At 33.9% G+C, this 575,547-nt stretch overlaps 13 protein-coding genes and 2 non-coding genes across 25 annotated transcripts in view; 8 read left to right on the top strand and 7 right to left on the bottom strand.

Moving 5' to 3' along the window:
• The window catches only part of LOC115440334 (serine-rich adhesin for platelets), a 78,400-nt gene extending 45,824 nt beyond the window's left edge, over window positions 1-32,576 (bottom strand). Inside the window, exon 1 of the mRNA XM_030164583.2 lies at window positions 32,367-32,576. The gene's annotated coding sequence lies outside the window, so the exon portion shown is untranslated. The remainder of the gene's footprint in view (window positions 1-32,366) is intronic.
• A 17,491-nt stretch (window positions 32,577-50,067) lies between these two features.
• On the top strand, window positions 50,068-72,231 carry LOC115440350 (MORN repeat-containing protein 5). Of its 3 annotated transcripts, none has more exons than XM_037440447.1 (8): window positions 50,068-50,246; window positions 54,153-54,198; window positions 54,634-54,708; window positions 54,917-55,041; window positions 56,880-57,066; window positions 68,186-68,353; window positions 69,531-69,735; window positions 72,124-72,231. In XM_037440447.1, exons 2-8 carry the CDS (start codon window positions 54,167-54,169, stop codon window positions 72,187-72,189), a joined length of 858 nt encoding a protein of 285 aa, XP_037296344.1. In that variant the 5' UTR covers window positions 50,068-50,246; window positions 54,153-54,166; the 3' UTR covers window positions 72,190-72,231. The 3 variants fall into 3 exon arrangements, with proteins under 3 accessions (XP_037296344.1, XP_037296342.1, XP_037296343.1); XM_037440445.1 differs by lacking the exon at window positions 72,124-72,231 and adding an exon at window positions 71,285-71,734; XM_037440446.1 differs by lacking the exon at window positions 72,124-72,231 and adding an exon at window positions 70,915-71,141.
• Window positions 72,232-74,974: 2,743 nt separating this feature from the next.
• On the top strand, window positions 74,975-78,336 carry LOC115453945 (dnaJ homolog subfamily C member 21). Its single transcript, XM_030182671.2, is given in 8 exon segments — window positions 74,975-75,467; window positions 75,679-75,823; window positions 75,992-76,139; window positions 76,252-76,466; window positions 76,811-77,035; window positions 77,180-77,542; window positions 77,654-77,977; window positions 77,979-78,336. Coding segments are annotated over 8 exon segments (1,827 nt in total). The 5' UTR covers window positions 74,975-75,276; the 3' UTR covers window positions 78,195-78,336.
• Window positions 78,337-79,350: 1,014 nt separating this feature from the next.
• LOC115453946 lies at window positions 79,351-80,390 on the bottom strand. The gene is made up of 2 exons (XR_005112608.1): window positions 80,185-80,390; window positions 79,351-80,045 (listed from the first exon to the last, which is right to left on the bottom strand). It is a non-coding gene; the product is annotated as an uncharacterized LOC115453946 (transcript).
• A 7,953-nt stretch (window positions 80,391-88,343) lies between these two features.
• LOC115440845 lies at window positions 88,344-121,008 on the top strand. Of its 3 annotated transcripts, none has more exons than XM_030165337.2 (5): window positions 88,344-88,542; window positions 112,625-112,728; window positions 114,293-114,409; window positions 117,360-117,595; window positions 118,532-121,008. In XM_030165337.2, exons 2-5 carry the CDS (start codon window positions 112,627-112,629, stop codon window positions 118,923-118,925), a joined length of 849 nt encoding a protein of 282 aa, XP_030021197.2. In that variant the 5' UTR covers window positions 88,344-88,542; window positions 112,625-112,626; the 3' UTR covers window positions 118,926-121,008. The 3 variants fall into 3 exon arrangements, with proteins under 3 accessions (XP_030021197.2, XP_030021196.2, XP_037296333.1); XM_030165336.2 differs by lacking the exon at window positions 88,344-88,542 and adding an exon at window positions 95,580-95,699; XM_037440436.1 differs by lacking the exon at window positions 88,344-88,542 and adding an exon at window positions 97,665-97,685.
• Window positions 121,009-124,928: 3,920 nt separating this feature from the next.
• On the top strand, window positions 124,929-134,607 carry LOC115440825 (protein SON). Of its 4 annotated transcripts, none has more exons than XM_030165302.2 (14): window positions 124,929-125,858; window positions 126,088-126,147; window positions 126,381-126,596; window positions 126,886-127,049; window positions 127,360-127,535; window positions 127,746-127,892; window positions 127,966-128,030; window positions 128,456-128,550; window positions 128,841-128,914; window positions 129,230-129,310; window positions 130,204-130,311; window positions 133,050-133,217; window positions 133,891-134,064; window positions 134,419-134,607. In XM_030165302.2, exons 1-14 carry the CDS (start codon window positions 125,032-125,034, stop codon window positions 134,527-134,529), a joined length of 2,466 nt encoding a protein of 821 aa, XP_030021162.2. In that variant the 5' UTR covers window positions 124,929-125,031; the 3' UTR covers window positions 134,530-134,607. The 4 variants fall into 4 exon arrangements, 3 of the variants coding, with proteins under 3 accessions (XP_030021162.2, XP_030021161.2, XP_030021163.2); XM_030165301.2 differs by having other exon boundaries at window positions 133,050-133,241; XR_003938401.2 differs by lacking the exons at window positions 133,891-134,064; window positions 134,419-134,607 and adding an exon at window positions 131,252-132,769 and having other exon boundaries at window positions 133,050-133,241.
• Window positions 134,608-135,051: 444 nt separating this feature from the next.
• Window positions 135,052-136,893, bottom strand: LOC115440827 (iron-sulfur cluster assembly scaffold protein IscU). The gene is made up of 3 exons (XM_030165305.2): window positions 136,653-136,893; window positions 135,996-136,299; window positions 135,052-135,509 (listed from the first exon to the last, which is right to left on the bottom strand). Exons 1-3 carry the CDS (start codon window positions 136,743-136,745, stop codon window positions 135,436-135,438), a joined length of 471 nt encoding a protein of 156 aa, XP_030021165.1. The 5' UTR covers window positions 136,746-136,893; the 3' UTR covers window positions 135,052-135,435.
• A 1,423-nt stretch (window positions 136,894-138,316) lies between these two features.
• LOC115440826 (probable phospholipid hydroperoxide glutathione peroxidase) lies at window positions 138,317-143,884 on the top strand. Its single transcript, XM_030165304.2, has 4 exons — window positions 138,317-138,466; window positions 138,693-138,895; window positions 139,705-139,868; window positions 143,172-143,884. The coding sequence occupies exons 1-4, from the start codon at window positions 138,378-138,380 to the stop codon at window positions 143,313-143,315; spliced, it is 600 nt and encodes a 199-aa protein (XP_030021164.1). The 5' UTR covers window positions 138,317-138,377; the 3' UTR covers window positions 143,316-143,884.
• Window positions 143,885-144,763: 879 nt separating this feature from the next.
• Window positions 144,764-148,381, top strand: LOC115440828 (probable phospholipid hydroperoxide glutathione peroxidase). The gene is made up of 3 exons (XM_030165307.2): window positions 144,764-145,226; window positions 145,888-146,027; window positions 147,286-148,381. Exons 1-3 carry the CDS (start codon window positions 145,010-145,012, stop codon window positions 147,427-147,429), a joined length of 501 nt encoding a protein of 166 aa, XP_030021167.2. The 5' UTR covers window positions 144,764-145,009; the 3' UTR covers window positions 147,430-148,381.
• Window positions 148,382-149,026: 645 nt separating this feature from the next.
• Window positions 149,027-154,365, top strand: LOC115440829 (delta(14)-sterol reductase TM7SF2). Its single transcript, XM_030165309.2, has 4 exons — window positions 149,027-149,358; window positions 149,440-150,736; window positions 151,619-152,039; window positions 152,266-154,365. Exons 2-4 carry the CDS (start codon window positions 149,441-149,443, stop codon window positions 152,550-152,552), a joined length of 2,004 nt encoding a protein of 667 aa, XP_030021169.2. The 5' UTR covers window positions 149,027-149,358; window position 149,440; the 3' UTR covers window positions 152,553-154,365.
• An 852-nt stretch (window positions 154,366-155,217) lies between these two features.
• On the bottom strand, window positions 155,218-379,362 carry LOC115440830 (Kv channel-interacting protein 4). 4 transcript variants are annotated; one of them, XM_030165315.2, is made up of 7 exons: window positions 379,108-379,362; window positions 356,384-356,429; window positions 287,919-287,958; window positions 169,240-169,434; window positions 159,361-159,434; window positions 158,762-158,974; window positions 155,218-158,470 (listed from the first exon to the last, which is right to left on the bottom strand). In XM_030165315.2, exons 3-7 carry the CDS (start codon window positions 287,938-287,940, stop codon window positions 158,360-158,362), a joined length of 615 nt encoding a protein of 204 aa, XP_030021175.1. In that variant the 5' UTR covers window positions 287,941-287,958; window positions 356,384-356,429; window positions 379,108-379,362; the 3' UTR covers window positions 155,218-158,359. The 4 variants fall into 4 exon arrangements, with proteins under 4 accessions (XP_030021175.1, XP_030021174.1, XP_037296213.1 ...); XM_030165314.2 differs by having other exon boundaries at window positions 379,132-379,362; XM_037440316.1 differs by lacking the exons at window positions 356,384-356,429; window positions 379,108-379,362 and adding an exon at window positions 328,402-328,493.
• LOC115440832 (small ubiquitin-related modifier 3) lies at window positions 160,828-163,473 on the bottom strand. The gene is made up of 3 exons (XM_030165316.2): window positions 163,258-163,473; window positions 162,982-163,098; window positions 160,828-161,316 (listed from the first exon to the last, which is right to left on the bottom strand). Exons 1-3 carry the CDS (start codon window positions 163,438-163,440, stop codon window positions 161,176-161,178), a joined length of 441 nt encoding a protein of 146 aa, XP_030021176.1. The 5' UTR covers window positions 163,441-163,473; the 3' UTR covers window positions 160,828-161,175.
• Trnav-aac lies at window positions 351,355-351,427 on the bottom strand. The gene has a single exon. It is a non-coding gene; the product is annotated as a tRNA-Val (tRNA).
• Window positions 379,363-389,909: 10,547 nt separating the features above from the next.
• On the bottom strand, window positions 389,910-400,174 carry LOC115440842 (gustatory and odorant receptor 22). The gene is made up of 9 exons (XM_030165333.2): window positions 400,072-400,174; window positions 399,455-399,604; window positions 396,801-396,899; window positions 396,287-396,459; window positions 395,414-395,613; window positions 393,600-393,745; window positions 392,405-392,601; window positions 391,385-391,546; window positions 389,910-390,764 (listed from the first exon to the last, which is right to left on the bottom strand). The coding sequence occupies exons 1-9, from the start codon at window positions 400,172-400,174 to the stop codon at window positions 390,603-390,605; spliced, it is 1,392 nt and encodes a 463-aa protein (XP_030021193.1). The 3' UTR covers window positions 389,910-390,602.
• Window positions 400,175-507,730: 107,556 nt separating this feature from the next.
• On the top strand, window positions 507,731-525,224 carry LOC115440840. Its single transcript, XM_030165330.2, has 6 exons — window positions 507,731-508,040; window positions 517,315-517,490; window positions 517,821-517,919; window positions 522,830-522,988; window positions 523,728-523,901; window positions 524,154-525,224. Exons 1-6 carry the CDS (start codon window positions 507,770-507,772, stop codon window positions 524,319-524,321), a joined length of 1,047 nt encoding a protein of 348 aa, XP_030021190.1. The 5' UTR covers window positions 507,731-507,769; the 3' UTR covers window positions 524,322-525,224.
• Window positions 525,225-575,547: the final 50,323 nt, after the last annotated feature.

Genomic DNA, 575,547 nt, shown 5'->3' with positions numbered 1-575,547 from the left:
CTAATTTTAAAATTAACTCTAAAGAATTATTAGCTGGCGTTCGCTCAGACCACACATGTCAAATGGTCAAACTGAATTGTGAAAGCAATAGAAGTAAGAACATAGTACAATTTAGACCCCTAACCCAATATAATCTACAGAAATTTAGTGCTAGGCTTAATTTGGTGTTGCCTATGCTGACTTGCGGTTCAGACAACCCAAATAATATGTTTAAAACATTATTAAATGGTATTACAAACATATTTAATAAAACATGTAGTGTAAAATCAGTGCCACTAAAAAATAAAATATCATTCAGTGCTTGGGCAACAAACGGTATTAGACGTAGTAGAGATGTTCTCTATGAATTATATGACAGAAGGTCCTTTACACCCAATGTCGAATTTAATAATTATGTGAGAACATACTCTCAAATTTTTAAACGTGTATGTAGGTATGCTAAAGCTGCCTATATCAGTAGTCATATTAAAAACTCAGATAATAGAATTAAAACTACTTGGAAAATTATTAATACTGAAACTGGCAAAAATAAAACTAATGACAAGATTTTATTGAACATTAATGACGAGCTAGTTTCAGATAAATATAGAATAGCTAATTACTTTGAACATTTTTTACTAACATACCTTTTGAAACGACAAAATGTCTGCCATCCTCACCAGGGGCAGCTGAGTCGTTCTTAAAACAAAATGTTGATCTGTCGATTCCAAATTTCGAATTTGAGTTTGTCACGCACTCTGATATAATAAAAGTATTTAAGAGCTTAAACATAAAAGCACTGAAGACCTATGGGGTTTATCTGTTAAAGCGTTGCAGTCAGTAATAGACAACATTGCCCCAATTCTTGCGGAAATCTTTAACTGCTGCGTCAGAGACGGCATATTTCCTGATCTTATGAAGGTTGTAAAAGTAGTACCAATTTTTAAAGCAGGTTGTTCTAACACCCCTCTAATTTCAGACCTATTTCTATTTTACCAGCCTTAAGTAAGGTATTTGAAAAACTAATGCTTAACCAAATGCTGGTGTTTTTAATAAAAATGGGATCTTACATAATAGACAATTCGGCTTTACAAAAGGCAGATCCACGCAAGATGCTGGACGTGCTTTAGTCAAAGCTGTGTTAGATGCTTGGGAGGGATCCCAGGATGCACTGGGGGTCTTTTGTGATCTTTCCAAGGCATTCGATTGCGTCGATCACAAAACCCTCATTTTAAAGCTTCATTATTATGGTATTAGAGGAATTGGACTTAAACTAATATCTTCATATTTATCAGGTCGAAATCAAAAGTATTTATCGACAACGTCTCCTCTGCCGGGTCCGCAGTTAGAATCGGGGTTCCCAGGGTTCCATATTGGGTCCATTCCTATTCTTAGTTTACATAAATGACCTGCCTTACATGGTTGATAATATGGCAGATGTAGTATTGTTCGCTGACGACACTTCGATTATTTTTAAGTTAAATAGAAGGGATGAGAATCTCGGTGAGCCACATAAAGTACTTAGTTTGATTTCTGACTGGTTCTCTTCTAATAATTTACTTTTAAATGCCGCAAAAACGAAATGTGTCAGATTTTCGTTACTGAATAAAAAAGGAACTAAATATTGATCTAGATGGGGATAAATTAGAATTAGTTCCCTCAACGGTCTTCCTCGGGGTTTCAATCGATAGTAAATTGCAATGGGGCCCCATATTCAAAAATTTCTAGTAAACTGAGCTCTGCCGTGTTTGCTATTAGGAAGATTAGACAATTAACTGACGTGGCTACGGCAAGGCTAGTGTATTTTGCATACTTCCACAGCATTATGTCCTATTGTATTCTTCTGTGGGGCTCTGCTGCAGATCTGCAGACCATTTTTATCTTGCAGAAACGAGCGATTAGAGCTATTTACAACCTTCGCTCTCATGATTCCCTTAGGCAAATGTTTAAGGAGGTGAATATACTGACTTTGCCGGCCGAATATATTTTCAGAATATAATGTACGTACGTAAAACCTTAGTACTTTTATTAAAAACAGTGACTTGCATAGTCTAAATACCAGAAATAAAAATAAATTGGTTGTCCCTAATCATAGGCTCTGTAAAACCAATAAATCTTTCTTAGTTAATAGCATTAAGTTCTATAATAAACTTCCCTTCGAAGTTACCAATTTGACCGAAGAAAAATTCAAGTGTTATGTTAAGCGTGAATTAATGTGTAAAGGATACTATACTGTATCTGATTACCTTAATGATAAGACGGTTTGGAAAGTTTGTCCTGCACACAATGACCCACCATGTTAGCACAAATTAGTAATTAATTAACTGCCTAAAATGTCTTTGTTACATGTCTCACATGCTTTTTTATAATAATGACATTTCTATAGTTCTAATTTGACATAATCATATCATATCTTAATGAAATGTAATTTTTGAAAGACGACCACCCGATCATGTTGTGTTTGCCTGTTCAATATCACTATTTTTTTTCTTTTCTCATGATCGAAAACTATGATTGTAAATGTAGGCGAATGCACGCTGTACGCCGTTATTTAAGTATGAATCTATGTTCTCTTTTATTTGCTATCGCTAATTTTATTTTATGCCGCTCCAGGTTTAGTCGATTGGATTTCATCTTATCCCATGTTAACGGTGATGTGCGTGCATTAGCTTATATAACTATTGTGACTATGTACAAGAAAGACTTGGAAAAAATACAAAAGAAGTACTGAACAATTGATGACAAAAAGAAAGCCCGGAGTTTCTTTCTGCCTTTCTTCTTCGGGTAGTCATCACTTAGGTAGCTAGTGAAAGGCTGGTAGGTTAGCTAGGCTAGGGCTCATGTCCTCACCGGTGAGGATCGCGACGCGTTACCCTTCTATTTCCCCCTACTTGCCAGCCCGAGCTGGTTACTTCGGTTTGTACCTAGTCTTTTGTATAAACTTTATCCCTAATTTAAAATCTCCATAGTTATATAAGTGATTTTAATAGTTGTTTAGAAATAATAATTATTATTCTTTGTTTTGACGTATCATAAGTGCAACTTTGTTCGCCTACGTGATAAATAAAGTATTTTATTTTATTTTTATTTTATTTACGCTACGCTACTCAGGAGACCAACAAATTGGATCACGAAGACCTAAGGTTGTCGACCGCTCCGCAACCATCGCATTGTGGTCAGCGTTAAATATAAAATGTATACCTACTTTATTCTTAATGATTTCTTATGTTTACGCGAATGTTAGACATTGAAATTAAACTAATTTTCGGATTCTATCGCGGTGCTAGTATTTTATTTTCTCCCGACGTTTCGAAGACTTTGCAGCCTTCATGGTCACGGGGGGGACTGAGGTGTTGTTCATCCGTAAAGTCAAAGTTACAATATCTACCTACATTTTACAATTATACAACTTTTTTAAATTTTTTAAATTTTAGCTGTTGGTGGTCCGATCTACGCAGAATGAGCTCACAGTGTCTTGAAGTCTGGCAGCCGGTCTTTTGGGTTCCGATTTAATTAAATGTACCCTCAGAGTGTTCAGCGACTGCAGACTTCGTCGAGCGTCGGTGTTTCACGTCAGCTATATGTTCTTTTACGCGGGTCCCTATATTTCTTTTTGTTTGCCCGATATAAGAGAGGCCACAGTTGCAATCTATTTTGTATATCTATCGGAATCGGATATCGGAAACAGACCCATACTGATAAATATCTGAACGGTGAATCTCATCACCACCCAAAACAGTTAGCTACCGTGGGCAAATCTTTGTTTCAGAGAGCACAAGGAATCTGTGACGAGAAACACCTGGCCGCTGAGCTGCAACATGTCAAGCAAGTACTGCGAGACAACAAGCTCCAAATTCCACGCCGCCGTCACAGAAACCGAGTGAAACCAGCCACAGTTGAACGTGTTCCGGTTGTATTACCATATGTAAGAGGAGTCACCGACAAGATTGGCTACATCCTGAAGCGTGCTTCCATAAAAACTTATTTTAAGCCGCCTAAGAAGATTAGTCAATTTTACCACCTGTCAAGTGTCACATACCTCTACAAGAACCGGGAGTATACAAAATAGATTGCAACTGTGGCCTCTCTTATATCGGGCAAACAAAAAGAAATATAGGGACCCGCGTAAAAGAACATATAGCTGACGTGAAACACCGACGCTCGACGAAGTCTGCAGTCGCTGAACACTCTGAGGGAGGCGCCAATCATTATCTGCGACTAGACAAGCCACAAATCCTCGCCAAAGAACACCGATTCCTGCCTAGGATGATTCGCGAGGCTATTGAAATTAAAAATCATCCTAATTTCAATAGGGAAGATGGTTGGAAGCTTGCACAAGCCTGGGATCCAGTTCTACATTTAATTAAATCGGAACCCAAAAGACCGGCTGCCAGACTTCAAGACACTGTGAGCTCATTCTGCGTAGATCGGACCACCAACAGCTAAAATTTAAAAAATTTAAAAAGTTGTATAATTGTAAAATGTAGGTAGATATTGTAACTTTGACTTTACGGATGAACAACACCTCAGTCCCCCCCGTGACCATGAAGGCTGCAAAGTCTTCGAAACGTCGGGAGAAAATAAAATACTAGCACCGCGATAGAATCCGAAAATTAGTTTAATTTCAATACTTTATTCTTATAAAGAATGCTATGTATAGGTATATACATAATATAGAGCCTTGAAACACATTTGCATATTACGCCTTGTTAACGACGATGTCAAGAGGTAATCATCATCTGTGAGATTTCATGAACATACGTTTAGGACGACGTATTGTCATGTGAATAAAGCATAAATTCGAATACGTAAATTAGGTTCCTTTTGTAGCTTTGATACTCTAAATCTATTCCATTAGCTGCATAAACTAGTCGCTCAACTGCTGTGTTAGTGAATTGCCCGCTGTAATTATGTTTTGTCTTGTTCATTGTGTCCTATTAATGTGTACCAGTACTTACTAACATTTGATATAAGTATTGTAATTTACTAACATGGCTATATATTATCCTAAAATGAACTATTATTATAAAATAACCAGGACCTCAAACTAACAAAGTATTATTCGTTATATCAGTATACAGCATATCGCCATCTTGGATAACCATAAAAAAGGCAGCCCTGCAAAAACCGCACAGCAATTTGGTCAGTGAAGTCACGTAATCCCGTCATTGATTTACGCCCATAAACACTATGGCACTAGTGGTATTACCCTACTGCCAGTAATGACGGCTGTATTTTATGTAACAAGAAATTGAAGTGTGCGGTTGAGGAAAATAACCTTATTTTTCCTAAGAATATTTTCGCCCATTTCTACGTCGATCATACCCACAATTATTTGAAGATATAAGTTTAATGTGTATGCGGATACTGGCTCTAGAATATTTGGACGTGAGCCAATACTTATAATAACCGCACGAATATCTTTATGAATTACCACATGAGGGACTCCTAAAATCATATTACATGTAACAACGTTAAACTTTGTAGGACTTGTTATGATAGTCGCTTTTTGCAAGGAAAACTATTATTTTGTGTTCGTCTTATTTTTCTATTTTATTTTTCTTTATTTAGCTGTAACGTTACCAATTATACTAATATATATACTCTATCAACGTTACTATTGTCTTTCTAAATAGTCTGTGGTTATAATGTGAATGATTAACGCCCTCGCAATTAGAACTACCAATGAGCATCATCATTGCAATGAATTGTCATTGCACTGACGTACGTCCGAATGGCGCCTGCATAAATAGGCGTGCAACGCGACCCGCAGCCTTTTTGAGCCATTATCTTTGGCCGTGGCACTACATATTTACACACGTCGTTATTCCCGCTAGGGTGAGTGTGCCAATTTACTAACCGCTAATCATGTATTCTGGGCATCAGGGCTTGTGAGCTGTCACGAGTCGCTGGCGCGGAATGTAAGCCTAGCTTGCATCCGACCTGGTGGATTCTGATTCCAGGTTCTTCTTTACGGCGTGCCTTCTTCTTTACGGCGTGCTTTCTTCTTTACGGCGTGCCTTCTTCTTCCACGGTGCTACCACGTGTGCTTGTACGGTGCACTATTACGGACAGCAGATGGACGGGAGAGCTGCCTCCCGAAAACGTCCAGCTGCGCACCACCATCGTCGGGTGTGCTGACCCCGACCGACTGCCGGCGAGCTGTCGCCGGAGCCGACCACGTGCACACCACCAACGTCGCGGGAGCTGACCCCGACCACGTGCACACCCTGCTCACCTACGTGGCCTTCCAACTGCCCGGCGAGCTGCCGCCGGAGCCAGCCACGTGCAACATCTACGTGCCGTTCGCCTGGATCGGAGTTCCCCAGGCCAGTGACTCTTGTTGCATAACACCAGCAACCAGTACCGAGTGTAACGCGGAGGTGTAAAAATAAAGCTCGTACCACGTAATTACCCTGAGTTTTCAATTGTCTCCCTTCTATCTGCGGGCTGGCCTTCAACCGCCGCATAGCAAACCAACAGTATAAATTACATTAATTTTTTTACAATATGGCTTACAAATTATTCTCTATAGGAATTTCGAAGGTGTGTGAAGTCTACCAATCCGCACTAGGCCAGCGTGGTGGACTAAGGCCTAATCCCTCTCAGTAGTAGAGGAGGCCCGTGCTATGGCAAGTATATAATATAGGGCTAATATTATTATTATTACAAATAATAAGGTACAATGTAATCATACAGATCAAAGGCATGCATGACACTTATAAACAATATTATTACAACATTTAAAAGAAGGTCGGATACAGAATAAAAAGAAATATTAGTATAGTGTAAGAAGTGTTTTGTGTAGACGGTCAAAACTTTGCTCTTAACTTGAAAAATATCAACGCAATAATTCAGTCATTCTCAATAACAACACAACCAAGCATTAAAATAAATTTAAAAATTACCGAAATAAAAAATATTGATCATTTAGTGCCTCGCGGGACACATTTGAGCATTTCACTGCACTCTACTGCAATATGAAATCGACGAGCGTTCAGGAAACTGCAACGATGCCCCGGGACCTGACCGCTTCGTACACTTAGCATTAAGTTACATTGTAAATAATGGATGGAATATTGTGGTATAGAATAAAACCGTTTACATACTTTGAAGAAATTGACATTAATGACACCACTTTAAATAATATAGCGTCAATAAAATTATAAAAGTTCCTAGGTAAATTAAATTATCTCCATGCAAATTGTGTTATATCTATACTTATATGTAAAGCTGGAGAGTTTGTTTATTGGAACGCGCTAATCTTAGGAACTACTAAACCGATTTTGATTTTTTCACTAATAAAAAACTGCATCACTTCTGAATGCTACAGGTTACTTTTTTTTAAGAAAATATTTATCTCGAATTTTTTTTCACACAGGCGTAGCCCTAGAGAAAAGTTAGTTAAGAGATATATTTAAAATAGGCTCTTCGATAAATTAGATTCCAACCAAACATCTTAGCATGAATTAAAAAAAATCTCAGATGCGCAATATACAATAAAATTTCAATAATATGACAATTCATTTTTAAAATCATTGACAGTTACGATGTTCACACCTAACTTGTTAATGTGCATATTAAATATGTCGTAGCGTCCAAGTTTCAAATCCCCGGTGAGAGAAGACGAAATTTAGTTAGAAACACATTAAATCTCTTAATAGTTTGGAAAATATTATCAAGATATTTAACGATAACAACAAGGGACATAAAATTTTAAACTAGCGAAAAACATGGATCTATTGTATGGTTAATACATCGCGCAGGTAATTATAATTATTAGTATCGCCGCGTGTAATAACTCAAAAAAGTAAACTACTGCTGGATAGAATGGAGGAAACGCCACCATTTACTATACATATACATTATGTATCTATTTATTTCGTATTATATGTGTAATGTCTATACATTTTGAATTATTTTATTATGTATACATTATTATTATAGTTATATATATATACTCATTTAATAATTATTTATTTCACAATTTACAGATCTACGCAGAAAATGCCTCCGACAATAAGTCCGTAAATATATTATGTATTTCTCTGTATATAAAGTGTTTTAATAAATAAACTAAAAAATAAGTAGCAACTGTAATCGTCTCGCATTAAACTTTGTAAACGGCCGCTTAAAACTTTATCTACAAAATTAAGTTTCCATTAATGCAGTTCCTTACTGCCGTAAATCTAAAATATCTTAACTTCGTGATATAAGTATGAAAAATTACTATCTCACTGCACCCGCTGCGGTAAACGCATTTTAAATTTGTGTCGAGCTGCAAGACAAATTGACTTTCGAAGGAAATTCTAGCTGGGACATAATGGTTATAAGCAGGGTCATAAGTTAAGACTATAATAAAACAAGGCTTATTCTATCAGCATTTCTCGCATATTAATATTATCGTCTGCTCAAGGAATTCAGAATTAACTCCTACAGAATACTTAACAATAAAGAGATATCGATACAGCAAATTGTTTACAAACACGACTCCTATAAATTTTATCGACACACGTTAAAATATGTAAGGAGCTTACGATAGCAAGATTCCTTGGTCCCGGCGCCGGCTGCAACCCATTTACGTCCTCCATACTACCAGCAGATTACATAGTCGTATCTCGAGCAAATGCTTTTAAGGGAATTTGTTACCCTATCCTAACATATTTCGGGTGAATAATTTCTGCAGCTACATTCTATCATATGGTTGTTCGATGTTCCACTAAAGAATTTAACGTAAACGATACACGGACGACGGTAAATTCCGAAGTTGAATAAGGAAATAATACGTGAAGAGGGAATTTACTAAATGGGAAATGTGTTGAATTTATAACGTTAGTGAATGTCATTGAAATATGCCAATAATGAAGAGGTCCGCAATGAACCCCTATAATATTGATTAATATTATAATATTGATTAATATTATAGTGGTTAATTGCGGACGAGTAAACCTTATTGACTTAGATCTTTCTTGCAACATGTTTGATACAAAAAAATCTAAAACTTGCAATAAAACTCTAAATATACTTAAGTTACGAGACAATTGTACAATTCCAAGACAACATCTTTAAAATTATCGATATATGAAATCTGTGAAACGTGCTCTAACATTCTATGTCGATGATAGCGAAGAATTCATTGCACGAAACTTGAAATCACAACCAGAGAAATGAATGTAGGTCAACGAAATTATCAGTAATCTGATTGACCTAAGTGCAGCACGATTTTGGTGATACCTACTCGTAATGTTATCAAATCTTATTCCACTGAAACGTGCTTAGACAAAAACAGTTTAAGGCAAATCTAAAAGAGAGGACGTGACGACAGTAATATATTTCCGCACACATGAACAGATTGCGATCATAGCAAGGAAAGATGGTTCAGGATAAACTAATTTTGTATTGTTGTTGCACAAAGTCACCTGCTTTGATCTTCGTATGCACCTGCATTTTGAAATAAGTAACATTATATTATTATTTGTTTTGGTGTTATTTTTTTTATTTTAAATTTTCCAAATGTAAAAAATAATATTTAGTAAAAAATATTTATATTTCAGTGAAATACAATCCTTTTAGAACAAAACAAATAACAAACAATTTTACGTATACCAAATATTTTTCATCAGTTTATTTAAAACTGAAAAAGGGTACTCGTTTAACAGCCTAAATCTTTCACAACAAAAAGCTTCTGAAATTCTGAACACAATACAAGCAATAAAACACATCAGGGAGTAAACAATGGTCATAATGAATAATGAAATATTGCAAAAGATTCTTCAATTTGGCGGATGATGCAATGGTTCACCAGAGTGCCATTCGCACATGGTTACCACATAATTATATATCATTGTGATAGTTATTGTCTATGAATTAATTTAGATAGTAATGACCTCTGCATATCCATTTTGAAGAGCATTATGAGTATTATGAAACTAGACCATTGATGTCATCACGTATAAGTACTTACTAACGTATTATTATGTGTTGTGTTTACTTGTTTGACCTAAGTGGCGTATCTAATTGAATATAACGTAAGCAAATATTATACTCCTTTTCAGGTTACCTAATATACGTGTATAGCAAAATAAGTATTATACAACTATTAATAGCATTAATGTACATATTTAATTAAATATAAGTACTGTCTATTGTAATATTGTTCAATAGAATTGTTCATTACAAATATACGCAACAGACGCCTAAACATTTTAGACTTTATTTCTTAAGGCGTGGAAGTGGTCTATATTTCTGTGTGTTTATCATATATAATGTGTAAAAAAAATATCTTTGGCGACAACATCGCAATATCAATTTGATCACCTATTCTTTAGGAAAAAAACTGTTGACGCACTTTGCTCGGATAAAAAAGAAACAAATTCGAACACAAAGCGTGGGCATACGACGCGTGTGGCCCATTGTCTACCAATATTAAGTGGATTATACGGCACGTGTTCGCGTTTCCGACGTGACACCGTCAACATCCCGTAATGCAACACCCTGCAGTGTCACCTGACTTCGACACAGTTTACCAACTTGTCACAAAATTAATTTGCTATACTGTTGCGGGATTTATGACTAGTATATTGTGAACCGTTAGATACATTTGACTTTTTATTTTATCAGGTAAATCATTATACATGACAAATAACTATAGCTAAGAACCATACATTTGCCTCTTTATTTTGCAAGGTAAAGCATATTTATAAATATCGTCATTTCTATGCATGATCAATGACAATAGATACTTAAATGTATTTTTATTTTATTAGTTTAATAATAATATAATATACCAATCATAATAAACCCATTTTTTTATGATACGTCGATCTTCCCCGATTATTACTTTCCATTTTAAATCTAAACAGAAATTATACTAAACCCAAATATTTGTTGATGGAAGTACGTCTAACACCCCTCTCCTGCTTTTAGTTTCCATTTCAAATATAAACAAAAATGTATTCAAAACAAACAAACAACGTTTAAAAATGAAAAAGTCCGTTTTCAATAACCCGTCAATGTGTCAAAACCATCGGGGAATAGATTGCACGGAGCTTGTTGGCAAAAAACAAAAAAATAGCGGGAAAAATTAATGAACGCTATTAAAGTCATATATCAGCGTTAGTTGACTTAATTAAGACGTCAGACATACGTAATATGAATAGAGTAATGAAAAGACTCGCGGTTGCAATAAATCTAAAGCCCGTATTATTTCGTAGGCCAACTTAGAGCAAGACATATTGCAATTCGCAACGAGATTCAGCAAAATGAATGTTGGATGTCATTTAGTGGGAGAGGTTTTATTCTCATGTGCGGATTGAATATACTATATACTAGTTTTTCACTGCGTTTCCACTCGCGTGATAAATTTTCCCGGGTTTAAAAGTAGCCTATAGCACTTAGGAGTAATATAGAGTCCTATTACAGCAAAAAAAAATCAAAATGAGTATATTAATTTCTGAGATTAGCGCCTTCAAACAAACAGACTCTTCAGCTTTATAATATGAATATAAATTAAATATAAGGTGGTAAGTTTCTCGTATTCGAGAAAATTATGAAATAAGAGCCATTACAAATTACAATGTCTATTTCTGCTACCAAGCAACATTGTGAAAGCACTGGGTTCTGGTTTCAAGGTTATTGTAGCTAGTAGACTATGGTTAGACTGTGGACTTGGTGGAAAGAGCAATCATCAAGGGCCTGGCAAGAAGCAAAAAGAAAAATATAACCTCCCTTCGGCATTCAGGTAAAATGATCTATTAAAGATAACCGTTCCGAGCCCCGCATTTATTACACACCCAATGCAGCTGGAATTGACTGTTAATTATGGGATTTAACATCTCTTTTAAAGTGACACAATCGCAGTCCTAACACGAGAATCAAATCTATATCGCCGTTTCATAGGCGTAAACAAATTAGCACTAACCTTAAAACTTGCCTACCTATATCTGACACCTAAGATCTCACATAAACACTTCCACATCTTACAAGCCATATAGACAGAGGTATATTAATCATTGCCACAGTAAATAAGTATTAATTGCATGTAAGAGATATCCGGTAGATGCGTTTTCCAATCCCCAGTTCACACCCCGGCTCGACCTCAATTTCGGTACAGTTAACCTCAAAAGAAAATAGCGTGTGTAAAACAAAACGTATGTATCACAAACTAATCTTCCTATCAACGTTTACATTCTTTTGATGCTAACTATACTTAACTTGCCCATTATAATTTCACAAGAATAAGTAAAAATTATTGAAGCCCGGCTTAAGTTTGTTCCGCTTTGAAACTTAATTACATCTAACAGATATAATTCGTTCTCCTTTTGAATTAAAAGCCGGTACAGAAGTTGACTTCGTTTAACACGGTTTGTTCTTAGTAATTATGTTTTTTGACTCAGTCTTTTGATTATCCTAAAATTACTTAACGGTTTATTAAGATTTGTAAGAAAACTCGCTTACATTTATTGTAAGCATGGTAGGTCTATTTGATGGGCCGTCTGGATAGGTACCGCAACGTCTATTTTTACCACCAAGCAGCAGTGTGTTTGCATTGTTGTATTCGAGTTGGAAGGACATTGTAGCCAGCGTATTCACTGGGTATTATAAACATCTTATGTCCCAGGGTAATTAGCGCAGTGATATGCCACACAGTATTTTGTAATTCAAAGTCCTGTATGGTGTTGCTACTGTTACTTGCCGCAGTAGTATCGCTTACCATCAGGCGACATGCTCGTCTCATCATTAAAATGCATTAATATAATTCTCTTCATTTACTCTTGTCTATTGTGTCTTTTTTTAAAACTTCATTTATGTTTCATCCGACATCTGGATTGATTTATCTGCAGCACTGAATGACATACAAGAAACTTATTTTCATGCATGAATCATAACACAACGTGCTGAGATTACGAATTCAAGGCTAAATGACAAAGCATGTCGTTTGACCGCCTTCGGTTTTCCAGCGTCGTGTTTGGATGCAAATTTGCTATGCTTGAACCCCGTCAATACTGCTTAAAGTGCATTTAAATGACGCACTTGTCAGTCAGTCCAACTGCATCAAGCTGAGAATATCTGCATCAGTATTCACATAAAATAAAAACACTAAATTTGTGACAAGGTGTTTCTTTTTTCAATATCGACAAACCAATCCTCGTACCATAAAACTGAGTTAGACATGTATTTTTAAATTGAGAACATTATTATTAAATCTCAATAAACCTAAACTTAAAATAAATGTTTTATAATTATGAGTAATCTATCTAGAATCAGTTACATTGGCGTCAGTTCTCATTAACTATGTCCCTAATTCCACAATAGAAACTATAAAATAAAATTCACGTCGATATTTTGCTTTGTAAATAGCATAATTAAGTAGGTCAGTGGATGTCACGTTAGCACTGGAGGCTGTAGGCGATAACCATCGGCAAACGAGCTGCTATGGCAAGTAATGAGGAAACCCAGCTGGATTCTTGCCAATCCTCTCGAGATATGATATCTCCATCAGTATTGATTAGCGTTAATAGCATAATTGATTTGAATTGAACGGAACACTTGAACACTTCTCACGTTCTATTTGTGTCGCGATGTGTACCAGGTGAGCTTAATATAGTGGAATTAATGTATAATTATAGGGGTTTATCAGCATTGGAAACGGTGCTGCTCAAGTGAGAGACTTACTCCTTGCCATGCTTATGCTATAATAAAATGAACGGTGGACAAAGTGCAATTAATTATGTAGCGTAGTACTCTGGTGGGTTAGCTAGGGTTTGCATCCCAAACGGTGAGGCTCGCGACGTGTCCCCAACGTTAGATTATTATTCTCTTCTCCCCTTTGCCTGCCAGCCTGAGCTAGGGTATAATATTGTGCTTTGCTTTATAATTAAAAAATCTAAATGATCGTTGTTATATAATTAACTCTTGATCGCGATATTTATGTTTTATTATCATGTACCTGCCCTAAGTGTAACTATGTTCGCTTACGTGACTAATAAATTGTTCATTTATTTTATTCTATGAATTATAAATAATTTATTCAAATATTTTATCAAACTGACGGGGTTCGGGAAGAAGCTGGTTTTTAAAAATCGAACGACCGAAGTAATACCTTTAACCACTATGCAACTTTTTAAAGGATATTATAATTTTACCAAAAAATATTATTTTATATATTATAACCTTTTTACACTAAAATTACTATTTTTATGATTCAATTGTGGTCACAGGGGAACCACTTTCGAACCTCATGTTTCTAAGACTTCATAGTCTACGTAACGTGGGGTCAAAATTTAAAAATATAAAACCGCGATAAAATGAGAAAAATAATTTAATTTCAATATCTTACATTCGTGTAAACATAAGCAATATTTTTAAACTACTAGACACCGAGCCAACCGCCATAACAATAACGATAGCTGGACGCAGCAGGAGATCTCCTGTTATTGTAAATTGGTTCCGAGCTGCTTTTCGAATGCACAATGAAATTCTCTGTAACTGCAGAAAATCTTTACAAATGTTACTCAAACGAATACTATTAGGTTGCGCTTCCTTTATAATTATCTTTGTTTTTGAAGGAACTTTAACACTACATGAAACTATCATTCTAAAATACATAATATTACATTACAAATCAGTTTAAATATCTTTTGACTTTTGACACAATTAGAAACGGTAAACGTTTATTTTATTTGCATCAAATTTTATTTTTCATTTCTTTGCAAAATATGTTGAAAATAGACATACTTATTTAACCTTCTTCTTTTTAGTCATTTGCGGTTATATATTATCTCCGATAAATATCTATTACAGATCGTGTTTTCGTGATACGGTACGTAATGTTTAATAGGTTTGCGTACGCCATGCAACACGCCACCGAGGCAGATATAAATTAAAAAAACCTCAACGCCATATTAGTTCAACGGCATATCATGTAGGCTCTAAACGGATTCGATTATATTTATATGGAATAAAATTAAAATCTGTGTAATTTTGATTAGAATATTTAACTTGAAACGTCCATTAAGTGCCCTTTAAGTTTATGATAGATTTTCAACACATCTGAATGGAATGGAAATAAAGAAGTGCGTAAACACTGAGCAAATAATCAACGTCAAATTCTGCTTTGATACATTGTTTTATTAATATATTGACTTTTTGCAGTTAGGTTACGACACCAGTCCGAAGTCTAAGATTCGAATTCCATATCGAACAAAATGATATTGGGTTTTTTTACTCAATATTTGCTCGCAGTCTGGAATTTGTGCTCGATATGACGATAGGCTCGCTACCATCACATTATGGAACGTAACACACGGGCGAATAGTCACATGGTTGCGCGTCTCCCTACCCCTTTGGAGGTAAAGGCGTGATGTGTGTATGTAGCTTATGTCTCTAAATTACATAATAGCGTGGACTTGCAAGAAGGTAACCGCAAGCTCAAGACGCCGTCAGTCCTCGCGTCACTAATGAGTAATGCTTATAAATCTCGGCCGACGGTAATAGTTTCTTACGAGCGCGCCTTAAAAGCTCGCGACTTCTTTCTGTGGCTTTTCGTGTGCTTTTGTGAAGTTAGAAATACGTCTTCATATAACGTGTATTTTAAATATATTTTTGTTTGAATATTTTGTCTCTTACGATAGAGATATTTAAAAAAACATTTTAGTCATTGATTTATATTATTGTTCCAAAAATGTATGTTTTTAAATAAATAAATCAATAATAACCTCTTAAATACATTAGGTTATAAAAAAAATTCAATTGCGTTATTCCTACCATAGAGTTTATTAAATGTATATGAAATACATAAATAATTACATCAATTTTAATGGAGACAACATTTTTATTATCGTGACTCGTGAAGAAGCTTTGTAATGTTACTGAAAAAAATTAACTGATTTTCTAAACGAATATCTTTAACAATACAAAGCGATTGTGTATCCGATCGAAAGCTTTTACGTATTCAAATCCAAAGCTAAAGCTCCTGAAATAAAGCGACATCTGCTTTTATTGCACCGTAACTTTTAACGATGCTGTCTTATAGCTCAAGAAGCTGATAAAGTGAAATTTGACTACATTTTAGTTACTACAAGGTATTGCTCGCGGCTTTGCCCGCGTGAAAGGCCTTTGCTTCTACAAAAATCCTTAAAACACAGTTCATAGCGCTATGACACTTGTGCCATATAATTATGTAAGAATCTGATAAAAAAAATATTGATTTCTCACGGGAACAAATTACTGAGATAAAAGTAGTCTAGGTGTTAAAACAGGATATGGTCTATCCGTGTGCTAAATTTCATCCAAATCCGTTCAGCTGTTTTTGCGTTTACTTATAACGAACATGCAAACATTTTTACAAACTTTCGCATTTATAATGTTACTGAGATTGTAAATCTGTATGTTCTAGCTTTACACCATAAGTACTTTATTACATTAAAAGTATAAATTGTTAATTAAACTAATTAACATTAATGTGGTTAACATACATAAAGATACGATAAAAAAAACAAAGAACAGGGGTTATTGGTTAAATTGTACAATTGTACAAAATATATTAGCAATACAGATAAAAAAACTCAATTAAAACTTGCAATAACTTTACCTATCTGCTACTCGTTGCAAACTTAACACGGCTCCCTTTAATCTCGTTTCCTTTGCATAGAAACGAATAAAAATAAATTGAGTCCGTGACATGAAACTTAAAGTACAGAGTCTCAGAACTAGGCATGCCGTAACTTAATTGCGAAACGTACACCTTTTATTCACCATTCATTATAAAATAACTTGAAACTTCGGTAATTAATTTCCACAGGTAATTTATTTGAACCCCCAGCTCACTTACAATGTTGGTAAAACCACTATTATGTGAGAAATTAGTTTACTCGAGTACATAAAGTCTGCAAAGTGGCAAAAGGACCACAAGCCGAGCTGTAAAAACAAGGGACATAAAATTTAATGCATTTCACACACAAATAAGGAACTACAGACTGTTTCCATGAGCAGAAAGAATAAGAGGACTTTGTTTATATTTTGTCTATTTTAACTTAAAAAAGTTGATGTACATTTAAAGAATAGTAGTAGTATTTATACAAGTTATAATAGTTAACAAGTTTTTTGCCTGTAGCTACACAGGCGTGAAATAGTTTTTCTAGGATAGAAAGTAATTTTATTTATATTTCTTTTAGGTAATACTCAGGAGTAATGTATCTTCCTAATAGTAAAAAAAAAGGTTAAAAAATCATCTAAATCAGCTTAATAGTTCCTGAGATTATCGTGTTGAAACAAATAAATTCTACAGCTTTATATAGTTTTGGCAGTTGTGTGAATATACATAGCTAAACATAACTTACTGTAACGTGTATACAAGATTAATATATCCAATTTTTCCATCTAACTTTCCTGATTAATACCGCTGCAAAATATCAGAACATTGCCAGGAATTTTTCCGTTTCATTTGAATAAATAGCACGTTTCATCACATATAAATGTGCGTAAAGATTTTTTTTCCAAAGCGCCATACTTCCGGCTGAAAATGACGTTATATTTTAAGCGCCGTGTTATTTCCTGCCAAACACACGACGTAACAAATCAGATTTTTTTCCTCGAATATAATATTTCATATTGAGACTAGGATGAAAAGAAAAAGCAAAAAATGTGGTTCTTTTGAGAATATGAGGAAAAAAATAGGTAAGGCAATTTTATATGCTATTTCGTATGTAATGCTCTCGGCATGAAAAATGTATTAAAAAAATCAACTTCCTTTCATAGTGTTTATTAAATGTAAAAGAGAAATATATTCCCATTTACGCAATGATAATAATTATCGTATAAATTTATAAAAACAAAGTAATGAAATCAAAACTGAGCAAGTAATTTGATATTATTTAATATATGAAGGTTGGTATCAGACAAATCATTTAGTTGTTCATATTTTATAAATAGTATAGCGTATTTATTATGTTTTAGCGCACATTGTTTCATTAAAAAAATATTACTGCGTTTTATTAAAAAAAACATTATTACTACTTAACTATACCGTTGCAGAACGTAAATAAACTTCAGGCACTAAAACAGAAACAGAATTCCAATAAGAAAAACGATTGCTAAACGAAGGAAACCAATAATCAAATCACAGCCACGACGGAGCGAAAATTGAACATTCCGCCCGTAAATAGAGCAATCCAATGAAAAACAAAAAACTTGCATAACGCTGTTTCGGATTATAAAGTAGTGCACAAAAATAAAACTAGTCTAGCAAAATTTATAAAATTATTAACTTACTAACAAAATTTTATACATTTCAATACAGAAGCCAAACGTTTAAATTCGACCATAATCATATCACCACAGTTTTTAGGCAAACATAGAATTCAATAATAACCTAAAATAATTCACAACATGACACAAAAAACGTGCCAAATCTCTTAAATTTAATCCTTCATTCACTACGCGAACTCCGATCAACTGTACTCCAGGCAGTCCCCTGGCGATATAAATCCAGTGCAACTCAAGATGACCTACATATGCAATGAAGGGCTATAAGCCATCGTCCCAGTTAGTAAAAGCCTTTCACTTAGCGATAACGCGGACAGGAATCTAGTCATAAAATGATTCATAGATTAAGTGGAGACTGGCGCTTCTCTAGACTTCCGAACTCAATAATACAACACATCAACGTGTTCTGTTACAAATTATTATAGTTTACGTATTATGCATAATGGGAAGAATATAATATACTCTTTTTTGATGTAAAAGTGTCTGATTTATTTGATATTGGATAGTAATTATGGAAAACCTTCAATGATAGTTGTTACGACTGGTTGTGTTCTGGGGTTAACCGGTCAACAAGTAAATCCAGTAACAGAGGCGAGTATACTCACCATGAAAAGCAAAACACGCAACACCTTTCCCTGGTTGGCGTTATTGTAGCATTAAAATATACTAACAATCAGTTCTAGTGAAGTAACTTTGCCATGCCATAAATAATTATTTTTGAAATCTAATTGAATTTTATTATGAATTAAATGTCGTTTCATTAATATAAAATTGTATTACATTCACTCCAAATACAATAATATACGAAACAGGAATTTAATTAAAAACAATTACAATATAATACAAAATATTATGTCAGCACCAACAGTTAATCATCAATGTCTTGAAAGAATAGTGAGAACAAATGGTATTGGAAACAATAACTGTATAGTGTATAATGATTTTAATTAATGCCGTCATATTGAGAGATAAATTGGACGTGTGAACCGCGGCAATCAATCAAGCAAACAGTTAATTATTCCCATAATTTCACGCTAACTATCATCCGACCAAGACGAGAGGAAACGGGACAAAATTGCATCATCCTAAATTTTAGAGAGTTAGCGACAGTAATTTTCAAGAATATAATTTAAGTGCATTTTGACTTAAGTTTTTTTAATCAAACTAATTTTAAAAATGTCATTAATTTATGCATACAAAGGGACATAGGGACAGAGATTGCGACTTTGTTTTAAACTACATAGTGATAACGATCTCATCACACTCTCATCGTACTAATGTACGCGAAAACTAAACAAACATTTGCCGGATTAGATCCACACTAAAAAGAGAAAATTGAAAGGCAATTTTACCAAAGGATTCCGTGCGGACAAAACACAGGAGCGTACGTGTTGATGGGCGTGCGGCGGCATGGCGGCGGGACGAGTTTCACGTATCTGCAATTCCGCTTCATTCACTCCAACCCCAACCTAATGTTATAATGGACATGTTGCTCTCTGCAACTAGGCAATTTCAGACAACGTGCCGGGAAAAATGTCAGGTGAAATGCCAGATTGGTGGGTGAATATCATGTATTAAACTGATTTACCGAGTAAATACGAAACAATGTTTTTATCTCCGCGGCCCTTGCATGAGTATTTGTGAAGCAAGCTTTAAGACAGATTGATGTATTTCCAAATATCCCTAAAGTGATTTTGCAAAGGTTATTATCCGATCATCAATCACGCATCATATAAAATGCCAAGGAAAAATTTGGAAACGGCTATCAATATATTACAAAACATGTCAAATTTCAGTACTTTAACGTAAAAACTTTATGCCCTTTATAAATAATTATAGACATGCGTAAAAAATCTAACAAAACATTGTTAATTTCCTAAGACGTGTATTTTCAAATATTAAATCGTGATTTAGTAATAGCAAATATCTGTATATTTTATTCTCGATACAATGACATTTAGAAATAGCATGTCTTTAACGCAGAAACAGCGATCTAATAGTGTTATTTTGTAAGTGCTTCCTGACATTATTTAGCATGCTATGCATATTTTTATACGAACATTCTTCATTTTATATTTCATAACGATGATTGTATATGATATTTTCAAAAATTGAGTTTAATAAATTACATCATTTTAGCATTTTGTTTAATTATTCACCTAAATAAATTAATAAAGGATATCATGTTCGTCTACATGTTAAGATATTTTTTATCCTACTATGCATTTTTTTTGAAATCTTAAGATAAAACTTTATTCATTATCAAACACCCAAACATCTTCCCATACTTTAGATTCTTTTAAAATAAAATGTTTCTTTCATCACGTAGGCGAACATAGTTGCACTTATGATAAGTCAAAAATCGTATTATATTTCAACATAACAAAACATGACGTCATAAAAGCTACAAAACAACATTAAACGACAATATCGCACTCTACAAAAGGGATAATAAATATGGAATATCGCCGACATAGCCAACTTTACCACATGAATAATCTTTCCCCGCCCTCCTCTTAAGACCAAACATTGGAAAGTCCTCAATAAGGTCGCCTGATTTGGATCACAATGTGCAAATCCGCACAATGTTTACAAATGCAATAGCGTCATTCTAATTGTTAATGACTATTGCGTTTGTTAGAAGCTATTGCTATCGATGAACTATTGGCAATTTCAAAGTTTGATCCTTAGTTCCATGTTTCTAACAACAGATTTTTGTTCTTGTATAAAATGACGAGACGAGCATGCCACTATTCTGATAGTAAGTAATACCCCCCCCCCCCCCCACAAACAGTATCAACGCCAGACAGAACATAGTATCACAAAAAACTGCGTGGCACCCCGCTACGCTCATTCGCCAAAGAAATGAGATCTTAAGCCTCATAATGTTTTTACAGTGAACAATGCCGTTCGAACCGAAAACCAACAGTGCATACACACTACTGCATGGCGGCATAAATAGACATAGCGGTGGTACCTACCCAGTGAACCCCACGCATACGAGAGAGCGACCACCAGTAGTACTGATAGGCATTATTCTAAGTTTTAATAATGTTATGGTACAAGTACTTATTAATTCACTACAGTAATAACTATTACTTTATGACACCCTTTGCTTTCCGCAATTATTAACAAACATAACAAACAAGAGAGTAGTAGAGGAGGCCCGTGCTCAGCAGTGGGCAAGTATATAATGTTAATTTCCTAAGACGTGTATTTTCAAATATTAAATCGTAATTAAGGGCAAATACAGGACTGATATTATTATTTATTATTATTATAACAAACAAATGGATGACCCGCATCTAACCCCTAGGCTTTCAAGAACCTTTATTAGTGTATACTCATTTTGTAAATAGTTTTTCTATTCACAAATTACCATCGACCACAATCTATGGACAATTTGTTACAATAGGAAAGTGTAGACAGTCTCAAAGCAATTCACGTAGCATTATCGACTTCCCAAATCTCATGATTAACCTCAATGTCGCAGCGATTGTGCTAAAAACTTGTACAAACAAAAGAAATTTTAAGTGGAAGTAAATGTCAAAGAAAATTGCATTCGTGACTTACCGCTTGCACAAACCTTAGAATCGAGATTGTACACGCTGACACTAAACTCATAGATACAAAACAGTAAGTATTTTTAAAACGCGATTTACTTACCTAGATTTCTTTGGAATATTCTTATTGATAATTTAGTTTAAAGACAATTTACCTAATGGCACAATATTTCTCTAACAAAACGTCTAATACTTCTTTTATTTTACATTTCATTTTCATTTAATACTTACATTTAAATTTCCTCGACATCAGTAATTGTATCGTATTATTTTCTAACAAAATCCCCCTCCGAGTCTATCTATCTCAACCCAATAAACTCAAAAATTAACAGACTTGAATAAAAATGTATATGGATAGGTCACTTTTATCCCGGACAAACTCTGACGCTGACAAAGCTGCAAGCAAAAGTAATTAATAAACAAACGTAAGATAAAGTAACAATACATCTACTTAATGCCAGTTATAGTTAACTAAAAAGTGGAATATAAAAAGGAGAAAAAACGGTGTGTGCGGTGAGGTATTGAGAAAGTTCCAGACGCGGCTCGCCCCGGGCAGATACGCCATAAACACTGTCGGCGAACTGTTTTTGCGCTCTCCAGAAAGTCATTACTGGCTACGTGTTCTCATTATGCGATGGTATAGCTTTTAAAATAGGCGTTAGTGATACTTTGATGCATTTTTATTTATTTGCTAGTAAAGTTTAGGAAACATCGTTTTTGGATGATTTAGTTCCTCTTTATGGACTTTTGTTGTTGACTGTTGGTTTTAGAGTACTTCCGACGCACATTGATGTCAAACTAGTGACATCCTAGTCTGTAATAACGGCACTAATCCAGAACTAAAGCCTTACCTTGCCGTAAACATGTGCCAGCGCATCGGAATTTGGATCAATCTTTTTAGTAAGTAGACCAACAAATGTCCATTCGAAGGTCCCTTGATCACCGCCTCGTAATTCTCACGGACGACATGTCAATAGACACAATGTCGGACAAAATGGCGGTATAGAAACCGTATTTTATTAAACTTATGTGCTATTCAAGGCTATTTATGTTCCACGTTGTCTTAATATATTATTCCAATTCAAATTATTTACAAAAAATCTTACATAAAAAAGGTTAAAATAATTATCAACATCGCTATTACCAGAGGTGATGAAACTAAGGTTTGTATCTTGGGAAACCAATTACAAAACATTAGTAAAGACTTTATATTGCTAATTAAGTTTTGTATTATCCTAATTGTTTAATTCTTGCATCCAATATTTATATTGCTACGTTCCTATTGATACTCATTCGACATAAATCTACACTGTATTAGTATCATCCTTCAAATTATTCGATTTCATTCATCATATATTTCCAGCATTATGGTCTCTGTGCATACTCTCACCATTAACCTAATTGATATAGGGCTCCATATTTTGAACTCAATACTTACCTGATTTAGACCTCTGACACGCATTAAATTTCAACCAGTTTTAATACTTTTAACTTTATCAAGTATTTTTACACTTCTGATGTAATTTCCAGTAAAATGGATAGTTATAAGTTTTTATAAAAAGTATGTCACAGAATTAATATAGTGCTTAAACTGAGAAAATACTTAACCCCCACGATTTAGTGGTTTTTGCTTCCAGTTACGTTAATATAATTAAGTCGGTATAATGGATGGCGCTAAAGGGAATTTTATCGAACAAATTTTTGCATTTTATATTTATGTGATGACCCCGAGCTGGCATTAACTTTGTTACGTAGACTATATTGCATTCGCGAGTTAAATTATGTAATGTCGGCACTATTTTGTAATATTGCTTTTAAAATAGAACTCGGTCGAGCAATAAGGTCATCTGTGGTACAACCCCTAAGGATATCTCTCCTTTATAATTCTGAATGTTTATAAAACAAATATTTAGTTCACTCCTACGTTATTGATATACAACTAACATGACTGTAGAAAATAATTATTTGTTTGAACTGAATTTACCTTTTAATTTAATTATAACTAAAGTTATTTACTTTAACATTCATAGATACATAGTATTACGTCTTTATCCCATAAGGGTAGGCAGAGACTATGGATTGACTTTAATGTCTGCACATGCATACTTTAACTGTCCTTATTATAACTAATCTGTAACGCAACGCTAATTATTAAAAGAAATATTTTGTATGTCAGACCACACATTGAAACTTAAGCACCATTCCACTTTTAAAATTATCTAACCGAACATAAAATACATTAATCGATTATCTAGAACGAAAACAATGTGGCTGACACAAATTATTATATAATAGAGAAACGAGATAATAATTTCATTCGATCCGAACCCCGGGGCTTCGGTGTAGCACAACTTGGGAAGAATCTGCTTAGCATAATAATAAACTTAGACACAGTAATACCAAAGTATTACAGTGAGCGAAAGTGCTTGTTCAGTATTGTAGTTAAGCTTCTTCGGTGTTTTAATCCTTTATTGTGGTATTATGTTTTTACTTAATGACAGCTGTTTATGGTTTGGAGTAAAAATAATAGCTATTATTGAAGGCATAGTCCATCGCGAATTATAGTACTTCATAACTTTGTCGATCTATTGTAACTACAAACTTGGTAGACAAATGCTTCTCAATCGAAGGGACATCGGTAAAAAAAACCTACGGGTTGCTATAGGTCAGTGCTCGCCGCGAAGGTCCGAAGGTACAGACAACGGGACCGGTGATTGACAAAAACTCGGAGGTAATCACCGACAAACAACAAAAAAACAACGCTTTTTAACAACGGTGTGAAAGAACTCACAACTATTTTAACGTCTTAGCAACTAAAAACTACATTCGTGATTCAATTACGATTATTGAGTCGGCTTTTATGAGGAACCTTTTTTCTATCAAATGCACACTCGGATGTCTGTACGTAATTTACTTTACGGCCCAGGGCTGGTTGAAATTGAATTCTGGAATGAGATCAAATCAAAACGTTTAGATTTTCAAATATTTTCTCAATAAATTCGTTCGTTTTGAACGATCATTCTATCGCTGTGAGGTGCTCGGGAAAATCTTGCTCTTTTAAACAGAGATTTAAGTACCCGTATGTCTGTTGAGAAGATAGTGCTTTATTTTTTCACGTCCGCTTTAATCTCAACCTCCTCATGTTTATTTATGTAGACTTAGGTTTAAAGTGGTTTGAATATTAAAATGCTTTCGTCTTACAATCTTGTTTACACGTGGTTCGTCGGACTTAAAAATATATTTTTTTAAGTAACTTGATACAAATATTGAGACATGTTTTGTACCCGAATTTAGTTATATAAGATACAAATTACCATTAACCAAATAATATAGGAAAGAACACGTAATAGTAGGTCATCAGATGCCAAATTTACTTAATGTAATTGAAATAAATGTCTTGCATCTAACATGACTTGCGTAATAGCTGTCAAAAGAATCGTTCGCATTTTATGAGACGGTAATAAAAATAGATCAAAAAGAACTTAGCACCCAACACTTGTTAACATTTGAAAAATAAGTGCCAAGAATACATTTGCGATATTGCTTTATATGGCATTCTCAGTTTATTTAAATAAGGCTAAATTTATAGTTATGGGTACGGTATTAAAGCTATGTTCTCTTCGAGGGATCCCGAAATCGTGGGTATGTTCAGATCGAGAAGCATCGGTCTTACTATACTTTGAAACCGCCAGAAATTATACGTTTATTCTAATGCCATATATTATTATTTTTAATAGTGTTTTACCTTTAACAGACATGACAACCTCATCGTAACTTTTTAAATATAAATACATAATTCAAATGAAAAAATATTATCTTCATTGAGATACGTATTAATGAATAAGACAAATCCACATGCGACTGTTCATTTACGATAAAAATGACTTATATTGAGAATCAAATACAGTCAGCCATACTTCTCCCCTTTATTCCTATGTAGCGTACTAAAAACTAACCATCCAAATTTAAATTCTCAAAAATAGCTATTTTCACACCAAAACTGCATAAACAAGTGCGGACAATTTCATACACTTCGCGCTGCTTTTGTCTGGATTGCCATCAATTATGCTGACAACCCTATTAAACAACGAATGTTGCTATCCGACGACATAAAAAAGGATGAATTATATTTTTCTATGTATCCTTGCGTCAGAAGCAGCCAGACCACTTTTATCGCTGTTTTACTGTTTGCAATTTAACTTGAAGCGTTAAACTCGAACGCGCGTTGAACAAACAGCAATAATAATAATCACATTTTCGCATCAATGTGCGATTGTATACGTATGTTCGCTCGCGAATTTTATACAAAAAATTACATGCGGTTTGAAATTTTTAAATTTGCATCGCCTTTGATTGTACCTACGTACCCTTAGGAATAAAAAATAAGTAAAGGTTCGCAAGGTTAACATAACAAAATACTATAGTTCATATGATATCCAAGCGCGATTCTGTTCCAAAATAAAGTTATTTAGACTCCATTATATTGTATTGATAACAAACAAAATATTATGGGTTTGGAATTTGATATTAGTAAACAATGAAACTCTTCTCATGTATTAATAAAGCAATTGTTTATGTTGAATTATTAATATATTTACTCAATAAATGTCTTCAGAAAATATTTCCTCTTATTGATATCAAAAGGATACTTTATGTGTTGAGAATGTTCCACGTGTCGAGAAATATATTGTCAGCATGATATCGGGAACCTGTCAAATTTAACGGATTCCACGGGCCTGCTGACCTAATTTTTCTATGACCTGCAATGCAGCTGTTAAATTTCCAGTTTTAAAGTCTTCACGACCACTTAATCTTCTGATAAAGTTGATGTTCTTTAATAATATTTAACGCTCTAGGGTAGTTTGATATCTGATTTTAACAAAGTTATTAGTCTTCAATGTTACTTGTTACGTTATCGTTTGTTTATAATAATAATAATATTAATTCTGTTTTATATACTGTCCCACTGTTGGGCACGGGCCTCCTCTACTACTGAGAAGGAGTAGGCCTTAGTCCACCACGCTGGCCTAGTGCGGATTGGTAGACTTCGCACACCCTCGAAAATACCTAATATAGAATTTCTCAGGTATGCAGGTTTCCTCACGATGTTTTCCTTCACGGTTAAAGCAAGCGACAATTCACAAAGAATACAATCGTTTGTTTATGGTTTATAGAAACATCTTCTAATCTCTACTTACAAAGTTTTCTACATACTTAAATAGTTTCTAAGTAGCTTAACCACTGTTTCCACTCACATAACGTACGTAGAGTACCGAAGCGACATCAGATGACGCGTAAAACCGAACTGCATTGCCGGTTTGTGTCAGGTATCTCTACTTAAGCGATGGGGAAATGCAAAAGTTGCTTACAACCGCTATTATGAAAATATAAAAATTAAGTACAAAAAAATATCGAATTGCAAAAAAAAAGTCGATGGTTGCGTCATATCTAAGATTCACCTGACTTCCTATTCTTATGTTACTATGTCAGCTCAAATTCGAGAGTACGACACGGCAACAATAGGATGAGGCAAGCACTAACATTTCGTGACTATAAGCTCCACAATCGACATGTTTAGTTATAGACATAGATACGTGCAAAACGGCGCGTGACCGTGACAGCGTGTAGCGTGACGCAGGAACACGGCAACATCTACGAATCAACAAATGTCACGAGCCAACATCGACCCCCAACGGATAGACATTACTCAAGTTGTAACGGTAATTAATGACTTGTTTTTTGTATGCAAATGTTAACATGACGCCGCGTCTCGGAACCTAGATATCGAACATTTACAAATGATATGCTAAAATATTAATCGTGTATAGTCAGGGACCTCTATTCCGTCTACGAGACCGGATCGTTTTTCAATTCCGGACGTTCTAATCGAAGGATAAAAATATTGTGAGAGTCAAAAAATGTCCTATTTACCCATACGGCTATCAAAGCCGTTTTTCGACTAGCCCGTAATTGCAAAAATACAGATGTAAAATACAGGCCCCCTGAAAAATCAATATAATTTACACAAACATGAAACCCAGAAACTTTATTAAAAATTCAGTCTGCGTGTAAATAATCATATTTAAAAAAAATCACCATCCATAAATAATACAGTCACGCCTACAACAAAGACAAATCCCTGAATGAATGTATTGCGAATTGCCCAACTCAAAAACGTTAACAATAAAAACACAAAATTCATATGCACGCTACCAATTCACAGTCGAATTTTTATTCCGAAAACACTAATCGAAATTGAAAGACCTATTCAAACTTTTATTTGAAAATTTAAAAAAATATTTTATTATTGGCTGGTTTTGGGTTTTACAAGTCCCTTTAAAGTAAGTGACCTAGAAAACTTGTGAGTTTTTACACTGCACAGCGTACATTGACGTATCTTTCACTTTCCGAGTCTCCTATAAGGGAATGCGACACGCGAACTATCTGGAGCAATTACGGTGTGCGAGTGTTGATGTTATAACGAAGTCTTTGATGTTGGTACGGAACACAAAGATTGTGACTTTGACATACGTACCACTAAATGCAAGTACAAATGTGACCCAAAAACCTTCACCATTTGAAGCACAAACTTCGGCACGAATTCCTAGCAGTTGTTAGTCAGAACTCACCAAGCTAACATCAGTAAAGTTTACTACTAATTAATGCACTTCACAAAAATTCTAAGGTAATATCAAATAAATTCAATTTCAAAATGCTGATGGTAGGATATATTTTATATTCGCCCAGATAGCGACCACCGCACACAAGGTGTTAAAATCCGCGTAAGTGTGTCGCGCTCCGGGATCAGCCTGTGAATGTTCGGTTCCAACAGGCCGGCATAATTGTATCGACTGCCGAGGGGTAGTCATCTCTCGTCAGTCGACATTATTTTCGACCCCACTCCACCTGATGCAGTAGTCACTTGAAGTGCACGAATAAAAAAATAATATCAAAATTGAAACAGTAGTAACTTTTATACATTGATGTTCAGTTTACAGCACCAAGAACATTAATTCGAAATCCACAATGAATATTAACAAACATCATAAAGTCTACATAAACCGACAATGGCGGGGACACGATTTTTGAATCGTGACCACTGATTGATGAGATTTTATTAAATCGAATCGGTGCTATAAAAACAGGATTTTTAGAACCCAGTTTAAAAATATCTATGAAACGGCGTATTCCCCGCATTTTATACATATACAGAGAAAAAAATAGTACAAAATCCAGTCTTTTAGAAATCAACGTTACTAATTCAAATAACTGGTAAATTAATATTGCATTCTCAAATCGCTTTCCGTATCATTTTCTGTCTTGTAATGTACAGGTTGTAAAAGATTAATAAAGTTTTCATACAATTCCCGTTATTCAAAACCTTAAGAATAAGTTTTATCAAAAGGATCATAATTCTGGAAGGCTAACTTTTATAGATAATGGATATTTTGACTTAAAATTCTAAGAAACTAATTAATATATAGTAATGTACAACATACTTTGCTTGTGGCGTGGTTCCGCCGAATAAAAAATTATCTAGAAAACTAAATAGACAGATAAAACAATTAAAATGCGTTATTAAGTTTTATTAATAAGCGGCAAATCACAATTATTTAACGTTTTTATTTTATTTATTTGTATAGGAATAAGAAAAGGTCGTAAATTGGTTTCCGATACGTGAATAAACTCTTCTGGCTCTTCGAAGTGACTTTTATTAATTGTTATCAGTCGCTTTAAAGATAAAGAAAAATATCGTGAAGAAAATAGGGTTGCGCAATTCTCTATAAAATTCGGGATATTTGACGAGTACATTGAGTATAATTATTTTGAGTATTAGTAATTACAAATTGCGTACACACTTGCGTCATATCGGCAGTAATTATTTACAATACTTGTGTGTATCCAAAGGGATGGAATAAAATTATTTAAGTCGTAGAATTCGGATTGACTACACCTTTGAGGACAATTTTTGCCGTACCATAATAGTAAAAAAAAATGATTTACTAAGGAAACTAATTATGTATACCAAAATTTGACGTCTTTAAATGATTTGAAAGAGTTTTATGCATCTGTTTATAGTAATAACTTTAACCCTGTATTTTATATTGACCCAATGCTGGGCACAGGCTTTCTTTACAATAGAGAGGGATTAGACCTTAGTCCACCACTCCTCCTATGATGTGATAGAGGCGATCCTATATCGGGAACAAATTCCAGACTCCGATCTGATACTGAGTAGAAAAACCCAATAACACTCTGCCTGACCCGGCAATCCAACCCGAGACCTCAGTACTTCAGGCGTAATAATGGAACTACGCCACCAAGGCAGTCCTATCATACAACTTTTTTCTCTATTTTTGCAAAGAATCTACAAATTTTAAATTCTCGAAATCGAACACAGCAAGCACCTAACATATACTACTACGAGACCATTAAGGCCACCCTTACACACCACTACATTACTAATTAAACGTATATAAATATAACAAGTTTTTACAAAAGCTCCATCCGCTTGTGCACTCTAGCCTTCTATCCGTTTCCGGACCAATAATACTGAACTCTTCGAACAAAGCGCAAACGGCGACAAACAAAAGAAAACTTAAAATTTCTCCTATTTTTCGAACGTACGTGTACACGTAACTTTAAAGAAGTTTCTTGTATCAAAAGTTACGCTAGAATGAAACTTACACAATTTCTTCTGTAAATTTTCTTTATAAATATGTCGATATTTGATACGTCTTTGTGTAATGTAGCAAAACTGAAGTCAAATTTTAGTTTTTGGACATAGATAAGAGTATTATTTTTCCCTTCTTAGTTAACACTCTCATCCTACCACATGGGACACCACATACATAACGAACCCTTAGTTTGATAACACCCCTCCCTACTAAAGTAAAGGAAAAGGCCAACCAACAACCAACATGATTTGTCCCCAAACCAACGTCGGTTGGTTTGGGGACTTTCAACTTTTGTGTTATTATCAAGAATCTACTATTTTTCTTCATTAAAATAAACTTCAAGGTATTACTTTATTTCAGATAAAGAAAAACTAATTTAGATTAAAGTAAAAGTGTAAAAGCGTTTTGAAACTTTGAATTAGTTCAGCTACTTTTCCGCTTACAGTATTTAAAAATAATAATGTTTAAATTAAAAAATCAGTCATATAAAATATAAAAACAGTACTTATATCAGTTAATTGGGTCATAACCATTTTCTTTAAATCAATTAATAACCAATCCTTTATAGAAAATGCAATTAAACACCACTAAAAATAATAAAAAGAACTCACCATATTACCAAAGTCAAAAAACCCTAAGTATCACAATCATTAGGCTTATTTATTCAAGTAAATATTCATAGAAATACATAGTTTTAACGATACAAAAGACTAGAAACTTCGAGAACAATAGGTTCATAAGCAAGATCTTTACTAATGTACATACAGAATAGAAGAAAATCCCTTGACTCCAGGTATTAAACAGGCAACTATTTAACGCCACTATTATTGCGACACGATTTACATCACTGAATATTTAATGTAATATCCCTTAGTATGTCTTCGGCTCTGGTGTAGTGCCGGTGCGATTGCTGTTGGAACGTTCTAGATTCGAATTCGGGGTCTGACATTGTAAGTTTAAATGTTTTCAGATTATTAGGAATAGCTTGATCTCGTAACTCTTCCTAATGATTCAGATTTTTCCCGAACCTATGCAAAAACATTACACGGCGACCCCAAATAACAATTAACATACAATTATAAGAAAATTATGGATGTCTTTTTTACAATGTAACTATATAATGAGATTAGTAGAGTATTGTTACATTTTGACTTTTTTTATTATTCATCCAGAGTAAGGGCTTATCTTTCGACCATACTGCCTATTGAATTCAATCTCAATCCATAGATATTGTAATCCTTTCTTTCGATAGCTGTCATAATTTCGACCTGCAAATTCATTGCTAGTACATATTTTAAAATCAAATAATTTTTCAATTTTAATATAGAAATGTTCAAGAATTTTTCGTGTCAAATATATTTAAATTTGTTTTAGCTTATAAACAAGTCTATTATCCTAATACAAAGATTTAATTATTTGAGCTTTCATTGAAGTTGAGGAATATATTGTAGATAATAAAATTATCTACATACATGACTGCACAATAAATATAACTAATAAGATATAAACTACCCTACAGTTTATCATATTAACATTTGCACATAAACGGAACAATAAAAAATCTACCACATTTTAATAAGTATAAAAACACATCAATGAACGCAAAATAAGAAAAATACAAATAAACCGGTGTCCCACGTAAACTGTATAAACAAAATCTCATTTACGACTAACATAACCGTTAAGTCATATTTATGTTAAAAAATAAAAGTATGCAAGAATATTACGAGGGCATTGACATTGTGCTCGTAATTGAATCAATTATGTAAATATTTGTATTCACCTTAGCGGCAAACGTGTTTCGTGTAAACTTTTTACTACGCGCTTCCGATACACTTAACATTGCCATTTCTTGTGTTTATAAATTGTTTGCGGTACTTACCGATAACGCGGAGATATATAAACTTTACGGCTGCAAACTCTTTTTCATCTTCAAACTGAGACCACGGATAGTTTTACTTTTTCGATTTTTGAATTTGGAATATATTTTATTTATGATCGTGTCGTGTGTACGAGCGGGGACAAGCGTGAGTCGCGCGCGGGCTCCGGCGAGTAAAGGCAACAACACACTGCGAGAGCGGGCAGACTGCGCCAGTGCCCCCTCCGGCTATCACTCTACTTTCGGTTATTCTCTCGCCTCCCCCGAGACTGAGACCGATTTATCACGGTGTATCTTAACTCCTAGACAATCCAGACTCGGCCTGCGGTTAGTCTCGCAATATTTCTTATACAAATCTTTGTTTAGTGTATACGATTTCGTTTCACAGAAACGTCACTGACCGCATTACGTACGGTAATGAGATGAAAATTAGTCACCCGCCAAAAAAGGCAATTTCGGCGATGATGGGATTGTCGTGATGTTTAAATCAGATTTTTAACTGTTAAGATTTAAGGTCATTGAACTTTTACGTCCATTAGCCTACTTTTGATCAGTGTGGCATATGTAAAGGCTTCTAATATATTATGTAAACATCCAATTCACGAACATAGACTAAGTTCAACGATAAAGAAAACAAGCAATTTACTTATTCCCTTTACCTAATGACATTCTTACCTTTTGTACTTCTTTCGCTTATTAAAATACTTTAATCGACACTTTAATATTAAATATCACTTTTACAACCTTGACCATATAATGAATTATGATATCTAACAAACAAAACATTACGTACAAATCTGAAATAATATTTTTTTTACATAATCTCAATAATCTACTATCCTACTTTGCACAAATAAACCATTAATTAGTATACATAACCAAACTTAACCAACTAACCCACATCGGAGAGCCGTATTGTGTCAAAATAGAAGTCACGACCCCTAACATTTACAAAATAGAAATTTTATACCGTCAAAAACGTATAAAATGTATTTAATCACGGCTAAATGGTATTAAATAGAATAGCTCATCTCTAAAATAATGGCCGGTTTATAGACTCTGTGGCGCTAATTTCTTCGTTCTATTGTTATGGGGCGGTTGTTGAAAGTAAATTTCTCCTAATGGGTCAGCCTGAATACATCATAAGTGACCACGTAGTCGTGGTAAATCCGGTCGTGCGGTAATTGGATGTAAAATTATGTGCTAAATTGAGTTTTAACGTAACTGAAGTAGGCATAATATGATTTTCTTTCGTGTTTTATTAAGCTAATGTATATAAAATGAGTCAATGTCGTTACCAATCTATGGTAGGTAATGTTGAAATTAATTGTAGGTAAATAGTACCATATATTTGTCAATCAATATAGATAACTTGTTTTAGGGCTGATTTAATCGTCAGATAAGTTGTCTATCGAATAAATTATTTTTATTTATTTTTTTTATTTTTATTTATTAGGGATCACCAACAGAATTTACAATATTACATACAAAGAACTAAAACAAAAAAAAAACATCTGGACTAATTGCAATTCTAATTACAGGCAACCACAACATGCGCAAGGTTAGAAAAAATAATTTAAACATATAAAAATAAAAAAGAGAAATAGTTAATAATATAAATCTATATTCTATATACCTAATAACTAATTATAACCTGACTGTATATAAAAGTGAGACAAATTGACCACTTTATACAGACAATTGTCATTTTTAATTAGTTTGTGTTGTACGTCATCCTACGAATAAATCTCATGAAAAATCTGCTCAAATTATAAAAGAAGTATTATCTAAGTTTTATAATTATATCTACTGTTTACACAGAAGCGGCGATAGCCTAGTTGGTTGTGGAACGGACTGCCGAGACGAATGTCCGCAGGTTCAAATCCCAAGGGCACACACCTCTGATTTTTCTAATAAATTATGTGTGTATTGTTTGTGAATTATCGCTTGCTTTAACGGTGAAGGAAAACATCGTGAGGAAACCTGCATACCTGAGAAGTTCTCTATAGGAATTTCGAGGGTGTGTGAAGTCTACCAATCCGCACTAGGCCAGCGTGGTGGACTAAGGCCTAATCCCTCTCAGTAGTAGAGGAGGCCCATGCTCAGCAGTGGGCAAGTATATAATACAAGGCTGATATTATTATTATTATTATTATTATTATTACACAGCATGAATGTGTTGACTCTACCACGAGGTAGAGTTCTTAGCTAATATCACAAATCATCTGGTTTTTCATTTCTCACCATCAAACATCATTTGATCCATCGACATTCACCTTCCCTTTGCTATTAAAAAACTTAAACTTATCCAGAACTAAGGCAGCCTAACCTTATTGAAGAAAACAAATTAAAATACCATGTTCAAACTTCTGTGCATATATGCAACAGATTAATATCTCAGGCTATCATTTGGTGCATTTTGAAATGTATCATAGCGTCAGTCCTCTACAATAGTAAAATAGTAACTATAAATTGCAATACTAAAAGTCATAGTTTTGGCTTTCCTTTTGGTTATTTTCACTCTTACTCACTACTAGACGTATTATATTTATGAATCACCTGTGTTGTTTTGGCGAAACTCTAACAAAATAGAAATTAAAATTTGAAACACATTCTGTGGACATTGTTAGTCTACGCATGTTTTCGCGTAAATGTGAATAATGTAATTTGTATTCAGTGTGAGTAGTAATAAAATCGATAATGTCATTTTCTATTTCAAGGGTATTCCTTATATTCAATATTCAACTCTAAAACCTCTTGCAAAATATTTATACATCTTACTATTATACTCGTACAATGTAAATCACCGTTATTAACATTAAAATTAGATCTTCACAAAATTACACACGTAACAGTATTTATTTATTTTAAAGTAGAAAGTAGATCAAGGTTATAATAAAATTATTGTAATTATATGCACTATGTTTTTGCTAAGGTTTATTTTGGCCTTGGATCTCCAAAGCTTACGAAAAAGATTTTAACGCCAACTTATACCAAACAATAGAATATGCAGTGGAATAAACAATACTTTGTAAGTCAAGATATTGGATGGTGTTTCTACTGTTTAGGGGCGGTCGTATCGCTAACCATCAGGCGGACGGTAAAAAAAAACTTATTTATGTAATTAAAAACTTTGTTAACATCATAAAGAACTCTAAGATATGTTATTTATTTATCCCCGAATCTTAAACATTTTTCCGTTTTCGTGCGTCTTTCGTTAATCAGTCGAGAAGCCTTATTGACTTAAAAGCATATTCTTTATGTTACGTCAACGATTGTTATGAAAACTGGTTTAGTAGTGTCTGAAATAAAAATTATCCTCAATACACATAAAAAAATCACATCACGTCTGTATCCCCAAAAAGAAGCAGGCAGAGATGCAAACTAGGGCACTTTTAACAATGTATATGGCGTCCCACGATGTAATAGGGCGCGAGTCTCTTGCCTTATCGGGCTAAAGTCTGGACTCCAGGCAGATACAGCGCCGATAAATCCAATGTGACTTTACCTAACCCGGGATTCGAATCCAGGACCTCAGACCGGTGGTTGTACTGCGCACTCGATACAACTACGCTGAGGCAGTCTAGGGTGTAATTATAGCCAAAAATCATACAAGAGCAAAAATGTACTGGACTAGATAATACGATAGCATTTAAAGATAACGGATAATGATTATTTTAAATATTGAGTTCACATGTTTACATACAATAAGGCTTTGAGCTAAGTTTTAAGTTAAGAATTGTGAAGTATAAAAGAGCTTGAATTGATAAAACAGTTTCAGCCAAATATGAATTATTTTTACATTTCCCAAGAAGCGGTGACCTCCTTAATCGCAGACAGTTATTTTCCCAGGCGTATTTTAAAAAGTAAGTGCACGTAAACCACAAAATTGTGTGTCCTTCATCTAAAATTTAAAACAGATCCACGGCAGCTAATTGCGGCCACACATTTCGGTTCAAATGGAAGAGTTACATTTGTACTGAGAATCGCATACGGATTTAAATTGCAAAGCTATAATGAACCTAAAGTAAACTTGACTTCATTATCAAATTTCCTGGTGCCGTACCTGCGGGAATGTTGGAACTCAACGTATATTTATACCTAGCCTTAGACCAATAAACTCACATGTGAATTACATTTAAATTCGGTAGTGGTTATGAATAATATTCAAACAGGCCAGCATAATTGTATCGACTGCCAATAGGTAATCATGTCGCGTCAATTAACAGTCTATCTAGGTCCTAAGCCACTTACTATAAGGTGCAGTGGAGTTACTTACTTGCAGGTGTAGCTTCAGCCCACGACTTTATTCGCATGAAATCGTTTTCTGAACATAAACGTCCCAAAATTTTTAAGGTTTTCTAGTAGCTACTTCTCTGTATTACTCTCTGGCTCACAAATATATAGATATTATATATTATTATATATATTTTGTATAGACAAAATATGCGTGACAAACAAACAATACCTACTATTTATTTTAAAAATGTCTGACTATCCCTATAAATACAATTACCTCCAGAAATACTTAACTCTCGGTCTCACAAAAAATATTATATAGAAACAATCACTAAGCCAAACAAGTGGCTTGAATTCTGATACTAAACAGGCCACTAGTTTCAAATTTCCATTTAGCAAGCTAGGTAGATTATCGTCGTTGTGGTCGGACACTCACGGTACATTTTTCATTAAAAAGGAAATCTATTTACATTACTTTTTGTGCTTTACTATAAACTAATTTGGCATAGGCCTGAGAGGGTCAAAGGTTTTTTTATACCAAACTATCTTAACTTGCTAACCTTCACGTGCTTTTAAAATTCTCAGGTTTCCTCACAATATTTTCTGTCACTCATTATTCATGTAGAGATAAAATGATACTACACGAATGGCGACAATACATAAATGTAAACGCTCATCACAAAGGACTTAAGATCGGTCTCAAGTTCTCGATTCCACAAAAGCTTGAAAAACCTGAGGGTATGGTTATGCAAGTCACGTCTCAGCAGAAATATATGGAAATTAGAGGTAGCCCGCCCCGAGCCTCGGGTAATTCACTGATTTATTAGTTCAGGTACCGATCGAACCGACTGTTTGATTAAATTGTTATTTGAGAAGAGTTGTGAGTGGTTCTATGAATAAGTCATTGTTTTCTCGTAGCTTCGCGTGTAATTTTAGACTCTATATCCCTTAACAATACAGGCTAATGTTTAACTTCAATGACACAGAAGTTAAATTAGCTAATACATGTCATACTTATCATTACAACTAGATTATCACTTATATTTAATTATACAAATATAAAAAAAATGTTGTAATTGATTAGATACTTAAAAAAACACACACAATCATGTCTTTTATCGTCGAATGGGTAAGCAAAGGTGCAACTGGTGCTCCTACTTTCCTCCATATGTATTCAGTACAATGATGTGATAGGGAGCGAATTCTATACTCACATACTGAGTAGATAAAACCAATATCACTTTGCCCGACCCGGGTATCGAGCCTGACACCTCAGCACTGCAGTCGTATCGTAATATCACTATGCCACCGTGGCAGTCTTAGTACTTAAAACACGAATATACGTCACTTATTTTCGCATACATGTTTGAGATTATACATCGTTGGTCTACATTTAAATACAACAAATAATGGATTCCATGACTTAATACTGCTTTTTTATTTATTTATATGATATTTAATGATAAAACAATATTGGTTAATTTTGAAAACAAAAGAAATTATACCCAAAAGATCGAATTTACACTCCATTCCTTGAAACCATTAAACTTCAAGAACTAAAATCAAAGTCCACCTAATTACACACTCCGCTGCGCTCAATAAAAATGACAGATAACTAAATTCTGCCGCGTCCTTATAAATATAACTAGAACAAAACTGAGGTGTTCCCGAGGGAAATATGACACAATCTTGCCGCAATGCCACGAGGTTCAACAAATGGAATCTTCAACCTTCATCTTTGTCTAATTACATTATCTAAATAGAACATCCATATTCTTAGACGTGATGGTAGGCGAAATTAAAGTTGACATCATTTTTGGTCCTTAGTAACGAGAAATTTTAGGCAATTAAGATTATTTATATTTATTGTTGCACGTTGGATTTTCATATCTGTTTTAATCAAAGACATAAACATTAAGATAGTTTTAATACATAACTTCTATATCTAAATATACTGTTATAAAATTGATGTTAATATGGATGATGTGTAAAACCTTATAACAATACATGTAACTTTAAATTTAGAACTTTAAATCTTATCTATAAAGCTCAAATCAAATATCAAATCAGCTACCATAGTAGTGTCTTCAAGAATTACCACAATTGTATTCACCAATAAACACTACCTTATCAACACCATACTTAATATCAAATAGATAAATATTATTCACTACACAAATTAAAGACGTCCACTAAATCACATCTTTGCACAACAGTTAAACTTTCCGCTGAACCGGTATAATGCTATCACGACTTTTGCCGCATTGTCTGTGCTTTCCACAAGCACCTTTTGTTAGTTGCATTTCCCACTTTACAATTTCTGTTATTGTGTTTATAAGGCACACTACAGTTACCTCACCTAATGACACTGAATAGCATGTTTTACGCTAATTAACACTAAAAGTTGTCTAAAAAGTTATTAGGGCCAGTGGACATGATATGAGGCGATGTTTCCATAATGTTTTTTGCTTTTTGCTTCACCTGTGTCGTTCTGTGCTGTATTCTCATTTTTATATGTGTTGGGAATATAAAAACATATTATCGTCAAGTATGTATAAATACTGTTATACGAATTTAAATGAATTTTATTTTTTTCCTTTTTATAGCATGCTTTTGAGTTGTTGACTATGATTTTTGCCTACTTATGTGTTATATCGCTTAGGAACATTATATAATATTAATTAGTAAATTTAATACAGTGATCACTAAGATAACATAACGTATATTCATAAGCACCTACACATATTTCTCCGAAAATTTAAAGTCCAAAGTCAAGTGCCATCCAGTGCGAGGTGAATACGACTCGATTTAAACCTCAATGGGATTAAACTACTCTTCAAGTCACGCGCTCTGTAATTCCCATAAATCATAAACACAGCGTGAAATAGCTGCTTTACTTAATGTCGGCGTACATCCAAGCAGAACAGAATCATTGGAATACGTGATTCACTGAGTCCAGAATTAAGTTTTAGTACAGTTATGATTGAGGTAAAATTATGTGTTTTATGAATAATCTTATCTAATTCTTGAGTTGGATGATAATAATAAAAATAATATCAGCCCTGTATTATATACTTGCCCACTGCTAAGCACGGGCCTCCTCTACTACTGAGAGGGATTACGCCTTAGTCCACCACGCTGGCCTAGTGCGGATTGGTAGACTTCACAGACCTTCGAAATTCCTATAGAGAACTTCTCGGATGTGCAGGTTTCCTCACGATGTTTTCCTTCACCGTTAAAGCGAACGATAAATTCACAAAGAATACACACATGATTTTAGAAAAGTCAGAGGTGTGTGCCCTTGGGATTTGAACCTGCGGACATTGGTCTTGGCAGTCCGTTCCACACCCAACTAGGCTATCGCCGCAACTATTATCGGATGATAATGTTATAGAAATAATTTAAAACGCAATTTGTTTTATACTAATGCTGCCAGTATGTTATATATTTTAAAAAAATTAAGTTACAATTAAAAATATATTACAAGCATTTTTATTCCTATCATTTTAAATCTAAGATCTTACTAGTAAAATAAGCCTGATTTATCCAGCTTGATGGAAACATATTAAAGTAGACAATAAATATTACTTATGGAGGTACAACAGCTTGTTGAACCATTTCGATAACCTTATTTGTGTTCTAGATATTGCTGCGAAAATTTTTCTCCAAGAGCTACATTCAACCGTTGTTATTTTTACTAAACATTGATTGTAGTTTATCTGTCTTGTCAGGTTGCTATGGGAAAATGTATTAAAATGAAAATTTTAGCGAAAAACCTTCTCTCATTTTAATCGGACTCGTTCTACCAATACTCCTACATTCTTAATAGCGAATTGAGGACGGAATCCTATCATGCTGGTCTATTGATCAATACTATGGACATCTAAATTCATAATACATCCACACACGAATTTTATATCAAATCCTATCGATGCAAAGGAAAAAGCATTTCCATTCATTTTTCAAACCCGTTGACAAGCGACATTTACAAACATTAGTCATTTTACGACAGTCTATTTCTCGCAATGATTTGCATACCGGTATCTATGTACTGTGTCACATAGACTGCAGTAATGCTGGGCCGCACTGAGATTAGTTAAACGCCATTATCGCGAGATATAAAGGGAAAAATCATCGATATATATGTACTACGTACTACATTTGGTGTTCCGAACATTTACTGTATTCAAATGAATTGGACTGCAGTCCATTCTATCTGACTCTAGTACGGTCAAATTTGACAGTTTGTGGTTGTCTACGGAGTGGCGCTTATGATATAAAAACTTGAGTCTAAGTGTAAACTTGGATTTGAATAATAAATAATAGCCAAATAAGTAAAATTATTTGTTGTTCAAGTGAATAAATAGGTTATAACAGTGACGTTTCGGTTGCCATTTTAGTTCAGATTTTGAACAAATAGTTTATACGAACGTTCGTGTCTATAGAATATACGTCAATGGGGTAAAATACGGTGTTGAGTAAAAATCTAAATGCTCAATTTCGGTGTCAAATTATCATGATAACCTACAATTTGCTTTGGTTATTGCGATAACTAATGCCATTAAACGTCAGTATCAGCATAAACCGCAGTGTCGATTACGGGACCCGTTAAAGTTCAATACTATTGGCCGCTTAGTTTTTACCAAAGTGTAGAGGAACATCAAAAGTAGCGGTTGGACAGAGCCGTAGTTAGCGCTTTTCCATGTGACCTAATCTTGGACTCAAAGCGACAGCGTGCGAAGCGTTGTTTTAATTACATAACCTACATCCACTCGGAACATACAGAGCTGTTGAGCTTTGAATTATTTCACAAATGAATCCTTGGATTTGATTAGCTTTTTAAATCTGTGGGAAAGGAATACTTTAAAATACCTAAATTAATATTAACCTGAAGGAATTTAGGGCCTCAATGTGATAACAAACATCTTTCCACATCGAAAGCGCATGTTAACAAAAGTCGATAATTTAAACTATACTAGCTATAAATACGAACTATAACACTACTGAAACATATCGCAAAATAATTCGTATTTATAATTGTAATCATTTGCACCAGATATGCTAATCTTTATCTTTTGCCAGATTGGGAGCACGCTCCCCCGAATTATAACCTGACTACGCCCCTAACACGTACTGCAGTACCGTAACGACACGTACAAAGATGCGTCACGGCTGATTCGGTTTAAGGGACTAAGTAGAAAAAATGAGCTTTAAAAAAATAATCTGTTAGATCTCTCATTTCGAGACGGGAGGCCACATTTAATTGGGTTCTCGACCTGAGCTTTTTTACGTACAGAAAAACATAGTAATTAGCTGTAATTTTATTATAATCAAAAGCGAAAAATGATTAAATTAATTAAACTAGTAAATTGTTATACAGAATGGAAAATTAAAGCATTACCCTCTTTCCGAAGCAGTTATATCAAATTAAGAAAGAGTGACCTGACCGACCTGACGTGACGTAGCGAATCGAATATGATTACGTCTTTAATTAGTTGTTGTGCCAACACTACATTAGTCAATATAAGCGTTTTAAAGCTAACCAAATATCAACATTGTACATAAACAACATGAAGTCGATATTGCTTTGGCAACGACAACTTTAGAAAAACACGCCAAGTTTAATGCTGGCAAGAATCTTAAAAATCAATGACGCGAGAAGCGATTACATAATATAATTGATTAACTGAAATTCACGAGTTATGAAAAAATCGTCACGCACCACACATCAGCGTATTATAACAGTTACTTTCCATTTTACGGTGTCATCACATGGCCGATTGCGCGATACGAACAATGCATTCGTAAAATTAATTTATCTTCAATTTAAATAATTTATCCATTACTTTTAGCTAACGACATTGGTGACACGATCTGACGGGGTCGAAAGAACTTATTCCTAATATCTAACAGTATTAATATTTACATATTTTAATGTATTAACTCAACGTCTCCCTTTACCAAGAAAACTTGATACAAAACAATTTGCCGACGAAAATAAATAGTACCTACCCATATTATTTTATTTATACATCATGTATATCTCAAACAACAGTCTCTAAAAGTCATCTCAAAACAACAGTGTTTTAAAAACAGTTATTTAAACATTTAACCAAACATCACATTAACATACACAATGACATTAACATGATCATTATTTACTCATACATACTGTGCCCAATTGAAACAATGAATTATTAATGTTGCCTGGAGTCTCAATCAGCGGATCCATTCGGTAAAATCTATTGTTGACGTGAACCAAGCCAATCTTGGTAAATTGCCTCTAAATTTATCCTTTCGGCCCTCGAATACGGCATTACCTACAAACGTAAGAACTAATTTGAGTGAAACGAGAGCGCTGTTTTCATAGCGCATTACTGAGATGTTATGCGGAATGGAATGCTTTTTATAATCTCTTGGTGTTTAAGAGAAGGTATTGTAATGTTTTAAATTTTAACTAGGTTCTTCAACAACCGTCAGAATTATATTGGCTAGTCTTACTAAATAAATAGGTTCACAGGATGACCACAGAACGCAAATATTCGGAACAAGCCACTTTTTAATTTTCATAGTGTAGTCAGTAATCCCTAATTATTTGAGTAGAATATAGTTCTCTTCTAAACATAATGTACATAGAATACTATTCAACGTTAGTACAATTACAAATTTAATTAGAGAGTAATTGATACCGCCTTTAAACTATAATTCAAAGCTGGCCACTGACAAGCCTACGGGCTACAATATAGCCCACCTAGATATTGAATTCGCTCACTAATGGGACTGTAATATCATTTCAGAGTTGAAGATGCTGACATTATTCTCTAATTATTATCATAAATCTTTAATAATCCGTGTTATTTACTCGTTAGGTAGTGTTAGGTCAAGACATCATTATTGCCGTATATGCCGGATTTTTCTCAAGAAATGTCTGCGGCGATCTCCAATTTAATCAGTCTCATTGTCACTTAAACTATCATTTAAGTCCCACAAACTTAGACAGGAATTAAAAATATTTTAAGAGAGTGCTCAATTTAGTTTCGAGAATCGCATATAGTTATCTATAATTATCGTTAATATAATGAATAATCAGCCCGTTGCAGTTCACTGTTGAACATGGTCTCTCACCATGTATGCCACAGAGCCGGTCTGCTGGTTTATGCATGCAATCGATACCTGTCCTCTTGCCTTCTTATACAAGTCATTCCGCCGTCTAATAAATTATATGATGAAAAAATTAAGCAATATTAATTTAGATAAAAGTTTTATAATCAAAATGGAACTATAACACATAAAGTCGACAAACAACTATATGAAATGACAGAAAAGACAACATTGTAGTTGCTTTTGTTTTACAAATACTTTTATAACCAAACCGAAGCTCGGAAAACATGATGAATTATTGTAAGTGGATAACAATAATTCATCATATTTTCTGTGGTCATGTTTTTCTGTTCTATAATATATTTCTATCAATTTTCCCCGGAGGAGTTGACGTCAGGCAGGCGGCCGCTTATAAAAAGTAAGCTATATTGTTCCTACAACATGCGTGAATTAATAAGTTGCTTCGACTCTATATTGGTATGTAATAAGGACAGGTGGGTACTGTATCATTCGATCAACTAACAAAAACTTGCTCCCTCCAGCAAAACAGCACATTAACCGTATATTTAGAAGGTAAATTTATGTCGAAAAAATAAATCATAACATTTCTACACTACTTTATGTTTACTTTGGAGGTACATTTTTTTTATATTGTAGATGTTGTTTCAAGAATCTCATTATGAAAATGTCACTAAAATTGACGATTATGTTCATCTCCTCATTTAGAAAATTATTCGTAAATCTTACATATTCTCAGCCGCAACTCATGCGCTGTAAAAGTATGAAACGAATGTTCAAGGCCAAATGGCCTTGAGCCCAACCCGAGCAAATGCTCGGGGTGGGCCTTAAGTAGGTATTAAGTAATTCATCGGCCAGGGCCCTCAATTTTATTCCCCAAAATGCTTCACAACGGTAAAACCGCGAACAATACCGAGTCGAAATTGTAGATATAAATATATCACCAGATCAATAGCATTGTGATTAAAGTTGTAACAATAGCCCGCAACGCAACCTCTAGTCCGAAAGGGTTGCACTTGAAATCAAAGGATAGAAATACGCTTGGAGCTCCTTCAAAATGTATATAAGTACTATAACCATAACAATGATACAGTACTTGCGAGTTGTGACGCCTTGATGACCCTTCCACATACTTTTTCTGTCTCGACATACTTTTATGAATAATGACTCCTGTCTTTTCTTGTTACCCAAATTGTTTTAGTTTACTGGTCACTTATGTGTTTTCTTTCAGTAATTTGTCCAGCTGTTATAAAGATAGCATAAAAGGCCCTTTAGATTTAGGCAATAGTCGCCAATGTCGTGTTATATATTTATTTTGCCTCTGCCTTTATATTGCGTCAAGCGATCATCGCAGCTGACAAACATATTTGGCTGAAAAATAGTGAATAGGAAAGGTGGTGTTTCGGATTTTTATCTACATATATATTTAAATAAACTCGCAACACAATACAAAAGCAGTTCTTGATTTCGATTGTTGTTAATCATATGAATATAATCACAGCTTATGGCCTAGAGTCTAAACAAAGTTGTGAAATTCGACAGCCACTAATCAGTATAATTAAAAAACGATTCAACTGCACAACAAAGAACCGCACTGGTCGGCGGCTAGTGTAAATGCACCTTAACTTCAATAAACACTGTTTGTAACAAAACAAATATTTCGCAAAGGTATTTAACAATGGCGCATTACAATTCAGAAGTAACATAGCACGTTGCTCTGTAGAACGCATTTATTGTGTTAACTACGAAACCTCATCAGGGTCAAGATTACATCTTTTATGTAACCAAATGAAATAACTTGTGGGAGGTTTAATTCAATGGGTTGGTAAATTATTTTACGACATGTGAAACCAGCTATTCGAAAAATTAAAGAATCGCTTCCTCATATATTGCTCTCTTGCAAATCGTTTTGGTAGCTGATTCTTGCATCAATACGTATGATCTTGTTTGCTTGCCCCAAAACGTAGGCAGAGATGTAAACAGTGACTAGTTTTATAGTTTAGCTTATCATGTGATTCAGAATCCTGCGCAATGTAAATGTTACAAATTCATCTGATGATCACAAATTTTGAACATAAGTACGCTGTCCAAAAAACTACATCATTATCTTAGTTCCCAATCTGTCTACCCTCAAAGGGATAATGCTCTTATGTACACACACATTGCGTAGGTCGTTAAGTTACACTACATTAAGTTAATCCATCATTGAATGCACTTTACATTCCGATAGTCCGGGCAACGGCTTTATACCAGCACTATATTACATACAGCTGGGTACACGCCAAAATACTTCATCTATCATTAAAAGATGGCTCAATGGTTAATGCAAGTTTGCAAGCGTGTGGCAAGCTGTATGAATGACCACAATACTCTCTTGGGCTTAGACATACGGTTTAAATTCTTTCGTATTTTTCTGTGTGTAATTGTTTATAATTATACCTATTATTATTGGACAGGGCCCATAGCTAACAGAACTAATGGCTGATGGGGCAAGAAGGTTCTGGAGTGGAGGCCACGAACAAGCACAGCGTCAGAGGTCTACCCACGAGAGGGACAGATGACCTAGTAAAAGTCATAGGTTACTGCGTGCGGGCAGCTTCCAATAGAACGATCTGGAAATCTTTGGGGGAGGCTCATGTTCAGCAGTGGTCATCCTGCGGCCGATGATGATGATGTTACATTATATTTATGATTATAATGAGCAGTAAGTAGCTTTATACATTCGTATATAAAAACATGCAAATAAATGTATTTTTTTTCGTGTGTTTAAAATGGTGCCAGAATAAACCTTTCCTTCTTTCTCTTTCTATAGTCAGATGTCTAGTTATTTGCATTGTAGCGTGTGAATTAGAAAAATTAGCACAATGGTTTATAATCTTCGTATAGGTACTAAGTATTCTTACCGAGTTTAGAAATATATAGCTACCTTCCCCAGTCTTTAAATACTTGTTGAGTGACACACCTTACTAAAATAATTTACATTGATTTTCCAACCCTAACGTTTAATATTAAAACACAAGTCTATAAACCTATCTAAACCAGCCAGACAGAATATAAAAAGAAAAATATTATAAACCATAACAAGTAAAAGTCGATTACGAAACATCGACTAATTAAATCGCATTGACAGCACGCGATCTCTCATGTTGCGATCATCCCATTCATCTCACGTAGAATATCTTATTTTATCTAAACTTATGCAACCTTGTTTGTAAAATAAAATGATAACATCGTTAACTTAATTGTTTATAACATTAACCGGGTTTTTGATGATGAAAATTTATGTGAGAATTTAAAAGGTATGAGTAGACGGTTATTTTAACTTATATTTATTAACAGAATGAAGCCATCACGAAATATTTTTCTCTACAAACCGTTATATTTATTGTACAGACGTTATTTAAAAGTTAGTGTGGTCACACATACAGAATTAACTTTAAACACAATTCACTCGTTAAATAAATTATTATGTATCTACTTTGGAAACATACCCCTTAAGGTCCCACGGGAGCCCTTTGTCACATTTTATTATCCAGTAATTCATACTAGTAACCCAGACCTAAAAGTAAAACTAGCACTAGACATTATTAATATCCTTCCTCATAGAATAAAAAAGACATAAATCATGCATATAGTGCGAGACGTAAATAAGGAAAGCGTTAGAATCAAAACGATAATAAAGAAGCTTCGATAAAATCTACTATTCTGAGAAGATAATCGTCTACGATTAAGTCTTTACCTAAATAGATAACGTAAGGTTAATAAAGATATCTTGCTTGATCTTCGCACATAACTTTTAATCCCACTCTGCCCGGCTGAGATTCATTTGTTATAAAAATAGTTACAGTACCAAGATTAAGAAAGCTACCAAAGAAATACAGTGGAAGTTAAATAGCTGAAAAATATAAGTTGTTAAGACGAAGTTAATTTTAGTTCAAAGTTATATAATATAACTAATGGTATTTATAGGTTTAAATGAGTGGGTCTGTATAGTTCCTCATGTTAACGAAACATATTGTGATAAAATTTTACATAAACAATATAAAGATCAGAAAACACAACTCATAGCTACGCTAAGCTACATAGACTTAAAATTAATGAAATTCAAATAAATTTGTGAAGAGCTGCTTACAATAACTGAGTTGAAGACGTCGCAAAGGTTAAGCTAACAATTTAACCCTTTCAAATACTTCAGCTAAGCAAATCAGGAAACGTATTAGAACAAACGAAAATATATTGCACAAAACTTAAAATTCCATTAGCGAAACGAGACATACGCACGCAGCGCATAAACACAAATGCAAAAGATGTGTTCGACAGTGAATTCATAACGCTGCACAAAGAGACTGGATGCAGCTCGCAAAAGGACCGAGTTAGCTTATAAAAGTAAAAACAAGCAGAGAAATCCACTGCACGCCGAATAAAGACGCCTATTGTCCCGCTGAATTCATTTCCACTAGTAATACACAAAAGAAACAGTTCGATGACTCTTTTCTGTTTAAAAATGCACGAATTCAGCACTCGGACTGCTAGTGTGCCGATAACATTGTACGGTTTGTGTTGGCATATTAAATGAACCACGGGCGCGTTGCAACTTGGGAACCGCTACCCAATAAGTAAATTTGAGTTTGCTAAAAGTTCATTTTGTAGGAGCTTGTAGAATGTAAAAAGAATTATGTTAAATTTGTGTTCTTTTATAATGGTTAGAGTAGTTTACCTCTAAATAATTACAATTCTATTTAAAGTAATAATAATTAGTTTCCGCACGGACTGTCTTACAGATCTTACGTGATAACTATAATCACAATTCAAGAAATGATTTTATGTTTCTGAATTATGCAATCATTGCGCTGATCTGACGTGGTTAAATGCAATATCAACGCATTTGTGCTGAAAATGTGGAGTCCTTTGTAGGTACTTCGTTGCAAAGCACGTCGACTTGTCTGTTCCGTTTAATTCTAAATCGTAACAATAATTACGCCTTGAGATCTTGTAGCTATTCTAACTACCCGTAGTCTGTTTTTTCTTTTGAATATCATTTCAAATGTATAAAATTTGTATAATTTTTATACAAAAGCGAATTAAAATTACTTTATATCTAATTTAATGAAATTCATTTATTTAATTGCATAATAATAAATTTTCAATTCACATATGAGTGCACAACTCTCTTTGTAATCATGAAATAGTTTGATGATAATATAAAATTTTACTAATATACTATTAAGAGCATACATAAGAGTAGGTATTTGACCTGATAGCACGTGACCGCTATTTCCTACAAACAATAAAGTAAAAATTTTAAGATATTGCAGATATGATTTGGATTAGTTTTTACGACCCCCTGTCTAACGTCAAATAACACAAATACCCATGACCACGCACCGTCTGATAAATTGGAGGAACGTTTCCTTCCTCTTGAGAGGAATGAGGATTGACGAATTTTTTTGTTTACATACGCGGCAAAGCGACACCTGGTAAGTCGAGCGGAGTTCAATAGAATGTCGACTAACGAGATATGATTACCCCTGAGCAGGCGACACAATTATACCGGCCTGTTTGAACCAATACAAGGGCTCATCTCGGAACGCGACACACTTACGTGGACCACTATCGCTGATTTTAACACCTTGTGTACGGTGGTCGCTATCGGGATAAAAAATATCCTACTTCCAGCAAAATATATATTCGATATTATAAACCTCTAGCGATCTCGGCGATGATACAAAATACAAAGCCAAGTAGACACTATACATCGGTATTCTGAGAGACAGCGATACTGCTTCAATCTAGTCGAGTTACTGATACGCAATAAAAACAACCCCGTAACTAGATAAACAGAAACTAGCCTTTAATTCTTAATTAAATTAATGGCTAAGACTTCGAGAAGAGGTGAACGAATCTAGATTATGTATATACAAAGTTACACTAAACAGAATCAACACACAGACCGCAAACGCTTAGTTGTCGACCCGAACTTTCTCTGGAACGAATGGTACAATCGACGTAGCTAATTATTAATGTGGTTTGGACCAGAGACAATACTGTCTGATGCCAAGCATGTGTAAAATAGTAGGTCGGACCTGGCACGTGTATAAAAACTTTAAACTCTTTATTGGTTAAAAAGGAGTGAAAATGGATTTTTCTTTTTTAAACTACAATGAAAACTTCAACAATTATATCGTTACTGCTGTCAAATGCTCTGAAGAATTCTCACGAAATGAGGGTATTACGATCCTCCCCAGCAACAAAACAGCTAATGACGTAAATTTAACCAAAATCAACCTATTTTGTGTTCGCCTCTTACCACAAGTTAACGACACCAAATTTGACAACAAAAGGAAATTTAAATATAGAAAAAACAAACGTAGGCCTGGAGACGACAACTCATTTTATGTCACATCATTTGTCAGTATTATTTAGGAACAATTCTGTTTATTTTTTTACACTTTTAAGTATAAATATGTGCGCGATATTTGCCTCGGTTTCACATTAAACAATATTCCAGACCTGCTTGTGAAATATGTGAGTAGTATCTTCTTATATTACAAACTAAGTTTTGCTCGCGGCTCCACCCGCATGCATAAGTTTTTCGGGATAAAAGTCATGTTTTATATTTTTCTGAGATAAAGGTAGCCTAAAGCACTCAGGAGTAATGTAGCTTCTTATTAATGAAAAAAATAATTAAAATCGGCTTAGTTTAGTGTAGTTAGTTCCTGACATTAGCATGTTCAAACCAACAAACAAACTCGCCAGCTTTATATGTATATTAGTATAGATATCATGATATTGTCTAACTCCACCTTGATAGTAGAAGTTATTATAATATTATGAATACATAAACATACAGCTACAGACAATACAAATAATTACATTACAAATAATTCAGGGCCTTTTATTACAGAACATAGAATGTAAATGATGTTCATTGTCTGTATCACACCTCCAACATAGTGGGTATGCACTGTTGTATTCTGTTTTGTAGGACATTGTAACCAGAGTAATTACTGGGCATTATGAGACTTAACATCTTATGTCTCAGGACGACAAGTGCAGTGGAATGCCGCGCGATTTGTAATTGAAAGATCTGTATGGTGTTGCCGCTGATTACGGACGGTCATGTCGCTTACCGTCAGGCGAGTGGTAGGTGCGTCTCGTCATGGAACTGCAATAAAAAAAAACAACAAAAATAATGCATAAAGGTAGAGATTCCGTCTAGTTAGAATATTCAACGAAATATCAACGAAACACATTTCTAAACATCGATACACAAAGAGAATATACAGTAGTCCACCAGAATGTGGGGGCTATATTACATTTTTTACATTGGTTAAAATATAAATTTATTATAATCTTCATTTATTAGACCAGACCTGCATGTTGAATCAGACCTGCATGTTATACAAATTTACAATATAAAATAATTTTCCCTGCGCATCCCTTATACATAACGGTTAGAGATTAACTCCATCCAGAATATTATATATCATAAAACATCGTAGCACTTAGCCCAGTACATTCAGCGCAGTGTTGCTCTGAATGAAATCCAAAATATCCATATGGAAATTTCTAACACTGCACTCCGAACTACGTATACTGAACATAGGAATATAACCATATATTCTGGTATACGTATCAATTCATGTGGGCGAAACGTTCTGATTTTCCCATCCAATTTTGGCTATACTCTCAGTTTTATTTTTCCTTTGTAATCACTTTGCAAGCATTCGTACCGTATATCATCCGAATATGGAATATTGAACAGTTAGTTTTGCTCGTGGTTTCGAGTTCAAACACTAAGATATTGAAAAAATATATTTTAAGCTACAACAGTTAAAATTAAAGCTAATTTGAAATCTGTTTGAATAACAGAAGGCAAAAACAGAGTGAAACAAAACAGATCCTGAACAGGGATAGTAAATACGAGATTCGAAACATCGGCATCCAAATCCTCAACAGTCGTAAAAGTCTTTAAATTCTTTAATCCCGATGTTTTTGTACAAAATACCTGATTTAATTCGAAATAACAAACAAACCGTTTTCCTTGTGACTTTCCCCGGCGGGCTCCGCTATTGAGGTCGATGGGTGAGAGACAATTTCCATCACCAGCTGAGAGTTACTGGCTTTGGAATCGTGAGCCATTGCCCACAGCAGATTTTATTAACGTCACTCAATACATTGTATAGCGCTTTGGCCTCCAATAGACAACTCTAATAAATCATATTATTATTTTGATGAAACGTTGATAGTATTTAGCAAGAAAATGTTTAATCATCATTGTTTTTATGATTGGGTCTTTTTATTCAACATACCTAGATATTATGTTATAACTTCAAATGCCAATAAACGTTCTTATTTAGTGTTTAAACTAATCACTGCAGAGTAACTATCGTTCTTAAATAGTCAAATAATTTGGATAACAAGACTGATCAGTTAAATAAGGAATTCAAATTATTATGCTTGAATGTAAAAACGGGAGAGGCGACGGAAATAGCAAAATGTCAATGTCATCTTTCGCCGGCATATATCCCAAGTTTCACTCTTTCACTATAAATAATGCATGCGACGCAATGTATGACCATGGCCGTACAATCGCACGCGTTGAATACTAAATTATTAAACACAATAGCATGCATTTCTCCTATAGATTTCCCGAGATGTTTTGTTTCGGCGCTCCTAACCTTGATACATGTGCTGTTTCCATGGTCTGTCCGGTTATTTACATTTTCTTTCACGCACTCACATCGTCTGAAGGGACCGGACTTAAATTGAGAGCACTTGGTTAATTTTCAACAAAGCGAGTAGGGTAATGTTTGCTGTGTCAATAGGGTTAATTTTATATTTTATTACACGGGCGAGGTCGTTTTGTAAATGGTATTATGTTTTTAAGTAAATGACATATTAACATCATAGGGTTTGTTTCATAAAGTAGATAGAAACGATGTCAGTATGTTAAGTACCCTCTCTAAAAATCCTGGATTGCCAAGAATATTATGATTAACCCCCGTTTTCAATCGTTACTATCTATCTCAAAAATAGACCAATCAGAACAAAGTATGTTTTGTCATGCTTAGAAATGAGTTATTTTGATTGGTTCATTTTTGGGATTGGATTGAAGATTGAGATTACGATCGTTCATTGGAAACGGCTGCAGAGGATACACGCCTACCTCAACACACGTCGTAAAATAAATAGCAATGAAATAATAATCAGTCAAGTCATGTGATGCGGAATCTTTTTCTGAATCTTGTGTGACGAAGGCCCTGCACCGAGTCGATTCAGAGTTTTTTGCACTAAAAATGACAATGCCTTTAAAATATGAAATCAATGTGAAAACAAAATATCCATTTGGTTTAATTCCACACTATACAAATTGAGAATAGTGTTATTCAGTTCATACTATGGTTGTAATAAGACTATACAATAATTTTATATTTTCCCAAAAATATTGCTACGTGTTTGATTTATCGGCAACAAAATTAATTAAAAACCGTATAATAATACGAATCCTGCATTATATACTTGCCCACTACTAGACCACTACTTACTTCCACCACTGCTTAAGAGTCACCGAGTAAATTATTCATACAAAAATATTTTTATTTATAGCCTCACGAGGAAAATAAAGAACCTACTTAGGGGGTGCCACTTTTGCTTTATCGTTTTAAAATTAACGTCATCAGCACAAAACATTAGTTACACATTTTACAATATGACAAGGTATTATAATTTTCTGGTCTGGCTATAATAACCTTAATTCAAATACTAGGACTATACGTAGGTAAGCTTATTCATGGTGACCCTTCTGCGGGAAAACACTAGATTTGGCCAATAACATTGTTTAAAAGGAACGATACCTACTTACAAATTTCAATACGTATAATTTATGTTGGAACGAATGCAAATAACAATTGATAGAGCAGCGCAGAAAATTACGATTTCACACTTTTGTCTGCATTGGTAAATCTCAATTTCTTAAAACTAGGTCTCCAAACGTAAGACCTGACGTACATGCTTGATTTTTAATCACACAACAATCAGGATTGTACGACAGGTCGTAGTCTAACACCATCTACACGATTAGAAGTCATTGGATGGCATCGAAGCAATATTGCAAGCGCTAGTAGTGTACTGACCGGTCGGCGATCACATTAATATGCTTCGTCGTGTGATCCATCTCAATTCTCATCTGTGGATCGACGACGAGCCGGGAGCGCTATACGTTAGACTAAGCTGTTGTTTCGACTAAAGCAACAGTATCGAAATGGGCTTGTTTACACGACAGTTGTAAGTATCTCTCGTGTGCCCGAGGCCTAAACATTATGTATTTGGACGGCAACAATGTTTGTGGACGTATTTATGTCAGATTGCGGCACCAGCTTAGGGCACTATTCGTGAGTGTTTTATAACTTGATTATCTTTTGTTCGCAGTTGTTGAATCCACGATGTCAGTCGAGAAGTCGCAACACAACTCTGTGTAAGTTTATCCGCTCGTTGTTTTATTACATTTTTCATGATATCTTACGCGAGGTGAAGCATTTCTCTTCACAAAATAGAAAATGTAATATTTCTCACTTCATGTTTGATTTGGTTTTCACACCTCTGAAAATTATTTATGTCTTCATTTTCTTGACATTTTTTTTGTACATCCTTAGAAAGTCTATGTGGACTTTTATGTTTTGGAAACGCCATTTTTTTATATCATATAAAAATATTTTGATGCTTTCTTTATCTAATAGCAGCACAAAATAGGGGCTATGGTCCAGTAGCCTATGAGTCACATAAAAACGTTGTAAATTTGTAATACAAATACTTCTAAATAAATTTCGCCCTAATGGAATAAGTTAATACAAACGAGCAATTATCTGTCAAGGGTGATATTAAGTGGTGATACTTACGTAATAATGTGCAGGCTCTCAGAGAAGCGGACGTCGCAGTGGGAGGAGTTAATGAAGAAGTTTTCGAAGGCCCATAAGGAAGAGTGCAAGTTAGTATATATATATATTTTTATAACATTTTCTACTTTGTTGTACTTTTATCTTGTATTTCTGTGTTTTGATCAGATGTAGGTCTGACTGTATGGATCCAATTACCATTTTAAATAAAAATGATTAAATTTGTAGTTGTTTGTTCACTAATTCATGAATTAATCATATTTAAAGTCCCTTTAACTAATATTTGATACCTCAATCTAGGTCAGTTTCTTTGGACATACCTCGGGTGCACCGTTCGGTGAAGCAGTTCCCAACCGGCTCCCAGTATGAAGGTACTTGGGATGTTCTGGGCATGAGTGGTTTCGGTACTTACACATTTCCACATGGTAAGTAAGACATAATTCATAAATAATATAAAAGAACAATCTTTATTCCCTTTTTTTAGCTGGTGATAGAAGATATTTTGTATTCGGCCGGAGAGCGACCACCGTAAACAATGTGTTAACCCACGTAAGTGTATCGTGTTTCTGTGCTATTCTGGGATCAGACTGTATATAACAATCCGGCATAATTGTATCGTCTGGGGTGGAGTAATCACCTCTCGTTGGTCGACCTTCTATCTAAACTCCACTCGGCTTGCTCTTGGATTTTGAACTTGCGGACATTCGTCTCGGCAGTCCCTACCACTCCCAACTAAATTATATTATATTATTTTATGCATTATGTAGTTTAAAGCTAGCCTGCAAATGTATATTATAGGTACCTATACCGGCAATAGGCTAATTACATCAACTATGACGATTAAAAGCAACTCGACGAATCGAGAATTACATCTCTGAATCTAAGTTTGGAAATAGGAGCTTGCACATTATTGTAGAATTATATTGAATTTGATAACCTTATATAATGTCACAATGATAAGTACTTTAAGTACCTAGTAAAGACTAAGCCCCTTATTCATAGACTTTTTTTGCTAGTGTTGACGTTTTTTACTGTGAAGGCTGCCATACCCTCAGCACTGAAAAAACAGATTTGTTATCACAGCTTTACTCCGTCCGGGGTACAATATGATTCCTATGTTATTTTACTCGAAAAAATAAATATTATTATTGTAGTGGTTCTTCTACCCTTTCAATGTGCTCTTACGTCACTTCATGATTCCACATTACATTTCCCCTATTTATAATACAACTCTTACATAAGTACCTTCAAAGATATGTTACTGCTATAAAATTTTATTCTCAAGTAAATGTGTTTGATCTACTTGGCAAATCTACAAGTCGCTCGCCAACTCTTGCAAAAATTTCGCATTTCTATAGCGCGACGGGAATACGTGCTGCAAACACCGCCATATCTCAACTCAATTGCACTGTATGTTCAAATTTTATGATTGTCGCGAATCGCTTTTGAAGTGGGTTTCGAAATGTTACAGCTTTGAAGCGAGGTTAATAAACCAATAGGCTTTTCGCGAAATTCGTTTTGAAACGATGTTTGTACTCGAATTAAAATATGATGAAGTATGTATTATAAGGGTAGTAGACGTAAAAATTAAAAGAAATAAGGTTAACCTACCTCGCATAGTTAAGAATATTACACATAAAACATAGCTTAGTTTATATACAGCCGTTTTCAATAAACGATCTCAATCTTAAATCCGAATCCGAGAATAAACCAGTCAACATAAGTAAGCATGTCAAGAAGATTGGTTCATTTTTGAGACAGATAGAAAAAAGCGATTGGGATTGTTTATTCAAAATCGCGGATAGTTGCGATCTAGCTCAGCTTTGAGAGTTAAGTTGTACTAACTTAGCTTCGGAAAACTAGAAATTGTATTATACAATGGAATTTATTATTTATATAAATGTAAAGTATTTATATTTTATTTTCCGTCTATTCTTTGAATTAGATTCGTAACAACATTAATTATACACACACACACACAACACCACGCATTTATTCCCCGAACGGGTATGCAGAGGCGCAACTAGGGCACCCACTTTTCGCCAAGTGTTACGTCCCATGATGTGATAGGGGGTGGGCCAATCACCAAATCAGGCCCAAATTCAAGGCTCCGGGCTAATACTGAGCAGAAAAACCCAAATATCACTTTGCCCGACCCGGGATTCAAACCCAGAACCTGAGAGCGCTGCCGTACCACGCATGCAGTACAACTACGTCAACGAGGCAGTGAATCAGTCAACATTAATTACACTTCTTATATTAGGAGTCGTATATGAGGGTGAATTCGAAGACGGCATGTTCCACGGTTCAGGAGAGCTCCAGTACCCGAGCGGCGTGATACTGCGCGGCAAATGGAAGAAAGGACAGATGACCGAACGAAAAGTCGTATTCGCTGATGGCTTGCAATACAGCGAAACTGATTGGAAATATTGTCGTATGCCTGATAGAAGGTAGGTGTAGAATAGTTTAGTTTTGTGTTAAATAACTATTAGATTTAAATCGTCAAAATTTATATTGTCTATAGGTTAATACGAAAAATAATATTTTGTTTACCTTTTTAATTACATAGCGCGTACGGAAGAATGAGAGATTTTGCATAATTAAAGTTCATAAGTAGGAGTGCAAAAAAATTAAAGTTTATGTATGTGTTACAAATATATTACATTTATCTGGCGAATTTCATCTAGTACTTTTAACATTGTAATAATAACGACTAAATAGAGCAAAACGTGTGCTAGTGTTTTCCATAATTTTCATAAATCCTTAGACCTTATTTCCGGAAATTTCGTTTAAAATATTTCTTTTAAAAACGTATAGAATTATACTCCTTATGTTCCTTAAAAGTTAGTTTTCGTTTTCGTTCGATTACCTTCACCTTCTTTTTATATTACTACTAATATAATCACTACTAGTACACTAGAGTTACTCCTCAAATGATTTATGGGAAGCAATCCAGTACCAAGCAACTGCCCATCTCGATTCAAGTACAGTGCTTACTGCGTAAACTCATTCATTACCATAGACATTTCATAAATATGTATATTTGAAATGAGAGATGCGTATTGTAGCTGATGTCGCCTCGACGGCAGTTCTTATGGAAATATATGTTTCTTGGTAAATCTCGAGTAAACCCTCATTGTAATACAGATTGAGTTGGGCCGGTATAACGCGGTTAAACCGCCCAAAAGTTTCCCAAATATGACCGAATATTCGCCAAATTGAAAGCAGGATATTTCATTGTGATCAAAGATTCCCTTTGTGGTGAATATTGCGAACAGATTTCGTGGAAACGTCATCAAAACTTGGTTTGAATGCGAAGCCAATACGTCGATAAGTCAACTATTGTCAATATCGAAGGCAAAGGACTGGCGCGTGTATGCGTTGTCACATATGACATTCCCGAATGGATTAATTAAGGCAAATATATGAGGTCTTTGTACGGAGTTACCCAAATCAAAACCCATTAGAAAAATCCATTTTATATAATAATCACTTTCTACATCAATGAACATTATCCATTACAGGATTAATTAATCACTGTTTAATTTTTATGTAAGTCCTACACGTATTAAATTCACTCGAACTCGTCATCGAATTAGAATAACGTAGATATGTTGTTACGTACCGCTGTCCTAACCAATGACTAAATATAAAGAGGACAGGCCTCAAAAATTAGCTATATGAATAAGTTATATTTATGTCAGGGAAATCGACGCAGAATTGTCAATATATATGTCTATCTCTTTTACTCAAAGCTTATTTGGAACGCAACAAAAAGACAAAAATAATTGCTTTCTTCGCATATGGGACTATTTCGTTTACTTCAACACACTGGGACCGCCTTGCGGCAGAAACGCCATTTGTTGCAGGCGAGTCAGCAAGTACATGTAGTGTCAGACGATGTAAACAAATCTTCATAAATATTGAATTTAAAGTAATATAATCATATTCTCAATTGTTCAGTATGTTTATTAGTGTATTTGTTAAGTTTCGAAAATGACTCAGTGTTGTGTGAAAGGATGCAAATCGAATTCACGCAAGAAAGACCCCGAAATATCTTTTCATAGGTTAGTAACTGTTTACCGAAAATTAGCAAATATCTTTGTATATTTACTTTTTGGATTTGTTTTTACCAATTAAAATGATATGTGGATCTGGTTTGTTAAGCTTTGGACCCTTTTAGGCGTGATTTATACACATTAAAATCATTATGTTTGTTTACACACGAGCTTAGGGATGGGTGGGTGGATTTGTTTAGAAATTATTGATATCGATATTTTAACAGACGCCCGTTTATCAGTTACGGTTTTTGTCTTTGAAAGAATGTTAGAGCACACATCAATATTGTATTATCCAGAACGACAAACTAAGTGAAATTAGAATATTTTATTAAGATAACCAAAAAATTTAAAAACCAATGCAAAATGAATTGAGAATATTGAGCGACGTGATTGGAATCCTACACCAAATACATATTTCTTTACATTTTGAGAAGATATGCATAAACCACACGTTTAATTAACGCGAGTAAAGATAACTGTTTTCCAACAATATTCCCGATAAGTAAAATAGTAATGATTATTATACTTCACCTAATAGTAATATTACTTTAATATATTGCTATGAATAAAATTAGAATTGTTACATAAAAGAATAGATAAACATAAAAGAAACAACATAAAGATGAAATGTAAGATATATTTTTACAATTGGCGGTCTTATGTTTCGAGCAACCTTTGCATGCACGGAAATAGATACATAATCATATTGTTGTTATTGCAAATAATTATTATAATTGATTATCTTAACCACCATCTTTACGCTCATTGATTTTAGTTTGCTGAAACATGGTTATGTTTCTCGATCAAAGAGCATAATAATAAAATAAAATAAAACCAACCAAATAATTGCTGACTACGCTATCTTATTCCATTTATCATGTATTAAGTAAATATGTTAATCTGTAACTTAAATTTTTAGCAAGGAATAGTGCAACATACAAATATAGATCAAACACAACTGGATGTTTGTCACAACAGGTACTGCTTTCTTTAACAATTGTTACTTATAAATCAGTTTCAGTTTGTTTGTTTATATTATGGTTTGTTATATTTATATTATGGTAGAACCTAACCCTTTTCGTATTTGATCTTTTTGGGCTTGTTTGTCTCTCTTTTAATTCTTCGATGTCGATACAAAATTTTCGGTACTAGCATATCACTATTGTAAGGGGCGGAGTCGGCGCCATTTTATGCATTAAATGTGCCGCATGTCACGTGACCATATTACCCATCCTCTATAATCTTTAATCATTGGCTAATATAATGTTTAATACTGTAAAAAGAGCGTTTAACAATGTATTTATTTACCTATATTTTGTAATTTGCAATTTATTTATTTATTTATTTATTTATTTATTTATTTGTACAGCCAACAAAACATACACTTTACATAGTTTTTTTTTTAAGAATTCGGTAAGTAATTTCTGCAGTGCTGTTTCAATTACAGGCTGTCACAGCATGAACATTTTAAATACATAACAATTAACAATTGGCTGCACCATAAGTGCAGTATATTCTAAATATAAGACTGAATATAAAACTGAATTTAGGTTTCAACAAGCGAGTTCAATATTTTCTTTTTGAAGATAGGAAGGAGTCGTTAAATATGTCAATACAATCAGATTTTTCTACAATTCGGTTATATAATCGGGATAAGCGAGGGACAGGCGAGTGGCTACCAAGGTTAGTTCGGCTGAATCTACAATTAAATAAGGGACGTGGATATCTAGGGATTTTAGTAGGTACATTAAGAGAGAATTTATTGAGAAGAGGTGGACAATCTATATCACCGTTGACTATTTTATACAAAAGCATCAAACTAAGTTGATCACGTCTGTTTTTCAAAGTTTGCATTTCAAAGTATTTAATTTTATCAGTGTAAGTTTTGACATGTTTGGGTGGCCTAAATCTATAAGCTAAATGTCTTAATAACTTTTTTGTATTCTCTCAATCCGATCACAATGAACTTTATAAACTGGACTCCACACACCACTACAATATTCCAATCTGCTTCTTACATAACTGTTATACAACATTAGGGTAGTAGATTTATTCTTAAATTCTTTACCATTTCTTATAACAAATCCTAGTGATTTATAGGCAAGGTCAATAATATTATCAATATGATTAGTAAATTTAAGCTTAGTATCTACAACCACACCTAGATCACGAACTTGGGGTACTTCATTTAAGATTTCACCAGCAATGCTATAAGTGGTGTTCACTTTGTTACGTTTTAATGTAAACTTGATATGACAACATTTCGCAGGATTAAGAAACATTTTATTAGTTATACACCAGTCATACAATTTATTAAGATCAGATTGTAATAGTATAGAGTCTTCAAAGTCATTAATGACACGAGAAATTTTGAGATCATCAGCAAATAGGTAACAATTAGAGTAGGAGAACACTTCCGGAATATCATTTATAAATACATTAAATAAAAGTGGCCCCAAATTCGATCCTTGAGGAACTCCAGAATGAGCTATAAAAGGGTTAGAGTCAAAACCATCAATAACTACCTTAGAAGGTCTTTGGTACAAATATGATCTACACCAATCAAGAATACTACCACAAATTCCCATTTTAGACAATTTTTCTATTAATATCCTATGATTCACCTTATCAAACGCCTTCGAAAAATCCGTGTATATTGCATCTACTTGAGCTCCTTTGTCTACCGATAGGGTTACATCATCTACATAGTACATAAGATTTGTGGTAGTTGACTTTTTCAACATAAAGCCATGCTGAGAGCTGGATAACAGATTGCGAACGTGATTATAAATATGACTTTGGACTAGAGATTCAAAAACTTTTGGCACATGTGGACAAAATAGATATGGGGCGATAATTAGTAATTAAGTTTTTGGTACCACTTTTATGTATGGGGACAATACGTGCCTCTTTCCACACGTCAGGAAACATACCTGAGGTTAGTGAATGTCTAAAAATTATAAATAAAGGTATTGAGAGCTGATCTGCACAGTTTGCCATAAAAACCGGTGGCAAATTATCAGGGCCAGCACTTTTCGTTACATCAAGATTTTTCAATTTACTCTTTATGTTACTCAATTCAATAGTTATATCATGTAATTCCTGAATTAACTCTGTAGAAAGTTTGTGAACCCTAATATCGCATGTTTCATCTTTATCAAAAACCGAGGAAAAATGTGTAGCAAACATATTAACAATCTGGGAAGTATTGTTGCCTATAGTGTCGTGTAAGCTCATATTAGATGGATAGTTGGAACTAGACTTTCGTTTGTTTTAATGTGTGACCAAAAGTATTTTGGACATTTAGTTATTAAATTCTCGATTGATGTTATATAGTTTGAATAGCATATACGAATTAATCTATCACAGTCATTACGTAAATACTCAAATTCAATTTTATCTAGCGGATTCCCATATTTTTAAAATTAGCACGATATTTATATTTACGCTTAAGCATTTTAATTAGGTTAGTTGTGTACCAAACTGGATAGTTATTAGATTTACGTATAGGAGAAAGTGGAACTAGAGATGTTATAACTCTTCTAATAGTTTTATAAAATATATCTACTTGTTCATTCACATCAAGGCAATTTCCTAGCTCAAAATTCCAATCAATTACATCTAGAGTATTTCTAATCAGCTCATAATCGGCTTTCCTGAAATTAGGCACTTGTTTAGATATATTGTTATTTACTTTATCATCAAGATTTAATTCAAGAGTTATTTCGAGAGCAGGATGTAATTTGTCAATAACTTTAATGGGGTATAGACATTCAGTAACACCAGTCTTCATAAACTTATTGCACAATACAAGATCAAGTATTTTATTCTTGTTATTTCTAATGTGATTAAACTGAACTAAATTACTTAAGGACATAAAGTCAACCAAACTACTTTTAATAATACAATTATTATAATTATTAGGTACCATATAGCAATCACTACTACTTTGCAACCAGTCAATTCCACTCAGATTAAAATCACCCACTATCATAATATTATCATTGTCAAGACAAGCATTACTACCTTTGTCTACGTAGTTATCAAGCACTGCTAAAGTGACAGGAGGGGGCAAATATACAGCACATAAATTAAGCGATTTACCATTTCTGTTACAATAAATTTTTACCCAGACATCTTCACAGTCACTCTCCCACTCACTGATACGTTTAGATATATATTTCTTTTTTACTGCAATAAGAACCCCTCCTCCCCTTTCTCTGTGATGAAATATAGAATCCTCCCTATCCCGCCTGTACACTTCATAGTTATTGTCAAATAATTCAGAGTCATAGATAGTATTATTTAGCCAAGTTTCAGTTAAGATTATGATATCATATTTATATTGCAATATTTGTTGTTGAACCTCCGTAGTACTCAGTCTTAAACCTCTAACATTTTGATAGTAACATGAAAGAATATAATTGTTTTTCATTAAGTGTAACAGGGCATCTACTACATATATGTGTGACCTGAAATTATCTAGGTCATATAAGAACAATAAGCCATTTACATAGTTTTTTCTAAGGCAGTAAATTTAAAAAACAATAAAGGTTAAATGGCAGTAAAGTTAAGTCAATTTATTTACATACTAAAATAAAACCAATGCCGATACCACATAAATATCTAATAAGAAATTTACTTTTACAACTTGATTAAAGTTTTCTAATTCGTATTTATTACTGGCTGTAATGGCGAGGTCATTAGACGTATCACTCGCGATATCCGCCCGGATAGCGACCATCGTACACAAGGTGTGAAACCCGCCATAATATCCCACGTAAGTGTGTCGCGTTCCGGTATTAGCCTGTGTACATCCGTTCGCAAACAGGCCGGCATAATTGTATCGACTGGCGAGAGGTTATTAATCTCTTGTCAGTCCACACTTTATATCCTACTTCACTTATGATCAGGTGTAGTGAAATCATTTGCCATGCCTATATATAAAGTAATTAAAATCAACAACAAACCTTCTGCAATAAACTTGTCAAATATATTCATTCAATGTACCGTCATAACTAGAATACTCTAAATTAACTTTGTGCAGTTTGTGTTTACAATAAGCTTAGAGAATTGGTTCGTGTTTCTATGTAGTTGTCAGTGAAAACGATAATAAAAGTGGCAAAGCCACGGCTCGACCGGGGTAGTATCACTATTTCACAAATGAAACACCCTAAATGACAGCTTGTTGTGGCATAACGTATAATGAGTAGAGATATTCGGAAGCCCAAATACCCTCGTCCCTTTTTAAGTCCTTTGCTTTCCTTTATGGCCGGCGAAATATCCATGATTTTTTGGTAGGTACTTTATGAACGGTAGAGATTATTTAACATAATAAGGTGATCTCCCTCCTCGTTTCCCGAACTATAAGAATAAGACAAACTTTGCAGCAACTACATTAAGAACATAAAAAAAACAAATTCTGGCCGAACAGTCAGTTTGTCTCTTTCTACCGATCGGTAAATTTTATGAAAGTATAGTCTAGTCCATTCTCTCCCATTAAAAATAAAAAAAAAAAAACAAAAATACTGGCTGCATAGTCACTCTATCTCTTTCTACAGACCGCTAAATTTTATGCCAATATTGCCGAGTCCATCCTCTGCCATTACAAAAAAAAATACTGGCCGCATAGTCACTCTGTCTCTATTTACAGATCGGTATATTTATGAAAGTATTATCGAGTCCATTTTCTATGACATTTACATTCCTGATATAAGCGAACATAATAACAGAATGAGGAAGTCGAAACACTAACATCAAAGTTGTTAAAATAATACGAGAGAGACACTAAGATAATGCGCTTTCAAACACTAACGTGGATGTCTGACGCCACAAAGAATGTATTTCATAACCTATTACATAAAGAGCTTCTCCTTGTCGTGTTTAACGTGTAGTTATTTGAAAATATTCTTCTGTTTTATTTGAGGTTACAAAGTAAAAGAATTGAAGTGTTCGTATACACAGAGTGGATTTTTGAGACGGGGCAGCAAGGGCTATCTATGCCTGCTTAGTTACAAAAAACTTTGTTCGGAGACTGACCATAGTGTTTGAAGGCGTTAAGATCTGTATTTAAAGGTTTTGAAAAATATGTAGGTACAGTCCGATCATAAAAATCCACACTGTCACAGGAGAATTTGGCGTATAGCATACGTAAAGGACATATACTATTTAAAAATAAAGTTATTTGAACAACACACATACATTTTTTAGGGTTTTCTTTAGCAAACGTCTAGGACGGAGGACCATTATCCACCACAATTATTACTCTCAATTACCTATTCCAAAACTATTTAGACACCGAAACAGCCGTACGTAATAAACAATAGAGTACATTCTATCCTCTCATACATTTGAGATAAGTAATGGTACATAATACTCCCAAAATTACGCACCATTCCCGCACATAAAAATGGACGTTTATTTGGAACGCGCCGCAAAATATCGGGGCCTTCATATTTTTTGTTCGCACTAATCTCTCATTAGTCTCCGGATTATACTTAAGGTAGCTTGTCGAATTAACGACCTTACAGATGTAATCTGGTAAGGTTTTAATATAATGATCACACTACATATAAGGCCTTTTTTAAATTATAGGGAAGACCGCGACCCATTTTTTCCTACCTCGATATCGTGATTAGAGTCTAGATATCAAACCCAACGGTAAATTTTTGATGTAACGAAGCACTCAAACCCCCATCAATTTTAAGATCATAGAATCTTTAGTTCGTTTCATGAGTAAATATAAAGAAAAACCTTTGATTAAGTTACAATATATCACTACATATTATATAATTTAATAATATGTTTCGACACAACCCCAAAAGAATACCAAAAAAGGATGGCTATTGTAAGACTGGACTATATTTTTTTCCTCTTACTATAAGGCAATAAAGAACGTTGCATCCTTCATTGTCATCAGAAATAAGCCGAGCCCCCTCCCTAAATATGCACTAGATAGATATAAACCTGAACGCCCTTCGCATAAACTACATATCTATGGTTCACCATCTACGAAGATTGCTATATAATAAGGTACTGCATCCGATATCTGACAATCGTTGTTAAAAATTTAACCGTTCCAATACATCTCTACCAAACGATTCTAAATATAAGTTAAATTACAAAAACAAGGGGATCATACGTTTTGGTACAAAATATTATAATGTTATGACGCGTTTATTAGGTAATCCAATGAAAATCACCCACGCAATGCCTTAATGACATTTGCATATTGTATAAGCTCCAAACAAAAGTGTGACAAAGGGAATATTTTCAACCCTTCTTCAGCAATAAAAAATGTTAATATAATGAGGGTAGTGCATACTGATTATATCTCTTTATTTGAGTTACAATTACCAAGAATTTTGCGTCAAAAGTCTGTTATATAGGTTGTTCGTCGTGTTGTAAGGTATTGACTATATGCACGACAGCAGCGCCTCCTACCTTTTGCAACTGTCAACAAATATTCCACACAACACAACAAATTTTGTCCTAATTTCTAATAAATAAAGTAATTATATGATAAAGAGGAAAACGTCAAAATGTATTTATATTTAAAAATATATAGAAAGTGAATAATATTATAAAAACTACTTTTGAAAGTATAAAACACAAAAAAGTTTCCAACTGCGTGCTATATTAAAAAAAAAAGTAAGTTTTAGCACATGTATAATAAAGTTGAAAGGCAACGAAATAATGGCAAATCTTATAAATATTAAAAGTCCAAATCATTCATCAAACAATATAATTTTCCTAACAAATAAAAACAAGGTAAACGTAAGTAGGTACTCTCATAACTAAAAGAATGAAGCAAACATCATTTAATATTTTCTTCAGGTAAAGTAATTTTAATAAAAATAAAATGTATTTATTATAGATCAATGATCCGCGCGTTATCACTGGTTCAAAAGTATTTGTAATCAAAATATCATGAGAACTTAACTCGGATTACTTGTGCGTTATATTTTAATTTTTCTTTCCAATAAAATGTTAACTACAGGTTTTGTCGCGAAGTTTTAGAGACCATGGCGACCGCCGATTATCAACAATATAATAATAAAGAAATAATTCAAATAATACTGAAAACAAAATGTTTTTTTATAATGTTGTAATTTAAAGTTATATTTCTTATTACTTATATAATGCTGTAAGAAAAAAGACAAAGAATATACACAGACTATTATTGTATCGTTATTCTTGAAGTTCACAACACAACAATAATGATGAGCCATTTCAGAATATAAAACAAATTGTAGCAGTTTTAGAAGTAATTTTGACAGACTATCCTCTATCATTATAAAATTTATAATCTCAATTTATAATAATTTTCTATACAACTAAATTAAAGTAATTTTTGCCATGGCAGGCGCTACGATCGCTTTACTATATTCACACCATGCACGTGGTACATAGCCAATAGGTCTTAGGAAGATGCAATAATTTTGCATATTTTTATATCTATTTATCAATGCACTGATCGCTCCGGTTCTTTTTTATTTAAGGCCTATCTAAGGTTGCCCAGAATACCAGCGGTCGCTTTGGTGACATCCCGTATCCTCCAAAATCTTCGGATTTATCCCGTTGTAACTTGTTCTTTTTGGATTCGCCGGATTTTGGACTATATACTAAGTCCTCTAAAACAAGAAAATATTGCATGAGAAATCTCCTCAGCGCTTAGATAACGAGACTTCGTCCAAAATACATACTAAATATACATATTGTAGAAGTCTTAAGGAATTTCATTCAATGTCCCTTATTCAATAAAATATTCTTAATTACATACAGGTGTGTCAATGTAATTAAATGTTAACAAATTGTCTTGTTAACAAAGAAGCTCACTGTTTATAAGCACACAAGATAATAGAGAGAAAGCAATAAGTACCTACCATTGTTTTGTTGATTAAAATTTACTTTCTTCCGAAATCGATGATATCTAAACACTAAAATCATGATGAAAGGAATTTGATCTCTACGTGATAGTTATTATGGTTGATAGAAAGTCTGATAAATAAAAATATTTTTAATGGGTTAAATTAAGATATAAAGCTATGTAGGATTTTTTTGTTACTATAACCTACTTGTTCATTGTCGATTTATGGTATAGGTAAACGACTTTTTACACACTCTCCCACAACCATGGGTGTAACACAGAAAAGGGGAGGGGAGCAAGGGTCAGTGATGCTCACCCTAGAAAAAGCCCTGCGCTTACAGAGGCCTCGTGTGTAGCAAGCCTTTCGTTGAATCCAACAAGCTTTCGTTTTCCTCCTGTTTCTCCTCGCCAAGTCTCTAGGAACCATAATGTATACTCCGAACATTAATCTCTTTTTAATTCGTAATCAAATTAAACAAATAGAAAGAATATGGATGACGGCCTCTGTGGAATATTTGTATTGCGTGCGTGACACGACTACTACTCTAAAATCTTGAGCTCGAATCTCGGGTCAGACAAATTATGTTTGAAGTCTAGAATTTGTCTCGACACTAATATTTCATATTATCTATCATACAGGTTCACCATAGAATACGAGAAGGGTCTTCAACCAGCTGGGCGTTCGTACCTGACTGCCCAACAGCCGACTGTGGAGATACCGCCTGGCTACTACGATACAGGCGACGGCTTCTACGATCCAAAGACCAAAACCGTTTATAAATATGAAGACATCACTGCAATTATAAGGTTAGGAGAATTAATATAATATAAAAATATATTATAAAACTAGGTGTTGCTCGCGGCTGCGCGTGCGCTAAACGCCTTTACCGCTACAAAAGTCCCTAAATTACTGTAGCAATTCATTGCGCCACCCATATGACGCCCCAAATTCGTTAAGCTTTTTCTGTGTTTACTTCTACGAAACATCCAAACACCTAAACATTCAAACATTTTGACATAATTTTGCATTTATAATATTGGTAAGATAGTAAGAAGTAAGATTGCATACGAAAAGCGGTAGCACTTTTGAATAGACATTTTATTATGGTAAATATATTTTTGTAAAAATGGCGGGAAGTTAAGGATATTTACTGGTAAAGATAGTTGTCATTCATACTCGCTAATTTGCCCATCCAATAGAAAACGCAGTATAGGTTGACAAAATTAACATTTCAATCGTATTCAGAAAGGCCCGTGGTAGGAAGTTTAAAATATGGATTAGGTAACAGAAAATTTGAACAAACATCGGCGGATGTACGCTAAGTACTGGTTCAATTAGTGCGCCGACTGTACCTGCGAAGGTAATAGCTGTGCTAATTGACTTGTTGAACCTCTCCCATCGCCATGTTTACCGGTTGGCATTCACGAAAATGAATTTACAATGGTCGAAAAACAACTTTATACCGCGGCGTTAATGACGCACAAATATGAATTACAATCTGGGGATAAATTTGTGAAAAAAACAACGCGATCCCCGAAATACACAGCGTTAACAAGGGAGCAATTTCGCCGCAACATTGAAATACAAAAAGTAATCTAGCAGCGTGTTGTTGGTGACATTTGCAATGTCGCGGGGCACATTACGCGTCCCTGCTGGGAGAAATGCGGCAATAGAAGTGATTATAACACGACATTGCTCCTTGCGACAACACGCAAATGACACTTAGGTGTCGCCCTCGCTTTATTCAAGAACGCCATAAAAACGAATCATGGACCATCCCCTACCATTAAATACAGAATTACAAACCCCTTGACTAGATTAAATTAAAAACTTATTTATATTTTTATTACTATTAAACTTGATGTACATTTAGAAAATTTCCCAAATGTGTGACGTAAACATTCTGAAGTTTTTGAATATATTGCTAATACTAGTCACATTAGCTTCCTAATACTAGTCACATTATGTTTATATTTTGCCCAGGTCACCATCACTGCAAGAGCAGACGTGGATACTGGAGAACTGTCGCACGAGCCCCGACGTGCCACAGGGACCGCGGCCCGACCTCTACGAGGAGTGGCTCGAACCGCAGGAGCATCCCGAGCCCGCGCCGGCGCCCGCAGCCCCCTCACGGGCACCCCTCAAGTCTGCTTACAGGCCTTCCACCATTGACGAAGATTTGGAGACTGTACGTTATTTCTACTAATTTGCTAATTATAATTATAGCATTTAGGATCTGTTTCACAACTTTTGAGTAAATGCTATTTGTCACATGAATGTATAAGCGGACCCAATACAAAAGACACTGCAAGCTATGATACCTCATAAATGGTAGTAAAATGAGCACTATTATGAATTTACATTAGCTGTTCTATTAAACAAATATCAAATACAATTTACTCGAAGCTTGTGAATCAGGCTCTTAATATTTTAAAGTATGACTCGTGCGACCAAAGTATATATTTTTTTTATTTAAGACATACTTTGTGTATTTTTTTATGAGCTACATGATCGTACTAGAGATCAGTGACTACTTAGATACTTAAAAAAGTGTAATAAAATTACACCAAGGGACTCTACATTAAGATCCGAAGAGGACACAAAGTTTTATTAAATGACAACAAAACGACGCAGTGCTGTTAAGAAAGTTCGAGAATATAGATGTACTAATACCACTAGATAAATAAAGAAGAGTAATAAATTTACTTCATCATTCTACACATAACCAAATGCCTACTCCATAAACACGAAAACGTTTGATGACAACGCAATTTTATTCGAACCTATTCCGGCTTCGGAACGCCACTCAGACCAAAGAGATTTCTAGATTTCACTAACGATCCTCGCTCGCCCTCAAAATGCCACTCACCCAAAAAATAGCACGATTTATTTTATCACGTTTACTTAAATCTTTACGGTTAAATCGCGTTTACTTGAAAACTGCTAGATCACGAAAAATCCTTTTAAATAAACGGGGTTAGTCTTGTCTATGACAATGTGAAATCGGCAATTGAGGATTTAACACATTGTATTAAGTTTTATAGATTTTAGGTCCTTAACAAGCAGGATCTTCAATCAGTATTTACCCCAAGCAGTGCATACTTTTGCCTCTTTGCACGTATTGTTTTACTGTAAGTAGACATATTATATTATATTGATGGAGACAGGTACATAAAAAATCAACTATTGAAATATCCCTGCGTTAACTACTACGGAATTAAATTAGAAATGGAAGAAAACTCGTTTCACTGCAATACACAATTTGTTTGCGAAATAAATATGTACGTATCAGCTAAAAGATTTGTTTCAATAAGCATTATACAATTCTATTGAAATTGAATATATATATTTCAACTGTTCTCTTTAGGAAATTACATTCAGGAATCTTCAAGGCGACAGTTCCTCGTCCAGCTGTGGTTCCTGGTCGGCCGTCAGCTAGTCATACCCTTTTGCGAATATTGAAGAGATTTTATGTTCACAATATTTTGATGTGTTTAAGTGACAAGTTTAATTACATTATTACCAACAGTTTTAATTAGGGTATTGTTTATTGTAGTTTATTTATTTAAATAAATATTGATTTTCAAACTGCAACTCGTTATTTCAATTTTATAATAATCTTTACCAAATGAAATATACTATATATATTATGTAAGACAAAATTATATATAATTAATCTCTAACTAGCCCGCAATTTCATAGTATTTGTGTATTTAAGCAGCAACTACTATTCACAGACCGACGATAGTTCAACACTCGAGTTAGATGTGTTTTCGACAATATGGGCAAATAAAGAGTTACTTCGCTACGATCCTACTGGATACAGAAATAGTACCACAGTCAGCCGCGAAGCTTCTGAGTGACTATCCATATTCAAGAATTAAAAAAAAAAACAAATACGTAAACCTGTTTACAAATATGTCTTTTTCTTTAAAGTTTTATAATATTTTTTAAATGTATTTTTTACTTTTTTACGTTTATTTTAATAAAATAATTTTATTTGTCTTAATTATCATAAAATATGACATAAATCAATCGAAATCTAAAACACTATAATCTAAATCAGTGATTCCCAAAGTGGTCTATATCGACCCCTAGGGGTCTATGACAATCTGCAAGGGGTCTACGTCGGCGAAAAAAAATTTGGGGGTCCATGAAATGAAAATGGGGGTCCACGACAGTGGACGATCCACGATAGTGTATTTTATTTATTTTATTTTATTTTTTATTTTACATAACAGATACAAAAATTTATTTTGAGTAGTTTTAATTTAAATTCAATTAATAAATGTATAAATTAACATGTGTTTTTACTTTAAGTTTTTAAAACTAAACTTCACTACAGTTAGAAATTTACAGGAAATCAATATCGGGTAAGTAGGGGGTCTACCCAACATGGAAAATCATGGCAAGGGTCTACGACACAAAAAAGTTTGGGAAACTCTGATCTAAATGAATATATTATATTATTTCAAAATGTTTTTCAATCTACAAAATCTTCTACATTGTGGAGCTAATATGAAGTATTGAATTATACTTATCTACATTTAAATTAATTTTAATATTTTGTACGCAGGGCAAATTGTTTTACGTCACTTCGGACGATGACAAGAAACTTTGGAATAAACTTTTTTTTATTTAATTTAATTTTTAATGTATTTTGTGTATGTAATGTATTTTAATTTTGTTTTTATTTTTAATTATAATTATTGATCAACGCTTCTTAATACCTGAGTTCTTATTATAAAATCTAACACGACGCAACGGTAACATCGACATCATATTAATAGGTAACTATGATATTAAATAATAAATGTACCTACATATAAAATTCGTCACACCTAATGTTAAAAAGTTAAAGTTAACATTTTTATAAAAAGTGACGAGGTGAGCCTTGTAGATCAAAGTGTTTGGTATTACATTGGATTTTAAACTGCAGTAAAGTCCTAAGTCCTTATACATGTCCTAGCTAAAAGAGCTGAACGCCTCAGTTTTTGCAGTGGCTATGAAAATTAAATGATATTAAGCCAACTAGATTGGTCTATTTTGCTTACTTTTAAAGTTTGATGGGCTACGTAATTTTGCTATGATGCTTAAATTAATTATAACATAGATATTTATTCTCAAAGCAACTGATAAGATCTATTAGTTCGCTAAGTCTTAGATGTTCTTAGAGACATAAAAAAAAAATTCTGATTGGTCGATTTTCGGAATGGATTGAAAAAACCGTGGGGATCGATTATATATTGAAAATTTCGCTTAGTGGATGAGTGCCGACGCGACGTGATACAACCGCGTTACACGAGGAAGACAAACTGTCAATATATAATAAACAGTGCAGTGGAGCGCTTATTCTGAAATTAAGTTTACGCGGACGAAGTTGCGGACAAAACCTAGTATGAGTGACGAAAATTAAATTGAAATAATTTAACGGCGTGTTGAAGGTAAAAAGGTAACTCAGAGATCGTGACCACCATCGTGGCGGTTATCACAGGCCCGCATTAATTTTGCGAGAGATAATTACACAAAAACAGCTCACGGCTACACCGGAGACCCTTGTTCTTTTCAGAGGAATTATTTTAAATATAAATTTGCATTCCGAAGCGACATCCGTTATAATTGAAGACCGGCTGTTTAATTTCGTAACCTTTGACTGCGGATGTAGTTAGTATTGATAATTTATATTTCAAAATAAGTTATATAAAATAAGTAGGTTCAATTAAATCTGACTCTTTCTTACTATAATATCTTACCTATCTCACTTTTTATCATTATAAAATATACTTACTAAGGTGGTAGCTCAAGGTCCATTTTCATACATTTTGTTTCGGCTTTAATCTGGGTAACTAAACAAGTATTGGCAAGTAAAGAATTTAAATTCACGTCTAGTTAGTGATTAGTTCTCGCAGTTGAAGAAAAATGTAAAAATAATTAATAATCATGGATATTTCTGCCTTTAAAATTTCGTCATATTAAATTTTAAAGGCCGAAATATCCATGATTATTAATTATTTTTACGTTTTTTCTTCAACTGCGAGAACTAATCACTAACTAGACGTGAATTTAAATTCTTTACTTGCCAATACTTGTTTAGTTACCCAGATTAAAGCCGAAACAAAATGTATGAAAATGGACCTTGAGCTACCACCTTAATATAAAAGTTTTTAATTTCCTGATACAACATTGCATAAAATTGATGCTGACTTTATAATACTTACTTAATACTAAATGAAAATATCAGGAATCCGTCTCTGGTGAAGGTCTTTTTATCATTATCTTTCCATAAATGCGAAAGTTTGTTAAAATACTTCGTTGTAAGTTTGTTAGAAGAACCTAAACACAGAGACAACTTAACGGATTTGAATGAAATTTAGCACACAGGTAGAGCATGTCCTGAATTAACACATACATAGGCTACTCTCCCGTGGGAAATAAAAGCTGTTTTATTCTGATTTCTAAATGGATGGCGCTGGAGCTGTGTCAAAGTATTATGGGTCATTTGCAGGGGGAAAAGCTTTTCACAAGGACGACGCCGCGAGTAACAATCTATAAAAAATAAATATGTGTAATATATATGTACATACATACAGTAGTTCATAGCGTACATACCCTATGAACTACAAAACGGTTGGAGCGATCGTAATGAAATTTTTTGGTAATCTTTAGACTAACCCAGCGGCTACACCCCGTGAGACGATCCAACCACCAGAAGTCATTTGGTTATAGATAACTAGTGCTACCCGTGCGAAGCCGGCGCGGGTCCTTGGTGCTAAATACAATAACAAAGCAAAGAGCTAGTAATTCAATAATTTAAATAATATAATTATAACATATTACAGCTACTAAACAATAATTAAAAATGTCAGCGGCGTACACTAGAGACTTGTGTATACAACGATTAAAATAATAGGGTATTTAAGATCATAATATAATAAAGAAAAACATCGTTTGTAGGTACTCAAAAATATATTTTACATATTATTCTATCGAAACATAGCAGTCGTACCTACTTCCTTTGCGTACGCAGATAATTTGAACTTTCTGTAATATGTATTATGCTTTTGATTTGAACCTTCTTCTTTTATATTATTGCTGCCACCGTTTATTTATCGGTGGTTTTGCCAATATCGACTAATAATAGCAGACACAAAACATCGATTTGAACCTTGAATGAAATGGAACGCCGCCGAACCGTCAAATTGTCATTTTTTAGTGTTGACTTAAAAAAGTATTTAGATCGCAAACGCGGAGGACAGATTTCAGACATTGGACAAGCTTCATAATTTGTTGTATATGAATAAAATTATAAAATTCTTCCAAAAAAAAAATGTTTTCATCCGTGCTCTTAATAATGTTATGTATCATTTTTTTTTTCTTATAAATTGATCACAGAAGTTTTATTCTTTAATAAATTGGCAACATTTCTGTTATTCCGGAAAAAAATAAACGTGCATAAAAGCATGGACGTCGTAATGTCTTTTTTCCTGAAATCTTCAAAATAGATCGATAATATTTTTCTCGAGTACCTTACTAATGCTTTACATAGTTCCTGTTTTATTCGCTATTTAAGTATTAAAGATATTTGTGTTGTAATTTCACTTATGATTCTACACTATTGTAGTAAGTAAGTGTAGAATTGAGAATATTCAGGTTAATTTTATCAGGCTGTGAAATATTGTGAAAGTGCACATAGAATTCTAGACTTAAACGTACATAGAATGATCATAAAATGAAGTGTCATTACGAAGTATTGTGTGTGGAGAAAGAAGCAAGTGCCACCGATATAAAGAAAGCTTACCGCCGGCTCGCTTTGCAATGGCATCCGGATAAAAACTTGGAGAATTTACAAGAGGCCAAAGAACAGTTCCAACTCGTGCAAAATGCATACGAGGTTCTATCAGACCCTCAAGAAAGAGCTTGGTAAGTTCTTTACATTTTATAATAAAAGTTAACATGCACCTTACGAGACACGCAGAAAAACCAAAATAATATCCTTATTCCTGTACTAAATAGTTTATGTAGGTATTGTATTTTTTTTTGTACTACTTAAATATTTGTATTTATAAATTAAATCCTGAATATACTTAATTGATAAAATACTCAACTTGGTATATTGTAAAATGATTTCCAGGTATGACAATCACAGGGAGCAGCTACTGCGAGGGGCCCGCAGCAGCTACAATGATGACAGTCTGGATGTGTATCCATACTTCACACCATCTTGCTACAAAGGATTTGGTGATGATCCTCAGGGATTTTACGGAGTGTATGCTGAGGTGTGACAGTTTTACTATAAACTTGATATTTATGTTTTAAACTTAAGTATTCTATATTTTAAACTTGTGAGTTATTAACATTAGTTTTGTATGTTTTAATTCAAAATAAATTTTATATAGAACTATTGTGCTCTATCAAAATGTGTCATATAAAATTTTTGATTTCAGGTATTTTCCAAATTAGCAGCAGAAGAAACAGATTTTCTCGATGACCCAGAAGAAGTGGCCAATATTCCTAAGTTTGGCAAGTCTACTTCACCATATGAGGAAGTTAATGGGTTCTATTCCTATTGGATGTCCTTCTCCACAAATAAAAGTGAGTTCAGAGTTCAACTAATTTTCTTTATTTTAAATCATGCTAATTTGTAGACAAATCATTATACATCCCTTTATTCATTTTAAGCTAAATATAAATAAAATACTTTCAGGCTATGTATGGCTAGATCAGTATGAAATACAGCAAGGAGACAATCGCAGAGTGATTAAACTAATGGAGAAGGAAAACAACAAAATCAGGCAGAAGGCTCGCAAGGAAAGGAATGAGGAGATTAGAAGGCTAGTCAGTTTTGTGCGGAGGAAGGACAAAAGAGTTATTGAACACACAAAGCAACTGCAGGAGAAGGCAGAAGAAAATAAAAGGAAGGTAAGATGGCACAACAATAAATATTTATATTATATGATGTGATTATTCCAATGTCTTGACTTACTTCCTTCTAATATTACAAATGCAAAATTTTGTAAATTATAGTTGAAAACTTAACCCAGAAACCACACAAATTAACATAGTTCTTAAAATACAACATATTTTCTTAATTTTTTTTTTAATTTGTCTTGGTTAAGCCATGAACAAAAATTTGTGTATTATGAAATTGAAAAAAATATTATTTGTACTGTTTATTTCTTTCCCTAGATGTAGTAATAAAGGCATTTTAAATAATTTCATATTACCTTATCAAACCTGATAATATTGATGTATTTCATTTCCAGGCAGAACAACTTAGAAGGGAAAGAATATTGCAAAGGCAAAAAGAAATTGAAGAAGCCAAGAAACGCGAGGGTGAGAGTTCGTTCCTGCAGAGTGAGGAGTACCAAATGAAACTCAGTGCAATTGAATCACTGTTGGCTGAAGAGTTTGGCTTGTCCTCTGATGATGACACTATAAGTGAGGGTGGCATGGAGAGCAGTAATGAAGAAAGTTCTAAAACTGAAGAGGTAAATTGTTATATAGGAAATATATTTAATTGTTCTAGTGTTTAAATGTAGTCATTAACTTAACCTTAAGATTATGCTTATCAATGATTATAACGAAATTAATTTTAAGATTTCAAATTAAATTTCTACATTGTTTAATTCCAGGCAAGTGAAGCTTCAAAAGCAACAGCAAAGTCACCATCTAGATCAAAAACAATAAAAAATCTGTATTGTTCAGCTTGCAATAAATTATTCAAAAATATCAATTCATTTGAAAATCATGAAAACAGCAAGAAGCATAAAGAAAATGTTGCTAACATGGCTCTTGATGATGACATTGATATAACAGACAATGATGAGGAGGATAATGAGGAACAAGATGAATCTGCTGTGAAAAAAGAGGCTGGAGCAACAGGGAAAGTGAATGGTTTGACTGAAGAAGAGGGAGATCCACAAGGCAACTCCACTTCTGATATTGAGGACAATGATATTAGAGAGACATTAAGTGATGACTCAGATAAAGTTCAGGTAACTTAAGAAAAAAATATAAGATTACAACAATTTCTTTGTCATTTTTCTTGCTTAATTTTATTTTATTTTTTTTATTTTAATGGTTTAATTGTATTTGTTCTTTAACAGGCATTGCCAAAAAGTCATAAGAAGAAAAAGAATAAAAAGAAGTCATTCATACCAATGCCAGAGAGTGAGGGCAATGACAGTCATGATGAAATGAGTTTCAATGAAATTGAAGGTCCATCACGCAGCAGAAAAGCTAAGAAATTCAATATGTTGAAGAGCCAAATACAAGCTAAAAAGGAAGCCAATCTCAAAAAAGGATCTCAGTCCCAAACTTCGACAGAAAATTTGTATGAAGTTTCAAGTACAACACCAACGGACGACGCCTTGGGGGAAGCAGCTTTGCCACGCGACAGGCCAGCCTTGTCTAAAATGCAGAGGAATGTAAAAGTCAAAGAAGCCTGTAGAAAGAAAACCAATGCGAAATAAAACCAGTGAGACAGAAGACTCCAGCACAGCTCCAAACCTCAAATGCGCAGTCTGCCAAACGGATTTCCCTTCTAAGAACAAATTATTTGAACATTTAAAAAAGACAGGGCACTCGGTGGCTCTACCTCAAACAACCTTTGCTCAATCAAAGAAAGGCAAAAGGGCTAATAGGTAAACGTACATTGAATTTAGATAGGAATTAAAGTATTAATATTGACAATCAAATGGATTCCCTTCTAAACTCTACAAGTTGTAAAGTGATTTTATCTATTTATTGAAATTATGATCTATGTCATTAAAGTATGCCTATGCGAAAAGTGATTTTATTATCTGTTAAAAGGATCTTTGCCACCCTGCAACTATCTCCCCAGCCTTAAAACCAAGTTATTATTCCTACCCTCAATTTAGTGTTAATTTTGTACGGTTCTTGAAAGCCTTTTATAGATCACTGCTATTTTCAGATGGCACTAAATATTTTACAAGGAGATTTGATGTTATTTGGATTGTAACAAGCCAAGATACAATCATGTCAATATTAAGTTTTTGACATACTTAAAGCCCTTCTCTTAGCTAACTGCATTGCGAACCATTTGCAGTGCAAAAGTACAGAAATATCCATAGATTTACTAATATCTTTCAAAAATGAAATTTCATCTTTGGGCCATTTTATATTACCAAAATGTTGATTATTAAATTATATCTAAAAGTGGTGCTTTTAAATTAAAATTATGTGTATTTTAGGAGATGGACAGACTCAACAATTTTAGAGGCAAATTCATTATGAAATTAAAGAAACAAATTTACATTAAATACAAGTTCAACAACCACAATAAGGAAAAAATATAATGCAATTTTTTTAAATTATTTTATAAATATTAAATAGATCTGAAAATACGATGAGCAGGCCATTTTGTCACAAAAACTGCTTTAACAGATTTTTTTTTTTTTGGAAGCTAATGTGTTCTATAATCTATTCTATTCAGCACTCTTAATATATATTATGGAAACAAATAAATAAAATGCATCTCATATCAATCAATTTATTATAAACGTAACACCAAGTAATGTCAACATTCATTAAAATACATTTAATAAACACACATAAAATTTGCACATTTAATAAAAACATAATACAATATTAAAACAACTTACTATTTCTTGTACAGGAAATATTACTACTTTTTGAAAATAATTGTTTCCGAATGAACTTCCAATTCATTCCTAAGGCCCATCGGTCACTCCCATTTTGACAAATGTATATTTTAATTATTTTATTTTAACAAGCAACATCATTTTTAATACTGGAATTAATTAATTAAAATAAATTTAAATAAATCATTAATATTTTATTTACATGTGTATTGGGAAAACAATGACTAAATAAAATACATTATATCTACATAGGAAACTAAACTGAATACCAATGTGTATTTCTAATAACCACAATATGGTTTAAAATGGAGGTACTACTGCATCAATAAGTGTAAACATGTTATAAATGTAAAGTTAATTAAAATTTATAATAAAAGTACCTATATGAAGCCAAAATTATTTAACCATTTTATAAAAAATTCTACACTTATAACTTTAAATAAGTAAACATCTTTTAAAAGTCAGGCCAAAATCAAATAAGCAAATCTATAGGAAAGTAACTGGTGATCCTATCATTCAAATTCAGGAATGTCAGTGAAACTGTACCCAGGGTACTCTTTGTATGCATAATATGCTATCCTAATATGATAGGCTCCTGGCAGGAACATTATGCCTCCCAACACTATCATTGGCCACAGTCTGTCCGAGTACTTGTAGTCTATATGACCTGTTACTATCAGACTGCCAGCTATAAGCAATACTGTTCCAACTACAAACAAGAAGGCAGCCAAACTGATAGCTTTCCAGGGTATTTTTGGAGGAGGCACTTCAAACTGAGCGTCGGAGAATCCGCTGTCATCATTCGATATTAGACGATAGCCGTCGTGCTGTCGACCGAATCGGAATCTTGACATTCTGAAGGTTTTTAACTGCTCTATTAAAAAACAAAAATATTTAGCTACATTTACAAAAGATTTACAAAATTATACTTATAGAGCATAACTATTAGGGAATTTGCATCGCAGCTAATAAGCTGTACTGTGAAATATTACCTACATTATAAATACTTTTACCTTTCTTAGAACTGAACGTTTTGCATGGGTCTTGGGGCGTGCCGTTCGTAGCCACGGTTACTATACTTAATAACCCAATATCAATAACAGATCGTTTACTATAATTTACGGAAGAAATAGATAAATTGTCAATAAATAATTATTAATTAGGCAATGAAAATAACGAACATAAACACAAACACGAGACAAGTGTCAAATTTGAGTGATAAATGTCAAAATGAAACTTTAGGGATTTACAGAACATTATAACAAAGATAAAATAGTCGATTATTATGAACAAAGCTTTCCATATAACGTTTACCTCAAGCAGACTGGCACACTTTCAGAATAATTGAGTCGCTTGTACGCAACCTCCACGAATGGAGTAAATAGAAGAGGATTCAATTATATCTTATACAATGTTTTTACTACATGATAATGCCCTAGATTCCGTTTCTACAAATTAAATGTAGTTAATCAATCTGACCGTAGCCAAGATGTCTTACTGCAATTGCTAAAACGAATGTCATACTAGATTGTTATACTTATCATAGCATTAAAGTATGTCATTCCCATACATTTTGTATTCTATTTGCGAAAAGGCATCTTGAATATGACCTCTGGGAATCAAACCTAGGAATCGAAGCATCCACACTAAAACTAGACCATATTAACAATAATTATCCGTCCAGTTGTATAAAATAAGGATATGCGGAGAAAAAGTAACTGTACCTTCATAACACCTGCTTATAATCGAATAATTCAGTTCAACTATTAGATTTGCCTTTTTATTACCGGGGGTACCCCGCGAACGGTGTACAAGCGATTCCCCGGCTTAGCAACGGCAGTCCCTGTGAGGATTTGGTAGGCCCTTCCGCTATCACTGAGGGTGCCAGCGGACGGTACGCTGGCGACCCACGGCTATCAGATCTCAGGTCCTGGGAGGAAGAAGTGAGGGGATAGGGCGAAGGAAGAGAAGAGGCAGAAGAAGGAGCCATATCAGGATATTTGGAAGGGAGAGGGAGGGGAAATGTTCACGAACCCTTATAGGCCTCAATGTGTATTTAGCAACCATGAGATATACACACTGAACTGTATGCCTAGGGTCGCGGTAAATGTGCCCCCATGGACGTGAATTTGGTGTGGAGAAACCAAGCACACAAGAATTGCCTCGGGGGGGGGGGGGTAACTATTATATATTGTACCTACTATTATGTAATCGCATAATAATAAAAATGTAATCAGTCACGCAAAATACGTGTCGTCGAAAGTAGGAACTGAGCCTTGAGAAACACCACGGTCATGTTAGCTCATGGTCATAGCAGGTCACTGGCAGCAGTAAACGACGATAACTCCTGTTTTTTCTAGTAGGTAGATACTGTATTATTAATCGACTATATTTACGAATTAAGCCTTTGCCCGTTTATTTATTATAAATTACCTACTCCATCAGTATTCATAAATATGTGAATAGGTAGGCATGTATCTAAAACAAGTCTACAAATTTATTTTAGATTTCTATTTCAAAATCACGCCTAATTACCTACGTATTCTTTTTTGGTGATGAACTATATACTGAAAAAAACCGACTGTATAGTATACCCTATCTGAGACGCTACTATGAGTAGATTCTACTGGATATATTTATGTTTGCGGTATTTTTCGACGCATTTTGACCGCAGGGAGCTAAGTTACATAAGATAACATAATATTAGGTATCCCTTGCGCAGCGCATTAAGCGAGGGTGAAATATGTAGGAGCGTCACTAACTTAGGGGATGGGGTCCTTTTAATTCTGTTTGCTATAATTCTATAGGGTGAGAATATTCACGGAAAAGTCGCATTTAAATCGCACCTTTACTACATAATATTATTAGATAAAACAGATTCTTATATAATAACATGTGTGCCTATAAGAAAATGTAGGATACCGACATATTTAAAAACAAAAACCGGACAAATGCGAGTCGAACACGCGCATTGAGGATTGCGTACGAACAACGTAAGGTATTTAAGTACTTACATGTTTACTAATTCGGAATTTTCTTTTAGCTGCGCTGTAAGGCTTTGTTTATTGCCAGATTTCATTATTTAGGTTTTGATTCTTTGTGAAATCGCAAAATATGCGAGATATATCTTTTGATTGACTTGAGTCACAAGTTTGATATTTTTTCAACTAAAATAGAACGTAGAGTCGAGTATTTTGTGAAAATTTCAAGCTGATACGTGTTCCTGAGAATAAAGGATCTTCACAACAAAGTGTTCTCTACAATGATTCCTTTTGGTATACGGAACCCAAACACGGCTAAGGATGCCTGCCATTACATATTTTTAGTAGTAATAAAAATAAGCAGTAAACTAAAGAGTGTAGCTGAAAAATTATAATGAAGGTAGTTTGAAAAAATATATCATTTTGATCTATGTTAGGCTAGGTAACTCAGGCCTGGTATTATAAATTAACCTAGGGTATCAATATGTATGCAAGTTTCAATATTTCGTTCTCACATACGACAACGCGTGAATATTTAGGTAACGCAATTAAAAAGTAAATTAATTTTATTTTCGAATTAATCAACGCCCGTACGGTTCAAAAGTCAAAGGTTGAAATGGAACCTAGCAGTCCAATTTAATTGGGAAATTAGTTCGAAGCTCTATTAAATTTTCGCTTCAGCAGATACTAATTGACCTCTTAGAAGATGTAATCAAAACGTTAAATAGCTCTTATCAATTTCTCTTCATCGCTCTACTTATTTATTAAAGGAGTATACTACATCTGAAAATATGTACCTATTTCTAAAGCATGAAAAAATAATTTATGATTATACTGTTTTTACGATTATATAAAATCCTTAAACATTTACTTCTAGCAAAGAAGTAAAGAAGTCATGTAAAGTTAAATGCTGTAGCAAAAGAACGCGTTCTCCCATTGGATGGAAAGATTTTGCCCAAGTTTAGGCCATTATAGGCATAATATAATACAAAAATACTTTGAAGTAAGATTTAATTTTGTTGACGTGGCTTTATCAGAAAAATATCCCCTTCAACAAAACTAAATGACGTTATAACTGTCGAGGCTATTACTATTTTAATAATAATAACCCAATGTCACTTTGCTTAACCTGGGTTTCGAACCCTAGACCTCAGAGCGAAAGTTGTCTTGCAGTACAACTACGCCACCTAAGCAGTCTAAAAAAAACACATGTTAATTTTATTAAAATAATTAAGAGCCCTTTAAAACCTTGTTATTGTTTGAGCGTTGTGCTGCGCCCTGGAAAGGGAATAGGGATTGAAGTCAGAGGGAAGAAAACAAAAGCTTAATTACACATGATATCGACACTGCCAGATATGCCTGTGACCCATCTTTATATATTTCGTCTCATGTACATGAGGACTTAGTAACTTAGACAACCGTACTATCATGTGCATCGCTGCAAACAAGGGTTCTCACGCGTTGCCAGGACACTGCGGATTTGTGCAATGTCCTTGACCTCTCGCTCGTTCCGCAACGCGCTCAAAACTTAGTCAACCCATGCGTCCAAAGGAACTAGAGATCATTTAGCATCCGTTTTGTTGTACTGCTCAATGGAGCTGCAAATAATAAGCGGCACCCGTAAAACAAAAGAATATTGCCATTGTATTAACCAACCAAATGAAATTGCACCCATCTTATAAGAGTATGTTCGTGTATTTGAATAAACAGATGTAGCGAGTATTGTATTGGGTTCTATTACGAAATTACGAGCTTCGTGCTTGTTTGTGATTGAATGAAATATTGGAAGCTCTTTTTTTCCGAAATAACGCAAAATGATTTGTATATATACCTATCATAAAGTATACAACACTAAACTATATTTTAAATATTTTACATATTTGCACCATATTATCATAGTGAAACCTTATCGAAAATACTTTATATAACATTTTCACGAATGAAGTATATGATGTATATGTATAAATAACAAATACTAAATGAAACTTTCGTCTCAAGAGGATAAGTCGAAATAAAAGCGGATTGTACTTCCGACCAAACTTGGCAGTAGATATTGCTTCTATCCATCAGCCTCTCCTATTCTATGGACTTGATAAAGATCGCAGGAAAGTGCTGGACGCAGCCCACTTTTGACAAGACCGTCAATCGGTCCGTTTGAAAATCTTTAGGGGAGAGGCGAGGGCTATATTCCGCAGAATCCTTTATATGGCTGATGATGATGATCTACCAGCCTATATCCATCCAAGACATAGGCCTATTCTATATTGTGCTACCATTGATGATTAACCCTTCCCATCCAGTGACTTCTTAAAATCTGTTTCAGACTATCAGTCCAGGGGGCACGTAGCCCTCATAGCCTCGTACTCATGGCTGGCATGGCATTATCCTAAATAAAAATTTGGTAGAGTTAGATATAGCCAGCCCACTGCCACTTGTACTTGCCTATTCGTAACGCTTACACTAATTAAATATTAGACAGTGTTAAATTAAATTATATCTTTACTACGTTTGTCACCATCTGAATCACACTGCATTGATTATTTCTACCGCTAAGCAGCAGTCTGCAATCACTTATTTTCCGATTCGAAAGATATTCAGTATGATTATTGAGCATTATAAGATGCAACTTATTTAATACCATCATGACGAGGCTTAGTTCATGGCTTCTGTTTGGTATTACTGTTGTTTATAGGCAATAGAGATTCGTGACATTTACGAATCCGCTGTTCGACATGCTTTTCTTCTATACATATTAAATAAATATTTAACGCCAAACAACAAACTAAACAAAACTTTAGTAAGCATGATTGAAATGATCTCGGCCCTGCATCAGCCCTACTCCAAGAGCTCTTCACCCTGGTAGAGCGCTCGCTTCTTGGCGTTTTTTTTTTATTCATTGACACAATTCCACGCCAAATGCTTACTATGCCTCTTCAATCATATACATGATGCAAAACTGTGCCAAAAATATTTTTGGATGCTTAAGGCAAACTCGTTCTACATTTTATTAAAGTTACGATTCCATAAACTCTCTTAGTTGATTACGAAACTAGAAATTAAATTATCGAAGACATAGAAATAAGCTAATTAATTAAATATGGAGTTAGGAATAACGCCGGTAATAGCAAGCCGTCTGGCCAACTATCCAATCATGTTAAAACGCGCCAAATACCCGTATGAACTAATCACATATTCCGGTCGGTGCCTAACATTGCAGACAATTTACGACTACAATATAAGAACAAAAAGATCAAATACCAACTATTTGTATACAATATTAAATTGATTAACATGAGTTTTTTATCCCTTTGTGATGGTTGCTTGAGTATTTTATAAAACGAATGCGTAATCACTGCTTTAACTACTCCCAATTTACATTGAATCAAGTCGTTCATAGCTTGCATAGATATTTTATTATGAATACAAAAACTACACCAACATCATTGCTTACCAATGGATATGACATTGCTTAAAAATGTCTTCATGTAGTCATTTTATCAGATAAATCCCCTTCTAGCACCAATTTATTTCGACAACATCAATATTCATATGCCTGTCGAAATTCGCAATCATGTATTTAGCAATCAGCATTGGCGTGATTTACCGCTATCATACGAAATATTAGGCAAATAATGGCATCGTTAACGTGATGACAGACAATAAATTCACAGTAGTACAGTGCCAAAAATAAACAACCAAACATTACTTCAGACACTTAGAACTTTTACAATCATGTCGCACCTCGCAACTGTTTAATTACGTCTGTTACATCAACCTGATAATGTTCAAAATACAGACTTACCCCCTTATTCATAGATGTTTTTTTTATCTAAGGACGGAGCATTGCTATGATAATAAGTCTGTTTCTCAGTGCTGACGGCATGGCAGCCTTCGCAGTAAGTAGACATAGGGCCGTTGTGATTGGCTAGATACAACTTGAGTCTAGTTGGCTGTCAGATAAACAAAGCTGAGAAACAGACTTTTTATTACAGCAATGCTCCGTCCTTCGATAAAAAACGTTTATGAATAACGGGTAAGGTTTTGTAAAGTTTATAAAGTCGTCGCTGTTTATTTTAATTTATCATGACCCATGATTATTATTAAATTATGATTGTCCTATCTAATATGATAAATTTATAGTTCATGTCAAATAAATTACAGTTTACTCTAAGAAAATGAACGCGTTTATGTACAGTATTACAAATGAAAAGAATCTCGGGTAAATTGAGTCCTCTATACAACATCTATAGTTTCATAAAAGAGGTCTACTACGTTAGCGTAGTAACTCTAACATAGTATATGACGTAGTCTTCCTTAGCTCGCGGGTTAACCCAGTAGAGGTAGGTATACTCCCTATAACTTCATGTAACTTATATCAAACTCTATGCAGTTTTCTTTACAAAAATATATACACTAACTTTTGCCTGGAATTCCGCCTCCGTGAAAAAGTTTTTCCTGTATAAAAGTAACCTATAGCACTCAGGAGTAATGTAGCTTATTATTAATTAAAATTTCAAAATCGCTTTAACAGCCTCTGAGATGAGCGTGTTCAAACAAAGAAACTCTCCAGCTTTATATATTAGAATAGACTAAATTATTTACATAAAAAGTTACTAGACGTGCCTTTGAATTGAACCATTGATGCTTTTCTTGGCAGTCTCTACCACTTCCACTAGACTATCGCTACTTACCATAATACAATCATAAAAAAATTTGATTCAAAGTTCATTCTTTAAAAAAAAAATTAAACCTTAATGTCCATTAGAAGGTCGTCGAACATTACGTATTTTGACATCGAAATTTAAAATAACTGCGATATATAAATTAAAGGTAAATATATACGTATTGCGTACCTATTAATTACCTATATATAAGTTAAAAATTGCTTCATATACTTGTGTAGTTTAAAGATTAAACCCAGTTATCAAGCACTACATAAACCGTAAAATACCTTTACCGTTTAATTCTACAGAATATCATTAACACACTTCTTACAGACATGTTACATGCGTTTCTGAAATGGTAATAAAGGTTCAGATCAGCATCGCTTACCCGCTTTGTTGCATAAAAATCTGGCGTATTACATCTACATATTACATGACATTGCTTAGCAACAAAGATTGCTGGATTAACGCCAAAGCATCGACCAACACACAGAAGCCCTCGACGCAGTGGTAAAAGTGGCGCCAATCGATACCAACCCCACGATAACATCCGAACAGCTGATCTCGACGCACCATATAAGTATTTGCATAGTTTCATAACTTACGGAGTTACTTAAAATGGATTAATGAATATAACGGACGAGTGTACGACGGTCCGAGAAGTTTTAATCTGTGTCATGAATGATTTTATAACAAAATATTGAATGGTTATTTAATATTATTGTTATTATAGTGTTATTAAACAGAGTTACCATGGGCACTAATAACTTTCATAATATCTAAACCTAACGACCGTATTGAGCCCGCCATTGCCTTTGATTCAAGCTGTACTCACGACATTAAATGCTTGTAGATATTCAAAAATTAGTCTGAAAATAGGTCAGTAATCAGGAGTAAATAAAACGGTCAAGATTCCATTTTAGCTCTAAACTTTACAAGGGCCACGAAAGTCTTCACTCTTATTTTAAATAAAAATTTATATCCCGCAAATAGAGAGCCATTGCGCAACTTTCATTAATGATTGTAATGATAAATCGCTCCTCACAAATAAAATGTACACTTAATATATCAGAAAAACGACTTTATTTAAAAAAAAGATCTCTGAAAAAAATTAAACAGACCGAGGCCAACGCTTAATAATATTTCAGCCTACTTTATTTTATGTAAATGTTTTCCTGGCTCTTGCAATTACATTCTCGTACCAATATCCGTAAAAATAGCCATTTAAACGTTATACTAAAATAAATGATGGGTAACGTTTATTGTTTACCATAACAGAGTATATTGGTCCAGTGAGTAAGTTGTCAGTAGCGGCGTTAATGTTATCGTCTCTGTGAGCGTCAAGCGTCGGGGCTGGTGTGGCGCTGGCGTGCAGAGCACAGTTTACAGCGCACGCAATAGGCTTCGGGGTGATGGGTGTGAGGACGGCGAGTGGAGTGTGGAGTCACGGTGGAGATGATGCGGCGCGCGCGCGAGGGCGCATGCGCGGTGGTGCAGGCGCGCGCACCCTCAGCGGCTGTCACCGGCGACACAGGCCGCGCCACTCCGCCGGCAATCCGACCTCGAGGCACACGCGCGCCCATCGCTCGCTTTGCGAAGCAACGCCGGCCCTTTGCGGCCAGGAGCCCTCCACGGCGCTTCCAACACCCATCTGCTACGTACACCACCACCGGGGGCTAAGCGCCACGGACGCCGGCGTTCGCACACAGGGCTCGCCGCATAAAAGGTACACCTTTCATTATGCGTTTCAAACGTGAACGAGACATGTCCGCCCCGGATCGCTATTCATTTGTCACACAATGCCACATTTAATTGTTGCACGCAAAAACTCCAGTTCCACGTCGCAAGCGTTGGGGTTGCTGCATTATGACAAAAGAGTAGGTAAGCTATATAAATCATCCTTTCTTTTGTCGCTTGCCGACGGTGTACAGTTAATCCTCTAATTGACAAGTAAGGCATTGTGTTTGACCTCTCCTCATTACGGCTTCTGTATTGCATGGCATCTGGATGTGAGTTGACACAAAACACACGCTTTTATAATGAAAATACCGGACAATTAGCGTTTTTGCTGCTCTACGTGTCGCACCTATACTTCTTGATCGTTTTGTGTTAAAGTACTAAATTATGTTAAGTAGGTCAAAAAACAGATTTGGGTAAACGACTCCATGTTGTCTGCGACTGAACACTATAACTATGTTAACTAAGTCTAATTTCGTCTGCAAAAATAAACTTTGATAGAAAGTCAATGACTCTTACTATGTGTATGTCTACGTATATTGCGAAATAGTAACTCCAACGGTGCAGATTCTTTCCCTCTACCAAATGCTATAAATAGTTAGCAAATAAATCCGCCAAATCAAATTAGGTTTACAGTTAGTTCTCTTGCCCAATACAAATGTATTACCTTTGAAATGTTATTTATTTAGTCTACGCAGTGAAGTAATAAACATAAGACGAAAGTTCAGAATATATTCTTTAGTATAGAACAAATTTAGATTATATAAATAGATATTGAGGCACATAAAACGAATCAATATACCCGCATGATATGATTTACGGGATACTATCAACTTGTTTAGAAAAAAAATGTATTCCGTAATTGATATCCCAAAGAAAAAATGCTGCCACGTCTGTTTTGCACCATATGGAAACGGTATTCACCGCGCGCCCTCACATTGCTTCGTACACGCCATCCTATAATCTGATTTGATTGCGATAATCTTTTATTTATTAAAAACAATTCAACATGTCTACGACGATTAATATTAATGAACAATACAATCAGATCAGTCAAAGATTACGCGTCAAATCTACATCAAAGTGAGTTAGGTAGTTTATTGTCTTGGCCTAAATACAATAAACATGTCTAAATTTAAATATAAGTATACCAACTTACATCTGTATCTAAGATTTGGTACCGAACAAAATTACAGTCCAAAGGAAATCAAGTAAAAGGACAGGAGGAATCCCATTTTGGTCTGATGCCAACAGGAACCTAAAAATCCGTGCTGTTAGAGATTAAGGATTGTTGTCAGCACTGCAATCACATTGCCAATTAAACTGTGAATCACTCACTCACCGGGTACAAACAAGTATGTCCATAGGGGAGATTTATATCACGTAGGGGACCCCTGCTGACGGCCGATGCTATTCTTAATACCGATTTTATCCCTAGAATTGATCTACTACGGCAGAATATACCAAGCTTCCTTTCCATTTGAACGCTTTTCGAGCAACTAAATCCTTACATTCGTAAAATATTTGAAGGTTTTCGTGTAGTCGCCTCGTCAATCTCTTCTTATCGCGTTCACTGCGGGTGGCTGCGACGAAAATATCTTCTCGAATCCGGCCTTTCTTATCTTTTACGTCCTTTACTGGCATAAAATACTACCTGATCCCTATACTTCTTCAAATGCAAAAATAAATGTAAATGTTCCCTAGAATATTCGCCAAGTCTAGATAATTTTCTAAAACTTTCAATCACTTAACCAAAAGTACTTTCGAATAGTTAACGAACTCGTTTCTTTGGAGCATTTGATTGAATCTTGCATTTAAGACTCGAAAATAAGTAACTCAAATGTGAGTTTACCGCTTTATGTCAATGTACTCATCCAAACTCTAAAAGGTAACCCCCTTATTTTAGAGGAGCTCCGCGCCCTGCATTCGGAAGTTGAATATTGAACAAATAATATTATTTCTTCAAATATAAACATAGACAAAATATGTAAACTGATTTGTTTTTATTCTACTTCAACTGAAATTGGATTGGAATTCATTCCCCGTTGGAATTCCCCCTTACCAAATTCCGATACAATAGCTAATTCTCTTTGACCATCAGTTTCTATGCTAAAATTAGGTCTTGGAACTATTATTTTATATTGATTATCATATGCCATAGGTACTTGCTATTACGTTACTACCAGAGTTTTCGTTGAAATAATTAAAAAACCCATAAAATAACAAACAAAAATCTTAGTTTGCTTTTAGAATCTCTACTTGATGATGATTTCAAATTAATTTTACGTGCCATTGATGTTATGAATAATTACTAGCAGTAGAAAGTTTATTAATGAGTAAATTTAATTGTTTTGTCTAAATGCCATAATCTGGTGAGAATAATTGTGCTCCGTGGAATTTCTATATTTTATTAATTTTACACATCAGCGTAACCTTAATATTATACCAATGTTTAAATGGCCATTATTATGACCAATGATATCTGAATACAAATTAGATTTAATGCCATTTACATGTACCATAATATAGAATTATCTTAATGCTTTCGTATCAAACAAATTTTCCTGTCATATTTTTAACACGACTATTTTCATAGCCTAATTTTGAAATTCAAGTAAATTATTATTAGCCTTGCCAAAACGTAAAACGTTTATTATGGTTTTGTATGTAAAAGTTTAATATAATTTAGAACAATTTGTCAGAAATTATGAGAATAATAATATTTTGATTTTGTTAATAAAATATTCTACGATAAACATTAATGACGGATAATTTAAAGTCCTGTATACAAGATTTAGCTATGTGACTATCGTATGTATATAACCGCTACACAGGCCTAAAAACAAATAATAACATAGATGTACACATTTATGTTTCAATATGTCGAATCGCTATAATCGTCTAGCTAGCGTCCTTGGTAAGATCAATTTTCGCTAAGCCGCTATAAAAACTGGACTATTCAGATCCAGACGACCTTCATTCAGGCTATCGATCTCAACTGCAAGAGCTCAACAAAGACAATCTGGCTTCCATTGTACACCACAATAACCGCTTAAGTACAACTCAACAGCAGTATCTGATGCATATTTTTAATACAAACTTTACGTAGACGAAATAACAAGCAACAATGCAAGTCGGAAACTTGAAAATAGGTTCAAATTTAATACTCAACTCAGGAACTAAGGAATAAAGCCGCACAATGCGCCAACGATGCGGACCGCTTTTGTACGCAGGGTCTGTGATATCGTCGCGTAATTGAATGCCTTTAATACCTCTGAATACCGGGGATTCTGCATATTTTCTTTTTCATTGTACTATACATTTATTTGGCTATTGTAAGAAACAGTTCGGCGTTTTGCCAATCACGTATTCATTATATTAACTTGTCTCTCAGCGGCTAACTAAGCGGTCATCAACCAATTGTCACGTGTAGGGTCAACATGAGTTTACTGGTCTCGTTTTATGTACAGTCAATGACAAAATTAGCTAAACAAATTCAAAATTTTGAAACGACTCTACACATTAATTTCAATCGAAATATATTTTTTTTTTATCTAAAATAAAATAATCCCTGTGAATTGCTTTAGTAAAGAAAAAATTCACAGGGATTATTTTATTTATTGATAAGGACACGTAAGTTCAAAGGCGAATTGAAATTTTGAATTTGTTCGGCTACTTTTGTACGTCAGCAATAAAAACGGCTGTAAATTAAAAAATCGAAGTATACATGGTAAATTAATCTAAATATTTCTTCTTTATTTTTATATAAACCCTCTGTAATTTATTTCAGTGAGGAAAAAATTATAAGAACACAAGTATATAGACGAATGGCAAACGATCGAGAGACCAATGCGTCAGTCACGTGTTAGTCTCAGCCAATCACAATAAAACGACAGGGAGTTGTGTTTTTTGGTCTCATTCTAACCACACAGATCATTTTAATTTCTTGACAGTTGACGTCGATAAATATTTTTTTTTTTATGTTAGTGTGTTCGTAATACGTATGAAAGAGCTGCGGACGCGGCCAACACCGGTAATTCTAATTAGCGCTTTAATTAAAACTGCACTATTTAAACTTTTTTCTATTACCTACGTATTTATATTTGAAATTTGTAACGAGATTGTCGAATACACGTAATTTTGCCTGTTTCGTATTGGCTGGAAATGTTTTCACTGTCTAAACATTTCTGAGAGGTACTAAATTTGTTTTTATTTATAATCAAAAATATTTTTGTAATCGCTTTCTAGTTATTATATCAAAATAAATTAATACCTACGGTTTACAATATTTTTTTTAATCCGGAAAAAATCGCTATAACAGTACAAATAATATAGTTATAATAATTATTCATAAAAATAAAAATAAAAAATCTTTATTTATATAACAGTAAAATTAAATAATAATTGTTTTCATGCAAATATTTTGATGAAATCAATTGTTGAGACCATTCCTAACCCAGTCGCCTCCGACCTTTTCGAAAGTAGAAAACATTTTACAAAAAGCTCTTTACCTTTTGGAATAATTTATAAAAAGGATCGTTATCCCGAAGGATTATGTTTTATTTCGGTAAACTGCCCTGATAATCTGTTTCGTCTGATCCATGAATTATGTTAACAATGCCTTCACAAAAATAACTCGCATTTTATTCCTAGAAGTAGGAAATTAATTTAGCTCGTTCTATACACGTTTTCTATACAATTTACCCTTTCATTATTAAATAGTGTTCTAAATACATACCACTTTAGTTAATAAACGTATACGTTAGTTATAATTATTCAGTGTTTTGTGTTACCAAGGTAAATGACATTTAATGTCAAAGTAAAGTAGACAAAACGATGCATAACTATGAAAAATGTATATAACGTTTATTAGCGAAGTCATTAGTGTTTTGTAACTTTTTCTTGCTTGAATAAGGTAATTAAACCAAGAAAAATAAACAATAAACTATTTGACAACTTTCTGAAAAGTATTTTATAACTTAGGAATGTATATTTTATACCTCTTACTTAATATTTCCTAAAAATACTGTATTTTATTACATAAAACATTTGTTTTCCTTACTTCGAAATGTCCTAAAATGGTTGGTTATTTTATAAGTGCCTAATCACATAATTATATACCATACAGTATTCTGGGTTCTGTAAGCATAATAAGAATGAAGCCAGTCCTGTTAATGAACTAAATGTGTTTGTCAACCAGACAAAATAAAATGTCGGTCGAATCTCTGCAGCTTATCCTAGACCACGTGTAAGTAAAAGACTATAAATGGACGTAATACCAAAATGTCTATAAGGAAACTGTAATCCTAGCAATATCAGGTATTTTAAATACTTAATAATGATTAGTCAAAAACGATCTATTTAGACAGCTCAAAATCATACCGAATTCCAATTGTCCTTGTGCGATTTGGGAAGACATGCATGAGTCCCAAATTGACTATTTTAATGTTAAATTGGCTTGTAATTCTCGACAAATGTTTCTTATCAGTTACAAGACCTAATGCTAAAGACTTCAACAAGTGGACCGCATCCTTCCCACTAAGCTTTTGCAAGTGGTCTGACAAACATCTCACTAACACATAATTTTTCCCAAGATAGCTTGAGCTGTGTGCTTATCTTATAAGATTTAGGTAATCATGAATACTTTTTATATTATATAAAACTTTAATTTTATAATGCGTTTTTAGAAATGTATGTTACGGATCGAGTCGCTTTAAACAACAAGTCTTTGTTAACCGTTTAAAAATGTTGAATGCGATCTGTTTACGGTTTCCAACATTATCAATAATTAGATGCTTGTAGCTCCAGCCGCGCAGAAAGTTTCTTCTTGAAGGAATGGCACTTTGAGCCACAAAAAACATCTAATTATTTATTTTGAAAATCTTACACTACAATATACTTAAATTTAACGGAGCTAATTATATTACATGGGAAACAGTAAAACCTTACAAGTTTCTAAAAGACAACTCATTTATTGTTTCAAAATATACTTATTTCCTTAGATATTGAGAGGAAAATAGCCTAATGATAAGTATTTAAATTTAAAACCTGCTGTAAATTTAGCACAAAGCTACATAAGAAAGTAAGTAATAGAGAATAACACGTACACTAATCTGATGCCATTAAACTGCTTTGCATTTAAATGTTTCAATATATATATATAACAGGGCTATATATATAACATAAATAACAGGGCGTTTTTATTTAAATTTACATTTATGTTAAAAAGCCTTCATTACATATCGAATTCAATAGATAAATAGCACTTTAGAAACTACTAGACTGTGAATGTATCAGAAAAAGGAAGGCCTTATGTAATATTGTTCTAAAAAATAATTTATTATACGCAATAAAAAAACGGCTTGTTACATATTCCGTGCTATTCCAGTCATCTTTCGTACTAGTGAAATGCAGATTAATGGTACATAATTATTAAATGCACGTACTCTTTACCAACAAAAGGACATCATTTTATAATTAAACCAAAGAAAAAGATAAAAAAAATAGATCGAGACAACAATCTACCAAAAAATAAACATCAAAACACGACAGGTGTTAATCCACCATTTTGAAACGTAACGGCATTTTCGCCATAATGCCGGAGTACCTACACTACTCGGCCTATTGATAAATCTCTCGCTACTTAACATTATCGCTTCGGAGAAGCCCTCCACGTGTGATGTTTTTGCATCTGCTGCATCGATAGGTTCGTTGCGAAGGCACGGTACAATATAAATAAACTTCGCACATGTCTCTTATCGCAATGATTATTCTAGAAATTTATCTGGAATTTGTACTATTAAATATTTTTGCCGCGACATGAATTATATTGTAGTTATAAATTTTCTTTACTATAATTTTAAACAACTATTTTGGATATTGAAATAAGCAAACCTTAATAAAAATAACTCGACGCTTGCTCCATTCAGGGATATGAACAGACCTTTTAGTCAGCAAAAAGTTGCGATCTGTGTGTCCTTTACTCATAAACATTTATAGTATAGTATTCGTCCTTCTTGTAGTTTAGTATTTCAAGTGCAACGCATTGTGAAGTCGTGCCGCGCGCTCCCGAAGCGGTGCCGAGTTCGTCCCTTTATTTTTAAATCAATTATCTGTGATACAAAATGCTTATTAAATTAAGACGGGGTAAGTTAAAGTGCAGAATATTACAGATTATTAAAATTAACACAAAGGAGTATATGCGTTAATACGAATACTTAAAACGTACAATAATAAAATTTGTATTGAAAAATTTTTATAAGATGTGTATCAATATTTTAAAAATAAAATATGCTAATGATGAAAATTATTTAAGATACATTTATAATTTTTATGGCATTTTTCAAATTCATAAATCTATATTTTTTTTATAAATACCTTATACTTAGAGTTTAAAACTAGATGCTATTAATAGAACTTTTTTCTAAAATACTAGATACGAGAAATAGGCACAATATTTAATTAAATTGCGAGTAAGTATATAAAAAAAATACCGTTTGCCATTACTGTGTTATTTGTGAATATTCATAGTTGACCTACTAATCATACCCATGTATTTCAAAGTATTATCAAATATTTAAAAAATATATCTGGATTTCTTATATTCACGCGAATTTTTTGATGTTAAAATGAAACTGGTTTTTAGGTATTTATCCGGCTTTTTATGTTAACTTTGTAAGCGTTTCGAAACGTTGCAACATTCACGGATAATAAAGCACAAAACTTCAAAAAATAATTTTATTACGAAAAAATATTATACTTATTTTATAAATAATAACATGCTCCGATGGGTTCACGCGACAATCACGCAAAGATTCTAATTTAAAATAGACATTACTGGCAAAAGGTAAAAATAGTTCAGACAGGTGGTAATTAGCGCTATCTAGATAAGAAAAATGTGGCGAAATGTTTTTATCATCAGTTTCCCTGATGTCAAAGCTGATACAAGCCACCCCTGCCGCTACACTCTTTGTTTGCAAGTTTTTTCAACCGCAGATGGACCATATGTCGTATGCTCCGATCGTCTTACGTTTGTTTAGATATGGTTTGAACTCAAAACTTTTTCACAACTTTATCTATATTATAGAATTCTTTTGCCTTTTAAAGCCAAAATATATCTTTGAATATTGTTCTCGTTATAAATACTTCGTTTTGGAGATCTTATTAAAACTATTTAAATAATGTAGTTAGTTTTAATTGCGGTCGTCTCTATGTATAATTATAAAACTTTAAAAACTTCTTCGCTTTTAATAGTGAGCATTACCTAAATTCCTTTAGCCTTTATACTTCCTCGAACATGAACAGAACTTTCCTTAATGACGTGCTAATGCCTCTCAGCCAGATTAAAAAAGTAGTAATAACGATGTCATGTTGTTTATTTTTAATTTACCTCAAACTTTTCTGTCCCATACTTTATACGGCTTCATATTGTTTCAAATTTGGAATACGAAGGAAGCCTGTTCATGTAATTTGAATTGCAAAACTTCATAGACTTTGTTGAAGTTTCAAATGAATTCATAAAGCTTAGGCACTCGTTCACTTCTTACAAACTCATAATTAATTTTCTTAACTGAATTTCTATAAAAACATTTTTCGATTCACGTGGTCGATTTGTGATTGATATCTACACCAATTAAAAGTTCAGTTTCTGTAGTATTATAAACATTAAGAACTTTATTTTGAATATATAAACTAACAAGCTTCAACACAATAAGAATTACTATAATCAAAATAAAGCAGCTCAAATAGTTCACTTTAAGTGCATTCTTGGTATATTTTATACGGTTTATATTATTACTTAATCGATATATAAAATATTCCTAGTATAATAAAAACCTAATACTCCTGCCCTATATCCGGGTAACCTAAAGCATACGCTTACGTTGCGTACCACCGACCCAAATAAGTAACAAAATATATTATTTCTAATCTCCAAACGTCATAGATAATCATAATGCAAGAGATATGGCCGAAAATGGGAATAATTGTATAGAAAAAGTTCGATCGTTGACGCTGGAAGTGGGCGGGCGTCGGTACTGCAGTGGACCGCAGAATCAAGGGCGGCGCGCCGACCGACAGCGTGACGTCGACGACTAGCGACTAGCAACACTGCTGCACGTGACCTTAAATCTCGTATGTTACATTTTTTATTATGTTTTGTAAGTACATCAACGATCTATTGTATTGGGTTCATCGGAGTATTTAACTAATGCTTCTGAAAAATGGGCACCGCCACGATTAGTTTTAGGAAGGTGCACTATACGTATATATTATTATAATTTAGGTAATTTTTTAAATTCAAATGACGCGGGTTTTTGAAAATGCTTTATTATAAAACCTCAGTGGTTGCTAGTTCCCATTTTTGCAGATTTATTTAGGGCCTTATTTTTTGTGATATATTTCTGGGCAGGGTGCACGTGCACCTACTTGCAATCCCCCTTCCGGCGCCCGTGTTCTGTAAATTTAATGTATGTTTTATACCTTAAAATCTCTTTTAATAAATCTAATGATCTCAATTAATCATTCGTAATATGATGTTATAAATAAAGTATAAATATAACTAAAACAGTACTCCAGAAAAATGTAAGGTTATTAACATGCGACGCTGCGCGCCATGCTCTTTCCCACAATCCACGGCATGAATACAATCAACGTTTGCACTTCTAGCTCTTGTCATTGTGTCTTCCCTTTTAAAAGAACTCACGCACTTTGTTCACAATGAAAGCGCTGAATTAAATATCATAGCCGACGGTTTTTTTTTCTAATAATACAATGCTAGTTGCCATACTTCACAATAAAACGTAACAAAACTCAACTTTTTTTGATGTCTGAAAAAAGAATATGAACATTTAATACGTGACGAAAAAACAGAAATACTTATTTCTGATCATTATTTTATAACATATCTCAATCACATCCGATATTAAATCAATCATTTACAAACGAATATAAAAATTAAAATGACAACATTAATTTACACAAAAAATTTTAACATTTTTTTACGAAAATACATATCTTTAGGAATAGTATTTTTGGCTTTCCTTTTATTTTGTAACATTTTCTAGGAAGCTACATCTGACGGTCATAAGTTGTTTTTAGCCGGTTAGTCGCACAGCCCACAGACACAACAAGCCGTCGACGTGACTATCACGCTATCACGCGATGCTCTAACTACTGTGGCGTGTCACTTAGGGCGCCATTACACTCGCTTCTCAGGGATATAACTTATAAAATACAACTTATATTGCAATGTACTTTCAAATTATATTACATATTCTGAATTGTTTAAATTAAATTATTGTTATTATTAGTGCTTTTGAATTGAGATACATTGTTATTATTAAAAAATATATATATATTGTTTTATAATAATTTTATACAAGTATTTCCATAAACACAAATATTTGATTTTGATTTATTTGAAATTAATATTATTTAAATGCTATAAGTGTTATAAGATTGATTTATTTGATCTTTATAACATCAGAGAGTATTTTTTAAGTATATACATAATTAAAAATAATAATAACCATATTAAAAAAATAACTTTAAAAATAAATATAAAATTATAAAAATCGGTATCTTAGGATATATGATATAAAACTCCCCTAAGACTTCTTCAGCAGTCTAAAAATAAAAACTGCTTAGACATTCCGTGTAGTAAAAATTTATAGCACACCCAACGTTCACACAAAGTCGGCAAAAACTATAAATCTACACATACATTACAATAGATTGGCATTTACAATAATTTTTTGATTAAACTGCTCTGAAAATGTATAGCGTCGAGCAATTTATAGATCTTTGAAATGTGATCCATGTTGAAACATAAATTAACTAGGAATAAATGAAGTAGAGAAATAACCGATGTTAAATGACAGTTCGCTGCGATTGCGTTTCAAATAATATGGACATTACTTTCGCAACACGGCACTAAATTCTCCTAAATTCTAAATTCAAAAAAACTCACTAATAAACTGTCTCCAATATCGTTCAAACAGAAACAACCGTATCCATTACTGGTTGACAAGAAATAAACAATATTGCGGTGTCCCAGACGGCCTGCCTAATCACTAAATTAAATTATTGTATTTTTACGGCAAGCGGCGATAGTCTAGTTGAGTGTAGAACGGACTATCGAGACGAATGTCCGCAGGTTGGTTCAAATCCCAAGGGCACACACCTCTGATTTTTCTAAATAATTATGTGTGTATTCCTTGTGAATTATCGCTTGCTTTAACGGTGAAGGAAAACATCGTGAGGAAACCTTGCATACCTGAGAATTTCTCTATACGAATTTCTAGTGTGTGTAAAGTCTACCAAACTGCACTAGGCCAGCGTAGTGGACAAAGGCCTAATCCCCCTCCGTAGAAGAGGAGGCCGTGCCCAATAGTAGGACAGTATATAATACAGTGCTGATATTGTACCGTAATAATATAATATTATAATAATATAATATTATTGTATATTATATTATTTTTACGGTAACGTAAATGAAATCAAATATTCTGCAAGTGATTAAAAAATAACAACTCAAAAGTGTCATTTACCTTGTTCCTTATAAAAAAAAATATCAACATTCGTAAAAAAAATGTTCTACATTATATCAGCCTATAGGTAATACCACTCTCAAATTCTATGTGGAGATTATTATATTCATCACTCTGAAGTAGTACGCCACGATCGTATTAAGTTCTCCAATTCGCATGATGTCAGTTAAATTGCTAATCTGGAAACAATCTCGTCTCTTAACTTTAATGCCGTATGCAAATCCTTAACAACGCGAAGTTGCGTTATTATGAATGTTATAATGTATTTCAATATATTTGGGCTACGGTACAATACAATAGTCTTATAGGATTCTTTTTGTACAGTTTTAAACATTTTGTACTTTCTGACCCAGAAGTAATGCATCTTCTTGGCATAAGCATGTGCGTATTTGGTCAATAATGGCCATTCGAAATTTAAATTCACGTTATTCCAACACGGCGTATTACATGTTAACTAATATATGATTAATTTACCTTTTAATATCAATTGTAATATGAATATAAAGATAACGATATCTATAGAATATTATAGTAGTTTAATAGACATACTGTTATTACCTCCACTTTTCACGTAACAAATAAATAGTCACCGACATGTCAATATCATGAGTAAAAACGATTCGATTAAATTAAACTTGAATCTATGTGAATTGTTATATAATTAAATACCTGCATTAGATTTTACAGATTTACCTAATAAAATATTAAATGTGAAGCTCATGGTTTAGGTAGAAAATGTGGACGCAAAACGCCAACATGTACCGTATTTAAAAAAGGAACAGTTTCGTTATGCCATCTTCTATGTCTATATACTAGTGCAACCACAAAGTTATATGTATAGGTACTTTTAATTCTTGCTCTGAGGTTATGTACCTTAAAATTATATATTGTTTTTTTATCTTGTAGCAACTCTTTAATGAAAGCTAATTAACGGTATCCTACTATTCCTATTTTTTATACATACCACCAAATTATACGAACAAGTTTCACATTGCATGTAATGCTGGGTATATCTGCATGCGGCAAGGACAAACGGATATAACTTCACTGGCGCCCTTGAACTCTACATGCATCAAGCCACGCGCTTTGTTTTACAAAGAGGTTATAATGTGCGGAAGACTGTACCGTGAGAATGTTCTTTATTCAAATAAAAAAAGGTTGCTCTCTCCAAGGACCTTTTTTAATACTCGTTAATTTTGTCAGATTATTTAACATCACGCTACGTAGAAAGCAACAATGACGAATATTAACATAAAATCAAAACACGCGAAAAGATTTTATCCGCTTAAGTTAAGAATTGGTTTTAACCCAATATTAACTGGTTTAGGTCAGAGTATTTACCCAAAAAAATTATGACTTCATTTTTCAATCATACTTTCACTGGATGATCAATAATTTAAATATATTCTGACAGATTCACCATTTAAATTAGAAATCTAATTTTAAAAAAGTATTCGCTCAATAGATCTCACAATTAAAAACCAGCCTTAAAATTTAATGTCATGCCATAAAAAGTGTCACAAAAAAAGTAAAGTAAATAAACTCAAGCAAGAGCCACATGTGCCAAAATTAGTACAATATGCGAATACACTATGTTCTTAAACGAAATAAAAATTGACACATAAATAAAACTTTAACAACATCGCACCTTTCTTAAAAAATTGAATATAAACACCTCAACTTGTCAAACAATAGACACGTCTGAAGACTTAAAAATAGAAATGCCGCAGTTTTCCTCTTGTGTAGTTCGTTAGAACAAAACACCAGGGCCTAAGCCCAAGAAAACACTGAAATTAATGTCTTAACGAAGAACAAACTAGACGACTGAATGACATTTCCTTGAGCGTTCTCTTGCAGATAAGAAATAGTATAACAATGACTTTTAACCATATTTCAACTGAATTGAACTGTCATCCATTCAAACTGATTTTCGTTTGGTGTCAATATTGATGCTTGTGCTTGTGTACGGAGTGGCGCTCATAATACACGCGGGACTAAGCGCAAAAATGATTGTGAATAAAAAATAATAGTCAAACAAGTAAAATTATTCATTGTTCCAGTGAATAAATAAGTTATAATAGTGATGTTTTAGTTGCCATTTTAGTTCAGATGTTGAACAAATAGTTTATATGGACGTCTGTGTCTTTAGAATATACGTCAATGCTTTTAACTTATTCCACATAATTATCAAGTGTCAGCATGAAATGGATAAAGGTTAGTATTCCACTCCTATGTCTGGCATTCCGTCAATTAAATGTCTTCCAATGCCATGCTACGAAACTCGAACAAAGAATTTCATTAGCAAATAGTGTTACTGCCTGTACTTTTAATATACATTGTATGAGTATGTTAATATTTTTTATTACCCATTCTACTAATTTTGACACGTAAAATATTTATCGTTTATACAATATATAATGTGTTGATTTATTTTGGAACTGACCATCTCATACGAAAATTGATATTGTTACTACAAGATAAATGAAATAAACTGACGTAACAGAAACTAAAAATTCCGAATCTGAGCACACAGCTTAGTCTGAGCTCGTCTCTCATATTACTTTTCAAATAAAAGAAATGAAAACAATATGCTAGATTGCAAAACTTTGTAAATAGCGTATCGAGAGTGAGTGAGGGAGAAATGTTTGCAATCCACGTACGACATTCATCATAAAATCTGGCTACGACCCCGACATCCTTGAGATCGATCGGTGCAGATGTGCCCGTGCGAACTACCTATGTTATAAAGCAGCTTGTCGCATCGAATCATATTTTATTTTTATCATTAACTAGCTGACCCGACAGACGTTGTCCCGTCTTAACTATGAATTTGCGGCGCGCATACTTCAATCGCTGACAGTTATTTCAAACAATTGACAGTTATATAAAATTAATATTTTTGTTAAGTTTTCTTAAATTTCCTAATTTTCCGCACAATTTTTTTTCATAAGTACCTTCTCCTGACAATAACAAACACAACAACAAAAAAATAGTGAAATCGGTCCAGCGGTTCACGCGTGATGGCGTCACCAAGGGAAATAGGGATTCATTTTATATATACAAATAAAATCTGTTTATTAAATCAAACGTGGAGTAAAAAACAATCGTATGCACAATAAAAAAAAAATACACGTAGTTGATTAGTTAATAGGAATTGAGGTTACCCGAGTGGTTTTTTTATTAAATTTGAATTTCATATCGTTTTCATTGAATTGAATTATATTTAGATATTGCTCTTAGGCGAATCTATTTTTCGTGACCTGAATTTAAAAATAATGGCTTGTGTTTTATGATAATTTTTGTACGACAAAGCTGTAATATAAATACGCCATATCCGTCTAGAGGAAGATAAGTATGTGTAAATAAATATTTCGGAAACAGACAATATGAGACTTTAAAATAATACTGTATTGCGAGTAAACTTTTAATTTATTTTATGTATGATTTTTTGGCTGGGTCCCAATTCCGTCTTATTCCAAGCCTCATTGTTTTTCATGAAGCTCGGTACTGCAATCAATAATAATTAACTTAAGATGGGGACCCGTTAAGAACTGGTTTTTCTAGTTATGACCGTCCCTGTACTTTAGGTTCAATTTTAGAATATTTACTAATTCATACATTTTTTTTGCTATAAGGATAATGAAAAAATATTTTGAACCCCTTCAAATCTCTTTGCTTGATTAATAATTTCGGGGCAGTTACGTCTTTTGCACACCGACGCGGAGAACTCAAAAAAATGCGTGCACTGTTGATTTTAGTTGACAGGAGTTGTGGCGGATGTGATGGCGAAGTAGTCCCCAAATATCGTAAACTTTTAACTTTTTGAACAGGCTTTGCTATTAGTAATAATTAGAATATATTATCTGTAACAATAAAATGTCAATAAACTAAAGATTAATGATTTAATTAGGTTTATTCTTTAAGATAGATGCTCGATTATGATTGATGAACAGGATTAAAAAAAAATTATAACCGTTTTTAATGTACACTATTATATAAGGTCCTCGTGAAATATAAAATACAATCTAAACCAAATACTTACTTCTTTAAAAAAATATACAACTTACAACAAATAAGTGTTAGCATTTTGGCTGTTATAAAATGAGTGTAATCAATAAAACTAATCAGTTACGAAAATATGCTTTCGAAACGAAAGTACACAAACAAATTAAACGCTCCTTATGCCCGTGATTACACTCCAATTATCCGTCTTCATCTTTCTATTTTCCTTCTTCATTTAAGCGATAATAGAATCTAATAAATAAAGAATCTAATTATATTTGATTAGTATGCGCGTATTATTTTTCGACAACACACGAGCCCAGGAGTTCATAAATATGAAGAGTATCATACTTAATGCTCAAATGAACTTCGTGCCTCCAAAATTTTTCTTCGCGAATTATAATGTTATGCAGTTATACTTTGTGCTGAATATCTACAGCCTGGTTTGTGCAAATAGGTGTCTAAAACGTCTATCTAATTGTATTACACGCAGTTGATCCTTACGTATCGGACTAGCGGTTTGTTAGTCTAACTCCAATCATTCGGTTGTATAAGAAAAGCGTTTCCATCGATTGATGTTTTCTTTATTTGCGGCACCCTCATTTTGGCGTCAACAAAAATACATAAAAACAACGGCTTACCGAAATTACTTCTACACTTTACAAGTACCTTAATTTCGAGTTTGTAGGGTTATGGCGATTTCCGAAGTAGGATTTGGAAGGGCACTTACATTCGCCATTTACTCGCTCACTTAGAAACTACTGTATTAATTATTATACGATTAGACCAAATGCGAAAATGTAAGCAACATTGTATTAAACATTAGCCGTTTTACGAGTGACGGAATGTAACGTGTATACGATTTTACGAGTATTAGACTCTTTAGATGTGTGAGGGCAAATAAATAAAAATGTTAGTTCATATCGTAACATATAGATTAGTTCAAACATATATAAGGCATTCCAATTTATATTTTTCGGACTCCAAGCCGACATTTATTACCTACGTGCTACGTAGATACAATAAACACCACGATTACAAAATTACAATAATATTTAAAATAAAAAATACTCAGAGAAGTTAGTAGAGTTGAGTTTCATTTTAACTGTTTCATTGGATACTATGATGTCTGTATTGATCCTACATCACAGACACGGTTGTTATATAAAACACTTCGGACCAATAACTTCTTGCCGTTATAGTAAACATTATAACATATCATTATATGCCCTCATCCACGAAGTGTTCGCAAAGGCACAACTAGTGCACCTACATTTCGACGAGTCTACAGATTCCCTTTGTTTTCTTTTTCCCGGGGATATATTTCCTGCGTAAATTATTTAATAATAGCTTTTGCTGAAGTTGTCGCCCACGAGAAAGACTTTTTCCGGGATAAAAAGTAGCCTATATCCTTCCCAAAGTCTGAAACTATCTCCAAACCAAACCGAAACCTGTTTTATAGTTTTTCAGTTTAGCGCGTTCAGAGTGACGCTGCGGGTACTTTAATTTCTAATATGTAAGGAAGATCTCGGTACAGAGGTGAATGTATGGATACGATTGAATTACAGGTCATAAAACAATTACGTAGAATTGCATTTCAGAGTTTATAGCGTGTGGGTGTAGTTTTGCGCCTTAGGTTTATTATAACTTTTATTTGAAATTCAATTAAAATAATTAAAAACCTAGTGGTTGGACCTCAATAAAGTTGTGACAAAAACTATACATAAATACAATATACTAGGCAAATATACTATTTGTAAAATAAAACCTTAATGTCTTATGTATAGTATCGCCATTGTAATTATGTATAAGCCAGAACGCACAATGTTACAACAATAATTATAATACTCCATAACATTATTGTAATAACAAATATTTCAAATTGTATAGAAGAGAAAATAGTAAATATCTACCTTACCTACGATTCACTTCGTAGTGCACAGCAGAGCGGTGCACAACATGATAGAATGGCCCTTCTCAATCCAGAGACTGGTATTTATGCTATGAACAAATGATTTAACATCTGAGATTTATCACTACCGCCATTTCAAATCACCATAATTATTTGTATAACAAATAACCACTTTTTGTAATAACCCATTTTGGGTCGTTCAGAAATGTTTTGTAAAATTATTACTCACTTCTCTACTTTCTCTCTTTCTCTCATTTAAACACATTTATAGTTTATTTCCTAAATAGATACCATCTATCATGCGCATAGTTATAGTTAGAAACTTACTCATAGAATAGTTCCACAGTGGGAACTAGGTAATCTTTATAGTCATAAATATAAATTTGCATCAGTCTTTGGGAGTTCTTCTGGAGGTAACACATATATCCCCTTATTAAATAAATTACACATATGATCGGTAATGCGTTAACGAATAAAGGTATCTTTGTTGGTATATTTTCTCCCTCTGTCGCATTTCCGTATCAGTATCTGCAAGGATCATATTATGGTCCCACCCATGGAATGCGTACCTATTCCATGACTATGGCCCCAAGCAGCTATTTTTACTTTCATTACTAACACTATTTTTTCATTACAAATGCGTGGATGGTTTGTGCGATTGCTGCCACGTGTACAACCCACCTAACTCATGGCCAAGGTAATATCCTCTGCGCTAATGTGAAGAGATCATTGTACAATCTAATGAGGTATATAGTTTCAGGTGGTCCATTTATACCGTGCTTTATTGTTTTTTTTTTGTCGTTGTTTGGTTTTTATGATTATATACATTGTCTATGACTTGCGAACAGTATTTCTAATTGCAATTAACATGCAGTCAACAATAGTTTTGTTACTTTCTGGTTTTCCGGGCAAACAGTAATGACATCGTAATTTTTCATCATCGAATTCAATAACTAATCAGAATTCTCTTACCATATTCTTGAGTTGTTCTTGTTTCTTAATTAAATTAGTAAACTTGCTTTCCCTATATAGATTTAATTTATATTTGCATCACTTTCTGATCGTGGTTTTTGGTTCCTCCTTAAATTTTCAGGTTTAAGTCCCCATGCATCCTTGACAAGTCTTCTATTGATCTTACAATGACTTTATGTTTTTTAGATTCCAGTGTTCCAATATTGAATCACCACGATGTTAGTAAATAAGTTTTTTCTATCTCTATCAATTATTCTTGTATGTAATATATTTTGTATTAAAGTAATATTTTCTAGGCCTTTACCTCTTTTTATTTTACATGGCGACATTGACGGATTGCAAATCAATATCAGTTTATTTATCAAAATGTAGTTAATATTTCTCGAGAAAATGTTCTTGGTGGAATTCGCTATATTTTTCTCATTACTAAGTAACGGAACTCTTGAAGTCCCACCTAATTTTAAAATTTTCATAAATTCGGTTCACGAAGAACTATAAAGAATAACCTTTGATTAAATTGCAACGTATCATTGCATATAAAAAAACTTAATAATAAAAGAACTAACCAAAAAATCGTAGTATTTTTTTGCACTTGACATAAAATATATTCATGGCCTTTATTTAACCAGGATTACTTCGGCCGCACCTCACTAATAATAATAATAATAATAAATTTATTTGTATTAAAACATACAAATGTTACAAAATTCAGTTGGTGTACAAATGTTACAGACTAGTTACTGTTTTTTTTTTCTTTTAACTTGTTTATGGATTCACAGTATCACCACGGAATATATTGAATCACTGATGTATTCAAAGCTCGGGTACGAGAATGGTCACTGGCCAAGTTAATATCGAATCTGTTTAATTGCAATACTCTGTAAGAAATATATTTATCTCACTCATCGCAAAAATAAATAGTTGTGGCTATCCTTTTCTCACATAATGCACTAGTGCACGCAAAATTATTTGCACTCATCTTTCCTAGTTGTTGATATTAATAATTTAACTGGAATAATGGAAAGATTATTCAAACTCATTACAAGTGAATACCATATTTCGAGGAAGGAATTGAAATATTTTTTCCATTGGTGACATGAAATAAACAAACACTTAAATTGTTATTAGCACGAAATACAAATGAATACTCATATATCGCTGGTAAAGTACTCAAGAGAGTGTAAATCTTCTCAAGTTATTATTGATCAAATAGATGAGAACTGGGAACTTCGAGAATGAATTAAAATATTTTTTCCGTTAGTAACACGATATAAACAAACGCTTATATTGTTATTTGCACGAAATACAAATAAAAATATAAATCATTATAAATAAAAAGCAATTCATTTTAATTTCACGCTTAAACAAAGTTCCAACCGTTCGAACAATTTCTTTCGTAGTCTCGTAGCATTGTCTACGGAACGAAACATTACTGTCATCGCATTAGTTTGTAGACTACGTAGAGCGTAACACTTTTTGCTCTTTTTTAAACAATGCACACAATGCCTTATATTACTCTTTCGATTCTTTTTTTTATTTTAACCTTTAATAGATTTCAGACTAATGTTTATTTTAGTAACAGAAAAACATTGTCAGTATTTTATTCTTGTGCGGTCGTCGTCTGTTGAAACATTCGAAGTGTTTTTATTTAATCACATTTCTTAGTTAGTTTGTGCTCGCAACGTATCCAGTTAATAACCACAGTTTTGTTTTTTATTGTCGCGTCGTCTAATGCGCATTTGATTGATAATTAAAGATCTACTGTTGCTTTGTTTAAAAATATCTCAATCCCCACACATTTAGGAATTCAAAAAATATAGATATATAAATGTAATAACTTTTTATGAATATTGCATATAGGATAATTAAATGACCCTACAACTTTATTATTAAACATTTAAAGGTATGCATTTTTATGTAAACGCAATAATCTCTGGAGTACTGCCTCGGTGGCGTAGTTGTATTGCATGTCCGGTACAATAGCGCTCTGAGGTCCTGGGTTCGAATCCCGGGTCGGGCAAAGTGATATTTGGGTTTTTCTGCTCAGTATCAGCCCGGAGTCTGGAATTTGTGCCCGATATGGCGATAGGCTCGCCCCCTATCACATCATGGGACGGAACATACTTGGCGAAAAGTGGGTGCCCTAGTTGCGCCTCTGCATACCCCTTCGGGGATAAAATGCGTGATGTTATGTATGTATGTATTGCTCGGATTCTTACAATTCATTCATTAATATTGATACATTTTTCCTGCAACATATTTTGTTATAAGGTCCTTTTTAGCACAGGAACGAAATTACACGCAAGCAAAGCCACGAGCATACTATTTAATATACCGGAACTAAAACGTGCCCGCCTTGAAATAATTTAAAACGGATTAAATCTACAGTACTTTAAGCGTTTGTCGTCTGCTCCATTTTATCATAAAGCCCATCTGGTGCCAAAATGAAAGAATAAATGCAATAGCGCATTCAAGCGCATTGGGACCATAGACGGTATACCCTTTGAGATGATTTTTAATCAAATTATTGTACTTTTATTGAAATAGTAACATATAGATAGACTGCCTCTGTGGCGTATTTGTTAAGGTACGACTACTACCCTTAGGTGTAAGGTTGGAAACCTGGATCGAGCAAATTGATGTTGGGTTTTTCTATGTAGTATCAGCACGGAGCCTGGAATTGAAGTCCGATATGGTGATAGGCTCCCCCGCTATCACAACATGCGACGGAATACACATGGCGAGAAGTGGGCGCCTGTGCTTACGACCACTAGGATAAAAAGCGTGTTTGTTTCGAAATTACCTGTATGATTAGAATAGTGACTTTTCTCTCAAATATTAAATTAGCTTTATTTAATTTGTTATTCAAATGACATTATTAATATTATATGGTATTTAATATTTATTGACCCAGTCTTTGCAAACGGAGTTGGCATCACGCTGCATCCACTTAACACGCTACGTACTTACTACTATGTCGACCTACATTTATGTAGATTTACGATATAAGCGTAGCATAACTTATATGTTTAAACAGTGTTTACTTCATTTGCATCCCTTGTATCGCGTGTTGCATATACTTTGACCAAACACAGGGTGATTATGCTCCGAATATATTATAATAAACAATCACGGCAGGTATTTTTTTTTTGTATTTAAAAAAGTGAGACGGTCTAGAAACTAATGAAATTGTAGTTTTTTTTTTTTTCAATTAGACAATTTAATATTATACTAAAATATATTCTTAATACTACGAATATTTATTTTCCTCTCCAAAAATACAAACGAAACAATAATATCTTACTAATATTACACATGCGAAAGTTTGGGATAATATTTGGATGTTTGCATGTTTGTTTGAAGTAAACGTAGAAACAACTGAACGGATTTTGTTGAAATTTAGCACACCGTTAAGCCATGTCCTGGATTACTACATAGGTTTTTTTTTATTCTGGTAATTTACTTCCATGAGATATAATGTAATTTTTAAATCTGTTGGTTTTTTATATATATTGTTATAGGGACTTTTACAGCGAGAAAGGCATTTCAAGCGGTTTCATGTGAGCAACGTCTAGTCATTAATATTGTTGAACTTTATATTACTATTAACTATCTAATAATTTGTATTTATTATATTTTTTTAAGTACTTACTCAAACTAACAAAATTCATTGAACTCCAAAACAATAATAATGTTTTCTTTATTTGCGCCCACAATTATAATTAGCAAGTCCTAGTTTATGGTCCTCGAGAAATATTGGCAATATAGTTTTTAAAAAGTTGTAGGCAAAGCATTCTATTTTCAAAAATTTGCTTTTTCAATTTTCAAACCGGCCTCATCCATACACACGATCCGTAGGCTTCGCGCTAAAATAAAAAATGGAACACAAATTCAATCAACTCGATATTTGTCCGTCCATTAGGTTTTAGTTCAGCTGCCAAACAATTTTGATTCGTTATACATTCATTTTTGCGTAGGCAAAGCGCTTTAAATCTATTACAGATCAAAACGCGTTTATTTTCATCGAAAATGATTTATTATAATCTGGCTACCACCTTAGTACCGCGATTAATACTCATATCACGAAGAGTTTAAAATGATTTAGGTAGCATCATGAATATTTATACGTTTGTCGGTTTCTGTTTAGCCGCCCCCTACATGTAGCCGCTTTTGGTCCGCACCTACCCGGCCTTAAGGAAAATTCGCCACTATTAAACCGTAGTTTTATGCACCATCTAGACTGTTGAAAAATAATTCTCCGAATAACTTGTCAGATAAATATGGCTATGAAATAAGAGTAACAAATACACCCGAATACGTTATTTACACACTCGTATATGTGCCGATTCATCTGCAGTCAGCAAGTATTTAATTCAGGAAATCTAATTTAAAAGCCATAACAATGGGCTACATAATGCGCGGCCTTTGACAGCACATTTATTGAATTAGTATATTAATCAGATGAACCTCGCAACTCAGTTGCGTTGGATGCGTCTGTTACCTAGCGTATGTGATAAAGCAAGGTTAGCATGATTGTATATTTAGATATGAATGTCGTTGGTTGAAACCATAGGTAATACCATCTGGTACAACTACACTTATTAGACTTTGAGTAGAAGAGTTTAAAAATTTACAAAAAACACAGTTAGGTATTGTCATATATTTCTTTTCCAATGTTTACGTTTATATTTACCTAGCGATAGTTTGTTATTTGGATAATTAGCCAAGGATTTAGACAATATTTTTTTATTCCTTTAATATGATATGAAATTCAAACAATGGACAGAAGAATGCGCAAAATATTGTGTACGAAGACGAATCTTGGAATCAGTCCGTTATAACTTCAGACAAAAAGCAATTAAGCTGTTTATTTAAGTTATTCATTAGCATTTTGGTATAAAATATTACTATTAAACGCGAAACACTTAAAATTTTAAGTTAAAATATATTGCTACTAAGCCCAAATTCGATAGAGCGAATCAAAAACAGATTCAGGTTTTATTTAAAATGTATTTTCTCTCGGTGAATAAATCGCAACAGTAAAATGTTTATGTGAATGTTGGACTAGAAATAAAATGAACGAATTCTGATGAGTATTACAATTTAAATGGGATGTATAAAACGAGACCAAGGACAATAAAAACCCTTAAAAAGATAAAAAAGTTTCGTTGTTCAACATAAAATAAGCCTATTGTAATTAACAATAAAGTGTGCTTTGCATTGCTATTGTTCATTTAATTTATATAGACATAAAGAATCATTAATTTCAATTAAAATTAACATTTAATTCTACATGCTTTTGTTTCATTAAGCCACGTTGTAGAAATATTTTTTTAACTATTTGGAAAATTATGTTTTATTATTCTACGGCGTAGATATTATAAAAGAATATTAATATTAATATTTATGTAATTCATAAACATACTTAAAGAACTGCAATATAAAATTTTTTTAAAAAAAAATGAATTAAAGTCTTTATTGTTCGTAAAAATACAGTAAATTTGATGACCTTCTGTTAGTCTAACATCTCTTTCAATAGTAAAAAATGTTTTTAAAACGTACACTCGACTCGGTTTTATTGAAAGCACCTCAATTTCCAATCGGGCGGAATTAGAAAGTAACATTGTTTGTTCCAGAGATGGAAATCGTGCCAGAGGGGAAAAACTTTCGATTGGTTACCCAAGACGAGCTCCCAGCTGTTGCCGATTTTTTAGTGCAGTATATGCCTGAATCTCTAAAGGTATGTATTTTATATCTAATTATTTATATGACCTTTCCAGATCAAAAAATAAATGTTTTTGTTTTATTTTAATATATGTATATACATATATAAAAATGAATCCCTATTTCTCTTGGTCAAGCCATTAGGCGTGAACGGCTGGACCGATTTCGCTATTTTTTTTTGTTGTGTTTGTTATTATCAGTAGAAGGATCTTATGAAAGAAAAAATTAAGGAAGTTGAGCCGAACGTTAGAAAATTTAAGACAAGTTAATTTCAGCGATTGACAAAATGCGCGCTGCAAATTCATAGTTAAGACGGGACAACGGCTGTCGGGTCAACTAGTAACAAATAATTATTGATAAAGTTGTCAGAGTTTACAACGACCATATTAGGATAGTAACTTAATTATCACCTTTTTGGTATGTTATTGTAATGACATGATTGATAAAATGAAACAAAAAATAAAATACCTTGTTGTTAAAAGAAATTTATTACAAAACATAGCATGCTTAAGAATGGCCGCTTCATAAAGTTTAAGATGAGGAAATATATGAAAGTTACCAATAAATTAAAATACATGAAATCAAATATAAGAGTATCCCGATTATGAACATTATTGTTTTTTTTAATCGATCATGGCTAAGTACTACCCTGCACCTGATGTTAAGCACGATGCCATAAATAGAGTATCAAATGGCAACAATTGACTACCCCATATATTTGAATAGGTACCTGGTATACAGTAAACAAGCAACAATAAAGTAATATGTTGGTGCTCTCTCGGATGGAGAGCAAACGTGTATCATACTTAATCATAATCATGTTGACATGTTTGCACGTTCTAACATTTACGGCAAATTACTTACAATCCTCGTTAATTTCAAGAAATAGCACAAGTTAATTTGCCTTATTAAAAAAAGCATTAATTTTATATCCAATTTTGGTCCTAATATTATCCCATTTACATTTGCCGAAAAATTGGACGTGTTCCAGTAAAAATTTCGCATCGAATCTGCGCTTGTTAATCTAAAGCAAATATTTTACGTAATACTACAAACGGCTTGTTAAAGCTTTTCATTTTAACGAAGCTAATCCTACACACAACAGAAAATAATTTAGAGAACCAATTTACGTAGTCTTTATTGATTGACTCTTCTTTTATCCTAATCGTGAAGTAACTTGGCTGATGGTAACATTGTCTATAAATATAAATTATTATTTACTTATTGTGAGATTGGGATTTGAATGCAGTAAAGTGATAAAAGAATTAGGAAAGTTCTTTAGATTTTATGGTTTTAGGTTTTATTTTTTACCTGTATTAATCTAATATACAAATGAATACTAATTTCAACATTATTTACTAAGGTTTATTACAGATTTATTGATATCATTCCTTTTTTTGACCCTGTCGATTTGTTTGAAGATAATCTTTTTGTCATTTAACATCATGTAATTTAAGTGAGGATGTATCCATATACATCAAGGTAGATCTTGTTTATAAAAGGTCACCAATTTATACAGTAATGGGAAAAAAATTAAGACTATTAATTAACATTTCTAACATTGTGTTATATTTTTCTAGTTTCATCAGACGATTCAAACATTTCTAAACAACAAGGTGTGGGACTTCCATTTTTATGTAGCAAAGAATTGGCCAGAGGACCCGATTTGTTTGCATTTCCCCGGATGTACAAGTACGGTAAGATAATTCAACTTCAAATAATTAGTCTCTTACAGGACGTCGCATCATTTCACTAAGACCCAAACAAATGATTATCGTTCCCTAAGGACGCAAGATTCTGGAAAGACAATTCTTTCGTGCGTAAAAAACAGATGAGAAAGGCTGATTTTGTTTATAAACCTTGAAACACTAGTAACAAGATAAGGTTGTGACGTTATACCAAAATCAAGGAGAAAGTAGATGTCCGCGAATTGTTTATGATATTATTTATAGCTGGGAGGTACAATTGTTTTATATTAACTAAATTCTCTTCCTACCTCTGTAGGTATAATAGGGTCCCGCCCTGTGGAATGGGGGCGTTTGGAGAATTCCACCACGGTATCCCCTGCCTGTCGTAAGAGGCGACTAATAGGGGCCACGAAGGGGGTCGTCGGCGGGCAGCAGGGGGTTGTCCGCCCTAGTGCATTTCTGTGCATCTTTGCACATTTGTCGGTTAACCCCCGGGTTGGACGGCAGTGTGTGTAGTTGGCCTCACGCTGCCGTAGACGCCGAGGGCGTCCTTCGGTGCGCGGGGGCTTCTGAGCCCCCCCCATAGGAGACGGGCCGCAAGGCGGCACCGCGCAGGGGCGGCTGCGGTCGCAGACTAGACACGAGACTAGACTTCAACGTCAGAGGAAGCCCGCAGCCGTCCCTAATGCGCCGAAGAAGGCCACCGCGGAGTTTTAGCTGGTAGGCCGTGCATAGGTTTAAGTTGTATATAGGGTTAGGGACTCGGCCCGGCCCGGCCGGCCCGAAGGTCGTCATCAAATCCGGGCGGCTCAACGCCGGGCCGTAAGGCACGGTCACCCCAGCATAACCGCTCAGTCGCCCCCCACGAAGGCTGGGCGGTAGTAATAAGGGACTTTCTCCGCGAAACCAAAAAAAAAAAAAAGGTATAATAGGGTGATTGTGTAATACTTTAACGCTTATTGTGCCCTACGGCCGATAAATATGGCAATCCTGACTCTTTTATTCAGTTTTTACTTCAATATATTTCTTAATTGTATAATCTTCAAGAACTTAATTTTTATAGTCAAATTTACGTACAAAATAAAGTTTAATATTCGATATCAAATACAAGTATGTACAAGGAAAGGAGGGGAAACGTTAATACAGAATCGATAAAAACTCGCCGATGTAAAATTACCTAGATGAGTATCTTATTTCGTTAATAACATTATCGCGGAACCTATCTTCCCTCGCAGCTTTACAAAAATAGAATATTCTGTGTACCTAATTTGTGAATGTTATAAAAGGAAATTAAAAAGAAAATATACTATGCAAAATATAGCTAACAATTCATGTAGTCTTGAGATACTGAAAGTTAGAAATGATAATATTTATATTGACTTTAAAGATGCTTTGACCACATTGGTAACCATAGACATAATGTCATCCACACAGCGTTGCTAAAATAAAGTTGCTAATTATGCACGTTATATTGAAAGCACGAACAAAACCACAACCTAACGTCTTTCCGCAAAAAAAAATCCGGAATTTTTCTTACTTTCGCCACAACATTTAGCCGCGGCGATGTAACTTAGCGGCCTCGAGTGAACTCAAATTTACGAGTGTTGCTTTGCTTAAGAAATGTCTTTTAAGTCTCGCTTTTTTAAATGAATTCCAGGCAACGGCTTTTACGTTTATGAATAAAAACAGTAATTAAAATTATTGTGCTCTCGTGCGAATTTATTTTGAAATGATAAATTGCTAGCTTGCTTACGTTTGGGACTGTGAAGTAATAAATATTCCAAGTATTTTTTAATGATGTTCCTGTGTCTTTTTGTTAAATGTACAAATATTTTATTTATGGTTTGATGGATTTTAATTCCATGAAATAACCTCAACTTTAGCATCTATTCCAGGTATATATTATTCAGTTACAATACCATTATCAGAGTATCACTTCAAAATTTTAAATTTTCGCACTAAAAAGTGTGAATTTATGAATTTTTTATATCTGACATTAGGTTGATATTGCTATTGTTTACAGCTCGTATTGTAATTTTGTTGTATAAAAATATGCGGGTCCATATACGTCAGAGTATTAAATATTAATATAGGCTATCGAAAACAATACAGAATGGCAACAATTTGCATTGCATTCTTAACAATTTAATATAACTTCGCCAAGGTATTGTAGACTAATAGAAACTTCGCACAATCCATTGCAAAGATATACAAGAATAGATATATAAATATCTATTTATAGGGATATAGAATAGTGGTATCAATAGGAATGACCCTTGAATTACTTAAAACGTTTTGTTTAATAATAACCTCGAAAAAATACTTTACGGAAAAATAAAACAAAGAATTCAAGTAGACGAAAGTTCATTTAAATTAAATAAGTATTCAATTAGAAAATCTATAAGAGAGATGATTTGATACTAATAGAGCAAATAAAATTAACAAACAAACAAACAGCTGCATGTTCAAACCTTGCACTTAAACATAGGTAGATATATTTTGAGTTTTATTTAACCCTGGAGACTGGTGGTAGGTCTCTCATATGTGAGCGTTCGCCTAGGTTGGTACCACCGCAATGTCTATTTCTGCCGCCAAGCAGCAGTGTGTAGTCGCTGTTGTTTTCCGGTTTGAAGGACATTGTAGCCAGTGTAAGTGCTGGACGTAATGAGACTTAACATCTCACGTCTCAAAATGGCGAGCGCAGTGGAATACCAAACAATACTTGGTAATTCAAGACGTTAGATGGTTTTTATACTGTTTATGGGCGGTCGTATCGCTTACCATCAGGCGAACAGTCAGCTCGTCTCGTCATTCAAAGCAATAAAAAAACGAAAATACGTCCGAACTAGTTTTTGATTAATTATATGTCAAAAAACTTGCTTATATCTATATTATTAGAACTATAACCTTAAATGCTGGATGTTGCGAGCTAAAATTAACCCAAGCTACATGTTCACAGCCAAATAGCCACAACATATATGAGAGCGTCACGGTATTCTGTCCGTCGGAGCGCTCGGAACTAGTCGACTTGGTGACGTCGGAGGATCAGCTCCTGGACCTCACACAACCATTGTACCTGAACTTCACGCACGAAGCTATCGTGAACCGCTTTGAGAAACGCTATGAGGCGCACGACAAGATCACCGGAGATGTTTACGTCTGTGATAATCCACCGGCGGATGCTAGCACTGATGGGTATGATTAGACCATAGAGTTTTTTTTTTCTTTTATGATCCTGTCAGGAATATACACTTGTTCTTGGACAGCAAATAGTTGTTATAATATTCTGTACATAACAATGAGTTCCATAAAGAATGTAACACATTTTAAAGGCGATCACAACATCCACTATTTGTGAAACATTAGCAATTCATTTTCATAACGGCGAAAATAACATAAAGAAAACGAAAACTAAAAATGATAACATGTATACGCATCGACTTACAGGTAATCATTTCTGTGTAATGAATTGATTTTAAATTGATCGTGCTTATTTCCAGAGACAAACAAAGAAATATTTAATTAATTCCTCTTAAAGTTAACTTTCAAAAGCTTCTTGATATCTGTGTGGTAATTTAATTATAATCACTTAATTATTTGTACTTTTCACTTATCTATTCTTTTACAGAAATAAATGTTTTAAAAGGTTAAATCGGAAAGCGTAACCTATAAAGGGAGAGTTTGCAAATATTTGTAGCTTAACTAAATTTGATTAATTAATTAATTCAACGTTGATGTAAATAATTACTTGTTGATTTTATTGTAAGGTAAAAAAAATGTTATTTCAAAATGTAAGTACTTACAATAATGTTATGTTATGGTGGAAAGTGATCACAATTCTTCGGATCCACCAAGTATTGTCAATCTTTGTAAAATAACAATTGGACGAAAGCATTGTTTGGCCCCACTTAAATTTAATTGACAAAATAAAAAGAAAAACCATACTATATCTCGTATTCATTTTTGATAAAGCAGTCGCCGCCATCACGGTGAAGTTATTGATGACGTGGATAAGATGATTTACAAAACGGCTCTACCATTTTTAGATTTAACTGTATAGCGTTTTAAGTTAAAAAAATCTATTTTTATTAATTTCATAATGAAATAATTAATATTGCATTTACTCACTAGATTGCCACCGGACGTGGAGTTAGTGCGCTTGCAGCCGGAGCACATGAAGGCCGTACATGATCTCTACCCCGCGAGCGACATCGAATGCCGAGAAGTGTTTGAGAAGCTGGTCGCCGAGTTGCCAGCGTACGGGATCTTCGTGGAGGGCCAGCTGGCCGCCTGGATGGTGCAGTCGTACTACGGTGCCATGTTCTCGATGCAGACCCGGCCCGAGTTCCGCCGGAAAGGCTATGGGATCTACCTCGCGCGGCGCCTCACCAAGGAGGTCGCCGCTCGCGGCTACAAGCCCTTCGTTGTCATTCGTCCGGAGAACGACGCGTCCCGCTCCCTCTACACCAAGCTCGGCTTCGAGAAGCGTTTCCGAACGGTGCGCGCCGTCCTGCGCCCCCGCTAGCGCGTTAAAGTTGATCACTAGCAGATTTTATTTTTTTAAGACTTTTGAAAAAAAAAATCAATTTAGCTTGCGATCTTTGATCGCTTAGAGAATTTTAGTAGTAGCTTTAAGATTGAATCGGTTAGTGCTCTCGGTCGTGACTCAATCTCTAATGAGCACCGATTGTAAGCCCGTACGCGGATAAGGCCTCAGCATTTTTCTGGCATTAGCGTTTTTAAATTTAGTAGTGTATTCTTCTTAAAGAAGACAACGAATAGCTTTCTTATTTAAATTTTCTTGAAACAAGCTTTGAATTTAATACTCACAATCGACGCCTTCACAGCGCTTCACGTCAGAATCGAGAGCCATAACCGTTTGCTGCGTTCTCTGGCGCTAGCCTAGTTACTGATCTCAACGATTCTAGCATGTCGATCTACGGGGCCCCGTCACATGTTTCCCCCTAATCTATGTATAGTTTATCGGGGCCCCCACATTTGTTATCGTGGTTAGCCTCTAAACATTAGGCGACGCTTCATGACCACTCGTTGACCGAGCGGTATCCTATTCTGTCTCATGATTTATACAATTTTGGGACCCGACATGACTCGTGTGATAACGTATAGATAAAACATTGACACGTTTTTATAATGTGGAACGGTGAATCGTATTTATGTACATGAGAAAGAGAGGTTACCGTCATTGCACCCCGATGCACAACTCCAAATATTACATGATCCCGCACCCACCGACACATGACCATTATATCTATTAATATTATTTATTATTATGATTTCACTATGGAAAAGCAATATGAATGTGCAGGCGGAACAAATGAAATGAAACGGGAAGAATAATTCGATTATAGTTCATTATATAATGTTTTATTCCATAGTTTGCGTATCATAATGAACTTTATCAATATTGTGTATACGTAAAGTATTTGTATAGATATACCAAAGTAATTGTTTAGTTCCATTGTATAGTTTTTCACGAAATAATTTTTGTAAGTACATTGTTATGTAACGTGGGATAAAAATCATTTAAAAATTTGATACGAAACGTAGATAGGTAGGTAGATTTTAATACGGGAATGTATTTTACAATTATGTCAACGTACCTATGTATGTAATAATGAAACACTTTACTACTCTCATTATACCCGCTGCGGATTAGAATAATTTATTAATCAATTTATTGATTATGAATTTAATAAAACAAATTATTTATCAGTTATTAATTTAATAATCAATATAGTGGTTACGAAAGATATTATTGTGTGATATGATACATATTTATTGCTTTTTGATTCATGTACAATGGTTTGCCATCTTTGTAGATTTTTATCTGTCTTCCTAAAGACCGAGGCGTGAACATCATTGGATAAGAATAGGGAAGTGAACTTTGGAACAAGATATTCCATCTTTGTGGCTGTTGTACGTATTCTTCATTGGTAATACTTATAGCACACAAGAAAATAGTTTTGAAACCAATAAACGTATGCGTTTTGTTATCTGTAATAAATAGAGAGACGATATGTTTGTCAAATGATTATTGCTCAATCTCAAGAGCTTCCTAAAGAGCGTTCTTCTTTTAAGTGGCCAAATTTTTTATTGTCTGTAATTCGATATCGTTTGTGCTTGTTTGTTGATTGTGATTTGAACGAACACTGAGCTATAGTTGATTTGACTTATTGTTTGATCGTTTTTAATAAAACTCTTCGTCTAAGCAGGTGTATTTTCGTCTGGAAATTACTGTCTTCAAATTAGTTCTGAAAATCTCTGCTTATTTGAAACTGCACTCATGCAATCATGCTAAAGCTTTCCTACTTACTCAGTAGGTACATGTCAAATAAGTAGATCGAGATTTCTTGACGTAATTAATTATAAGAACATTTTCTCTGAACACTTTCCCTTTATCTATGTAATAAAGTTTTAAAGGACACATTTTCCGTCCTCCAAAACTGCAATCGACAAAATGGCGGTTATAAGTATATCGTACCTGCAGTACACAAACGAATACATAGTGTCCATCATGTACGTATTGTTTATCGGTTCGTCACTTACCTACCTTGCAAAGGTATTAAAAACAATAAAAATGTAACTTATGTCTCTTCTTTTATTTAACACCTATAGCAATCCCATCTACGACAAATTCTTCTTGCGTAAAGATAGCATTAAACTTTGTAAGACATGACTCCTTTCAGATATATCCCGAGAGAAGTTGTGAATTAATAAATATGTCAACTTATTGATGAGAACTTACTAAAATGTTTCTGCTTACGAATGGTTTACTCTACAATATTCAAACATATAACGCTACTGTTGAAATCGGAAATTTATAATTCACAATATTATATACAAGGGTTGTAGCTACCGTCGTATCAGCTGTATTAGTGATACGGGACCTCCGAGCTTTGGGGCCCCTCTTGGCCCATATCTACATTAAACTAAGCGGGCGCCCAAAAGTTCGCACTGCCCTTAACAGCACTTAACAACTTTACGTATAGGGCCTCTCTATGGTAAGCTACGCTACTGTAGGCAACCTTAACCAAAATTTCATTGAAAGGATGAAATTTTCCGAAAGGAACCCGACGTAACTTATAAGTAGTACTATAATATGCATAAATGCGATCTGCAAATCGTTCTAATGACGAATAAATTTTACATAAATTACAAAAGGGAAGCGGGCAGGAATTGAGTTATATGGACTGAAAAGTATGTATAAATAACTAAATGTTATATCACACTATACTCGCTTAAAAGACTGTAACAAAATATAAATTTAAAAAGAATACACAAAGTACTATGGAGCCATTGTATAGAACAGACTACAGGGCTAATGAATGATGATCACATACGTTAAGACGGTGCCCCCAGCAAAATGAATGAATGAATAGATGAATGAATGAATGAAACACTTTATTGCATACACGAAATATAGAAAAATTAATACAATTATTTCAACACATATAAAAAGTGCACCAATAGGTGGTCTTATCGCTAAAAAGCGATCTCTACCAGACAACTTGAATCATATTTTTAAAGACTATCTATTCGAAATGTAACGCTCATTTAAATCCGTTATTTGCTGTAGTCCCAGAACTTAATGGTTTATAATTAATATGTATTATAACCAGTCCCCATGCATTATTGAGCAACTGCTCCACACGAGCCTACTCTACTTCTATCATGATTTTAATCTGGGATTGATATTTTTCCTTTCGAAAAAGCAAAGTTTAATATTAATATAGAGAATTGCTACCATTAAAATGAATTACAGTTGCGTCGTCACAACCGTTGTCTTATCTTATTCAGAGGTAAGTAGTTAGTAATTACCGAGATATTAATCATGTAGACAAGTAATTGATGTAATGTAAAACTTTTAGACTTGCCGCAACATTACGCTTTGGAACAATTTATAAACTTTATCTTCGTCCTACAATAATATTATAACTATTACAAGTTTATGTAAGTATGCGCTGTGTGAAGCAATTATGGTCATTTTCAAGTATACTGACAATCTCGAAAAAGGACGTGTTATTTATTATTATGTTATAATTTTATCTTTTTTTACGGGGGAATAAATGGAAAATCATAGGTCCGTCATACTATGAAATTAGCCATAGAAAATTGAATTTAGAATCTTTATGAACTCTTTGATCCAGGCCAATTATGTATATATATAAAAATGAATCCCTATTTCCCTTGGTCACGCCATCACACGTGAATGGCTGGACCGATTTCACTATTATTTTTTTTTTGTTGTGTTTGTTATTGTCAAAAGAAGGATCTTATGAAAAAAAAAATTAAGGAAGTTGAGCGGAACGTTAGAAAATTTAAGAGAAGTTAATTTCAGCGATTGACAGAATGCGCGCTGCAAATTCATAGTTAAGGCGGGACAACATCTTTCGGGTCAGTTAGTAATACAATAAAATACTCCATGCATCGATATAATAATACTTTATGTACTACGTACTAGATTTGGCGTTCCGAACATTCACTGTGTTCAACTGATTTGAACTGATATCCATTCAAACTGACTTTAGTATGGTCAATATTGACAGCTTTTGGTTGTATAAGGAATGGTGCCCATAATATAAGAACTCAAGTCTAAGTATAAACTTGGATTTTAATAAAAAATATTAGTCAAATAAGCGTCGATAGCCTAGTTGGGTATGGAATGGACTGCCAAGACGAATGTCCGCAGGTTCAAATCCCAAGGGCACACACCTCTGACTTTTCTAAAAAATCATGTGTGTAAGTATTCTTTGTGAATTTATCGTTCGCTTTAACGGTGAAGGAAAACATCGTGAGGAAACCTGCACATCTGAGAAGTTCTCTATAGGAATTTCGAAGGTGTGTGAAGTCTACCAATCCGCACTAGGCCAGCGTGGTGGACTAAGGCCTAATCCCTCTCAGTAGTAGAGGAGGCCCGTGCTCAGCAGTGGGCAAGTATATAATACAGGGCTGATATTATTATTATTAAGTAAAATTATTTGTTTTCAAGTGAACAAATAGATTATCACAGCCAGGTGTTGGTTGCCATTTTAGTTCAGATTTTGAACAACTAGTTTATATATATTATTATAGCTATAACTATTCAATATGGACGTTCGTTTCTATAGAATATACGTCAATGTCTCCATGTATATCATAATTTTCTGTGATAAAATAATAACGTACATACTTACTAAAAGTAATTCTCTATATTATTTCCGATATTAAAAATAAATCCAGGCGTTTTAAATTTTACGCAGGTTTTCTTCTTAAAATTGTGGTTGTCCCCTACAGAGTATTTTTCCATTTTAAAGGTAGGTACTTATATCACGCGATTAGGCGGCCGCTACACGATCAATTATATTTCGCAATAAGGTGCGTTCGGGTAAAATCGTATAACGAAAAAATACCACGAATCTATGGTTATTTTTAGTAGCTATGTAGGCGGCTACGCTGTCTCTTTTTGCCCCACCTTATATACCACAGTTGATGCTACGACCAAGAACGGGTGCGCTATGTGCGTTGAAACAAAAAAGGTGGATTTCGCTCTTCTTCACATTTTTGAGACCTCTGTTTGATTTTGTAGACTTTATAATACTAGCATTAGAAGCTTTATTAGAACGGAGTCCGAACTTACCCCGCGAAGGTACGATCTTGTCTTAGGGTTTTAAATTTCTATACTGATATTATCATCTATTTTTAAGGTTACACAAAGAGAATTGGAAGATGATTAAATTATCACATTAAGTAGCATTAATAATAACCAGTTTCATGTATAAAAAGTTGGTATCGCTTAAATATTTTACGAGAAATTTTTTTTTTCGAGATTCCTCGCAACACACCGTAAAACCGTCCGAAATTAGCCGAATGCACTCTATTACGAATTGTGTATTATTATTGACCATTTATGGTTAAAATTAAAATTTGCGCAATGATTTAACGTAAGTTTGTGTGAGTAAATTTTTTATTGCACCATATTTTGCCATTGCATCGTGTATGGTCAGTGTTGAGCAATATACGGTGCTTACGGGATCAATACTACTCTCCGACTAAACACAAAAACATTGCGCAGTACATATTATTGTGCAATATAGTTTAACTGATCGTTTGGAATCAAGGCGGCTTTCAATCTTATTGTACAATAAAATGTATTGTACCTACAATGTTATTATAGGTCTAGGGGCCACCTTCTAGCCTAACGCAAAATGTTTTACCGGTTTTGTCTATGGCAATTAGCTATTGGCAACAGTGTTTCAATGTATACGTTAGGTGCGTCGTAATCTGCATCAAAGTGAGTAAGAAGACATTTTAGTGTATAACCAGGTATAACCAATGTATTAATTGCCCGAAAATCCCTAATAAATGAACTCAAGTTACAAATTGGAAACTTTTTTTAGCTCCCGCTTTATTATCTCATTACGGGTTTCGGATGATTCGAGGTAAAAACAAGGTATATTTCGGTTTTTTTATCTATGCAAAACGGTAATTATCGATTTACACGCGGAGACATTGTTGGCAACAATAACTCTAATGTCATTCTAATGACAAACCTAATAAATATGGCGACAAGTGTGTTTATTTCTCATGAGGCCATATTTTGAAATTGATTATTACAAAAAACTGTGTTCAATATGACATCACTTATAGAGAAGATAGAAAAGTTAATCAAAAGGGAAAAAACAACACCAGAGCAAAAGAAAGATGATTCCACGAAGACATCAAGTGAGATTCTATCCGAGTTGTTCAGTGCATTCAATGCGGCGCCGCCTAAAATCGACGAGGTTTCTATAAAAAAGAAAAAGAGCAAGAAGAAACACAAGAAAAAGGATAAGAAAAGGAATCGAAGTAGCAGCACCAGTAGTGAATCCGACAATAGCGAGTATTCACACAAACGTAAAAAGAGGAAAAAGAGCAAGTTAAAAAAACGTAAACACAGCCGCTCACCTTCGTCTAAACGGTCCCTTACACCTGTTCTAACCAAACCTAACTTGGATCTAATTAAGTTAAAGTATAAAACAGAACACATTCAGTCCGAGGATGTTAAAAACATCGTAAAATTGGAGCCGAAAGAGGAAGATGTACCCATAAAATTAGAGGACTCGATATACGGTATTAAGGAAGAAAATATTGACGCTAGTTTGATACCTATGCCCGATTCACCTAAAGAACTAACAGGCACTGATACAAAGGCTACAGCAGAATTGAAAAAAGACTTGCCCACAGACAATGACAAGTCTAAAGGCAAAATTCAAATTAAGAATTTGAAATTTAGTGCTATATTTGAGGAAACAGTTAAAAAGGCTGAAGAAGAGGCTAGAAAAAGAGCAGAGAAATATGAGGAAGGGGAATACACAGATTCCTCTACGGGTTCTATCAAAATGGTATCAAATTCACAGTTCCCTAAAACATCAGACCCTGGAGGTATACTTAAACAACAGGCCGCTGAAGAAAGCAAAATGTAAGTTATAATTGTGTCATATTATTTAGAAAGGAATAGGGATTCATTTATTTCATATTAAATATTTCTTGTGTGAATTTACTACTCTTTACCTATGTGGCCTGGCTCCAGTATGTTCTGGACAAACCCCATGAGAAACTAAAACCTCTTGCAATTTTATATGCAATGCTTGTTTTCAAACTGTTGTTTATTATTGCAACTTCTATTCTTAACAATATCGCTTTTGCAGGTTGGAAGAAATTAAGAACAGCCCAAGAAAAGGCTCTCACAAGTCATCACGCAAAGAGAGGTAGTTATTAATTTTTACTTTTAATGATTGGCTCAATTTACTCTGTCTCTACAATAAAGTTATAATATAATCTGTTATATATGTTACATATTATATTATATGTTATGGTACACATATCATTTGTTTTTTTTTATTTGGTCTAAGATTGGTATACTTAAAACACATCAATATGGCAACATTGGAAATTATATTGTTGTTTACAAAATATTACTTTCTTATAAATTCCTACCCAGATCTAGAAGCAAATCCCGCCGATCGAGATCTCCATCGACGTCGAAGAAACGTCGGCACAGGTCGAAATCTCCGCAGAAGTCAAAATCACGCCATCGGTCAAAATCTCGTCACAGGTCAAGATCTCGACATAGATCAAGGTCACGGAGAAGGTCTAACTCAACATCGAGGCACAGATCGCGACATTATTCTCCAAGACATAGAAGTAGGAGGTCTAGGTAATATGGTATTTCATTATTACTTTGTCTTTCGCTCTCAGATATGTTCTAGAAGTGAGATATGAATATTAAACATCTATGCATACTAATATTACTCATGTTGTGATTGCTGTAATTTGATGTGTTAGTAGGTTCTTCTTATTATTTTATTATTACTGATTCATATGTTATTGTAAAAAAATCTATTTCAAAGAAAACACTTTATTCAATTTTCTATGTTGTCTCTAATACTATTGTAAAAACTGTCTTGTTGTGTCTAATACTATTGTACAAAACATACCATAAACAGATCTCCAAGTGGAGTAAAACTAGCAGACAGTGAGAAGAAACGTCTTTTAGAGGTGGCTCGCAGGAATGCGATCAACATGCTCAAGAACGGCGCGGTGCCGGCCGGCGCTGCTGCGTTACCGCCGCACACTAGGAACCAAGTCATGGCAGCTATTCAGTCTGGAGGTAAGAAGTCTAATTCAATTTCTTTAATTCTCAATCACAATATTATTGTGATACAATAAGCCACAATAAATGAAGGTATAAATTTCTCCTTTGACAATCATACTAATTGTGGTTTAATACCTCCTTTTTATGACACATACTGTTTAATTTGTAATAATTACATAATCTATGCAGTTATTCTGTTTAAACTTTTTTAAAGAGAGATTCATTAAATTTATCTCGCATTTTTTAGGGCCCATACCTTTGTTGCTTATGTTAACAGTGAAAAAAATCATGTCAATAACTTTCCAATGTACGCTGTTTTATCCAGGCAAATCAGTAGACGAATTGACAGATTTCTGCAAGCACTTGTCAAAGAAAGAAGCGCTTGGTGAACTGTCATCCGTCTCCTCCAATGATGATGATATGAGCGAGAACGAGGACACACTTGCATTCCACCATCCATTCTTAGTCAAGGAAAAGGCACCTATAGTCATGAATATCAGGGTAATTCCTATTTAATTTCTTATGTGCAAATCTTTTCTTCCTTCCTACTCTTTGAATTTTTTTTTTAAATACATACTAGATCATTTATAAATGCATTTAATGTATTCTATTTATTATAGAATGCATTTTAAATTTTAACTTTTTTATTAAATTGTACATTGTCAACTTAATCTCAACTACAAGGATTTATGTTTTATTTTTCCACTGTAGGGTGGCGCCCCATTGCCAGTTAAATCTACCGCAGTGGCTGTGGTGAACAAGGAAGAGTTACGGATACAATTCCCTGTCTCCTCTGGGTCACAGCACAGGGAGAAAGCATCCGAGTGGGTGCCCGTGTCACCGCCCAAGAAAGATATGGTAAACATACCAAACATATATAGTACAATAAATTATAGAGTGCTTTGTATTTAATATTTCATTTTTCTTACAGCAAATTGCAAAGCTGAATTCTAAAACTCCAACTTCAACAAAGCCTGCAATTACTGAGACTGTAAAGTAAGTTCATAATAAATTATAATACACTTAGATTATTTAAAAAGAAAACTCTATTTTCAGAATTAGAAATGATGAAACAAATTTAATTTATTAATATATGACATTAATTAATTAAATATTGAATTATAATTCTCGTTACTTTATCTAAAACAAATTGTCTAAGAAATCGTTGTCGGAATTTGTGTCATAGAACTTAGCGATTGTATTAAATACTATGTATGTCACATAAGACACTTATGGAATATGTTTGTATGTCACATACTTTAATTGGGTCTTTATACATCAATTTTTATTCTCCATTTTGTTACGTAATATTATATGAGTATTTTATTAATAAAAAATATTATATTGCTGCCTTATTTATAGTATAATTACTTAATTGTTTGCCCTCCTATTTGCATTGAGTGGTTGATGTTTTTGTCCAGGCCTCCGTCGGGCCCGCTGGCCCTGCCGGCGCCGCCGCCCGCCGCCGCGCCCGCCGCCGCGCCCGCCTACATAAAGAACTTTACTTCAGGAACGCGTAAGCATTGTCTCATTAAAAGATAAAAGAAAGAATAATTTCAATATTTGAGAATAAAGTTTTTTATGGTGCAGAGAAACAAACCTATTATATTAAGTAGGACAAATAGTTCATTTTAACGCAGTTTTCACTTGTATGAAAGGTCTTATAGTAGTTTTCCATGACTGAAATATAATTTGAGTTTAGCAAATATAATGATTTCCTTTCCTCATGCAGTCAGGGTCTGGCCAAACAGGCCCGGACCAAAAAATGATAACTACTGCTGTTATTATATGTATATTTGATTACAGAGTTGACATCCGTGCCAGCGCTGCCGGCCCCCGGTCCACAGGCGTATCCCCCGGGCGTAGATCCACCTGCCATTGTAAGAATGTTGATACTATTTTTTATGATAAGCGTCGAAAGTAAAGAAGTACATAATTATAAAAAAAAATCTTGACTGACATATTTTCACATTGTTTACATAGTTTATTTTTACGATAATTACGTTGTAAGTTTTACCCGCCGTAAGTTATTTTGCGTAAAGTACTTTAGAAAAATTTACTGATGAAAATAAGTTTTAAAATTGGTTACAGTAATAAATATAGGGATTTATTTTTGGCTATATATAACTTACATAAGTAATTTATGTAAGCAAAACTTACAAATATAATACCCACGTACATATATATTGTTTTAGGACATGGCATCGATCGTGTCGCAGAAATTGTCCATGATTCGCAGAGCACAAGAGGAAAATGAATTAACCGCAACACATGGGGTAAGTGGCGACTAAAACATGCTGAATCCATCCAAATATATGATACTGAACCAATTATCCATCAAAACCCGGGTTCTTCGAGTGGACTGTGAAAAAGCAATTATGCTGATCAGCATAAATGTATACAGTAATATTTGCATTCTACACGAGCCTCACCTACTACTGAGAAGGTTTAAGCCTCGAGTCCATCATGCGGACCCAATGCGTATTAGCAGACTTCAAATAACTTTCGAAAGTAATCCTTTTTTTCGCGGGCAATAGCGCGTTATCGCTACCATTACTTAGGGGGTGAGTGGAACGGTTGTGTTGGTTTCACCGGTCTTACGGCCCAACGTCGACACTCGGGAGTATAGCATCATCCAAGCCGACATTGAACCGAGTCCCTAACCCCAGTATACCCCACAAAGGCATACCAACCAAGAACCCGCGGTGGCCTTCTTCGGCGCATACGGGACAGTCCCGGGGTATCTAGTTGCACTAAGATAGCCTGCTCAGAACCGTCACTGCGCGATATTGCATTGCGGCATCTCTCTATCCGCATTGTCGTCCACCTCAGAGTCGCTGTGGTCGGGCCAGCGGCCCCCACTGCTCGCCCCGCGACTCTAAGCCCCAATTAGTCACCTTTTATGACAGGCAAGAGATGCCGTGGCGGAATTCTCTAAATGTCTTCATGCTACAGGGTAGATCTTCGGAAACTATGCCGCCCGTCAACAGATGTTTATATCTCTTGCTGGTTGACATTTTTCGTGCATTTCACTTCACTTAACAATAACTTTCCTATACTATACATAAAAAAGGGTGATACAATATTGAATACTAACAGTTTACAAACAAAATGCTCTTCCAACGAACATAATGACAATGAAAATTTATCATCAAATTTTTTATTTCAGTTTGGCTGGTCAAAGGATTCTACGCTAGGTCAGTTCACAGGCACCACTGGTGCACAGATACTGACGCCTAAGGAGCTCGCCAGCGGCACACAGGCATGGGCCAAAAAGGTATGCTTTATACAGTATACGAAAGCGATATTAGCAAAACTAGCCATTGCGTATGTATGTATTTATAGCATACAATTTATTAATTGATTAATTAATCTTGTTACAGTTTGACCAAATACAATTAAACTATACAGACCTATACATACGCATTGGTTTGTTTTGCTAATTTATACCTGTACTGGAATTGAAAGTGCCCACTGCACTGGCAGGCTTCCAATCAATATTATGTCCTTTGATTATTACATTAATAATTATAAATTAAAGCATTTAAATATAGTAATAATCAAATTACATAAAAAATTACCAAAAAAAAAGGAAATCCATTAAAGTGTAAAACGAAACTTGACGTTCATGTTGATGTAATTTGTACTTTAGAACTTTATACAAACATTTAATTATGTATTTTTTCTTTAATAAGTAAATTGTTCAATTAAGTAAGTAATGCATATCTTCTTCTCTGTAATGAATAATGGGTAATAGCAGAACTGAATGTATAAATATACATATTATGTATACATACAACAAAGTTTAAATGTTGATTCAACAGTGGTGTTAATATACCACAATAATCAGCAATCACTTCTGAATAAAATATGAGGTAGAAAATTGAATAAAATGTGGTAAGTAGCATTAAAGATACAAATAAAATCATTACCATAAATAAAATTAACGAAATTATTAACATAAATAAATGTGTGCGTCTGAGTGTTAAACATTTTTTTTATGTAGTACTTTTGTATATGTTAAAATATACAGGTTGTTGCAAAATTTAGGTATTAGTTACACACTCAAGAATGATCCGAATTTCACTGGTAAAATTGAAAAAATAATATAGTGTTACGCATAGTTTTAAATAGTGCGACAAAGTACAAATGCTCACATAAATGTCGTGGGGTTTCGTTCAATACTTTAATATGTTGGCAATAACGTTTTCTTTCAGCTGAGAGCGTCGTGGGTCGGGACCACGCTGTTTGCGCCGCTGCGGTCAGAACTTATAATACACATGTATTATGTTTTCTGACCTTGTTTTGTCATTATAGTGATAGTTGTAACAACATTTAATTCCCTTGACTATTCACTAAATTAGTGCCTTGTTATATATGGTATGCACTCTTTAAATTTTTTCATAACACTCTGTAAAAAAGTTGTAAATTAAATATATAATACTTATTTATTCTAACAGGTACGTATTTATATAAATAACTGACGTCATTATATTTTAGTATCCTATTCATAGTTTTTATTTGGATTCCAATATTAATACATGTAATTAATTTACCATTATTCTAACACTGAATTCGTTTTCTATAGCATGATCAACTATTATGGTAGATATAAGTATAATGTACAAGTATATGAAGTCATATTTACCTATACAATATTAATATATACATATCTATGTTATTAATTAATTTAAACAAATAACGTCATACCACAAATTCGATGAAAATTAAAAATAAAATAAAGCGTAATGTGAAAACTTATTCAAAAATTGTTTTTGATGAGCAATTTACAATTACGTTCATATGCTGTAACCACACATTTCATATAATGCATAACGGACTCATAAATAAATATTGATTTAACGAAAAAATATCGTATTATCCTGAAAAAAGTAATCTCAAAAATGTTACTAAGCAACATAAAATGTTTCAGTTTTGAAATTTGTTTTTCTAAATGTTACACTTGCTGTTGTCGAAATTCATATATTTGCTCACCATACACACACATATTCCGAAAACCACATGTAAACTATTTGTAAAATATGTATTATGTTTCCCTAAGTATTTAATAATGCCTATTTCGTATGCCAGTATGAATCTCAAATGTTGCTACAACCATCATAGAATTCCATTCAATTCGTGCCGTGTAAAGGGAGAACTGTTGAGTTCGCTCATTACACTCTGTTTGTCACAAAGTTTACAATGTAATGATAATTGTCGTGCCATACACACAGTGGCATGTCAATCATCATTACTTTATATTGCTAACAAATATTCAGTTTTCCCCTTTCTTTACGACTGACAATTTGTTGATTTATTAAGTTTAAAATATTTATGCCTTCATTGGCCCACCAATTTATATGCAATGAAAAAAAAACAATTTGCAACAAAATTTAGTTGCCTTATGCACTCTCTATACGTGAATTAATTTGAAATAAAAATGTAAATAAGAAATTCATTTCAATATTTGTCCAAGTTCATACTGCAACTTTTAACAATAAAAAATAAGTCAGTCCCGCAAACAAAGCCAGCCTAGTGATTCTTTGAGCTGTTTAAAACGCAGTTATATTTTCTTTTATTGAGTGTTTTGCTCGGCTCATAGAAAATCATGGCTGCTACGGGGAATTCATGAATATTTGTTGCAGCCTCTAAGTGATAAGGAGAAGCGCTACGTTAGACGCGCCACAGTACACGGATGACGATAGGTGCAAACGTTATGTACCGAAACTAATGAGGTAAGTATCCAACAGGGGAGGATCGGTCACTGTCGGGAAGATTATATCTTAACCAAGTTCTATCGCGACTTTGGAACACGCCAGCTAAATTAAAACACTACAAGGATTTGGCATTCTGCGACGCATTGATTTGCCTGAAAATAATAATACAGAAATTAATAATATTATTAATTTAAAACATTTTTATCATACTGCTAAATATTTTTTGAATATGATGATTTACTGAAGAGTACGGGTATATATTATGTCTAAATATATTTAATCATATTTTTATATGTAGGATCAACTCCAACGCGCGGCACCTGTTGAGGGCGGCATGGGTATGCACCTACTGCAGAAAATGGGTTGGACCCCAGGCCAGGGTCTGGGTAAGGAAGGCACGGGCACGCTGCAGCCGTTACTGCTCGAAGTGAAGCTGGACACCAGAGGTCTACAGGCCAAAGAAGAGGTCAGTAGCCGCTACCGCACAGGAGTAAGTATTTATTTTATATTTTACTACACTAACTGCGATTTAGGCATTACCTTTGCCTGCCTTTACTGGTATATAGTAAGTCATACTGCATAATTTATGTAACTTACATCAAGTAATATTTTTATCATATGTAGCTCTTTGCATACTTAGACCAATATATGCAGACTGTTGCAAAAATGAGGTATCTTATAATACATTAAGAATAAAAAAATAATGCTGGGTTGTGTAAAGTACAGGTATAGTCTTGCCTTCAAGTGGAATAAATATTGATAATTAATACCTTCTATCTGCAAGACTTCTATAAAAAATAACTGATTAAGTAAGACATAATTATGCTTTTATTCATTTTTATTTATTTATTTCGGTAACAATATATAAAAAAAAAACATCAAATGATTTGCAAAACATTTCTTCTGTCTAATAATCTAGAAGCTTCAAAATATATTGGCATTCTATCTTCCACCTATTTCATACTTTTCCATGTCTATTTGCTTGTAGGCATAGCTTTAATATTTTCTTTTCCTATTTCTTTACGCGTTATAGTTCTAATATAATTAATGAAAGTAGTAACTCTATAATTAATGAAATATTTGTGCTATATTTATTACTTTATGAATGTTCTATAATAGATCTAATCCTTTGTGTCCAGATAAAACAGCCTCGTCCGACTAGGATTCGCGGCGGGCCGGCGCCGCTAGTGGCAGGCGGCAAGCACCCTGTCTCGCTGCTCGGTGAATATTGCTCAAAACAAAAACTAGGACCACCTGAATACAGCATCTGTCTCGAATGCGGACCTGACCATAAGAAGAACTTTTTGTTCAAGGTATTGTTTGTATTGGAAAAATCTTTTTAATACTCATGTATACCATTTATAAAGTTATCTGATTTAAGAAAATACTAATTGAGGTTTCCTAGTTTGCCATTGTGTTGTTGTTTTATTAGGTAGTCACCACTACGATTGATTTGCTGCAGCTAAAATTTCCTATAAATTGTGTTTGAATAATCTTTCTTGGACCTCTAGACCTTCCCATGTGGTACCTATTCAAATAGTTGGATTAAAGGAATGATATTCCATTTTTTATGTTTTTTTGTCTATACTTAAATATTTTTTTGCTTAATTTTAATGTGTATACAGTAATGGCTGATTTTAATAATGCAACATTTTGTATTGGCCCAGGTGAAAGTAGCTGGCGTTGAATACCAGCCAGCTGTTGCCAGCGCAAATAAGAAGCAAGCGAAAGCGGACGCGGCTCAACTGGCCTTGCAGAAATTAGGCATATTGCCTTAAATATGTGTAACTCGTATACGGATGTATTTTAATAATAGTGTTATTTTATGGAGTTTATTAAATATTATATTACTGAAATTGCATTTTTATTTCATATTTACACCATATAAATGCAAATTATATGACTTATTCAATGGTTTATGAACAATTAATGGATATTCCAGGCCAAAGCAACTGTCTCATGCTCAATTTATGATTTGCCAGCTTTTGCTCATGGCTTTGCTCTCATGACAGATGTTTCTAGGATAAAATTCCCACTATATTTTCCCAGAATAAAAGTCGCCTAAGCCTTTCCCAGGGTCTGAAACTATCCCCATACTAAATTTCAATGAAATCTGTTTGGGAGATTGAATTTATCATGTTCAGGCATATGTAAAGGTTCTGATATGTAAAGATAATAATTGCAGCCATCACTGTCAATAGAGAATCGGCCAGTATTTCTACTTTCCATATTATATATTATAATTCCATTGATTTCTACATTGGATGATTAATATTCCTAAGATTTATTGAAACAAAAAATTCTTCAGTTTATTGAGTAATTTATTAATAACAATAACACTACATTCTAAAGTGCGTATAGATGATTTTAAAACAAGCAGCTAACATATTTTAATTTGAGGAATATTGTAGCAAGGATAAGCTAATTAGATATTATAATCTAATCCAGTTTCCATTCTGTTTCTCTGGCCTATCCACAAATCATTATCCAGTCTTTTTATATTTAAATAAACAGCCTCAGAAGATTGTTATTGCTAAAAATTAACTATTATCATAAAAGATGAGAAATAAGATTAAATAAGAAGTACTAAATAAAAATCCTTCATAATCTTTCCAATGTTTCGTGAATAGGTCTTATTCTACAAAATCACAGATCTGTTCCAATATTGAAGTTCTAAGTTGTGCTTAGTTTTTCTTCGCTCCCTGTTGCTTAATCCTGTAGTCAGATAGTGCTGCTTTGATAGCATCTTCAGCAAGCACTGTAAATAAAATAATAATAGTTTAAATCATTTAATACCATTAAAATATAGGGATTTACTGCTTAGAATCAGATGACGTTTGTAATTTGTGCCCTATATGGAGAGAAGCTCACCCCCTATCACATAACCCCTGCCTAACCCTTTGAGAATACAGGAATGATATAAACAATTTATTTAAAATAGATTTCAACACAAATAGAATAGTAAAACTATTTAATAGGTTAGTATTGGTACAGACATAATGAATACCTCTGTAGAAGGAAATAATCTTTATGTATTTAGTGATTATTAACTTTATAACCAAATTCAACAATGCGTTATTTACATAACAACTGTGATTGAAGAGACTCATAACAAGAAATACAATTGTGGATTATTTGTTTGACTAAGTTTATAAAACCTATAATATATCTATAACTCACAGTAATTACTGTTCCGTTTACTCACTAAAATCATCTAGATATACACAAAAATTTCACAACTTACTAGAGCAATGCAGCTTGACTGGTGGCAGAGATAATTCCTTAGCAATGTCGGTATTCTTCAACTTAAGTGCTTCATCAACAGTCTTGCCCTTTACCCATTCGGTAGCAAGAGAGCTTGAAGCGATTGCTGATCCGCAACCAAAAGTCTTGAACTTGGCATCAATGATTTTGCCATTCTCATCAACTTTGATTTGCAATTTCATCACATCCCCACAAGCCGGGGCTCCAACAAGACCAGTGCCAACATTTTTGTCCTTCTTGTCAAGAGAACCCACATTGCGTGGATTCTCATAATGCTCAATAACCTATAAAGGAATGTAGTTGAATTAATAGCCTTGTAAAATTCCATGCTATATTTTCAGGATAAACATTTACGTGTTATAAGGGCGGCATTTTTTATAAATAAGGCGTAGCTATGGAAATTATCATTTTATTCTAATCAACTAATAAATTGTTTTATCAGATTTTATCATGTAACCATAACCTAGGCTTAAATGACGTAGGTAGGGCGGAATTTTTGGAAATAATAAAGCAAAATACAAGACAGAATGCATTATCATGTATCAATGGTTATCAACGGTCAAGGTCATCGACGAAATTACGTCGCAGTGTGGTGAAATCAATAATTCCTTGACATTGCACTACGTTATACACTTACATTTGCATGATATGATGCAGTCTGAACAATGTTGGGACTGCTGAAACTCTTTAAGCAAATGCAACGGCGTATGTTGTTCACCAGGAAAGCCATGATCAAAGGGTAAGTATTTCCAGTAAAACACTTTTTTTGTATTTATGAGGACCACCACTTCTTCGCAACAAAAATATAAAACCACAAATCGATGTAGAACAGAGATGTAGAGTAAAATAGGCCCGTTCTGAAACACGTTTTCTAATTAGAATGAAACGTCATAATATTATTCCACAATAATTATTGCTCTCAATCCTTTTTAATAATCATTGATTTGCACCGTATTCAAAATAGGTAAATATAATTTTTTGTGTAGATAGTATACATAATTTTTAAGTTTATTTAGTTAATAATTTTAGTATTTTGATTTCACCGTTAACTACTTCTGGCATAGTGTTTTTGAACGTATCGCTTTTTGACATGTATTTTGTACCGTAATCAAAGAAATTATGGATCTGGCTCATGTTATTATTGAAAAACAAAATACGTAGGTAAGTCTATAGCCTGTCCTCTAAGGGGAAAGATATTTTTTTTATTGAAAAACAATAAATTATAAAACTGAATATTTTTTTCAATACGTTTTTTATGATATAAGGGGAAAACGAGCATACAGTTCATCTAATGGTAAGTCATCACTGCCAACCATGGGCATTGGCGGCGCCGCGCCGGCCCGTTAAGTGAGAATACGCTCTTTTTTAAGGTCACTGGTCGTATTTGGCAATTGGTTCCATACTTTTGTAGTACGTGGTAAAAAATCGTTTGAAAACAATATTGATTTTAGTAAAAATATACTTTATAAAATATAAGCGTGAAATATGAATGAAATGAAATGAATGAATGAATGAATGAATGAAATAAACGATTTCAAATACAAAGTTATGACTGCTGATTTATATAAAAGCAGATCTCCGCTTTTTGTATGGAAGCTGGTTCTCTATTTCTAACAAATTCTAACCAACCTCAAACTTATTGGATAATAAAGTTGCAAAAATAGCTTAGTGCTTGTAATCATTAAAATGTTAATTTTATACCCCTCTATTAATAAGAATAATAATAAAGAAAAGTCGTAGCGGAGTAACTCATAAAAATAACTTCATTGATTCGTCAAAAGAGGTGGAAAAGTTAATTGCCAAAAATGACATATGCGGTTATTCTCAGAGATATTTTTTTGTGAAATTTACTGTTTTTGAGAGTGTGCTCCAATGTAGCAACATTAATATTATGAAAGCGTTCATTTTAAGTGTATTATCAATAAGCTCGTTTTTAAGAGGTTTATCGTGATAGAATATATAAATAATCTTGTTTAAAATTATTGTGAATTAAAAAACGATTTTTGAACTTGTTCTTTTATAAAAAATATATTTTAACATATCCATTTGTTTATATAATCATGGGTTCCATAGTATCAAATTCGAAACAAGTACGTTCAAATTCCAAGTTGTGTAATTTATTTTCTTCGTTTTGTAAAGCAATTAAATAATTATTATTACATTAATTTAATGTAATACGTTTCTTACAAATTATATTACATCTCATATTATCTCTAAATTGATATTTGTCGACATAAAATCCACAATTTTTACAAAATGAGATATTTATTTAAATAATAAACAATGTGTTTAGTATTGAATGTTCTAGGACAAAATATTCCGAATGCACTTTATTTATAAATGTGACCTTTAATGATAAAGGATGACAATAGTTTTTCGAAGTATTACTAGGCTACTGGTGCCCATTGTTGGTAACGTTATTTGTCTATCACGGGCTCAATTAAGTACCATGTAAGTGTTATTGATTTAAATGTTCTTGTTTCACAATTTTTATTACACAATGTTATGTAACTATTGTCAATTTTTTTTGAGTAACAAGTACAGCACTAATCTGTCAAATAGAAAACCGGCACTTGACTTTGACTTGACGGAATGGCCGGCACTTATCAAAACAAAATTATTTGTGAAACGTAGTGTCCGTATATTTTTGCTAAGTCATAAATTTGGATTTTTTTAGCAAAATGGCAGATAATCCAAATTACAAAACTGCTACATCAATCCATGAATTTACCGCAAGGAATATCAAGGGTGAAGATGTGAAACTGGATGTGTACAAGGGTCATGTATGCATTATTGTAAATGTTGCCTCACAGTGCGGTCTTACGGCGAACAACTACAAGCAACTGAACGAGCTTTATGAACAGTATGCAGAGAGCAAGGGTAAGTTTTTAAGACTACATAATTAGATTATTTCTCATAATAAAATATGTACGCAACGAAATAGTTTTTACGAAATATTGTTACCAATTTTTCGTCTCATCGGTCTTTTTTTGTCTTAATGCATTTGATCTATCAAAGTATAATATAATGAGTATATAGAAACAAAAACAAAAAAAATACATTATATAAGAGAATAAAATTATATTATGTAAAAACTATTTCGTTACGTAAAATTATCTTGAGAAATACTTATTTACGTGATGGGATGAATAGGAATATAGAGATAAAACTTAAATTGTGGTTACAGGTACAGTCAGCCACAAAAATAGTTGAAATATTTAAAAATTTCAAAGTTTATTTGTTAAGTTAATGTGTAGTAGCATTTTGAAGTGTTTAATGTGTTCAGCTACCTTTTTGCTTGACTGTACATTAGCCAAAATCCATCCATTTCTTATATATTTGACTGTTGGAATCATTTATAAAAGTTAAATTAGCAGGCAAATAATAGCTGTCGGTTATGTGTTTCATTGTAAGTATTTTTACCGTTATTCTCTGGTACACTTTATTTATTTTGTTATGTCCTTTAGTAGCTCTTGGATAATATCTATATTATGGTTAAATGCTATAGTTCCTGAGCTAATTTATTTTATTTATATTATATAGTGTCTTAAATATTTGATAGTAAGCAATTTACTTTTTGGCTATTGTAGTTAATCAAAATTAATCTTTAACATAATGTTTTTATCATGACATGAAAAAAATATTGTAGTACCATGGGCCAGGCCAATAATCTTTGTTGTTATTTTTAGGACTCCGTATTTTAGCATTCCCATGCAATCAGTTTGCAGGCCAAGAGCCTGGCAACCCTGAAGAAATTGTATGTTTCGCATCTGAGCGTAAAGTGAAGTTTGATTTGTTTGAAAAGATTGATGTTAACGGTGACAATGCCCATCCTCTGTGGAAATTCTTGAAGGTATGTAGATTATATAGGATTATTTCACATAAGCTCATGTCTTTCTAAATGGTTTAAAAACCAGAAGATACAAACATTTTCAGATCTAATGATTGTCATCACCATTTTATAATACATTACAAAATGAAGTGTGTGTTGTCAAATTTTAAGAATAAGGATTAATAAAGGCAATTTGAAATGCTAGTTATCAACTTACTTTTAAGTTTTAAAACCTAAAAGTTAATAGATTTTGCACTCCCATATTTGGCCAAATGCCTGATTTGTTAGAATAATAATTTATAACATGATAATAAACCACAAATTTATTACCTATTATGAAGTTGATGATGTTGATAAATCTATGTCTGAATAAACAGAGAAATCATCTAGGTCCTTATTTTTTCTTATTGTGGAAGGCTATAGGATATATAACATCACACTATGACCTATAAGAGTGGAGCATCAATGAGAAATGTTATAAAAGGCTAAAATGTATTCCTTTTGGAAAGCTTCCGGTATTTGGGCTGCGTGGTTAAAGTTACGCAACAATCATGTATGACGGAATTGTTTCTCCTAAAAAGTTCTTAAAAATAAATCATAAAACAAAGTCCCCGCAGCATCTGCCTGTCTACGTGAACGCGATTAACTAAAAAACTATCCAACGGATTTGAATAAAATGTTATATCGAAATAGTTTGAGACCCTGGGAAGGATATAGCCTATAGGCTACTTTCTATCCCGGGAAAATATATAGCGGGGTTTTAATGAGGGAAAACTGTTTCGAACGGGCGAAGCCGCGACCAAACGTTAATAATGTATAAGATTTAAGAGATCAGGGAGTAAACATTCTGTAATCAAGTAAAAATCAGAATTTTGATAATTATTCTTATTGAGTTATTACCAACATAGTTTATCGAAAATAAAATGTTCACATTCGAACATAAAATTCATATAAAATTAGTGTTGATTGTTTCTACAAGTAGGTTGTGTGCTGTGTCACGCAAGTATCGATCGTCGTTCGAACAGCCTCTGGTAATCATAAAATATTCACGCTAATATCGATAATACCTGTATCGATTTGGTAGCCTTGAAAGTTCCCTTGTCGATGTCGATTAAACTAATATTAGATTTGTTTGTCTATAAAAGAAACCTTAAAAATCACAAGTCATCCTAATTATGATGTAGAATGATAATAAAAAGTATCGTTAAATACCTAGGTACATGAAGTAGTCGCATTTGATTCGGATTTCTTTTCAGGAGAATTACACAAATGAAAAAGTTTTTTTAGTTTTTAACTCTAAAGTATCTATATTCTATAGGCTGAAAATAGTCCGACATTATATTATGAGGGTTAAAATCAATCTAGTATTAGTATTTTTTGAATTGAACATCATTGTACACTTTTTAATACCTTTGTCCCAAATACATTAAACTATATAGTTAAGTATAGACCGGGCAATCAGGGTCAAATTTTTGCTATAAAAGTTAATACCAATTGCCAACAAGTCGCCGTCTTATTTGAATTGATATAAATATAAAAAATAATATAACAACAGAAAATATGCTAACACCTGCCTTTATTGTGTACTTATGTTTATCTTCTTTGTTAGCAATATACCTTCCTGCATGATTTAAAACTGACGTATTTAACACATATACTATAAACACGTGCATATTTTAATTTTGTGATTATTTATCGATCTGATGAATTTGAGACTAACTGCAGTAGAGGGAATAATAGTCATTATAAAATAATAAGTTTTGTAAAGTTTGTTTTAAGTCGAGTAAGTATAAACACTTAAGTAAATAGAATAAATAAAAATAGCGTTTGTCTCCACACGCAAACTATTTGATGCTTGGCGACCTCCCGCGACTTGTGGACATGTCTCGATTATTGCGGGAGATTCGCTACGGATTAAGCCGGTGCCCTTAGGAAAACGGCGCTCTAACTATATTTTTAAAAGCTATCTGTCAGAAATTTATAATACTCTAGCTTTTGATTTCTTATGTTTACGCGAATGTTAGACATTGAAATAAAAACTAAAAACTATTTAAACGGATTTTATCGCGGTTTTTTATATTATTATTTTCTCCCGACGTTTCGATCCTGTTCTACATTTAATTAAATCGGATCCCAAAAGACCGGCTGCCAGACCTCAAGACACTGTGAGCTCATTCTGCGTAGATCGGACCGTCAACAGATAAAATTTTAAAAAGTTGTATATTTGAAAAATGTAGGTAGATATTGTAACTTTGACTTTACGGATGAACAACACCTCAGTCCCCCCGTGACCATGAAGGCTGCAAAGTCTTCGAAACGTCGGGAGAAAATAATAATATAAAAAACCGCGATAAAATCCGTTTAAATAGTTTTTAGTTTTTATTTCAAACTCTAGCTTTTGCTCGCGGCTTCGACCACGTGTAAGAGTTTTCCGGGATAAAAGTCCCGCTATATACAATTTTCCTAGGATAGAATGTAGCCAGGGTCAACTATCTCCATATGAAACTTCATAAAAATCCGTTTAGTAGATTTTGAGAAAATAGATAACATACATACAGACAGAACCCCTTTGTTTTATGATATGTATAGATAGATATACAAATAATTAAACATCACATTTCTAGAATTGATGATTGATCAAGTAGAATGGATTTATATCAAGTGTTCGTTCTTCATTACACCCATTCTACTTCTATACAAAAAATACTTTAATACCTACATACTTTCTTTCTTGATTCTCAATTTTTTTTTTATGTATGCTGCGCCATATATGTATGCTATGCTATCTCTCCCAATTATGAACCCATTTTGAAATTCTTTTTGTGTTTTGTATAGGTTCACCGTGGTCCCATATCAATTTAATTAGCTGTTGAATTACGTAGATGTAGTAGGGCAGTCCTCAAAATCAAATAGGATGAGAATAATATTTTTTATTACGATTTGTTTTTAAACCACCTTCGAAATCCATCTTTTTTGTTTCAATGTTCATAGCGCACCCGTTCTTGGTCGTAGCATCAACTGTGGTATATAGCGTAGGTCAAAAAGAGACAGCGTAGTCGCCTACATGGCTTAAACTAAAAAATAACCACAGATTCGTGGTATTTTTTCATTATAAAATCTTACCCCGTATCCGATCTTACCCGAACGCACCTTATTTGTTTTGACCCTTAACCTTTGAGGTTCCCACTAAAGAAATGTATTGGTAGTTGCTGATACACACTCTACAATATGTACGAGATTAACGCCCCTATTATTTACACAAACAAGATAAGTATAATTTTATTTTTAACGATGCGACTAATTTGTTTTATGTATTTCTTATAGTACAAACAAGGCGGCACCCTCGGAAGTTTCATCAAATGGAATTTCTCCAAGTTCATCGTAGACAAAGACGGCGTGCCCGTCGAGCGCCACGGTCCTAACGTGGATCCGTTGGATCTGGTCAGTTCTCTTGAGAAATACTGGTAGAAATATGCGATAATATGGCGGACTGCACGGGGTAGTTCAGGGTTATGTTGAAAAATATATAGTTTTGTTGTCTTTGGGCAGTTGAAAAGTTTGAAATACACTTATAAAATAGGAAGATTTATGGATTCTTGGAAGAATGTAATTCTATGCAAATCACGTTCCTTTTAAGTTTAAATAGTTTTATTGCATCACATTTGTATTGCATTTAATTTTGTACGTTTTTGAATTATTACGCTTGCGAAAATCAACCTGCATAAAATAAAAAAAAAAAAAAATTTGGCTGTTGTGCACGCGGAACAAATATAGAGTTTTTACTGGGCCCTTATTCTGTATGATAGTGTAAACGCGTAACGCGGCCGTGTCATGTTATGTGCGTGGAATGCTATTCTGTAAGCCAAATTTCTATAGTCCTAAACATGATGCGTTGTGTTACGTGCTTGTTACGCACTGTCAAAATAACGTGCGGGATAGAGAATAAGGCCCCTGTATGTGTTCACAAGACACGTTATGGTTATTGTTTAGATGTAAGATTCATGGTTGTAAAGGAATAAATATTAAAGCAAAATTTGTCTTTATGTTTTATTTATGATACACCTATTTTGTTTACTGAAACAGCACTCAACAGTAGCTTTAAATAACATGAATCTGTGGGGAAACTAAATAGTTTGAATAGTAAATAGTACCTACTTCCAATAGGGTAAGAGGTATGCAAGTACCTACTTCATAAATGGATGCATATTATGGTTACTTAAAGCTTTATTGTTAAAAAATACAATTATATAATTGTATATTTTTTCTTTATGAAGTATTTTTTTACCGTTAAGGTTATAGCTTAAGGTCCATTTTTCATACATTTTGTTTCACCTTTAATCTGGGTAACTAAACAAGTATTGACAAGTAAAGAATTTAAATTCACGTCTAGTTAGTGATTAGTTCTCGCAGTTGAAAGAAAAACGTAAAAATAATTAATATGCATGGATATTTCGGCCTTTAAAATTTAATACGACGAAATTTTTAACACTAACTAGACGTGAATTTAAATTCTTTACTTGTTTAGTTACCCAGATTAAAGGTGAAACAAAATGTATGAAAAATGGACCTTAAGCTATAACCTTAACGCTTGAGTTCCAACTAAAGAAATTTATTGATAGTTTCTGATACACACTCTACAATGAGATTAACGCCCTTATTAATTTACACAAACAAGATAAGTAATAGTATTATTTTAAATGATGCGACTAACTTTATTCCATATCTATTCACCCATTCGTGTTAGGGCCGTTTTTAATAAACGATCCGATCGATAGAATAGACCAAACAAAATAAGGTTTTTTTTATAGTTTTACGTAAAAAAGTATTTCGGTGTCTGTCTACATAGATAATCTAGATGGATCAGATAATTCGAGTATCCTAAGTTATTTTATAGGTAGCCGATAAAACAAAAATATTTGAATGTAGTACCTTAATTAGATAGGTTTCATAGTTTTTATACTATGAGGCTGTGGTTTTGTAGTACGAAACTTTATTGAACCTTATCTTTCCGTATAAATTATAATTCTCTTTGACCTTGTCAATCTGAAGCTGTCATAAGTTTACATATCTTTATTTACACCTTTAATTTTGTAATAATTTTGTATTGGTTTATTTTATATTATTATCTATTAATTTTCTAGCAATTTTATTTTTATATAATCATGAATAAGTCGGTTACAAACGTAATCAATCCGGACTACAATAAAGCTAGGTCAATACATGAATTCACAGTTAAAAACGCTAAGGGCGAAAACGTTAAATTAGAAGCGTACAAAGGACATGTGTGTATAATTGTAAATGTATCGTCGAAATGCGGTTTTACTGCACATCATTATGCGCAATTTAATGAGCTTGTTGCAAAATACGGCGAAAACAAGGGTTAGTAAAAAGCCTTAGATAAAAATATTTTGTCGATTGTTGGGGTGGATTCGTACAGTTTTCCTACAGGATACGATTCTGAGGTACGATCTTTGATTAGGGTTACAGAGTAGACAAGTTATTTGCCTTGGTAAATATAATTCAACTTTGTACCTACTTAACTAATAGCTAGGTATACTGATTTTATTTATAGCATAAATTATCTGACTTATTACTGTAATTAATTTAAAGCGCAATGTTTTATATTGAAAATGTATAGAATTATATATTTTTCTTTTAATAGATTACCTTTAGTCACCTACGTTAATTGTGTCAATTCGAATCTATATCTATGTATTTCGAGTTTATTTCCACCATGTTTTAAGTACATAATTACTCGGTTCATAATATATTATGTGGCTGCCTCGGTGGCGAAGTTATACCTAATATGTCCGCAGTACAACACTGCTCTGAGGCTCTAGTATTGAATCCTCGGTCAGGCAAAGTGATGCGGGGTTTTTCTTTTTCGTATTAGGCTATATATCATATTTGTGGCCAACATGGCGACAGGCTCGCCCTCTAACATATCATGGAAAGGAATACACAGCTAAAAAGTGGGTGAACTGGTTGCACCGCTGCCTTCTAGGATAAAGACTTGATGCGTGTTTCATAATTTTTGTAGGTTTGAGAATTTTAGCGTTCCCCTGTTGGCAATTTTCTGGTGAAGAAAAAGAAACATTGGACTACGCATTATATTTTGATATGTACGATAAAGTTGATGTCAATGGAGAAGGGGCTAGTCCTCTGTGGAAGTTTTTGAAGGCAAATAGTTTCAATTTCTACCTTTAAATTAAGTAACTAGTCACCCAATTGCAAAACATTGATAATGGATCTACTGATCATTCTTAGGTACCTACCTACAACCATTAAATAATAAGCATGAGAGAAATAAAATGATTGTTGCGGCTAACAGATGTTCTCTGACAAGTGGCTTTCTTTTCTTTTTCTTTTGTTACGGCTTTGCTCTGTCGATTTTCAATGCCTATGTTCTTTACTCGGTTTTCATGATTTACTTTTCCATAATCATAATAAAATAAATTATGTACACCATTCAACTATTTAGAGTATCTTCGCATATTGAACGTTGTATTTATACATATGTATCCAAATAAAGATACCTCAGCTCATTGGTCTAGACTCTAGTCGTTTGGATTCAATTTCCAGATCGGCAATAAAACACGTGACTTCACTGATTTGTTTTTTGCATCTTTCTTACATTTGTTAGCGTGACTAGGGTCGACTTATACAAACACATCGGACTTTTGGGTGAGCACTTAAGGCGCTCGCCACCCTTTGAAATTAAGTGACCATGCTGAGGGCAACCCATGGTTATTAATATTAATAATGGGTTGTCCTCAGCAAATAAAAATACTTATGTTCAATAGTAAAACTCTCATTATTAGTAAAGTATTTGAGTATAATACTTACTACAAATTTGTGCTGACAACGCCCATACATCACAATATAAATAAAAACATAATATTATCAAATAGAGTAACGGATTTGTAAAGTATGTGAATAATCTAACATACTTCATGTAAGTAGATTGTAGATTATCTATAGATAAGCAAGTACGTGAATCAATTGAATTGTTTTTAACAAAATATCTTCTATTTTTTAAATATTTGATTAGTCATTGTAATGAGTTAGATTATGTAGGTGGTAGGAGTAGGTAAACATGTTTGCGTGAGCGTGCAGATATTATGCAGTAAGTATGACTATGTTTTGTATGTTTTACGTCAGAGAATCCTAGTAAGTATGTCCAGTATGCCTTTCCCGTCATGTAAGGTTACGTTTATTTTTATACAAATACGTTTTATGTCGTTAGGTTAGAAAATAACCTTATTCATAATCATTGAGGTCTCATCATCTACCAGTGACCGTAGAGCCGAGGTTTGTAACCCGTTAGTGGGTTGCCCTTAGCATACTCGTTTAATTTTCAAGTAAAATAATAATTTCAATCAGAAGACCCACCAAAGATAATATAATCTGAATATTAAGTTCTATTTATTTATTTCAGCTAAAACAAGGGACCCCAAAAGGAAATTTCATAAAATGGAATTTTACAAAATTTATCATAAATAAAGACGGAGTGCCTGTAGAGAGGCACGAGTGTAAAGTGGAACCATTAAATTTGGTCAGAAATCTTGAGCGCTACTGGTGACTTATGACCATTTGTAATCTTACTAATATTATAAATCATTATTTCGCTCCCTGTATTCAAATCAGTGGAATAAAGTCGGTCAATATAAATTACCCTTCTATTAAATATTTTCCAGTAGCTAACCAACTACTCATATAGGTATAACCCGTTACATTAAAGAAACTAATCTAAAATGGCGGCGCTTATCATCTTCTCTCGCTTGTACAGTGTACACTAGTGTTGTCCAAACTCATTCACGCGCGTACCGCAGACAGAAAAATAATGAATAGTAATATTCATTAATAATCATGGTTATAATTGAATGCTTATTAAATATTATTAATTTGAAAAAAATCTTAGACCTGAAACTTTACATACTATTTACTAACTGTATGCTATATAGCTGTCAACGTAAGTACAAGCCGCCATTTTAGAATCGTTTCTTTAATGCATCGGCTTATACCAATACAAAGTCTACCAACCCGCAAGTTTAGGTCAGCGGACTAAGTTTAGACCCTCTCAATAGAGAAGATCTGTAACCAGCGGCTCGGTGACCCCAATATAACTCTCCGCGATGGCTGAGCGGTATTCATCAAGCACTTCTCTGCGAAACCTAAAAAAAACTCCAGCGGAATCAGCAAAATTTTGAAAGGGGCCTATCAAAAAAAAAGTTTGTGGAATCTCTGACGGCCGTTTGTTCTTCGCTGGTTTGTTCAAATGTACTGATGACCCTTCTAAGCTATTTACTACCTCAATTAAAAATGTAGAAAAAATTTAAATTTAGGAGACTTAGATTCATTTCTTTACATTAAAATGTTGGGGTGATTTAATTTTTCGAGTTATACTCAAAAGTAAGACATGTTTTTGATAATTATTTATCTCATTAAAAGTATTTTAAAAGTGTACGGAAGTTGCTTAACCTATGTCGCACAATTTTGATTACAAGAAAATACATAATTGTTAAATAAATTAATTAATCTTATTATTTGACCAAATATTTAACTAGTGAATACTGTTACAACCCAACTCAACTCAAGTTATAGTTACGCTATTATTGCTATTTCAATATAAATGTTGAAGATGCATAACTGAGATTAATATCCTCAGGAAATACCTTTTACTCTAGAGAGTGTATTGTGTATCCGCTTAAGCGTTTTATTTTTGCTCCGACTACTAGTAAAGTTATGTTTTTAAAATAATATATCGAGTACTATATTTATTTTTAACTATAACTCTATTTAATTATATTTCCTATATTCGCTAAACTTATAGAATATATAATACACAAACCTTACGTACTTAATGAAAAGGTTGCAAACGGTACGATGGTTGTACAAACCATGTTACTACAGCATATAAACGCCGTGTCGCGTCGTGTCGTGTACATGAATAAAGCAAAGTTTAGGGCGTCACGTCGCGACGTACATCGGTCAATGCATATTCTTATATTATAATTATTATATTATTTTAATAATATTATGACGTGATCAAACTTGTACACGGACAATTCATGTACTTTTGTCATGAGGCGTAGGTAAGTCAATGGGAATGTAACAAATTATAAGCGTTACATAGATTCGATTAATCGGGGAATAATCGTTAGTTTTCGGTTTTAACACACAGAAATAGGAAGTTTACTACATCAGTCTTGCCAATATTATAAAAGTGTTACTATCTTTTTTTATTTTAAAGAGATAGAAAAAGACAAAAAGTCTAAAGATAGTGACATTTATTTTTAGCCAATCACAGGAGACTTTTTAAATTCATTCTAGCGTCGTTGGCGCTTGGCTTCGTTCGTTTTTGCGTTTAACGTGTTGGGTACTTTTTGATTTGCTTGCGTGAATTTGTTTGTAAACGGTATTTTGTATTATTGTGTTCTCTGGAAAAATATAATATATTAAAACCTAACTGTGTTACTGTGAATAGATGCATATTCTATTAACGTGACAGGTAATAATCATCTTTGCGTGTGGTTTTTCGTGATAATTTTAGAAACCAAAGTGACCAGTTGTACATATTATTTTGTTACAGTATGTCTACAAGAAGCGGTCGAGTTAGAACCAGTGTTGCTAATATAAGTCCGGTGCGCACTCGGAAAGGTGTGTCGCCAGTGCGGTCTCCCGCCAGAACGCGGAAAAGTTCACCAAGGAAAAGTTCTCCCGCGCGGTCGACGCAAAAGTCACCCTCAAGGAAATCGCCCAGTAGAAAACCGGAATCTAAGTTTCCAGCTCGTAAGTCGCCTTCTCGAACCACTAAAGAAACCAAACAAACTGCTGAGATACAGCCGCAAGTCGTTCAAAAATCCCCTTCAAAGCGGCCTGCTATTAAATCTGACTTAGCGGTGAGGCTCGTAGATTATTCATCTAAATTCGAGTCTTTCCAAAGCACACTTACCAAACGATCTGAATTTGCAACCAAGGATGTAACATTAGCACAGAACGAGTTCGTGTTAGGAAAGGTCAACGGCTTAGATGCTGTTGATTTTAGTTATGGCTTGCGGAATAGATCGGTCGAGGCTGAGTTGACGCCGCGACGATCGAGTCGGCTACGAGAGATCAAAGACAAGTTCGACGATGCTGAATTACGCAGAAGCGTTAGTAAGTCACTTACTCACAGCAACTCGGTCAGTAAATCACTTGACCAATTTTCTGATGAAGAAAGTGTATATGAGGAAATTCCAAAGGAAAAGTCCAAATCGGTGACTAGGAAACTTGCTACACCATTGAGGAGTAGCATAAGCAGCCTGACCAATATTTCAAGTAGATGGGAGTTTGGAGGCCGTGCTGGGGCTGCAGCTTTGATCCTGTTAATGCCGTTAACAGTTTGCAGTATAATAATATCATGCAAACATTCATGCTCCCTTAATATAGATCTGAATAAATATAAGGATTTGCAATTCTGGCTTAGTTTGAGATCACTAGGATTGATTTCCAGTCTGCTTGTTATTCAAACTGTATTTGCTGTTATTCCCATATTCGGTACAAAAGCAGACTTGATGGATGGACGAGATCATAAATACTGTTTCAATGCATTTTTTGCAAGTCTATTTACTGTTGGTTTGGTTTATATATTGCAATATCTACAAGTATTAAATAAAGAAGTCATTGTCAATGAATATTTGCAATTGGCTGCAACATCTTATATATTTGGATTTATTTTGAGTATTATGGTCTACATTAAGAGTAGGAGACTCAAAGATAATGAGTTAAACACATATGGAAACACAGGATACAGATTATACGATTTCTTCATGGGACGGGAGATCCATTGCTACCTAAAAAAATTGAATGTGAAGGTTTTGATTTCAAGAACATGCAACATTACAACTGTAAGTATGCGATTTGTTTCAAATATATTTAATTTTTCTTTGACTTAACTTAATTTGTTTAAAAAAAATGATAGTCTACCAAAATAGTTGTTTCTTAAAACTATTCAGATAAGTATAATACCAGCACCATAAAATGTACTGGCATACTGCTGAGTTCGCATTTCCTCAACACTACAATAAGATTTATATTTGTTATGTAGATAATTATAATTGTCATTTTTCCTGTGCATTTACATTGGTCACCAAATATACCGAATATTTTTATAGTATATTATGCAAGGTCAATTTGATATGGTGTTAATAAATGAAACCACATAATCATATTTATCTCTCCTAACGCTGTGTTAAAATTCATTTGTGAATAATGTATTTTTCCACAAATAATCCCTTTTTCATTTTTTAAAAGGTGTGTTCTTGTGTTACATATACAGTATTTATTTACATATCCAGTAACTAAGTATAAGGTGTTATTTTAGATGATAAGTTTTTTTAGGTTTCTTTTAGTATCACAATGTCAAAATGACCTGTATAAAATACAGGAAATACAGCTAAACCAACTAGTGGTTAATTGTGTTCATTATAAGTACTTAACACAAATAGTATTAATGCAAATAATTGGGAACAACATTACAATACAAATTGAACATTAAAGGAATTGTAACAAGTATCATTTCACTATAGTGCAACATTGCTTTATGATTTATCAACACCTATGCTATATAGGTATAGTTAATACATTCATGCTTAAAATTGAGGAAAACATGTTCTAATAGTTTATTAGTGACTTGGAATATTAATAACAGATATGAACTATGCAGGAATATGCTGTTATCTTAATTTGATATTGTTATACAACATTAATGAAAACTTGTTTTGTTTCAGCTGATATTGTTACTATTTATACTCTCTCAAGGCATCCATCTTCAAATAAATGATAAAGTGCAACTCACAATAGAGAACTACAAAGAGATACTGAACAAAGTACAGTTACAACCCACAATTATAGTATTCACAATAATGCAAATAATTTATATTCTTAACTTTATTGTAAAGGAGTACAAGATAACCAGCACATTTTATTGGCAGTCTGAGGGTGTTGGGTACCTCCAGATTGTGTCGAGTGCACTTTATCCTTACTACTTCACAACAATATCTAAACATGTGGCAGATAGTAAACTTGTCCTGTCGACTAATGCTTTGGTCTTTGCTTCTGTGCTCTTTACATTGGGATTATTTGTCATGCTTGCTAGTAATAATATTAAACACAAGTTCCGGGCGAATCCATTGCTTCCCAGCTTGGCAAGTAAGTTGAGAGTATATTATTTATATACAAATTTTATTTATTTTAGTTACGCCTATAGATATTTCATGATTAATCTATTTATAATTAGTAATTGAGCTTTTAGCCCTATCCTCTCTTCATTTGTAGATATATTTACCATAATAAATAATATATAAAATTCGTGTAATTATTTATCAGTAGCCGGTGTTTAATTTTTGTATCAATTAATTTTTTTTTTCGTTCACAGACTTAGACTCGATGCCAACGTTCCATGGGAATAAACTGCTCATCTCTGGTCTTTGGGGCGTATTGCGGCATCCGAACTACACTGGCGATATTATTATCCATATTTGTTTAGCTTTGCCTGGCCTTTTATCTAAAAAGTATATAGCGGCAGTGCCAGCTATACTGACAATACTTGGGCTGGGTTACCGTGTATGGCGGGACCACTACCGGTGCAGAAGTCGCTATGGCGCCGCCTGGCACAGATATTGCAAAAAAGTTCCGTCAGTAATCATACCAAAAATACTATGATACTGAGAATGTGCAAGGTTATATCAGCTCTCTAATTGTCAATTCGGAACTTTTGTATTTAAATTTGGTGAAGGAATGATATTTTTAAAACGCGTCGAAAAAATTCATTTACCTCTGTTTTTGAGCAATTTTATTTAATAAAAATCGTCATACATTTTACGTAATAGTTTCATAACAATAAAAATGTTTTGAAAAAAATTAATGAAAAATTAAATTTTCACATGATTGTCAAAATTGATTAAGAACTTGACGCGTAGATTTTAAAGTTTGTAGACTTAAAAGAAATGCAATTAAAAAGTGATTATCAAAACTCATCACAAAGCAATCAATATCTTGACTATTATTACATGTACATGTTACAATGTGTAATGTCTATTTTATATTATGAAAGAATATTTACTATTTTATTACAGAGTGTACATAAGATTTATATAAGTACTATAAATTTATATTTGAGATTATTTAGGTATTTTAGATATAAATGATTGGCAAATATTGTTATGAAATTTTTACAAGTGTTTTAGTAACATAATTTTACACCAAAAAAAATGCATGTGTCGTGTGTTCGTCTCTCTGTATCGTCTAAATACGAATTGGTACAATTTTTTAATCTTTTGATAAAGCCTGTTCTTTTTATTTACAATAACTACTAGAGGTTATACTGCTTTTATAAACAGTCACCTGATTTAACCAACAGTCACATACATGGTTTTATCATTTTATGTAGTAATAATTGTAGTTATTTTTCTGTTTCTCCCCAATGTGACCAACGCGAAGTTTATTTTCGACTATTGTATGTATTCGAACTATTATTAATTTACTTTATTTTTAAAAATGTACAAAAGTTTTATTAGGTTTTTCTTAGGCTAATATAATTTTATATCTACACTCGAATGTATTACGATTTACGTTAGAATTATTTTTTGACTTTAATAATTAGATTCAATTATAAGATAGTAGACTTAAGTATTTTTAGAAATGTAGTTTTAATTATTATGTAGTCTATACAATTTTAAAAACTGAGCGTGTCAAAGCAATATTCGGTAGAAATATTATGTAGCTTGTAGTACTATTCTTGTAGTACAGCAGCATGTGCTCAAAGGAATATCCTTCATTTTAGTATTACAAAAATATGTATTATCATAGTTAATATAATATAAATATTATAGCGCTCGATGTTATGTATTTACTACTTAATACTTCTACATAATTTAAATCTTCAAATTACACGTGTTCAAGACAAAGTAAAATATATAATGAAATCTAATTATACTGTGTTGTAATATGGCGGTAATATTTAAAAAATGATTTGTATGTTTATCGATTGTCTAGAAAAAAGCATTGTAGGGCAAATGATTAGTAATTAACGAGTTAAATTATCAAAGTAAGACTTGGCAATGCCCGCCGAATTTGAAATTAGAGACTATATTTTGATAATGTATTAGGTACTCTTTAACATATATATTGGGCAAGCCATTGGATAACATTTAACGAGCAATAAATTGCTCAACATATTACATCTATAGTCTATTGCACGTAGAATCTCTTACAAAATATATTGATTAAGAAAAATATTATTGTTATAAACTACAGTTTACAAGCCATAGTGCCAAGTAGAGGTCGTTGACGATCCTATTCCTATTTTGACGCATATTTACTTCAATATTTTTAAAAATTAATAATAATTAAATTAATAGTATACAGGTGACTGATAAATTAGCTGTTATATTTTATAAAAGATTATGTATTTCTTACATTAAGGCGTTTCAATTTATCTTAAATGATTGAATAAATATTTTGTAAATATTTAATACATATTTGTTTTCTTTTAAACTACTTACCTTTCCAGAACTTATTTCAGATGTTCGAAAATACTAGTTATCGCTTAACTCGTCATCATCATCAGCCCAGTATTATATACTGTCCCATTACTGGGCACGGATCATTTACTACCGAGAGGGATAAGGTCTTAGTCCATCACGCTGGCCTAATGCGGATTGGTAGACTTCACACACCCTTAAAATTCCTATAGACAACTTCTCAGGTATGCAGGTTTCTTGACGACGTGTTCCTTCACCGTTAAAGCAAGCGATAATTCACAAATTCTTCACATATAATTTATTTTTTAGAAAACTCAGATCTGTGCCCTTGCGTTTTGAACCTGCGGACATTCGTCTCGACAGTCCGTTCCACACCCAACTAGGCTATCGCCGCTTTATCAGTTAATTCGTGTGCCCTTATACGAGGGCTGTGACTTATTTAAACAAAAAGTTGTATTGGGATCCAGAAATTACATCTGGTTCGGATTTATGCGAAGTTATGCGGAAGATTTGGTGTAATAACTTAAAACATTAATTAGATTCCATTTATTTATTTTTCTATAAAATACACATACAATTTGTAAATAAACAATTCAATATTCAAATACATATCTACTTACAGATTTTCTTTCTAAACATATTTACGTCCACGCTATGTAACACAGGTAAGTGCAATTGTTATACAAGGGAATTTAAACATTTAACGTATGCTACCCACCCAATGCACAGATACTTATGCAGTACTCGCGTTCTATACTTATTAATCATATTATTAAAATTCTACGCTTAGATTCATTTGTAATATCGATACCTTTTATTAGTATGTAACGTTTCGATACCAATTATTTTCTGCAAGTTAGACGGCGAGTACTGACGAAAAATTCGAAAACCAAATATTAAAAATGCCGACTGACTGATATGTAATTTATTTCCAACGAACATCTGTGTAATTAATATATTAGAAATGATAATTAGTGGATTTATTTGTTTGATTAAAAGAAATAAAGCACTGTGAGTTTGACATGTAAGTCCTTTAGGACGATACAGCCTCTACACTAAAATAACTAACACCAAGTACCTGTAGATTTTATCTAGTTTACACGGATCTTAAAACGACAAAATCGATATATTAATTTATTCACCTAATAGGCCTATCATGAACATGAAATAATATAAAGATGAAATCTTTATGTAATTAAGTACTTAATTTATCTTGTAAGCAATACACAATATACTTAACAGATAGCCGTTGTAAGTTTGCATATTTGTATTTAAGGTTGCGTTTTTTCAAGCTTTGGCACGAATAAATTACTGGTTTATTAGACAAGTATAATACAACTATTAACATAAATTACATTCCAGTACACATGTATAATATGATGGATTCTTACATAATTTAAAATACCACATAAAATAATTTAATTTAATACCTACTCAAATAATTTGATACAATAAAATGATTAATTTAACCTAATTGAAATTACTACAGGGCTAAATAAAATATAATCAACTCTTTTATGCTCATAGTTTAAACTTCTAAACATCATAAGACTCATTTCTTAATCTATGCTCACTGTTTTTCGAAATGAAGTAAAAGAGTAAGTTAAAATGTATCGGACGTAAGTAGGTAGAGTTAATACGTACTTGTACATACATAACTACTTCTAAACGATTGCATAATTTATGTACGAGACGTCATTATTTATTTGTAAGAATATCAAGATTTATGGAAGTTACATTTTTCAAAATTAATGGTTCTATTTTGGGAAGACACACAAACATTCTTATCTATTTTAAGCTCGATGAATAAATAAATTTTATTACAACATTCACGGGAAAATAGTTATTCAGTTACTCCATCAATTTTAACTGCATCTTGGGTTTCTAGCGAATATGCCAGTTATTTTAATTTTTAAACAAATTTAAAGTTTCATCACTTTTATAATCACATTGAATTAACCATTTATTTACCGTCACATGCATGATTTTTCATTTATCTAGTTTATCTTTTTTAATTAAATAGTGGTTAAATACGCCATCTAATTATTTGGTTCCATTTAACATTCACTATGAAAATATACACATTTAAATCTATTTTATTAACTATTTACAATTATATATATACATAAATGAGTGATAGTTTCGAAAATACTCTTGCAGGGATAAGGATTTTTGACGAGATTTAAGTAATTTGGATTTAAAAATATTATTCCATTGGATTAAAAGAACGTCTACATATTATAAGTAAAATATAGAATAGATTAATATTGTACAGGAATTTTCAAATTATTGTCACGGCGACAGGGAAATGAGAAGCGAACAATGAATGAGTTAGTATAGGTAGGTAAAATATGTTCAATTCGAACAATTTTATGATATGGCAGTGTTTTCATGTCCAATTTATTATATTATTAGAGTATGTGGGTACAAATTCAAAATTATCTTAGGCCAACTTATGGGGATAAATCTCATTATGGGATTTCTAAGGACATGGTACCTATTTGCTGCGGATAATCAGTCGATGCCATTATCAAAATTATAAGGTCTAAGTATATTGTGGTAGATGCAGGTAAACCACTTTCAATAAATTATTATATACTACATTCTATTAAAAATGGCCGGAACGATTTTAATAAAAACGATAAGAAGCCATAGCTTGAGGGATGATAAAGCAATGTGGATGATAGTTTTAGATAATAAATTTAACGTTGATTTCATGACAGATAGATATTTGTCCTTTTAATTTGTAAAAAGTTCCAAGCAATTTGATAGTAATTAAAAATATTTATAAGTACCTATATTTTTCAACGACAAATTTAAGATTTATAGACAGTAGCCATATAACTACAATTTACAGAATTCCGAAGACTTTTAGTCACTAGCTTAAGACCTTGTTTCTGACGTAAGTATTCTAAAAGAACTTTATAACTAGAAGTTAAGACATCTTACTAATAAGGGCGTACAGTTAGAATATGAATGATCAAAGACGAATACGGTAAACCGTTTCTATCTATGAAGGTGATTTATTAAAGACACTTGTGTAAAATTAATGGTACTGTGAGCATTTCGGCATAAAATGCATTTCACAACAGTACATCATCATTTTAATATTAAAGGAATGTTAGGTCTACCATCAATATTATAAATAGAAATACATTATTTTAACTAGAGAAAAAGTTGCAAGGAAAGGAAAGTTTGTCTAATTTTTTTTATTTGGGGCTATATCCATTACAATGCTGTCTTTTTTCATTTATTACAGCTCGGTGTACGCGCAATTTAAATTCAAATGATATGAATTTTGTCATGTAATTATTTCAATAAACATTTTATTTCGGTACATACTTGACCATCTTCGCAATTGAATTTATGCGTTTCTGCGTTTGTAGCTGTCATGGATTTACCTAATTTGATATTTAATGCCTCGTTTGTATCTTCAAACACCAAAAAAAATTTTGAAATTAACTGCATGTAATTTTATTTAAAATTTTAATGTGGGTATTTTACTTTATGTATTAAAGGTATAGTGGGTATTATGCCTGTCTGATATATTTGGTAGGTAGTAGGTATCTATAAGTACCGGATTGTGCTCAGGATGTCAACATCATTGTAACAGGCGTTGTTATAACTATGAAGAATGAACTAGCGACCGTGGATGTAATAGGTGTCTAGCAACTACAAACGCTTATCACATCATTTGAGACATGATTTACTTGACATGGGAGGCATAATTTTCTAGGCAGAAACGAGACCTAGATGTAACAAGTACAATTTACAGAAGCAACAAATTATAAAACGCCAAAGTAGGTTAAGTTTATAACGATACAATCAACATAACTGGTTTTATTAAGCTGGAAAAAGGTCCTAACCTGTTTGAATGTTAAAATATCGTATTAATAATGTTCGTTTGGAGTACGTATCCTACTGTATATATGGTTTTGTGAGAGATCATGAAGCGCGGCATGGGAGCCGTGCGCGGACCGCGGGCCGTCAGAAGTTGCTGTCGAAGACACCCATCGATCTCGAGATTTCTTCGTCTCGCAGGCAACAGTCGAGGAATTCGTCCAGAGTCAACACGCCGTCGCGATTCAAATCCATCTTCTGAAATTGTGAACATTTTACCTTTAGGTACTTATCTATTTTCACACTAATATTGGGAAAGGCTGACAATTTAAATTAATAGTATTTTCAGTTATCAACGTGAATCTTTGAGAACATAAATGAAAGATTTGTTTGATGTAGGCAATTATTACTTAGTATAAATGATTAGTGATAGCAAGCATGGTGTTTGTTCTTATATAATAAAATAACTGCCCTTTAAACACTACAGATTTAACGTAAAAAAATATTTTTTATGCGGGATTTACTGTCTTACTATTTTCCTTTACCCACCTGAAACAGTCTTTCAACCTTCTCTCGTACGGCATCATCATCTATGACAGGCTCAACGATCTTCCCCATGAGGTCATATATTGCAGTGACGATCTCAGTCATCTCTTCTTTAGTAACGCAACCATCTCCATTGATATCATACAGAGAGAATGTCCATCGCAGTTTTTCTTCTAATGTGCCTCTTGATAGAATTGATAAGCCAGTCACAAATTCCTGAGAAAATATTAATAGCAGTTACACACAATCACGCCTTTTATCCCCGAAGGTGTAGGCAGAGGCGCAGCTGGTGCACTTACTTTCCGTCGTGTGTTCCTATAGTCATGGGAATACATACGGCGAGGAAGAGGATGCATCCCTATGCATTCTCTGTGGAGAGCCTATCACAATATTGGGCACAAATTCCAGATTCCGGGCTGCAACTGAGTAAAAAACTCAAAATCCCTGCCCGGCTCGGGATCGAACCCGAGACCTCAGGACTGCATTCGTACGGTGATATGAATACGCCACGGTGGCAGTAAAAACCAGTTATTACAGTAAATTACGTGTTTTGTGAATATTTTTAGTTCTTACGAGGAAAAATAATAGTAGGTATCTCTTACCTCAAAACTTAATAAGCCACTTCTGTCTTGGTCCAGTGTGTTGAAAACGTAATGTGCGTATTGAGCGGTGTTTGCTGAAACGAAAGAGAGGATTTATTAAAATTTTGTTAACTAGCTTCCTGTGTGCACACCCTTACAGTACTTATATTTAAAAGTAAATCGAGTATATGTTCATAATAGGCGATGTCGCCCGATAGTAATGAGGCTTACGTGATTTTTTAAAAATGAAGTCGTTAGGGACTAAAGCCGAGTCTGAACACGACACGCTGCCACCCGATCTTGTTGCATGCTCGCTCTCCACATCTCGTCCATGTACTGGAACTGTGATTTACCTAATGCTAGGGAAGTAAAACTTGAAAGGGAATGTTTTGCATCGAAGTATCTCGAAGGTTCGCCGAAATTGTATTTTCTAATTATCTAACCGATGCACTCCAGCGTTACAAAATAACGGTCAAAAATCTGCATTTTGATTTCACTTTAAAATCTAGATTTATAAAACGTAAGTAGTTTCATAACAAATGGAATTTAAATAATAGTTAAATTAAAATTAAGTCACCCGGCACTTGGTAGTGACGTCACGGCTCTTTGGGTCATGCTTTTTTTGTAGCTGCCCCGGTAGATGGAATAGGGCCCCTGGGCCCTGACCTTATGTAATTAGCAATACTACATCCTCTTCAGTAATAATGTTCTGTATAATTTACAGTAGGTGCATTTTTTATTAATAAGTTAAAATTTTATTGATTTCGAATACGAAGGTTTATTGTTTAATAATGTAAAAAAATTGAAATAATATGCTAAACTTATAAAAGCTGTAAGATTTTTCTAGATGTATTTTATACTGGTCAACTAAAAATATTGAATAACATTTTTTTAGGATTATATTGAAATTATTGTGCAAGCATAAAACCAGAGGTTTTGGTTTACAAATGAGTGATTCGTGTGCCTACCATGTGCATATCGAAATAGGTAATACAAGATATGGTCATTTATTTCTGTAATATAAAAATAGGTACTTAAGTATTTAGTCATACTTGAATCAGTATTACGTCATCGACTCGATGACTCATTTAACACAATTTATGTGGCGCAAACTTCTTACCCTATCTACAGCAAGGCAGTCTAAGAACTTGTTTTTTTAATCTTTTATGTGTAGTTTGGTAAATGTGTGGTTAGGTGCTACCCCTAGCAAAACGAACCGCTTGCTAACAGAATTCTTAGAAGCTATATATTTCCTCGAAATTTATAGAACAGATATTTTTTGTTTCTAAAATATGTTATCTTAATTTTGGTAATTTTCAAATTATGTATCATGTGTCATTAATTTTACAATAAAAATGCAACTAAAACTGGTGGTTGCACACATGGCTTCCTAAAGCATACATCATTAATCATTAATAACTTGCAACCACTATTAAACTTTTACATCAATTTAGCCTGCCAATATCAATGACGAATAAAAGACAAAACAAGTATTACATTTACTTTATTAAAGACATAGTTGGTACATTAAATTTATTTAGACGCTAGTCCAATAAATATTTGGGACGCTCCAATTAAAAACACTGGCTTCATGGCTTCTGAATGTAGTCAGCAAAAATTATCACAATGGAATTACCAGTTGAAGTTACCTAGTCATTTGGTTCGCCTTCCAAAATACCTAACAAAACTTTTGAGGCGCACTACACATAGCTGGGCTGAGCTGTGCAACTCAAAAGTTTTACAAGAATGTGCAGCATTAAAATTAACTTAATGTTAGACAGAGCATGAACATCATCACCCATGCATGGGACATGGACAGTTCCTTATTACTTAAATTTACACTAAAGACACCCCTCCCGTCTGTTGCTGATAAACTTCTATTGTATCTCCTTCTTCCATTTCCAATGATGTTGGTGTATCATTTTCATTGATAGGTTGACCATCAAATCTGAATCGAACAACTTGCATTGATAGACCCTGAAACAATGAATTTGTTTATTTAACAATATATTTGTTATTATTGCAGTTGAATTATGAGATAAGTATACCACTCGCCTGTCAATAAAGAGTAGCAATATCACACAGAACTTTGAATTTTAAAGTGCACCATAAGCACTCAACTGCGCTTGTTGTTCCCAAATTACTAAATTAAAATAAATAAGATGTTAAGTTGCCCAGTCACTATGTTGGGTTTGTAACCTTCAAATAGGAACACAATAGTGTGCATACTTTGGCTTGAAGGTAGAAATAGACTCAGAGGTGGGCCCTTGAATACGAGCCGCCTTCCACCAGTAAATGTTGTTATATATTATCACATTTCATAATATTGATTAGCAATATGAATTCAATATAAATGATCCTTTAAATTTTTTATAGTGTATAAATACTACCATGTAATTTTTGCTATGGAAGCTTTTAGCAGAAATGCAAGTTACTTGACACTATACATTTATCCCTGCCCTAAATTTGATTAAGATTGTTATATTTTGGAAGATTTTAAAAATTAATAACATTTATAAATTGGCTGCAACCAAATAAACTCTCAGCATTTAGCTACTCATTTAGATAGATCAGCATAGAGTTGCTCAAATATTTGCTTAAACTACTGAGTACCTTTTGTTCAAAATAAGGTATATTCTTTATATTACAATGTATTGTGCAATTATTAATTCACAATATCTAGATAAATGAAATTAGTAGAGCAGAAAACATTGCCAAAACAAATAGTTAAGGAATATTCATCAACAGAAGTAAAACATAATAGTATGAAATGTTAAGCTGCAGATGTAAAGGTAATTTTATAGATATAATGCTCTTCTCATTTTGACTTCCCACACTTACTATGATGTTATGCCCATATAGTTATTCATATATCTATGAGCATCAGGTGTACAGAATATTATAATGTTAAATCATTATGCAAATATGAGACAAGTAGTTTTTATCTATGTAAGATTTAGAAAACCATAAAAAAAGTAAGTTTGTTCTTAATTCAAATAAAGGTTTTATTGGGTCATACATAACAAATAGAAATGCTGGGGTATATTATAAGGCATTTGTGGGTCAAATTATTAGGTGTGTTTAGTCAATTTTGTGTTGATTGTAAAATGTAATGAGTTAATATAATAAGCAAAATGGCGTGTAAACAATGTTCAGATATTTAGAAATTGATGTAACACGATAATTTTATAAGCTGACAAAAATATAGAATGGTTTCTCAGTGTTGAAAAGTGAAGGGCGGAGTAAGCATTTCAGATTCCCTCCAAGGTTTGTTATTTTTAAATTTAAAGACCTATGATTCAAAATGGTAAATAGGAGGCACTGGTTCACATCATACGACTTTATTCGGCGAGAGTAACAAAAATACCATGGTGGGTAAAATGTTGCTCAGAGTAACCATTGTTGACCATTTACAATTTGCAACAAAATAAGTGTATAACATGTATCGCAAATGCCTTTATCATTATTATTCACATATAAAATTTTACAGCTTTGACGGCATTCAACTAATAATGTAGGCAGTTCTTGCCGGTGTAAGATAGCACTCAGTAAGCGCCAAAATCTTTTTTGATTGACAGTTAAGTTACTAGGTTTTCAGAGACAAATAATGTGGGATATTATTCAATTATAGGCGTTACTTACAGCTCTGTCACAATAGGCATTCATCAGTTTCCTGAGAGGTGTGTGTTTCTTTATTTTGAATTGGACAATGGCATTATCTTGACCTAAGACTTTCAAGTTGATGTGTTCGCTCTCCCCCTGAAAATTTAACAAAACAAACTGATAAATATAGTGTTACCTGGTAAAATTCTACAAATATTTTCGATTCGAAGAAATGTAACCACATTTTGTAAAGTACGCCATGTCGGTGAAACATTTAGGTTGATGGGCTCACTGACAATATAAAATTTTACGTACCTTTTTCTCGTCAGACATTTTGAGATTTATATGTTTTTTGAAATTATCAACACAAAACTTCCAGTGTTTTCTACACTTCAAAATATATTTTTGATAAAGACGCACTAGTGACAGCTTGTCCGATGGCGTGGTAATGGCGTCGGACGGCGGCTTGGAGGAAACGGCCCAGTGCTGCCAACACATGCGCGGTAATAACGGTGCAAATGGCGCGCAGCTGCGCACTGAAGCTCCGAAATTATATTTATTTGGAAATATAAATATGCCTTTATATTATATTTATAGTTACAAAATATATATAACCCAGCGGCATAGAGAAAAACTGATAAAAATGTTTTGGTGCTTTTATGGCTTTCAACAACATTTGTTTGAACGCATAAAACTTTATTTATAAGCTGTGGTATGGCAACATAATTATCTTATTTATTTTGTCATGAAATAAATAATAATCACTACGAAACAATATAAAAAGAAAATCAATTGGCTTCAATACCAACTTTCAGAAATTGCAATTTCCGCTGTTAGTGATGTGAATACATCCGTTTGGTAATAGGGTTGTCAGTGTTGCTGAGTTGCGAACGTTCCGTTATACGTAAAAAGTAATATTGTTTTTTGCATTTGCTAATATAAAATATTAAAAATAAACTTTTGGGATCAAACAAACGTTTATTATCTATTTTGTTATTTCCAGAATGAAATATTTTGAAGAAAAATTTTTAATGAGACCCACTTTTTAATTTAAGTTCCACGTCTTCAGTAAAACTAACGCTAGATTCGAAAAAAAAAACATTATTTGTACCAAACGACCATATGAGATGTGTATTATTTTATTTACCTTTGATTTTATTTGTTCCAAAAGCCAATTACTTAAATTATAATATTTTGAATCGTTACATCTGGCACATAGGCCATAGCGTACATTGGAAATGCCGAATGGAGCTTCTAAGCGTTAGAAATATTGTTGCGTTCTTTAGAATAGCGCAATGGTGCCCATCGCTTAGGTATTCATCAAATGCGCCCATTTTGAACAACAATAAATATTTACATTATTTTATTTTTGTTGTGAAACGAGGGGCCGATGCAAGGGTTTTATTTCTGTAGTGAGAGCCAAGTTATCTGCGAGCGTTTGTTTCGGGTTAAAGAATTTTAAGATCGATATTGAGTTAAAGTTACTTTATCCTACGCGATGCAAGATTATCATATTATCATTCTGTGCAGTCAGCATTATTATGCATCCTGTGTCGGCCTTGGCCGATGCGAGGCCCCGATCGGTAGTAAAATTATAAAAGTTAGATTGTTTTAAATGTCCTTCAAACCGGAACAATACAGTGACTACACATTGTTGCTTGGCGGCAGAAATAGACATTGCGGTGGTACCATGTCGGACTCTCACATATATGAGAGACCTACCACCAGTAAAATTCATTCGATTTCCCGATTTCAACTTTTTAATACGTAAGATCTTTTGTTGGTTTAAAGATGGGGACCTAAAAAAAGGATAACCCACCTCGCGAGGCCCCGTGTAAGCGCGAGACTCCGGGTGGTTGTCCCCTTCGTCCCCCCAAAGCCGCCATTGAAGGGACTTGCTTACCTATCGTATTTTTGAATGTCTTATTCTAAATGCCAGGTGTTCACAGGGTGTCTACACTATATTGGGCATTGGGGTGCAATAATAAACCTGCGGCATTTTGACGGTAAAAAAAAAAATAAAAATGTTATGTTAATATTTTACAATCCCTTGTACCGCAAGTAAAAAGGTCCATAGGTAGGTACTAATTTTATATTATTTATAAAAAAATATGTATTTATAAATAAAGGAGTAGCCTATTCATATGAGATGGCAATTTTAGAGCAGTGATGAAATGTAATAGGCCTTATATTTTACCTTTTTTTACTTTTGCAGAATTTTACTTTTAACCTTTTTAGGTATTCCTAGGTATTTGGTATTGCATATTTGGATAATCCGTTCATCATCAGAATAATATGACGAGCTGGTTGCATGCTTCATAGTTCATAGTGAGCAACGCCTGATCGTAATCAGTAGCAATGAAACACGGAACTATCTATCTAATTACACACCATGATGTGATAGGCGGTCCTATCGCCATATTGGGCACAAATTTCAGACACCGGGTTGATTCTGACTACTGAGGAGAAAAACTCAACATCACTTTGTTGACTCGGGATTCGAACCCACGACCTCAGCACGGCAATTGTAAAAAAAAAAACAAATTACGCCATCGATGCAGTCAAGTTGTATCACATTAAAAAGCTCAATAATTACACAAGCTCCAAAAATATACTTTAATACCATGCATAATAAGTTATAAAACGACCAGGGTACGACTGTCTCACAGAAATTATTATGTACAATTTATTCGTAATTGGATATAATTAAATGGAGAGGCGATGTTTATTTAATATTTGCGGTCTGCGGATTTAAAAGGGAGAGGGTATATACCACAGTAAACCAACATTATTTTTCTCTTTACAAACACAAAGCATAAAAAACACAAGTGATTTTTATGGACAACGATGGCTGTACCACAATCCACAGGAGCGTGGGTATGTCCTGTGAATTTGTGGCTGGCAGCCAGTGAGCAAGTGTGCGCGGCCGATAACAGCGTCCGTTGGGACTAATTTCGCCAATGAAAAAAAGTTTTTGGTTAAATTAAATATTGCGTGACTTGAATTTATGAATATGGCGGTTTTACGTGACGTAACTCATGCTTTTATTCGCAAACTGGTGTATCTGATGTAACTGTTCTAGCGTTGCAAGTATTTATAATTACCCTGATCCGAGATCCTTAGCTTTACACAATCCACTGTCATTGTAAGATGTAAGAATTTTGTAGTATAAGTACGCAATGAACGTACAAAGTGCGTAGGTAGATTTCATGGTGCACAATTTTCTCTTCACTTCGTAGTCTCTAGGGATACGAACCAATTTGCAGTTGTTACAGTTACAGTTTATATAAGGTTTGTTTTAATGACTGGAGTAGGATTGTTTCTCTTACAGAATTGGTTTCGACAAACGATTACATTGTTAAATTCGTGGGATCCTTAGAAGATTAGCTGTTTTTGGTTTGTTTATTTAGGTCTACGGAATTACTTGTTTATATTTTATCTGTGTATTTAAGGGATTGTCTTTATGATTTAATTTGAAATATTTCTCTGTGAATTTTGATCTATGTAGTCAATTATTCCAAGATTAATATAACGTTATTAAAATTTTAACACATGTTTCAATACATTGCATAGGTTTTCCTGTTCGTTTGCTTGGATTAAACAATATTATTTGCATAACAGATTTCTATGGGATTTCAAAGCCAGTCGCCAGAATTTTTTGTGTGTAAAGTTACATTTTACGACGGAAAAGAATTTTAATGCCATCTATATAAACATCTCTAACTGCTAATGAATTGACGTGTTGTTTTTTTTTAAAAGAGATCTTTTTGCTTATGCTTCCTGCAATCCGACTGACCGCAAGTATTTACTAAAGTATTATTATGTATTATTTGCTTATTTATATCTATATTCGCTGGTTCATACATATCGTGAAAATAATTGCAGTTCATTTTGAAAGTCAAAGAAGTAGAACATAAATGTGGTGCAATTATTCAGAACGTTTTCGATCGTACACGAGGGCCATTATCGGCAGCTGCATCGTGCATTTTTGCCATCGAGTGTATAATTATACACATACCGTGAAATATGAACTCGGAAATGTATGGCGATTTACTTAAACGACTACTCATTGCGGTTGGAAATCCTGATATGAACGATAGACATTTCTCTTTTTTTTATATGTATTTGGAAAAATTACTCCACTCTGCTCCTGATGGTAAGTGGAGTGGTGTCCCGACAGAGTTTAGATTGAGTGCTTCGTTCAGAATCTAGCGCCCGTAGCCAAGATGCTTTCCTACAATCGTTAACGCTACTGGAAAACAGTAAAAACGTATGGGAATGATATATTTCATCGATAAGTTTATTGCTAGCATATGTCATTATGATACATAATATTAGCGAAAACGTTTGTAGAAAAACATCTTGGTTACGGTGCCTGATAGCTTTTTTTTTTAAATCGCAGAAAATGAGCCTGCTTCTAACAAATGGTAATAAAATGTTAAAGATCCTTACGGGGGCGGAATGGGGACCACAGAAGGGGATGTAATTGAATCATCGGCAAACGCATCGGCCCCGACACAAGACAGCAAAGCTAGTACACGCTCATTTTCTGTAAGGTATTGGTACCGCTTTGAGTAGGTTGACCCAGTCAGACTCGTTTTTTTTTTACCGTAGAAAGCATGAAAATAGTCTTATTGAGGTCGAAATATTTGCAGAATATATGGTATTTTGGCGGAAATGTTGAGTTGCACTTAACCGATGCACTATTTTATATAAAATCAAAACAATATGCGACAAAATAGAATATCCGGACGCAGTCGTGGATATGTGTGACATCCCCTGATACATCCGACACCACTCAACTTGATGGGATTATATGATTATGTGATGCGTTTTTCATGTCCCCATTTTATTATTTTAGTACGGTCGGCATATTTTATTAACATTGTTCGCGTGGGTAACGGTTGACCTTAACTTTGTAAAGCCTTTAGTATATTTTCGATATCATTATGATTTATTATGCAGCAGCTTTTGCTCGCGGCTTCGCTCGTATGAAGGAGTTTTTTTGGGATAAAAATCCCGTATGCGGTATGGTATTTTCCCGGGATAAAAAGTATGTCCATTTCAGGGTCTTAAACTATCCCGATACCGAATTTCATCGAAGTTCGTTCAGCAGTTTTTGAGTTTATCATGTTCAGACAGACGATTTGGAGGACTTTGTAAGGAGGGATTAATTGAATAAGAATCTTTATGCTATTTACTTTTTTACTCAAAACTCAGTACTAAATGAATGTCGAAGTAACGCGGGGGACTTCGATGACTTTTAGGACCATTGGGAGTACAAGAAGGATTATAAATATTTTGGGGCCCTTGATCATGATTTTACATAGGTTTATTATTTTGTGTTAGTACAGTAATTTTCTAATGGTATAGTAGGTAATTTTGGTTATTTGTTCTTTTAAGATTTAGTTAATTTTATAATTCCATACACATGGTGTTACCTTTTTGGAAAAGACTTAAGACTATAACATACCTGAGTTCTTGCTTTATTCTGCGTTGTCTTCTTTGCCCGTTCATGATGTTTTCTTAGGAGAAGGATCAAGGTAATAAAACGCCTTTTATTCTTTTTTATTGTTTTAATAGAAATTCTGAACCCACCTAAAGACGTAAAGTGTAATATATTTTTCAGCCTAATGCTAGTTAAGAGCGAAGGATACTTATCCCAAGATAAAATAACCGAGTATTCTTCGGTTTTCGGGAGTAGCGATAATCTTGTTTTATTTATATATTTTTTATTTAGACGCAACAAAGTGACATGAATACTAGGTGCCCATAAAACCCCTTGTGTGGACTTAAATTACTAGATTTTTGCGGCAAGTATTCAAACTATCTATATCATGCGACAAATATCCACACGATCTATAACTGTCGTCGACTGAAGAATATAAATGTTCGAAATTGTGTTTGACATTGAACTGCGACAATCGGAATAGTTTCAATTTTTTTTTCGAATGGTGTGACTGGTTTTTATGCGCATATGTTATCAGCATCTCCGTGTCTTTATCTATTAAGTGTGTTTTACTTACTCACCATTGTCATAAGTCATTTTGACTATTACAGTCACAGTTTTATGTTCTTTAAAGTGGGGTGAATACAATTCAAGGGGTGAAAAGAGACTTAACTCAGATTGATAACATTGCCCGAACTGGTATTTACTCAGAACCTAATAAATTTCTATATATTCCTATATCCTGACTAAATTTAAGCTAAATATTACCAAACCGTTTAGCTGATTAATAATATCGATCCAAGTTTCGTTTCCTCCCTTGAACCTTCACGCCGTTTTTCACATCTTACCTCCTTGCGGGAAGAACTGTGAGTATATGAGTTTGAAGGTGTCTTCCCTCACCACGCCCGTGGGACATTCTGCCTTAAACCCGCGGTAAAGCCGCTTCAGTTCAGGCTCGGTGAAGCGCGTGGCGCGCCGCAGCGCTGCTATTGAGTCCGGCCGGTACCTCGGCAGCTGCTCACCCAACTCCTCGAGTTCCGAATCTGGAAGGGAAGACAGTAAGTTGGTAAGCACTTTAGGAACATATAAAGAGCAAAGGATGCAATAAGTGAGGGTTTATCTATGTCTTGCGGTCTATTCCTGATAAAATGTAATTAATAGTTCAAGATTATATAAAAACTATAATATTTAGTTTAAGATGTATTTCGATTTTTGCTGTCTAAAAATACCTTACAGGAAAACAAAAAAATACTCCAAAGTAGAAATCTTAATCCAATACCCGAAAGGTTAACCATATTAAGGAAATATCGGTATAGAAACGAAATTAACCGAGCAAGAGATGTCTGCTAACGACATCATTAGTCCAACCAACCTCTTGTAAATCTGAGATGAAAGCGTTGTATCCTTTGAGTTTGGTGCTTTATCGGCCTCTGGCTTTATGCTCGCACAATGAATACCGAACAATGGCTCGTCCTGGCGTATCGGACACCATTTATCAGAAATCAAATGCGTCATCGCAAGGTGACCTCACTTCATTGCGGATAATAATTATTTTAAAGAGTCAATTTCTCGTCAACGCTGCAGTCTGGAAACTGTGTGCGATATGGCGGTAGGCTCGTCTCCATCACGTGAGAGGACGGAGCACACATGGCGAAATATTGGCGGCTTGGTTGCATATCTGCGTACCTCTACGGGGCTAAAGGCGTGGTGTGTGTTTTTTTGGCAATATCTTTCATTTTGTATCGTCGTAATGTCTTTCAAAAATAAAAACTCTTTAAATAAGTGTACCAAAAAGTCAAGTAGTGGGTTTTCGAACTTTGAGTTGGTGGTCGGATATATTTTGTTAGGTGCTCGCTATGCGGGTGGTAGCAACCGCCGTAAACAAGGTGTTAAAACCCGCCACAGTGGTTTACATAAGTGTGTCGCGTTCTGGGATCAGCCTGTGAATATGTGTGTATCCAGATACATCATTGGCACCAGTGCCAATAGGCCGGCATAATTGATTTGTGAGAGTGCCTAATTATTTCTCGTTACTCGACATTCTTTCTGGACCCCTCTCCAGCTACCAGCCCCGGATCTTGATTTTTTTCGAGGCGGGGCAACATCTAGTAAATGCCGCCCCCATCCACCTTTATTTTTACCTTTGTCATCATCATCATTTCGGGCCCCGCGGAAAATCATTTATGTGTTTATGGCAAAGTTGAATTAATGATAAGTTGGGTATTCGTCTGCCAAGTTTGAATTTACCGCCCTCTGACTTCGCCGCCCGGGGCATGGGCCTCGGCTTGCCCCCCTCTAGATCCGGCGCTGCCAGCTACTAATATATGCAGTGGTTTCGCTCTGCCATGACTTTATAAAAGAGAACTCTTATCACAAGTTTTGTCCTGTATCTGTGAGCTTCATCTTAATTCATACAGCATATTACACTAACAAATACCCAGTAATGCATCATACACACGTCTCCCCACCAGTATCTCACCCAGTCATACATCTTTGACTTTTAAATTCATAATACCTAACATTAGAATCACCTAACCAGTAATTGTTGGTAGAAATCTTTAGCTACTTAAAATTTAATCAGATTACCGAGTTGTTAGCTTTCAGCATATCAGGAAGTACATCCATAATATAAAAATAATGCAGATTGCGCGAATTAATAACACGGGCTGGTAAAATGGAGGAGATGCAACTAATATGCAAGTGTTTCATCAGTGTCGGGTTCTGGTGCAAAGCGTCTTCGTAGTTTTGTTGTTGATATTATAGATTTTATGAAATTGCTAAGTAAACATAGCAGTACTATACGACTAATGTATTTCTTTGTTACATATTTTAAAATATAATATACGGTATTAATAATAATAATAATATCAGCCCTGTATTATATACTTACTTGCCCACTGCTGAGCACGGGCCTCCTCTACTACTGAGAGGGATTAGGCCTTAGTCCACCACGCTGGCCTAGTGCGGATTGGTAGACTTCACACACCTTCGAAATTCCTATAGAGAACTTCTCAGATGTGCAGGTTTCCTCCCGATGTTTTCCTTCACCGTTAAAGCGAACGATAAATTCACAAAGAATACTTACACACATGATTTTTTAGAAAAGTCAGAGGTGTGTGCCCTTGGGATTTGAACCTGCGGACATTCGTCTTGGCAGTCCGTTCCATACCCAACTAGGCTATAGCCGCTATCGCGTATAATTATTTACAGGTAATATACGGTATTACCTATAAATAATTATACATTTAAATAAATGTTTTTGGGATTTTATCGCGGTTTTTATATTATATTTTTCTTCCGAAGTTTCGAACGCTTTGCTACCTTAATGAACACGCGAAAGACTGAGGTGTTGGTCGTGAGAAAAGTCAAAGTTACATTATCTACCAACATTTTACAATTATACAAAACAATTATTGAATATCTAACACACGCCTAAACATAAGAAATTATTTCACTAAACATTTATCTATTAGGTATAAATATATATAATTATTTAGTTTAAATACTTATTATAACGATTAACTCCAAAATAGAGAAGAAACTATTCTTGAGACATTTACAATACATCAAAAATCGTAAAACTATTATAATATACAAGACAAAGGTATAATTTTATACATAAAATACAATTTAAACATACGCCGCTCAATTTCACCTTGTTCAGAAGCTGTAATTCCTTCATATACTTTTTCATAAGAGCTTTGGCCGACTTTCAAATACGTACTTGAGTAAAAGAGCTTTTCAACTTACTACGCACACGGTGAGAGGTAATTAGATTTTTCATATTGAGAGACTTTTCATCAAGTTACATTTGGATTTCAATAACGTTCAACTGTTTAAGAAAGTTATTTAGACCCGTTTGGAACTTTATATTGAAAAATGTTAAGTTATTTTGTAATCTAAATGACTATTATTAATAAATACTTTGAAAATTATATACAAACGGTTCACATAAAATTAAACTAGGCTTTTGGTATGGAATTTCCTTTACTTATTTATTTAAACTTCTTATTGTACGTCAAATCGTACAGAAAAGTTAATATTCAACGGAGATAATAAAATAACAGGAAGTATAAATGGCGATCTTATCACTATCGGCGAATTACCTTTTTCTGGAACTTGGCTTTTGGCATGTTACCGCATACGATGATATAGATTAGGTAGATATATTTTAACCAGATTTGCTTCAGCACGATTACCTTGAATCAATCAGTATCATACAAATAGCTCACAGAAAAGTGTGAAGATTTGTTGACGTGTTTGATACTTTCGAAAAGATTGCAAGAGGCTCAAAAGTAATACTCATTACTGCTAAGTTATGAAACGTATTTTTATAACACTATTATTGTTAATAGGCAATGGTAACTCCATATTATTTATTATCATATTTTCTAGCTATGAAGAGTTAAAACAAGGAGTGGATATGACTCTTCTCTACCTGTTCAGTCAAGCTTGAAATTAAAGAAAGGTTTCCTCGAATTAATTAGTGACGTAGTTTCAGCTTAACAAAAATATTCGGTCTTTGAAATCCGAGGAATACACTGGATTACGTTTAGAACAGTAAATAGTTTATTACTACAACATTAAATTACATTTGAACTACTTTTGAAAACCGACAGTCGTTTATTTCAGCCTTTTTAAAAAGTTCCTTCGTCTTGTTACCTTTATAAGGGTAAAGTGGCCCATAAAATCACAATAAAAGTTTTAAGTTTCATTCTGTTAGTGAACGTTTTATTTTTCAATCAGAAAAGATTAATTAATTTGAAACGTACCGTAACTTCTTACATTGTTCAGCTGATTACTTTAATCATGGCGCCATCTGTGTTCAAAATTTACGTAATCTAGACTCTACATAGCTATACTGCGTCATGTAATATATATTTCGCGCAAGTCGGGTCCTAATTGCTTTTCAAAAGCTAAAGACATATTAAAAAGTTATACTTTATATTATGTAGAATTTACAATGTATTTTTGATCTTAATAAAGGTTGGACTTTATAAATTACTAGCTAACCCGACAGACGTTGTTCCGTCTTAACTATGAATTAGCAGCGCGCATTCTGTCAATTGCTGACAGTTATTTCAAACAATTGACAGTTACCTATATAAAATGAATATTTTCGTCAAGTTTTGTTAATTTTTCTAATTTAGCGCGCAATTTTTTGAATTTTTCTTTCATAAACCTTCTCCTGACAATTTATTTTATTTATTTATTTCCAACAAAAACATAGTATGTAACAGATACCACTTACAATTTATATGCTCAGTTATAAAATGCACATATAACAAAAATATAACTATAACAAACACAACAAAAAAAAATAGTAAAATCGGTCTAGCCGTTCACGCGTGATGGCGTGACCAAGGGAAATAGGGATTTTTTTTTTATATATATAGATTAAGATTAGATGTTGGTTGCGACTTCGTCCGTATGCAAAGCCTTTCCTGTTACATAAGTCCTTAACACTATTCGATTCCAGCGCCATCTATATAAAATGCAGGTTAAAACTTCTATTTTTTTAAAAAGTAGCCTATGTGTTAATACAGGACATGATGTATGTGCCAAATATCATCGAGTTCATCAGTTTTTTCTAACAAATATCCAAGGATTTTGACTTAGCGCACTCGTATTTGACGTATTTATTAAAAATATTCTTGTCATTATTAATAATAAGATTTATAGCTAAGAACATAGAGTTTAACTCTTGGTCTCTCGTGGCTCGCCGGCGAGCCAAGACAGCTACATGACATTTGCGTGTGTCACGGGATTATAACCTTATATACTACATAATAAGGTTATTTTTCCGTCACACGCGTAGCTGTCAATGTTTGGCGGCAAACATTCAGCTACCTGTACATATTTGAAAATAAAATTTTGACAAGTCATGACGGGTTAATTATGTATTGAAGTATGTACAGTCATCCTTAAAAGTAGCCAAACAAACTTAAAACTTCAGTTCGCCTCCACACGTTATGTATAATTGATTATTATTTTTGTGTCAAAAAAAATCGCAAGAACACAATAGTGTGTAGTCGATTTAAGATTTTAACCTTTTCAGCTACTTATGTCAATCGTAATCGTCCCTTCAAAATTTCTAAATTCGTTCTTAAAAACATACGCCCATCGCCGTTCGTTACTAGGTAATGGTTATGCCTTGAGATTAATTATCATTTGTCAAACCGAACACATCTTAAATTCCCTTTTCCCTGCAATTAGGACTGATAAGGGGTAATTTATCGGGCTTCCCAAACGACTCGGAGAAGGGTGCGACCGCGGAGCCAACAATGGTTTTTTAATGTTTGTCGAAATGTGTACTAGAGGTTGGAAAAATGTTCAATTGTGTTTGAGGGTGTTGGGGACAACTGTGTTGAAAAAACACCAAAACGTTCTCTATTTAAAATTAAAATTTATTTTTGTTCGTCCAACAGTGATTTATGTAATTGAATTATTTAAAATTTCGATTGCTTAACTTTTTTGTCATCAAAATATGACTTCTTATTATTGACCTTTAAATGTGTAGCAGGTTGTCGCTACTACCGAAATACAATAGGTATTTGCGCAGCCACCCATTTTACGCCACAATCGATACAGTAATTACGTAGTTCAAATCAAATCATCGCGGGATATATTGCGCAACAAACCGAAATAAGAAAGGTAACCAATCTTTTTCCGTGCAATACAATTGAGTGAGCACCATCCGCCCTGTATACTATGGAACCTAACGTACCCGGCGAAAGGGTGTTCATCAGCCTACCCCTGAACAGGGAAAAAGGCGTGATGCTATGTATGTATGAGTGAACATCAACCTTCACCAATTTAGTCTGTACCGTAAAGGTAGGGCTAGTTTTTACTGACCAGAACCCTAAAACGAACAGCCGACCTTTTTATGCTTTTCCAGGTCAATAGATATCGACCATTTGGAAAAATTACATCTAACCATCGCTACGTTGTGCTAAATTTGTGGTTTTGATTCGTTTGAGCTTAGAATACATTTATAATGTTTACGTAATACAAATAGATGTTTATTTCAAATTTCAGGAACGTAACAATTTTAAAGAAAGAAGAGAAAAGAAATTAAATTATTTTTAAGTTTTTTTACTTAGAATGTACAGTGAGTTAATGTCGTTTTCAACAAAAGTTGACAATAAATATGTTGTTTTTATTTAGATTATTAGTCCTAATGAAAAAAAGATTATAATAAAACTCAATGTAGACTAACAAACTTTAAGGGGCAACTTAACATTTCCAATTACATCAGCTTATACTAACACGCAAATGGAATATCAAAAGAATCGATTTCAACTTTAGCCCCGTTTATATTACGCTAAAGTAAACACGCGCAATGGACAACATCGTTTTACATCCGCTGTGATTAGAATATTAAGTTAATGTAAACACAATACCCGGAATCTAAAATTAGACTATTTTCCGGGGTCCACCGGGCGCCCGCTCGCGAGTTGCGACAAATCCCGCCCTAACAAAATTTAATTTCACTCTCATTTCTATTAAAGGTGTGAAATCCGGCCGAGGATTAAGGGGGAAGTGAAATATACTCCAAAGTACGTAGGGCTTTTAATTTTGCGTTATAAAATATGATCATCGTTTAATTGGATTTATAGTTTATAGCAATTAATTTCTTAGTATTTGGTTTATTTGTAGCAGTATGAAGAAGAATACAACGTCCTTTGATTGTCGACATGTGAATGATACTTTACTAGACTATATCACCTAGTGAATTCATTTAGCTGTGAAATTTATGAAACATCTTCACTAAGTACTTCCTAAATTAAAAATATGATACGACTAACAATAAAATCTCGGGCAATATATCATTAGTATTACCTAAACGATCTTGCGAAGCTGGCAGGTTATCTGAGCGTGTGTGGTAGCGTGAGATAGGAGCCAGTGAAGTTCCCCTGGATTACTGAGGCGCACGTGCGAGGCGTGCGAAACATCTGCCGCGATATAACTGATATCGACTTAATTTGGTAAGCATAGGTTATGAACCGATTGCCTGATACGTCAGTCCTTCTAAGTAGTCTGTGTATGTGCCTAAAAACAGGGATGCATCTTTGTTTGGTGGTACATATTGGTGAAATCGATGTTGTATACTAATATTATGAAGAAGAAAAGTTTGTGTTTCTTTGGTTGTAGGTTTGTAGGAGCTAACCTCTGGCATTATTGAACTGATTTTCAAAATTCTTTCACTAATATGAAGCTGCATTACTCCTAAGTGCCACTTGCTACATTTATCCCGGAAAAATATAAATCGGGACTTTTATCCAGTAATAACAATAAACTCTGTTTTTCGGCACCATAGTATGATAATAAACAGGAGCCTTATCAAAATACATTGTTAATCAATGTTTAAAGTAACGCTATTTTCTTAGTTCTACATTTGACTAAAAAAGAGTGTGATGAAACATGGATTATTTAGACACCGATAACATTTTGATTGGGTTAAATAGCATTACTATGAAATAAGAACTGTTTTGCCGTAACAAAATAAAATATAATATTAAATAATGATTCTAGCCAAATTTCGGCCACGGCGGCCAATCTCGACGGAGACCAGCCAAGTACGCAGGAGATATAGTGCACAAGTGTGTGCGCAATACACGGGTGCATTCTCAGTTCACTTCACTCTCATCGTTCGGTGAGACGGCAAATCGATATGACCGGAGAGAGATCTAGTGCAGGACCAACGGTTTTACGTGCTTTCTGAGTCAAGGAGGTATCACACCGTCAACCTCCTGATTTCGAACTGTAACTAAGTAATTTTTAAGATGGAAAATCCCGTCACAATTATTTTGGTACGACCCGGGATTCGAACCCAGGACCTTAAACGCGGTAGTCGCGCTCATATTATGTACAATTACAACTACGCCACTGAGGCAGTCTAAATAAATAGTAAATTTAATACTACTAACGTAGGGCAAGTAATGTATCAGTACAATTTATATATAACCAATATTCGCTTTACAAAATTGAGTTATATCCGCACAAGTTAAATGTAAACTCAATTTATGTTTCGTTCTGAATCTATACAATTTGGTATTGATGTTAACAATTCGAACAGCACTATAGAAACAAACTTTTGAAGTTGTTGAAAGCAATTTCACAACAGTGTTTCTATTTATTTCTTTGTCAGTTTATCGAATGTAAATTACTAATCTTTTACAGTACAAAATCTAGCTCAGCAGATATTATGTTATGCTGCTGCAAAATGAGGATTTGCAGATTGTGGATTCGATTTCAATCAGTAGTTAATAGAATATTCAGGATCTGTGCGCTTAGAATGTGACCAAAAAATACGACACAACTCCGTGATGTTTTATTAGAATTGGTTGAGAGACTAGACTAGAGTCTCGATCAATCGTAAACATCAAAATGACATCGAGTTAGGTGTCGCATTTTCTTGGAACATTCTAAGGCCAGACGAGCGACCTACTCGTCCCGTCAATTGCACAAAAAAAACAAAATATTAATTTAATAATTCAATTCCCGCAAGTAATAACTATTATGAACTGGTTTCAACTAGTTCGACAATATATTGGCTCGATATTTAACGACCGCAGTACCACAACAGCGTGTCGGCATGAACGCAATTTCGCCTCACTGAACTCAACAATACTCGTTCCCGTACCGAATTTATCTAACTATATAATCAATTTAAACAATGATACGTTAATGAGGTTGGTTGCGACTGCTAATAATTATTAAAGTTAGGTCACTACACCCATATTTTGATATGCTTTAGGCATTTAACAATGTAACTTTTTAGCAATTGATTGATAAAATAACCATTTCTTTCTCTCAAATAATTTCTATTGATGGAAAGTGAGTACGTTAGGTAGACCTCTCCTTACTACTGAAAAGGGGGAAAAGGATTATTATGTATTTATGAAAGGAAGCGTTAGAAAGGTATTTAAAAAAATATTTATAAGGTATTAAAGTATTGAGAAAATATTTTAAATAACTAAGAACGTCTTACAAGTTATTAATTGTTCAAAGGACTTTTACGTAATCACAATGTACAGAAACGTACTATTTCTACATTGTTTAATAGTGTAAGTTATTACATAATATCATCCGCAGACGTGCCACTCCAAGGTACTCGGTGGATGCGAGCTAAGTGAGTTACTTGCGAGTTGAAAGGCTTAGCACTAGAGTAATGCGAGCATTAGACTCTCCTCCCCTGTCACAAACACAGATTTCACATTTCAGGGCCCTTATTCTGTATGACAGTGTAAACGCGTAACGCGCCCGTGTCATGGTATCTTCGAGAAATGTGCGTGGAATGGTATTCTGTAAGCCAAATTTCTATAGTCCTAAACATGATGCGTTGTGTTACGTGCTTGTTACGCACTGTTAAAATAACGTGCGGGATAGAGAATAAGGCCCCAGATTTGTTATGATAAAGACTGTTCTACACGTTGTGTTTAATTGACGAAATAATATTATGGATGGTAGTACTTTTACTGTTAACTAGGGTTTGAATTAAAACCAATGAAGAGAACTCATTAAGCTCTTATACAGGGTAATTTTGATATTGCGTTAGTAAATGATGGTACAGTGACTGGTGGTAGGTCTTTCGTATGTGAGAGTCCGCCTGGGTAGGTACCACTGCAATGTCTATTTTTGCCGCCAAGCAATAGTGTGTACTCACTGTTGTGTTCCGGTTTGAAGGACATTGTTGTCAGTGTAACTACTGGACATAATAAGACTTAACATCTCATGTCTCAGGATAGCGAGCGTAGTGGAATGCCAACAATACTTTATGATTCAAGGTGTTGGATGGTGTTTCTACTTGAAAATTTTACATACAGGCAAAACTATAGATTGCCACTTAGCACGATTCTGGCATACTTCTCTCGCTTCCTCCACCTAAATCGATCTTTTCATGCAATCCCGCCGGTTCAGGGTGTTTTTGACCTGGCCTGACCTTTACTAAGAATGTCAGGTATCTGACATTCGAAGGTTCCGTGCGGTCGACCCCTACCGGCTCTTCCACCCACATTTGCCTTATATATCCTATCCTCTTTGTCAGAAAATTTTAGTTTTTCGATTTTTTTACATTTTGTAGTTTAGTGCTCATATTATGGCGTAAGCGAAGGTGTATTTTTAAATAAAAGTGTGATGTTGAAGCTGCGACGAATATTAGTAGTAATAGTGGCAATAAGGTGTGTAAAATTAAAATTACTTGTTGATGATTTTTATTTTGTTTTACACTTACACTTTTTCATTTTACATCTACGTTCCGAGTAACTTATAGTAGAATGTTATTATCAAGAAAAAAATGAGGATTCATTTGGTGCGTTACCAAATTGATTGATTAATGATCCTGTAAATAGTAATATATTTTACCAATAAACGTCATTAAACACGCTTTGATACGCATTGTTACGATATGATATCTGTTTTCTACTTTGAGTCAAAGAATAATTCAATTAAATTAATTAAAGTCTAAAAGTCAATATACACTTACAATAAAAATATGGTTTCGATTTTAATTTTAAAATGATTTTATGTAATTATTAATGGGTTATAAAGTTGTTATAATACTAATTAAAGTTAATAGCGTTTGTTGGAGACATATGTGTTAATATAAGAGTCCTAAAGTCTGCTGTTGCGTAAATTTAATTGGCGTAGTAATTACTATCAGATTGTATAATCTAATTAGTGCACTAATTATGTTAACGTGTCGAATGTAGTTAGTATTTAATAATGATGAATTTGTTTATATGTCCCTTTACATATCTCTCATTATTACAAATAAATAAAATTAAAATACAGTAGAAATTGGTTATAACGACTTTGGTTATAGCGCCGCATCGTTTATAATGACTAGACGGCAATGTCCCTGCAAATAAATGTATTAAAAAAAGAGTATCGTTATAACGACTATCTGATATAACGTCCATGTTTGGTGGTCTCTTTAATGTCGCTATAACCGATTTTCACTCTACATATTCAAATAACTTGAAGCAGGTATTGGCACCTATTTTACCCTTTAAATGTTGTAGATATATAGCAAAATTTTAGCACTTTACCATACCAATAACCTAATAGAAAGTATAAATGGCAGACCAAATTTTTATTGTTGGTCGACGAGCCAGTTAGTTGACAGGACATCAAAATTTCAATGACCGGCATTGTTATCAGACGTTATCGAGCTAAATTCAGGATAAAAAACTAAGCAGACAAGTTTAATTAGATACTGTTCCAATTTGAAGAACCAATGGTTATTAAATTATAAATTAAAAGGTTCGGGCTCGTTTTCTTATAGACAGATATTATAGGTATGGTAATGATGCATGCTGGTGTACTTTCTACCGTACATAGTATGGTAGGAAACAAGTCGTCTGTTTTCTATTTGTGTGTTTAAACCGTTTGTTTTATCCCTAGCGGAACGAATTTGTAAGAATATTATCTTTGACTACGTCGGTCAGGGAAATGGTGTATGAAATATTATAGTTCTAGTCCTTCCAGTAAGCTATAGTTTACCTGTCAATTACAGTTATGTATAAACTTTTTATGTATGTCGAAATAAGTGGTTGAAATAATTTATTTCTGTTACACGGAGTATAATTTGAGCAAAAATAACACTTAGACATTTATCATTTATGTACCCCGTTTTAATGATTTATTAATATATTTCCCGTCTGTAATGTCTGTCAGAGAATCACGTAATAAAGAGAGTGACGTAAAGTGCGTGTGGGCGTCACAATGCGTCACGCGTCACTACACGGGCTAGCCTATTCATACCCTCTCTAATGATTAGTATATGTATATGGGATTTCAATTTATAATAAATTAATATTATGCTTGTAGCAATTGAAAAATGGGTGTCATTTTTGTATTTATACACTAGCATCAAAGTGCGATAAAGTTATCGATGATTAGGAAAGTAGTAGATTTATTTTAAACCCTTAAGAAAGAGTTATAAACACAAAATATTATGATACATAATAATCTGAATTTTATAAAAGATAAGTTGTTGAGTTAGAACAGAATTATTTTCACACATTTTTATTTATATTATTGTACCCACCAGTTTATTGGCGTACGACTAAATACAAAGAAAAAAGCTAGCATGTGTTTGCCGACCCATGAACCAATGTCGATTGAATGCTTACATAAACAAAAGTTTCTTGTAATTTGTTAGAAGTAGCGAAGTTTAACAATGAAGTCAGAACAACCTTAAACGATTGTTACAATAGGACACGCGCTACTTCCCAAGTTTCAGTTATTTTGGGACAAAGTGTACCTTGAATTATTCTATAGGAATTGGTGTATAGGTAAATCTTATATTATTATACAGAGGATTATGATTACTCGTGTCGCAGGCTTAAAAAAGCGTATGAATTTTGTTATTCATACGCCCTCGTCACTAAAGACCAGCCGTACTCAACCTCGTATTTTTATATCACAAAGACGTCTTAGTGCCTCGGGCCTCCGCGTAAATGTTAACCTATTTAAGTGTCTAGAAACTAATTAAAACAAGATTTATTTTAAAAAAGTTTTTACAATTTTAACTGAATAACTTTATTCTTATTGTGTTAGCAATTATTATGTATTCTTGAGATTTTTTTCAGGTGGGCCATTTATAAAGGTTCAGCGGGCTGCAGGCTGATTATGACTATAGACGTATGTATAGAAAATAGAAATATATAGGCCACTCAGCTGCTTTTGGCATTTCGTACAGAGAGATAAATGTTCTGAGGTTGGGTCAGTCGGTAGTCCATTCTCTATGTTAAGAAAATTGATAAGTGATCTCATTTTATAAGTGATAGACAGCCGTAGAAACTAGTTTTGCTTCAATACTCAACGCAGTTGGTATAACCCGAGCGAAATAACGGCTTTACTGTTTTCTTCGGCTTCCCATTCGCAACCCTGCATTCCTTTTTTAAGGGTCGGTAACACAACGATCATGGAATATATGGCGGTGATAGTTTCGCAAGGTAGCCTTTTCTGGTCAATATACAAGAAAATTTATTATACATAGGTTTACATGAGATGAGGTCGTGCAAAGTCATGAAATATGTCGATCAGTTCTCCTTTGTTTCTTAAAAGAAGGACTACACGATTTTGCATTTAAGTAATAGAGTAAACATTTGTTCGCAGCATCGCCTGTGTGAGTCATTTTCCGGAATAAAAATGTTTTTTACGCGAGAACGAATCTGGTTGTCCACCAGACTCAGTCTTTTAAATCAAGCTAGCGGCTAAATTGTAGTATATATTGAAATTGATTTTTCCTTTTTTTCTGTTTCAATTACTATGTACAATCAGCTGCTCTAGCTGTGATCAGTTTTTATATGTGTACTTTTAATTTTTCATGAGAGGCTCTCGATTAAGTAAACCTTCTTTTTTTAATTGAGCTTATTTTCTAGTCTCTCGTATCCAAAAATATTATGCAAGGAATAGAAATATATGAACAATTATATTCCAATCGTCACATATTTTATAGAATTCGTAAATTAATATTTTAATCTAAGTTCAGTTTGTACTACTAAATACTTTAAAGAGCAAACGACTCAAATTCATTAGCAAAACATTGCAGTAGATCCAAGCTGTAGATGGTCTATTATTTGTTTTTAAAAGGTTTCTTGAAATGTCACTTGAATGCCAGCATGGCATACAAAATGAAACAGAACATGATGGCGTACGGGTTTAGTCATTAATGTTTCTTCATGTATCATGAGCTCGTAGTTTACTTTATAACACTATGTTTCGCTATTTGCAATGTCATCGGCTATTAATCTAAAGATATGGTGATTAGAATATTATAAAAGTCACTTAATTAATCAATACTAAGTATTTGGATACCCAAGTATATTTTTTTATTTATATATTTTATGTGGAACAATAAATAATTGTACGATATGTCTTAGAAATCTAATAAAGTTATTTTAATTCTAACCTCATTTCGTAAGAAATCAGCGCAACGAGAAAAAACATTGCATTGTAATGTAAAACTACAACGGTTCTCTCCATAGACTATTTCGGTATTTACGATTCTTCAGTTTCAGTACAGTAATTATGTGATCATACTTTTAGCATAAAAAAAGAAATATTTACGGATCTCGAGCTCTGCTAATGCATTCGGCTTATTTTTTGTTTGGCTTGACAGTACGAAACTGCGGCCGATGCCCAACCCAAATCCCGAGGCGCGTGTACCGCATTGCGTCTCATTATTGAGGACGTTCCTAACATTTGAATAGTAAAGAATTTAGACGTTGGCAGTACAGGTGGGTAGCAGCGCCAAATAAGTAGTTAGTAGAATTCCAATTGAATATATAAAATATTGCCTCATACATTAAATTCTATCAATTTGGTGTTAGTAAATTATTATTAATTAATTATAATTACTTCATAGGGGCCACGCAGACAGTGTACAAACATTATAAAATATTACTGAGATACTATAAAATTAGCAGTGAGTTTAGTAACCACAACTCAATTAATTGCAACGAATTGTTAAATTTAAATGCGAAATCATATTGAATTTGATTATAAAAGGATTATGGGAATATACCCAAAGCCAAATTGAACAGTACAAAATTAGGGAACATTTGTGAACGATTCAAGTACTACCTAGCTTTCCACCTGGTTGCTTTTAGGCAGTACAATTAGAATATGGTGGGAATGTACACAAGTTAGTAATAATATAGGCCTCGCTAGCAATTCTGTGATGGATCAATTAGTCGCGTTACTAAACTAGATCGCCTTCGGAGAGGACTGGAGTGATCCATTAAATCATGTAATTGCATTTAATTAAATGAATGATTAATCTATTTACGTAGTAATTGAATAATTAATTACATTTAGGTGTCAAGTAATGCAGTGAGCGGTATTTCGTATTATTAGAATTCCCAATAATTTGGCATTTTGGAAACCAAGTGGGAAAAATGTGTAGTGATTACTGAATATTGTTAGATTGAAACTTATCATTCAGTAATTATAGAATTCATTAGTTATTCCATTTTTTTTATGTGTTCTTAGTAGTTAATTAAAATCTTCTAAATGTTGACATAGGAAATGGTAGTACGAATTTTCTAATACAAACCGTTGACATATGAATGGTCATCTGTGACAGCTCTGGCACTTTTCCACCTCAAACCACTCATCCGTTCAGCGCAAATTATGTGAAGATTCATAACAATTAATAAAGCAGTTGAACAGATACGTTTCGTCTGTCAGTGCAGACTGCTACCGTAATTAACTACGCGCCGACCAGCGCCATAATTTATCTGGACCGTTATATCTTTGTGAATAATGTTCCGAATCCGCAACCAGAGAGCGTCCGCTGCATTGTACTTAACCATTTCTCACTATCATTTCCTTACTTCACGTTTGATAAGTTTGGTGAGATTTATACGGGATTTTTAAACATTTTTATGTTATACGTGTCGGGACCTATGGGACGGTTTCCGAGTGCCCTTTCGGTCCGGTTTTGAATGATTTATCATGTTTCAGGAAGATGTTCAATAAATCCTTTTTCGGTGATTTGTTTTATTCATGGTTCGATGCGAACTTGTAAACGAACTTTATGATGAAGTGTGACATTTGGTGTGCTTGTTTGAAGAGTAACTGAATAAGCTAGTTGCTTAAGGATTGTATCACGTGTTTAGTGGCCTTTGTAGTAGTCTAGCGATATACAGTTGACGTAAACAGCAAATGTATGGGGGATGTATTTTTGTTCATCTACTGCACGTTAACACACCATTTTTTCCCAATAAGTTTAAATAATACTCGAAGAATTTAATAATTTGTCAATGAAAACAATCGTTAATTATCTATTAGTTATTAGCCATCGATAAATGTTAAACGCTAAAACAAGGTAAATTAAGACCGCATTCAAGCATGGGCGGTTGTAGGGTGTGTCCGAACCGTCCGGCGGACACTTGACGAGACTAACAAAGTTTGTAGTGGCTTAGTGATGCAGTTCTGCCGCACAACTTCCTCCAACCGGATTGATCGTGAGAGACTTCACCGAAATTCAATTTCACACAAATCTCGGATAATCGGATCCGAAAAACCAGACACGAATTAAAGGATATAAGAAGTGAACATTTTAATGTATAATAATTATCCTCATGAGCCAATATAGTTATAATACATATTAATTTCAGATAAAAAAAATATATTTTGAATATTGTTTTGTGTTTTAAAATATTAATATTTGAAATTATTTAAAGCAATGGAAATGTAGTTAACGTAAGTAAAAATTATTATTGGAATAAGCGTATTCATTTCATTAAGCCTGTTTCTTCTACAACTTTTGTTTAGATATTGATAATTATTTTTTTTTCTTTATCAAATAAACAAGAAGTGTAAAAAATGTTTGTGGATATTATCCCTAGCCGGTGATGTCAGAGGAAACCAGTACTATACTTCCACCTCTTATTTTTTAAATTATATCTGGTTCATAATTAAACAAACTTTCGAAGAGTATTTTATGTATATTCTGCACGTATAAAAAATGACAAAAGATTAAAAAATAATATGCCAGTATTTGAATGTCTACTTTTTGGGGGCTATCCCGTTTAGGGATTGTCAGTTCGCTCCTGTCGGACGTATCGAAGTGAGTGAATGCAATCTACGGCACTCTGTATAGATTTGTCGCCGATTCAAGCCTCTGAAATAGAAACGTTTCGCGAGTGAAAAATTCCGGTTTGAATTTTTTCGATTGTCCATAAATACACCGGTGCTTACCTATAGGCTCTGATCTTTTGAAATTTTATTTTTGGAGACTTGTATTTTTACAAGGCCTGCGTATTTCAGTTTGAAAATGGAATTCATATCCAATTAAAATATTTAAAGAAGATGTCCAATAACAGTTTTTATCAGAGAGAAATTCTGACCAAGACAATTTATACATATGATAAAACTCTTAAAAATGAACCTGTTGAAATAAATTATAAATTTTAGTGACCCCAATTTTTATACTGGTTTTTTTTTTATTTTATTTAAATATTATACTTTTCGATATATAAATATTTCTAAATCGGAACGCACCTCCAAAAAGCGTAGTTATCAAACATCTAGTTTATTTATCTCTGAGAATAACTGCGAATGATTTTTTTAGCGCTTTATGTCCACGTAGAGTCCGCGTATGTCAAGAAAATAATAAAATTATAGTAGTTACCTATTTCACTTTTTTTGATTAATCAATAAAGTTATTTCTATGAGTAACTCTGCCACGATATGTCTTTCTTATTTATTTTATAAATGGCCTCTCCATTTAAAGATTCCAAGCTCATTCCTCATTTTTACCACTTTATTATCTAACAACTTTGAATTTGGTTGGAAAAGCGGACATGTCCTTTAGATTGCTTAAACAAATTTATCGCCAACGTCGAAGTCATACGTTTTTATTATTGGAACCCAAATATATTTTTGAAATGTAACATCACCGACGCCAATAAAGTTAAGTAACATTTTAAAGGTTTAAACAATATTATGCAAAATCTGTTTTTACTACGCAAATACATTAACGTAAGTGCTGTTTGTTATTGAGTGCTTGAAGACACGCCAAAACATTGCCCTTTTAGTGTTACTAAATGTTCATGCCTAAAGTTATGGAACATCGTATGAGCAACAAATCTTGCCGACGCTTTGAAACTGTTGCCAACTTAACCGCAGAAATCGTCGCTTACTTTCAGTAAACGAAATTCTTTAACTGTATGCAAAATTCTATATTCAGCCAGTTCCGAAAACCGTTCACGTCGTGATGTTGGCAGCAGGCCGGGGTGGGCATACGCGCCCGCATGGCAAAATTGCCGTTTGGGCCAGCAAAAAGCAATTTTCCGAGTTGCTATTCTGTGCTGTCGCTTCAATAGCAACTATTTCTTGCAACAATGCGGTTCCAAAGTTGCAAGGGCAGTAAATTGTTTGAGTTTTGGCGAAGAGCGCCGTTTCCAATACTTCACACATCGGAAAAATGCTGCATATTTTTACTTAACATCTCGCGAATTTTAAATGCAATTTAAAGTTAAAATGGCAATGACATTGTCATTTCATGGTGATAATGTTTTTCATTGTAAAAGTTTTTAAATAACGTAAACTTTTATATTATAGTCACAACAAAATGTTGTTTATTAAACCGAAAATATTGTTATTTAGCTTGAGAATTAATAAACATTACAAAAAAATCGTACAAAATACATTGCATAAACCCAAAACACAGAATTTCAAACCCTCACATTAACCATAACGAGCGCAAAAAGAACAAAAGCTGATTCCGCGTTCTCATTCTTGACATCCCAGAGAGGGAATTAGACTTGCCATTAGGAATTAACCGAAGTGGTGACAAGGTAGTAATTACAGGGCTCAAGCTAAGGGCGGGGGTCAGGGGGCCTGTGGGGATATTTGTGGCGCGGTGTAAATTGAGTGCTAGGGGAGCTCTGTCCCCGCTCTACCATGAAATGAGACTGGAAATTTTCGACAGGATTCTGCATCTCGCTGGTTAACTATTATGGATATTTTAATGACTTAGTAAACAGAGATAGTTATGTTTTAAAGTATAATTGATAATATTTATAAAATGTCAATCTTGGCGGGAAATAAATCGTCTAGTTATTTTAGTTTGTAAGAAACTGATAGTTTTATTGATAGTTGTATAACGTGTTACTTGGGAAGGATAAAAAATCGTATATATTTTGGAGTAGGTAAGTCTATTTTGATAAAAACAAAATAGTTGGGAAAGTGTGCACATAAATAATAAACACACCTGATGTACCAAAATTATACTATCTAATTTTTGCTTTAAGTAAAATTATGAATTCTTGGATAAAAACTGCATTAGCGCCGTAGATTATATGTACATTTTATACGTAACACAAGAAATACAACGCGCTGTTAATGTCTCCATATTTGGCTTTAAAATATAATGCAGTAATTACGAACACATTTTGGTATTCTCAGCAAAACATAAATAATTCCTTGTGTCTGGTGAGTTTTCGTTGAAATGCAAAATAAAGACTGTGTTATGCTCTAATTATTTATGCACTGTATGCAACCAGGAGAGAATGTGCTGGGGAATAATTTCCGGCGTCCACACTCGTTTCACTGTAAGTGCTTCTCAAAATTGTTAATTTTCCGTAACTAGCAATGCCTAACATGGAAATAATGTAGACATGAAATACGTTTAGAACTAAATATAGCGAATTTGAAAAATATAGCTTAAAAATCTATATCGTAAGCGAGTTTGAATAATTTCTCTATTTTATAATCACACGTCAACTTTAAACGTAGCGAAGTGATCACTTATTCTGCTTTTAGGGACAAAGATAAATTACGGTCTTTAGAGTTTGGAGCTTAATTTTATGTACAAGACATGAAGGGATTCGTGATTTTAGCCATTTATTATGGTTAGTGTTACTGCCTCGGTGGCGTAGTTATATTGCGGTACGACTACGGTCAGGAATATTGGGTTCGAATCCCGGGTCGGGTAAAGCGATATTGGGTTTTTCTATTCAGTATCAGCTAGAGTCTAAATTTTGTACCGATATTGTGATAGGCTTGGCCCCTATTTCAACATGGGATAGGTTGATTATATCAATGTACATTCTTATATTGGGAACTCAGGATAAATAGGTCCGTAGCATAAATAAAATACGTGTAATACCAAGCCGGTATTTTTAACATTCATTGCTTAATATATATTGCTTGCAATCCTCCATCAAAAACCGCATACAACTTGAAACAAAACATTATTATACATAACAAATTATACCGGAATATAAATTTGAATGTTGTAATTTCTAATAGCTACTTTAGTTGGGAACCGTTGCTACAGGATATTGGTTTGGCGTGCAGTGCAACTCATCGCGGCGCGGCGCGGCGTCGCGAGCTATTCTGTTACATTCTTGCCATTTTATATTCTCACCTGAATATTTGAATAACGTATGCGGTCGCATTCTTTTTACTGATTTCCCGCGTTTTCTGGTATTCATTTGAGTAGTATGAGGTGTTTGGTCTGTAATACGGTTTTACAGATTAGTCTAGGTAGAAAGAGGAACGGTTTTCTAAATGCAGTGTTGAGGATTTTAGCTATAGAGATAGAATTGAATATAATAGCGAAGATATATGTTAAATATTTAGTGTCTATACTGTAACAATATATAGTAAACTTGAAGGTTGTGTGATAAATTTTACTTCAAATTTTTACTTTTTTTATTAGATAATAGAGGAATTTCGAAGGTAAGTTTGTCAATCCGCACTAGACTAGGGTGGTGGACTAAAGCCTAAAGTCCTGTTGGCGGAGGCTCGTGCCCAGCAGTGGGATAGTAAGTATATAATACAAGACTGATTTTATTATTATATTATATTGGACACCATAAGTAAAATGTCTCGGTAAACAATCAACATTCTTCATTAAAAATACATCAAACTATAATAACTATATTTCATTATAAGCACCATAAACACTAACTCCTTTAAGGAAGTTATGCGTCTATTTTATATTTCAACCGTGATTATAACAAGGGAAACATCAGATTTTGAACACCAGCCAACTAATATGGAAAATAACACCATGTATATCAATTAGTGTGCCATCTTCTAACTCCATGGTTTACTATCGCATTATTGCTAAAACTTTTTGGGTCATGCCCCACAGCTATAAATCTTCCTGGTCAACTCCTAAGAAACTGACGAGTGAAAGACAGAGATTTGAATTATTAGAAAAAATGAATTATCTTATCTCCGTTATCCTTGTTTTATTCAACTCTGGGATTCTATAAATTATATTCGCATTTTTTCGGGGATATCGTTGCGTTATTTCCTGATATAAATGATTTAGGACTGATTTTTCAGCTGTCATATATAAACTATTTATTTTATATAATTTAACACTAGCTTATTATCATTTGAATAAATAAAAAAGGTCAATTGTGTCATGTTTATGGCCAGTCATGTTACAATTTTTTAGGTTGATAATTATTATTTCAATTTTTTAAATTCACAAATAAAATAGGATTTTTCTGTAACGAATATTCATGCTCTAATAAATGGAATAGGTATATAGAATTCGTATTTGTATACTATTCTTTTAAAATACTAAGAATCGACCAAAAGATTTTGTGAATAAATTTAAAGAAAGCACCAACGTAGCATTTTACAAAACCTATTTGGGTTTGGGCGTTTGAAGCGGCGAAGGATTTATTCCGATCTTTGTCCATATTTGATGAGTTTTTGCCGACACGTCGTTTTCAGTTTGCGTGACCCTAAGTCACTGGGGTTCTCAGCCGACATCACGTCTGGAATACAAATGTATATAGATTTTCGGGTATCTGACATTGTTTAACACTTTCCAGCTTATAAATGTTTTAAAGATTTAAGGCAAATCACGTTCTGAAAGGTTTTCTGCGGCAAGACGTTAGTGCTGATTGCAGACGCTATTGATTATTTAAAGGTACATTTGGCAAATATAAGATACTGAATACGACGTTGAAGTTGATTGGAAACATAATCAAAATATGAACTACTATGTAATGCATTAAATCGAAATTGTAGTTATATTTTTGCACATTATGGCGACTGGCTGGCTGTGGAAACTGAGAAAGAGAACTGAGATATCGTCTGGTATCATTTGTAGTAAATAGGTACATCTACTTTAATCTGAAATTGGTTTTGCTGTGGGGTTGTTGAGTCCTGAGGGGCATTCCGTTGATCCAGCTCGTAATACTTTTTGGATTGAAGCCAAGCCTCAATAGAGTGGATAAGCATGTAGGTAACTATTTAAAAAGAATTTTATTCAAAGTGAGTTTTAAGGGCAGTTATGATTTTGAATCTTAAAACGAAAATGTCTATAAAATTTACGAAGTTAATAACACCAATAATTGTAAATGTATTATGGTTAAGTATTTATTAAAATTCTTTATACTGTAAGAAGTAAAAAGGAATTCTTAATGTACAAATTTGTATCCCAAAATATATGAAATGTAGCAAATAAAGCTGTAAACATTATGGAAAAATCTGTTCTGACAACGAAAAAAGTTGGCGCCAAAAGGAACAAAATACCAATATATTTTCTTTTGCCGCTGTTCCTAAAACAACATTTCCCCTCATTGTTTATTTTTCCTCCAGGTAGCTCTGGTTATTAGTTATTATTTAAGATACACTTTGATGCCCCTACCACGAGATACGATGAGATACTAGGTAGTTCTTTCTTTACATTAGCACCGTGAATGGAATCATGAGAGAGATCGCTATTTTGGTGGGAAGCGTCGCGCCTGATCACAAACAGCAGAAAAAACACTTAAGGCTTTTATTTTCATAGTATTGTTTTTCTAAACATGAAGCTTAACTTCCGTAGAATTTCTTTTATTTAATTTTTTCATGGCAAATTATGCATTTAATAGTGCAAAGAATTTTACATTTGTGTTATATTTACTAAAAATATCCACACATTTATTTTTCAAATTGAAAACACAAATATTTTCCTTATCTATTTCAACGAAATTTTATTAAAATTGAAATTAATTCTAATATGTAATCGAGTTGACATAGAATCGATAGCAGTAGGGGCCGCCGATGTGAAGTGGGGCGTATCGCATGATTTGTGTGAGGGTTTCCTTCCTGGGTTTGCACCTCTGCGCATTCGCTCATCCGCACTTCTCGCAGGAAAAATGTTTTCACAAGCGGAACATAATTGGAACAATCATCACAAAAGGCGTTCGCTATTTGCTCAATCAATAAGTCAGCCAAACGTTGGTGCAAAGAATTATTTTGTATTTCTACTTTTGTCAGAGTTTTGCTAGTAAACGCATAATAGGAATTAGATTATTTTGTAGCAGAAGAAGGCGAAAGATTAAATGAATCATTTCATGGTAAAAAACTACCACTCTTTAAATATTACTTTTAGCGTAAATATTGCTTAATTCAGAGCTGTTGTTGACCGGAGTTTTTAGTTTCGGCATGGTTTTCTCATGCAGTCTCTCATCGTTCGGGTTAGCGGTATATCAATTTTTGTTAGGTATGCTGTAAACGTTATTAGACATGCAAGGAGTGCGAGTTTCGGCGTAGTAAAGCTTTAAAGCTTACAATGCCAGAGAAATCATTGGTGTGGATTCTGAGGAAGGAAAATGGATTCTATATTGGGCTTACGTAATTAAAATGTAAATTAAACTGCTGTAATTATTTTTTGTTATAGCGAACTGAAAATAGAAGTGATTATGTCATTACAATTTTACTTTTATTTTATTTTCATCCGTTTTTGAAATAACATTTATTTATCTTGCCTCCAATAATTATTTAAAAAATTATTACTCTAAATCTGTCGAAACCACAATTTTAAAAAGAAAGAAATATGGTTTTAATATATTTTCCATCGAACATACAGCGAGGAATGCTGACTGAGTCCTTGAGTCACAAGATAAAGACAAAGAAACTAGAAACGGTTGCGTCAGCTTGTCGTCGAATCATATCGTTTGCTGAACGCATCAGTATAGCTGGTGTTAGGTTAGTACCTATTATTGAAAATACAGTATTGATTTTTGTCTTTATGACGTGATTTATAAGAGAGCAGTGGCGAAGCGTTCATAAAACACGATTCCTACCGGCTTCCCTTCTAGTTTTATTATGTTTGTCTTAGCCTTTATTTACTGTTAAATTGGACACGATACGTTAGTTAAAACAATTTTTTTTTTGAGTTACCTTTTGAATATTTTCACCCTTCGCCATTGTAAGAGAAAGTACATCTAGGAAGTCTTCCTGACTTTTCTATTTCTATCTAGAACAGGTACGTGTAAACTCCGATTTAAAGAAGGGTATACATAATAATATGTATAATTATATGTCCGAAACCATTGAATCGTCATGTGATTAAACATTTAACATTATGTTCAATCTTGATCTCAGATAATTTAATGGTAGAGCTAACCATTAATTATAATATTTAAATAAAACAACGTAAAATTAACAAACTTACGATTGAACTTAGAATTGATTTTTAAAACTCAAAACCTGGCAACTATTCCGTATTGCACACTAAGTGTTTAATATATCAAAAAACTTTTTTTACAAAGACATTGCTCGCACTAAGTACAATTGCTTCTTCATATCTCTTATTAGCTTCATTATTTCTTAAGCGATGTGGAAGTGAATTGGCAAGGAGTCAAGATTGTGGAGTTCTGAATAACTATCTACTTACACATTACACACTAACTAGAGAACATTTTTATTTTATTCTCTGTGGAACATCTTTATAAAAGTTCTTCCAGCATTTCAAAATTGTCTCAGAGATTAACTTTGCTTTTTGTTCATTTTATGAGATATCGCGTTCCTTTAAAGAATGAAACTTGCATTTTGCAAATATATTTATTATTTTCGAGCATAAAATTATAATATAATCAATCAGTTTTGAAATATGGAGAGAGAATATTTAGTATTTGGAAAGAATATTTTAAAACATCGTCTCATTAAGACTCGATTACCAATAAAAATTGTTTTATCGAACGCAGACAACGCAAACTTCTTTATCCAAAGAATTAAATCAGATACTCGAAGTTTATGAAGGGCGGGTGGCAACAAGCGTCAGTTTGGCGCCGCAACGTGTCAGCCAAGTTGGCTCACGCGATCGCGTGCCGATGGAAGACAGCCCTTGACATTGTGCCTCATTCTCATGAGGATTGAAGCCAAATGACATGCTAAATTATGATAACTAAAGATACAATGGGAATTCAATTCAAGCAAGATAAGCTAGTTCGACTGAAGTCAGAAGTGCAGCCATTATGGCTTCCTTTTTTCCGCTTTAGTTCCGTTCCGTGTTCCTGGAGGAATTAATATTTTTTCGACCCCTTGTGACCTGAATGCATTCTCGATACCTTTTTAATTAGCTTAGCTATAAAGATATTTAATCTTATTACTTATAAATACGAAAAATAAATATAAAACAATTCTAGGTAGGGATTTTTAATCATCTGTAGTTATAGTATATTGACCAGAAATAGAAAGAAAATATTATTTTTTTTACAAGATATGGAAAGTGCCAAAATTACAGTTTTAAGGGTTCACAGGAAATCACATCAAATATTATGTGTTATGTCCAATGTGTTAATTATGTTAATCCAATTAGATATCCAATTAAAAATATACACAACCCAATACGCAAACCACAGCAGCGCACAAATTAGTGGCAACATTGCACGCTCAAATAAAACAGTGTTCGTTTTCCAAACCGAAATTATGTTAGGCGGCCATTTTGTCATTTTCAAACGTGATTCCCGCCATAAACTAACAACCTCAATGGACTATTTACTTACACAAAATATTTTGTTATGACGTTCGTGCTTGCTACACGTTTCATAAAACCCATAAAAACCTTTGGACCAACTGCGACTGTTGTGAAAGGTTTAGAGTCCTATATTGCGTTTATCCTGAGTCATAACACCCACTATATGAGGAAAGTCCAGATTGTTCCAAACAGTCCCATTTTTCCTACTTATGTATATATGTTATGGGCCCTTTGTTTCTATATCTTGTTTATGAGAGCAAATACGTATAATATTTTATTACATGGCATAAGTTGTGTTGGTATTTTTCGTATTATGTTTGTCGTTTTCGTGTAGTTATCAGTCATTCGTGACAATTTCTTTTATGCTCGAATAATCATAACATCTATTATCAATTGACGGTAGGTGAAATTTATACACTACCGTTTTTCTTTCTTCAGTTGGCCATGTCCATCGTATGAAACTGTATAATGTGAAACAATACATCGCAAGCTACGCGTCTTACCACTTACAAAATTAGGTCAATTTCGTTCTAATACTTTCAGACTCGTTTTATTTTGTTCTTTATTGTAACAGAGGGTAGTCAAACGTAATGATTAAGGCCTTCTCCGAGCAAGCACCCCCGAACATTCGTTCCATACATTTACAGCGCACAAATTACGGACGGGAATACGCAAATATTTGTGAATAATTCCTTTAAAAAATATTTTTTGGGCTTTTTGAAAATACTAAACTACCAAATTATTTCTTCTTAAATAGTCCATCTAATAGTTGTAAATGATGTATACTTTAGGAAGAATACTTTAGGAAGAATACTTTAGGAAGAATACTTTAGGAAGAATACTTTAGGAAGAGATGCACGGAAATAAATTTTTTAGTAGAAAATTAACCATAATATAAAAAAAATAGCAGCCAAAGTAAAGATAACATATTGTAGAGATATGAGATTTATTTGTTTTTCCTTTTTGTATAATACATTTCTAAAACATAGTTTCTAAAATACGGTTATTGCGCCGTATTACTGGAGGCAACGTGTGAAACGGTAATCCTTACCATATTATAGTTTACGATAACCATGTTTACAATACCAGAAGTCGGTTTCCTTCAGTTCAACGGGTAAAGTAACTCAGTTGCCGAACTATACACTTTTGTGTATAAAGTTTTCGAAGTATTTCAGTTTTATTGAGCATACATTTATCTACTCTCCAACGTGTTACAACGTTGCAAGGATGTTTTCGGTCCTCCATTGTTATTTTGTAATATTACCAAGAATCATAAAAGATCGAGTTCAAAATTATTTATGAGAGTTTCACAAACAGGGATGGAATCAAACGAATATATTTCAAACCGAAAGTTAGTTTATTTTTCAACGCAGCAGTGAAATAGTGGTACTAACTTTGATTTGCATATAGTTTGAATCAGTAAAATATAGAACCACTTTTTAGAGGAAAAATAAAGTAATTAAATTTAAATGCACGATAATCAATTTTTACTCTTCCCAATAAGTCTGATTACCGATTTGTTCGCGGCGTTATTGGTTTTAACATGTTATCTTGACTCTTATAAGTCAAGACAAGTATTTTTTATATGCTTTGAATGGTGAGACGAGCTTTCCATTCGCCTGAGGTAAGCGATAAGACCACTCATAAACGGGAGAATCACCACCCAACACCTTGAATTACAAAGTACTGTTTGGTATTACTGCGCTCGCCATCCTGAGACATGAGATGTTAAGTCTTATTATGTCCAGTAATTACACAGGCTATAATGTATGTACATAGCGATTCCATCCTATAATATGGTTTTTCGACGTATAATGAACGACTAGTGATGAAAATCGCTTAATTTTATGTAATCGCCCTTATTTCATGCGGCACTCCGTGCCTGTAAGGGGACGCATGAGCTTCACACCACCAACGATAATGACCATTCCGTAAAATATAAACATTATGCACCCAAATGCGGAAAGTGTCAAGAATGACATGTTATAAGATTTTTTGGTACATCTCGACCAACGTACCCTCTTGTGACGCTGCTTTCCTTTTTATTTATATACATTCACTCGTTTTAACATTTGCAGTGATTCCTTCGGGTCTGTTTATAGCCCGAGCATCAGTCTTCGTCTAGATTCGGCACTCGGTCGCATCGTAAAAGGGATTTACGGCAAGTTTGAAACTTACCGTTTCACGACCTCTATAAATTATTATTGATTCTAGTTTTTTTTTACTAACATCAACTTATTTAATAGCTCCTGCCAAATTGCCAAGGTAATGTTAAAGAATATGTTTGTTATAAGTTGTTTGATCGATTGCAGCAAAATTCATTTGACACTTACCACCATTTTCAAGAAACTCTCCCAATCACTTTTCTCGATTTATCGCGAAAATGGACCAATCACAACAAAGATTTTTTTGATATATTTATAAATGAGCTATTTCGATTAGTTCATTATCAGATCGGATTGAGGTTTGAGATTGGAATCGTTTAATGAAGACGGCTGTTAGTCTAGTTGGTACTAAGACTGTTAATTCAATAGGACAATAAAGTTCTTACCATAGATCATGAAGTTTTTGTGCAAATATGATACGTGCTCGCATCATAATGTGCTCGATAAAAATCGTCATAATTAAGTATTACATGGATTTATAACCTATATTAACGAGAGGTAGAAATAATTTTAGCAACAACTGCATTAATTAAATTTGGAGTTACAAGAGACATGTTTTGAAAATTTGTTTTATTGTTTTTAAAAACTATTGTCAATTTTGAATACATATTGTGTTACGATAATTGATATTAATAACTTTATAGCATTTTCTACGCTTATCTTTATTTATTAAAACGTCTCTGAATTTGCTATTTCATTGTGCAGCCCGCTTCGTCCGTTTCTTAATTTTTATTATTGCAATTATTGCTCTCTAACTTCCTAACTGTTATTTAAAAATATAGTAAATATTTTTAAAACCGAATTATAATCTATACTTATTTTAAATAGAACTTAATTCTAAACCCTGATTTAGATACTTGCAAAATACAGACACGAATATGAGTGTGTAAACAACTCGTTCGTATTCTTATTTCTTCGTCATAATTATTCGCCAAGTTGTTTGGCCAATCATTCGCCAAAAGTCTAAATAAGACATTTCAAGTTAATGAAAGTTGTCTCATTTGGAATAAAGAGTTTTAATTATGCCTCACATATTTAGAGTAGGTGATTATACGAAAAACTTTAATTACATTAATGAAACTTTATTATTCCAAAATTAATATTCTGCGTTGACATCGCTCGTATACACTTACGTAATGTTTACTGTACTTAATTAAAGCTTATTTTGGGTATGTGATTATAGTAACTTCAACATTAAAGAATACATTAGCTAGTCTGAAGTGTTGGAATATTTTATATAATTATACCATTTGGCTTGGAATGTTTCTTTATAAAGAAAACGAGTGTAAGAAATGAACTGAAAATATCTCGAAAATATTGAATTGGGCAAAATTTCCATAACATTATTATTTTATTATAAAATAAAATAGTTTATAAATCTTGAGGTAGAAACTCTAACCTTCATCGTAACTATCGCCAAAACTGTAACTTTTACAGTTACTAACATTCGAATTTCAAAAATTCGCTACACGTACTGCGGTAAAAACCCAGGCACCTGTTTCATTTCAGCCTTGGCGGCAAGACATCAGCACCTGGTCGCATGTCATTCACTGTCGTGGCCCGTTTGTCCGCTCGGGAAATTAAAGCCACAGATTAAAGTGGCCTAATGCGAAAATAAATGAAAGCGAAAAGGCCGCATCCAATGAAAAGTTATTGTTATACGCGAATTGGATTTTTGAATAGAATTTTTACGTGCGCTGCAGATGTGCGGATTTTTATTATTCGAAGATTTCGTGTGTTGGAGATAATGTTTGAGCGTAGTATTTTTTGTGATTGTTTTCCATGTTTTGAGCCATTTTATAGGCCTTGTCCAATTCAATTTAGTCTCCAGAAAATAAAGTTTCTTTTAGTTGTTTACATAACCTTTAAAACAAATCAATTCATTTGACCCTATATTTGAAAATACAAATCACCCTTCAATTAACAATAGAAGCAAATAATAACAATTTATTTAGCAAACACCAGAACGCTTCAACGCAATCAGAATCTAATCCAACAGTCACGGGAATCCCTAATTCAATTACAGTTGTAATTTAAGTAAGCTTTTAATCTCCAAACTGGAAAGCGGCCGATCCGTCCAGCGACTATTGACATTTATTTTACAGCTCGACCGGGGCCTGCAGTCGACAAACTATAAACAGGTTTACGATTTGGCCTCGTTTGGACGTTACCTAACCGATATCTATAGGTTTAATCAGTGGTCTTTGCTTTACTTGCTTTAACATATCGTCATTAGCAGAGATGAGTTTTCTGGGTTTTGGGATTTCCCAATTTTTAGTTTACGTCGCTCGCATTAGTTTGTTGAAATTTTATCTTCTTTTATTTTGGCATCTGTTACTAGATAAATAAATGGAAATGTGCAATATCTAATATTTTATTTGTCTTCATCGAAAACAAGGTTACTTCTCCAATACTTTTTGACACGGAACCTCGGGAAATAATAAAATTACACTTCGCACGTCCCGCGGGTTTGCCTAACTGATGAAAATATTCATGGCCACGCGCCCCGAATTTCCATTTACGATGAAACTGCGTGTACCGACGATTTATGGTGTTTACATACTTTTTTGACGAGTGTGTGCACCATTTTTGATGTTAAAGATGTAGCAACTTGGTTGAAGGTTTCAAATATTTTGCGGAATTTCCGTGGCACTTGGTTGTCGAATCACGTAAACAAGAGGTTGTTGACTACATTTTTAATATTAAAAAATGATGTAATGCACGACACCTTGTAGGAGCGACATTAGGAATGAAAGAACCTGTTTATCATAATACAATGTCTATATCTGCCGCCAAACAGCAGTGTATAGTCGCTGCTGTGTTCTGGTTTGAAGGACATGGTAGCCAGTGTAACTACTGGATATAGTGAGACTTAACATTTCATGTCTCAGAATGGCGAGCGCAGTGGAATACCAAATAATACTTTGTAATTCAAGGTGCTGGATGGTGTTTTTGCTGTTTATGAGCGGCCGTATCGCTGACCATCAAGCGAACGGCAGGCTCGTCTCGTCATACAAAGAAGTCATAAAAAAAAATACAGCTTTGTACCTACTAACCCACTGTTGGGCATATATCTCCTCTATTATTGAAAGGGTTTAACCTTTAGTCTACCAGAGTAGTTGAAGATGGTTACGTCCTTCGTTATTCATACTGCTATAAGAATTGATCGCATTAAGTTACATCATATCTTTACCTAATTCTCTATTCCGAAGAAGAAACTATAAAATCTCATGATATTGCGAATATAACACGTTGCAACCATAAAATACATTCCTGTATAATATTCAATGATCAACAATCGGCAGTTAATATGCGTGAAGCGTCTATTATGCAAATTATTCTACTTAATAGCGAGCAATGAGATGTAAATCAGGGTTATTACGGAGTGATAATAACTTAACGGCACGTAGCAACAAGTTCGGAGAGGCCTATGTACCTAACCTTATTGAATATAAATAACTTTATAATTATTGCGATGTTCTTTCTACATTGGCTTTTGGTTCGTTAGATAATCAATGTCTAGTTAATAGGATTTAAGCTTCGCGCTGACACTGTCTAGTTGTTACCGAAACACTACGCTACTGTGTAATTATCAGTAGCTTTAGTTGCCGATATTAAAGTAACTGTCAGTTTTGTAGTATGTCTATCTCAGTGACAAGTTGATAGCGTAGTTGTACATTGCTATGCCCAATCATTTTGAATGAGACCTAGAGCCTACATCCCGAAATTATTAATAGTCATGAGGCAGTGCCGTAGTGAGTAGATCTCGGGGCACATAAAGGCGTGGAATTAGATTGTAATGCTGATGAGGGACTGCGAACTTTAAAATTCTATAAAAAATGGTCGAATAACCTAAACAATATTTGACAACGCAAAATAAATTTACGTTCAATATGCCATTAAGCAAATCTACAATCTCTTAGGGACATAGAACCTTCGTGTAACGTACTATTAAGTAAATCTACCTCCTAGAAAACATTGTACAAAATGTGGATGCATTTGTTGCATCTGTGCTTACCCTTTGGGAATACATGGGTGACAATGTTGAGTTTAGTTTGGAATTTACTGTTATTCGTATATTTATATCGCACGTGTTTATTGGAGAGAACACGCTTTGTCTTATTTTATGGAAAGTGCTGAAGCGAATGCAAATGAATATTGAAGTTTAGAATAAAGGTAGACGCGCACGTAAGAGAACTCATGCATTTCGAATACATTTTAAAAAAACTTTCATATTTTATATCTGAAACAATTCCGCATAGAAAAGAAAGGCTGCGATTTCGATCCCTACAGAGAGACGTATATTTTTGAGAGCCGCTAATTATTCTCAATTGCTAGGATGAACGTGCCTAGAACAATTTCATATACATCAACATTATATGTAGTCTCTTTTAATATTAGTGTGATTAGATAAAAGAATTCAAAATATGAAGAGGGCGTAATGGAGAGATTCTCCACAAAAACTATCTAGTTCCTTAACTGAGTAGTTGAGGATTAGACCCTTAAATACTTGAGAGCTAGAAATAAAACATTAATTAAATTAATTATTGATTCAACCTTCGATACGGCTTGTCTGTTCCACATAATAAATACTAATGCTTATTGAATAGTTAACACTCTTGTACACATATTTCTACATTTCCATTATTTTAAAATAGAACTGTAGTAGGGGCGCGGCTATCTGCAGCGGTGCAAAATGATGACAACCGATTCAAGTTGAATGAACAAATAGGCGAAACAGTTGCGAGAAAACGCGCAGCTTTCAATTCTATATGTATGTCGTTCTGAAACAGTTTTTCACAATTGGATTTAAAACTAAAACCATTTTTTATTCGAGACGAACCGCTCGCCTGGGGCCTTATTCTCTATCCCGCACGTTATTTAAACAGTGTGTAACAAGCATGTAACACAACGCATCATGTTTAGGACTATAGAAATTTGGCTAACAGAATACCATTCCACGCACATTTCTCGAAGATAACATGACACGGCCGCGTTACGCGTTTACACTATCATACAGAATAAGGGCCCTGATAGTGCTAACCTAAACAGTATACCGCACGATTTTACAAAGCAATGTGTAGCACTTTTTAAGTAATAAAGGATTGTGCTAAATGGAACAGTATAATATATTTTTTACGGGGCTTTTATAAGTTATGTCAGTTCTCTTTATTTTAAAGGTTTGTATTTACATTTTTACATATATTTTGATAAAAAAAGTGCATGTAAAAATATAACAAAAAAAAAATAATGACCTTCCGACAGCGAAGCGAGTTATTCAAAGTGAGGAATCTCCTCACAATAAGTTATTATTATTAATGTAACAGCACTGGATATCTTAAAGTAGATAATAAGACGTCTCCTAATGCTATGTAATTGCACTGACTGAAATACCCTTCAATATTTTGCTCACTGTATTAAGTACTCTATTCGACTACACATAAAATATTAAATGAAGCAATCAAATTACGTAAAAACAATAGCAATGAGATATTGTTTTTAATCCCGTTTATACTTTATGATGCTAAAGTCGCGGTGTCAAAACAATGCAGACATAAAAAGATAAAAAAAATGTTAAGCATTGCAATTTTAATAAAAGTAGAATATTTAACATTCTGTATAAATTAGTTAACGTTGGACTGAAATTAAATTAACAAATTGCATAAATTAAAGTGGTTGTTTAATTTTTGTTGTATTTTCATTTTATACTGTGTATAAACTGGTTTATTTATGTATGGAAGAACTTCGTAATATTGTAAATTTATAGGCATTGTAAAGTGACGCTACTGCATCTGATGGTAAGTGGAATGGGTTCCATTAATGTGTTCACTGACGAAAGATGATTACCCGTCGACAAACAACACCATTACGTTGATCTATTTGAAACCGGATATATACAGGCTGATCCTAGAACGCGACACACTTACGTGGACCATTATGGCGCGTTTTACACATTTTATCCTGTGGTCGAAAACCGGCCCGATACAAATGTCCTACCACCAGCAAATGTATATGCTGCTTACAATTGTGTAGGTACTTACACTCTAAAAAGCTTATAAATTATAGTAATACTACTCCATGGGTTTCTTTACTTCTGAGTTAGATTAGGCCTTAATTCACTATAATAGCATAGTACGGGTTGATATACCATCAAAGTTCTTAGTTTTCAGGTATGTAGATTTCATTATACCTCACAATATCTTATCAGTCAGTTTTTTATAAGTTAAAGCAAAAAATACAATTTCTCTTTTCAAGTTTTTCGCTACTGAGCTATAAAGATTTGTTTGTAAATATTTTGGAAATATCGGAGGTTACCCGGTAGTGTGTTTCTCTGAAATACATTTCTTACCGAGGAAAGTTCTTGTTAATGTCCAAACTTATTTATAGAGGAAACATGGATGACTTTAGTTTAAAAATTAATAGTCTTTTCTTAGTTAACTGAGTTCGTGGTGTTTTACAATTTGTTTCTTATGAAAGTCACGAATGATGAAAAATATTATGCTCTTTTGTATTATTATAAAATTGATGTGCTTTTAAATTTAATTTCCTCTGACAAAATTATACGAAAGGTTGTCTTCAAACATAAAGAAATAAGATTGTATACTTAGATTTCATTTAGTAAACGATATTTATGATAAATCAATATTATAGGCTATAAAACATTTCGTTGTATCAACATTTCCCATCATGAATAAAGGTGCCTCGCAGTTTCTCACACTATTCGTGACGAAATGCCACATAAAAATTTCAGTAAAACGAACCGTAACATTAGTCGGAAAAATGAAAAGTAAAAAGGAATTTCAACATAACGTGCATTTAAATTCAAAGTGTTAGTAAATGTACTTTTGAATTCCTGAAAAATTTAATAATGCAAGGATTTCACAACTGCTGATTTAAACTATGAGGATCTCGAGTGTTATTTAAGTTTAATACTTTATTAGTATTGCACAGTGCGTAGTGAACTAAATTTGGTCGAAAAAATATTAAACGTAGGCGATGTTCAGTGCTTCTCATAAAATCATATCAATTTGTATCAGACAATATTCACAGTCTTATTTGTGATACAAAAAAAAAGAGTTTTTATTTAAAATTACAATTTTAAAAATACTTTTCTCATTTTTTACTCTATGTAAGCTAGCTTACTCTTATAAGAACAAAACGGTTTTAAAAATGGAACACGTTATGACGCTAAATGTATTTTATTTAAACAAAAAGCATTCGATTGAAAGGCGATTCCAATTACAGCCGATACTTCAGAGAGGTCCGTTTAGAGGTCACGTATAACCAAAATGTGTGGTGCGTGCGTAGAAAGTCGGCCTTTTTGTTAATACTATTAACTTGATGCGACACAAGAGGCGAATTGCAGACACTAAGCGGACTTGTAAATATTTTCACTTGCAAATAACGCTTGATGATGTAGATGTAGTTCGATTAATTTTAACACAAGGGAATAAACCGGTATATTATATAAGTATAATTTTGAAAAGCGTTAAAGACGAGAAAAGACTTTCATACAACTTCTCAGAATACTCTTCGCGTCTGATGTATTTAGAATTGTGAATCACTTAAATCGCCAATTAGTAGGTTAAATGAGAACTTAAAATAAATAATTAAATTTGAATCATTTAAGTCGACAATTAGTAGATTAAATGAGAACTTAAAAAAAATAACAGCTTTTTTTTTAATTGATATTGAAAAATGTATACTATTTTTTAATAATTAGTCAAACTCTGTTTTTAAAATATCTCTAAAAAATAATAATAATTTAATTATTAACGCCCTGTGTTTCAGCATATATTTTTTAGAATACATATTATTTTCCAATACATAAAATCCTTACGGCTTCTACCTAAGTGATGTTATGTGAGCGAACAAAAAATCTTCAGGTACAAGTATCCGCTGAAATTAAGTTTTCCTTTGTTTTATGGGCGACGTTTTATTACAGCAATGGTTATATAACGGTTTAAACTCTACAAATTGGGTTACAGCGCTTATGTATAGCTACAAAAATAGCTGAACAAATTCAAAATTTCAAATTGTTTCAGTTTAAAGATGAGAAATTTTGAATTTGTTTTTGTGGTTGGCTGTACAATAATATTAACTGAAGTGGAATTTGTTAAATTACTTTGCAATAAAGAACGTGTGTTATGTGTTTAAACTAATAATTGAAAAGCTAGAGCAGGAAATTATATAAAATTATGCGGATTATCTCTTATGCTCTGATTATCATCAATTTTTTTTAAAACTATTATTTCCGGTAATAATATTTTTTGATTTTAATATTTGGTTTATTTAAGAGTTTTCGTGGTCGAGATAAGACTGTACAATTTTTTTTAGGTACTTATTTTTTTAAAAGTTTAGGTGTAAATTAATTGAAAATGGAACAATTATAATTTATAAATAGAACTGTATTTATAAAATAGTTTTTATTTGAAACTTAAACATAGGCTCCGCATAGAGGCTGTCAACTTGCTGGTGAGCAACACTATGCCACTTCGAAACTGTTGCTCCAACAATTCCAGGAATTGTCAGTATCTGTGCGCCGCAGTTATGGACGCGACAATAAAATGGCTAAACCATCTTTTATCCCACACCGATGTCATTCTGTTTTTATATTTCCAGCGGATAAAACAATGAATACCGTTAAAGTCTGCCTGGAATATTATTTTTATGTGTTTTTTACGGCCGGTTTCAATGATAACAGCGCAGTTAATTTTATGTTATAGAATATCGGCTGATCAACGGCTGAAAAATGCGCTTGTTATTCGTTTTAAACAAGGAAATAATGATTGATGATTCTCAGATATACATAAGTTTTTTACGATATTTTAATTTAAGCGTAATTTATAAACAATACGTAGATTACTTATAAAAGTCAGAGGTGTGGATCTTGGGTTTCGGACCTGCAGTCCGCGTCGCGTGTATTCGTTTCATTCCCAACTACGCTATCATAAGCTGCATATTGTATACATAATATATTTTTAAACGACTTTCAAAGCCAAACCCAATACATCAGTAAAACATTGGAGGTTTTCACGAGTAAAGCTCCCAACATCTGACCGCTTTACTCCTTTATGCACCACAAAAAAGTATCATTCTAACCTAACACCCTATTTATACCGCAGTCATCGGCGGCCACGAAAGTGAATCTCCCCCGATCTATCACCACTAATCTTCACATCCTCATTTAATAACTATCATAAGCAAACAGGCCGGAGGGGGCTTATAAAAATCCTGCCGTTAATATAAGGGAAAGTGATTGAGTGCGGAGGGCAGGGAGGAACGACAGAGGGTGGGGAACGATGGATCAAGGAACCCACCCTCGTCAATGGCGAAGGAAACAAACTTTACCTCATGTCACCGGTTTTACTGTAAGCCTTTTAATTAAACCACCCGTGATGGATATTGGAGGCGTCGATGAATTGAGGAAGCAATCTTTCACAGAATTTTCGGGTAATTCTGAGGGGTTTGCAGATCTACCTATACATCTTTATATACTAAAATGGCTGTAATTGCCACTATATATACTTATTTAGTATGTAGTTAAGTGATACGTTCTAGATGTAACACATATTATTTATTATGCATGGAAATTTAGAACAAAAGTCAGATTAAATTGTGGCGGAAATTCTAGACGCTTTTTGCATTCTATACGGTTATCAATATTGTATGTAAACTTTCATAATTATATGTATTGAATATTATATTATTACAATTTATACTATGTACCAAATCACTTGTCAATGGTACATGATATGGTTGGTATTAAAATCACGTCATATCGTCATTTGCGTAAAGGTAAATTGATTAGACCGATCGAACGTGTGGGCGAAAGGTTGGCTTAACGGATTAATGGAGTTAACGAGAATGTTCTCACCGAGCTTCGTTTGTTGGTAATACTATTAAATTATTTCTGCAAATACTTATGCGTGTATTGTTTGAGAAGATAATATTATTGTTCTTTTTTAGACAAAATAAAATACTTCTGGGAATTATAAGTGTGATTTAATAAATTAATAATTTAATTTATATTATAAGCTTTGGACGTTTCAATGATATTTAATTTAGGTTTACTATGATCCATGTCATGGTTGCCCGTAATTAATTGCAATTTTTGGCGTATTGTTTTTTTCTTCGTTATAATTGAAAAAATGAAAAATCTTTATTTAAATATAAGAAAAGTACAAAAAAATATTACCACAGGTTCTCAAATTAGGCTGAGCCTGTGTCTTGAGAAACCAATTAATTAAATTACATTATTTTTAATTTTTCAATTGTATGTAATATTGCTAATTTCGTTGGCAATCTCCAGTAAATAAAATTACGGTACCGTTTCCAATGTAATCGAATATAAAAAATATATTCTCCTTCAGTGCCCAATTGACATTTCAACCTTCCAAATGGTGGGGAACCATTGCGGAATTCATTCGATTTGGCTTTATTAAGTTATATTGTTCTCAGGTGTCCCTCGCCAGTGTTTTAGTTTAATACACTTGAGAAGCCAAGACTGAGTTTCCTTGTCGAGTTGACGCCAAAGTGTATTTTTATTCATCATTTTGTTTTTATCTACAGGGTCGGGTATGGACACATGTTTTTGGGTCTTCGCTTGTAATTTTACAGCTGGTGAGACAGGCAATCTTAGTAATATTATATATGTGAAAGTTGGTGGACATGTTAGGATTTTTGTTAGAAATAAACACAGAAACAGCTAAACGGATTTTGATAAAAATTGACATACGAGTAGACAATGTCCTTTTATCCCGGTAATACCCTCCCATGGGAAATAATGGAATGTTTTAAATTGTGGATGGTGCTGTCGTAAAGTGTTGTAGGGACTTTTGTAGCAGGAAATGATTTTCAGGCAGGCAAAGTTGCGAGCAATACCTAGTATATTATAATCTACCGCCTCAATTCCTAAGGATGTATATAACAATCATGTTAGGTATGTATTTTAAATATTGTCTCACTGCTAGACATGGGGTTCCTTTACTATAGAAAGTTTAAGTCGTAGTCCACCACACTGGAGTAGTGTAGGCAATTTAGAAATACAAGCCCACATAATTTATTTTAAAACTCATTTTATTACTAAGAATAGTAATAGAGGAGTACCGCCACATTGGAACAAATATTAACCACGTTTAACATCAAGCATTTTACAAATAATCCAATGATATCAAGCTATATTAGAATTTATCAAAAGCATCTATGTTCACAGCTTCTCAAACGTAAACTAGTAATGGCAAACTCACGTCTCATTAGTCTGTTATAACTATGAATCTTAATAACGAGCTAGATCAGTGATGTCTCGCCTCATTGCCAGCCTCTGATTGATATTATCTGCTTTATGTTGGTCAATATGGCGTATATTCTCTGTGCAATTTGTATTGAATAGTGTCGATTAATTATGAGGTTCTGAAGATTTTATTATTTATTTATACATATATTATAACTCCATAACAGTTAATGCTAATGCGATGTTATACAGATTTAATTTTAACAATTGATTTCAATACATCTATGAGCCATTTCCGTGAATTCTGACAGGTTACACATAACACGGTTGGTACCTTCTGAGGGTACAGTAATGCTTATTTCGCTTCAGTGGGCTTTCTTCATAGTTTTATTAGGATATTGGTGCGTTTTAAACAGTTGATTAGAAGACTACAATGCGCCCGTTTTACCTGGGTAGGTATGATGAGAACCACGTAGTGTTTTTATGAAAACGCAAGGGCCCAGTCAGCTAATTTCAGAAGGGGTATAATCTAAAATTTTGACCCGGGGATGATAAAGCAAAAGTTTCAGGTATGCATTCCCAATAATTTAACACAAGTACCTCTAAAAGTATGTGTCTACTTGTGTTCAATCTTGAGGTAGGGCATCCTCCCGCTTCCCTTCTCTACCCACTCTTGCCTACGCCTTTGTAAAAATGTCTGGTTTTATGGTGCTGTTATCAGTTATCCAATATCCTTTATCCTCTAAGAAACCAGTTTCAGGTAATTTTTTTTTTTAAATCTTAGTTATAGGCCCTTACGTAAGATAGTTTTTAACAATATATAAATTAACAAGCTGTGGTCTCCTATAATTGCAGAGGCACGTCACATTGCCAATTGTAAAAATGATACCACATTGTTTTTATTATATGTCGTGTATCCTTCGTTGGACATCCTTAAATAAATAAATAAACGATTTATTCACGAAATTTACGGCACGATAGTTTTAATTAAAATTAACTCCCTTAAACATAGAATTAATTTCCGCACAAATTTCTCATCTCATCCCCGCAAACTATGTATCCATGTTATGAACAAACACTAATAACAAAATGTATTTGAGCGCTTAACTCGCTCTATTCCGAGCAAAGCCTTGCATATTTAAGTGAAATGGTATTAAAATGATACATTACATGAATTTTGTATGACGGCATAATATATTATATATTTAGGTCATTCGTTTAGAAACAATATAATACTCTTAAGATAAATAATTGTATACTAGGAAGTGTGGTCTCACACAACATCACGCATTTATCCCCGAAGGGGTATGCAGAGGCGCAACCAGGGCACCCACTTTTCGCCGAGTGTGTTCCGTCTCATGATGTGATAGGGGACGAGTCTATCGTCAAATCGGGCACATATTCCAGACTCCGGGCTAAGATCAGTATCAGAGCAGAAAAACCCAAATATCACTTTGCCCGACCCGGGATTCGAACCCAGGATCTCAGAGCGCTGTACCACGCATGGAGTATAACTACGCCACCGAGGCCGTCGTGGCCGACGAGGATATATTATTTTCATTACATGTTTTCCAACTTTAGACATTATCAAACCAAAAGACAAAATTTAATTAATCCTTTGTTTAGATTAACTGTCGCACCAGATTTCGCTTGAATAAGTGTCGTAAACTTTATAATGATACACTAATTCACACTGACATTTGAAATTTAATGTTTATTAAGTCGACAACGCGTCTTGTGGTTAACGCGAAGGCGGCTATGAGTTTTATTAAAATTGTTTTCAGCTTAGTAATTTTGCTGGTAATAAACAGGATCGTTTGTATGTGGTTTTAATGTTCGTATGAACTATTGTGTTATATATACACACACGCATACATACACGCGTACACACACGCTTCTTTATAAATACTGACTTCATTTTGACTGTCTGAATCAGACTATTAGTGTGGTTAAAAGTACTAAAACATAGAAAAGTAGTCTGAAGGAAATATATTACGAAGTTTCTTTGTCGAAGATAACTTTGTGCTTGTAAAGCAATAATTTCTCCAAATTTGGACCTGTACCTTTCTCGATTTTATTAATGAACGATTTGTCGACGTTTATACTTTTTATACACCGTTTTGGTACTTTTTCGCTTAAATATAGAAGTCTCAAAGATTTTTTTGTAATAATACCTCAATGGCGTCCGTAATCAGATATTGAAATTAGTATTTTAAGACAGATACAAATTGAACAGTCCTAGCAGCCAATATTTGAATTGCCAGTGTTGTTATATTAGCATATTGAGGCTCAATAAACATCGCAATTAATAGAATAAGGATTAGTTTAGAAAGTTTCTAACTTGTTTTGTTTGTAGGGGGTAATCTCTGGAACTGCTGGGCCGATTTAGAAAATTTTTTCTCTAATAGGAAACTAAATTACTACTGAATGCTATAGGCTACTTTTTATCCCGGGAACCATAAAGTGGGTCTTTTATCGCAGAAAAATCTTCTCAACTTTCTGACGCGGGCGGAGTTACGGGCTAGTTAGTTAAGAAATATTTTTAAATAAAATTTATCGCTGTTGTATAAAATATAAATCATAATTCCATTAAAATTCTAGAATTTTCCAAGTAATCTATCTGAAGCGTTCATAGCGTCTCATTAAAACTCCCAATGGTATTTTTTTACAGTATAAATGTTGCAAAGCAAGCCCGATGGAACGGCTTAACTTAATTCCGAAGGTTTTAATTAACATGAATCTACCCAGGTTGGCTGCTCGCTAAAACTCCTGTTACATGCGATTACTGCCCGTAGGTAAAACTAGCAGTAAAATGGTTTTAAACCCGCCGAAAATAAGGATTAAATTAAATATACCGCGATAGCGACGCCGTTTGGGCTGAGGCTTACATCTAGAAAGGCTCCAACAGATCTTTTGTATTTTATAAGTTAGTTTTTTTTTCTTTATTAACAAAGATTTACAATATTTTCAATTTTTTTGTTCGTATATCTGTTTTACAATTGGGGTATTTTGGTGGGCAAGGTTCGGCTGTTTGATATGTAACTCGCCCCAGTCAGAATATTTTGGAAAATGCATATTTTAATAATATTTAAATAACTATTATTTGCCATGTTCTCCGCCTGCGTTTGCGCCAGAGAAGGTTTTTCTGCGATAAATATTTACCTGGAATAAAAAGTGACCTATAACACTCAGGACTAATGTGTTCTATTAGTGAAAAAATAATTAAAATCAGTTCAGTAGTTCCTTAGATTATCGCATCCAAACAAACAAACAAACTCTTCAGCGTTATACATATTAGTTAGTTTAGATAGATATATGGTGGCATACGTATTACGCTTTTTTTATTAAAGATTCATTTATCAGTATATTCATCAGGTTTTATTTACTATTAAGATAGAATTTTTGCGAGTACGCAACCAGATAATACATAACTTCAACAAAGTTATAAACGTGTATTGAAAAAAATATTCCCTTGATAGAGACTTCATTTGAAATCATTGTAATAACCTTTAAGTCCCCTTCGGGTATCAAGCACAGATATTTCTAGTACATTAAACGAGCTATCAGTAGTTATGGGTGTAGCAATATGTGCAGATAAACAATTCTCAGTGATATGAACACAAGGCAATACGTATACGGGAAAGATCGATACTGAACTGTATATCTATAATAAATAGATGTGTATCACCGTCTAGGTGAATTGGTGATAGTACTTTGATCATAATCTAGAAGGTTCAGAATTCAGCAGGTCTGGCTACAATATTGTAGGTTTTAAATTTTTAACATAATTATTAATTCCAAATACGAAAAAATCTGCCCTCAGCGGCTTATTTACCACATATATGATTTGAATAATAACTCCATAAATCTTGCGAAGATACAAGAATTAAAAAAAATGGCGACTTTAAATTAATTCATACAAACCCGGCTCTATGTCGTACAATGTATAAAATACTTGAGTAATGCTATTGTACGCGCCCTTTTACATACAGACTGATATAAAATTGGCTTTGCCGGGACCCGTAACTACGTCCACGCAGAAAATTCTAGATTGGGTCGCTAGAGATTCAGTTTTATCGGATTTTCACTGAACTATATGTAAAAAATGTAAGTCTCTGTGTTATAAATACACAAAACAGTGAAAAATATAATCCACAGTTTAAAGATGAATTCTCTTTTGTTACGAATTCTGCCATTAATTTTGTCACGCTAGAAGAATGTTCGTAAACAGTTAACAGCTCACAAATATTAAAGAGAAATATATTTACGTCACAAAATGATATTTTATTATGTATTATATAAGTTACCGATAGAAATACCTTCACCCATTATATTCCAAATAGTGCTTACAACATAAACTTGTGACGGGCGATTGATGAAGGTACAACAATATCACCCAATTTGCCAGGACAAAAATAACACGGCGGAACGACGTGACGGCTACCTGGTGTGGGTATATCGGGTTGCCGCAGTGATTGCCTAACGTGACAATTAGGTTGAAGGCCAATTTGAGCAACTATTGATGTATGAGTGTCTAGTAATGAGAATCGAGTAATATGTAGATATAAATTTATATCATAGCTAAATTACCTAGTCTATAAATATTATGGGTTATAAGAATTATCCTAATATATTTAAACAAAGTTTTCTGGCCGCGTCTGTTTATCGGAACGCGATAAAGTCAATAACTACTGAACGAATTTCGATGAAATTTGGTATGGAGATAGTTTGAGATCTTGAGAAGGAGATAGCTTCCTTTTCATTCTGAGAAAATATTAGCAAGGATTTAATCACGGAAAAACTCTTTCACGTGGGCGCAGCCGCGAGCAAAAGCTAGTTGAGTATATTTTTATGTGGCCTGCTGAGTATTTATAGTTTACTAGGTGTTAAAATATTTTCCCACTACAAAATCCACCATGCCACCAACATATTAAAAATACCAAATTAAAAAAATATATAATTTCTTACAAGAGCATGTTACAGGGATAAAAAGTAATTTAGAATATAGTATACATACGTATGTGTCAAATTTCACCCAATTCCGTTCAGCTATTTTTAAATTTGAATCTAACAAAAATTCATATGTGTTCACAGACTAATGCATTTATAATATTAATAAAAAAGAAGTAAGATATTATTTACCCAGATGATTTGATCGCCAATGTTAAAAATATTTATTGTCATTTTCACAGACTAAAATCATAGGTTTCCTTAATGTAGGCATCAATAATTTTTAGATTTCCAAAAACAGAAAATGTGTAGGATATTTTTCAAATATAGAACGTGAAATTCGAATTCTTTTGATTATGTATATGACAAAAGCATTTTTCGTTCTAAAAATGTCACGTTTTATTAGAATAGCTACGTCAACGCCTTTCGTACTTTTCCTCGTATATTAGTATAAAAATACCGGTGCGTTCCTCGTGTATTGTTAACAAAGGAGAACTAATGAATGCCTGTCAGCTGTCACATTTTCTTAGAAGATTCACGGAAAGGCCACGGCAGGTAGTGTATGGGTATGGTATAACCTTTTATTTTCTACCCGTATTAGACAAAAAATATTGCCCTATTAAATTAAATTTTATATAATATACACTTGGTAAAATTAAACATATATATATCATATACTGTCCAAATATTAAACGCACTGGATTTTCAGATATAAAAATACTTACAATTAATTAGTGAACTGAAATTTAAAACTAATTTTGAATTTTATTCACTAACAAGAAGCTATATTACTCCTGAGTGCTTTCAGTATTACTTATAAACTTGTTTTCCGTTCAGGATGCTTAAGAATTACTTAAATAACTAACAAAAAAATCACCGGTTTCCTAGTTTAAACCTTATTAAGAGGCAAGATGGCGGGTTTTGACTTACAGCTGATCGAATAAATTTGTGTTTTAACCATGCATAGCATTACGAAATTTTTGTAATTAAGACTGTATAGGCTAGTTTTATGTTGCAACAGTATAAATCAGGTAAACATCGAAACATCCAATAGTTTGAAAGTACTCCTATTTTTATGAAGAATCTATGATTAATGGTTTAATTTGCCGAGCAATTTGTTTTCAAACGTCATGTTCTATCACAGCATAATGTATGGTTGTCAATATCATAGCGTTCTACAAACCATCCAATATCGCCGAGGAAAACAGTCATAAATGGCACCGTGCATTAAAAAAGGTAGTAAAAAGCAACCTCTCTCTCGCATGAGCGCTGTTGATGCAATCCACTGCACCCACGGTTCGATATCCACTACTATATGCTGACATTTTTATTTGATCACTAGCTTTTTTCATTTGAAAGGTTTTCGTCAGCGAGTAATGGCTGAGCTAGGTATCATTTAAGTTTAAAATTCCTTATCATGGAAATCAAAATGAAAAATCATTGCTTAAGTTAGATGCAATATTTGCACAGCATTCAAAGGTATATAAAACAACCATTTTTATTCAAAAATAGTCATCCAATAAACCATATTCTGTATTCTATTATCTATAATTATAGACAAAGTAATTCGGGAAATCCACGAGTCTCCTACTAAATAACTTTCACATTCTACAAACGCAGAAATAATTCCGACTCACGGTCGAGAATTCGTAGTAGCATTCAGATATTCATGCCATAGTCGTGAAATAAATTACTACCGGCTCTCTACCAAAATGCAACGGGAACACATTTCGTTGATGTGCGTAATTTTACATATTCCGTACAAAGGTAATGTTATTCCGCTTTGTATCGTGACAATAGTCGTTATCAGTAATACGACTAATAGAGCACGTTTCCAATGAGTTTCGGTTGACTTCGGACTATCGAAACGAAATTGGTAAATTCAAATAATAGCTCAATAATAACTAGAGTTTATCGTTCCATTTCCATTCGTACTTACTTGGCATAGATAGCATAGGTTATGCGGTATTATCGAAGTCTTCTCCCTTGCCTCCTTGCTGTGTACACATACGGGATATGACAGGGTGGTATTTGGGTTCAAATCCCAGGTAGAGCAGTATTTTGAGTGTTTTTTCTAACATGGATTATCTATTGGTTGCAGAAGGGGTTCAACATGCTTGTGATGTCTGTTGCTCTTACTCCACATAGGAGTAGGATAAGGACAATATATGTTATATAGGCTTTACATAGAATATCATTATGATTTAAGCAGGCCGGCATAATTGTGGCGATTGGCGAGATTACCTCTCGCATGACTCGCAAACCGAGGATTTGTAGATATGGATCTAAATAAAAGTTCAACCTTCACAAACTTAACTTTACCGTTCGATCGCTAGACACGGTTATTGCATCATCCGCGAATAATAACATTGTAATAGTAAATTATATTTTTTGTGTCACTAAGGTACATATTTAGGGTTTTAAGTATTTTTCTTTTACGTATTGTAACATATTGCTTTTTCCCAAATTTCATGAGTGTAGGTCAACGGGAAGTGTTCTATAGATTTTGATTCCCTTGTAAAATAAAAAATATGCGAAAATCTGCGACATAAACATATGTATTAATTGGATTGACTTTTAAGTTAGATTTTTTCATAGCTGAAACAGACCGGAGACCCGAGCATTTGATATAAATTTCAACTTGATATCTCTATGCGTTTTCGAAAAATGTGAGCCTTGGAAGACACGCAGACGGACACCAAAGTGATCCTATGAAGGTTCCTCTTGACGTATGAATCCCAAAAAAATATCTTAATTTTCATAGTGTGTCAATAAATAAAGATTTAAAATAATCCATATAATCTATATAATCGGCATTGTGTAGGATGTAATAAACTCAGGAACACAAGCGAAAAGTGCCATGCTCAGCAAATCGTGGATGCCATTTACCTAATTGGCGAGAACGTTTTGCTTAAACTTAGTTCACCAAGTTGTGCGCTAACTAAAACTTAGTTGCAGATAACCGTTGTTGACGCCAGCCGCTAATTATTATGTGAATGTTTTAAACTATTTACTTTCAACTCAATTTGACCAAGTTCCGTGATCGGCATGTCGTAACTTCAAAACTAAAATTGTGTATTTGATATATCATAATAAGAAAAATAAGAGGCTCACACACTCACGCTTTTTATACCCGTAGGGGTAGGCAGAGGCGCTACTAGTGTACTCACTTTTCACCGTGTTTTCCGCTCATATGATAAGGGGCGAGCCTATCACCATATCGGGTACAAATTTCATCCCACTATCACTTTACTCGATTCGGGGATCGAAACAGAAACCTTAATATGGTAGTGTACTGTAATACAACCACACCATCGCGGCGGTAGTTAACAAAAATATAATAATGTGATATCAGCCCTGTATTTATATTCTGTCCTACTGCATTGGACGGGTTTCCTCTACTACTGAGACGGTATAGGTCTTAGTCCACCACGCTGGGTTGGTGCGGCTTTGTAGACTTCAAATAATTTCAAAATTATTATCGTGGACTTCTCAGGTATGAAGTTTTCGTCACGTTATTTTCTTTCACCGTTGAAGCAGCGTTAATTCGGAAAGAATATTCACATAACTTTAGAAAAGTAAGATGTGCATGCCCATGGGTTTGAACCTGCGGACATTCACGTCGGCAGTCGATCCTAATCCACTAGGCTATCGCCGGTTTTCACTATAAATACTTCAAACATTATTCGAGGCATCCACGTAGAACCCCAGACATAGAACTAATTGCGAATTCGCCGAAAGGACCCGAGTTATCCGATATTATCTTATTCAGATAAGATATTCATATTATATCGGATGGGAAATGTCTTACGAATCAGAAATGTAAGGATCCTTAGCATTAAATATTAAGGCTGGACAAGGTAGAGAAATACATATTTATATTGAGCGTATTTTGCTTCCTATAAAATAATTTTGTCATTGTTGATAGGAGGGTAGTGGGGATGTTCAGGGTCATTTTGACATTGCGTTAATAAATAGAATTACATACTCGCCTTTATGTCTGCTAAATATTATACCGTAAATCAGCCATGAGTAATGAGTATTTTCATCTAATCGCTTTTACTTTTCAGAATTTGTATCATTTTGTAGTTTAGCGCGAACATGGCGTGTGCGTATTTCTGTCTGACAGTATGATGGTGCCGATGCAAATCGTTTAAAGAATATTAGTAGTGGTATTAGGGCACGAAAATTATTATTTTTTTATAGAAATTTATTTTGTTCGCTATTTACATATTTTTATTTTTCATCTTTCTGAGTGTTATATAAAGAAGATAGTTATGTGGTTTCATTTAATAAAGCAACGTCAAAACGATCCCGTTTAATAAAAAATTCTCGCCATGGTCATGGAGTAACAATTTGTATGCATGCAGTAAAATGGGTATAATTTGGTAACCGATGTTGGTTAATCAACGCCATACTTCGACTACACTATGTCGAAAATCAAATGCAGAGTAGTTATTTTGGTCTGATAGGATAACAAATGTTTGTAACTATCTGTAAGCCATCGCATATAAGATAAAGCACGATTAAACACTAGCATTTGATGTATCGCATACATTGCCTAGAATCCAATTCCAAACCTTGTGATTCAAGCACGTTTATTCAGAAAGCACTTCGTCCTTCACTTTTCGTAATAATCCCTTCGAAATTATGTCAGATAACATAAGATATAACCGTCTCGCGTACCAGATAAATGTAATATCGATTTTACAGTTATTGCGATATAAGATGACTGCTCTTAGTTGAGCTTACGGCAAATGTACACAGGCTTGTTATATAATATGAAGGTTGAAGATATAACCCTTCGAGTAAGCAAACAATAAATATATACAATGTTTGAGTGGGTATAATGTACCTAGACAATCGTAGTGTATAAATATTTGTGATCTGGCGATATAACATTTATTTAAGCGTTAGTTTCAGTTCGTTGATTAGTGTTATTTGTGTATTGTATTAAAATAAATTGATTGGCGACGAATTTATTACAAAATTGATTTATTGAACTTATGACAACTAACCGCATGATCGGTTTAACAGTATTTCAACGTGATCTTAGAAAACTGTAAAATAACTTTGAAGATTACTCGTAGCGAAATATTGCTTGAAATAATGGGTGTGTTGGTGTGTGTGTAATACCAGGTAATATTTTTCGTTTTAGTCTAGACGAATTGCGGTATGAAAGATAACATTGCTGAGGAAATGTACTAACCACTCTCCCACAACTTACGAGTCGAGTATATCATTTAAAATGCAGTAAATAATTCTTTGTTATTATATTAATAAGTGAACATTGATACATATTTTTTTGTTAATTTTAATACTTTAAAATCATTCATGCGATTTCTGTGCAAGTATTTAATATGTAATTGTTTATAAGTGTATGTTCATAAATGCGTTAATTAAGTTTAGTATAATCGCGGACGGCTGCACTGATACTACAAATACAGTAATTATAAAATATTAGGTAGTAGGTACTAGCAGTATTTGGAAGTAGTAATACTAATAATATCAGTCCTGTATAATATACGTCCCACTGTTGGGCATAGGACTCCGCCACTACTGAGAGAGATTAGGCCGTAGTCCACCACGCCAGCCTAGTGCTGATTAGCAGATTTCACATACCCTCAAAATTCTTATAGAGAACTTCTTAGATATGCAGTTTTCGTCACGATATTTTCCGTTATCTTTAAATCAAGCGATAATTCTACAAAGAATATAGCCATAACATTAGAAAAGTCACGGGCACATGTAGGTTTTGATCCTACGAATATTTATTTCGGCAGTTAGTTCCCGTTCCAACTAGGCTATCGCTGCTACAGTAGTAGAAAAAATATAAAAAATGTAATAACACTCGTACTAGCAATCAACGAGTAATTTTATTCATTTATTACACTCGTTACATCTTCGCCATAATTCATAGAGGCAAAATTTCCACACTCATTCATTCATTCACCGCTCTGTGCCGCTTCCTGTCCGCAATTGGCGCAATCGCCTTTCGTTGCGATTTATCAACTAAAATGAATAGACAGATTTTTCACTTACAAATTGAAACGTGTTGGCGTGGAAACGTGAAAAATGATAAATTATAACATTTTGCTGAGATTTATATGTTTACGGAGAATATCGTGTTTGTCTGACAATTTGTTGCGGTGTCAATATCAAGATTAATAGTTGCTGGGTTATGCAGTTTTTAAGTTTTATGTGGCGTGATGGGGGAATTTCGCCGTCACTTAGATAACACGTTGAAAGCAGAGACTAAAGACTACGTAAAGTAAAAGTATATGTTATTTTTCTGTTATATTATTCTTTTATGGTTTCGGTTATTTCTGTATTTGGTATATACATAGATTTTTATTTATTTTCAATTAGAACCAATATTCATTTTACGCACTACGGTACCAGTGAGTATAAGAGTACGTAAAATGAAAACCCAAGGATTTGATATGATTCAAAATATTCAACATTTTTCTTTTCATCTGAGGACCAAAGTGTGTATGTAGATGGCTGCTGGAAATTCAATGACAAACACCACATTATGAGATCGTATCGAGATTGAGATCTGCTTGAATAAATCATTAAAATGTGTCTAGAATAGGGAGGTGACAAGACTATTGCATTTAGGCCAAATAAATCAAATAACGAAGGCGAAATATTTGGATGTTATTTATGTGAGAGATCGTCGGTCATTAGATATTCCAATCCAATTAATTTTGTTTGGCGGGTCATTAGATAAATGATAGAATGAATCTGAATATTCTAGAATTACGTGATGGTCGTCCAGGTTACACTTTTGACAAGCCTTAACATATTGACTTGAACAATTTTGACGCGAAGATTGGCAAAATACATGATTGAAAACATTGAGTTTGTTGTAAATATATAATGTAAGATATGTAAGTTTCTTGGTATATAAAAATTGAGTTAGTAACAAGTTTATTTAAGCCTCGGAGTGGTGAGGTCTAATAATGTTTTGGTTTCTTGAAATAAGCTGATAAGTAATGATAATTCGAGACTTTGATTTCTAAATTTCTTCTAAACATTAATCCAAACAAATATTTGAAAATATAAGTATTGCATAAGTAAATTTTTAAAATTGCAACTAATTTCCTTTACGTTCTAAAATTTTAAATGAAACTAAAGAGAAAATCCTTTAATTTTTCTTTGTAATTCACAAGCTTACTGTTAATCTTCCTCATTATCCAGAATTATTCACATTGTGCTTAAGTTCAGACACATAATCCTAAAATATTTCTTTAGCTTAAAAAAGTAGACATTTTTATTTTATGTAAATCATTTAAAAACACTTATTTATTTACCGGTTTACGTAATAAACAAAATGTTGCAAAAAGTGTATGGTTTTCTTTTGCTATACAAATCTCGTTCTTTTTTATCTTTTAATTGAGCATTTAGCTTGCTTAGTATAGCATAATGATGGCCAAAAAATAGTTGTCATAATCAGTCTAGTGATCATAATCAGAGTAGCTAGACAACAGAGGGTATAGGTGCAAACATTTAAGCCCCTCCGGCCGAGCGGAAGCAAAAACAACGGTCGGTCGGTTAAACTCTTTTACAAGGTAAGATGTTTTATTCGTTTTTCAATGTGAACTAAAATAATCACTGGGTCCTTGGTTCCCTCTGACCTCGGAGATATTGGTGTACTACACCTACTAGCTGAAGCTATGCCCCTGGCCATGATTCCATCTTGAGTAGCAAGAAGTCTTTCAAATTGATACTTAGGTTATGTCTCTAAACGGGACAAAACGCTGCTCTTTGGCGGTAGAAATAATCGAAGCGTAGTATCATGTAGGTTTGTTTTAATGCTTTTCTAAAATACCAGCAAACTAAATGTGAAGCAATTTCGTCAGCGCCGGGTAAAAATATAATAAAATGTTTAATGTTGCGTATTCTTAGACCTTTGATGTATCGTTTGTTACGATAGCGATATTATTTGATAAAAAGAACGATATTTTATATTTAACCTTTGTAAATATCTTAGTATAGTAATAAAAACGTTTTGTATTAAGTTTTATTTTTCTTGAAGTGGTAATATTTGATATTTTTTTCAATTATAATATTAGAATCTTACGACCCGAAGGGCTAGACAGACCTGTGTCTTTTTGAATCACAAAAACTACTTAAATTTCTGCCGCCCTAGCAACTAAATTTAGGTTAAAATTAATAACAGTTCATATAGAATATTTGGAGTTGCATAGAATATAATTTTTAAAAGTTTTTTTTATCTTCATTTTAATATAATGAAAGGTTAGGTGTTTCGGAAAATTTTAGGTATAAATAATTTTATTATCATAATTATTATATTGTAGTCCATTTCACAAAATCACAAGATTCCAGAACACAAAATAACTGTTTCAACAATACGCTCTTAAGGTTCAATATACGTTGACAAAGATTATCCAGAGTGCACTGCGCATTCCTTTAGTGACGTCACACATGTCCTCATACTGACTTGTCGGCTCTGCACTTGACTCCTGAATAAAACATATGCGAGTGTGCTCACGTTAGGGAACGTTGTTTGTTGCACTCTTGTGGAATTGTTTTTGTTATGGAATGCTTTTTGCACGTAATGTATAAAGTAAGTATGGTATTTGGATATTGCATACTATTTGACATAGGTTTTACGTTATGTTGGAATTCGTTATTTTTGATAATAAAAATCAAATGTGTTGAATTTGATAATTCTATAACTATGATTATGTATTTCTCTGGAGAAAGCCGAACGTTGGATGAATTTTGTAGCTCGTACATTGACGGTATGTAATACATATATATCGATTACATATGTTTAAGAGATTAAAAAAAGTGGCCTTGACACTAAATAAATATCATTTCAGAGAAGATAAAATTATTAATATTCTACATTTCGTGGAGTAAGCTTTCGTTCCATTGTTGAATGTGCACTGACTCGGATGCGAAATGCATATTTTAAAAAGTTTGACATACTCTTTAAAGCTAGAACCAAGACCAACTAAATTTATTTTACTCTGTCCATTTATATTTTGCATAATATTACGCATTTCCCTGAAGTATTTTTTTCCGTCATCTATCATCTCATCGGGTTAAGTAGCTTCAACTATGTTTTGCTGTAATGGGGAATGACAATAATGTCCTAATACGTGACTTTGACCATGTTAATTAATCATAAAGGTATAGTAATTGCCATTTTTTTATTAAATTGAATCATGCACACATTATATCAATAAAGAAGCGCTTGAGAGCCGATACAAAGAGCAAGACCGACAATAGGAAGCGTGACTGGAGTAAAAGAGATAGATGTAAATATTGAGTGTTGCTAGAATTATATATCGTATGGGCTAATTTGATAGTATATTTTCTTACAAATCTCTGGAGTCTGGATATTATTATAAATAACAATTAATGTTTTATTTTTTAATTATTTTTTATACCAATCCTTTCTTACTGGTCTTACTCTTATCTAGCTTGTTATGATTAGGTTGTGAATCATATTTCACTTAGCCGCGGTGTTTTAATACGGATATGTGAGTCGTCAAATACTGGTTACTGAAGTTTCGGGCAGAAGTGGTTAAATTTTAATATATTTGTAGATTTTTTATTAAAGAATAATTCATAATTTATAAAAAATGTTTTAATATATTACTAATTATCGTGCTGACCTTACTTAATTTATTCTCAACAACTTCTCAACACCGAACATAAAATTTGAAAACTGCTTAAATATAAAAATCCAAAATCGCTGTACATTTTTTCCAGCAACAAGAAAATCTTAATAAATCGCAGCGTTTTCAGGAAATTTCAAGTGGCTGGCAAGCGCGGCTGCCGGAAGCGGATCTTGGCGGGCGAGCGAACGCGGAATGCCCCGGAAGTCACACAATGCGGATAGGCTTTTGTGAGGCGATAACTACTGGCTGATTTAGGCTTAACTTAGTTTTCGGTTCATTGGTGTTTCGGGGAATATTTTTAACGTTTTTAGGCGTTACAGGAAAGATATTATGTGTAAATGCTTTTTTAATATAATAATATATTTACTAGAGCGTCTGCGATGATTTCCCCAATTTATTAAATTGTTTACTACCTGTTTATGTTTTATATTAGTGTTCAATTTTACATTACTAGGCGAAGTATAAATTATGGTAATTGCTATGCTGACATGTGCTTATTGTTTTTATAATCGACTAAACATATAACATAAATTTCGATCATCGATTTCGTGCGATATCTATACAGGTGACTGTCTGGGTGGCACAGTAAGTATTAAGGTACGAATGGAGTGCTGAGGTCTCGGGTTCGATCCCAGGGTGGGGTAGTGATATTGGGTTATTTTACTCAGTATCAGTCCGGAGTCTAGAATTTACTTTCGATTTGGCGATAGGTTCTCCCCTATCATATCATGGGACGGAATACGCATGGTGAAAAGGGGGTGCACCAGTTGCGCCTCTGCCTAATTCTTCGAGGATAAAAGGCATAAGTGTGTGTGTATAGGTAACACCATAAGAATATGATAATAGTTTTATCAATAGACAGTAGTCTAAAGAAACAAAATCATTACTTCGGTACTGTAGCCGACATTAATACTACAAGTACATAATATACATCCACACAACTGCAACGCTAGTTTTCGTTAAGAATAAATAACGCAAAAACACCCTAAAATATTATATAATGATAATTACAGACAAGCAAACTTACCAAAAATACTCATGAAGTGTAACTAAATATACGCAAACAAACAAACATAATCACGAAGTAAAACGAGGTAATAACGAGTACACAAGGCAGTATTTTTAAATCTAAGCGAGAGAATTGCGATTGAAAATATTGTAGCATATAATAAAAACAGATGGGAACTGGCGACTGGACCACGTCAGTTTTCATAACGAACCAATGCCACCGTAAATTTTGATAAACTAAGTACTCTGTTTATGAGCCATTGTACTTGCAGCGTTTTATCGTCCATAATTTTTTGAGATACGAGCAAATTTAATGTAATATTTTTTTGGGTTTGGCATGAGTATTAGCTCCAAGGTGTTGAGGCTATCTTATTTTTTCACATATCATATCATATATCGACGGTCCCTACGTGAAGTATCGAATCTGCAAAATGCAATTTTACAGATTCAATACTTTGCGTAGGGACCGTCAATATTTAAACGGTCCTTATTAAAATTAACAGCATTTATTTAAGACAATAATGATCGAAGTGCTTATCGTCATAATAATATAACACTAAACAAACGATGTATATTCGACGGTCTCTACGTAAAGTATTGAATCTGTAAAATTGCATTTTGCAGATTCGATACTTTACGTAGGGACCGTCGATATATAAACGTCATTATTTTTCGAAAATGTTTAACTAGGTTAAAAGAACCTAGAAAAAAGAGTTGATTTTAAATATGTATGACACTAAGTGTTGCAAATAATGTCGCTTAAGTCAATTTGCATTTCAACCGTCGATATTATTACAAAAAACCTCTGTTTAATGTCTTTGGTTCGTTCGTTGTCACTATTTGCATAAACCCAAAAGCGATGCATATTGCGTCTCGAATTATCATAACCAAGAACATTGTTATAACAACCAGAATAGTAACTAATAACAGAAATGTAATGTAATATTGTCGTTTGTCTAGTTCCGTAAATCCTGCTCGGCGTTACAAGACTAATAAGAAACTATGTGAGAGTTGAAATTGAAGCGAAATGGGATATAAATCCACGGAGCTGCACATAGCTTCGGTTGCAATAACTCGGCGCTTATTATGTTGTCCTAGTTAGATAGGAATAGACTGGGGTATATTCTTATATGTCTTTGGAATTATTTCTCCATGACCACGGTTACGTTTAAGTTATTTCTAAAAAGTACAAGATTTTTCATTTTGTTTGCTTCAATTTTGTTTTCATCTAGGGTGTTAATTTATCTTTTTGCATTAATTATACCGTAAAAATAATTAAGAATTATTAACCTATTTACCCATAATAAATTTATTATCTTCAGTCGAATCTTTTTAAAATATATCAGCGCTAAGTATAAGACGTGAATTAAGCGAAAGAGCTACTTATTCTCATCTCTGTCAGACTTACAATATATCAAACTCACGATGCAGATCATTAGCTGACAATTACTATGAGAAGTTCATTTTGAAGTGGAATGGCGAAAAGTTGGATGTAGTCTCGCTAGTTCGGCGGATAATGAAAAGTGCCACCGCCTTATTCGGAGCGTTGTATTGCTCATTTAGAAAATTAAAGATATCTTGAGGCATATACTTAAATTGGAAGGAAGCGCAAATAGATTACTCGAGCTGTTTTGTAATTTCAGTATGGGCGTTTACGTAATGCATTGTAAAACGATTTTGCAATTTACGCAATATATAATATATTCATAAACACAATCACAGCGCTTTTTATTCCCGAAGCGGACTTTCCGCCGTGTGTATTCCATCACATGATATAATAGTAGACGTCTTTTGTTATATTGGGCACAAATTCCAGACTCTAAGCTGATAGTGAGTAGAAAAAACCCAATATCACTGCCCGACACGGGGATCGAACCTCAGCACTGCATCGTACCGCAATATAACTACGTCAGCGAAGCAGACAGACATTCAATAATATAATTAATAAGCAGCTCTAACTATAAAATATAAAACATAATAAAACGTTCACTTAACAATTCACCAGGTAAACTTTATATTAAAAAATAATTACTGCCAGAATACAAGCCATTCGGAGTTCTAACTGCGAACAAGATTTATAAACCGGGCAAAGTTCACGAACTTGGCAATAATTCATAGCGAGTGCAAGCATCGGGATTTGCCACGGTGAAATTAAACTCACTCAGTGGCTTATTGCTACTCGGCACGGCGAAACAAATGGCCGTAGGTAACACTAGCTTATTTGTCAGATTGTGTGTTTTATGAAGTTGCTAGTTAAGGAAGTGGTTGAATCACTATGTACATTTTGTTTACAGCATCAAAATTCCGGATAGACCGGAATAGTATAATAAGAATAATAATAGTGTTTTTTTCACTGACCAAATATACTTACTACAGTTTTAACTTATTTTTCTATTTTAATCTAATTTGACAAGAAACAATCAATTCAAAATGTGCCTATATATTTTTCAGCAACCAGTTGCTCAGGTTGTTCTTCTATATAGGCCTCTCCTAGATTCTTCCACTCATCTCTGTCACTGGGTAATCTTCTTCATACTTTTGATAGGCCATTTACCCATCTTTCAGTTTGCCTTTAATCTAGTAGACCGGAATAGTACTAGTGATTCAAAAAACATGAAGTGGCAGTTTGTTGGAGCGTTTCATGTAATGAGTGATATTTTCTTGGGTAGCGATTGTCACTGTAAATATTTTACTTATCAATAATGTTGTATTATATTTGAAATTTTGATTTTAATTAATTAATTTTTATTGTTCTGTTTTTATATTATATCTTCTACCGTTAATTTATCGGTGATTTCGGCAATGTTCCATTTTGTCGTCGAAATGTGTCGTTTTTTAATTTTTGTTCTTAAAGACCGACTTGGGACAGACATACTGCAGAAGATTATCCCTTTTCAATAAAGGTGAAACCTAAATAAAAAAATTTTGGTGCTTTATTTTTGGCGGTTTATTTTTGGAAATTTCTTCTATCAAAATTTCTATAATATTTAAATAGGCGTGATATCTGCATTTTATATTATAATAAAATTTCGTTTTAGACTTTAAATGGATAATACGTATAATTTTTAATAAAATTGCAAACAACATTTTAAAAAGCAAACATTTGAAATCTAAACAAGTGCACTTTACCTTTGTGTGTTGTTAGAAAGATGCAGAGAAAGGAATAAATGTCCCAGACTACACCTGGTCTGTGGATTGTGGAAGCACTACTTCATATTGAATACAGCTTGTCTCGTTTAGTCAAGTGCATAACCATAACACGTGTTTTTATTTCGTTTGAGTTCATTTTGCTGTTTGCCGAGGAATATTCGCAATTTTACATTTAAAAGACATAAAGGTGTGCATTGGGTACATATATGGTTTATTAAAGTTATTTTGCAATATTGCATGCTTTGTATACATTGTATATATATTTACAATTATATGAACATTTTGAATTAGTTTAGTGATAACTTATTAATTATAACCTTCACTTTCTAGCTATTGTTGAACGATGTGAAGAGGATTATACATAGGACACTTAATAAGTAAATTTTACTCTATTACTCATATGAAATTATAAAAAACACAAATTTAATCATTATCACATGTAAACTGCATAGTACTTAAACTGCTTAATTAATATGCTTTTTAAATCCTACATGCATTAACAATACTGACAATCAACGAATCCCATTCCAGATTAGCTTAACGAGCGCCAGTGACACAGCAGTCTGCAGTATTTCACATTTCACTATTTTATTCCCAACTTTTTCAATATTTTATCGCAATGAATGTTCGCTTTATTGCCATCGGATTTACTGTAGTATTCTTTCTTCAGTATTAAATATTATTGCTTATGTTTTAAATTGTACAGTTTTACCAGGGCAGGAATTGCAAGACTACACGGGAGATACAATAGAATTAATTTACAGATTTCATATTATTCTATTGCAAATTGCAACTGTTTTGTGGTAAGTCACGTCTGAATAGGTCTTGCGTCTTGCATAGGTCTTGTATCTGCCGTCAATAGTTCTCATGTAATTGTATTAATTGCTGTGGACAATCAATTTGTTGTGAGGTACTTCGGCTGACTTCACCTTTAGGCATCGAAGCCTTTGTGTTCATTATATAAATTCAATTGCCTGCCTCACTCCTAGTGATTTAGTGAGAACGTGATTAGGACCATTAGACTCTGAGCTCGATATCTAGGTTGGGCGACAAAAATGTGTGGAATTTATATTCGGGACGTGCCAAAGATTTTAATTTATGCTTGCTACGATTGGCTTGCCTCCTGTCACATCATGTGAAGGATAATATGCTCTACGAAGAATTGCACATTGTGTTTATCTTTGCATACCTCTTCCGTGTACATGTGTGAATGATTGAAAATGATTGTAGTATATTTAAATGCAGTGTCCCAGTGAATTGTTCAATGCATGTTTTATTACGGTCGCGGCACGTTCCCCGGTATGAATTTTAATGTTTTTCGATTTAAGAGTTCTGTAACAAGAGAGCCGATCAACGGGTGATTTTCATTCATGAGAACTAGTATCATCAATGTTTAAATTTTGATCTTTATGAGTGTAGTGTTTATAAATGAGTCTATCACCTAACGATTTTTTTATTATCTATGAAAAATATTGTCTTGAATCGTGAAGAAACTTGATGGTTTTGTTGTTTTTTTGTCCTTTGGCCTACAAATACATAACATACATACATAACATCACGCATTTTATCCCCGAAGGGGTATGCAGAGGCGCAACTAGGGCACCCACTTTTCGCCAAGTATTTTCCGTCCCATGATGTGATAGGGGGCGAGCCTATCGCCATATCGGGCACAAATTCCAGACTCTGGGCTGATACTGAGCAGAAAAACCCAAATATCACTTTGCCCGACCCGGGATTCGAACCCAGGACCTCAGAGCGCTATTGTACCGGACATGCAATACAACTACGCCACCGAGGCAGGCCTACAAATATCTTATAAAAAATTGTCAATGCCGTTTATATTGATGTTATAACTTACAGTTAGCTATAAGTTTATTCTTTCATGTAAATCGAGACTTGAAAACGCTAATATTTTGCAGCAAAATTTGCAACCAAGTACGACATGCAAACGGGATTTGTTTAATAATCTGTCGTCGCGAACATTTCACTGTAAGACTTATAAGCCTCGTCGCTTCAACGTTCCTGAAAAGATAAAGGCACTCAATGAAAGTTTTTTTCCGCAGTAAAAATGCGAAACGCTCGGTACAATTCGCATTTCAACAAATAACAAAGCCCAGTAGGAATGAAGAATTGCTTCTGAGACACAAGCCTGTCATTTACTTTCAAATAAGTTATTTGAGTCTAAATTATTCCTATTCCGCCAACAGTATGTCGCGAGCTTTGGAAGTTTCGCGAACAATCATGAGATGACTTAATAAAATGTATTTGGTTTTGGATGTCCAACTTTTTTATGATCACAGTTACGAATGAAAATATATTTTCATGTTTTATTTGGTTGACATAATGGAAATGTATATTGCTTTGAAATGTTTGAACACATCTGCTTTTTATGTTATTTAGCGAAATCAAAAACATTCAACAGCACTCAATTTGTTACAACTAAATGACGTCACTGTGAAAGAGTTTAACAAAAGACAAAGGAATCTTAGTTCACGACAGTCAGACTGTACAAATTGTTCCATTACAGCCATTAGAAGCTATATTACATCCAGAAACAGGTTCCACGCCCTTAGTCGAAGTAACTTAACTCCGATCATCCGTTTAAGTAATAAAACCGGAGCGAATCGTGATCAAAGCGAGGTATGGTCCATTCCAACACAATGTAATTCAATAAAACTTGCCAAGTTTAATTTGTCTACGACGAAATTTGAATCCATTACTTGTAACTGCTCTTTACAATTTCCCTGAGTTTAGGAAACGACGTTCGATGTTACGCCATGCTTATGAGCTAACTTTTTGAATTTTACGCTAAATAAAAACAAGACGGCCGTGTTTTTTTGGAGTTTTTAAGTGCTCATAAAATAATATTTAATACTTACACATATCTTTATGTAAAAGCTATATAAACGCGTAAAAGAATGTACTAAAAGATCGTAAAATTTACGATATTGGTATTTTATAGCTTGCGCCATACACACAATTAGATTTTTGCCTATTAGGCGAATGTTGACAAGAATGAGCAATTTTATACATATTATTTTGACATTGCATTACTAAATGAAACCACATCTATAAAATAATTAAAAATATCAGAAAACTAAAACCAGGATTTTTTGGTGAACAATAGTTATTCATGGATGATTTTTGTTATAATGTTAGCAAGAGATAAAGATTAGTATGTGGTTTAATTTAGTAACGGAATTTCAAAATTACTCTGTATAGCACTTGGTCTACCTATAGAATATAATAGCTTTCCATGACATTAATTGTGACCCTGTGGTGGTGGTCTACGATATTTTGAGGGTAAACGTTTATTAATATTACTTAGACGTTGAAATAGCTTTAGTTACTAAAGTAAATTCTCCACAAAATTGCATCATCTAATATGATAGACAGTACAGAAGTGCCTAGAAGCCGCACCATCCTTTTCACTAAATGGCACAATTCTCAGAAATGAATTGTGGATTTTTGAATCCCGATTCGGGTTTTACTGCGAATTTCCATCTGTGCAAGTGACATCAATGTGAGTAAACTACATTTTTTTTCAAAATACTAGTTTTTCTCTGGAGACAAATGCACCTGATTTTTAGATTTTACCCGTTGAAATCTTACGGAAGAAGATTTAAAACCGTTTATACAATATTTACATAGTTCAAGTATTTTTTAAAACTATATAAATTTTTAAATAAATATTAACGCAATTAAATTTTACTTACCACAACTAGTTTGTGTAAATCATATGAATTTTATAAACATATTAATCACTACCACTACCTAACCACTACCAATTGTACTAATGGATAATTTTGGCTAATCATTAACAAACTGTGTACATTGCAAAGATATATTTCCATGTGCAGTAAGTCGTCTGTGCAGAAATTGTTATTGATGTTGGAAAGTCTGGTGTCATGACAGAAATTAAATACTTAAATGTATTAAAAAATCTAATTAATATGAATAAATTTAACATACATATATGAATTATAATCGATAGTATAGAAAAATAAATTAATATTAGTTAATAATAATAATAATATCAGCCCTGTATTATATACTTGCCCACTGCTGAGCACGGGCCTCCTCTACTACTGAGAGGGAATATATAATATTAGTTACTTTAATAAAATAAATTATTTACGTAGAATACAATTTAAAATTATCCGAAAAAATATGAAATTACTGCGCAAATCGAAGAAAATAAAATTAATTAGAGTAATAAAACATTAAAGTCTTAAAAGTGAAGTGGCAGGGTACGGTGAAAGAAAAATTTGCGATGTGCGAATTAGAAGAAGTAATGTTACGGAATAAACATTCTTATTTTCTCTAAATTTATATAACATTCCAACAGAATGCCATTAGTACGAGTGCGCGTGGATTATTTCCACACAGATTAATTACTGTTTACATCTTTACAATATTGTGGGTTGTTAACAGATCGAACTACGTCATGCTCTAGATTTGTTTAGTTTTATTTGAGAAAAAAAATCGATAAACTAAATTACACTTAGTTGCTTGTCGATACAATCGTTGTAACCTGTGGATTGAAGTAAAGAACCAGGCTTGTATCGATTTGCAAGTAAATGTTTATGTTGATAGTTTTGAAAACTTGGTAATATGTTCCTAGTGAAATAAACTTATCGATTGGCAATAAAAATTATCCCCGATATTACAGGAATTTGAATAAAAGGGTTGGGAGAGTTTTCTAATGTAATTATGTTTCAGGTTGAGCTTAGTTGGTAAATATTTTTTTCGAATCAAACCGTAATTGCTGTTAGAACAGGCTTACAATAATTGAAATTTACAATTTTACCATTGAATTTTGTGGTTTATCATTTATCGATGGAATGAAACACAAAGGATCGTGCTGTTAGTATAAATGAGGAAGTAAATATTTATTGCCAACCTTTTAAGCTTACAAATTGATAAGTAAGATTGTAGGAATCTTCATCAAAGTAGGTTCAACAAAATGTTTGTTATGTATTTGAAGAAATAAAAACTACTAAGAGTAAGTGTGAAAGTTGACCGCTAAATGGAATCAGAATTCACCGTGACCAATGCAACTAGGTGATAAATATGGCAATTGAAAATCTAAGAACATGCTTATTCCAAACTGGAGCTTACTTTCGGACTGCGCTGTGAGACCTGGGGAATATAGTAATTAGTTAGTAATGTGGGGATTATATTACGTGGAGAAAATGCAGTTGGGTTAAAATGTTGGCTCACTGAGCTTACTTTACATACGAATAAGTCAAACGTACTATGCTACGATACGGAGCGTCATATAAACTCCATAAAATATGAATATAAATAGTGCCTTTAAGTGTCGAAGCTTACCTTTCACGACGTAAAAAATTTGCCGCATAAAATGTTTTATGATTATAGATGGCATAACTATTTTATTATTTGAATATATTGCTCCTAATATTCATTTTAGCACAAATACAGTCTGCGTTTCAAATTTAATGTTTAATATTTTTTTAATGCATTTTTTGAGTGTCTAATATATAAGTTTGTTAATGGCGTTTGGCATTTTTAGGGTTCGTTAGTGTCATTATTAATATGGATGATAAAGTTCCATTAGGCGAATGTTTTTTGATTGCCATGTCGACCTGTCTTGATAACTAATTTACTGATAAAGTCTTGCGGACAAGGTAAATTGAAAAAAAATATTACTTGTGGAGGTATCAAAATGGAGTACACAATAGAAGCGATAATAATATAGTACAAATGTATAAACTTTATCAAAAGTTTCATGAAAAATGACCAAATATGTCAAATTATTGTAATAAATTAGAGATACATGTCTGACCAGGGTAATTTTGCTAAGGAATGTATACACTGCAAAAAGGTACAAGAATAAATTAATTATAAGTTTATTGCGCGTACATTTAGAACGAGTATCGAAATTATAGTTACCCATAAAGAAAAATGAAAAAGAATTTCGAAACACAACTTACAAAGACTTAGCGTTTAATATTAAGATCTCATTCCTTAACAAATATAAAAATATACTTAATTTCATAAACATCCACGAGATAATTAAAAGCCTAAAGTAATCCTTATTAATAAACATCATATACGTTTATGATAAAGTATTTTGGGCTGTTATGTTGAGCATTAACACAAGAGAAAAGCAAGGCAAAACATTGAAAATGACTAATGTATATATAGTAAGTAAGCACGTAATTATGTACGACTTCTCAACCACACATACAGTCTGCGTTTCAGGCCAACAGTGAAATATTACGATATAACAATGAAATAAGAAATGATGACTCGTGCAATCAATCATGGCGACGTAACGTCGGTGTTGGGTTGCGAATCAATAGATCAGAAGAGATGATCGATTCGGAAATCATCGGTGACGTGGATGTTAGAACAGAAGATATTGAAAAAGTATTAATTTGCTATTTCGTAATGAAATCGGTCCAAAATACCAGCCCTATCAGACAATGTGATTTTGGTAGAAATGTCTGACGACTGGCAGGCATTAGAATAAAATTTGTTAGGTATTTTTCACGCGTCAAAGAATCCGCGATCTCGCGTTCTTTAGGCGACGTTATATTTCAGTTATAGTGACTGTAAAATATAAATGCCATTACCATATCATATAAAAGAACGCCAAGGCACCCACGAACAAAACCTAGCAGAAATAAGGCTCAATTTATTTAGCGAAATAAATTTAGTGTAAGCAATTTATCGACGTGCGGTCATCTCTAAAATCACATACACACCACTCGGTTCATTAATCTCTGGTAGGTGCGTATAACCGCATTATACTTTTGAAGTGCGTATCGATGGCCCTTTACAATTTTTCCAGGGTAATTAAAAACATCTGCTGCCGCTCTGAACAATGGCAGTTAATTTGTATTTGGTTTATCCCATTTAAATTCGTTTGGATTTTGATATCACGTTTATATCATACACATTACACGGTCGTGTATATAGATGAAAATAATGTAGACATATTTTAGGTGTCGCGCAAATGCTGATAGTAGGTTTATAGCAACTTGGATGACTGTCAGTTTCACCATAATGCAGGGTTTTGATACCAAATAACAGCGTTTGCGCGGAGACTTAGTTTAATCCAGATAAAGTTAGTTAGGGTAATGTTTAATATACTTAATCCATTTATGTAAATGGATTAAGTAAATAATGGATTAAGCTGTCATGTTAGCCGGCTAACTTTCCGATGATAAATGGGTTAAATCACACTAGGATAATTCAAAACAAGGTCAATATCTTAAAAAACTTCAACACGCAAGCCAATGAAAGTGCAGAGAGGCGCAGTGCACCCTTTTAGCCCGATTTTCAGGCTCTTTATTTTGTAGAGCGCGAAGAGACTACGCCGGCAGTCATTCCGACAGGTGTGCGGTGTATGGAATAATTCTAAAGGTTAAAGGTGCTCGCAAAACTTCACGGAATTCAAACTTTGTTTATAAAATTACTATACTTACTATAATTTTAATTAGAGCTTAGTATACCTATTCGTATAATAAAAGAGTAGTTTGTTAATATCAATAGCGAAAAAATACCTGATCAGCTAACCATGTACGTAGTGTGTTCAAAAGTATCGCGAATTTTGTGTATTTTCAAAATTTATTTATTTATTCGTGAATATCTATTTTGTCCCCTTCAAAGTAATCCTCCTGGGAAAATTATACACTTGTGCCAACGTTTTTTCCAATCTTCGAAGCACTTCAAAAAATCATTTTTTTGTATCTTGTTCAGCTCCTCCTTCGATGCCGTCTTTATCTCGTCAATCGTGGCATAGCGTCGTCCTTTCATGGGCCTCTTCAGTTTCGGGAACAAGAAAAGTCACAGGTTGGCTGCGGTATCATTAGTGTGTTGTTTTTGGCCAAGAAGTGGCGTACAAGCAGCGATGTCTGAGCAGGGGCGTTATCGAAATTGAGCAATTTTGGTACGAATTTTGCGGCGACCCATCTCATGCCCAAATTAGCGATTAAAATCGAATGGCACGAGCCAATCGATATGCCTAGGTCCTCGGCAATTTCTCTAATGGTGATTTGACGATTGGCCAATACCATTTTCTTCACTTCATCAATTTTTTCGTCTGTTGTTGAAGTGCTCGGGCGTCCGGCACGCTCTTCGTCGTTCACATCTTCTCGGCCTTCTGAAAACCACGGATAAACGTTGCTTTTGTCCAAAAGCTTCTCCGTATGCCACAGTCAACATTCGGAATGCATCCACGCACTTAATTTCGTTTTTCACACAAAATTTGATACAGGTTCTTTGTTCCATTTTAAATAGGTTAAAATCGAAGACGAACCAAAACACGTGCAAGCAAAGCAACAATTAATTGAACATTCAAAATGGCTGAACTTGTCAGCATAAGTGAGAGACATATCTACTTAGAACAATGACAAGCATTCAAAATTCGCGATACTTTTTGAACACACCTCGTATTATTATGTGAAATAAATCGCCTATAGAAAATTTAGGAATTGCATACAGGGTCTGAATATTGCAATATTATCGAATGGCGAATGATACTTCATACCCTGACATTTTTTATATGGGCATAACAAAATGACGCCACTGTACCCAATGGTAAAAAGAATAGTGTCCAGATAGAGATTGTTGACTTCTCGCCAGTTGCCACAATTATGCCGGCCTGCTTCGAGCTCTCTATAATAGAAATGTTTTGCTCTTGACTTACCCTAAGGGCGATCTCGCGTCGGGCAAGGATATCAAAATTATCTATAGATCATAATAAACAAAGTCCAAAAATCATTCATAATAACTTATAGTTTGGCAACGCGTGCATTAAAAAAAAATTTCATCTGCAAATCCCAAGGATTATGTTTTTTGAATCGAATAATCCAGACAAAGGTTTATCCGACCTGAATATCGAATCCGGGTCATCACGGTTGACAGTGGTGCGCCACCGTTGTACTGAATTATTCGTACAAAATATATAAATTTGGACGAAGCTTTGCGTGTTTTGGAAATAAATACTATTTAATACAATATAAGATTCATAAAACGAGTAAACCACTGATAAACGTCATAAGTCTTTAAAACTTATGATTGTGTCATTTTTTTAAGAAGTTGGGTTTGTTAAAAATTATTTTGAAATATTATATATTTTTTTTGCTAAGAATTTTAATAAAATTTTAATGAAATTTTATTTACAAGCTAGAGTAATTATGTTCTAGCAATACATAGAAGTAAGCATATTTTGTAATCAATAATTGGTGTATTTTTAGTTGTAACCTGTTTTGTGTTAAATAAATAAATAAATAAATAAATAAATACAATTATTATATGGGCCACATTTCCAAAATTATTAAGAAACGAAAAACTTTCTTAATATGGTCCGTTTACGGTTGTAATTAAGTATAACATCAGCTTGTAAATGTAAGCCTATATTGGTTAGGTAAAAACGACTTCATTTACATATTTCTTTACTGAAAACAACTCAGGTCTAAACCTCACGGTTGCAAGCTCAAAAAACAAATAATCCACACAATCCTCGTAAAATATTTATTAAGCTCTTATGAAAAATGATATCTCCATGTTTACTTTTATATTGCAATGCTCAAGTCTATAAATAGGGAGCAACTGCGCTGTTACTCAAAACGGATTAAAGCGAAACGTTATAAAGTTCTTTCGTTTGTGAGATCCTTTGTGGCCCCAGTGACTTATCACATTTTCGTTTCACTCTAAGCTCATCTTTCTTCTTTTACAACCGAAGTGGGATTCTGTTTAATGCGATATTAATGTGGAATGCAATAAAGCAGCTTTCTTTTTATGTTATAAGGCATAACGCAGATGTTGATGAGTTGTTTCCGATATACTGCACCGTTATAATATTATGTTGATAATATTATATATCTGACTGCGGATTTAGCAACTTTAGTAATATTCAGTTTCATGGTAGTACGTTTTGGTAGAAGTTGAGAGTGTGCGCGATGCCTAAACTTTTGACAGATTTTGATCTGCCAATTATAATAGGCCATTATAATAAACAACTATACCTTGAAATGGAAATAATCATTCACTATGTAAAACTTTTATCGAGCCCTGTGAGCGGCCATTGAAATTACGTCTTTACCGCTTTGTATTTTGGACGGTTCATTGCTCAGTATAGTACATTGTATATGAAAGAATATCCTGCTTTATTGATGCAGCTGTATGTAATAGTAATGCTCCTTACTACCAATAATAAGTTATCGATTTAGCAAAAAAAAAAAAATTGTAGAAATTATTATTTTAAATTGTTGTGTACAGCCTAAAAAACGAATTGAAACGAATAAAAATTGTGACAATAATTGATAGTAATCATCTATTTTAACATGCTCCCAACCTAGACAGCTGTCACACCCCTCATCCTATATTTAAAGATTTAATGCAACTTATAACTCAAAATCAAATTAAAAAACTCAAAAAGAACTTAAACAAAAATTAGGTTACTTAAAAATTGTTGAGTAGACACTAAGTTCAAGAGACGTTGAAAAGTTATATCGGAGGGTAAAATCAAAAGAAGTTAGGAGCGAGCCGATCTTAAACTAAAAGATTGATGAGTGTGCACGGGCAAAGAGTTATGCTGCTGATTCTGCGATATCATATCGTAGGCTCGGGGACTATTATATCATAGTTACTGTTATTATGTTACTTTAGTGCTATTATTATACCTCTAATGTAGTAAGATTAGTTTAGATATACGTAACTTATAACTATTTATACATAAGTTTTTTAAATCTAAAATATCACTTACAGTACACCAGTAGCGTGGGATGAAAATCAAAAGGTAAGTCGAGTCATAATGAAATTGCCTTAGTTAACATATCGCGGCCAATTTAACAGGAAACAAAAACTAAGAGAAACGTAAATAAACCTAAAAGGGAAGCCGGTAGGAATCGGTTATTGACGCTTCGCCACTGTAGTACACCAGTGTTCAAAAGAATTTCAACAGTGACAAATTTTTGTATTGGAATATTTTGTAAAACGCTTTTTTTGCACAAAGGGTACAGATGGGAAAGTGGGTCTCCTGATGGGAAGTGATTACATTCATGCGTACCCATACTACAGGAACCGCGCGTGCGTTGTCCACCTTTGCGACAAGGAAAAGTCGACTGACAGGAATGGGGATAATAGCTTCCTAGAGACTTATTTAGTTCTAGCTTTTGCTCTACAGCTCAGTCTGCGTAGAGGAATTTTTACTAGATTTTCAAATTAAATCTGAACATTACGATATGCTTTCTCCGACATTAGTATATGGATGTCGTAGTTTTGAAGATGTGACGCGCTAACAAACAAGAATTGACAGGCAGAAAATAATAAAAAAATTACTCCTCTTTAGTTTTTTTGCAGGTATATCGAGGTCTGCCATTTCATTTTAATATTTATACATTACTTTATATAGGCCATCCTGTTGGTCGACCTTACTCATTAACCTGCTGTTTTCTTTATACATAAACCTCATTATGGATATACTTCGCCAAATACGCGTTTAGTAAACATAGAAAGATTCCTCAGTATTTCATCATTGAAATAAAGTTTCAAATACAACGTTTAAAGCAATGATGAAATCGTCCCAAATAGACCCATGCAAAACCTACGAAAACGTGCATTTAATAATCTCAATTTGGGAACAATAAAGTGTGTATTCGTGTATTGGAGTTAATACAATGGGTTGCTAAGACAAAGTTTCGGGTTAGATGGGCTGATATCGGACTGCGGAAGTGGTATTAAACCTTGTTTTTATGACAAATGAGAACTAAGGGTCGATGGAATAGATAATTGTTTGATACGATTTGTTCATTTGTAAACTTGGATACTTAACTGTGTTAATTCAAATAAGAGACAAAATGTATTGCATTATTTTGAGGTAAATAATTTACCAATATCAAAACGTAAGGTATTTATTATTTTAGTTTATTTAAGTATATTTGTACTCAGAATAAACATCAATGAGTTTGCTTTAACTAATTAACATATTTTATTTATTCGATTATACAATTTTTATAAAGAAGCGTAGACAATATCACGGAAGCTATCTTATATCTTGACAAACATTGTAAGCGAGACTGCAAATGACAAATAATATTTTCAAAGAAAATTAGATCTAAAACATTATGTACGTAAGATATAAGTTTGCAACTAAAGACAACGTTAGCTGCAACATTGTAAATTCCGTCGTAGTTTAGTATCGGGCTTTATTGCACCGAAGTCATGCTAGTACGTTGAAATTAGAAAATAGCCGCTAATGTTAGAGTTTTATAAGGGACAACAAAGCTCGGCCAACGTACGGCTTGTTTGCGCCAGATAATAGAATTTTATTAGTGCTTGCTTACACTACACGCTGTTGGCGTACTCGGTTCAGACATTATTTCGTATTTTATTTTATAAAATCCTGAATAATGACACCGGGTATTATGAAAATATTTCATATCAGACTGCATAGCGAACACGCAAAATGATAAAAAATCCGATTGCTCATAGTAAACCATTACGACTCGCCTTTTGGGTCGGCTGGTGTGTCGCTACAATGTGTAGTTAGAGGCGGTTGATGCGCTGGAGTGTACAATGTATCATAATTCGGTGGTCGTCAAGGGACACAACGTCAATCGACTTCGACATTGTAACACCCTTTTTTCTTATTGTGTTCACCTTATAATAATAATAATATCAGCCCTGTATTATATACTGGCCCACTGTTGGGCACGGGCCTCCTTAACTACAGAGGGGATTAGGCTTTAGTCCACCAAGCTGGCATAGTGCAGATAGGTAGACTGCACACATCCTCGAAATTCCTATAGAGAACTTCCTAGGTACGCAGGTTTCCTCACGATGTTTTCCTTCACCGTTAAAACAAGCGATAATTCACAAAGAATACACACATATTTTTTTTAGAAAGGTCAGAGTTGTGTGCCCTTGGGATTTGAACCTGCAGACATTCGTCTCGGCAGTCCGTTCCACATCCAACTAGGCTATCGTTGCAAGTCGCGCGGGTTCACCTTTCATCACAATAATATCTACATAGAGGTGTACTCTTAATAGCTGCAAAAAATAAAATTTATTACAGCTCCACAAAATCTCTGTTCTGCACAGGAATAGAAAGGTGTATTCGTACAAAAAGCAGCTTATCTCGCAATTTCACTAAACTGTTGTATAAACGCATCATCACATAATATTTCACATTGGAAGATAACACCCGTATGAAAGTGAATGGTTCACATAAACTATCTGTCTACATTGTAGGGTTGCTATCATTTACGGGGGACAAAAATATATTTGTATGTAATAGAAGCAACAAAAAGAGTAATTGGTTAACTATTGACAAAGTCAGAAAGGAAAAACCTATTGGAGGCCTTTTCCCGAGGAGTGGTCTATATCCAAACGAACTAACCTGTACTATCTAGAAAATGAATCAATCGCCTACTAACAATATTTGAATTGCAAATTAAGGATAAGGAAAAATAAAGCTTTTTTATTCTATTTATATTACAGCCAAATAATTTATGTTCGTGAAGTTCTGTTATTGATCTGACAATGACAAAGAAGGAATAAGATTGAGTGGTCCAGGCTTGTATTGTCCCATGAGGTATAAAATTTTTTGATGAATCTGATACGAAAACATAATCGGGATGTCTTGGATTGGAATTTGTTAATCGTCACATAAAGATTTCGTATAAAATTAAGGTATCTTAATAACCTTGAAAAATTATGAGAGCACTTGTATTCTGTTTTATAGTGCATTTGTTCTAAGACACAGGTGTGGATTCTTATACGCTGGTTTGCATATGTCTGAATGCCTTGGTGGCGTAGTTGTATTGCATACACGTTACGGCAGCGCTTTGAGGTCCTGGGTTCGAATCCCGGGTCGGGCAAAGTGATATTTGGGTTTTTCTGCTTAGTATCAGCCCGGAATCTGGGATTCGTGCCCGATTGGCAATAGGCTCGCCTCCTATCACATCATGGGATGGAACACACTTAGCGAGTGCCCTGGTTGCGACTCTGCATACCCCTTCGGGGATAAATGCGTGATGTGAGTGTGGTTTTCATATCCAGAAAAAGTTTAAGGCAATAACCGTTCGCATAATTGATCTGCTACCGACGTGAATTATTACTGATACCCACCTTTTCATGTCTGAGAACTTAGACTACTTAATCTTGCCACTCTAGTCTTAGATTTATTACAATATTCTTTTCCCGGTATCCGATTTTCTGCTCACGTATATTTAGGTTATAAGTCGGTAAGTTTCGTTTGTGTAAAGAATATAAAAGAATACAATAATTAATTTGCTTTTTAATTATTTACACTATGAATTACTACAAGATTTCCAACTACCATTTACTTAGTGAAGTGACCTGCTTAGTTCTAGGTCGTAACCTAATATATCAAGCGTCAGTCCTGTTTTAGATGTATATTTATTTTTCCTTGTAATTTATTAACAAGTAGATAGAGTTTCTGAGCTCGTAGCCGCTCATTAACCTTTATAAGGTCGGAATGTCGAGAACAAAAGTAGCGGTCACTTTGTGTTCGCTTAATAGATTTTACAGCGAATGTGATGGTAATTAATTAACCATACAAATACGGCTTGCCATCAACACCATCTTTGTATAAAAGCATTTTGTCATTATTTATGTCTCACGATGGCGAGCGCCGTGAAATATCAAACAATATTTGTAATTCTAGGTGTTGAATGGTGTTTCTACTGTTTATGGGCGGTTGTATCGCTTACAGGCGAACGGCAAGCTCTTCTCGTTATTAAAGCAATAAAAAAACTTATTTTAACGTCAAAATGACATCTTGGAATGAAATTGTCTCGTTGTCAGTTTACTGTGTATATTTAAGAAACCTTTTAGTTAACGAACGTAAAGTTGAACTAAAAGTATTAAATAAGAAAATAGCACAGAAATACAGAAAGAGCAGTGACCCTAATCCTGGATCCCAATAAAAATAACCCTTCTCAGTGCACTCAAGACGATTGTAAAAAAAGTAAAAACAGAAGGAATTAAGGAACAAATGTTCAGCTGTAGTATTATCTGGTCTTTGCTCAATTAGAGGCTGGCAACAACTGGGCTCCGTTGTCTGTACGTTCTAGTTGTACATGGCAATTTAACGTTTTTTGTGAAATGACTACAAACTAGCGATAGAACGTTTTTTAAATCGTGAATATAATTAAACATAAAGTATGTAATTTTTTATTAAGATTATTCCAATAAATATAAAACGTTTTTAGTTAGTGTTCATCAGGTTGTCTGGAAGAGATCGCTTTTTAGCGATAAGACCGCCTATTGGTGCACTTTTTTATATGATGAAATAATTGTATTAATTTTTTCTGTATTTGATATATAAAATAAAGTGTTTCATTCGTTCATTCATTCATTCAGTAAGCAATTTAAGAAAATGTTTATTTGTGCATCTATTTGACGTATGGGGGAAAACAACAAAACACTGATAACAATTAAAGTTATAAGATAAAATATTGGCAATGAGGTATATAACCTTTTAGTTACACAATACTTTATAATTCATCCACATCTATAAATATTACATTCATCTACTCTACACTTTTGAATTAAAATTGAAATAAAACTGATATCATTAATTTCAAACACTTTCTTGTTAACTTAGTCGTTAATTAGTATATCGTTCTTTATTTGGACACGTTAGTTTTAATTACACAAGGGGTAATTAAAATAACATATGCTTTGTTCTCATTGTTTTCTTTTACAACTTGGTAGCCCATATTCGTTTTCAATTATTTTGTCTTTTGATAAAATTTTCATAAATACCTGAATCGATATTTTGTATTGCCTAATAAATTACGTTTTAAAAAGTGTAAATATAGGCCACGAAGATTTTATTATTTAACTTCGAAGGATTCTCTTGAAAAGACACCGCGCAAATTGTGCTGTGAGCATTCCTTAATTCAGTCGTTATTAAATCACGAAGGTAGAATAATAGAATTCTTGAAGTCATTTAAATTTCGCATATCAGGAAAGTGCTGGCCGATAAAACATCTCCCAATTTTTAAGCTGATTTACACATAAAACCTCCATCGCAGTACATAAATCTTAACGCGTTGGACCAACGACAGCATATTTTTAGTGAAACGAAACGCTTTGTCGACAAATATAGGAGGATAGAGAGGGGACCAATGCGCGCTGAAAATTTCCATTCAAGGGATAATGAAGGGTGCTCTGCTCCAAAACTGATGACGTGTAAAAAGCTGATAGAGCCATCGTGGGCTCATTTAAATGTCGCCAATGAAACGAGAATCTCTTAAGTCCCGCATAATGTTGTAACCGCAGTTTGTTCGTGTTTAGAAAAACGCTCTGCCGGCCGAAACAACGCTTCCAATTTATTTCGGTTGTGTGTGCGGTGTTATTGTTTTTTCACTATGCTTGCTCGCACTGACTCCTTGTGTATTTAATCTGGATTGGTTGATGGATTGTCTTGTGATTGTGTCAACAAGTGATTAATTTGTACGAAGCGAATATTTTTAGAACACAATTTTAAAACACTAGTATCATTCAGTTTTATGGCGTTCAGTTCTATATCTCACAAAAATATGGGCGCAAGAGACCCGGTTATAATCTATAAAGCATACAATTGAAACACAGGCGCGAGGGACCCAATGATCAAATAATTATTAATATTAAGTATCTAAAAATACGTATAAGTAATAAGTACGAGAATACCTTTCCTTCCTTCTCCATAGTCGATTAGAAACAGAATATTGTTGGTACTTTATTATATAGTGGTGTTGCTTTTACCGGCATCAAGTCGACGGAGTCTGCGTGTCGACTTAGTTGATTGGAATTAATTGGTTGCTTACGCGAATAAAATGTGCGCGGAACTTTAACAAAGCAACCTTTCATTATTGAAAAGGAAATTTTCCATTTAGAATAGTTTATGCGGAAATTAATTAATGGATTTGAATTCCGGTTATGTATCTGTGAATTACACAGTTATAAGAATAAACCTGTTTTTTCTGTTAAAAATCAAAACAAACAAATTCATTGATTAATTAAATATGTTTTTTTTTTCTTTTTTTTTGTAGAAATAATAATGTCGATGTTCTATGATCGATATGTTCGAGTATAACCTATTAAGAAAATAATATCTTTTCAACGTTATAAAGTCAAAATTCTGAAGCAACTTTATAAAGTAGACGAAGTATTTAAATCGATGTGGTTGAAAACTAATAGATACTTAAGTCTTCGTAAAATAATACTGGCCAGTAAAAACTTCAATACTTAACGGTATTTATCGAAGTGAATTTTAAAAAACGAACATTCGAATACGGTGTGAAAGCGATAAAGAAGTGGAGTCGTGCCAGGGAACCGCGAGATTGTCGCCCCACCTGCCTCCAGTTACGATATTAGAAATTCCCTTCCAACTCTGACATTTTGTTATTTAAAATGAATGCTTATAACGGTATTCCTCAAGGTATTTTTGAATTATAATTTACTGAAGCGTTTATGGAATCTCTCATACACGATAGTATTCTACATGAGAAAGAAATAGTTTTACTTTTGTTTTCATCATTAAAAATACAGTGGTTAGTTCTGACTTCTGACCTACAATGGCTGCTTATCGGGATAATTCGTTAAACATCGTTATATAATTCATCTATATTTATGTAGAGCCCGACCAGGATAATGAAACACCTGCTTGGATGTGCCACTTTTGTTTTTTTTTAAGTCCAGTACTAGAAATTAGCTTCAACTTTACCATTAAATGGCGATTATTTTGTCCTGATTACGCTATAAATCGTAAATACTTTCGTAAAATGACACTGGCCAGTTATCATTTTCTATACCAAGGAATTTAAAAAATGAATTGGGCAAACGAATTCCAAATTCAAATGGAAATTCAAATAATAACCAAACCAAATCTTCACCATATTATTTCTCCATACATACTAAGCTAAGGTATCCGATATCGCTTCCATTCCATTTGTAAACTTTGACTTCTCGCCAATTGTACGGGGACAACAAATGTCACGGGAACATTCCCAAAACACTCGCAATACCGGTGTCACAGTTTCCACTTGTTTAGAGAAACAATAAAGTGTTTGTGCGACGGCGTCTGAATGGCAATTTTGTTTGGTACTTGCATTGTTAATTGGATAAACTTGAAATTAAAGTTGCGAGTTGTGGAAACAATCGCGAATGCCAGAGAAGTTATTCGTATAGCGAGAATGTGGTCCTCTGGCCAAAATTAGTAACGTTCATAAACTAAACTATACTAGAGGTATAAATTTATGTAACGTGAAGAAGGTGTTATGGTGAATATTTTTAAACGCCAATCGAGTGAATTAATAAAATTATTTTTGCCACTGAAAGAATTTAAATTGCTTTAAATCAAAATAATTTTTTAGTATTTCCGATTTAAATATTTATATCTAGTTAAAAGTGTATATTAGTAAAAATAAACCCTCCCAGATTAAACACTGTTCTAAGAAAATTAAAATAGTTATTCGATGATGTTACCTATTTTTGAAAAATACGAATCATTATCAAAGAGTAAAAATTTAATCTGATAAAATGGGATAGGACAGACGAAGATCTACGAGATTTTTATGACATCGTCAAACTAAATAATGTGAAGTAAAACGATAGTGCTATTAAACATTACGGTAAGCTTGTCAAAGCCGATCGCGAAACATGCCTCGAACGCGACATTCAAAGCCGATGCTTTCTGTCGGCTTTGCTGTAACAGAACCTGTAGTTGCGATGCATCTAAGTATATTGCGACATTCTGTTTTATTGTTATGGTTAGTGAATTGAAGTAAGAAGGTTTCGCAATAAAAGCTATAAATTATATCTGATATGTCCATAGAGAAATTAAAATATATTTTTATACAATTAAATGATAAAGCAAGTAAGGCGCGCTTAAAAACATGACATCACACGAAATTTTATCACCCTAAAACATAAGATTTTAAGGCTCATAATTCCCAGTAATCAAACTGGGTACATGTCCTTTAAATCGGAACATTGATCCCACAACGCTGTTCCGCGACAGTAATAAACAACACCGTGGACGTACTTAATCAGACGAACTCTTGCATACGAGAGATCCACCACGTGATGGTATACTTTCTGCCGTACAATACACACAAGCCTAAAATAACGTACATAATTTATATTCCTTTTAATTTTTATTATTAAGTTTTGTGCCATTCATTTATCACGCACATCCTCCACAGTACGCCTGCGAATGTCGTGAGCTGTACCTATTCTCTCGTTAAATTATTCACCAATCTCATACAGTCGATCGGCGTCTCCGAGTGGAGACTCGAAGATCGCTCGATGACATAGTTTCGGTTGAGTGTGGTTATTGAATTTCGCATGAGACGCCCCTATAATGCAGTTTAAGAGAATTCGCCGAGCGACACGTTGCGCGCGGATGGTGAGTGATATATTTGATATAACGATGAACTTTATTACTTTAGACTGTCATGGTGGCGTAGTATTGCGTGAACGGCACGATCACTGCTCTGAAGGTTAGAATCCTGGGTCAGCCAAAATGATATTTGGGTTTTTCTGCTCGCTGTTACTCCGGAATTTCAGCCCGATATGGTGATAAGCTTGCCCGTTATCTCATTATGGGATGGAACACTTTTGACGAAAAATGGTTATTCTGGTTGCACCTCTGCCTACCCCTTTGGGAATAAAGACGTGATTTTTGTGTGTATGTGTTGAACTTTACGTCTTTATAGGGTTGGCGAAAAATAATTATTAAGTAATCATATCTGAAAGTCAAGTAGTACTTATTCCGTATATATAAATTGTGTATGGTGGTAGTTGAATCTACGAAGAGATTTTTTATAAAATACCTATGCCTGAAGCCAACTTTGTGCATCACATGCATAGAAATTCCAGCTAGGGCATGGATACTGCAACTTCTAGGCTCACACTAATGTGCCATGGAGGCCATTTCTAATCACTATCCATTGATATAAATACGTCCAAATAATTTTATTCGATCGTTACAAACACCATTAATTATGTTACATACTTTTGTAACACCGAGAGACCAAGTATAAATAATTTTAGATTCTAAATTGCGAGGTTCTCCGCCCGAAAAACATGTTACGACTAGATTCCCCAAGAGATAATGTCAGCCGACCGCGAAATCATAAATTGAAACTTTCTAGTATAAAACGAGCACCGACCTCAGCCCCTAGATGACAATGATTGTGAACCATTACAAAGCTTCGGTATTTCAATAGTCGAACTGTTGACACTGCACGTAATCCTAATGAATGAATTTGATGGACATTCCGTGACGCAGCTTCTGCAGCTGGGCCGGCACCGCATTTGTATGCATGGCGGGTCAGAAATGGTCTACTGTCAATATCATCACGTCCGCAGCGCCGTGGAGCAAACATCTTGTGTATGCACTTCAGAATATAGCAAGATATAGCTAGGACACCGCTCAAACGCAATAACTATGCTTCAACTCGGAATTGTGCTTCAACGCCGAGTTTAATATGAAAATTCTTTTCTATTATTGACAGACGTTTTGAACTACGTAATGGTGAACTTTAGTTATCTTGTATATAAGACCTGAAGTTGAATAAAAGATGGCGGATATAAATAATGTAACGTTCAATATGTATCGGTTGTAATGATTTGTTATGTTTACGCGAATGTTAGACATTGAAATAATACATTTTTCGGATTTTTTTATAATGAAACTTAGGTAGATATTGTAACTTTGACTTTTCAGACGACCAACGCCTCAGTCACCCCTGTGACCATGAAACGTCAGAAAAAACATATATTAAAACCGCGACAAAATCCGAACAATAGTTTCATTCCCATGTATCGGCTGTGTAATTGTCTTAAAATAGAGTTTGGTCAATTTGAGATCACTAATTAATTGTTGAAAACTACACGACTATTGTGTCGGACTATATAACCATCATAATTTGATAATATTATACACAACTAATGTAATACAATATAACTCACATGTGTGTTTAACGTATGTGAGTGAGTATATTATTCTATTCTCACTTAATATAAGACCAGAAGTAATAGCGATCAGATAATCTGGATCGTACATGCCCGATGCCCCGAAGCGAAGACGTTCGGCTTGTACTAATTTCAATTTAGAAATAGCTTAGTATCGAGAACAAGATTAGATTGTGTTACGAGAATATTTGAATTCAAGCGTCGGCTGAACGTGCCATGTGGAAGCTATTGTAATGGAATAAAGGTCAAATTAGTATGATATTGGTCTTATTGGAAATTTGAATGCTTAATAAGAAACGTAGTTAGACTACATAATATGCAAATCACTGTTAGCAATATTGTTTAAAAAGTAATAATATTACGAAATAATAAAAACGAATGTAAATTTCGAAACGAGCTAGCCAGTCCAAAACAATTTAATACGCGTACATTAATAAACACATTTGAATCATTTGTTACATAACTAATAGATTGAGAATTAGTCATTTCAACTAAATACTTATTTAATAAGCCAAAGCTTTTCTATGAGGAGGAATATTTTATGACAGACCTTTTGCATAAATAAATCCCGGTTTCTCTTTTGTTTAAAATTTAATAAAAATAAAATCTTTAATAAGAAATAACATTAAGAAATTTGGTATTAATACGTTTAGATAATTAAGCAATATTAAAATAATCCAGCCTCTGATACAATATCTTACCTAGGTATTATACTTTATATTAAAAGTGGATGACTGTGAAGAGGTTCGTTTGGATGCGCCTTAGCGCATGACTTTTATGCCATTGCATTGAATAGATTCGGGTGACACACAGAAAGCTATTCCGAATTAAGTGTTTCTGCTTTTATCTTGGTAAAGTGTAGAGGGGACCTTTTAAAAATAAAAACTGAGGAATATACATCCCGAATAAAATATACGGGCGAAGACGTTAATAAAACTTAAACTCATATTACGTAAAACAAAGCTAGATAGATCGTGCATATATCGTAAATATCAACAGAAATAACTGTAGGCACGAATAAGTCCGATGAATTCCCGTGAGTTATCCATTCCAAACAATAATGCCGTAAATAATCCCTAATTCGGAGTGATTTAGACAAAGCGGATGAAAATTAATGGAGGCGCTTTCCCCTGTCCGTGAGATGGCTCAGAGGCGCGTTGATTTGTTATTTCTATACACGCTAAAGGTTAATCCTTCAGCGCGTAAGGCCAGACAATTATTTCCGAGCAAACTCGGAGAAGCGCCGACGCTTTTTATGAGTCGACACAATTATAAAGATCTTACGATAATAGACGAGAAAAAACTCTATACTTTGAGTAAATTTTGTTGCTTGAAATAAAAAGGGGATCTATATTAATCTTGTTTGATTACTGTTGTCGAGCTTGCTTATGAAGCTATTCCCTTATAATAATATAATAATATCAGCCCTGTATTATATACTTGCCCACTGCTGAGCACGGGCCTCCTCTACTGCTGAGAGGGATTAGGCCTTAGTCCACCACGCTGGCCTAGTGCGGATCGGTAGACTTCACACACACCTTCGAAATTCCTATAGAGAACTTCTCAGATGTGCAGGTTTCCTCACGATGTTTTCCTTCACCGTTAAAGCGAACGATAAATTCACAAAGAATACACACATGAATTTTTAGAAAAGTCAGAGATGTGTGCCCTTGGGATTTGAACCTGCGGACATTCGTCTTGGCAGTCCGTTCCACACCCAACTGGGCTATCGCCGCTTTTTAGAGGTTATTCCCTTAATGTCATGTTATTGCAAACTGCAGATTTTTAGATGAATTACTGCGTTGGAGACTTTGGTTATTAGGGGAAGATAAAGGAAACCATGTTTAACATAAGGTTCATTATATAATCCACTCTCTACGATCACCCGAAGTGATTCTTTTCAGTTTCAAAGATTTTCTATTCAATAATATCAAGTCCCACGTCACGACCTATTATCCACCATTTACTAAAAGTTGTACCTAGCGCTGCAACGTTCAAAGCACTTTTGAAGTCACCGTATAACAATGTTATGTCGCATCAATGGCTCGTTAAAGGTTTCTAAAGCGGTCAAGCCGAAAATAGCTTAAAATTCCTGACGTCAAGTTTCACTCATCCGTAATTGAAATGGACGGTCGACCGGTGCCGCAAAGCGAAAAATAAGGGCTAGGTGTCCGAAAATTGGCCTCCAGTGTCCTCTAACATAGCACGTTATGCACAGGCGTGGTTTTAATTGCTCTAACAAGGCGTTTGTTTGGTGAAACGGCTTTTAAAACGCTCGTCAGATTAAATCCGCAAGAAGTCTAGTTGAAGCATTTCGCGAATTTTAATTTTGCAACGTTGCGAAATTTACGACGGTTTCATAATAAATACTGTTAAGAAAAAAACCAGTTACGATGCCAGCGCAGTGGGTGTATGCTCTGATTTTAGTACGTCCGCTAGCATAACGTTTTTTATGAATGAGTTTCGCGCGGCCGACTTTCATAAACGCTTTATGTTATTATTTTAAAAAATAATGACGGTTTTGATGCTATTGTTATAAGATAAAGGTTAGTTCATATAAAAATAGAACGTAGGCGGGTGTGGTGGAGGTCAATTTGGTAAATGGTTTGTGGTATGGAATCAGCTCTGATGCGGTGCCTACCCGCCCATAAAGACAGGCAATTACAAGGGCGACCTCAACTGATTTAAGCCGCCATTCCTTATTCAACTCTCTTTTATTTGCGTTTTATTATACTAATCTGCAATTTAACTAGCACAATAAAACATAATGTTTGTTAAATATATTTAGCTTTCATACATTTCTTTGGTATCACCGTGTTTTGTTATTATTGATTTTAATTTATTTTTCGATAATATCAATCCTAAGTCAAACATATATTATAAATGTCTAACAGCTGAGCGTTTAGACAGTACTATGATTAATAATTGTATAAGAGTAATTCACTTACCAAACATACATTACTTTTTGTCATGACAATTAAAACTTGATTACGTGTACAAATTGAAATTCATAGTGTTTGTTTTAGAATGTAAATTGAATGTAAATGGTTTATGAATATTATATTCATAGTGGAGTTAAGTGATAGATTGTTTTTTTTTTAACTAGGTTTTTTCTCGCAGCTCAAGGCTAAATAGGCAGGTATCTTTTTCGGGAGAAAAAGATACCTGCCTATTTATACAGCTCTAATTCTGCAAGTTTTCAGAATCGGAAAAGTAGTTTACCATTTAGACGCTTTGAAACTGGAAAGAGTCTTAAAAGATATCACGTCGGACACGTAAAGTGCTGGATTGATTTTGGAGATTTCGACTACCATCAACATCCTAATTTAAACTGCATAACATCAAAAGATGTTTCGAGTTTTACCAATATATTTACAGTGTAGTATTTCTCTTAGACAATTTGATATTCTTTTTGCTCTTTCCACAGCGAAGCAGTAACAATAATTTACAAGAACATAAGTCTATTGCCTTATATTTATTCATTTGTATGTTTCGGCAATACCCAGTACGATATATCAGCCTCTTGATAAGTTTGCTCTTAAGAGTGAAAAGATCGCGGTCAGGAAACGCTTCCCCGAACGGGCATAAAGGAGGCTCTACGTATCGTATTGCCGGGAAATGGGGAAAAGTCCGGCGTATTTACGATCGAAACGATTACGTTGAGTTTGAAGGAATGCCGAACCTTGAGTGGGACCTTAAAGTTTTGTGTTTTCGTGTTGTGTTGCAAATTATTTTCGGGTCAGAAGTTTTCCGTTTCAGCGAGCTTGTGCGTTAGAAAACATTCTTAGGGCAATGTAGCATGGTTAGTTATGTTAACAATATCCAAGCCGGTATTGGTAACAGAATCAGTTGCTTTTATCAACTTACATCATGTATTGCTGACGTTATTTTGGTCAGAACTTATTCTGATGCAATGAAAATTATATTTTATTCCCATGAGTTTTGCATTTCAATTATAATGTAATGTCTTACGTACGGACTGTTTACTTGGAAATTTGACAAAGCACATGAATATTTATGTAATTTTAGCTGTAAGTGTGTTTATAATTGAATTGCTTGCAGTACCGCGGTGGGCGCCAGTATTTGTCGAGTAAACTCAGCCGGTTGCTAAATCACAACCCGCCGTATTTGTAGTTCTTGGTTGTTTGAACTCCTTTGCACGACACGAAAGCAAAATATTTATTTTCATAAAAGCATAATTTAGTGAAATAATTGATTTTGAAACTTTGAGGGTGCGTTTATGATTGTCTTATTTGTTTTATGGATTGTTTAAGTTTGTTCTTTTGATGATGTCGCATATTACTTTATGGTGTCAGGAATAGACTTTTCCAAATGCTTAATGAGTACAAGTTGAGGTACGTATACGCTTAATATTGAATTAAAAAACGTACAACAAAACCTCACGTTTTCCTCAATAATAATTCGTTCTAAAATAACAATTCCGAGCAATTTACCAAATTTGACTAATTATAAACAGTATGCCGTGAACTTCCGTAGACAGTGCCATGATAATAAGACCACGCCCCACCCCCTGATTACAGATATTCAACGATATCGAAATCTTTTAGTAAAATTTCGACGTTTATTAATGAGTGAAGGCAACGCTTGTCTTTTTCGGCTGATTCGCTAGAAACGCTTTCAAATGAATCGTTATTACGGAATGGATTTGCATAAATAAACCAAGTTTGTTAAAAGCTTTCGGTAAACACCTTTTTATAATTAATACGTGTGTTTGTATTTGTTTCCTTTCATCGGTACGTTTGTTTATAACTGCATTTTCTATGTTATTTCATCGAGTGTAAGATTTGCACTTATTTTTAATATTGATTATTTTATGTGTAGAGCCCCAAAAATAAATTGAATTAAGAGCTTTGATTTTCGCAAGAGTGAATGATTTTGTAAATAAAATGTTTCGGTTAATAATAGACTTTAGGTTTTAAATAGGTAAATATAATATGTATATCACACGGAGGTCTATAGACAGTTCAGCAGCCTCTATGGAACTTTAGGAAATACCACCTTTATCTTATTTATTAATCTCTACAAACATTATTATTTACTTAGAACTTGTATTCAAATTATCACTATTCTAATATATTAGTTATACTACGCCCTTAATGTATAACCGATGAGGTATCTGTTAGAATCGGTCAATACGACACGAGACAGACGGTCAAAGAGTCAAAGCACTTAGCCCTAAATATATTGAGGCGTTCACATCTCGTTGAACGTTGGACATTATGCTCCATTAAATTTATAATAAGGTCGAATGTTCAGCGCATGTTTCTAAATATATATTTTTGTAATTAATTTCCAAGTTGATAATAATGAAGTTGGAGGTATATTATATTTCACGGTTGAGCTGAATTTGTATTTAGTTTCTAAGTTAAAATAATGAAGTCACTTTTATATTCAAATTAACTGTTGAACATAGACGTCTTTTACGATTGATAGGAGTTGTGTTTTCCGTTCACCATGTTGATTTCTTAATATACTTGTAATGATTTTGATGCTATTTAACAACGCTGATTTTTTAAAATATTTTGGTTATGAATTTGACTAGTGTCGTCCGATTTATTTATTTGGATGATATTTAATAATATTATGTTTTTACATTATATTTGCACATGTAACAAATTAATTAATTTTAGAATATATAAAAATAATTTTAACAAAAAATTAAACCGCCTTCAAAAACCACTCAAAACCAAAAAATTATTTCACATAACAAGTATATATTGGATACCAATTTTGGAGTCGGTGCCTAATTAAAATTGCTCCGTTTCCGGTGATAGGTAGTCGATTTTATATTGTTTTTGTGTACACATTTAGGATTATTCGTTGGAGAGTTGTCGATTGATAAACAAGTGTAAATAGTAAGTTTGTGATATAGCCACTGTGTAGTTTTTAATTTCTTTATACACTTTACATAATTTCGAAATTCTGATGCGATACCTTCAAATATATATTTTTCCATGACATATTCTTTCGTTTTTAATTTAACTAACAATTAATACATCAAAAGTCTACTTAACACCAAAAAAACACTGCCGTATCTTTCTGGGCTATTGTTATTTAAAAAAATAATTTATTTATGTTACCAGTAAACTATACTTAAAAGAATTTTCAGTTAATTATTTGCTAAATGCAGCCTTATTATATAAACATTTCAGTTGCTTCTTAAATATGTCTTGTACAAATGATTGGTATTTTCCGCAAACACAACACTCGCTGAGATGCTCGAGAGTGACGCGGCCTTTGAAGTCGACGCGACAAATACAATGGCTTTAGTAAGCCCCTGAATGACACCTTCATTATAGGCAGTGACGTTTTGCAAATACTCGGAGAAATGTAACGCGTCTTGCACAGCGCCGGAATCAGAGTTTATGGCGCTAGGGTGGCATTTGAACGTTGCCTTCTCTTAGAATTTCGGCGGAGCATTTGTCCTGTTTTTGAAATTGAGCTGTAATAATACCCGCTTTAGGTCGTAATTTATTAATTTGGACTATGTTTCATTACTGATGGGTTGAATTATATCGTAGCGTTAACGGATCGTGACGCTAAAATAGTACTTAATTGTCTATTGGGTTTGTGACTGTCCTTCATAAAATTTTCCTTTTCAATATATGTTAATATACCTTATAGAAACTTAATAAACTTCTATTAAATAAGTAATTTTGTTTTAGGTATGATACAGATCCCAAAACCAAAATACGGCACTGAGTTGTTTAACAAAGAGTAAACCCATCACTCTAATGGCAAAGTTTGTTGAAAGGCACGGAAACATAAAATAATATAGATACGTGTAAATATTACTTCAGTTGTCTGAATTTGAATAAAATTTTAGCAAGGAAAAATTAATGCGAGCAAAAACGTTGTTGGGGCGGGTCCTGAAAATTCGTTATGCATTATTCAGATTTTATTATCTTTGCTTTGACGGATGTGAGCGAAGTAACACGCCTCAGTGATTGTGGCGTACATAGACTTTAATGGAACGTTTTAATGTAAATACTGTCCAAATTATAATTTTAAATTAAGAAAACTAGACAATCTTATTACCATACTTAAAATTGTTACTAATAAGTACAAAAGTGCGTTTGTATTTTAACCTCCTTTTACGCAGTAATATTTTTTTGCGTAATGTTAGTTTATGAGTCGGCGGGAGACATAAGCAACGATATCCCTAAGGAATGCACGGTTCCGCCGTTCCCGTGGGTCTTTTATGCGGAAAATTTTCCCAAGATGGCCGCACGCATAGGTTCGTAGTTAATATTATATACATAGATATACATACATACATATAGAATACGTAACTATCCCCTCCTATTTATAAAAAATAATCTTCTTTAATACATAATATTGAATTTTAACCTACAAACTATAACAGACCAGAGTAATCCAGCGCTCGGTAACAAAACCCAGTGATCGAATTGTTTACAATAGTACTGAACACAGGTTTATATCAACCTACTTATCAATTAATTCCATCACAGAAATTAAATGTAAACATGGCTTCGTTGCATTTGTATTAATAACAGAAAACTGAATAAAGTTTGTATGATGGACGAATAAATTGCGTACGTTAAATTACCATAAAACCTGTTTATATAAATACGTAAAGCAAAATTAAATAAATAAGCTCAATATAAAAACCTCTTTCCATACAATTTTTAAACACATTAATAATTTATCTGGCGAAAAAAAAGAAAAAGGAAGAATTGTACTTGTATACGATAAATGGCCCACAAAAATATCTACGAAACAGTTAACCAGATATTCATCCAGCCAATCGAGCGTCACACGATCTGAAACTAAACTCGCGTGTAAAACTCGCATTGTTGCGAAAGAATAAATTACGTTGAGTGCTTGTACTCCACTGGGAAAAGAACAGAAAAGCACTTACTTGTGATTTGTTTTAAAGCAGTCACTGCCGATTTGAGCGTGTTCAATGTCCGCCGTCGAAGATTGTTCTTCCGCGAGAACGTTTCCATGTCTATATTCACCGACATTGTGTTGGCGAGTTTGTTTTCCATCACACTCACTAGAACATAATCACCGCGGGAATACCTTTTGTTTCGGAAGCTCAGAATATACTGCGCGTAAATGCATATCAGTAGGAGTCAGTTCACGAAATTGTAAAGACTTTATATCGGACAACGAAATGCGTGGAGTTGTAACACTAAATGTTCCAATAATAAACGTGGGTACATTGTCCACGGTTTCATGCCAACTGTACGTATTGTTTACGTTGTTTTGAAAGTTTTGAGTGCAGATGGAAATCTCGTTCGATGATAAATGATTGAGAAATATTTAAAGTATAGCTCTCGGTTCCGCGCAATGCCACTCGTTTTCTCCGTAAACCATATCATTTTTCGCGCCTACACTTATCTCGTTATTTATTTGGAACACATTTATGCCGGTAATATTTTATTCGCTTTTATAAAGTTCAATTTTCGTTTGAAGTATAATAAATGTGAAGATATCTTTACGTGCTCATCCGCCGTTTCGACATTTCAAATATCGAACTACATGAAACATCTATACTTATAATAAATCTGTAGAGAGGTCAATTCTGTACATGAAATATATTTCCAAAATAACTATCAGAGGGTGATTAGGGATCGATACTGATGCCAAAAATGCAATTTGTAAAATTTTTGTCTGTCTGTCTGTCTGTCCGTCTGTCCGTCTGTCTGTCTGTCTGTCTGTCTGTCTGTATAACCGTTATAGAAACAAAAACTACTCGACGGATTTTAACGAAACTTGGTACAATTATTTGTCATACTCCTGTGCTGGTTATAGTATACTTTTCATCACGCTACAATTAATAGGAGCAGAGCAGTGAAGGGAAATGTTGGGAAAACGGGAGAAGTTACTCCATTTTTAAGCTTCCGTCGCGTGTGCTACCTTAATGGTTAAAGCTACACAGAAATCATGTATGACGGAAATGTTCTCCTTAAAATTATGTGAAAAATATCCCACGACCGCATATGTCTATCTTTTATGGTTGACTCACAATAACACGTGTAACTCCCGATAGCTTAGCAGTTCGAAGCTTTCTTATTATATTTGTCTACTCTTACGTTTATAACACTCTCAGTCATCCCTAATTAAAAAAGTTAACATTATTAAATATTCCATAAATAGAATCATAGAAATCGGTATAGAAACACCAAAGTTATACATGATATGCTAATAATAAGCCATCACGCGTGAATACTGAATTCCATCATCAGACCTTGACCGGACAATCGGACCACCTGCATACCACCATACATTAAAAAAACATCCCGACAAATTGAGCACCTCCTCCATTTTTGAAGTCCGAAATCCACGCGGGCGAAGCTGCGAGCGGAAGCTAGTTATCAATAAAAGTTTTTCCCTGACAAAGTACCTACATTACAATACTGCTGCTATAAGGAAAAAGGATTTTTGTACACATTTTTTATACTAAGAAAAATACATACTAGATTCGTCTTTTTTTACTAATTACGAATATATAACTCAATTTGTGTAGTTGTTTTGCGTGCCCGGTACGACACAGCACCGAAGTCCCGGGCTTCAATCTAGGGTTGGATAAAGTTATATGGGGTTTTCTGCCCAATATTGGGTACCTGATATGGCGATAGGCTCGCCCCTATCACATCACGAGATGGAATATACAGGCGAAGAGTGGACGCCCTGGTTGCACCTTTATCTAACCCTTCGAATAAAGGTGTGAAGCGTATGTATGTGTAATTTCGAAATAAAAAATATGTTAGGTACGTCTTTTTTCCTTATGACGTCAGAATAATTTTGAATATTTCGATACACTTTGTTAAGTAACTAGAGCTCAAATTTGAATACTCCATTAGAACACAATGAACTCTTTGATGTATTAATTATAAGGGTCATACATCAGTACATCATTGTCTGATTCTAGACACATCTCACCGACGCCAGAGATGGAGAATGTTTATAAAATCAGAGGTGCGGTAAACAACACTTCTATTCTTATACCCACGGGAGATCAGGTTCATTAACAAAAGATGCTCGGAGGTTCGTTCAGACACGACGAGGAAATTATTAAATACCTTTTTATTTTATCGTTGACTATTTATAAATATTTTCCCGGGATAAAAAGTAGCCTACAGGCAAGAGTAATGTAACTTCCTATTAGTGAAAAAAATCAAAATTGGTTTAGTACTTCCTGAGATAAGCGTGTTGAAACAAACAAATTCTTCAGCATTATAATAATATTATTGTAGATTATAAGGACTCGACCCTACATTTAGAGTCGTATAGTTTTTTTTTTATTAATATCTTCCATTAATTTTCCTCGTCAGTGTCTGCAAGTAGTGTTATTATAACACAGCAGTTATGTCATGTAATAATCTACAGGTGGAACTGCAACCTCTCGACGTGGAGAAGTGAACGTTGTTTTAACTACAATGCAATTGTTTTTGTAGTTACTCCACATAATGTAAGCAAACCTATCCTATGTTATCATATAATTCTACGTTGCTAGTAATTACTCAAACCTAATCTATAATGTCGTTAGCGTGGAAGTTGATTCTATCGGTGCATATCAACTTTCCATTTATAAGTGATATGATATTTCAATGTAGCGAACTAAGTCTGTGGTTTTGTTTTTTCCTGTTTCAATTTGCACAAAATTTTAATTAGACATTTTAATATAAGCATTACTAGTTGGCATATATGCTAAAAAAATACACAAATCGGTGTATTTGGCATACGTATTATTACAACTTCAAAAGACAAATTGTGTGTCTTGTCGGCATCGTTACTTCCCATGCAACAGAACTGAGACCTCGAATCGTCTTTGAAACAACAATTCAAATGCAGTTTGATTAGACGTGTCAAAATTTACTTAGTCTATGTACTGCGAACGTTTATATACGTTTTATCGAGGTTGCCCCATAAAATGACACGTGAATACACGTTTGTTTTCATAAAGTTACGATTTCTTTAATGAAATTTACTTTTCTTACGTAAAAGTTGTTACTTTAATTTATTTCTGTATATTTATGTACGCGATATGTTTAGTATATTACTTTTTAAAGAATTATGCATTTTGCTTTTATTTATGTCACAAAATGCAATTACAGTGTATGAATAAATGTAGGAGTATTTTTTTTAGTTTAATCATCGCACAATGGTTATAGTGTAGCAGTATTATCATAAAACATACGGATTTGTTGCCAAAATAGTTAAAACCTTAACATATTTAATTAAAAAACAGAATATTTTAGAATTTGGTACACATAGTGTTGTCATAATGAAAATGACACACACGAGCTATCTAATATTTCCCTGTGTAACCAATTTAAAAAAAAAATGTACTCTGTTCCATTATTTTAGAGTTCAAAATCATGTCTATAGTCATATTATGATTGATAGCATTGTTCCGCGTTACGTACGTGCCGAAGAGTATGTTAATGGGCTTTAAATCTATTTGTGTTCAATTTTGATGTTCGTTCGCGTACATGTAAAATTAATTAAATTTACTTACTATTAAAACATCTGATGCCGGGTTTCACGTGTCTGGCATTGATTTTCAAACGGCTGATGTAAAAAATACATGCGGAAGGTAAACGCAAGCGATTCATCTTGAAACTTTAAAAAAAAAAATGTTTGGTGTTGCCTTTTGAAATATAAACGATTGATATGTTTTTGTATGAAGGAAGATCTTAAGAAAAATACCTTGGTGGTTACAATTATTAATAATTAGAACAATTTCTTATTTCGTAAATTTTTAAGCACTTGAAATCTTTAATAAAACTTTTATTGAGAATTAAAAAAAGTTTGTGTGCCTGTGGAACACTTTTATTTCTATATATATGCTGTTTGAATACTGTGTGGGCATTAGATCACCTCTAGTAAGTACTGAAAGGTAGAAGGCCCTAGTCCAGCACGTTGACCTTACACCAAAATAAAATTTGTTACAAATTATACCACTAATGCATCCAGTTTCGTCTCCATCGCTGTTGCAATAGAGCCATAAATAACGTTCAAGCAAACACGATGCAAGACGTCTAAACACACGCACTGATTTATTATATTAGCGAGATTTACACGAACCGTACTGCTATCTTCAATTATAAAGAATTTTATAGTGCATTATATTAAGATACTCGTAATTATGTTGTTCAAACATCGTTCGTTTTATGTAATTTATAGCGAGTGTATTACTGGAATATTTTCACCAGGAAATGCGGAGTTACGTTTTATAATTAATGTAATTTTGGAATAGAAACAAGTTCATGAGAAATTATTCCACACTATTTCATTTATTATTGGAATAAGATGGTATGTAAATGGTTTTTGGGTCATATAATATACTATTTAAAATGGTAGTATCACTGTCTTTAAAAAAGGTTCACGATTCTAACATATGCACAATCATTCACATTAATTATATTATAAGTTTTACCATACATATAGTTGAAATCTCCAGACTATCGAACATAAAAGGAAAAGTGATAAACCTGCGAATTATTCAATTCAATTTATTGCACCCCCAATTCTTAAAATACAGATTTTACAAATTAAGAAAAGTACATAATAGTAGACCCTGCAGAGCACGGCAACATAGAAGAGAGGGTGAAACTTTTACTTCAATAATAATTCTGTAATTCCAAAACTCGTCGCTCACTTTGTAACTTTCTGTCACACAATATTCCCGAATCAGTGTCCGATATCAGCATAGTAGTCCATTGAAATGTTACATTTTTTAGGCCTGACCTTGTGTTTTTTAGAGGACGCAATTTTATTTTTTTGAAGTGTAAGGGGGGTCAGTCTAAAGCTAAAACCAAGTTTGTGGGGTCGCCACCCTTGTCCCACGGCCGCCATCTTGAAAATAGGGGTTGAAATGGTTTTACGATGTATCTCTTAAACTATTTATCTGACAAAAAAAATGTATAAATACTTTTTGTTGCAAATTAAATTCTCTACAACTTTGGTTTAGTAACTTTTGTCGTAGAACTATAAATAAAAAGTTATAAGCGAAAATGTTAAGAAATTCAATGTTAAGCAATGTCCATTGCAACGTCATCAGAACGTGTGTTTATAAGGTTCATAATACTCTTTTTTGTACTCATTAATACCCAAATACCCAAGGGACAATTAGGGAACAAAAGAACATCTGCCTACTATTATTATTATTATTTCTAACCTCTCTTATTGTAAGAATAGCTGATAATATTTTAAAAGACTTTTAAAAGTCAAAATGCTAATGAAAAACTTACTTAGGACAACTTCAACACAATATTATAACTTTTTTATTTATAGTTCTACGACAAAAGTTACTAGACAAAAGTTGTAGAGAATTTAATTTGCAACAAAAAATGTTTATAATTTTTTTTTGTCAGATAAATAGTTTAAGAGATACATCGTAAAAACATTTCAAACCAAGATGGCGGCCGTGGGACAAGGGTGGCGACCCCACAAACTTGGTTTTAGCTTAACACTGACCCCCCCTACACTTCTAAAAAATAAAATTGCGTCCTCTAAAAAACGCAAGGTAAGGCCTAAAAAATGTAACATTTCAATGGACTACTATAGCGTTGATGAAATTACAATCCACACTTGCCAATCAAATGACAGCTGTCACAGACTTGTGTTCGGCCACTTTCAGTCAATTACGCAAGTACTTTAAACTGCATTCGTACACGTCACAATATTACTGACTCGTTTTGCTACTAACCGACTTTTACGTAGATTCTTATAATATATTTAAGTAGGGGTTTCACCTAAATGGAAGCATATTGATTGCTACTAAAAAAAACATTATTATTGCAAGAAAGCAAATTTGTGGCCTTTTTGAAATTGTTGATCAATTGTAATTACTCAATTTTATAATTAATTACTTAACAAAAGATACTTAGCAAATGCTCAGCTGTTACAACACGAAGAAAGGAAAACGATGGGGTCGGTATTTCGATTTCCGCTTATATTAGATGACGGAAATTGGAAGGGTTCCATTTGCCTGCGACAAACTTATAATGGTCGCTCACGAATTCCAAATTGTATAAATAAATAGATTTTATTTTGTTTAGACGAAAAGCATATTTATTAAACTTTAGATTTAGCTATCACTTTGTGAAAATATTTTGATTAAGGCGCCAATACCGTTTTTAAAATCCACATAAGGTGATTTTATTTTCAATATACTCACAAATAAATTTATTTGCATTTCTATCACTTATTGCATGTAATGTGCTTATATACTCGAGTTATTTGGTAGTTTTAAATTGCTGGGAATAATTAAGTCTTGAAATATTTTTTAGCTTCGGGTCAGTGAATTTAGAGAAAGCCCCCAACAAAAAAAAAATTCAATTTTACATCTCTACTATTACTATACTATACTATTAGTGTAGATTGTGGATTATGTTCAGAGTAACTGCATGTGACATTCTTGGCCGTATATTTAACAGCGAAGTATTAATTTAGATACAATGTTTGTGAGTTGGCATTAATTGGAAATGTGGCATACATCCATCATGTCTGATTCTGAAGGTTGGTTAGTGAGAAAATAATGTCATTAAATCAAATGATGTTTTATAATATATGGATTCTTACTATGGATATGTGGGGATATTACGCATTTATAACATATCGTTATTTCATATGAAATCCTTAAGAATTTATGCTATACTATTTTTATATATTATAAGAGATTATAAAATATCAAACTATTAATTATAATAAAGTGCAGGTATTCAATTTTATCACATTAATTGAAATTTTATATTATAATTACGTGATTTGCGATAGAGATTTAATCTTTCCTATATTTTATTTACATGCTTTTGCCTTTGCTACATGAAGAAAATATTAAACACTGGGAAGACAAATTCTTACAAGCTATTAACAAAATCACAAGAGTACAAAACCAATACGACAACCTAGAGACTGTGTTTAATGGACTCTTGTGTCAGTTACCAAATGAAAAAAAAAATAATTGAGAGTGAATATATTAATATTAAAATAAAAGATCTTTTTAAGCAAAGGAAGGAATTATATAAGAAACAACAAACGAAAGAAATAAGGTCTGAAATAACCAGAGTGAGCAAAGAAATAAATAGAAATATAACACAACAAAAGAGAATTAAAAGACAAAATATTTTTGAAAAATTTATAAATAAAACAGGAGCCCTACGTAAAGCTTATAAAGAATTAAGCGATAAAAGTACATGGACCGAAAAAGTGAAAAACAAAAAGGGGATTGAAAAATCTAGACGTATAGATATTATAGAGGAGGCAACACAGTTTTATAAAGACCTCTATACTTGTAAAATTAATTTAATTGATACGCCCAAACACACAATAAACATCAAACTATACAATACTCCAAACTTGGACACAGAAACACCATATATCCTCACATCAGAAATAGAGTATGCAATAAAATCCCAGAAGAATGATAAGACCCCGGAAGTGATAATATTACAAATGAAATCTTAAAATTTCTGTCTCCTTCTTTACTGAAGCCTCTCCAAACACTATTTAATAATATATTAAGAGAAGAAACAACACCAAAACAGTGGTCGAAATCCACAATCATACTACTGCACAAAAAGGGGGACAGAAGTGAACTAGGAAATTATAGACCAATTAGTTTGATGTCGAACTTGTATATGATATTATCGAAAATTATGCTCAATAGAATAAAAATCCGCTTAGATGAAAATCAACCATGCGAACAAGCGGGTTTCCGCAAAACATATTCTACTGTGGATCACATTCAAGTCGTCACACAAATAATAGAGAAAGCGAATGAATATGGAGAAAACTTGTATATGTGTTTTATTGATTACACAAAAGCTTTTGATTCTCTCTACTACGAAGCTATATGGACGTCTCTAGCACAAGGCGTAGATCAAACGTATATCAAGTTAATACGCAGCATATATTCTAAATGTCAGGCTAAAGTGCGACTAGAGCGCACCGGAACGGAATTCCCCATACAAAAAGGGGTGCGACAAGGAGACCCATTGTCCCCAAGCTCTTCTCTGCAGTACTAGAATCTGTTTTAGAAGCTTAGACTGGAAAGAAAGGGGAGTGAAAATTGACGGGGAATTTTTAAGCCATCTTCGTTTCGCAGACGATGTAGTCATATTCGCCAAGAGTGCACCAGAACTGGAAAATATGGTTACAGAACTCGCAGCAGAGAGTCTGAAAGTTGGACTATCAATGAACATGTCAAAAACAAAAGTTCTCACCAATAGTGAACACCAGAACATAACAAATAGGTCTAAACCGATTAGAATATGTAGAAGAATACATTTATTTGGGACAACTTGTTTCGTTTGTGAACAGCTCAAAAAAAGAGATACATAGAAGAATAGCTTTAGCTTGGAAAAGTATTGGGGTCTGAAAGAAATTATGAAAAACAATTCCATTAATATGCATATAAAAAAGAAAGTTTATGATATGACAATTTTACCATGCCTGACATATGGCTGCCAAACATGGTCACTGAGGAAAATAGATGAGGAAAAACTTGCAATCAGCCAAAGGAAAATGGAAAGGAGTATGCTTCAACTACAACTGTCCGATAAAGTAAGCAACACTATCATAAGAAATAAAACAAAAATAGCAGATGTAAGGAAAAGAATCAGAACACTAAAAGGGGAGGCCTACGCCGCAGAGGCGACTACTACTAATTAATTAAATTAAGTCACAAAACTTTCTAGGTATAAGATTAAATTTTAAATGTAAAGTTGAGTAGTGGAAATAAAGGCTTTTTTTTTTTTTTTTTTATATTTTATTTATAATCCAATGCGTAAATTCCTGAGATCCCTTAACGTGGAACACTCAAACCACTACATGTACTGACAGCCTAAATGTGCCCATTTGCGGTTAAGTGGCCAACGTAAATACCGGCACGGAAACACAGAGCTCTGTTCCGGATGTGTTGTGATTACCGTGACCAGCTCTACATTGTCGAGTATGCACCAATACAACTGCCTGCCTTGGTGGTGTGATTAGAACTGCAATGCTGAGATCTGGGGTTCGATCCATGGGTCAGGTAAAGTGATATTGGGTTTTTCTACACAATATTTAGCCCGGAGTCTGAAATTTGAGGGCGATATGGTGCTAGGCTCGCCCACTATCCTATTAGGGCACGGAATACACACGGAGGAAAGTGGGTGCACTTGTTTCGCCTCCGCCTACTTTATTTGGAGATAAAAAGTATGAGCGTAGGTGTAAATCAATACTACTAAAAGTATTAGCGACAAGCTGCGGCTTATTATTTATAGTGGATGTCTTCTGGTTCTCTCACTGCAACTAAAATTCACAGGTTTACCTGTTGGGCTAATTGAAAAATTACTTTAAAATGTCATTAAATCGTTCCATCCGTTTTGGACTCCAAAGGAGTAATATACATAACATAATATACTTCTTTTTATATGTACTGGGTTATTATAACATTGCATTACTAAATGAAACCACATTCTTATCTTCTTGATAATAACACTTTACAATAAGTTACTCCAACCGTTAATGTAATATAAAGTAATTTCATTTTAAAAGCCCTTATACCACTATTACTACTCTAAGAGAATTTGCCTCACCGGCATCATCACACTTACAGACAGAAATACACTCACACAAATGCCGTTTTAGCATTAAACTACAAAATAAAATACATAAATATTCAACGCGGATTTTGACAGCAGGACAAAAAAATTGCCCTCAGAATATGGAATGTATCTTACACCTTGAATTGAGAAATTCGCCTTTTTAAACTCGGTTAACAAGGAAATTTTCTAACAAAGCTAATTCTGAAAATAATTGACACATATTAAATAAAACGTACATATTATTATGAACACGCCTTTTGTGTTCGAATAATTTAATTATAACTTCGCCGTCCGACGAATGTTTTAATCAGGTAATTAAGCTGAAAACAGTACATTTTATTGATATGAACCGCAAGTTCAATTCCACATAATTTTGTACCGCTAATAGGTTTAAATTATTTGTGAAATTCATTTGCTCAGTTAGAAAGTTATGACCAGTATCCGTTAATTGGATAAATACGGAATAGGTTTAGTTTTAATTATATATTCGGTTTAGCCCACGCTAATAGTCTGTCCTACTACAAAAGTCCCTATAACACGTACGACGCCGACGCCATCTATTTCAAAAATCAAATTAACACATTTATCATTTGCCATGGGAGCAATTAGACGAAATAAAAAGTAGCCTATGTGTTAATCAAGGATATGATCTACATTAGCATTTACTTCTAACAAACATACAAACATTCGATTTTTACAAAATTTCGAATTCATGTTACTAGAAATATAAGAAGGAAGGTAAGATGTATAGCATATTATTATTAAAAGAAATTGTATTTTTTGGTGCTTGTAAAGACACGACGCCATTTATATTTCTCAAGAATACTTTATATCCGGTAACCGAAATAATAAAATACTATTATAATTATTATAATATTAAACCATTCGTGTGTAAAAACTACTTGTCTAAATTATGGTAATGTCACACCATTCTCACTATTATTCATAAGGAGATGCAGAATACGTTTGTATAAATAAAGAAATGTAATTTACCTAGGCACTGTTAAAGTGATTTAAAGGAGACATGAATGTCCGCTAATTCTAAAATATTGCGCAAAAAATTACCGCCTTTGTATAAACAACGTTACATTGCTAAAGGGTTGAAAGTCGTTTACAAAGTTTTAAAAATGCCATGACAATTATAAGAATACCTTTTATTAACGCCTTATTTTTAAATTAATATTTTTAACTTTGAGTACTACTGAGATTACATTAAAAGGTCCCATATTTATTATTTAACTACTTTCTTCTCGCAGCTTCGGTCGCATAAAAGTTTATCTGGGATAAAGACCCGTTATATTTTTTGCCGGGATAAGAAGAAGCCTATGTCCTTCCCTGGATCTCAAACTATATCCATACCAAAATTCATTGAAATCCAATCGGTAGTTTTTGAGTTTATCGCGTCCAGACAGAGACAGACAGACGCGGCGGGGCACTTTGTTTTATAATATGTAAGGATTACAATTAAAATAAGTAGTACCATGCTACAGGGTTTGTCCGCATTATGAATGTGCTGAATCGCTGGGAATGGAATCGCTTTCCCACAAATAACGAATGTGAAGTGACAGTTCGCGTTTCGTGTAGCGACAGATCTGCAAAGTATCATAAATTTATCATTTCTTTTAATAACAGTATCAGTTCATTACCCTTTTTATATTGTGGATGTTGAATAAAAATGTGATCGCCTTTTCTGCTAATAGCAGTGTTAAACAAATAAATATTGGGTTATTAACCTGCTAGTTAGTTTACGCTAAAAATCTAAAGTTTAAAATATGTTTAAAAAACACATTCACCTTCAACATTATCTTCCCTTGAAAATCAATAACCCGTGAGATAGCACTGTGCATGGAAATATATCTAAACCTGCTCCAAGCAAAACATATTTTGGCGACGTTGAAAGGAAGTACGCGTGCTATGCAAATCAGTCAGATTACACAATACAATAATCAAAACATTACAACGGAAGTGTGATCTTTGATTCGTAGGTTTTACGCTAGCCCGAATCCGATATTTCCAATTTATAGGTCATTAAAACGGACTCAAATCCCGACTGATTCGTATCGAAGGTTTAAATGTATGCGCATTATCCGATCTACATTTATAACGTAAGTGTAATTTATGCGTGAGTTCAAGGATTTGTCTGAAATTGTGTTATTTTGAACCGGTACGAGTGTTTTGTTAATAAATCTAGGTTTATATTACTTGATTTGTATCTACGTTTGCATACTGGATGGTATAAACTTTGATAAATGTACTTAATGATTTTGGTTTGCGAATGTGTGTTTATATTGTGGATATCGGTCGCGATTTATGAGAATTGAGGTCACAGGTTCGATTTTCGGAAAGGGATGATTGTCCGGTCGTTGAATAGTTCGGGTTAAGAAGCTTTGGTACCAATGTTATTTATGATTCCTGTGGCTAATATCGACAATATAGCCAATGCTAATACGATGGTTAGACATTTAGCACTACAGCTGAATTTTACTAAGAAAGTAATAAAAAATCAACCACAATTTGCTAATTTTACTTTCAAAGAATTTTTTATAAATTTATAATAACTTGTTGTAATTCATAAATAACATTGATATTTTTTTTGTTAAAAATAAAAAATATTTTTTAACCATTTACATTGTTATTCATATTTTACATGGCATAAACGTTAAAGTTAACATCTTCATGAACACAATAGTGAGTCCAATTCAACTAAAGTTACGTAGATGCGGCTAGGTAGAGATAGGCGCAGTGGGCCAGTTTGCTTGTAAAGGCTCGTTACTTCAGAGGGTAGTCAACAATTCTGCCTCCAGGCAATTTCGTCCACAGTAAACGTACGGCCAGTACTTTTGCATGATCCACGTTTGGTAAATTGATGCCAAAATGGAATTGCTTTCGTATAAAATGTGACGGAAATTGTATTTTGGGACTTTTTACCAACTCATGACATTATAAGGTCGTGGCTTGCTTTATATGGCTTTCTATTCAACGCTTGATTATGGCAAATATCGTCGAAATGCAGAACAAAAAAAATTGAGATCAAACAGTTCCCATCGAGTTTCTTATTCACTCATACCTACTAATTTCTTTTTATAATTCTTAATTAATGCCAATGAATTACAGACTAATACAAATAATTAGGCTAATTTCATTGGAACTGAGTGCATCATGAATGCAATAGATTCGCATCTATATAGATTAGCATACTCGCATATGCTAGCAATGTATAATTCCATTCATGGAATGGCTGAAATTATCTCTTGTGTCTAGAACCAATGTCTGTTTTGTACATTCTGAAGTATTTAGCCAACGTGTTAAAGATACGGACTGTTCCCATTTGAATCTGGAATTTAGATTCGGAATTTAAAACACTATCGATCATAAAAACTCATTCAATCGTTGCATTGTTCCAGCGTGATGGTTATACTTTTTTCATCTAACTACCAATCATGTGAATTTAGATACGTTTGAATAAGCAAAGCGGTTCAAAATTTATTATATTTTATATATTGTATTTCATTATCTAAAAATGAACAAATTAAATATATTACGATACTAGAATTTAATGTATATTATAGAAATTACTATTAACTCACACACTCCAAGCGATCTTCAAGTCACTTGTAAAATAACAAAGATATATTATTCGTATACACTAAATTCCGTCATGTCCCTTTCATATCATTTACTTGAAGTAAAGGATAAAGTGCTGGTAGCAGAACCGTTGAGATGAAGTGAACGGGTGTTATTTACGTCGGCTAGGACCCTTGGGCATTGAAATAGCCCAATTAGACTGACGTGAGATATGGCAATAAGGATATAATTCGATCCGTAGAGAAAATTGCGATAGTGTTATGAAAAATTGAGTAGGTTCACTTAGTGGATGTATTTTAGCAGTCAAAATTATTTATGAGTGTATTATTGGTACTGACATTTTATATTATACTATGTGTGCCGTGCGGCTTCGCCCGCGTTCATAAACCTTTTCCGTTACAAAACTTCCTACAACACTATATGACGACAGCGCCATATATTTGAAGATCAAATTGAAAAATTAAATTATCTCCCACGGGAATAGATAACTTGAATAAAAGTAACCTAAGTGTTAATCCACGACATGGTCTACCCGTGTCCAATTCATCTAAATCCATTCACTTGTTTCTGAATTTACTTCTAACAAACATAGAAACAATTACACAAACATTTGCATTTATAATGTTAGGCGAAGTAAGATAAGATTCTTTAAGAATACATTAGATATATCCTAATACCTGTCCGTGTCTAGATATTCTATGCAAGGACAGGATGAAAACCACTTGATATAATATGTCGAATGAATTAAATCAAGAACAGTAGAAAGGTTTACAATTGGAATCATCACATATGCACGTGACAGTAATGTGCCAATATCTCACTAAAAATTAACATTAAGTGATAGTCCACTGTTACGTTACCTATAATGACTGGGATTAATGGTAGTCCAAATAAAAGCCGAGAAAAATCCTATTGTACAAATCCTACGAAACTGATATTATGATACATTTTTACTCTTTATATAATCTCATATAATTACTATAGGACATAAAGAGAACATAGGAGGGCGGAATATCATGAGTAATTGTAGTTCAACGTTACCCACTAAACGGTTCCATTAGCAATGTAATTACGTCATACGTTTATTAGAGAAGGAATCCAGTCGACTCAGAAGGAGGGAAAGAGGCTCAATGGGCATAATTAAGTCGACTTAACGCGGTCTGCTTAAGTCAATAGCGAATAAGTTTTTATAGCAATAGTTAATAAAGGATGGTTTGAGACCTTATTGGTCTTGCTAGTGTTCTGGACTTGTTGATATGTACATGACGCGTGGAGATTCCTATTCCTTATTTCAAACCATTTAGAAAATAATCATGTTTTTAAAATATAGTCCGATCATAAAGCGTCGATTTATTTTAAGGGTTAAAATTTAAAACTTCTGTTATAATATGGATATAGTTTAAATGATGTATAACGTCATATCATGGATTTTAGTATGAATAAAATTAGTTGATTCCAGCTCCAGCATGTTACAGAATTTAGAATTGAAGACATTGTAATAAGCCATAATTATACTAAAGATGTGTACTATTGTGAACAAAAAGTAAATTAAGAACATGTTAATTTAGAAAGTATTGACTTAATTATAAAATAAAATAAATATTACACGGACCGAATTTTCAAATTAATATATATTGTTTCATCACTTTTATTGAAATTGACGTATTTAAATAAAATGATAAAAAACTACACCAAGTGTATATAATATCAATAAGTAAATAAAAAAAGTCAACAAAGTGACCTCAATCGCATGAAAAATGTTCTCGCATTTTCCCAAAAACATAAATCGTAAAGCTACATAAAAACAACAAATCTGTACTTACGTAAAGCAGTCCTGACCGTGGAACTAGTACACTGCCAAAGGAAATGGAAAAAGCTTACGAAACGTTCGCACAACGACGCTCTCTTCGGCGCCTCTGCGTCCAAAAATCTAACCCTTTTCTTACACTTGGCTTTCCTTTTACCGGGCCTTTTATTTTTAACTAAACTCGATTTGTACGTTCTCACTTCACACGTATTAGGCTCTTGCGCCGCATTATACGCGACGTTCGCGCTTTTCGCTACATTGTTTTTCATTTGTTTATTAATATTAAGCGGTCTTACGTTCACGTTGAGGTTTTCTTTTAAATCATTTAAAGCCGTACTTGAAGTAAGTGATTTCTCAGCTGAGACACATATTAGATGCGTTATGTTGTCAGCATCTTTACTTTAAATTATTATGATGATATAACTATGCACTATTAACTTGTTTACATGAGATGTATTGAAACATTTCCGTCGGTCCGTTTTATTTACTCGACGCTCAATATGATACTGAGATCGCATTTACAGTTATGACGCGTTTGATTTGCGGCTCGAGACGTCGCGACGAGTCCACGCGACATTTGGCTTTGTTTCAACTTTTCAATATGAAACAGTTTAAATACGCAATAAATACGTTGAAATTGTTATTATTCAATCGTAAAACGTATGTTCTAAACGTTATATCGCTTTATGGCTGCGGTAAGGCACGAGACGGCTTACGCGGGGGAGCATTTGCGATTATAGCGATGTTAGGCGCTGAGTATTTGAATTGTGGTGCGGTGAGTGATGGTAGTAAGGTCAAGTATCTAAGGATTTGCGAGAGATTAAGTGTAGTAAATGTGTTAAAATCATTATTTTAGCAGTAAAATAGGTGTTTATGTCCTTTTACTGTTTTTTCCGCTTTAAATATTTCAGTTGCGTAAGCTGAGAAAAACTAAAGAAAAAACAACGCAATCTGTTGATCGTTTGATTGTTGCTAGAATAAGTGACGAGCCTTATTTCTAAGGCCAGTTCTGTATTAATTCGTATCCCGTGAAAGATTGCGGTATGGTGATACCATTGCGATATGGGTTTTTTCTATTCGATATGGTGATATCGAATAGAAAAAACCCCAAAACAATATTAATGTTAATTTCGTTTTTAACTTTTGATCTAATACTCGAGAAACCTAACCTCACAAAATTGCACTTTGCAGTTTATCGGGACAAAATAAAACCTTCCCTAAGGATGAATAATTAAGGTGCTAAGCTGCCGGTAATAATAGCTTGTATAAGTCAGATAATCGTTTGTTGGTAGCACGCCAGGTTTTGTCAAAAGATAATATATTCTTGATCCATTTATAAACCCTGTCGTGCGTAATTATAACATTCGATTTATGATGTTTGGATTATAATTTATAGGCGATCTGTCCGTTGTTTGATGGAATACACAATTAGTCCTGTGTTTATTACCACTATTGTTATGCTGGCTTTTTAAATAATGCGACTAGAGACCTTGTATGATAAAGTTACAGTGTAGCCTTTTTTGTCAAGATGATTGGGTGGACTCAATCGTTCCACTGTTTCATATATTACGGTTTCAAAGTTGCTTTGTTGTTGCATAAGTAAGTGGGATAAAGATGTGCATTACCCTTTATTTGCCTCAAAATACCCTTAAAACAATGATGATATTTTCACAATTGGTGTTTTTAGGGCCGACGATGCTCACTTACTCCCAAGAGACTCGTTTCCTCTTTCCTGCCAATGCTATATAAAGAATAATAAAAAAATAAATTCGGCGCTTAAATTAATATCAACGAAAGTTAAAATAAATATTTTATAATTAAATATTAATGAAGTACATGACATCTTAATTGCATTGAGGAAAACTTCATTAACATTTTGATAAGATGTGTTTCCCGCCCATAAATATTTAACTAGATTTATCCAGGAAAATACTGATAATAAATTATTTTGAATTAAACTTGAAAACACAAAGTATATAAATAACTGATTATACAAATTAGGTCAGAGCTAATGTAAATCTATCAGCCATCATAAGCTTTAATTACAAAACGCATCAAGCCATCTATTATGCAATAATGACGTCACAGTAAACTTGTGTGTGTGTGTCCATTGCAATGTTACATAATTAGGCCACAGTTGACAGTGTAGTCAGCGGGACAATGTAAATGGATGCCTGGGATAGCCTTTAATTAGTTTTATTTAATAGTTTATTTACTTTAGTCTCTTGAAATTCTAAACGTGTCAAACAAAGTTGGTTTATATTGACTTTGTAAGAAATGTACTTTGATTTTATTACTAGCTTTTGCTCGCGGCTTTGCCCGCGTGAAGGAGTTTTCGGGATAAAAGTCCCGCTATATATTTTTCCCGGGATAAAAAGTATAACCTTCGCAGGGTCTTAAACTATCTCATATCAAATTTCATAAAAATCCGTTAAGGCGATTTTGAGATAATCAACAACTTACAGACAGACAGAAAAAGGGATTGTTTTATAATATTTATAGATTGTTAGTAAATCTTTTAATGATGGTACAAGAACATGTTTAGAATTATATCATTCTAGGCGTATCTGAATATTTATATGACTCTATCTTAGATCTCTTATTTCCCTTGAGTCTGAAACAACAACTACAACGCTCGTGGCTACCTTCAAGTTAGCGATGAAGGTTAACTAAATCTAATGGCCCCTTTGCTTTCATTCTATTATTTTACTCCACCTTAGTTTGTTTTACAACGATGCGGCCAGTTCTCAATGTTCAGCAAAGATCTTCAACTGAACTTATCACGCTAACTTGAATTGGCATCTCGCCAGAACAATGTTCTATAATTAATACTAAATATGGCGGACGAGTGGAATCGAGCTTGCTTTTGGCAATTACATTGTTTTATGTGTTTAAGTTGTGTAGCATGTAAATAGTTTTCCACTTGCAATTATCTTTTACGAAGTTTTGGTTTTGGAATGTGATGAATCGAGTTTGATGTTTAGACAATGTAAGTAATAAATATTTTAAGTTTACGATTATAAAATGTTATTATATGCTACATTTTCCAGTTACGTCGACCAAAACGCTTGTATAAACGCCTTGTTCTCATTCTTGATGCTAAATTAATAATCTTACGGGTCTTCTTATTAAAGGACCCGTTAACTAGTAAAAGCTTTGTGAATATTTAACTAGTATTTAATTTCCTTGAATCTTTTGATCTCATGGGATCTATTACATACCGAAACATTATTTATTAAATGTTTTGCATTTATGAAGCTTGAATATATTGGTGAAAATAAGACAGAAAAAATAAGATCGTTCCAAAAGTCTGATAACTTTTAATTATTATTTTTTTTAAACATGCTCAAGTCCTAAATAGTCTTACTGATCTATCATTCGCCAATAAGAGTTCAGAACAATCAGGAGTTGAAATCAGTTCATAATATACAGCTTACCTCAATGCGAAAATAAATGTAATAAATAAATATATTTTAATTACACAGGCAGGCAGAGACGTAACTAGTGCATCCATTTTTCGCCGTATGTTTGCTGAATGCATTCCCGTGATGTGACGGAGGCGAGCCTATCGCTATATCGGCCACAAATTCTAGACTTCGGGTAATACTGAGCAGAAAAATCAAAAACATTTGCTCGATTCGGAATTTGAACCAAATATTTCAGAGCGGAAGTCTTTGTTGCGCATGCAATACAACTAAATCATTGCAAAAATTAATTACGTATTTAGTATACAGAATTTTTTCTATTTTTCAACTTGATAATAATGAAATTAGTTTATAATTTTTTTTTAACGATTCAATACATATTCCGAAATGGAATGTTTCCCTTTATTTATTACACGTTATTGTTCGTGATATCACATACTATGAGGTCCGCGGAATATTTATCAAATAAGCAGACAATAGTAGCAGTGGGCCGTTTATTACCAACTCAAAGGGAACTGTTTGTTTGCGAACGTTTTGCATTACACACAAATATTGTTGGAACGGGAAGCTTTGCAAATCATCGTTTATGGAACTGATATTGGAAACGAACGTAAAATTTTGTTACCCTTTGTTGCAAAATCAACATTAGTACGATTTATTAAAATGCTAATTTCAAATACTTACGGAAAACGTTCATGATAAAAGAATTTCAAATCGAAAACGTCTTCAATTGAAAGGGATCGGTTGGGAATTCGTGAATGAACAATTTAGAAATCATCGAATTCTTTAGAGGCCGCTTGAAGAGGAGTGAAAATTAACTGGATCCTAACGGTCGCCCGAGGTTTTCAAGATCCACTAACCTAAGGGCGGAATGTTCGGCCATTTTCCACCATTAACTCCAAATTATTGCTTTGAGAGGGTCCTTTTATTTTTGAGCGGTGTGAGCTAAGAGCTGCCAAATACGTTGTTTAAAATGCTTATATTTCGTCATGTATTCGAAGAATGGATGGATTTGTAAACATACATGAATCAGTACAGGTATTTATTAAACATTTTTTAATAAATATTTTAATACACGACAGTATTACCAAAAAATACAATCTTCAAGGGAAAACAACTGTCGCCTTTAAGAAAATTTCATGCGGAAAATGAGTAAATTTTTTCATTATACAAAATTACTTGTCTCTCGTGACTAAACACGGAGGAAAACAAAGAAAAAAAAATACAGAATAAATAAGCACCAACCTCTCGATATAATAAAGTTAGTTAAATGAACTCAAGTTTCACGTGAGCTTATAAAATTCTGCCGAGATGTTTCTCGCTCATTTACAACGAAGTTTTGAATTTATGCCTGAATAGCTGTTTGGAACGAAACAATGTGTCGGCTGTAATAAAATTAAGCGGCCGTACAAAGTTGGGAACAGTGATATATTGCGTTACAACTGAACGTCGGAGTTTTATATGTGACTTTCAAAACGTTTAAAAGATGTTAGTTGCTTGACTTGGCTCACTTTTTGCCAATTAGTTTGACTTCGAACTGAGGTTATTGGTATAAGTAAGGGCGTAGAGTCTAACTCTAATAGTTTCAAGTTAGGTAGAATCTAAAAGGATTGTTTTGTGGTTCATGGCGCATCATCCATATACACGGATGCAATAAAATCAGAACATTTCAACTACCGAAGCAAGGTAGTCCTAATATGTTAGCCTCGGTTGCGAATTTTGTTGCGGTACGACTGCAATACTGAGGTCTCCGGTTCGATCCTCGGGTCGGGCAAAAATGATATTGAGTTTTTCTATACAGTATTAGCCCGGAGTCTAGTATTTGTGCCCGATACGGTGAAAGGCCCGCCCTCATCATACCACGGGACGGAATACCACCGCCTTCTTCGAACAATAAAAGACGTGAGTGTATATAAAGAAACAAAAATATTTATAAGTACTGATTTTGATACTCAGCTTATACTAGAATTGGAGAGAACAATGAAGCATTAATAAAATCTTATTTATAAATTCAAAGGCACCTGCACATAAAATAAAAAGAAATATTAGAATAAAATGTGAAGCAAACATACTTTTTTGGATTAAGCCGTAAGTGATGCGTATTTGGAAACCAAAGACCTCAAACATTATTTAATACTACGCGCAAAGGTCAAAATGTGAAGCAATGCAAATTTTATGGATAAAATAAAGGGCGTATTACCATAGTAAAGAGCATTTCACCAAATTCAATACAGGAGAAAGGTTAAATTAAATGTATTGAACCGAGTCTGGAGTTCATTTGGTAGGCTTTTAGTGGTGATTTCTGCGTATCTCTCTTGGACTTCTTGAGATACTGTTTTAAATGTTGTTTTGTTATTATCTTCATCTCATCAGACTACAACTGTCCACTGCTGAACACAGGCCTCCCCTATTATCTTGAACGTGCAAAAATATATGTTTTTTTTTAATTTGATATCGTTGTTACTTTGTGTATTTTTTTGGAAATCTATCAGTCCATATTGATAATAAAGCGAAGTTAATACTTGTCATAATATATTAAGTACGGAGATATATTTTATTAATTTTGTATTTCAAGATTGCTTAGGAAATTGTAATAAATTTTGAACAAGCAAACCTTTTAATTTTAGTCATATTAATATCAATTCCATAAACTTCTCCAGTTTAATAATATTAACTGCTAAATCTTACCCATTGAATATTAGTATATTAATATAAATGAATCACAAGGTATTACGAGGAGCGTTATTGTTAATGAACAGGTCGGTAATATTGAAAATTATAGCACGTATATGAAAGGGGCTTACCGACTTTGTCTACAGGCAACACGGACGGTTTTTATGTTTACGGCTAAAGTAATATGATTATGACGATGGCCGTCGGAAAATAATTTTTGTACGTCGCCTTTATGAAGGTAAACGATTTATTTGACATTTATTTTCTAAATTATAATTTCTTTATCTCTTTGTGTTGCTCTATTTGATTCCGGTTTTTATGTTGAGTTAGTTTTTATTACACTCATGATAATGTTTGAATGTGGACTTTTGCCAAAATATTTGTCTGAATTATTAGGTAATTTATTTTTCATTTTTGTTAATATGTTGGCATATTTTTTTATGATTAAATATTATGATGTCTCCTGTATAGACCACTCTTTGATCATATTCTTGGTTACACGTACAATTATTATATTTTAGCCCTACTTTAGTTTGATAAACTAGTCAAGGCATCAAGCCAGTAATATACTTTATTGACCCAGTGGCGGCCTTAATCGACAGTGGGGACATACGGAAAGCAAAAAAAAAACGACGCGTGGTCTCGGCGGTGTAGAATAAAGTTCCTCAGTTTTAATAGGTTCATCGGTAGTATTGTCAAAAAGGTCCCAAGGTATCGCGCGAGGCCCCTGTAAGTGCGAGGTCCCGGGCGGTTGCCCGGTTCACGTCTTCCTAATACCGCCACTGGTTACAACATACTTTCATTCTCTTTACAAACGGTCCAAACCGCAAATAGAATTAAGTTGCGTCCCGAATACTCAACACTGTCCATATTTGCAAATATTACTTCCAAACGCTCTAACATTTGCTTCGACACAGCAGTCGTTTCAGTTACAACAGAAATTTAATTCGATGAATTCCAAGCTTAAATGCTTTGCTATGGTTCCGGGAACAATCGTAACTTGGACGGGTCTTCCATGACGCTGTGTATAATAAAATCTTTCGCGACGTAATCAACTGAGGTCATTAGTACAATCATTAAATGTAAGGTTAAGACAGTTGGGAGTCTTAACGTCTTTTATAAGGGCCCAAATGGTATTCGCAAATGTCGCCAGGCTGTCGTTTTATTGTCATTATGCTGACGTTAAACTTTAGGTTTAAAGGTTTAGCACTTTTGAATTGTAGAACCGTAAAACTGTGCATGTTAAGATATTTCTTTGGCGCTACTAAAATGTGCTGTATGATAACCTGGTGAGAGTTTTATGAGAATTGTGGGGAAAATAATAAAAATAAGTGATATCTATTCGTAAGATGATTTAACAAAATTACCTAGTGCGAACTTGACGCCGGTCCACGCGGTGCGTACATAGTGGAAGAGTCGGCGGTAGAGTGGGCGGTGGCGGCGGCGGCGTGCGGGCGCCTCCGCGTCGGGCACGGGCGAGGGCGCGGGCTCTGCCGCCCCGCCCGCACCCGCTCGACCCTCCACCGACGACGCCGTGGCGTTCTGCACCCAGCTTTACTCGAAACGCGCCCGCGCCGCTAATGAATCCGCACCATTATGCCACACGTTACGTACGTACACATGCACCACATCACATACACAAACGTCCATTGACTGTCGACGGATTATTCACTTTTCATCGCTAGTGTTTATTCAGAGGTGCTGACGGAGCGCCATCGAGAGTGACACGAGGCTATCGTAAATGACAAACTAACGCTTTGAGCGCGTCCGTGTCGGCCTTTCCGAATTAATATTTAATAATTCAAAGGGCATTCGTAATGGATCGTGACGTAGTGAAACGTGTTTAGGGGACACAGCGGTGTTTGTTCCACAATCTTAGCGAATTTCCACTAATTGAAAATTCCACTCGGTTTCACACAAAGCAGCGGTGCATAGCGTGCTGTTGTTTTATGTGTAGTTTTCCTCTTGTTAAGTTTTTCAATAAGCGTTAGGAACGGAGAAAGCCGGAAATCTGCGAACAAAGAAACAACAATTGTTAGTCCTGTTAGTGGCGAGTGACAAGGCGAATTAGTTTTTGTTAGGAAAACGTTAACTAGTTTTGTCGTTCAATATTGAGCAGCAAACTGCGTTATTGCCTTTTCTCGTTTAATTTAAAGTGTTGCGCGCTTGTGAACGCTTTTTCATATTTATAATGAAAAATATTTGTATTAATTTTTAATTTACTGTACCTATAGATAGTACAGTAAAGTTTATAGCCAACCTTTATTATGACAGATTTTTCTGAAACATTGATGTGATCTGAAAAAGATGTTTTTGTATAATGTTTTGGTGTTTTATTTTTACGGGTAGTTTCGTGGCCCGGTCTTAAAGCGAGAAGTCCAACGTTTATGACGTGCATAATTCAAAATTATAATATATCTCTACGCTGTTTGTTTGGAAGAAAAATATGAATCATAAAAACGTATAGTAATTATTATTCATGCAATTTGTTCTTTATTTTTGAATATATTCTTACGTAACTTAAATTAATCGCTAAGGGGTGATGATTTCTGGCACGTTGCTGTCTTAGAAGAAATAATTAATAACTAGAATAATAATGGAAATATCAATTTGTAAAGACGACATGCGGGCGTCGTTCACTTATTGTAACGGAATTGTGCTATTTTTATTACCTTTTCACTAGTGCAAGCGATAAGTTCACTTTTATCTTAATCGAATTAACTACCATTCAGGTCGTGGCAGAGCACAAAATATGAAGAAATAAATTATGATTTTTATTTATTGTACTTCACTAACCCCATATCCATGTGTTGCTTGCGGCTTCGCTTTTGCGGGAAGCTTTTCCCGGTACAAAAGTCCCTAAATCTCTGTAGGCCATATAATTAAAAATTAGATTAAAAGATTCAATTACTTCTTATGAGAGCAATTTACCGGGTTAAAAGTAGCCTAATCTTTAATCTTCTCTAAAGCCCTAATTCAGGACATCGTATATCCGTGCGGCTAATTTAATGCAAAATCGTTCAGCTGTTTCTGCCTTTATTTCTCACAAATATTTTCATAAATTTTCGCATTTATAGCATAAGGTATAGCATTTATAATAGTAGGATAGGATAAGATTAGATAGTTAAATATCACCCAAATAAAAAAATCCGAAAGTATCGTATCACATTCAAAAATAGTTCCTTACAACAAACTGTTCAAAAACTTTCAAATTCTGTTCTAGTTGTTGAATAAAGATGGCCGCTATTTATATTTGATTTGCATTAGAATTGAGGCGTCGCGTCACCGGGCGGTGTTCATGCAAATGCGACGCGAAAACTCCGCCACGTACGCCCTGAACGTAATTGTTGTTTAATTGCTTTTTCACCGCGGTAGATGTCCCGTGATGGAGGCAGATTTTATTAGTAAAATCGTAACCATTACAAGCCCGGAATATTGGAACTATTTTTAGATGTTTCATATTGGCGCTTGGATATTGGTTTTTTTGAGTGTCAGGAGTTTTCAATTTGGCCGGTTAATGGTAGGTTTGACTCTACTAGTTGAGATTGTATATAGCTGGTTTAATGTTAAAAAGTTTTAGATATAAAACTTTACATCAATTGCAGGGGAATCAATATAAGCTATATTATAAAAAATATATACTATCCATTGCCTTATAAAAGCGTAATATGACATCTGTACAGAATTAATTAATTGACGTAACATTGTACATTTGTTTGTATTTTGACCTCAATTAGAATTTTAATTTAAGTAATAAGCTGTCGACCTAATTTCTTCATTTAGGAATTAACCGATGTCTGTTACGTTAGAAGTGAATAATTTAATTATATTTGAGTGTGATAATATTTGGCAGAAGTAACGACTTTTTTTTTAATATTTATCGTTCATGTAGGTTTTTATCGTTCGTGATATGTAATAGTTCATTAAATAGCAGTGAACAAATATTTTTAGATAAGAATTAATTTATTATTCTCATTAAGCGGGCAATTTCGCAAGACATCTTACGTAATAGGAAGAGCGTTGAAAATGCAAAGTGGCTACACCGTGCTACGTCTACTACGTGTAGCCTACGGCGTAGAGGGCTGTGTAGCGTCGTAGTAGACTTGTGACTGGCTTGATTATAATTATTATCACAGTTATAATATTACAATTAAATTAAAATTATATCAAGATACTAGTTAAGGATACTTGTCGGTTATGCCCAATCTTTGTATATTAGTTAATCGTGATTTCAAATGGATAGCATAACAATTTTTGTAGTTGTCAAAATATGGCAATAGTTGACTTTGAGAGTTTTTTTTTTTTTATGAAACTTTTTAACGTATGAGAAATGTGACATGGACTATGATTTCATCCTCTCAGCATCCTTGTTTCAGACGCCGTCTTGGATCAAGGCGGAATATGCCTATCCCAAGAACTAACAAAGGCGTACACCAAATATTTCTTCGACTAAGATAAAATGGCTTCTAGACTCCTGGCTCTCTATAAAGCAAAATCTATAAAGTTAAAGCGAGTTTTAGAAAATATGATATTGCCTACGAGTGTAATATAAATCACGGCGTCAAGAACTCAGTCCACTACCGACCAGTCTCAGTTTTATATCTATGGGGACAATAGGCCCGTCCGAGAGCCATACAAACACTTTTATCCTTACCAAAGTGCAAACAAATATCAACCTTATTCCAACTTAATAAGAGCTTTCCGGGAAGTGTAGCAAAAGTTGTAGGTTTATAAATTAGACCATGCGTCACTGTCAAGCTGGAACGGGTACAGACGCGAGAGGATGCCTCTTAATAACCTGTGAAATGAACGTTTGATGACCACTCGGAATACAGAAGTTTCCCTGCTTCTGCAATAATTGCTAAGTTTTATATAAATTAGTGGAATTAAACTTGCTTGATTTATGCATAGAGGAAGCGTAATTGGCCTGTCTGGGAAATTGTATCTTAGTTATTATGTCCGTTGTGATTTAAAGTTTGTAATGGAAGTGTTCTGTTATATAAAGTTTATGGTTAATAAAGTTTTCTATTTCTCCCGTAAAATGAGGAAATGTAATTCGTGGTGACGATGTTGATGATGATCCAAATTCGAATACATAGTTTGCAGATAAGTAAAGTGTTTGAGGAATAATCGGAGGACCTGGGCGAACAACGAAACGCAACTTCACAATCAGACTTATATTCGTAGACTGGCGTGATCATACGGTCCGCTCAAACTTGTAACAAATTACCCTCAATTTACCATTATTCAAATCAATACACACACCACCAGAATGCCGTACTACATCTTATCCCTATTTATTTTACTCTAATTTATTAATAACTTATGCTTTCATATTCGAAAGTAGGTGGAAGTCTGAACCACAACTAATTCTTTTGGAATCAAATAATTCACACAAATAAGTGATCTGTAACTAAACGTCACTAATCACCTCCTCATACTTGAGATAGCAAGTCCGGTGCTATTAAACGAATAATATATGTAATAATTTTTTTTTGTGTCGCCAATGGTTACTTTAAGAACAAAAGAAAGCAAACACTGAAATCCAACTACCCAGTTACAAACAACCTCCACTAACATAAAATATTACATCGGACATAATTTACACTAAAGGTTTACACAGTTAAGATCACAAGCTATTTGTGACATTATTTCTCATCTAAGAAACTAATCTAATAAATGGAAGGTCACATCAAAGATAAGAAATTGAAACATTGAGCTATCATAGAAAAACGTACCAATGATGGACGAATATAACTTTACGTACAAAAACACGACTCGCTGTCATGTACATTCACATCGATTGATAGCCTACTTCATATTTTAGAGATCCGTATGTGTAAAACCATATATTATTATTTTATCGTTTTAATTCAGTTAATAATCAGGTGTGTTTTAAAAAAAAACATTGTTATCATCGGAATATGCACAATCTCGTTGCCATGCCACTAATTTGATATAAATATATGCATTTAAATAGGTCTCAAATAGTGTTTTTTTTATATATATATTTTGCAAAATCCACTTATATTTAGACACTCGCATCTAGCCTTTTTTTTACAAATTAATATTGAATCCAATATTCTCCAAGTAATGATTAACTAGTTACTCTTAAAGACTCGCTGCTATTGTTCGGATACAATAGTATGACTAGGGCCTTTCATGTGTCAGTGAACTGAAACTCTTGAGCAGGGTTGTCACAAGCAACAGACAACTCAAGTCGAGTGTGATCAAGTGGCGTCACTAGACTCTGTCGCGCACAGCCCTTAACACTGGCTAACAATGCGTGTAACTTCGTAGAATGGAGGACGACGTGATAGGGAACACCCGAGAAAATCTTTGTTGATTTGAGAATCTATTTTATTGTGATTGGAGCTTTATGAAAGTATATTTTAGGCTTAAATGACTTAATTTTGTTATTAACTTTTTAATATTTATCAATTATATTATGATCAATGAAATAAAATAAATTAAATCATGCTTGATCAATTTCGTAAGAAGAAATTTTTATAGTTCATAAACGTAGGAAGCTTACTTGATAATAATAAAGGCCCGGTTTGACAATATTTTTTTGCGATTTTGTGCGATGTTTATCATCATATAAATAATTTATTATTTCTAAAAAAATCAACCTAACAAAAAATATCATCGTCAGAGACTATTACATTATAAGAATAACTCTCGACATTGAGAAAACTTAGCTGTTTTATATGTTAATCGCTGCAATTCAACTTAAGAGTTCCTGAATAGTAAAATCACTTTTCAGCCAGTTACGGAAGTAGTTGGCACCGACAGGTTTCTGAATAGTTCCCTTGTGTAAATCGGATCAATTTACATTCACCGGAAGTATTACACCCTTCGCCATCACAAATTAGTAAAGAGACTTATATCTATATTTATATATAAAGCTACAGAGTTTGATTGTTTGTTTGAATGCGCTAGTCACAAGAATGACTTAACCCGTTTTGTTGGTTTTTTACTAATAGGAAACTACATTATTCCTGATTGCTATAGGCTACTTCATATGCCAAAAAAAAACATTTTTGCGTGAGCGGCAGGAAAAAGCTAGTAAACTATAAGTCTTGCCCGGGACTATGCCAGAGATATCAGAAAAAAATAACCCATTTCATACGAAGAGCAAAATCAATCTCTTTATAGTTCTCTGTCGAGATAGCTTTAACAATACCGTGGTTAACATAATAATTAAATCGCACTATACAAAGATATTAAAAACTTTAAAAAAAAATCAGACATTTTCACTAACTGGTATTATATATAACACCTAAATAATATTTTAAATTTTAAATGCTAATTGGCAAAACTGTACAACAAAGAACTGTGTAACAGGATAAAGTGTAAAATAGCCCAGAATTTACAGAAAAGGTTATTCATATAACACCTAGGAATTTCAAGGCACGAACGATAATTGGACAAAGGTAAAAAACCCTTTGATAAAAATCTAGCGACAAAAAATACCACTTTATTACTTCTCTTTTAGAAAAGCAATTCAAACTTGAACCTATAGTTTGCCTTGGAATTACTTTATTAGTTAATTAAGTATTCGTTTATAAAATGGATTGTTATACCTCTGGCCTATTATTTAGCTTAAAAACCTACTTTTTAAATCGGATTTGTTAGGGGCTTCTTAATTTTATGTACTAAAATAATTTTTTTATGTGATGTCATTTCACAGGAAAATTTACGGAAAATAATATTCATCGAATATTTTCTTGACCAATTAGACTAATTAATACACAGAAAAGAAAATAATTTTATTTATAATATAGAAAATAGATCAGAAAATAACATTAACAAGATGTATATCCTATCATCACTAAAATTCTTAATCGACGACAAGTATATATAAAATCACCTTAACTTAAAATTTCTTTACATAAGATATAATGTCTGTGAGAAAAATGATGACACATAGGTATATAAGTAAAAGATATCAACGTAAGGGTACGCGCAAGGAACATTCATTCCAAAAGATAAGAACCAGAAAAAATAGAACGCAATAAATATTCTCAGCAGATAGTGAATTGAAGAAAATTATGGAAAGTAGCCCTTCCATGTAAAAATAAAGGTTTTGCTAAGAATTCAGTTTTCAATCTAGAATTACAATTGTTTTTAGGTAGATTTTGTATCGTTTACTTTTCGAATGACCTTATACCTTAGTCCATCCAGTGACCATGAAGGCTGCGGTCTTCAACAACGTTGAGAATAAATTAAAATATAAAAAAATACGATAAAATACAAAACGAAGTTTAATTTCGTTATTTCACATTCGTATAAACATAAGAAGTCATTACTCAGTGTTTCAACTAAAGTTATATGATTTCATTACATTTACATCTTCTGCCTTATTGTTAAATATTGTGGGTATTATAACACTTGTTGTGATTACACAAGATTTTGTTTCGCTTTCTTTGACGCTAAATTTAATTCAAGAAAATTATATAGAGCAATTAGTATAAACTCACACTTTTATTAGTTAGACAGTTAATACGTCGCAAGCATTAAGGTGTATGGAGGGTTAATATATGTATTACAAGGTTCATTCTGATTTTTAGTTTATATAAGCGACTTTATCTAAGTAATAATTAAATATATTTATATACCTTTATGTATAAGTGCAACTATGTTCGCCTACGTGATGAATAAAGATTATTTTTTTTTTATTTAATTTTTGTAATACATAGAATTTTGTTATTACACATCTGAATGTTTCATTATTTTGTGACAACACGTGGTTTACCAGCATTTACTAGAATATAATAGAGGAAGAGATAGCCCGATACTTCCATTACGCCCCCGTATTTACTCACAATATTTCAAATATGATTAACTGCTTTATTTTTCAACATATTTTGTTACTGATTCCACAGAATATTTTTTTTTTTTTATTTGTTTGGAACAAAAAACAACTGTACAAATGACTCATAAATCTAATTATCTTATTAAATAAGAACAAATTCTTTTCGTATTATTTTCTGTTATATATAAAATGATGTATAAACTTAAACATGGCAAACTACTTTATTAGTGTGAAATAAAGCTATTATGTTTTTTTGTGGAAGATCCAGTGTAAAGGCTTGGTACTTAATATTAAGTAAGTGGAGTCACAGATATGAATCTATTGTTGTATATTATGCTTCATGAGTACTAAGTAATCGAATCTGGATGAATTGCCGGTCATTATTAATAATAATGGACGAGGGAAAGGTTGTGTAGTGACAGCGTTAATTAGTTTTGTAATAATTCTTGGGCAATACAATAAATCGAAAGTAACGCATAATGCTCCACGTCAAGTTGTTAAAGATGACTGTAGCCTCATTACACAAATTGGCTACATCTCACTACTCAGTCACTTTTTGATTCTAAATATATATGTGTACATTAAATTTCTTCAGTGTTATTGTCGGGCTACTTGAAAATAATTAATAGTTGCGTGGGTGTCGTCGTTGTATTGTGTGCGCGGTATGAGTAACGTACTAAGGCCTCGGGTTTAAATTCCGGGAGGAGTAATGCGATTATAGGTTTTTCTGCTCACTCAGCTCGGAGTCTTGAATTGTACCCGGTAAATTAGAATAGGCTCGCCCCATTATTTGTGACTGAACACAGCTGGCTAAATGTGAATATGTTATATCTGTGCCTACTCTGACCAGGGAGAAAGCTGTGATGCTACATGCATATGTATTGAGTCAATTTATTGTGCAGGTCAGTGACATCTACCTAAACACCATAAACTAGATTCTTAACTTTTAACGCGAAACGTTATGAATATAAAGAACTGATTACAAATTTCATTTAATATTAGTAATTTGTATGAGTTGTAATTTAAATGCTGCATTGTACAGTACAGTACTAGTGGAAAGATTAATATCAGCTAATTTAACTTTGCTATTATAAAAACTGTAAATTACTACAGTCTAGACTGTAACGTCAGAAACCCGTTTAGTTTCAGCATAGAAAATATCAGCGCAACAATGCACAACTTTTTGTATATCATTGCATATTTTCATATTACTTTGTTTTTCGAACTCCTTGCGCCTCTCCTTAATTTGAGAAGTATTTTTTTATACCGCCCGACAAATGACTATACGCACAAATGACTATATGCACATGATGGTAACTGCAGTGGGGAGCAATAGAATGTCGACTGACGAGAGCAACGATTACCCGGCAGTCAGCACAATTATGCCGGCCTGTTAAAACCGGATATACACAGGCTGATCTCGGAACGCGACACATTTACGTGGACCACTATAGCTGGTTTTAACACCTTGTGTACGGTGGTCACTATTCAGGCGAAAACAAAATAGATCCTACGCTGGAATGGATGTTGTTCGTAGACAGTAATCATTGCTTATATTTGAGAGATCTGTTTTTGCAGTGAAACTTTGTTTACGTCTTGAATATGGCGGGTATGTCGGAGTTGCCGGCCAATTTGCTTTATAAACTCTTTCGCTCTAAAAAACAAACTTTATAGTTCACTTCCATTATCGGACACTTTAACAAGTGAACGAAGCCTGAAGTTAATTATCAAGTTAACGTTCACTCACAAAGGGAAAAAAATTCTGAAGATACTTCAACAACTTTTACATATAATAGTACGTAGAATTTCATTCAATTTCATTGGAAGTGAAATAAAGAATAACAAACTGGTCCTGGTGTGCTACACTCGGATAGACATTTAAGTAATTTAACGTTTGGGGATCATACTGTTATAAATACAGACACACTCACGCCTTCCATCCCCGAAGGGGTAGGCAAACTCGCAACAGGTTCAACCACTTTCCGCCGTTTGTATTCCTTCCCATGATGTGATAGACGACCTATGATATGATAGACGGCGAGCCTATCGCCATATCGCCCACAAATTCCATAGCCCGAGCTGATACGAGAAGAAAAACCCAATATCACTTCACCCGATCCGGCGATCGAACCAGAGACCACAGCACTACAGCCGTAATAATAAAACCCTTCGAGGAAGTCTGGTATTCATTTTCCTAGTTTTAGTTATTTTTATAAATAATTTTAAAAATCCCTGTATTTTTGTATTAGTCACTTACATTCAAGACAGCTGTAGCTCATTTGGATGATTTATGTGACCTGAAACAATAAGAGGCCATTGAATAAATTATTTGCTTATTACTATGATAGCTATGTGCCCACACACACAAGCACATCAAGTATCTATCAAGAGGTTTTCAGAAGAGCAACCAGGGCATCCACTTTTCTTACTAGTTATCTTACAGAAAGTAAAATTGAACTTGGTGAATATTCAAAATCTATATATATAAGAGCAAAATTTTTTAAAATCTTGGAATCACATTTTCTCTGAAACTGTTGCGCCATAAACATCATAGTTAACGACTACACTTTAGGTATTATGATACCACTTTGCACATCACTCATTATCCAAAATGTATAATAAACGCATGCCACGGAGCATCGGTGTCAACACAGCGTACAGCGTTCCAATTTAGCGAGTAACAATTTTGTATAAAAGTATCTGAAAACTCAGGTTTTGTATTGGCTGGTAAGAAGTAATTTGGTTTCACTAATTATGATTGTTAAGTGACCTGTAAAATACGTTTAATTCTAAAAAAAAACATGAGTACGTTGCATTTTATTTTGCAAATAAAGGATGACAGAGATGTCTCGCTCCTCATGTTAAGAAGTGCAGAACGAAATCGTGGCTCCATTGGTATTGCGTAAGAGAGTGGTGATTTTTTTGCAATGGATCTGCCATCAGGGCCCTTTGTTAATGCTATACTATTTACTCAAGCTAAATAACAGCAACAAACCGGCAATAGAATGAGGATGGGAAATAAGGAGGGAACGGTGGGGGAAAGGAAAAAGGATCCCAGAATGGGAGGAGGGGAAATGGGTGGAAAATGATTCCGGTCCTATTTAGGCCCAATGTATTAATACAAACAAGAGGCATATACACTAAACTGTGTGCCTCGGCCCGCAACGAATGTCCCTCCATGTATGGGCGTGAATTTGGTATGAGGTCTAAGCGCAAACAGATTTATAGAGTCGCTATACCACAGTCATTGTAGCATGGTAATGAAAGTATATTTTACAGATTCCGTGTAACACAAGTTGTTAGGAACTAAAATATCACTATTGTGATTGATACAAACAGTTATTATGAAGGGAAAGTTATATCCCAAATTGACACAGACTTTCCTACCAATCTAGGTTATCTGGCGTAACTATTCGTAGAATGCATGAATATTTATGAGAATTTGGTTAACCAAGTTATTTGATTGTTGACTTCGACATCACTGCATATACTACGTGTATTAAATATAAAAATTAAAATATTGTTTGATGTAACCATTTCGTTCATTATCTAAAGTATCGGCTTGTGCGTAGGTTTGTATAAAAACCTTGCATAGTATATTTATATAGTGGCTCCGTGCTGCGGTTAACCGGTGTAAATTATACGTCTAGTAGAATGGGATGGCATACTTCTGAATAATATTGAGGCAGTCAGTTAGTGTAGTAATTAATTAATTTAAAATTGAATAAAGAAACCACGAACAAAATCCAGTAATAAATCAACAAAATATAAGCCATTTACGTTCGACGGATGGGATAACTATTAAAAACACGAAAAGGAGACGCAATACTATATCGAGACGTCATCAGGAATTGCGATGTGTTCGAAAGAAAGAATGCGCTATCTCCACTATGCGCCTATTCTTGCACATCACAATATTTCAAATATCGATGACTACCGCATTGTTTACTCAATTTTATTGCTGATTTTACGAAAGAGCTTCTTTTTCGTATCATTGGCGTTCGTATAATTGCTAAAATCGATCATAGTTAATTCTGTCAAAATTCAGATATTGTATAATGTACATAAAAGCATTAAACGCCCCGTTGGTTATAGCATTTCTTTCATCACAATAAGTTTCGGGGATCGTCAGCTCTTTTGCAACACAACACAATGAAACCGCGAAGTATGAAAGAAAATGAAAACCACGGATTTTGTTTGGCGGATTATCTTAAATGGCGAAACTATTGTTCCAGTAGGTTAACATCGCTCTGAAATATTTCATCTAATAAAGTGCAAATCGGCTCGAATATTGCTATGTCTCCTCCTGTTTGAGGATTACATAATGAATGAAATGAATGAAAAAATATATGTATAGAGTTTATTTTATATCACATTTTTATCCCTCAAGGGGTAGGCAGAGGTGCTACCAGGGCATCCATTTTTCTACGTGTATATTATTACTTTCTTCGCATGATTTGATAGAAGGTAAGCAATATGATTGATACAGTGTGTTGGGCCGACCCCAATTTAGCATAAGGTGGAAGAAGAGATTTGTCCATTGGCAAGCCTGTATTCATCGTCTGGATGACACAGACTTTTCCCACATTGTACTATTTTTGATGGCCTACTACCACACTTATCTAGCCATATATTATTTCAACAAGAACGCACCAGAAGTTGAACCTTGATATTATATTACAAACAACCATTCAGACTATTCAGTCTTACAATGAAATACAAATAAAGCTGTAATTAAACTTTGAAGGATACTAATTTGTACGATGTTCCTCTGAACTATTAATATTAAAGTTCAAAAAACAATATTGTTTTAGTTCTGTGAAACTTGCTCCGCGAGGAATTTTCACTTTAGCCGTCTAAGTAAGTGGTGTTTCTAGAAACATAATTTCCAAGCAACGGAGTCAATTATGAGCTAGAGATATGAATTTTTAGATAGAAATAATAAAAGGGAATTGAATTTACATACAATTTTGCGCAAACATAGATATGAAATCAAATATAGACAAGTTTTTATCACTGAAGTTCACAGAGACACTTTTACTTCGATAAATATTATTCTCACGAGCAAACAAATGCCAATACATTGTTTCCGCAACATTCTGACATGCAAACATATTAGACGCAAACTCCTTTAAATCAAATCACTTACAAACTGCAGTGTCGAGAGATGTATGTAAATGACGTCATTTATTTACTGTGACGTCACAGTATTCCAAATTGAGTCACGAACAGTCGCGACTTGCGTCTAAAGTCGTGCGATACGATTACCGCAGTTATGCTATACGGATTACGGAAGTTAGGCAATGAATTTGACTGTAGCTTTCACTTCAGAATATTACAGACTAGCTTTTGCTCACGGCTTCGCCCGCGTGATGGTGTTTTCCGGAATACAGTTTTTTCTGACTTACTTGGTAAGTATCGTTATATTATGACCAAATTAAACTAAATCATTATAAATAGCCTATGTGTTACCCTGATGTATAAGCAATATCCCTGTAAAGTTTCATCCAAATCCGTTCAGTAATTTTTTCGTGAAAGAGGAACAAACATACATCCATCCTCGCAAACTTTCGCATTAATAGTAGGTATTAGTAGGATATTGGTAGTTGCTCATCTTAATATTAGTTAAAAATAGCAGCGTGGTGTTATGAAATTTCTAACTAAACTTAAAATTCGAATATATTTTGATCCTGTGAATTGACTTTGTTGAAAAAACACTATGCTTAAAAATGATTTATATTTTTCAGTAATTTGATTGTTAATCATCATATCGATGACTTGACCGACAGACAATTGTTTTTACTTTTTTTACTTATTACTCCTGTATCAATATTTATTTTGTACATACATGGAAGATTTACAATTTTATTACACATATTATACATAGCTTGGTTTATATAATGTATGACACATGCATGGTCAATAAAGACGAGCGGTGGAGATTGAAATTCCACGTCAAATGCACGCATACGTGAAAGTTATATCAGATATAGCGAAGGTACTCGGTTTGTTACTGTTGAATGGAGGGTGTTGGCGCTCCGAAAATGCAGTAGTGTTTGCTCTTTCCCCTATTAGGTCAACACGACCTCGTGTGAAGTTATTTTTACCAGCTTTAATGTGTGTACTTTGAGGTAATGTGGTAGTTAAAGGATTGATTACTAAGTGGTTATTTGAACGATTTTTACCGGATTTTAGAATGCTGTTGTAAATTCAGTTGTGTGAAGATGAGTGCAGTTTGTTTAGTTGGAATATTTAAATTTTATGTTATTCAGCTCGTTCTCGTGTATAATAAATTTATCACAATATATGGAATGGATGTATGTAAACTTTGTTAATGTTCTCTCCACTACCTTCTCTCGTTGTGTACACTGTACACCTACCTCTTTAGTCTCTGCACCACCTAAAGATTGATTGGTAGAAAATGCCTTCGGCATTCAGTCCGCCTTTATATTCTTTGTATATAAAGTGTAATAAATAAACAGTCATAATGTTTTTTGTGTTAAGGTATTTTGTGTTGCAAATTCGCAGATGAATATTGGTAATATGTTCCTTACTAAAAAGTTTTATTTTAATATTATTAGCAATAAATACAGGCTACTTTTAGTTTACAATATAAGAAATGCTATTGAACAGTTTGTCAAAATGTGTTCTCTCCTCCCTACGACTTTGGGTTCTTCAATCCGAGCGCGAAGAAGCAATTAAAAAGGCCGGCATAACTGTGTCAACCGTTCGGGGATGTTCATCTCTTTTTAGTTGACATGTTATTGGGCTTCTTTTTCTTTACCGTCAGGTTCCGTGAGGTCACTTCCTGTGTCGTTGATTTAAACAATAATAAAAATACTATCAGTGGCGCAGGGTCGATATAACCTGATTCTTGTCAGCTTCCCTTTATGTAAAACCTTATTATTATTAGAACGATTTGCAAACCGCATTTACTGGTTCCCTTTCGAAAAAAAATTCACCTTTCGCTATTGATACATATAATAATAAATAATAATATCAGCCCTGTATTATATACTTGCCCACTGCTGAGCACGGGCCTCCTCTACTACTGAGAGGGATTAGGCCTTAGTCCACCACGCTGGCCTAGTGCGGATTGGTAGACTTCACACACCCTCGAAATTCCTATAGAGAACTTCTCAGGTATGCAGGTTTCCTCACGATGTTTTCCTTCACCGTTAAAGCAAGCGATAATTCACAAAGAATACACACATAATTTATTAGAAAAATCAGAGGTGTATGCCCTTGGGATTTGAACCTGCGGACATTCGTCTCGGCAGTCCGTTCCACAACCAACGAGGCTATCGCCGCTTCAATATTAATACATATATCGTTATATAATCCAAATATTTGAAATCTTTTCCAATTGAACTCTCTTTTATAAGTTCCTAATCATTGCATTTTGCCCTCGTAATCTATTAGACGGAGATAAAGAAGAAAGAAGATCCTGATGCGCAGAATATGGTGCTAGGCTAGTTAGCTTACAGCTATCTCTAAAATTCCAAACACTTTTTTCATATACTAAACGCATAAGATATAAATATAATCTATACTTATAATAAATCTGTAGAGAGGTCAATTCTGTACATGAAATATATTTCCAAAATAACTACCAGGGGGTGATTAGGGATCGATACTGATGCCAAAAATGCAATTAGTAAAATTTTTGTCTGTCTGTCTGTCTGTCTTTCTGTCTGTCTGTCTGTCTGTCTGTCTGTCTGTCTGTCTGTCTGTCTGTATAACCGTTATAGAAACAAAAACTACTCGACGGATTTTAACGAAACTTGGTACAATTATTTGTCATACTCCTGTGCAGGTTATAGTATATTTTTCATCACGCTACAATTAATAGGAGCAGAGCAGTGAAGGGAAATGTTGGGAAAATGGGAGAAGTTACACCATTTTTTAAGCTTCCGTCGCGTGTGCAACCTTAATGGTTAAAGCTACGCAGAAATCATGTATGACGGAAATGTTCTCCTTAAAATTATGTAAAAAATATCCTACGACAGCATATGTCTATCTTTTATGGTTGACTCACAATAACACGTGTAACTCCCGATAGCTTAGCAGTTCGAAGCTTTCTCATTATATTTGACTACTCTTACGTTTATAACACTCTCAGTCATCCCTAATTAAAAAAGTTAACATTATTAAATATTCCTTAAAAAGATTCATAGAAATCGGTATAGAAACACCAAAGTTATACATGAAATACGCTAATAATAAGCCATCACGCGTGAATACTGAATCATGCTATAAGCTTCCTTCGATTTCACCAGGATCCCATCATCAGACCCTGACAGGACAATCGGACCACCTGCATACCACCATACTTAAAGAAACATCCCGACAAATTGAGCACCTCCTCCATTTTTGAAGTCCGAAATCCACGCGGGCGAAGCTGCGAGCGGAAGCTAGTATTTAAATATAATTTCGCACACACATTTATTCACGTCTTTAATCTCCGAAAGGGTAGGTAGGCAGAGGCGCAACATGTGCACCCAATTTCCATCATGTGTATTTCGTCCCATGATGTGATAGGGGCATATCGAGAAAAAACTCCGGGCTGATACTAAGTAGAAAAGCCCAATATTACTATGTCCGACCCGGGACCGAACCCCAGACCTCACCACTGCAGACGCACGGTAATGTAACTACGCCACCGAGGTAGTGAAAAACAAGACCCCTAATAATTTTCAATAGAAAATGTAGGCACAATATCCATTATACACAACCCAAACTTAACGCCTATTACGGCATATTGATAACATATACCGAACGTATGTTTCTTATTTCAGTGCGTATGGAACACATTCGTAGATAAATAAACATTGTGTACTCTCATAAATAATACTTTCCCCGGCTGACAATCCTTTGCTCGGGCCATACGTTAAGATATATTCAGCACATGTGCAGCAATTCACAAGAAAATACTTTTTCTATCAAAATGAAATATAGTTTGTATGAATAGCCTCGTTAATCATGTTTTATTTTCATTGTGAAACTTCGCCGAAACTAGTTTTACGCGGAATTGTGATATACACACGGTTTTGAAACTCTTAGCGTCTTTCTAAATAATGGCCGGGAACAAATAAAGAATTTACTGGTGCTTTCCACAAAAGCCGGCGTGGATTGATTACTCGCCGAGTTGCAAAGAAACTAACAAACTAACTTTCGGATTTTGTTTTAGGTACACAGTGTTGTACGTTTCCAGAGAATGTATGAAAATATTTTTCCCAGCATATGAAGACTTGATACTGGATATTTTAAAAATAATATATACAATTTCAATTTCAATTTATCACCTGTACAATAAATAGGAACAAAAATATAAATATACTCAGACGAAAATAACGAACACTCTCTTAAAAAGATTTAATTCTACTCATACAGTACTGAGGACTATAATAAATGGCCCTCATCTTTCCCGCTAGGCTCAAACGGAACATTCAAAGGTATCCTTAAGTACTTGTCTGTACATACGAAACACCGACTAAATAACAAAGGAGCACTAATTTCAGCCAGCGAAGCCAATTAGACCTTAATAAATGGGTTCACTTGCACACAGGGTGAATTAGCTTTAGCGATCTAACGTGCTAATTGTGATGCACGTATGGTCTTGATATCTAGTTGGAATATGCGAGAAATTGGTGCTAAGTACTGTACAAAGTGCACAGGTTACCGCGGACTACACCTAGTGTGATATTAAATTGTATGCATTTTATTTTATATATAACTAGTTGACCCGACAGACGTTGTCCCGTCTTAACTTTGTTCCCGTCTTAACATTGTCGAAAATGGCCCCAGAACCAACAAAGGTGTGACTAACACCATAATTATTTATGTATTTTTTTATATTATTTGCAAATATGTGTATAAAACGGACAAGCTGCTACATCCAAAATGAATATAATATAAAAGTATGGTAACGACTTAAAGTCAAAGTCGCCGACATGTTTACAACTAATTGTGTATAGAGATGTACCGGTTCGACAAAACGAATAATCTAATTACCGATAATTAATTATTGAATCATTTTAATATATTCGATTTGTTAGGAGATATGTTCTTTAATTATTATAATAATATTTAATCGAGCAGTGGATGCGTCTCAAATAAATAAGTAGTTAGTTTTAGGACTAAATTGATTATAGATCAAGTCGTCTATGAAAAAAGTTTTTTTTTTAGTTTTTAATTCATATTGAGTTACTTTGTTTATTTAGATTCTATATTAGCGACCCGCCCTAGCTTCGTACAGATAGCAGAGCATAATATATTATGCGAACATTTATTTTTCTATCGTACAAAATATTTATGAATTATACATATAAAAAGTATTAAATTACTATCGGATCCGCCCGTGAAAGATTTTCCGGGATAAGGATCCCGCTAAATATTATTCCGAATAAAAATAACCCTATGTTGAATAAAATAAATTTTTGTATAAATGATCGATATAATCGATCCAGAATCTAGTCGAGTAGTATCCCTAATTTCTTACTTCATTGTTCAATTCAATTTAATGTCACTCATACTTCACTCATCAGAGACAAATAAACTAGACTCTCACTTTCCATATAATATATTATAATTATCTGATTCTCACTATATCATTGACGATTCGGCTATTATAAAGACTCTGTGCGATTGATTACGATATCGACATACACTAGCTGTGATTTCTGGACTTTGTGAACTGATATAACAATTTACATGGCATTGATAACGGATACGAAATGGAAATTGCTTTTTGCATTAATTTGGCTCTGCTGGCGGGTCCATGGTGTTGGAGAACGAGCAGATTCGCCATTGTATACAACAATGGACAGCGCCTCGTTTGGTAAGCACATTTTTCTTTAATCGTACAAGTTTAACTGCCGCCAAACTTCTAGTTCGCTCCTCAGTTCCTGTTCTTGGTAACTGCGTGAAGACAGCGACCAGAGTCTGTATACTACCTACTACACACTTTAGCATGCGGCTGTGGCAACTTAAGAGCAAACTAGCAAGGATATTGTTGATTAAAAAATGTGTGTCATATGCTTGAAGGTTTCTTACACTTAATTCAGCTGGAAGATTTGAATACATAAATCTACTTTCCGTGTGACACAATATTAATATATTGCCATTCTAATTTGAGCATAATGTGTTTGTTTGTTTTTTTTTTCAGGTTGTAGCCTTTGATCTTATATGTACAGCATTTTGGACCACGGCCCAAGAGCCTAAACATACTTCAGCTGTAACAATGTTAGTAGAAGCTGCGTGCTCTGTATTAGAATGTTGGAACTCCGGACTCGCTCACATCAAATAATTTCATTAAGGACAAATACTCCACATCATGCTTATAGCAGAAATATCATTTTAGAAAGACTTGCACCATTAGAAGTACATATAATGAAAGTTTATATTCATTTAACTAATATGGTGATTAGCAAAACTGAATTGATAAATAATACCATAACAACAACCCTCCTGCACAATACTCAGATAATATTTTATAAAACAATGTAGGTGATGAGGAAGTAAATAATATGAACTGAAAATATTTTTTGTTTGTTTAATTTAATCCTACATGCCCTAAGAGTCTACTAAAAGTGTAAAATATGCCATGCTTCTGATGAAGCGTGAATGCTCAACAGTGCACCTCTGTCTGTCTCTTCGGGGAATACGTACGTATATATAGAAAATACATAAATTCTGAAGGGTACTCTTAGAGGATGTTAATACTATAACTACATAATTAGGTACCTTTTTACTTATAAAAAATTATATGAATCAAGTCTTAAAATAGCCTGATTTAAGTAAAAAATAATCAGATACCTACATAGTGTTGAATCTTTAGGGCTTATGTATATTAGATAGGTACTTGTATCAATAAAAAGCATATTTAAAGCGTAAATGATAGGACTATAAATCTACTTTGAACATTGAAAAGTTTTCAATGTTTACTATCAATTATAACCTCAAAATCTCATCGTTTTTTTGGATTAATGCGATATCCCAGCTTGTCCGTTTTATAAATAATATGTCATGAGAATTTATTAATGATTCTAAATATTATAAACATTTTTCCATTGCTGTTGGTTCCAGGGCGAATTATGTATGGGCACAGAACAATGTCCTTTGCAGCGCACATTCTGTCAATCGCTGACAGTTATTTCAAACAATTGACAGTTATATATAATTAATATTTTCGTTAAGTTTTCTTAAATTTTCTAATTTGCCGCGCAATTTTTTGAATTTTTTCTTTCATAAGAACCTTCTCCTGACAATAACAAACATAGTAAAAAAAATGTGAAATCGGTCCAGCCGTTCAAGCGTGATGGCGTGACCAAGGGAAATTGGGATTCATTTTTATATATATAGATATTTGTATTTTTGTTTCCACTGACGTTAGCTGCCTTTATCTAAAATATGTGCCCGATATTTAGACAATATTGTCACATTTTACTTTACGAGACGAACCTAATCTAGATGTTTCATGAGTTCATTCTTTGCAGTTCTCTTAACCCTTACTCTATAAATGAGCAAAAATACAAGTTATTAGACTCGTGTTTCTAATTATAATCACCACTGATGCAAAAATAAAGCAAAGTTATTTAATAATATGGTTTTCACGCAAGTTTTAACACCAAATCTTTGTTACGAAATATTACGCGCCTAGCGAAATCTCGAGGTAATTATCAAAATACAGAGTGAATATTCAAATGAAACAGTGGCAAGTGAGTCGCGAAGTCGAGAAGGCAGCTGTCTTACAACTTCGCGACTGTAAAACGTGGCGTAAAGTTGACAGCCTTGTTAGCTTGACGCCGGTGAATTTTCAAACTCATTCCGCGAGCTGGGATTTAATTAAATGCAGAAATAAAAATATAGATTTCGACTGGAGAAAATTTCTTACATTATTGTTACATTATATTATAATAAATTAATTTCAAGGAAAATAATACATTTTAGTATTATTTCTTAAATTGGTGACTTTTAGAGAGGTAAATACGTTCGCCGGAAAAATATTAATAAGATAAATAAATTGTTCTTTATAAAAGTTTATATTAGTTTAAAAAGAGATTTGAAAATAAATAAGTGTTTATTATGTAATGTAGCGGTAGTAGACAGTTATGTTTTTTGACGGACATTTCGGGTACATGTATGGGTGCGTTTTTAGTTTATCTTTCTTGGGAGGATATCTTGATATATAAATTGATGTAAGACATACGTCTTACATCAATTTATATAGAATAGTAAGGAGATGCATTTCGTATGTGGGGTCGAATTAGTCTTTTTGCAATTACAGGCGTTCTAATCGAAGGGCATTTTTGTTGTACAGATAGGTTTTACTGGTGGTAGGTTAGGTCTATGTCCGTCGCCAAGCTGCAGTGTGTAGTCACTGTTGTGTTCCTGTTTGAACGACATTTTAGCCAGTGTAACTACTGGACTTAATATCTCAGGATGGCGAGCGCAGTGGAATACTAAACATTACTTTGTAATTCAAGGATGGTGTTTCTACTGTTTATGGGCGGTTGTATCGCTTACAATCAGGCGAACGGCAAACTCGTCACGTCATTCAAAGCAATAAAAAAAAGGTAAAAGAATGAAAACCCCCTACTTACCTATACGGCTATCAAAGCTATCCTTCGATTAGAACTTCCGTAATTGCAAAAAGACGGATTCACCCTCGTATACGGAATAGAGTCCCCTGATTATATAATCACATGTATTATGAAAATCTGAATATGCTAAGTAGACACGTGATCCGTATACATTTGAGATATAATTATGCACGTTCTAAGCTAGAGAAACTTCAATCTAGGTGGTCTAATCTATAGTATCAAAGGATTCAAACTGCGCACCTAACTAAACATACAACTTAGTTAAGCAACAATATTAAATTTATATAGTATATACGTTGTACGCTTACCAATGTCTGTGACATACAAGAAAACTATAATACTAGTTAAGTTTACGTTTCCACTGCTTGATAATCCTTTTTAGATATAATCTTATCTCTTTATAAACTGGCCAGTTTCTTTATAGAACAAAGGAACAATTATCCACATGTAGTCTATTATCCAAATATTTTTTGATAAAATCGATATGACGTGTTTAAAAATAAAACTCGAAAACATTTTAATACTTTGAGTAAACCAACCTCATCGTGCGGCAAACATTGCGATTTTTTTTAATTTTGTGAGAATAATGCCTACTATCTAATATGCAACATCTTGCAACACATAATTAGTGGATAAAACAATTCAGCAACCGAAGGAGTAATATCAGCCCTGTATTATATACTGTCCCACTGCTGGGCACGGGCCTCCTACTACTATTGAGAGGGATAAGGCCTTAGTCCACCACGCTGGGCTAGTGCGGATTTGTAGTCTTCACATAAACTCAAAATTCTTATAGAGAACTTCTAAGGTATGCAGGTTTCCTTACGAGGTTTTCTTTCACCGTTAAAACAAGCGATAATTCACAATGATAACACACATGATTTTGGAAGTCAGAGGTGTGTGCCCTTGGGTTTTGAATCTGCGGAAATTCGTCTCGGGAGTCCATCCCACAACCAACTAGACTACAGCCGATTCTAATAATAATACCATCAATAACTTTTGTTTAGAAACCGAAGGAGTTATTAAACATAATCACCCACTTTGCTTGCAAATTAAGCAAACTTGAGTGTTGATGGCCCCATCGTGGTAGGACAAAGGACGCACGTGCAATATAAGTTTTAGTTTACCGATCGATAGTCAATTTAACATAGTAAATGAATCAGCGATCAACAAACATTGTATATTATACACTGTCTTGGTGGCGTAGTGGTAATGCGTATGCGGTACGAGTACGTGTACTGCGTTGTGGTCCTGGGTTCGAATTCCGGGTCGGATCAAAAATAATTATGACTAGGTTTTTCCATCTTAATAATTACTCAGTCGCACCTCCAAGTCAGGAAGTTGGTAATGTGATAGCCACTGTAAAGATATGACGCCGTTGGTCTTGCGCTTGATCTCTCTCCTGATTATGAGAGTGAAGGAACTGAGAGTGCACCTGTGTGCACTCACACGCTAATTGTACACTATAATATCTTCTGCGTATATGACTGATCTCCGTGAACATGATCCGGCTAGGAAGAGATTCATATTATAAATAATTTGAATTAAAAATCGGTCAAGTTTGAGTTTGAATGACACTCGTGACGGTTTCGTAATTGAACACTATTTTATTATTATTTTCTAAGTAATATATAATGATAACAATATAATATATAAAAATCCATACCAATTATCGTTCAAATAATATTTATTATCTGTAACCGCGCGTCGGACCGACCGTCAGGCTTGTTAATAAAATTCCGTAAACATCCTTTATCTATGAAATATTAAAAAATAAAATCGATCGACCAGTCTTTATTCACTGGTAAGAAAATCTCAACCAGTTTGAGGATTAAACACATGACCAAACTATACCAGACTTACTCGATATTATTCACTCGAAACATATTTAGAGAATGACAAACCAATAACTGCAGTTGCAGCAAATCTTAATCCTTAGCTTTGTTTCTAAATTGCACAAATTTGAACCGTATCACTTCGAAATACAGAAGACAACGGACACGGATCAATACAAGATATAAAATTGTCAAATTCTTAAACCGATGAAGCAAACAGAAATGGGTACTCAGCGATCCTCGAAGGCCTTTTAATGTAATTTTTCAAATTCACTCTGTATTCTGTGAAGTAATAGAAGTAAAGTCCACACATAAAGAGAGTTTATTTGTACAGAGTAAGAGTACAATTCACACAAGAGTAGAATAAACACACACTACAAGAAAGAAGGAGAGAAAATAAAGAGAAAGTCTATAGCGAAACGAAACGAACAAAATACTATGAACGGTTAGATAATAACAAGCGTAAGCGACAGCGAGAGCGTGAGCGATCCGCGCCGCATGCGTCGGCTGACTGACTGCGGTCGGCCGGGGGCTACGTGACAGGCGGAGCGTACGCGTCCCGCTCCGACCGGTTCATGTGACGTAGGGCATTGTTAGCTGACCGCTATATATATCGAATGTTGTACCATTTGTACATTGAAATGTTATTTTACAATTTTTATTTTAATGATAATAGTTTAGTATATTTTATGTTTATTAATTTAAGTTTAGTTTTACAATAGTATTTAGGTTTAAACAGATTGATTATTAGTTTTAAGTTTATTTTATTAATTTATAATTTTGTTTATAAAACTGATGTTTTGTGCGGATAATGCCGCCACACACTCGGTTCCAAGTTTTCTTCGGACGCAACGTGGAAACATTGAACGTTTAATATTATTAGTGCATTTGTAGAATTCAATAGTTTAGTGTTGACATTGGAAAGTAAAGTGTTTACTTTGCGAATATGAGTTGTGGGAGTTAAATGTATTCAAACCTGTATTTGATAACTGTGTTATCAAGACATTTTAGGGAAAGGGAAAATATAGGAAAAAAAATTACATATAGAAAAAAACTGCATTTTTTTATAAACTTAATTTAACTTCTAGTATCTATTAACGAAACGAAAACCATATTTTTTAAGTATTGTTTATGAACCTCTAGAATGTCTAGGACATCTTCACGACAACATAGAATAATTAATTTTAATGTACATAATTGCATAGAATCCCTTAGTTATTCAAATAATAAATGTGGTAACATTTTCTCACGTATCGAAATAGACCCTAAAAGATCTCCAATTAATTAACGCACAATAAAATACCACATTTCCTCCCATTAATTCATTCCTCCTCGAGGCGTGAGGCGTTCGTACGATTAAATTCATTATTCTTTAGCTTTATTAATTACGACATGCCTGCCGTACACGACAAAGGCTTTTCGAAATACAATAATTTTAAGGAATCTTGCATCGGGCATATTGGAGCGCTTTTTGTTTATTGTACGTAGAGAAATCCTTGAGTATTTTGGTAATGTCAGCCTTATGACCCTCTTAACATTTTAATAATACGTTAAGGTGAATAAAATCCGCTCAGAAAGGCTAAATGCACGTCGGGTTGTATAATAAAGTTCCTCCTTTATTACCAATGCGTACATCTTGGTGAGTGCATTAGAGAATTAAGGTGACGTAAGCAGTATCTCACATGCGTAAAATGTATGGTGGATATTATATTCTATGGTAAAATCATGGATTTTTATCCACTTTTCCTCATAAGCGTATAATTTATTTGATGATCTTGAGTGTGCGGCGTTTGAAATACGAGCACTCAACTCTTTCTGATTGTTTGTTGTAGGTGTTGGTAAGTATTAAACATTTACGGCTCAAGCAGCTTGTGTAAACCAACTTTATTGTATAAAAAAGAAAGCGGATCAATTTGAAGGTTGTATTGAAAAAAAAAATATGACACTAAAAATATATTACTGAAAATAAATACAAGTATCAAATATACTGATTCGTAAACGGGCAATACTCAAGAATTATTCATGTTCTCGTATGCACATAGAAAATTATAGCAGTCGAAATGTACTCAATCTTCAAATCTATTATTTTATACATAGAGTACAGATTTGTTTTAACTTCAAACAAACTTTATAATATCATCTTCGTCTACTGAACAGAGCAAGTTATCATTTTAAATGTCTTAAGAGAGTTTGTTGATTTTATAGCGAGGTAACTTCACCGACTAACGTTTCCATTAAAGGAAAGATTTTCTCAAAACAGGTAAGTTTTCCTCCAGGATGTGTTAAGAAATTGCTTTAATAATAAATTTCCTCCATAATTTTTCGTATCTCAAAATAAAGTGAAACGTTTTTAATTTTTTTATTAAAATATAATAATGAGTATTCCGTTGGCCTGATGGTAAATGAAACACCTGTCCATTAACAGTAGCAACACAACCCGAATTCTCAGTTACAAAGTATTGCGTGGGATTGCACTGCACTATGAGACATTACATATTAATCTTACAAATAAACGTTGCATAAGTGTGCAAAAGTTTAAAATGTTTTGTCTTGCTATGTTGAATGATATATCGTTAAAGGAAGCAGGATAAACGCTGGTATAACTGTGACGACAAATATAATGTTTATTAACAAGGTCTTAAGTTTCATAATGCCCTGTGAATGCACTGACTACAATTTCAATCCGGAATACTGTGCTTATATCATGTTGCTTGACGACAGAAATAGACATTGCGGTAGTACCTATCGATCCTAAAGTGGCTCTCGCATACGAAAGACCTACCAGCAAATATTATTGGAATTCGGTATAAGTAACTGTCGCAGTCATTTTGCCACACCCGCATTTACCAAAATTCCCACAATAAAGTAATTTAATTAATAAAATTTAATGACTACCGAAAAAGCAATATCAGCACCCGAAAGCCGTAATTAACCAGCACTTCATGAAGAACTGAAATTGAACACCAATAATTAACTTGCGATGTATTTAATTTCGTTGGATTGGTGAATATCGGGGAACTGTGTCAAAGCGGTACGGATTGTAAACTTTGCGGTATTAAATGAATTATTTCCGGAAATACAGAGCGGAGGAATATTTAAATTGAAAGTAATAGCATTAAGGTTCCAACTACGATTCTTATTGTGTTCTTGTGCAGGGTTGCTACCATTATCGAGATTTTTTGATAATAATTTCATTTTATTAATAAAGTTTGTTGTAATTATTGAGCCGTACGACTTGTTTAGAATTATAAATTAACCTAATAATTTATATGTATTTTTATATATTTTTTTTATTAATCAACAAAGATATTGGACTAAAATTGTTATTTAAACCTCTTTAATTAGTAACCTTACCCCGCTTACTCTTAGCAAAGTCGAAGTAATCCTTATTATCGGTAAACTATATCTCATTTATTTGATCTTTATTACTGTCCAATAAAGAAGTAAATCTCAACAAATTGTGTCTATATTGCAATTCATTAATATTTGTACGTACTTTATGTGCAATTTAGATACAGCAAACCCGAGAAAATATCAGATTATGACGTCAAACCTCATATTACTTTATTTATATTGAATCAACGAATCATATATTTTTATTACGTTTATTGTTTAAAATTATTTAAAGGAGTAAAATTTTATTATTATTAATTATTAAGTAGTACCTAAGTGTCAACCCCGATAAGTATTAATTCTATTCCCATTGAAATCCAGACGTTTCGAATACGCAACCCATTCACAAAGTGAATGCAACTATGTCATCCACATTCTATTGTATACTTTAGGACGAGTTGCTTAAGGGTCAATATGCCACGGGGAGTCCTACAATATATATTTTAAGAGTATTTGACGAGCTTTTAGAGATAACTGCCTTGAAACGTTTCCTTTGTACTATTATTCATTGTTTCGTTGCAGGAACTGAAAACGAGACCACACTTTGTGTGTTTTTTTTTTGGTTCAAAATATTATAGCGTTATTCTTTTGTTCTAGGTGTTTTGAGAGGCTAAATTATTCTCCTCTTTAAACGTGTTTCCAACCACTAACGCGGGACTTTACAATTATAATGATGGCCGGGTAAATGCAGCTTGGTTTATGTTCTTTATTGTGATAAACAGTTTTGCTTCAAGTTATATTTAGGTTATGCCAGAAAATGTGTAGCTATTTCATACGACTGGTATGGAAATATTGTTTTCAAGAAGTCAAGTATATGGTTTCATTTATTAACTCAATGTCAAAATGACCCCATGTACTGCCCACTGCTGGGCCCGAGCCTCCTTTGCTACTGAGGAGTTAAGGCCTTAGTTCACCGAGCCAAAGTATTTGGCAGACTTCACATCCTTTCAAAAAAAATTGAGGAATTCACAATTTGTAGGTTTCCTCACGATGTCTTCCTTCACTACTACAAACAATTATACTATATTTATTATTTATATTACCATGACTAATGCAAGCAATCTCCAGATGACAATTATTAAACACTGTGAAACCTTCTCTCGGCTCTGAGAAGGTATAAGCGTTCCGCAGTCTGTTTGTCGGCTTTATACTAAGCTTGTGCTTATCATTTGAATGTAACATGGCTCGTAAATTGTCTTAGATATGTATTAGGTAATCTAATGTTATTGGTTACTGGCTATGCAGAGCTGAAAAGTGATTTAAAATAATAGAGCATTTGTACAAAATACGTACAACTTAAATGGCATGATTGATTATCACTTTGTTACAATAATTAATTCCATCCATATACAATGTATAATTATGTCAGTAAGTACACATTCTTAAAAAATATTTTTAATAATTAACTTTTTAGCATCGAACTCGAACTAAGAGTCACTATACGATATGTACATATCCGGTTCCAACAGGCCGGCATAATTGTGTCGACTGTCGGGGGTAATCATCTTTCATCTACCGGCATTCTATCGGACCCCACTCCACTTATTATCAGGTACAGCGGGGTTTCTCTGCCGTGCACGTTTCAAAAAAAATAAATTCAAAATTTTGTAACGTGCAAACTCCGGGCAACAAGGCCATTCGTAGAGCATATTTTCCACTAACATAAAAATAGCTTGCAATTATATTGGACATGTGACGTATGAGTGCCATATGGTGTCGTTGTCACGCAAGCTTTGACAATCAGCGGTGCGGAATGCCGCCCGAGTCCTTTGTCGAGACTCGTGATACTCATAAAATTTAACTATTTTTACCCAATTTGAGTGATGAAACTGTGCCTTTGTTGCATTCGTTAACGTCTATTTGACTGTAACTTTGTATGTGGAATTTAATGTTTTTTGTAGATAGGTTTGATGGTTGTTATATTGTTTTGATTGTCTTCTATTTAGTCGAAAATGTGACTTGTGTTTGGTCTTCTTACGTTATTTGATAAGTACTATTCTCAGACGCTGTAAAGGCACCATTCAAATTAATTTTATATTTACATAAATCAATATTATTATTTCAGTGTAAATTAACAATTTTATTTCTGAGAAATAAAATAGCATATTTAAGAAATATCACACAGAAAATAAGTTTTTTTCGTTGTTTATTTAAGCGTTAATTACAACGCATTATGAGATAGTCTGTGTGAGAATTTGTATAAATGAATGTAAATTAAAATTCATGAGTTGTTTCAAACGTATTACACGGTTGGTTGCTCCCACAACGAGCGCGCTGATTAACAGCCTCTCGTCATTTTTTGAATTACAGCACTTTATTAAGTACGAAATAAAACCTGCTTTCGTGGTGTGAATTTGAGAAATAATTGAGTTAGAAAATATTTGTAAAATTGTATATACTTATACAAGTACCAGAAGCCACTTACGGTTTGCGATTGTATCATAAAAGTTATTTAGCAGTAAGTTTAAAAACATTTAGACCTTTACCAGATAAATATTTGCACACAAAGTATACCTATAACAGAGCGCGGTCCTCTTAATTTATAATATAAAAGCAGCTGTCGCATCCAAATTGAAAAATACAGATAATTCATAGCCAATAGATTTTTTTTTTATTTTTAATACTATCTATAATGTTACCTTCTACATCACAAAAGAAACTGGATTACTCAAATAAAATTGCATGAAAAGGAATAAATTTATCGAACTATTCACGTGGGCACGCCCCTAATCATTGCATTCGAATAAGGGTTCCAATAAATGGACCGCAAATAACTTCTCAATATGTCGGATTCAATAAAAAGCGGCGTGCGACACTCATTATCGCGATCATGTATTTTTGTTCCACCTTTTCGAACAGAAATAACGATCGGGTTTTCTCTTCGGTTCGCGTGTCTCCTAATTAGATATTGATTGTACTTATACGAGTTTCAAACAAATAGTAGGGGTTATTAAATGTGATATTATTTTGAAAATGGAACATTAGTTCACGTAATAATGTTATGTAAATATTTTTACGTGGTCTCTGTAGAATAATGTTTAAATATGTAAAATTTATTAAAGTAAGCAATAGACAGGTATCTGTTATTGGATAATGTCGAGTAATGTTTTTGGTCTTTTATTTATTACTAGCTTTCACCCGCAGTTTCGCTCACGTGGATTTCGGACTTCAAAAATGGAGGGGGTGCTCAATTTGTCGGGATGTTTTTTTAATGTATGGTGGTATGCAGGTGGTCCGATTGTCCGGTCAGGGTCTGATGATGGGATCCTGGTGAAATCGAAGGAACTCCTCTAATATTATAGGCAAACCTATGACGATTTCGGTATTTTATATAGCATAGCTGTTGTCCGCGACTTCGTCCGTGTTTCCGTCGTTTTACGTAAAAAAAAGTAGCCTATGTCCTTCCTCACGGTTCAGTGGTTTTGATGTAACAGACAGATTAACTTTCGTATTTTAGTAGGGAAATATAATATATCAATCTACAATACTTTTGAAAATATCGGAATACGGAACCGCACAATATTATTGTTAATAGCTGTGCCCGCGACTCCGTCAGCGTCTGAGAGTGTTATAAGCTTCGAACTGCTAAGCTATCGGGAGTTACATACACGTGTTATTGTGAGTCAACCATAAAAGATAGACACATGCTGTCCTGGGATATATTTTATATAATTTTAAGGAGAACATTTCCGTCATACATGATTTCTGCGTAGCTTTAACCATTAAGGTTGCACACGCGACGGAAGCTTAAAAAATGGAGTAACTTCGCCCGTTTTCCCAACATTTCCCTTCACTGCTCTGCTCCTATTAATCGTAGCGTAATGAAAAGTATACTATAACCAGCACAGGAGTATGAAAAATAATTGTACCAAGTTTCGTTAAAATCCGTCGAGTAGTTTTTGTTTCTATAACGGTTATACAGACAGACAGACAGACAGATAGACAGACAGACAGACAGACAAAAATTTTACTAATTGCATTTTTGGCATCAGTATCGATCCCTAATCACCCCTTGATAGTTATTATTATTATTTTTATTTTGGAAATATATTTCATGTACAGAACTGACCTCTCTACAGATTTATTATAAGTATAGATAAACTAGCTTTTGCCCGCGGCTTTGCCTGCATGATAATATTTCCGGGATAAAAAGTACCTTAAAACACCCAGGAATAATGTAACTTCGTATTAGTATTTCTTTTTCAAACGCTTTAGAAGTTCCTGAGATTAGCGCGTTCAATCAAACTATTTAACTTTATATATTAGTATAGATTTCTTTATATATTTGTACTGATAACTTACTTTCAAAGTCCCGTACAATGTTTAACTAACATTTTAATCAAGCTATTTTTATATAGCTTAGTTTTTCTGATCATCAATAAGTTTAACAAAGAAGACTTTAAAATTGCAATCGAATGTAGGTTAGGAGCTGTCGGGTGCGAGTCTTCGCGTAAAGTTTATTTATTATCTGTGCAGATTTTTCAATTTCCTGGATTGCGAGCTATCCTATTTGTTACTGTGACGCACAGTTCAGTAAAGTTATACAAGCAACGATTGATCGTTTGAGCAATACAAAGATAAATAAATGTAAATAAAATTTACTAGCATAATTTTTATCAATTACATTTTTCAGCCTCGGTGGCGTAGTTTTACTGCATGCGCGGTACGACAGCGCTATGAGGTCCTGGGTTCGAATCCCGGGTCGGGCAAAGTGATATTTGGGTTTTTCTGCTCAATATCAGCCCGGAGTCTGGAATTTGTGCCCGATATGGCGATAGGCTCGCCCCCTATCACATCATGGGACGGAACACACTTGGCGAAAAGTGGGTGCCCGGTTGCGCCTTTGCATAATCCTTCGGGGATAAATGCGTGATGTTGTGTGTCTGGGTGTAATCATATTTTATCTTGTATCATATAAATAGGGGTAAAATTAATTATTAACTAAGTCATAGTAGGTATGCGTTTACCTTTGACCTGTGCCATATAAACAAACAAACAAACACCGCGAAGAAATTTTCTAAGGTTTGCGCCCTTGTCACGGGCCATACGATTGCTTAATACTATATCCCAGAACTTGGATATATTTATATGTAACCTAATGATTTCTTATATTTACGCGAATGTTAGACATTGAAATTAAACTAATTTTCCGGATTCTATCGCGGTTTTTTGTTTTTTATTTTTCTCCCGACGTTTCGAAGACTTTGCAGCCTTCATGGTCACGGGGGGGACTGAGGTGTTGTTCATCCGTAAAGTCAAAGTTACAATATCTACCTACATTTTACAATTATACAACTTTTTAAAATTTTAGCTGTTGGTGGTCCGATCTACGCAGAATGAGCTCACAGTGTCTTGAAGTCTGGCAGCCGGTCTTTTGGGTTCCGATTTAATTAAATGTAGAACTGGATCCCAGGCTTGTGCAAGCTCCCAACCATCTTCCCTATTGAAATTAGGATGTTTTTTAATTTCAATAGCCTCGCGAATCATCCTGGGCAGGAATCGGTGTTCTTTGACGAGGATTTGTGGCTTGTCTAGTCGCAGATAATGATTGGCGCCTCCTTCAGAGTGTTCAGCGACTGCAGACTTCGTCGAGCGTCGGTGTTTCACGTCAGCTATATGTTCTTTTACGCGGGTCCCTATATTTCAAATCTTTGTTTCAGAGAGCACAAGGAATCTGTGACGAGAAACACCTGGCCGCTGAGCTGCAACATGTCAAGCAAGTACTGCGAGACAACAAGCTCCAAATTCCACGCCGCCGTCACAGAAACCGAGTGAAACCAGCCACAGTTGAACGTGTTCCGGTTGTATTACCATATGTAAGAGGAGTCACCGACAAGATTGGCTACATCCTGAAGCGTGCTTCCATAAAAACTTATTTTAAGCCGCCTAAGAAGATTAGTAAATTTTTACCACCTGTCAAGTGTCATATACCTCTACAAGAACCGGGAGTATACAAAATAGATTGCAACTGTGGCCTCTCTTATATCGGGCAAACAAAAAGAAATATAGGGACCCGCGTAAAAGAACATATAGCTGACGTGAAACACCGACGCTCGACGAAGTCTGCAGTCGCTGATCACTCTGAAGGAGGCGCCAATCATTATCTGCAACTAGACAAGCCACAAATCCTCGCCAAAGAACACCGATTCCTGCCCAGGATGATTCGCGAGGCTATTGAAATTAAAAAACATCCTAATTTCAATAGGGAAGATGGTTGGAAGCTTGCACAAGCCTGGGATCCAGTTCTACATTTAATTAAATCGGAACCCAAAAGACCGGCTGCCAGACTTCAAGACACTGTGAGCTCATTCTGCGTAGATCGGACCACCAACAGCTAACAATTTTAAAAAGTTGTATAATTGTAAAATGTAGGTAGATATTGTAACTTTGACTTTACGGATGAACAACACCTCAGTCCCCCCCGTGACCATGAAGGCTGCAAAGTCTTCGAAACGTCGGGAGAAAAATAAAATAAAAAAACCGCGATAGAATCCGGAAAATTAGTTTAATTTCAATGTATGTGAAAATCAATTGTTAAGATTAAAGCTGTATAACATCGCATTAGTATTAACTGTTATGGTGTTATAATATATGTATAAATAAATAAATAAAAAATAAATATATGAACCCGTGGCAAAGGATAAAGTTTTCCGATGGGTAATCTGACAACATATAGGTAACTAATGCATGAATGAAATCTGCAAATTATTTTTATAATAATTAGATTGTACACAAATTATAAAAGGAAAGCTGTCAGGAATCAGGCTATAAGGAACTTTCGCCACTGTTATGAACCTTTATATGCATAAAGTTTGGTATTAACTTGAAATAAAAATTAAAAATAAAAAACTTTTGACAGTGTATTCTTACTTGTTTTCTTAGGTTGAAGGATATTCCGCCCTGTGGAATGGGGGCGTTTGGAGAATTCCACCACGGTATCCCCTGCCTGTCGTAAAAGGCGACTAATAGGGGCCATCGGGGGGTCGTCGGCGGGCGGCTGGGGGCCGTCCGCCCTTAGTGTACGTTGTGCACATCTCGCACATTGTGATGATACCCGAGATGGACGGCAGCGTGGAAGGTAGGCCTCATGCTGCCGTTGACGCCGAGAGCGTCCTTCGGTTACGCGGGGGCTTCTGAGCCCCCCCATAGGAGACGGGCCGCAACAGGCGGCACCGCGCAGGGACGACTGCGGACGAAAACTTAAACATTTCAGTCAGAGGAAGCCCACAGTCGTCCCTAATGCGCCGAAGACGGCCACCGGGGAGTTTTAGTTGGTATGCCGTGCGTGTATATAGGTTAGGGACTCGGTCCGGCGGCCACCCGAAGGTCAAGATCAAATCCGGGTGGCTCAACGCCGGGCCGTAAGGCACGGTGACCCCAACATAACCGTTCAGTCGCCCCCCCCGCCCCCCCCGAAGGCTGGGCGGTAGTCATAAGGCACTTTCTCCGCGAAAACAAAAAAAAAAAAAAAGGTTGAAGGATATTATTGTATTCATTTTTAACACGTTTTTAGCGTTCAAATTGTATTATTATCTTATATTTTGTTTTGAATAATAAATTTAAAAAAGTGTTAATTAGAGAAGGAAGATTCAATAAAATAAATCCAGAAAGGAAAGTCTCTTTAATTTAAAATTTTTAAACACGTAAACATGAAAATAAATCGTAAAATGTATTCGGAAACTCGAAAAGCGTCTAAAGATTTTTCTTCGACGATTAATTTTGTATTCCTCACCAAAGTAAACAAGACGATCAAAGCGATTTGAGTTTGTTTAGATTTACGTTTTTAAAGGAAATTTTGATAACGTCCTTAACAAAATCCATCAACATAATATTAATGGCAATCTCCTTAGGTCGCGTTTTAAGCCGCTTATTCACGACGGTTTTCTTCAAACAAATTAAGTGTGTTCATGTCACTGTCACGCGGGCTAAGTTCCGGGACTTACAACCGGTTGAGAAATAGGTATCTAAGTAGCTCCACTTGAGACCTTCCTCATTAAAAACCGACTAGTCTTTGTAAACAGGTACGCCAGGGTGAGGTATGTCTTGTTAAATTATTGGAATTTGGTTGTAAGTTGGCAGTTGAAACGTAAAGTTATGAATATTGCTATTCTCACTTTATTATTTATAAACGTTCTGTATACATAAGTTGTTATTGTTAAACTATTGTTTAAAGTCTTTATTAAACAAGTATCTTTAATAATTCGTCAAGTAAGGCAGCCATTTATCAGACTCAATGTTAAATATTTTTCTGATGTGTTTTTCCGTTCTTCATACTAGTGATATGTAAGATGCGATTAGTTTAAATATGTAGTTTGAAGTCTTGATTTTCATTCAAATGTGGAATCTGCGTAACGTATTTACTAAGCAAATTTCAGAATGGATGTGGCTTACGATTTACTATCTGCTTAATACCCCTAAGAAAAAATATATTTAAAACTATAAGGCGAGTTAAATAATAATAAATAGTCAGTCCTGTATTATATACTGTCCACCAGCTGACCAAGGGTCTCCTCTGCTTATAAGAGAGATTAGGCTTTATTCCACCACGCTGGCCTAGTGCTGGTTGATAAACTTCACACACCCTCAAAATTTCTATAGAGAATTTGTCAGGTATGCAGGTATCCTCACGATGTTTTCCTTCACTATTAAAGCAATCGATAATTCACAAAGATTACGCACATATTTTATTTTAGAAATGTCAGAAGTGAGTACCTTGAGGATTTGAACATGCGGACATTCGTCTTGGCAGTCTGTTCCACAGCCAACTAGGCTATCGCAGCCTTTTTAAAACGAGTTACTAAAACATATTATGCAATAAAGCCAGTGAGAGACCGTGATTGTTTATTATGTTAGTCGTTTGTTCCTGGCTCTTACATAAAGTACTTAGCCGCGACCTACTTCTTGCAAGACAAATGTACGATGACGTACAGTAATTAGTATTAATGTTTTGTTTATCGCCGTTTCGCTGCGAGGCGCTATTTGCGACAACACAAAACACAATTTCGTAGCTACATTAACGAATAACTTTTTGTCATAAGCGGATTACCTTTGATTCCTAAACTCATTAGAGTTTAGGAATCAAAGGTGTACATCATTTTTGTTGTTCGATTGTCATTTTTATTGATTATGTGTGGTGAGATTTTAGACTAGCTTTCGCTCTCGACTCCGCCTGTGTGAACAAGGTTTTCCGGCATAAAAGCCCGGCTATATATTTTCCCGGGATAGAAGTTAATATCAATTATAATAAAACTGTAATTTGATGTCACTTTGAAACCGTAATCGAATAGAGAAATTCTGATCTGCAGCAATTGCATTAAACCTGCCACTGGTGGATCTCTAATAACCATTTGCAAACGTCAGTCAATTTGACATTTCGCACCACGTGCACGCTCATAATTCTGACGGGTATTTGAGTACCGTGAATTGTAATATACGAGTCGATTATAATTAGAATAAGTGAAATTAGCAAATATAATAATAAATTTAATTAAATATATTCGTAGAGTATTCTATTTTCAGCTTCGAAATTGTTTTCGTGACTTTTAATAGCTCATAAGAATGTCATAACAATCTGTTTTTGCGACGCACATATAGTATCCCCCTACCGTTGATAAAGTCACTGTTAAGTATCGCAAAATATCAAATTCTTGCCGAAAAATAGGAAACTATTCATTGTTATTGCAACTAAAAAAACTGCGTACCTACCTCGATTACTCATTCATACAGTTGCATCAAGTAATCATTAGTCAGAAACATTCAGTCATCTTTTAACTATATAAGTCAGATTAGTGAACTTCGTATTATTGTGAATAAAAATATCAGTAACATATTGTGTAGAAGCAAACGCTCTAGTAATTAAGCCAGTCTCTGCAACCTTCTTGTAACATAAGTTCGTCAATAAATAGCCACTTTTTTTTAGCCATCCAGAGACATGAGATGTTAAGTCTTATTATGTCCAGTAGTTACACTGGCTATAATATTTTTCGAACCGGAAGACAATACAGACGACACATTGCTTAGCGGCAGAAATAGTCCTTGCGGCGGTATCTACCCAGGCGGACTCTGAACCTGGACCTGTAAACCCACCACTTCACGAACCCTGGACTTTTTATTGGACAGCCGAACATAGTCCTACGCCGACATACGGACACGCATATCTCGGCACTGCTGCCCACTAAACAAACATTTATATGTTCTAGGTATGACCGACAGCCCCCTATGTAGGGGATGTCTGTTGGCCGACGAAACAGCTTACCACGTCATCCTGGAATGTGAAGGAGTAGCTGCGCAACGGGCAAAAATCCTCGATTCGCCGGGGTCACTCCGAGAAGCCTGTGGAGACACCAGGAGGATCCGATGCTTCTGGAAGGAGTTAGGCTGGCTTGCTCTGTAGCCGGCATGCACGTCACGCACAATGGCCCGACTTTTTTACGGGCTAAGTGCGGAAAAAGGAGCCCATAACCATAACCATCTCGGCACTGCATAACAATTAATATAACAGTAACTGACAATTTCATAGTACCTTAATATAATATATCTGGGAAATAATTTGTTAACTCATTTAAACAATTTTTAAGATCATAATTTGAAAACATAAAGATTCGAGTTCGTAGCTTCAAGACCACTAAGTTGCTATACTAAATTGCGCTCGTGTTAAACCAAAACCTGCATACTAGTCCAACGTTTCTAGGTCTTCGCTTAATCATAAATTTGACGTCACATCTTCCACTTCGCTCGAATGTGCACCAGCAAATTAGTGTCCTTCATACCAGGTCACAGGTAAATATCGTAATTTACTCTCGAAAATTATGTTTGCGCAGTGCTCATCTTCCCCGGTTACCCTTCTGAATATTATGATACGTACATTTAAGTTACAAATGAAGTCTCATGTTGACAGTAGTTAATATTTGGGTTATGAAATATTTCAGACATGTTAATTATTTGTTTAATTATGAACAGCTTAATAAACCGAGATGTATGTCAAAAGATTTGAATAATTTCTGCTTTAGCTATAAAACTTTTTGCTTTTTAGGCGATAATTATTTTTGATATTTACTGATTTTTGGCTTGCCGCCTGAGGTAATAGCGGTGCGTATTTCAGATCTCGATCGCACTACTAAAGTCATAAGATTCTAGAAAATACCAATATCAGAATCGTAAACTTCGGTGTTCTCTAAGCCAAATAACAATACTTTTCCAATTTTAAAGCGTGCACTTTTCCACGCTTAATAGCAAAATGTTGAACACGTAATCCTGTTTTCTCTCGCAAATTTGGTGTATTTTGACAGACTTATTGTTCACCGTTGTGATTCTATTGGATGTTTTCTATCGTCCGGTAATCCATTTACTCGGATGCTTTATATACCGGTAGGATTTATTATGTATTTCATTCGAAAATCGATTATTAATTTAACTTTTTTTAGGATGGGGTTTAAGTATGTACATACAGAGACGAAACTTTTTAGGTGTGATGAAATTATAGTAAGATCGTCGCGAACGCATTTGTTTTGTACAATTTTCGTAAAAACGACGGTCAAGTCCTCGTATTAATTCTGATAATACCCACTGAGGAAAAATATCTACAACAAAACTAATTGACAAAATAAAGGAACAACGTTACTAGCTTTTATTAAAAGCATTACGAAACAAAACATTAAAACTCCTTGATAAGTGCCAAGGGCTCGACCTCGTGCAAAATCCCTTTCATATTTTGGAAAACTTTGAAAGGAATGAAGTGCCTAAGACCGTGCTTATGGGTCCAAAAATTCCAGGTGCTCATGAATAAAATATGCGTTGTTCGCACCCGAACCGCGTCTCTAGGGTTTGACGGTCACTCCGACTCTTAATGCAAGACAAAGGTCGCTAAGAAGCTTTGCAACATACACAATCATTGAAAATTATGTCGTTACCTTATTAATAATGCAGTAAAATCTACGTTAAGTTATTGATTCTGATATAGTTTTTATACATACGTCTTAGAATCTATATATTAACATTCTGTCGACTTTTCAACCTATTCATATTATTATCGGCTTCTATTGGAGGTTGGTTTAAATTGCGGCTTGAATAGAGTCCTCAACAGTTGCAAAATGTCATTAATTTTAGAACTTAAGCCGCATTCACGTACTATACGGCATACAAACCGTTTCTTGAACGAGCCACGGCAATTGAGGCGACATAAAGGCGCTCAATAAAAAAACGCGAATAATAAATGGTCTACAGTGCAGTAACCTGTTCGCCACTGCATTTACCCGTGTTAAACTGCGCAGTAACCGAATGAACGCTAACACAATGGGAGCGGCGATTTCCTAGAACGATTTATGGCCGCGCGCTGAAATGTATGTCACGTTATTTTGTACGTTCATTAATGGTATTGTAACCTTTCCTGGCGAATTTAGTATAAAGACTTGACTGTCGTAATAGCTGGTAGTTGGTATAAAGACTTGAATATCTTTAAAACCCGGTATTGAGTTAACAGCGAATGTTTGTGCATTGGTATTGGGAATATCGATCGTGCAATCTATTCGAATTGTACTTTGATTAATCGTTTTCTGTTTGGTGATTACAACTAAATCATTGAACTGACCATTTTACGAGACTTTTTAGCACTTTATATTAGTTATAGCTTATGCTTGCAGCTCTTTACGCGTGAACAAGTTTTTCGCGGGTAAAAACATTTTCCCCAGATAAAAAGTAGCATATAGTACTCATGAGTATCATTGCTTCCTATTAGTTAAAGAAAAAAATTCTAAATCGGTTTGGTAGTTCCTAAGATTAGCGCGTTCAAACAAATAAACTCTTCAGCTTTATATATTGGTATAGATGATGATCACAAAGAAAAAGCACATCTTACACCAATAAACAAAATTGAACATATCTTTGCGCATGTTTAGATTTCTTAATTCAAGCGCAGTGCCTACTTGTTAAGAAAGCAAAGTATTAGTATGTAAGTATATTTTGACATACTAAAACATTGTGAAAACTATGCAACACTACCCGTTACTATTGCCAAAACTTACAATCCATTAAAAATGGAAACCGTCGCAGCTTCCTTTGTGAAACTCTTTTAAAATTCCTTTATATACCGTTCATATTTATTTTGTGCAACTTTGCCAACGTATGCCAAGGAATTGCCAGGTGCTATATTTATTCAATCGTCGAAGCGATTTAAGCGTCTTATATACCTGTCTAAATATGTCAGACTGCGCCTATCTCAAATGTATTTAGAAGGAAATATACAACCCATCTTTGTAAACGGTGAAGGGGGAATAGTTAATGATGCCGGGCATTACTAGATATAAGTGTATAGTAAAATGTGTTTACGGTCACGCATTTTAACAACTGTTTCGAAACCAAAATAATAACACTAATATCAAAAAAAAAAAACTCAGTAGTAAAGGAGTTGTAAAGTATACATATCTGTTATTATTATAATACTAAAATTCAAAACAACAAACACATTATTATAACAGTGATAATCAACGAAGCATAATTACGCAAGTATAAAATAGAAACTGTATACATGAGCGGTCAGCGTGCACTGACAATGGATCGGCGAGCTTGAACCGAGCACAATGGGTGCAGTTATCACTGTCGACGGATAACAATGCGACGCCTTGCAGCTGATAGCTGGAGATTAAAGTACGTTAGCCGCTAAGGTGAAAAACGATGACCTTTTTGCTAAAGTACGTTAGGTCGCTTTGACCTTTGCGGTTAAGTTTTTTGTTTGTTCTCTTTCAGAATGAACGATGTATAAAAGTTTCCATTTATGTAGCTATAGTAGTGTTATATATGATGGACTTGCTTTTATGATGAGATTAGTTATTAGAAACCTCATAATTTCTTAGTATATGGTGTTATTAGCTCATCTTATTATCGCAGACAGCAGAAACGATGCACTTAAACCATTAGTTTCTGCGAAAGAAGTATTAGACGTATTCGAGAAAACCCGAATCATGAATTAAAGTAAATTTGTACATCTTAATAGTAGTTAAGACAGTAATACTTTCTAAAATGTGATTTTAATGCATAGTAAGTAATTGAGCGGCGATAGCCTAGTTGGGTGTGGAACGGACTGCCGAGACGAATGTCCGCAGGTTCAAATCCCAAAGGCACACACCTCTGACTTTTCTAAAAAATCATGTGTGTATTCTTTGTGAATTTATCGTTCGCTTTAACGGTGAAGGAAAACATCGTGAGGAAACCTGCACATCTGAGAAATTCTCTATAGGAATTTCGAAGGTGTGTGAAGTCTACCAATCCGCACTAGGCCAGCGTGGTGGACTAAGGCCTAATCCCTCTCAGTAGTAGAGGAGGCCCGTGCTCAGCAGTGGGCAAGTATATAATACAGGGCTGATATTATTATTAAGTAATTTATCGTAAATTCACAAATATTCCATCACAAATTTCCGACCAATTTCTTAGCGATGGCAATATATTGCTGACAAAACATGCATTATAAATTATGTTCCGTTCGCATGCAAGCGTTTCACGGGAATTGACAATCCCTGAAAAAGCTTGTCGTATAAATATTAAATTTGAAAATTTTTGTACAATCACCACAAATATGTAGTAGATAATAATAAAATGGAAGGTTCGAGGTACCGCCTTAACTTCATCATTATATGCTGCCACAGTTTGCACTGTAACAAACATTTAATCCGTTGAAAACATAGATTTATTTAAGCAGTTAATTATTTTTCACGTCAGTTGCAGCTAACGAGGTTTACTTCAAAGCTTTTTGTATAATTCAATTTTGTTCATAGTTTTTCTTAGCTTACTAGTTATTTTTATGCCTCTCCATAAATATAAAGCTATCCCAAACTTTGTATTTCAAGTACCTGTCTATCGCATAGCCCTTTTCGGAGCATGTCATACTGAGACAGCACGTGTCATGTGCCGCAATTCCCATTTCTAGAAATAGTTTCAATATCTTCCAAAACGGAATATATTCTTGGAGTGTTACTTGGCACAAATACTTTAAACAAAATAGGAATACATTATTAGATCGTCCATATGATCATAAGATCAAAAATTTTATATAAAAATCAATCGCCTACTTAAAACAAAATCTACATAACTGTCAAAAAAAATCGCAAGCCGACTTTTTTTATTTAAGGCTCCTACAAAAAATTACGGGATAAGCAAGATGTTTGTGTGATGACTGATCACAACTGCACTCATCACTCTGATGTAATTTTTATAATGTGAAGTATTTTCTCTGGCTACAATTCAAATAGAAACAAAAAAAAAACATTCACGTCGATTTGATAACCTCCTCCTTTTTTTGAAGTCGGTTAAACAATGTAACAATGTTTAACATCAGAAATAAATATTGCGATATCTACACAGTCGGAATTTCGCATACAACCTTTCCAGAGATCATTGTTTAATTGAAGCATTTAATTTTACCCTGCCTTTGTCGAGTTTAATGAAAGGTCAAGTTATCTTGTGCAAACAGTTAGATGCAGCATCTTGGATCCAGACGAGCAGCGGTCAGACACAAAGGGCGAGATGAAAGCAACCGCATTTGCACTTGCCGTTATCTAAAGGTGGGTAGACATTGGAAATTAAAAGGATTCCTTTAATTAAATATCAACGTGTATGCGGTTTATTGAGCTGGATACAATAAAGGCTAATGACCACTTTCAGGAGATAAAATTACAATTCTCTGATATGTGATTATGTAGCGTGTGCTAAGATATAATTTTGACTTGAAGCAACTACTGGTACATCAGATTTTTATTGGGAAAATTGGGATTTCACATCAATATTTTTTGGTAACAATAACCATAAATGACTATAAAATTGCGACTTAAAAAATCTCCTGTTATAGTACATACTTGTTACTCTATGTGTAATTTGGGTTTCAGTGAACATACGTTCAGAAATATTCTTTTGTTTTAAAAAGGCTAGTTAGTAAATAAAGACTAGAGACTGCATAATCGTTACTGTGATACAACCTTAATTAAAACCTTGATTAAAACGATAGTGGTTCCTAGTATCTGTGGTTTCTTTATAGTTTTATGCGGCGGCGCTTCACGAAGAGAATAATTATCTACATTGCTAAACTAATTAGAATAGTATGAATAAAAAAACTTGCCTTTTATCTTCTTGTTGATTATGTTTCTTTTTTATTTAAATGGCATTTGGTGTTTGGGTTTATTACATCTGCGCGATTCAGGATTAATACTTATCTACATATTGTGCATCCTATAATAGATTAACTAAAATTATAGTGTTTTTTTAGATTTATAAACTGCTCTTACGGCTTTAATCTTAAATCTACATTAGTGAATTAGCAACTAAGCAACTAGGCTTGTGGTAATAGTCTGCTCCATTGACCATTTAATTTATGTTTATTACTTTAAACTTTATTGGTCTTAATATATATTTTTTTTAAATATTAAATAATACTTATTAATGTTTTTTTAAACGTTAAAATAAATGGTATGTCTCCAGCATCAGCCAGTCAGACCCATGGGCAAAAAACACGCCACGGAAACCCGTGTCGTTTCACTGTGATTGGTCAACAGACAAGCATGTGACTCATGTGTTCTTTTCTCAACCAATCACAATCATCATAATTAAACGAGACGGACTTTCGTTTCAGTTTTGTTAAGTCATACACTTCCGCTGTTATATATTTTCTCGTTAATGACTAGGCGAATTGTTTAGGATACGTGTATGATATCAAGTGTGTATGACAGAATCAAGTGGCGTGTGTCTGGTCCACTACATTTGCGTAATTGGCGCGTCGCCCAACTAAGGGGACATTTGAATAAAGTTAGAAGCAACTAAATTGTGCTTGACTGCCTCGGTGGCGTAGTTGTATTGCATGTCCGGTACAATAGCGCTCTGAGGTCCTGGGTTCGAATCCCGGGTCGGGCAAAGTGATATTTGGGTTTTTCTGCTCAGTATCAGCCCGGAGTCTGGAATTTGTGCCTGATATGGCGATAGGCTCGCCCCCTATCACATCATGGGACGGAACATACTTGGCGAAAAGTGGGTGCCCTAGTTGCGCCTCTGCATACCCCTTCGGGGATAAATGCATGATGTTATGTATGTATGTATGTAAATTGAGCTATCTCAAGGGCATCATGTTAGATTTGGAGCGGAATTCTACTATATCCTGTTTGTCTGATATTATATTATTTTTTAAGCATAGGCAACGACTCGATTCCCAGTGCGTTTATTTAAAATGAATAACCGGTTGTAATATTTGAGCCAAAATGTTTGTGCAACAAAAAAGCATATTGTGCTGACCCAACAATATTGGAAGAAAGTTATTATTTTTAAAGAAAACATGAATATAATTGTTTGTTTTTGGATTAATCGTAAGCCGGTAACTTTAAACTGCTAGTAATATTATGGCTTTTTGTTTCTAAAACGAATGATGATATAATTTAAAAGTTTTAGCTACACAATATTGCGGGGCAAATTCAGTTCCGCGAATTTTAAAATATTATGTTACAAAGTAATATTATGGCTTTTTGTTTTTTGAATGAATGTAGATATAATTTCAAAGTTTTAATTACACAACATTGCAGGACAACGTCAATTTCACAGAATTGAAATATACTGTCCCTCTCCCATAACAAGAAGGCTAACTCATCCTATATTTTACCATTAAAATACACCAATAGTATGATTCATGTCGACTGTCCCAAGCTTGAACTGGCATTCCCGCAAATAGTTGCTGGCAGTTATTTATCCGAAACTGTCAGTAATATTAATCACCCCTTTATCCGGTCAGTGTGCCCTTGCGTCTATAACTCAGATCCATGTAGATATCCGAAAAAACTGGGTAGGTTAGATTCAGGATGAGAATTCCGTACGGCGATATTTATTGTAGACTGCCTTGGTGGCGTAGTTGTACTGCATGCGCGGTACGACAGCGCTCTGAGGTTCTGGGCTCGAATTCCAGGTCGGGCAAAATGATATTTGGGTTTTTCTGCTCAGTAACTGCCCGGGGTTTGGAATTTGTGCCCGATATGGCGATAAGCTCGCTCCCTATCACATCATGGGACGGAACACTCTTAGCAAAAAGTGGGTGCCCTCGTTGCGCCTCTGCATACCCCTTCGGGAATAAAAGCGTTATGTTGTGTGTTGTGTGTGATAGTTATTGTATATATAAGTAACTTTTGCTCGCGACTCTTCCGCGTGAAAAAGTTTTTCCGGCCTATGTCTTTTCCAGAGTCTCAAACTATGACTACACCAAATTTAATCACAATCGGTTCAGTAGTTCCAGAGATTGTCCCCTACAAAACTATGAACTTATAAACTTTTCTCTTTTTAATATTAGTACAGATTAAAAAACCCACAAAAATACATTCTGTGAAAATTCCAGTCCTCTGCTAAATAAGTGTGGCTTTAATACCAGTCCATTACGTCATCAAATTGCGTTAGGAGTTTCGTAGGGTCTTTAGGGTACAGAAGCCCCAACCAGAAGCCAAACCCTATATTTCTTGACCCGTCCAGTCCAGTTGTCTATGTGGGTCAAATCTTCGCCACTTTATAAGGGACGTGATAACGGGTCTGTTATTACTTATCATTTATTAACCCTCAACCAGCAAGCCGCACAATTAATCACTTAATCGCCAAGGTTGTTAGGGCCACGCCCTCCCAAACGTCGGGTTACGAATGTATTCATTTGGGGTTGAATTTATCTGGGTTATTTTTGGCGGAAAGGTTTTATTAATAGGTGTATGGCATGATAATGATAGTATTAGACGTAATGTGGGTGATGGTTACGCATTTTAGGTTGATTAGAATTTAGTATAGGGATTTTTATTTGTCATAGTCTAGGATAATGTAGTCCGATGACAAGTTTGGTAGCTTAAATATATAGTTGTCTAGCGAGATTTGTTACATCATTTGGTGGTTGCCATAATTATGCCGGCTGCACCTAAAATCTATATTTTATTGCTTAACTCAACATACAAACAATTACCTTCCCATCAATTTGTGAAACAGAACAAGCATAAATGTGCCTACAATGGTAAATAATATTATAGATTAGCAAAAGTAGGAAAGTAATTTTGCAGATGCCCAGGCTCGGGGAATCGCACCAAATCAAACATCAAGTTGTCATTTCATGTTTTCCGTGAGTTAGTAGTACCATCACGGCCACATTGGCCTATCCATGCGGTAGACAATTATGTCTACAGTGTTGCTCTACCACTTTAAATTGTTAGTCATTAGAGCGATTGACTTGAGTCCTGTCTGTCAAGTAACAAACTCAAAGGCTTTCAAAGTTTTGCAATATACTTTAAAAGATCTGAAATTTTAGGTATTCTGACATAGACTATATTAAATTTGAAACTTCAAACTGCGAGCGTCTATCCTCGCGTTTGATTTGTAATTCGACTGGATTTTGTAATGCACCTTATTCGTTTGGTATTATGGTCGATTATGTAGCCCTTAATTATTACCTATACGAAGGTCAAAATATTACATTAAAAATGCGTAATTCGTAATGCAATAATTCGTAGCTACACTTCTCATTAGACGTTCCTGCGCAGCGCCAGTATGACAGGAATATTAACAAATATTATGTAAAAATCATAACAATACAGAAATAAAGTACCATTATTTAATTTACTTTTTTATTCATATTCCAAATTCTAATACTGATGGCATGTTAACACTTCTATTGTAGTCTAATATTGCTATGCATGTTACGAATAGAATGACACGTCACTGTAAGGCAATTACAGCACAGTTTTGGTAATTTGCATGTCAAATAAATTAGATACGTCATTCACACTTTTTATGTTTCACCCTTATATTATTCGAAATACATTAAGGTCTTTGTTTTGTTAGAAAAAAGAATAAATTTAAATAAAAAAGCTAACGCGACTATTATTTGTTTCAATTAGTTTAATTATCTTTTTAGGAATAAAAATTGATATTGTAACGGATAGGCACTTTCGGTTCAAACTTCGGGTTACTTCGGGAATTAACTGCCATCAGCTCCCGATGACGCGACATGCACGTTCATCCAATAAGAGCGTGTGAATACTGTAGAATGTAGATAATGCACGAGCATTGAAAATTGTGGGAGAGTGAAATGGCATGGCACACGATTCAATAGAAATGTGTCCTATTATGTAGTTACTTTTGCAAGTTAACACTTTGTAATTCACCTCCGCAACAGTTCATTTTATTATACTAATTATTTTAACGCTATACGATGAGGGCCGTAGAGGATGTAAATGCATTAGGTGCCTTTATATTTATAACATTGTTGTGTGGCATTATCCTATCTGTACCCAGGCGTATAGGCGTGCGTGTACTACCAGCATACCAGGCGTATCATGTACTATCATGTAACACCGCCACCAAATTCAGGCTCTTAAGCAAAAAATTGTATATTGGAAAATTTTAGCAAATGCAGATAAGTCTCAGTTGTCAGCAAATAATAGATAAGATGAATTTGCACACAGCATTTCAATCTATCCCGTAGTGACACAGGCGTGAGTGTATTTCATCATACTACGTTAGCTATATAATGCATAGATGCTACGGTAACAAGAAATATATAATATATGATGTTATGGTAATAAGTAGCATGTACCACTTTCGTATAAAGATGTTGAACTGGAGTTCAATTTAAATTTATATCTTAAGACCAAAAAAAAAAAAATAACTACAAGATTTTACGTCGCGGATGGAGAAAAATGGAATATCAAAGTAGAAAATTATTTCTCTCCGTGTTAATTAAAATGAGAAATGTCTGCGAAACTCAGAAACATATTTGTTACTAGAAGTTTGTTAGGCGCTAAAATTTAAATAGGTTTTAGGAAAGCGCTTTGCATATTATTAGTCTCGCTCGTATTATTCATATTTTTTGTAGGAATAATAACAGAAGAGAAAATAAATATTTCTTCTAGTAGTGGTGTGGTAATTTATGAATAAAAATTAGTGATACATTCGCTGCAATATATTTTTGTCTTAAAACTTATTATATTTTACAATTTAAACACGCATGTAGCATTTTAGTCATCTATGAATCAGGTCGACCTTAAATTCAGCAAAGAATAACGTTCCTAGCAATGTTTTATACGTATAGATATCAAAACCACCAATCATTACTGGGTACATCTTACCACTTTGAAATGATTATGTACTAGCCACTTCCTAACGATGTGCAAACAGCAACGCATAATTGACAATACACTCATTAGCAGTGCGGGTGGACTGTCATCGGGTGCCACACACATATTGCGATACGTACGGCTGACCAGCATCCGACCGCAGCCACCTACAATACCCACCCAATAATTTGTCACACATTTTGCGGTTAGCTTTTAGCAGACGATTATTATATTGGCATTTCATTAATGGAGCCATTTTTGATTCGCATTATCGTTTTTGTTATTAAAACGTTGCCGTTGTGGTGATTTGAATTGTTGGATTTTGTGTATGAGAATTATGTTATTAAATATTTATGTACATAAATTTGTGTTATAGTAGTATAGTTATCCGGGACAAAATCCAGCTATATGTTTCCCAGGGTTTCAATATATCTCCATACCCAATTTCATCGAAATCGGTTAGTAGTTTTTGAGTTTATCGCATTCAGAGAGGGAGATAAGTGCTGCTGGGGACTATGTTTTAAATATATTTTTAGAACTTATTAAGAGAAACGATTCCTTCATACTTCATTATTACGTAAACTTCAACCGTTTACATAGCGCACGCAACGAAAGCTCTCAAAAGGAATATTTTTTAAAATATTTTACAGTGATGTCCCGCTCGTATTGGTCATAGCATGATGTTATATAGCCTATAGCTTTTCTCGATAAATGGGCAATCCAACATTAAAAGATTTTTTCAATTCGAATGAGTAGTTCCTGAGATCAGCGCGTTTAAACAACCAAACTCTTTAGCTTTATATAATAGTATAGATCGATAGACATCTCATCGAAGCGTCATTTTATTCATATTCAAAACTATTCCTTGATAAGTTTAGTTAGTCGGAGTTAATGCTAGTTTTTTGTGATCTGTATACCTAGTTTTGATGCGACACCTAACTATAGAGATGTGTTTGCTTCAAAACTTGGAACAATGACACAAATTGTTATAACTGTATTCTAAACATAGTAAACGTAGGTCTAGTGATCTATTCGTTAAAATTATTCTCAACTCTTTAAGTAATTATAGATGGATAAAGGACCTAATTTCCATCATTGCAAAGTCGAATACATCAATTTCGAGATGTTTTTTTAATAAACACATTAAACTGAAATAGTTGTATAAACAATTTGAAGTTGATTCGTGTGTAATCGCGACATCGCGCGTGAGGGATTGATGTCGCTGCAAGGCCATTTCTCTAAATTAACTGTCGTGGTGTCACGTTACAAACTACGAAAGCCCACTAAATTAAATCTGTCACCCGTCGTGCTTCAAATAAAATGCTTTGAAGTTTCCGTTCCAATTTTATTTGTCGAAAAGTTTTGACTAGGAGTTGCGGATCAATGAATTTGACAGAAATGTAATTGAAATTGTATTATTGAAATATCTGATTTTATCTTGGAAAATTTTAAATATACAGCTGGGAAAGTGAGTTTGTCCTGCATTTCATAAACATATTCCAAAGAATACATACGGTAATGTAATATTCAAATTTGAGTTAAACGAATGACAATATAATTGTACAGCACCTAACAACCGTCATAAATGTATTGACATTTTATACTTCATACAATGTTAGTACAAAATATTGTTAGCTTGGTATAGAAAGTGGGCCTTCTTTGCAACGGCAATAGGCTACTTTAAATCGGCTGCCTTTGATTAAGGTCTAAAGTCCATTATCTTAATAAATGAGACTTGCAATATATTGCCTAATGTCCACGATGCCGTTGTTAAATTATTATATTAAGTCGTAACACCTACGCTTCGTCTCTTAATATCAGTAACTTGAATGTGTTCCTAACTATGCTAGGCCCGAGCCCAGCAGTGGGACAGTATATAATACAGGGCTGATATTATTATTATCATATTATTATATTATATAATAATGTTCAAGCCATAACACTGTCAAAGTGTGAAAGATAGACAGCATACTTAAAATATTTGTGGAGTTTTACATTTGTATAGCTTTTCATGTCGCGTTTCACGTGTATAAACGCAATAAAATGTTTTCACAATAAAAGAATTTCAAAGATAAACAGTTTGTAAATTACGTGAAATATAGATATGGTTGAAAATGTCTGACAATTTAATTTTATGTGTCTGATGTAACTGTTTATGAAAGACAGTTGTTTTGTTAAAAAATTCAGTTCGTTCAAGGTACTGACAATAATTCACAGATAAACATCAGTTTACAAATAAAATAAACGCTTAGATTAGAAATGTGTGCTTGGTTATGGTATAATGTACCTACTTTACTAAAAAGAACAATTTTTTAAAGTATAAATATCTAGCTTTAGAATTGGCAGTAAACGTTTCGAAGGTTTTTTTTCGTACAGGCAAGGGAAAGTGGCACCACTGCACGTGATGGTAAGTGGAGTGAGGTCCAATAGAATGTCGACTGACGAGAGATGATGCTCTCGACAGTCGACACAATCATGCCGGCCTGTTGGAACCGGGTATAATACCCAGGCTGATCCCGGAACGGGACAATTACGTTGGCCACAGGTTTTAACAGAATGAAGGTATATGGAGTCGGCAAAACTTCACTAGACCAGGTGAGTACAATAAAGCCTACCACCGTCCTGGTAACATAATTTATTTATTATATAAACACCTAATTCTTATTAAGAAAAATTTTAAATCTTAAATACTAATAAGTAAAAAAATACATATAACTTTAAAGCACTACATCAATATAAACAACACAGACAAGTCATAACACCATTAATAAATAATAGGCGATTATAAAATGAGGTCACATCGTACGTACCGAAGGCAGTCCACTGAACTCTACCAATAATTCAGATCAACAACTAAACAAAATATTCCGTCGACCTGTCCCGGCCAATCCGCCTCGCACGATCGATACGAGTCGCACTGATGAATGCCGGCCCACCAAGAATCAGCGTGAACCGCACGATAATACCATGCATGATGAGGGCTCCGTATAAAATGTATAGGAACTGTAAGCATTCTAGTTCTACGTGGTTGGAGTTAGACTTTGATTCACAATGGCACGTATTTTATTAGTGTTTTGGTTCAAAATATCATATTATATTTATATCGACTTGTGGTAGTATGAAAAGAAAACAATGTTAATGTACCTTCAGCCATTCTTTATTTTGATTATTTTAGTCTACTTACTGTTTTATGACAATATGTAATTGTGCTAGTAAGCCGAAAGCGGTATTGTTAATCCTCATTAACAATACCGCTTTCGGCTTCATTGCTTTCGGTTTCATGTTACACTAGAGTAGCGTTGTAAGCTTTGTCTATGTTTTGGTTTAACCTAAGAACAAGTTCAATCGAGCATGTATCATTACAGATACTCATAGACGTATGACAATTTTGTGATTGTTTTATAAGTTTAGTTGGCGAGGGTAGGAAGTGGAGTTTGTGTGTTTCGGTAGTGTAGTCCAACAGCGAAACATGTGATGGGTTTCATGTTTCACAGATCTCCAAAAATCTGGATGTTACGTTTCCGACACGTTTGTTTATTGCATTTGGACGCGAGGCAAGTTGTAAACAAGCCGGTGTGTTTGGATGTTCATCCACTTGTGTGTTTGCTCCATTGACATTTATTATTCTGGCGTCTAAAAACTGAACACGGTTGCCATAAAACTGTGTAACATAAAATTGTTTTACGCCGTTTTATAATAGTTAAAAATTCATTAGTTTTTTTTACTTTAGCTACAAAAGTTAATTTTGATGTAATACTCTGCTTACATTATTGATTGAATTTCGCTATTGGATAATAAATTTTACTGTTGAGTTCCAAACAATGTTGTTTAAAAAAAACGATATCTTTATTTTTCTTTTTTCATTGACCATGCCATATGGTTGTCTATAGAATATTTTCTCAAGAGACCGTCAATTATAGTACTCTATTAATTATAAGTGGATATACTATGTCCTTTTCCTTTTGCACATGTGTAAAATAAAGAATTAAAATAAAAATAAAATGATAAAAAATGTAATTTCTTAAGTCGATTTTTACAGAATAATGAACTATCATCATTGGAACCCGTAAAAGTTACGTAAGACGACATAAATACCAAAACACAGTGGACAAGACATTTCATAATGTTAAGCAATGTAAGAGTAACTTATAATGCCATCTTCTTTATTCTGTACGAGAGCGGGGAATACCTACTCTAATCCGGATTTATCGGCGTACGCGGCACGGGATCGAAACCAATCGGAAGAATTAAAGGATTTACCAACTTCCAAAGATTAATGTTCGCAACTACCCATTGTCTAAGCTTTAACGACATTTGGAACTTCTTTCACTCACGAACTGATGAATATTTATGTGTAATACGAGGTAATGAGAGTTGAAGATGAAGTTTTCTGTAAAGATATTTTATTGATGGAAATTTCAGTTGCCAGAGTTCTAGATAAGTTCCCGAATTAATAGAGCATGAACACTTACTTAAATTTGTTACAGCTTCTTTGATTATTCGTCGTTGTTAGATGAAAATAATATAACTTTTTGTGTGTCTTTCTGATTATTAAAGGCAGGTGAAGTATTTTGTACAGGCAGTAGATAGTAACTAATATGTCACGTAAAAACTTTTTTATTTTAATTTTCTGTATATGACCAGCATTAACGGAGATTCAAATAATATATTTCTTACAGCCCCATAATGCTCCTGGCATTATGTAAGTTCTATAAGGATAGTATTTACATACCTACATCATGTTTTTTCTCAGTTCAATAAGTTTAAATACCTACCCACCAATTCAAGCTGATTGAAATTATTCATAGCAGATGTCTTAAGACAATATCGACAGCTAGTTAAAAATTCAAAGAGTGTCGCAGATAATAATGGAAAAGGAATGATTAATTCGCAAAGACTGCAGTGTTGGGACCTTCTTATTGGACATGGCGAATGAAAATCTAAAGACAAGTAAAAAGTCTTAGTTGAGGTAAGAGTGTTTGATTAGCTTTGTGGACGAAATGGGGTTATAATCTTTTGTTTTATACTACCTTTGTAGAAGTGGTTTTAGTAAGATACATTAGAGTCTTTATTTAGTTATGATGATTATGATTCAGGTATCATAAAATTTATAAATTTTTAATCTGAAGTTTTAAATCTAGTAATCAATAAAAGTTTTTTTTAAATCCTATTCTATTCTAAAAATGTGTTTATTTAAGCATAATGTATTAGAGATTAAAGCTGGATTTTTCATTAGTTATAGTTAAATTAAAATTATACAAATAAAATCTTTCATTATAATGTAAACGAAATTGGTAATTGAAAATAATAAGTTATTTTTAAACCATAAACAGGTTAAATACTCATATAGCGTAATAAGATAATGACGTATACATACCATCACCCAATCCACTCCTCATTAATCTGTGAATACCGAAATGAAGAGGCTTTCACATTTACGAGAACGTTCACACCAACTTTATCTATCGCTGCGTGAAAAATGCAAACACTTTTTTAGCTCAGCTGTAGTATACAACACGCTGAAATGTTTATGACGTCGGTGAGAATGTTAATAATGGTTTATCTCTATTTATTTTGGCCGGTTTTTGTAACTGGTTATATTGTGGTACGTATATTATTTTAGGGAACAGGGTGTTATAAAGATTATAGGAGATAGCTTTTGCCTGCGGCTCCGCCCGTTTGAGACAGTTTTTCCGGGATAAATATTTTCCCGGTATAAAAAATAGCCTATAGCTCCCGGGAGCAATGTATCTTCTTATTGCTGAAAACATCTTGGTTAATATTCCCTGAATTAAGCACGTTTAAACAAATTCTTACTCTTTATAATAACGTTAAGGGTATACAATATAGAGTTCTTTTCATTTTTACTAGAAAAGGCAGAATGCGACTCTGCCTACGGTGATCTAAATCTTTACTAGTTTTAAAACTTCTTTTGTTTCATTGTCGTCACCTCAAAGTTACGAAAAATTTAGTTTTAAATATGCAATGCCAAAAAATGCCGCTTAATAATAGAAGATATTATTTGACGGAAGTTAATAATTATAACCCTTAGAGCCGCGGTCAAAGAGATTCAATTCTTGATAAAAGAAAGAACATTAGACGAAAATTAATGCCCATTACATGAAGTCATAGCTTTTAATCTTTACAGCTCCTAAAAATGTTTTAATTACAAGAACGAAACTTGAAAATAACGTTAAAAGTAATTTTATAACCAGAATTCATTTCGCCACACAAACTTTCAGCAAAGATCAACTTAATTAAGGCGGAATCTGGTAGCCGTGGGTAAACAATTGAACAGAACTAGTCCGTACCACAGCCCTTCAGCGCTACAAATAACAAAAGAGTAAAAAAACTAGATTACAGTTCTACGCTCACCGAGGTTTTACAAACAAAACAGTTTGGTTTGCAATGTTTACGAGTGTCAACCTTCTTTGAGAAATCTTCGTCGATTTTCTGCGAGTTTAAATTATTTTTAACGTTTGTGGATATTTCTTACAGTTTTTGTATAAATAATTTTAAGTAGATAGGCGTAGTTGTACTCGTATTGTGTGCATGTTATTACTACGGCTTTAAGGTTTCTGAATCAAATACCGGTTGGGGAAATGTAGTTTTTCTGATCAGTATCTGTTTAATCTAGAAAGAATCGCCACATTATATGTTTATGCCTGATATGCTTATAGGCTCACCCCCTATCACATCATGGGACGAAGTACTTACACATTGGGAAAAGTGGGTGCACAAGTTGTGCCTCAGCCTACCCTTCCGGTGGTAAAGACGTGTGTATTTCTTAATGATATAAAGAGAAAATGCAGTCCAATAATGCTGAATATTGACGACGTTAAAATGTACGGCTACTACGAGTATTAAGTACTTATTTGTTTGGTCTACCTAAGCTGCATTCGTTGAGATTAGCTGTTCTGAATAGGTTGTGTACAAATTTTTGTGGCCCTCCTGGTACAATATATATGAGGTACCTGGCCATTTGTACTAATATGCCATTATTAGTTGGGGTCGCTCAATACACGTTGTTGGGGTCAGAATCCTGAGAAAGAAATATAAATTATAATTTCTGATTCATATCATGATTATATAATTATATGTTTACTCCCTTCAGAGTATTTACTTCCAGTAAAACTGTGTTAAATAAATCATTAAAAGAAAATGCTGGATTTGGAAATCGAACGTAAAACCAACCGCTTCACAGCTCATATACAATGCAACTAGCGAAAGCATACAAATTGTTTTAGAATATAATATTACTAATCTTATAAACAATGCAACAATATCTTTTAGTTTATTTTAATTTAGCCTACCCAAGCAATGTAAGGATAAACAACTTTATAAAGACATAAAACTATGGAATTCCCTTCTAAATAGCGGCTTAATGACTCAACAAAATCTTTAGTGAATTAAGATCCTTGAATGTTAAATTAACTTTAAGAGATATTATTATTTAAACTGTTTAAATAGAGACTCGCGAAATGACTTTGTTTTGGTAAGTCAGAATTTATATCTAGATTAAGCAAGAGATTCTATAACTAAAGGGGCATAATAAATTGTACAGGTTTAAAGTAACTAAAGCGATGATAACTTTAGGTTTGTGAAGTGTTAAACAATGTAATTTTTATAATGTAGTCGATGGGTTGAGCTCTTCCAGTTATTGCGGTTAAAAACTTCAGTTTATTGTTTTATAATATAATAAAATGGTAACAGGCCAATGTCCGTACATTAAAGATAATGAAGAAAAACTAATATGGACGTCTTTATTATATAACAACCGAAGCAACAGAAGCCATGTATTCGATTTTTTGACTGTCTAAATGTTTGTATACGCACCACGCAAAAAACCCACTGCATGGAATTATGGAGTTTTTATACCGATGTATTGCTAAATATCTAACTTAAAATATAGGCTCCATTTTATCCCAGGAAAATACAAAAGCGAGATTTTATACCGGAAAAATTGATTCACTCAGGCGGAGCCGCGAGCAAAACCTAGTTAGGAATAAATTTATAAATTTTACAAGGATTATAAAGACAGATAAGATATTTTTGATGTTCAAAAATATTACAAAAGAAGCATTACTCACTACTTTATATTAGGTCCTAAGCATAATTTAAAAATTTAGTATGAAATTTAAATCAGTATTTCCGTGATGGTTTCTAAACGTTTTTATAACTATAAGTTTACCTGTTAGTTTTTAAAATTATCGTACATATGTAAAACTATGATGTTATTATATTGTTATAGCTTCACAAATAACATTTAATATTCAATCGAGCATCACATTCAATGCAATTACCTACTGGGTATGAACAAATTGAAAATATGAAAATATGCGTGATAACAGAAAGATGGATTTCAAGGAATCAATTTAAAATCTAAATTGAAATATTTTATTATTTGAAATATAGATGATTTAATAACAGTATCTTCTCTTTTTACGCGCTATCCTGAAAAGACGAGTCTATTTCACTAATTCGAAGGGTTTGCACTTTTGTCCATATTGGTCGAAAATCGTTTGATAGATTACCCATGTTACGGTTTGAGAATCATTTATTTTTCATAACATTATAAATTAACTTACTGAGAAAACTACTTAACATAGTAATTTTATACAGGCGAGCATTCTAAAAAGACCACCGTCCTTACGGAGGTTTCAGGTTTAAGTTTGTTGAAAATATATTTTATGTTTTCCGATAGTTAATAGAGGACAGATGCTTTTGTAAGATAAATGTTAAGTTCCCTAAGTTTGGGACAATTACAACCATCAGTACTGAAGTATTTATTTTTTGTATGTGCACAGCAAAAGTGACCTCACTGCCCCTGATGGAGAGTGGGATGGGGTCCAAGAGAATGTCGACTGATTAGAGATGATTATCCTTCGACAGTCAACACAATTATCCGGCCTGTTGAAACCGAATATACACAGGCTGATCGCGGTACGAGACACACTTACGTAGTTCACTGTTACGGGTTTTAACTCCTTGTGTACGGTGATCGCTATCCTGTCGGTTATAAAATATATATTATATATATTACCACCAATTCACTTACATGGCATCATCATCATCGTTATGAACAACGACAGGAAGTCCGCTGCATGATCATTACTTGCATATACAGATACACATTTTTAATATTTTTTAATGTAAAATTTTATTCCTTTAGAAATACTTTTCAAACAAGATTCATTTAAGGGCAGTGACTTCGATAATAACGTAAAGGTGTGCAGTAGTCTGTGGAGTTTTGTTAAAGTCTCGACCACTGAAACTTAAAGACAGCGTAAGATTATAGTGTAATGCTCTAACTAGATGGTATGACTTGAAATTCTTAATTTAACTAAGTGGAACAAGTTTATAAGACATAAGAGTCTACACTTCGCAAGAACATACAAGGGATTAATGTGTGTTTCTTCTCTATCATAATTTAAAGGAATTCCTAAGATCAACGTCAAATTATTAAAAGCACAACATAACTGTGTTTTATAGTAATATCATTAGACGTGCCCATTGAAGTATGTATATAAGTCCCCATGAATATAAGCAGTTGTAGTTTGCCATCAAGCTACTTGCTCGTCCTAAAATAAAACTACTGATTCATTAAAAAGTTAAAACAATTCCAAAACCAAACATACGAAAGCAAATAGACATGTCCAACAAATTTGTTTAATTTTAGTTATCCCTCGACAAATGAAAACATTCCAGTAGTCCAGTTAATTAGTAACAGAGTTTAATTCGGACTCGTTTATGAAACAAGCTGGAGGATTAATTATGTCCTTTGATAAGGATGTTTTGTAAATATCGCGCGGGGATTTTAATGGGATAATTAGGTAACTTGTTTACATGCCCCTAATAATGGGAGGGATTCTTAAATGATACTATCTAGGGCCACGTGACCCGAATATGACGTATACTTAGATTATCATCATGCCTGACATGTCTGGGGATTTGGTTTGTTCAAGTTTGTTTTGAATAGTTTAGTGAAAATGACAGGGATCATCCCTATTGCAAAATGTCATTTATCACTATAAGTAATATACAGTCGCAAAGCATTGCTTAGTTAAAACAGAAATTAACTCGATCAGCTGTAAGTTAAAACCCGCCATCTTGCCTCTTAATAAGATTTAAGGTGGTAGCTCAAGGTCCATTTTCATACATTTTGTTTCGGCTTTAATCTAGGTAACTAAACAAGTATTGGCAAGTAAAGAATTTAAATTCACGTCTAGTTAGTGATTAGTTCTCGCAGTTGAAAGAAAAATGTAAAAATAATTAATAATCATGGATATTTCGGCCTTTAAAATTTAATATGACGAAATTTTAAAGGCCGAAATATCCATGATTATTAATTATTTTTACATTTTTCTTCAACTGCGAGAACTAATCACTAACTAGACGTGAATTTAAATTCTTTACTTGCCAATACTTGTTTAGTTACCCAGATTAAAGCCGAAACAAAATGTATGAAAATGGACCTTGAGCTACCACCTTAAACTAGAAAACCGGTGATGTTTTTGACAGCTATTTAAGCAATCCTTAAGCACCTCTTAACGCTAAAACAAGTTTATAAGTAAGACTGATAATGTAACGGAAAAAAAATTAGCGAAATAGAAAACTCTTTGCACCACTTAAAAGCGATCTCTTCCCAACAGCCTTGAATTAATGATTTCAAGTGTAGGTGTAGACGTGTTAAATAATATGTTTACGATCCACGTTCTGTAATACTCAAGAATATTACTCTAAGTACGAAGCACAATAAATACAATTACGGAAATATGCCTACGGTTACGAGCACTCAACCATTACCATTTATGATATTAAAAATGATGATCACATTTCGTGGGGTAAGACTTACGCAATTCCAGTGCACCTTTGTTTCACTTTAATGATCCCGTAATCTGGACGGTTCTTGTTTTAAAGTGAATTGGCATTTGTGAACACGTCGGTGTTCCGTTTCATTCTTTAATTTTCACAGTATGCCTGTATTTTGTACATTTCCTCTATATTTTAGGGTTTTTTTTGTAGTTAAAGCATGTTGTCAGGATATTCAAGTTATTTGTAACGTTTTTAGGTATATCGACGATGTATTTAAATGCACCTATGCTTTTGTTTCATAAAAGTATTATCGAATTAAAAAATAATAGAAACTGACAAAAACGCGAAACGATACGCGTGTTATGAATAAACCTGTAGATATGAAGATACCCAAATAGAACTGGAAATTAAGACCATGAATGATAAACGAAGCCTTCCAAACAACGTTCGAAATATCAATAACGTTTACAAAAGATCCACGTCCGTAGTCAAAAATAAATTCAGATCAATTTTGCCGTACTTTTTTATAGCGTGTAAGCAGTCTCGAAATCGTCGAGTGGAAAAACACATCTGCGTTGATTTGGTTCGTTCGAAATACAACGTTTTTACTAGTTTTGTTGGTATCTTTAAAGTTAAAAAGTAGCTTTGCTTCGCTTTCGACTATGTTGTTGAAAACGCAAACATGAAACGTGATGCGCAAGGGCGCTCTTACTTTGATTAGATTTTAAAGGAATAATAAGTCCATCATAAATGTTAAGTAGTTAAAAAAGAGTTTGATTTCACGAATATATAATATTTACAAATATATGGGTCAATCCAGTAGGAGAATCAGTAGATCCAATGTGGTTGAGGATGATATTTGTGGATGCCCATTGAGGGAGGAGGACAAAGGATTTAATTCCAAAACGATTAGTAATTTTTAAGCATAAATTGCAACATTCTGATTCACTACTTTTAAATGTCGTCTAACGAAACGACCGTTGAACAAATTGATTCATTTCCAGTTCGTGATTAGGAAGCTTACTCTAAATTTCTTCACCAACAAGTATTTCTTTTGCTAAAATAGTGTTTAAACGATTTGATTTAAAGATATAAATTGCGATTATATCATACACACCGACAACCATTGCTTCGACAATCTAAGTAATACAAGACGAATAAAGATCGGAAAATACTAGATTTTAACGGAATCTTCTAACACAAGCTTGCATAAACTATATCTTTCGTTAATGTTTTCTTTTTAGATTACGAGATTTATGGCTAATAAATGTTTGTAACTTACTAAAAAGTCTATTTATGATCAATTCTGGATGGCACCAGTTATATCCTAAGCTACGTCCAAGAGGGGCACATTAGAACAAAGGTAGGAAAAATTTAAAAAACAGTAAAAGAACTCTGCTTCATATACGTATCAATTTCAGTTTTTTTTTAACAAAATACGTCACCCTAGCCTGACCCTATATTTACGTAATATATATTAAAAATACTAAAAAACAAATACATTGTAGAAAAATGTCCAATAGTACCCCAACATTAAAATTTTAATAGTGGATATAATCCAGATAGATTGGATAAAATGCCTCCCTCTAATTTAATGTGTTAAATGTCTATTTTTTTTAATGATTATAAGCAACCATAAATATAACTATTTCTCAAAATTTCTTCATATAAACTTAATCTAAATATTTTACGTGGAACGCAGAATTAATGAACCGATGTATATAACGGCTTCAAAGCAATTTAGCTTCGTGTGATGTGGCGAGGTACTAACCTCAGCAAGCCACAAGTCAGCACATTATTTAAGTTTATGTTCATAGTGGATACATAGGAATAAATATTTATTTTAACATTACTAAAAGCATTAGAATTTGTCAGTAATAAAATTTTATAGCATAATACTACTATGAATAGTACAATAAGGGCCTGTTTTGCAAGTTTCGCAAGTTTTGTAAATAGTACTACTTTAACTCATTTCATTACAATTTATTTGAGAGCATAGATTGGAGTCTGACTTTTGAATTTGGCCGAGTTATACAATAGTGTGCCAAGTAGCATTTACTCGGAAGTTGTGAAAGACGCCATGAACATATTTTTTTAATTTTTGAACGGTGACTAATCTATTTAAAAAATCGAATAGGAACATGCCCAAGTCAATTATTTAAATATTTTGTTACTACAAAAATCTTGAATTTCGTCTCAAATGCTAAAAGAAGACTGCTGTACTATAACAGCAGCGCAATTTTATTTGAAAATCTTTCATTTGTCTGTGTATTTGTACTGAAGAATATATCTCCATCCAAAGCTTTATCCGCCATGTTTCATTATAAAGGTCGGAAAGACACGATTAATCAGTTAATCTGTGACATGCCTCCAGTCTGGGTCAAGGGTGTGTCCGCAGACAATACCTATAGGCTTTATTTCATTCAAGGCCTGTTCTAAGTCTTTGTGGGTTGGCAAACTTGTGTTGTACGGTATATTATGTCGAAGTATCGTCACTGATAGGTTTAGTTCAATTGCTTTAGTTTCGCTACAACCGACTTTTATCATGTTAGATTATAAAAAGTTCAAATATTACAATCAACAAAATATAAATTTAAAAACAGAACCGAATTAAGACAAAATAAAAACTGTTTTAATTGGTTGTTGAAGTCAATCTTTATGGATTTGATATTTTCCTAAATATGCCATAAGGGTTACGGTTGGTTTAATTAACTATCGCCCACGTTAAAATATAAACTAAATTTATTATCTAACGCTACCATGTTATGTGATATCATAACATCATATTTTGTAATTACTGTTCAAAGTTCGTTCAGTTTAAATGTAATATCACAATTTTATGAAGTCCTATATCCAAAGTACTTTTAGGCACACATCATCAACAATATATTTTCCCAATATTTTAGAGCCGTGATAAAATCAACGGAACAACATTAATATACTAACTTCTGATCCAACAATACACACGAAAGTGTCCAACATAAAATGTTACTTAACGTTTGCTTGGCCACAAAGAATACTCGTAAAATTTAAGACAGTAATAAAAAGCGACTTTATAAGTATTTACCATTGCCCTTACTCCACTTTCTATAAAAACAAATTAAGGGGAAACTAATAAAAAGTAATTTCAGCTGTTTTCGCTCTAATATTCAGTGGGTTCAGCTCAGCAGACCGCTTATAATGCGAAGAAGTCAGGGGTAATAATCGAAACAATGGCGGCTAAACATGTTTTGTTCTAAAAGTTGGAAACGCGAGCAAAAGCTAAATAAGAAACAAAAATATTTGTAAGCATATTTTCTTTTGTTTTCTAGAAATTTTCTTATATTATGCATTAAATATATCCTTTTCAAAAGATTTGTTTTCTACTACACCTTTTTCTATCTTTATTTACCTTAAGGGTTTTCGATTTAGTTCGTGAATTATTTAAGTATTCTTTTTTCAACTTCCAGTTTGGTAAGAGCTCTGAAAACAAAACAATGAACAATATGTTAAAATAGTAACATCAAAACTCTCGAGCGGCAAAAATTGTAGCTCTCTATGTAAAACCGGCAACTATTTAAGTTTACTTAAATACTTAGCTTATATCAAGTCTCTGTACCACTTTAAATTTTTACTAGGGGAGAATACTTCTGGCATTCAGTCCTTTTATACAATTATATAATAAATAAATAAATAATAATAAAAAAAAAACTATAAATGTAATCCGATACTTTAATTCCGGAGTCCCAAGAAAAGTTTATTTTAGTCAGTTCCTGTAACCTCGCGAAGAACCAGTAAAACTTACCTTAAAAGGTCGCCATTCACATTCACATCACGCACTTTTCTTTACCAAGATTCAGTTTGATGGCAAATGAGAGCTTTCATTTCAACTAAGTGCAGTAGCCAATCGGATAGGTGGATTTTCCTTTTAATAAAAATGTCGTTGGACAGGGTAATGTATTTCTTTAATTTCTCTGCTGTGGTTTATGTGTAGTAATTAATACAGTTTGTGTAGTATTGTAGGATTTAATTTTATTATGTTGAATTATACGTTTGTAAATAACATGATTTCTAAAATTATTATTATAATTTATATCCGTTATTAATATCCGTATGACCCTCCATAGCGAATAGTGTTTCATATCTCATTTCATTATCATTTGCATTTGAACCTCCAGGAAGTTGTTTAACATTTTAAATTATTTCGTTATATTTGCTTCGGTATCATTACCTACCTGAGGCAACCATTGCATGAAAAAACATTTCTCGAGAATTCCACTTCATTTCACGTTTCGTTTCTGTCTGCAGATTTTATTGCCTATGCCGTAGAACGTATGTATAACATTTTCTGGTTTCAAAATTTGTTCCTCTAGGTTTTTGCAATAGTATTTGGGTTAAAATTTTGGAATGTGTTTTCAAACATAATGCTTCAAATAGAACAAACGATAAATTATTAGTATTACGATAAAATATTAACTTCATATCAATATGAAATGTATTGATACTCACGAAAATTTTGAATAAGTTATCAACTACCGAATACGCATACGTAAGAGCACGAATTTAATGACGCCTTGAATTATGACGTGAAATTGTCAATCAGCCCTCTTTGACACATTAACAGCAAATTACTTTGCAAAGAGCAAACTGTGACGTAAAAGCATATTCTGATTAAACCCCGTGAACCAATCGAATGGAACGATATCGACGAAATTAAATCATTACAGTTTATTTTTCATATTCAAGTCTTTATAATTCTAGGATGGCGCATTTTCTTCCTTTTAGTTTATGATCTTGTGATTTCTGACGGCTTGAGGAATAAATTACATTTTTCATACTACCGCTAAGCAATGCTCCTGGCTTCAGCCATGTAAAAAGCCTTTCGTGTTACAAGAGTCTGTAAATCCGAATGAGTGCAAATCGTAATGTGTTTAAAATGAGAGTTCGGAAAATGTTCTTGGACAAATTTGCGGAATTATCATTACTGCATTAGAATAAATTACTTCACTGCGGTAATTAATTTAGGTATATACACAATATTATTTATTTTTTATAAATATACAATTTTATATATCATGAAGTTAATTTTAATATAATATATTAAATTTAGTATTTACGTAGTTTTGTTTTTGTAGTTAGTCATATATTTCAGTACTATAAATTACTGTAGCGATTCATAGCAGCCCGGATAGGACTTTAGCGCCTTATTAGATTAAAATATTCCATTATTATTCATGGGCATAAATTACCGCGATAATAAGTATGTGTTAGTTCACGACATGGGGTGTCTCTATGCCAAGTTTCATCCAAATTTGTTTAGCTGCTTTTGCGTTTACTTCTAACAAACATCCAAACTTTTCCACAAAGTTTCGCATTAATATTATTAACTAGCTAACCCGACAGACGTTGTTCCGTCTTAACTATGAATTTGCAGCGCGCATTCTGCCAATCGCTGACAGTTATTTCAAACAATTGACAGTTATATAAAATTAATATTTTCGTTAGGTTTTCTTAAATTTTCTAATTTTTTTTCGCGCATTTTTTTATTTTTTTCTTTTTAAAACCTTCTCCTGACAATAACAAACACAACAAAAAAAAACAATAGTGAAATCGGTCCAGCCGTTCACGCGTGATGGTGTGACCAAGGGAAATAGGGATTCATTTTTATATATATAGATAAGTATAGTCACAGGTCCGTCTGGAAATCTTAAGGGGAGGTATAGAGCTCCCGTAAAGATTCAGCAGTGGATATTATGTGGCTAATGATTATGATGATGATGAAACAAAGTAAGGAAGTAAGATCGATACTACCATTTACTCATAAACTAGTAGGTTATGCCTAAAGGTTATCCAAAGGAATTAATCTTACTGGTATGTCATATAACGTCACAAAGGAAAATTCTAAGTACCATGAGGTATGATTTTCGACGACGTCGTAAATATAATAGCCTGTGCTATTAAGATGGGCATATTAGGAACATTAAGGATAAATAAGACGCTTTAATGAAATATTTGATGGCAACACCCCGCATTCAATATTTCACCCTGAATTTAACCATCTTTGTAGGCTTACAGTTGTTCAGACATGCCGCTTCATGTAATTTTTGAGTAAGTCAAATTGAATATTTTATCTAATGAATTTCTTTTTACTTGAAAATATGCTAATAGATACTTAGTCTTTTCAATAATAGATATCAGTTTTTTAGACTTTTACTTCTGCGTATTAGTAGCCTAATTGAAATCTTAATTCTAAATTTCAGAAGGCAGGTAGAGAATTTTTTGGGATCAGAACGATTATTATACCTAATTTTCATTTTGCCATCTCTCTGGTTTTGTACTCTGTGGAGCAGGCGCGCGACATTTTTTCCTTCATGTCTGACACTAACGGCCTTTAATTCCTTTTGCACGACGTAATTTCGAAAAAGGCTACATTTATCATTTAACCCTTTGGGTAATTAACCTAATTTACAGCTAAAATATTCACAAAAAGGGTTAAGTAATAAAGAAATTCTCATGTTATCTAAATGCAACTTTGTATGTGAAATTAATTTATCTTGTATACCGGGTTCAAAGTAAGGAATTTCATATAATGGAGCATGCAAGGGAATGGAAGCAGGTTGTTTTTGGATACTAAGGAATGTTGTTTATTAAGAAAATCAAGACCTAAGTTCTTATTATAAAGGGGTCTCAAACTTGAAACTTTAATTACAGATACTAAGGTAAGAAAATACGTCAATTTAATTACGACGGTTGTATAGAATTTATAATTTACTTATTAGTATGATGATTTACAGGATTTCGTGAAAGATTGTTTATGTACATCTAAGAATATAAGGAGAGTAAAATCAAAATGATCAGAAACTTGAGGTCGGCTGCCTACCAGTCCTTCAATTCCAATACTTTCCTTTTATATGATCCTAAAAATGTAGGTACGATTTTACTTACACAATCCTACATCCACCTAGCTAACCTATTAATTGGCTCATAGTTTTATGGCTTCTTCATTGCGTGCATGTTTTACAGTTTTATATGAGTCCAATGTTATTATAAAACACACTGCTATACATTCTTATTTTTTAGTTATATAGTATAATGTATGATTTTAATGTTGTTACTAAGAATTGAAATCAATATATTTATTATAATAGTACCAGCAGAGAGTTAGTTATAACTAAGAATTGCTATTATAGCCATAACATGATTAACGAAAAAGATTCTAGATGTAGAAATAAGAGACGAAGCAACCTTGTTAAAAATAGTAACAGCGGTCACTCTAATTCGCCTTTTATGTCCCTTTGTAACTCAATAGTTGACAGAAAAGTGATGGAAGCATTTAAGGGCGTATTAAATAACGGCTCGCCCAAGCGTTACGCTTAAGAAAGGTGTGCGCGAACAAAAGGCATGGGTGGAAAAAATTATATTAATGTTAATGGATGTTATGTTTGTGACAATACTGCTAGACGTATAGCAGAATGACTGTCTAAAGCAAACGTAATATACGTATCATTTTTATAGTAGGTACCAAAATTAAATCAAATATTGTATCGCATTCTGTCTCGTAATTGACTAAATCATTTCATTAAAATTATTGTAGTTATATAACTAGTACTTATGTAAATAGACAGTGATTTTATTTCAGTTTGCATGTAACATCAAAGTAATAAATAAGGACGATTAATTAAATTCTTTCCAATGATTTACAACTAGAAATGTTTTAAACGTTTACAATTTACAAACGAAATAGGGCGGAGTACTTCTGCTCCTTCTACTGAACACTAAACCGAGATGGTTCTAAAAACTTTATTATGCTCTGCGTTACTACCTTTGTAATGACATTGGGATAATTGTATTGTTGCTAATAAAAATGGGACTGAGTCTAAAAAATACTCGTCTGAATACGAAATTTACCTGTGAGCCTCTGTTGTTACGGAGAACAAAATGGTTATGACATGTGGGACAATTTAAACATGAAAAAATATTTTACTTCGTATTTATATAGAAAACCAACTATTTCGTAAAATGTTACAAGAAAAAAGTGGTATTATTCAAGATGTGTGTGCGTGTCTGTAAAAACTACAAGGTTGTAGTGATATTTTGGACCCTTAAACATATTTTTTTATATGGCCACCACTAAGCGACCCCACTGCTGCAGCTGCTAGTAAGCGGAGTGGGGTCAAGATAGAATGTCGACTGACGAGAGAAGATCACCCCTCGCCAGTCTAGATAATAAAGCTGGCCTGTTTGAACCGTATATACATTTAAAACGAGATAATTCTCGACGAAACTGAATGCTGCAGTTGCCTCCCTGCCTAAGCTTTAAGAAAATACTTTACTATGAAGATGCCGATACAAATTGCACATGAGGCAATAAAGTGATCTTGCTGGTAGTAGGATATATATATCTACCCGGATAGTGACCAGCGTACACAAAGTGTTGAACCCTGCCATAGAGGCCCACGTAAGTGTGTCGCGTTCCGGGATCAGTCTGTGTTTATCCGGTTAGGCCTAATTGTGTAGACCAGCGATACTCTAAGTGTGTTCCGCGGAACCCTGGGGTTCCGTGATACCTCTGTCGGGGTTCCGCAACCGCAAAAAAATCAAAACACCTCTCTCAATAATAATTAGTAACTGTTACATTGTACTTTTATTATGTTGATTAATAAAAAATACACTTATAAAAACAATTGTTTTATTGTAGGGTTCTATCAAATATTTTGCTTCCCAAAAGGGTTCCGTCATTTAAAAAGTTTGAGAACCACTGGTGTAGACAGCTGAGGGGTATATTATCTGTCGTCAGTCGACATTCTATCGGAGCCCACTCCACTTACGATCAGGTGCAGGAGGTCACTCTGCCGAGGACGTATAAATACAAGTAGAGAGTGACAGTAGAAAACTGCGTCCCTAAGGCGTCGCAGCGGTGTGTACCGCCTCTGCCACCCCAGCTAATGAGTTAAATTTTCCTATTCTAGTTTATAAAGGCATTTCGCGCTTTAATGCATGCATGTGGCTTACAAAGTGCAGCTAATTTGTTTAGAAATGTTTTGTTGTGTGAATGTTGGCTGCTCAAAATTTTGAGGTTTATTGTAGTTTGTCCACTAGTGTCTTAGTTATTTTATGAGAAACTGCGGACAGTGAAAAGTTAGTTCATTAGTGTCGTTATATCAAGTAATGAAACCATTCCAACAGCAGTGTTAGTTTATTCATTTATTTGTTTTTGTCTTTAGATAAACACTTTTACTTTTTTTAGGAGTCCAGGTCAAATCTGCTTTTGCTGTAAGACAGTATTTAAGGCAGCCCTCTCGTGTGTATTAATTTAATAAACAAGGAATATCTAATAACTTAACGTACTACAACTGTAAATTGGCTCTGATTGATTGGTTGAAGACTAAAAGCTATGATTCAATAGAATCCACTGTACAAACCACAGACACTCACTCACACACACACATACACACACATGCTCGCACGCATATACACTACTGTAACAAATTCATATATTGCATGTGTGCGCTTTGTTTACAGAATTTGTAACCCTTCGTTTTAGTCCATTTTACTTATAATTTATAACTGATATAGCAATACTCACTAAATATAAAGATGGTCTAAGAAAACCTGGACGGAAGAGTGAAATCTTCCTAATGCAAGCAATAATATTTTGCTTAAAAGGAGACTTCATACCTTTAGGTGAAATGTAACCTACACTTTTTAACTAAATAAACATTGTATTATTGTATTTATTGTATTATATAAGAAATCGTACATTATTGTCACGGAGAAATGCAAGAGAATACGAATTATCCAAAAGAATTAATGAAACTCCAACGCTTCAAAAATACTTTTTAAGTGATGAAAGAGCGGTAAAACAGAGTTGCATTTAAGCATTGAAGGATGAGTAAAATGTACCACAAAGAAAATGTTTAACTAACAAAATACTATTGTTTATATAGCTACGTGTATTTATGTATACAGTATTTTACAACAAACTTGCGCTTTTACGGTTGGTGTTAAAACTTTTAATGATTCACTATCTTTAACCATTTGTTACTGAACTTTATCTAGAATAAATGGTTTGTGTTTAAGAGCTATGGTTGCCTCATTATAGGTAATTCCCACGCACAAACGCGATTTAAGTTAAAAGTTTAGTTTGAAATATTGAGATTACTTCGTCTTTTTAAGATAAATTTGTTTTTAGTTACTTGGAAACATTACTGTTTTTAACTGATCAATGTCTAGGATTTTACTTGATATTTTAATTAACCTAACTAGTAATATATTTATGATGAATTAATATTTGTATATATCGTATTATTAATATTTATTGTTGTGTTTGTATACCGCAACAGTTTTCTTAGAAGCACCTACCCTAATGTTGACTGGGACAGAATGCCTACTGCATTAAGATCGCCTATGATATGAAATGCAATGAATAAATAAAAAATATATATATTTTGAATTATATACACAGTCTATAATTTAATATTTATAATACTCTCGACCCATTAATGGACTTTATTATTATTTTATAATCACATTCTGTAGTGTACCTACAACTTCAATTAGTCCGTTATTACTCTATACTCTTATCAATTTTCTTACCATGCATACTTACGAATATTTTAAGCTTCACTTTTCTACAGCGATGTTTCAATATTATTATAATTATTTTGTAAAAATATGTACATATTTTACGCAAAATTTGCAGGCTTCTTCATTGTTTGTAAATACTACTACAGCGGTCGCTTTAATTATACATAAAAAAAGGAAATAGAAGATTTTGTCTACGTCTGATAAGGAAAGATTTAAAAGACTAGTGTTGCTCACGGCTCTGCGCACGTGTATATCCTTTATCGGTATAGTAGTCATAGTACATACTACTCTGGTTAAAAACTTATATCCCAGATGGTCTAAAGTCCCACTATGCTCTTTACCACGATAGTCTATATGTAAATCCATGGCTTGGTCTCTCTGTTTGCCAAATTTCATCGAAATCCGTTTAGCGTTTCCTGCGTTTAGTTTTAACAACTTTACAAACCTATAATATTAGGATACTACTAGTAAGAACAAACTATCCTATTTTCTACGGAGACTGAATCACTATTTTATTACAGTTCCTTAGAAATGTTATGTGCACAGTTTACGACGTAAAATAACAGCTTATAAACTTTTCACTGTGTCTTATATTTTGCTATAGGGAAATTTCAGGTTATCCTACACTACGATGATACGAATAGTTATATAAAATTACTCTTTTGACAGTTTTAATTATTAAATATAGCTCTGTTAATATTCCTTTTTCAAAAGGTTTGGTCTATTAAAAATTGGTCTTGTATATCGTATCAAATATTGAACAAGTTAGAACTTTGAAAAATTACACGTTATTTGTGACACAATTAAAATTTTAATGTAGCCGCGGTAAAACGCGCTCGGTTCACTAGTTATTGTTCTGTTTATTCACTCACATTTGGTAAGCCGTGAGCATTTCATTGGGCTCAAGTGAAAACAGTTTAGACAATAGCTGTGGCGAGTGTAGTTTAAGCACAGCTATCCTAAAGCTAACCACATTTAATTCCAGACAAAAGCACGTAGTTTTTAAAATTAATTAAAACTTCAAATTATACTCACATTTTTAATTGAAAGCACAAAAAGCGGTCTACATTTTAAATTAATAACTTAATTATATCCCTGTTTTTAAATGTATTTTCTAACAGCGATCAAGTTAATTAAACAATCTTTTTATGTTCGATGGAAGCTGTTTTGAAAGTTTTGTATTTTAGGAAGCTTTATTAATTACCTGTTTATTAATAATCCGTTGATAAAACTTTGATTTTTGGGATTTGGGTTTGATACAACACATCTGCCTTATGTAGATATTTACTTGGTGGTAAAATTAAGAAATGAGTATATGACGAGTTTTCATGTGAAATTAAAGAATTAGTATCCGGCATAAGTATTTGGGATTTTACGATTCAAAACCTTATGGCTAAGGATGTCAAGCGCAGTGGAGTACAAAGCAAAACTTTGCTCTTTTTTTTATTATTCGAAAACCGACACCTAACATACATCTCAATCAATTACAAAATAAACGAAACAAATGGTCATTTACGGGTTTTCAAGAGTACGTAACAGAATAGGTACAATGTAGACATTTATATAAATTATTGTTGAAGAGCTGGAGATAAATCCCCATCAGCACCGAATCTTCATCAGGCGAAGCGATCATATGACGTGGAAACAGATTTCGAGACGCAAAGGAGTCACGATCCTCAGTAATGTGGGAACAATTAAGAATAAGAAGAATATATTATAAGTATAAATTATTGTTATCCAAAGTTCTGTACGGTGTTGCCACTGCTTACGGTCGTATCGCTTACCATCAGACGAGCAACATACTCGTCTCGTTATTCAACCGGAATAAAGAAAAATAATACTCCACTGTTTCACTGCTGGCCCCTATCTAAAGTCGACTAATAGTTCTCCACGCCCTTATACTAAACGTACATGTTATGTAAAATGTGTTGTACGTAAAATAGCTTTTATAGAGATAATATCGAGTCTATGTTCTTGAACAAAGGCCGGGCGGCGTTAATTCCGGACCCATTGTGCACATCTTTATAGACGCGCCTACCATTTTTGTAGCTGTATATTAAAGCCTAGCTCTTTATTATTAGCTAAACAAAAGGTTTCATTTGATTATTTAAATAATCAAAGCAAACTGTATTATAAACTATACATACAGGCATTGTTCTCGAATTTGATATTGAAAGTTACTCGTAGATATTTTATTGATAACAATGACAAAATATGTAGAATTATAATGTATTTCATAAATAAAATATTGGCAACTTGTACTTATTTGTATTTCTTTTAATATTGTATAAATTTTTACCTGAAAAATGTGTATCAACATGATAAATTTTATATTGCAAGTAATTCTATTGTTTTCTAGACTACCTACAATGTATGGCTTAAATAGAATCCAACACATTATGAGTTTTGTAACAATCGTAATAAAGTCCAAACATTAGTGACCTTCCTCATGTGTGTAATTGAGCGTTATATTGGGATGTTGCCCAGACAGTGATTGCCGGGTGTTACAAAGTCGCTCGTAATTTCGGAAATGTTAATTTTGTCGAATTTATTGTTACAGTTAATAATAAAGGAGATGGACGGTTTTGTTTGATTGAACACATTCGTATTTGAAACTATTGCCCCGCTTCAAACAAAAAGTGATAATCAGAAGACTTAAAATCTATAAAAAGGGTACAAAATACCCCAATACTTACAGAATAAAATAAAAGACCAAACAAACTTAGGTACATGTGCATTAATAATATAAAGAGATATCTACAATAAATCCCATTGCGTTTCTAAAATTGATTAGCTAATTAAAAGAAAATGTGTATTAAGATTTGATGAAGAAACAAATTGTCCATAAAACCAAATGTAAATCAGAAAAATGTACAAGAGAAAGTTCAAAAACAGTCGCAGATGTGAAAAAGTAGATCAAACAATGTTGCTTGTATAAAATGTGTTTTATCCAACCTTTTCCTTTTATCAGTGAAATGTAAATTTACTCAAAACGTAAGCCGCAACAGTAGGCATCCATGTTTTTGTACATTGGAAGGGTTAGATGCGATACAAAAGAATTTCGATTTGTGGTATGAAAAGCCCTTCGTCTCTTAAAAGCAAGCGTTGGGACCTTGCTAAAAAGGTTACAGTTCTGCTCGATGTTGTAGGTCAAATATGAAGGGTACGGAGTGATTTCAATCATTTTGAATTGATCATTAAAATACTGTGACATAATATTGTAATTTAATGATCTCAATAATCGTCTTCTATCAGTTAACGTATATTATGTACATATAGGTACATTTATATTTTATATATTACTTAAAAATACAGTAAGATTGTAAATTATCATAAACAATGAAAGTTCAGGGGACGATATGTATGCATGAATTCTGCTTCAACTGAAATATGTTAATTAAACATTGAACGACTTTAAGAAAATAAATAATTAATTTTATAACGCTTATTATCGTTTGTCTCAGGAAATCGTAATTATTATCAATTGCGCCTTTAATTTGCTTTTAGCAATTACAATTTTGTAAATATTACAATTAATTTTCTTTAGGCGCATTTACCTTTTTCGTATACCACATTATCAATAAATAATAAGTAAAGGACAAACTTGGCGGTATAGTGGCTATAGCCTAAATAGTTAGGAATAGAACGGACTGCCGAGACGCATGTCAAGGTTCAAAATGCAAAGGCACGCACCTCTGATTTTTCCAAAGTTATGTTTATATTCTTTGTGAATTATCTCTTGCTTTAACGCTGACGGAAAACATTTTGAAGAAATGTTGACAAGAAAAAACTTGAGAAGTTCTCCATAAAGAATCCGAAGGTATGCAAAGTCTGCCAACACGCACTAGGCCAGCGTGGTGGATTAAAGCCTTAATCCTCTTAGTAGTAGAGGAGGCTCATTTTCAGCTTGAGAAAGTATATAGTATAAAGCTGGTATTATTTATAGGACAAAGCTATTCTTGGAGTAACAAGTACATGATTTCGTTATGAAATATTGATCTTAGCTCATTGTAGGTACGAATATTATTTTATTTTAATGATTTTTTTCAAAAAATATAATTATATCACTTAATGTACTTACTTATGAATATAAGTAATATCTGTTATAGTAAAAACTTAAATAAAATCATTTTTAATAGTCTAGTAAATTGATTTCATAGCATTTATTAGTAAAGCATTAAAAGGAGCTTTTGGATTTATGTTCGATGATGATTGGATTAAGGCCCTTCATTTAGACTAATAAGAGACCCTTTTAGTAAATTCTATAGTACACAAAAATATTATAATGAAATGTTCTATTTTCATTATTCAAGTGCTACTAAAAAAATAAAGTATATAATGTAGAATGTACATAATAGAAGATTATATCATTCAAAAAACAATGTTTCCGCCCGGGATCGAACCGGGGGCCTTCTGCGTGTTAGGCAGATGTGATAACCGCTACACCACGGAAACGCTATCGCCACAAATTAATTAGTATACTACTAACTTTAAACAATAACATATTAAATTTATAATCTAAAAAAAGCGAACAAGTGCGATTTGAACTCGCCCACCGTGTGTTCCGTACACACTTGTAGGTAAGGTATATAAGTTCAACCGTGACAAACTGAATTTTGTCGCTTAATCCCTAGACACGGTTATTGCAACAATTGTAAAACATAAGTCCGTAATTGTAAAATCGCCTTTATGTTATTACAGTAAATATTTACGGTTTTCAATTTTTTTCCCTTAGCATGTGCTGTTAGACATTGCTTCTTGCCAAATTTCATAATTCTAAGTCTACCAATGTGAAATTCTAAAATATGCGAAAAAAAACGGTCATATCTTTTGACCGCGTTGAATTTTTTTTTCACAGCTGAAAGAGACCGTAGACCCAAGAAATGGATATAAATTTCAAATTGATACGTGTGTTCCTAAAAAAAAGTTTTGACAGACAGATAAAGGAACAGACGGACAACAAAGTGATCCTATAAGATTTCTTCTAAGAAATGAAGATTATTAATGGTTAAAATATATTATAAAACAATACAATGATGGCGTTTCAATTGACCGCTGCCTGTAATTTGAAGTCAATACGGTAACCGCAAGAACAAAAGAAAATCACTAGTTTGTATAGGTACTATTTTATTTGGCTGTCGAGTTTTAGGATTCGACGTAATAAATAATATCTTATTTATTATTATTATTATTATTGAATTCGAGTTCCTTGGTTTCACATTTCATATAAGTATTCGGTAAATGACATCTTAAAACAAATACTACTAAAACTACAAGCACTATAGGGTCTGGTGCCTGTACATCTTACTTCGTATTTTATTGTTCTTCTGTGGCAGAAACAGCTGAACAGATTTAAATGAAATTTAGCTCACAGATAGACATGTCCTGGATTAACTCATAGGCTCTCTTTTATCCGGTATTCGACCCAATGTGAAATAGGGGTATTGTATAATTTTACTTTTTAAATAGATGCCTCTGCGGCGTACTCGTGGAGCTTTGAATTGCTATAGTGATTTCGGGACTTTTGGCAAAGCCACGAGCAACACCTAGTTATTTTACTATAAGTTTGAACTAACCATCAAATAAATTCAAATATTCGTAGACACTTTTATCGTACTTCAACTTTATCTTACCTTTTTTTTATCGTTTGTAATGGAATTGTCAACAAAACCATCTGATAAGATTTACACTATACATTTTCAGATGGCAACAGAATTGAAGGATACAGAATAAAATCCCAAAGGACAATAAATCCAATTTACCCGTCTAGTGCCGTGGTATCGTAATCATTCTATTTTTGATAAAATGTCACCAGAAATGCTATGTAGGTAAATCTCTGTGGACACTAAGGTTGTTATCTATTTTGGTATCGGATGAAAAGGTGTAAAAATGTTTAAATTATTTTGAGTCGGAATTGCGTCATAAAATATGTAGTGTGGAGAATTTTTATATAATATTTAATACCTAGGTGGTTTTATAAGACATCAAAATGTCAATGAAATTTAAAAATGAGTGCGTCAAACCATAAAACAATTTAAAAGACCAATGCTGTTATTGTGATGAAATACACTTTTTCCTAAATAATTTACTCAAGTTTCTATTTCATCTCATATAAATCTTTTAACAACTAAAAATATTAAATATGAAAATTGTCGAGACCATTCCCGCGTTATCATTTTCTACTAAATTCAATGTTTAAAGGGTTGTATGCACATGATATATAAAGGTCCCAATATTATCGACTGCCAAGGGACCAGTGGAGATTTATTCGGGAATTCGGACAAATTTAACCGTAATCAATGAACCCATGTCGTCACCATAAGCTTTGGGTTTTGCTGTTAAGTGGGCAATGTGATAAAGATTATAATTAATTACCTTTAGGAAAACATAATATTACGGTTTAATTTATTTGTAAATGTGGTATACGATAGAATTACTTATAATATACGTATAACATTATTATTATTATAATGGCTCATATGAGCCGTCTAAGCGCCTGCATGTGACCTGGCCTATCATCAACGTTTCAGAAACTACTTATAGCGTACTGTCACATCTAACTAAATGAGAGGCACCTTACTTGATCTCTATATTGCTTTTGTTTAAAGTGAGTTCCATATATATTGTTTGTGTTTAAAATTGCGCAAGCAATAATACTTTCTTTATATCTAAATCATTGTAATATTGCAGTAGAGTAAATTTAAAAACTAAAATACCTACATCAGTGTCATGGAAACTATGAGTCTAACAGCTTATAGGTAAATTTGTTATAAAAACACATGATATTAGTTTGAAAAGACTAAAGCGGCTTTGAAATATATAATTCCTTCTTTCGTTCAAGGGTTGAAATGTAACTTATGTGAACCGGAGAGCGCTGCAAACGTAGATAAGCTTATTACGAGGTATTCTAGCATTGCGAATTAATACCCACAATTTTTATTTCTATTCTACAGGAGGATGCATATTGTTTTCGCTTTTCCCAACTCTTCTCGTTTCATGAGGAGTTCTCTTAATTAATCCTATTCGTATTTGGTTTGGTCACATCGACTGTGGTATGTTTATCTTTTGTTTTTTCATTATATTTGGATTTTTTAAATAATAATGTTATCCAATTAAGGCAATGCCAAAAAGGTGATTCGTATTAATATTCTGCATCATACGATGTTATACGTGCTAATAAGTTTAGATACTAAGTTTAAACTATAAGTTCGAAAGTATTATTAATTCATGTTATCACTTCACTTTTTTTGTTTAGGCTTCGTTTCCACCCCATTGCTCGCTAGACCGACTTCAAAGCAAATTTTTGAACCGAACGCCTTGGCAAGCGCAGTGTGGGAAGCATCCCAGCTGTTTGATGCGACGATAAGAGCGAAACGGTTGACACTTGGTCAAGGAGTCGGAGATCATGCTCAAGAGCTTGGCAACTGGCTGGAATCCAACCGTATTGTGCAGTTGTAACTTGTTCGTGCTTGCTTTTACATTCAATTGAATTTGCAATTTGTACGAATGTAACGGCAGGGATTGTTTAAATTTTCTTTGGTATTTATTTTTAATTACGTGTATTTTATGGCAGAACGCATTTCTTTTGAGAAAGAAGTGAAGGTTTCGTGGGACTTTGGCAAGTTCCCTGACCTCATGAAATGTAATACTAAAGCTGCCATTAAAAATTGTCATCCATTAAATCGACGGTACCGCCTCGACTGATTCGGTCTGGCGATTCATGCAGCATATTATAACCGTCTATTACGTGATTTTCTCATTTACAAAGTGATATCACGATCATAACTATGTAATCTTCAACAACGAGTACTCAGTAATCTGGAATCTTTTTTATTTCTTGTACAGGCACGGCAGAGATTATTACTCTCGACAGTCGACATTATTATGGCGGCCTGTTGGAACCGGATATACACAGACTAAGCCCAGAACGAGACACACTTACGTGGGCCACTATAACGGGTTTTTAACAACTTGTGTACGGTGGTCGCTATCCGAGCGGATTTACAATATATAATACCACGGTAAATTTAAATAACAACAATACATAGTTCCAGTAAAATAAGAGCAGTTTCCATTATACAGATAGATAACTTAATTTATCAACAAAGTTTAATGTGTTTACTTAGCCCCATCCACCTCAACGAAAAACAATAGAAACTAAGTGAACGCTTCCCGGCGAGTCGAAGACAATGGTTATAAATTGTAATGCGACAGTTTTATTGCACCCCAATAAATTACATTAGCAAATTCTGAACCGACGCAACGAGCGGTCAGCTATTTGTTGCATGTACACCGCTGATCAAGTTGGGATAGTGTGAAGGATACACAATTCCAGTAGACTGGAAGCCTTGTAGAGTGAGGTATATTCTTAACTTCTAGACTCTATCTTGTCTATAAAGGGTATAATTTATAAGTTTAAGAAAATTAATAGCAATCTGAAATATGTTACGAAAGAATTTACGACAAATTTTGTTTCATATTTTTGTGTTGAATAAAACTTTAGGTAAGTTTAATAATGACGTACATTAAACTATTGATAAGTCAATATAAATGTTTCCTTGCCAAAAATAGCAAGTTACACCGCTCTAAAATTGCCAATTTTATAATTTTTCCACACGAAAGAAGGAAAATTTACGCATCATATCTTATAAGGGTTTGGCACAAGTTAATAACGAAGACTTTGTTAGAAACATGGGCGTTCTGCGAGAGAATCTAGATAAAGTAGGGCCGGGTGGTTTAGTAAAAATATTAACTACATCGTCCGAAAAAAGGAGCAAAACTAGAGAGGTTTTGTGATACATTTTTTTATAGAAACAGCTGAAATATGAGCTTGGGCACGTATGGAATGGTTTGATACCATTTTCTATATTTTGCTCTTGGGTTGTAATCGGTAAATAGCGATTGGTAGACGGTTTTCTGAAGCCAAGGTTAAAATAGAATTTGAAGTGCCTATCGTTTTGCTTATTCATTTGTCGCGGTCAAAAAGTCTTAAGAAAGTAAGAACAAGGGCTTTTTTGGGAGACATAGTTTTACGTAAACAATGAAAAATAATTGCGTTCTGTTGTAAAAGACGAATTTTGTAATAACTAATTTTCAGAACAGAAAGACAAGAAATTTAATTAAAACAAGAAAATGTAAAACTATCGTAAATAACTTTGTGGTAGTTAAAATACGAAATCAGATGCAGTTTAAGCATTAAAATAGTATGCGGAATTGTTAAGCTCCCGCTATTTCAGTAATATATTTGAGTAAATGAGAGCTATTGTGATTTACTTTTAACTGTATTTTTTGCAATGGATTCATATTTTGTCTTAAAAAGAAATATTGCTGTACACAAAAAAATCTTTTGGGACATTTAATCTTGTAAGAAGGAATATACCAATGATAAAATATTTTAAAGCATAAACTTACCTAGACATGATAGGCGCCATTTAATCAATGTCCAAAGCTGTAGAACCTGTAAAGAAAAGAAACCATTTAAGTTAGATCAATTTAAAAATTCAAAAAAGATAATAGAAATTTTCTCTATTGCTTAGCAGAGCAGTCAAATAATAACAATATAAAATAAATCTTAGCGCACTCCTTTTAAAGAATAAAAGGCGCACAAAACCAAAGATAAAAGCAGATCAAGTGCGAAACAAATTCACGCAGCACTGAGCTGGTGGCACACGGCCAACAGATCGTGTTGTTGGGTTGTCGGCTAACCACGGACGCGGGTAACCTAATATCCGATTTTGTACCGCCTACACGGTTAGGGAAAGTACTGTGTCGCGTATTGTTGATATACTCGTATTGGATATCATGTCGTGTTAGGACAGTGTTTAGAATCCGGGTTTTGGATATGGTTGCATAAATTTAAATGACGATTTCTTCATTTTATTTTCGAAAAGTTAGACAGACGTGCAAAAATGCACCTAGGTTTTTATATTTTAATTTCGCTTATATCTGTCCCGTAGTATGAAGAAGGCTTCATGCTTTAAATCATATCAGGCACATAGTCCAATTCCAAGCAAATAAAACTGCCGTGTCTGGATTTTAAAGATCTGTTATACTAAGTTTCTATATCTGATTTAAATATAGAATATAGGTAGCGTGTAGCTTCGCCCGCTATCACATCATGGGGCGGAATACACAGGCGAAAAGTGGATGCCTTATCCATTGGGGGCTACAGGCTTGACGTGTATTTGTTTGTTCTACGCAAGTAGGATAATGAATTAATTTTAATACAAAGAATATTAAAAAATATATATATATATTCTATCTTATTACGTCGATGAATGACACCGAATGTCACGTTTTATAACGTCGCAAAGGTAACATAAAAGACTATATTTTACCCTGCACGTTTAGATTGAATTTGTTTTGCCGCAAAATTTTCCACGAAATTTATTTTTGTAAGACAATTTTTGGACACAGAAGGTGCTCTGTATTGCCGTAATATCATCACGAGGTTTTGCTTACGACGATGCGCAATATTGGATGTCAGGCCATATGACGCCACGATATAGCGTGAAAAGTGGCTGAGCTTTGTTCTTATGCGTTGATCGACTTTAGGTCTTTTTCTTGATAGACATATGGGTATTTTGTAATGAATAGACAAGATAATTTAACCAAGTATTGCTAATAACAATGTGTCATTACGTGGTGTAGGTATCATTTATTAGTTTATCTATTATTATAATTGTATACTGGTTTCTTAACTTTTGTCCATTAAGAAATAATTAATAGGTTGAAAACCTGTGATTATTTAAAGCCTTTTTATATACTACTTCTTTCTACACATGCATCACGCCTTTGTCGGAGAAAGGGTATGCAGATATGCAACCATGACACTGACTTTTTGTATGTGTGTTCCGTCTTATGATATGATAGCGAGCGAGCTTATCACCATATCGAGCAAAAATTTCATATTACCGATGATAATATCAGCCCTGTATTATATACTTGCCCACACACTCCTCTACTACTGAGAGGGATTAGGCCTTAGTCCACCGCGCTGGCTTAGTGCGGATTGGTAGACTTTACACACCTTCGAAATTCCTTATAGAGAACTTCTCAGATGTGCAGGTTTCCTCACAATGTTTTCCTTCACCGTTAAAGCGAACGATAAATTCACAAACAATACACACATGATTTTAGAAAAGTCAGAGGTGTGTGCCCTTGGGATTTGAACCTGCGCACATTCGTCTTGGCAGTCCGTACCATACTCAAGTAGGCTATCGCTGCTTACCGATACAGAGAAGAAAAAAACAGTATTCCTTTGCCCGACCCGGTATACGAACCGAAACCTCAGAGCGGTATCATACCACGCACGCAATACAACTACGACACCGAGAGAATCATAGAAGAAAACGCAACTTCTTAAAAAAGTAATCGCATAATTATTTCCTTGCCGTATTTAATATTATGCCGACTTCTACCAGATTAAGTGAACCGACAAATATATTAGGCATCGTTTTGAACAATTCCATTATTCAGGGTTTTAGGTGGAACGCGAGCGTGGCAATTGCTTTAATTATACTATCAAATTCAGGGATTTCAGAGACATTGTGCGAAATTCGTGAGTTTTGTAACAGTAACCAGTTCACAAATATTATTTTGAGTACTCTGGAATAGGATTGGTACAAAATTATAAGAAAAGTAATTAATAGTAAAGTAATAGAATAACGTTTCGGAATAGTATCTAAATTGATTAGTCATATAAAAACAAGTGACAGTAATCACTAATATATTATACTTAAAATAAATGACAAGAAAATAAGTTCTGACACAAAAGAATATGGCGCATAAAATAATTGTTCCAATTTTATACGCATATATTTCACTACAGCCACTGCAAATGTGCGCCGTAAAAAGTAACAGCCGACGTATTATTTTATACAAAAAGTGAGCAAAATTCAAGAACTACAAGATTACGCTCTTTACAAACTCATACCAAGATTTGAAGTTGATCCTTTTTCGCGAAAACTTTACTTTTAGCCGAAATTTTTGCGTAACACATTTTATTTTACTAATGCCTGGCAGTTTTATTTACAGTGTGGTGATTGCGGTTATATATCGATATTTAGACTGACGAGAAATGATTACCCCTCGACAGTCAACACAATTATGCCGGCCTGTTGGAACTAGATATACACAGGTTGATCCCGGAACACGACACACTTACGTAGGCCACTATGGTGGGTTTTAACACCTTGTATAACGGTTCTCGCTATCCGGACGGATACAAAATATATCCTACCACCACCTTCACAGTAATACCTCTAAAAGATTTGTCTAAAAGTATCTCAATAATATAATAAAGGACCAGCATTACACAATGTAGCATTTGGCCTAAAATTATAATTATGTGTATAATTGTTGGAAGCGCTGACGTGTTTGTAAACGACAATTATTCTCCACGGGCCTAATGTTTAGGAACTAGAAATTTGCGTGCGTAACAGCATTATATTTTTGAAAGGCTTTACTGACTCAGTTTAATTCGTAATAAGTAACTAGTTCTCGGCGGAAGGGTCTTTTTTGAACAAGATATATAATATTTGACAGTATTTGAACAGTGGAGCAATGAGTTTAGGATTCTGAATTAAGGAGCCATGAGTTTGATTATCATAGCGAATCAATAATGTTGTATGTAATATATTATGTTTTTGAATCAAATGTTGTGGGATTGAACGTAGTTTCAAGTAGTGTTATTAATATTATACGGCTACAACTTGATACTTTTATCCCAGTAAATCCAGGACTAAGTGTGATTAATGGCTGAATTTTACATGTAGAAAATAAAGGTTTCTTGTTATCGTAAATGGCTTGTAATTTATAAAGTGGTCTAGTTGTTGCCACTTAAGCCTCTATGTTACTTTGAGACTCAGTAATTTAATACACCCATTTTAATGGTAGTGTTAAAACTATATACAACTTTAGTTTAAATAGAAACCTCTCTTTGATATAACATCCTACTTCTCGTGACGTTTCATTTTATGTCATCCCTAATCGAATGAACACATGCATACGACGGAATAATCTGTCTGCATTGTGGCACTATTACAACATAAGTATAGTAAGCCTTCAATGTGTTAAGCAGTGGAGACCCGAAACGTCGCGACGCCACAGGCGAAAGCAAAAAAAAAGTTCTCCGGTTTTAACAGTTCGTTGGTAAGATCGTAAGGTCCTCTAAGGCACCGCGCGAGATCCCGGGCGGTTGCCCAGGTCCCATCCTCTTGAGGCCACCTCTGATAATAAGTAACCTAGCCATCTAGAAGTCAGCTCAATACCTACTCACGCTCCCTAGAGTAAGCAAGGAATTCTGACTTCCTTAGTTAATTCGCAACATTTTCTAATATGGCCTACGTTTACAGCGAAGTGAGCGCGTATTAAAGCTGCAATGTAGCCGTAGCGTGTTGTACACCCTTGGGACAGGCAACGCTTATTTTCATATACTTGTGTCGTATGTACTCGTGGACATTTGTATTGCGTCACTCGTATAGTGGAACCGGCACTAATTGAGTTGGGAGTAATATTGATAATAGATACTTTTTGTAGAAAGAATTATAGGGGTAAATAATAAGTTACAGGGAAACCTTTGTAGCTATAGCAACTCGAGATGTTAAGTGGCTCCTGGTCGAGGAGTACCATATATTGATCTAGCGAGTAGGGAGGAGTATAATACTTAATAATTGACCTGAATGGGAAGAAATACTTTGGGAATTACCTTGGACTCAACAAGCGGAATATTTATTTGTCTAACTAATATTGTAAATGCGAAAGTATGTAAAAATGTTTGGATATTTGTTCGAAGTAAACATAGCAACAGCTAAACAGATTTGAATGAAATTTAGTACACACGTAGTCCTGGATTAACAAATAAGCTACTTTTTATTCCAGTTATTTGATTCCAAAGGAAATAATGGAATTCGTTAATCAGTTTTCTTAAACAGATGACATCGGCGCCATATCGGGCACGAATTCCAGACTTCGGACTGATTTTGAGTACAAAAGCCCAAAATCATTTTGCCCAACCCAGATATCAAACCCGAGGCATCGGCGCTAGTCATGCGTCGTCAGTTGTAATACAAACTATGTCCACAATGCAGGCAGTATCATATTTTTTTATAACAACATTTAGTGTCCTACATTTCTGATCGGTCAATACCATTAACAAGAAACAGTACTTAAATAAAGTAGATCGAACACAACAAGGTTTAAAGGAACAAGCGTGTCGATGTAATATAACCACAGGAGCGCCTACAGGGACTCCGAGGGAAATGTTTCTTCATAATAACGGAACTAGCTCTAAGAAGTAACTTGAAAAACATCAATATCACTGCTTGTATATGTTTATCTATGAAGTTGTTATGATGCAGACTTACCTGTTTGGTTAGTTAGTCCTTTCTCCCCAAAAAGTTTCACTTTACAGTTCTAGATTGAAGTCCACGATGATTACATCGTGGACTTCAATCTAGAGTATAATAATCGTGGTATATTAATACTTATAGCCTAAAATTTATCGGGATTCGTTGAGTTTTATTCTAACAAATATTCAATCATCTAAATATTTTTACAAAACTGCATACTTACATGATTTGAGTAAAAAGTAGATCAACATTATTAGTTTTTGATCGCATATCCACCTACCTAAATATTTTGTGGGATAAAAGTAACCTATCGGACTCCTATAATAATGGATAAAAAATAAAACAGAATCGGATCGATACTTAATTACATTTTCCAACGAGAGTAACCAGGCCATAATTCATACGATTATTATTCCATATAGTCTGCACGATAAATGACTTGCATCTAATTAATACTAAAAACAACAATTCTATCTAATATTAACATTTAATTAAACAAAGAAATAGTTAGTTAATGATTTCTTTGCAACGCCATAATGCAGCTGTAGCATTCGTAGAAAAACACAGTTTCCCACTTAACTCCAGATTGGTAGCGACAACAATAATATCGATAACTCAACCGTTACAAGTCTAAATGGAATGGAGAAAATCTAGCAAAATAATTACGTAGAAAGGTAGATTTGATATCGCAATGATCAATAAACAATAGCATCATTACCTGAAATTTTTATTATAATTAATTGTGAAACAATTCATTGCGCTTGTCATCCTGAGATATTAATAGTTATATCTTAAAAGGCCCAGTAATTACACTGGTATAATGTTTTAGAAATCACTACAATAATTTATAGTGCTTTGAAAATTCTGTTTGGTGACAGAGAAAGACATCATTAGTGGTACACATACATCCGAATTTCGGCAACTTAGAGAGTAAGTGATATTTCCGAATACCCTTTAAAAATTTTGAAATAAGAAAATAAATAATTGTGGCAGACGCTTCTTGTATTTTTAGGATACTGTACCTTAAAAGGAACCCTTATAGGATTACTTTGCTGGTTGTCTGTCACGTATTTTTTCTCAGAAGCGCGTATAGGTATGAAGTTGAAATTTATATTAAATACTCGGGTCTACGGTCAATTTAAACAGTGTAAAATTATACTTGTAAGTCAACACGATCAAATGATTTGACCGTTTAAGTATGTTACATATTTTGCGATCTCACTAGGGAGTCAAAACCTATAAGGTAGTTTCTGTTGACCTAGAATCAGGAAATTGGCAAGGAGCAATGTCTTACAGTACGTGTAAAGGAATAAAATCTAAAAGCCGTAAATATATACTAACATATGTAGATATTTAACTACAAGTTTGTACGGAATCCTCAGTAGGCGAGTCTAAGTCGCACTCGTCCGTTTTTTTTTTCACTTGTCAAGACGCTCGACAAACTACAAACTAGCGTGTCGAAAAGCCTCTTTTAAAGAAAGAAAACCCACTACAGTCTCATTATAACTATAATTAACAAAGTAAAGCCTCGTTATACTTTACCAGTTTCTAACAATGTTTATAATTAAAATCTCATGCTCCGATATTAATTAACGTAGTGCAAGAGGTCGAGCTGCACAATGAAGCCTCGTCGACTCCCGCTGGACAAGATAAGCGCACTTAACGACTTCTCTTAAATACACGCGTATACCTGTATGTGTCAGACATACGTATCAGACTTAGAGCCGAAGTTGGATAATTTGTTTTTTTGAGTAGCTGAAATGGTGACGAAATAAAATTTGCTCATTAGGCTTATTCTCGTATGCGTTGTCTTTATCTGACTTCATACAAGTATGTTTGGTTGTAAAGAAAATGATAGTCAATGGAATTACTGCAAATTATGAACTGTAACATCAGTGCCATGGCGCTCCATAAAGGGTCCGTATATCAAAATTTGTTGGGCCCTTCAGGATAGTGCGATTTATTTTGCGCCCGCTTAGTTAAATGTAAGCGGGCGCAAAATAAGCATAAGCGGCGATAGCCTAGTTGGGTGTGGAACGGACTGTCAAGACGAATGTCCGCAGGTTCAAATTCCAAGGGCACACACCTCTGACTTTTCTAAAAATCATGTGTGTATTCTTCGTGAATTTATCGTTCGCTTTAACGGTTAAGGAAAACATCGTGAGGAAACCTGCACATCTGAGAAGTTCTCTATAGGAATTTCGAAGGTGTGTGAAGTCTACCAATCCGCACTAGGCCAGCGTGGTGGACTAAGGCCTAATCCCTCTCAGTAGTAGAGGAGGCCCGTGCTCAGCAGTGGGCAAGTATATAATACAGGGCTGATATTATTATTATTATTAGTTAAATGTAGGTATGTGCCGACGGGCCCTTAAAGTTCTGGGGCCTCGTATCACTTATACAGCTGATACGGCGTTAGCTACGTCCCTGTTTAACATCTAATGGGTCATGAGAAGACAGCTAGGTGCTGTGCAGTTCTTTGTGATTCAAAGTTTTTGGTTTATTAATTGGACCGGTTTTTCTAACACTACTCCTACAATCAAAACATATGTAAATAGGGGATAGAAAATGTTTATTATATTTCTTGGTATAGGCCGAACGCAAATATTGTTCAAATATCGAGCGGAATTGTAATTAGATCGTGTCCATTTGGTGTCAACGAGTAATATTGTGAATTTTGCCGATAACATGCAAATGATCGTTTGTTTAAAACACCATTAGTTTGGCCGTTCAATAACGATAATACTGTAATATGCGCATGACAATTATTATTTGCACAGGGCAACAAAACACAAACTCATTTTCATTTTCATCATCTAGATGGACAGTACACATTTTCAATAACGTTTGCTGTGTTTATTGTTTGTATACTAGGGACCGCTACTATTACTACTAAACTATACTACCGCTATAAGATAAAATACTACTAAGCAGTGGCGAAAGAAAAAAAAATCCAGAAGGGAACCTGACAGAACATATAGGTACCAATATGCATGAATGCGGTCTATAAATCGTTCTAATGATAATTAGATTCTATATAAAATCTTAATCAAGGAAGCCGGTAGGAAACGGATTATATGGACTCTACGCTACTGCTACTAAGTATACTATACTATCGCTAAAAGACTATAGAGAGCTTCGTCACAATCTAATCACATACCATACTCATAAATAGGCACCTAGGTAACATTCACCACTTTTTATCGCTGTCGGGTAAAAAGCGATCCTAAAATATACATCTCCTAATCTACCTATATCATAAAATGAGCTCGTGATATTAAATTCTGTGTGTAATTAATATAATTCATGAAGCAAATTATTAACCCCGACCTTTTGAAGTTCAAGTTCTGACATTTACCAATGTGAGTAAATAATACAAATGTATTAGCTAATATTACATTCTGTGTTGTACTATAAATGTGATTTTAAACGTCAGATAAATGCTATTCACCGAAGCATTTTGTTTTTTTTTTACAAAATGAGTCAATATCAATTATTTTACGTGTGATGGAAGTTATCTAATTGTAGCAAAAGATCATTAACATAGGGAGTTAGTCACCCGATTGTAAATGATTGCTACTGCCCACGAACACCTACTAGCAAATTGTGGGTGTGTTGCCGATGATTTATCTATGCTATTATCAAAGACTAACTTTTATCACGGCTCTGCCGACGTAAAATGGTTTACCGGGAGTAAAATTCCACTCCACTGTATACTTTTTTGGGATAATATAATATAAATTATATTCAGAACATAGTCTAATTATAATTATATCAAACTCACTGGTTTCCGCATTCACTTCTAAAATTATATTATTATCTAAACAATGTTCGCACTTATGTTAGCTGGAATAATCATACGCATTTTTTCCAACTCTGAAGCATGCATACTCTAAGTCAGCTATACTCTAAGTGTGTTCCGCGGAACCCTGGGGTTCCGTGATACCTCTGTCGGGGTTCCGCAAGAATTTAGGAAAAAAAATCAAAACACCTCTCTCAATAATAATTAGTAACTGTTACATTGTACTTTTATTATGCTGATTAATAAAAAATACACTTATAAAAACAATTGTTTTATTGTAGGGTTCCATCAAGTATTTTGCTTCCCAAAAGGGTTCCGTCATTTAAAAAGTTTGAGAACCACTGCTCTAAGTGATTCCTTCGCTTATCCCGAAATAAGAAACTTATATATAACGCAAACAATTTTGGGCAGCCGCCATGAATGGTGATCGTGCTTATGTCTGGTGAACCGAATAATATTATTCATCTTTGGGTCGACGATTCAATTCGTATCGATCATCAGCAGAGCTATGTTGGTAAGGTTTACAAATATATTATCAGCACCTATTTAATACCATGATTTTGAGGTAATATTTAATTGTAATGCTTAGTATCTCTTGATTAGAAAATGTAGATTTTGTATAATATAAGATCAAAAAAGCAAAAACTTTAAAAAATGCCGCAAAGTAGGTATATTTTATAGCCTATTCAATTGGAAACCGCTGAACATAGTACAAATCATTGACCTATGTGAATTAACTGATGCCATACTTTTGTTATATTTTATAATTAACTGCAACACACGTGTCTTGGCGTACGAGATGCATATTGCTTGAGTTAGCAATAAGTTAGTATTGTTATGTTAGTTTAAGGGCTTACCGTTATAAATAACATACGAAGAAATACATAATGTTCGAATAGAAGTTGAATCTTTTATTAAGGCGCCTGTCATAATACCACATCATCATAGAAATACTTGGTACCCATGAAATTCCCTCGGCTTAGTGTCAGCTCTCATTTCCACAAAGTAAAATCTTGCACATTCAATGCTTGATTTCGCTTTTCTTCTATAAATAACGTTGAGATGTAAAGATGCTTTCGTCGAAAATATGTAAGTCACCTTTACACAATGTACGTACACAGAGAGGTTATATTTCACCGCATTCACAGAATAGCCACCACCAACCAAATATTCAAGCTGTTGCATTAACATTTTAGCACCAGGTGTATTTTATTGGCCAGTGGTACAACCATAAACAAAAGTTAAATGTACTGTACCACATAAAACCTTCCGACGTAAAACACTAAAACAAACACACGGCATGCATCCAACGATAAATCAGAATATATCCGAATGAATGCACCCCACAACGAATGGAATTAAACAATTATTCAAATGACTGTTGGTGAAATGAGGATGATATGCAAATGGAGGGTGTGCTGAGCGCAGACTGCGCGCTAATGCGGATTAATTGTTTCGGCTTTTGGTGATAGACAACTTGTTTATCGACGCCATACGTATTGGACTTTAAATGTAATACCAATTACTAATTTAATAAATCTTCAAAAAATTATTTAACCATTAATAATAATAATAACAAGGTGGACGGACGACCTGGCTAAGGTCGCAGGAAGTCGCTGGATGCAGGCCGCTTCCAACAGGTCGACGTGGAGATCCTTGGGGGAGGCCTATGTTCAGCAGTGGACTTCCTGTGGCTGAGATGATGAATAATAATAATATCAGCCCTGTATTATATACTTGCCTAACGTATGAGCACGGGCCTCCTCTACTACTGAGAGGGATTAGGCCTTAGTCCACCACGCTGGCCTAGTGCGGATTGGTAGACTGCACACACCTTCGAAATTCCTATAGAGAACTTCTCAGATGTGCAGGTTTCCTCACGATGTTAAAGCGAACGATACATTCACAAAGAATACACACATGATTTTAGAAAAGTCAGAGGTGTGTGCCCTTGTGATTTGAACATGCGGACATTCGTCTTGGCAGTCCGTTCTACACCCAACTAGGCTATCGTCGCTTCAACTAGGCTATTTAACCATTAACGAAGTATATAATATGGGTCATAAATTAAGGCAACAACGTATTTGTAGTCATTTACAAGTGGTCTTGAATATTTTCATGCAAAATATCGCTTAGTTAGAAATACATGCATTGTTTACGGTATGGATGTAATAATATGTGATATAGAGGTAGATAAACAAATGAATTGTTCAATGAAGAAAATTAATTATTAGTATTACAGAACCCGTTCCATTATCACTGTAATTGTAGCCAGTTTTAGGTATTAGATTTAATAATAGCAGCGTAATATTCGTAATATTATACGCTAGGTTCTAAATCAGAGTAGAGGTCTAGTTAACGATGTAGAAGTGATTTATACAACGATAACATTTCGTGGCTTGTTCTTAACCATTAAATGGCAGGGTAAAATGCTTCAATGAAAAACTGGTTTATTCCCAGCGTACCTTTTGTATAATAAATCTTTAAAATGTACTTAACCTTCTTATAAAACTCAAAATGTTCCAGAATTATTAAAATATTTCAAAGTATTAAAACTTCCTAAAATATTTAAAGTATGTTTTACTTATAAAGTTTGTGAATATGGATTGGATGTTTATCGAATCTTATGATGCTTCGTATTATGTGAATGTAGGTTAAAATGGTTGCAGTTGGTTAAAAGTGAACGCAGTAACCGTTGAACAATGTCCTAGAACACATAGGTTAATTTTTTATCCCGACAATTTGTTCTCGTGGGAAATAATGTAATTTTAATCTGATTTTTTAAGAAGGCGCCGGCGTCGTACAAATAGCGCTTTGATTCACTATTAAAAAGATTTAGGGATTTTTGACAAGAAAAATTTTTGCGAGCGAGGTCACGAGCAGTTCCTAGTTAGAAATAAATTATGAAACTGCTGAGTGAATTTTGATAAAATTTGGTAAGCATACAAATTCATATCGTTAAAAAACACCATTCACAGTAAGACGAATAATTCAGATAAAGCTTTTCACGCAAGCAGAACCGTCATCAAAAACTAGTTTACGCTTTTAAACTGAGAATGAATGAAACACGCTGTTGCGGTGTATTGAGCGAGAGATTGTGCACGAGTCAGCGAGGGGAAGGAAATAAAACATAGAAGCAGTTTCAGAACAATTTTTTGTATTGTCAATAACATACGGACACGTCTATTCAAGAAGAGCTAGACCAATAAAAACTTTTTTATAATGTGCATGCATGATTTGGTTGAACGGGTCGGGCGGCAATTAGATTAAATCAGTGTCTTGCAGAAAACCAAGGTTTATAACAGATTTTATGATATTAAAGTAATAAAATCGTGAAATAGCTGTCCAATTTTCCAGATATTAATGAATTTGAATTCAAAATTTGACAAACTGCCAAACGCTCTTGCGTTCGAGATATTTATTTAGGTTTTGATCCGGAAATTTTATTCAAACGTGTTTCAGAGGGAAGAGGGTGAGTCACACAATTTCGATATTTTCTTGCAAATTGAATCCTGCATTTATATCTTTTATTTCAAGAAAGGTCTTCTATGTGAACAAAGCCATGGACAAAAGCTAGTGCTTTACAAAAATAAATGCACAAACATAGTTAATGTTTCCCATGATGTGGTAGGGGGCGAGCCTATCCCCTAATGAGACACAAATTCAAGACTCCGGGCTGATACTGAGTAGAAATATCTAATATCCCTTGCCCGTATCCGGAATCGATCCCAAGACCCCTGCACTGCAGTCATAACGCAATACAAATATGCCACCGAAGCAGTCGTAAATAAACGCATGCTAGATATATCATCATCATTAAGCCAGGCATGAAGAATAAAACAAATATGCCGAGAAGTCGTAAGGGCTGTCGGAGGGTGCTTTTCCTTCCCAGTCCACATTAGGTGTAAAAAATGCAGACTAATTATAATTAGTAGAATAACTAATAAAACATTATTAAGGCGTAGCACAGATGCTCTGAAGTGTTTGTCGAAACACTACACTATGAAACGAAATGATGCATCAGCAACTTATGTAGTGTTTCTTGACAACAATTTTACATCTGTGCGGCGCTTAAAAACCTGCCTACCAAAACGTCACATAAAAACAACTACCAAAGTACTTATAGCTCGAGTAGACTTTAAAACTTGTTACCGTAAACCGGAAAAATGGAACGCCAATATAAAATATCTATAAAGTGGAAAGTTCCACCAGTGACCCGTTCCGTTCAGTCGGATTTGGGATTAATCTGTCGATGTTTTTATGTAAATAAATGAGATTTCGAACCGAATGAAGATCTGTGAACACAGTTATTTCTCACTTTGTATCTATGTATCTAGGGAAAAAAGCTATAATTGGTACTTCTGTTAACTAATTTTTCTTTGCCTGGTAGACATTCGATTCCCAGAACGAGCAAATAATCATTGAATTTAATTAGTGTAATTTTCAATTCCGTAAAAGAAACATGAATTGCCGAGGATTGCAAATAATATTTCATGTAGACGGTAGGTCCATATATATTAAAATGTTACACATCTCCACACATACATACACACTCACGCCTTTTACACCCGAAACGCAACCACTTTTCGCCATATGGATTGCGTCGCATGATGTGATACAGGTCGAGCGTTTTGTTATATAGAAAACAAAATGCAGACTCCGGGCTATACTGAGAAGAAAAAGCCAATATCACTTTGTCCCAAAAATGTTATGCATATTTTAATGTAACATACGATGTAAAACTAGCAGTGATGATTAACAAATCTAATTTATAGAGTCGTAGCTCTCTGCATATTTTTATGCGAGTTTCAAGCAGCTGGTTTGCAAAAAACGTGAGATGGAATAATTTTTTATACTTTAACATTTTCGTTGGTAATTACATTTCAAAATTAAATCCACTCGTGTCGTAGATAAGCCATTTATACGTCAAGAACTAATTTAAAAAATAATTTTCAGATGTATTTGGTGAGATATCGTATAAATTATATTCTACTTAAAGATATTAAGTGGGATTTTGAGATATTTTCCATAATGTATTTATCGATTATTGTCTTTTTGGTCTGGTAAATATAAAAACTTTTTTCATATTGTCTCCGAAACGACTTAACTTCTGTCTTTGAGGGCATGAATATAAGAAATATGTGCAACGTCAAGGGCGAAATTCAGAAGGTACGTTTAAAATGAGATACTGTTATTCTTAGATACATCTTAAGCTGGCGAGATGAGATAGCGCGCGTGAGAATGGGCCTGAAGCAGTTATCACGTACAAAGGTGAGATCGAATGGGGTTGCCAGCGCCGAAATCAATTTTCTACGATTACGCACGGGATGGGTGAACTCCGAAAAGTTTGTGGAAACTAGGAAGAATTGTGTTGATAAGTTGCATATAACTTGCTGCATTATGTTTAATTTTGAAAAAAATTGGAAAAGCAGCAAAAATCTCTAAAATATATAGTCATTATAATTCTATTTTAAAGCGAATATTAAATATGAGTCTCTTTATTGTACGTGATATGAATTACAAACTTTAAAATATTGTTCCAAAGTTTTTGTAACTACTGCAATAATTGTTTTCATTTAAATTAAATGTTAGATGTAAAACATTGTTATTTAAATAAAACTCGTATAAATAATAAAATTGTGATTCTGTATAAATACAAACAAATATAAACATATTTTTTCATACTTAAATAAACGTGAAATATTTACAAATCGATTGTATTTCAGAAAGTTTCCAGGAAATTGTAGGAAGCATGGCAACCCTAAATAGAAAATACCATTGGGTGGATCATGCATAACGGGGCTATAATGTTAATACCCCATTTTATTACAGATAGATTTATTGAACAGATTTTATTTGATCACCATTCAGGCGTAACAAAGGTGCCGCCTACAGACTCAAATTGAACTTATTACCCGTCCTTTGTTTCGATATTATTTATGAAAATATTTAATAACTTTACATCCCACACTGTAACGGAAAATTGAATAGAAATTATAATATTCTGATAAACAAACGTTATAAATAAATATAAATAAAATTGAAGTCATTGAATTGTTAAAATAAGAGCCTTTTCTAAATTGATTTATTATTTATTAGAATATATTATTTTTAATACATTCTTACTAGGTATAATGTATATATACAGGTGTTGCTGTTTGGTGCCAGAAATAGTCATAAAGGTAAATATCTTAATTTATACGATTTGAAGAAACCGTCCCGAAAACTTGAAAGCCTAATATTTAGATGACATAACCAAAACCTAATACGTCACTGTTCATACAGTTAACTCACTATTACATACAAAGTACGTCTAATTAAACAATTAAAATGAGTTATACATACAAAAGTATTCGCCTATCATGAAAGTTAGCCGCAGTTTGCGAAGCGATGTTTGATTAAATTTATACCTACGCCGATGTAGTAGCTTAGATCTATTCAAAGTTACCGCGGTTACATCACCGCTCTACGCTGATACGGCTTGGTTCGCTTGGCATTATAATTTTATTTAAGCTAGAATAGAAATGTATTTAGAATAATCAAGAAACTTTAGATTTTTTCTGTTTGTTGATATGTCTTTGGTTTTCATCTAGTTTATTTGCAACAGCTGTTTTAAAAATTAAGTTTTATTAGTGTTGATTCTTGACCAGTTAGAGTAGTTTAAAAGTTTTTGTAAATATTTATTCCCTAATAAATTTAATATGAAGTAAAAAATATCACCCGGAGAAAATTCAAAGAACACACACTTGAATAAGTTATTAAGTTGTTTACTCCGAAGATGAATTTCAAAAACAGAACACGGAAACGTAAAAATGAAATTCCAGTCAAAGAGTAACAAAGTTAAAATAATGAACGCGAGGCAGGTCTTCGAGTGGGCTCCAGGTGAAGGACTCTTGAAAGCGAACGGGGACAATGGACCGACCCACACAGGTCGCAATCAACCGATCCTGACTTGTCGACTCTGCGTCCATATTCTACGTACAATGCCTTCGGGAATTCGCTCTTTATCAAAAGTATAATAGAAAACCTTTTTCCATGACGCAAACATAGTGCATTATTAGCGTTTTTAATACGGGTAGCTTGAATTTATATTAACATTTTTCCTTTTGGACTAACATCTTTTAGTACTGTTATACGTTCTGTTACATGAAACGGTTTTCAAACGGAATTGTAACAGTAAAAATGAGAAAAATGTGATTAAAGTTTCTTTTTCCTTATAGTGCAAGAAAGCCATAGCGTAATACTGATCTCTTTTCTTGGAAAACCGGACTCAATTAGTACATATTGGCATTATTTTAGGATTATTAATTGAATTTTTTTGCTTTTTATAACATTTTTAAACCTTTGTTCACATTTTCTGTACAACGAACACTAATCCGAGACCCAATTAGCTTAAGTGTACGATGTGACCGCGGGCAGGCAGACGCCTGAGGCTAGATCTACGTTTGGATATAGACCTAATCCGTACTATGTACTTGGACAAAACCGATAGTGCATATTTTAAGATAGGAGGATTTTTAAAATTAAAGAATTAAGTAACTATACGTACGTATTGTATAAAAAATACGATCGAAAATATCCCAAATGGTAAATAAAATTGAATATTTTTTGTGAGGTAGTTTCTTTAGTAATGAAAAGGATTTTGCTTTTAGTTTCGAGACTACTTAGAAGCTGTTAGTTGTTACAATGCCTAATGTGATTTTTTTCATAAAATATTTTAAATCATTAATAAAGTAAAGTGCTAGGTCAAATTATTATTTTTTATTTAAAATCTATATAAAAGCATATTAATAAATAGTATGTAAATTATGGAAAGAAAACAAGTCAATAAAGTATATTCCACATTACTACTATTTTATCGAAAGTTTCACCATAATTGGCTTTGAAACGCGGCCCCAAAACCTTCTTGGATCCAAAACATAATTTATATTGGAACTTTCATCCCATCGATATGCTTTGAAACTGAATCAATCTTTATTTTAAACTTAAGCATATTGATTCAAACTTTAGAATCGAATAGTAATATCTCCACAGTATACCTACTATCAGCCATAAAAGTATATAAAGAATTTCACAACGATTTACATATTATCTTGAGGCTATGTGACTCTCTGTACACATAAATAGCCAGTTTTTCAAAGAGGGTAAAAAACTTCTTTTTTTTTAAAGGCTGAATAAATCCACAAAATGACTACTCATTCGACAACATTACCTATCCTCCCACTTCACTTTGAAAATGCCATTATGACCTTTATGTACACTTTTGACATTTAGTTTGGTACACGTAGTCAGTAATTTCATTGTTGGGCGGCTCTTCGGATTTTAACAGGATATGCGGCGAGAGAGTTGTTACCGCAATTATTTTCGATCATGTATCGGGTTCACGTTTATTATATTAAAATCAGAACCGAAATATCATAATTGTGTTATGATTTTATTTAATTAAAATGTTTGTATGAAATTTAATAATTTGTGTCAAATTGAAGTTAAGGGTGTTGTTACACGTAGAGCAAATCTTTAAATATTATGTTAGTTTTATTTTAATCTATTCCCTATGTGCAAAGTGCCCTGATCATCCAAGCATGGAATATCATTTATAAGAGATTAAGTATCAACGCGTAAAAGGATACAGACGGAGCTCTTATGTTACCAATCTACTTAATTAAAATCGTATAATTTTCTAACCGGCTAGCAGCTAGGCCTTCGCGTCAATCATATGTTTAAATAAAATAATATGATTTTCCCGCCTACAAACCACTATAACTCCTTTAAACCAGGATCAGCAGTGCATCAGCAGCACGAATTTTATGACATCGAGCGATAAAGCCTGGTAAAGTCTCAGGGAACACCAAACACGAGGACAACGGTCTATCAAACTGGTGTAATTTGGCTAAAGTGAAGCAAAGTAATTGATAAGAAACAAGTAAAAATATATGTTGTATAACATTATAATATTACAAGTGGAACTCATTCTGTAATTAAGTAAATGCGTAGTCATTCGAAGCGGGCTGGGCGCGCGCCCCTATCGAACGTTTTTATAACAAGCTAACGTTTTTAGTTGAGTAGATTCAATCTCAATTTTTTAAATGTTATTAAACTATAAAAGCTTTCAATAAAAATAACAGTTGAAAAATAATTTATTAAAAAATTATTGAATTTTTAAAATATGTTTTTTTTTTGGTGTTGGATGTTATGATTTTAAAAGTTTAATTTAGATATAGAATGCGTAGCCACGAAGCCGTTAAGTAATTAATGTTTGCAAAAAATATGAGAGAGATAAAATGTACGTGCAGCCAGTATTTTTTAGTTCGAGTATTCTAATTAATCTTCTTTAAAGTCTTACAGAAGTAGATGAGTTCCATATACTCATCGTCGACACTACCCTCTTTTTAGGTCTTCTCCTTTTCACTTGTCCTTACCTCTGTGGCAATATAGTATGACAAACTTTACGGGGTTACTGTTTTACCGTCGTTTTGTCATCAACCGCATCTAGAGGATCTATTCATAGTTTGTTAGAAAAACTTGCACAAGGTTTTGCCACTTTGTGAATCCAACTACGGTCCTTGCCTTTAGTAGAATAAGCTACCACTAGACTAAAGCGTCAACAAAACTCCCAGCTAATATTATACTTCATTATTAATCGCATAAAAATATTACATAACATACCTAAAAAAGACGAAGTGGTATCCGTAAATTTCTTCCGAATCACTTCACCAGTTTCATCTAGGTACAATCCGAATCGACTCCGTTCCGTTCTCGATTACAAAGGGAGAACGTACCTTTCCATTACATAGGAAATAAGTTCGTTGTTCAATACTTCCAAGCTAAAGGAATGCTATCGGTGAATTGAGGAAGTACACTTGACCAACTTCTGAATTCGAGTGGGCGAATATATATCTGTCATCAAATACAACCTTCACGGAGAAATGTCTTTAGATTTAGGTTTGCTATTTATTCGTTTTATGATTATGCCTATTATATTTTTATAAACATCACCAATATACCTACATATGAAATATAATATTGTACTTAATTACAATTTTCAGTAATATATACATTCAAATTCCAATAATTTATTTTCGGCTACAATGTCCGTCTAACCAGAATAGTACTTGCAGAGATAAAACGTGAAAGCCTAAGTCGTTTTAAGATTTGATATCATGAAAAGACAACACTATAATGTAATTAGAAGCGCAATATCGATACACGCTACAACACCCATTAGGTTCCTATTCCGTAGACGTCAAGATACCTACATCGGCAACTAGACCTACAAAGTCATAAACAGAAACATGGCCATCTAGAAATCACGACATATCTCTCTCTACAACTGGCTCACTATAACAAGATTCTATGGTAAATGTTTGTACAAATTGAATTATATTTATCAATTAATTAAATTTATGACTTTTCAGTAAACAATATCTCTAAATATAAAGTGGATGAATGATGGTGTTCTCTAATTTTGACCTACATTAAGATTACCTATTTCACACATAAGTAAAAATTACCATAGGAACTTTAATAGACAGCGATCTGTAGTTATCCGCAAATCCTCGATACAATGGCATTATCAACTTTTATGAGTAATTTCAAGACTGGGTCGCCATAGTCTTACTGGATCGCGCGGTAAAATTGTATAGCGTTTGTTGTATTTGTTTTTGTCTTTGTAATTATTGTATAGCGTTTGGATTACAAATTTTTTAAAGATGTACTTAACTAAAATTATGGTAACCGTTTGTTATGTAAGTGATTGTTGCACTTAATTCATGTTTTCTTATTGTTATGTTTGATAGTTGTAAGTTGTATAAGAGTAAACAAATGTTGTTAAACTGTACAAATAAAAAAAAAAACGAAAGGCATAATATGGGTTTCTAGCATATTTTTTATTAAACCGGCACGTCAATGAGCCCCCACTGCGCTCAGATAGTATTTCGACTGACGGAATGATTATTGCTGACCAGTCAACACAATTATGCCGGTTCGTTTGAATTCTCTCAGCCTTCTCTCTAGATAATATGCGTCACGTATTTTCATCATCATCATCATCAACCGCAGGATGTCCACTGCTGAACATGGGCCTCGCCCAAAGATTTCCAGATCGCCCTATTGGAAGCGGCTCCCATCCAGCGACCTCCTACGACTTTTATGAGGTCATCTGTCCACCTCGTGGGTGGACGTCCGACGCTACGCTTGCCAGTTCGTGGCCTCCACTCCAGAACCTACTTGCCCCATCGGCCATCAGTTCTGAGAGCTATATGTCACGTATTTTGATGTAATAGAATTAATAAACGTAATTCAATTATTATTTACAAAGAATTAATGTTTACAAAGACACCTCTTTTATAATTATTAAATCAATAATTCACGTTCACTTTACGTCAATAATAATGTTATTCATCAAATTGGAATTAAATCGTGCCGTCTATTTATTATCGCCAAGGGAACAATAGAAAGAAACTTTGCGAGTCCCAATACGCTTTGTTCCCTTCACGTATATCTTGTTTATCGGGTGGTTAACTTAGTATCCGAAGTATGCAAATGGATAACTCCGAAAGGGTGACGATTTCAAAGGAAAGGTAGTTACGATGTGGTTACGATTATCGAACGATGTGTCCGTAAATAATCTTTCACACACACATACACACACACACACAATCACGTCTTTTATCCCCAAAAGGTTAGGAGGTTTAACTTGTGCATCCACTTTCCGCAATGTATATTATTTTCATGATGTGATAGGGGGCGTCTATCACCATATCAGGCATAAATTTAAGATTTCAGACTGATGCTGAGTATAAAAACTCAATTTATTCTGTATCATATGTTATTGAGACGCAGTTATTATATTAAACTAGATAATTGCTCGCTTTTCACCGCTTTTAGGCTTTAAACGCCTTTCTCTTTGCAAAACTCTTTGTAATACTATAGCATTCTATACTGCTACGTGTACCACACCAGCGCCAATTATTAAAAAATCTGATTAAATAATTCCATTAACTCCTATGGCAGCAAATGACTGCGACAAAAAGTAGCCAAAGTGGTAATCCAGAACATAGTCCGTCTATATGCCAAATTTCATCCAAATCCGTACAGCTAGTTCTGCTTTTACTTCCAACAAACGTCAAAACATTTTCACAAACTTTTTCATTTATAATATTAGGAAGAAAGATAAGATACGATTGTTTAGAATTTACGTATATGCCCAAAAATATTTATTGCATTAATTGTTCCTACTTATATTAAAACGGGAGTAGAAAATAATTTTAAGCTTTGATAAACGAACCAATTTGTCGATTGCGGCACGATTACATTATGATAACCACTGATAACATTTTTGCACCATTTATTGAAGTCTCAATTATTCCTCTTGTGAATATAAAACATATGTAGTTAAAATCGCTACTGTAAATAAAATAGTAATGAGAAATTACAAATACATATTGCAATTTGCAGTAGTAATATTTGCCGAACATTTAATTACAAAGAAATAATAATTCATTGTTGCAGTACGATAGCTGTAAAAAAAGAAAAAATACATTTATAATGCCTTAAGTGGACCTTCACTGCGCTCTTTTCCACTAGTTATAATGTTCTTAAAGCCGGAACGCATGCGCTGGCAAGATATTGTTTGGCAACAAAAATATGTCATTTGGTGATACATACCTACCCGGACACTATCAAACCCCAGACCTGTCATCTACTAAAGTTTAATGAAACAATCTCGTACTCATTTGCCCCCTCTTCAAAAATCACTTATCCTTCATGATTAGTACTCTTTAGTCCACATACCATCACCTACACCCCAACACATTCTACCATGTAACCTACCCATTTATCAACCAGTATTGATCGTTAGCAGGATATAAACTGCTACTTACGACAGCCCTCATAGTCCTTGCCTTCCTCTTTTTTTATATCGGTACAGCAAACTGACTTCGCTGGACCCAATGGTAAAAGAAGTATGTTCCAAAAGGGTCGACTGACAAGGTATTCGTATCTCGCCAGTCAAAACAATTATACTGGCTTGTTTGAAACTGGATATACTCATGGGACGCAACACCTTTTCTTAGGCTATTAGAGATTGCGGGTTTCATCCCTTGTGTACGGTAGTCGCTATCTGGGCGAATATAAATATCCCCATGTAAGTCTACAATGCAATGAATTAGTTTAATAAAGGAAGAAATAAAATTCATTATATAATCATAATTTGACCCAATAATTTATTTTTAGAAATCCCGTTATGTCACACTTGATAGTTAAAATATTCAGATAAGTCAATTTGGTAGTCTTTAAATGTTATTAAGTGCATATAAAGCAATTTGCACACAAACACAAACTAAACTGGTCCCCTTTTGGGAGGATTCATATTCTTGTCAAATCCATGTAAAACATAAACCGGTGAAGGACAAAAACATCACAATATGTGTTTGAAAGTGCCGTAGAATTAAATGACTTAATTCAATTAAAAGACAATTAAAACCCACCCAAACGACGATATAAAATGACCGTTAAATAATTCGCAAGCTGTAAAAACCACAGCCCAACTTTTTACTTTCCTACCTTGTCATCTTTCAATTATATTTCGAAATTATTATTTTTGGCTGAGAACATGGCTGAATTTGTTTTCATTTATGTTAAGTACTTTTGTGTAATATAATTATAAAGATTAATTAGCGAATAGTACTAATATATTAACACCTACAAAATGTAGAGTTCTGGAAAGTCTCAAAGAAGAGCAGTCATTTAAAATTTCGCAATTATTAATCTTTGGATTCATTGTCATCCATAAGTAAGCATACTATAATATTACTTCTACTTTTACCTAAATATATGATTACAACTTGATCAAACAAAACACATGTACACCTTTTTATAATTAAAGTAAATTGTTCACAAATGCCAAACAGCCATATTGTACAATACAATTCTCAAATAAAATATTTCATCAAATTGACATCCTTAAATAGAAGAGGAATTTATACCTCCAATATTCCGTTGAAACTCACCAACACTGCTGAAAACATTCACCGCAGCGTCAATTCCGCGAGACGTCACCAATAATCATTCAACCATGGCATAACGTTATCAAGTACACAGTCAGTAGAACGAAGAGAATGAACATTTTGTTCCACGACACTACACCATATGGAAGAAGTTCGTCACGGGGTGGTTTCGGAACGCGCGAGGCGGCGAGCGCGGGCGACACGACTGGCGGACGATGCCACACTGAAAGGGATGCTGTCGGTTGCTATGATACGCACCCATTGCCACCCCGTGTCGGGCCGCCGCCCTAGACGAGAGAAGCGCAACCTACTTTTATGTATACGCCACTGTCTACGTAATGGCCCTTCAGTTATTTCCTGATAATATGCTGTTGATACGTTCGCGCTTTGTTCTTGAAGAAAATGTTGCTAATTTTTGTTATATTTTATATTCTATGTGTAGATGTAGAGATGAATATTGTTGGGTTATGACTATATTTAAATAAAATTGAGTAAGATTTCTTTAATTCATATTTATTAATTCGTACGCTAAACGTACTGTTCAATACATTTTGATACACGGAGACAACAATGCCACACGGCGGATATCAAAAGAAATAAATAAATAAATAAAATAAAATAAAAATAAAATACTTTATTTATCACGTAGGCGAACAAAGTTGCACTTATGATACGTCAAAACAAATAATAAGAATAATTATTATTTCTAAACAACTATTAAAATTACTTATATAACTATGGACATTTTAAATTAGGGATAAAGTTTATACAAAAGACTAGGTACAAACCGAATTAACCAGCTCGGGCTGGCAAGTAGGGGGAAATACCAATTTCAAAGTTTTTTTCTATTTATTTGTTAAAAATCTAGTTAAAATTCATTCTTCATTCTATTCGTCTTGTACTCGCTTAAATATATATTTCATGCATTTAAACACTAACTTATTTGAGTCTGTAATGCAACTAATTTAGCTAATTGTAGAGAAACTTAACGTGATTGTGAATAAAACTAGTACGTAATATATCAGAGCTTAACTTGGTATGGTATTGTAAACTCCTATAATGAACATTAGAAACTAGATAGAGGGAAAAATGGAATCTATTCTTACATAATTTAAGCAAAATCACCTTCACATCTGTACCAACGCGATAAACCCAAAAACTGGAACTGATTTCGATGAGATTTTGTATGAAGATAGTTTAAGACCCTGGAAAGGACATAAGCTACTTTTTATCCCGGAAAAATATATAGCGAGAATTTATCCTAGATAGCCCTTTCACGCGAGCAAAGCCGCGAGCAAAAGCTAATGTTAATATGTAAATGATCAAAATTATCATTATGTATCGTTATTTTCAGTTGTCAAGTAAAATTGTATATGTTTTACTACACTATAAGAAACAACATCAACACAAATGTATAAAACTAATGCAATATTTTAAATTAGACAAACTTTACAACGAATCTAAATATGCTTCCAGTTTCAGTACACCACAAATAATTTGAACTACTTAATTTAATTATAACAGAAGTTTTTCAATTTCTTTTATAAAACTGTCGGAACTGAAATATTAAACTTTTAAGATGAATTAACGGAAGTCGCGTCGACTGGTTATACCAAACGGATCCCGTAGTGTTTGACATAATTACCACGAAAATTCTGTTTTATCGAGATCTTAGTGTTACATAAATACATATAATCGCCCAATAGATAAGTAGCTTTATTCTTATTTTGCTACTCATACTTATTAGCTGCTTAATGTAATTTTAATTATGGCAATTACTATTTTAGGTAGTACTTTAGTTTTTGTTTTACTGTATGTTTTCCCAATATTCGTTAATAATTTTACAATTATTTTTATGTCAAATATAAAAGATCACGCCATTTTAAGGGGTAGACAGAGAAGTTATACCAATTTTGACTAATATGCCAGATCCCATGACCCAGGGGGGGGGGGTGATTTACAAGGCAAAATGCCTAACGTAGAATTCGAACTAGAGACTTCACCGCGGCAGTAATCGTATTACGTAGTATATTAATGCACGAGATTACGGCATTATTCGATATACAAGATATGAAAGGAAATGAAATATATATTTTATAGTAGATCTAGCTCCACATGAACGTTTTCCTTTAGTGCTAGTGTGTGTACGTTTGGAGATTGACTGATGTAATCGAATGTAAACAATACTATACCTTTGTGCCACGTTCGTATATCGATTTTCCTTGAGCAATTTGTCACGTAAACAGTTTATCTTCTTACAAGATAATTATAGATAGCTTTATATGACTAAAAAGGCTGCGTTGCGTCTCTATGATAAAATAGTGAAAAGCGAAATTCGAGCTTCAATAAATTTCTTTGCGGTCGTTTCTCACTTTTTGCTGACAATAAATTATATCCGCTATACAATACTTACTCCTGCCTGCCTTATTTTTAGAATACTATTTTATTAAATATGAATGCAACCTTTGTATCTTTGCTTCAATTGAGAATACAAGCATAGAGATTTCAGAAATAAATGAAGTCCGATTTTATCGCAACGTTAAGAGAAGCATAAAGACCGCTTTTCGTTCACAAACAGAAACATAAATAGGAACCAGGAACATTAAAAAGGAGGTTCCCTCCCGTTTCTATGTTAGCATATTCAAACCGACTTCTATCGACTTTTAAAATTCGACTTTCATTTGTCTTTGTCCGTGCCTAGCTCTTTGCTAAGGTCACGGCGCGGAGGTGGTAAGTGACAAGTGTTATCCATCCATCTTCGTTCACATCGTCTGCGTATTCAGCTATTGAAGTCACTGGACGGCCTTAAGCCTGAATTGGGTACGTACTTACTAATTACTGAAGTGTGCTCTATGTTCCTTAATTTATGTCTTGTCAATATGAATGTGGGTGAGACAAAAGGGTTATTTATTGTCGAGTATTGTATCTTTATAACTTGGTGTATGATATTTTGTGATATAAAATACAAATGCTGCAGTTTATACCGGTGTTTAAAATTACTATGGGTTCTGATTGCAACTAACTTAAAATATAAAAAAACTCAAGCAGTACTTTCATAGCAATTAGCTATGCAATATGGTATCATCATCATGCTTCGCCGTGATATGTGGTGAAATTAGACAAGACGGATGGCCCGGTGAAGCGACGCGTTCAAATGAGATTTTGATTGATCACCTATCGTTTATCGAAAGGTGGTCTACCAGGAACTAAAAGGGGGACGTGATAGGATAAAATTCATAATGGATTTTGGCCATATTTTGTAACCTCTACATGGGATAGATTATTAGGTGGGCGCCTAAAATTTATTTAACTAGTATAATAAAACTTTTTTGGGAAACTCCTATTCTTTTCTCTTAGTTTTGTATGTATTTCATTACGTATACGATTTTAGTGATAATTATCTTAAGTTTATACAGAATGTACTTATATAACCTTACTTCGATTTCTTCATAATTCCTCTCTCAACACTTCAATCACGTACAAAGTTGAAGACAGAATTTCCTTCAGATCTATTAAGAACAGCTTAGGGGCTAGTGTTGACGCGCCCGCATCGTATACACGTACCGTCACTGCACGTGCAATTTACTCGGATTACATCGATCTCGCAATATACTGGCATTCTCTTTGAGTTCCCTGTGTTACATAAGGTGTTTACTGCTCTTGAAAATGTTTGTTCTTCAACTGTTTCCTTTAAATGCTTCCTAGTTTTAGTAAATGGAATTTATAGAAAGCGTTTTACCTCGGCGTTTTAAGTAATTTGTGCGAACTGCATAAGGTAATATAACAATTTTATTAGTTCCTCAAAACATAGCTATTGCTACAGTACAATGTAGCTACATTTATGAACTAACATAAACACGTCCCTGAGTATTTGTATCCCAGAAAATATTGGGTATTTATGGTGGCGGAAGCGGTAGTCCGTGGTAATCAAATAAAATAAGATGACCCACTTGTTTCTTTACCTCTCTAAATATTAACTTATGTCATGTAGAGATTATAGATTTTTTAAAATTTTGATAACATGATCTGATAACGTCTTAGGACTACATTGCTTTTAGAATCATCAATCAATACTCGCTTTCAATCAACAAGCGCTGCAACAATGTCAAACAAACAGTACAAACACTCAATTTGGACATCGAACCGGAATAACAATTAATGCAGATCTCAGAGAACATATTCCGCTTACACGTGTAGAAGCAAGCGCATGCAGCTAAGTTGGCTGCTTTAATTGAATTTCTTGGCGACGGGATGAAACCTGGTGGCCACTCAGTGTTTACTTTGCCCGGACAAATTGCCTCGCTCCGATCTAATTAGGCGTCCGTTGCAGCAAATGAAGGATGGATATTAAAAAAAATATATTGGCACAGTTGCGTCTTGAGAAATGTCTGCCCATTTATCATTGTGTTTTGATTAATGTTCTCTTTCTTTGTATTTTGTTCCAGTGATAACTTTTTTGTCAAGTTTTATTCCTTCGTTTGAAATTTTTATATCCAGTTGCTTAAAAGATAAAAGGTGTTCGATTAAAATTGTTTCTCTGATTGGCGTAATTGATCTTACTTTGGAATAAGTGATCTTAATGGAGCAATGTAATCTATTGTTTTAAGATGTTACGTTTAGTTAACGCGTTGTGTTAAGTCAATGGCGTGCTATTTAAGATAATGAACCTTTTATATTGACGCAGAAAGTTATATTTTCTATAACACTTTTTGAATAAGTCGTGTAGAGTTGTACAGTGATTGACTATCTATATTTTTGTTTAATCGTGTGTTACGATTGAATAATTCAAAGGCACCCTACTTTCATAACAAACCTAAAATAAAATTGTGATGAAAGAAATACGGCTACAATAAACAAAATTTCAATGGAATGGAATGGAACATTTTTTTAGAAATCGCTCTTTTAACTATTTATAAATAAGGCTTGTTCAAATAAATTGCTTTTATGTTGAAATATTCGTATTCTAAAACGGTGCCTGAATGTTAATGGAATATTTTTTAAACATATTACTTTCATTGAATAATTATTTAGATACAAAGCATTTTCTTCAGGTAATTTTATTAAATTTCATAGAAACAATTATATTGTTACTAAAATTAAAAACTAGGTGTTGCACGGAGTTTTGTCCGCGTAATAAGCCTTTCTCGCTACGAAAAATCTTGCTTATATAAAACACAGGCGATCCATAGTGCCATTTGTATGACGCAGGCGCCATCTATTTTGAAAAAGTTTGAAAATTAATATACTACCCACAAGAGCAATTTAACGGGACAAAAACTAACCAACGTATTAATCTAGGACATTGTCTATCCATGTGTCAAATCTCATCCTAATTCGTTTAGATGTCGCTGCTTTTACTTCTAACAAATATCCAAACAATTCCACAGACATTACCATTTATAATATTAGAAAAAAAATAAGAATAGATTATAACCTATTTTATCACTGCGATACTAAAGGCCGTTGAACCGTCGTTTCAGGTAAATTTGCATATATATACCAAATTGATTATGTTACATGGGTCATCTGAGAAGTTAGCCCATTCATGCTTCCGGCAAATCGTTCCATGAAGATAATTACAATGCAGATTAGGCGAGCAGTTTGGGCTCCTGCCAGGGGCACGGTCTAACAGATTACGTGAACTAACGTGTAATGCATGTTGGTGGGCGACGTGTTTAAATTATTGTTAGTAAGCACTTACCACAGTCATATTACAACATGCTTATAATATGGACTTCGATCAGACACTTCATAAGTTGGGCAGTACTGATAATTTAGGAAGAATAATATATCCAATTCATTAACATATTAATTCTCTACCGGTATTTCAGTTAATATGGATATTTATTTCTTATTCTTAGAGACTAGAAGTAGAGAAAGATAATGTTATGCAAATTCGATTTTCCAATTACTAAGCTTCTCAAAAGGTTTCTAAAGGAATTTTATGTAACCCGTGGAAGTATCTTGGGGAGATCTTTACCCAACATTGGGACATTCTGGGTTAATACAAAATGTATGTAGGTCAGTCTACGATCTTGGTGAATGCTTCGATATTATTCAATTGAATAATTTTGGGTGATAATTTCTGATGTATATACTAAAATAAAAAATAGATATTGGAAATTGATTTTTAAATGAAACTGTACTAGAGTTTACATGACGACAGAAATTTGCTAGTCATAATTGAACACTAAGTAAGATTTTCTTCGTATTCCAATTACTTACATGCTCACTTGTTTACTTTTAATTACTGTCGAGGCTATTTATTAAATCAAAATTTTAATTATACATAAATATTAATCAATCTAAAACACTTTTCCATTCCATTGTAATAATGATCCTTATATTCAGTGGAAGTGGTTTGACTTTGATAAATCACAAACCATTGTGTTCATCCCTAGATTAAACAATCAAATCACATTCTAACAGAATTGTTTCAACGGATTTGCAATTGTTTATACTAAGCTTATATTATATTTTATGTTACTAAATGCAGGTTTTTTCATTTCACTTTATAAAAAATAATAATCCATTAATTTAATAAAAAAGTAAGATGAGGTGAGTAAAGACGAAGCTAGGAAAATTATGTTGTGTTTTTCTGTTTTAGTCAACAACCCTTTTTTAATATTATTAGAGGCGTTGACTTTGTACAACGTTTGTGATAATCTTTGCTTCCTTTCTTTAATCTTTGCCTTGCTCGGTGGCGTAATTGTAATGCGTACGCGTATCGCGCTGAGGTCGTGGGTTCGAATCCCACGGTCGGCCCAAAAATAATTGTGACTTTTTTCATCTTAAAAATTACTCAGTCGCAGCTTGAAGTTAGGAAGTTGGCTGTGTGATACCCCGTGCCGAAAGGTCGTAAAGTCGTTGGTCCTGAGCCTGATTTTTCTCCGCTCGGATAGCCGTCTCACCGGACTATGAGAGTAAGGAACAGCGAGTGCACCTGTATATTTCGCACACACTTATTCGCTATAATATTCCCTACGTCCCCGGTTGATCTCGGTTGAGATTGGCCACCGTGGCCGAAATTCGGCTAGAAGGCATTCATTCATTCATTCAATCTTTGCTTTAGGTGCTCTGAGAGCATTCAAATTCGTTACTGATCATCCGATGTAAAACATAAATTATTATCTTTTAGCCCGACTTTGCCCATCAATCACAATTTCTGACATTACTTTGAATGATGAAGGAACTCAGGTACCGTAAACTGTACTCACGTATATACGAACTTGTTGTTATCTCGACTCACACGCGTACAACTTCCGATGACTATGTTCCGTGTTCAGGATATTCTGTTATAAACTTGTTTAACTACCTTCTCATACGAGGATTGCTTTTGAGTTTTGAGGTCATGAGGGTCCGACAGTGTCACCTTCCTTGACTAATGTATTTGGATATCAGCAGCCTGTACAGATTTTTTAAAAACTGATGTCATTGTTAGTAGAAATATTCTGAGAACAATGTTTTTACTTAATCTTCTTGATATGCTATTTCTAGAACAGTACAATCAGGTACGGTAATTAACTATGAGGTCAATAAAATCACGATAATTTTAACACAATATACTTTAAAATATTACATGCATTTAAAACATATTTTTTCGTATGTAATACGGGAACAAGAAACTATCAGTAACTTGCCGCTTACGACCAAGGTAATAACTCAAGCTTAGCTTGGCTTGAGAGCAGGGAGGAGACATTCGGCAGAGAAGGCCACCTGTTGCTATGGTTACTGACACCCTCGCATTCTAATTTTAACCCTTACACATTCGAAATAAAGTTTAATATCATGTGATATGGTTTTTATACGATATTTGCACGGATCATACGATCTGAAATTATGTCGAACGTTACCATCTGCGTATGGCCAATTTATATTTTTTTTACAAATATTTTCTTTTCATATTTTCCATATAGAAATTTATACAGGCTTACCTTTGTTATTTACGTTTATTGCTAAGAATTTTTCGTAACGCCCTCTTTATTGCGAAACACTTCATGGCCTACCTACCCTAACCTATTCGGTAGGATTTTTTCACCGAAATATTTGTAAGTAGGTATATGTCGTCGTATACAAAAAAAAATTATAGATAAAACAGTTGAATACCTGGAAATTTATTCAATTAAAGTAATTTCGGTAGTAGGTGATTAATAATACAAGACATAAATATTTTATAAAATACTATTTTTTACACGGTTTATTTTATTTGAAATTAAACCTTATTGCAAAATCTAAGTCACTTAACTACAAAACACTACTCTTAAATAATATATAAAAATTGGTTCAAATTTCTATATCATACACATAGGTACACTGCGACACAAATCTAAGGTATCAGCGAGATTTGAGTGCTCTTTTCCTACTGTCTATTGTAGGCGTGGATGCGGTCCGCAGTGCGGATGTCGAGCCGCTTGGGCCAGGTTACACACACACATCTGATGACCGGAGTACTAAGCTGCCAAATGAAGATGATCATTGTAGGGGTATAAGGTCAGTTTTGACGGTTTTCCTGTGAGTTTTATTTAAATTACCAGCCAGTAGTTTCATGTACGTAACTACTGAACTATTAAATTTGGGAGGACTATATTTAACGATTATTTATAAAATTTTAATTCCAATTTTTCTCAAATGTGAAATCTTTTGAAATTTATTTTTTTACCTTTGTTTTATTATAGATCAATAATATAAGATTGTATATCTACAAATATCACGATTGCTTACTTTAAACGCAATTATAGTCCATTTGTAAGCGAAAATTGAAAATAAATTAAAGCTGTAGTCCGACCAGCCCATTTAATTTACCAGTCAGTTACGTTTCACTAACTTACGGATGGGATGTATTTAAAAAATGTATTCAGTCGTGTTATTTTTTAATTCGTTTCAATAGTCATCCCCCTTTCATATTTAAATTTGAACTCAATTAATTCTTTGCCCGCCATATTTTTTGTCGATGGCTGTTGAATTTTTTATTGAATCGAAGTTTGAAATATTGAGTGCTGAATCTAATTTAGGTTAACGAATTTGCGCCCTGGAGAGGAATTTAGGATTTTCATTTTTTGTCCATCCTGCAATATTACAAACTCTATTTATTTCAGTTAATTGCATGGATATGCGGGGCTACGGTTCTTTGTTTACATTCAGAAATGGACGTGATTTGACTAGAATGAGGCTTTTATACTGGAAGAGATTTGTTAGGTTTTTATTTTATATTTGTGTTTGTATATCTTCAATATTGATAGGGATTTTGTAATGTTAAGGGTTTATCTTTCGAATCCAAATTTAATTCGTATGAATTTTTTTTTGATCGTCCAGTTCTTAAAAAGAAAGTAAGGAGGAAAAAATTCAATTTGCGAGCGTTTGTGTACATTAAATAACAGATAGCTACTAATTTTTGTCTGCAGATAATACTAAACAAGTTAATTGGACGTAGATACGCAAAAAGATCTACAGTATCGTCGAAAATGAACCGTGTATGCCAAATTAGTTCTAGTCTATAAGGTCTAAAATTTCCATTAATGAAAACATTTTAGTCAAAATATGTTAATTTGATCTTTTTAGTAACAAAATATAAAATAGAATATCAATGAGCAAAAATACGATTTAAACTTCAATCTTCACTATTTCTACAGTGTCGTTTTGTGGGCTGTATCCTTTTTGCGTATCTACGACCCACTATACTTGTGCATCTTTTGTGCCTTTGTTAAATAATACTTATTGCTACAGTTTCAGACTGCCTCGGGCACGCAGTTGTATTACGGTACGACTGCATTGCTGACGTTTCAGGTTCGAATCGCAAGTCTGGAAAAGTTTTATTACGTTTTTCTGATCAGTATCGGTCTTAATTCCGGGATTTTGCCTGATATGGCGATAGGCTCGCCCCTATTACATCACAGATACAGACGGCGAAAAGTCGTGGATCTGGTTGCATCTCTGCCTACACGTTCAGGAATGAAAGGCGTTAGCATGAGTACTTGTATGTATAAAGTGACAAAACTGGGCTATTGTAGTTTGATTTTATATATAGAAAAGTAATAAATTATTGAAATATTTAAGTACTTATTTAGTCAAATGTGAAGGTTCCTTCACTTCAAACTGCAGTTAGGATACACTCAATAAATATTTTTTTTTTAAGGTGGGAGGAGTAACAGCAGGCCTGATAGTATTTATGAAAACAATCTTTTAAGCCAAATAAAACCCGTCTCAAATAAAACATTGAATATTTTTCATTTTGTAAATACACCTCTGAAAGAATACATCACAAGGCAACAAATAGTAACGTTTGATTAATTGCAAATGTAAGTGCGCAGCTTTCAACGTGAAAGAACATTTTGCTTCAGACATATTTCAAAATCAGAAAAATAAATCATTGTACAAACGAACCGCACGGTAATTAATTTCGGTGAATTCTGGAAAAACGAATATCGTCCGTTTGATAAAACGTCAGCGCCGCATTTAATCAACAACTAATGGAAAAACATATTCGTTGTAAACTCAATATTTTCAACAACACTTAAAATTATCTGGTAATTTGGGATATCCAAATATAGTATTCCGTTGTTTTAATTATTGAATTACCCGAACTCAGTAATTATCAAAGGAATATAAAGCAAATGACAAATGAATGAGTAGGTATTCTTTATTATGTACAAGTTCAACGAATATAGGCTATATAGGTATAAAAATACTTATTTGTTTAGTCAAGAATCATAAAAGTAGGTAGATAATAATTTCCGTACAAGGTTAAAAAAAAACAAAGTTTCAACCCATATCTGTAATCGCAGTTCAAACAATTTCAATATAATTAACTTAACCGACCTTTCGTTTGTTATTTTAAACAACGTAAATCAAAGAAAGGTAACACCGCACTAAATATGATAATTGAATGAAAATAGGTCTGTGCTAAATAAACTCAGTATTCACACAGGTATTACAACTAAATGAACAATTATTTCAAAACTCACATTAAAATTTCATTATGTTAATTGAAAAGTGCTATCAGCTCTACTAAATTTACTATAAATATCAGATATCGATCCAAACAATAAATGGCGTTCCAATGCTAATACTACTAATGTAATCATTAAAATTGCAAATTGCTGTTTGCCATCATTAATAATGGATTGCTGAGTTCAAACCATTCAGTTTTAAAATAGTAAGTGTACTAAAGGTATTTTATATCATTACTTCATCCTACTAAGTGAAAAAAGTTAAATTTAAAAACGATAATAACCTAGTTTATAGATTGAAAGTACTCTAGTTTAAGCAATTATTCCATAATTTTAAATACCTTTGTATAAGACCATGGTTATAAACTTATATTCTATGTACATACATAATTTTGCAAACAAGAAACTAATTAGCGAAGATGCAGTAATTTAGAACGGCGTAGTTTGCTTAAAATTTTCATCTTGTTCCTTTGAAGCTTTTACTAAGTCAATCTGCTTGTGCACTTCTAGGCAAAGGATTTAAAACAATTATTCTTCGTTCTCTTCATCGTCGTAATCAACAGCGAGTGTTGTTGTTGTATTAAATATTGCTTTAACCAAATTCTTGATAACTTTTCGCGGTCCTTGACGTAGAAGAGTCAATTTGAACTGCATTAGTACGATGAGATACGTCGACATGAATGATATGTTCTGAAAAAAAGATTGCGATTTTTTTGCAGTTTGCTATTTATTGGTAACCTGAAATTGTTTGAATGTTATTCCTTTTGTACTTTCCTGAAAATCTAATAGATTTTTTTAACATTTAGTAAATACTTAATTTAAAACTTTAGTTCATTTCATTGGTATTATATTTATACGTTATTTATTCGTGTTTCGTTATTGTAACAAATGACATAGAACATTGGGATGACGTCGTAGATATAAATCGTAATAGGTCTGGCACAAGTGTTGCTTCTCCATTTATCATTTCAAGACCTAAAGATACGAAAATGTATGAACTTTTACTATAACAGTTCTATTACTTGCTCTTGTTTGTAAGTAATAGTTTACCGTCAGGGCCTGATTGTTTCTAATCATTTATAAACATTAAAATACTCGTTAAATCTGCGAAAACAGCTTGTTTTGTCATATTAACAAAGGTAAGAGATAAGCTAGATATTCAAATGTCCATAGTTATATAAGTAATTTTAATAGCTGTTTAGAAATAATAATAATTATTCTTATGCTTTGTTTTGACGTATCATAAGTGCAACTTTGTTCGCCTACGTGGTAAATAAAGTATTTTATTTATTTATTTTATATATACTTACAGCAGCAAACAACTCTCGGTTGATATTAGTGAAACCATCTAAGTTCATAATAGGTGGATTCTTAGCAATGGCAACTAGAAACATTTCAACCTCTCGTTGCGTGCTTCGATCGATAACGCCCAGATTTACGTTCAGAAGGCGAACTTGGAACTCCAGGCCGACCTGACGAAAGTTTAATGAATGTATTTGGCATTGATCTTCCCGAGGTACTTCTGTTATTGCAAAATTCTAGACCTTCTTCAACTCAGTACCATTTTAAGTCCTATTTGCAATGATTTATTGGCTAAATATGTAAATTCATTTCCTAACAACGTCTTCTAAAGTTAAAATGTCATTTACAAACAAAGTTCTAATTTCTCTTATACTATTACATGCTTGGTAGACGTCGTATTTGTTTTAAAATCAGAACTTTGATCTATTAGACGTTGGAATAGCCCACAATAATTGAAAACAGACCATAACTTAAGGTCTATTGAACAAGTTTCGAGTAAATTTTATTGGACAGTTATCGTATTATGCGTCCCGACATCGAACCTTCGAATCCTACAGGACCTCAATATCACCGCATATAAGACACGCTCAGTGTGGATAGGAGCAACGGGTGCTACGTGTCACAATACGATCTTGATAAATTTAAAGTGTAGGTCCCACTATAAACTATGTGATATCAACAAATTAGAATTTAAATGACCGTTGATTCATAAATCATGTCTTTTCATAATTGTGGCAGCTAGGATTTTTTACGATAAATAAATTGTAGTCGATATTTATTTTGGCGGTAAACCGTTAATGAATTATTTTTGAATTGCTTTCAAATTAACATACCATGAACACACACATGTGCATGGGTAACATTTCAGCGCAAAGTACGATGTCTGAACGCAGCAATAAACAGCAAATGAAGATACTTCTCATTTTATTGCCATTTATTTACTAGCATAGGAGTGTGACTTTTAAATGTGATCGGCTTATACATTCATGTGATGAGTAGCATTTACTCAGAAATTGTTACAATTTTACCTTTCTAGAAGCATGATAGGCTTCATTACAAATTATGAAGAGTAGTGTCATGCAGTATGCAACTATGACGAACAAGCCCATCTCCTTGTAACTCAGACCGTGTTCTAAGATTTCAGAAAGAGCACCGTAGAGCGAAATAGTAGTCGTGAAGAATATCACCATGCAATAAATTCCATACATGTTGGAATAGGCACGGCCTGAAAATAGAAGTCGTTGACTCAGATCTTCACCTTGAATTCTTTGTTCTTAACGTTTTCACGTTTACAAATGTATTTTTATTTGTTTGAATGAACTTTTAATAACCTGAGTGCTAGAGATAGGCTATGTGAATTTTCTTACTCTGCAAAATAAAATTCATCAACATTAAATTGAAAGTATCCATCTTTGACATAAGCGTAAACGTAAAAGGAATATCGGAGAGTGCGTAATAAAATAAAGGCAATATTTTTAGTCCAAACAAAGAAGTTGCTTTTCCATTTTAGATATTTATCTAAAATGATACCTACTTAAGAGTAAAACACGTTCACAATTTTACTTCTAAAGGTAAATCTGATGTCATCCATAACAACGATAAATGGCTTTCATAACAAAATAAACCAATTTTTAAGAGCATAAACGCAAAACCAATTGCTCTAGACCTAAATGGATGTAAAAATATGTCATAAAAATGGTAATTGAGTTAAGTTAGCGCCGACTCCAGAATATGTTATGCCAGCTTGACTTTGACAAACCATGCACATATTTCAAGGCTGTTACGTGAAAGTAAATCGTTTTTTAAAATCGCGTTTTTTCTCTTTATTTACCCTTAGAGTATACTGATAGTCAATTGAAAAGAAGCGATTTTAAAAATGCTATTTTAAAACTGCAATAAAAATACATCTTAAATGTTAATATAAAAATAAATGATCTATTCCTCGTTTTAAACGGTAATCAAGATTTAGAGTAAGTTTACACTGCCATTTTTAGTGATAACATTTTGTTATTTGTTTATTTTACTTTCTATTTTTATATTATAGATATACCAAATTATAGATTCAGAAACTATTCCTGTGATGTCATTATAGCGTGTTAAAGTACGAGGAAGCTCTGAACTGAACTTTACATATTAATCTCCACATAAACATCAATCATTGACTCAACTAGTTACAGGCTATGAACATACATTTTAACACAATGTATCACATTAAATACAGACCCAATTGCTGCATCATATGCGATAAATCCACCCACAGATGGCGGTACTGAGCCAACTTCAGCGCCGGGTGGTCGGACTCCAAAGCCTTGTGCAAGTTGATCGCTAATCCCCTGGACGCTGTGCCGAACGCGTTGCAGTTTATGTACCTACAATGTTATATCATTACACTTTAGATTATAGCTGAAGTATTGTTTGATGTTGATTATGGTTGTATTTGAGTTATGGATAATATATTTGGTTGGATTTGCAACAGGGTGTAAAATAGGATGTGTTATTGGTTATGGATGTTTTATAAAAATGATGTGAGGTTGGAGTGAAAATATTACGAAATCTGCATGATTCATCATTAATTAATGTTTTAATATAATATCTTATGTGTTTTTTTAAGATTTATAAGTTTGCGTTTGAAATAAAAATTTAACACAATAATTGAAAACAGACCTGGGATTATCTCTTTTTTTAACATAAAATTAAACAGTTGTTTTTTTGTTTAGTGAAAAATAAACTAAATTCACCATTTCCTGTGAGTATTTAACTGAAATTTATAGCATTCATTTGTTTACTTCCAGCAAGACAGAAAGGTCCTTAAATGCTTAGATGTTATCAAAACAATTGGCACAATTTATTTTCATAAATCAAGTTGTAATTCATTAATTCGTCTCTTTGCAAGGTTCACATCACAATTAGTAATTCTTAAGTTTCAAGAATCAATCAAGTTTCCAAGAACTTACAACAAAGGAAAATTACAATCCACTTTCAATTATGAAACTTCTGAACTATACTCAACTTATAATAATTAATTAGATCCGGATTCCGGAGCAGTCTACCCTGTTTCTCTTCCTGTGTATTATTAGTGACTTTAGAGTAATTTCTTTGAAAAACATTTTGTTCAGTGATTTGAAAGACCGCCTTCAAATTAAGATAATGATTTAGATTTAACTACTTAATTGCCTATACAGGAATGTCACAATTTTCAAAGCTAGGTAACTGCTGCAGCTAGCTAAGTACTAAGCTAAATGTAATACTAATTAATATTAAATCAAGACGGTCATTGAAACAATCTGATTCTGAAAATTAATTATGAAATAAAATAAACGTCAAAATATGATAGAACGAAGTACAGATATAATATTAGGCTAACACAAATATTGACTTACAAATTGGTCTAGTTTCAAAACAGACAGAGGAGAAAGACAAACATCTAGTGAGTAATAAACCAACTTCAGACCACATTAGCTTTAGAAATTAGTCAACAACTAAACATAGAATTACGTGGGTGTAAATTTTGGATTTACTAAGCCTAAGTTTATAGGACGGTAGTGAAGATTACTCAGATTTTACTAAATATTTAAGTAGCCTACAAAGTAAGTAGCTGAAAACATTATAAAATAGAATTTATTACAATGAAGTACTGGAAAATTAATTTGACTCAAAATAAATATAAAAAGGGACCTACTGATGGTAGGTCTTTCATAAGTGAGTGTCCGCGTGGGTAGGTACCACCGCAATGTCTATTTCTGCCACCAAGCAGCATTGTTAGCCACTGTTTTGTTCCGATGTGAAAAACATTGTAGCCAGTGTACCTACTGGAGATAATAAGACTTAACATCTCTATCTCAAAATGGCGAGCGCTGTGGAACCAAACAATACTTTGTATTCAAGGTGTCGGATGGTGTTTCTACTATTTAAGAGCGGTCGTATCGCTTACCATCAGGCGAATGGCAAGGTCGTCTCGTCATTCAAAGTAATAAAAAAAAAACAGATTTTATTCAAAAGGAAATACTTCTTACCGATGTTAATGAAAAACAACTTACCATAGAGAACAAAATCCATCGAGCATAGCAATAATATGATAATAAGCTAGCGAATGCCACAATTCAAAATCATCTTGTAAGTAATGTTGCGACAATATTACACCGAAGCTTAGTGCCCATGAAAATATGCACAAACCCCATGTCAGTGAGTACAAATTTGGAAATACAATTGGTGTTCCTGTGATCTTCAAGTATTTTAACTGAAATGTAAATCAGACGCAGAATTAAATATTTTGGAAATCTTTACTATGAAATTCTACGTCTAAACAAAAAAAGTTATGCAAATAAAGTTCATTTTATGTTACGTAGGATATTTATTCTTAAATATTACAAAACAAAGTCGCCTGCCGTATCTGTCTGAACGCGATAAACACAAAAACTACCGAAAAAATGTTCGTTGAAGTCTGATATGGAGATAGTTTAGAACTCTGGGAAGGACATAGCATAACATAACATAGGGAAGGACATAGGCTACATTTTATTCTGGAAAAAATATTTTACGCGGGCGAAGCTACGAGAAAAAGCTCGTTGTAAATAAATTTCATTTTATATTATGTTAATATATTTATATATACTTTTTAATATTTACTTAAGATATCTTCTTTTATTATATTAATAATATAACTATTGGGATTACCGTTATTTTAAGTATTACCTTCATTATGAAGCATTTGTACATTATTGACAGTGAGTAAAGCCTTACTAACGTTAAAAATAATGTACTCTAGTATATATTTATCATATCGAAGAAAAAGCCCTGACAGTTTAATGACATGGTGCAAATGCCCCGCCCGAAGTAATTTACTAAGGGTGTGACATGATGCGCCTATTAACTTTGGAGTAATTAAATGACAATTAGGTCAAAAGAAATACCTGGTAATGAGTCCACATATTTTTAAAAATGGCCACTTGAGGTCCGTGCCGCCACGATGCGATAGGCAAAAGGAAATGTGGAATGAGGATACTCAAAAATATGATATTGTAGATGACTTCATCAAAACGCTTGTTTGAACTGTTTTGGAAATTCGCGAGACGTTCTTTGCCAACTGCAAAAAAAATAATACTTGGATTGGGTGTGTTTTTAAGTCAAAATAAGAAAATGGGTGATGCCTCGATCTGACTGGTACCATTGTCTCATAGAAAACCAACGTGAATTCACAATTTGCGGTTGCGTAACGTGTAGTGAGATCCTGTTTATTCTGTAATCCCTACTCCTTTAATTTTAGGTTGAAAATGCATTGAAAATTTTTAGGCGATGTGGATTATGGTTGTTGGGACTCACTATGTGATGATATCTTGCTAGGGATTTTGGGCCTATGTTACAAAAATTCACAGACATTCTCTTAATTATTGTTACGTCAATTTACATTTGAAATGTCTAATTTACCTTTAACTACTATAATACATTCCAAACCCCAAACTAAATAAGCCCATAATGTCGCTTTTGATATCCAATTATACGTAGTTCGCTTGGTCGTTTGGGCATCTGTAAACCAATTATTAATTAAAATTTACTATTATAAAATAAATTAAATTCAAAAGTATTTATTTTTTTACTAGGCATCATTAAATTAAACTATTTTTTATCAGAAACATGCACTCGTGAACACAATTTTGTAGGACTTTTCCAAAAAACATATTTACACGTGCAAAGCCTAAACAAAAACTAAGACATAAATAAATAGTAAAGGTAATAGAAGGTAAATTCTAGGAACTTCTCTACCTACGCCATTAAGATATAAAACGAAAAGTTACAATGTGAGGTATACATTTAATAAGCCATTATTTAGTTTGTTGCCGAGCAGTTGTACAACAAAGTGGTTATATACTAAGTACATATCTTCTTAAGTTGTTAAGGCCAAAGTTTCAACCTTAATGATATTATTCTTTAACAAGATTATGGCTAGAGTAGTGTGCACTCAACTCGTACAATCTTAACGATGTTTCAAACTTATTGAAACTTGGAATTATTTATTATATTTGTCGTAAGTTGGATTATGAAAGGATTTGGTGGGTATGAACGATCCTTTATGTGCTCACTTTAATCATTTAGATGGATTAAACAGTCATATTTCAATATTCAATTAACTCGTTTTGGATTTTAAAATTCACTAGATGTAGTTTGATGCGCAACGTGATGTTATTATGGTCAATATTGCTTACGCTATGACGTTGATATATGGCGGCAACATGATTTCATGCGCCTGTAAACTGTAAGTACAGTACAGAATTTATACTTCTATATCTATTCTATTTTACAAAGCTGAAGAGTTTGTTTGCTTGAACGCGCTAATCTCAGGAACTACTGGATTGAGTTTAATAAAATCTTTACTGTTGGATAGCCAATTTATCAAGGCGGGCTCTAGGCTATAAACATCACGTTATGACGAAATTATACCTTATAAAAAGTTCTAAAAAATCTATATATATAAAAGAAAGTTGTGTTAGTTACACTATTTATAACTCAAGAACAGCTGAACCGATTTTGATGAAAATTGGTGGGGAGGTAGCTTAGAACCAGGAGACGGACATAGGCTTTTTTATCCCGTTCCCATGGAAACGGGACGTGACATAAAACGTGGTATAACAAAACGAAATTTAGTATGAAGAAATTTTAAGACCCTGGGAAGGTTATAGGCTACTATCCCGGGAAAATATATAGTGGGACTTTTATCCCGGAAAAATTCACGCGGGCGAAGCCACGCGCAAAAGCTAGTACATTATAAAACAAAGTCTCATGCCGCATCTGTCTGCCCGTCTGAACGCGAAAAAATCAAAAACTACCCAACGGATTATAATAAAAATTGGTATGGAGATAGTTTGAGATCCTAGGAAGGGTATAGGCTACTTTCGTATCGGAAAATTCATTCACGCTCGCGAAGCCACGAGCAAAAGCTAGTATCTAAATAATCTCATACTATAGCGTTTTTAGTCACCATTACTAATAACCTGTGAATAAACAATATACTTTTTGATAACGTTATTTTTCCTATTTTGTAGTTTATGTCAAACATGCATATAAATTATTAAACACGCGTTTTCATACGATTGAACTCACTTCATAAACAAAGACCGTGTCATGTAGTTTCATTAAAAATGGACACCGTTTAAGAAAACGATGTCACTACGTGCTATCATGTTTTCTGTGCTGTCCTACAGCGAAAAGCAAACAGGTTGATTGAAAATGGAATTTTTAGCGAGTGATAGATTTGAATATTGTTACTATTTGCAAGCATGCCGCGTCCTGTCGCGGCCTGTCCACTCAACAAATGTTCGATAAAAGCTCTCTGTTTGAAATATTCACGTTATTTGTTTATGCAAATATACATATTTTAGATCACGTGATCGATTGTGTTTTGTTTTCGATGTCCATTTGATATATTCTGGGGTTTATGGATGTCATGTTAAATTCGTGTGTGTGCTCAAAGGATTTTGTATGCGGTAGTAATATTTACAATTTAGAAATATACTAATTTCATAAAACTATTATGTTTTTTTTTATTGCTTTAAGTAGTTGTATTACAGTACGATTGCATTGCTAAGGTGTCGGGTTCGATCTCCAGGTTGGGAAGAGTGGATATTGGGTTTTACTACTCAGTATCAATCCGGATTCCGGAATTTGCGCCCGATATGGCGATAGGCTCGCCTCTATCACATCATGGGACGGAACACACTTGGCCAAGAGTGGGTGCCCTGGTTGTGCCTCTGCATACCTCTTCGGAATAAATGAGTGATGTGTATATCAGCCCGGGCTGATAATTATTAGACTCCAGAGTCTAGAATTTGTGACAAAAAATGACTTGAACGAAATTATAACTTTAAGGCTACTATAATGCATAATTCCTGCACAGTTGTTTACACACAATAGTATATCCTAATATGACTTATGGAAGCGTAATTTAGCTTTGAATTTCAGAATAATTTAGTCAAATTTCAAGAATTCAAGAAATTAAGCAAACGAAGCAAAACTAAAGTGCTCGGTCATAAATTTATATGTACTGATTTCTAAAAACGTAGGTTTAATTTTTATAAATTAGTTACTTTTTGATACTCTCATTATGGGCATGACACCCATTATTTGAAATAGTACAAGCAAACTTTTCGTAGTTAAGTAGAAACTGTCATGTTTGTCCAGAAGAGGTCCATCTTTAGCCGTTATTTGAGGCCCATAAACATCTTTGGCTTCATAATCTAAAACAAAAAATATTAAAATTTTTATGCATTAAAATGAGAAAATACTTTTTCAACACTAGCAATTTATGGGAATTATTAAGACGTTAAAGATAAAGTTACATACCTAAGTGGCTATTACATGAAAGAAAATATGAGACCGTGACATTTTAAGGTCACGGTTTCATAATTCTATAAAATTATCTTAATTTGTTTCAAAATTAACTTTGTTTATGTTAAAAGAAATAAAAAAAAATTACACTAAAAGTCGAGGTTAATTTAAAGTTATTCTTTGTATATTTTCACTAAGTAATTTAACCTATTTTTTCATCTATAATATTCCCGATAAAAATTGAAAGTAGGCACTTGGAAACATCAGATTAACAACTCCAACCTACAATATGATCCACAGCAATATTCGCGGAGGTAAATTTTACGAGCAACCAATAAAATTTATTACTTAACAATAACATTCTCCATCTATTTACCTTTTATATCTTTCCCGTCGCTCTTTCTGGACGCATCCGTTTTCCTTACTCGTTCATGTTGATGTGGGTTGTAAATCCTAAATCTATGGTTGTCTTTATTCATTGTGCCCGATATATCCGCGATGCCCGCGTGACGTCCGAACTGAATACCTGAAGGCTCTCGTAACAGTATACGATATAATCAATCATACCCACCCGCCTCAGCTTACTTGGTTATGCGCGTTTGTCAATAGAAACATGTGGAGTTGCCTTAATTAGTTGTTTAAAGATTTTTTTTTATACGGTACAGAAAAGTAACTGCACTACACTTGATTGTAAGTGGAGTGGGGTCCAATAGAATGTCGATTGACGAGAGATGATTACCCCTTGGCAGTCGACACAATTATGCTGGTCAATTGGAACGGGATATACACAGGTTGATCCCGGAACGCGATATACTTACGCGGGCCACTATGGCGGGTTTAAACAGCTCGTGTACGCCGGTACGGTGGTCGCTATCCTGGCGAATATAAAACATATCCTACCACCAACAAAATATTAGAGAATATTATTATTATTTTTTTTGAATAAATTAGAGTAATTGTAGAGCATTAGGTGAATTAATATTTAATGTAATAAGATGAAAAGTGTATCGCTTTGTATGGATTGAATTTATCATTTCCCAGTTGTGTTGTAACTGTTTGTAGGTAAGGAGTTGTGTTTTACTTAATATTTACCGATAAGATAAGACGACCATAGCTTTTTGTTTAATTTTAAGTGTTTGTGATAAACGAGCATATTTGAGCAATATTCGTATACATAGCGAGCAAAAATAGCGTAAAAATATAAAATAAATATTAGAGAAGCCTTAAAATCACCGGAGGCTGATTTCATGCGGGCGATCAGTCAACGAATCTTAACTAAATCCTTTCTACAACATCTATAAATAGTATACGTCAATTTCATACTACAAAAACACGAGAAAAAAGAATCAAGGCCCAACAGGTCAGGTTAAAAATTTCGAGTAAAGAAAGAAAATGATCTCAAAATAGCTACTTTAACTGGATTTCACTCCACTTACCAATCACAGTGAAGTCACATTTAAGTGTTCAAAAAAAATATCCCCAGTGTAAACAGAGGTACAACCAGGGCACCCACTTCTTGCCAAGCGTGTTCCGTTCTATCTTGTAAAAGAAGACAAACCTATCGCCATATCTAGCATAAAAATATCGGCTAATCGTAAACAGCTTCTCCATGCCTTTTCTAATCCATACACCTCTTGAGCCTTATACCGATGACGCCGCAACGTCGCTGCGCGCCCATTAATTCATATTTCACACTAATGGCGACTTTCGAAAACACTTAACGATCCCTAAGTGAGACGTTAGCGTGGCCTCCGAACCAGCGCGTTAAATATTAAAAGTAGCAGTAAAATTGGTCAAGAGCGAAGAGAATTAGACCCTAAGGTTCTTACAGTTAAAGATGTTTTTTTATCACCGCACTGTGTTAGGCTAAGTTCTCATTTCTCAACGCAAAATTAGCATACTAGTCTCGTGTTCTTGCTAACTATATGAGATCTTTCCACAACAATCACATAGGAAACATATAAGTAGTAGTTTAAACAATCGGAAGTTTTTGTTTGGGAATCGAAGCTGTGGTACCTCGTCTTTTTTTAGTGGACGCGGCGTCGATACTTTTTTATTTCTTGCATACATTTTCGAATGGAAAAAATTGGGAAATGGAAAATGAGCCGTGTAAATAGTAAGATGTGTTTTTGCCCTAGATCTACCTAACATAAGGGAATACTTTAGAATCGTCTTATGTACTCTTATGGTTACTAGATGACTCCATCAAAGGAGTAATTTTATAATATAATTTATTGTGTCCATCTGATGCAATGAAAATGAAACCATATGTACGTGGAGATTTATGATTATTTTATATTGTAATCTTTATTGATGGTCCTAAATAAATAAAATAAACTCAAATAGGAGTAAAAAGGTGTTAATTTGTAAAGAGCGAATTTTGCGGTTGTACCTATTCCCTTATTATTTAAGTCTAAAAATGTTAAACTTTCTAGGAGTACAACCGCAATGTCTATTTCTGCCACCAAACAGCAGTGTGTATGCACTGTTGTGTTCGGGTTCGAAGGGCATTGAGACTAGGGTAATTACTGGGCATCATGAGACTCAACGTCACATGTCTTAGGGTGACGAGCGTGTTGAAGTACTACGCAGTAATTTGTAATTGAAAGTACTGTGTGATAATTTCTTATTTTTACGCCTATATTATACATTAAAATAAAACTATTTTCCGGATTTTAACGCGGTTCTGTATGATGTTGCTGTTTTTTATTGGCGGTCATATCGCTTACCATTAGACGCACTGCATACTCGTATCGACATACAAATCAAACAAAAAAATACTACTTTCATCAATACTACTTAATCTAATAAAATTTTATTCATGTGCACATGCGTTAAAAACACAGAAGATTATTTTGTTTTACGCACGAACCCTAAAAAAGAATTTATAAAACTAACACGTTTCGATGTTTTATGAATATTGTCAGGTATTATTGCGATAAACATTTTTTGTACAAATACACTTTTAGCACTGTTAGTGGGTTTTGCATGAATCAAATTTTTATCGTGAACAATGTATATCGAAAATAATGTTGCCTAAAGTTTTATTTTGCTTTTGATTACAATCGAAACATATTCTGAATTTAAAATTTCAATCAATAATGAATATTTTTAAATTACAAAAAATATAGGATGTGGTTTGTGGCACATTCTTAGAAAATTAATTTTCTTAATTCCACGTAGTACTTAGAAGAATGTCACAAATTAGATTAAGAGAATAAATGCCTCTGATCAGTATTTGTCATTTACGCGAGTTTTAAAACAGTCCATTCCATCATAAAGACGTAAAATTTATAGATTTGCAATATTGTATTTAGGAATCTCCAGAACTATCATCCAATTTCAAGAATGATTTCACCATTAGAAAAACACATTATTCCTAAATATACTCTTTACCCCAAGAAAAGACACACGAATGGAGTCGCAAGCAAAAGTACTAGTACCCTTAATATATAAAACCGATATTCCAAGGAATATGTATGCTTAATACCTTTACGTATCAAAAACTATCGGACAGAGGCATTTACGTATTTATTTATGAACTTTCGCAAATGTATTTACTGTGATGAAATTCATAGGGTCGGGGTTTTCGGACGATAAAAATGGGTCCAGCCAAGACTTATCTCCGCCAAAAATGGAAAAAAGTATTTCAATTTTTTATAGTTCCTCTGGAGACCGATATATTCTCTAAGTGATGATTATTTATTTTGGGTTAGGCTAATATTTTATAATAATAAGAATATTTTATTCTTTTTGTGTTTGATTATTGTCTATTCTGTGTTACTTGAGGGTTTACCTTCACAGCTATACATGTACGACTCCAGCGACATCTGTTTAATAAATCACATTAAAAATTCTACCGTTTCCTACGGGAGCAAATTACTGTGATAAAAAGTAATATGTGTGTTAATCCAGAATATAATGGTATAGATCATGTTCTAAATTTCATCCAAATTAGTTGAGCTGTTTCTGAGTTTACTTCTAACAAACATTCAAACATATTCACAAACCTACGCATTTATAATATTAAGTAAGGAATAAGATTTAAAATATTACTACGAAGTAAGATAATATTTCTTAATAACTATTTTACCTTAAATCAATTAGATATACTTCTATATAGTTTTATAACAACCAGACCGATGCTATATTAACCAAAATTATTTAAAAAAATGATTGTAACCTTAGCATACGTCAATAAGTTCATACATTTTTATTCAGTCAATCTTATAGACTCTTAAGATCAATTCCCGTCAGTATTATAATCTCCGTCAGTGTCGAAATTGTAATTAAATAAGCAATTTAATAAGACGGCAATATGCGCAGAAGCTGTATTAAAGGTGATAATGCCATGTTTTAACTAAACTGTCCTGATTAAAATGAATTCTATTTGTAACCTCGTATTTGAGTCAAAGTAATAAAGCCGTGCATTTATTTTGTCAGCAAAACGCGTATGTCATGAGTATACAATTACTTGGGAAAGACTGTTGCGATATCTAGCCGTCTCCAGATAAGATGAAAATATGGTACACGAAGAAGCAATTAGGCAGGCTGGCATAATCGCGCCCATAATCAAAGGATAAAACAGGTAAATCTGGGCGAAAGTTTCTGTAGCTTTTCCTGTACCTAACACCAAGTAAAGTCTATAGCCATACTAAAATAAAAAATAATAACAATGACAACAGAATAAATTTTTGAATAATAAATAAATACTCAGTTCTTGACTTAAAGACTTCCTGGCATTAAAAGATATTGATCTCATTTTTTAAATAGCGATTAACATTTGTGCGGCAAACATTTTACCATTGAAGGGGAATAGTAAATTTAATTAAATAGTAGAGCAAATGTTGATGTCATTAATAAGTACATTTATTGGACTTAAGACTTATTTATTTACTACTTTAAAACTGTTTACTATTACATTGAGTATTTACTATATTATCAACAATGTAGTCACGTAAGCACGCAAAGCAATGATCAACACAAGGTCCCACAGTAAAATAAAATGTAACAGCTAACGTTCATAACCTAAAGATCCAAACAGAGCAACAAGTTGTTAATAAAGATCACGATAAAAATCAAATCAAATACTCCTTCACAGCAAAGCCTATCGTTAGAGAAAATGGCGTTTCCGTTCTTACGAGTATGTACTTAAATAATTTTCCTTAGGTTCGGAAATGTAAATTTTGTTATTAACTCACAATCTTATTATATTTATGTTATAATGTGACTGTAAAGATGGTTTAATGTTTGGTAGAAGTAAACGCACAAAGTTAAATGGATTTGCATAAACTTACCACGCATATAGACAAATAAATGAATCATTTTTATTATAGACTACTTTACTTTCTACGAAAGTTGTAGAAGACATTCGAACGGGCAGAGCCGCAAGGCAAACTAGTATGTAATGCTATGAAAAGAAATCCATATCATAGTATACCTCCAAAAGTATCATTTTGGGTTACAAACCTGGAGGCGTTTAAGGTTGGTAGACATATTAAAAACTATTTAACATAAGCTGTGCTGAAATCTATTATCATCATCAGCCACATAAAGACCACTGCTGAACATAGGCCTCCCCCAAAGATTTCCAGACGGACCTGTCGAAAGCGGCCTGCATCCAACGTGTTCCTGCGACCTTTATCAAGTCTTCTATCCAGCTTGCAGGTGGACGTCCAACGCTGCGCTTGCCGGTACGTGGTCTCCATTCGAGAACTTTCTTGCCCCATCTGCCGTCAGTCCTGCGAGCTATGTGCCCTACCTACTGCCGCTTTAGCTTGCTAATCTTGTAAATCTATACTTATATATAAAGCTGAAGAGTTTGTTTGTTTGAACACGCTAATCTCAGGAACTACTAAACCGATTGATTTGTTTTTATTAATAGGATAGCTATTATTACTACTGAGTGCTATAGGCTATTTTTTATATCCGTAAAGTATTTATCCAAGTTAACCAAACGCGGACATAGTTCAAAGTAAAACTAATAGTTTTATGTAAAAGAGAATACTCCTTTAAATAAAAGACTACAGCAGAACATCACAAATTAATCCCACCAACCAAGCAAATGATTAAACATGCTTACGTCAATTTATATTCAATTTATCCTTTGCAGTGACGGTAATGAAAGCGTCGCTTTGTTTATCAGACCAATGTAATCGGCTTTATTAAATAAACTTAGCATACCGACGGCTACATGACATTGTGTCACATTGATTTAAATTAAGGCGATACCTCAAGGTCCATTTTCATACATTTTGTTTCGCCTTTAATCTGGGTAACTAAACAAGTATTGGCAAGTAAAGAATTTAAATTCACGTCTAGTTAGTGATTAGTTCTCGCAGTTGAAAGAAAAATGTAAAAATAATTAATAATCATGGATATTTCTGCCTTTAAAATTTCGTCATATTAAATTTTAAAGGCCGAAATATCCATGATTATTAATTATTTTTACGTTTTTCTTTCAACTGCGAGAACTAACCACTAACTAGACGTGAATTTAAATTCTTTACTTGCCAATACTTGTTTAGTTACCCAGATTAAAGCCGAAACAAAATGTATGAAAATGGACCTTGAGGTATCGCCTTAAATAGAATAAGGAAATTTCAATCTTTTAGCTTATTAAAAATAATAAGTTGAAACTCATGTCTCTGCAATAATATATTGTTATTTGGAGAGACTAATTTGTGATGGCGTAGTAGAATCGGATGAGTATTCTGATTGCATTCATACACTAATATTACAAATGCAGTTTTCTATATAAAATACTACGTCTTTTGTAAATCCTCTAAGCCTCACAAAATCCTTTGATTTTAAGAACAGACGGGAACATAGGAGATGTTTTTAAAGGTTAAACTGCAGACACATGTGATTGAGTGCGATTCAATCTTGTCTAGTCTTTGAAAGGCTATTATTATTTTAAGGATATAATGATATGCTTAAATATGTCGTTCAAATTGTAGAGTTATCCAATGCTGTGATAGCTAAAGAGAGATGAAATAACATCCGGTAATTTGTTTTCATTTTATTAGTTTGAAATATATGGTTATACCTAAATGATTTTAGTTATGAAATTAGAAATACCCTAAACATTTCTTAAGAAAATTATTCTGATATCACGCTTAATGTATGAAAAAATTTATGTACATGTTAGGCGTAGGCTTTTAATTTTAACTAGAATTTTAAAAGTCATTTGATGGATTAACATAGTAATTTAGTGTTAGGTGTTCTTATGTGAATGATGAAGTGTCTAACGCGATGCTAATGAATAAAAACTGAAGACATTAATTTAAGTTTTGACAGGTCCTAAGCTCTGTAATATGCTTAGACGCATTAAAATGTAATTATTTTTGCTCTAGTTCGTTTTTTTTCTGCGAATAAATCTCTAGAGGGATGAAAAATATGATAGTGGAGTTACAGTGATGGAGTAGAGAACAACTATTTACAGGTTGAATAACATTTATTATGATCAAAATGCTTTATACTTTACTGCAAGTTTTACTCCAAACTCAATTGTCTTGAAATGTCAGACATTAATAAAATGCCAATTCAACACTCGGAAGTACCTCAAACTTTTAACACAAATCAAATTGGTGTTCAAAAGTCAATATAAGGCCACGATTTTAAAAATTTCCAAACGCTTGAAAACTTTTTAATGTGATTCGAGTCTTTAGAAGTTTCACGGATTTATTCATGATCAGTTTTGGCACCGACAAATCCAATTTCGTGAATTATCGACTTTTGTCGCCCAATGGAATTTAAGAGCCTATATAAGTGGCGTTTGTTGGAATGTTGCTAAGAGCCTGCGTTTATAAAAAAATGTTGGATATATAAAGCACGTGTAAATGTCGCTGTTATAAAGTGCTTAAAATTGATAATAGTAGAATACTATATTGATTTCACCTTTATATGATTGAAGTGTTGACCTCTATTAGGTTTAACGCGACCGGACCGATGTCATCAGAGTAGCAAAAGAACTACACTAAGAATACATTAATAGTAGACCAAAAACATATATTTTTACTTGTAATAAAATTGTAACAGGCTGATATCTGTACATTTTAAATATTGAAGAAAAACTAATATGGGTGATCATTATTAGAGCAACAGAAACCAAAACAGTTATTTTTTTTCTGTCTGTATGTTTGAACACCCATCACACAAAAACTACTGCATGTAGTTTTTTTTTTTATGTGAGTATTGCGAGAGGTCTAACTTAAAATATAGACTCCAGTTTATTCCGGGAAAATATAAAGTTGGACATTTTCATTTGGACGGAGCCACGAGCGAAAGCTAGTTATTCATATTTATATAAATTATCTTTGGAAAATAATTAATTAATATAAAAAACATAAGAGTTTCATGTAGATAATTATAATTTTTCAGCCACATTACCATAATGGACTAAATGTTTCTAAAATTCAATAGTAATTAATTTCTATTAACAATCGTTGTTGTTAATCTAAGTGTAAATATTTGTACTATTTGTACAACTTTAAACAAAGTCGTTTACCAATAATTTCAATACATTTGACTTTACAAAAACGAGAAACAAGGACGAGCGTTTCGCCGGAATCGTTCCAGTTTTACAACTCCACGCAGTTACCACGAGTTATGTCTCAAGTTAGGTTTTAAACACGAAACTTTAACAATATTATTCTTTCATTACCTTCGTACATAAATCAGTTTTTTTGCGACATAATTTAAGTTTTCTTTTTATACACAAAATAATCAAAGACATTCTTTCGAAGTAAACAAAAGTACTACCTTCGGTATCTTGGTTGTTATTATTATTTTCTAATATACTAAATGTTATAAATTACCTCTTTACATTCGACAAAGATATGCCCTGGCATTTAAAGTATAAAAACTAATTCAAACCTTCCTTCTACATAACAGTACAATAGTAAGTATAATATGCAATATTATTAAATATCTCGATAGTTGGACAGCGAAGGCAAAGTTTAGAACATTCAGGAACAAACAAAACTTACCCATTACTACAGCGGCTTAATCGATCCGATAGTTGTTCTCTTATCAAGATGTGTTTGCGTTGTTACGCTTGTTCGTGTTTGTTGTTTACGTTGATGTATTACATTTATACTAAACGCGATGCTAGGTTAGTTGGGAGTGGAACGGGCTGCGGAGTGGAAGGCCGTAGGTTCAAAACCCAAAGGGTTACTACGAAGTTACTCGTGTGTTATTCGCCAATTATCCTTCGCTTTAATGGTGAAGGAAAACATTGTGAGGAAACATACGTATCTAACAATTCTCCATAAGAATTTTGAAGATATACGAAGTCTGCCAACTCACACTAGTTTACGGACCTCCTCTTCAGGAGGTCCGTGCCCAACCGCGAGCAGTATTACTATTTATTTTTTTTATATTATAAATATGGATTCATTAACCATGTAATTGTTTGTAAATTACTTATAAGACAGTCACTGTCAGCTTGATGAACTAAACAACACTTAAAATTTCCAAAAATTGATATTTGTGATTGATTGAAAGAGCAATGCGTCAGTCACGTGTTAGTCTAAACCAATCTTAATTAAAGGATACGGAGTCGTGTCGTGTGTTTTTTGCCACATTATAAATATACAGACGACTAAACAACAGCATCGTGCCATTAATATTTTCTCAAGATTATGAAACCAAATATTGCTTCAACTAAATTACTACATACATAAATTTTGTTGAAAAAACTGTAACTAATGTTCTTGTGCAACAAGTCGACGACGGTTGCGCGACACCGAATGGAAAATGTTCGCAGATTTCAGCAATGTTCATAAAAAAATCTATAGTTACATAAAATAATAAACCGGAGTACTAAGTTAATAAGATTCCCCGCACGGCCACCAAAACGCGCTACACAAAATATCAGCATTTTCCCTCACGATAGACATATCAAATAATTTCACAACATAGAATATATAAATCTGTAGGACTTATTTGTAAGAACGGTCTTATTTTCTGGATCGTTGAGTATAACTATCTAACGTGGCTTGACTATAGTGACACTAAATACATAATTCAGTCAGGATATTATGATATGAATATTTTCGTAACGCTTTTTAAAACCAGTTTTATGTTTATATCAGACATTTATGAGTATTATTATGTTTATGTGGCAAATAAATGTAATCAGTTATTAAAATTGCTGTTATAAAGTAAAACAAAACCGAATTTTATAACAGAAAGTAAAGTTTGCTGTTCATTCCAATTTCTCTCAATTTAAGACCGCCTACATTTCCTGGATGAAATTAATGTTTAAATAAGACTTTTTGATTAATCTACCACAAGTTTGTAACACAAATATTAATCCCCGAGTTTCCTCCATGCGAAGCACTTGTAAGTCACATCTAAACTTCATAATTTCGCAGTACGTTATGAAGCAGAGGTATATAATACTAGCAATAGTTTCTGACTCCGTCTGTATGATAGTTTTCTTCCAGCATAAAAGTCCCAGTATGCTATTTTATGCGATCAAAGGCAAACTATATTGTGTTTCATTTTATTTAGTTATCAGCTTATTACCATCAACTAATGAACGTTGGATTTCCGAAGAAAAACAAGCCACAGTTTGTACACATTCTCTTCGGACCGACTGATTAGGAGTGGATGGATGCAAATTGCTCCAGACCGATCTTGAGCAGTTCGCATTCGTCCAGTGACCAGTACGTCACATATTTTAAGTCGTAGGGGCTTGATGTAGACTAGGATTTGCCGATGTCCATGTTTGACGCTGACTACTTACCAACAATTGGGCCAATAGATCCTAAGATAGCGACTACATCCTTTCGAAAAGAGTAAAAAAGCATGTATGAAAATTTGTCTAATACTTAAGTGAGCCAAATTTCATCCAAATCTATTCAGCGATGGTTTCCTTAACTAACATACACACAAACTTTCACATCCATAATTTAGTTGGATAACCAAATCTCGGCGGGTGTAATTGCATAAAACATCATCTGCCAAGCCATTGCATCCGCTAGTTGCTCAAACAATACTGCGACTGAATTCTCCCGTGAGTAGTTTAGTTGTTGAACTGACAACTCCCGGCTGAGGTATGATGCTATTGTAAATTATGCCGGTATTATTAGTACTTACTGTACACGTAATTGCGCGAACTCAGGTTAACTAGCTACGTATCATGAGCTATTGCTAGGTGTCCGGTTGTGAATATTTTAAGAACTCATATCTACTTAAAGAAGCTATAGCTTCTAATATCGGTTTGATGCAGAAGAAAATGAGATCAATAAGAATGAGATAGAAAAGATAGAAGACAAAACAGAATTAGACAAGTATGTAGAAAAATACACAAAAATAATAGTAAAAACATGCGATAGTACAATACCTAAAATAAAAAATAAAAAAATACTTACCATACCGTGGTGGACCGAAGAACTCACCAGGCTGAAGAAAGAAACTACCACCAGGAAGCGAAGAGTCCGTTGCGCAGCACCAGTTAGAAGACAGAAGGTCGTCGAAGAATACCTAGAAGCAAAGGAAAAATATGAAATGGAGGCTAAAAATGCACAGAGTAAGAGTTGGAAGGAATTCTGCGGGAAGCAGGAAAAGAGGGAATGTGGGATGGAATTTATAGGGCTTTGGGTAGGGTAACAAAGAGACAGATAGACCAACCGCTTATCAAGGGCGATAAAGTCTTAAATGAAAAGGAGTCGACAATATTAATTGCCGAAACCTTTTACCCGGAAGACTCAGCAGCGGAAGATAACGCAGAACACCAGCGTGCTAGAGAACGAGCCGGACGGGTGAACGATTGGGTTCATGCTGAGAAACATGACCCTCCGTTCACCATCCACGAGCTCGAGCAAACACTGAGGAGTTTCAACCCTAAGAAGGCCCCGGGGTCGGATGGCCTTACGTCGGACGTCTGCACGCAAGCGATCACTGTGGATTCGATGTCCTTCCTATCACTGGCAAACAAATGCCTAGAGTTGGCGTACTTCCCCAGGACCTGGAAAGAAGCAACGGTCATTATACTTAAGAAGCCGGGGAAGGACAACTACAATACGGCCAAGTCGTACAGACCCATAGGCTTGTTGCCAGTGATGGGGAAGATCTTCGAAAAAAATGGTGGTGGGCAGGTTGAAGTGGCACATTCTTCCCAACATCAGCGCCAGCCAATACGGATTCATGCCACAAAGGGGCACGGAGGACTCCCTCTATGTCCTGGTGAAACATATTAGGCACAAATTAATAATGAAAAAATTGTGATAGTGATATCCCTGGACATAGAGGGAGCATTCGATAGCGCCTGGTGGCCCGCTATAAAGAACCGGCTGGCGGAAGAACAGTGCCCCGTCAACCTGCGAAGGGTGATCGCGAGCTACTTGGACGACCGACTTGTCAAGGTCAGGTATGCCGGTACGGAGATCGCGAGGAGGACCAGCAAAGGCTGCGTGCAAGGGTCGATCGGGGGGCCGATTCTGTGGAACCTCCTCCTTGATCCCTTATTAAAGGGACTCGAGCGCCGGGGCGACTACTGTCAGGCGTTTGCTGATGATGTCGTCCTGGTGTTCGATGGGGACTCCACGGAGTCGGTCCAGCGACAGGCTAATGATGCACTTGCCTACGTGCAGGATTGGGGAGTTCGTAACAAGCTGAAATTCGCACCTCACAAAACAAAAGCGATGGTTGTGACCAAAAAGCTCAAGTACGACTCGCCGATCCTGCGCATGGGAGAGGTCGATGTAGGTCTCTCCAAAGAGATCAAAGTACTCGGCGTTACCATTGACGAGGGGCTCACATTCAAGGCCCATATCACCGCGGCCTGCCGAAAGGCAATGGCCTTCTACAAAAAATTGGCCACGGCTGCTAGGGTGCAGTGGGGCTTGGGGCCTCAAATCATCCGGACGCTGTATGTTGCGGTCGTTGAGCCTACCGTGTTGTATGCGTCCAGCGTGTGGGCGCCGGCGTCCAATAAAGTATACGTCAAGAAACAGCTCGACAGCCTGCAGCGAAGTTTCGCACAGAAGCTGACGAGGGCCTACAGGACCACATCGTTAAACTCGGCTCTGCTGCTCTCGGGACTCCTACCATTGGATATAAGAGTGCGAGAAACCGCACTCTTATACGAAACCAAGAAGGGGTACTCATCGAGGGTAGCGGGAGACAGAGAGGTGGAGGTTCCTGTGGCCTTCGCCAGCTTGGACCATCCGGCGAGACGGAGGACCGTAAGGCTCCAATTACTGACGGACGGTGCAGATGTGGCCCAGCATGCTGCCGGCAGTTGTAGTATATACACCGACGGCAGCAAAATAGAGGGAAAGGTCGGAGCCTCTCTCTCCATCTGGGAGGGAGAGGCCGAGACCAGAATCAAGAAACTAAAGCTGGCGCCGTATTGCACCGTGTATCAGGCGGAGCTGCTGGCCCTCAAATATGCGGTGGATGAGGCCCTAAGCGCCAAGGCACCCCGGTGTAGCATCTTCTGCGACTCGAGGGCGGCCCTCGAAACAGTCACCAGAGGAGACTCCCTCCATCCTATTGCGTTCGAAATAAACAAAAAACTAATAACTAACAACGAACGCAACAAAATAATACAGTTATTTTGGGTTAAAGCGCATGTAGGGTTGGAGGGGAATGAGAGGGCCGACCGGCTCGCGAAGGATGCTGCACTGAAAATGAAGACCAGGCCGAATTACGACCGGTGCCCGATTTCATTCGCCAAGCGACAGATCAGACGAGAGTCGATTGACGAATGGAATCGGAGGTATACATCCGGAGAGACCGCGTCGGTCACGAAGATGTTTTTCCCGGATGCTGTGACAGCACACCGGATTGTAATGAAAATAATTCCTGATCCAGTCACCACCCAAGTGTTTACGGGACACGGCGGGTTCTCTGAGTACCTGAAACGTTTCAGGTGCAAGGAGAGCGCGGCGTGTCCTTGCGACTCAGAACAGGAAGAAACAGTCCTGCATATCCTCGCGGAATGCCCAATATACCAACGCGAAAGACACGAAATAGAGTGTGAAATAGGCTTAGAAATTAAAAAAGAAAATATACACTTAATTATAAGAGACAAGGAAATAGGACATAAATTTATAAAATATTGCAAACAAATAGCACGTAAGGTAATAAACAAGAATAGCAATAAGTAAACAATTACTTATAATATAATATGGGTTGGCATATCCTAGCTGGATAAAAACCCCGAAATAAATAAAGATTAAAAAAAAAAAAAAAAACTTATAATATAATATAAGGTTATATATATATAGTAATAAGTAACAAAAGTAAGAAATTATGTAAATATATAAAAAAGAAAAGAAAATGAACAAAATAACAAATATAACAATAAAATATATAAAATCTCTGGTTCTGCCAGGGGGAACGAGAAATATTAAAAAAAAAAAAAAAAAAAAAAAAAAATCGGTTTGATCAACACACACTCAAGTTTTTTATTCCCAGAGGCGTAGGCAAAGGCGCAACTGGTACAGACACTTTTCGCCATGTTTTACGTGGGTAGGGGCGAATCTATCGCCATATGGGATACAAATTCGTCAGGAGAAAATTGTAAAAAATCGCGATAAAATCCGAAAACTAATTTTATTTCCATTAAGTGAAGAAGTTAAATGAACAGACAACGTATCACGAACAGCTAATGGCTTGGCGGCCACTCCAATTTCTATCTCAATAAAGCTCCAAATCACCGGTAAATACTCCGTGGCATTCATTTTCATTATAGCAAAAATACATACTGATTATACAATAAAAACCTTCATGTTTGAGTTGAACAGCAATACTACGATAAAATATCCAGTTGAATTCTCCCTACAATGTTTGACATTCCACATCAAACATACAATAACGTTTGAAGGACAAACTTGCATTAAACCGACATTTTGTTAGGATAACTGTTACCAAATTACTAACTGCCGGCACTCCTCATGAACTATGTGAACAGTGTTCTTTAAAATACCTTTTGTTCAAATATTGTTGAATTTAAGTCGGCAAATGTTAATTATTCTAACTCGTCCTTCTCCAAAATAACTGTTGGTCTCGTGGGAGTAGTGTTTGTTAAGGACTGGTTTATTATCTTTTGTGACTATAGAATAATCTACTACATATATACATACATACATAGTATCACGCCACTATCCCATAGGGGTACTATCATATATCATATATACTATCATAGAGGTATCTACTTAATAATTTTGTCCTATTCGAGAATCGAACATTCGACCTACAGAATCTTAACCCATATCCACTATACTCGACCAATAACCCAATTTGCAGCACAAAAAACCAGCAATCAAACGATTTTACCAACCAAATAAATTCAAAAACTTTGCTTACCTAAATTCTTTGAAAGATGTGCATCCAAGCGATATTCTACATTAGCTCGCAATTCCTCTGTTTCCTATAACACAAAAAAGGTTTTGCTGTTGAATAATTCATTCGCTTTTATGTGGAAAAATCAGTATGATGTAAACGAACCGTGAATTTAGTGAATAAAAGCCCGGGAATTCCACGCACGAGCTACCTAACCCGAAAACAATGAATAAAGTTTTGCCCTTCGACTAAATTTCGTATCTTCACTTCATTTTGAAGTGTATTGAGACAGTTTTGTTCGAAAAGTACGTCATAACCTTATTTAATATCTGGCGTTGCGCAAACGATGTAAACTAGTTGCTGTGAAACACTACACTTCTAGGAGACAAAGTTGCTTCAGTAACGTTAATTACTGACATAGTTGTGCAGAAATACTCTGCAACAAGTTGATAGTTAACAGAGTTTGTGCAATTCTAATAATACTAAAATATTATGGACACAAACCTAATCTATAAATGGGATTTGACCTTAATCAGATAAAGTTATAAAAAGTGAAAGATTTTAGCTTATTTCTCGAGCAAATAAACAAATAGCCAAAATGATATAATGGAAACGAAGCTCGCTGGACCGAATTATTTATATATCTGCTATGAAAATTTTCAAAGCAAAGCATATTTTATAAGCTATTCAAATCTTTATCCTACAAATGCACTTTCGCAATTCCCGAGGTTGAGTAAAATCGGGTAGGTACTACACAAAACCATTTCATTCTTGTGTCTAGGCCACAGCGTTTAGCTGTGTTCAGACGTTAACGATTTTGTTTATACGACTTATTCAATTTAAATGCAAGAAAGTTTGAAGTTTAAGAGGTAACGTTTGTAGTTTGGATTTAAATTTAATTTACTCAAATTTTACCTAAAATTCATTACAAACTCGCCTTTTTTAAATATTTAGAACTTGAGTGTAAGATTTTCTTTCTTCTTCCTCTGTAGGTATGTAGCTGAAATTAAACGTAGGTAATTTTTAGCCGAAAAAAAATTATTATAATGAAACATTATTATTCCAATTTGATTTACATTTCATGGCAACAAAATGTTTTAACGTGGCATTCTACTTATTATATTACCGTAAATTATAATATTCTATAAAACCAATGAATTTTAAATTATTCCGCTCATTGTTTCGCTAGAAAATTCTCGTATCTACCCACATTAAAGTACCGAAGTAATACCATTAGTGAAATTAATTAATCTTGTCACTATCAGAGGCCGCACATCAGAATGTGCAGTTCATTACTTAACAAAGTACAAAGTCGATGTAACGGCGATGCAAATTTAATTTAACCTCTGACTCAGCATTTCCGAACTATAAATGGATAATAACGGCTCAGCGCATTTCTCTTTAATAAATGTAGGCATTGGTCCTCTTATTTAAGACCTCCAAAATGCTATTTATCATTTGAATAGTAATTTCGTACAATTCTCATATGTACCGGTATGTGTAATATGCGTGCACGTAAGGCTGTTGGTCCTGCTTGATCTCTTATGTATATTGTCGTCTCAACGGACTATGAGAGGAAGTAACAGAGAGTGCACCGGTGTATTCGGCACTATACACAGGAGTTAAAGTTAAAAAATATTTTGTTACGCACATTAATTTTTAAAAATACTCAACTACACAATATGTTACTTATATGCATATTTCAAAATACACAAATTGTAATAATTTAGGAACAGGTTACAATATAGCAATAGTTTCATATACGTGTTTATTTCATTGATGTAAATCTTGAATGCGAACTAGAATCCTTTCTTTGAAGTAGCTATGGGCTGTTTGCAATAGACATATCGTAACATAAGGTAACCACCATTATTGCTGCTATTAAATTAGCATCAATGATAATAAAAAAATCTCGAGTGGAGATAACGTATTACAACGCAGTGTTGGACGTCCATCTGTAAGGACAGGTCTTGATAAAAGTTACAGGAACTAGATGCAAGCCACGGAAATCTTTAGGGGAGGCTTATGTTTATCACTGAACCTCACGTGCCTGATAATGATAATAAGATTAAATATATTTTCAAACGGGTCGTCAGTCAACATGCAGGTGCCCGATTTCTTCAGATGTGTATCAATTTATTCAGCGAATGAGCGCTGAATGTAGTTTGTATTCATGCCCTATCTCGCTTGAACTTTGATGTTTCGAAAGTAGGGCGGCGCTTATCTGGCCGTTTTTTGCTGTCGTATTTATTTTGCAGTTTTAATTTATTGGTTCAGATTGACAACATTTTTGTTATATTGGTAATGTCTATTGTAGATTAAGTATTTTTGTGCTTAAGTATTAGTGGACAAGTGACTTTCCGTTTTATAAAACTAACAAGGTTTTACATGCTGATCTGCGTGTGAAAGATCTGGAGTTCATTTGCCTTTGTATATGCCTATATAGTGCGTAAAATAAGAAAGGAAATATAATAAGTATTAAACCTAAAAAATCTTATGTAGTTAATGTCATCACTGTAATAGGAAACCAGAAATTTATATTCATACATACAAACTTTGCCACCCAGATCTCCTTTAGGAATATAATTTTAAAAACTTCCAATAATATTGCCAGCAAAATATAGCATTAATACCAATGACTGTACTTAATTCGTTCATTAATAAGAACGGTAATCTGTGAACAACAAACACTTAAATCACCGAAGCGTAACGTAATAAACGAAAACAAAGTTAGTGTGCTGAAATTCAAGATTCCAGTCGACTGGCGCGATTATTCCAATATTCAAGTTTAGAAAACTTGAATCGTATTTGGTGTGGAAATAATCAATTTTCACTCGCAGACACAAACGGCAACTTTTATTGTTTCCTCTCAATACACTTGTGACTCTTTCGGAGGCGGTGAGCGTTGAGTGCCGAGTGCTGACCTTGTTATAACGATCTGTACCCGAGTGGTTCGAAACCCCTAATACGATTTTTTTATATCGAATTTGAGGTAAATTATAGAGCTTTTGTTAAGGAAGAGCTATATAATATAACTTATATTGATCTTGAATTGTAGGGTTACCTGCGGATTTTCGATAGTCTAGAAGTAAATTTCTTCCATGGAATATCATCTTTTTAAAAATATCTCTTATATTACCATAGGGCATTATTCTTGTAAAATAATGTTGGGTGATATTAATGAAAATGCATACGCATTACAATAATCCAGAGTAAGACTAACTTCCAAATAAGGAAATACCATATAATTCAAAGATAAGTCATTTATATAGAATTCCTTAATATCGACAACACAGTTCTACAAACAAAAAAACTTAGTTTCAAAAAGAATGCGAGCGTCACAAACATCCTAAGCTACTACGACTTATCTCCGCCTGAAAGACCACAAAGAACCAGATAAATACTCGTTGTTATTTCGAACGTTTACCGCTCGCGAACTTGGTAGTGGTTTCTTCGTCTCCAGAGAGCTCTTGTTATCGAGTCACAAACTGAAGTTTCGCCCGAAGCGACTTAGGTCAAGCTAACACAGATCTAAGTAAGATTGTCCCTGTTTTGGATTATAGACCTTTGATACAGAAATCACTTGGGGCGTTGAGTTAATCAACAAACAATGGTGACGTAAATATCTCTTAATGTTTTGTACGGTTATCACACTTCAACTGTTTATTTTGACTATACTTTCAACCTTACTTTATAACCTGTACATGTATACGTGGACTCAATTGTGTCAAAATTCACGGACTTTTGGCTAAGATTATCTACGTTTAGTCTAAATCGCAATTTAAAAAGGTCCCTATATTTTATCATAAATTCAGCTCAACGTTAGTAGCCTACATTGTGTTTTCTGAAAATATAAACCCAAATTTAAATGTCCTAATGCGATACAAGCAGTAACAAATGTCAGGGCCGTAAAATGAAATGGAGATTGAAGCTTCAGATCGAGCGAGGACTCCTTGAAGGCTATCTGGCTCGGGACCGAAGGATTTTCGCCGATATCTTGTGTCCTATTTCTTTATTAGCAACATTGTTAACATGAATGGTATTTGGCCTTGGTAAATGTGTTTCTCGAAAACTGTTTTTTATGTTATTCGTTTGCGGTATTACAGTTTAAAGATCTTAAAAGAGAACCTATATAGACCTTAGAAGCCATATCGAAGATTTTTCTTGGTTTGCGGATGGTCCTTTTCTATTAAAATATATTATATTCTATAGCACGATGTAATACTAAATATTCAGCATTAGGTATATCTGGTTAGTAGGTAGCTCAAAATCTTAAGACTGTGACCCCACACACCAACGCTCTGACCGTATTTTTAGAAGCTACTTATTTACAATTTATAATACATATTATAGAAAACTTAAACATCATATATGTACAACATTATTAGTTTACTTTTGTTGTTTCCACTGATATTATAATATTATGTACCTACTCGGTAGAATATGTCAATGGTTTACGACATGTCATAGACACTTTATTTTATGAAAATACCTTTTTTTTTTATAAATATCAGTTGTTATTTTTTAATATGTGCTAAATTTGATTAAAAGTCGCTGTTCAATACAGACGTTAATTTTACGAACACTACACGATTAATGAACGCTATTGTACCCAACACGCCAGTCAAGACAATGAAGCAATTTTATTTATTCATTTATAATTTATTGAGCACCTACCCACTCTTTTCAGCGTAATTAATTTCATTTTCGCTTCGAAGCTTATTGAGAGTCAAAAGGTTTTTTACCACTTTGTTGTATCATCGGACGGCTTTCGTGGAGTTTATTTAATAAATTAATAAAAGCATACTCTAGGCTTTAAATATTTTACATTAATCGTGCAAAAGAGCAAATAAATTTATTTGTATTTATAATGGTGGTGGTAATTATTAGTGGTGGTAATTAGTAATTATTATTGGTGTACGCCAAAAATAATAATACTATATAATTTTAAACTTAATTGCATAATAATTTTAGATTTTTTACATACGTAATATTTTGCTATTACTGCCATCTACAATTTTTAAACTGAACCTTTTATTTAGTTACTAGGTGATTTTGTAGAAATACTACGATGCCTAAAATGTACAATAGATGTCGCTTTTTACATATAGAATAAAGCAAAATAAACTTACCTACATTAACATAATATCCAACATTAACTTATAGTTTTATATAATATGGTTATAATAATTATATTATAACCATTAAATTTTATTATTTTTATGTACAATTAAATTTCAGTTCAATAATTTATTATTACATAATAAAAATAGTTCTGCTACTAAACGCTAGATGGCATCAGGCGTGCTTAAATAAAAATAGATTTACTCCTAAACCAGTTCTTTTAAAGTGTCTCATATCTTATTACCGATGCCAACCTTGAATATTGCTTTTAAAAGTTTTCAATTTTTAGAGTGTATGTTATGTTTTATTAAATATTGGTGTCATAATTCAAAAGCTTTTTGGGTTGAAATGAATGATGACCTATAAAACGCATATTTACATAATACTCATAATAATTTATGATAATAATGCTACCATAAAAATGAAAGACCTTGCTATGCTGTGGTAAAATATGAAACTAATTTCTTGGACTGCATCAACTATAAAACGAAAAAGCGAAAGTGGCGCCTCCAAAGTGGTTTTCTTATTTTCCTAGCGGAATGTTATATCTACTTCTAATGTTTTAGTCTTAACAATATAATATTTAAGTATAAATATAATAATAATATAGCTCACAGCTTTAACCCAGGAGGGGTAGGCAGACGCGCATCTACTGGACAAACATAGTACGTAACCAACTGATTTTAGAACAACCATTTGTTTTTTACTCATACACAGGTTATTCAGTATTAAAAACATTATTATCTTATAGGGGTTTGTTTTGAGGTAGGTACATACATATATAACATCACGCATTTATCCCCGAAGGGGTATGCAAAGGCGCAACTAGGGCACCCACTTTTCGCCAAGTATGTTCCGTCCCATGATGTGATAGGGGGCGAGCCTATCGCCATATCGGGCACAAATTCCAGACTCCGGGCTGATACTGAGCAGAAAAACCCAAATATCACTTTGCTCGACCCGGGATCCAAACCCAGGACCTCAGAGCGCTATTGTACCGGACATGCAATACAACTACGCTACCGAGGCAGTCAAAAGGAGGTTTGAGGTAGGTACCTAAAAATAACGATATTGAAAACATAATAAAATGGAAATGCGTGTGACGTCTCTGAATAATGCCAGCAATTTGAAAACCTTGAATGATACTTTGTATGCATGCATATTGTAGGTTTAAGGTATTTTTCAAAGTATTTAGAATATAAAATCGCCAATTCTACCTCAATGAATACACATTTTTCACATTAAGGAATAAATCGCGCAAATAATTATGCACATACAAATTCAAACGTGCTATGTATAGATGTATATCCGTAGGGCGTTTTGCCTCTTTTTAGTGATAATGAGGAAGATTGGGCCCTATTACATGTTGTCAACATTCCTGAACAAGGTGCCTATTACCGAAGAGCGGCCATACTGCGTCAGCGCCGCCTCTCGACACCGACCAATGCGCGTGCGCAGCACTCGACGTAATGACATGCAAAATTACCCCTCGGAGCGCCCGACAACCGTTCGACAAATTACACCAATAGATAAAGTGTCGCTATGTACACTAGCGGTGATAAAATTACAGATGTAATTGAAATTGATGACCCAAATAAACGCATAGCGCGGTGAATGATAATCCACTGTCGGGAGTTGAATATACCTCCCTAGTCGTCATAATGAGCCGGCATATTCGAATTCGGGGACACACAGGCTGATCTCGGAACGCGACTTTAACATGGGTCGGATTTATCCGGGAGCTCACAAATATTCTACCGTGACCATGGGCCTCTATAGCGGGAAGCATGATGATTATGCGTCCACTCCGTAGACTCTACGTGCCGCAGGTAAATCGCCGCGTAATTTCCTTCGGAATGACATTAATAACATTAATGACATGTATCGACAGGCTCCAGTCGGAATGTCATTTTGTAAATGTCATGTTGCAGTAATTGGTCGATGTCACGCATGACAAAGAATGTCGATTGGTCCTGCGTTATTAGAAAATACTAATTCAAAGTTGTTAGGATGATTTTTTGTAATTGCATAGTAAAATTGATTATGGGTTTAAAATTTGACGTCAATGTATTGTAATTTTTTACTGCTTAACGTAGTTTTACATTACTATTATAATATTAATATGATGGAAAGGCGTTTCGTGGTCGTCGTGACCTATTGGTTTAATTAGTTGTCTAGTTGTTTATTATAAGGCAATACTTTATTTATTTATAAACATTGTAATGCTTACATGGTTTTACTGCTTTTACGGCATGCAAATTTATAGGTGTGTAGATAATAATATTCATGTACGTCCTATACTAGTTCTCTTTTTAAGTAAATCTTGATAACATTTTTCAGTATTTGAAACATTAACATGATATAAACTATAAGGACTCGTATGCACATACTTATCTAATGTTAATTAGGTACATATAATTTTTTTTATCCTTATTTAATAGCGTTATAATGATTTCTTATGTTTACGCGAATGTTAAACATCGAAATAAAACTATATTTCGGATTTTATCGCGGATTTTAATTTTATAGTTTTCTCCCGACGTTCTCAAGAATAAGCAGGCTACATAGTCGTCTTCAAAACATCGGGAGAAAATTATAATATAAATAATCGTGATAAACTCCGAAAAATTGGTTTATTTTAGTGTTAAATCTTTATGACTTTTTAATAATATTTATATATTATAGTATTGCCTATATACAAAGGCGGCAAGATAATGTGCTTGGAATTAATAATGTTAATTACTTTTAATTGAAATAATTGATCCAATGCATAAAATTAATTATCCAGTAACCAGCTTTTAGCCTCGTTTTAAGATCCTCGATATTATTAGTTATTGAATTATAAATTTTGACACACATTTCGTAACCATTGTCCATAAATAATTGTTTTTGGAGAACATTTACGAAGATTGTAACAACAAAAAAGATATGTTTACATTCAGAAGTGCACTATTATTTAATATCATATAATAAAACAGGCATTAAAATTAAGATAAAATAATGATTCAAGACAAATATATTACGTACAATCAATTTTAAATTATTTAGTATCACGTTATACTTTTCATTGGATTGTAACATGAAACACCCAATGTGATGGACAATAAAAACCCAAATTGCAATTATTTAAACTGAAATAACTTTAACAGCTCTACATTTTAAAAAACAATAAATATATTGTTGTTTGTATAACTCAACATTCTTATTGATTGGCCATCACTACGACAAAAAGTTGGCACTGAATATAAAAATTAAAGTCATTGACCAAGGCCACATAAATTGTCAACGGCAATCTAAATATTGCTACACGAGGTTCCAGTGTGCAAAATCAGGGTTGTAAGATCGTCTTTAATTCTTGATAATTACACACTTCTCGCCTACTCTATATTCCTCAAGTGCGGGACAAAATCTGGAGACAGCGCACCTTTTTTCCGATGTCCACCACTGGTGGATTGAATGTGGGAGACGGGAATGGACGAGAAAGTGTGGTCACTATCAACGTAATTTCTCATATAGCGGGATATTCAATTCGATCTCGGTTTAGCTATCAATTTATAAAGAGACTAGCTGACCCGACAGACGTTGTCCTGTCTTAACTATGTATGCACGCGTACATTCTGTCGATCGCTGACAGTTGTTTCAAACCACTGATAGTTATGTAAAATTAATATTTTGGTTAAGTTTTCTTAAATTTTCTAATTTTCCGCGTAATTTTTTGATTTTTTTGTTTCATAAGAACCTTCTACTGACAATAACAAACACAACAAAAAAAAAATAGTAAAATCGGTCCAGCCATTCACGCGTGATGGCGTGACCAAGGAAAATAGCGATTCATTTTTATATATATAGAAGATGATAAGTATTTATTTTAGAGTCTTCAGCTAAGAAACATATATCTTTACGTTTCGATCACAGAATTAGAAAAAATACGGTAAATCATCAACCTGTCGTAATTATTGTTCTGGATTATAAGCAAAAATAATTATTAATAGTCTAAGCACCGTCTACGAATTTACGAATTGCGAAAAAAGATATTATTTTTCCGAAATTATTGGTAGCTGTTGACCACAGCGTATAGCCGCGAGCGATACTGAAAATCAATATATATTTTTTTCTTTTTATACAGCTCTTATATCTTGGTGGTAGGATGTTTGTATTCGTCCAGATAGCGACCACCGTACACAAGAGGTAAAACCCGCTATGATCACAGAACGCGACACTTACCTGGGCCACTATGGCGGATTTGAACACCTTGTGCACGGTGGTATACGGGAGGATAAAAATATATGCTGCCACAAGCATTCCACTCCACTTACCATCAGGTGCGGTCGATAACTTTGTAGTCACCCTATAAAAATGATGAGCAAAACGTTTAACTAATGTTAATGCGCCAGCGACACGAATGCCCATAAAAACTGGCCATACTACCCAAACGCTAGAACTTCGTATTGCAAAACTGCTTCGCACTGTACAATGCTTGTTAACCTGAAACATAGGCGTTAATGCCTACTCAATAATTACACTAACTAGTGTCAATCAAATTGAAAAGCAATATAATTTGTTATTTGTAACTCGCTAATGGCCGCGGAAATAGTCATACGAAACTGCGGTCCCACTCAGACTATGAGAATATATGTCTATGAGAATTCTAGAAAAAAAAACCAAGCCCTTTACAAATTGCATTTAAAAGAATTCATTAATGATAATTAAACACGTAGCCTATATAACTTACTTTCACCCGCAGACCTTCACCGCTGCACAATGGTCCGGCAGACATGCAGTCGCCAGTTATCGAAAGTGAAGTCACTTCTAAGAACTCGGGTCAAAGCCGTTGGAAATGTTTTATTGTCAGTGTAAATTAATTTCCAATGCAGCGTTTTGTTTCTCGATTTTTCTGTTTGACCAATGTTCTGTAGATTATAATGTAAATAAGATTCATTTTATCAATCTTACAACGTCTGATTTAACTGAGGAAGGAAAAAATTTTAATATGAGATCCACTAATCGTCGTTATTAACTTCTTCGAATAACGAAGTTGTTTTGTACACTATTACAGTGAGCTCATACGGATTGGTAGAATAGGTTTTTTAAGATAGGTATTAGTCAGCAAATAATTGAACAAGTCATCTTTTACATTTGTTATGCAGCAAATGCTTATCTCAAAAGTTATACTTTTTGTCGTTTAAAACAAACAGATAAAAAACGAGTGGTTTGAATATAGATAACTAAATATAGCGGATAGTAATCTTTTTGTAATTAAACGTAATTAACCGACACGCCCGTAGCAATTTTAAAATGTAAGATAAATAATTAGACATTGTTTCAAAATATTAAACAATCATCGTTGTATCGTAGGAAATGACTAACGAACTAAAGTAGATAATTAGCAGGGAAACTTTGTTCAGCACACGCCCACAACGTGGAAAGCCGGTAGCAAGGCCGCAGCCCCGATTAACATCTAACCTAACCTATATGCAGTTAACCCCATTAAGTCCACTACTACGATTTTAACAGACAGGAAAAGACCAATTGAGTAAAATACTATATATTTTTATTTGAAATAAAAACAAGGCATAATAAGAATTACGAAAATATATTGGAAATACTGCGGGTCGGTAAATGACACCGAGCTGATAATGAATGCGCGACCTAAGCCATGACGTCACAATGATCGTGATGCGAATGTGCGAGCGAGATAACTTGAACGTGAAACGTTCGAAGGTCGGTATCTAAGTTTTAATGCTTGATCTGAAAATGGACTTTGCTTATATAATCAATCTTGTTGTTATCGGGAATTCCCATTTGAAAATATTACAGAGCTATGTAAATGCGTAGTTTTGCAGTTAATTGTTCTAAGGCTGTGATTAGATCTTGATAAAAACGCGTAGTTAAGAACTCATTTAACGTAACAATAAAATATTTTTCCGTCGTCTGGAAATTACCGGCTCCTTGAAATAGGTTTTTTATTGTTTACAATGTTTTCCAAAATTGCTTATGATCAATTTCTTTTCATTTAGTCTTGTAGGGGATAGCTGTTCTAATCATAAATAAATTTTTGAAAGATAAAATCTGTTATTGACTTTTCCGACCGTTTACCGCAATTACGATCAGTTTTTCGTATCAATAAAAAAGTCTAAATAGTGAAAACTCGGGGTACGAAATGTGTTGTGTGGGTCTGTCCTATTTGCGTGACGAGCGTGGGCAATTATTTGACTACTTTGTTTTTCATGTACTATTGTAAAAATGCTAGTCACAATGAACGTGTTAAAATGATTTTAGAGCTATCATGATATTATGATATATTTGGCGTTTACGATAAAGACGATGCGATAATTAAATTTTTATTATATCTTCTATCTATTTTCTTATAGCATAGATCACGAGTATATGAAAAGAGAGTATAAAAAATACTATAATTTATTACCAAAATTGCAGTTACAAACTGAGTTTAAATTTTCGTATTTTCGAGCTTAAATTTTCGACGCCATAGCTGACCGTAGCTGTCTATATTTGTTCACCACTGGCATTCATAGATGTATAAGATTTTACTTCAGATACATTTTTGAAAAAAAAAAAAACTTTGATATTACTATTAATTAATGAAAAATGGACAATCCATTAACATCAGTTATAATAAGGCCATCATTATTGATATTCCAAGAAAAAAAATTACCACCATGCCAATATTAGGTACCTTTCGACAGTTTTATGGAGTCTATACTTTTTGAACCCAACTTCAAATTTTATTAAAAAGATGCAATTAATTTTCAGTTACCGGTTATTATTAAAGATATGACGTCACTAGTCGCTGATTGATGGATTAAACATTTTTTATTCCTCGTTACTTTCAATTCGCAATTATTTTTAATAATCAATATTGAGTAAAAAAAACATTGCAGTGGTCCTTGTTACATATTTCTTTTAAATATTTTCGTCACAATATATTGATAATAATATTTACCTGCATCTTCTCTATTAAGGTAACGACAGCGTTGCATTATGCAATTGAAACAGTAGAGGAAATACTTTTAGGTATAATGCGAACTACGGAACTTCGTAATTATTTTAGGAATGCTTACAGATATGTTCGTAGACCCGTCTCACAATTTCGTCTCTGAATAAAAAGAGTAATTGCACTTAGAAGTGGTATAACCTTGTAAGAGACATAACTAGGTGTTGCTCGTGACTTCGCCTGCATGGAAAGCCTTTCTTAAAATTTTAATATTTCCCACGAGGACATATTACCAGGATAAAATTACCCTATGCGATAATCCAGGACATTGTTTGCCGTGGGCCAAATTTCATTCAAATCCGTTCAGCTATACCTGCATTTACTTCTAACAAACATCCAAACATTTCCATTTATATTAAATAAACGCATAGTATTGTGTCAAGCATTACCAACCTGAGTCTACACTCTATGTATAGTCAGATTAAAAAACCTCACAAGTACCATCCTTCTTATTACCTACAGGAATTATTTTTTATCAAGTCCCATTAGTACATGCTCGCAGAGCAGGAAAACATTTCTAGGAACTTCTGGCGAAGTCAATGACAGTCTCAGATAATAAACTTTATGTCTTGTAAATGAAGTTTATTGTTTGCAATTTAATTTCAAGTCCATGCGAAAACGATACATATTACTTGTTTGTTTTTCCTGTGACATTGTGCATAAGAAAAAACAGAAATATGTTTTCCAAAATGATAACATGCAAAACCTGCTAATACGTGGGACGAAACGATTGACATATTTAATTAAAAAAAAAACACAATCCAATATTCACCAATGTGTCAAATTAAAATCATTCGTTTATTAAACTTTAGTGCCATCTATAATACAAACAAATGGAAAATCATTAGTATTTTAGAAACCTTCATACATACATACGTAAACCTACTTACTTTTGGCGGCGAAAATACAGTGGCCTACACCAATGACTAAATATAAAGAGGACAGGCCTCAAAAATTAGCTATATGAATAAGTTATATTTATGTCAGGGAAATCGACGCAGAATTGTCAATATATATGTCTATCTCTTTTACTCAAAGCTTATTTGGAACGCAACAAAAAAACAAAAATAATTGCTTTCTTCGCATATGGGACTATTTCGTTTACTTCAACACACTGGGACCGCCTTGCGGCAGAAACGCCATTTGTTGCAGGCGAGTCAGCAAGTACATGTAGTGTCAGACGATGTAAACAAATCTTCATAAATATTGAATTTAAAGTAATATAATCATATTCTCAATTGTTCAGTGTGTTTATTAGTGTATTTGTTAAGTTTCGAAAATGACTCAGTGTTGTGTGAAAGGATGCAAATCGAATTCACGCAAGAAAGACCCCCGAAATATTTTTTCATAGGTTAGTAACTGTTTTTACCGAAAATTAGCAAATATCTTTGTATATTTACTTTTTGGATTTGTTTTTATCAATTAAAATGATATGTGGATCTGGTTTGTTAAGCTTTGGACCCTTTTAGGCGTGATTTATACACATTAAAATCATTATGTTTGTTTACACACGAGCTTAGGGATGGGTGGGTGGATTTGTTTAGAAATTATTGATATCGATATTTTAACAGACGCCCGTTTATCAGTTACGGTTTTTGTCTTTGAAAGAATGTTAGAGCACACATCAATATTGTATTATCCAGAACGACAAACTAAGTGAAATTAGAATATTTTTTTAAGATAACCAAAAAATTTAAAAACCAAGGCAAAATGAATTGAGAATATTGAGCGACGTGATTGGAATCCTACACCAAATACATATTTCTTCACATTTTGAGAAGATATGCATAAACCACACGTTAACGCGAGTAAAGATAACTGTTTTCCAACAATATTCCCGATAAGTAAAATAGTAATGATTATTATACTTCACCTAATAGTAATATTACTTTAATATATTGCTATGAATAAAATTAGAATTGTTACATAAAAGAATAGATAAACATAAAAGAAACAACATAAAGATGAAATGTAAGATATATTTTTACAATTGGCGGTCTTATGTTTCGAGCAACCTTTGCATGCACGGAAATAGATACATAATCATATTGTTGTTATTGCAAATAATTATTATAATTGATTATCTTAACCACCATCTTTACGCTCATTGATTTTAGTTTGCTGAAACATGGTTATGTTTCTCGATCAAAGAGCATAATAATAAAATAAAATAAAACCAACCAAATAATTGCTGACTACGCTATCTTATTCCATTTATCATGTATTAAGTAAATATGTTAATCTGTAACTTAAATTTTTAGCAAGGAATAGTGCAACATACAAATATAGATCAAACACAACTGGATGTTTGTCACAACAGGTACTGCTTTCTTTAACAATTGTTACTTATAAATCAGTTTCAGTTTGTTTGTTTATATTATGGTTTGTTATATTTATATTATGGTAGAACCTAACCCTTTTCGTATTTGATCTTTTTGGGCTTGTTTGTCTCTTTTAATTCTTCGATGTCGATACAAAATTTTCGGTACTAGCATATCACTATTGTAAGAGGCGGAGTCGGCGCCATTTTATGCATTAAATGTGCCGCATGTCACGTGACCATATTACCCATCCTCTATACTCTTTAATCATTGGCCTACACTCATATAAAATATAAATCCGGCACTGTTGGGTAGAGCTATTTAATGTTGTAATTTTAATATTTCCTCAATATTTCCCTAGAGAAAAATAGTATATTATTTTTTGATCCACACATTTTATATGCAAATGAAACGATTCCTTGTTAAGTAAATAAAAATAAAATAGTATTTTGATATTCATAATACTAGTAACGATTAATAAATTATCTAACTAAACATCGATAGTGTATATAAAACGTTTAATATGTAATATTAATTGAATCATTGACGTGAATGAATTGTTGAAATATAATTAAAGAATAGTCATCCTAATATACAAAGATAAATGTTGGTTTGTACCAACATCTAATTTGTAACTAATGTTAATGTTTCTTCTTTCTCTTCATCTATTTCGGTATTATGATTAAAATTGCAAAAGCAGCTCCACATAAATATAGGTAGTGCGAAGTTCTATGATCCTCAAAATCATATTAACGTATGTAAATTTACGAACCTTATTCAGGAAATGTAATTTTTTAATTTATTTCTATTTGTCATTCCACATATTTATTCTGAGTTTATTCAACTAGTCCATAAAAACGTTTACACCAACACAATTTTATTTAAGACTTTTGAAAGTAAATTATACCAATCGATATCGAAGTGTTCTTTACTTCAATATTTTAAAGGATGAGATTTGTATAATGTTATGCGCAAATTAATAAACATAATATAATACAAGCGAAGTCGAATTATACAACTAGCTACTTATACAATGAATATTTACATAGACAGTGAATCACAGCATAAATTATGAAACCGTGTGCATCTGATAATATTTTTCAATTAGGTACTTATTTATCGTCACGTTTTTCCTTATGCCTTACATAAGAGTTTAGGGTACTCATTGTAATAATGTATAACGTATTGTTCGATTGCTATGCATTATTTTTATGTGCTGTATTCGCGACAACCTCGCATGCAGCCTTGTAAGGCCTCTGCTTTGTCTTATTATCACTTCTGACGCGACCACGGCTACTTGATACTTGGTTTAAAGGTTAAGAGTTCAGTGTATAGTTATTAAAATATTAAAGGTATATATTTGTAGTGATGAAAAAAAAATATGATACACTTTATTATAACTCTGGTAACGATTTCTTTTTTTATTTTATCTTTTTGTGGATTTTGGCAATGTTGCGAGTATGTCTCAATAAACGACTATACTATTGACATTAAACATCTTTGATGTGTTATGAATATGTAAAAAAAATCTTTGATAAAACCAATACAGGTATACATTTATAATAATGTTGGACGTTGTTAAACAATTTATCAATTATATGATGACGTCCAAACTGAATCTAAATATAAAATATAAAAGTTCACCGAACGTAAAAAATAAAATTTAATGATATTTATACACCAGATGTGAAATCCGTACACGCATGCGCATGTAAATGTGGGCATGTATATCTGTCGATAAGTATTATTTTAATGCAAACAGCAACCAACTGACAGTTGCCATGCGTCGTATCTGATCTTGTTACAAAAAACTAGTTAAACATGAAATTCGACCTTTAGTATTCATATTTATAAGGTAAGTATGATATCAAGAAGCAATCTAAGAACTTTAAGCTGTGTTTCTTAACAAAATAGAAGATTCAATGAATTTATAAAATATATTTAAAAGTCCTATGTCCATCAGTGCATCTATTTAAAAAAAAATCTGAAAAAAAAAATCAAAGAGCAAATTCTCGAAATAATAAATAGTCTACGTATTAATCCAGTTCATGATGTACCCGTGTGCGAAATTTCATCAAAATCCATTCAGTTTCCGCGTTTACTTCAAACAAAGATACAAACATAAAAATATTATAATAAACCTTCGCATTTATTATAAAAAATATTAGTAAAATAAGAAGTAAGACAAGATGTATTGTGGAACTTTCATTATCTAAGAAGACTAGCAGAAACCTAGATTAAACACCTTATGACGTTCAAAGTTGTTTGTCAAACTTATTGTAATCAATATTGATAAGAAGCTTTTGCTCGCGCCTCTGCCCACGTGAAACAGTTTTTCCGGGACAACAGATCCGCTGTATATTTTCCAGGGATAAAAAGTTGACTTGTCCTTCCGAGGGTCTTAAACTAATGTCAAATTTCATTGTAAATCATTCGGTAGTTTTTGAATTTATAACGTTCAGATAGACGCGATGTATTATGTAACGAAGTATGTATAGTAAGTATGCCGATGACAAGCTAATTTAAAAATAAAACAAATTAGTCTTAATTAAAATTTAAATAAGAGTGTATTTATGGTTCCACATGAAAATACTACATCAAATACCAACGGGAATATCATTACTAAGAATTGATTCAGTCACTTCGCAAAGTGGTTTAAATTGGTTTTGCATGAATCCATCCAAAGAAAAAATGTTCCTTACTAATATCATACTTAAATCCGAATGTTTGTCATGATGCTCGGTGGATTGTAAGACATAAGTTTGGATGAAATTTGGTATACAGATATATCATGACTTGGATATATAGACTACTTTTTACATATCAAGACGACTTTTTATCCCTTTTACCTTGGGAAAGGTATTTTATAGGGGCGGAGCCGCGAGCTACAACTAGTACCAAAATACAAATTGGTCGGTATAAATTCGTAAGATACTGAAATGTAAGACAGTTCAATGCCGTCAGTCATCAAAATTGTTGGCAAATAGAGCACGATCAAATAATTCAAGCGCTATTATATTTTTTGTCATGTATCAAAATTATTGAAGCGCCGCGCATCGTGGATAATAACGAACACGGAACGTACACAAGTCCGGTGCGTTCGATTCTGCGTTTAGTCACTCGTAGGCGACTCGACGAAAATAATTCGAACGGTATCGTGGGCGCCGCGTGCCGGTAGTATTAAGAAAGGTATTACCGACGTCTCTCAAATGTGTTACGCAACCGACTATAATCAACGTAAAACATCTGTTCATATAAGTCAGTCACAATAAGACTGGTTTTGGCGGCACTATTTTCGCGGTTACTATTGTGTCGGCCCATTAAGATTACGGACGTGTGAGTGTGTTAATGCGCCTCAGTTCATGTTAGTTTAGCCGCGATAACAAAAGGCAAACGACGTGCATATAAATTTCCAACGTTCGGCGTGATATTTTTTCGAAAGAAATTCTTAATTTGAATTTGACGTTTGCAGGCTAGTGTTGTGAACTTTGACGGCAGTGAATTGTTTTCGGTTATCGGGCGGAAAATCGATAGATTTATCGATTATATCTTGTGTTAAGTGTTACGATTGCTGCGAGATAATAAGTGTTTAATCTGTACTTGAAAGTAATCGAATTGTTTTGGAAATCGATATAATTAATTCAGTTCATGAATAAAACATAAAGGAAGAAACACGCTACGCCCACTAGGTTAGTTTAAATACACTAGTTAAATATTATTAATCGTGCGTGTGATTAAATTCTACAGTTCGGACTGCATCGTTTACTTGATTTAGTGATACACTGATAAGAAGTCGACTTGGTAAGTATTTTCCTTTATCTCTTCACTTCTACATTGTTATTTTTCTAGAATGTATTTGCATGTCTTTAAGTTTTAGAACATTAATAAGCCTTGAACAGTAAATATGACGCAAGTCTATAATTTACCATAGTAATTTTTTATTACTTATTTTATCATCGGAAAGAGCTTTAGAATAATTTTGTTATAGTTATTATATACTACATTAATGTTTTTATTTAATCTTTCTTATGATTTCAATTTCTTGAATATCATTAATTAGCTATGTAAGTTGACAAATCGTTTAGACATTTTTAATTTTGGCCGCAACTATTGTTACCGTTAGCTAAATATCTTAGGCTATTTTAAATTTAAGGAATGCTTTCTTTTATAAAAACATTTTCCGATAGAAACAAAAATACTAAATAGTTTAAATTACAAATCTTCGTTAATAAACTGAGCTCTTCCATAATTTGTTAACTAGGTAAGTACCCATATTATTTTGGAACCAGCAGAATTGCCATTCAGAATTTAAACACATGTATTAACAATAATTCAATATACTCTATTCTTATCTATAATATGCATTAAACATACATTGCATGTTTTATTCATGTTCCCGAATTCCTTTTATAGAAGTATAGCTCATAATGTCTAGTTCATAAGATTCAGACAGTTGACGGCTTGAACGACGTTGATTTTATAATGCTTGACATGTAAGATGATACCTGACTAGAAGTGTGGTTACCCACAGTAGTCCTCCTATCTTACTGAGTTATTTGATCTGAGTATTATTATTCGATCGAATCTCAAGCAGGATCTCAAGTAGACATCTAATGTTTTGAACTATTTTATAAACGAAGTTTAAGTTGTCATTTAAGGCGTTATTCTCAGCTTTGTTGGCGTTGTTTAAAAGAGAAAACTCACCTGTAAAGATCATATACTGTGACTTAAGATATCATTTGAGATGTTGATATCGGTTGATTAAATAGCGATGACTTTAAAATATTGACTTTAATTTTATAGCTTCTTAGAAGATATCGTCTTTCAGAAAGAAATTGAGTTGCATGTATTAATACAAGCCTGATAGATTTATTTGATTTATGCGGACAGAGACACATAGTATCCTATTTTTCTTAATATAAAGCTATTTATTATTTGTATATGGAAACGATATGAGTTTCTATGCAGCTATAAATTCCTAAATAATTCACCTTAGGTGGTGGTTTTTATATTAATCTCATATTTACAAAAAAAGGTATAGTGTATTTGCAGCCTTAAGGCCTAAGAAATAGAACATTAAAGCTGATCGATCTCGAAGAGTAAAAGGTCACTGAACTTAAACCAAGTTAGGTATGATGAACATTAATTTGTTAGAACATCTCACAAAAACTGCCTAATCCATTTCGGCAGGATTTCCCATACGCACGAGTTTGCAAGTTCCCCCCTACTTGATATTTCCGCGAAAAGCCATTATTGATTACTTATAACTACACGCTCCAATGTTGCCACATTCATGTGAAACTATGATAGTGATAAAGCTCATTTCGATTATAAGCCATCCAATTGATTATGGAGTCGAAATTTAATATCTAGTAAATGTGATCCCTCTCTATCTGTAAGACCCCGTGGAGACGCTCATCATGTCAAAATACTTCACTGCTATGGAACTGAAATTGCTAAAGCAACAGTCAGTTTTTTCCGTAGTGAGGTGTTTCTCGACATCAAGTCGACAGAGTTTGCGAGGTGCCTTATTCCATAACACGAATGTCGATTGTGATGAAATGTCAAAAATGACTATGAGTTAAGAGTCTTTTAATCTAATTAAATTCAATTAACTCCTCGGGTCGCGAGCAAGAGTATACTAATTGAGCCATTTTTTTATTTGATGCTGCGAGAATGAAAATTATATACTTGTATACTGTAAAGTTTTTTAAATAAAAGAACAACGTCACCTAGCGGTAAAGGTTTAAACTACTTTTAACACAGCGAATTTATCACATTCATACATTTGATAAACACTAATGGATTGCTCGATGGATTTTTGGCGTATTCTAAGAGGAATTCAAAGGCCATCTGGCATGTATTTTTAGACAATATTCCTACACAATCGTTGAGGGATCATTCTATTTAAACATACCTCATTAAATAGCAACACGCGAGTACATTTCGGGGAAACTGCTACAAAGTATTGTTGGACTAATTTTCTTTGATTACACTTTGGTTCTCGAACGTGATTGTCGTGCCTGTAAATATATTTTACGAACTGCTTGTGTAAATTGTACGAAGGCCATAGTGCCATAGAATAAGAGAAATATTATGCAGTTGTTTCACAGATGCGTATGTAAATGAACTATATACTATAAAGATAATAGAGTTCTATACACTTAACTAATATCGTAAATGGGTGAGAGATCTTGTATATAAATATATCTGTTGCATTTCTATGATGAGTTGACTCTTATATACTAGTTCCCTTAACCGATTCTGATATTTGTAGTGGTGGTAAAGGTTGCTTAAACTGTAATGAAGTGCCTAGTATATTTTTTTAACCCGGATATTATTATTACCCACTTGTGTCCAAAGGCTTCTCTTAGTATAAATTGGAACTAGTTTTATTTCAAATCTATTTATGAATAACTGGTTGTCCTGTTAGATGTCAATGAACTTAGAAACTACTTTATGAGTTCACGAAGCACGCAAATTACTCTGAATCGATGACGATAATTTCGAAGGCAAATAAAATAGATGTAGATTCATAAGAAAAAAACTTAATAGATTGCTACTAAAGGCCTGTGCAGATGGCTTATTTTATAAGCACCAATGTCACGTCGCGTCTCTTTGCCCGACTTCGCGACTTCATCGCATTTACCGCGCGTCGGCGGCGCGTATAACACCTAAGGCTTTTTTTGAAGGGGCACGCGGGGACACGCAGTGCTCTCAAAGGAAATTTCGACAACATTGAAAAAAATTCCATCAAAAAGTACAGGAAGGGGTACAAAAATTATAGATTGTAAGTCCATAATTTTCGAGAATTAGCCTGCCCCCAAAATAAAGTGACAAAAAGGGCCTGATGACACCTATCTGCATAGCCCCTTAGATCCTGATTTTCCCTATATAACCTATAGTTTTTGGACATCAATAAAATTTATCTTGACTATAATATCTAGTAAAAAATATTTTATTTCAGACAACAAATAATAGTAACCGTGATAAAGCAATCTGTCAGTGTTCAATGTCCACTCTGTCACGTTAATGTTTAAATTATTGTACCGTTTGCGCAATAACTAGTTCGTAAAATATGTCGCGGTAATTTATGCAATCAGTTCTGTAGGTATTGGACGTAGAAATCGATTTAGTGTAGCTTACGTTTCGCCCGCGGTTTTACTGCGTGAGGACGCATTTTTTAATTTTAATTTACCGACAATCCCAGTCTCAAAAATGTCACCAGTTACTTATAAAGAAAGTTAGAAACTCTGTGCCTAGTACATTTTAGATCTATCCAATTAACTAAGTTAAGTATTGAATATGCCTGTATATATAAGAGATTTAATTGTAATAGAAATAATAACAATTATTACCATAGTTTGTTATAAAGTGGAAAAGTTTGTGAGTTTCATTGTTTGTAGGTTTGTAGGGGCTAATCTCTGGAACTACTGAACTGATTTAAAAAAATCTTTCACTAATAGGAAACTACATTACTCCTGAATGTAATAGGCGGAGTAATATAAAACGGAAGCTTTATCCCAGAAATTTAAAAAGCGGCGAAAGCCTATTTGGTTGTGGAACGGACTGCCGAGACGAATGTTCGCAGGTTCCAAAGGGCACACACCTCTGACTTTTCTAAAATCATGTGTGTATTCTTTATAAATTATCGTTTGCTTTAACGGTGAAGGAAAATATCGTGAGGAAACCTGCACACCTGAGAAGTTCTCTATAAAAATTTCGAAGGTGTGTGAAGTCTACCAATCCGCAATAGGCCAGCGTGATGGACTAAGGCCTAATCCCTCTCAGTAGTATAGGAGGCCAGTGCCAAACAGTGGGACAGTATATAATATAGGGCTGATATTATTATTTATCCCAGAAATACATTTTCACGCAGGCGAAGCTGCGGGCGAAAGCCAGTGATATATAGAGTAAGTATTTTATTTTGATTTAGAAAAGTCACATCTTTGTAGCTATCCGTATACGATCCGGTTACGGATTTGGCTTTCGGATATCCAGTCTAAACCGATTCAACTGTAGAAGATAAATTGGTTAATTAAAATGTATATGAGACAGTGTGTTTGTTGTTGTAACGAATGGGTATGATTATTACATATTATAGTTATAGAGTTGGTGCAAAGGGACGTAAACAACTTTTTCCTGGAAAATGTAGAGTAGGTATTCGGACGACTTTAATTCTGCGATAACCTCGAAAGCTAGCTTTATAGTAAAAAAAATGTTTGCGACCAAAAAAACTCATTAACGATACCACCATTTGGTCGTTGAGTGTAACGGTTATGTTGGTTTCACCAGTGTTACGGCCCAATGTCGACACTCGGGAGTATTACATGATGCATCATCCGAGCGAACATTGGACCGAGTCCCTAACCCTATATATATTCTACACCGTCGTACCAACGAAAACCTATGTTGGCCTTCTTCGACGCATTCGAGACGGCCTCTGTAACGTCCATAATGTATTTGTGAGGGGGTTTAGGCCTTAGTCCACCACGCTGACTTAGTGCGTGTTGGAAGACTTCACATATCCTCTAAATTCTTGTGGAATATTCTCAGGTAGGCATGTAAGTTGCATCACGATGTTTTTTTTCACCTTTAAAGCGAACGATAACTCGTAAACAATACAAGCGTAACATAAAAAGGTCAGAATTGTGTGCCTTTGGTTTTGAACTTATCGACATTGTATGGGCACACCGTTCCATTCCCTACTAAGTACTACTACAATTATAGTTTAAAAAAAGCGTAAAAGTTTTTTTTTAATTATGCCTAATCTAATCTATGATAATAGACAAAGCGTTCAAAATATCTTTATTTGTTAAGCAACCGATATTAGATCCTTATTTATTCGAAAACGTCGTATTACTTGTAGATCATTCTAGAATCTAGTCCACAAGGACAGGCAATGAACATTACTCGCTGCGCATACTTTCTCAGTACTCCTTGAACCTCAGTTTGTGCTAATGAACTTTGGCCTTTATGACGCGAGAACATTACAATAATTTCCGCGAAATGCTAATCAAATGCTAATAGAGTTCATTCAAACTGTCGGAATAACCTATCACTACTAAGATATACACTGCATATGTATGGCTCTGTGGCGTAGTTGTATTAGGTTATGTCTGCTGCGCTGAGGTTCGGGTTCGATTCCCGGGTCGGGCAAAGTGATATTGGGTTCTTATATTCAATATTAGCCCGGAATCTGGAATTTGTGCTCAATATGGCGATAGGCTCGCTCCCAGTCACATCAGGAAATGGAATATATAAGGCGAAAAATTGGTGCACCAGTTGCACTTCTGACTACGCCCTGGGGGATAAAAAGCGTGTGTGTTGGGGGAAGGAAGAAGTGAGTGCCCCAGTTATACCTCTGCCTATTCCTTTAGTGATAAATTGCGTGAAGAGTGTCGAAAAATAAATTATTTTATCAGCCAACTCTCAGCACGGCGTGGCGCAGTGGTTTATGTAAACCGGCTTATGTACCTTACGAATGGAAAATTGATGTAAATTTTTGTACATTACCTTTATGGTTATCGCGGTTGCTTCCTTAAGATATGACGCAATTATTAATACTTTGACCACTGTATCACCTTTTGAAAAATAGAATATTGATTTGTACTTTGCCTTCAACACGGCTACCTTTAGGTATTTATGTAAGCTCAAGCCAGTCCGCATCGGCTAGCATTATCGAGTTCAATTCATTAGTTAAAGAAGAAGTCGATGAATATAGATAAGTACTTAGTTTTTATATGTAGTCTTTAATATTGTCTAAGGTCTAAAGATTTATATTTCTTCCTGTTACTTCCTTAAGCATCTTTATATGTTCATATTTTTTTCTAGCTAACATTATTGGCAGAAGATAAGACTGTAGGCTGAAATCTGGAAAAAAAAACGTGATAATTCTTATCTAAACACTTATTAACAATTAAAGTCCGATGACCTCGCAATCAAACAATTAACGACATTGATATTTCAATCATCATTTTCTTACTATAATGCTGGTATTTTACATGATATTTGGATTTGAGATATTCTTTTTTGCACTGCCCGTTTCCATCCCGTATGTTATGTGTATGATACGTGATTTGTGGGACATGGCACCATTTCATACAACGCCAAGAGTCAGACTAGGGGGACATACAAATTACAATGTATCAATAACGCATCTGACCTCGGAATGCTCGCATGATCGTCCCAGACGCATAGACATATCGACTGTTGAAAGGCAAATTGATTTTTGACATTTTTTTCGAAAAGTTTTAACTAGGTTAAAAAAAAACATAGAAAAATGTGCTGATTTTAAACATGTATGGAACATAGTGTCGCAAAAAATGTCGCGTAAGTCAATTAGCCTTTCAACCATCGATGTGAAAAACCGATCCTAGGGGTCTGCAAATAGGACAGGTTTTCAAAAACGGTGAAACTTTTTACATTCTTTGTAATTAAAAGTTATGTGTGCTTAGTATAGTAACATAAACCACGATACGAATCCCTGTCGTATAATTGGGATTGGTTGAGGAATTAGCAGGTGACTGACGCATTGGTCTCTCGATGACAAACATCAAAATCATATGACGTCGATTTACGAATCGTGTTCGTTGTGATATTCTAAAGGGACTGTATGATGTTTGCTGTTAATGGACGGTCGTATCGCTTAATAGACGAGTGGGGTGCTCGTCGCATCATTCCATTTCAAAAAAACTAAACATAATATGGTCACAGTTCAGCTAGAATTAAAATAAGTCCACGACCCCACTGGTAGTAAAACAAGGAAACGAAATATATATTACGGAATAAATGTAGTTCTATATTTGGGGTTTTAATTATGTTTACATATATCAAAAATACTCCACTGTTTATATATTAAACACAAAATACTAGTCTTTTTATGATACTGTGGCAATATACAATAATTGCCACCTACTTGTTAAATAGGTGCTAATATATATGGTGTTTCGTAGCCTTGTATATCAAATTATCACTTAGGTTTAGAGTACTAACCGTAGTTAACTACGTCATTGGGTCTTTTCATTCACATCTTTTACCGTTAATAAGACGTTTGTTGTAATTAAACGAGATTATAAATTTGATTTCTTCGGATTGATCACACGTTACAAAAAATCATTTATCGCAGAGTTTTCCAAACTTTCTTTTCTCATAGACCTCTTTCAAAATTTGATTGGTTCCGGTGGACCCCCTGCAACTAAAGTTCTACCATATTCCCCAGGAAATGCAAGGTTTTATATGTAACAGACGCGAAGCTTCATAAAAATATTATCTGCCTACATTGATAGGTGAAGTCAAGCCAACATTTTAGTACTTTACTATCAAAACCTGATTAAATTTCATGGACCCCCGCTTATAAATTGTAAACCCTCATTTTTTTATGACGCCAACGTAGACCCCGGTCAAATCTCCCGTAAATCTCCGGGGGTCCACCTGGACCACTTTGAGAATCATTGCTTTATCGTATAACATTTACACAACAAATTACGATATGGGCTCATAACCTGTTGGTTTTCTACTAACACTTTATATTGTTTAAATATTTCAGACTTACTTTTAATAAAATAGACAAATACTTTCCTGGTATATATATCCACAAATGTGATAGTGTCTTATAGATGTCCCTAGAAGTCTGGTTTTTGGAACAAAATATCTGGAAGACGCAACGTAAAATTTTGAATTCTTTGCTATTTGTCTCTACATATATTCAAATGTTCGTTGGTGTATCACTTGGACATTATTTATTAGGTACTAAATGATAAGTTTTATTGTATGTAACATATAGAGTAAGTGGAGGACTAATGACGCCAAAGGGTAGACGGCCCACACGCGTCGATCGTGTTTTGTGCTATGATGAGGTTCATCAGACAATAGACTGAGTTATATCTAAGTCCACAGAGACGACAATTGCACAGCCAATTTAAATATTAGGAAGGAGCATTACTTATCAAGGAAAAATCAGTTTAACAGTCACTTGTAGACAGACTAAAATTGCTTTAACCCCATACCACAATATTTACGTCCATAAAACTATACATTTCAGATCACGATGTTGCAGTTAAGAGTAAGGATAAAATCACACATAAACCTGTAAAAATTATTAATGAATTTAAACTAAAAATGCCAATAATTCGCTGCGGAATGCACGCATCTGATAACGTTTATAATTACTTGACTAATTATAAATCCTGGCGTGCAGTACAAATGGATTCATCGTGACGGTCATTTATTATTTATGTATGCTTTGTTAATTGTAAGTTATTCGTTTATGTAATATTAAAATATTGTTATCATTATTTATCACGTGAAACTGTTATGTTAATACATTTACATTATTACCACAGACAATTATAATACATTTATATAATACCTAGAAGATTTTAGATATACAAATTAAAAAAAAATATTAAGTTAATTTAACGTCTTGAACGATTTATTATACTTAATAAGAAATATAAGGAGTATTGAGAGTATATGTATATGTACTGTTTTTATTCATCCTTTATTATAATAATAATACAATGTAATGGAAATAGAATATCCCAATTGACTGTCATCAAAATTATATTAGTCTGCATGTACTTACACCGGATGTTCGGGAATGCGTCTCGCCGGTAGCAGGCACTATGGAGCGGCGGGTATTTCAGCAACTGCCCACTAATCACTATCCAACAATCTTAAAAATAACTCCGTATCGTCTCATCAATTTACCATACATGACTTTTCCAAATGGTACCTATAAAGTCTGTCAGATAAAGTATTTGACTTAATTTTAGTCTTTACATTTATCAAATATTGAATGTAAAATCAAACACTGGAAGATCGATTAAAATCCGATAAAATTAAAAAGCTATAAGCCTTTGAATTTTGGTAGAAGGGGTAAATATCAAAAAATTAGAAAAGAGACGCAATATGCGCATATGACGTCATTGGGAATTGCGATGCGTGCGTGAGAATGAGATGGAGCGATATCCCCACTATGCGCCCACTCCTGCACATTATAATATTTGAAATATAAATTACTCACGCATTTTTTAACCAATTTTAATGCAGTTTTCACAGTACAATACCTTTTTCATACTCTTTGCTGTATATATAGAATAATGAACATAAAAATATCCAATTATATTGATTGATAAAACGCTAGATAATCTCTTAGTTTATACTTAGTAATTTCTGTGGCGACTTTTGTTGTTTCTCTAAAGGGAGGTGTTACATCTGGCCACGCCTTTGCATTTAAATCACGCCTCTAAGCACTAAAGAGTAAAAGTCATCGTCTATGATGTGACTGTATCCACTTTAACATTTTGAACCACATAATTTACTTTGGCGGAAGGAATAACTTTGCATCGCAGCCCGACATGACGTCATGATTACCTTTGGTACTTGAGATAAAAATGATCTCAGTAATCTTAGATATTAAAATCCTTTGCTCAATGATAAGCCAGATTACATCTGATACTAAGTGATAACATATCAATACTAAGCTGATGTAATATTTACGAGGAGGAACTTTAATTATTCAAGCGCGGTTTTTCAATAATGAACGATGGAAAAGAATCAGTCTTACATTAAATTGTCCCAGACTCTAGTTTAAATCACCAGGCAGCAGCGCGCAGGCGCGGCTGCGGGCGACGACTTAAACACTTCTATTAGAGGAAGCCCGTAGCCGTTCCTAATGCGCCATATAGGGCCACCGCGGATTTTTAGTTGGTATGCCGTGAGTTGTGTATAAAAAAAGGTTATAATATACAACTTCATCTCGACAATGTGTTATGTAAGGAAATGACTCTACTACGGCTATTCGTCTTTAACTTTGCTAACATTGTGCCAAACATTATTCATAAAAAACAAAAAAAAAACAGAAAAAATTGAAATAAAACTAATTAACGAGTTTTTCGTTTTAATAATAACCATCAAACACATAATCGATTTTAAACACCATAAACGTCAAGCAATCTGTCTTTATATATTAGTAGCGGTTAAAATATTTAATATTTGGTACGAAATAAACACGACACGATTTAAAATAGCAGCAGAAATTTATGACATTATTAGAATAGATATTAATAGTATTCGCATATCGGTTTGCAAATCTTGGCTCGGTATATTGTGCGTCATATAGTTATATATATGTAGAAATAATATAATAGGAAATGTAAAATATAAAATCAAGAATAAAGATAATAAAATATGATTAGTGTTCAAGTTGTGTGCCGCTTCCCGAATATTATTACTCTGCTTATAAGTGTAGCAATGCAAATTAAAATTACCAAATCGAAATTTAGATTAACAAGAAAAGTTGCAGATGTCGACTTCGGCAAGCAATTTTTACCCTGTAAACTTTCACGCTTAGCTTATTTCTGTAAATATTTAAGCTTGCAGAACTTGCAGCAAATTCACATATTAGTTAATTCATTTAATAGTTTATTGAAATATTGCCGCTAGTGTAAAATCATGCGCAATATATTGCTTCAAGAACTTTTTAGTGAAATATTAGAATAAGAATTAATTCAGTATCGTCGCAATGTTGTTTCAATTTGTCAATTATGAATCACAATAAAATATCCCTTGATTTTTATATTATCAATATTATAGATCATTTTCATTAAACATTTGAAGATCGGGAGGTTTGTTAAACGAAAACGTAGAAACTCATAAACAGATGTGGATTTTTGGCATACAGACAGAATACCTTGCATTGCAGATTGAAGGTTACTTTGTCTTCAGGAAAAGTTTACAATGGTTTTACAGGGAAAGGTTTATCACCATGGTGGAACTACGTGCGATAAACGGCCGATATTTTTTTTAATTATTTTCATAGCATCCCAATTTCTGAATCTAAACTATGGGTTGCTGCTTTACTAATACTGTATTAATTTATACTGAATTTATTAGAATATTTTGTTTGAATAACGAAGAGATGAAAGCAGGTGATATGAAGAATGATAATCTCTATTATTTGATTAAAATTATATCAAAACCGGAGAACACTTGCACTTGTTTAGACCGACACGGCGACATGGTAAAGTGACTACCGATCCTGATGGTAAGCGGAGTGAGATCCCGATAGTGTCAACTGACGAGAGTTAATTATTCCTATTTCGTCGCCAGACGACACAATTTTGCCGACCTGTTGAAGACCAGATATATGCAGGCTGACCCCGGAAGGCGAAACGCTAACATAGATCAATAACGCGAGTTTTACATTTTATGCACGGCGTTACTGTCCAGGCGAATGCAAATACTTTATCAACAGCAAAAAGATTTTGTTTAGGCATTAACTAGAAGCCAATATAGTAAAATCTCGGCATCTCTTTAAAGTTTCATAATGGTTTTATAATTATTTATAGCAATTACTGGCGCCAATGATTATCGCATCAAAGAAAAATCTACAACACTCGAGGATATAAAGCTGATGAAATTATTAATGGGTCTTTATGTAATTTATTCAATGGACTTGCATTTAGTATGTCATTTGGGTCCATAAGTAATCTATACGTCAAGTCATTGATATAAGTTGCTTTAATCACATTGTTCTGAGTTAGTAGTTAATTGATTGAAATATTATAAACAATATATTTCCAACTTCGTCTATAGTCAATTAAACATGCATAAAATTATGACTTTTAGCGATAAGATCACCTATTGTTACACAATTTTTCTTTTAATAATAATTGCATTATTTTGTTGTATGCAGTGTACAATAAAGTGTTTTCATTAATTCATTCATGTCGCTTAATTGCAGCAATATCATCAAAGTAAAATCACAACTTTATTGATGTCATTTTATAAACCAACTCCAAAGGAGAAAGGTTTAAGTTAGTCTATTTTTAAGTTTAATATTTTTTTGATTGTAGTGGTTAGTGCCACCGTTTACACTACTGATAGGAAATTGCCTTGATGCTACTCTGGTAAGTCGGTCTAATGCAGTAGACCGATAACTTTGTTGATCTATATTTGGATTCAGTCGAAAATGGACAGTCAGTCGTACACTTGGCAGTCGTGCACGAGAAGTGGTTATTTTTAGCACGGGGACACTTAATCATAAAGTATAGGTATATGCATGGTGAAGGAAAACGTCGTGAGGAAACCTGCATACCTGAGAAATTCTCTACTGGAATTTTGAGAGTGTGTGAAGTCTACCAACCCGCACTAGGCCTGCGTGGTGGACTAAGTCCTTATCCTTCTCAGTAGTAGAGGAGGAACGTATCCAGCAGTGGGACAGTATATAATACGGGGCTGATATTATTATACATATATAGAACTACAGAAACTGTCTCCCCTGAGGCAATTCTTGTGCACTCGGTCTCCACACCGAATGCACGCCCGCACGGGGGGACATTTGTGGCGGCCCTAGGCACACAGTTAAGTGTGTATACCTCATGGTTGTCAATTCATATTGAAACCTATAAGGGCTCGCGAACAGTTCCTATCCTTCTCCCATCCTAAGAGGTTTCCTTGTCCTTCCTAACTATCCCCTCCCAACTTTCTTCCAGGACCCTGCAGTAGCTAATTCGGGGGATTCCGGTATCCCATTCGCGGGTTTCCTGCGGTGTTAATTGCGAGATCCGATACTGCAATAGTTCAGAGGGTGGATCCATAAACTATCTGTCCGATAACTTATTGGGTCTGCTACGGGTATGCGACCCCGAACTACTCTAGCTACTAGTGTCACAAACCTTATCTTCCGTGACAGTAGTATCCTTGTCCCTTCCATTTCCCTCTTCCTTTCTAATTATCCCTCCTTATATAAATTCCTTTCCTTTCTCCAACCTGCTAAAGGCGGTATAACCTAGCTCAACTAGGCACAGCCAGCCCCCCAGACCGTTGACAGGCAGCAGTATTAACGGTGCGAAGAACTGTGCCTCTGCGATCGCCAACCCGTTTGCCCAGCGTGGCGATTATGGGCATAAACCCTTCAATGATACAGAATCAAATTAAATGGCCCCCAGTTCCCGGTCGCCCTGTTATTCCTGGCCAAGGCGGCGGTCACGGTAACGGCAGGGCAGGGGGTGCGAAGAATCCCCGGGCTACGATAGGCCGCCCATCTCAACTGACCCTGGCAACCTACAAAGGCAGAAGTCTTCGGCTTGATGAACATCTCGCACAGTTGGAGACGGAGCTAGAGAACATAAGGTGGCATGTCCTAGGGTTGTGTGAAGTCCGTAGAGAGGGAGAGGACTCTATCACCTTAGACTCGGGCCACCTTACATCCTACCGCGAAGGCGATAGGATATCACAGGGTGGCGTAGGCTTTCTCGTCAATAGAGCCCTCACTAACAACGTTGAAGAAATTTCCAGTGTGTCGACCAGGGTAGCTTATATCGTTCTTCGGTTATCTAAACGATATACCATGAAGATCATACAGGTCTACGGACCGACTTCGGCACATTCGGACGACGACGTGGAGGATATGTACGAGGACATATCAAAAGCCTTGCACAATACCACAAAGGCAACGTTGTTATGGGGGACTTCAACGCTAAAGTGGGAACCCAAAGTCACGACGAATCCAGAGTGGGACCACATGGTTATGGATGTCGGAATCACAGAGGACAAATGCTCGTAAACTTTCTTGAGAAAGAGGGGCTCTTTTTGATGAATTCATTCTTCAAGAAGGGACCCCAGAGGAAGTGGACGTGGCGAAGTCCGGATACTGTGACAAAGAACGAGATCGACTTCATCATGACGGACAAAAAGCACATATTCAGAGATGTCTCAGTGATCAATAGGTTTAATACCGGATCCGATCACCGACTTGTACGAGGCTCTCTGAATATCGATATTAAGCTTGAAAGAAGCCGTCTCATGAAGTCCACGCTCCGACCTAATCCACTCCAAATCATGGCGGGTTCCGAAAAGTTCCAGAGAATGCTCGGAAATAGATTCGCTGCATTGGCACCCTCTGAAGATATTGACGAGATCCTACACAATCTGGTTGATGCGCTTAAGGGAGAGGGCATCAAAATCTGTAAAATGCAGCGTAGAGGCAGAAAGTCCAAACTCTCGGATGAGACTCTACGGCTTATGGTAAATAGACGCGAAAGCACCCAAGTTACTTCGTCAGAGAGGTCAGACCTTAACAGGCGCATAGCAAAAATGATACGCCGAGACCTTCGGAGCTTCAATACACGCCTCATTGAAGAAGCAATAGAGCGAAACCGAGGATCTAAGGTATTTGCTCAGCAGCTTGGAAGGAGCCACCTGACGAAGTTAACGACACAAAAGGGCAAAACCGTTTCGTCACAGTCGGAGATTTTCTGCCGAGATTGAGGACTTTTATGGTCGATTATACGCTGCACATGCTCCTTATCCACGGCATGTCGACCATGATCCCAGAGCCACCCTGACGCGCCACTACAGCGACGATCTGGCAGAAATCGACCAAGGCGAGATCGTGTTGGCTCTGAGACAACATAAAAATGGAAAAGCCCCCGGTGAGGACGGAGTTACTTCGGAGGTCCTGCAGGCAGGTGGCCTTCCTGTCATACAGGAGCTACAAAAGCTGTTTAACACCGTTCTACACTGTGGGAGAACTCCAAAGGCGTGGAATAGGAGTCTGGTGGTTCTTTTCTTTAAGAGGGGGGATAAAACCCTTCTAAAGAATTATAGGCCCATCTCACTCCTGAGCCACGTCTATAAGTTGTTCTCCAGGGTTATCACGAATCGCCTCGCTAGGAGACTCGATGAGTTTCAGCCCCGGAGCAGGCTGGGTTTCGCGGAGGATACAGTACCATAGACCACATACACACAGTGAGGCAGATTATACAGAAATCCGAGGAGTATAATCGGCCCCTGTGTTTGGCATTTGTGGACTATGAGAAGGCCTTCGACTCTGTCGAAACCTGGGCTGTCCTGGAATCCTTACAGCGTTGTCAAGTAGATTATCGCTACGTCGAAGTGCTGAGATGTCTATATAAATCTGCCACTATGTGTGTCCAAGTACAGAACCAGCAGTCGGGACCCATTCAGCTGCGCAGAGGGGTGAGACAGGGGGATGTTATTTCCCCAAAACTGTTCACAAGCGCACTGGAGGATTTGTTCAAGACTCTGGACTGGAAAGGTATGGGCATTAACATAAATGGTGAGTACATCTCGCATTTGCGATTCGCAGACGACATAGTGATAATGGCAGAAACACTGGAGGAACTGCAACAGATGCTAAACAGCCTAGCTTCGGCCTCACAGCGAATAGGTCTAACAATGAATCTGGATAAGACAAAACTTATGATCAATGACCACCTAGATCCAAGACCTATCGTTGTCAATTGCCACCTTCTCGAAGTTGTTTCGGAATACACCTACCTTGGGCAGATTCTGCAATTAGGAAGAAACAGCTTTGAGAGGGAGGTTAAAAAGAGAATCCAGCTGGGCTGGGCCGCATTTGGCAAACTGCGTCGGGTTTTCTCGTCACTTCTACCACAATGTCTGAAAACGAAGGTTTTCAACCAGTGCGTCCTACCTGTCATGACCTACGGTGCCGAGACGTGGACGCTCACAGTACAGCACAGTACAGTAGCTGGTCCACCAGCTCAAAGTCGCTCAGCGAGCTGTGGAACGTGCTATGCTCGGAGTTTCTCTGAAGGATAAACTTCGTAACGAGGTCATTCGTCAGAGAACCAATGTCACCGACATAGCACACAGGATTAGCAAACTGAAGTGGCAGTGGACAGGGCATATCTGTCGAAGAACCGATAACCGATGGGGTAAACGAGTTCTTGAGTGGAGACCACGGCTCGGCAAACGTAGTGTAGGACGCCCTCCAGCTAGGTGGAGTGACGATCTGCGAAAAGGTCGCTGGTAAGAACTGGATGCGACAGGCCGAAGACAGGGTAAAATGGCGTATATTGGAGGAGGCCTATGTCCAGCAGTGGACAAAGATATAGGCTGATGATGATACTGCAAAATAATAATTACATAAATTTGTAAATATCGTATATTTTCACAATGTTTATAATAGGCCTAGTTCAATAAATGGCATCCGTCTGATGGTATTAACGCGGAACTAAAAACCAGTTATAATGTGCAGTATCGTTAAATATTTTATGATCGATTTAACCAATAATCATGATCAAAAGAACTTATGATGATATTATGCGGTCATCATTGCTCATTTTAATTCAGGATACTCTATGCCTTTTTTATGGGAAAGTTAACAAGTAAGCGCTAAGGCAACGCGCAGACGCTGTCAAATGCACCAGTCACGTTTGTACCGGAAACAGGCTGTCAATTTGTCGTTTTCATACAACTACAGCAAGGTGTCAAAATGTGATATTTATAAAAATATTTCGAAAAGTCAGAGGTGTAACTCGGATTAAAAAACTAAGGAGTTTCGTCTTGATAGTACATTGCATATCTATCTAGACTATGGCTGTTTTCTTTCAGTCAAGTGTCTCTAGTTGCACGTACTAATATGTATATATATCAGTGGCAAAGGGTGAAATTTTTCAAAAGGTAACCCGGTGTGAAAAAATTTGCGTCACTTAAGATATCGGGAGCAATTTATGGGAAAAAAAAACTAAGACAACGAATTAGTCTTGATTCGAAATCGACTAACGTTGACATACCTACTAAATTACCTATTATGCGTAAATAATTGAAACATTTATAAAATCGAACAATAAATGTAGATAATTCTCCTTCCATTAATCACAAATATAAGTACTTACCTATTAATTTGTTATAACAGCAACAAAAGTAAGTATTAAAATTATAACCACACTACCTCCAAATAAGTATATGTATTTATTTTTTTTCAAAATAAAACTTTAAATGTAATTACCCCATATAGAAATAGGTATCACGATCACCAAACAGACCAACAGTTTAAAGGTACTTACATGATAAACGTATATAATTATCAATTTAAATAATCAAGAAAGGTTATTTGTTAACTTTTGCTTGTATCGTTTTAAATTCAGTAAAATTTAATAAGTAAGTATTTATTTTCTTCTAACACACATTTTGTGTCTAAAATCAAAAACTTTTTTTACTTTTAATATTTAACCATCTAAATATTAATATGTGAAATTACAGACTAATAATATACTACGTAAAGGTAGACATTAAACTGGGGCCTTATTCTCTATCCCGTACGTTATTTTAATAGTGCGTAACAAGCACGTAACACAACGCATCATGTTTAGGACTATAGAAATTTGGCTTACAGAATACCATTCCACGCACATTTCTCGAAGATAACATGACACGGCCGCGTTACGCGTTTACACTATCATACAGAATAAGGGCCCTGATCACAGGTAGTTATTTCCATTATAATACACATTTACTTGTAGTTTCTAACGCCCGAAATTAATAACCAATCCTAATCCAATGTATGCCATCTAAGATTGATAATTCATTCGTTTTTATGGATAAAGCATGCCAATAACCAATCCATAGATTCAGTAAGCTATCTCTAACAATAATCGATCTTTGAGAGGACGGATTACAGATCATAGATTACCCTCTGTTTGAAAATGACAGTTTACGCTTGCCAATACTCTATCTACCCGTTTTGACATTTGATTTGATTGTTGTAAACAATCGCATTTTCCAATCGGACCAATTCCTCGGTTTACTCAATATGTTTTGAATATCGCTTACACTGATTTTAAGGGAAACGAAAAGGCAATGGAAATATCCATATTCTCTAGTGACAGTGACGACAGTGATTTGGAGGGACTAGCAATACTGATAGCGAAACTGAAAGTCGCGCTTCATCACGGGTAATGAAAAGAGTTAACTACATGCAGACCCTGGATGAGTTTGATTTCACGTTTGGATTAGGCTTTCGAAATCTGCTTGCCAATCATTGTTAGTTAAACTGATCTCGTATATTCGTGTTACTTCTATGTACAAGGTAAATAATTTTTGACATTATTTACAAAAAATACCGTACCTACCGAACTATTAGATAGGTACAAACAAGGGGCAATTGCATCATTTTTTCAGGAACTATGGTGTTTCTCCATTCCATCAACTTTTGCTGAGGAATAGGAAATATTTATATTATCTTTTTCAGGACATTTGGTACATGGAAACGTCGCTTCCCTGTGATTGCATTGACATTGCGTTTATCTTTACCTAAAGTTCAAACAATAATAATTGCAACTGCAGTTTTGCACAATATTTTTCGGAATCACAGGCTAGAGGAAATTCCAACCCAAGTGGAATTATCAACTGCTGATATTATTAATTATGAGAACAATATAGAGAATCAAGATGTTGGAGAAAGAACAGCATTAACAAATAACTTCTTTACTTAGTAAAATAAAATACCTTTACAATCACTGCTATTTATTTTATTGCTTATCTACATTTGTAATTCAAAATAATAATTACAAATTAACATAGTTTTATTAGTTGAAAGTTAAAACATAGAAATAGGCAAAATATCCATACATTATCTATACTTCTATACTATTATATAAAGCTGAAGAGTATGTTCTTTTGAACGCGCTGGTCTCAGGAACTTCTGGTTCGGATTGAAAAATTCTTGTAGCGTTGGATAGCCCATTTATTGAGGATGGCTATTATAGGGTATATGTATATCATCACACTATGACCAATGGGACCAAAATCGGCTAAAATTGATTACTTTTGAGAGCTTCCGTTGCGTGCGCTGCATAAACGATTAAAGTTATGCAACAATTATGTATAACGGAATTGTAATTTGTTCCATAACACTGGATAATGTGTACAGAGTCCAATTATTATTATATGGCACCGAGTTTACTGCGTACTTCATACTAAAAACTAAATCCTTCAAAGATTTATTAATATATTATGAACAATGTTATTAAACTTCAGTGTCAAAATATGTCAGCAACCACATTACTCACGTTCCATTTTTGGAAACTAATTAAAAAGTTTGTATCTTAAATATGACATGTACTAATTATTAATTATTTCTTTTGAGGGCTAAAATACATAAAATATTTTTTTATTACTCCAAGTCTTATTGTTCCAATTAGGCAAATATTGAAACGAATAGTTTGTATGGAAAATACAAAAAGTATTTTTTTTACGAATGGAATATTCTGCATAAAATGGAATGGTCAGGAGGGAACGCATCTGGAAAGGATTGCCAGCGATCTATCGTTGAAGGCAAGCAAGGATAGGCGAGTTAAGATATTGGCATGCTGATAGGAGACCAATCGAAAGATAGTCGGCAATCTAAGATAGGTTTCAGTCTTGGATAGTAGATACATTATTAATTTCGGGCGTAAATAAACAAAGCGCTGGTAACTAAATGTCAGAAAACTATCAAAAAATAAAATGAATATGACAATTTACAAACACCGCAACTTGGTAGCATAATAAATTATGACGTTTAATGGACGTAAAAAGTGACAACTATACAAAGTCGGTTAACGTGAAGCCGAAAATGCTCGGGTTCCCTTTGCCCATATCTTCCGCGCGATTCCGACAAACACTGGCATAGAAATTCATACAAAGTGCTGCCATCTATATTAAAAACATACTACGACATTAAGCCGCTTGACAGCGGGTTACCTTAGGCCAGTGGCGTCACAATTTCACTTTGGTAACGGAATTTCTGGGGAACTAAATACAAGGTGCGCCATCTAACGTTATTTAAAATAGGTAATCTATATCAATTAAATTAACAAACAACGGGCTATTCGCCGATAGATGTCATTATTAAGTGATCATTAATTAATAAGTTAAGCTATTATAATTATTGTTCACTGTCTGGTATGTTGTAAATTTATATTTGCCTATTAAATATTTTGTTTAGTATCACCGAAAACCTAAAAGGGAAGCCGGTGGGAATCGGCTTGTATGGACGCTTCGCCACTGATATATATAAGCGTACTAGTTGTAAATATTTTTTTACTGTGATTTTTTTTAAAACGCCCTGTGAATACAAAATAATGACTAAAATCGGCGAACTAGATAATTAAAATTAATTATTATAGATAAGAAAATCATTATGTATTCTTTATCGCTATAAAATATTTATCAGTCTATTTAATACATATTTTTAATTACAAAAACATAATATTGCCCAATTAAATATTATCAACACTACTATTGTATTAAAATAGTTTTTGCCTACGTCTCTATACGTGTGACCTTTTTTTGCGGAATAAAGGTACAACTGAGATTGTATGGACACACAAACTAGCCGAAGTGCACGTAAACATTGTTTTTCGTCAAAACATTACTGACATATTAAATGATTCGCCTAAATGTCAAGTGCCTGCATAGTAAAAGTCCAAACACCATCCAGCGTTGATTTAGTTCTCATAAACAAACATCTTCACAAATATTCACATTAATAATATTATATAGGATTTTATTAATTGCTAGCAATAATTTTATTTATTTATGAATATCTGTCCAGACTCGTGTAGTCAACGCGGGCAAGATTGCCTCGCCATTGCATATGTTTAGATAACTTCTTCAAGTAATAATTGCGTACGATTTTTGCTATTAATAATTGTTCATTCTAAATGAGACTTGAAACTAAATATCCGACTGGAACAGATTTTTCTGTGATATAAAAAAAATATAATTTTAGATATTAAAATTGTCCGATAGTAATTTTAAAGAAATTTTCTATAAAAATAAATTATAGCCCAATAAAATGCACCAAACATGATATTACAGCGAAGAGTGAATTCGTCTTGAGTCATTATTGTTCAATCTACCGGATCTCGTATGACGTCACCGTAGATGATACAATATTTTTACAGATACTTATTAATAAGACACGATACAGATAATTCATCTGTTAATTAAAATAATAAATAATAATTTCGCTTACAAATAAATAACAGGAAGAGGGTTTGTTCGTAACAACTTTAATACTTATAACATAATCGTTTGTAATAGGTACCACATCCTGTTCGTTAATATATTTTAATTCCATTTTGCGTTCGAAATTTATAAGGTTATTTCAGTGGATATCTATATAAAAATATATCGATTATCGGTTTATTCACGTTTATTGCAATAGGGTACCGGACTCATTTTTGTTCTTTACTATTATCAAATATTTACAGAATATAAATTATAACATAGAAGGAATTATTAAAATCCGGTAAAAAATCAACAAGCTACAAGTCTTTGAATTTCGGTGGAAAGGGTAATTAACAAGAAACAGAAAAGAGACGAAATACTCACGTGTGACATCATCTGGAATTACGACACGTGCGAAAGAAAGAGATGAAGCGATATTCCCACATCGCGCCCACTTCTGCACATTACAATATTTTAAATATGATTTACTCGCTTATTTTTTAACAGTTTATGTAATGTTTATGTAATTTTTATTCAGTTTTCGCAGGAGTGCTTCTTTTTCGTATTATTAACCATTACATTTAGAATAATGTACAAAATTAAGCATAGGCCGGTCCCCTATTGTTTGGTAAAGCAGGCTAGTATGTCTGTTTTACCACCGATCACAAATGCGTAATCAAAAATTGGCTAACAAATAACTTTTAATAATTCCAGCCCTGTATTATATATGTATATGAATGAGTATAAGGTTTAACCAAATAAAGATTTTTGACATAAAAAAATGGTGAGATAGGTATTATAAATATGCGGTCAGAATTTTTGTTTATATATAAATGACAAAGCTATGACAATATTTTCACACATACTGTATAAGATTATGGATACAACACGTATCAAGTAACAAATACTCTGTTAATCACACGTCAGATTGAAGTTCATAAATGATTAGTAAACGGCCGTAATGGACAATTATCCAAATATATTGCCGTATAATGTACTTATCAACTTATTTCAATAATATATAACAAGCCAAATAACTTGGCTACCCTGAGAACCCAAATCAAATGTCGTACCCCGTGTCGGAAAAACCTAAAGCGAAATGTAAACCTATATGAATCCATCCCACCTTCCCTTACTATTTCAAACAGCTAATAGTTTGTTTAGGGCCGTTCTAATCTTTAGAACCACTAGCTTTAATCTAAAAAATATTTTTCTAGACGACTATCTTACATTCGGTTTTTATTACTCTGGTTTTACAGGCAAGAACGTTCACGCAGGCGAAGTCGGCAACAAATTTTAGTTAGATGTTATTTATTGTAAAACAGAAAACGTATTGAGATAAGGAAAAAACAATTAGTTAATAACTACTGAACTAGCTTATATTGTTATTGATGGGTTTTTCAGCCGTTTTCCGAATAATCACAAAAATAGAACAGAGGAAAAATATTGCATAATTGTACCTACCTATGTGGTAGGTATGTAGCCTCAAAGAAATATTTACCTACACGAATAATTATTAAAATATGTATGATTTACAAAATAATTGTTAAGGAACTTCTCCCTTCCAACTAATCTATACTCAGGTCATTTGTAGTTGACAGTACGTTATATATTTTACACAAAATTGTACGTTATTTACTTTATATATTTGTTGCTTTTTGGTCCAACAGTAGACTGCTGTAGGTAACGGTAAAGGAAGGTAATTTGTATCAAAAAATATTCCTAGAGCATGGAAACAAGTTAAGTAAAATTTCATGCGATATGTTTAGGTTATAAAAAAAAACTAAAAAAACACGCTTTTATTGCTAATCGAACTAAAAAGGAGAAAATAATTTCTAAGTACAAAGAATTTATATTACAGTAGTAGAAGGTTGAAGGATCAATCATAGTTAAGTACCTCAAAATAAAATTGTAATAAACTTGAAGTTATTAACAGAATAATTTAACTCAGAGTAAAAAGCGTGGGGTGCATTTTACTTCATTTTCATAATTCTCCTCTTATAGATAGTAGCCAATAGAATGATTATAATACATACTATATCAAGCAGCTCACGCTTTTTACTCTGAGTTAAATTATTCTGTTAATAACTTCAAGTTTATTATAATTTTATTTGAGGTACTTAACTATGATTGCTCCTTCAACCTTCTACTACTGTAATATAAATTCTTTGTACTTAGAAATTATTTTCTCCTTTTTAGTTCGATTAGCAATAAAAGCGTGTTTCTTTAATTTTTTTAAACTATTATTTATTTTTCATTTTTAGTTTGATTTTTTTTAATCCATATTAGTTATTTGTATTTTAATCAATAAGACTTTCTAATTACAAATTTTTTGATCGTATTAAATTACTTCTTTAGCGACGGTAATTTCAAAGCTTTACTGCTTACCAAATTTTGTTCCGTAAAATAAATAGATTAAAATTTATGTTCTGATTATTTTGTTGTGATTAAGAACCCTTTTGTAAGTCGAGGTTATCATATTATATATTATATGAATATTAGATACAGTAATTTGCAAGTATTAGGCTCATCAGTACCTACGCATGTATAAGGAATGAAGAAGGTGAGAACGCAACTATACTGAAAACGTTTCGGCCTCCGTTGTGCTGTGCCTAGTGCCCGAGCAAGTCCGAAACCGCATGTATGCGCAGATCGCGAGCTAGCTCTATCTCTTTTACTCTTTCACAGCGGATCTATAAAAGAATTTATTAATCCTGGCGGTCCTAATAAGGATAATGGGAAACTTTTATCAAATTATTGCATTGTCATCGGTCCTTGATACGTGTGTAAAGTTTCAAATTAATCAGATTTCTGGAAATTGGTGAAAATTGAGCTCAAAGATTCCGTTACATAAATACCTAGTCTTGCCATAAATATTGTAATAAAGAAAAAAGAAAATTGTTAACTGCAAATAACATTTATTACTTTTACAGTGTGTCAGTTTAATACATAAATATAAAACAATTAAAAATATAAAAAGCTTATTCGAAGTGGTCTCCATTGGCTGCAATACAGTCCTTTAAACGATGAGGCCAGTTATCAATAGAAGCACGCACTCTTTCCATGGGAAAATTCTTCACTGCCAATCGTATAGATTGTTTTAGGGACTCCAAATTATCATGGCGTTTAGAGCAAGCTGTACTCTCTAAAACTGACCACAAATCATAATCCAGCGGATTAAGATCGGGACTAGACGACGGCCAGTCTTCAGCTCTGATGAAGTCCGAAACGTTCGATTCCAACCAAGACTGCGTGGACCGAGCTTTATGACCCGGCGCCGAGTCTTGCTGGAAGGACCATACTTGGTTATTGAACATGGTGATGTTAAGGGGCTTAACTACCTTCTCAAGAATGGTATCTTGATACACTTGTGCCGATGTTTTGATACCTTTTCACAAAAATATGGCTCAGTCACTCCTTCATAGCTAACACCCCACCAAACCATCACTGAAGTCGGATAATGTCCACGTTGCACTCTGTCGACTAATTGGGAAGCTTCCTTAGAGCTTTGAGCATAAATACGGTCATTTTGTTTGTTAAAATGTTGCTCAATTGTAAAAATTTTCTCATCCGTAAACAAAATTTTTCTGTGACCTCCCTTTGCGTACCGCTTCAGTAGTTGTTTCGATTTTACCACCCTATTCTTCTTTAAATTATCAGTTAAGAAATGGCCAGTGCGTCTCTTATAGGCTGCAAGTCCTAAGTCATCTTTTAAAATACGCGACATGGTTCTAGGTGCTATCTTCATTTCCCGAGATAAAATCTTTTGCTTTCGGACAGGATTTCTTCGAATTCTTTCCCTTACTGCTTTGACCACCTTTTTCGTACGAACACTACGTGGACGGCCAGATCTTTTTCTGTCACAAACAGAGGAGGTCTCATTGTACCTATTAATAGCACGGTACACAAACATTTTACTAATACCAAGTGTATGGAGAGTTTTAAAAATTGCATTTGGCTCCATACCTACTTTGTGTAATGCTATCACAGCGATTCGGTTCTCTTTATCACCCCACACCATTTTAATATCGCAAAATATTTTACAATGTATTGGCGCCAAAATGAGAAAACACAATGAACAATCGTATAAAAATGACAGATTCGAAATTCAAATGTAATATTTTTTTATAATTAAGTGTAACAGTATTTATGGCCAGACTAAGTACATACATAGATACAACCCACGCTAATAAAAGCGAGTTAATGACGAAAGGAAAGACTGCATACTGCTTTACTACGTAAAAGAGATCAATGGTTATTTTAATTTTGTTTTAAATACGACAGAGTGAGGAGACGAGCAAGTTGCTCGTCGGATAGTAAACGCGCCAGTCTATTAAATAGTGGTAAAACTGTTGAAATGAAGTTGAAGGTATTGTCTACCGTGGCAGTAAAACAATATATTTAGTTCCGTAAAGAGATGGCGCTAGTGTTACAGACCACTATATTAAAAATACGTAGATTGACCTCTATCGCGAAATATAGTAACTGTTTGTCTAGACTATACATCGTTCTGCTACTAGCTGACAGATGGCGTTGTTAAATATTTATGTGAGACGGACTATTATAACATTATAGAATAATTGTATTAATTATTTTGGTTTTATTTAGTTATTTAATACATAGTATATATATTTGTATATTATTTATAATAAATAAATAACACGTTGATAATATGGGTTATTATTTGACGTAATAATATTTGATACAGCATATTTATTTGGTGTGGGATTTTTAATTATTTCAATCATCATTTCTTATGTTTCCGCGAATGTTGGACATCGAAATAAAACATTTTTTTTTACTTTTATGTCAACAACATTTTAGACTTGATATAATTTTAAATAATATTTCTTTCATATTTATTATCAAGAAACGACACAGTAAAACTTCAAAACAGTTAGCTTTTTTTTTCTATTCGACGACAGATGTCGCTGTATGCCTTATTCTCTATACAGGCAATTATCTGAGGTTTAGAACATTCTTGGAACAGTTGTATTTTGATACACGAGTACTTATCCGTTACATTTATTGTTTTCTATTTTTTTTAAATCCGCAATTTGTGTTGAAATAGTAATATACTTGCGTTAGGTACTGCTATGTCTATTTTATCCTTCAAAGGTTCGTAGGAGTGAGGAGCGCTATAAGTGCACCCATAGTTTGTATATTATTTAATAATGTCTTATAATGTAAATTAAATACCAGATTTTGTAATTCAAAACTTTTACGAAGAAATGTGTCGACCCGGGAATTGAACCTAGTACCTACGACATCGGTTTCACGGATGAAGCCACTTTTTAACAATTATGACTTTTCATTAATACATCGAACTTTTCCTGATTACTATAGATGACGGAAATCAAGGTTCATATAATATTATTCAGTGACATAACATTCAAAATTAAATTTTATCACATCTTTTATCATGTCTAATATTTAATCACATGGAATACTTTAACGTTGTAAGTTGATTGATAATAACATCTGAGATATTAATTAAAGACTATGATTTCTTTAAGAGCTTGGAATCTTTATGTGACTCAAGCATTCGCATTAATAGAAAGATCCCATTGAGCATGGCTTCTTAGTATCGTGATGAAACCGTCGCGATATCGTAAAACCCCGCTTGCCGACGTCGACGCCGCGAGTTCGCGGGAGATGACGTCAGCGAGTGACGCTAACGAGTGACGTCGAGTGACACGTCGCGCTAAGGTCATCGCGTGTGGTAAGCGGATCGTATTGTACCTAGTCCGATTACGCTGTTACGTTACATAATTTTATTTATTTAGTTGCGGCCGGTGGTTTTCTTTGATTAGTTTAATATTTTTTATATATTTTTTTTGTTGTACAGAGATAGATATTGGTTTCTTCTGTTGTTTATCAATGCATAGCCTAAATATAATACATAAATAATTAATTTATTTATTATTATAAATGCGAGTCTGTGAAAGATTTTGATGAAATTTGGTATACGGGTAGATCATGTCCTGGACAAACACAGGGTACTTTCAATGCCGGTAATTTGGTCCCATGGGAATATATAGAATTTTTAATATTAATTTATATATTGACTGCACTTGTGTCGAACAATATTTTATCGATTATCTCACATCATATTCACGAATGGGGAGAGATTTCTGAAGGCTCAAACAAATACCTTCTCCTTTCTTTAACCCCTAGTGCTTTCCTTTAAGCCGCTACCATAAAGTATTGTGCATATTACCGATAGTAGACCGAAAGTCACTTGAAAATATGCACTCACTTGCTTGTTACCTGGATTAAAAAAAAATCTGTCAATTGTATAATCTCTTGATTAAAATACTTTTCCTGTATTCGATTACGTTCAATCTTATGTGACGCATATAATATTTATTTTTAGCCGTTGTTACTTGCGATCATATGTCTATATGAGGATAAAAATGTATCAACAGGTACAAATATAGAACCGACCTCTTTCCTCAATAGTCCAACTACACCGTCGTATCACATCTCAATATCATATTTTAAACATGATTTCTGATGTTTACGCGAATATTAAACGTCTAAATAGAAGTAGTTTTTAGATTTTATCGCGGTAGTTTTTATATTTTTATTTTTTCCCTATGTTTCGAAGACTTTGCCAGATACTGTGAGGTAATTTTCCTAAATTTTGTTGAATTTTCAAACGAACTACATCTAAGTCCGCCCCGTGACCACGAACTGCAGTCTTTGCAACGTCGCGTCGGGAGAATATAAAATATATAAAACTGCGACAATATTCAAAAACTATTTTTATTTCGATGGATGAAGTCGTTTTAACAGACTGAAAGGAAAAATGTTTTCATTTGACATAGGGCCGATTTCAAACATCAAAGTAATTCGTTATAAAGTAATAATCTGCAGGATTATAAAAATTAATATTTGCCTGTTACTCGATGACTGACAAAGCGCTAATCGTCGAATATTATATTAGGCGAGCAAATGCAAAAGTTAAACTCCCAAATATACCTAATTATGGAAAAGAAGAGAGTAATATTCATTAAGTATTTTATACGAATATTCTACGAATAAATGTTTATTTACTTCTTTCTTATACGCGTTCTGGTGGATAATATGTACTTGAATGTTGTGTTCATAAAATTATTTCATTCATACGAGTGAAATTATTAATTTTGTTGAGTTTATTATATCTCTGAAAAATATTTAGATCATGATTCATAGCGGCGATAACTTAGTTGGGTGTGGAACGGACTACCGAGATGAATATACGCAGGTTCGAAACCGAAGAGCACACACCTCCGAGTTTTTCTAAAAAAATGATGTGTGTATTGTTTGTGAATTATCGCTTGCTTTAACGGTGAAGGAAACAATCGTGAGGAAACCTGCATACCTGAGAAGTTCTCTATAGGAATTTTGAGGGTGTGTGAAGTCTACCAATCCGCACTAGGCCAGCGTGGTGGACTAAGGCCTAATCCCTCTCAGTAGTAGAGGAGGCCCGTGCCCAGCAGTGGGACAGTTTATAATAAAGGGCTGATGATGATGATGATGATGATGATGATGATTCATAAACAGTTCTAACAATATTTAAATTATTAATAAATTTAATTAATAAAATTCGGAATTATGTGCGGTGTTGTTTATTTGGGATAGGCTTTGCGGCGATTCTCAGCTCGCAACTTGCAAAAAAAGTATATGTAGAGACGAAGTATTTTTTATTTTTATCTCAATCAGCATTCCTGCAGTCAACGAACTGACTGCAGGAACACTCTGAACTCAATTATTTTATGAAGAAACTAATATTTTAAAAAGTAACATATATATGTATAATTAAAAAGCTTTTGCCCGCGGCTCCGGTAGCATAGAAAGTTTTTCCGGGATAAAAATAATTATCAAAATCGTTTCAGTAGTTTCAGAGATTAGCCTTACAAACTGACAAACTTTTCCTCTTTATAATATTATAGATTTCTAAATTAAGTCAGAATAAATACGGGCGCCGTCTCGCTATGTATTCGAAGGAAATGTATAAATATATCGTTGGGTATAAAAATCACTAGTTCCGGTTTAAGAATAGAATATTTCTGTATCTTTGCGTGGATGTAACTGTCGAACGAGATATATAATTACTATTTCTACTAGCGACTCCAACAGAGCGGACGTCCTTTCCTGCAATAAAAACGTGATCCGTTATTACCCTAACAAAGGCATATTCGTATGTCCAATTTCTACCCAGAAATTAATGAGTTCTTACAAGTTTCCGAACTTCTCTCACAATTTTTCGCATTTACAATATTTGTAAAAGTAAAATGAATGACATGAGTAACATTATTATCATATCTTTGAGGTAGCTGTTACTCATTGTATAACTATTGGAGGACATATCATCGTTTTCTATGTAACTGCTGGTCGAGGGTATCCACCAGTTATCCCAAGGAAAATTGGTGCGGTCATTATAAGGTAAATTAATACTCAAATGATCATTCATAAAGGGATAATGAGAATTTAATGCGACGAAGAGTTGAATCAGAATATTATATTGCCTACGTCCACGAGAGGTAGGCAGAGCTGAAAAAGCTGCATCAAAAAGCATCGTTGTTACTGTGACATTATCTAGACAAAATGTGAGTTGAATGACAGCGTAGTTTTGAAATGTCGTTAATATATTATTAACTAGCTGACCCGACAGACGTTGTCCTATCTAAACTATGAATTTGCGGCGCGAAATCTGTCAATCGTTGGCAGTTATTTCAAACAATTGACAGTTATATAAAATTAATATTTTCGTTAAGTTTCTTAAATTTTATAATTTTCCGCGCAATATATGTTTTTTTTCTTTCATAAGAACCTTCTCCTGTCGATAACAAATACAACAAAAGAAAAAATAGTGAAATCGGTCCAACCGTAGGGCTGATGGCGTGACCAAGGGAAATAGGGATTCATTTTTATATATATAGATACGTAACACACTTTAAGTAAATTCATTATATTATATTATTTGCCAGCACACAATTATAGTAATTGCTCCCCCTACTACAAAACGAAATCAACAACTTTCAGAAAGAAATCTGGAAATTCCGACACTACTTTTTAATTAAGTGAAATATTGGTTTATTACAATAACCAATCCGCGTAATGAAAATTTCTCAGGAATAGTGAAAGGTGCTAGTACTGTAAAAAAAATCGTTTCACCGCAGAATTTCTGTGAAAGCCCCACTTGACCTCAACCTTTAGGATCGACCTTCGGAATTGCTAAAAGGGTTACCGGGGACTTACGAAGCCCTTGGCGTAGATAATTCTGTGAAAGCAGCATTTTCCGTATTCGATAGACATGTGATTTTATATGTGTACCTACACTTTCAATATCTTGTTAATTGAATTTTCTTTTCGAAATTCCTTGTGACAATTATTTGTCAATTATGTTTACGCGAATGTTAGACATCGAAATAAAACTATAGTTAGAACTTTATATATTGAAATATATTATTTTAATATAGAAAACTGCGATAGAATAAAAAAATATATATAATTTAAAATATTATTCGACATTGTTATTACGTTTAATATTAATATCCTTTTTAAATTATAAATGAGAAATTTTGGGGCGGTGTGTGAATATTTTTGATGAAAAAATTTAAAGTATTGAATGGAATTGATTATTTTGCGCATAGACTGACCGATGATTTTATCGGGACTTTTATTCTCGAAAAAGATTTCTAAGTACGGCAAAACCGCAAGTTTAATATAATTTATAAATGATGTAACAATGAATGTAATATCCATAATGCAAATTATATGAATTTCAATTTAATAATATTTGCGGTTTTTATGAGAGCTCACAGTATTTCAAACTAATTCATTCACCATTTAAAGGTTTGCTGAGTCAATACAAGAGTAAAGCATTAATGATCTAGGGAAAATTTTCATTTATTACGTTGTCGTGAAATTGATGAATCAGAGTTAGTATAATTTATTATGCATCGTAAGAAGAAACGCAATGGAATCGTACATATTGATTTCCCGCTAAGTGGAGTAATTTGCCGTCAGAAAAATATTTAATTGTATCCTATTGGTATTGTAAGGTCACGGGACATCCGCATCGGAATAGGAGCGGAATACTTCCTATGCGAGATTTCCAAGTTGTCATTAGTGATAATGTATTGATATATTAAAAAAATATGTTGCGGTTTGTATAGATACCAATAATAGTTCATTGAACTGTATGTTTTCCTACATTTTTAGTTCCGTTGCTGTTATTGATTTGTTTGACATAATAAAAAGTGAAAGCATATACATGCGTATAAAAGAATCGGCCCGTATTGCAGGCTTATATTTGGTAGTTCATAAATCATAAATTGAAAATAATGAATAATAACTATTGATACCTACTTTATGATAAACAATGAATTAAAGTTTATAACGCTTACTTTTCTACAGTCTTATGTTTACTGGTGGTAGGTCTCTTATATGTGAGTGTCCGCCGAGGTAGAACACCACCGCAATGTCTCTTCCTACCGCTAAGCAGCAGTGCGTAGTTAGTTTTGTATTCCAGTTTGAAGGACATTATAGCCAGTGTAACTACTGAATATACTGGATATAATAAGACCTAGCATCTCATGTCTCAGGATGGCGAGTGCAGTGGAATACCAAACAATACTAATTCAAGGTGTTGGATGGTGTTTCTACTATTATTGGGCGGTCGTATCGTTTACCACCAGGCGAATGGCAAGTCCGTCTCGTCAGTCAAAGCAATAAACAAATATTCAAAGCTTTTGAAGATTGAAACAAAATAACGATAATTTGTTGAAATAAAATTTTCTTCTGTTGCTCGTATTATCACCTTTAGCCTTTATCACAGCTCACATCCTGTTTTTCATTGAAGTTATAAGGTTAAGATTAAATTCCTGTGGGATGGTTTCCCACTCATTTTGTCTAGATGGCCTTAGTTCCTGAAGTGTTTTAAGAATAACTTTTGCCCCTACCGTCACGCAGTGTTATATACGTAAGTTATTTATAACTATATTTATTATGAAATAGATATTTATATCTGCTTGTCTGATCCAATATTTAATATCTTCACAGAATATAAAACGGTATAATAGAATAGTCATCTATGACCTTCTTTCTCTGACCGAATGAGACGGGGACTTAAAAAACAAATGCGTTGTTTGGGCCTCCAGAAATGTCACGCGCCAAAAAATGCTTCACTGAATATTTCTTAAGTTGAAGATTTCTTAAAGTGGTAGTAACTCCGGCCGATCTCCGCCGTTTTTCCTGTAGACAAACGTGTCTACAGTGCGGCAATTTATTTTAGTTTTATTTTTAAAAATTTGTGCTGATTTTTTTTAATATATCAGGTGAAAGCAGTGTAATGTCAGTAAAGATTTGCCATTTAGTTCTGCTAATTTCTACACATACAGTCCTCTATTGTTATCTTCAAAATGGTTAATTCGACATTTCCCTGTTAAATAACAGGGAAACACATAACATTTCAATGCATGTGAATTTCACACTTATTTCTTCCGACATAATATCGTTTTATAATTATGTGGTGTACTGCAATTTGTGCCGGCGGATTTACCATTGACGTACTTTAAAGTTCATTATTGTGTGAATTTCTTTGTAAATCTTTTATGTTTCGGTACTTTTTACGAGTGAAAGTATTTACGTTTTTTAGTAAGCATTAGAGGATTAATTGCTTTTTTATTTTATTCATTAATATTTTTACAATAAACATTGCGCTACACTAACTACTTCAATGTAATTTGAAATCTAAGGACTTTATTTTAAATTGACTTTTCCGATATATATAAAGCGGCGACAGCCTAGTTGGGTGTGGAACGGACTGCCGAGACGAATGTCCGCAGGTTCAAATCCCAAGGGCACACACCTCTGACTTTTCTAAAAATTATGTGTGTATTCTTTGTGAATTTATCGTTCGCTTTAACGGTGAAGGAAAACATCGTGAGGAAACCTGCACATCTGAGACATTCTCTAAAAAAGAATTTCGAAGGTGTGTGAAGTCTACCAACCCGCACTAGGCCAGCGTGGTGGACTAAGGCCTAATCCCTCTCAGTAGTAGAGGAGGCCCGTGCTCAGCAGTGGGCAAGTATTATAATACAGGGCTGATATTATTATTATTATTTCCGATATATGACGTTATTAGTCTTCTTCCACGGGTCGGTGACTTTACAAACTAAAAAGAGATGATCATTCCTTCATATGTTTTGACTTAAAAAGTGTTATAAATGATTAATCAATGGAATATATTTCTCTTACTCATAATTCCGAATGGAAATTATAGTAATATTAGCAGCGTCATTTTCTAAATCATTTAGAATTATTTTATTGACCTATGAATGTAGGTTATGGAATTATGTTGGCCTCATAAATAATAGTCGCGTCAAGCTATGATGAGTCGATGTTTAAAGTACAAGCTTTTATGAATGAATCTAAAATATTACTGGCTTTTGCACACGGCCCTTTAGTGGTTTACTGTAAGAAAAGTAAATTATTGAAATAACACAGTATATTATAAGCGATACAAAAAACACTGGAATTTCGGTATCTCTAGTAAATACTTGAGTTTTGTTTTACTATCGAATTTTTCGACGTGTACTTGCGCCCTTAAATCTTACTAATTTCGGTTGAAATAATGTCTATTAAAAATAACATGTAATTATTTTACATAACATTTAAGATAAAAAGGCATACAAACAAAACTTATTTCTTTATCACTCATAAGTACATTACGTACCTTATTTGACTCACTTATCAGTGTAAAACATCTGAAATAGTTACTCATGTAACCGTAGCCTGAAACGTTAGTATGTTTCGCTGTAACGTTACTACGAAGCGGTTTTCCCCGACACAGATTGTATTCGTTATCGCGTCCGGAGATATCGACCGTTAATAATGACGCAAGGATTACGCTTAAGGATAATTGACTATTGAAATATGACAGTGTATTATATTTTTCAGGAACTTCCTTTTAGATTCAGACATCATAATACATTGTGGTAGACATTGCTACCCAGACAGCCTCTCGCATAAAGGAGTCCCACCAGTAAAAATCCCTTGACTTTTAACGTAAGGAAAAAGGGACAAAAGACTAATAAAATTAATCAACACTAGTAGAGTTTATGGTAAGAAATATATCGGTTAATACATTTAAAACACGCCTCTGAAATTTTGAAAAGTTGATATTAAAGTAGCCTCCTACTAGTCTCACTAATCTTATGTTACTTCTTATTAATATATACTGGGTTTTATCGCAGCTCCGTTCGCGAAAAAAACCGTTCCTGGTACAAAAAAATCTTAAATCAGCGCCTAGTAATCTTATTAAAAATACTAGGTATTATTACTTGCGGCTTCGCCCCTGTGAAATAACTGTCTCGATATAAAAGTCTTTTTGCGTAATTTTTTCGGATCATAACTCAATGATATGACTATAGCGTTTCGTAGCACCATTAAAAAAATCTGACAATTATTCAAATAATTCCCACAGGATTAAATGGACGGGATGAGGAGGTTAATATAATAATCCAAGAAATGGTTTATCAGTATGTCAAATTTCATCAAAATCAGTTCAGCGGTTTCTAAGTTTACTTCTAACATCCAACCATGGCATTTAAATTATAAAATAAAAAGTAAAATACGTCAATTTGTGAACATGTAATAAATAAACGCATTCGCGTAAACATAAGAAATCATTACCGCTTAATAAATTTGAATGAACTTGACATACAGATAACCAATTTAAGGATCAACATACAATATTTAAAAGCATGAATTGATTAGTGGATTTTAATGTACACATGATATAGATAAATCAATTTCTGGATCACAATAATATAGTCTCCTTATTCTCCCCGAAAAGGTTAATTTTTTTTTTTTTGGTTGTTAATAAAAAAGTGACAATACACCTATTATATACGAACTACGAATCACGGTCTTGCGTCACCATGACGGGTTTTTCACCATGCAGTTGGTTATTATATGGGTGAGTGCATTCTTACCACATATACTAAAGGTAAACCTAAAACGTTTATAAATAAAGAACAATTCATCAAACTGACGCATCGTAGGACCGGAAAACTATTGAAAAGCCATGACAGCTAATAATGATAGCATATTAGTTTTTAAAATCATTCATGTGTTAAAACATGACAAAAAGCGATAGATATAGATGTCAATTAAACCAATACGCTGGAAAACGAACCTTCAGAAGTATTTACAAGACTAAGATTGTCATAGGTTACAAATTTGAATTATGGATAAAACAATGTTCGTAAAATCACTGAGTCAGTTCAGATGAATCACACATTCATATGGTTTTGTGAATGGACCACCAAGATTTGGTCGTTTTGTTATGGTAACCGGAGATTTTTGCAAACGCTACCTATTTGTTTCCATAATTTAATGTATTGTTATACAGACAGTAGATACATGATATCTCGCAGAAGATTATTTAGGATATATTGAAATTGAAAGATTTCCTTTGAATTAATGGCTTAACCGTGATTATTTAAATTTAGATATAGAATGTGTAAAAATAGATATTAAAATAAAGTAGAAATAAAATTGCTTTTCGAGGAAGCTAACTTTAGCTTACTTTCTTAGAACTAACCAAACAAAACTGAACCATATTCTAAAGTAACTTGGATATATTTTACGCAAGCGTATAGATAAATAACTCTGTGAGTTACAAAGATTATTTCCAAGAATAAAAGACAAACGAAATATTATTTGAAAAAAAATTGGGGACAGAAATATTTAAATATTTTATTTACAATAGTTCTCAGAGAAATAATAACATCGACAACTATAATAAAAATTTATAGAATATTTTTAATAGTTTATAAAAATATTAAATTATACAATTTTCAAATACGATCAATTCAATTGCGCTTTATGGAATTTCGAATTTAGAAACTTCATAGCGTGAGAGTTACGCTAGCAAAAATATTTTCACGAGATGAATCTATTCGAATGGCGTAATTCAGTACAATTAGATATCTATTTATTTATTTAAGATATATCATCGACAGTTGTACATGATTTTTTAAGATATTTTTTTCTAATAATATTAGACTTTACGTACTACTATAGATGAATTCAAAATTTACTATTTATTGTACAATATAAATAAAAAAAAAAAATAGTAGATTAACATGCAGTATACAATTAAATGTATTGACGATCTATGGACTATAAAACGTATAATTGATAGTACAAAACTCTAATTCGGGACCTGTAGGATGTTTTATCTCGAATTATTGAAAATAAAATATAACGAGGTCTTGCGAACTTCCATTAATTATAGACATTCAAAAAATCACTGTGTCGAATTGGGAACCTCCTGATTATTGCTGTATAAAGAAAACGACATGTCCACCAACACTTTTAACCAACAAAAAATTTTTAATATTACACTAACATTATTTTTGTCCAACGTTGTGAATGTCTTCCAACACTTTTAACAACCAACAAAAATCCATTAACTAATTAGTTACAAACATTATTTTTGTCCTACATTAAGATAAAAAGTTTTTTCACCATAACGTACAAAACAAAACAATTTTTCACTATACTGTGCAAATAAAACACCTTTACGTGTCATCGCAACTGTTCGTTCTTTCATTCCCCTGTCTTCATTTTATTATCTCTTAAAATTTGCCTCGAGAGATAGACCATCAAATGTACTTTATTTATAAGTTAATATACTGTGTATTTTTTCTTATTTCTACTAATATTACAAAGAGGAAAGCTTTGTGAGTTTGTTCATAGGTTCCTAGGAGTTAATCTCTTTAACTATAGAACTGATTTTGAAAATTAATTCAAATATTGGAAGCTCCATTATTCCTGAGTGCTATAGACTACTTTTTATTTCAGGAAAATAGTAATCACGAAAAACTTATTCACACGGGCGTAGCCACGGGAAAACCTAGTGTGAAAATAAGAAATAAGTTTAAAAAATTAAAACAATAAATCATTGCAAAATATTCAAAGTAATTAATCGACGATGCCATTATCAAAAATGGTGTGCATCCAAACATAAATTAATACTCATATTATAATAATAATAATAATAAGCCCGCAGGGGCGGCTTTGTGGCGAGCCGACGGTGAGTGGCGACACCGCGTTCCCTGATTCCGTGGGGGCTAAATGAGACCCCCTGACCCTTGGCTTGCCTTAACTGGCCGGCTAGGGGTGGAAGTCGCAAGAGCTAAGAACCTCAGCTCCAGGGTGGAAGTGCTCAATCTGCGTAATAGCGAGGAAACCCGCTCCGAGACGCGATAGCGACCCGCGATGGTGAAATCGGTGCACACCTCTCGACACCCTTAAGCCACCCACACCGGTGTTGCGTCCTTGGCTTACGCCACTTATGGGATGCCCATCTAGTGGGGGCAAGTCACCGTCTGCCTTGAATACATAAGATTGAGACATTTTACTTGGCAGGCGTCCCGTTGTCTCAATCAATAGCCCAGCAACCAGTCCAGCTAGATCCCATCCATAGACCCAATATAATTCCCATCTTTTCTGCAATAGTCCCTGTACCTTGCAAGCGCTGTCTTTAGCTGTATTTCCTCCATAAGAACAGACAGAGAGAGTACTCGCAAGGTGTATAAACCTCAACTAGAGTAATGTATCTTAAAGGGGCCTCTACGTGTTGGATCGATGTCCCCACGCAAGCCTTCCAAAAGGACCGGCCTTTATGCCGTGATTTCCCGCAGGAAAGATACAACACAATAATAATAATAATAATAATAATAATAATATCAGCTCTGTATTATATACTTGCCCACTGCTGAGCACGGGCCTCCTCTACTACTGAGAGGGATTAGGCCTTAGTCCACCACGTTGGCCTAGTGCGGATTGGTAGACTTCACACACCTTCGAATTTCCTACAGAGAACTTCTCAGATGTGCAGGTTTCCTCACGATGTTTTCCTTCACCGTTAAAGCGAACGATAAATTCACAAAGAATACACACATGATTTTAGAAAAGTCAGAGGTGTGTGCCCTTGGGATTTGAACCTGCGGACATTCGTCTCGGCAGTCCGTTCCACACCCAACTAGGCTATCGTCGCTTCATATTATACACAAATGAAATTTTGGACGTGAAAAGACTAAGTTCAGCATTAATAGGTAGGCTATTTAATACTCCAGAAATAGCCGTCCTTTTCACCCAGGAAAACACAGAAAATTTAGCTAAACATAATTATTCGTCACTACGAAGCTATGTGATAAAAATGATTTATTGATATCACGCCATCTGTATAAGGAATTCAAATTATGAAGAAGTGTTTATATAACCTTATCTTATTCGTGAAAATGGCACGCGAATGAACAATGTATGGTGAAGTCATAGGCACACTTGGGTGACAAATATTTATGTAATTAATGACTAACTACGCCAATATTGCCTAACGTGATACGCCATCTTCTACATAGATGAGATCTACTAAATAGACTAGTAGACCTGGCAGACGTCGTTGTGCCACAGGCCGCATTTTATGTTAACTACTTTCGTCTTTTAGGATTCGATAACAGCGCCACCTATCGAGACCAACTTTTATTATTATTAAAGCTGGAACTAGCCAAAAAAAAATAATTAAAATCGGTTAGGTGATTTTGAATTTTCGTTTGGTCACTAATGTACACACACTAGTGTACGATAAAAAAATCGTACAAACATATCGTCGGCTAAGAGTGCTGAGCTGCTAACTCCATTTTTACCGAAAATGAGGTTTTGATACCATCAGATAGAGCGAGCAAAACTCTACAGAATCGTAAAACATACCAAGTGCCTCTAACACACGACAATGTCACTTTTTGAGCCTCAATAAAATCTGACAACTCCTTGGATGTGAAATTAACTCGCGTAAAACTTGCTAACTCCCTCATTTGGCGCCATTTTGTGGGCAAATGTGCAGCTCAAATTCCCGCGGCATGGCATCATAACTCCTATATGAAGAAGAACTACAATTTTACTTCGTGTGTGATATTATTGAACAATGGTGATTCTTGTTTTTTAATTTTTCTGTTTATTTTGTCTTTTGAATTGTGTTAATACATAAAAGCTTAAAATTTGGCATCCTCTTGCTTGAATTGGGAGTTAGCCCGTTTTATTTCTTACAAATAAGTCTTGTTAAAGGAGTTAGACATAATTATTTTTTGCAATTCAATACCCTTCTATGCTTTAATAATACTTTTGTACATGAATTATATAAAGTTGGTATCCACGGTTAAGAGAGAAAATTTGCGTGGCCAAGTAATACAGTAAAGGGTAGCCGAGTCATACTGCGATGTAAATATATAACTATTAAATTTACAAATAAATCAGCAAATTTTGGGTATTTTATATTGCTATATCCAGCGATAAACATTGCACATTTATTGATTGTTGGTGAAATCTTTGGGAAAGTATTTCTGTAGCCAGTGATAGTTCTCTTTATTTTAATCAAAATAAAAGACCCCAACTTTCAAAAGTACGATAGCATCCATAAAAAACAAGGGAATCCTTTACGAAGTCAGTCACTCGAAATTTTCTATAATGTTTATACATATTTTGTAACCTAAGCGGACAGATAAAAAAAATGAGGATTGCAATGTAAATAATTATCGTAAAAAGCAACAAGAACGAGTGGCAAATGCCACTTGAAATTTAAGGAGAACTTTGAAAAATATATTAAGAAGAAGTTAACAGAATTTTCAGTGGACAAGTTACTTGCTGAACACGGGCACACTATATTGTGACTGCCACCTTATCAACCGGATTTTAATCCAAATTAAAATATGTGGTCTGGACTGAAAGGCTATGTAGCCGCTAGAAACGAGGATATGAATTATATTACAGTAAAAACAATATTCATTGAAAAGTAAATATTACCGGGGCTGAAGAATGGAAATAGGTTTGCGATCATGCAATCAAATACGAGAATAAATATCTAAGAATTTAACACGTCGTAGACGATTACACTGATAAACTTGTACATAATATGGCCGATAGTGACAGTGATATTGAACTCTTTGGCATATCCCCAAAATTGTTCAAAAGCGTACTGTAGGATTTGTTCATAACTCTGGACTGATCAGGTATGGCCAGTAACATAAATGGTGATTACATCTCGCACTTGCAATTCGCAGACGACATAGTGATAATGGCAGAAACACTGGAGGAGCTGCAACAGATGCTGTGTTCAGCCTAGCATCAGCCTCACAGCGAATAAGTCTAACAATGAATCTTGATAAGACAAAAGTTATGATCAAGGACCGTTTTATCGTTGTCAATGGCCACCTTCTCAAAGTTGTTTCCGAATAACCTTACCATGGGCAGATTCTGCAATTAGGAACAAACAGTTTTGAGAAGGAGGTTAAAAGGAGATTCCAGCTGGGCTGGGCCGCATTTGGTAAACTATGTCGGGTTTTCTCGTGGTTTCTACCGCAATGTCTGAAAATTAAGGTTTTCGCCTAATGTGTCCTACCTGTCATAACCTACGGTGCCGAAACGTGAATGCTCAAAGTGGCTGGTCCACCAGTCCAGGGTCGCTCAGTGAGCTATGGAACGTGCTATGCTTTGGAGTTTCTCTGAAGGATAAACTTCATAACGAAGTCATCCGTCAGAGAACCAATGTCACCGACATAGCAGACAGGATTAGCAAACTAAAGTAGCAGTGGACATGGCATATCTGTCGAAGAACCGATAACTGATGGGGTAAACGTGTCCAAGCAAGGTGGAGTGACGATCTATAAAAGGTCGCTGACAAGAACTGGATGCGACAGGGTAAAATGGCGCATATTTGGGGAAGCCTATGTATATCAGTGGACAAAGATATAGGCTGATGATGATGAGAATTTTGAGTATTTAGATGATTAAAAGTTTTCATTTAAATGTTATTTTAGCAATTATATGTATAATGAATAGTGTTTAATATGTACGCTACATGACGAGTTACTTACCAAATTATGTAATCGTGTTAAAAACATTTTCTTTTTTTTATTTTCCTTAATAAAAAAACAACACCTAAATATTTTAACAGTACGTAATAAACACGGGATTCTTAGTGTTTTGTGTATCCAAATGTCGATGTGCAATATTTATCGTCGAATACTTATAACGACTTGCAGGTGATAAAGCAGATGTTCCCATCCAATTTTTGACTTTTATGAAAGTTTTATTTCACTGCTAATCATAATTATTGAATAGGTACTAATAGTAATATGCATGTGTTTAATATATTTTTTTTATAAACGCATTCTACTTAAAAATTAAGATTATTTATTTAATGTGATAAAATGCTAACTCCAATTTAATAGCAATATAAATCTAATTTTCCAAAAACGAAAAATGGCTAACTCCATTTTTCTGTAATAATTCTAAATCATTTGATAGTTAATAGTTGTTTTGTGCAAATATATAAAACTTAAAGAAATATCTACCAACGGGATCTTCATTCTTTAGATGTTGTAAGAAATAAAATAATAATTCAGTTTTTTTTATCCTGTTACTAATTGTCTATTATGGAGTTAGCAGTTCAGCACTCTTAGCCGACGATATCAAACAAAATTGCTAACTTTTCCAGTTGATTTTGCAATATAATTCATACATACAAACTATATCGTGATTATTAGGAACGCAACAAAAAAGAACCCAGTCAAGCTAGTAGAGCTGTTTTCAAGTAATGCTCTTATACATGTGTTACTATTGACACTGTACTAGTACAGTGAACTGCAAAACCTGAAAAGGATTCAAAAAGTGAGATCAGAAATTATTTCCAAATATATCTTCTTAAAAAATCACAATTATACATTTTCATTAAATATCAGTTATTTAATAAATGTTTCCCATTCATAATGAAAATAATTATTTTTATTATATTTAAGTGATTTCATCTGGTAATAACTGCCATCTAATCGTTCCTTTTTACCATCATTTTCATCTTGTTCATCCTGTTTTTTGGATACTTAGTTCGCACTCGCAATTGTATATGATATTCAAGTAAAATTATAGTGATTTTATTATTTAAATAATGTGTATAACATTATATAGTCATATACTTATTCAATCAAAGCTATACAAGAATGTGAATAGCAATTTATGTTAATATATTTGCGTATATACACACAACAATTGTTTGATATACAAACAATAAATCTCAATCTATAAATACAAAGGGATTATACAAATGAAGTGCGATAAAAATATATCAAGTGATAATTATGTGGTCTCATTAGAAGGGCGAGATAATAGAGGTCGTGTATATCCGTATAATGTTATTAGAACAATACGCAAATGTAGATGGAAAATCCACTGTTCAGCAACCAGATGTAAGAATAGATCCTGATACTAATCAAATACATTTCAGTAGAAATATCTTTTCCATCATAACCGATGACGCATATTAATGACGACGCATAGACGTCACACTAGAAACCACAGCTTCTGTTGGCTACTAAGAAACACGAGAGGCATGGGCCGGTCCCTATTTTTTAATATTTGTTTTAGGTTAAAAGTCCGATTTGACCCCACGTCATGAACAGTCGAAAGGTGTGTTTTATGAATCAATACTGAAGCCGATATCAGAGGAATTGCAGGGTTTCCGTTGCACTTAAAAAGATGCAGGGAAATAATGAATCATTTAATTAACACATTTTAACGGTAGGAAGGTAAAGAGCAAGTTAGCTGATACGATGATAAACACAATGAACACCCACTCCTAGAGCAATTGTAGGCGCTACATCTCACGAGAAGAAATTGGGATTGAGAATGGAGAGATATATCTAGTTTCCAGTAATTACACTAATATCATTAGCTATCCAAAACCCATTACAAATCATATAATTTTTCTATGAACACAACCAGGGTATGACACAATGGTACAATATTATTGAGATAGGTACTTTCAAAGATGTGGCCGGCTGTCAAAACTACGTCATTGGACTGCAATATCGGTAATGTGACCCAACGTTGAAGAGAAAGTAAAAAAAATAGCACCACGGTGCCGATAAAACTAATTAAAGATTGGGTCCACCTTTTTCTACTTACAAGATGTTGATTATACTAATTGATGGTTTAAGAATTCAAAACGCTTAACGTACATGTGTACCCTAGAAGCAAACATTATTAGATTATATACTTATAGCACATCAGAGGATAATAATATTCTGTATATAAAATAAGAGACCCGGGAATTAATAAAATTTTCACATCTAGATATTTATGTAATATTTCGCATCTACAAAATTTTGTTTCAGCTGCCTGATGTAACTCAATATCTCATAATTTTTAACACTTGGCTGGCCTAGAAAACTATAAGTGATTTTAAGAGATCAGGTAATATATAATTACTACGGTACTTCATTACATAGTGTAGTTCAAAAAAATTGCAAATTGGTTAGTGTAGGAACCACGGGTGATTTATAATCCTTAAAAAAGGCAAGCTGTTAGCTAATATGTTATTTTTTGTAGGCATTAGCAAATAGTTATAAGTAATCGCAAATGAATCATTAGAGGAATATAAGAATCCGGAAAGAAGATGTTGATGTAATGGCTTCCTGAGAAGACTCGTATCAATATTAATGAAAGCGGTACCAAAGTGGAAGACAAACAATGAAAGTCAAAGATCGTGGCCCAAATTGGGGCCAAGGTGTGAGTTAGCTTCCAACAATTTTTGAAGGGAAATAAAAACATGTCGGAAATCCCGGGAGGCTGACTAATTCATACAATCATCTCATGAGTTGGACTACGTGCGATTTGCGTGGTTAACTCAGATCCTGCATATGTTGTAAAGATGAGTCAGTTATTGATTTTGAGTTTGCTAGCCTAAATTATTTTTTACCTTGTACGTGACAGTCACGTACATATTTCTTATGTCAGAATTCCCTCATCATGTCTATACGTATATTTTATTCCCATGAAACTGTTAATATAAGGGTCCTTCCTTCTCATGGTAAATATATTAATACTTTTCGGATGAATCGTCGATTTTCCTCTACGGATATACCAATGACATAATTAATATTTTCTATATATCCAGCAATTGTTCTTATTCCATTCATGTTTAAAAAAATTGCTTGGTTGAATTAAATAATTTCTAAATTTAATTCTCTATTATTGAAATTTTATAAAAAAGGATATTTGTTTTTATTTGACCTTACTTAACCAATTCCGTTTTTAAATTTTCACCTCTGCAACAATTAACTTCTTGTTAGAAATTATAAGAAAGATTTCCATTATAGCTCATCATCTAACAGGTGTTAGTTTTATATGACGTATAGTAAATTAGTGGTGGAAACCAACATGAATGATTCAAAAGGCTTAAGTCCACGCAAATATTCCTAATACGTTTGACGCTGTAATCGTCTCTATCCTATTACTGTGCATCATCAGTTACGTAGTCTAATGGGATAATTGCTAAGATACTATAAAAAACACGTATGGAGAATAGTCACATATTCTGTTACACATCGTAATTGCTTTATTTCACTCCGCCTACTTATTTAACTGCACTAGAAGCAATATTCACGTCGTCATTGAATTCATTAGCGACGTTTTGCGTTATAAAAGATAATTCAATAGTTTCCATAAAATTAAGACTCCTACACGTACATAAGGTTTATTTTCGAATTTATAAAGGTAGAGATAAATCAATCAACTTATCGGGAAAAATACTAAAAGGAGCAATTCAAGTAGGTTTTTCATTTATTAAATAACTTTATAAAAACTTATGTTGGGAATCAAAACCAGGACCTCATGGTTCACAGTAAAATATTTTTTGTTTATTATAATAATAATAAATAATAATATCAGCCCTGTATTATATTGTTGCCCACTGCTGAGCACGCGCCTCCTCTACTACTGAGAGGGATTAGGCCTTAGTCCACCACGCTGGCCTAGTGCGGATTGGTAGACTTTACACACCTTCAAAATTCCTATAGAGAAGTAAGATAGTAGGAACAGAGATTAGCGCGATAGTAGGAACGGAGATTAGCGCCGTATGTCACCATTGTGACAACTGCCCGCGGGATACGGGCCAACATACGTTGGAGTCCTGCCCAGCCTGGGACGATGAGCGCAACGCTCTCGTTTCAGTCGTCGGAGGAGATCTCTCGCTGCCGGCCGTGGTTGCTTCCATGGTCGGCAGCCCGGAGGCCTGGCGTGCGGTGGCTCACTTCTGCGAGGTGGTCCTCTCGCAGAAGGAGAGTGCCGAGAGGGATAGAGAGAGGGAGGATCCCTCCCGCCGTCAGAGGAGACGTAGGAGGCGCCGGGTGGACGACTGACCGGCGTCTCCCGCCCTGTGGAATGGGGGCGTTTGGAGAATTCCACCACGGTATCCCCTGCCTGTCGTAAGAGGCGACTAATAGGGGCCACGAAGGGGGTCGTCGGCGGGCAGCAGGGGGCTGTCCGCCCTAGGAACCGCGGAGTTTTAGCTGGTAGGCCGTGCATAGGTTAAGTTGTATATAGGGTTAGGGACTCGGCCCGGCGGTCGCCCGAAGGTCTCCATCAAATCCGGGCGGCTCAACGCCGGGCCGTAAGGCACGGTTACCCCAGCATAACCGCTCAGTCGCCCCCCACGAAGGCTGGGCGGTAGTAATAAGGCACTTTCTCGGCGAAAACAAAAAAAAAAAAATTCCTCGCGATGTTTTCCTTCACCGTTAAAGTGAACGATAAATTCACAAAGAATACACGATGATGATGATGATGATAGAAAAGTCAGAGGTGTGTGGCTTTGGGATTTGAACCTGCGGACATTCGTTTTGGCAGTCCGTTCCATACCCAATTAGGCTATCGCCGCTTTTGTTTATTATAATGCCAAAAAGGAACGATATAATAAAGAAATTATCGTGACGAATATTGAATATTACATAAAATTGCAAACGACTGGATACTGTAAATTTTCAAAAGACCAAAGGAAATAAAGGTCTGTTACGCGAAATCGGAAACGATATTTCTTCGGCTCCACCGGCAGCTTTAACCTTTAGTGTAGCATTTGCGACGCAACCTTGCGATTACAATCAGATTGCGGTTTTGGTTATGGCCGGACATTGTAAGCGATTTCATAAATGTAATACTGGGATGAAAGTTCATAGAATTTGAGGTCATAGTAATCGCATTTTTTTTAAACGGAAGCCTAAATATCACTGCTCCCGTTCCTCGCGTTAAAGGAATACGCTCAAGATAGTAAACGAAATATTATTATAAACAACTGGATATAACTAATTTAGATATTAAAACAAAAGCAAATGAACAACAACAAAAAATAAACGTTCAATGTTACATAAATGATCACATTATCGGCTCTCAAACTTTACTATCTGTTATTTAATTCTGCAGATTTGAATTAGCATATGACTATATTATGTTATATTTAATTAACTACTGACGTTACCCATCTAAAATATTCCTAAAAAAAAAACAAATAAATAAATCCTTAATACATAAGTCAATGCCCTTCAAATATAAACCGCACAGTTCTTGCTTGTTGAACTCATAGACAAAGCGGTAGAACCTACCAAAACGTAGTCACGTACGAGGGATCAACCACCTCGAAAACATTATGACCCAATTTAATGTCTGTCACTTCCAGAATTATGTATACATTTCATAACATTGCAAACGCGTGTCCACATAATAACGCGGTGATTCACGATGTGAAAGTGACCTTCACATTCACACAGCAGGGTTAAGAGACAAAACAAATACTCAATAATGTGCCGGTGGCTGATTCACTGCCGCACTAGGCTGATTTTATAATTCTGCTTGCATTTAACACAGCTGGAAGTTAATGAACTGATAGACTGGGATACTGATCATGTCGATCGTTTTATTTTTATTTAGGTATAAGCATGATTGATTAACTCTCAGCGCTCAGGAAAAAACAAAAGCAAGCTAGGTTGAAGGTTATACTGTTATGTGTCTGAACTCAAGTTAATTATACCGCGGGATATTTGTCGCGATAAATTCGATTTATTTGGCACAGAAACAATCTAAAAAATTAGTTAAGTATTTAACATTATACTATAATACTACAATACGAATTTTAAATTTGTGTACCGTTAAATTTATTTATTTTTTATTCATTTAAACTTTATATACGGTAAATGTAAACAGGTGGACTAAATTTAATGCCTGAGGCATTTCTTAACAGTCAACCTTTGAGTGATGCAGAGATGAGACACTTAAATATGTCATCAAAATTAAAATGACGAATTTACTTGCGAAGAGGGCTTAGGATCGTAGTAGAGTTTATCTAAAAGCGTTCCATACTCTGGTAGAATGTATACAGAATTCGATATTTACGTAAAGAATGTAGCTAAAAATCAAATCTCGCAATAAATTACTGTTAACGATAACAAATGTTCGTATAATTTTTTATTTTGTTTTTAATGATTCAGTAAAGATGTTCACACGTCATTAGAATGTAATCTGATGGAATGACATGACACGTGTTACAAAATATACTTATTATAAAACGCTTAGACGGTTGTCATAGTATAGTGTATAGTTATTTAGCAACTGAGTCAGCGGTGCATCAGTTTTATTTTCATTTGGAACAAAAATCTATACAAAATATGTTATAAATATACTAAATGTATTAAGTGCTAATTATTATATAGTCCAAACTATTGTCCCAATATTAATTGTAATTAAACAAAGATCTGCAAGTCCACTTTTAGATTCTAAATAATTTTAAACTACTTAAGTTTAAGTAAGTAACTAGTGGGCCAGTATTTATGAATAATTTTAAAACAAATATACTCATACACACTCATACTGTGTAACCTTTATTTTTCTTAAGACTATTTAACGTCGGCACAAAATTATAACAAAAAAAAACTCGATAAAAACCGAAAGATAATTTAATTTTAATGGCTAACATTCCCTTACACATAAGAAATCATGATTACTTAATCCAAACAATTGTTTCTTATAAAATTAGATATGAGATATAAGTTATTTCGTAATGCAATAGTTTCTTAATTTGATACCCAAGACGGGTAATTGATTATAGAAACATAATAATCCAGGTTTACTCAGAAATCCCAGATCATTTATAGCTAAATATAATCATGTAGAAACATTTATTTTTCTGTCCTGTGTTTTTTATAACTGGAAGATCAGTTATAAAAAACTAATAAACGGCTAGCATAAACGACACGTGTCCAAAAACATGTTTTTCTATCCTTGACGACGATAAGGTCCGCAAAATCGACATCCGCCTGCGAGGAAGTGCCCTTGGACCAGTTCTACGCGTATTGATTTGATCATGTCCAACGTCGTTTAAAAATATTTCTCTCCCAATTGTAAAATACCTGATTTAATTAAACATATGTTTTATATATTAATTTAAAAAATAACTCTGAACTCTGCGCTAGTTTATTTTTGTAGTAATTAAACATATAAGTAAAAAAATATTTAAAGCGTATCTTATAGTTCTTTGCGTCTTTATTACTAAAAAAGTTGTCTCCTATTCAATTTGAAAACAAGTAAAATATTTCTGACATCGCCCAATATAACGCAGGTACAAACAAATCTACCTCATCTATATATTGTTTTTAGATGGCAATTCATTCGGCTGGATGTCCTCTCAATGTAGTGTTTTCCCGAAGCATCATCGTGGAAACTCTCTTGTATTCTGGTTTAATGAGCATTGTAGCCAGTTTGTCAGTTATTTTAAAGTTCGTGTGATGTTATTATGCTTAGATATTATAAAATAAAGTCCCCGACACGTCTGTCTGTCTAAACTCGATACACTCAAAAACTATCATAAGCATTTCGATGAAATTAGACCATGGGAAGAACATAGGCTTATTTTTATCCCGGAAAACTTATTCACGCGCAAAAGATAGTTGTTTATAAACAGGCGTGATGCTTATTATCATGTGAAAAGTTTATTCGTTTCAATATTCAAATGTATTATAATTAAAAAAATATTGGAAAAAAATATTTATATATTAATTTATAATAGCAATTAAACAATATTATAAATCTATCGCCTAGTTCAACATCGAAATGTCGCATTCCGTAATGTATTTCTAATAGTGATGTCATTTGGCATGCATTTAGAATGTAGAGTGCAAATAAATACATTTGCAAACTGTACTGTAATCTTGATTGAACAGTCTTTCAGTAGATAATGGCAATAAAGCTTTATAAATTCTAAGGAATTGTCATCCTAAATATCACATGACGAATATGGAATGCATCATAATAATGATTATATTCATATTGTTTTGTTTTGTAAACTGAACTACGAGGCATTAATGTAAGATCATTATTGAACAAAATGTTGGACTGAATGATTCATACTAGGAGAACCATAGGCCTGAACATGAGTGGAACGTATCCATAGAAAATCCCACCACAATGACCTGTGTCGGTGAGTCGTGTTCTAGGGTCAATGTGCAAAGGCGAGTAAGGTATGCTGAAAATCATATTATTTTGTGTTAGTTGACATCATGAGCAATCCGAACTGTATCATCAAGGGATTCATTCATTCGTGCATTCTGTCATTTTAAAGATATTTTTTTTATAACAAAAAAAAATACATCCTTCATCATCTTGTTTTTAACAGTTTAGCGCTTTATAAGGTCATCTTTCTTAACGTCATAATTATGAGTATGAAAGCACAAATCACCTTAAATGCCACGACCATACATGTTCGTAGTGGCGTGAATATTTAACGGGTAATTGGGAGCTTTGTGCATGGTCGAGTGTTGTGCGTACTTACTGAAAACTATTTCTGGATAGATTGTCACACAATAATTAAAGTTTGAAATATTTTAGTATATCTCAAGTCATTTTTGGTTTGAAAGATATGTTTATGATAATAAGGGCAACGTATTAGGATAGATATCATATTATTTGTAATTAAATAATGTTTTATGAGGAATGTTTTAGCATTATTCCACCGTATAACTGCCGATTTTAATAAGCAATTATAACAGTTATCTTTGCGTCGTCAGCGTAAATGGATTATCAGGTGTTCGTTGAACGTCCTTAAAAATTACTTATTTCAATTGGTTTATTCTTACTATTAATCTGCGGTTGGGGTCGTTTAATGAAGCCGACGGTAAGATGATAAAAATTTAGAAAGCCTTTGCATGCGTATCCCATCATCCGATCGCACGACGTATGCGTCATCTCGAACCAATTTAAATGATTTGCCGTGAATGATGCCACAAATATTTAGATCATTTTTTGGCCTTTCATTCTTGACCGGGGAATTTCAGTTCGATTTATATCACGGCTTTCATAGAACGGAACTGTCAAGACGGCAGTGGAGCTTTTTGCTCGAGGTTTGGCGTCATTTGCTCGCTCTTTTTACGACACGTTATCCCTAACCATAATGATGTCATAAATAATGTTCATGAAGTCATCGGCTCGTGTTGTTCCGGGACACTTACACATTTATCTGCAATTAGACGTTATAATCAGCATTAACGTTTTTAATAAAATGAGTTTTTTGTTGAGCTGTTTTTTTTTATCTCTCAGATCCGTCTGCAAGTCATTCGAAACTTATAAATAAGTTGCATTAAAACATCGATAAAAAGGCGTGTTTTTCGAAAATGGAATACAATTTTTTTGTTAGAATTAACGTTTAAAAGCGTGTAATTGTAAGCCGGCTATCGCATTTCTAGTTCGGGCGATTGACACAAGCCGGAACATCGCTACACTGAAGATAATACGCACGAGTACATGCACTAAAGTGGCCAGTTATTTTTATATCAACTATGGCACTACTTTTTAAATATAAACATTCTTGGTATTGCGTTTATTCTCGGAGTGTTTAGCTAATCATATTTGTTTGAAATGCTCAACGACGTGCAATTTCATCCTGTACGCAGCGGAAACGGAACTGTTAAACTGGAACTTTCTTATTATTTGGTTTTTATTGTCTTTCTTCGTTTACTTCATGCCTTCAGTTACGTGAATGTGCCAGTTGGGATATTTGATTGTTTTAATAAAAAATATAAAATGTCTAATTGTCGCTGTAATATTTTTTAACTTTGTTATATTTTAATTTTAATTGTAGTTTTATTACCATGGCTATCTTCTTGACCAATGAACTATTAGGAATTTATTAACCCTTAAAGATATCATATATTTAATATAAACACACGAAACTGTTACTCTGCTGGTAAGGTACTAATTATATACCTATCAATATGATAGTTTTTAATTTAATAAGTATAATTAATTATTGAACATCAATAATGATTGAAGTTGCGGTTAATTATACTTATTAAATTGAAAAAAAACTAACGTCATTACGTTAGCTTTGTCAATAGTTGTTATTGTTTCTCAAAAAGCCACTCATCCAAAGAATTTATGCTATTTACCGCTTAAACAGATCTTGACGTCAGTGATCCAAAACTAGCGTAAGTAAACATTATGCTTGCGTCTTCTTCTAAATATGGTTATAACTGTTAGTTAACAAGTTTGTTAGCAAACAGCGAAAGTGCGGGTAGAACGGAATATCTCGCAGTGTTTAAAAGGAACTAAAGCTTTTGCGTCATTTCCGGATGTGATGTTTAGAAAATTAGTAATTCGAAATTTAAATGTGTGAATTAAAATTTTCCATTGAACTTATCTATACTATTATATAAAGCTGAAGAGTTTGTTTGTTTGTTTGTTTGAACGCGCTAATCTCAGGAACTACCGGTCCAAATCGAAAAATTCTTTTTGCGTTGGATAGCCCTTTGTTCGTGGAGTGCTATAGGCTATATATCATCACGCTATACCCAATAGGAGCGGAGCAGTAATGGCTCATCTTAGGAAATACCGGTCCAAACTGAAAAATTCTTTTTGCGTTGGATAGCCATTTGTTCGTGGAGTGCTATAGGCTATATATCATCACGCTATACCCAATAGGAGCGGAGCAGTAATGGCTCGTCTCAGGAAATACCGGTCCAAACGGAAAAATTCTTTTTGCGTTGGATAGCTCTTTTTTCGTGGAGTGCTATAGGCTATATATCATCACGCTATACCCAATAGGAGCGGAGCAGTAATGGCTAATCTCAGGAACTACCGGTCCAAACTGAAAAATTCTTTTGCGTTGGATAGCCCTTTATTCCTGGAGTACTATAGGCTATATATCATCACGCTATACCCAATAGGAGCGGAGCAGTAATGGCTAATCTCAGGAACTACCGGTCCAAACTGAAAAAATCTTTTTTGCGTTGGATAGCCCTTTGTTCCTGGAGTGCTATAGGCTATATATCATCACGCTATGACCAATAGGAGCGGAGCAGTTATGAAACATGTTGCAAAAACGGAGAAAATTATTAGTTTTGAGAGCTTCCGTTGCCTGCGCTGCGTAAACGGTTAAAGTTATGCAACAATGATGTATGACGGGATTGTTCCTCTTAAAAAGTTCTAAAAAATATATTATAAAAACAAAGTCCCCCGCTGCATCTGTCTGACTGAACGTGTTAAACTCAAAAACTACCCAACGTATTAAGATGAAATTTGATATGGAGATAGTTTGAGACCCTGGGAAGAACATAGGCTCCCGGGAAACTACTACTTTTATAACGGAAAACTTTAGCCTGAAAAACTTTATAACGCGGGCGGAGCCGCGGGCAAAAGCTAGTAAGTAATAATATAATCTCATTAGTCTAGTGGTAATACTGAGATTACGAATCCTGTGTTTTGGTCGAAAATTATATGGTTCATCTAATTTATAAAAATTAAAATTTGTAAAAATGTAGAAATGGACGTGCCGCCATAGAACGAAAATAAGCTCGGTGGATAGATTACAATAAATCACATTTCATTTCATTAGTATTTTTTATAATAATATCATCATAATATCAACCCTGTATTATATACTGTCCCACTATTGGGCACGGGGTTCCTCTACTACTGAGAGGGATTAGGCTTTAGTATACCACACTGGCCTAGTGCGGATTGGTAGACTTCACACATCCTCAAAAATTCCTATAGAGAACTTCTTAGGTATTCAGGTTTCCTCACGATGTTTTCCTTCACCGTTAAAGCAAGCGATAATTCACAAAGAAGATTTTTTTTTTATTACCAAATAACCTAATAGGATCAGATACGCAGGACTTAGAGATAGGCTTAAGCTAAACTATTCGATGTCATTTGCGTCATATCCGACGGGCAACAGGACGGGCGTTTGTAAGACATTGTCTAGCCTTATTTAGGTTCGCGTTACGTCCGTTTATAATAGTCCATGAAAGAATATTCTAATTTAAACGCATTTAATACCTCGCATTATGTTTTAATTTCAAATCTATAGACATTTAGATGTTCATGTTAATCGAACTCGGAAGCTAGAAGCGTGTTAAGATTTGATAACTGCACACAATAATGAATTTTAATATATTTTGTATGTAGATAATTGGCCTCGTAAGTTGAGGATCACATATGACAAGTTTATCGCTTGCATACAACATACATTATGTATTCTAATCATCTTCCTGGCCACATCTCACGTGAGGTCGCCGTAACATTTTTATGTCCCTATGGTTTATGGCCTGGCGCCGTCATGACGTCATCCTTCTTTGGGAATGCCATTCGAAGTGGTTTACCTACAAAGTAATGCCAATTGATAGGTGCTAGAATGTGAGATAGTTGTAATCACTTGGTGTCTATCGGTGGATGTGTTGTAATATCAATACTTGTGTTGTAAAGGAATAAGTTTGGACATTGTCATTCATGGCACGCACCGACCTATATGCAATATGAATATATACGTTATGCCGCTCAATGACTCAGGACTCTCCTCAGACTATGGGAGATAGTTCGCGTTATCTGGCTAAAGAATTAAAGCTGGCTGGATAGACTTAATTTTGTTTGATAATAGTATAATCATATATAAAATTTTATAGTCTTAGGGCCTAGAAATTGTCTCTATTTTATTGCAGAGAAAAATGCACGTGTTCATAATCGATAAATTGTACCAACTAAGCAAAAAAATATCCAGTTATGATCGTTTGAAATGTTTCTATCTATTAAAATAAATATATACACACATTTACAGTGCAAACGTTAAGACTTTGTGCATCCCTATGACGGTACGTTTGATTCCCAGAATACTAATGTTTATTAAATAATACGAATGATAAACAAATTTACTATCACAAAATATTTGTGCGCCAATTTAAAAGGTGGTATCGTAAATTTTCCTCATGAGTGAATGAGCCGGGCGGCGCGGCGCGTGCCATATGATCAACGATATCGCTTGTTTACAACGCGCATGAATCAGTGAGCGAGTACATACATTTTCGCCTCATTATTTACACTGCGATTCCCAAGCTGTTAATCACGTTTACGTAACAATTGACGATAAGCCAATGTCACATTTCCACGCCATAGATACCCTACAGGGATATCCGGGGAAAATGCCGAATGGCCACAACCATGAATCTGTACAAGTTCATTGCTCGATATCGAACGTTAGCGCCTCGAGAACAACCTCATTCAAGGTTCTCATTCATTGAACGAACGTCAAGTTCATTGATGAATTACGCTTGTGTTGGTGAGTATACGAACGCGGCGCGCAGACGTGTGGTGTATAAATAAACGTGAGAGTGCGTTAGTGTGCGTCCGCCCGCCGGCCGCTCCGTGCATGTGCGTCAATTTCTACTTTAATTTCTAGTGCTGTTTATGTGTGCGTATACGCATGTTTGTTTGTGACAGGACGCTCAACAATAGCCGGAATAGGAAGCGCCAACGGCAAAATGGGCGTGCAGACTGACTCCCCAGACAAGATCCGTAAGCAGGTTCTTGCCACTGGAATCAGTTTTTGTTGATTAATTCGTTAATTGAATTCGAACAATGCGGCGCTCAAAAAACGGCTTTACGCATAGAGCACACTGTGCTCTGATTGCTATAGGAGTCTTTGGCCGTCGGAAATCCTGGTTCAAAGTGGTTCATCTTACACGTGGATCATCTTCTATGTCAGAGACAGGTTCTTCTGTTCGGTCTCTGTTGTCAGCAAACTAGTTAGACAGCTTTAACTTTTTGTATACGTTTCTTCGATAAATGTGACTGTTTATTTATATGATATATTTACTTATAGTTGATGATATGTTGTAGAAATGAAAGGAAGAGATAGTTATGCCTTAAATTCTATCCGAGGATTACTGGAGAAAGTGTCATTTTTAATTAAAAATGTCGATAATATTTCTGGTAACCGCTTATATTACATATAGACTATTGACAACTAATTCGCCATCACATTACATGAAAAATGCAGCTATACGCTGTCGGGGACCTTTCAAGACACATGGTAACATAATAATAAGTACAAAATAATATGATGGATGATACTTCTAATAGGTTAGTATTGGGTATGTTTTGTAAATTTTTCAGTCAACGGTAATTTAAGAAATCCTATATATAGATTTGTATCTGATCGAATGGATTGATATGCGAGAATCTTTGTAAAGATCAGTACCATTCACGACATATCATAACCCAACATTTATGCGTATGATTTTTAGTAAATAAAAGTTTGAATCCAGGTAGAGATATTATCTGAAAATATCTGGTATACGCCAATACTCATAATGTCATAGACTTGCCTTCTATAACATTATGGGACAAAATAAACGGGCCGTAAAGTAAATGCACAGTTGCGTCTTTGCCTTCTTTTTTGGGAATAAAAAGCGTGAGTGTATCTATCACATAGCGACAGAAAATGTGATTGCATCATCGAGCTTTAATAAAAGTACCTGCGGAACGGCTTTACTACTTACATAATATTGATTGATTCCTTCTTAACCAAATTTTATACACGGCAGATAATCTTCAGGGAGATCAGCCAAGTACGCAGGAGATATAGTGCATGAGTGTTTATGCAATACACAGGTACACTCTCTGTTCATTCACTCATAATCCGGTGAGACGGTAATCCGTCATGACTAAAGAGAGATCAGGCGCAGGACCAACGGCTTGAGGTGCTTTCCGAGGCATGGAGATATCACACCGCCAACTTCCTGGATCGTAGCTGCGACTGAAAACCCAGGCTGCGACTAAATAGTTTTTAAGATGGAAATACCCAGTAAAAGTTATTTTAACCCGACCCGGGATTCGAACCCAGAACCTCACCGCAGTAGTCGTACTCATACCGTGTACAATTCCAACTACGCCACCGCGGTAATTACCACATATTATGTTTAATACGTCATACACCAAATTCAACATCAGAATATTGAACACATTTTTTTTTATAGCATAGGCCAAACTAACAAGTGGCTCGTCTGATGATAAATGATATTCACCAGCCATACATCAACAATAATAAGAGAATCTTGGATACATTCCCAAAAATCTGAAATGACATTCACTATTTAAAATGCTATAGCAAACCGTCACTTCACGTTGGCTATTTGTAAGACAGTGGTAGTGCCCCGATCGTATTGATGTTATGCAGTAGTCCAATGTGCAAAGCGTGGCTCTGCCACTTCGTACGTTCAGGTAGGTATTTGTAGTCGGAGATATATCCAATGTGGTGATCATTAGTGTCTAAACTAATAATAGTGGAGCGCATAAAGCTTTGTCAGGTACAAATACCAAGTACATAACCTAGGATCTAAGAACATGAATCTAAAAGTACCTAATTTATTTATTTATTTATTTATTAGCACTGCCACATTGTACATATGATAACAGTTCACGTAGTTACACTAGTATTAAGCAATTATTATAGTCAGCGATATGTACAACGAGTACGGCGTATATAACATTCGCCACAGCACTCAACGAGTAGCATATTTTTATGGGCCCTTAGACACTACACATACTTGTAAATAATTATATTTATACAACTCCATGATAAGACCAGCAAGCCGGTCACTCCGTTAACCTTCCGGTGAGGTGGGGTCACCGCCGTACCCGATTGAAAAAAAAAAACTAACACCCAATAATTACACGGACTGTAATATCCTTCAAACCGAAAAAAAACAAAGGAAGCACAATTCTGCTTGATGGTAGATTTTTTATGACCGTATTTAAACCTATATATCTTTAGAAATATTTCAAACAGAAATATATTTATTTATTTATTTAAAACGTTTTTGTACACCAAAAATGTAAAAAAAAGAAAAACACATAAAGAAGACAAATTTGTATACAAACGGTGGAAAAGAATACATTGGTGGTATAAATGGCGGTCTTATCGCTCGAGGTGATCTTTACCAGACAACCATTGGATGGAGATGATAAAAATAGTCGAAAGGGCAATTTAGGGCGTACGTAAAAAAGATAAAAAATATAATAATTAATAATAATAGCAATAATAATAGTAATATGAAAAATTAGATACGATAATATATAGAATATACTACATAAATATACATATGCGCTAACACAAATAATTTATAGAAAACATATACATACATACATACATACATATAATATACATACATACATATATAATTTTTATATATTAATTTAATATTTTTATTTAGCTTAAATGACATGAATTTTAAAGTAATTATGAGATGCGATTAGAATAACGTTTATTGATTGATAATTATTACGGTGGGTACATAATTTCAAAACGTCTGACCAAACAAAACAACAATGTAAAAAAATCTAATATTCATTCTCAAATACATTTTGGTTATGTCCTTACATATCACTTAATTACAACATTAAATCCTTATGACAAGAAATTTATTTTCACAAGAAAAGCGTAACGCTACTTTTTTAAAATATTTACGTTTATTTAGTTATTGAAGCATTTTCTATGCATAGGTCCTGTAGACACAATCAACTTGTGGTTTCTTTTCTTTTTATTATATAAAACTATACATCTTTATTATTTTTCACTAAAATTATGCTTGTGCCAATTTTGTTGTATGGTGCATTAGATTATAATATATGCGAAGACTATAAGCAATATGTATTTTTATGAAGTTATGTAATTTAAAATTATATTGGTCTATAGAAAAGAAATAATAATAAAACATTGACGATTATTTATATTCTATAGCTGAATTTATATCTTTGTTATGTCTGGTATAATCTTTTATTGTAACCTTCTCCTGTTCCTATTGATCGTGTCTACATATGACAGGCTGTAATTTCGACACCTCTGACCTATTAAACATGATCTCTACCACAGACATACATGCAAGCTATTTACGCTTCTATATTTAAATATTCCAAGTTGTATTGAAATTAATGGTTAAAAAAATACTTATTTATGGGGGTCTTATTGGACTGGTCGCCAGTTCAAAAAGATCTAGGTCACGAAAACCATTGTTGGCAGCCTCGGGCTTTAACAACAAACCTAAATACTAAATTATTGCAAAACGCAGGCTAATCATAACTTTAGGGCCAAAAAACTTATTTAAAATATGAAATCCACTTTGACTTTGTGTTCGTGATTTTTGGAGTAAAGCTAAAAGGCTTCCTTTTTTTACAGGTCCTGAGATTTGCGGCTGCGCAGAGCGGTGATTTTAGCGTAAGTATAGTATTAGGTATTATTGTTTAAATGTCTGTGTATTGTATATATTGTTTTAATGTCCTTTATTGTTTCCCTTTACACCCTACATATATATTTTTTGTTTGGATTGCTTCCTATAAATGGTTGAGTACAAAATTCGGAACTATATTCTTTTACAAGTACCTAAGTTCTGTAAGTTACGCCCGTGTCATGTTAAAAAAATATTTCTTTGAATTTCTCAAATCGACTCTTTCTATAAATTAAGTACTGGCTAAACATAAAAATAAAATGGCGGTCAACTTGATTATTTCTGACAATTTCATTTTGACGTACGTTAACTGATGCGTTTCACGTGACTTTGTGCAAATGTAAAAATTTCGAATTAGATTTTATAAAAATATTTTTCGTGAATCTATTTTTGAAGAAATTATTTATTTATTTGTGGTGATGGTAAAATATCATGTGTTATAAATTATCTAGAGAAGTTGACATCGGTTTATTGGTCAGGTGTTATAGAGAGGAGATTCTAGGGTTGTCATCATGTTGAACGAATGGTTTCAGCGAGGGATAAGAAAAACTTATATCAAGAATTGTCAGGTAAAACGCTCATTTAAAAACACATGTGAAACATATTTAAAATTGATTTAGAAATTTATAGATTATCTTGCTCATAGTGGCTAAGAATACCAAAAAATTGGGTTGCGATTTAGTATCTTTTAACCGAGTTTTGTGTTTAAAAACAAGAATAATTATTGGTTGTTGTTTGTCTACACTTATAAGAAAGCCACTTTCGATGTTTGTACAAAACGATTACTGGGAAAATTACGAAAATTGAGAGCGGTGAATTTAAATCATAATTTCTGTAATTAGAACTACATTTGACCTCGAAATCGGATTGCAAGATTAAATATTTTAATGAATTAGGTAATATTCTTGAAGAATTAATAAATCTTGTAGAACATGTTACATGCTTCTAGTTATAGTCTTTGTTTTTAGTTATTACCAGCTTTTGCTCGCGGTTATGCCTGCGTGAAAGAGTTTTTGGGAAAGAAAAGTCCCCCTATATATTTTCCTGGGATAAAAAGTAGCCTACATCCTTTCCAGACATAGACATAGACTTTCCTACATCTTTTCCTTTCCAAGCTAACTCTGTTTTTTGAGTTTATCGCGTTCAAATAAAAAGACAGACAGACAAGGCGAGGGAAATTTGTTTCATAACTTGTAAGGATTAGTATACATCGCATGACAAAATCAAAATTTATGCTAATGTTACAATTTATTGGAAAAATAACATTATTTTTAGATAAAAGAAATGATTAGAATTATTTAAATAAAATTGTATTTATAAAATTGTCACAGACATTTTCTCAAACCCAATATAGATTATAATAATTCTTGTTGATATACTATATTTAATCTGGTTAGTATAATATTAGAAGAGATTCCTTCACAATTTTCTGGAAACTTAAAACATCCTTTCATGTTACCCAGCACGCATATCACAATACGTTTAAAGTTCTCATATAATAACAATGTTATAAATCTTTCTTCTGAAGATTTTCTTGTATTTGTGTACCGTTATAATAATCGTCCCACACATGTTGACAAGCGTCGGCACCCGATGAGTATGTTCTTACAGAATCCATTTCCTCGACCGCCACAGATTATGTAATTCTATAGACGGTTCGTAGACTAGAGGAAAAAATATATAGTTGTAAAATAAACTAGAGACTACACGGAAAAAGTATTCAAGAGTCAAGAACAGTTATTAAATTATATTGAAAATGTCCCGATCGAGTCACTGTGTATAAAATTAGTATTAACTTTTAGCTTAGAGGAAGAGATTGAGTTATAACTGTATTTCGTGTGAAAGAGTTGGATTTTCCTAATACAACCACCAACTTACGTATTTTTCTCAGAGTCGTACATATAAATAATGAAATATACCAATTTGTTGGTAATAATCTATATTTAGATATTAAAATTATACTACTTTAATTCTCTCCCGACGTGCCGAGTTTAATTTTAATGTCTAACATTCGCGTACATATAGGAAATCACTATATTTAGACATACAAAATTCGTATTTATAATATGTTAAAAAAAAATTATGTTTAAAGAATTCGAATTAAACTAATCGATTCTGAATTTGTCGCAGATAAATTTTAAAAAACGTAGGTTGTTACCATGTCCTACTTTTAATTTCGTTATGGTGGTGCCAAACTTCACTGGCATTTTTTTTTTGATGTGTCATATTAATAAACATTATTTATTACCATAAATATTATGAATGTCAACTCAGTTAAATTCAGTAAATGAATTACTAAACAAAATTGTGGTCTGTTTCAATAAAATACGACACACATAATAAATGTATATTATTATCATTTAACAGATTTTCGTTGAACTGTTTCCATCAATAAGAAAGTTGGGCATTAAAGGTTTTTTCAATAGTAATAATAAATTATGGCATATCTGGAATATAAATAATCTATACAGACGGTAAAAAGAGGATCACTTCCCACTCCAGTTTTTACCATCGTAATGACCTTCGATTTTAATTGTCGAGGTAATTACGACATAATTTGACGAGGACAAAGTAATGTTTTAATTGTGCTCCCTCCAAGATGTATTTTGCTCGGTAATTAGGGATTTAATTATAACATTATCTATTTATAGCAACAAAAAACGCTTTGAATCTTTTACTAATGATCTAATACATTAAATGACCAGAAAATAAGTTTAGAAATCGCGTGATGTTGCCACAATGGCGTTTTGGAGCGGGATCGCGTGCATCACGGGAACAAAGGTTTCCGAACGAGCATTGTTTTCGCGCTGTTCGAAATTTAAAATTCGAAAATGGATGGCAAAAAGTGCGGAGAGGGGCCAACCGCCGCGGCGTGCCCACCCAGTCGGCGACGATACCGGCTCGCAACGTCGCTCCACCGCGGTCGTTGACGAATACCGCCAATTCCTTCGCCATACTTCTTCCAACCCCATAAGACTTATAATCGTATTCCATCCACACCGATTTCTTACTCTATTCGCACGAATTTTGAATTCAAAATTGGCTGCAACGCCGTTGACTAATTTTCCGACAGAGATAATGATTAAATTGTTTCGGCATGTCAAATCAAACGAAATTATGCTGTTATATCTTGTTTAATAGCGGTACGTTTATGTGTCTCTTACATGCCTATGTGGATACCCCCGAGTGAGATTTCTCCTTTAACGGATTCTTTAAAGATATTTTCTTTGTCAAGGATGCAAGGGAAATTTTCATTTTTGTAAACGGTCTTTTTATCGTAATTAAAACTGTAAAGTTTAATTGTTGAGAACTGTGACTTGTAAGTGTTTCTTTGATGTAAGATACTTTAAATTGTTGTTCACAACGGTGTATATGGACTTCAAAAATTAGTTCAATCGTAATCATATTTCACCGATATAATTGCAATTTGCGGTGTGACTTGCGGAAAATATTTAAAATGTATTTTGCATAACGATATTCCTTATTAAAAATGAATTATATAATCCAATTAATTATAGTCAGCGGCTCCTATTTCGTAGCTTTGAAAGTCGTATAGCTAAAAGAATAAAAACATCCTCTATTTATTTAACAAAGCTGTCCTTCAATTAGAAAGTTCGTAATTACAAAAACACGGATTCGCCTCCGTAGAAGCAATAAGACTCCCAGACCATGCGAAAACACACAAACTATCTAATTATCATAAAACTTATAATTACGTGTATTTAAATTGCCTACCGATCTACCAAGCGATTTGGCGTGTTCATCATAATCTTTAAGTAAGCAATAGTAATCGATAACGACATCGTGCGTTTAGTTGAATAATCACCACTAATAGGCCATTTATCCCTATTATAGCGTGTTTCAATATGTCCCATACTAATGTCCGTAAATGGAATTGACTAAAGTACAAAGTACGTCCGAATGCTTCGTGTGTTATTAATCTGGTTGTATTCGAAACTCCAATGAATAATGTTGGTTCATAATAATTCAAAATACGCACGCAATATCAGTATATGCACAATCACCGTGACCATTCGTGGTATATTATAACATATTTGTAATGCAGGGAAACACCGTATCCTGTATTAGTTTAATGACTAACATGCCCACATCTTAACGTTGAGCTAATAATAGACGACCTCCAAATATTCGATACCAGCCTCATTTTTGACGTCAACGGTTCCGAGCGATCGATTGATGTAGTTTTCCGAACGCAATCCATACATCGATTGTCATGGCTGGGTCTATTGTCAAAACATGTTAATTTGACGGTCCGTGAATATGAAAGCGTGGGTTGGTGTCGGCGGTAGACGGTATTGGCCCCGTAACTAGTCACGTTATAATAGGCCATTGAGATGCAGATTCCGGTCAGAAGTGATGATTCATGCGGACGTTTAATTATCGATTGCGGTATTCATTCGATGTTTTTTCTTTTTGCGAAATAATTGTGAAATATTATTAAATGATTTGATTTAGTTGTACTTTGCTGTAAATTGTTGAACACTTACTTAATTTTGATATAAATCCCTTTATTATTTTAGTTATGTACAAAAAAAAATTTGCGCTACGTTGATTTAAATTATGAATAGTATGGGAATAAAAAAAAATTAAATAAAATTAAAAAAATCTAGTTCTGTTCTGTTTAAAACTAAAGATTAACTGCAAAAATAACTTTGAATGATTATTAGCGATATACAGTATCACTAATAAAAAAAATCGCAGAGCTATGCTTAGTTAAAACACAAATTTACTCGATCAGCTGTAAGTCAAAACTCGCCATCTTGCCTCTTAATAAAGTTTAAACTAGGAAACCGGTGATGTTTTTGACAGCTATTTAAGCAATTATTAATCACCTCTAACGCTAAAACAAGTTTTTAAGTGAGACTGATAATGGTAAATGTTCTACCACATACGTAAATTACATCTAAACACTATCACGGCAGTAGTAACACAGGTTGAATGAGCGTTGCATAAATCAGCGTCCGTCCCAGTTTGGTTCATTCCTCGGCAGTCGATCCGCATTGACTTTATATTTCGTAAGCAAATTATTTTCTCGCGTCACTGCGCCACCAATGTTTACGCAACTTTAGGTAAATAGTCTTAATAAGGACACCTAGCGCCGGGTTAGAGGTATGCATCACTTTAGGAAGATTTTTGTTACACACATTTATATGTGTTGGTAATAAACGCATTTGACACGAAAGGATTTGATGAAATATGACTCACGTGTAGCCCTTATCTTGAATCAAAAGACTATTCTTTATCTCGGTATATTGCTCTCGTGAGAAATAAAGGATTTCTTAATCATTATGTAAATAGATGGCGCTGGTGTCGTAGTGTTTTAGGGGCTTTTGTAGCGAGAAATGATTTTCACGCGGGAGAAAAAACTAATTATATAAATAAATATAACAATTATACCCACTATGCCAATGTTTGGAATCCTTCTACAATGGGAACCCTCATTCAGCTTCTTGCCACCGTACCAGCCTGACTGATACTGCAGCTACTGAAGATCTATATAAGAATAATTTAATATCCTTAAAGCCTGTATCACACCTTCTAATCAAATTCCACTCGTCAAATAAATTTATAAGTCTTCCAAATAATGGTCATAAAATGACTACTGTCTACATTATCATTTGAAAATAGTGAAACATATCTTTTATGTAATAAATTTAAAAATAGCTATTGCATCGTAAACGTTTTATGAATAAACCAACTTAGGTACATTAGCTGTACAGATTTTCCCAAGTTTTAAGTAATACATTTATTCCTGTTAATGTAGAAATGAAACATGTAAATGGTTATTAAAATAACTACCACATTACATAATTTAACCTAATCGAAGAAAAATGATATGCAACAAGGGTATTTTATTAAAATGTTTATTAATCACGTTTTAACGAATTAGTTTAGTTGCGGTCCTTATAAATTAAGGATAAATTTATTATTAATATATTTGTCAAAGTTGGGGATTAACGTACCTAATTACCTATTAGTACGTACCTATATTGCGTTAGATATTCGCTTTAAATGACATCATGATATTTAATTTATTATTTGACTGGTATTCGATAATTCAATTGAACATTTATAATTAAATTGTTACGGAAATTGGATAGCTAAATATCTAAAGCAAAACAAATTTAAATAATTTCTAGCATGATAACAATTGTTACAAAAGTAAATACTAATACCAATTTTAGAATAGGTTTAACTACGTTGAGCCTAAACAGATACCTATGTTAGTAATGTCTTGGTTAACAGATAAAAAGTAAGCTCATATTAGTGATGGAAATAAAACTAGATTTTTTTATTTTGCCTCTGTTTTCGTCTTTTAATTTTTCGACGTTTTGAATTCTTTGTACCCTTCATAGTCACAGGACGGACTGAGTTGTTGGTTGTTCGCAAAGTAAAAGATAGGAAATCTAATAATCTCTTTCAATAAAAAAATCCAAATTATTAATATTGTTCACCTTAAAGTAAAAAAGGAAATATTTATGAATCCCGCTGGCGAACATAATTGCACTCACGATAATTTAAAACTCAATATAAAGATAATGATCTAAACATTGAATCGTTATCGCAATTTTCACGGATGCCTTAAAAATGCTGTACAATAACACGTTCCGGCCGGAAAGGGGGTGTATTGTTGACACGCAATTTATCAGACACAAACATCGAATGATGTCTCTATTCACGCTGTTTCTGAAATTTCACGGTTTCTTCTCGTGACAGATTTAATTGTCGCACGCAAACTGAAGCTCATTGTGCTCAAACGTTTATAAAGCCGCCGGTGCACGTGCTAGGGTTGTCTACTCTCCGTCAGCCTCTGGATGCAAATAATATTGTTAAAAATGTAAAGGAAGAGTTCATTCAAGCTTATTGAGGAAGGTGTGTGTTAATTTCACGATTTAAAGACAGATAAACGGAAAGTTCTTATCATTACACAAACTTGAGGTTGCTTCCAGTAACAACGGTCGAAATATTATAAATGTTTGTGGTCATAGAAAAAAATAAATTTCTGTTAATTTTAGATATAAATAGGAATGCTCTATAAAATAAAATGTTAAAGGTTACTATTCTGACTTATAGATTATTAACACGTTAATAGAAAAATAGAATATCGAAAGTTGTCAACCCTGGCATAGACAATAATCATAATAGTGAAATTTTGAAGCAGTCGCACGTTTGTTTTTGTCACGGACCTCCAAATTACCATCCACTACCGTTAAGATAAAAACAAATGGCCCACAAAAATGGGACCAGGGTACAATACACCAATTTATTGCATCATATATAACGTAGTGAAAGTTAACAGATCTATTGTTTATAGCATAAGTTGGAACGGTAAACAAAACGAATCGGCAAACGGGACAAAGATCCCGGCCTTGTACAGAAGTCGGCCGTTTAACAAGACAATTTGCGAACAACAGTTTGCGAAATGTTAATGGCTGTTTTATGAACGTCGAATTTATGAGATGAACGACGCTCTTTATATTTTAAACGTTAAATATTATTAACTAAACATTATTATGCCATCTCCATGGACAAATCACAGACATAGCGTGATATGTTATGGCACCATATATTGTCTTCCGTAGACTTATTTATAAAACGATGTCATGCAAAACTATACCGGTACACCAAACTTCGGTTCAACGCGTTTTGTACACGCGTCCACTTCATCTGTAATTTTTTTGTATCAAGAGTACACACAGTAGAAAATTAACAAATAAGCCATCTCGAACCATGAAATTGTTAAAGTACTGACGAATCTATCAGAGGACGAAGGAGACCTCACTCAGCGTGCAGTGGCTATTCACCCTCACAATGGGGGACTCTTTATTGTAATAAATAGTATTGTGCTTCACTTTTTTATTCTTTTCACGTCAGCAACTTGACTCACCATTCAGTTAAGAGTATAGACCCTGGACAGATTTTGAGCATTTCAAAAAGATGTGTTAATGCATCGGTTGAAAAGATGAAGATAAAGTAAATAATCAATCATGTACAGTATCATCCATCATACACATAAATTTGTCCAGTAGTTGCAAAGAATGTTCAAATCAAATCAATTTATTTGCATAAAACATGGTATAAATTATGATGTTAAATATCTTATATGTGCAACATGTTTCACTGTTTCAACAGTATGCAAAAATGTATGTAAGTACTTATAACAAGAGAACGTAGTTTCGCAAATTACCTATTATTAATAATAAAAAAAGAAAATTATGTTTGTTTTTACAGTCCTTATTAATTATCTGTATAAATGGTCTATCATGCTATTTATATATATACTCTTTTTATCTGCTCAACCGGATGAAGAGAAAAATCTTGAGTTGGGGGTTTTGGGAACTTTCAGTCTGCTCTCTGATATCTGCATCTAGATATTGGTAGATTACGCAAATATTTGGCCAGGTGCGGGATTAAAACTGGAGCTCCCAATTTGACAGCTACTTAATCGCTGTGTTAGGAAGGTTTATCCTGAGTTTATTACAAAACTAGCTATATGCCTGGCATAAACGTTAGAAAAGGATTTTTCAAAAACCCTTCATTAGTAGACTCCTTCGCAGTGTAAAGAACTCGGAAGTAATATTTGCCACCGGTTCAAGCTATACGTTATCAGTGATCAGAATTTCATTAAAAGATAACTAATATTTGTTATTTAATTGTAACACACAGTTGACTTTACGCTTTAAGGGAAAAATAAGGTAGCGGAGAACTAAACGACGAATTTAACAAAATATGACAAATAATTATTTGTGGAATAGCTTTCGCTCTACCTAACAATACATTCGAAAATACGTCCATTACATACTTAATTGCATTTTTTATTTCTTTACCACAAAACTGAATGACTTTTGTAGACACTTCAATAATGCCCGATATGGGAAAATATAATGTATTACACGTTTCACGAGTGATACATTTACCTTCTATAGAATTTATATTAAATCATATTGAATATTAGTTTCTACATGAGTTCCCTTAAAACTATTATCAGTTATTCTTGAAGTATTCCTAAATTCAATTAGTTATCCTTACTGTCAATTGAAAGTTATCGTAATAAATAAAATTCAAACAATATTAATGTATGATTTTATTTAGATTATAATTAAGTAGTTTTATTATTTCAACACAACATGTATCGCACGCATGCCTACACACTTTAGACATATTTTTATGTTATTTCAAATTGTAGTAGTTTTAGACACACTAAAAGGTTTTATAACTCAACTTATTTTTAAATAACAATGCAGGGTTTAGATTTTTATCGTAATTTTTTAATACAAAATTCTTTTATAAGTTTTATGTAATAGTTTCTCTAAATGCGTATGACGTCGTTCAGATAATTTTCTTAAAGGTTTAACACATTTTTGTCCTCAAATCTAAATTGGTTCTTAGAAAAAATGTGTCATCAAATCAAACTTTAGCCTATCTTTTATCTCACCTTCAAATAAATGTATTTATATCCTTATTTTAATCATACACAATGTCAAATATATTTACATTTTTTATCATCTTCAGTAAGCATCCCTAATTTCCTCTCGGAAGTAGAATCGCGAGGTAAATTTCCCATACTGGAAAGTCATGATAATATTATGTTGTTCACAAACACGAATATTGCTATGGTTTACGGAATCCTTAAAAGAAATACAATTTTCGGTTATATTCGGCTTCATAGATTACCATTTACGTTATGTAGTTCATATTGGTGTGCGAAGCCACCAGATTAAAATATCATTTAGCTGTAATTAAATGAGTTACATATTATTGGGTGTACGAGTCCCTTAAAAAAACCTAGTTCCGCTGGACACAATATTACTCCCGTATTACTAATGCAGCTACTAAAATTACGTGATGCAGATCTCGGGGCACACCATCCGGAAAATTGCTGTGCAAAGTTCTCCCAATCGAGTCAATAATTAGAAACTGCTTTCCTATGAAAATTCTTGTTAACGTGTAAATATAGTATGAAACTTGTCAGAAATAAATGAAACAAATCATGAGCTATATTCGTATGTTTATACGTTAAAACGAAGAATAACATTTATTTTAATTTAACACTTAACTGCGGCTTTACCGCTGTGTAAGACTACGGGGAAACAAAACGCGCGTTTAGCTTTAAGTAGCTTGGATATTACCGCATTGTCGAAAAATATTTAACCTGAGTCTTATATAAAAACTGTTTGTCATTTATAAGAAATGCGTGGGAATTTACACCCATGACATAATTGACCAACATATATGTATATGTGATAAATGAATAAGGGGTACCTCATTATCTCAATGTTATTACGAGACTGTATCTTATGTATTCCATGGTCTGAGTTTCTTAGTCGACCAATAGACTAATTCCATTTTACCATATAAAATTAATTATTATTTTGCCTACCAACTATTTCTATGGGTTCAACTAAATATTTTTTGTTGTATTATTCTTGACTTCAATCGCTGTATTTGTTTTTTAAGCTATTTATTTTATGAGGCCATAGAAGTTATACAATTGTTGCTACCGCCGCTTCGTTTTTTAATACTGTGTGTATTCTCATAGATCTGGTTTGTCAGATCAACTCATAGTTACCTTATTGTTGTTCAAAAGGAGATTTATTGATGTTAAAAGATCTTTTACGACTTAAAAAACTGTCGCTTCTGCTTTTAGAATATTTGACAGTTTTTTACCGAAACAATTAGTAATTGTAACATTTCATATAAACGTAAGTAAAGGGTAGCTCCGAAAGTTCTTCATCTAGATTGTGGAGTGATAATAAAACGATGAAACAACATTCAGAGATCTTTGTTCATGTTGATATATTATTATGCTAAGTCTACGGACTTGGAAGGACTATATTTCTCTATTGTTTAAAAACTACACTAAACGGGGAAAATGAAATATGAAACAGCGAATAATTCAATAATTTGTTTTATTTCGATGTTTAAATATCACGTCAACATAAGAAATCATAATAAAAACTGAACACGTAAGTAACGAAGACATAAATTATTATGATGTCTTCATATTTCCACACTTAAAAAAAATTATAAATGATGACAACGCACTAGTCACAACAGTTTCAACTTTGGGATGTCCATGATGATTTCATATGACGTCACTAATATTACGGAACGACTTCGTGAATAGTAAAATACTTGAGAAAACGCACGTATGAAAAAAACTTACCAAACGTATGTGTATTCAATGACAAATTGATTACGTTATATTAGCTCAGGTGTGGCGCTTCTGATGACGAAACTTTACAGTGTACCTACGCGTAATTTTGGCAACAGATTCAGGTTTTAATTATCGGATAGGAAATATTTTATCGGTCATGAACATCGAATATTTACTTTTTTAATATTTTTTGGGTTTATATTCGCAGTAATAAATAACTGTGCTAGGGGAATTACTTAATTACTTGTTATTTTTACGTTTCAACTGATGAAAAACGAAGTTAGGAAACAACATCACATTGTATTTAATTTATCTAAAGTATAACGGCGCTTTTTTTTTATATTCTTAAATAAATAAAGTAATAATATTTGAACCTTGTTACTCTGGAATAAACTACTTGATTATAAGCATTGTCAAAAGAGCTGACTGCAAAGAATCAATTTCCAGAAAGCATTATTAGTTGATAAAGCACGCAACGGCTTAATATCTAATTAACGCAGCGCGCTTTTAGATAAATGAACCATTATTTATTTAATTTTCAAACACTTAAATTAAAATACGACATACTAGACGTACCGTAGACATGTGATAGACATAATTACTTAACGTTTAATTTTTTACCATACTCTTTTCTAGAATTTGAGCTCATAGTTGTATATGAAAAAGTGTATTGACGCAACTTACTTAATATTTCCGATATAGAGTATGGCATCATTATCTGTAACCGCATGATGTGTTTTGAATTACGAGAAAAAAATCAAATTGGGTGATAACGAGGTAATCTTTGTCGTAGATTTGTGTGTCGTATCATCATATTTAGTCATATAAGGAAAATGTTGTAGTTGACTCGCAGACAGCGCGACGGCAACTTATCAGTAATAGTAGTAGCGTCTTTAGACTCGACATTGTTGTTATCAACAGGAAGTTCACAGCTGGTGCAGCATAGCATGTCACTGAAGTGTTCGCAGAACAGTGACGCAAGGCTTTCCGGTTGGGTCTAGGTACACCTGTATGACCGAAATGATAAGCGTGCCGCCGTGTCCGTTGGCGATCGCTGTTTCGCTTGATAGAGTTCTTAATTAAATAAAGTATTCGCATCATTATATCCTTAGGAATACTTGTAATAGATTTTTAATTTTATTACGCGTTTAATAAAAGGTATTTAATGAGGCAGATTTGTATATCTACCTGCATTTTCCAAAATCTTATAACTGACTTCGGACGACCAACACTTACCTAGTCTTACTGTGACCATGAAGGCTGCAAAGTCTTCGAAACGTTGGGAGTAAATAATAATATAAATTAGTGTGATAAAGTCCTTAAAATATATATATTTTAGTGTCTAACATTCGCGTCATCAATAGGAATCATAAAGAATTATTATGGGGCAGATTTTTAAGAATTTTTCACCTAGAACTTGCAAATACATTTCGTGCAATCATAAAAACTTCATATAAATTTTAACAAAACCTTATTTATACGTTTAAAATAAAAAAATATCACGATGTTTAGTTAATAAATAACTTTTATAAATTATTCTTACTTACGCGAACTCGAGAAAACATTAACGGCGCCAACGTTCATTTATTAATTAGTATTGAATGAGTAAGCAATGAAATTTTGTGCAGAATAGCTTTGTAATTAACAATTTGTTCTACTTACGTTATGAATGGGGTTATAAAGATTAGCTGAAGGTACTAGGTAATGTTTATGTCCTATTTATTTTTCAAGCTACTGCGTTTGATTCATTTCATACGTGTCTTTGTTGATGTAATGACAATTGTCACGTTTAACCCGAGTGGACACAGCATCTGTAAAATGGTTGAGTTAGCCGTAAGGAGAAATAGTTGCGTGTTTAGTCTATATGCCTAAATAAAAATATATTAACCAAATACTTGATATATATTTAGATAATGTGTTGAATGTTCTTCGAATAACATTTTTACTTGCAATAATCTAAAGTGTATTATATTAGAGATCATTTTTAATTTTCCTATGTGTGCTTTACGTTATAAAATAAACTCTAAACAAAATTGAGATACATAATTATTTTCGTAGTGCGAGAATTTCTTACTTCTGTTATCAGCCAATTTTGACTTAATAGACATTAGTATATTGTTATTATAAAAGAGTAGTGGTCAGAAAATATCTTTATAATAATAACCTATTAAAAAATAAAATCGCGGTTTTCTCTAAAATGCCAGAAGTATAATAACTACCGCATTACTCTGTTTTTTTTTTCTTATTGCTTGGAATGACGAGACAAGTTTGCCGTTCACCTAAATACGTATTAAGCGATACAATCATCCATAAACAGTAGAAACACCATCCAACACCTTGAATTACAAAGTATTGTTTGGGATTGCACAGAGCTTGCCATCCTGAGACTAGAGATGTTAAATCTTATTATGTCCATTAGTCAAACTAGCTATAATGTTGTTTGGAAACGTATAAAAAAATGCCAATGATCATTGCATTTCTGGCCAAATTTATTCAATAATATAATAACAAGACTAGACATGGAAATTTATTTACTCTTTACATACGCTACCTGAGTCAATACTTGTGAGTAACAACGTTACGTGTCTATGAGTCAATGTAAAATAAAAGAGATGGAGAAATTTTAACAAGTGCCAAACTAAATATTACAGCTCGGATCGCGTGCCACAACTAGAGATGGGATTCCGATGAACTTATTAAATTATTAATCATTGTTTTCGCAGTTTGACGCTGTAATCGTAATACAAAATAAATAAATTTCAGTTTTATAACAAGAACATAAAGAAAAAAAAATTACCAATTATACTTTATGCATTTTTTATTATAAATTCAATACAGTTTACAATATATACGCTAATGTATCTACAATAATAATAACTGCAGGATAAATGTTTGTAAAATATTAAAATATTTTTGCATTTAGTTTATTTCCAGCAGTGCTTGACACAATACTAAGATAATATGTTAATTAATTTATTAAACGCAAACGTCTATACGTAATGTAACTAAGGAAATATACGATGGAAAAATATTTTTTACCTTGCCGTTTGTAAGGCTCACACCCTATCGATTAATAGATTGTATTAATTAAGGCCATTATTGATATTACGCATCTATTATCATGGAAAATAAATGAGATATACGTTACCATAAGTCACGAGATAAAATTTATATCGATGGCTCACTATAACAAGGTTGTATGTTATTTTGTACTTAAATTGCAAAAGTTATGTTAAAAAAAACATGTAGGTGAAAATTTGAACAGACAATAATTTATGTTTCCATCTTTTTTTTTCGTTAAAGACTTAGAATTATGTGATATATATAATAAAATTTACACATAAAATATGATATAGAACCTTGTAATAATAAGCAGTGATATTCTTCGGTTATGATAAAACCCGAACACACGACGCATTTTCGGTGACAACGTTGTACATATCGCTTATGGATACGCACATTCTAATTTAAAACAGTATACGTACAACCGTCGCGATTGGGTACACCACCTTTAGCATAACATTTTATAACATTATTTATAACATTTGTATTAAACATTTATATACCTTTAAAAGCTGATCGCGTGAATTAACCCCACAGATATATATATATATTTGGTACAACGGAAAGTTAAACCGCTCTACATACACGTAGAACGTCGTTTGAGAATTTACGTATGCATATTATGACGTATTTTAATAACAAGAACATTGGGTGTTGCGGTTATTATTTTCAGGTAACCTAAGTTACGGCTATACTTGAATACATTGTCACTATATATGGTAAAAACTTATTGACTCACGTAATATCAATTTATTATTTTAGCGTTAATTCGTAACCGTAAAGAATTCCAGAAATGTACGACGTATGGGAAATGAAATTATGAATTTAGGTACTTTAAATTTTTAAGTAGTCAATTTACTTTAGAAAAGTATTGTGCTACTGCGACAATAATCATTAGTAAATTGTTTTTAAGCCGCATCACAATTAGCGTAATTTTTTACCCCACCGCCTTTCCTTGCGTATATCAATTGGCATAATGAAGCGGCACATCGTTATCTAATCTATGTTTTATTTTATTACATCGATTAGTTACGAATTAACTTATGACAATTTGGATATTGTATGTGATTTTAATTTAGGTTTGTTCAATATGATATCCCTTCTAAATCCTATAAAAATATGTATTTTATAATTTAATTAATCAAGAAGATTAAAAATAAAAATTAACAAAAGTTTTTTTTTTTTTGGTTATAGTAATAGAAATTTATAACATCAGATTGTAATAAAATAAAAAAAACTTACAATTTATTCTTAAAAAAATAAAATTCAACGTCATTGCAAAAAGAAAAGTTTCGTTAAGAGTCAATTTGCCGCCTTTGTTAATTAAAATAAAATACACGTGCGTACATGTGTGTCGCTAAAGTATTAATGGAATATTTTCAAGCATAAATTAACACAAAACCTGACCCCGTAATTACTCATGTTTGAAATTCGCAAAAAATTTCAGGATCCTTTTTCCTCATGCTGTGTCACCGCGTAAAAACCCATAGAAAGCCTCCGCTGACTTTCAGAATTATAAACAAATTAGAACATATCCAAGTAATTAAAAGCGAGGGAACGCGAATATCCAAAAAGTAATAAAAGTCAACCCTTATCTACCGGGACGCGAGCCAAAAAGGACTCTCGGCACATAAAGGTGGCTGCAACTGGGAGGGATTTGGATCCGCCCTCCACGGTCGCCGCCCACCATTGGCCGCGGTAAGCCTGCTCCGGACAATTTCACCGGCGATTCGTCATACCGTACCCCCACTGTGCTGCTCCAACACGTGGCTCAGTCAGTGTGCACTTGCCTTTATCTTACGCGCGGTCACACAAATTAATTTAGTCTCTCACACGGCACCAAGCGCGCGACATCGTGGCATTTTGGGGGATGACAAATGCGTTCGTCAACTGTTATGGATTACAATAACATACCATCGTGTGCGTTATACAGGCATATTGGTACAGTAATAGTACGTCTCAAGATGGAAGTTTCCAGCGTGTTATGTTGCCAACGTGATGTGTGTCCGGCGTCCGAATGTCCGGAGTCGATACACAGGCCGACCCGATGTGAACAATGTACTAGGACTAGATTAATTAGTAAATGTGACTGTGATAGTGATATTGTGGATAAATGTCGACCCTACAGATCGAGCACGGCCAGGAGTAGTAAGCATTTTTTATTTATTTTATTTATAATATTTAACGATATTGCGTCCCTAAATTCAAGTATATATTCCGTCTCATATCCATAATCCATATCCAATAATTTTATTATTCTAAATAAATATTATTTATGTAGAGATAATTTAAACCCAAAGTGCATTTATGACCTAAACAATACCTTGAAAAGCTCTTACTTTAACTTTCAAGCAAACTTTTCAAGTTTTATCACTTAAAAATATTAGACATCCATCGACCAATGACCTAAATTTCAATTTGGTTAATATTCGATAATATAAAGTTAGAGTCAAAACCAATGTCATTGAAAGTGAACAACAATCATTTTAGTAATTAATTGTAACACTTCAAAAACTAAAACAAACCTTATAGGTTGAATATTAATTAAAAGTATCATAATTTTCAAAACGAAATTTATATATTTGAAATTTACGATGAAGTAGAAGCTTTTCAGAAGTTCAAGTATTACTTAAGTATAATATCTAAGTCAACTGACTTAAAGATGTTGTCGGGATCTCAAAAACACATGAAAACAATCTTGAATATTACAAATAATGATCCAAGAAACTGTATTATATCTTTACAAACATTTAAAAGCAACGAACTTAACAGAAGGATTTGCTAAAAAAAATTTACAATAACTCATAAATGTGACAAAAATCCTATAGCCCCATAGAAAATGCATAGTACAATAAATAATTTCAATCCGGCACTCAACCAAGATATCCCTTATTGTAGCGAAAACTCATCCGATTATTACAATGTAAGCAGTCGAGCTATTAAGAAATGTTGGTGTCACTTCGTCCCAAGTCAATTTCATTACGCGCAAAAACTCAGCTCAGTCTCTCAACACAATCTTAAACATGAAGATCGGAGTCAGAGAACTCAGCTTAAAGTGTAATTAAAGTAACGTACCAGAACGACATGATTTGCTAAATGTTTCTATCATTAATCGTGTGAAAGTTAGGATTAAATGTTAGTTTATACCTGGGTCTGTCAATAAATTTATTTAAAACGTGTTAGTTTATACGTGAATTTCGTTTTTTGAAGTCTGTGGTCTTGTTTAATGAATTAGAGTAATGATTAATTACAAGATCTATACCAAAAATATAAAAAATAATCCGTTAATATCTTGCAATTCTGACAGTAAATATTATTTTTCTCGGTTTACAAATGGCAATAGTGTAGCCAGTCTCAAAAATAAACATTAAAATAATTATTCGCAATATTAAATTTGGTAGATTCATGATAAAATATGTCATTGTTATTTCCCATACCAACTGACTTTTTGAACTTCGAACGAGCTTTCAGTGTTAATAATCATGTCAGATTGATATAATATAAGTCTTACCTTTAATTGATTCAGTATCTTAATATTTATTTATTGTTTAAGGACAATCAGAGGTAATTACATTAATTTAATTAAAGGTATAAATCATCAACAATATTTAAATTCACCTTCAGTCTGCCACGGCGTGTATTAAAATGTTGAAAAAAAAAACAAATAATGTGTAAAAAATTGACTACTGTGCTCGTGATCTAATTTAAAATATAAATATTAATTAAATATATTATTAAATATAAAAATTATGCGATATTCAACCTCGTGCATTGTGGGCGCATCAAATGTTTATACTACTTAACCATATTATCGCCTAGGAACGCTGGTAGTACGAAAGGATAAATCGATGACGAACTTGTCTGAAAAGCAAAAAATTTATTGCGCAATAGACAATATCTTAGTAATATATTTAATGGACAAAAGATACTGTTTTTAAAGGGAAGTGGAAGTTTGTAAAATACATTGCCAACAGTACAGATTTTTATGAATTAAAATTGTAAATGAGTACAGAGTATAAGACATATAAAGCCAAATAGGTGACAATAGGTACATCTAAGATGATATAATTAGTTATATATAAAGTCTCAAAGTTACTGAAAATAATTTGATGAGCAATATATAAATATATAACAATACTGTAACATAATCATTCATGTCATGTAATTATTGTATTATTTAAAACTATAATGTAATAAAAACATCAATTACAATAAAAACGATAAAACAAGAAAGCAGGTTCAAATTACTGCCAACATCTCGGATATCGTTTTAACTTACAAAAACGTTCGGAAGTTTTGAAAGGAAATGCACGATATACCATATACACTGGTTGGTGCATTCTGCACCTTAATCGCCGGACAGTTACCTCTTCGACGCACGGAGGGGACTATTTCGTAATTAGTAAGTACTATCGCTCGTCCGTTCTCTATATAGGGTTAAGAAATGATTTAAGTGTCGCGCCATAAAAAACTAATATCTATTAGATCACTTGCCGTGTTCAACTCTTCTTTTTCTTGTGAGAATTTTTGCTTTGTCGCTTGCGTATAAAGATAGTTTGGTACGTGACAGCCGGCATGAGGGATTTGTTACGGCCTCAATTAGGTGGGTGTAAGACTGATAGTACATTATGTACGTACATAAGTAAATCTATTATGTACATGACGTCAATTAAAACAACATTTCTGATACATTTTCAGTACATTTTGATATATTTTAAACTGAGAACAACGCCTTCACTATGGTTAGAGCAATATTGCATGAAATGTTTATAATAATTTTAAATACTTATAACTAATTATGTGATTAAAAATATATTCATAGTTCTTAAAGTATATAGAAAAAATATGAAAAAAAAAATCAAATATTTATATATCTCTCGCTAGTAATAACTCTAGCATTCCAATTTTGAAATCGTCGTCGTCGTCACATAGAAAACGTCTGTTGAGTTTTTCGCACCGGCACGATTAAGAAAAACCCAAATAAAACATCCGTGGACGGGATATAACCGTCCGGAACCGGATACACTTACGTAACAAATATATCAGACGCGGTGTAATTAGCTCCGGTGAACTACAAAGCATTTTTTCCTCAAGAAGCTTTTCCTTATATTGACATTCTATTCTCTATTTATAGACTATTTCCTTTGCAATATTGAACTTGAACTTGGCACATTCATTCTCCTGCATAATTGTTACGGCCAATGTTCGATTAGCGTACTCTTAAGTGTCCACACTTTGGCATTGTCCATTAAATATATTTTACTATTATAATTTTTTGCAGCATCTCTATTCATATTTTTTGTCTCTCACTGATATCGATGTATTTAAAATAAGTACCTGAATTGATAAATTTATTGGATTATTTATTTTGTTACCAGAATCGGTGTTAGTAACGTTTTGCTTTATAAAATATTTAAAATAATAATACAATCAACTACACTAATAATAAATATAGCATAGTTTGAGAGTGATTGCGCGAGAAAATAATAAAAGAGTACGTGCCTTACCACATATGTTAAACTTAATGAAAATACTTTATTGGTACTTTTATTTACCTAATAGCCACAAAGTATTTTATAAATACTGTATTATCATTGAAGCATGAAATACTTTTCATTAATGCTAATATTATCGTTTATTAAAATTAATCTATATCGCCCATTGTGTTAATACAATGTTCCTAGTGGTCGTTTGTACAAATTTACTAATTAATAAGACTCATATTTGCGTAGTTAAAATGACAGCACTCGAGCAATCGAAATTTATTTTATTACGCCTCGTCCTGTGCCGCCATCTGTGTCAGTTTTAGTATCACGGGAAAAGGAACCTTGTACGTGAGGTTAACATTCCTTTAATGATATTATGGATACTGTCATACGTTCCGACCACCGAGTAAATTGTCTTATAATTTGTTCCACGGCGGTGTGTTATCATAACTGCTAAATAACAATTACTGTTGTAAAAAATAAACACACATGCAAATATTAATGTGGGGTTACCATTTAAAATGGCATTTTTTTCGAGCTGAGATTTTTCGCTTTCAAATGCGAATATTTTTTTAAGTAATTAAAGATAATAAGGGTCCTTTAACATCTATTGCGTATGAAATAGTATCATGGTTACTCGATGGCGAGTTGCGGAAAATCCTACCGTAATGACTACGTCATATGTGATGTTGATTCTCAAAATCGTTTAAGGATCCGGGAATCGGGAACGCGTGAGTCATACGGGAATCAACGGTACTCGCCATATATTTTTTCATGCTTTGCATGACTCGCACACGAGATTCTAGGGCAAGGAACTACGCCAATTAATTGCTGATTCATCTTACAAACAGTTTGTAAACCTTACAGCATATATAGGTCTATGCTCCATAGCACTTAAATCCCGCTAACAATAACATAGAAATTTTCACATAAAACATATCCGTCATTACATAATTTTCTATGTTTTATGTATGCTTATCTAAAAAACTAAGAGCGCCACAATTAAAGTAAAGTAACCACAAGCGCTAGGCTCGATTTCATGAACTATGTCCGCGTCATTAGGTCCGCGATCCACTCGCTCATTAGCAACATTTTCACATAAAACGTTGTTCATTTACGCGAAGAAGGGAGCCGCGTCAATTATATACAGTTATTTCAGTGAGATGGGACACTCATAATTATAGTGTTTAGCTGTCACTCATTTAGATATGTCGATTCTAGCTCCAGAGTAGCCTAATTAACTATTTCTACGGTAAGAGGTAAAAAATGCCAGCTTCACGTGCGCAAACGTCTGAAATTACAACGCTGTAAAAACCTAACGAGGCGTTCCATTTAAATTCGCTTCAATAAAAAACAGTTACTAAAAATGCATAACGTCAGTTGTTACCTTATTAAAATTAATTCGAGAAAAATTTGCGCTTGTTTCGTTAATTCCGAAGCGGCCGGGGTCGATCGGCGGTGTCCGCGACGCTATTACCATTTAGAGCGATTTTCAGTTAATGAAGAGTGGTATCACAGCTCCTCTTGTGATACGCGCCGCCACGCGCCTCCACCGCCGATAATCGCACTTATTATGCGCAGTCAAATTTTACGAGCGCCTTGCTTGTTAGCCCACTGCTAACAAAATGATGAGGTGAATTAAAATTACGCCGTGACAATATAAACTGTTATATAATACGCGAATATAAATCAATAATTTATCTCGCGCATAATATTCTAATCTAATTTCAAGTTTGATAAATTGTAATGTTAGTGATGAGTAAAGAAGGCGACGCCCTCGAGCGTCGATAAATGTTCGTAACGCATTTTATAACAATAATAATCAAAATTTACATAATGCTCGCGCAGGCGCCTTCGACGTCCGGTGCTCCGAACGGCGTGGCCGAACTTTTCTCGGTTTTCGAGTCGTAATTCTAGTTAGCCGGCGCGCGATTTCTTTTTAAAAAGGTTAACAAGATGGTCTCGTTTGGGTCTTTTTCGTGCCGCGAAGCCTTCTTTTGTGAACGAGCGAGCTGTTAAAAAATAAACGAACTCTTTGTTTCTCGGGTAGTCGAGCCGACCTCCGACGCGGTCCCTGCTTTTTTATGCCCCCTTATAACCTGTGTATTACCTACGTGTAGGTATCTACGGTTTTTATGGTCGCCCGGTCAGTTCTTCAATGGGCTAAGGAATTCGATCGAGTCTCATTGTTCATCTCAAATATCTCCACGTATAGGTGGTTGAGGGTACAAGCAGGATATCAATTACGCGCCGTCCTTTTAGAAAAAAAACCTTCCACTTGTTTTAATTAATGTCGAGCAAATCCTATTTAAACTCATAATGGAACTAAAAAATTTCTTAGCTATTACTGATATAATGGAAAGTAATCAGCCATTTGTCGTCTTTTTTCGAAGTATTGTGATGGATATTAATTATAGTTGCGTTTTGACATGCACGTATGAAGTGTGTGTATGTGTCGTGTGAAAAACATTCGTGCCAGGATTAATGCTACTATCTAAATGCGTAAGCAGCAAGCTCGGAGGCAGCTTTAATATTTTGTGCCCTTTTAAAATGATTCAATTAATCCTCCATTTTTTTCAAATTATCTCAATGTGATCTGAGAAAATATTTGTCCCACAGTGACTCCACGTCTTTTACGAGCTGACCTGTTAGTTTTTTTTTACATGAACTTTTGACGGCGCGGTCTCGCGGTTGCTTTTGACCGGCGCACTAATAAAATGTTATGATCGTGTGTTTAACGCGTGTTGTGTGTGTCGGGCCTTCCTTTTGACATGATCGTTATTGCCCCTTTGCGGTCTTTTGTACCTCCAATAGCAACAACATTATTATCGTGTCAATTAGAGGGCAATATAAACTGAACCGCGGCTAGTTAAAGCTTCGATACTTTTTGTTTATGCAAATCGTGACCGTGCGGAGAGTCGAGATAGATATCTCTATCTCTCTCGTTCTAAAACTGGGGGCGGTAATCGGGATTTCACAGGCCTTAGTTAAATAATAAGCGGCGAGGCGCCCTATAACTATAATTTTGTTTTATTTGACCGCCGCGGTGCCTCCGGCCACGGATCGGAATCGCCGCAAAACGCTAACGAGATGTGGAAAAAAATTACACGCACACATTATGCTCGTCTGAGAGTATTGATGTATTTGACTTTGGGAACAGCTTTGGGTCCTTTTCGTTCCCACACGTAAATCGTGTAATTAGGGACTCCGGCGCACCATAGCATTTCTGTATTATATTACCTAAACTGCCTTTTTAATCTGAATCTCTTATATCATTTGCTCTTTGCCGACTTCTATTCCACTCTTTCTCTCTCTTGTAAGAGTTCATAGTTCTCATTTTACCTCTTTTCTTTTAAAATTATTAAATTTTGTTGTATTAGGCGAGGCTATCACTGTAAAGTGTCACAAGTATTAATGCAAATAATGTAAGAGTTTGTAGCGTTAGTCATAGCCAGGCACAACATTAGTGATTCATGCGTTGAACGAAAACACTGAAATAACAAAATTGTTCTCTATCTGACTAACGTTAAATAATTTTCAACCTGTGTCAATTACAATCTCTGATATTATTTACTTCGGCGCATACTTCTCTCGTGATATTAGCGTACACGCATTGGCAGCGTGCGTTTGGTAAATGTTTTTCATGTTTTGGCTTGGCATATTTCCAGACATTGTCTTTTTGTCTTTATTTAGTAATTTAAAAAAAAAATACGTTCAAATCGGTAATCAAAGCTTCGTAAATACACAAAAACTTCCCTGCCAAACTTCCATGCACTGGTTTATGAACACGCCGCCCGGCCAGCGGGGGATAAACCAACCGCATAAATGATAACTAGTACTGATATTTTTGCACAAATATATTCAGTAAATTTGCAAACCAAAGTATATCTAACTTAATGAGGATATTGGATTTCAGTTGTAATTAAAATCTATGCGGTTAAATACGTAACGTTATATAAGTCACCGTTTAGGAATGTACGTAACCATATTATAAAGAATTAAGATATATAATTTTTTTTTGTAATAAAATATAAATTTTCCTTTTTCAGTTAACAATACATTGATGAATAATAATTGTATTACACAGTTAATATCCTGTTTTCATAAGTGGATAACGTTTCAGACAAACGGTCTCGTAAAAGCCCGCGTTTTATGATAATATTTATGAGCCAGTGCGTAATATTATTTAAAAGCACTGATTTAATGACAAACAGTAAATATTTTTCACGCTGGAATCTATTGGACTTTACACGGAAATTGGAAAAAATAAACTGATATGGAATGTGATATGCCAAATGACGCCCTATAAATTAATACTTTCATACAATGACGTACAAGCTTTATCTTAAAATGAAGTGCTCAGGTCATTTAGAACTCCGTCCATCGTACGCGAGAAATGTCAACACATTTTTAATGATTATGATAGTAACGGCACCGTAATGGAAACAACTGGCAACAAAAGCCTTAGCCAGCGTAAGGTGTCTGCGCACGCGCAACGCGACCTGTCGTTAAACACAAGTCTAATGTGTAATGATCCCTAATATAATATATTCTATTTTCAAATGAACTATCATTCACCGCACATTTAAATTTATTGCAAATAAATTCATTTTTTGGCGCGATAAAGACAGGTGTGGTACGATAACACGTCAATTCAACATCGAAAGAAAAAATTATGTCAATCACACATCAAATTATTTCCTTTGACGTGGATAAATTTATTCAATTTTAACGAGTGATGAACGTGTGTTAACGATATATGTATATAACGCGTCACTAACAAAGTTACTGGCAGCCTTTTGCCTTTGACAGTTGGTGCAATGAATTATTATTCTTTTAATTAAAATTGACTTCTTTACATATACACATATATATAAAACACAGTAATTGAATTGAAAGTCGTTGCTATATTTAAATTTTACGGCAAAAAATGTTTTTTAAATGGTTCTTTATTGCAGTATACGACTATCTATCGTTTTGTTTATTAAAATAGTAAATATCTATTGAGCTAGTATTTTATGTTGAATTATCTGTTTTTAAATAAAAATATATTTCAGTAAGACCGGATTGTCGTATTAAGGGCACCTGTATAGAAAACGTTTGAGTCGTTCGGACTTTTTACATCTGAATAATAATGTTGAGCTGTCCTATAATTGAAGAAGCACGTCACTCTGTAAATTGTAAAAATGCATTTTTTTTATTATATGTCGTGTACCCTTCGTTGGAGGTCCTTAAATAAATAAATATACAATAGTCGCGATGTAGTCACAGATACTGGCCGATATCGGTCCAGCGTCGACCGCAGCGCCACAGTTCAATTGTGGCGCGTTTTGATTCACGCAAGTTCAGTGGACAATTAGCAAAGGCTGTCCACCTCTGGGCCGCGATGTATTTATTCATCGGATGTCCATCGATTACCATAATCGATAGCATCACGCGTGCCGCATACCGAACAAGCTCTCGAGCATTTTCATTCAATGAGATGCATCGAAAAATGTTATCTACTTTCGTACGAAGTCAGACGGCTCATAAACTATCCGCTCGCGATGACAAATGACCTCCTGGCTACTACTATTACTAATGGTACCTCTATGTAGGGAATATAATAGAAATATAAATAAAAAATTATCAATGACTTTGCAATATTCAATACACAAAATTGTCCACATTGTACATAGGAAGCAATCCAAACTTCAAGGCATCATAATTATTCTAAAGTTGACCATAGTTGATAGAAATCAAAAGAGCTCCGTACTAGGACTGATGTAATATTATTACAGATATGATGTTTATTCAATCGGAAACCTTGCACAAACTTTGATCACCAAAATTCGAATTCCATAGATTAATTAAAAAGACACCATATTATCTACTAACTAAGGTATCACTTAGATTGGTAACGATGTAAAACTAACAAGCATTGATGTGTGATGCAGGATACGTCAACGTCTGCGCAGCGGTTTGCCTGCTACTGTTGGTCGGTGGTCTTTCACCGCAATCGTCAGCGGCACCGGGCAGGAGCCGCGCAGTCATGTCTCGTCAGCGACGCGCTGTCGGTGTATCAAATGAGGACTCCTGGTTAAGCAACCCTTGCGATTACGCAGATCCTAATGTAAGCATCATTTTTAATATCATAATGCACTGTACTTATCAACCGTACTTTGTTAAGAGCAAATCCAAAAAAAAAAAATGCTCTGTGACAACCCTGTTATAATCACCGGAGCAAAGAAAAAGCGCTATGTTTTCAAAGCTTTTATGTCGAAAATTCGATGTTAAAATTGATCAGAAACCTTTTAAATGAATCGTTAGTTTTATTAACTTTCTCCTTAAAATAATTCTGTACTCTAATTGTTAGTTTTTTAAAGATAGATTGCACTTGTTTTATGATATAGATAACTTTAAACGTAGTAGATAAATTAATAAATATTCTTCTACCTTTCAGGCAAAACCCCACGTGCCAGACCCAAAACAACTCGCGAAGGATCTCGTATGGCAAGCAAGGGACGCTTACTCGTCCGCAGCTAAATACAAGGATACATTCGTAAGTACTTATACATTGTTCATTCAAAGACCTTTCTTCGCTTTCATTCATCGACGCATTCGTGTCACCGTAAATGTTATAAACAATACGACGAGTTCACGAGTTTGCCTCCATATACTCCTTAGGCAATGGAATTATCCTATTGTTTGTATCGCAGTTTTATCAGTAAGGTCACGTTGGGGACGCTATGCGCGACGCGAAAGGTCGAGAGGGTAGCCTGCTCGTGTGTGTATATATCCCCGGCGAAATATGCTGTACTGCACATTTAGTGCGTAATTGTGAAATGACGAGGCGATCGCGTAGTATTCGCGGCGCGCATCTGTATGCCCGCCGCGTCGTGCTAAATGAACGGACGAAGCTCGCGGCCGGCCAATACCAATAAAACTTAAGCTAACGTCAACGCATGCCTTGGCCGCTCATTTGTACGCAGATATTATTGATTTATGAATGGGAGCCTGTAGTTTTCCTTTAGGAATGTACGCTCTGTGTACTTGTATTGTTGAAATATAATATAGATTATGATTTTGTTTATGACACAAATAGAGATTTTGTTTTGGATAAGGTTAAAATTTTAAAATTTTTTTCATATAGACATGGCTTAAGCATAAAGTCCTTGGTTCGTTTCCTAGATCCTCGATACCATTCCTATAACGTATATATTATAGGTACCTCGACGTATCATTCCGTATCTTTTCTGTAACATAAACCTGTTGAGTTTACACACACGAGACATCGTTATGATTGAACATGTAAAGCGGTACGTTGTTGTGTAAATATTTTCGAAAAATATCGGGTGTTATTTGTTAAAAATTTGCCACAAAAGTTTCTTGCGAAACTTGACCCATTAAAGATTCACAGCGTGCACGTTTTTGGTGGTGTTTTCTCACCGCGGCGAAGCGCGCGGCCGCCGGCAGGGCAGCGAGATTGCATCGGCGCAGGCGCCGGTTTCGCCTCTCTACGTCCGGCCAGTCGCTTCCTCCCTTTTTAATTATAATTTTGCACTGCATAATGCGTGACGCCACCGCGGCACAACGACGACCTTTGGATAAAAAAAAAACATGCCGCCCGCTACCGGAACAATGTCGGTTTTGTGCTTTTACTGCAACCAGTAACCGCAGTAGCCGACTGCGATCTTTATCGCATAGTTAAAATATCATCCATCAATGTACTTATTATGAAATAGTTAATTTGTTAAGTACATTTACATCGCAAGCTAGGAGTTTTCGAATGTACACTGATATGCATTATATCACGGTCATTATCAGAATGGCAGACATATCAACCTACATTCAAGAATTTATAAAACATTCACGAATTTATTAGAAACAAACGTTTGGCATGTTAATGGAACAATTCACATATCGCTTCTATCATTCCAATCCTAGGAATATAATAATTTCCGAATCGGAAGTAAGGTGGGCCGATCAACGAGAAATAATGCGATGTCGATGTCGCGCCTCGAATCATTTATGGAGAACTCTCCACCACGACACTTGCAAACGGAGAGAGGATAATAATGAACACCGAATACATTTCGGTGATCGCACGGTCGTAATCGATATATTGGGCGTGCGGCAGTCAATGGTTACGGAACAATGAGCGAGCTTATGTCGGTCGGGTCCAGTTATCGACGACGATGTCCGCGCATGAAGTATGGTGGCATTGTAATAGGCTCGACGGTCGTAACGACGGCGACGTCCTGTCCGCTGCCTCCTCGTAAAACGACATTATCGACTCACAGTAGCCGGAACGAGGTACAGGACGGTGCGCGTACGCGTCGAATACTGATTGCGCATTAGTATTGCGCGACACACCTGCCTGACGATTTTTTTCTGTCTCTCCCCTTAATGTCGGTCATTCGTTACTAATGTATCATATTTATTGCGATTTAGACTCAAACCGGTGGCGATGAACCGCCATTGTCGTTCGCGTTACAAGGACGTTTACGCCTTCTTTGTTTGATGTTTGGCGTTGGTCGAAATTGTAAACTGACCGTCGCGTCGCATAGATGTAAATTTGATAAAATGCGAATTAGTCACACGGCACACGGCTCGCTCACGGACAAACCTCGCAGTGAACGTAATAAGACAATAATTTACCCTAAATAAATCAGACGGCCACATCTGTCGTCAAGCCCATTCCGTATAAATAATAACTGGTCGCGTCGTACTAAGAACGCAATAACAAATTCAACGAACTCTACCGGTACTGTGACTCGCCACCGGCCACCGTGTGAATGTGTCATAACACTTGTGCTTTGGACTACACCAGTGCCATGTTATCGCGCCACATTTACGTCGGTGAAATTTTGCTGGCTTTCTTAAATGATTTCACGTGTATTTTATATTTAATAACAATTAAGAAATGGTAGATATTGTAATCTGATTATGCCGCCACGGGCAGATAGCACTGGCCAGTGGAGAGATCAACACACCGTGTGTGCACCAGGCGGCTATGTATATTGTCGAAGCCAATGTTCGCAATAGCCTCGCTATATAAACATCCAATTACATAGCATTAAATGTATGTACGTATATAGTGCGATAGCGTTGTTCACACGGCGACATGCTGTCTGCGACGTTGGGTGCGTACGTGTGCCGTAAATATATCAATGTGTTGCGCATGTGTGGGTGCATGTTTATTTGATAAGCTTCCGATGTTTCGAGCTAGACACTCGGATGCTAAGTCGTCGAATTTCGTGACGAACGGCCCACCCACGCTTTTCGACCTGTTTCAGCAAATATTTCTTCGACCCTTGCAGGAATGTTGCTGTCTTTAATATTTAAATGATTAAAAAAAAAACATTAACCTCAATGTACTGGCATTGCTAGTCATTTGCAAGTATTTAATTAAAATTTTTATTTTTCTAATCGGTATAAAGTAATATCTTGTTTACTAATGGAATTGAATTCACATACATTTTTTTAAGATTCGTCCCGTAATAGTCATTTAGACTTCAATTAAATAAGCAAATAAAATAGATACTAAAACCATCGCACGTCATAATTAATATAACGTAAAACTTGGACTCGTTTAAGTATGTAACATTTAATGTGTGATCACTTAATAAAATCAAATTAGCTCGTAGATGTGTCGTAGGTAGAGATTCGGATATGGCGTGATGGACCGGACGCACACCTGTGTATTTTGTTTGCCAGTGACTACACTGCGCATTCCGTCTCAGTACGATATGATTACTTCAACATTCTTCGCAATTTGTTTATGTTACACCAATGCCAATGTCCATCGACAGCGCTACAGTTTAATTAAAAAATATTACAATTATATTAAATTAAACATTCGATATTTACCGATTTCTACTCTTCGGTCCGCAATTATTTTCCGATGCCGCCGTTTAAGATGCTCATTGTAAATTTTCGGACACATCCAGTTATCCGGTATCAGATTATATTCAACACAACCAACATAATAATCGTAAATTTATTTCATTACACCTATTATCGGCACAGTTTGCGTTAACCGGTATCTCAATTACAATCGAACAGATTAATTTTTGGCCGATTCTTTTGAACTTTTCAATTGGTTTGCGGACGTTTCGGAGATTCGCATCCCCGATAACATTACTGCACAATGTAAAATTTTCGCTGTATTGTCACATACCGAAAACGGTGCTTAATTAGTCGAATTGTTGCCAACAATATTTACAGCGGTATTGGGGATTGTAGCGAATGCATCTGCTGTCAATACTAAAGGTTTTTGAACCTTGTATGTTACTTTGCAAGGACATTTTTCGTTTGGCCAAAGCGCGTCACGTATGCTCCGGTCGTAGTGTCAAATTTTAATGTTAGAACGGTTTTTGTTACGTGAAATGTCGTCGACGCACCTCCGGTTACGTTCTCATCTTTCGCACGACCTTCACTGGCCAATACAAACTGCTTAATTATATCGCAGGTGTTTGATGGTGTGATACTTTTAGTGTTTATCTAATGATACATTAAATTGCCGTTTAACATTAAACTTGTTCATTTAAATAAGTGAAATGAAATCGTTCTCACTTTAGACTGATACTCTTTAATTATTATTAGAGAGGATTGATGTCACTGGTAATTTTCGATGAGACTTTACTAAATTAATGTTGTAAAAAAAATAATTTATGATGCGAAGTTTTTTTTTAATAGAGTAAGGAAAATAAAAGTCTGGAGATCAATAAAGATGATTATTCAGTTAAGACAATATCTTTAAACGGACAGATTGCAGTAACAACTCCACAGTCCATTATACTATGCTCTATTGTACTGTAGATTAGTTTCAAACACGTAGTTCATCTAAAAGTGGTTTAATTTGTGATGTATATAGCACACATTTGTCCATTTCCTGGAATAATATGCAATTGCGTATGTGTATGTGTGGTAATCCAATAAATCCTAAATAGTTAAAATGAATTAATTGTAAAATTGTCAAAACACGCGTGTTGATTTAATCAATGTTAATAAAATGTAATCTTACCTAAACATTTTTGTGGTAAATAGCAAAATACACAACATTTGTCTGCCTTATAACAATCTATCAATAAATTTTATGATCTATTTACCAATTTGGAAATACCTTTATAATAAATTTCCTTAGAACACTTGTATGGCCACTGCGAAAAACGTCCAACTCGGATCTTTTATATAGGGTTCGACCAGGAAACAGCGAAGCAATCTCGTGTTCCGTCCAATCGTTCTTTTCCATGAAAGTTAATCAACTTATTGTTTTAACTATGTAGCACCAACTAGATCTATTTTCGTCTTTCATAGAAACCAACTTTGCAACAAGCGTTGATTCATAACACGACCAACACACGTTCCGTTAGTTTGGCCAGATTGTGGAATTAACTTTTTCGATGTTTCTGTATGTTTTATAAGCAGTAAATTCAGTGGATTAAGTATTATTTTTGATTGTTGCAGGTGTGTAAACTCTACAGTCACCAAACTTTCGACGAGTTTATGAGCTCAACGCCTTCAGCGGGCGAATGGCTCCGGACGTTTGAGTTACCCGAAAAAGTTTATCCTAAAGAAAAAGTACTCAATAAGGACATGCCAGATGAATACATAGAAGAATTAATGGTAAGTGATTTCGAATAAGTTGATTTAGGAATTCATGTAGTGAATATGGAGGATTATAATATGCAATGTTATGATTCACGGAGTGTACTGTAATATACTAAAAAATATATCAAAATCGAAACATTATATCCCGATGCATTTATTGTTACGTGATAATATGTTAAACATACGATGCGACAGTCATATCAGTCAATAGTGCAACAGGAGAGTTCACCGAGTATCGAACATTAAAGATTATCACACATTGAATAATCAGTATGCAAACAGATATCTGTCGTATCTTTGTAAAGCCGTTTTAGTTTTACGACACGAACGTTGGCAGATTGACGTTTCCTAAACGAAAACAATCATCGAAGGGCGGTGAATTCGCTGATGCCAAAAACGTGCATCCGTATGAGTTTTTCAATCGATTTCAAAGAAACGACATCGTCGGTGGCACTCATTGTTGTCGGCCGACTATCGCTTACGTGAGAACACAATGGTTTCGCAATGTGTTTGACGCGATCACAATCCTCAATGTAATTGACCAAATTTATAATGATCTTGCTGTTTTGATCGGAACTGGGTTTAAGAAAAAGTTCAATGTACTTAAATGCGTTATTCTGATATATCTGTAACAAATATTTTATTTTAATCAATCATGGATATAGGATAAGATATTTTTTTTTATTTTACAAAATACCCGTAAATAGTACCAGTTGAATTTTGATTATAATTTGAATTTTTCCATTGTCCACAGAGTGACATAGACAAATTGTTACCGTTTATGCACAAGGCCCTGAAGCTCATCGTAGCCGGGCTTCGCTCCTTTTCCACTGAGGGGCTCAACGCAGAACTAATCTCTGAGGAAAGTCTTAAGGTGGACATCAACAATACTACGAGCGCCGTGCGGGCTGTCTTATGTAGCTTCCACGTAAGTTTGATATGTTAATGACTTTCGTAACATTTATTTTAAAAGAACATGATGAATATCCCCATAAAAATTCTATAACATTTTCATTTGTATCCAAAACCTGGCCCAACTTTTTACTAAACTCGTATTTAGAATAATTGCTATTTCGTCACTTTCTTGTCTGTCAAGTTGACTCAAAAAAACAAAACACTGACTTTGTCTTAAAAAGTATTTTTCCAGTTATCTTCATTTCGTTTTTTTTTCTTTTCGCAGGCCATAATGTACAAACGCGACCTAGAAATACTACCGCTTCTGGAATCGGAGGTCCCCAAGTTCAACCAAAGCACCCTGTTGCGCGACGGGTTCCCTCTCTACAGAGACACTCTCAACTACCTGGAGTACCTGAGGCAGGTGTTCCAGAAGCTGTACGGAGTTGCTTAAAGCAAACGCTGTGGTTGTGTAACTAGACTCCGTTAAGACCGCTAAAGTTTCGAGGAGCGCTGCGCGTTTCACTCCGAACATAATTTTGGCTATTCTACTTAATATTGGTGCTTATCGTATGTACGTAACGTTAATTGTTACGCTAGCAGTACTCTTCACTTAAGTTAGCTCGATAAAACTTAAACTTATAAACCAATTTTACACCTTTGGCTGTTGTTTAGAGAATTACCGTATTAAAATGTCATTGCCATTACATTGCCATTTTGGTCTAGAACGAATTAGTTCCTTTTTGTTGTAAATAGTGACGAATTTAAATTGTATTATTTATTATGCTGCTGATATTAACATTCTAAATTTCCCGATTATCCTAGTCAAGGTCTTAATTTATTTATTTCTTGCTTAGCTCCACTTTAGTTTCAATTTCTTTATTAATGTATTATTTAATTAAGATTTTAGTGTTAGGTTCCATTCCACCATGAAATTGATGTTGATCGTCAACGATGTTAATAAATTTGTTTAGTTTATTGATATGTCTGATGGTATTGAGGCTCGTTTGAGTCTGATGTATATTGCGATCGACTTTGGATGCTTTAGGAGTGGCTACTGCGACGCCACCGTGCAGTGGGTCGCGGCTCGAGGCTGCAAAAATAATTTTAATTTGTACATTCTATTCCTACTTTCTCTAGTATTATTACTTGACTCTTGTTAACTATTTATATTACTGTTACATAAATCCAATGAAATATGACTAGCTTTAATAGAGCTGTTAATTATATTATTGTAAAGTACAGAGCCAGTGTATTTACGACTTAATCATTATTTGTATAGTTCAAATAATACATATTTATAACTGTGACAAACATCGAATTCTATGTTTGTAAAATTAAATTATTATTACATTTACTAAGTATTTTGATTTCATCTCCCCACATTTGATCCTAGGTCAGCCTTATTCATATCTATATTTACATTTGCACTCAAATGTATATGTATATGACAGCAGTAATTAACTGTTGTATAAAGTATGTTTCATTTTTAGCAATTTCTTTCTAATTAAGTAATAAACTACCCATCGATCTTTTTCATTATCATTTAATTAAAACCAAATTAGGGATCTTGTTTGATTATTTATTTCTGTAGAATATTGCGAAGAGGGGAAATGCGAGGCTGAGAGTTTAATTGGTGTGTTTTCAGTAAAACGGAGTCTAGAGTAGCAATAAAGCTAATTAAACTATTTGAAATTACCATCTCTATTTTTGTGGCCTTTGTGTAAAGAAACTTAGCAAATCTGAATGGCCAATTGCATTCTAAAATATATAATATTGCATTCTAAATATAATCTTCTTAACTGTGTTATTTTTTATATGAAAGTCTAAACTACTAGGTAGAGACCCAAAAGTTTAAACCGATTCAGGACTCAGGTCTGGTCTTGAGTCGGCTTATTTCGTTTCGTCCAACATCTTGGTATTATATTACATTTTATATGGTGAGTGAGATTTCTGGAAGTCCTAAAAATTCGTTCCCTCTTTAGTCATTTGTCACTCTATTTTATACAAAAAATATATATACAGATTTTTTTTAATAATTTGCTCTGAGACCTTAAGTTCACATTCTTCTCGTTAAGCCTGTTCCCATGCCTGTGGAAACTATTTCACATCTTTACACAAGGTATTCACGACGCTGCCCTATTTGCATTGGTGATTTAGTTGCTCTGACAAATTAGTGCGTCCACGATGGGAGTTCGAAAAATAATAAAAAAAGTCTCAACAAAAACAAACTACCTCGCATTTATACTATACATATCTTATTGCTGTTACAATAAGACTGAGAATGCAGTAAATATTTCTATATAGCCGCATGATAGTCAGTTTCTCGCGCTACTGATCACAAAGCGAACTGTCAAACGTCGTCCCGCCATATTTATTTAATGTGTTAGTGGTGACGAGGTTATAATTTGTAGTCGGGTGCCAGTGGTGCGAGATTTGGTTGTTGGATTAGGCGGAGGAATCAAAGTTTACTAATATGCCCTCCTACATCGCGTTGCGACAGTTCTTTGAAGGGTATTTACTAAGCGACACTGCTGTTGGCGGTAGCTTCAAAGTTCGAAATACATATTATAATATTATATAACATTACTCATTTGCCTAGTAATTATTAAATAATTTATAACCTACCACATTATAACATAACATTATACGAGTTAAATAGACTTAATCTATATACCTTTAAATATAATTTGAACATGACCCTCAGTTCCATTAATGGACGTTTTCCCGACTTAAATATTTCAATAACGACCTACATTACCAACATTTCAATCTGCAATCATATTGTTTAAAATTGCAACCCACGTCGCCGAACGAAATCTGAAAAAGTAAGTAAATTCCCGTGTCGGTGCCCCTTGAGCCGTGTTTAGCCGGAGCATAACAAAGCGACATTCCGCCTTTTTGCCGCGCGACGTCGCGTCGCACACCGCGCCGTGTCGCGCCCGCGTCAATACGAAACACAAATTTACACATTAACAAGCATGCCTCAATGAGTGTGACCTACCACATTGTGTATCGAGTTGGGTCATATTTTTTTCGGCATAACTTATAGCGGCAAGTTTGACTATGGTTGGGGAGGTTCCGTAGGATGAAAAATGACTTGATGAATTTAATAATATTAATAATATATCTACAAAAAAAAAATCTCATTCGTGATGACAAATAAGGTCATAACCACAAAAAAATCATACAACTGTTAACTTTAGGTGCCGCAACCGGCAACAATTGCCGACACAACCCGAAAACGGAGCAGAGTAATTTTTACTTATAGTTTTCCTTTTACCAAAATTATCAAACAATTAGATGTTATCCATTGGATCTTTTATTCAAACAAGCATTATTAATACATATTATTCACTAGTAGGTAATTTAAGTGGCCATATTTGGACACAAAAAAGTCGGCAGTTGTAAGTTCTAAACGTCTTTGTAAATAAAATCAAGTATCATATAGCAATTACCTATTGATAGTGTCTTGAAAATATGACTTCGTACAACATGCAATACGTAAATAAAGCCTACAAGTGCAATGTGTCGCCCCTTAGAAACTTGTCAATCTTCATTTGTTCGTTCCGACCAATCCCTTAACACTTTAACCCTAAAACGGGCACAAAATATTTTCACATTCGTTTAACGATCGTCGGCCGGGGCGGGTCACAATGACGTTTAGGGCGCACCGAACGCGCATGCGCTCTTTATCTCGCTCACGTTCCCTTGTTTTATTTATTAGAAAGATTTATTATTTACCACGGGGCTCGCACACGATGTGTCACGAATTTGGAACGAAAAAACCGGGTTATGTTAATGCCCTGTTCGCACGTGACAATCTTTTTTTTGATCACTCCGAAGTCACTTGAATTAACTTGTAAACGAATGTCCTGTTACTTACAAAATGGGACAATTCAATCCGTGCGGCGAAAATGTCAACGGAGACAAAGGCCAAGATCGTATGTGACTTACATTTATTAGCTGTTCGCTTTAAAGGGTTAAAACTATTATATAATAATAAAGTTAATAAAATCGTCTTTTATGATGGATTGAAAACTTCGAAAATATTATTTTTATATTATTCCTTTTTGAGTAAACAATTTTGGTAATATAAGGTATTTCGGCCGTACATTTTTTAATTTTTACGTTCAGTTAATGATAAACACCAAAGCAAAATCTAACCGCAAAGGCAACATATTTTCCCACAGCATTTATGCGCAAAATAAAGTAAACGTAATGATTAAGACCACTCTTGACCTACGCAAAACCACACGTCTGCCGTGACCGAGTAGACAAACAAACACACAAAAGAAAAGACGAAGATGGCCAACGATCCTTGTTTGACATTATCTGTGTACTTTGCAAGCCCTCATGTAAAACAGACGTGTTACGTCAAAGTAAAAATAAAGTAGGCTTTACAATTTGTATTCGTGTAGATTCAGTGGAATTAGATTTTTTTATATTTTAGCGCAATCACATTTTTATTTTTAATATTACACGTATATAATTTTTTAAATGCAAAAAAAGTAAATAAAAATAAATTCAAAAGTTACGTTATGTTGCCGTTAGATTGTAAACTAGAATAAAATATATTTAATTGATTTTTACGAACACATGTTATGCTATCGGTACTATGCCCTTTTTTCAAATTAAAATAAAATAATTATAGCATTTAAATTTAATAACTACGGTCGGTGAATCATAAAACTTACACATTCAATATACCAATTATTCTGTCTAATAAACTCTATAAAGCTACTTTTACATCGTTTATCTCGCAAGTCCTCACTAGACTCTGAGGGCCGCTTACTTTCAGATGTGATTTTAATCGTATTACACATGGATGACAAATCATATCAATTTCAATAAATATTGCATCAAAGATACGTCTATGTTGTAATGGATTTACTCTCACCGTAAGAACAAAGATTTATTGACGCAACGAAAGAAAATTAGGTCATTACTCATATAAGAAACAATTTAAATAACGTTTTTCATAACCAACAATAGAACTTATTTTAAAATTACTAGTTCATGGCCAGTTAATGCCTTAAACAATTATTCACACAATGAACGATAGATATTCGTCTCTATCGACTTAATAAGAGGACGTCTTCTCTTAGCTACAAAAATAAAAATGCCCAATATAAATCAAATTGAACCGTTATATAAACAATGCATACATCACTCAAACATCAATAAGTTCATCCCTTATTCTGGTCATAGCTAAAGCAAAAACAAAGAAGAAATGTAATCCAAGATACACAAATTAAACGTACCACCCAAACAAAAATGATAAAGTGATTGCAATTGTAATTAGGTATCTTTTCGTCCCCAAAGGTCATATACGTTCCGCAGAGACAAGCGACCTCGTGATAATTGAAAAGTAAAATGTACTAAGCGCCACGATTTCCCTTATTGACTTAAGACGTATTATCTCGCGTGAGTCGACGCCGCTCTCAAAACTATGACAGGAAGTCGGCGCATGCCTTTCTTCAGGTGCGGCCAAGTGTTGGGTTGCGTTTTCAGTGGCGCATTTTCCGATTCGCAAGCTGTTTTATTTTATTTACGTTCTTTGGTAAGTGTTTGGTTAAGGTGGTTATCAAGAGCGAATTTCTAAATGTCAGGGAAAAAAGAAAATAATATTTGTAACCCAAAATTTATTAATATTAGTATAAACTTATAATTTTTTTTATATAAATAATCATAAAAAATAAATTCATAATGTTCATAATTTATGTACATACATTATACTTTACCTTTTTTTCCCCCTATCTGGCTTTACCTTTTTTAAGTTATATTGTAACATTTGATTGACAATTGAAGTATGAAATATATTTAAAAAAAAAAACAAAATTGAAAATTATAGATGTTTAAATTTTTATCTTATAACACATTTTGCTAATTAGCCTCATGATAAAAAAACGAATTTATTAATTTATATAATTAACCAACAATTGATCACCCCTGCCGACGATATAAAGCCGTTCCACAGATTATTAAATGTAATTACGTTAACGTCGCACTCTGTGTGCAACACTTTATTATTGTTCTCTCGTCAATCTCATATGCAACACTGGGATTACCCAAACCCCAGACTTTGACGCACTAGTCAAACCTTGGCCTTGTTAAGTCCTTGTCGCAATACTACCTTGGACTTCAGCAGAGATTAAAGATTAAGAAATCCGGTCCGATGTTTAAATGCCCAGTAAATGTTGTCACTATTGCATAATTCCTATTACATGACAGACCTGATAGACATTGTGGATCGATAAACGTTTATCATTGCGCACAATAAAATAGTAAAGTATTTAGTTAATTAAAAACGAAAACAAAATTAAAATTATTATTATTATTACTCTAAGATCTGCTACTTCCAATCAACCATCCATCTGAGAAAAACATTGATCACCATCAAGTATAACATCATCCCCTTCAACAGCTGTTACTTTTTACAAATAAATATTTTATTCTCTAAAACTTCAATAGTTACTTAAAAGATTCTCCTCACATTATACAGCTCAATCTAAAATGCCTTCTACTTGATAATCTGATAACGATTGCAGAAGGCACAAAATTACAGCTTGTTGACGTCAGGACTGTCGGACAATGTCATACAAAGCAACATGATATATTATGGTTGTCAAAAATAACTGGTCAACAATCAAATACTAATGTTTAAGTTATATATACATGTGTCGTCAAACACATACATTTTAAGTACTGACTGAGTTAGTACACCGTCGATGGGTTGTCTCGGCTAAGAGCACTGTCTCAAAAATTCGACGCGCACTTTTCTGTCTCAATAGATTGTTGATCATTAGGTGTTGGAGAGACGCTTATTGCTGTCGTTTTCTGCCGTGAATCTGAAACATTAGTTTGTTAACATCTGCGTTGTGCCTTACGTTTCACTGGGTAAGTGGGTATCATCATTATATATTACTCGCTTTTATTGATTGAATTCACCTACTCGGTGGTTTTGGGTGGTCTTTAATTCGAGATATCGATTCATGATCTTCCTATGTTAGATAGAAGCCTAATTCCTCCTCTCTCTCTACTTAAAGTAAATTCTATAGTTTACACAATTCCTAAATCTGGAACTAGCTGGATCATATTCAAACAGTGAATATAGATTGTGATCTATCAATCAGCGCAGGCGCAGTAGGTAACAATTTAAATAGAGGACAGTATCAATGCCTATTGCGGTTTACGACCGCATAAATTTACATGTCACATACGGTAGCGTAAATTACCAGTATTTAACTTCCTATGGAACGTGTTACGTTCTACATGTATATATTTTAAAATAACTGTGTGTTAAATGGTGAATAGACATGATGTATCCATAGAGCGCTTTTTTTGTTTGTATCATGATGTAATAGACCAGCCTAACATCATATTTGGCATAAAAAACTAAACTAAATTTGATAAACCTAACCTTAAATAGTTTGAACGGTTTAAACCTAAAAATTTTATATCAGAAAATATAGCCTCCAGCGCAAATCAGCAATAAGTGATACCAGAGTAATATAATTGTTGCTGCATACCAACACAACAGGTCACTCATATGTGAGAGTCCGCTTGGGTAGGTACCACCGCAATGTCTATTTCTGCCGGCAAGCAGCAGTGTGTAGTCACTGTTATGTTCCGGTTAGAAGGAAATTGTAGTCAGTTTAACTACTGGACATAATGAGGCTTAATATCTCATGTCTCAGGATGGCGAGCACAGTGGAATACCAAACAATACTTTGTAATTCAAGGTGTTAGATAGTCTTTTACTGTTTATGGGCGGTCGTATCGCCTATCATCAGGCGAACGGCAAGCTCGTTTCGTCATTCAAAGCAATAAAAAAAAAGTCTAGATTGGTATGTCCCTTTGAAGACAAAAAATCGAAAAGCGAGTTGGTATTGAACATCGTATCTCAGGGTTTACCGGTGATTAATTGATTATGAGTTCACGGGCAAGAGTTGCCGCTGTATTCTTTATTGCGGATACAGACGAACCACATTGTAGCTTTGATCTCAATTGCCCATCTGGACTCCAAAAACATTTCAGGCGGCGACTGAGGAAAGATTCATAAATCTAATTATAGTCAAATTCACTCGTACTCCGGAAGGAAAGGAATTCCTTAACGCTTGCCGTTCTCACGCCTATCAATTACTTTAATAACTTACTGTGACTCAGTACAATTTTGTGCCAATAATTGAATTTGGAGTATCGAGTACCTTTATTTATTTTATAGTTATCTAATGTACAGTCATGCGCAATGGCATGTTAGTCATGACGTGTTTATAAAAATACGGAATGCACCAAATAATATTTAGATATTGGTTAAATCAAATTTTGGTTATATCATGTTTACATAATACGAGATCGTCGGTATACAAATACTCGTGTAAGTTATATGTCTATTATATATACGAATATAATTTTTTAAGAGATTTTGAATATTAATCAGTAATTTATACTATGAAATTATGAATATATTTTTAATATGTTATAACATTAAATTCCTCTTTTATCACATATGAATTTTGTACAACCAGCCAATACACATAATGCCATCAGCACGAATGACGCAAAACCTAGCGGATGCTTATGCGCATCAGTGGCACAGTACAATACACTCCTGAAATCATTTCAATTTAACGAAAAATACTCTTAATTCGATATAATACTTTTAACCCGTAAATGACTAAAGTTTTTTATTGACTAAGATTTTTTACTTTCATTAAATAAGATTTATCCTTCAACGTTACTTCATACGGTCACAGTTAACTGACTAGAGTAATTATTTCTCAACGTACTTGTGTTAATGAACCGGTCATCGTTTATTTTCGGAGATTTCATATCCCGGATTTCTGAGCGGACCCCTGCGCAAAAACACTATGACCATAATCGATACATAGCGTAATATGCTTTTTATATAGCTTCCTAGACAAACTGGTCGTTCACATAATGGTCATGACAGAATGCTCTCTGCTGTCATAAACCTCCCTGAAGATTTTATTTTACTTTTTATTTTATTCAAAAGGAACAGATAACAGTTATACATTGACAATTTGACATAATCATATCATATCTTAATGAAATGTAATTTTTGAAAGACGACCACCCGATCATGTTGTGTTTGCCTGTTCAATATCACTATTTTTTTTTTCTTTTCTCATGATTGAAAACTATGATTGTAAATGTAGGCGAATGCACGCTGTACGCCGTTATTTAAGTATGAATCTATGTTCTCTTTTATTTGCTATCGCTAATTTTATTTTATGCCGCTCCAGGTTTAGTCGATTGGATTTCATCTTATCCCATGTTAACGGTGATGTGCGTGCATTAGCTTATATAACTATTGTGACTATGTACAAGAAAGACTTGGAAAAAATACAAAAGAAGTACTGAACAATTGATGACAAAAAAGAAAGCCCGGAGTTTCTTTCTGCCTTTCTTCTTCGGGTAGTCATCACTTAGGTAGCTAGTGAAAGGCTGGTAGGTTAGCTAGGTTAGGGCTCATGTCCTCGCCGGTGAGGATCGCGACGCGTTACCCTTCTATTTCCCCTACTTGCCAGCCCGAGCTGGTTACTTCGGTTTGTACCTAGTCTTTTGTATAAACTTTATCCCTAATTTAAAATCTCCATAGTTATATAAGTGATTTTAATAGTTGTTTAGAAATAATAATTATTCTTATTCTTTGTTTTGACGTATCATAAGTGCAACTTTGTTCGCCTACGTGATAAATAAAGTATTTTATTTTATTTTATTTTATTTACATTAAAGAAGTAAAGGGTAAAATTACACATATACTGCATTAATAAACATGTAACCAACAACACAGTTTAAAAAGATATCGGAATAATATATCGGAAGATATCCAAACCCACGTTATTGATAGCGGCACGCATTCAGTGAGGCCCTGCAACCTTAACTCGGTCATCTGCCAGGCTTTTAGACGTCATCTCACCTAATAGTCAGCTTTAGTCTTGTCTAAAAACAGTAGTATCGCCACACTAGATCTTGGATTTGGATGTATTACATCACTTGCTAATTTGTAAAAAAAATATGCAACTGAACCTGATCTTTATGTCACTCAACATACCTTGGATGCCTTTGGCAATCCAACAGCATTCATGACTCAATTCAGGCTTGCTTTGTGGATTTACGTCAAGAGGCAACATTTCGTTGAAATAAAATCTGATAATCAATTATGTGAACATACAAATAAGTACCATTTTTAATTAACGCATTTTGCATTCAAATTGTAGTTAAAGATATGCATTGTTAAACTCTTATGTCAGCAGTACAAGTGCTCTGGCTAATGATGTCACGTGACGTAAAAACTGATGTCTAGTGCGAAAGTGTGAGGCCAAGGCACCTATTGTAGAACATATTTTATTTAATAAGTAAGGACCAAATAATTATACCTTCCCCCAAATGCGCAGATAAAGGCGTGATACATATAGTGTATCACATTTTTGCCAATCTTATTTACCATTTCAGGATGTTGTGTAGGGCTGATTGTTAGACTGGGCACTCCCGTGTAGCTGAAATGTGTAAATACAAATCTTTAGCTTAAGGGTCCGTTATTATTATTTAATTTCCGACTCTCGTGCAAATAATGTGGGTAGATAAGATATAGTATATCTGGTAACAAAACAAAAGACAGTTGTTACGACATGTTATACAAGCCCACGCTGCACATGTAAAAACTATTAATTGCGTGCGTATCCTTGGAATTGGATTCCAAATCCGTGACAATGACGTTTATAGTTAAATCCAATCAAGTTACAAAAAAGCGTCCTATTTATGCAATACCCTATTAGAATTAGGTCTTTGCACTGGGCAATTCAATTTTTTATCATTGACTCACGGATGTTGGCATCAATTCCTCTCATTACCAGTTCCGACTTGTCAAGGTCGACACTAAATGCGCAACGTCCATGAATGAAAGTGAACCGCACAAAGTTCCGTTTGCGATGAGTAATTGTGGTTTTTAAAATATAAAAAAATGAAATGAAAAAAATAATAACTCTATCACCAGTTCGTAAAGCAGTTTTCACCAGAGAATTCCCGGAGAAAATCGCTTTAAGGTATAAATTAGATCGATGATGCAGACAAAAAGAATACAATTAGTGTCATTATTTAGAACATATTTACATTGTATATAGTTAATTGTTGATCGGGCTCGCATACTATTTCCAGTATAACAGTCCTACTTTGTACTTTTCGGTATAAAAAGCCGTTCAGCGGTTTTTTGAGCTTCTTTTAGCGAACATCCGAATATCTCATATTTTTTAATAATATTACTAACATTTATCAAGCCTATTGACGCTTTGGACTACGTCCAATGACAAATTAATACCAGGAATTTGTTTTTACGTCAATTATTGAACTTAGATCAGTTTTGGAGCGCGTGATTTTGATATAACATGACGATTTTTAGGAATTCTAAGAGAGCCTACTCATGGTAGAAAATAAGGTTATTGGTTCACACCAATTTGCTTACGTAAAGATGTTGTTATGAAATGGAACATAGTATTCAGCTAATTGTAAATGGTATTATGAATGATTGGATAAATGTTTTCAGAGATAACAATTTAGTATAAAGTAGGTATTGTTAATTAAAGACAGATAATAGAGTGACTAGACATAATAATAAAATAAACAAAACAACAAAAGTGACTTACTCTTACTCCATACGTAGCAATTGAAATGTCAATGACCCAAGTATAATGTAAACTGTAAATGCCTTATTTCCTAGTCTATCAGTAGACGCTTATTCATATAACCAAAATACATTCCGAACACTTCAATATTTGATCATGTAATTGACAAAATGACAAACAGTATTTTTATTACGCTGATATCCTCGTAAATTACCATAAACATTGTAGACAATGATTCATTCAATACAGAAAACGTACGTATGAATCATCATTGTATACACCTGATGTATAGAGATACTGACAATTAGACTTTGTTACTACAGTGGATGGCGCTAGTCAGTTAACGGTTGAGTGAATCAGTTTATGTAAATACATTGCGGGCCCATTGAGTGTTTGATGAATGACATCTGCGAATTGTTCCCTAATTGCGCAATGGCCTGATGAGTGGTCCAATTAATTGGACATAAATTAAATGATATATTTCATCTGTTATATTTGAATAAATGTTAATTGTATGTAAATAGAAATAAATTGAGCGGAAATTGTTTTTTCGAATGTATTGCAAATTGGTTGCGTATTGAATAATTTATATAAGCGTTTTTGTACTAAAGGACTATTGATACTAAATAACCTATTACTCCTATACTGTTTAACTCTGTTGCATATTATAAATATTTTAGATATTTACGTGAACTAATGAAAATGCAGCAAAATATGCGTGCGTTAATCTGCATACATTGTCATAAAAGAATCGTAAAAATGTTATTTGAAGCGCTTTTCCCGCTTCGTGCGAACAGTTCTGTTAAAATAAAATCTGTTATCTCGATATTAATCTTGAGGCGTCGCTTTAATGTTATATAATATGCTTTCAAGGTGTTCAGGTACTTTATTTCGGTCTAGCCGTTAAACTAGACAGTAGCAAAAGATAACATAATGGCGCTATAAATATTATTATTTGTTTGAAGACAAGAAGCGAAGTATTAATCAGACTAGTTATTTTGAATGCTTTTATTAATATAATTTGTATGGTTTCTCATCATTGGCAGGTGTCTGGTGGTAGGATAAATCTTATATCCACCCGCATGGCGATCACCGTACACAAGGTGTTAAAACCCACCATAGTGGCCCACGTAGGTGTCGCGTTCCGGGATCAGAGTGTATATATCCGGTTCCAACAGGCCGGCATCATATTGTCGACTACTGAGAGGTCTACTATCTCTCGTCAGTCGACAATCTATTGGGCCCTACTCCACTTACCATCAGGTGAGGCCGGGTCACTTTGCATTGCTCTTATAAAAAAGTAAATATAATTTTATAGCTACACTTAACTCTATTAAATAGTTGATCCATTGGATAGTATATACTGGAATTATTAAATGAATAATTGCATGAAAGGAAGCTCATTATGCACATTTTAATGAATGTATTAAATATTCATAATATTATAACAAAGTATATTTTTGACAAACAACTCGTCGCCCCACATTAAATACACGATTCCAACACTAAGACCATGGAATAGGTACCTTTATTATGTAACCTCATTCCGAGCTTTGTAACATTTAAATATTCCGGTATTTGATCTATCTCTTTGAATTTCCTGCAATGGTACATAGGGCCTTGATACAAAGGGAAGTAACGGAACATCTTCCTTCCTTTGATCTTACCGCCAATGAATTCATGACTAATATAACTAAATAAGTACCTAATAAAACTCGGAATCGACTTCCATACTACGTAGTTAATGATGTAATGCGGCGGTCTTTGATTCCAGGACCTTTCTGGGCGTATTGGCGTCCGCTCGGCGGAACCAGTGGAGGTTGGCCAAACATTTGGGCAGGTTTTATATGCTTGGTGTTAGAATAGCAAGTCTTTCTTATACCTGATATGAATGCTTACGAACAGTTTGTATAATATCATCGCTTCAAAACATCAAAAATACACATTACGCCTTTGTCCCCGAAGGGGCATTTGCAAACAGGACCCCCACTTTTCCCTTTGTATGTTCCGTCACATGATATCATAGTGGGGGAGCCTACCATATCGGAAACAAATTCTATTCTCAGGGCTGATACTGAGCAAAAAAAACCTAATACCACTTCGCCCAACCCGGGTTTCGCACACGGAACATCAAGGCGGTAGTCCTCCTGGTTTTACATGAAGCTATTCCATTCTCATTTCTACCTTGCTACCCTATTTGAAAGTATAAATGACAATTGAATAAAAGTAATCAATAAAAGTGGACACCAGTGTCGTCCAAGGATAAAACACGTCCAATTTTACATCTTGAAAATGTTAATGTAAAACCGAACGACAAATATGACTGTGTTAAAATAAATAAACATACCAAAAGGACCGATAGTTCCCATAGTCTCTAGTTTGTTCGGCGTTAATTGACTCGTAATCTGTGATCGTGTGAATGCCCGCTCTATGACAAGATTTGTTATTTTATCTCACTTCTGTTCACTGTTACCTCTTGTTTTGTTAGGCTGCTGTGCTATTTCTTACTTTTTATAAGGGCAGAGCCGGTGGTCGGATGACTTTTAAAAAATAATTTTAATGTGTAATTGGAAGTTCGAGTGAATTTTGATATGAAAAAAAAAAGTAGCAGGTTAATAAAAACTGAGAAATGAACAGCTTATTCGAATTTATTCTGAAACTAAGTTATGGTTCTATAAAATTATTTAATAAGTTAGAGACTATCCCGCCCTCACCCCACTACGACTCATGTAAGCCAGGATTGGCAGGATACCGAGCGGTGAAGCGTGTCTCAGGAAAGAATAATCTGCCTTTATCCTGCAACAATTATCGAATATCAATATATAGATGAGTTGTAAATGTTTATTGTCTAATTCCCTTCATAGGAAGGCGGTAGACAAAATAATGAATTAAAGAGGCATTTAACCCTCAAGTATACGTTTACAACGAGAAAAACCAATTGTAAATCAACATAAAATAGTAAGTTAATAACAAAATAAACTAATCTCTAGTTCTGTAGGTAGAGAGGACGCGAGTTTTTGTGCATTTGACAGACGTCCCACAGCAGGTTATATTCGGTGGCAATAATGCTTGACTTAACGGTAACACAACAACGTCTGGCTCAAGACCTGAAAATCGCCACGCAGATTAATCTCAGAGATAATTCCATATCACCTCGGTAAAACATCAAGTTTTCGCGTTTTAGAATCTGATAAGAATATACTTGTTGGTCGTCTACCTCGTGTAATCGCTATGAGAAATATTTGTCTCAAATTGAGAGTTTAAAGCCTGTTATTAACATTGTATAGTTTAAAGAATTTTGTTTACCTATAAATAAATGGAATTTTAGTTTTCTTTTTCATTTATATACTTAATGGACTAGATCGGTTGTGGAGTTATATAGCGCTCAAAATACGATACCGCCTTGATTGTGGGGTTTTTCTACTCAATTTCAGCCCTGAGTATGGAATTTGCATCTGATAAGGCGATAGCCTCACCTTTTATCGCATCATGAGATGGAACACATGGCGAAATGTGGGCGCCTTGGTCGTACTTCTGTCTACCCCTTAGGAGATACCGGCGTGAAATATCTTTTAATTATATAGATATAGTTAGATTTTTTATATATAATAAAATTGAGCATTAAAAATTACTAGTCGTCGTAAACTTTATAAGATTTAATATATCAAAATTTGATATTTCATAAAACATCAACATTCCAAATTCTATATCTAATTTACAATAATTTGCCGCCAAAAGATTAAGCGTAACTCGATACGCACCCAATAGACAGATCATTAAATTGTCGGCAAACGTTTGGTTTCACAATGAAAGCAATACAATTATAATATCGCGTTACCTTCCGGCCTGGAGCTTTTATTTTATTTGTACTTTGGTAATTTTTTATTTGAATTGTTGTTAAAGTACAAGCCGCAGACTGCAACCTCTGGCTGCAGCGTAGTAGCGGCTGCAGTCGACTGCAGTGTTGCCTGTGGTGCAGCGGTTTCTATTCCGAGGCAGACTACAAGCCGCATTTTCCACAGATTTCAATTTCAATGTCGGGTAACTTAGAAAATTTTTCATAGAAATTCATAAAAATCAGTAGTAGCGCTTGCAGCTTATGGCTATGTTCTGCGACTCGTCTCAAACTTGTACCTTTAAACTACAAGTGACAAATAAACTATTCTATATTTTAATTACAATTTTATACGGTAGGTACCTATAATCGTGAAGAATTACGATATTTATTTTAACTAAGAGTACTATTCATATGTAGAATAGTTATTATTGTAGCTTTTATAGCTGCAAACTATAGATCTCGAGCAAGTTTTTATTATTAGTTATTAAGTATCGATATTGTGTTCGTAAATGTTTAGGTTAACTTTAATCATTCTGATAGAAAATACTAATTTTAAATGGCCGACGCAATTAAACTTAAGATTTATAAACCAAAAATACAAACCGTTTAACATTAATCCACAATCAGACAAAACATCGTTACATAAATATAAATAAACTCCCAAACATTCGTGGCGGCGAAAAACACAAAACCCACGTCGTCGTGTAGGTCAAATAAAAGAATTTGGTCCTTTTAACAATAACATAATCGGATGCGCCGGCGCCGGCCCGGCGACTCCGGCAACGCCGCGAGAAATATTATAAAACATATAGCTATGAACGTGTGAAATCACTGCGACACAAACACGACAACAAACAAAAAAACAGGCCAAGCGCGAGCCGGCTTTCAAGTTAAATGTTCCGTATCTTGTATTAATACACAAATATAAAAATACTAGCTACATTACATTTGGAGTATTGACCCGAACCGAAGTACTGAATGCTATTAATAATTTCATTTTATGTACTTAAATTGATTAAATCATTCTTCCCATATTTTTAAAGTGAATATCTGTGCTTATGCTCCAAGTTTATGCTTAAGATGTACCTAAAGAGTTCGATAAAATTTGGTAAAAAATATGTCAAAGAGATTAAAATATATGAAAAGCTCACAATTGAATGATTAGACGACTCATTTCTTAACTTCTATAATAGATTAATCTAACTATGTATTAGTAGTAAGATGAATAATATTGACACAATTGTGCTTATAAAAAGAAAAAAAAACATAAGTACATTTTAGTGTCAACCAGTATTCAATTTTACTTACGTGGCATGAAGAAATAAAAACTCTTTTTGTATAAAATACTACTGTACTTTTAAAAGGAGCACGGAACCCTAAAACGTTGCCTTCAAAAAACGCTTTTATGTTACGAAGCGTTTAATTTTTTTGACTCACTATCAATATTGGTTTTATTGATCGTATCACACAAGAATGCTTTCGGTAATACGTTAAAGAACGCGGAAGGCCGACACGGGGACAATTGAAAACTTATTCACCTCTTTATAAGTGGTTGAAAACTATCTAGAAATCTTTGGGTTGAAACCATCGTCTGATTTAAAATTAGTATAAAAATAAATACACTAAAATTACGTTTTATGGCCCATTTGTTATCAAATTTTAAATTAAGTGCTTCTAAAACTAGAATGCAAACTAATATAATAATATTTTACATGCAAAATCATTTAATTAAATACCAATTTGTTTGGTCTAATAAACACAATTTATCCACACCCTACAACATTTTTATCTCTTAAGTGGTATGTCTCAAACATCACGTCTCATTAATTAAGTTGGTATAAACAAAACCGCAAACCACTGAACAAACGCAAATGGCGATACAAAACGGCGTGAGACGAACCGTCTCGAAATTAATTGGACTTAATTAATAAAGCGCCTAAAACAAACTCCACCCAGGCTCCCGGACGATGTAAGTTAGATTATTTTATTTGTCTCTCATTTACTAATAATGTACAAGTAGTATACTCTTATATACTACGTAATAAGGTTTAGATTCGCACGACGATTTAATTAGGCAGTGGTAAATTTTGGTTTATCATGGTGTGTATCTAAGGTTTTTTTGTTACAACATTCCGTACAAAACGCGCGTTGTAAAGAGCCCCCGACGATACCACCCATTCATGAGCAGTGGTAACCTATTGAGATTCGAGATTGATATGTTAGTGTGGAAGAGACATTCTATATTTTATTTATTTATTTGATATTTTACATACTTTTAAAACGTCATTTAAACCTTTTTATATTGAATAAAAATAACTTATACCAATAAAAAATTGTCTCTAGATACTATGCGACCCTAAAATTATTTAGAACTAAGCCGATAAATTAGTAAACTTTAATAAAATAATTTCTTATTTTATAAATCAGTTATTCTAACAATTTAGGTACCTAATCATACCATTAAATTGTTTTAAACCGACTGACATAGACACAGACAATAAACATATATATGACAAGATGCATTAATAATAAAATTATATAAAATCATAGTACTTACAAAATATTCTACCACAAATAAAAAAAAATGTTATATAAACACAATATTATATTTACAACACTAAAAAAAACTGTGTTCAGTGAAAATTTCTAGGGAAATAAGCATGAAAATATTCCGCATCCATATTAACATAGCCACGTCTGAAAGCCCACACGCGCGTCCGACGCAGCCTCTTGTAAAATCGACTTTGGACTCGAACAACACTTGGACCCTTTGTTGTATGGCCTTGAGGACTTTACGAGCGGACCTCGCGGGTAATGAGCTTCAGCGACTATTAACACCTAGTAATCAATGAGCTCGTTTCTGTGTCTCGTTATATATAAGTGTACAAATGCCCTAATTTTATTTTGGTATCAGATCTCGCTTTTTGACTACGAAGGGATTTCACATTTTCAGCTGGTTCGAACTTTTTAGCATCTCGGCTCAAATGAGATCTCAAAGCATGTGATTGAAACCATAAGAATTTAGTATAAACTCCTGAAAGTGGATCACTCTAAATGCTCAATTTTCAACCTAAGTCCGTTATACTTAAGGTCACCAGTCTGTTCTCATTAGGTATTAGGTCACCAAAAGTTTTTATTCACTTGCGACGTACAAGGGCCTTTAGATACCCATTAAATCTCTTAAATAATTTCACCGCCACACTAAAAAATGCAATATCACTACAAACATTAAGAATGAATTTCAAATATCGAACCGTATAATTGACAAATAGTCAGTTCAGTAACAAACAAGACACAATCGAACACCTCCCCTGACACGCTTACAATAAATCCAAGCGCAGAAAAGGCCGTTTATGATTTTAAACATTTCCAACATCCAACCGAGATGTTGAAAAAAAATAACAATTTATGAGCACTTCACCCCCGCTGTAACCATTCAAAGGCCCAATAATTGTATATTCTTTTACAGTAGTGTGTATTTTGTATGGCCGATGAAGGCAGCAGAAAAAAAAGCATTCAACTAAAATCACAGGCGCCTTTAATCACCGCTATTGAGATCTATCCCGGGATCAAAGGGCTCGCGGCGGCATGACGAAATGGCCTCTCAAAATATTGACATAAGGTCCAGTTTGCTATTGCGATTTGTCACGCTTTTTTGCGGCCCAGCGGATGCTCGTGTCAAACGCCTCAGTATTTTGAGTTTGTTTTGAAAATTCTTTTATCTGATGTATTTGGTGTTTCTATTCATTGGCGCGGTTCATCTGCCTACACGCCACGTCGCTGCATCAGGGGGCGATTTGTTGGGGCGGTGTGCGCTGAAAACGCTTACTGGCAATAATTTAGACGTCAAATGCTCAGGTTTTTGTGCGGGCCCGGCTGACGTGACGATCATTTCAGGGTTATTTATGACTTTGACAGGATCTCGGACAATATGCGGAGGAATTCGCGGCCGCTTTGATGCTTTACCGCGGAGGCTCGTTGGTGGCATTTCCGTTGATATAAAAAGATTTTTTATGTATACGTATTGCCAATTGTCTATACGTAACGGCGGAAATTAAATATCTCATTAATATTTATCAACTTATGTTGAATATTGTTAGTATTTAGTAATGCGTAGGCGTGCGTAAAGTACGTACGAGCATAACAGTTCGTTGCGTAGCTCTCAGAAAAGATATCAACGGGCGCGCAATCGCAAATCGGAATTTTTACTAAAAAATAGCTTTCGATTTAGACTAAAATAATATAGTGCATTGGATAGCACTTTATGTCTGTAATACTCATAAAACCTATTTTTATAGTACTTATTAATAATATACGTATTAATGGCATTTAGAATAATTTCAAACTACCAAAAAACCGATTAGATATTTTAATAGGAACATTTTATGTTCAGAAATTACTTCTCCTGTTTTTGTCAGTCGTGTAAATTAAATAGTAAAAAATATATACTATTTTTTTAAAGTTTAGATTCTAAATTTTCGTATTGAAATAATTTATAGGCATAACAAAATGTATTTTTATAAATTATTTGACTTAATTTTTATAAGATAGGTATTACGCAATAATTATTACTTTTACTAATAACTCCAAAGTTTCATAGTACAATGTTTATATTCAGCCCGTATCTCTTAAAATCTCTTGCAATATTGAATTACGACATTGCAGATATTTAATCTTATCACAATCAGTGTTAATCACGGTATCGCAGGACAATTGCGAGTGTGGCGCGGCGACAGCTGCCGAGGCGCATGCGCGAGACAGGTGTGCGGGCTAGCCTCCGATTTATTGTCGAGTTATTACAGCCTCGGTTTTGTGCTGTAAAAACTGAGATAACTGCTTTTTTTATTATTTAATTTTAGATACAATTTTTGAGGAGTCTTATTGATCAACACATTATTTATTGATTAATATTTTAAAACAACCACAAATAAATTGTATCATTTGATGTATATATGTATGTAATTCTATTTTTAAACCTAATATACTTCGCAACAATAATTTTCGTTATTTTACTGAAAAAAATATATACAAATATTACGTACGCCGTACCACTATCAGTAAATCACATTAATATCTCACCTCACACAAAACAGTTTAGCAGTCTTTCCGCATAGTCTAATAATCATAAAACTAAGAAAACAAAAGCGCATCCCAAAAATATCATGTTACAGATAAAGTCCCTGTCCAAATATTTAGTATCATAAAAGCAATTTAGCTATAATATATAGTAATCGGCGCATCAAATTTTCATTCGAGTCGCGTGCGAGTTATAAAAAGATTACGTTAGTCATTTTAACTTCTTTTGTTAAAATTAAAAAGCGAGCGGTCGCTTAGCGCTCTGGTCACGTACAAACACGTTATAAACAGTGCCTTTAATAAATTAAAAATGTGTCTTAACGTAATTCGTTTAACCTTGTCTGGTTGGTTGCGACGCGCGACTCAACGCGAAACAATTTTAAATGAGTATTATCACTCTTAGATTTTGTACTGGACTGATTGCTAGACTAAAACTAATTCTAAAATATTTTTATAATTAGATTTGATAAACTTATTTACTATTATAGGCTACTTCGATTTTGTATTAGAGGTTTAAATTAAATCTAAATATTTTTGAAATTAGATTTGTTCACTATTAACTTGGCTACAGATTGCGTCAGTGAATTACACATCATTATTACAAAGAGAAATAGATGTATTATTTACTTATTAGGTCTACCAATCATACAATATTATATTTACAAAAAGTCTATAAACAAATTCAATCTAAGTACAAGAATCTATACATAACTATCAACCTAAAATAATATACTTTATTTTATTATTACTAACAATGCTATACAATTCCAAATAATATCTCATTATTTAAACTATGATGAAAGAATGATTTTTACTTATTGCAGAACGAGCCACAAGTTTCGCGTTAAATTAAAAACAATCTCCACCTATTGCGAAACTGAAGATATAAAAGCTACAACTAATAGTCAATCAGATACATAATCCAAAACATTAACATATGAATAAGCATCGCCAATATATATCAAAAATCGATTCGTATACGCCATAAAAAGGACATCAAAATCAATTTACGAGCCTCGGAGTAATAAGTCCCGAGGTCGTAACAGAGCCCTCTCTGTTCGAGTGATGCGCGTAATCTTAAACGCCAGTGACGAGGTTCTATATTAGTTCAAGCTGTGGCATTGTGATTTTTTTATTTATGATGGATGGTTTCTGGATAGGTGAAAATCTAAATAAGTCTATTGTAATAGCTTTTGATATTTTGTATGCTGAAGAAATGTTTTAAAGCACTAATTAAAAAATATATTTCATGCTCTATGTGTCAAATTCTACAAAAACATTTATGATAAGTCGGTGAAAAGTTGAAATAATTACATCATAAAGTTTTATTACCGTCAATATGAAGCTTCGCGATAATAATGTACCCGAATCTAGTGCTAGTATCTACTGAGATATGCATTATCATAAACAGTGTTTTTAATATTTCATTGACATTTACCCTAGAGGTTATACTTAAGTTCTATTAACCTCTACCGAAATATTCAACAATATACACTAATCATTTAACTTCAATATGTAACGTTTAGACGCTAACACTCCGACACCGATGATTTTAATCACGCTACAAATATCGAAACATTGTAACACAGATGACAATAAAAAAGTATTCATTGAGACAATAGTGAAGGCTCAAACTCACATAAATTCCGACGTGGTCCATTTATCACGACAGATAATAATCGGGTGGCTCGCTCGCACACCGAACCTCTTTAGAGGTTTATTCACCCACTTATGTCAAACATATAAAATGTTTAATTAAGTTGTAGCGGATGGAATTCATGTGTTTGTCGTTATGATCGTCAAAATTAAAAATAAAATTAAACAGTGATATTTTAAAGGTGATTCATGTGTTTAATGTAAGTTCTAATTATAGTGAAGCGAGATATTAGGGTGTGTGCAGATTGGTGAACGCGCGTCGAATACATCTTAAGCGCTGTATACGCGTCAGTATTGAAACCATTATTGCTAAGTTTGCACTCCGCGATATGCGTCTTTGTTGCAGTAACAGATACGTCATAGGCGCGTCTGCCGCGCGTTCATATAGTGCATATTCTCTCGTTTAGATACAGTCTTAATGAAAATCGAGGTGACCATTAATTGCGAAGTTTTTCTTTTTCGGTCTTAATAACACTTAAGTGTTTGTTGGGCTGAGTAGGTACATTATATGGAAACTTCCTGTGATATAGAATTGATTGCCTTTTAAAAGAAGTGCTTACATATGTAAAGTAATTTTAAAATAATTCGTAAGTAGCAATTACTCACTTATAAATGCTATTAATAAGATTAATAAGACATATTTAAAGTGCCGAAAAGATTTTTAAATGCTATTTAATATCCACTAATTACTTATATAGTATCATACCACATTGTTACAAAAAATAAAAATATGTTAGTTCAACAATACTCAGTCTTAAAGAATACCTATCCTCATAAATAAACGTCACTTATCAAATTAACATGAAACATCACGGCTAACCGTGAAACGGTGTGGCTAAATTAAAATCCATTTAGCTAAAACGCCGCGGCCCGCTACAATGTAATCCGCCACCGCGCCGACCAATCAGCGCTCCCGGCGCGACCGCGGCGGCGACCGCGGCGGCCCCCTTCACACCGAACACCCTATTTAGTTTTTACGCCCAATTATTCGCCCTATAATGGTGTTATGAACATTCTTATTTATGGTGTATGTATCTCCGAGGCACCCGGTTTTATTGGCACTAAAGTATGAAATTGCGCATTAGTAAACCTTTCACATCCGAGTTTCATATCATTGGAGGACATAACTCGAGATTTAGTTTTAACGGGGTGTTTTGTGCTCCGCCGAGATGTTTCGACGTGATATTTTTATGGTAATATATATTACAGAAGGTTCGTGCGTTCGGTTTATGGCTTTTTGCCACTTTGTGTGTTGTTCGCCGGTGACAAGTAAGTTGTTCGGAATTTCTCATCAACTACCGGTGTGTTTCATTATGTGCTCGTTAAAGTAACACTTATGTATTGGTATAAATATTTACTATTTTTAGCTGTCTGTTGTTCTTTTACTTTGTTTATATTAAAAACATTTAGCACAGATTTTATGTCTACCATTTTGAATGTACATTGCATTATATATAGGTAGGTAGAAACCAATACCTCCTAATTTAATATATATCAAAATTGTAATAATAAAGTATTATTGCAAACACTATAATACTCAATAACACTGAAAATCATCTAAGAAACTACATCTATCATCTATAACATGCAGTCCGAAATTATTTCCATAGGTTACATAAATCTTAATGTTAATATCAGAGGAAACACACATATTACGTCAGTACGTCACATAATCGTGGTCATTTGGTGGACTGGTTTGGTCACATTGTCCAGAGATTGTGATGCTCGTCAGATTGTCGACTCTCCCACAACACTCTCTGGCCACTTGACCCCAGATTCCAAATCTTCATATTAGATGTAACATAAATTTTAAAGCTGCTGCTCTTTAGTTAAAATTGAGGTTTAAACGTATTATTTTTTATTGCGAGATCTTTATTTATTTTAAAGATTATTTTTATTCCGCAAATACAAAACTTGGCAATAAGTGACGAGTAATAAAAGAGATAGTAACAAACACTTTTTTCTTTGTCAATTTTAGGAGTGGCCTGAACTTCATCGCATGTAGGTCCATGACGCTGATAAAATCTTTAAGCATAATTTTGATGATGAAGGAAAATGCATTCGAGATTTCCCCATATATACATGTTCTTCGAATCATATTTGTCAAATATGATGTGAAGTGTATGCGTCAGTAGTAAATAATCAAGATTAAATCATGATTGTTTACAGGTAGCGAAAAATCATGCAACACAAGAGCGTCAACATAAGAGCAGCTGTATGAAAGTTATGCATTTTACAAGCCTGTTATTTAAAAAATCTTATTTCCGAACAACTGAATATTACATTTGTAACTATGGTTTAAAAAATATAACTGCTCCAAAAAAAAAAGAAAAATGATAGAACTCACTATCCCACCGTGGCCACCTAAGAAGCCAGACATAAAACAAACAAACAAGCGATAATTCATACCTCGAATATACCAATAACTAACAATAAATTCTACGCGTGACACACAAAGAAAACCGCTTTAATTTTGCCAAAAGCAAACGAGCCGCTAATGTCTCTATTTCGAGAAGAGACCCACCTCGCAGGAGAAACAAACCGCCCCTTGGCAACTGAGGGTACTCATTGTAATAAATTAATTACGTGACAACAAAACTGTAAGAAGCTTGGGAGATGAAAACTCGAATACAAAATTGCCCCCCGCTGGCGTGGACCTCACCTACTACAATTACTTATTTGCGACGGGTGAAGTCGGCAGTCGTGCATTCGGGAATAAATCTGACTCTTTAAAAATAATTCTCGCAAGATATTTCGCGTCGAGGTAACAATCATCTATTTCACCAAACAGCAATAGATACGTATTACTGAATTTTCTTTTTGAAGAAAATTGGAACTAGTGCCACTATTGAACTTTATGGGACTTATTAATATTGCAAGACGACATGAAGATTAGTAGTTCGCATTAGTAGATGTGTTGCTTCACTCATGGATAGCAAGCAAGCAGGCGGCTAGTCCGTCTCGTTATCCAGTTGTACAAAAATACACACACGCGCGCACACACAGAATTTATGGTATTAGTGGTAGGCAAAGGCGCAAATAATACACCTACTCTTCGCCATGTGAATTCCGCCCTATGATGTAGGGTAAACGTCTATATATACAACTTCCAGACTCGAGGTGATACTTGACAGAAAAACACAATATAAAAATAGATTAGGCATAATTGAATCATTTCTAGTTATATAGTTTTACCTACACATCATATACTATTTACGTTTTTATCCCTATTCTAAAACTTATTAGTAACTTTAATTACCTGTTTATTAAAAATGTATTCATATCTTCGCATTTCAGTATTTTCATGATAAAAAAAAATGAACTGTTTTGAGCATTTCCGTTCATGGTTGGGGGTAATTTAACTCGATAAATAAATTTAAAAATATTAATCGATGTCGTTTTAGTAAACCGTAATACCGCCATTTTCTGTCCGTTGATATGATACAAATCTCACCAGACATTTCCAACATCACCCGAACATCAACCACGACAACGACACACGGTTGCTGTCACACCGCACCGCCTTTGTTCACCTAAATTCGCCTTCCCTTTTAGCCTGTGGTGAAAAAAAAGAGACGAGCAATAGTCGGCGGGGCCTTTGCGTCGCGATCATCATTTTTCACGTCTTATTCAATATGTCGATGCATAGTCGCTGAGATAGTGATCGAGTTTTGAAATATTTCGATGGGAGAGCGTTACATTCCCAAGGAGATGGTGTTACTTTGCGTGCGGAATGTTGAATACCGTCCACGTAGCTTATACCTGGCTGTCCATGGCGTATGATCGCGCGGTGATCGTTCCGACAGGATTTACCGTAAAATATCTGACAACTTTTATTGTTTTTAATTGCGATATATTTATAATACGTAATGAATAACGGGATGGTTATTGAAAGTAGGTAGGTAAGGAATGTAAAGTTTTATATGTTAATATTATTTGTGCAAGTTTATTTGTAGTTGATTCGTTTATAGATTTCAGTAACAAAGGTTTTTTTATAACAATCAATCCTAGTATTCTTCGAAGACAGTGCTATAAAGTAAATGACTAATATTTAACAAATATATCAAATAAATAGAAACGTTAATATTATTTAAGCGCAAAAATGTTGTTTTTGGCAATATCATTGTGTATACCAGGTTCAAACGCATTGAACAAGTCCAGACACGTCCATACGAATATTGAAAACCAGCTTTACCACTCAGTCATTTAAGATGGAACTATTCGTCTCAAAAGGAAATATACGTCATTATGTAAATGAAATATTAGTGTGTAATATAAAATAATAAACGACACATGAGTTCGTAATAAAAAAATATATATATATATTTATTTTGCAGCAGCGATAACCCAGTTACGAAAACAAAGGCTGCAGGTTCGATTATACCTTCCTTTTGAAAACTACGAACTTCGAACCATACATGTATAAGATCACATCGGCAAACAAGGATATTGACCGCCTAATGATACTAATCTTCACAGCCCACAATTCTGTAGGAATTATGGAACGTCCTAAGCCTGAGAGGAAAGATATACAGATCAGTAGCGAAAGGTCCATATAACCCGAGTCCTGCTGGCTTCCCATTTTGAAGAATCTCATTATCAGTAGAACGAATAGCAGACGACATTCATACATATAAGTACCTATATGTTGTGTCGAGTTCTTTATCGCAAAATTTTACCTTTCGCCACTGATAAGGATAGCAGAGAGAGATATCAGGACCTGTAATTGTGACCCAATATCTCTGTTTGTTTTCTATAAGAAAATAGTACAAATATGATCGAAACGTTTTTTTTAACATCTCCGTACTATTGATGTCCTGACGCGTATTGGGTTATTCAATCTCACCGGTATTTCTGGTGAGCGCTTCAGGCGTCCCAACTCTATAAACGACCACGTTAGGCACCCTCTAATAGTATACAAACTTCTGCTCAGCCCGATCGCTAGGAAGGGACATAAACATCAGGTTAGAGGAAATCCATTCATAACTTATATCTACAGCGTTACCACAAATTCAGTATAGTGATTGTAAATCAACGAATCATTTAAACCCATCGCTTTTGCATCAGCGCTCACATTGTGGGCACAGTACAGAAGCGTCAAAGCATCGAGCCCCGTGTAATGTAATTTAGTTGTTACAATGCATCCGACAGCTTACAAATCTTTGTGGTGTTCACAAAAGAAAACCCCGGACGGTCTGTTCGGTTTCGAATTTCGAAAAGAGTTAAAAGAGACTATAAATATGGGTTCTGTATATCTAACAACCGTACGAAAGATTTCTGGGCGCTTTGAGGAACTATAATATAAAGGGAAGTATATAAAATATAATTTATATGCAACAAATCCTTCGACTAATAAATAATCATTTCATATTTTTTTAACATAGTATAATCAAAGAAGGGAATAATAAATGACAACCATTATAAAAATTAATTTCTCAAAATAAAACTGCTCAACCATATTACTTAGAGATATTTTTTTTTATTAAGTACATAATTCCCAAACACTTTTATCCAGCTCAACAGATTTACGAAACCCTAAAGCGACTTCCAGTCGGCTACTTTAACGGATTACCTTCATTGTAATACTGGAATCTACAAGCTATTCAGTGCTCGCAGGTACAGTTACACCCATTGAGTGGACCAACAGATGTTTATCTCTAAAACAATGTTTAGCAAGTCCGCAATTTTGGATTTTATCTGGTGCGATCTTTCACGGCTGTTATCTTGGTATTAACACATTTTGGGGTGACAAGATTGCGCGGATCATATGGATTTTTAAACGCGTCACGATTTGTCTGGATACAAAAGATATTACGTATAGAAAATAAGTATAAGTAAATAATGTTAACATTGCTAAAGTCTGAGGCAGAACATATATGCGACGAGAGCCGGAGTTTCAAATGTAATGTGGAAAACAAAAGATCCAGCAGTGAACTAACACAATAATATGCCATAACGTAAATTAAAAATATATAGGAACCATCTCTACTATAATTTCGTATCTAATTTTGTAGCAAATCTGTTACAATACTTTACATTTATGAACGGCAAAACAATAATATACACACATTTTATGTTCCTAACTAATATTTTATGTGTTAAAACGCATTTTTTAATGTTATTTTCCTTATCATCTATACAGAGTTGCAAATATGTCTTTAAAAAGTTAAGCCAATTAGCGTATCATAAAAATAAGACTTAGGTAAATATATTTCGTCAATAAAAAAAAATTAAAAACCGCAATCACTTGTGTTTCATTGATTTTGAAACTTTCAAATCTTTGACTCATATCGCAAATGAATGGTATTTTTACTATAAAACTCACACAGGACCAGTTGGTGAGCTCCAAGTGGGGTTCACATGTTCTTTCTCCAAAAACAAATTATGCCATCCACAAAACTGATAATTGTAATACATAAATAAAAACCTTAAAAAATATTTTCTAACAAATACGCGAAAACAAATTGTCCAAAAAAGAATCAAATTAGTGTCGCCCTAGTTACGTAACGCTTATTTGTTAGGATAAGTGTTGTGTTATCGCGATGAGATTAAGTCGCCGTGTCGCCTCCGCTCGCTTTGACGTTAAATGCTACAACCATTTCGGTTTCACTCAATACAACTGAATGAACGCTTATCTGTATTCTTAAAAGCTCGGTTTATTTACTTGCAGCGCGGTATGCAAATGTTTTTCCTCCGCTTTTTGAATGAACTTTGTGTTTGTTTGTTTTTATGCGTATCGCGATGGTGTTGCAACATAATTAGTACAGAATAGCGTTGTAATGGTGATTTGTAACAGTTGTATAATTAAGTATAAGTTAAGAATGTCATTTTGTTGGAAAAAAATATAAAAACAAATATTTTTATGGCTTCTTCGAATTAAAAAATTTTTTCGTAGTTAAGTTATAATGTTTGCTGATTTGTTTCCTTTAATTTTGTGCCAATATTGGCCAATTATATTTGTATTTATAATACGAATAATATTCTTATATTATTCGTAAATATCTATAAAATACATCACACTTTGAACCGAAGACATTAATACCTTAACATAACAAATTGTTATTAGTTCATCAGATTTAGGTCTCAGGCGTGATAGGTCATGCATCGGAGGAAGTTATGACATTAGTTTTATTCTAACTAGTGAACCATACAAAATGTACACGTATGCCATATTCGTGATTTAAAATAAATCTACCATAAAATATCATAAACAATAGTTTTGTTTTTTTATTATCAGCCCTGTATTATATACTTGCCCACTGCTGAGCACGGGCCTCCTCTACTACTGAGAGGGATTAGGCCTTAGTCCACCAAGCTAGCCTAGTGCGGATTGGTAGACTTCACACACCTTCGAAATTCCTATAGAGAACTTCTCAGATATGCAGGTTTCCTCATGATGTTTTCCTTCGCCGTTAAAGCGAACGATAAATTCACAAAGAATAGTTTTGTTAATTAACTATAATGACAATTGAAATTTGTTTAACATTTTTTGGCAGGTTTTTGATCAACGATAGACAAAAACACGAGGTTAAATAAAAAAGGGTCACGAAAAATCAGATACGCAAATTCCAAATAACCACTTTCATTAAATTAGTCACATAATGACTAACACATGAAAAAGTCCCATATTCGCGTCATATCAGATAAAACGCATTAATACAGACTATTGTTCACGATCTGCTCTAATAAGATACTAACCACAACACCCTTCAAATTAAAAGCGATATCCGTTTGCAATCAATGAATCACGTTTTACAGGTATTCGTTGAAGCTTCCACAGTATCTTTCCTTAAGACAAACGTAGGGCGGATCTACGTGGCGGGTCGGCATCGTTACGAAAATTATTTACGACTGATCTTTGCCGCCTTTATGATTTTGATATAATGAAGTAATGATTTATAGCCTACAATCTTGCAGACAATTTAATTATTTAATTAATAAAATATGTGTGTGTAATTTTTTTTGTAACGGTTATGGTAAATTTAGAGCATTGCGAGCCGGCCAGAGTTTGGCCGTTTATGGCTCTTAAACCCTTCACTTTTTAATAAAGTATTTGACGGCGAAATATTAATTTACTATTGAAAAATTCACAAATATTTAAGAACAGAGAACTATAGAGCATTAGATTATGATAGGCAGAACGACGGTGTTAAATCTTCCCCCCGCCGATAATTGACCATTAGGTTTATAAATAATAACTTATAATGGTTTTCCTACATAAAGTATATAAAATGACAATTTTAGTACATTTATACATAATTTAGGGTGTAAAACTATTTTGAGTGGTGTTCCTAGTCTCAATTTTACAGTGGTTTAATATTTTTAAACACATTTACAGACACCTGAACCATTCCAATGACAATACAATGATTGCAATAGTGCGGTTACCCCATTTAATAACGCAATACTCTTGATTACTAGAAGAGTAAAATAAAGGATACTAAAATGCGTCATAAATTATGAATATGCGTATGTATTTTTATATAGTATATGGGCAAATATATAATTTTGCCTGTAAAAATGTACTACATTGAAATCTTGTACTTACGCACGGGCTGATTTCTTTAAGGTGGAAAAAAAACATAGAAAGCCAACGTAAAAATAGCGTTATTTTTATATTTGGGATAGCTGAATGACCTAAATTTACACTCTCTTCCGTACTTTCCTAGGGTAAGCAATACAGTCATTTTCATAGAATTGTGTTCATGGGCGGTTTTGGTTATCAGTTGACCCACTTGTCTGTTAACTTAATTTTTGATCTATAAAATATACTAAATGGTAGTAGTATAATTAATGAACTGAATATTACTTAAAGGTAACTGTCGGAGAATATTACAATTATAATTTAACATACAATTTTCTGCATATAATAACAGTACGCCATCTAGCGTCGAATAGCAGAACAAATGTTTAAATATCGATAAAATTAAATCTAATGCAAGAATTATAATATGGACTAATAATTCACAATCAGTTAAAATTTTATAATTCTATATGTGATATTGTTGGACAGCAATACGACATATCGATTTTCAATATATTACACTAGTTTTAAGAAAACCATAATAGATGGCGCCACTTAATAAGCGTTCCTGCTTTTAAGGAAAACTATCAATAGAAATAAATAACACATATTACCTCTATATTAAAAGAAAATAAAAATACACATATTCATTTCGATGTTTTAATATTATAACAGATTTTATAAAAAAATATACTTATATATGAATTGATTGTATGTATTTTAATGCTAAAACCCTAATCTAAACCGTTTTAATAAAATAAGCAAATACAGAGATCGGTATCGGCGACCCAAAGAACGCCGCGAATATCCTGTCATTTTTACCATTTAACCCTTAAAAAAACAAATCGAAACCGTTTATCTTCAATCGGCACCCTGTTACTCGTTCCTTGTGAAGGTTAACACCGATTCATTAAAAAAGGAAGCCTGGAGACCCCCAAAGACTGAAAAAAGAAGATGAGTTTGGCCAAAACGACTACATTTGGGCACCGAGCGGCGCCTAGCGGCTGCTACGGCGGCGTCTGTGAATGTGGTGCCTTTTACACCAGACGACCAACACGATCAAGTTGATCAAAAGGTATATAAACAGAATCACGCACTCTTTATGTATATTGTAGTTATTATTTAATACAAAATATTGTGTTGCATGTTATTAATTTTAATAGGATATCATATTATTAATTAACATCATAGAAGTGTTATTTATAGCAAAGAAAAATTAGAGCTAAAATAGAGCTTTTCTTTACACTATTATTTCAGTTGTACCTATCCTATAATATTTTTCAAAACTTTCATATTTGTAAACAGTTCGTTTCAGAAGTTCTACGCTAATCTAAATGCAACATAATTTGTTTAAATTATAAATTACTGCCAATGTGCCAGTGTAGGTATACTTATATGTCCAAACATTTTGCCTCAAATCTTGATGCAAACATAAACTCGCATTTATGTGACAAAATTCACATGTTATTTAAATACATCGTTAGTTGTAAAAGTCCATTTAGATGTAGCGGCTGATATCGGCCGGCGTGTAGTTTTGTTGCGCCCGCGCCGCTGCCCGCGCCTCCAATTTATAAGCCGCGCCGTCGCCCGACACGATCTGCTATTGCCTACATTATGTTTACATGAATACTTTTACAATAAACACCTTTTTTAAATTTTATACATAAAAAAGAAAAAATATCTTGCTAGCCGGTAGAAGGTCTGCGTCAAATCTTTGCTGTTTTTTTTTAATTTAGTTTCTATAAGGAATGAGAATTTGGTTTGGGTTGTAGAGATCACTTACGTCACGATTATTGACTACTCTATGAGGGACGTATGTGTAGAAGGGCAGGGTCCCTACCTTTATACATAAGAGGTTTGGACCCTTGTCAACACCCCTAAATCAAATGGATTGGGTTCATTACAATTCCAAATTTGTCCTACCATTGATTATACATAAGCATATACAACAATAATTTCAAATAGCTCCGATACAAAGTTTAAAGATATATTTATAATCATTGCCCGTCTACTTTGTTACACATTCCATAAAAGTTTTTTTTAAACACTACACATACACTTCACACACTTCTGAAATGATTTCTTTACGTCCAGTCAGACATAACAATCGCGTGAAAATCAAATCAAATGTTCAATGTAAACAAAATAATACAAGTGCATTACAAGATGGATATTTTCGGAATTCAGAACTAGTTCATTGCTAGATGTACGTTCAGATAATATTTATGATACTTTTTATTTAAACGTTCGACCAAGGACACTGTACGTTTTTAAAGCGATGAAGTTATTGTATACAACTCTAAAACGAGTGAGTCAACTACAGAACAATGTCAGTGACAATAGCCGATTTAGTTTGAAAATATAATTATAGAATATTTAACATTTATTTAAATTGAGAATAAAAAGAGTAGAGTACTTATTAATGATATTAATTAAACCATAAACATTAAAGGTGCGTGTCTACTTAACGCGACAGCTCTGTTTGCTTGACATTTTCACTAAACTAAATTATATTTAGCCCTTGATCCGATCTATCTTATTCAGGGTGCTCTACTAGGACAAAAAATCTCGTCGGTATTTCATTTTCTAGGTAAAAATATTTCCAATTTCGTTCTCACAATTTTAGAACGCGAAATGAAGTATCCAGGCTAATCTAATTTAACGATGTGGCGGCGCCTACAGATTCCCCGCGTGAGGAGACGCCCCTCGTGTCCTCACGTCCGCACCACATTCTTAAACAATAACCAGGGTGTTGCTGCGGTACAAATTAGAATTTACCGAACTTTAATATAAATTATTCTAGTGATTAAAATTAAACTATTATTCAGATTATAAAATCCGAATAATAGTTTAATTATTTTTATTAAGTATCCGCGATAACGCGGTTTTAATATTTTAGTTTTCTCCCGATGTTTCGAAGAAATTGCTGGCTTCGTGGTCACGGGGGGAACTAAGGTATTGTTCATCCGTAAAGTCAAAGTTACAATATCTACCTACATTTTACAAATATACAACTTTTTGAATTTTAACTGTTGGTGGGCCGATCTACAAAGATTTTTATTTACTTCGAGTACTAAAAAGCTTAAAAAATGAATGAATGATTCCTTTATAAATGTTAATGAAATAAAAAGTTATTAAATCGTCAAAATTCATTTGTAACTCTATGGGTTTCATAATACTTTAGTCAAAGGAAGGTAGAATAAACAGAACTCATAAAGCAGAAGAGTATATTTTTCAATAACATTTTAATAACAGTTACAATATTTTAAAGAGTTAATTAGTAATCAACCTGTACCAATAATCATTGCCTAGTTATTAAAACAAAAATAAATTTCACTCGTCCATAAAAAACGAAAATATTTATTACATTAAAGAGATATAAAAATAGCACAATATTTATTTTACATTCCCGCAGCGGCAACACAGCCCAAAGAAATGTAGTTATGTTTTGACGTGTGGTACGTGCCCCGCTGACCGCACGGCCCCTGTTAAGGGTAACCGATACCCATCTGCGGTCACCATCGGCCCGTATGAATGGACCTTTAGATCTCTGATAAATTACCATGTCAACCAAATTTGTTTACACCGAAAATGTTTTGTAAAAATAGTTTGTTCGTTGTTTCCTCTATTAATTATGATTTTTGTAGAATTGTTCGCGGAATTAGGGAGTAAGGTTACATTATAATAGATGTAAAATTTATATTTTATGCATTCATAAATTTATATACCTACAGCATCCGTATTTTGTATATTCCTTTTATGTATATATCTATCACTGGCGAAGGATCAATTTTTTCGACAGGGAAGCACGACATATATTATTTACTCATAATATGCATAAATGTGGTCTACAAATCGTTCTAATGATAATTAAGCCGACAGGAGTCGGGTTATATGAACCCTCCCGTTGCCACTGATATCTATGTATAATATTATGTTATTATATGTATGTATAAATGTGAGGAATCCCCATCAGTTTATATTAAGGGGTTTGGATTCTGGACCTTGCTGGTTCAATAGGCCAAGTCAAGTTTATTTCAAAATTTTTAAGCAATAATACGCAAAATCTTTTTAATTCACTTTTATTTCTTACCGAAAGCAAAGTATTTATAAAAACGATTGAAATTATTTCGCACTTTCATAAACACATTTGGAACAGATCGACAATCATCGCATGAATAAAGATAAATTAACATCTGTTTTCATTTTTTGTGACATCATTCTCGCAGTAATGTCAGCAAAATGCAAGTGCAGTGCAAAATGACATCGGCGACCGTTCGTCATTAGAAACAATTATTTCCCCATCTGCAGCGGTGCGGGCACGCCGGCCACCTCAATGTTGATCATTTTGTACGTACATGATAGCTTTTTATATATTATTAAGAATGCGATGCGATTTATTTAAAATATCAACGTTAAACACCTTTAAATTATGGGTGACGTGCGTCGTAAATAACTTTAATACGGCGCCGCACAAAGAAACACCGATCATTAAATTTAGAGAATTCGTTCACTTGTCTAATTTGTTTCGGACGTCTATGATTGAATTTTAATGCTCGGTTTATTTAGTTTCGTTATTCTAGGAATTTTTACGAAATTATGTCCAAACAAAGAAATTTTCCTTTAAACCGATTATACAATTTTGTCGTTCGTTAACCAATGGTTAATCTATTGAGATTGGCATTAATGTGTTGTTCATTGATTCCATTGGTTTTTCACGCATTACTTTAATTATCATTAAAAGTACAGTCGAATCCGTTTATAATGACATCGAAAGGAATTGACAAACACGTCATAATAAGCGGACGTCATACAAAGCGTTTTGTAAAAAAAAAAATATATGTAAATAGTATGCATGTATTTAATAGAGAAACATAGTAACTTATAAAATAAAAATTGCACGTAATAAGCACATACCTATGTATGTATGTATGTACATAAAAGTTGTATTTTTTAATGTAAGTAATCTGTAATTTTTGTCTGCTTTTGTTTTTTTATTTTATTGTAAAAACAGTCTCTAATACTATTGTGTATAGATAACATTGCTATGTCAATTAATCACTGAGATTCAAAACAAAAACGAGCCACGTGCCGAACGTCGTCGGGAATCAAGGAACATTACCGAGGGCGTAAAGAATCATGTCGGTCATTATAACCGGACATAATTTATTAAAAAGGGGTCACAATAAGCGACATGTCACTGTAAGGGAAGTCATTATATTCGACTTTTTTATAAAGAATCTTATATGAAAACCAAACTTCGTAGTGTAATTACGTCATAATAAGAGGTTGGTCAATATAGGCAGAGTCATAATAAACGGATTATACTGTACTTACAATAATTAATCGGAATACCGACTCAATATCAATAACTATTTCACCAGGATCCCTCATCAAAAATCAGCGCTGAGGTATTGGTACATTATGGAGCTGAATGAAAGTTCCTATTGTTGATACATTATATTGTTTTTTGATGTACATTTTTATATTTGTAATATGTCTGTTCCAGCTATAAAATCTTTTTTTTATATCTTACGTCAATATTTGATCTAAGAGATGCTAATAATGCATACATATTAAAATCATACGTGACACAGCTCTCAAAAGTATTGCAAAAAACAAAATTACTCTCATCAACAATTCGATTCAATGAGATGGAAATGTAAAGGCGTTGAAACACCTACGTGACGTTGGGCGAGCCAAATTAGAGCGAGCGCTACAATTAGGAAGATTACGGCGAGATGCGAACATCCTGTCTGACGCTCTGGTGGGCGCGACCTTATATAATCGATATGTAAAAAGTATTCTAAGTTTTTGTATAACATATATCTGTATTATTCTTGGCGTTTTTATATTGATCGTGTTTAACGAGATTTATACAACGCTAATTGTATTTTTTTTATTCATCGGTCGTATAAATTGATATTGACATTATCACGAATACTTAATGGTGATGTGTAAATTAATATTTTATATACATAATAGAATATAGTAAAAATTAATAAAAAAATAATAATTGTATGTTTTGATCACATCTTAATTTATTGATCTTAAGTAAAAAACGGTCAATCTTTGAATTAGGCCATTATGCCATGAAGCTTGATCACGTTTATTAATGCAATCAACTACACACCGGTTGTAAATCAACATCGAACAAAAAACAATGACGTCAAACCGAAAACTAGACTGACTTGAACAAGGTCAGACTAAATTGCAGGTATATCAGTCGTCCTTCAACGTAAAGTAGGCAGATGTGTCAACGGCCGATTTCGTACTTGTGAAAGTGTGTAGGAATTAATTACTGTGTGTCACGTTGGCAACCAGCAATAACAAAAATAATAAACAATGTCATCAGGTCGCGTGTGGGATGGTGGCTTTCGTTATCCGTCTGCGACCTCTTGAAGACGTCCCTAAACTCTTCAGGTGTTATCGATAGTAACATCGGTAATTTAATCGATTTTGACCCACAAAATCTAGTGTTATCAAGGCTTGTTAAATGTTTCACCGTCCATTACAGCGTGTTTCCTAAATTAAGAAAATAATACTATTTTGAACACTTAAATTTTTGAAAAATTGTTATAAACGCGATGCAAATACAAGCCAGAGCATAGAAAGTATTTGCCGTCGCTAAAAAAGTATTTAAATTTTGTGAGAAATTTTATCACAAATTTTAAAATTACATTTTTAATCGAAAGTATTTTATAATATTTCGAAATCTAGCATATTAATTCCAGTAGAAATTCTTTAATAAAAAATTATCACACTTTGCAGTTTCTAAATAAATATCAAATATTTTTAATTAAGCTTTATTTTGCGTAGCTTTAACCAATCAACGATTATTATTGGAAATATACCATCACGATTCTTTGAGAAGTTATAACTTAGCACACATGAACACACACGCTCACGTCTTTTATACCTCATGGGGTAGGCAGAAGCGCGCTTATCCACTTTCCGCTGCGTATATTCCTTTCCATAATGTTATAGGGAGCGAGCCTATCGTCTTATCGGGCATAAATTTGCGCCTAATAATAATCCTAAATGGTAGAAACACCATCCAAGACCCTGAATTATAAAGTATTGTTTGGTATTCCACTGCGCTCGCCATCCTGAGACATGAGATGTTAAGTCTCATTATGTCCAGTAGTTACTGGCTACAATGTCATTCAAACTGACACAACAGCGACTATACACTGCTGCTTAGCGGCCGAAATAAATATTGCCGTGGTATCTACCCAGGCGGACTCTCACATATACCTACCGTCAGTAAAATTTACTGTCTTCCAATTACCACAAATAAACGGAAATTTAATATAACTGTATATAACTACTATACGTTTAACTTCAGAAAACGAGGCGTACTAATAGAATTGAAAGCTCAAAGGGCAGGGGGATAATCGTAAAACGTATTTTTTTTTTTAATTTGAAAATTAAACTTTTTCGATACGAATAGTAAATTTAACCTGGAATAAACTTTTAGTTTCGTGCGTACAAACGTAGTACAAAGTCTCCATCCAGGTCGAGTTAGAGTAATCGAGTAATAAATAAACACCGAAATAAATATATATACAGTTTATAATTTATTATGTTTGCTGGATATGAGATTGAACAATACAAATGTTCTTTCTCGGACTTTAAAGGTTTTCCATTTTTATTTTTATTTATGTTCCAACTTTGTCATGTTTGTTTGACTCGAGATTACCGCGTTTAAAGACTTATTTTCAGCGGTTGAAAGGTCAGTGTTTAAATTTAGGTATATTCGTCATTTACACTATTGGCATATTGGTAAAATCTATTGTGAATAGAGTTCATTTTAGATATAAGACAGGGTGAGGGTCGCCGGAGTCTGATGGATGAGGGCGGTCCAGAACCGGTCCCTGTGGCGCTCAATGGGGAAGGCCTATGACCAGCAGTGGAAGATTCAGATTAAGTAATAAAATATGTGTTATTTTACCTTGACATGTCATGGCATTTTTTAAAAATATAAGTAGATTAAAATCAAACACAGTTAGTCATAATTTTACATAGAGTAGGTAATATAAAATAAATAAAGAAAGCCATTAAATTTACAATGCAACCGTTCACCTTGACACGGGAATCGGGATAAATCTATTCTTCGTGTTAGAGCCACAAAACAAATTGTTTTATAAATATTTGTATACATTCCCACACTCGAATAATGCAATAAACTCATAAAACATATTTACATTTTACTCGATCTAATAGAAATAGGAACGGTGAAGGAGAATATCGTGAGGAAACCTGCTCACCAGAGAAGTTCTCTATAGGGATTTCGAAGGTGTGTGAAGTCTACCAATCCGCACTAGGCCAGCGTGGTGGAATCAAGCCTAATCCCTCTCAGTAGTAGAAGAGGCCCGTGCCCAGCAGTGGGATAGTATATAATACAGGGCTGATATTAATAGAAATAGCGCCATGCCGGTGTTCGAAACTTTACAAAAGTATTAAAGTTTTGAATTTTAATTTATTTGCGTACCAATATGCAATTGTTTTAATCTTGTATTAATCTTTATGATATAGGTACATGAAATCTGAAGTTGGGCTAGTTTGAAGGACAATTAACGGTAAGTGAATTGCCTAGAGCAAATATGTTTGTCTTCAATATGTCTACAGATTAAAAGTAGACTCGCGGGTCCTTAATTGTCCATATTGTTTGGTTTCAAACATAGTCAAGATATTGTCAGAATATTCGGTAACAGAAATAAGTCCACAACGTTATTGTTTTATATTGACCACTAGCTTTTGCTTGCGGCTTTGCCCGCGTGAAGGAGTTTTCCAGGATAAAAGTCCCGCAATATAATTTCCCGGGATAGAAAGCACTCTATAAATCTTTCCAGGGTCTTAAACTATCTCTATAGCCAATTTCATAACAATTCGTTTAGTAGATTTTGAGGAAATCGATATCTGCAGACAGATAAAGGGACTTTGTTTTATAATATGTATAGACAGCAAAATCCATTCTTATATGCTGTTAAATAAGGTACGCTAATGAATTATAGAACATAAAAAAATGCATTTAATAATAAGGAAAACATATTTATTATCTTGCCGCTAAAATTGTACCAGAATGAAGCCAGGTCATGTCACTTAAAAAAGAATAATGACCCCGAATAAGTACCTTACAGTCAACAAAGAAGCAAGCTATACAGAAGTAGGTACGATGGATGCCAGCTAACAAAAAATATTCCACGTTGGTATCCGCCGGTCGGCTAATCTTTGATGGCTGCCTCGCAAATCACATATACCAGATTAAACATTCATTATTTTACATATTATTGACATTTACTACCAACCGCTTTATTTATTCACATCCAGAGTTATTTGGGAAGCATTTTTTTATTGTTGCCCACATAAAAATGTTAGGACACAAAAAGAAACGTGATATTTATGGTCGGACCGATGTGTGTCAATGCGAAAATTTATATTGTCCAGAGCTGATTTAACTCGGTGTAGTTCGCGCTTGAAATACATCCTTTGTGATGAGATGGGCCCACGGGGCGCGCGAGATGCTTTGGTGGTAACATCACTACTGTTCTTTAAAGACAAATTATTTTTTATCCTGATACAACAAAATTATTTCACAGCAGCTGTTATGTATATTGTTTAATAAGAGCGTTGCTTAGTGATGCATCCCTCCATAGTCCTAGAATTATCGTCAACTGACGGCATCAGCAATCGTTTTTTGCCTATCGAATTTTTTGAGGACTAAGGAAGCGATTGTAAACTGGGTAATTTATCTTTTTTTATAAGGGATTAACATTTAAAATTTATAAATAGGACGCATATCAACATCCGCTTGATTAAGTTCCAAAGTGTACTAAACTGAATCATTTCACACAGTATTCACACGGATTTATGAAACAACACGGAACAAAGCATCGGCGACCGATCGTCAGAGCAGTTATCGACTGGCCGATCGTTTGACCGCCATTCATTGTATTAACATCATGGCTATTTGCGGTTATTTCGGTTGCATAAATATTTTTTAAATTGCCAGTGTTTTGAATGTAAAACAATAACGATTTGCCTTTTTAAAACGTACTGTTAAAAAGATCTGCTAATCAAAAGAAGATTTTAAAAAATGCACCTAATATTTTATCTCAAAATGTCTTAGGAGTTTTATGTGACGTTTAAGTCAGAATTTTTGGGTTAATGCCGATGATGACCTGGCTACTAATCTTGTAAGAACATCCTGGGCGTCACGTGATATAATAATATGTATTCTAAAGTTGATTTATTTGTTACCAAAAGCGAAGATTTATGGTCACCTAATATAGTAATAACGTATTAATAATGTTGAAATCTTTCTTCTTCATGATAATTATCACAATTTACAACATGTTGTCTCGAATAAGGGAAACTGAGGATACTTTATTGCAATACGAAATACTTATTCAATTTTAAAATCTTACCAAATCATCAGGCGAATATAAGTGTATTAATATTTAGGGTTTCAGTCATAAATCATCAAAATTAAGGTAAAAATTCAATTATAGTCACAAGAAATACGGAGGAATCAATTTTCTCCCATAACCAACTTGGGATGAATATTAACTGCGCATAAATAAATTACACGATCTCTTTTAAATAATTTAAATAAACGTCTATAAAATATGGTGCTGATGTGTCCAATTAGCTCAATAAGGTAATGTAAACATAATATTTCTAATAGAATTAATTTAGTCCCAACACGACTAGTATGCAGACTATCATTTAAATTCATTTAATACCGCATCCAAGAGCACAAGATTGCGATTAACAGACCGGGTAACAGCACGTATAATTAATCATTTCACTTTTATAGCGAACCATAAAACGATTACAACAATTTAAATGTGAATTCATAAACATTAATGTGTAAAAATTAATTCAGTTCTAATGACTGCAGCGATGTCTAATTCAGTGGATGACATCAGAAGCCGAGGAGTGACCGGTCGCGGACAAGTGAAAGTTAATTAAGCAAAATATTTAACGACTCCAACTATCGTATTGCTATCTTAATCCAGCCGACCGGTAATCGGATACAAATGGATCTGATGCGAAAGTAATCGATGCAATCATCGCTTTATGGTTTTTAAATATTTTAAAAATGGAATATCAAAATGTTTGGAACAAAGAGGTTTTATTGAAAATGAATAGATGCTTTTTACGTGATCAACATTGGTACAGCAATAAGCTATTTTTATTTTTTTATCAGATGCAACTGGCGTGTAAATATGAGTTTATGGGAATTTCAAAAGAGTGTTTAATAGTGCACATTAAGCTATCCGGTACAGTAACACAATCCGCGTCGCTTCGATAATGTTCGCCTCAAATGGTGCGCATGCGACCACGCCCACGCGAGTTTTCTCTCTTTATTGGCTACTTTTAAGAGGGTTCAGCACACACCGCTAAATAGCATAATCACATTTTTGCCTACGAACCCACGGCTTGTCGTACTTATTTTAAGGACTGCTAAATGGTACAGTGAAGTTTGAAAGAGGTCTGTTGAATTTCAAGAATAATATATCCTATGGGTACTGTCGGTGATTACAAAATACAACATTCTAATTCCTATATCAATATACGTTGTATTTACAGATAATAATATCTGTTGCAAATGTTATAAAATAGAGTTATCATTTCTAATCTTAATGCGTATCGTTCCACTTTCAGTCCGACACCATTTGCAAATGCATGTGTTTTGCATTGTTATTACCTACCTGTCTTAAATGTTCTATAAACGTTACAATATTTCCATTAAAAATGATAACAATCCATAACTTATTGAAGTCGGATTGACAACACTTTTCAAATGTTAACATTTTCCATCTGTTATACCTATTTATCCAAATGTTTGAAATAAAATTTTCAAATATGGAACAAAGAATTCCATTTTCAAATCAAAACGACACAAGGGCATGACAAACAATTCATACTAAACTGCACTCGGTCTCATTTGCCCTCCAACCCGTTAACTTTACCGTTAATTATCCGATCTTTACGACTGCAATAACGGTCTCTCCTTATAAGAGTGACAATTAAAATGTGACGCATCCCAAACGACTGAATGATTCGTTCATTCGTTCATGCACTTTCCAGGTGTTGTATTAATATAGAAGTGATTTATGATTATTCATTTTTGTTAACGAGTTATTATAAGTTATATTACCACTGTGTGATAAGCCTCTCGGGAATAATATTCCGTAGGAACTAACGCATTGTCCAATTCTATCGTCGAGTACTGTGTGTAAGCACTGTTTCGTTCTACTTAGATAATACTTATGTTATTACTTGACATTATGATACTTATTGTTAGTGTTGAGCGCAATGCATTGACATGGTATTTTCTGGTTAAATAAGTAAATAGTAAATATCAGTTTTCTTGTTACGCATTGAACTCTTTTGGCAAATAAGGCCCTGATACTGATGTTAACGACCTGCTCGTGTTGTCACTCAGTAAAAATAAACTACAATAATAATTATTTTAAAGCCGTATACAGAACTGCAATCATCGACTTCATTAATGAAAAGGCAATATCAACTCGGCAAAAGCATAAACACTTACTACATTAGAATTATGAACGTGAATTAAATCAATTCGAATAAAAATAAAAGTGAATTGATATTTTCAAAATTACCTACATTTATAATGCAATTAGTGCACCGTATAATTTGTAAAAGTAAAGAGGTCGTTAGCATGAATTCGCCCATCCCGTTACATTAGCAGCGGTTGCATCATTCGCGCTAATCGAAAATTCTTAACGTGTTATCTTAAATTTCAAGCCTCTCGCCGAAAATGAATCATGTTCCGAAATAAGGTACCAATAATCGAACTTTAATTTTGCATGCCTCTGTACAAAGAAAGCACTCTTACTTTTTTATTATGAGATCCGTGCGCGTGATTCATTTCGTTCGCGCATCCACTATTGGTCCTTAATTATGACGTCATACGGTCGGCAGCCTTTTTGTATAACTTTAATTTATTCGATGACATAAGGACATTAAATCTTCTCAGGTCCTTTATTCGTTGTTTGTACTCATTGTCATCATAAAATTATGGTTATTTGATTATAATCTGCGGACGACCAATGCTTGATTTATTGAACGAGAAACTGAAATATATTAAAGTCGATGAATGAAAAAGGCATTCTTTTGAGTGCGGTGACGTGGTTTTAGGAGCTGGCTGCAAAGAGTTTTTGTTACGATAATCTTATTTTGCGCCCTCCTTGGTGTTTTACGGCTGCTAAGTATCCGTAAAACATTTTTATTCATATTTCATTTATTCATTTTTAAAGTAGTAAAAATAAATAAATTAAAATTCAAAAGTATATTTTACTTAGCAAAATTTTAATCACCTTAGCCGAAAAATGCTTGGTAGATCATAAATTTAATGTCACCGTTTTTATATTTTTCCTTATGTTAAGTGTAACAGTACTTTTCAACAAATTGTATTTAACGTATGCTTTATATTTTCAACAAGATGTAAATTAAAATACTAAAAATATCCGACTCAGCCTTAGCCGTTCTCATTGTCAGTTGGCGCGATATTAAAATATCAAGCGATGCTGTGTTACGATGACATATTTCACGTAGCTTTACACGTACACACAATGGTAGCCGATTCACGCTTGCGCCCACTGCGATGGCACACCACAGTCCGTTCTGCGATATTAAAGGCGTTATAAATAAATATAAATGTCAAATAGAAAGTCCACCGGGCTCGCAACTCGTAAAGTAATGTTACAGCTCAATATATACTTACAATAGTGATAAGTATTTGTATGGAGAACCAGTTGGATACGGATTTTATTTTTGCAACCATGACTAGTCGGGAGATAAATATGTCAGAAGTTCACTTTACAACGCAGTGGCCGAATCAATCATGTATTAAGACTAAAACTCTTTATATCAGATCGTCCATTAACTCGTTTATTCAAATTCTATCGGTATAAACAAATAAACGTTAGTTTAATATTAGATATGATTTGCAAATTATTTTATAGTGATCTTGAAATGCGAAAACTATGCGTCTTAAAAATATATAGCTTGTAGGCGCCTTAAACAATGCAGTATAAATTTAATTCAATTTTATCAGTTTATAGGAATCAGTTGCATTCATTTGTTATTAGTGGGTAGACAGTTACTAAATGCTTAGGTATTTACCTAATATATGTTAAAGTCGGAGTCTGAGCGTGTATTTCGCAATCCATGAGTTATAGAGGTTAAGTTTGGTACCTCGGCGATGAAATATTGCGCGGGTCTGCTCATTCAGCCGTCTCATTCATGATCACGCTAGTTATTTGTCTAGTTAAATATCGGCATTAAATCCGGCCTAAATTAAGTCACTTGCAATTATTGTGAATGATTCATTTAGTCTGTAAGTTTAAACGATTATATTCGAGCCTTCCTTCAAGGGCAAGCAAAGGAATGCACTTATAATTCGCTATTTGCGTCCTATGACGTGATGAGGTCTTTTATTTAATAATCCCTTACTGTTTTTCTAATTTGCTTTACGGTAAGAATCCCAGACCTCATTCTCTGTTAGGATAAAGATATATTGATAACTTGTATGGCATAATATTTTTATTATACATGGTATTAAGGGCAAGATTTTTGAATGGTATAACATCATAATTATACAAATGTATAAATAAATATACAAATTATAAATTTGATTACCATAAATATATTATATATCGAAATGAAACCGTCCATACAACTGCTAGTTACCTTAATATGCGCTCACTTTAAATATTTTTTTCATCACATGTAGCGCGTCCATTGTCCACCTCCACGTCTGATGCAAACGACCCGACCTACATAGCTATTCCTTTCTGAAAGTACGCGACAACCTGCTAATTTAAAAAGCAATGTTTGATGTAAAAGGTACAACGCCAATTATGATATCCTTTAATTAGCAAGTGTAACTCCCACGCGTTGTATATTATTGTGCGTTATTTTTTGTTAATACGTCGTATATAAACGTGTATGGGTGTGAAGCTGTTTCTGTGGTGATTAATATTAAATGATTCTTTCAACCATATAATAAGCCATTTAATATGTGAGACTAGAAACCTAATAATATAGCATGTATTTTTTTTCTTTCATTACTTTTACAGACATAAAATGAATTTCTTTAGTATAATAATGATTGCTTTTCCTTTAGTTCTCCTTAATTTTAAACAATGATAAGTCGTATTTAAAACCGAATTTCAACCACAGTTTTCTAACCTTTAAACTGGCATTATGATGGTATGATGATGACACTAATAACTGATAAAGAAACCTACAGCAGTAAACTGACTAAACTCTATCATGTCGCGTATTAGTTTACAACTAGTTTCAGGACAAGTTTCGCAATAAATGATCTGAGAGCAAAGCTCGCGACGCGTTTGATGCAAAACTAGCACAATAAATATTTTATCGTGTATAATGTTACATTTATCGCGTGTAACGTCTATCCGCGCTCGGAATTTGTTACCCCGTTGTAAAATTTTATTTCTTTATGTACATTTATTGTTTAAGCATTAAAACACGTCTCTGCGTTCCTTAAAGGTGGTCTTGATACAAGTTGTAAAGTAATATATTGTAGCAAAGTGAGTAATCGTACATTGTTTATGGAGACTACGACTTTTTAAATTTTTTTTTGGCTGTCGGAACGCTTCCTGTTATAAAGTATGGGCAGTTCGCTGTAGGTTTTTTGACAACGATGGTATTGTGTTACGTAAATATTTACGATAAAACTATCGATGCGTTAATATTATTCATATTTTTATGCATCTTAATTATTTTGCTAATGATTTTTTTTGACAATATTGCTTAAATAATTTTTATAGACAGTTTTTAGCCTGGTAGTGTACATTTTTTTTTTAATATTTGCTGACATCATGAGCTTGTGACTTAACCACTTAATATAATGCACCCAATACTTTTATGTTTAGAGAAACCTCTAAGTGATACTATATTGACCCTCTTCGTACAGATTACGCAATCATGCCCTATATCCCCAAAAGTAGGTTCCTTCAGCTTATTCCATCGCATAATGTGATAAAAGTCACTTCCCGCCATATCAGGCACAAAACCCTCTTCGTGACATGTTCTTGTTGTTTAAAAGCATTGCATTTACGAAAATCGATTACAATGCAAATCAAAAGAAATTCTGAAAGCAAGAATAAATGCGCATGCGCATGAGATACGTAGGGGCACCGTGTGACGATCCACGTGAAGCGATAGCGCTGTGAGATGGGAGATTTGGGCCCTTTGTTTTAGAGGACCTACGAAGGGAACGTTATTAAACTGAGTAATTCTTAATGTCTTTTGTTATGTGATTTTTTTATGTTTTTTTTTTTATTTCAGTGAAATGGAGAATTTTGTATAGAATTAATGAATACATCTATTTATTTATTAATATGGTAAATGAATAATTATTACAAAAACCATTGGAGTTTCTACTAACAACTTATATAAAGAAAACTTAAGTAATTAAAGTACCAAGAAATAATGCCGAATGAATGAGAAGACGAACAAATCATTGACACAAAGCTAAGCGCGATGACAACTCATGAATAGTTACAACACAATTTAGACCATTGTACAACAAAGTTCTGTATACCACTGTAATACGACTATAAGCCTACGTGATTAGATATAGACTTATAATGACAAATACTCTATCTATACTGCCCTTCAAACCGCAAACAGTGCCTGCACCATGCTACTTAGAAATAAATATTGCAATGTTACCAGGACAAATCTTAAATGTAAAATGCTTATAAAATATGAAAATGCTTTTACATTAATAACACGTATAAAGAATTAATCTAAACAAAATAAAATTATTTTACTAACAAATATTTGTTTGGCTTTATCAAATATCTTTAATATGTTAATGTTGATTAATTACAAAATGGATAAACAGCGTAGTCGCACGACACTCGCACGAATAAGATGTCCAAACTTTAATTAAACTCTAATTACAACAATATATCACTTCTATTACAAATTTACTCAACATTGCTGCACAGAAAATCTTATTATTTTTTATTTATGACTGTCAGAAAGCGGAATATTAAAAATTTTATTTTCTTGCTATTATTAACGACAAAGAATAGTATAAAATAATTTGTACATTTGAGTTAAATCCTATCACGCAACGAGTAATATTTATTAGTTACTATATATAGGAGTTTTGATAATGGTATTTAATTCCGTCACGAAAGCAATTGAAAGCAAGTTAATTAATAGATTAGATAATTTTAACTCCTATAAACCTCTTTTTCATATTAAGAATAAACTGTAGATCTCCGAAGGCCCCATACACTTCATTTTCTACAAAATTTTAGGAAAATATGTACTGTAATAAATCAATAAAATAAATATACGTTATTAGGTAAACACCTGTGCATTAATGGAATTTCACTTTCTTATTTTAAGTATAACTGAAGCAAGATCTCAATAAAAGGGTAATTTCCTCTAAGGCTTGAAATTGCGAGCGGAAGTGCTAGCAATTGCGGAAATACGTGGGCATCATCCGTCGCCCACAACTAGCCTAACTGACGTCACAACGCAATACACACTGTTATAGTTAACATATTACTAGATATTCAATTAAATTAATTGTATTAAAATGTATTTTGTTTACGGAAACTCTATTCTCATTACGTAAATTTAAAACGAGCGCGTTGAAATCGTCTGCGTGCGGTAACGTTTCGTATTGAGCTTCCGATCCATATGCCTATTTTTACTCGAAATAATTAATAATAAGTACTCTTTTATTTACTCTCTACGTTCAATGTTTAATATGACATTATAATTTATTTATTACTTCAACGATTTTTTTTACTTACGATTAGATATTAATTAATTATAATCATCAGCCTATATTTAAATCTACAGCTGGACGTAGCGGTTGAAAACATAACATATTAATAAACTTTAATTTGTATTAAAAGCGAAAGCTATTCACAAGTTCTAGTAATAGTAGTCATACTACTAACGCTTACGAGCTATAAATAGTTCGTACTCCTATGCCCGGAACTGTGTTTCATTCATCCACACAATCTACTTGCTTCGTATGAAAATGACTTATTCTCACATAAGTTTTGGATCAATATAACTCCTGTTTTCATATCTCTAGAGACGACTTTCGACATTCTGTCCGAACCATAAGTCCTCTTTACTAATAGCGCACAAGTCTAGCTTCTTCAGAGAAACAAACCATATTTCATTATAAATCGCTATTGCTATCGCGACAGCCTCCAAGTACTGAGCAATTACAGTAGCAAATCCCACTGAGCTTTGCCACCTGTTCTCACTTTGATATTATTAATAATTTCTAAGAGCGAACAGAATAATTAAATACGTCTCTTATTTTGTATCAATGAAAGTTGAAATCTGCATATCAGTGAAATGAAGATGCACCATCGAGCGACATTATACCTAATACAATGTAAATAGAGACACAATTGCCATAAACATGATGCGTTGTTGAATACCGTCCCACGCACTTTCGTTCATATGAAATCCATAGCTTTGTTTTGTAATGAAATTGTTAGTTTATTTCTTCAAATAAACGAGTCTCGGAGCAATCCGTAGATATAATAGAACACGGGTGGTCTTTATAGTGTGTTTATTGGGCTATTGTGTCGTGTGATCGGATGTCGTACCCTTGTTAGTTATTTATATAGTAGCGGTTTGCGCGTTAATCGGATTATCTGTGTACAATGTTTATTGATGTTCGCTACCAAAGTTTGTGAAGTAAACACCGATCATCATGCTTTTGGGTGTATAAATGGGTATTAAACTGATCGAAGGGCTTTTGACATGTTACTATAGGGGATTATGTCTTGTTGTGGATTTTACGAGCATTTGCATTAAGGAGTTACTAAGAAGTGTTTCAGTTTATGACGAAATTGTGGCGGAGGCGTGAGTGAATATGAGTAATGCTTGCAGACTTTAGTGTGTGAAATTTTAGTATGAACATTGATTTGAGTAGATTTAGGTAAAAATAACTTGTAACTAATCGCAAATTCCCGAGCAGTCATCACAAAATCTTGAGATACGTAATGGAAATTTCATGTTAGGTAACGTACTTCAAACGTATTTATTTTACAAACGCCATTTAAAATTTGATTGTGTTACTTGTATTAAAAACTAATCATAACTCATGCTCAAAAACAACTCTTTTAAATTGTGTATAAAATGTGCTAAACTATCATTACACCACACTATACTGAAAATAAACACAATGAAAAAATTTCCCAACACATTATCAACCCACACAGACAAGTGAAACTCCGCAGACATACATAAAACTACGCATCATTTCTAACAGTAAAACATGTGGGTAGGCGGCACACGTCTATTTAGTTACGCCTTAAATACCTAATTGAATTAACATTTAAACATTAGTCGGTTAACGAAGACACAAGTGTCGAAGAGACCACGAGAGCGATCGTTTGGACGAGTTGTACAAACAATCGCTTATTGCGCTTTATCCGTCCCGTTACAGTGAGTTCTACGCGTTGCCGACTGAATGACGACGAACATTTTACTGAATGAGCAGGTTGTGTGTGTTGGCTTTATTTTAAAGTTGAATAAGTCGCGTAATGTAACGACATTTATTTGAATTTAGTATTTGTGGAAATTATAATTTAGATGATGTAACTAAGAGTGTACGCAACGTATTGTAGTGAAGGAGTAATTTGACGTAGCATGGGATGACACCTCAGTAATCAACCAGAAGAAAGAAAATGATAAAACAGTTTATAAGAACGCTTTTATATAAATTGAATAGAAGTTCCTTAGCACTTATTTCTGTAATTTGAAACAAATCTTTTGTTTTTTTTTTAAATGCAATACTTTAATATAATTAATAAAACATAAAAGAATTTTTTTTATTTATAACTATTTAATTTTTAAGTTGTTATGTTATAAAATACAAAATAATATAAATACCGTCAGTCAGTTATCCTTCTTTGAGGGATCGTAGTTCCGAGGCACTGAATGGACACAGGCTGCATTCTAATTTGTTTGCATAAAGTTAAAACAAAACCTTCACTGGTTACGGCATACAGAGAACATTAAACTTTGGATAGTTTTACAAAATAATTCATGTACAACGCATGAAAAAATAATTTTACGTAGCAAATATTTATAATAACTATTAAAATTAAATACATGTAGGAAATTAACTACAAGTTGATAGTTAAATAATAAATTCGCCAACTTTGGTATTAAAGTCGAATTTTGAATCACCAAATTTACAAAATAGGAGTAATTATAGTTCTAAACTAGCTATGTAAAGCAATAATTTATGTACCAATGATAAGAAATTCTTAATCATAGCTTCTGACGTCAATCAAAAGTAATTAAGTGCTCAATTGGTATTCTTAAAGCGCCTTATAACGGCACAATTATGTGTACATATACCACAAATTTTCGTTCAACATTCGAGTAAAATTTATTACGCAAATATTGTTTGTTTATGTTATACGGCAGTGTTTATTTTTAATTAAGACATATTTTTGGAAAGCTTTTACATTGCTTTCAAATAACACACATGAGCTATTATAGCATTTGCCCGCGATTTCCCTCATTTAAGGGTCTTTTTACGAATTACTATATTATCATACATTTTCCTGTATACATTTTTTTTTCTATTATAAAAGTTATTAAAATTATTATAAAAGTTAAATTATTATTATATGATTAAAAGTTATACTTCTGTTATAAAAAAGTGGCGAAAGGTGTAATTATCCGAAAGGGAACCCGACACAACATATAGATACTAATATACGTAATAATGAATAATAATATCAGCCCTGTATTATATACTTGCCCACTGCTGAGCACGGGCCTCCTCTACTACTGAGAGGGATTAGGCCTTAGTCCACCACGCTGGCCTAGTGCGGATTGGTAAACTTCACGCACCCTCGAA

The sequence above is a fragment of the Manduca sexta genome, chromosome 19 (assembly GCF_014839805.1).
Source record: "Manduca sexta isolate Smith_Timp_Sample1 chromosome 19, JHU_Msex_v1.0, whole genome shotgun sequence".
Taxonomy (NCBI): domain Eukaryota; kingdom Metazoa; phylum Arthropoda; class Insecta; order Lepidoptera; family Sphingidae; genus Manduca; species Manduca sexta.
The sequence above is the reverse complement of the archived record's forward strand: the minus strand, read 5'-3'. Positions and strand labels throughout refer to the sequence as shown.

Bases quoted from the DNA above. Each gene is read 5' to 3' on its own strand.
- LOC115440350 (XM_037440445.1), top strand. From the start codon at position 54,167: ATGTCAGTCGAGAAGTCGCAACACAACTCTGT. The intron at 54,199-54,633 runs GTAAGTTTATCC...AATAATGTGCAG, and splicing joins AAGTCGCAACACAACTCTGT to GCTCTCAGAGAAGCGGACGT. The intron at 54,709-54,916 runs GTTAGTATATAT...ACCTCAATCTAG, and splicing joins GCCCATAAGGAAGAGTGCAA to GTCAGTTTCTTTGGACATAC.
- LOC115440845 (XM_030165336.2), top strand. From the start codon at position 95,678: ATGCTTATTAAATTAAGACGGG. The intron at 114,410-117,359 runs GTAAGATAATTC...ACATGTTCACAG, and splicing joins TCCCCGGATGTACAAGTACG to CCAAATAGCCACAACATATA. The intron at 117,596-118,531 runs GTATGATTAGAC...TTTACTCACTAG, and splicing joins GCGGATGCTAGCACTGATGG to ATTGCCACCGGACGTGGAGT.
- LOC115440825 (XM_030165301.2), top strand. From the start codon at position 125,032: ATGACATCACTTATAGAGAAGATAGAAAAGTTAATCAAAAGGGAAAAA. The intron at 126,597-126,885 runs GTAATATGGTAT...TACCATAAACAG, and splicing joins CATAGAAGTAGGAGGTCTAG to ATCTCCAAGTGGAGTAAAAC. The intron at 128,031-128,455 runs GTAAGTTCATAA...GTTTTTGTCCAG, and splicing joins GCAATTACTGAGACTGTAAA to GCCTCCGTCGGGCCCGCTGG.
- LOC115440827 (XM_030165305.2), bottom strand. From the start codon at position 136,745: ATGGCTTTCCTGGTGAACAACATACGCCGTTGCATTTGCTTAAAGAGT. The intron at 136,300-136,652 runs GTAAGTGTATAA...ATTCCTTTATAG, and splicing joins CTGCATCATATCATGCAAAT to GTTATTGAGCATTATGAGAA. The intron at 135,510-135,995 runs GTAAGTTGTGAA...TTTTATTTACAG, and splicing joins AGTCAAGCTGCATTGCTCTA to TGCTTGCTGAAGATGCTATC.
- LOC115440826 (XM_030165304.2), top strand. From the start codon at position 138,378: ATGACAATAGTTTTTCGAAGTATTACTAGGCTACTGGTGCCCATTGTT. The intron at 138,896-139,704 runs GTAAGTTTTTAA...TGTTATTTTTAG, and splicing joins ACAGTATGCAGAGAGCAAGG to GACTCCGTATTTTAGCATTC. The intron at 139,869-143,171 runs GTATGTAGATTA...TATTTCTTATAG, and splicing joins CTCTGTGGAAATTCTTGAAG to TACAAACAAGGCGGCACCCT.
- LOC115440828 (XM_030165307.2), top strand. From the start codon at position 145,010: ATGAATAAGTCGGTTACAAACGTAATCAATCCGGACTACAATAAAGCT. The intron at 145,227-145,887 runs GTTAGTAAAAAG...TAATTTTTGTAG, and splicing joins AAAATACGGCGAAAACAAGG to GTTTGAGAATTTTAGCGTTC. The intron at 146,028-147,285 runs GCAAATAGTTTC...TATTTATTTCAG, and splicing joins CTCTGTGGAAGTTTTTGAAG to CTAAAACAAGGGACCCCAAA.
- LOC115440829 (XM_030165309.2), top strand. From the start codon at position 149,441: ATGTCTACAAGAAGCGGTCGAGTTAGAACCAGTGTTGCTAATATAAGT. The intron at 150,737-151,618 runs GTAAGTATGCGA...GTTTTGTTTCAG, and splicing joins GAACATGCAACATTACAACT to CTGATATTGTTACTATTTAT. The intron at 152,040-152,265 runs GTAAGTTGAGAG...TTTCGTTCACAG, and splicing joins ATTGCTTCCCAGCTTGGCAA to ACTTAGACTCGATGCCAACG.
- LOC115440832 (XM_030165316.2), bottom strand. From the start codon at position 163,440: ATGTGTTGGCAGCACTGGGCCGTTTCCTCCAAGCCGCCGTCCGACGCC. The intron at 163,099-163,257 runs GTACGTAAAATT...TTAAATTTTCAG, and splicing joins AAATGTCTGACGAGAAAAAG to GGGGAGAGCGAACACATCAA. The intron at 161,317-162,981 runs GTAAGTAACGCC...TCATTGTTTCAG, and splicing joins ATGCCTATTGTGACAGAGCT to GGTCTATCAATGCAAGTTGT.
- LOC115440830 (XM_030165311.2), bottom strand. From the start codon at position 255,798: ATGGAAAACAAACTCGCCAACACAATGTCGGTGAATATAGACATGGAA. The intron at 158,975-159,360 runs GTAAGAGATACC...ATATTTTCTCAG, and splicing joins GTGGCTTATTAAGTTTTGAG to GAATTTGTGACTGGCTTATC. The intron at 158,471-158,761 runs GTGGGTAAAGGA...TCACAATTTCAG, and splicing joins AGGTTGAAAGACTGTTTCAG to AAGATGGATTTGAATCGCGA.
- LOC115440842 (XM_030165333.2), bottom strand. From the start codon at position 400,174: ATGAATAAAGACAACCATAGATTTAGGATTTACAACCCACATCAACAT. The intron at 399,605-400,071 runs GTAAATAGATGG...TTTTTGTTTTAG, and splicing joins CGACGGGAAAGATATAAAAG to ATTATGAAGCCAAAGATGTT. The intron at 396,460-396,800 runs GTAAATTAGACA...TTTTTTTTGCAG, and splicing joins ATGTATTATAGTAGTTAAAG to TTGGCAAAGAACGTCTCGCG.
- LOC115440840 (XM_030165330.2), top strand. From the start codon at position 507,770: ATGCGTTCGTCAACTGTTATGGATTACAATAACATACCATCGTGTGCG. The intron at 517,920-522,829 runs GTAAGTACTTAT...TGATTGTTGCAG, and splicing joins CTAAATACAAGGATACATTC to GTGTGTAAACTCTACAGTCA. The intron at 523,902-524,153 runs GTAAGTTTGATA...TTCTTTTCGCAG, and splicing joins CTGTCTTATGTAGCTTCCAC to GCCATAATGTACAAACGCGA.